We start from the raw sequence: 576,716 nt of genomic DNA, 5'->3' as shown, positions 1-576,716 counted from the left end.
TGTTATCCTGCTCTTCCTTGAGTCATGTGTGTGAGTTCTTGTGTGTGAGCAGTTTTTGTTTGTGAGTGTGTGTGTGTGTGTGTGTGTATGTGAGAGAGAGAGAGAGAGAGAGATAACAAACAGGAGCTTGAGCCTTGGGGAAGAGGAATACTGAGTCGTGAGTCAGAGAGCTTACAGTGGTGTAAGTAATCCCTTGGGAGCCCTCAGTGATTCCTTGGAGACCATTTAGTACACATGTGTATGTGTGTGCACACACACACATGACCAGAGATAGGGAAAGAGGAACAAATCAAAGGTATGGGTAAGAGCCTGATTAAGCCAATTCCTTAACAACCCTATTTTCTTGTATCCTCAATCTCTTATTATCCCCCTACAGATTGCACGAGAGCTGCATCAGTTCACTTTTGACCTGCTAATCAAGTCTCACATGGTGAGCGTGGACTTCCCAGAAATGATGGCAGAGATCATCTCTGTGCAAGTGCCCAAGATCCTTTCTGGAAAAGTCAAGCCCATCTATTTCCACACACAGTGAAGCTTTGGAAGTCCCCATTTCCTCACCCAACCCCACTCCCCTTTTCAGATATTTTCTGCCTGTTATAACGCTGCACTACTTCTCTGCTGTGCCTTGGGGAATTTCCTCTATTGATGTATAGCCTGTTCCTGAGTTCTATTTGCTAGGCTTTTTTTTTTCCTCTTTTCCTTCTTTCTTTTTTCTCCCTCCCTATCTCACCCTCCCATGGCACTTTGAGACTCTGCTCCCTGCCATGGCTCTTATCTGTGTTTTGAATGGTGTTGTGTTTCTTTAAATCTGTGATGATCCTCATGTGGCCCAGTGTCAAGTTGTACTTGTTTATAGCAAGTGCTATACTTGCAAGTGCACACTGTGCTGTGTGCCAGCCACACAAACGTTTACTCATCTAACGCCATGGGAAGTTTAGAGAGCTAAGAGTATCTGGGAAAACAAAAACTAACACACACAAAAATAACAAAACCAAAAATCTTGCTAGGATATTATTCCTCATAAAAATATAAAAACAACCCCCCAAAAAATCTAACAGTGACTAGAGCAAGGTGAACATTACAAGACCATGGAGAGTCACTGCTTTTTTCCCAAACCCTCCCTCCAAGACTTTATTTTCTGCCAATAGCTATTGCCATTAGAGGACAGGATGACCCCAGAGTGGAGCTGGGGGGAGGGGAGAGACAGATTTAAGACAGTCAAAGAAGACAGCTAAGTCACCACTACTTGACTACAGTATTGGTCTCTGACATCTAAATTCAACTGCAGTACAATTCATTGTACTGAAAATGTCCTTCTTGTTTGAAACTTGTCTGCATGTGAATGCCTCCCCATCCCAATCTCTCTCTCCCTCTCCCTCTCCCTCTCTCTCTCTCTCTCTCCCCCTTTGCTTTTGCCCTCAAAGTAACTTTCAACAGCTTTTCTAAGAACTTTGAACAAATATTCTCTTTACCTAAAACTTGGCCACTTCCAGTGAAGAGTTAGATCAGTGAGAAAGAAGAAAGATCTTATCCTTTGGAAGGCCCCATTCAGATCCAGGTGTGCTTTCCCATTTATGGGCCAAGGAGGAACTTGGGGCTGCAGTCAGAGGAAAAGGAAGTAGTGGCTTGGCTCTTCTCCACTTAGGACACTGAAGAATTGATCTCTCTTTTTTACACCTTTGAAAGACCTGAATGCTTTCAACCTGACTCCACGTAGCTGCAAGGTCTCCGCACCACCCTCCCTTGAGTGTTTTGTGGGCCTGAACTTCACCAGCCACAGTGGTGAAGCCTGTGTACTTTTCTAGGCATGTTCACATAGACTCTCTGCTAAGAGCCTTCACCACCAAGAAGGCTAGCAAACAAGCAGACTTAACATTTATCCCTAGATGCAAATAGACTCAAAGACTTCCAATCAAATATCTCTTATCAACTATCAGATCTTCTCTGGAGCCCTTAGACAAACTGGAAAGAAGGTGTCAACAGGATTGGACAAGTTGGGCGACTTGCCCTTGTCCCCTAAAGATGGTACTTCCCCACCAAGTGGATAAATGCCCACCTTCTCCTTCAGAACAGCTAACATGGCTACCCAGATTAGGGTTAAAGAGAAAGTTCAACTACCAGGCTGGGAAGAATGAAGGCACTAGAACCAGAAACCCTGTAAGTGCTCTCCTTGCCACCCAGCATATCCACTTGCAGAAGTCATGGGAAGAAGAGAGAAGAAACCAAGAGGAAACTCACTACTAAATTAAAGTCTTCAGAGGCAAAGTTCAAAGCCAGATGGGTGCCATCTGGTGAGTTTACTCATCCTCCTCCTCTGCTGCTGATTCTGGGCTCTGACTTTGGCCATACTCACTCAGACTCTCCACCTATGTTGCTGCCTGTCAGCCAGAGGAAAGCTGAAACATTGACAGTATGGAACCATGGCCTCCTATGGAAAGTTCTGGTTGATGTGGCTCCAGTGGGCTGCCACCCACGAACTCAGGCTGTGTTCCTGGGACACTGGTTTCATATAGTCCTTTGGCACACCTCTGTTCTGTTGACTTTGTCCGCCAAACCTAAGTGCAGAGGGAATGTTCACCTACTTTTTCATCTTAGCTACTGCCTTCTAACTTAGCTCTTAAATTCAACAGCTAAACTCAAGAAATTAGGAGGCAGTCAACAAACTGCCCATTTCAGTTGGTTCACTTTACTTGTTGAGGAGATACTTTCTGAGTGATATGATACGATCTACATGGGTTTCCTCCCCTGATTTCTGTGTTGATATTAATAGCCAAAAGAACTTGCAAAACAGCTTCTTTAAATAACAAGGGAGAGGGGAACCTAAGATGGGTGATATACCAATCCCTGACTGCTGGATAAAAACTAAAGCTGACAGGTTCTCTTTCTGGCATAAGATAGACAAATTATGGTTTTCTTTGTTATGGCACCATTTGACTTATATAAGCTCACAGGATCACTTTTAGCTATTTTAAACAGAAAAAAAATACCACTTTTTTCAGTTAAACTAGGTTACATTTTAATAATTCCTTTACATCTGTTTTGAAATGATTTTAATCTTTTGTGGTACATGGATTTGATGATATCATTCTAATACTTCTCCTTATAAAGACTAGAGGCCATCCTATCCATTTCTCTCACTATCAAATTTTTCATCTTTAGAAATTTCTCAATTATGACTCTTGTCCTTATAAATACACACATACATATATATGTTTTTACTTGTGAAAGTGAAAAATCAGTGTAATTAAAAACAGCAACAACTGGATTACTCCAAATTTCCAAATGGCAAGACTAGGGAAAAACAGCCTAAGCAAGGCTTTAAGCCTACTGTTTTTGCACTGGGGATTCTATGAGAGGAAATATTTTAGCTTGGCTTTATTCTCCCACAGATGAAAGAAGGGTTTGTTTTTTTGTTTTGTTTTGTTTTGTTTTGTTTTTGGTCATTTATGTTCCAGGCAAGCTAAGTGACAGAAGTCTCATGTTGTATGTACTCTGCTCTACAAACAGAGTTGACATGGTTGGTATACTGTGCTCACCTGTGAAGGATTTGACACCCAGATCCACTCACCTGGTGAGCTGGAAAATGAAGATGACTCACCAGACATATCACAGTGGCTATCTCCAAAGAGATTTTCAGTGCTCACTGGGGATGGAGAGTGAGGAAGAGAGGAAAAAACAAGAACACTAGGGAAAACACCCTATCTGTGTGGACAACAGACAGCTGCCAGAGTCACAAACACTGTGGTCAAAGAAAAGATTTGTGTGGCAGTTTCAGCTCTTGTTCATTGGGCAGCTTGCCCAGGCCTGGCCTCCGAGCTGAAATGGGGATTGGATTCTTTTCCATAGCTTCTCTATGCCACAGACAGTGCTGTTGTTCTTGTAAAGCTTATTATTTTTTTAATGAGAAAGGGATTTTTTGAAGGATTCTGTCATATCTCTGAAAAAGAAAATCAGTAACATATTTTATATATGTTCACTGGCACTAAAAATGAAAAAAAAAACAGTTTAACTCTGTCTCTCTGTCCTTTGGATAGTTTCTGAGGGTTGAGAAATAGTGTGCTGATACTGGAGTCTCTCTCTGTCCACACTTTATTTCTAAATGCATATATATATATATATATATATATATATATATATATATATATAAGAATTCTATTTGTACTTTAAGAGAAAGTAGTTCCACCATCCACATGATACTGACATTACACAAATGACCTAACTTAGAGCTTCAAGTAGCTTCTGTTTGATTCATTAGGCATAGCACAGACCTGGCCTTGCCTTGTTTTCTCCCTTGATATTTGGCCGGGCACAAAAGCCCAAGCTACTCCCTTTACCCCTTCCTAAACTTGTGCCACAGTAGCACTTTATAAGATTCTCTCCAGACAACTCAGTAGCTATTCCTGCATGTTTCCTGCATGGCCCTGGGAAAGCAAGAGGTTGACTACTAATTATCCTGTGCCAGTCGTACAGATGAAAAGGCACTGGGCCAAAGGAGTGGCCTTCATGCTTGACCCCCTTTAGGGAGTCATGGGAATCAGAAATGCTAAAGCACAGGATCGAATCCCAAAGTTAAAGTCGAAATAAGCCATTTTGCATGTGCAATTTCTTGTTAAAGGAACTTTCTACCCCTGCTGCCTTTTATAGGCAGTTCTGTTCTCATCACTAATCTCTTTGAAAATCTTCGAAAGATGTTTAAAAAAAAGACAAAGAGATGAGAGCATCACATTATGTAACCAAAGATTACATTGTATCTGCTAAGATACAAAAATTTTTAAGGGCAGGGAGGGATTAAACATTAGTGCCTCTTTGGTAAGCTATCCAAAGACAGACTAAAGGACTTGGCTGGTGACTGACTTATAAGAGATCTGTGGGACTCCCCCTCCCCACAATATACATGTTTAGAAGAGAGAAAGAGAATTTTTTTTTTAAAAAAATAAGATTATGGGTCCTTCACTAAGTGATTTTATAAGCAGAACTAGCTTTCCTTTTCTCCAGTAGTTGTTGAACAGATTTTTAAAGCTCCATCATTGCATGGTTGGAAATGGAGCTGTCTTGGCCACTGTGTTTGCTAGTGCCCATGTTCGCTTATTTGAACACGTGAATACCTTGCTGAAAAAGGGAGCATTAAAAGACTAGATTTTGCATTCGAAAGACAGCAGGCAGAAATCTTCATTTCTGCCCACTTTGGAAGACACAAAAAGTTGACACAAAAAGTTCTCTGTGGTTTAAGGCAGACAGTTGAAATATATTGTAAATGAGTATTTGTATCCATGTTTCAAAATTGAATTATGTACATAGATATTATGTGTTCTGATAGCTTTACCTTTCTCTGCACCTTTATATTTCATTGCAGGTCACAAATGATACCATGTACTTGTGAGACAGGCTGCAGTTACATTTTGTAAGCTCTCAAAATGTAAAAGACACCTTGGTTGATCAGATAACTAACAGATCTCTGTCCCTATTGGGGCCTGACCCACAGGCCTTGTAAAGGAACAGGAGTGGAAGGAATGGTAGGGTACATGATGTATTGCACTTTACTAGCCTGAGACTAGTGAATGTTTAAAGGGTGGTGAAAACTTATTGGATCTGACTGGGATTTACTATAAGAAAAGCCCAGAGTTGAAGCCAAAGGCCCACCAAAATGATTAGCCAGTGGCCCCCTAATGGGACTTGAGCAGTTGGAAGACAGAAGGACATTCTTTGTTCTTCACCATCTTTGTGAGAAAAGGGCAGTTTACTGCACTTGGGAACCTGGAGCAAGTGCTCCATCTTTCCCATAATTTACTCACCTGCGATTGAGGTGCTCTTGCTACTGGGTGTCTATATGCTTTGATTATGGTTTGGGTATGTTCTGTAAAGATTTTGACAATGAAAATCTGTTTTTCTCTGTTAAAAAGTTGACAGTGGACTAGAAGTAATATTGCTGTAGGTACAGGTCTGTCTCTGCCCACAGGTAGGGGTGTTTTTCTTCAGTTCAGAGATTGACACTGGGGTCCGTTGCTCAGAGGCTCCCAACGCTTAACCATTTCTAGGTGAAAGCAGAAAAAATCCACATTATTCACCCCTCTTCAGACACTTCAGCTGAAGTAACAAAACATTTGAAATGTTCCCACACACCAAAGTGAATGGTAAGTATTTGAATTGAGCAGGTGGAGTCTTAAAAGGAAAAGACCCTTTGACTCAGCTTTAATTTATCCCCATTTGGTTTGGCCAGAAACTAAGTAGTATGTCTTGATTGGTTTCCAGCCCCCATTCTTATAGCAAGGGTGCAGTTCCATTCCTTATCCCACTTGTCTCTTAGCCTTTTATGTAATTAAATGAGAGGCTGTGGACTGAATGGCCCATGTGGCCTAAAATAGTTTCCACATGCACTACTTAAATGGCTGTGATATAGCTGCAGGTTACATTGGTGACCAAAGACCGGAATACACACAGACCCTACAGAAAAGAAAATTCTGGAATGTTGCTGCTTCTCAGGTGGTGCCCTCTCTCCCAGATGCTTCCTACTTTGGGACTGTGTTTCCTGCCCGGCAGAAAGGGCAAACCTGCAGTCTCTCTCAACCTTAGCCCTTGCTGCTAACTATCCAGCAGTGAGGTGCCTGTGGGGTTGTCCTATCTCACAAGCCATTCAGGTGCTGAGAGCAGTCACCATTGGGATGGCCCAAGCTAAAAAAAAAGAGTCCCTTCAGCACTCATTAACACCCTTCTGCTTTCTCCTAGACTGGAACATTGATTAGGGAGTGCCTCAGGCATGACATTCTTCCCCTGTCCTTGAGATTAATATGAGCAGCAGGAAGAAGCAGATTATGTAACCAGATGTAAGAATTAATTTTGATATTGAGAAAAAAATAAAAAGAGAGAAAAGGCATCATATACAGATTTTTCCAAGGAAACATTAATTTTGCTTGAAACTTGTTTCAATGGAGCTTCAGTTCTCACAGCAGCACTTGGCCTCCACTGGGCAGGAGGACCAGCCCCAAGCGTTAGTGTTCTGTTCTCTTTTTGTAATCGTGGAATCTTTTGTTGCTCTGAATATAATTAAAATGGCAGAAACTTGTTTGTTGGAATACATGTGTGACTCTGGTTTTGTCTCTGTCTCTGTTTTCAGAAATGTCATCTATTGTGTAAAATACTGGCTTGCTCGTCTGCCAGCTAAAACTTGGCTACAGCCCCTGTTGTGGCTACAGGCTCAAGTTATTGTTAACAAAAAGACTCTAGAAAAGCTGGTAATGTCCTCTTATCACTATCGTTAATTTGTTAAAACATAAAACAATCTAAAATTTCAGATGAACATCATCAGAGTTCTTTTAATTAGCTGTTTTTATTGGCTGTCTTTATTGAAGTTAAGAATTAGTATCATGCCCAGTTACCTTTTACACTACTTTGATTTTCATATCCACTTTGTAAAAAATTATCTTTGCACATGTTATAAATTTGACCTGTGTTGGCCTTAGCATAGGTTGACCTAGGACAATGAACTATCAAAGGGTCTGAGCTAGAAAGTACTGATGGATACAAATGGTCCATTACAACCTCTCACCAAAAACCCTGAGCTTGCCAACCAGGAAATAAACCACACAAAACCCAGCTGTTCATCCTAATTGTCATCTATCTGGGAGCATAAAATGGGTGCAGGCTTCACTGCCCAGGCATGTTTACATCTTCACTCTTTTTCAGGAGCCATGTCATCCTTGACCACTAGATAAAATTTGAGACAGAATTTTTTGGGGGGGTTTTCAAAAGTTCAAGCAAGGTCCTTTCCTGTCTTATCTCAGTGTGAACACCTATGAGATCCCAAAATGAATTTCTGGACTCAATATATAAGCCATCAATTAGGTGGAACAGATATGTTAAAGAATAATATGAAAGCTCTTTATGCCTCAATGTGCTCACTTGTAATAGAGGTTGTCACAGTGTCTCTCTGCTGGGCTGGGTTAAGAGTGTATGTGACCCAGCTGGTGGGCTTATTTCTCTGGCTCTGCCCTGTGTTTAAATGCTAGAATCCCTAAGAGGGATCCCTTATTGGGCCATGTTCGTCACTGACCACCTCAGAGTCTATGGATTTCTCAAAATTTCCTGAGAACAGTGCTTAATGGACAGAAGAAAATGAGATTGTTGGCATATGTGTTTGTGTGTGTCTAAGTAAAAGACACAGAGAGAGAGAGAGAGAGAGAGAGAGAGAGAGAGTGTGTGTGTGTGTGTGTGTGTGTGTAAGTAGAGCCTCCCTCCTGAGGAACCCCTCTGACTATCATTGTTTAGATTCTCTTCTGTTGGATCTACTGACAGTGACCAAATAGCAACCCCACTTGGTTTCATTTACAACTCAGCCCCTGCCTAAATTGAAAACATAGTTAGCATCCACTGTAGATTTCCAAAAGAGTAGCAAAGCATACAGGTCAGAGAGACAAGGACACCTAGTGGATTAAAAAGAGCCTGGAATCAGGAGTCCTATATGTGAGCTAGTGAATAACTATGATTCTGACCTGCTGATATGTTGCTGGGAAGCTTGCTTTCCTTTTCTGGACCTTAGTTTTTTCTCATTTATGAAATGAGTGTGTCTGAAGGTATGGAATAGGACTAGATGAGATGGAAAACTCCTTTCAATATGGACACCATGGTTATTACAAACAGCAACACCTTTCTTAATCATGACATTAAAAGAAAAGGAAAGGGCCACTTGTTATCCCTAGAACATATAGTTTTGAAACTAAAATCCACATGTTTGTACTCAACAAACATTTACTAAACATCTATGTGGTCAAAACAACAATTGAGTTCTGTATAATAGATCCTATCATCTATTGATGAGAACCTCTTGATGGATGGAGAAAAGGCTCAAAAGTGAAATAATTTGTTTGTTTAAATAATGTCAGAAATAAAGGAGATAAATAAGAGTTAAAGCACAGTCCATGCTTAAAGCACAGTGAGTTTACAGTCTATTAAATATGTTAGGCCAAGCTAGTCCAGGATTTCAACCTATCACAGCCATCCCTCAAACAATACTGGGGTAACCTTTGATTTACTTTTGCTGCCTTTGGAACTAGAAGGGACCTTAGCATCTAGCCAAATTTTTTATTCTTCACATGAGGAAGCAAGGCCAAAAAATTTGTTGAATGTTATAAATTAGGACCCATGGTAAGGGTCTAGCCCTAGAACATTCAGGTCATGGCCCCTTTATGTGCCTGCAGGTAGTATGCTATGGTGGCAGAGCACATGAGAACCTCTACCATCCACTTGCAAACTGGCCCAGACCCCTGGTGAGAGACCACTTCTCATCTGTGGTTTCTACATATACAGCCCAAGGATCTCTACTTCTAACACAGCACCTACTTCACCTACCACACAGTTCCAGAGGTTCTTCGCATGACACTTCAAAGAAAGGCTGGGAGAAGGAAAGAATTACTATAGGAAACAGAGTAGGGATTACAGAAACAGTGAGAAACATTTAAAAAACACACTGAAGCATGAAAACTTTATTTTTTTAGTTAATGGGCAGATGCAAATGATTCAAATCCTCAGATTCTCCTGCCTCCATTGTTTTGTTTTATTTTTTTCAAGCCACAACCTTCCTTCTTCCCTCAACTTCTTTCCCAGGGTGCTTTAGGCAAGGAGAAGGCTATTTGGGGAATTTGGTATGGCTGCCAACCAGCAAGGCTATACCAAATAAGCTGATTTAAGTGAGACTCTATGCAAACATCCCCCCAATACCCATTGGGTCACTTCAAATCTCAGACCAGAAAACAGGCCAGCAGAGCAGGCAGATGCTCTGAGAGGCACATTCCCTGCCAATTGGGCAGTGACACTTGTTGCTAAAGGAAGCAAGCCCTTTTGATGCTTATATAAAATGTCAAGAATGGGTAATGCCAAGAATGAACTAATCTTGTAGGAGGATGCCTCCACTTCAAAAAGTTGCAGGGACTCCTCACATGGGCACAATATCCAATCATCCCCTCATTTATTTGTTCTTTCTTCTATTCAATAACTGTTTCTGTAACCACTATGTATCCTACACATATACAAAACAGACATAGTCACTGTCCTCATGGAACTTCCAGTCTAGTGGAAGAGACAGAGACAGACAATTGTAATATAATGCAATGGGTGCTATGGTAAAGGAAGTTCAACCTTTTGTTGGAGTGCAGAAGAAGGATGCCTAGGGCAGTCTAGTGGAAAGATCAAGGAAAGCTTCTTAGACAACTCTAAGCTGTGATCCAAGTTGAATGAAGATGAAGCTGAGGTGGGGGGAAAGGCATTCATTTTTAGACAAGAGACAGCAACCTTGTAAAGAAAACTATAAATACTTTAGTCTGAAAGAAATGTTTAAAGAAGACTATGGCTGTGAGACAGGAGGGTGGAGAAGGAGGCACAAGCAAAGCCACTGAGGGGGCCTATGTGTCACACAGCAGACTTTGGCCTTTATCTCAAAGTAAATGTGGAGCCATAGAAATCATTGCCAGCATTTCAATTTCTGGAACACATGATCTCATCTAAACTTCATAACATCCTGAAAAGGCTGGCAGGTCAGGGATCAAGCTCATTATGAAGACAGGAAAACTGAGGCTCAGCACGGTAAAGTAATTGTCCCAAAGTCTGTTGCTGAATAGTTAGTAGCCCTAAATCTAAATGGGAAGACCAGAATCTCCTAATTTCCAGTTTCAGGCCTCTCATATTAGACCAATCTATCAAAGACCTTGGTATCTGGTGCAGTTCTTGGAATGTGTTCAAAAGTCTTTGTGGTGACAGCATACTATCCCATCTGTACTTGCCATGGCCTTGAACTGACACTAGCATGGGGTTCCTGGATGGAAAACAGGACATCCCAGAGAGGAGTAGTAGCGTCATCTTAAGAGGTAGTGCAGGCTGTGTGAATCCAGCCAAGTTGGTATTCTGTGGTTTTGGGGCCTCATTCATTCATCAAAACAGGAGGTCAAACAATGCTGGAGAAGAAGAGACAGTATTACATCTTAGAGAAGAGGGCATTGGCATCAGACTTTGGCCTTGAACAATGAGATGAAATTGCATAGGAGGGAAAGGCAGCTGAGCAGGCAACCAAAGCAGAAAGAAGAACATAGATAAATGCCAAAGAGGCAGAAAAGAGTATGATTTCTGCTTTGGTACAAAGAATTGAAGATGAGTCTGGACTAGGGGCCACTGTTAAAAGCTTGATTGTCCTGCAAAGTGGAATTTTTTCTGCAGGCCCATCATTCTCAGTTGTCACGTGTGAAAAATAATGGTCACATGTGTGACATATTTTGAAGGGGGCTTCCAGGGTTATATGCAACTCCTGATACACAGCTATCATTTTGCCTCTTTCTCTCCCACTTAAGTAAGCAAATACGAATACAAGTGAGACTGACAGTATTGAAAGGAAAAATTTGCACCTCCTTTAGTATAATTTTAAGAAAATTATCCACCAACTTCAATGTTTAAGATATTACCAATAAATTACTCTCCATACTTCACAACTGATTACAGAATACCAGCTGAGATAATTATGGGTGTTTTTTTTTTTTTTAACAAAGCTGTAATGCAATTAGTTTTGGGAAATAGAAGCTATGCTAAAACATACTAAAACTATATAAGAATATAGTAAAGTGTAACACAGAGGCTGAATCAAGGGGATAATAATAAGGTGATGATAATAAACATATTGAGCATTTACTATGTGCCAGGATATGCTAAAGATAAGCTCTTTATATTGTGTCTTATATAATCTTCATATCAACCTTATGATTTGAGCACAGTTACTCCCATTATATAGATAAAGAAACTAAGGCTCTCACTCAACATTATTTTTGGCTCCCATTCAAGATTACTTCTAAGTAATGAAGCTTGAATTCAAACTAAAGTATGTTGGTTGTCAAAGCCTACAGTGTTGATCACTGCACTATATATTCTTTTTCTGAAAAGCTGGTTGAGTTTTTACAAAGAGGCCCAAGAAACTCAAAAATAGACAACATTAGAAATAGTAATAAAGAAGGAACTGTGTCATAATGCAATTGTCTTCACAACCACGTACTCCAAGAGTAACAGTAATGTCGGGTTTACATGAGCCAATGGTTTCCACAGAGCAGCCACTTCCTCCCCAAATTTTAGAGAAGTCATGTTGGAAGAAAAGAAAATGGTCTTCTCCAGCAATACAGTCTTACCAGGTCTTGCCAAATCTTGCTTTCTTTTCCTGTCTCTGGTTAGAGGTACCTGGAGTACAGCAGTTCACCAGATGTTCAGAGAACTTATGATCGTATTTGTCCATAAAGGCAGGCAGGGAAAAGAGCATTGGATAAGGAATCAGGATACCAGGTTTCTGCCACTAACTTACAGGTCCCTCCTCCTTTCTGGGCCTCAATCTTCCCACTTATAGAGCAAGAGAGATATTAGCTGGGCTAGTTTCTTCTTATTCTAACATGTCTTTTTAGATTCTGTGAAACTTTTTCCTAAAACAAGAATTTTGTCAATCTGCAAATTTCCAGCTTTATCTCACTCTAATCTATAGTGATCTTATTCCTAAAATTTAGAATCTGTATCATAAAAGAAAGACTAATGATAAAATTTGCTCTACTTCAAAATGTTGAAACACCAGCCTCCTTGACAATACACCCAATATTTCATTGCTTGTTGTTCCACAACAGCCTCCAACCAAAAGTGTGCCATCTCACCTACCATTCATGCACACCTCTTAATCTCTATAGGAGTATATATTTCTACTAATGCTTCTTGGGCCATTCTGTACCTGGACAATTTTGATATGGGCCAAAGATCCCGGTAGATGTATCTCTTATCCAGAATAATTGTGGACAATTATGGCTGCTTGGGGAATATCTAAGATAGGGATAGTATGGACTTTATTAATTCTGTAGCTCAGGAACCAGCATATGCTACTGGATAAATACTAATGGAAAAGAGATCAGGTCAAAGGCCTCCCTTTCAAAACAAGGAAATACATTCTATTACCCCTTGTTTATGTGGTAACCTTCATAGGAAATGCCCTCCATTTCTGCCTAGGCAAATTCTTCCAACCCTTTAGGACACAACTCAAACACAAACTCCAGGATGTTTTTCCCTTATTGCCTCAATTGGAAATAAGCTCTCTCTCTTTTAAATTTTGATTCTCTTTCCCCTAATCCCAAACCACTAATTTGGCTTACAGTTCATTATAATAGTGACTCACTGCCATTTACATAGAGCATTATATCTTACAACACTTTGATATCCACCATCTCATGGGAGACTCAGAGGAACACTATAAGAAAAGGAGAGAAGGGCCCTGGCTGGCGTGGCTCAGTGAATTGAGTGCTAGTCTGCACAGCAAGGGGTCACTGGTTTGAATCCCAGTCAGAGCCCATGCCTGGGTTTTGGGCTGGGTCCCCACTGGAGGGTGTAAAGAGGCAACAACACATTGATGCTTCTCTCCTCTTTCTCCCTCCCTTCCCCTGTCTAAAAATAAATAAATAAAGACTTTTAAAAGGAAAAACAAAGAAGGAATTATTAATATCTGAGTTAAATACGTGACAAGAGGGAAGGATTGTTATTTTAGAAGTTGGATGGAGACTTCTATTTCTAGCAGTATGTCTTGCTAGATACCCTAAATGACCTTCCCAATAAAACAATTAAAATGCAAAACAAAATATAAAAATAATATTTTTCTTTTTTAAATTATTTTATTGTTGTTCAATTACAGTTGTCTGCATTTACCCCACACCACTCCCCACCCCCGCCATCCCTACCACCCTCCCCTGATTCCAACCCCCTTGGTTTTGCCCATGTGTCCTTTATAGTTGTTCCTGAAAACCCTCCCCCCCCTTCATTCCCTCCCACCTCCCCTCTGGTTACTGTCAGATAGTTCTTAATTTCAATGTTTCTGGTTCTGTTTGGTTTGCTTGTTTTCTTTTGTTGATTATGTTCCAGTTAAAGGTGAAATCATGTGGTATTTGTCTCTCACCACCCAGTTTATTTCACTTAGCATATGCCCTCCAGTTCCATCCATGCTGTCCCAAAGGGTAGGAACTCCTTTCTTTCTGGTGCATAGTATTTTTTACTTATTTTATTGTTGTTCAGTTACAGTTGTCTGCATTCCCCCCCACCCCAGCCAAACCCACATCCCTCCCCTGCTTCCACCCCCTCTTGGTTTTGTCCATGTGTCCTTTCTAGTTGTTCCTGATAATATTTTAAAGAATCCATAGCCGAAATGGAAATGACAGCAGGAATTCTTCAGTGACAAAGCCAAATTTTGCCCTGAGGATTTTACCAGACCCTGGGAGACTGAACTTCTACTTTGATTATTCTAAGAGATGAGGGAAGAAGGCGATAATGACTAGGGCTTGCCCAACATGAGAAGTCTTATAGGAGACTTCCACATACTCTCAATGTAAGGGTGAAGAAGAATTATTTTTTTAATATATTTTATTGATTATGCTATTACAGTTGTCCCATTTCCCCCCTTCTCTCCCCTCCACCCTGTACCCCCCTCCCACCCACATTTCCCCCTTTAGTTCATGTCCATGTGTCATACTTATGAGTTCTTTAGTTTCTACATTTCCCGTACTATTCTTGCCTCCCCCTATCTATTTTCAACCTACATTCTATGCTACTTATTCTCTATACCTTTTCCCCCTCTCTCCTCCTCCCACCCGCCTGCTGCTAACCCTCCATGTGCCCTCCATTTCTGTGGTTCTGTTCCTATTCTAATTGTTTACTTAGTTTCTTTTGGTTTTGCTTTAGGTGTGGTTGTTAATATTTGTGAGTTTGCTCTCCTTTTACTATACATGTCTTTTCTTTATCTTCTTTTCTTAGATAAGTCCCTGTAGCATTTCATAAAATAAGGGCTTGGTGATGATGAACTCCTTTAACTTGACCTTATCTGAGAAGCACTTTATCTGCCCTTCCATTCTAAATGAGAGCTTTGCTGGATAGAGCAATCTGGGATGTAGGTCCTTGTCTTTCATAACTTGGAATATTTCTTTCCAGCTCCTTCTTGCCTGTAAGGTCTCTTTGGAGAAATCAGCTGACAGTCTGATGGGAACTCCTTTGTAGGTGACTGTCCCCTTACCTCTTGCTGCTTCTAGGATTCTCTCCTTCATTTTTACCTTGGCTAATATAATTATGATGTGCCTTGGTGTGTTTCTTCTTGGGTCCAACTTCTTTGGGGCTCTCTGAGCTTCTTGGATTTCTTGGAAGACTGTTCCCTTTGCCAGATTGGGGAAGTTCTCCTTTATTATTTGTTCAAATACGTGCTCAATCTGTTGCTTTTCCCCTTCCAATTCTGGTACCCCTATAATTCGGATATTGGAACGTTTAAAGGTGTCTTGGATGCTCTTAATCTTTTCCTCAATTTTTTGAATTCTTATTTCATCATGCTTTCCTGCTTGGTTGATTCTATCTTCCTTCTGGTCCACTGTATTGTTTTGAGACTCATATTCCTTCCTTTCACTATTGGTTCTCCTCCGCGTGTCTTCCTGCATCTGTTTTATGGTAATCTGCATTCTTTCATCTAAATTTCGTCCAAAATCAACCAGTTCCGTGAGCTTTCTGATCACCAGTGTTTTGAACTGCGCATCTGATAGATTGGCTATTTCTTGGTCGCTCAAAAGGATGAGTCCTGGGGGACTGATCTGCTCTGTTGAAAACATATTTTTTTCCCCCTGTCTCTCCTTTTTTTTTTTTTCCCGGTCTGGTTGCTCTTGTTACGGTGGGGGGTGGAGCCTTAGGTGCTCACCGGGGCTGGGCACCCCAGTCGCTAGATTGTGACGTTATCTGTGGGGGCGGGGCAGGAGCGGGAGCAGGGCGGGAGAAAACAATGGCGGTAGTTCCGTTCCCCTGGACTCAGACCTTTGTCTGGGCTTCTGGGCCGCGAGTTCTGCCCTGGTCCACAATCGCTGCCCCTCTGGGTCTGCCAGCCGCAGCTTGCGTACTCAGGGATCACCGCTGCCTTCTTGCACGCCGGATGGCTTTTGTGCCGATTTCGCGCCAAACTTTCCCCCGACCTCCGCGCGCCGCCAGCCCCGCGCCCGCCCGGCTTGTCTTCTCCTACCAGTCCAGATGAACGCGTCTACTTCAACTTCTTGGCTGCCCGACTTCCATTCAGATAAATCCTCTACCGGATCTGGGTGTTATTCTGATAGTAAATTATTGTTGTAAATTATTGGTTTTCTAATCTTGGTTGTACGAGGAGGTACGGTGCATCCACCTATTCCTCCATCTTGCCGGAAGTCCAAAGAATTAAATCTGTCTCACAAAAAGAGATAGTAAGTATACTTGGCACTGGGTGGAGGGGAAAGATAAACTTCTCATCAGAATTTAGGACCATATGTGGTCTTTGTACAGCTTTGTAGTCTTATCAAAAATACTTAACAAAGTCTGAAAAACTAAAAGCTGAGATCCCAGATCAGCAGCTCCCACAAGTTATTGGATAGGGCAAATGTTCTTTGGAAGAATGCAACTTTCATCTGGGCCTCAGAAATTCTAATATATGAAGATCCAAAGAAAATGAGCATCTCATGGTCAAAAGTTACAAAACACAGAAAGAAGCAAGACACCCTGAGTAAAATCCCATAGAAACAACAATCATAATCATACCTACAGACTATAGAATGTAAAACTATCACACATAGAGCCCTGGCTGGTGTAGCTCAGTGGATTGAGTGCCGGCCTGCAAACCAAAGGGTCACTGGTTTGATTCCCAGTCAGGGCACAGGCCTGGGTTGCAGACCAGATCCCCAGTGGGGGGCGCATGATAGGCAACCACACATTTGTGTTTGTCTTGCTCTCTTTCTCCTTCCCTTCCCCTTTCTCTAAAAATAAACAAGATCTTTTTTAAAAAAGAATGTGAAACTATCACACATAGAATATAAAGTTAGCTTTATCAAAAGTTGTTAAAGAGACTTATAAAATGCTTGAAATATAAACAAGGAACAAGAGACTCTGGAGAACAAGCAAACATTTCAAAATATAAAATAGAATAACTAACTAAAAAGTAGAATATTATATTTAAATATATATTGGTAAACAAAAGAACATAAAATACATAACTGAAGAATCAGTAAAACTGAAAATAGATACAAACTATTCATAAGGTAGCACAGAAAGATAATAAAATGAAAAAAATATTAGAGGTTCAGAGACATGAGGGTAGAATATATAGATCTAATATATCTAATTAGACTTCCAGAGCACAGTCAAGGAATAAGAAAGAGGCAACATCAAAAGATAAAATAGCTAAGCATTTCTAAAGAGTGTTGAAAGATATTAATCTTTAAGACCTGGAATCCTGACAAATCCCTTGCTACACAAAATAAATGCACATTAGATACATCATAGTGATTTTACAAAACTCCAAAAAAATAAGAATATTATAAAAGCAGTCACCAAGGAGGGGAAAATAAGAACAAAATAGATTATCTACAAAGAAGTAGCTATTACACTTAAGATTAACTTGTCAATAATAATAATGATAGCACAGGACAGGGGGAAATTAATTTTTATGTACTGAGAAGATTCCCTACCTAGCATAACTATCTTTCAAGTTAGAATAAATATATTTTAATATATATGTATGTATAATCACAACTTCTTCATCTATTCACCTGTCGATGGACATATAAGTTGTTTCCAGGTCTTAGGTATTGTAAATAATGCTGCTATGAATTTGGGGGTGCAGGTATCTCTTCAGAGTACTGATTTTATTTCCTTAGGATTTTTTTCTGCATCTGTGCAAAAAAGCCATTGGAATATTGATAAAGATTGCATTGAATTGATCTGCACATGGTTTTGGGTAGTATGGACACTTTAACAATAATTATTCTTCCAATCCATGAGTACAGAATATCTTTCCATTTATTGGTGCCTTCTTAGATTTCTTTTATCAATGTCTTTGTGATTTTCAGTGTAGAGACGTTTTACCCCCTAAATATTTTATTGTTTTTGGTGGTGCTGTAAATGGTATCATTGCCTTTATTTCTTTTTCAGATCATTTGTTGTTAGCATATAGAAATGCTGGTTTTTCTATGTAAATTTTGTGTCCTGCAAGTTTACTCAATTTATTGATTAGCTCTCAGAGTTTTTTGGTGAAGCCTTTAGGATTTTCTATATAAAGAGTTGTCATCTGAAAATGGAGACGATTTTACTTTTTTGTTTCTTTTCTTTTCTTTTCTTTTATTGTTATTCAAATACAGTTGTCTCCATTTTCCCCCCACCACAACCCTCCACCCCAGCCACCCCCATCGCCCCCCTCAAACTTATGTCCTTTGGCTTTTTCCATGTGTCCTTTATACATGTTTCTTGATGGATTTCTGCTCTTTTCCCTCATTATCCCTCTCCTCCCTCCCCAATGGATACTGTCAGTTTGGTTTTTATTTCAATGTCTCTGATTATATCTTGCTGGCTTGTTTGTTTGTTTTGTTTATTAGGTTCCACTGATAGGTGAAATCATAAATCTGTGGTATATTTACATGATGGAATACTATGCAGCAGAAAGAAAGGAGCTCCTACTCTTTGCAACAGCATGGATGGAACTGGAGAGCATTATGCTAAGTGAAATAAGCCAGGCAGTGAAAGACAAATACCATACTTTCTTTCTAATTCAGTAGCCTTTTATTTTATTTTTTTCTTGCCTGATTGCTCTGGACTTCTAGTATTGTGTTGAATAGGAGTGGGGAGAGTGGGTATACTTATCTTGTTCCTGAACTTAGAGGAAAGGCTTTCAATCTTTCACCAATGAGCATGAGGTTAACTATGGGTTTCTTATATATAAAATTTTTTAAGTATATGGAATTCACTATGTTGAGGCACATTCTTTCTATATCTGTTAGGAATTTTTATCATAGATGGCTGCTGAATTTTGCAACATTACATTTAAATATCTACATAATTTTTTTTGTTTTTTTAAAGGTTTCATTTATTTATTTTTAAACAGAGGAGAAGAAAAAGAAAGAGAGGGAGAGAAACATCAATGTGTGGATGCCTGTCATGTGCCCCCTACTGGGGACCTGGACCACAACCCTGGCATGTGCCCTGACTGGGAATCAAACCAGTGACCCTTTGGTTTGCAGGCCGGCACTCAATCCACTGAGCCACACCAGCCAGAGCTAAATATTTACATAATATTCTTAAAATGACCAGAAAGTCTGGAGGTCAGAAAATGTGAAAATATATACTAGGCAAATACAAAGCAAAGACAAAGAAAACTTGTACATTTATGTTAGTGACATAGAAATAAACTTTAAGCTAAAAGCATTAATATAAATAGATAATAAATTTGTGATGATAATAAGCCTAGTTTACCAGGAAGATAACATCATTTTAGACTTGTATGCCTCTCATAACAAAGTCTCAAAATATAAAAGAGCAACATATGAAAAAATTAACAGATTTGATATTATAGTGGGATGTTTTAACATATTTCACTCAGGAATTGATAGATTAAGGAGACTAAAAAATTTATAATGAAATCAAAGGCCAAATAGCAAACTTAAGCAAGTATTTTTTTGTCATATGTACAGCTTTAGATACAACACTGGAAAATTCATGTTTTTTAAAGCACATATCAAACATTTTTGAAAATAGTCCATGTGCTAGGCCATGGGTTAGAAAATTATGGTATTTGGGCAAAATCCTTCTCAATAACTTTATTGTGATACAATTTACATACCACATATTTCAGTCATTTGAAGAGTATAATTAGGTAGCTGTTAGTATATTCACTGAGTTGTGCATCCATTGACAGTTAATTATAGAACATTTTATTAATTCAATAAGAAACCCATAGCTGTTAGCTATCACCCTCCAATTTCTCCATACATATTTCCTCCAGCCCTAGACAATAACTAATCTACTTTTTATAGTAGATAGATTTGCTTATTATGGACATTCCATGTAAATGGAATTATAAAGTATTTGTTTTTTTGTGACTGACTTCTTTCTGTTAGCACAATGCCTTCAAGGTCCATCCATGTTGTAGCATATATCAGTATATTATTTCTTTTTATTGCTAAATAATGTTCCATTGTATGGACATACTGCATTTTGTTTATCCATTCATCAGTTGTTGGTTTTCTTAAATAACACAAAATTTTGTGTGGACATCTGTTTTCATTATTTTTGTATATATACCTAAAAGTGGATTTGCTGAATCAGATTAATAACTTTGTTTAAAATGTTTATAACTGCCAGCTTGTTTTCCACAATTGCTATAACAGTTTACATTCCCACCAACAGTGTATGAGGGTTCCAATTTCTCCACAACCTTACCAACACATTATCTTTTTGATCACTGCCATTTTGAAGAGTGTAAGCAGTATCTCATTGCAGTTTTGATATACATTTCCTTAATGGCTAATATGTTGAGCACCTTTTCATGTGCTTATGAGCCATTTGTATATATTCTTTGAAGAAATTTACATTTGGATCATTTTCCCATTTCAAGTTGGGGTATTTGTCTTTTTATTATTGTGTCATAATATCCTTTATATATTCTAGATATAAGGTCCTTATCAAATTCCAAAATTCCCCCTGCCCCATTCTGTGGAATATGTTTTCACTTTCTTGTTTTCCTTTTTTAACATTGTAAGTATAGTAGGTATACAATCTTATATTGTTTATATTAGTTTTAGGTGTACAGTATAGTGATTCTACATTTTTATAACTCACAATGTAATCCTCTTTTCACTGATCTTCCTGTTCCTCCCATCTGGTAACTATCCATTGATGGTGTGCTTTGAAGGGCAAAAGTTCTTTAGTTTGATGATCACTTTATTACTTCTTTTGTTGCTTTTGTCTTTGGAGTCATATCTGAAAAATCATTGCCTAATCAAATTTCATAAAGATTTATGCTTATGTTTTCTAAGAATTTTACAGTTTTAGCAGTTACATTTAGATCTTTGATCCATTTTGAGTTAATTTTTATATATGGTATGAAGTGGAAGTCCAACTTTACTACTTTGCATATGAATATCCAGTTGTCCCAGCACTATTTTATGAAAAGACTATTATTTTTTCCATTAAATTTTCTTAGCAGCCTTGTCAAAAAATCAATTATCACTCAATATAAATGTTTATTCCTGGACTCTAAATTGTATTACATTGCTCTGTACATTTGTCCTTATGCAAGTAACACATTCCCTTGCTTACTACCACAATGTTACATCACAGTATGGATGAGAACCCTACATTATACCTTCTACCAAAATCCCATTTATGATGCACTTGCCATCCAACTCTTCTCTAGGCCTAAGGGTAAGATATGGCCAAATGGAAACTTAATTTGGTTGATTTCAAGCTGTTCCTCCCTCCCTCCCTCCCTCCCTCCCTCCTCCTCCTCCTCCTCCTCCTCCTCCTCCTCCTCCTTCTTCTTCTTCTTCTTCTTCTTCTTCTTCTTCTTCTTCTTCTTCTTCTTCTTCTCTCTCTCCCTCTCTCTCTCTCCCCCTCTCTCTCTCTCTCTCTCTCTCTCTCCCCCCTAACCTTCAGCTTTCAGCTCTGACCTCTCCTAGTTCTGTCTCTTAAGCACTGGTCAATCCCTGTTAGGTGCCTGTGGAAAACCATCTAAAGAATTTAGTTAGCTTTGAATTATACTAGAACCAATATTAACCTCAAATAAATACCAGTTTGCCTCAAATATTCAAATTCAACAAATATGTATAGAGCAATCACATGTATTTGACATTTTGCTTGATTTTATTATGCTTACTCTCATTGACAACAACCTTCTAAAAAAGGAAGAAGAAGGAGCTATTATTCCTTCTTTACAAAGAATAAAAACTAAGTATTTAGGTTTAGGAAGGAAAGGGATTATGCATACTAAAACTGCATACTAGGAAGATGTGGAATTAAGGTTTGTGTCTTGTTCCAAAGTCTATGCTATTACTGTACCAGCTTGGGAATGATCAATAGTTACTCCTAGAGCTAAAATCAAGTGTAGAAGTGGGGGGGGGTGTAAGGAGGGGTTGTAAGAGAGGAATGGACAGGTGGTATAAGCTCCAGTTTCCCCCTAGCCCAGTGTTCCAACCCAAATTTGCTACCTTATTGACCTCACTCTCAGACCTTTTCCTGCCCCAGGTCCTGCAAGTTTTGACCAAGACAGAGTGAATCTTAAAATTTTTATCCCCTCCAGTCAATGGAGCCTGGCAAGAAGTTACATTCTTCAGACATGACACCTTATAGTTACTGTATTATTTCTATCATTTTCTTGACACTTGGTGAGTGAGGATGGAGAGAAAGGCATCAATGTAGCACTTAAGTTTCAGTATTTTCTCCCCCACCTCATGCTTGCCCAGTGTGTAAACCCAGCCTCTTGTCTGGTTATCCTGCTTCATGTAGCTCTAGTCCTGGGACTATAGACACATGCTCATAGCCACCTCCTTCCTCAACCTTATTCTTCTGAGGACAGGTTCTACTGCTAACCCTTCCACTTCTCCCATCTGTTACCCATAGCTAGATCTTGCATCACCTACCCTGCAAGAGGTAGGGTAGCCTGCAATTCTTTTCTGCCTTGTTCTGCCCTTACCAAGCTACCTATATCTACTGTGTCCTAACATTGCCATCAAGAATGTCTTCCCCAGGGCTATTTTCTCCACACGAGGCCCATGTTACCAAGTTTTTTGGAAGCCTGGAACTCTTATAACTGAGTTTCGAAGAAACCCAAGTTTAGTCTTAAAGGAAGGCCTAGCCTGGTCTCCTCCACCGCCACATTATCTTGTTTTTATAGCCACAGTGCAGACTGTAATTAATTAGGTAGTACACATTTTTCAGGTACAGCATAACCTTTCCATGAGGAACTCTGACTGACAGATTCTAATTTATAAGCTTTATTCCAGTGCATAGACAAATACTGTTGAGCTCAGACTGTATCTTTTGAAGGTTATAGCATTTAGACCCCAAAGCTCTTAATTTTAGTGGAAATAGGACAAAAATGTCATACAAATATTTCATTTTGAAACATAATGATTCCAACACACACTTCATACTGCAGTAATTGCCACCCACCCACTTTTATCGTGATCTGAGAGTCAGTCACTGGAGGGCCCAGCTCCCTATTATATCTGTTTTTTGGTGTCCCAGAGTACTAGAAGTGTTTTTCTTCTTCCTCCATAAAGTTCTGCAGAATATCACCTTCTTTGTGTATGTGTGCACACACACACCTGGGGGAGCTTTGTTGATTGCAAGTTAGTATTTTAGTCTATACACTGTAAACACATAAGTATCCTTACAAATATGGAGTCGCTGAGCCTTGTTTTTAGCCTACAGTCCCCTGGTGGGCCAGCTGACAGAAGCACCCTGACCATTTCAGCCTAGATGGAGTAAATGTTGCTTAGAATGAAGAGAAACCAACAAGCAGGAGGACACAAAATTTGGTAACAAGAGAGCTGAGGGGAGAAAACTGGGAATCCCAGGGGAGCAAATGAATAGAGAGTACCACTGAGAAAGACTGAAAAGTGAGCCTTTAACAATGCTGGTTAAAGTCAGAGTAAGATAAGAATGGAGAGGGAAATAGTGGCACAGGTGTCTGGAAAAGACATGAGTTGGGAGAAACACTGGGCATTAGGACTGGAAAGGGTAATAAACAAATCAGAGCCGGCAGAGCTATCTGAGGGGCAGTTGTAGCCAGAACTCTAGTGGTGGCATCACAACTTACCAGAAGGAACCATGTTTCTTTAAAGGTGAAAAGGGAAAAGTGAACCACCCTCAACAATGAGCTAGAGATAAGGAAAATGAGAAGGCACACTTGCTTCTGAGGTTTTGTATCCAAAAGTTTGGTCTGAACTTTCTATCAGAGTGAGTGCATACGAGTCACTACAAGGAAAGAATTTGTCCTTTTCAGTAATAGAGTCCATGGCTTTGCCCACCAAAACTTGTGCAAAACAGAAAGTTTTAAGGACAAAGGTAGAAGCTTTTCCCACCATTTAATTTCTTATGGGGACACCCCAGAAGTCTTTAGTATAGTCTAACATACCTGAGTTTCAGTCCCAGTTTCATCACCAGATGACTATGAGTCATTTTATCTCTATGAGTATCATTTTACCCTTATGAAAACTGAAAATAATATCACAATGCTGTCCTTTAGCTTTCTCATTAAGTGTTAAGTGAATTAATGAAGTTCAGACTCTCTCCTGATGGCCACAAGAGGGCAGATACATTAAATCTCAAGAGTATAGGACCACCTGCCTTTTGTTGTTGTGTTGTCTGTGTATTGGGTCAGCTGACTCCTCTATTAGACAAATAGAACAAGAGTCTGACAACCCCGATCAGGTTAAGGATAGGATAGATGTCAGTCAGGGTAATTGAAAAATTACCATAGTTCAAGTTATTCTCAAATTGAGGTGGAGGAGAGATGGCAGTTACAAGAATGTCCAATGCAACTGACAGATCACCTATCATCGGCTCCCCATCTTTACTACTTTTTACATGGAAATAGAAAGTGCCTTGACCTGCATCAGGTGAGAGCTGTCTCTCTCTGAGTCATCTAGGGTTCCTGATACTTGGCTCAAATCCCTCCACTATTCTCATCTGCCTCCATTGCTCTTCTCTGCCTCTGTTCCCACTCATTGGAATAGCTATGGGAACTATCCTCTGTGGAGCTCTGCCAGACCTTCAGATTTCCATTCTCTGTACTAACATTTATAGTCATGTTAGGGAGGATGCATGGCTACATGGCTTCAAACCTCTCTACTTGTTCTCTTAGCTTAGTAAATGTAAGGAGGCAAGCACCAAAATTTGTTGGGTGCTAAATATATGTTGGACACATTACCAAATATATTATACTATATATCTCATTTAATCAGGAAAGGAACCTATTACCATCTTACAGATGAGAAAACTAAGGCTGGAAGGAAGGTGATATACTCATGCAAAGTCATATAGTTAAGAAGCAACAGACTCATGACTTTGGCTTTCTGGCTCCAAATCCAATGCCCTTGCCACTAGGTACAACTCTGGGAAAGCCTACCTCTCTTTTTCCACCTCAATCAGGACTATGTGGCAAAGAGTTCCCTCCTAGTTTCATATATATGTAGACCACCATGTGTGGTAAAGATAAGGAGACACAAGTGACTTTCACTCACACATACACACATACACTAACCATTCTTTTAGTTACCATGCCTCACCTCAGGTAATCAGGGAACAGGTATTGATGACTTCTGTTTTCATTGACACCCTGTGGTCTCTCAGTCTCTCAGCATCTGCCTGAATAAGGTACCTTCCCTGACCTGAATCAGAGAGACGAGGGACCAGACCCCCTTTCTCCTTATTCCCATCCCAATGCTACTCGCCTCTAGTAATACCAGCTCTCATTCTAATTCTTAGCCTAGAGTTCCCTGACAGGAAGACTGGCAGAAGCACCCTGATTGTTCAAGCCTGGATGTAGTAAATGATGCTTACAGGGAAAGAAATCTCAGTTCTGTACCCATGGGTGCCAGAAATGGAACCTAAATGTTCACCTTCCATGCCCCTCATTATTTTCTCTGTATGAAGCTAGTCAGCAGTTCTAATAAGATAGGCCACCAAAGTCGACTAATTTCTGCCATTTGGCTGTGGCCTGGCCCAAACCTGCACCTTGGAAGGATCGTGAGCCAGCCAGGCCTGAGAGTTCAGTCACAGCTGTTCTGGGAAACCACAGCCTGTGCCTGGTGCATTCCCTAACCCTGCAGTTTTATTAGCTTCATTTTTATGTGCTTTTTAACTCCCTGAATGCAGCCAAAACCAACATCAAATAACATCAAGGAACACAAGGTCATGATTCCCCAAAACCCCAGTACTCAGCTCCCAACTCACTTAGAGGCAGGGTGGGCAGAATATGCTACAGTTTTTCCCCTGCTTGTCTTTTCAAAGGGTGTGGAAAACTGCCGTTGCTCTGTGAGCTATTCTCAGACACTGCCGCCTCAGAACTCACTGTGAGAGACGTTTTGGGTCATCATAACCCAAGGAACAGAAGGAGGAAATAAGGGGGGAAGAAAGAAAACCCAGCCTGCAAGCAATCCCCAGATCTCTGCTCCCCCTGCACCCTACCGAGGCCATAAGAGCTGGACCTAGTGGTCCTAGTCAGTGCCTGCTTGGAGGGACAGTTAAAGAAACCAATCCCCTGCCTCTCTGCCTCCTTCCTTTCCTCTCCATTTTCCCCTTCCTCCTTTTTTAATTTTAATCCAGGGCCAGTTAGGAACAAGCTTTCCAACGGGCCTCCTACATGGGCTGCAAATCCCAGCTACACCAAACGGATTCACTAATCCTTTCCCTTGAGCTTTTAGGTTGGAAGCCAAGAGCTGCAGAGAGGTCTGGGAAGTTTACCAGTACTGAAAACTCAACAATGGGCCTGAAACCAGATGGAAGAGCCAAGCTGCCTGAGCTGAAGGAATTTCTCCACCTTGATAAATTCAGAAAACCAGTTCAGATTATAGCTTTCCCGATCCATTGTACTGGGAAGTAGGGGCAAGTACCTAGGATTGACTGGACAGAGTCCTGGCCTTTCAGTTGGGAGACATGGGCTCTAGACCTACAGATATGTTCTTAACTCATTTTCCTCTCTTTGTCACAGAATCTCCTAAAAATACTGCAATGCTCCTTGAACATATTGTCCTAAGTGGAAACTTTCTAACTTTTAAAACAGATATGTTGACACTTTATTTGGTAAGACCTTAGTGAAGAGTAATGTAAATCAGTAATGTAAATCAACACCATTTCACAAAAAATAAAGTAATTCTAGGACTTTTCTGTGCTTCATCCCTTAGTAAACAAGGGCTTAGGCCCTGTTGCTGTACCCTACTCCCTGTTAGAGTCTGTCTAACTCTCTGGTGTCCATATTTGTAATGCACCCAGATGGTCTCTAGATGCCCTACCACCCTAACATTCTATTATTATCTAACCTCTGCAATTTCTTCCCTGTCTTTCATATTGTGGATATTTAAATTTTTAATATTCTCCTATGGGGAATAATTATGAATTTATGTATTTACAGTAACTATCTAGATAGTTATCTTTACTATAACTATCTAGATATCTGCTTTTCTACCTACTTGCTTACCTACCTACTACCTATTTATGTCTGTTAAACATAACATTTAGAGCATAAATTATTTATGCTAGTAGAAAATAAGATCAATAAACTATATGGCAATTCTTCTCTTGATTGCAATCTCTTTTTTGTGGGCCTTTTTTCTCATAAAATGAGCTCAAAATGTAAGCTAATGAGTTCATTTTGTCCATTGGTAATGGGAACATATAAATAAAATCCCTCTCCTGGCAGGAGATATTTAAAGTATTCAAAGAAAGAAATCTACAACCTAGAATACTTTATCCAGTAAGGTTATCATTTAGAATTGAAGGAGAAATAAAGAATTTCTCAGACAAGCAAAAACTAAAGCAGTTCACCAACTTGCAGGAAATGTTATTAGGTCTTCTTTACTCAGAAAAGAAAGGGCCATATCCAGAAATAATAAAATACAACAAAGGAAAAATATCTCACTTGTAAAGCAAATATACAACAATCACAGTGAGTCGACCATCTAAAAAGTTAATAATAAGGTTAAAAGACAATAGCAAAATTAACTATAACTATAATAAATAATCAAGAGATAGACAAAACAAAGATATAAAACATGATGTCAAAAACATAAAGAAGGGTAGAGAGATTCAAAATGGTGGTGGGGTAGGTAGAAGGTACACTCACTTCCTCCCAGGACCAAACTGGAATTACAAGTAAAATATAGAAAAATTATCCTGAATAATCAACTGAAGACTAGTTGAACAGAAGTCTTATAAGCAAGGACTTACAGAAGAAACCACATTGAGACAGGTAGGAAGGGTGGAAACATGAAAAGAACTGGCCCATTCCCATAGATTGTTGAGATTCCAGAGGTATATGTCAGCTAAAAATGTTCCCCCTGAGGGACATGGGGTATCAACCTCATGCTGGGTTCCCCCAGCCCAGGGCACTAAAGGAAGATAGATGCACCCACATAGCATCTGGTTGTGAAAATCAGTGGGGATTCTGTGTGCCAGGGAGAGACAGAAGTCTGCTAAATGTACAGGGATTCTCTTAGAGGACCAACATGAAAAATCTCACTTTCATCCACTTAGCCTGGGCCCTGGCAGAAGGAGTGCAGAGTGGACTAGAGTCCTATGGGGAAAGCCTGGGGTTTGTGGCTCTGGGAAGAGAGCTTAAGTGTCAGCCATCAGAATAACTGTGCTAAGTCCATCTCCCACACTCCAGATGCCATCTTTCTTAGGTGGACCACTCTATTCTTGCACCATTAGCCTGGGGGAATGCAATAACCCCAACCTCTAGTCTCTCTGTTGTCTTACCCTTAGGAGTTATCTGGACCAGGGAGCAGAAATCCAAGCCAACTCAGGGATGTCACTGACTGAGTTGTGTGGTTGTGGTGTGGGAACTAGTGCCCTCACTTTTTCATGAACCTATGATGTACTAGCTACACCCTCCAGGTTCCCAGTGGCCTCACCCCTGTGACACCTGCTGGCCCCTCCTTGGCAGGAAGCCTGAGCAAAATCTGGAAAAGACTGAATTGTGTGGTTCTGGAGAAGAGCCACAACTCCCACTGTCCCCCTGACCTGTGCCTCCCCTTTGCAGGAAATTCACTAGCCCCATCTTCCTGATTCCTGGCAACCTGCAATGATGAAGTTGGGCTCCTGACAGAATCTTGGACAGACTGAATTGAGTGCTTCTAGGGAAGGGTCATTTTTTCACTGCATGCCACATGGGTGCAGAGACTTCCCTTTACACAGCCAAATCTCAGGCTGATTGGGCCTGATAAACCCTGACAACTTCTGAGACCCCACCCCAAATAAGGGTCACCTTGGGATTTTTATTGAGTGGCCTCAGACTCAGCACTGGCACCAACTGTGAACCTGTATCAATCTCATGAATACCACTTGCTCCTGCCTGGTGACTTACTGAGAAATTTCCTCATGCAATTTGAATACTGCCAGAGGCTCTTCCAGTGACTGACCCTAATAGGCAGCCAGCATGAGGATGCAAGCAGAGGCCAATCTTTTGGTATCTTTGGTCTTTTGCTGACCTGCCCTTGGGTTTGGTTGGTGCTGGAGGATGCTGGCCTTGGTGAGCTGTTTGGTCCTTCCCAAACATAGCCAGGAAGAGCAGAGGTAGCCACAGACTGTGGATCGCTTTGTAACTACAAAAAGATTTCTCAGGGCCAGTCACAGGCAGCATCTGGTATTGACCTTCACCAGGGTCCCTCTCAATAAGCCTCAGAACTAGCCACACAGTGGCTAGTTACAGACAACATCAGAGCAAGATTAAATTAGCTTCACAAGTGGCATATCCAAAGAGAAATCTTGGCAGGCACCAGACCCCACTGAGGCAAATTCTGTTCAGACTGGTCAGCACCTGCACAACAGATCATACACTGTAGTCAGGGGTGATTCTCAAAGTCAGCCAGGCTTAGGGTTTATCTCATGTACAAATAAACCAATAACAATCAAGACTCAATTACAAGAAGAAGGCTCAAATAACCCACACAAGGAATATTCATGGAACACTCAGCTCAGGTGATAAAGGAGACTTCCCCACTGGGTTCCACAGGACACCTGCCATATAAGGTATCCTACCAAGACTGAGAGAAATAGTAGATCTACATAACACATAGAAACAAACACAAAGAGGTAGCCAAAGTGCAGAGACAAAGAAGCATGCTGCAAATAAAAGAACCAGAGAAATCTCCAGAAGAAGAGCTGAGTGAAATAGAAAAATGCAATTTACTATATATAGAGTTCAAAATATAGTTATAATGGTGATCACAGAATTTAATGAGAACTTCAACAAAAAGATAGCAAGTATAAAAGGGACATAGAAGTCTATAAAAATAACCAGTAAGAAATGGAGAATACAATATCTGCAATGAAAAATACACTAGAAGAAATAAATAGTAGGTTAGGTTAAGCAGAAGACTGAATCGGTAATTTGGAAGACAAGGTAGCAGAAAACATCCAATCAGAGCAACAAAATTAAAAAATAATCTGAAAAAATTTTAGGATAGTTTAAAGGACTTTTGGGAAAACATCAAGAACAAGAATATTCACATCATAGAAGTGTCAGGAAAAGAAAAAGAGCAGGGGGGCTGGCATAGCTCAGTGGATTGAGCACGGGCTGCGAACCAGTGTCACAGGTTCGATTCCCGGTCAGGCCACATGCCTGGGTTGCAGGCCAAGGCCCCCAGCAACTGCACATTGATGCCTCTCCCTCTCTCTCTCTCTCTCTCTCTCTCTCTCTCTCTCTCTCTCTCTCTCTCTCTCTCTCTCTCTCCCCCTCCCTTCCCTCTCTAAAATAAATAAATAAATAAAATCTTAAAAAAAAAGATATTTTTTTAAAAAAAGAAAAAGAGCAGGGGAATGAGAACCTATTTGAGGAAATAAAAATGAGAACTTCCATAACTGAATAAAGGAAGAAGACACACAAGTCCAGGAAGCACAGAGAGTCCCAGAAAAGATGAACCCAAAAAGGCCAACAAAACACATCGTAAATAAAATGGCAACATTAAAGACAAAGACTCTTAAGAAAGGCAAGAGAAAGACAGTTAGTTACCTATAGGGAGTTTCCAAATGACGGTCAGCTGATTTCTCAACAAAAACACTTTGGGCCAGAAGAGATTAGCATGAAATATTCCAAGTCATGAATAGCAAGTACCTACAACCAAGAGTACTTTGCCAAGCAAGGCTATCACTTAAAACTGGAAGGGAAATAAAGAGTTTCCAAGACAATAAAAGCTAAAGGAGTTCATTACCAACAAACCAGAATTACAAAAAAATATTAAAGGGTCTTCCTTAAAAAGATAAAAAAAAAACATAGAAACATAGATATAAAGAATAAAAGGGCAATAAATTTGTAAATGGCTTAACTGCTCCAATCAAGAAAGAAAAAAAAAGCTCAAAAAACAACAACTTAACTTTACAATTACCAGAACTAGATAAAGAACAAAGAATGCCAAAGTGAGTAGAAGAAAATAAATAATATATATCAGAGCAGAAATAAAAGAAAAAGAGTCCAAGATGGTGGTATAGGTAAACACAGTTTGCCTCCTCACACAATCAAATCAAAATCACAACTAAAATGTAGAAAAACCGTCACCTAGAATCATCAGATATCAAGTTGAGTGGAAGTCTGACAACTATGGAATTAAAGAAACCACATCCATCCAGACTGGTAGGAGGGGCACAGGCGTGGAACAGGCTGGCCCCACATCCATGCATGGCAGATAAAAATTTGGGGAGGATATCTCAGGAGCAGAGTTCCAGCCCCACACCAGGCCCTACAGCCAAGGGTACGAGTGTCAGGAAGATAAATCCCCATAACTCCTGGCTGGAAAAAAAAAAACCAGCAGGGATTGAGTCTGTGGAAGAAGCTTTTGGAGTCCCAAGCAGTTCCCCTTGAAGAGCACACACACGGGCTTACTCAGATTCACTCTCTATGAGCTCCTCCAGCACCAGGGTAGCAGCTTGAAAGGCACTGTCATATGGGGAGGAACTGAAGTAGCTGACATCCAGGTGAGTACTGGGGGACAGCTTTCTCCCAGAAAGAAAGGTGGACAAAGCCACAGAGCCAGTAAGTGGATGCATATCTGAAATTCCAGCAACCTGGTTAACACTGTTTGCTCTGACCTGGAGATCACCTGAGGCTCCAACCCACCCAACTTATAGCTGTTAACAGTAGCTTTTCCATATGAATGGCTAGTCTTGGTTCAAGGTTTACAACTTCCTAAATCCTTTCAAAAAAGCAACAACTGGCCTCAGTAAGCCCCCAGCCCCTGTACTTCTTGCTAAGTGGTCCCAGGCCTGGTACTAGCAGCAGCCAGCCTTGATTCACACCTTGGCTTTGCCTGGGAATTTCGAAGTCCAGCACAAGTAGCAGCCATCTTAGATTGCTTTATATCTCAGGCATGGTGGCCCTGGGCCCAGGGGCTGACCTTGGCCTGCACTACCCAGAAAACCCCAGAACGTGTACACCCAGTGGACAGCTACAGACCACATTGGAACACCACCACCCTGACTCTGAACAGCTGATCCTCCACAAAGGGTGGATGTTGGTGGTCAGTGGTCACAGCCAGTCCTTGCTGCTGACTGGCTTGGTCAAATCTCTTCCATTGATCATCCAACAGAAATCAAGGCTCAAATACAAGAGGAGGGAATACTCAGCTCACACGAAGGGCACACCTCAAGTACCCAGCTAGGGTGATAGGAAAGGCTGTGTCACTGGACCCTAAAGGACACTTATTACATTAGGCCACACTACCAAGACAGAGAGTTATAGCATCTCTACCTAATACATAGAAACAAACACAGGGAGGCTGTCAAAATGAGGAGACAAAGAAACAGCCAAATGAAAGAATGGATCAAAACTCCAAAAAAAAAAAAAAGAACTAAACAAAATGGAAATAAACAACTTAGATGCAGAACTGAAAACACTGATTATAAGGATGCTCAAGGAATTTAGTGAGGACCTTAGTGGCATAAAAACATCAGTCAGAAATGAAGGATTCACTAATTGAAATAAAGAACAATTAACAGGGAAACAACAGTAGAGTGGATGAAGCTGAGGATCAAATCAGTGATTTGGAACATAAAGAAGAAAAAACAACTAATCAGAACAACAAGAAGAAAAAATAATCCAAAAAAAAAAATGAGGATACTATAAGCAGCCTCTGGGACAATGTCAAGAAGTCTAACATTCCGGGATCTAAGATGGCGCCGGAGTAGGAAGGAGCAGATTTGGCTTTCCTCTGCTCAGGGGAGAAAATCCTGACCAATCTATGGAGTAGAAAGGCAAGCAACCAACATATTTCAGCATTTTCGAAAACAGAGGACCAAGGATTGTGGCAGAACCGAAAGAACAAAGAACAGATCCTAAGGGGAATGCTACAACAAGGTAGGGTCCCAGGACAAGCGTGTGGTCCTGGGGCTGGGTTTACTATAGGGTTAGTGGGAGAGAGCCAGATCAACTGCTCCCTCCCCAGCCGAGCAAGGTCTGAGCGGCTCTGGGAGGAATCCAGGTGCTGGCAAACACACCGGGGTGGTGAGCAGCAGAGGCGGTGCCCTGGAGGTGGTGGGCACCAGAGCTGAGTTGCGCAGTGGACCCAGACTCCCGCGGTCACCGTTCTGGCTGGAGCTTTGGCGGTGAGAGAAGCCAGGCCACTGTGGGGAGCGGCGGGCTCGATCGGGAGGAATTTCTCAAGAGGAAGGAGTGAATAGACACAGACACTGTTTGGGGAATTCTCCTAAAGTGATTAGTGGCTCTAGCCTGTCTGCTCCCCAGCTGTGAGAGCGCAGGCGCCCGCTCTCGGGAGCACCGGTCGCACAGGTGGCGGACAGGCCGGGCCTCGCGGGAGCACCGGCGTAGGGGAGGTGCCTGCAAGGAGAGCACCCCTGCACAGCAACCCACAGCAGTAACCCTGGGGAAAGACCTGATTCCCACACCCAGGGCCCAAAGCTGAGGAGCCAGTGCGAACTCCACGGGCCAAGGAAGAAAAGCCAAACAAATCATCCTTCAGTCTGCCTCAACCAGCAAGAGCAGAAAAACCGGTTTGGCCACTTTGAAATCAAGAGACTTTTTAATTTGATTCTATTTTTTAAATAATTTTTAATTTTTTAAGTTTTATTGTTTTTATTCTCTTTTGATTTCTTTTTCTTCTCTTACCTGATTTCTTGCTTTATTCCTTCCTCCTTCCTGTCCTCCAATTTTATCTCTTCTTCCTGCCTTCGTCTGCCTTTTCTATTTTTTACTTTCTTAAATTTTTTCCTAAATACCTACAAGTGTGACAAAATCCTGGATGGGTGAAAAGACCAAAGTTGAACCCAAAGAAGGGGCATCACAACAGCTGGGACAGTGAGATAAATGTCACTCTGCTATTACAGAGAACCTGCAAATTATTGCATATTTGTATTATTATTATTTTTCCAGCGTTCCTACATCTTTTTTTTTTTAACAGTATTTGTATATCCCTCTTATTTTTGTATAGCCTGCTTTGCTAGGCTGGTTTTATTGTATGACCTGACAGCTTTCCCCTGATATCTCTTTCTATACTGTATTACTAATCTACTGTCCATTAACTCACCTGTGGCCCATCAGCACACTACTTGATGTTCCGTACTCCCTATCCATGTTACCTAGATCTCATAGACACTGCCATATGAATGTTGTCATAATATTATTGTAAATAACTGCTGTTCCATGCAATTGTAATTACTTCACAACACCCTCCCCCCAGATCTTAGCCCATTTCAAAGTTTCCTGAATGCTATTACTGTAGTGGTTAACTCTATTCTCTCACACACTACACCTATTTACTATCCTTTACTCTCACCTTACCCCAGAATCTGACCGCCCACAACCTCTCTGCTTTATAGATCCAACTCACAATCCTTCCTCCCCCAACAAGAGTCTTATCTTCTTTCCATCCTTTCTAAAAATCAGCTAGCTGGGTGGAAGACCACGGTTTACACTATACATAGTGAAAGGATCTCCTATATCTTCCCTACTTGCTACTATTGTAAATAGCATAGAATTCTCTGTTGCTGTCTTAAACCATTTTGTCTTCCCCCTCCAACTGATGACAAAAAAGAATAGGTGGAGGAGGTGAACACCAGGATACCCACTGGAAGAGGAAACCCAACAACAAAGGAACCACTAACAGATAACAGCAGAAGAAGGTGAAGGAGGGAGTAGTAACCACACAAACCTCAATCCAGGACTTATCTGGAAATACAACTAAACAGTAGAGACAATACCCAACACAAACAACTGAGCAAGATTTCTTTAAACCTTGTACACACAGAAGAACCAGCTTCAACACAACCTGCCCTCACCAGCACAGCAAAATACAGAAGGTGGTGGACAGAGTGACCCACATTTAACCAGCTGGCGGGAAGGAACCACCAAAGAAAGACTCAACAATAATCAAAACCCAAAGGCAAACACAAAGCCAACTTAAACAACAGCCCAAGACCAGCGAGCGTGGGGGGTCAAGGAAACAGCACCACTGAAACTCACTGCTACTCTACTAAAGAAGTTCACATCATAAACCCAGGGAGCCAGAACACATCAATATAAGAAGCTGAGGCGAACAAGAAGAGTCTCACAAACAATGGGAAAACAAAGAAATAATCCCCAAATGCAAGGAAAGGAGGAAGCCTCAAAAAGAATGCTAAATGAAACAGAGGCAATTCAACTATCAGATATTGAATTCAAAGCAGTGATTGTCAGAAAGCTCAATGAGCTCACAATGAGCTATGAGAGTCTACAGGGAAGCTACAATGAACTCAACGAAAACTACATCAGCATAAAAAAGGAAATAGAAACTCTCAACAAGGGCCAAGAGGAAATGAAGAACACAATTTCTGAACTGAAGAACACAGTAGAAGGAATGAAAAGCAGGATCGATGAAGCAGAAGATCGGATCAGTGAGCTAGAGGACAAAATAGAAGAAAACACCCAGAAAGAGCAAGAAAAGGAAAAGAGGCTCAGAAAAAATGAAGAGGGATTAAGAGAAATGCAAGACAATATGAAACGTAATAATATCCGCATAATAGGGATACCAGAAGGAGAAGAAGAAGAACAAGGGATAGAAAACCTAGTTGAACAAGTGATGATGGAAAACTTCCCTAATTTGATGAGACAAAAAGTCACACAAATACAGGAAACACAGAGAGTCCCAATCAAGAGGAACCCAAGGAGGCCCACCGCAAGACACATCATAATTAAAATGGCAAAATTTCAAGACAAAGAGAGAATCTTAAAGGCAGCAAGGGAGAAAAAGGAAGTAACATACAAGGGGGCCCCAATAAGGCTAACAGCTGACTTCTCAATGGAAACACTCCAAGCCAGAAGAGAATGGCAAGAAATAATCCAAGTAATGAGAACCAGAGGCCTGCAACCACGACTACTTTACCCAGCAAGGCTCTCAATTAAGATAGAAGGCCAAATAAGAAGCTTCTCAGACAAAAGAAGTCTAAAAGAATACACCTCCACTAAACCAGCTCTGCAAGAGATGCTGAAGGGACTGCTTTAAGGAAAGAAAGGAAAAGAGAGAGTCAGAGAGGATCACACATACATAAAAGGCAATGAATAAGTACCTATCAATAATAACCTTAAACGTAAATGGATTAAACGCTCCAATCAAAAGACATAGAATAGCTGATTGGATAAGAAAACATGACCCACACATATGCTGTCTACAAGAGACCCACCTCAGGATAAAAGATCTGCACAGGTTGAAAGTGAAGGGCTGGAAACAAATTTTCCAAGCAAATGGACAGGAAAAAAAAGCCGGGGTAGCAATACTCATATCTGACAAAATAGACTTCCAAAGAAGGTCCATAAAGAGAGACCCAGAAGGTCATTTCATAATACTCAAGGGAAGAATTCACCAAGAAGACATAAATATTGTAAATATATATGCGCCCAACATAGGAGCACCCAAATACACAAAGAAAATCTTAGAGGACTTCAAAAAAGATATGGACAACAACACAATTATTGTGGGGGATTTTAACACCCCTCTATCAAAAATGGACAGATCTTCCAAACAAAATATCAACAAAGATATTGAGGCATTGAACAATACACTAGACGAACTGGGCTTTACCGATATTTACAGAACCCTCCATCCCAAAGAAGCTAAATACACATTTTTTTCAAATGTACATGGAACATTTTCAAAGATTGACCACATGATAGGACACAAAACAAGCCTCAACAATTTCAAAAAAATTGGAATCATACCAAGCAATTTCTCGGATCACAAGGCACTGAAACTAGAAACCAACCCCAAGGAAAAAAAAAAAAAAAACACTCAAATTCATGGAGATTAAACAGCATGCTATTAAACAATGAATGGGTCAAGAATGATATTAGGGAAGAAATCAAACGGTTTTTGGAAACAAATGAAAACGAACTCACAGCAACCCAAAACTTATGGGACACAGCCAAGGCAGTCCTGAGAGGGAAGATCATAGTGATACAGGCCCACCTAAAAAAGTTAGAAACATTTCAAACAAACAACCTAACCCTATGTCTACAAGAACTCGAGGAACAACAACAAAGACAGCCCAGAGCAAGCAGAAGGAAGGAAATAACCAAGATCACAGCAGAAGTAAATGACATAGAGACTAAAAGCACAATTCTAAAGATCAATGAATCCAAGAGTTGGTTCTTTGAAAAGATAAACAAAATCAACAAGCCTTTAAGCAGACTCATCAAGAAAAAAAGAGAGAAAACCCAAATAAACACAATCAGAAATGAAAAAGGAGAGATTACAACAGATACCACAGAAATACAAAGGATTGTAACAAATTACTACAAAGAGCTGTATGCCAAGAAATTTGAAAACCTAGATGAAATGGACAAATTTCTAGAAAAATATAACCTCCCAAAACTCAATAAAATGGAAGCAGAAAGCCTGAACAAACCAATAACAGCAAAAGAAATTGAAGTAGTAATAAAAAAAACTCCCAACACACAAAAGCCCTGGACTAGATGGTTTCACAGGAGAATTCTACAAAGCATTTAAGGAAGAACTAACACCTATCCTTCACAGACTATTTCAAAAAATCCAAAAAGATGGAAGACTCCCAAACTCTTTTTATGAGGCCAACATCATCTTAATTCCAAAACCAGATAAAGACACAACAAAGAAAGAAAACTACAGGCCAATATCGCTGATGAACATTGACGCTAAAATCCTCAACAAGATACTGGCAAACCGCATCCAACAGTACATTAAGAAGATCATACACCATGACCAAGTGGGATTCATTCCAGGTATGCAAGGATGGTACAATATTCGCAAATCAGTAAATGTAATACATCACATAAACAAAAGCAAAGACAAAAACCACATGATCATATCAATAGATGCAGAAAAAGTATTTGATAAGGTACAGCACCCATTCATGATAAAAACACTCAGTAAAGTGGGAATAGAGGGAGCATTCCTCAACATAATAAAGGCCATATATGAGAAACCTACAGCCAACATTATACTCAATGGGAAAAAATTAAAATCTTTTCCACTAAGAACAGGAAAAAGACAAGGATGTCCACTTTCACCACTTCTATTCAATATAGTACTGGAGGTTCTAGCCACAGCAATCAGACAAGAAAAAGAAATAAAAGGAATCCAAATCGGAAAGGAGGAAACAAAACTGTCACTGTTCGCAGATGACATGATAGTGTACATAGAAAATCCTATAGACTCCACCAAAAAACTGCTTCACCTAATAAATGAATTTGGTAAAACAGCGGGATACAAAGTCAATATCCAGAAATCAAAGGCATTTCTGTACACCAACAATGAAACAGCAGAAGCAGAAATCAAGAAAAAAATTCCATTTGAAATAGCAAAAAGAAAAATAAAATACCTAGGAATAAACCTAACCAAAGAGGTAAAAGACCTGTATTCAGAAAACTACATAACACTGAGGAGAGAAATCAAGGAAGACACAAACAAATGGAAACATATACCGTGTTCATGGATTGGAAGAATTAATATCATTAAAATGTCCATACTACCAACAGCAATTTACACATTCAATGCAATACCTATTAAAGTACCAATGGCATATTTCACAGACATAGAACAAACATTTCAACAATTTATATGGAACCATAAATGACTCCGAATAGCTGCTGCAATTTTGAGAAAGAAGAGTAAAGTAGGAGGAATCACAATACCTGACACTAAACTATACTACAAGGCCACTGTAATGAAAACAGCCTGGTACTGGCATAAAAACAGGCACATAGACCAATGGAACAGAACAGAGAGCCCAGAAATAAACCCAAGCCTCTACGGTCAATTAATATTTGACAAAGGAAGCAGCAACATAAAATGGAATAAAAATAGCCTCTTCAACAAATGGTGTTGGGAGAACTGGACAGCTACGTGCAAAAAAATGAAACTCGAGCACCAACTTACACCTTATACAAAAATAGATTCAAGGTGGATAAAAGACTTAAATATAAAACGTGACACCATTAAAGTCCTAGAAGAGAACGTAGGTAGGAAAATCTCAGATATTTCACGCAGAAACTTTTTCACTGACTTGTCTCCTAGAGCAAGGGACATAAAGGAAAGAATAAACAAATGGGACCTCATCAAAATTAAAAGCTTTTGCACAGCTAAGGAAAACAGTATCAAAATAAAAAGAGAACCAACTGTATGGGAAAACATATTTGCCAATGATACCTCAGACAAGGGTTTAATCTCCAAAATATATAAAGAACTTACACGACTCTACTCTAAGAAGACAAGTAACCCAATTAAAAAATGGCCAAAGGACTTGAACAGACACACACTTCTCCAAGGAGGACATACAGAAAATCCAAAGACACATGAAGCGATGCTCAATATCGCTAGCCATCAGAGAGATGCAGATTAAAACCACAATGAGATACCACTTCACACCAGTCAGAATGGCCATCATAAACAAAGCAACAAACAACAAGTGTTGGAGAGGATGTGGAGAAAGGGGGTCCCTAGTGCACTGTTGGTGGGACTGCAGACTGGTATAACCACTATGGAAAGCAGTTTGGAACTTCCTCAGAAAACTAAAAATGGATCTGCCTTTTGACCCAGCAATTCCATTGCTGGGACTCTATCCTAAGAACACTAAAACACCAATACAAAAGAACCTTTGCACCCCGATGTTCATAGCAGCACAATTTACAATAGCTAGGTGCTGGAAGCAACCTAGATGCCCATCAGTAAATGAATGGATCAAAAAACTATGGTACATTTACACAGTGGAATTCTATGCAGCAGAAAGAAAGAAGGAGCTCATACCCTTTGCAACAGCATGGATGGAGCTGGAAAGCATTATGCTAAGTGAAACAAGCCAGGCAGTGAAAGACAAATACCACATGATATCACCTTTAACAGGAATCTAAACAACAAAACAAAACAAAAAAACTAGCAAAATATAACCAAAGACACTGAAATAGGGGATAGTCTGACAGTGGCCAGAGGGGAGAGAAGAGGGAATTTCAGGGGGGAATGGGTAGGGATTACAGGAACAAATTTGGAGGACACATGGACAAAAACTAGGGGTGGGGGTAATCGGGGGGAGGGTTGGGTGGGTGGGCTGGAATGGGAGTAGGGGGGAGAAAACTGTACTTGAACAATGATTAAAATTAAAAAAAAAGGTACAGAGAATAAGTAGCATAAATGGTAGGTAGAAAATAGATGGTGGAGGGGGAGTTAAGAATAGTTTAGGAAATGTAGAAGCCAAAGAACTTACTTGTACAACCCATGGACACGAACTAAAGCAGAGGGTGGGGAATGTGGGTGAGAGGGGGTATGCTGGGTGGAGGGGAATAAATGAGGGAAAATGGGACAACTGTAATAGCATAATCAATAAAATATATTTAATTAAAAAAAAGAAGTCTAACATTCCATTGTAGGGGTGCCAGAAGGAGAAGAGAAAAAGCAAGAAATTGGAAATCTATTTGAAAAATAATGAAAGAAAACTTCTGCAAATTGGTGAAAAAAATAGACATGCAGGTCCAGGAAGCACAGAGAGTCCCAAACAAGATGGATGCAAAGAGGACCACACCAAGACACATCATGATTAAAATGCCAAAGGTTAAAGATAGAGAAAATCTTAAAAGCAGCAAGAGAAAAGCAGGTAGTTATGCACAAGAGAGTTCCTGTAAGACTGTCATCTGATTTCTCAAAGGAAACTTTGCAGGCTAGAAGGGATTGGCAAGAAATATTCAAAGTCATGAAAATCAGGGACCTACAGCCAAGATTGTTCTACCCAGCAAAGCTATCATTTAGAACTGAAGGGCTGATAAACAGTTTCCCAAACAAGAAAAAACTAAAAGGGTTCATCATCACCAAACCATTATTATATGAAATATTATAAGGACTTATTTAGAAGAAAGAAGATCAAAACTATGAAAAATAAAATGGCAAAAATATATATCAATCAACAATTGAATCTAAAAAAAAAAAAAAAAAACAAATTAAGCTAACAAGAACAGAAAGGAAATCAAGAATATGGAGAGCATTTTGATGGTTGCCAGATGGAAGGGTGGTGTGGGGGAATAGGTGAATAGGTGAAGGGATTAAGAAGTATAAATAGGAAGCTACAGAATAGCCATGGGAATGTAAATTACAGTATAGGAAATGGAGTAGCCAAAGAACTTATACACATGACCCGTGAATATGAAAAATGGTGGGAAGATTGCCTGAGGGAGTAAGGGTTGCTGGTTGGAGAGGGGAAAGGAGGTGAAATTGGGACAACAGTAATAACACAATCAACAAAATATAATTCAAAAAAAGAAAAAGCAGGAGTCTAGGAACGCAAAAGATCGATGAAATCAAGAGCTGGTTCTTCAAAAAGATAAACAAAACTTTAACCAGTCTCATCAAGAATAAAAGAGAAAGGACACAAATAAATTAGATCAGAAATGATAAAGTCGTAACAACTGACACTACAGAAATACAGAGGAGTGTAAGAAAATATTACCAACAATGATATGCCAACAAATTGGACAATCTGGATGAAATGGATAAATTTCAAGAAACATGAATTTTCCAAAAATGAATAAGGAAAAAATAAGAAAATCCGAATAGACCAATTACAACTAATGAAATTGAAGCAGAAATAAAAAACAAACACTCTACAAACAAAAGTCCTTGACTGGCCCTGGCTGGCATAGCTCAGTGGATTGAGCTTGGGCTGGGAACCAAAGTGTCCCAGGTTCGATTCCCAGCCAGGGTACATTCCTGGGTTGCAGGCCATAACCCCCAGCAACCGCACATTGATGTCTCTCTCTCTCTCCCCCTCTCTCCTTCCCTTCCCTCCCTAAAAATAAATAAAATCTTAAAAAAAAAAAAAGTCCTTGACTGGATAGAATCACAGGTGAATTTTATCAAATATACAAAGAAGAACTAACACTTATCCTTCTCAAACCATTACAAAATTTCAAGAAAGGGAAAACTTCCAGGCTCATATTATGAGGCCAGCATTATCTCAATTTGAGAACCAGATAAAGACACTACCAAAGAAGAAATTATAGGCCAACATCCTTGAGGAGCATATGCTAAAATCCTCAATCAAGTATTAGCAAACCAGATCCAGCATACATTATAAAGATCATACACCATGATCAAGTGAGATTTATTCCAGGGATACAAAGTTGGTACAATATCCACAAATCAATAAAGGTGGTACATCACATATGCAAAATGAAGGATAAAAATCATATAATTGTGTCAATAGATGCAAAGAAAACATTTGACAAAATCCAGCACCCATTTATGATAAAATCTCCCAACAAAGAGGGAACATATCTCAACATACTAAAGGCCATAGATCACAAAAACACAGCCAACATCATGCTCAATGGGCAAAAACAAAAAGGGTTTTTCTTAAGATCAGGAACAATAGAGGGATGTTGGCTTTCACCACTCTTACTCAATATAGTACTGGAATTCCTAGCCACAGTAATCAAATAAGAAAAAGAAATAAAATTCACCCATATTGGAAAGGAAGAAGTAAAACTGTCATTATTTTCAGATGTCATGATACTGTGTATACACAACCTTAAAGATTCCACCAAATACCTATTTGAAATGATAAATGAATTCAGTAAAGTAGCAAAATACAAAATAAATATCAAAAAAAAGTTATATTTTAGACACCAATAGTGAACTATCAGAAGTGAGAACTAAGAAAACTGTCTCATTCACTATTGCATAAAAAATAAAATACCTGGAAATAAATTTAACCAAGGATGTAAAACACCTGTGCTTGGAAAACTATAAGACACTGAAAAAAGACATTGAAGAAGATAAAATCAAATGGAAGTATACAAGTATACTGTGTTCATGGATAGGAAGAATTAACATCATTAAAATGTCTATACTACCCAATGCAATTCTTTTCGAGATACCAATGGCATATTTCACAGAACTAAAACAAATATATCAAAAATTTATATGGAACTACAAAAGACTCCATATAGCCACAGCAATCTAGAGAAAGAAGAACAAATTGGAGGAATTACTACTCAATATCAAATAATATTTCAAGGCCATAATAACAAAAAAGCATGGTACTGGCATAAAATCAGACATATCAACCACTGAAACAGAATAGAGAGCTCAGAAATAAACCCATACTTTTCTAATCAGTTAATGTTTGATCATTAATTGCCTACAAAGGAGGCAAAAACATACAATGAAGCAAAGACAGTGTACTCAATAAGTGGTGTTGAAAAAATTGGATAGAATCATGCAAAAAAAGAAACTAGACTACCTTCTTACAGCATACACAAGAATAAATTCAAAATGGGTTGAAGACGTAAATGTTAGATTTGAAAGCATAAAAATTCTAGACAAAACCATAGGCAGTAAAATGTTGGACATTTCTCATGGCAACAATTTTTCTGATATATCACCTTTGGCAAGGGAAACAAGACAGAAATAAACATATTGGACTACACCAGGGGTGTCAAACTCATTTTCACTGGGGGCCACATCAGCCTCATGGTTGCCTTCAAAAGGCCTAAGTAATTTTAGTACTGTATAAATGTAACTACTTTTTAACTGTCAAGGAGTTGAAATTACATTCAGCTCTTTGAAGGCAACCATGAAGCTGATGTGGCCCCCGGTGAAAATGAGTTTGATACTCCTGGACTACATCATACTGAAGAGTTTTTGCACAGCAAAGGAAACCATCAACAAAATGAATAGACAACCCACTGAATCAAAGAATATATTCATTAATGATATGTCTGATATGTGGTTAATATCCAAATTTTATGAAAAACTCAACACCAAAACAAACAAACAAACAAACAAACAAGCAATCCAATTAAAAATAGGCAAAGGACGAGAATAGAAACTTCTCCAAAGGACACATAGAGATGCCCAGGATACATGAAAAAATGATAAATGTTGCTAATCATCAGAGAAATAGATATTAAAACCACAAGGATAAAAGGACAGAAACATATGTCATGAATACATTATTTTGAAAAGCAAAAATAACCATATTGACATAAGATAAAGTACACTTCAGAGCAAAAAATTTATTAATGACAAAACAGCATTTTACATAATGATAAAAGGGCCAGTGCACTAGAAAGACATGTATTCTTAAATGTGTGTGGATCAAAACACAAAATGCAAAAATGAGAGGTAGAACTGAAAGTAGAAATAGACAAATCCACAACTGTAGTAGAGAACTTCAACATCCTACTGTCAGAGATTGATGGAACCATTGGACAGACAAAAACCAACAAGAAATTCAATTCCAATTATTATATATATCCATAATCATTATATATATATATATATATATAAATAATCTGACAAGTAGTATCTATAAAGAATTCTAAAGATCAATAGTTAACAAACTATTAGAAAATGGTCAAAAGCCATGAGGTAGCATTTCACTGAAGAGGACATGCAGATGACAAGCACAAAGATGTTCAACATAATTAGACAATGAAGAAATTCAAAATAAAAACCACAATGACACATTACTGTACATCTATCATAATGGCTAAACTAAATAGTGGCAACATGAAATGCTTGTGAGGACATGGAAAACTGGGTAACTCATGCATTTCTGGTGAGAATAAAAATGATACACTGGAAAAGAGTTTGGAAATAAATAAACATGTACTCCTCATACAGCCCAGAAATTGCACTTGTGTGTATTTATCACAAAGAAATTAAAACTGTGTTCATACAAAAACCTGTACAGTAATGTGTATAGCAGCTCTATTCTTTTTAAAAAGTTTTTATTTTTTTAGAGGGAGATAAACAATTGATGTGTGAGAGAAACATCAATTCGTTGCCTCTTGCATGCTCCCAACTGGGGACCTGGTCCGCAACCCAGGAATGTGCCCGACTGGGAATCAAACTAGCAACCTTTCAGTTTGCAGACTGACACTCAATCCACTGAGCCACATCAGCCAAGACAGCAGCTTTATTCTTAATAAGCCCAAACTGGAAACAACCTACATGTACTTCAATGGGTGAACAGTTAAGCAAAATGTATACCTGTATCATGGAATACAATAAAAAGGAACAAACTATTGATACACTCAGCAATCTGGATGAATCTCCAGGGCATTATGCTGAGTGAAAATAGCCATTCCAAAAATATCACATACTGTATGACTCCATCAATGGATGAGTCAGTAAAGATGTGATACACACACACACGCACACACACACAATTCAGCCTTGAGAAAGAAGGAAATCCTGCCATTTGCAACAATGTGAATGGACCATGAGCACATTATGCTAAGTAAAATAAGTCAGACAGAGAAATACAAATACTGTATGATATCACTTATATGTGAAATCTAAAAAAACCAAACGTGTAAAAGCAGAGTAAAATGATGGTTACCAGGAGATGGGGGATAGGGGGATGGGAAAGATGTTTTTAGGAGTACAAACTTGCAACAAGTAGTGAACAAGTCCTAGAGAGCTAATGCACAGTGTAGTGAATATAGATAATAGTATTAAATTATAATTGTCAAATGTGCTAAGAAACTAAAACTTAATTGTTCCAACCATTGAAAAGAAATGATAATTATATGTGATAGAAGTACAATCATATTATGATATATAAATATATCAAATTAAGATGTTGTATATCTTAAATTTACACAATATTATATTTCAAATATAATTCAAAAATTCAAAATAAAATAAGGTATAACAGGAAATGGAATAAGCTGCTTAAGGAGCTGATAAGAAGGTGGTTGTGATATAATATCCCTTGCTGCGTTTAGTCTTTTGTCTAATAGAGTCATAGATAGGGTTGGTGTGAAAGAGAAATAAAACAACCTGAGTACTCAGGGTCTTTATTACATTGAGTTATGTTCCCTCTATTCCCACTTTGCTGAGAGTTTTTACCATGGATTGGTGCTGGGTTTTAGCTAATGCTTTTTTTGCATCTAGTGATATGATCATGTGGTTTTTATCCTTCATTTCATTTACATGGTGTATCACATTTATTGATTTTGTGAATGTTGTACCAACTTTGCTTCCCCAGAATAAATTCCAATTGATCGTGGTGTGTAATCTTTTTAATATATTGCTGGATCTGGATTGCTAATATTTTGTTGAGAATTTTAGCATCTATGTTTATCAGGGATTGGGGCCTATAATTTTCTTCATTCTAGTGTCTTTACCTGGTTTTGGATATAGGATAATACTGGCCTCGTAAAATGAGCCTGGGAGGCATCCCTTCTCTTGAATTTTATGAAATAGTTTGAGAAGGGGAGGTGTTATTTCTTCTCAGAATGTTTGGTAAAATTCATATATAAAGCCATCTGGTCCAGGGCTTTTGTTTGTTGGGAGTTTTTTGATTACTGCTTCAATTTCACTAGGTGCAATCTGACTATTCAGATTCTCTGACTCTTCTTGATTTAGTTTTGGAAGATTGTATGTTTCTAGGAATTTATCCATTTTGTCCAGGTTGTTCAATTTGTTGGCATATAGTTTTTCATAATATTTTCTTACAATTCTTTGTATTTCTTTGGTGTCAGTTGTTATTTCTCCTCTTTCACTTCTGATTTTATTTATTTGAGTTCTCTCTTTTTTTTCTTAGAGTTTGGTTCAACGTTTGTCAATCTTCTTGTTCTTTTCAAAAAACAACCTCTTGGTTTCTTTGATCTTTTGTATTTTTTAGACTCTATTTTGTTTATTTCTGCTCTGATCTTCATTATTTCCTTTCTTCTACTCACTTTGTACTTTTTTGTTGTTGTTGTTTTTCTAGTTTTTTTCTAAGTGTAAGATTATTTATTTTATATTTTCCTGTTTCTTTAGGTGTGTCTGTAATGCTCTGAATTTCCCTCTTAGAACTGCTTTTGCTTTTTCCCATAGATTTTGGTTTGTTGTGTTCTCATTTTCATTTGTTTGAAGATATCTTCTGATTTCCTTTTTGATCATATTGTTCACATATTCATTGTTTAGCAACATGTTATTTAGCCCCCATGTCTTTTGTGTTTTTCAGTATTTTTCCTGTGGTTGATTTTTTCAAGATTTTACTTTATTTATTTTCAGAGAGAAGGGAAGGAAGGGAGAAAGAGAGGCAAAGAAACATCAATGTGTGGTTGCCTCTCATGTGCCCACTACTGGGGGACCTGGCCTGCAACCCAAGCATGTGCCCTGACTCAGAATCGAACCAGAGACCATTTGATTCACAGGCTGGCATTCAATCCACTGAACCACACCAGCCAGGGCTCCCATTGTTGATCTATAGTTTCATACCATTATGGCCAGATAAGATGCTTCATATAATTTCAATATTTTTAAATATATTGAGACTTTTTTGTGTCATAACCTGTGATCTATTCTAGAAAATGTAAACCTTAAAAGATTATATATTCTGCTGCTTTCGGGTGAAATGTTCTGAAGATATCAATTAAATCCATCTGAGCTAGTGTGTCATTTGAGGCTGCTGTTTCCTTGTTGAATTTCTGTATGGAAGAGCTGTCTATTGATGTCAATGGGGTGTATGATCCTCTACTATGACTGTATTACTGTTCCTATCTCCTCTTATGTCCATCAAGATTTGTTTTACATATTTAGGTACTCCTATATTGGTTGCTTAATTGTTTATAAGGGTTATATCCTTTTCTTGGATTGCTCCCTTTATCATTATGTAGTGCCCTTCTTGGTCTTTTACCATTAACTTTGCTTTAAAGTCTATATTCTCAGATTTAAGTATTGCCATCCCAGATTTTTGCCTTTCCATTCGCATGAAATATCTTTTTTGATCTCTTTATTTTAGTCTGTGTATATCTTTTGTTCTGAGGTAGATCTCTTTTAGACAACATATATATAGGTCTTTTTTCTTATACAGTCAGCTACCTAATGTCTTTTGATTGGAATATTTAAGCCATTTACCTTTAAAGTTATTATTGGTGGGTACTTATTTTTTGCCATTTTATTATTTTAATTATGTTCCCTCCTCCTCCTCCTCTTCCTCCTCTTCTCCTCCTCCTCTTCTTCTCCTCCTCCTCCTTCCCTCCTCCTTCTTCTTCTCATTCTTCTTCTTCCCCTTCTTCTTCTTCTTCTTCTTCTCCTTCTCCTTCTCCTTCTCCTTCTCCTTCTCCTTCTCCTTCTTCTTCTTCTTCTTCTTCTTCTTCTTCTTCTTCTTCTTCTAATTGCCTTCTTCGTGGAGGCCCATTAACATTTCCTGTAATACTATACTGATTTGGTGATAACAAACTTCTTGCTCTGTAAAGTAGTGTTGGTTGTAGATCCTTGTTTTCATCACTTTGAATATTTCATGCCAATCCTTTCTGACCTGAAATATTTCCATTTAGAAATCAGCTGACAGTCTTATGGGAGCTCCCCTGTAGGTTATCAACTGTTTTTCTCTTGCTGCATTTAAGATTCATTCTTTGATGTTAACCATTGCCATTTTCATTATAATGTGTTGACCTCTTTGAGTTCGTCATGTTTTTCTGCACTTCCTGGAATGTACTTCCCAGTGTCTGTTTCCTTCACCAGATTAGAGAACTTTTCAGCCATTATTTCTTTAAATAGGTTCTCAATCTCTTGCTCTCACTCTCTCTCCTGCTCCTGGTACCCATATGATGTGGATGTTGTTATACTTCATGTTGTCTGAAACGTCCCTTAATCTATCCTCATTTTTAGAAAATTCTTCTTTCTTTTTGTTTCTCTGGTTGTGTGTGTATGTGTGTTTTTTTTTACCTAGATTGTTTACCTTGTGGCAAAAGAGAGAGTGTCTTGTATTAGGGCACAAGATTAGGAAAAAAAAGTAATGAGGCCTAAGAAGCCAGCAGTTAACAGTTTTGTCTCTGGCCAAGGCTTCAAGCTTCAAAATGAAACTTTGAACACCATCCCAAATGGGACCAAAGAAAGTTAGGAGCTGTTCAGCATGCTAAAGGGAGCTAGTATTCATATATACATTTGGAGTGCAGTTCTAGCTCTTTAATTCTTGTGATGTCAGGTTCATTCATTTTACTGGCTGGGTCACAAAACCCCATTCATATAATCAAGGAGTTAGACTTAAACTTTCTAAGATCTCTTCCACCTCTGACATTCTATGGGTCTCTGAAGTTAGTAAAAGAACTACACCAGTTCATCAGAAAATTCTAGCCCTGGCTGGCGTAGCTCAGTGGATTGAGCACAGGCTGCGAACCAAAGTGTCTCAGGTTCGATTCCCAGCCAGGGTATATGCCTGGGTTGCAGGCTATAACCCTCAGCAACCGCACATTGATGTTTCTCTCTCTCTCTCTCTCTATCTCCCTCCCTTCCCACTCGAAAAATAAATAAATAAAATCTTTAAAAAAAAGAAAATTCTGTAAGATTTTCAGTTATTGTAGTTTCCCCATGGCCTAGAAGGGGTAACACCAACATCCAAAGTGACTGGATGCTTACTTTGGGGGCAGGCAAAATAAAGGAAATATCTGAGAGTATTATGTTCAAATCCACAGATAGACTCCAACTAGGTATATGGGAGTAGAACCCCAGGAAACCTACTTATTGATAATGTCAGGAAAAGTAGGCAGATACAATTCTGAGGCCCCAGGGAAGGAGGAAAGGGATCCCTCAGAGATACATGGATAAGGCACTCCGGTAATTTTCACAGCAGACTGTTTGATTCACTGACCATATTCTCCTCTCCAGCCTATCCTATGTCTTACAAAGATAGTCTGGGCTTCACTTGCTGCCCAACCCAACCTTACCACTGTCTTCTTCAATGTGCCCATGGAATTACAGTTTGAAGAGACAAAGTTTAATATATCATTGTGTAGTACAAAGAGTATCTGCTTTTGTGTTAGAGGCTTGAGTTGTAGTCCCAGTTCTGTTCCTGAGCAACTCTGTGGCTTTGAAAGTTCCCCTGACCCCACCCCACCCCCACAGTCTTATCAGGGAGTCCTCTGTAACTTAAAGGGATTGGATTGCTGCTTAACCTTTGTTGGATCACAAACTTGTGAGAATCTGATGAAATTGTTGAATGCAGATGCCACAATTTTGTGTATCATTTCAGGAGACTTATAGACCCCTAGGCTAAGAGTTCCTGCATGATAACTAAGGGCTCTTTCAGCTCTGAGTCTGCGGTTCTGTAATCTAGGCATAAAGCCAAGGTCTGCCTGCCCCTTCCAGAGGAAGAAGAGGAGAGTCAACCTTCCAAATATATCCCTTGGCTTGTGCTTCCAGCTGCTTTTCACTTTAACCCATGATACTCTGGGGTATGGAGAGTTCTTGCTTCTATCAGAAGTCCTGAAACTAACTAACAAGAGAAAGGAAAGGTGTTCAAGCTTTCTTCCAAACCCAGTGCCTCTGGGCTCCCTTCCTAGTGCCGTTGGCCCCAAATGAAAATTAAAGGCAATAATAGGAGGGCATCTGGTCCAGGCAATAAATTACTACAGGAAGGCTGGTTTGCATTGCTGGCTGACAAGGCTTGTTCCAGACTGTACTGTCCTCTGGTGGCTGTTAACATGTACAGGACCTTAGTTGGAGGCCCTAAGCTTTAATGGCAGTATAGAGACAGGGACCAGCTGGTAGCAAATCCAAGGGAAATCCTACAAGGTGCTTGGATTTTGTCCACAGCTACTGCTATAAAGCAGACTAAGAATGTGGCTTGTGAGGAGTGAGAAATGGGAACAGTACTACCATCACATCCGGAGGTTAGCCGATGCCAGAACCAAATTTCAACCTTGAAGGCATCATCACTAATTCTGCTGAGATCCATTTTTGTAGCTTCTTGCTATTCTTTTTCTGGGGCTCTGTAGAGCCCCCTATTATGACTGTGCCAATATTTCACACTTAAAGAATGAGGGGGTAGTCATAATGGATAGCCAAACCTCCAATTACAATGGAGACCAGGCCTCCTTTTCCAGTATTAAGACCAATCTCATGTCATTTTTTGGGCTCAGATCTATTTAGCCAACTGCCTGTTGGGCATCAGAAACCTAGATGTGTCACAGATTTTTCCAAACTTAACTCATCATTTTCTTTTCCTAGCCAATTTGTATCACTTAGGAATCTTTAAGGTACAAGTTACAGAAATTTAAGTAAAATGGATTGAATTATGATAAAGTATATAAACATTTTATTGTCTTTAACAAATAATCTAGAGATGCTCAGTTATAATGTTGCTCAATTTGGTGGCTCAATAATATCAAGGATCCAGGTCCTTTATATCTGTCTACTCTATTACCTTCAGCATACACGCTATACTTCTTAATGGCTGCAGCAGTGCACAATGTCAAGTTTTCATACAATCATGTCCAAAGACTAAAAGATATGAGAGTCCTGCATTCTGATCCTTTTAAAAGAGGGAAAAACCTTTCCAAGAAGTTCCACAACAGACTTGTCACAAGTCATTGGTAAGAACTACACCATATGCTTTACGCTTTAGGAGTTAGTATTAGATTTAGCACAACACAGTAGAAATACAAGCAAACAAAACAAAACAGATTACCTAAATATGATAAAATTTTATTTTTGTATAGAACAGAGGCAGGCATTCCAGGGCTGATATGGTAGCTTCATGAAGTTATCAAAGATCCAGGATCCTTCTAGCCTCTGTTCTGTTATCTTTAAGGAATTCCCCATACCAATGTGGTCCCAAGTGGTTAATGGAGATCTAGTCATTATATCCATGTTCTTGAAGGAAGATAGAATAAATAAATGAAAAGATACATCCTCTCCCTTTTCAAAAGTGTTTCCAGAAGTCCATACAACACTTCCACTTAAATATCATTGGCCAAAACTTAGTGTCATTGCTACAAGCAGCTGCAAAGAAAAATCTGGCAGCAATGTCCCAGCTAAAACTTGGCACTCTATTGCTAAGGAAGAAGTGGAGAATTGATATTGGAGGTTTACCAGCCCTCTGAAAAACATGCCACTTCCTAATCAATCACTAGCAAAGGAAATAAAATCATTGTGATTAGTTTATACCAGTGGTTCTGAACCAGAGGCAATTTGTCCCGAGACAAAAATTCACAATGCCTGGAGACATTTTTAGTTACAACTTGGAGAAACTGTTGTTACTGGCACTTGGTGGAGAGAGGCTCCGAATGCTGCTGAACATTCTACAAAGCACGGGACAGGCACCACAACAAAGAATTATCTAGCCTAAAATGTGAGTAATGCTGGGGGGTTAGAAATCCTGGCTTACACCATACTTTGCCATGTATAATGCACACTTTTTTCACCCAATTTTTGAGGGAAAAATAAGGATATGCATTATACATGGGTATAATGATTGCATACCATGGGTATGATAATGACATCCATAGTGCGCACAAAAACATGGTTGTGCATTATGCGCAGTAGTGCATTATACAGGGCAAAATATGGTATGAGCCAGAGCTTCTAATCCCCCAGCATTATTCACATTTTAGGCTAGATAATTCTTTGTTGTGGGGCCTTATGAAGATCTACCATATACCTACTTTTGGCTCTTGGGCTGTAAAAGGGTCCAGGCTTTTTTCTAGGTTTACCTATGTCAGTGAATGGTACTATAATCTATCCAGCTGCTTAGAGTAAAATTCTGGAGATTGTCCTTCCTCTGATTTAGACTCTACAGTGGCTTCTCCATGCTCTCAGAGTAAAAATGAAAACCCTTAATATGATCTGCATGCTTCTCCAGACCCTACCCGATTTATATACCCCTACTCTCCCTTCTCACTCTTGTGGTCCAGCCATATTAGCCTTTTGTTTTAGTTTATCAAATGTGCTGTATTATTTCCCATCTCTCCTATTTCACTTTATCCTTCAGATCCAACTGCAGTTGATTGATAACATTAATGGTCTCAGTTATTCATCTTCCCCTCTACACATACCCATTGACATGTAACATTATAGTGTCCTTCATTGTGACTATAAGCCTGGCTATATGATTTGCTTCAACCAATGGAAAGTTAACATAAATAACAGTGTGTTGATCTTCAGGCTAGGCATTATGCATTGTGTGTGTCTTCTCATCCCTGCAGCCAATGTAAGACAAGCCCAGACGAGATGAATAAAAACATCAGATGACCTGCAGACATTTGAATGAGAAATAAATTCTTATTGATATATAACATTGAGATTCTGTGATTGTTAGGTATCATTATTACGGCAGAAGCTGAGTGATAAATACCTCAGTTCAATATTACCTATATTTTGTTCATTCTACTGTCTAAACATCTTTCCTATCTGTTTGATTGATTCAGTTCTGATCTTAAAAATGTTCTATCTGGTCTCCCCATTTCTAGGCCTCTCTTCCTCCAGCCAATCCTCCATACTGCTTCTATAATTGTCATACAAAACAAAACAAAACAAAAAACAATGATCACATTACTCCCTTGCTTAAAATGTATTGATGGCTCTCCACTGCCTCCAGGATAGGATCCAAATCCTTTAGTCTGGTGTTGCAGGCATCCTTTCTATGCCACTTTTACCTTTAAACTTTTATCTACCTTGTCCTCCTTGGCATACTCCAATCACAAAGCTCAAAAATGCTATGTATTTTCAAGCCTCTAGACCTTTACTCCTCCCTTTGTTTCCTTCCCTCCCCTCATTTCAATAAAACTCTTTTTCAGAATTCTAACTGGAATGCAAATCCCAGCTCTTTTGTGCAGCCTTCCCTGACTCCCTTTACTTCTGCCCAGATGGAAGATATCAAGCCCTCCCTTTGTGCTTCCATGAGCAGCTGTTTAGCTCACACTTCTTTTACCCTTACATTGTAATTAGTTCTTTTTCTTGCACTATAACAATAGTTTATTTCTATATGACTTTGTTTCAATGTAATATATTATATTGAGAGTTGATTTATATCAATCCTTTAATTTTATTTTAATAATTATAATAATTACAATTATAATTGATAGCTGCCCTACTCCCTGTGAGCTTCCTTGTGTTATTTTTCCAGCCCCCTTCCTCACTCTCACTCCCTCCCCATACTTAACACGAAACCTGGAACAAAATAAGCACCCAGTAATGTGCTGCAGAGAAAGAATTCTCTAATTTTAAGTTTGTAATGATAGATCTATAAGGTGTTATATTAAAGGCAGCTATACTTCCCAAATTATCTTCCCTTCTGCCTTCACATTTCCAACCATAATCATCCATTGGGCATAATGAGTTCTCCCTTGAAAGTCATGTAATACCAGGGAAGAGGAAGGATTTTATTAATGTGTACTTTTGGTCTTTACTGTCATATAAGTACCTGAGATAAGGTAGATAAGCATTTTGTTGTAGATAAGGGTGGTGCAAGGATGCTTCACAAAGTTGCCACTCAGATAGACTTGGGATAGGGTGGGATGTGGTGGGGGCTAAGGATAATGACTGATACAAAGGTAACAGGGGAGACAGAAACCAGAGCATACTAAGGAGACCAAGAATGGAGAGTAGAAGTAAAGAGAGATAAGAATACAAAAGGTATGAAAACTGAGGGCTGGAGGCTATAACAATTTTACCATGTGCCTAGTCTCTGAGACTGTATTCTGTAGCAATCTTTTTAAAATATATTTTATTGATTATGCTATTACAGTTGTCCCATTTCCCCCCCTTCACTCCCCTCCACCCTATACACCTTCTCCCACCCACATCCCCCCCTTTAGTCATGTCCATGTGTCATAAGTTCTTTAGCTTCTACATTTCCCATACTATTCTTACCCTCCCCCTATCTATTTTCAGCCTACAATCTATGCTACTTATTCTCTGAGACCATGATCCAGGATAGGATTGCCTTAGAGAGAGTAAACATACACTATGTGGGTGGTCTGCCTACTAACCCCATAGTGCCAAATACCCTCCACCTTTGCTTTCATACCCAACTTTATGTTTCAAGAATTTCCCAAATACCTTCTGCTTTGTGTCTCAATTCCCTATATCACCACTGACTCCCTGTGCGACCTTGGGTTCATCCTTTATTCTCTGTGGGCTTCTGGGTCCCCATTTATAGCACAAGGGAGGTTTGATAAGATGTTTTAGAAAGGTTCAGCTTTAGAACACTATGTATCTATGATTCCAAAACTTTAAGGTGTGCTTGTGAGTATATATGCATTTGTGTGAATTTGGACATACCTCTGCCCCTTGGGCTCCAGTTAACTTATAAAATGGGGGTACTTGATCCAGATAATCTCTTAAGGCCCTTCTAGTTTTTAGAGGTCATAATTCCAGAAATCTGCAGCCCAGATGACCCCAAGTCAGAACTTAAGGGTCTTCCTCATATTTTTTTTTGTTTTTTATCATCCTTTTATCCATTTCTTCTGTAACCCAAGGATGCTTCCACTCTTGCAACTATGAGAAGGAAACAAAAATTTCCAGGCCCTGCCCCAGAGCTAGGAAGACAAATTCTTTCCTGGCCACACCACTGTCAGCTCAAAATAATTATAAAAATGCCAGCTGCTTGGAACCATATCTCACATTGCTAAGAGGTACCCCTGCCACACCCTTGTCTTGATAAACTAAATTATTCTCCAAATACACTCCACTTAGGTCTATAATAAATGTGATTTAAGTGAGAAAATTATCACCATCTGAGGCTGAAGAAAATCATTCCAATCTCTACAGGGAAGAAATGCCATCATTGACCAGAGGGCCCTGGAAAAGGAAAAAACCTTACCCTAGAGATAGAACTCAGAAAAATATAATGGCTGAGGGACTGGAGCGGGCTCACAATTTTCCCCAGCACTCTTGGGGAACACAGGCATTTAGGGCCCATTGATCCTTCAGGGGGATCATCCTACATAGCTCCCATCCCTCACACTGAGCAGCATCTCTTACAACTGAGACAAATGAGATCTCTCTTGTTTGTAAAGGTGTTTGAAAATCTTATTCCACTACTTATGCCATAATTTCAACATCTGTATGATTTTCTAAAGAACATCAGATCTAACTATCTTTCTGAAGATATGGGGAGACTGAGGTCTAGAGAAGAAAGAGGACTTACCCAAAGTCACACAGTGAATCAATGGCAAAGCTAGGGTATTCCCAGCCTGTGAAAGAGCAGCAACCACATTGTAGTCTAATTTTGCAAATTCTCCCTACCCCATTCTTTGCCCTTATAACCTAGTGCTCCAGTGTAAGTATTCCTTGTTAGAATTTTTGGTTTTCTGCAAGTACCCAATCTTTGCATACAAGGGGAACTTTGTTCAGTCTGGTTCAAATCACTCACCAGCCACACTTGATTCTGCTCAAAACATTGGTAATCTAGCACCACAAGCTTAATACAAACCCCTGATATTTTTTAATGATTTCTCAATGTTCCAAGCCTCTTTATCAATAATTAGGGACAGCTGCCCTATTATTTCCATAGACAGAAACTACTGTGGTTCCTAAAAGATCCACCTCTGCCCAAGAAACACCTCTAAGAGTATGCTTCATGGAAAAAGAATAAAATGGAATGTGTCCTCTATGGAGATCTTGGTGACTTACCCCTCTTTCACTCTGATTTCTGTCTTCCCTCTCATAGCTAGCCCAGTGCATTCTAGCACCATACATTGTCACAAACAAGGCAGGAGTCCTGGAGATACATTTTAGGACAACATGAAAGACACATAAATTGTCATTGGCAAGTCAAGGGTACAGAGATAACATGATTTCTATTGCTGCATTCCTTATTCACCCATTCATCATTCATTCATTCATTCATTTCTAAACAATCACCAAGTGTCTATGATCTGTCAGGCCCCATGCAAGATGCTGGGAATAAGGAAATAAGGCACAGATTGTTGCCTTCAAACAGTTAACAGATTAGTGAGAGCAGATGTGACAATGTTATAATATACAGTGATTAGTGTGTCAGGTCAGAGTTACAAAGTATTGAGTAAACATATTTAAATCTCTGATTTTGCTTAAGGGACTCAAGCAACACAAAAGAGATAATTTTTGAGTGATTTTGGAAAGATGAATGAGAGTTTGCTGACAAAATGGGAACAGGTGCTCCAGGCAAAGGGACTGCCATATCAAAAGCCCATGGTCAAATTATAATAGCAAACATTTATTGAGTACCTACTATGTGTCAGATGCTTTATGCACTAAGTCATTTAATCCTAACAAACCATATGAAGTAGGTAATATTGGCAGAGAGGTAAAAATGACTTGCCCAATGCTATTTTAACTATATAATAAGAAAGGTTATTGGATTTTAGAGCTGGAACTCTTAACTACTACATTGTATTGCTTCTTTCAGATGCTGGTGGGAAACATCTTGACTGTCATTTAAGGTTGAAGGAGTGAGGACAGAGAAGATGAAAATGGCAAGAAACAGGTTGGAGAGATCATAATCAAAGGGCCATGTGAAGAAATATTGAGAAGCCATTAGAATGGAGGAGGCATTTGCATTAGGTATGACTCTTGGTCACAAAATCAGGTCTATTTGGAATACCCCATTTATTCATCTTTATGTAATACATTATTGTCAACTCCCAGATTGGCTCCCAAACCCAGAACACTTATGCAATATCCAGAAAAGGGAGAAAAAGGCCTATAATCTCCACTTTTTATGCCACTGCTGACACCCTTGTTATCCAAGCCTAGCCAATGGGCTAAGAATGAGGCAAGATGGAAAGTAGCTAAAGAGATTGAGCCCCAGGTAACTGGTGTCTTTGGCCTTGATTTTAGAAAGAGCTTGTGAGATGCAAGAGAGATGGTATTTGAGATTTGGAAGGGAGTTGGGAGAACAGAGATGTTTCCTGAGCGGTGGTGCCAGCAATGCACCAATGAGTTGCCTCAGTGAGGATATTTGCTTTCTGGCGACAAAGCCATGCTTTGGAAATGAAATAGTACTAAGGTTTTCTTTTTTCATCATCCTTTCTGCCTTTTTCCTTTTTTCACTAGCTACTATTTGTGTGTGTGTGTGTGTGTGTGTGTGTGTGTGTGTGTGTGTGTGTTTCTGAGTGTAATAGGAGCCACTTTCACTTGTGCTACAAAGAAGCATAAAAAGTGTGTGGCAGACACTGCTTGTCCTTACTCAATATCAGTTCTCTGTTACCCTAACAGAACTCTGATTTGGGGTAACAGAAGTGAGTCTGGCTTGAAAATAAAACAAAACTACATCTCTCAGCTTCCTTCATCTCTCAGAGAGGTGGAGAGATAACTTAGTTTTGTAGGAGGTAGACTCAGTGGACACATAATGTTTGCTTTTTCCTGTCTTTTCTTCCCTCAATACAGACATGATGCATGATGCTACAGGAACTAACTCTCTTGTAGATAGACTCCTATACCTTGAGGATGATACCACAAGTAAGAATGGTAGAGCACAAAGACACAGTGGCCTGGATATCCAGCTGGTCTTGGACTCTAACTCTTGATTTGTTGTTATTCCAAAAAATAAACCCCTTACTTGTTTAAATCTCTGGAGTTGTTTATGTGTTTGCTTGCTTTTATTATTTGTGGTCAAATGCAATCTCAAATTGTTGTAGTTTACATACCTTCTTGAGCTGGAGTTTGAAGAGTGGTGGGGCACTGAGGAAGAGGTGATTCTGAGGGGTGACTTGTGGGCAGCCACTACTTGGCTCCTGAAGGCCTTTCTCTCCAGGCTCCTCTTTGTCCAAACGTGGAAGTTTTTTGTTCTGATTATATCAGGAAGGCTGTTCCCTTACAAGGGGTAACAGTGTGAACCAGAGCCTTTGAGGGAAAGCAAAACTGAGTAGATAAAATATGGGCATCTGATACAAGCTGTGCCTTTGCTCCTACATCTCTGTCTTTTGGAACTCTTCTCTGGCAAAATCTAGGATGTTCCCTGTTCTGTTTTTTAAAAGTTACAAATGTAATGATTTAAAGACTATAAAAAGATGAAATGATAGAATTGTGCTTCTTTTACACTGGTGACAATGAGATGTTTAACTACAGCTTTCCCATGCAAACTTGAAACAATATTCACGTTGAATAAGAACCCTGACAAATAACTTACAGGTGACGAACACACAAAGTTTGACCAAAACAAAAGTTAAAAAGTGTTGGAGTTATTCATATTTTAAAATCATGCTTGCTCTATTTAAAAATTAATAACTGTAGAAGATCACAAACAAATTTTATTTTCAGACATTACAGAGAAGGTGTATTCCATTTTCTATATATATTTTTTCTTCGGCCATTGTTGTTGTCTCCATTTTCCCACCACAACTTTACCCTGCCTAACCTATAGCCACCTCCCACCCTTGATCCTACCCACATTTGGCTTTGTCCACCAGTCCTTTATACATGTTCTTTGAAACGTTTCCCTTCTTGCCCTCATTATCACTACCCCCCCCCCTCTGGTTACTGTCAGTTTGTTCCTTATTTCAATGTCTCTGGTTATATTTTGCTTGCTTGTTTGTTTTGTTGATTAGGTTCCACTTATAGGTGAGATCATATGGTATTTGTCTTTCATTGCCTGGCTTATTTCACTTAGCATAATGCTCTCCATTTCCATCTATACTCAAAGGGTAGGGATTCCTTCTTTCTTTCTGCTGTGGAGTATTCCATTGTGTAAATGTGTCACAGTTTTTTGATCCACTCATTTACTGATGGGCACTTAAGTTGCTTCCAACACTTGGCTATTGTAAATTGTGCTGCTATGAACATTGGGGTGCATAGGTTCTTTTGGAATGGCATTTCAGGGTCCTTAGGATATAATCCCAGCAGTGGAATTGCTGGGTTAAAAGGCAGTTCCATTTTTAGTTTTCTGAGGAAATTCCATACTGTTTTCCACAGTGGCTGCACCAGTCTGCATTCCCACCTACAGTGTACTATGGTTCCCTTTCTTCACAGCCTCGCCAGCACTTGTTTGTTGATTTGGTTATGATTGGCTATTCTGACCCGTGTAAAGTGGTATCTCATTGTGGTTTTAATTTGTATCTCTCTGATAGCTAGTGATGCTGAGCATCTTTTCATATGTCTCTGAGTCCTCTGTATGTCCTCCGTAGAGAAGTGTCTGTTCAAGTCCTTTGCCCATTTTTAAATTGGATTGCTTGTCTTCCTGGAGTGGAGTTGGTTGAGTTCTTTATATATTTTGGAGATCAAACCCTTGACTGAGGCATCATTGGCAAATATATTTTCCCAAAGAGTTGGTTCCCTTTTCATTTTGCTGAGGTTTTCTTAAGCTTAGCAGAAGCTTTTTAATTTGATATGTTCCCATTTGATTTTTCTTTTCTTTATATCCCTTGCTCTAGGGGGCATATCTGTGAAAATATTGCCACATGGAATATCTGAGATATTCCTGACTATGTTCTCCTCTAGGACTTTTATAGTGTCATCACTTATATTTAACTATTTTATGTATCTTGAGTTTACTTTCATGTATGGTGTAAGTTAGGGATCATCTTTCTTTCTTTCTTTCTTTCTTTCTTTCCTTCTTTCCTTCTTTCCTTTTTTCTTTCCTTCTTGCCTTCCTTTCTTTTCTTTCTTTTCTTCTTTCTTTCTTTCTTTCCTTCTTTCTTTCTTTCTTTCTTTCTTTCTTTCTTTCTTTCTTCTTTCTTTCTTTTCTTTCTTTCTTTCTTTTCTTTCTTTTTCTTCTTTTCTTCTTTCTTTCTTGCATATACCTGTCCAGATCTCCCAACACCATTTTTTGAAGATGCTATTTTTACTTCATTTTATGCTTCTGCCCCCTTTGTCAAATATTAATTGACCATAGAGACTTGGATTTATGTCTGGGCTCTCCATTCTGTTCCATTGATCTGTGTGTCTGTTCTTATGCCAGTACCATACTGCTTTGATTACAGTGGCCTTGTAATATAGTTTGATATCAAATATTGTGATCCCTTCTACTTTGTTCTTCTTTCTCAAGATTGCTGAGGCTATTCAGGGTCATTTATGGTTCCATATAAATTTTTGAAATGTTTGTTCTATATCTGTGAAATATGTCATTGCTATTTTAATAAGGATTGCATTGAATGTATGAATTGCTTTGGGTAGTAGGGCCATTTTGATGATGTTAATTTTTCCAATCCATGGACATGGTATATGCTTCCATTTATTTGTGCTTTCCTTAACTGCTTTCTTAAGTGTTGTGTATTTTTCAGGTACCAGTCTTTGGTTAGGTTTATTCCTAGGTACTTGATTTTTCTTCCTGCTATAGCAAGTGGAATTTTTTTCCAAATTTCTGTTCTGACATTTCACTGTTGATGTACAAAAATGCCTTTGATTTCTGCACATTGACTTTATATCCTGCTGTTTTTACAAATTCACTTCTTAGGTTGAGCAGTATTTTGGTGGAGTCTATAGGGTTTTCTATCTACACTATCATGTCATCTGCACACAGTGACAGTTTTACTTCCTCCTTCCCAATTTGGATGCTTTTTATTTCTTTTTTCTTGTCTGATTGCTGTGGCTACAACTTCCAATACTATGTTGAATAGAAGTGGTGAAAGCAGACATCCTCATCTTATCCCTGATCTTACTGGGAAAGTTTTTAGCTTTTGTCCACAGAGTATGATGTCGGTTGTAGGTATCTCATATATGGCCCTTATTATGTTGAAGTATGTTTCCTCTACTCCCACTTTGCTGAGCATTTTTATCATAAATGGGTGCAGTACCTAATCAAATACTTTCTATGCATCTATTGATATTATTATGTGATTTTGTCTTTTCTTTTGTTCATGTGATGTATTACATATACTGATTTGTGCATATTATACTATCCTTGCATCCCTGCAATGAATCCCACTTCATCATGGTGTATGATCTTTTTGAAGTATTCCTGGATGCGGTTTGCCAGTACTTTGTTGAGGATTTTAGTGTCTACGTTCACCAGAGATATTGCCCTGTAGTTTTCTTCTTTGTTGTGTCTTTGTCTGGTTTGGGAATCAGGATGACGTTGGCTTCATAAAAATAATTCAGGAGTCTTCCCTCTTCTTGGATTTTTTGGAATAGTCTGAGAAGTATAGGGGTTAGCTCTTTCTTAAGTGTTTTATAAAATTCTCCTGTGAAACCATCCAGTCCATGGATTTTGTGTGATGGGAGTTTTTTTATTGCTTGTTGATTTATTGATGACAGCCATAATGACAGGTGTGAGGTGATATCTCATTGTGATTTTAATTTGCATTTCTCTGATATTAGTAACATTGAACACATTTTCATGTGTCTGTTGTCCATCCATATGTTCTCTTTGGAGAATTATCTATTCAAGTCCTCTGACCATTTTTTAATTGGATTGTGGTTTTTTGGTGTTGTCTGAATTCATTAAAATGTTTAAATACTGAATGCTTTTTTGGATGTATTATTAGAGAATATGTTTTTCAATATCTCTTTGTTTTATTGATGGTTTATTTTGCTGTGAAAAAACTTCAGTTTGATGTAATCCCATTTGTTTATATTTTGTTTCCCTTTTCTGAAGAGACATGTCAGAAAAAAATATTGCTATGAGAAATGTCCAAAAATTTCTGCCTATATTTTCTTTTACTATTTTTTATGGTTTTGAGTCTTACATTAAAGTCTTTAATCCATTTTTAGTATATTCTTCTATATTGTGTAACAAGGTGGTCTATTTTATTTTATTTTTTTGCAAATATCTGACCAGTTATCCCAGCACCATTTAGACTGCCTTTAACCCATTGTATGTTTGTTTTCTGTGTTAATTATTAATTGACTATAAAAGCATGTTTTTTTCTGAGAGCTCTATTTTGTTCCATTAAATTATACGTCTCTCTTTATGGCAGTACCATGCTATTTTGGTTACTATTATCTTGTAGTATAGTTTGATATCAGGTAGTGTGATATCTCCAACTTTATTCTTCTTTCTCAAGATTGCTTTGACTATTTGTGGCCTTTGTGGTTCCATATAAATTTTTAGATCACTTGTTCTATAAAAATGCAACTGATTTCTGATTATTTATTTAGTATCCTGCTACATTACTAATTTTATTTATCAGTCCTAGTGGTTTTAGGGGGAGATTCTAGAGTTTCTGTATAGTGTATCATGTCATTTGCAAAAAATGACAGTCATATTTTTTCTTCCCACATTGGATACTTTATTTCTTTTTTAAAGATATTATTTATTTATTTTTAGACAGAGGGGAAGGGAGGGAGAAAGAAAGGGAGAGAAACATTAATGTATCATTGTTTCTCATGCACCCCCTACTGGGGACCTGGCTTGCAACTGAGGCATGTGCCCTGACTGGGAATCGAACTGGTGACTCTTTGGTTCACAGGCCAGGGCTCAATCCACTGAGCCACACCAGCCAGGGCCTATTTCTTTTTCTTGACTGATTTCTGTGGCTACAACTTTCTGTACTATGTTGAGTAAGAATGGTAAAATTGGACCTCTTTGTCTTGTTCCTGATCTTCATAGAATCCCTTTGTTTTTTCCTCATTGAGTATGAAGTTAAGCATAGGTTTGTCCTATGTGGCCTTTATTATGTTGAGATTTGTTCCCTCTATTCCCACTTGGCTGATTTTTTTTTAAATCATAAATGAGTGCTGGATTATGTCAAATGTTTTTAGTTCATATATTAGCATGATCACATGATTTTTATCCTTCATTTTATTTCTGTTGTGTGTTACAGTTTATTCCAATATGGTGGATATTGAACCAACCTTGCATCCCAGAAATAAATGTCAGTTGATCATTGTATACGATTCTTTTAATATATTGCTAACTTGGGTTTGCAAAAATTTTGTTGCTGATTTTTACATCTGTGTTCATCAGGGATACTGGCTTATAATTTTTTTTTTCTTTTTAGTGTCTTTATCTGATTTTGGAATTAGGATAATGATGGTCTTGTAAAATTAGTTTGGGATTCTTTCCTCCTCTTGAATTTTTGGAATTGCCAAACTCTGTTTTATTTCATTTCATTTTTATTGAATATATTGGGGTGACATTGTTTTGTAAAACCATGCAGGGTTCAAGTGTACAACTCAATAAAACACCATCTGCACAATGAATCGTGTTCCCATAGCTCCAGGCAAACTCTCTTTCCATCCTTCTTTCTCCCCTGCTTTGCCCACCTCCACCTACTCCTCACCCCCTTTCCCTCTGGCTATCACCACACTATTATCCATGTCTATGTATTAGGTACACTATGTATGTAATACATAGCCACAGATAATACATATTATATATATATATATATATATATATATATATATATATAAAATACATATTGCTTATACATATTATATATATATATAATACATATTGCTTAATCCCTTCACCTTCTTTCATCCAGTCCCCCAAATCTCTCCCCTCTGACAGCTGTCAGTCTGCTGCATGTATCCATGCCTCTTTGTCTATTTTGTTCATCAGTTTATTTTGTTCATTAGATTCCACATATAAGTGATATTATATGGTATTTGTCTTTCTCTGACTGGCTGATTTAACTTAGTATAACAGTCTCTAGGTCCATCCATGCTGTCACAAAAAAATAAGCCCAATTACAACTAAAGAAATTGAAGCAGTTATCAAAAATCCTCCAGCAAACAAAAGTACTGAACCAAATGGCTTCACAGGCAGATTTCACCAAACATTGGAAGAACTAACACTTTTCTTTCTCAAACTAATCCAAAAAATGCAAGAGGAGGGAAAACTTCCAAGCTCTTTTTACAAGGCCAGAATTATCCTTATTCCAAAACCAGATAAAGACACTACAAAGAAAAAATATAGACCAATATCCTTGATGAACATAGTTGCTAAAATCCTCGACAAAATATTAGCAGACCACATCCAGAATAGTGTATATTTTAAAGAAATATAGAGGTTCACTCCTTTTCCAGATAACAATGTACACAACTTCTATCAGTGTATATTCATTCTTTTAAGATTCTTCTTTATACATAACATCAATCTGGAAAGTATTAGGTATGTATATTTTGTTTTTGAGAAACTTCTTTAGGTTCATTACAGTTATTGCTGCTGGATATTGTTAAGTATCATTCATCATTTGCTTCCTCCTTATATTTCTTTTTGCCTTTGTTAGACTTACTGATCTAACATGTTCTGGTTAAAATTTCAATGGATAAATTTATTGTCTCATCAGTTATAATTCTCTTATCTTCACATGCATTCTCTCCATTTTTATTGGAGATGTTGGCAGCATCAGCTAAAGAATGAGCTCCATAAAAATTCCTTTTTGTTTCATTTGTTAAAATATCTGAAACTAATTTGTATAGAGTACATTGGATAGTTTATCTGACCTTATATTCAGGAGTAGAATGGCTTTGTAAACTTGGACATCACAGATGAAACAATATTTGCTGGTCTATAGGTAGCCCATAGTATATATTTTACAGAAGAAGTGTAAACATTCTCTTACAATTTGACGTGACCAAAGTATGCTACATAAAGCACACACATTAAGTGGGACTTTAGGTCTGTGATTTTGGTTCTGGTCATTTGATGTAATTTTGCACAATAAAATATCCTGGAAAAGCAGCTGGTGAAAGGCCATTAAATATGAAAGAGATAATAAAAGTTAAAAGTCATTTAACACAAAATGAATATGCGCCAAGTGGCCATCTTCAAGTGAGCTGCAGAAGCCACTGTCCATAGGCAACAAGCCTAGCCAGAGAGAAGCTGCTACAGCAATACTCATTTCAGGCTGTCTTCCAAGCCCACCCACTCTTCCTCTCACCCCATGTTCCATGTGCCCATGGGAGGGAGCCTGAAGAAGGGGCACAATCAACTATCAGTATTATTCTGTGGGAATGGAAGGTGTTTTTAATACCAACCAAGACTTTTTAACCAACATCTCCCTTATCTTCCTCTCAGCCAGTTTTCTTTTTTACAAGGGAGGATATGTCCTTTGTATCAAGTCAAGAAAAAGAGAATGGAAGGCCCAATAACCTGGTTAGAAAATGGAGGAAGTATCTAGAAGACAGAAGGAAGGCATAATAATATGAATTATGGTTGCCATGGATTAATGTTCTATTTCACAGCTACTATTCTGTGAATTTTGTTATGTTCATTTATCATTAGCCCTACTAAGAACACTACACCATAGGTACACTTGTTGTTTCTCCTTTATAGAAACTGACATATAGAGAGGCTTAAGAACTTTCCAAAGATCACACAATTAGGAGACTAGAAAGCTGCAGTTTAAAACAGAAGTATTACTCGAGTGTATCCTCAGAAATGTCTCCAGGTGCATATTGTCTATCAGGGAAGTCCACACATTATAATAGATATTGAGGTTCTATTATAATCTAGCCTTAAAATACCTTTCCAACCAAAGGATGCTGGCCAGTCAGGGCTTTAAGTTCCCTTACAGACTATCTAGTCTAATGTATCCATCCCCTTGTATAAATGGGGAGATTGAGGTCTAAAACTCATATATTAAGTTAGCAGTGATACCAGTACTAGGATTCAGATCTTCAGGCTCATAGTCCAGTTCTCTTTCTAGTATGCCTGTCCCAAGGAAGGTACCTGAAAAATAAATAGATAAATGAATTAATGTTACACCTGAATGGAAATAAGTGGCTCTAACAAAGTTGTGAGAATAAAGAGAAATGTTTAGAGCAGGATTATTGATCTCAGACCAAAAGATTCCTAGAAAGTAAGAACAAGGTTTTCTGGTCTCTTCTTATATACCTATCTTATTCGAATATGACCCACATACCATCAGGAACCTAGAAAATGCATAATAAATACAATGAGTGATTCTTGTCTCAAAAGATTCTAAGACACTCTCTCTCTCTCTCTCTCTCTCTCTCTCTCTCTCTCTCTCTCTCTCTCTCTGTCACACACACACACACACACACACACACCAATCCCTCTCTTCCCAGTAAACGGGATATTATGTAAGGAAGCTGGCACAGGATGGAATATAAGAAAGAGCACAGGAACTTGAGTCATACAAATCTAGATTTGGATCCAAGCTCTGCTGTTTATAAGCCATGTGACAGACAAATCTCTTAATATTTCTGAGCCTCTGTTCCCTCTACTGTCCAATAGAATAATAAAACCTTCCCCACAGTATTGTTGAGAAAATTTAATGACATGATTTTATCAGTTAGGGTTGTGTTGAGTTTCTGTGAAAGAAATGCAACTAAAGTGACAAATAAATAGGGACTTTTTATGTCCCAAACCAAAAGCCTGCAAGTATACTACAGAGGAGTGGGACAGGGGTTCCACAGTCATTAATGATCAGATTTAAGTGCTTTTTAGTTAGTACTATCATCCTAAGCATATATCTCTCTTCCTTGTGCTCTCAAGTTGGCATCACTTTCTAAGCAGGAAAGGGAGAAGGGCAAAAGGCAAAGGGTGTATGCCAATGGATTCCATCCATTTTCATATGGGAAAAAAATCTTCTCATTCAAGAATACTTTTCCTTATGCAGAATAGACCAACCAGAAAACTTTTCCTTATGCAGAGTGGACCAAAATTAGGGTTACAGTTGTTCATATGGAAAATAATACAATAATTAATAAATAATAATACAAGAATAAACTCTGTGTTTCAGGTACTCACTACTGTCAACCTACTTTTGCCATACCCTGTATTTCATTGGCCACAACTCACATTGGCTGCAGGGAGTCTGGTAAGAGAGCATTTTAAGTGGGTATATTGTTGATCCCAACAAAATCATGATTCTGCAAGAAAAGTGGAGAATGGGTAGAGGGATAGACAACTTGCAAAGTCTGTCATAATGGTGTATGTGAAAATTTTTACATGTAGGACTAGTCTGGCATGTGAAAGATGTTCAATAAATGCAAGTCGAAGTAGGGAAATTGGGACAACTGTAATATCATGAACAATAAAATATATTTTAAAAATCTAAAAGTACAATGCAAAAAAATTAATTTAATTTACTGGGGTGACATTGGTTTATACAATTATATAGATTTCCACTGTATAATTCTATAATACATCATCTGTGTATTTCACTGTGTTTACCAATCTATTGATATGATCATATGATTTTTACCCTTTGTTTTGCTAATGTGGTATATTACATTGATTGATTGATTTGTATATATTGAACCATCCTAATACCTCTGGAATTAGCCCTACTTGATTGTGATGTATTATCTTTTTAATATATTGTTGTATTCAATTTGCTAGTCTTTAGGATGTTTGCATTTGTATTGATCAATCAGAGATACTCTTCTGTATTTTTCTTTTTGTGTGTTATTCTTTTTTAATTGAATTTATTCTGTTTTTCTTGACAAGTTTTGGTATCATGGCCTCATAAGATGTGTTAGGAAGTATTGTCTCATATTCTATTTTTTGGAAGAGTTTGAGAAGACTAGGTATTAACTATTGTTACTTTTGGGAGGTTGTTGATAGTTGTTTCAATTTCTTCAGTGTGGATCAGTCAATTTAGGTTTTCCATTTATTTATCATTCAGTCTAGGAAGGTCACATATTTCTAAGAATTTGTCCATTTCTTCTCGGTTATTGAATTTTGTGACATATATTTTTCATAGTATTCTTTTAAATTTAATCTCTATTATATTTTCCATACCGTTTAGTCCCCTTATATCCCCCCTAGCAATCACCACACTCTTGTCAATGTCCATGAGTCTTTTTTCCTTTTTACTCAATCCCTTCACCCACTAATCTCCCCCTCCACCTGTCATCCTGCTCTCCATCTATGATTCTGTCTCTGTTTTGCTTGTTAATTCAGTTTATTCATTAGATTCCATATATGAGTGAGATCATATGGTATTTGCCTTTCTCTGATTGGCTTATTTTACTTAGCATAATGTTCTCCAGGTCCACCCATACTGTGGCAAAAGGTAAAATTTCCTTCTTTTTTACAGCCAAGCAGTATTCCATTGTGTAAATGTCCCATAGTTGTTTTATCCACTCATCTACTGATGCAAACTTGGGCTGCTTCTGCACCTTGGCAATTGTAAATAACACTGCAATGAACATAGGGGTGATTATATTTTTTTGAATTAGTGTTTTGGGTTCCTTCACATAAATTCCCAGAAGTAGAACAGCTGAATCAAAAGACCAGGAACTCATCAACAAAATAAAAAGGCAAACCACAGAATAAGAGAATATATTTGCTAATGCATCTGATAGATGGTTAATATCCAAAATTTATAAAGAACTTACAAAACTCAACACCAAAAATCCCCACCCAATTAAAAATGGGCAAAGAACCTAAATAGATATTTCTCCAAAGAAGACATACAGATGGCCAAGAGACATATGAAAAGATGCTCAACATCACTAATCATCAGAGAGATGCAAATTAAAACCACAATGAGATATCATCTCACACCTGTCAGAATGGCCATCAAAAATAAATCAAACAAGTGCTGGCAAGGATGTGGAGAAAGAGGAACCCTTTTCCATTGTTGGCGGAAATGCAGATTGGTGCAGCCACTATGGAAAATTGTATGGAGACACCTAAAAAAATGATAGTATTCTTATATGATTCTTTGTATTTCTGTGGTATTTTTCCTAACTTCTCCTTTTTCATATCTGATTTTGTTTATTTGAGTCTTTTCTATTTTTCCTTAGTGAATGTAGCCAGAGGTTTGTCAATTTCATTTATCTTTTCAAAGAACCAGCTCTCTGTTGCATTAATTTTTGTATTGTCCTTTTCTTCTCTATTTCACTTAATTGTGCTCTGGTTTTTATTATTTCCTTTCCTCTACTGACTTTTGGCTGCATTTTTTCTTTTTGTAGCTCTTTAAGATGTAATGCTAGCTTGTTTATTTGGGATTTTTCTTGTTTCTTAAGCCCATAATGATATAAACTTCCCTCTTCTTATTTCTCTTGCTGCACCCCAGAAGTTTTAATATGTTGTATTGTCATTCTCTCTTGCCTTTATATTTCTTTTGGTCTATCCCTTTGTTTCTTCTTTGATCCAGTTGTTTTTTAGTAACATGTTGTTTAATGTCCATATATTTGTGGTTTTCCTACTTTTTTGCAATTGATTTTGTGTCTCAACTGATCGTCTATTCTTTGGAATGCTCTATGTGCGCAAGAGAAGAATGTATAATATGCTGTTCTGAGATGAGAATCTGTAAATGTAGATTATGTTCATTTGGTCTAATGTGTCATTAAAGACTGATATTTCTTTATTGACTTTCTGTTTGGAAAATCTATTGATGGCTGTCAATGGGATATTTAGGTCCCCTAGAATAATTGTGTTTTTATCAGTTTCTCTTTTTTGTTCTGTTAGTAGTTTCTTTATATATTTCTGTACTCCCTAATTGGGTGAATATATATTAAGAATTGCTATGTCTTCTTTATGTATTGACACCTTTATCATTGAAAAATATCTATTTTTATCTCTTGTTACCTCTTTTACCTTGAAATATATTTTGTCACATGTAAATATGGCTACATTCACTTTTCTTAGGACTCCATTTTCTTGTAGAATCATTTTCCACCCTTTTGCATTGAGTCTATATTTTTCCTTACAACTGAGATATGTCTCATGAGGGCAGTATAGGGTTGGGTTTTGTTTTTTGATCCAATATGCTACTCTCTACATTTTTTTAAATTCTCATCTGAGGACATTTTTTCATTGCTTTTAGAGAGAGAGGAAGGTAGAGAGAGGAGGAAGAGAAAGAGAGAGAGAGAAAAAAACATTGATGTGAGAGAGAAACATTGATTTGTTGCCTTCTCATATATGCCTTGAGAGGGGATCGAACCAGCAACCTGGGTATGTGCCCTGATCAGGAATCAAACCAGTGACCTTTCATTCTATGGAACAATTCTCCAACCAACTGACCCACACTAACCAGGGCTACTCTGCATATTTTTTATTGGTGAGTTTAGTCCATTTACACTTAGGGTGATTATTGATATATAAGGATTTCCTATAACCATTCTATCGTTTGTTTTCTGGTAGCTCTGTGTTTCCATTGTTTATTTTCTCTTATGTTTCTGCCTGTTGTTTTATTTTCTTGATATTCTGTGATTTTTTTTCCTTCTGTTTCTTCTTTTGTGTGTGTGTTATGTGTCTCAGTTCTGGATTTTTTTTAGTTGGTTACCATTAGGTTTATGCAAAAGAAAGTTTTATACATACAATATTCATTTTTCTTCTTAATATGTCTTATCTCCATTCCTCTTTGCAAATTCAGACCTTTATTCCATCCCCTATTATATTTTTATCACAAATTACCCCTATTGATGCTGTGAGTTTATTTCTGAATTGCAGTAGCTGTTGTCTTCTTTTTTCCAAGTTTTTACCTCCTTTAAACTTATGTTATATTTAAGTGTATAATACCCTATTCTGAAAAAGGGCTGTAACATCCTGCTACTTTCCATCTGTTAGTATTTTACTCATAGTTTTGTATCCTTTTGTTTTTCATTTCAGGTAGAATAACGCCCTTCAGTGTTTCCTATAATGGAGGTCTCGGGGTAGTAAATTCCCTCAGCTTCCGTATGCCTGGAAAAGTCTTTATTTCTCCTTCATATCTAAAGGATAACTTTGCTGGGTATATTATTTTTGGCTGGTAATTTCTTTCTTTCAATAGTTTGAATATTGGATTCCACTCTGTCCTAGCTTGTAGGTTTGGGGCTGAAAAATCCAATAATAATATAATGGGATTTCCTTTCGAGATTAACATCTTATTTTCCCTGGCTTCCTTGAATATTCATTCTTTGTCATTAATTTTTGACAGTTTTAATATAATGTGCCCTGGAGAAGACCTTTTAGGATTGAGGTAATTAGGTGTTCTGGTTGCTTCTTGGATTCAGGGGTCTAGCTTTTTCCATAGGTTTGGGAAGTTCTCATCAATTATTTTTTTAATAGGCTCTTTGTTCCCTTCTCCCTCTCTTCTTCTTCTGGTATGCTTATTATTCTTATATTGCTCTTTCTAATAGAGTCAGATAGTGTTTGTAGAGTTATTTTTTTTTTTACTTTCAAGTTTCTCCTTCCATCTATGTAATTTCTAGATTTCTATCTTCAACATTACTAAATCTTTTTTTCTCTTTGGTTACCTTTATTTTCCAAGCTCACTCATTCATTTTCCATCTCTTTCATTGAGTTTTCGTCTCCAGAATTTTTATTTTTACTCCTTTTGTTTGCTAATTTTGTTTCTGAGTTCATTAAACAACCTATCTCTGTTCTTCTGTCTCATTGACTTTTTTCAGAAGTGCAGTCTTGAATTTTGTGTCATTTAAATCACATATGTCAATGTCTTTAAGTATAATTTCTAGAGATTTTTAATTTTCTGTCTGACCTGCCTTGTTAGCTTGCTTATTCATGATACTTGATGGATTTCTTCTCTACCTAGACATCTGTGGGGATGAAATTTGCTCTTTTATAAGAATGGCACTTTTCTGTTTAGGAGGTTGATAAGAAGGTTTTTCTTTTGTTTTCCAGCAGGTGGCATTGAATCACAAGTTTTTCAGTTTCTCTTTCACTGCTCTGGCTTATGAGATCTCTACAGGGTGGTAAAAAGTGTCATATTCTCTGGGGCCATTGGCATCTCCTCTGTAACCAGGTCCCCTTGGTCTTAGGACACCACTGTTGTGGGGAAATATGGTGGGAGAGGCAGTTCTCAGCCTGGGAAATCCCAGCATAGTCCCCTGCAACCAGTTACCACTGGCAGTGCAACCACGATTGGTGGTGGTGAGGTGAGCTGGGAGAGGCTGGCTGGTGAGTTTGTGGCTTTGTTCTCTTTTCAGTAATGGTGACTGCCAGACCTCAGCTGCTTCACCTCTTATCTCCACCCTTGTCAGTAGGATTAGCCACAGCATACACCTGCCACTCAGGGAAAAGTTCTTCTATCTCTCTAGTTTTCAGGACTACAATTAATATGCTGTGTAGCCTCACACTCACTGCTACCACTTCTTCTGGGTCTTGCTGCTACGTCTGGGAGGATGTGGGGAAATGAGCCTTGGGAGGATGAAAGGAGGTGGCCAGGATCCATGGCTTTGTTTTTCTGCCTAACAATGGCAGCCACCTGACAACAGTGGCTGCACCTCTGTGCCTTGTCTTTGCTCAAGTCACTGGGTTAAGATACAGCACATATCAACTACTTCAACAGGAAGATTCACCTCACTATATATATTTGCTCCTCTAGGCTGCAGCAAATACAGATGGCAAGCTGATTTCTCCCCTCTTCTAAGACCCACAGTGAGCTCCCAGCTGCATTTAGGGCACCCATCTTGTGTTTTTCTCCTCCTCCCCCACTTGCTTTGATTCACCCACCTTGACATGTTTCAACATGTGGATCTCTCAGACATGTTTGTGTGTTCAGCAGAGAATGCTATATTGAGTTATAGCTATTCAAATTGTTGTGACTTCAAAGGGAGAAGCTGGGGAACCCTCTCTCATAAAGGCAGCTTTTCAAATCATTAGGGAAAGTATAGGTTGCTGAACAAATGGTACTAAAACAATTTGCTCATTATTTGCATATACAGCCATGCACTGATTAATAAAGATGCTTTCTGAGAAATGTGATGTTACGTGATTTTGTCATTGTGTGAACACAGAGTATATTTACACAAACCTACATATTATAGCCTACTATACATGCAGACTACATGGTATATCACTATTGAATATGCAGACTGTAACTTTGTTATGCAGTTCATGGCTATATATACATAATAAAAGCCATATATGAAAAACTTACATCCAACATTATACTCAATGGGAAAAACTAAAACATTCCCCCTAAGATAAGGAACAAGACAAGGGTTTCCTTCCACTTTTGCCACTTCTATTCAACATAGTATTGGAAGTTCTAGCCACAGCAATCAGACAAGAAAAAGAAATAAAAGGTAATCAAATTGGAAAGGAGGAAGTAAAACTGTCATTGTTTTCAGACAACATGATAGTGTACATAGAAAACTCTGTAGGTTCCACCAAAAAAAACCCCTACTCAATCTAATAAGTTAAGTTGGCAAAATAGTGGGATACAAAGTTAACATTCAGAAATCAAATGCATTTGTATATACCAATAATGAAATATCAGAAACAGAAACTAGGGGGGGGAGGAAATTCCCAGTTACTATAGAAACAAGAAAGTACCTAGGAATAAGCTTAACCAAAGAGGTAAAAGGCTTATACTCAGAAAACAACAGAACACTGAGAAAAGAAATCAAGGAAAAAGCAAATAAATGGAAGAATATACTGTCTTCATGGATTGGAATAATTAACATTATTAAAATGTCCATACCATAATATCCAAAGCAATCTAAAGATGCAATGCAATACCTATTAAAATAACAATGACATACTTCACACATTTAGAACAAATATCTGAAAAATTTACATGCAACCAAAAATGACCCTGAATAGCTTCAGCAATTCTGAGAAAAAAGAACAAGATAGAAAGGATCACAATACCTGATACCAAAATATTTTACAAGGCCACTGTAATCAAAACAGCTTGGCATAAGAACAGTCACATAGATCAATGGAACAGAATAGAAAACTCCAAAATAAATCCACGTCTCTATGGTCAATTAATATTCAACAAAGTGGGTAGGAGCAAAAAAATGGATTAAAAATACCCTCTTTAATAAATGGTATTGGGAAAACTGGAATGGTACATGCAAAAAAAATGAAACTCAATCACCAACTTACACCATACACCAGAATAAATTCAAAATGAATAAAAGACTTAAACAGCAGCCATGACACAATAAAACTCCTAGAGGAAAACAGGCAGTAAAATTTCTAGCATCCCATTCAGCAATATGTTCACCAATATATCCTCTGAGGAAAGGAAAATAAAAGAAAGACCAAGCAAATGGGACTGCATCCAATTAAAAACCTTCTTCATGGCTAAAGAAAACATCAGCAAAATGAAAAGAGAACCAACCATATGGGAAAACATATCTGCCAATGATATCTCAGACAAGGGTTTGATCTCCAAATATATAAAGAACTCAACCAACTCCACTCCAGGAAGACAAACAATCCAATTGAAAAATGGGCAAAGGCCCTGAACAGAAACTTCTCTGAGGAGGACATACAGAGGACTCAGAGACATATGAAAGGATGTTCAGCATCACTAGCCATCATAGAAATGCAAAACCACAATGAGCTACCACTTCACACCAGTCAGAATGGCCATCATTAACAAATCAATAAGCAAGTGCTGGTGAGAATGTGGAGAAAAGGGAACCCCAGTACACTGTTAGTGGGAATGCAGACTGGGGCGGCCACTGTGGAAAAAAGTATGGAATTTCCTCAAAAAAAATAAAAATTAAACTGCCTTTTGACCCAGAAGTTCCACTGCTGGGACTATACCCTAAGAATCCTGAAATATCAATTCAAAAGAACCTATGCACCTCAATGTTCATAGCAGCACAATTTACAATAGTTGAGTGCCAGAATCAACATAAGTGCCCATCAGTAAATGAGTGGATCAAGAAACTATGGGACATTTACACAATGAAATACTAGGCAGCAGAAAGAAGGAACTCCTACCCTTCATGACAGCATGGATGGATCTGGAGAGCATTATACTAAGTGAAATAAGCCAGGCAGTGAAAGACAAATGCCATATGATCTCACCTATAAGTAGAACCTAATCAACAAAACAAATAAGCAAGCAAAATATAACCAGGGACATTGAAATAAAAAACAAACTGACAGTAACCAGAGGGGAGGAGGAAGGGGATAACAGAGGAAAAGGGGGAAGATCATCAATGAACACATATAAAGGACACATGGACAAAGCCAAAGGGAAGTAGGATCAAGGTCTGGAGGTGGGGGATTGTAGGAGGTGGGGGTAGGTGGCATGGGGGAATTGTGTGAGAAAAATGGAGACAACTGTACTTGAAAACTACATATATATATATATACAATATGAATTTACCTAAGTGCAAAACAACAAAAATCAAAATTTATTGAAAAAATTAAAAAATAAATAAATGGCTTTTTAAACACTGAAAAAAAAACTATTGATGAAGTTTTTTGTTATTCACAGATAAATACAATGCTTAATGTATACAACTATGGGCAAGGCTCTTGGAGCATGGCCACCATTCCTAAAATAAGGAGAAATCCACATCATTTTGTGGGCACTTGGTAAAAGTAAATTTTCCTGAGAATTGTCAAGCCTAGTTGTAAAAAAAGTAAAATATACTCTTTATTTCTTAGGAGTCTTTACCCTCCGGAATGCCTCATAAGAAAAAAAAAAAAAAAAAAGCCCCTGGCTGGCGTAGCTCAGTGGATTGAGCGCGGGCTGCAAACCAAAGCATCGCAGGTTCAATTCCCTGTCAGGGCACATGCCTGGGTTGCAGGCCACAGCCCCCAGAAACCTCACATTGATGTCTCTCTCTCTCTCTTTCTCCCTCCCTTCCCTCTCTAAAAATAAATAAAAAATAGGAAGCATTTTTTTAAAAAAAAGAAAGAAAGAAAAACATATTGTTGGAATGATGAGTTTTGATAATAGCCCAATAGGCATTTGAACCTGGACATGTAGACTGAAATTTCATATAAGATGGCAAATTTGCATTCTTTTTATCCTATCAGCCCTGCCCTGGCACTAGACTAGGAACACACAAACCATATGATACATAATGGCTGTAGCTTTTCTATCCTCTGTACCTTGCACTTTATCTCTGTTTTTCCAACATCTGCCTCCTAGGCAGAAGCCCAAAGTTCTGGTTCTGGCTGGGTCATGGAGTCCTAACAGTTTATTTAGTATTCAAGTACATTTTTGTACAGGCTGTCCTAAAGTGAGTGGGACAAGTAAAGATGAGGGTAAGGGTTGAGATTTATTCAAAAGTCAATAATTCAAATAAGCCCAAATCAAAGCCTAGGACACTCTCAAACCATTTATCCAAAACATTCATCCCAGTCAAGAAATATACAGACCACAAACTGCTACTCACAGTCCCCGATCAACTCATACTCTTATTATATACAGTACTACTCAGTCGTGGAATTCTCTCCCATGAAGGCCAGATAAAGCCACATAATCCTTTCCAACATGGTGCATCAAGCAGCCACAACTGATTAATTTGTCAGTACATGAAACATTACCTATATGTCACTCTTGCATTGGGTAGAAAGGGAGAATCTGGATATGAGGCAGTCAAGTGATAAGTGGGGATCAAGACAAATGCAAAAGGAGTAAAATGGAATGCAGAAGTATAGCCTCCAGAAATTATCTGAGCCAAAGAGGGTAGGTACAGAAGCTTTATGGAAAGTAACTAAAGCTTGGCAGGGGTAAGGAGGGATCTGTTAAAGTTGCTGGCCCAACCTAGATAGCAGCACCTCAACAGTGTTATCTCACCAGACCCTCTGGAGACAAGACTGCTGAGAAATGCAGGGATGAAGGTCAAGTCAGAGAACTGTGATACTGGGATTATGGAGAGGAGAAAGGAGAGGACTATAGGTTTCTAGTTTATGTTTGCTCTAATTTCAAAGAGTTTAAACATCCAAATCCTGCCTCTAGTCTGCCATCACTGGACTGTGGCCTATGACATAATTTTATTCTTATTTCCTCAAATCCTCTCTGAACTGGTTCCTGCACTCTTGGGCCCTGCTTATAAGGCTGTTTTATGTTTTGTTCCTTTAGTTTCTTTGGAGCCTATCAATATTGATTTATCATTCTGTTTCAAGCTCTGAGGCTGATTCTACAAAACTGCATCTGCTCAACTCTCCTCAGAAAGATATCTTTCTAAAGGAACTTCAGTTCTGAAGGCTAGAACTTGGAAAAGTCCTTCTTTATGAAATCACAATTATTTGGAGGCCCCCCAAAAGCATCCAAGGTTTTTTTTCCAGAAACTTGTCAAAACAAGCTTCTTAGAGACAGAGCACCATCCTTTTGTTATGCCCCAAAACATCTTTCACAAAATGTGTAATTTAAGGTTTTATGATTGAGTACATGATTGTTTCTTTTTCCTACTTCTTCTATATGAGCATGCTACCCTACTGGAGGAAATGTTGACCCCTTGCCTAATTCACTCATTTGTTGTCCTCTGTGTCTCACAATCTAATGTTTATTGATGATTACAAAGTTGCTTTCACTGTATTTCCCAGAAGGGTTTAAATCCTGATTTAAATAATTCTCTTGGTTTTGGGCTTTGCTACCTCAAAATTCCAGAGGCAGGTATGTATATTAAACCCCCTGCAATAATAATAATAATAATAATCACAGATGTAAACAGAGTACTACAGGTTTTAAGGCATAATGCTTCTCTGTGAAATAAGTGAATTTAGAGCTTATTATCCTCATTTTCAGAATGAAGTAGCTGTTCCAGGAGGGTTATGACTTGTGCCAGGCCACATTGTATGACTATGTAATTCACACTCTACTATATTCTTTGTTCTGACATGGGCCTCTGGATCAGGGTATCTTATACCCATAGTGGGATCAGCTTTCTCCTGAGAAGCCCCTTTTTCCAGGGCCAAGAAGCTGATGGCCTTAGAGCTCATCTGGTATCCAGTAAACAAAGCTTTCAGTGATTGGTGATGGCCCCAGTCTCCAGTCCATTCCATTAGGAGTGTCTGCTTGAACTGCTGGAGGCATGCAGATCTTTGCAGTATGTGAGTATGCAGTGGAAATCTGCTTTGCATTTGCAATTTGCAGACTGAAAACCCCAAAGTACTGGTTTGGGTCTCAAGAGGCATGAGAATATTTGAGTGTGCCTACACTCCAAGAAAATAGCAACATTTCCAGTGCCAGGTACTTGGAAGAGGAGAAGGAAGACACATTTAAAACAGAAACTAAAGAGATGGAAGCAAGTGGATACGTGGTTTACAGAAACCCACTTTATACCATTCTCTAGAAGACAGTATATTGACTCTCAGAAAGATGAAAGGACATGATTGAAGTTCTACCATCAATGTTTCACAAGTGGTGAGATTTGAACTCAATCTGTGTCCCCCAAACTGGCTCTCTCAACATTGTACTCCACTGCCTCACTAGATACTCTCAAAGGAAATTTCCTATTGTAATTCACATCTTTGTTTCTTTTGAATTTTTAAAAATGTGTTTATTGGATTGTTTCAGAGAGAGAGGAAGGGAGAAGATTTGAGGAAGAAACACTGATTTGAGGAAGAAACATCAGTTGGTGAGACAACTGGTGTTTCTCCCATAAGTGCCCCAAACAGGAATCGAACCTGCAACCTAGATATGTGGCCTGAATGGGAAATGAACCACCAACCATTTGGTGTACAGGATGATGCTTCACCAACTGAACCACACCTTCAAGGGCCCTTGCTTTCTTTAAATCAAGGCCTGGAGTGCTCAACTTTCAAGTCCTCAAGAGAAATTTGATAAGGAGTAATGTGGAGCAATGGTGGATGACTTTGTATTCTCCTGTATATGTAATGAGAGATGAGGGTTTCTGCTTCTAGCATGCTCAGAAGGGAAGCAGTTTCAGCTGGTTTTCAGGCTGGATTATTTTATCATTTTTAAATCATTTAATAATTCATAACAAGTGATTTATAATGTGTGTGACACAGACAACCAAAAGAAGAGATTTCCAATAACTTAACTTTGTAAGTGAACTAAATAATAACATAGTACTGGCAAGTTCATACTTGAGGCTTAAACTAGAAGACCTCATAAGTGCTTGTAGCTACGTGTCTGAAGGAGGGTGTTCTGGCTGCATTAAGAACATGAAGGGGTTTCTCACTTCCTTTGTCATTTTTGGATAGTCATTGAAGTCTCTTTGGCCTTTGAGGAGGAGGAGATATTGCTCATTCCTTCAGTGCAGGGTTATGAAGTATCAGAATTAGGTCACATTTGATTTTGCAGTACAACATAAATGTCCAGCCTGTTCCTTGGAGTCAGTGAATATAGTTTCCCAGGCAGTTGCTGCCCCTTCCCAGCTAAGTTTACACTCAGTTGTTTGATCAAATGTGGTAGAAAGAAATATTAGTGAGCTAGAAGTCAGGAAATCAAAATTCTAACCTTCACCAAGTCTCTTCTTTTCTTTGGGCCATGATTTCCACATCAGAACACAGATAGGTGGGTTAACTAATATCTAAGGGCCTTCCTATTTCTGACAGACCCCCTTGGGCCTTCACTGTACTCTCATAGATTTAAGAATTTTTTTATCATGGACATGGACAACAGTGTGGTGATTGCAAGGGTGGGGGGAGTAGTATAAGAGGGATAAATGGTAGTGGAAAAATACACTAAAAATAAATTTTAAAAAGAATTTTTGAAACACTTTAATTTAAAGAAATTATATAGGAATTACAAGTTCACTGTATGACAATAAAAATGTAAAAAACAAAATAAAAAGGATAATTTATTAGAATTGTACTGTTAAAGATACCTACTGTTAAAATTGAGCACTATCTACCCTTCTGAACTTTTTATATGCATACTTATCTATACTTACATATTGTGTTTTAATTTTATTTTTAAAGTGCAATCGAATCATGGCATAAGGACTATTTTGTAATCTGCTTTTGTTACTTCACAATGCATCATGAATGTTGTGCAGAGGTGGAAAATTTATGCCACTCTATTCATTGCTGTTTGAAACACAGGAGATTTCTGTTCTCTCTCCCCATACAAGTTCATACCAGACAGATTTTGCCCATTCTTTACTATTTCACTAACTCCTTCTTTGTTCCTTACAATTAATGTAGTTGTTAACTAAGAAAAATTTGGGAAGCCATATATATATTGATGAGCAAGATTGCAATACTTGAAGAAAAGAAGTATTCCTCATTCCTTTAATTTCTTGTGCTTATGCATTTGTGGATTTCCTCCACATCCTATTTCTATAAGGTAAGGACACTAGATAAGAAGATAGGATCTGCCTTTTATCTATCTTTTTCATTCTTTTTCTTTAGCCTACAATTGATGTTTGTGGAAAACTTTTATCCTCTTCCACAGAACTGGTTCTGTAAAGTTACCAAAGCCCATTTTCCAGAGTTAATAGACAGGGAAATACAGCAATTCATCCTTCAAACCTGAATTCTTTCTGTAAACCATAGCTCTACATTGGGGATTATATCTATCTTGACTAATTGAATACAATTAGCACTTGTTTCCCATTTGGCTAGTGATCTCTTTGTGTGTTTTCCACTTCTCAGAAATCCGAGGAAACAAAAAAGATTAATAATATTCTAATATTTAACGATATATATGTCAATAACTATCTTTCTGCATTGTCATTTGAAGTGGCTACATGGTATCTCATTATAAAGATGTTTCACATTTACTTAAATAATTCTCTGTTGTTGGACACTTAAACTGCTTTCCCTCACACCGTTGGATTTATATGCTGAAAATTACAAAATACTGCTAATGGAAATCAAAGAAGACCTAAAGAAATGGAAATGAATACCATGTTCATGGGTTGGAAGAATCACTGCAGTAAAGATGTCAATTTTCCGAAAATTGATATGTAAGTTAAATTAGAATTCTTATAAAACTTACAAAAAATTGTATATAGATAAACTATTATTTTAAAATGTGACTTAAAAGACAAAAACTAGAATACCTAAAATAATTTTGAAAAAAGGTATAATATATAGGTGGAAAAATTTTGTCAGATATGAAGTCTTTTTATATAGCTACAGTAATCAAGATTGTGGGTATTGGCTGAAAGATAAACATATAGATAAGTGAAAAAGAAGAGAGAAACCAGAAATAGACCTACACCAATATGTTCAATTTATTTTTGACAAACATGCAAAACAATTCAATAGAAGATGGATAGCCTTTTCAACAAATTGTGCTGCAGCAATTGGATATTCATGGTCCAAAAGTGAACTTTTACACAAACTCATACCTTATACAAAAATTACCCAAAATGTATCACAAACTTAAATGTGAAACATAAAAGTCTAAAACTCTTAGGAAAATATACAGGGGAAACTCTTCACAATCTAATCCTAAATAATTTTTAGAATTGACAACAAAGCCTAATCCATCAAAAGAACATTTGATAAACTAGACCTCATCAAAATGATACAATTTTTTTCTGTGAAAGCACATGTGAGAAGGATGAAAAACTGCAGACTAGGAGAAAATATTTGCAAACCACATATCCAACACATGTGTGCATGTGTGTACATACATATATATACACATGTGTATATACACACATATATTTATATTCCCTTAATATCATTAATAGGTTCTGTAACATTAAGTGAAACAACATATAATGAAACCAATTTTATCATAGGCTACTTGATATAAGTAAGAGTTAAATTCCTGTGGTACCTCATTAACATTATAACAAAAAACATTAAATGAAACAACATGATTAAAGGAGTTGCTCTCTATATAATTTCAAAACTCATCAGTAGAAAATTTGCTTTTGGCATGACAGTGTGAAGAGCTCCACTGACCTACTCCCCAGTGAAACTCATGAACATTATTTTAAAACAATCATTTAAAGATTCTACAAATGGTCCCAAGGGCAAAGAGCAAATGAAGCAACATCTATTCAACAAAAAATATGAAAATTAAGAGTCTGTGATAATTGAACCAAGAACACTCCCTCTCATTCTGGTCTCAGATTAACAAGGTGAATACTCCACCAATCAGCTGCAGCCGAGAACACAGGGCTTGCTTTTCTCCCAGCTACTACTCAGAAGGCATTCTTTCCTGGAGGAACAGGACTTCAACATTTGTCACATTCCCCTCTACCCAGATGCTTGTTCCTGAGTTTACATACAAATGGAGTTCTGCCTACAGGTGGGGACTCTCTCCTTTTGTCTAACCTCCACTTGTACCATGGAGATTCCTTCTTGGGTCTGACATGGTGAGAACACTGAGGCACCAATAGCTTTTCCCCAATGTGTGAGATGGTGGTTCACCACCCGGAAGAGAAAGATGAAAAGACCTCAGGCTTACTGTCCTGCCTTCCCACCACTACTGAGCACTCAGCTCCTAAAATGGGAGTGTCATTCAGAAAGGTGATTGCCATTGTCCCCAGGTCCAGAGCCCCTAGTTCAGAATTTTTGTTTGGTTGGAGAAACATGGTCTGAAACTGTGAGCTTGTGGTGAAAGGAATCAAGATTAGATTTATATTTCAAATGAAGATACAGCCTAAACTGTAGACTGGCAAGTTTGCAGGAGAGATCTAGGGAATAAGACAGCTGTGAGGAGCTCTGCTGAGGTCAAAACAAATATGAAACATGGAACACTGAAACCACTCCATAAAATAAATTATAATATGATTATATTAGTTTGTAGATGAAGTTTCTGCCCCATTGCACTGTAGTAAACAACAGAACAATAGGAAAGCAATTGGCGGAGCTTAACAAATTGGTGTGATCATAGAAAAAGTAGAAAATTACCTCTGCCATCCCCTTGTGACTACAGAAACACCCAAAATTTCACTTCCTTGAGGGTTGAAAGGAAGTAGATATCACTAAAATAACCCAACCATTCACTAAACAAGTAAATAAGTCAATGATAATAGCAAGCCCAAAAGGTTGGATTATCAGTAAACAGAAATGCTACAATATGTTATCTAAAATACCCCCTTTCCAACAAAAATATTGCAAGAAATGCAAAGAAATAGGAAAGTATGACCCATACACAACAAAAAAGTAAGCAAAAGAAGCTACCTGTAAGGTAGATTGCTCTTAAATCTCTCAGATTAAGGAAGTTGTGGGACTCAGTGGTGCAGTTTCCTTGATCACCTGAGCTGATGCTCCAGGAATGTCCCTTGTGTCGGTTATGTGGGCTTTCCTATTGTAATTGAAGTCTCAATTGGCTTATTTGTGTGTGTGATCAAACCTCAGACTGGCTGACTCTGAGGCTCAACCCCAACCATGGTATTCAAGTTGCTGTGCAGGTGCTGACCACAGGGAACAGAATTCACTTCAGCTGTGTTTTGTGCCTTCTGAGATCTCCCTTTGTATATAATGCTTTTGAAGCTTATTGGATCCTGCTGTGATGTCTGAAGGTGGCCACTCAGTGCATTGGTTCTGGGCCTCTTAGAAGGGACTGTGGTACAGGTCAATATAAGACATTGCCTGTGACTAGCCCTGGGCTACCTGTTTGTACCTAGAAGCAATCCACAGTTTGTGGCTGCTTCTGCTGTGATTAGGCATGTGCATGAAGGAAGAAACTGCACACAAAGCCAGTTCTTACTAGCACTGGGCCTGGGGGCAGGTCAATAGTAGTCCCAAGGCACCCCAAGATGTACCTTTACCTACCTCCGATTGCCAGCTGCTTGTTAGACTAAGTCACTGAAAGAGCCTCTGGTGGAGTTGGAAGGATGGGTCTAGTGGATCTCTTGTGGGGGAGGGGAGGTGCAGTTCAGGCTTCAGGGAAGGTTATTGGTGTGGTCCTTTACCCAAGAGCGCCACAACTCAATCTGTCCCAATTTTGCTCCAACCTCAGCAGGGCAAAGGCACTAGGAGTTTGGCATGTGGGGCCTCCAGAGCCCAAAAGTTGGGTCTGCCAGAAGCTGAGAAGGTGGTTCTATCAGATCTCCTGTGAGAGAGAAGCACCAGTAAGGTTCACAGGGAAGTGAAGGGAATGACCCCTACCCTAAAGCCAGACAACTCAGTAGCTGACAATCCCTGAGTCTGCCCAGACCTCTACACCCTGGCCTAGGAGGCTCACTCCTAAGCAGGGTGTAAGTTTAGCAGGATGGGGCAACAGGGAATCTGGGGTGTGGAGCAATAACTTTCCCCAGGTTGATGTCACATGTAGGGGAGTGCTTCCCCCTAGAAAGATGGCATTTGCTTTATGAAAGAGGGACTCAGCAAAGGGATTCTGGCAGATGTCTCACAGCTCCCTTCCCAGAGCCACAAACCCCAGACTCCCTCAGAAGACTCTACTCTACCCTCCTTTTGCCAGAGCCCAGGGGGAGTGGCTGTGAATGCAGTTCTTTGTATTGACCCTTTAACAAGGTGCCTATGTCTCTAGTAGACTCCTGTTTCTCCCTGATGGACAAAAACCTTGATGCTTTTGACAACCAGATGTTATGTGGGTACCTCTTCTTGTCTCTGATGCCCTGGGCTTGGGAGTCCAGATTGGGATTTAGATTCCATGCTTGTCAGGAGGAATCCCCCAAAGCTCAGATCCCTTCCAAATCTCAGCTGTGGCCCATGGGAGCAGGGCCAGCCTGGTTCACATCTTTGTCCTTCTTACCAGTCTGGACGTGTCTTCTTCTGTAAATCCTTGATTATAAGACTCTTCTTCAGCTAGTCTTCAGTTGGTTATTCAGGATACTTGTTCTTTAATTTGTTGTAATTTCAGTTTGGTCCTGGCAGGTTAGTGTATCTTCCACTCACTCCACTGCCATCTTTAAAATCTCCCCAAACTACTTTTTAATTTTTTATGATTTATTTTTAATTTGGGATCAAGTTCATTAATTTTTAAGTAGTTGTTCTAAGGATTGTGATGTGCACACCTAACTTTTCATCATGTACTTAGAGTTAATATTTTTCAAATTCACATAAGACATAGATTAATAAATATCATTGCATTAACTCTTCTGGGGATGAGTTGGACTCTAAGCAGTTAATTTATATTCACCAATACATGAGAGAAGAACTGGTAAACTAGAGTCTATTTATTAATTTTAAATGAGCACTATCACAACTAGAAAAATTTTTAAATTTATGTCAGCTTATTCTCCTCTTAGGAGTGAAACACATGTGAGAAAGCAAATCAAGATCAAAAGTCCCTGAGTGGATACAGTCAGGACATACTAAGTGAATGCTTTGAAGGAAACCATCACATTCTGATAGCTGTGAGTTTCTGCCCTCCCTAGCCACTTTCAGCTGAAATCATGAATTCCTTCTGCCTGTCTTACCCAGTTTTGGAACTGCAGAACAAAATTCAATAAAACAGGTTGGAGTGTGGGCTTAGTGTTCTTTCCTGCTTGAGTTTTGACAAGATTTATCCAGACACTTGTTGAATCTGAGGTTCTGCTCTGATTGGCCTCCATTCTACCTAGTCAGGCCCTCTTCCAGGGCTGCTCCCTACTGTTCTTTCCCCACTCCAGTCTGATAGGGCCTTGATGATATGACTTGTCTACAATCTGGGCTTTCACTGCTGCCATTTACCCCCTCACCAATGGAACCTACAAAAATTATGCTAAAGATCTGTTGAGTCATCTTTTTCTAATGTCATCATCATCATCGTAATCATTTTATTCTAGTAATTTCAGTACAGTGTCTTTTACTTATGTGATCTAATGCTATCTTCCTAGTAGCTCTATGAAGTAGGAAAGGCAGATGTAATTGACTCCACTTTATATGTGAAACATCAAAAGCTCAGAAAAGTTATTTACTCAGACAAGTGCAGCTAGCTAGCAATGAAACCAGAACTGAGATCTATGTCTCTTACTTTTTAATGTCACTTTTCCCTGCAATAGTGTTTCACCGAAGATGCCTATTATGATTCCTAAGCCTCATGATCTTTTATCAGAAAATCAGAAAGGAATTCTTCAAAGGATCTTTAAAAGGCCCCTAAGGTCTTTCTTATGAATAGGCAAAATGACAAACATTGTGTAATACCCTGTCTACGTATCAGGGTTAGAAATTTGTGCCTCCTCTCACACATACACTGCTGGAAATATTCTGTAAATGTATTCCTGTTGTCCCAGGTCTTTGAATTACATCATTTCTATTTATTTAAATGTTTATTTATTTATTTATTTATTTTTATAGAGAGGGGATGGGAGGGAGAAAAAAGGGAGAGAAACATCAGTTGGTGGCCCCTCACACACACCCCAACCAGGGAGCAAGCCCACAACTCAGGCATGTGTCCTGACCAGAAATCAAACCAGTGACCTTCCACTTTGTAGGATTATGCCAGGCAGGACTGAATTATATCATTTTTAAAAGCTCATTTTCTTTGATATGGGCCACTCCAGCTAGGGAATCATGACAGGACAAATGATAATCTCACAGATGTTCAACTAAAGTCCTTATACACTTTTACTTCTGGGATTTCAGTTATAGAAACCTCCAACATTTCTGATTATTTTCAACTCTATTTTTGCATGAGTCTCAGGTAACTCATATTGTTGTCCTTTTTCTACCCAATGTAAAGTTGATCTCTCTAAATGTTATAGGTTTTGTAGCCAACTTATGTTCTATCATCCAAGGCCTTAGTTTTTCTCCTAATATAAGGAAATTTCCATTCTCTCCCACGGATCTAAAAAGTGCTGGAGAGTTAGAACACCTGCCATAATTTTAAGGAGAATTTGTAGATAAGCTCTTGAGAAATATTGTTTGAAGTGCTCTTCAAGCTGGCTCTTCCAACTTTATAGCTTCCTCTTTCAGGAAACATATACTCATCTACTTGAGAGACCCATTGTTCTGTCTATCCTTTTAGAAAGCCAAGTGGGAAATAAAAGGAGGACTATGATCAAGAAAGCCACTTAGACCAGCATAGTCTAGGGAAAACAAAGTCCTCCTCATTCTGTAAAGTTTAGTCTCACTAGCACTAAAGTTCAACAGTAAGATTTGGTCATCAAGTCTTCCTTTATCTCACACTGTTTCTTCTGCATATATTTCCTTCTGGGACCTCACAGGCTGACTAAGGACAAGATTTTAGGATCTTATGACCATATTCTCTCTACTCTTTTCCCTCCTTCTCCCCTCCTCTCCTTTTCCCTCCTTTCCTCTCCTCTTCTTTCCAACCTTCCCCTCCTCCCCCTACTCTCTCTCTCATTCTCTCTCTCTCTAATTTATTCTAATTACAGCAGACATGTTCATACAATTCTGTCTTGAATAGATATTCCCATCTTTCTAGAACCATCCCCAAAGATTATAATACATGATAAGATCCAATCTCTTTCTTCCTACTCAGTGCCCTGGCCTCAATATCTTTCCCAATCCCTAAATATAAATCTCCCAGTGTCAGATATTTGCACTCTAGGGCTCAAAGAGGCAGCTGGCTAAACTTAGGGCCAAACTGAGCTTTAGATTAATGAGGAATGTTTAGCTGGTAGAGGAGCAAATTAGAAGAATTGACTGTATTACTTTCTGGATCAATGACCTTAGATAAGTCACTTGAGGGCAAGTTCATGTCATTAAAAAATTATTCTAGTGCATGACCAGCTCTTACCTTATGGCATTCATCCAGTAGATACTGAGCTCACCATAACTTATGTTAACAAAAAAAATAATCTCAATAAATTTGAAGATTGAAATGATTTTATTGAGCAATTCATTAATTGGGCAACATCCCATTTTAATGTAGCATGTAGAAAGGAGCCTGAGAAGTTTTACAATAAGGCTTTACAAGGAAGGCTTTATAGATAGAAACTAAGGAATGACAGTTATTAGCAAAAGAAAATAAAGGATTGTTTTAGGAAAGCTTACTTTCCCTTTGAGGAAGGCAGGGTCTCATCATGCAGATTGCCTGAGATTCCTTTTGGAGAAAAGAAGGCCCAATGACAGATTACTTCATTGGTACCTACCAGAAAATACCAGACTGGCTCATTAAGAACAAAATAAATGAACAAACAAAGTTAAAACAGACTCATAGATATAGAAAACAAACTGATTATTACCAGACGATGGTTGGAGGTCTGGGTGAAAAAGGTGATGGGGTCAAGAACTACAAATTGGGCTTTGACCAGGTAGCACAGTTGGTTAGAGTGTCACTCCAATACATCAAGGTTACAGGTTCCAACCCCAGACAGGGTACATACAAGAATCAACTAATGAATGCATAAATATGTGGGAAAATAAATCAATGATTTATTTATTTCTCCCCCTTGCACTCCCCTCTCTTCTGCTTTCTGTAAAAATCAATAAATATTTTTTTTGCCCTAGCTGGTGTGACTCAGTGGATTGAGCACTGGCCTGTGAACCAAAGGGTCGCCGGTTTGATTCCTAGTCAGGGCACATGCCTGGGTTGTGGGCCAGGTCCCCAGTAGGGGATGTGCAAGAGGCAACCACACATTGATGTTTCTCTCCCTTTCTCTCTCCCTCCCTTCCCCCTCTCTAAAAATAAATAAATAAAATCTTTAATATTTTGTTAAAAAGAACTACAAATTTGTACCTACAAAATAGTAATGGGGATATAAAGTAGAGCATAGGGAATATAGTCAGTAATATTGTAATAACTCTGTATGGTGCCAGGTGGGTACTGTAAAAATCAGGGGTAACACTTGTTAAAGTATATGATTGTCTAAACACTATGCTGTACACCTGAAACTAATACAATAATATTAAATGTACACTGTAATTTTAAAATAAACTTATTTGTTCATTTGTTGCTTTAGTTTTATATACCCCCATAAAAGCAATTATAAAAATAAATAAAAATTAAAGTAAACTTTAAAAATTAATGTTGTTATGAAAAGAAAAGAGATTACAATCCTGAAAGTTGAAATTGAAATTGGTCAGGTACTAAGTCTAGTTTTGCTATTACGATTTTTAGCACAAATGACTCCATTTGGGGCCTCTGGTATTCTTAACAATTTCTGCCTTTTGATCACAGCTCTCAGCTTGAGTGAGAGCTGTGATCGAAATTTGAGGCATTAGTGTCATTGTGAACTATTCCTCTGTAGTTCTCACAGATTTTGTTGATCCTCTGTCTGATATTTACTGGTCACGATGTTTCTGCTTAATCCCTGTGATTTTCATAGGCTAGGGTTTGTATTTCACAATCTTTAAGTTGGTCTTTCTCTTCATTCCCTTTTTGGGGTTCCAATCTGAGCGAGATCACTTGCTTGGTGGTTGGTAGCTACAAACACACATTTAAAGCTTTTGAAAAAATACAATGCACTAAGGACATTATTATGACACCGATAAACAAGACAATTCTCAATGTTTGGAGTGCCCCATGCAGTCATGGTCCCCAAGACCCAAACCAATGAAAATCAAATAAGTCAGAGAAAGAACCCAATGAAAGAGTCACCCTTTTAAGCCAAGTGGCTTTCTTAGTGATCATATGTAACTGAATCTCAACTTCCCCAGAAGTAGTAATCAAGGCACAGCAGATAGTGTTTTCCACAGCACAGACACGTTCTTGTTTAGGTAAAAGATAATTGAAGCTTATCCTATTGTCCAGTGGAACTTTGGCCAGAGAATCTAATGATTTTAGGGGGTAGTTATTGCTTTAACAATGGATTCTGCAATATTTCAAGAGCTAAGGAGAAGTTCCTGATTATAGCCTCATTTGTATTTACTCTTAACCAAGTTCACAGACTACTAGGTACCTGCCAAAGGTAGTGAATACTGAATCATAAATAACCTTCTTGTAGGTCCTTTCTAACTAAACAATGTAAATTTAAAGGAGCTGATCAATGAGGTATCTCAGTTTGTTTGTGAACAGTTAGGGACACAGATAACCTAAAAAGCATTACCTGATTTCCTGCCAACCATCTAGGCATTCATAGCCCAAGGAGAATGAGAACCACCACAGAAAAAGATAAATCCTGTTGGGCATAAGTCACTTCCACTAAGGCTCCACTGTTAATGAATAAACCTGAGTTTTCAATGAGAAGACCCATGCCTGAAAGGTTAGCCCACCTTAACAATGACCTGGGGTATATAGATAATGATGTTACCTTTCCAGGCCCATGGCAAAGTAAAGAAAACAACAAAAGGTTTCATGTTTACTTAAAGTATAAAGTCTTGTTCTGGTGTTTTGGGTGGGAACAGTCTACACTGATATCAGCTACTTTTCTTCCTCATCAATTTGATTCATAGGTCTCCAGCATCATCTGTATAGGACCAGATTTCGAGTGGAGCTTTTTCAGTTGTGAGATGTGTTTCCAACACTCAATGCCTTTTTTGTTTTGCAGCAATGTCAGTGCTTAGGAGTACTTGGTAAGGTCCTTTGTAATGGGTCTTGAGAACTATCTTCCTCTGATGATGCTTCCAGAATACCTAGACACTAAGCTTTAGGCTCAGATCAACAGGATCCCTTGCATTGGGATCTGGAAAAGTTTCTTTAACTAGTTGATGATAGGCATGAATATAAGACATTAAAGACTTGCAATAGAGATTTCCAGCCAAGATGGAGGCATAGGTAGACACACTGTGTCTCCTTGCACAACCAAAATAAGGACAATAACAATTTAGAAACAAAATAACAACCAGAACTGACAGAAAATTAAACTATATAGAAGTCGGACAACCAAGGAGTTAAAATAGACATTCATCCAGACCGGTAGGAGGGGCAGAGTCAGGAAGCCAGGCAGAGAGGGGTTGCAGCACAAAAAGCAGTGGCACCAGGCATGCAAGACCACAGCAGGTGGACCCTGGGTGCACAGGAAGAGGCTGGCAGACCCCAGGCATGGGGTGGCAATGGGCAGACCCAGCAAGGCGGTGATTGTGAAGCAAGGCACTGTGCACAAGGCAGCTGGCTGACCGAGTGGTCCCACATTTGTGCGCAGATAAACCAGGTGAAATTGGGGAATGAGACAGACCACACAACCCTGGGTCCCAACACTGGGATATAGAGCTTCAGGACACTGATTAAAAACACCTGTGGGGGTTGTGGTGCAGGAAGACACTCCCAGCCTTACAGGAGAGTTCATTGGAGAGACCCATGGGGTCCTAGGGTGTGCACAACCCCACCCACACGGGAATTAGCACCAGAAAGACCCAGTTTGCTTGGGGGAAGCGGCAGAAGGGACTGAAATTCAACAGAGAGCGGAGCAAGCACCATTGTTCCCTCTCAGACCCTGCCCCCACATACAGCATCACAACCCAGTGACTGGGTTGCTCCACCCTGGTGAACAACTAAGGTTCTGCCCCTCATACATAACAGGCATGACAAGACAAAAAAAAAATGGCTCAAAAGGAAGAACAGATCAAAGCCCCAGAGCAAATATAACTAAATGACTAAGAGATAGCCAACCTGTCAGATGCACAGTTCAAAGCAGTGGTGATCAGGTTGCTTACAAAATTGGTTGAATTTGGTCGCAAATTAGATGAAAAAATGAAGGCTACACTAAATGACATAAAGGAAGATGCAGAGGGAACCAATAGTGATGGGAAGGAAACTGAGACTCAAATAAATGGAGAGGACCAGAAGGAGAAAGAAACAACCACACAGAAGAGAATAAAGAAAAACCAGAATTCAAAAAAATGAGGAGAGGCTTAGGAACCTCCAGGACATCTTTAAACATTCCAACATCTGAATTATAGGGGTACCAGAAGGAGAAGAGGAAGAGCAAGAAGTGGAAAACTTATTTGAACAAATAATAAAGGAGAATTTCCCCAATCTGGCAAAAGAAATAGACTTCCAGGAAGTCCAGGAAGCTCAGAGAGTTCCAAAGAAGTTGGACCCAAGGAGGAACACACCAGGGCACATCATAATTACATTACTCAAGATTAAAATTAAGGAAAGAATCCTAGAAGCAGCAAGAAATAAGGAAACAGTTACCTACAAAGGAGTTCCCATCAGACTGTCAGCTGATTTCTCAAAAGAGATCTTGAAGGCAAGAAGGGGCTGGAAAGAAATATTCCAACTCATGAAAAGCAAGAACCTACATCCAAGATTGCTCTATCCAGCAAAGCTTTCATTTAGAATGGAAGGGCAGATCAAGCGCTAAGGTCAAGTTAAAGGAGTTCATCATCACCAAACCCTTATTTTATGAAATGTTAAAGGGACTTATCTAAGAAAAAGAAGATAAAAAAAACATGTACAGTAAAATGACAGCAAACTCACAATTATTAACAACCATGCCTAAAACAAAAGCAAACTAAGCAAACAACTAGGACAGGAACAGAACCACAGAAATGAAGACCACATGGAGGGTTAGCAACAGGGGAGTGGGAGGAGGAGAGAGGGGGAAAAGGTACAGAGAATAAGTAGCATAGAATGTAGGTAGAAAATAGACAGGGGGAGAGCAAGAATAGTATGGGAAATGTAGAAGCTAAAGAGCTTATAAGTATGACACATGGACATGAACTAAAGGGGGGAATGTGGGTAGGAGAGGGTGGGCAGGGTGGAGAGGAATGGAGGAATGAAGGGGGGGATGGGACTACTGTAATAGCACTATCAATAAGATATATATATTTTTAAAAATGTACAAATTGGTAGTTACAGTATAATCACAAAGATGTGAATTATAGCATAGGGAATATAGTCAATAATAGTGTAATAACTATGTGTGGTGCCAGATGGGTTCTTGAAATATCTAGGGGACTGCTCTTTCAAGTACATGATTGTGTAACAGCCATGCTATATACATCTGAAACTAACACAGAACAATATTTAATATAAGCTGTAATTAAAAATTAAAAAATAGTTTTTTTAAAAAAGTGGCAATTTTGGGTTTGTCAGAGCCTTGACTCTTCATTTATTTTGAAACCATTGTTTACCCATGTGAATTTCTTTGATTTAGGATCTAATCATTGCCATATTACAAGTACATCAAGATAGCAAAATTCTAGCGATAGGGTCCCTTTTTGTAGAAGCAGAATGGATTTCATCCACATGTGCCATAACCTTTATAGATTCTGTGGCTGCTGCCATTACATGAAAGTCAGCTAGGGTATTTCCCTGATACTCAGATTCAGCCTTTTTAGTTTGTGCCTCAATTTTAATGGCAGTAATTCCAGAAGGTAAGGGAATAGCAGTAAGAACATCATTTACTCATTGACCATTTTTATTGCAGTCCCAGATAATATAAGAAAACCCCTTTGTTTCCATAACATTCCAAAATCATGGGTGACCCGAGAGGCATACCAGCTATCAGTACAAATATCTACAGTTTGTCCTTCTGATAACTGGAATGTTTTGGTAAGGGCATGAAACTCTGCTTGTTAGGCTGATTTCACTTGTGGGATGTTTCCCCTTTTGAGTAAGTCATTTTAGGTAGAAGTAGAATAAACAGCTTGAAATTTTTCTCCTCCAGTTCTATAGTGTGACTCATCAAAAACACAATGAGATCAGGATTAGTTAGAGGGATATCTCATAAATTAGGACCCAGTGTTATGGTGCTTGCCTTCATCAGGTAGAGGTAATAACATAGTAGGATTAAGGGTACTGCAGCATTTAAGAGGTAGATTAGGTGGTAAAAGAAGATGGACCTCATAAGAAGTTAGCTTACTTGAAGAGAAATGTTGAGTCAACTCAGAGTTAAGAAGACTTTGGACAGCATGCAGAGTGTACAAATAAACATCATTTTCCAGGTTTAAATCTGCTGAGACTTACACTAACTGCAGCTACAACTATAGCCTGAAAACAGCTTAGATAGGCAAGAACGACTAAATGAAGTTGTATGCTATAATAGGTAACAGGCCTATGTTTATTACCATGTTCTTGTATGAGCATTCCCAGAGCTTGATTATCTCTTTCATGCACAATTAAAGTAAAAGGTTTTGAATACTTAGGTAGCCCTAAGGCAGGAAGTTCTTGCAGTGTTTGTTTTAGTCATAAAATCTTGCTCATGTTTATCTTTCCAGGGAAGGAGTCCAAGGATTCAATGTTTAATAAATTTATAGAGTGGAGAAGCTAATAGAGAAAAATCAGGAATCTATAATCTGTAATAACCTGTCAAACCTAGAAATCCATGAAGCTGTCACTTCATTGTGACAAGTCTAGGAAATTCCTGGATTAGTTCAATTCTTTTTCAACACAACTGAATTCCTTCAGTGCTTAGATCATGACCTAAGTAATGACAGTGTCTAAACATAAATGTAATTTTCCTGTAGAGACTTTGTGTCCTTTTTCAGCTATTTATTGCAGCAAATAAATGACATATTTTTAAAGATTTTATTTATTTTTTAGAGAGAGGTGAAAGGAGGGAGAAAGAGAGAGAGAGAAACATGTATGTGAGAGAAACATCAATTGGTTGCCTCTCACACGCCCCCAACTGGGGACTGGGCCTCCAACCCAGGCATGTGCCCTGACCAGGAATTGAACAGGAGACCTTTTGCTTTGTGGGATGATGCCCATTCAACTGAGCCACACTTGTCAGGACAATAATTGGAATCTTTTATGGATATGTTTTGGGTAACTGAACACATCAAGAGGTCATCTACATATTGTAAAAGGGTTGACTTTCCTGGGAACTAGCAGGTGCTCAAATCTTGGTGAAATACTTCAGAGAAATAAGAAGAAGCCTCAGTGAACCCATGATGCATAACTGTCTATATACATTGCCAATTGTTTCAACTAAATGCAAATATATATTGGCAGATGGAGCTTACAGCATTGCTGAAAAAGGTGAACAAAGGTCTCCAACAGTGAATCATTTTGAGTCTCATGGAATTTGTGACAAAAGGGTGTTCAGGTTTGGAAGCACTGGGACATGAAGAATAACTATCTTATTAATAGCTCTCAAATCTTGGACAGATGACCGTTCTCATACATTAGGTTTCTGGACCTATAAGATTGGCATCTTGCAGAAGCTAGTACAGGAAATGATTATCCTCTGGACAGCTAGGTCTTCTGCTATAGGTCTGTGGCCTTGTATGGCCTCCGGCTTTAATGGATATTGTGGTAATTTGGAGAGAGGTTTAGTTATATTTATGTGAATCTTCCAATGTCAATGTTAAAGGCAGCCTACAGATACTTGGGTACCTTTATTAAATTTGGAGACCTTTGTTGGAATTCTTCCTCTTCTATGTCAAGGATAAACTGTACGATTAAGTTCAGTTTGGTCAGGGAATTCTAAGGTGAAGTCTCCTTTTAATTTAGAAAGGAGATCTCTACCTAATAGATGGACTGGGGCTGTATCACATAGCAAAAGAAAATGTTTTTCAGAAAAAGATGCCAGTATCATTTGTACTGTTGAGATAAAAATTGTCTCTGAACTGTGTTAGATACTATCACTATGGAAACCTTTTTACTCCAAAGGATTTGTTGTTGTATGAGGATGGATTTTAAAGTAGAAAATGCAGCTCCAGTATCAACTAGAATTTGACAACGTTTCCCATTAATTTTAGTTTCCCCTTGGCTCATTAAAGAAATCACAGGTAAAAGTTTACTGGAGAGCACGTCAGATCCCTGTAAATTGTGAGGGGGTCCATGTGAGGGCCCTCCTTCAGAGGTAGATATGGAAGTATTTAAGCTGATGTTGAAGAATTTGCATGGGGCCTTTGAGGAAAATCTATTTTCCAGTGTCCCTGTTGATTACAAAGAAGACATTGATTTCTGGGTAAGTGATTTAATAAAATCCCTAGGGGTTGCAAGGTGAGAGGGTAAGGTGTTGTTTTGTGTCCTAGGCCTTAGAGATTTTATAGCTGTAAAGTTAAAAGCATGGTAGATTTTTGTTAACAATATTTCTTCAGGATCCATCCAAAATGCTGGCCTATTGTCATGAATTCAGTCAGGTCTGTGACTTTCCACCCTATTTTATGCCTTTTTAAAATCTACTAATCTCAGCAAATAATTCATTTACAAAGAGGGCAGCTAGGACAATTTGGGGGACCCTATTTATTGTTTGGAACCAGAATGTCATCAGAAAAGGACTTCCAAGCGGGCTTTAAAGTCTGCCACAGTTTCATCTTTTTTGCATGTTTAAATAATAGACCAGTTGGTACAGGCAAGGAAGACTCTAGGGAATGCCTTGTAAGAGTTTAGTTTCTATTTTGCAAGCTCTTTCTAAGGATCTCAAATATCATCTTCAGGGTTTTGACACTTTGCTTCCTGCGCCTATTTTTGGGTTTCACGAGGTCCTACCAGCATGTGAGTAAGCTTATAAAGATCTGGAAGCCTGGGGTTATTAGCCCTGATAACAACACTATATCCGTCAATTTTTTTTTGCTTTCCTCCCTGAGTTTAAGAAATTCCTTAACTATCATTGACTTTAGTTCAGTCTTTCACCAAGGGTTAATGGATACCTGAGGAAGCTTTTTTCTTTTAAAGGTAACTATCTAATAGCCTCTTCAAAGTGGAAAGGTTGTTCAGAGAATCAGTAAAACATAAGTACTCAGGTGCAAAAGGAAAGTGGGGAGCAGTACGGGTCATGTTAGTATAATTATCTTTTTTCATTTAATTTTTATTATATTTTTTCTATTACCTTTTAGTCCCCTTATACCTTATACTACCCTCCCCCCAGCAATCACCACACTGTTTGTTGTCCATGTCCACTAGTCCTTTTTCTTTTTAGCTCAATGCCTCTACTCCCTAACCCCCCCACTAGCTGTCATCTGTTCTCCACCTATGTGTCTGTCTCTGTTTTGCTTGTTAGTTCAGTTTGTTCATTAGATTCTACACTTGAGTGAAATCTTATTTGTCTTTCTCTTACTGGCTTATTTCACTTAGCATAATATTCTCCAGGTCCATCCATACTGTTGCAAAGGGTAAACTTTTCTTTTCTTTTTTGTGTGGCTGAGTAGAATTCCATTGTGTAAATGTCCAATAGTTGTTTTATCCACTCATCAATTGATGGTCCCTTGGGCTGTATACAGTACCATTGTCTTTTACCTTAGGTATCTTTTGTGCCTTTAACTTTTTATTAGGCTTTTCATAGTGAATCTTTTAATGCAACTATTTTGTAATCTCAAAGGCTTTTAAAAGCTTCTGCATAGCAATTATAGTAAGCATCCCATTCTGCATGTTCAACCTGGGGTACTTTGGTCTCAAGTACACTTCTTTTATTTTTTTAACATATTTTATTTTTAAGATTTTATTAATTTACTTTTAAAGATGGCGGGGGGAGGGAGAAAAAGTGGGAGAAAAATATCAATGTGTGGTTGCCTCTCATGCACCCTATACTGGGGACCTGGCCTGCAACTCAGGCACGTGCCCTGACTGGGAATCAAACTGGTAACATTTCAGTTCACGGGCCAGTGCTCAATCCACTGAGCCACACCAGCCAAGGCCATTTGCCATTTTTTAATTTGTAAATTACAGTTGACATATTTATATTACTACATTAGTTTCAGGAGTACATCCTGATGATTAGGCATTATATAACTTACTAAGACATTATCCTGACAAATCTCACACCCATCTGACACCATACATAGTTATACAAATACTATTGGCAATATTGTCCATGTTGCACTCTACATCCTCAAGACTATTCTGTAACAACCAATTTGTACTTCTTAATCTCTTTACCCCTTTCACCCATCCCCCAATGCCCCTCCTGTCTGGCAACTATCAAAATGTTCTCTGTATCCATGAGACTGTTTCTGTTCTTTTTTATATTATATTTTGTTTTTTATATTCAACTGTTGATCCATATGTATTCATTGCCAATTTATTGTTCATATTTTTAATTTTTAATTGAATTTATTGGGATGACTTTGGTTAATAAAATTATATAGGTTGCAGGTGTATGAATCTATAACACATCATCTGTATATTGTATTGTGTGGTTACTACCTAAGTCAAGTTTCCTTCCAGCATCATTTATCCCTGCTTTACCATCTCCTACCTCCTTTCACCTCCCTTTCCCTCTGGTATCACCATACTGTTGTCTGTCAATGAGGTTTTTCCTTAATCCTTTCTCCTTTTTCACCCATAACCCCAACCCTCCTCCCTTATGACAACTGTCACTGTTTTCTGTATCTATGAGTCTGTTTTGTTTTGTTTTGTTTTGTTTTGTTTTGTTTTGTTTTGTTTTTTAGGAACTCTTACCTTTTCTAATAGCATGGATAGACCTGGAGAGTATTATGCTAGGTGAAATAAGCCAGTCTGAGAAAGACAAATACTAAAATATTTTACTTATGTGTGAAATCTAATGAACAAAATAAACTGACAGACAAGGTTCCCCCTGGCCCCATTCTTTTCCTTAAAGAAAATCCTTTAACATTTCATATAATACTGGCTTGGTGGCGATGAAGTCCTTCAGCTTTTTTTTTCTGGACAGTTAATTATCTCTCCTTCAATTCTAAATGATAGCTTTGCTAGGTACAGTAATCTTGGTTATAGGCTCTCACTTTTCATCAATTTGAATATTTCTTGCCAATCTCTGCTAGCTTGCAAAGTCTTTGTTGAAAAATCAGGTGACGGTCTTATGGGAACTCCCTTGTAGGTAATGAACTGCCTTTCTCTTGCTGCTTTTAGGATTCTCTCTTTGTCTTAACCTTTTGCATTTTAATTATGATGTGTCTTGGTGTGAGTCTCTTTGGATTCATCTTGTTCGCTACTCTCTGCACTTTTTGGACTTGCATGTCTGTTTTCTTCACCAAGTTAGGGAAGTTTTCTGTCGTTATTTTTCCAAATAGGTTTTCAATTTCTTGCTCTCTGTCTTCTCCTTCTGGCACCCTTATGATGCAAATGATGGTACACTTGATGTTGTTCCTGAGGCTCCTTACTATCATCATTTTTTTCTTTTTTTATTGTTTATGCTATTACAGTTGTTCCCACTTTGTGTCGCTTCTTCCACCTCCACCCAGACCCACCCTCTCTCCTCCCTCAGTCAATCCCCATATTGTTGTCCCTGTTCATGGGTCATGCATAAATGTTCTTTGGTTAACCTCTTCACCATCTTTCATCCAGGCCCCAACCCCTCCCCTCTGGCAACTGTCAGTCTGTTCCATGTATCTATTCTGTTTCTATTTTGTTCATCAATTTATTATGATCAATAGACTCCACATATAAATAAGGCTTCAATTTCAAGATAAAAGACAAGCTTCCACTTGATTCACTCATTAACAACCAGTTTATTCAGGACCATAACTTCTTTAAAGTTTTCTTTATAAAATTGTATTTAAATAAAATAATTATAATGGATGTTGTTTTAAGCATTTATTTTAAATGCTACAATTTATAAAGACCTAATGTGTTGACTACTTTCTATTTTTTAAGATTTTATTTATTTATTTTTAGAGGGGAAGGGAAGGAGATAGGGAGAGAAACATCAATATGTGGTTGCCTCTTCTGCACCCCCTACTGGGGACCAGGCCCACAACTGAGGCATGTGCCCTAACTGGGAATCGAACCAGTGACCCCTTGCTTTGCAGGCTGGCACTCAATTCACTGAGCCACACCAGCTAGGGCTGTGTTAACTGAATTTTAATTCATAGATTAGTTAACTTTAATTAGACCTAAGTTAATTAATATGTAATCTTTAAATGTCTACATAGTTTCTAAAAAGAAAAAACAACATATGCAAAACTTTTGGGTAATAATCAATATGTCTGTTTTGGCCCTCTTAATTTTAAATAATATAAGATAAATATAGCTGGGAAAAGTAACTGGATGATTTTTAACTTTCTGTCATCTTTGTGTGTGTTCCTCAAAGAAAAAAGGAACAGATTGTTTAATTAAAGATAGTAATTAATGTGGATGATTGTAATAGGTATGGTAATTACAGATTATTACAGATATGTGAGCAGGATAATAGATGTGATTTTGTTTATTTATTTTAAAAGTTATAGTTCATTCAAAAGATAAATATAATATATATTCTTTAAATATGCCAACTAATTAGTTATATTTTAAAGCTATACTTAAAGCTTTACATTATTACCTATTAGTATGTTTTCATATCTGTGCATGCCTAAATGTATATAAACAAAGGTATATTCATAGAGCCTTTACTACAATTTGTTAAATAATATATCAAGGAAAAAAAATTTGGGTTTTTCCTATAAAATTCCCAAATTAGCAAGATGTTCCTTTTTGTTACCAAATTATTCTGATAACTCTCAGTGCTCTTATCATAATTTTTTAAGATTTTATTTATTTATTTTTAGAGGGGGAAGGGAGGGATAAAGAGAGAGAGAGAGAGAGAGAGAGAGAAACATCAATGTGCGGTTGCTGGGGGCCGTGGCCTGCAACCCAGGCATGTGCCCTGACTGGGAATCGAACCTGCGATGCTTTGGTTTGCAGCCTGCACTCAATCCACTGAACTACACCAGCCAGGGCCTCTTATCATAATTTTAAGTCGTTTGTTAGAAATTCCCTTGGATAGCCCTGGCCCAGATTTATTTGCCCATTTTTTTTTCTTTTTATAATTCTATAAAGGTGGCACTGATTAACAAAATTCTATTAGGGTGACACTGATTAACAAAATTATACAGGTTTCAGTTGCACAGTTCTACAACACATCATCTCTATTGTTTGGTCACCGCCCCAAGTCTCCTTCCATCACCATTTATCCCCCTTATACCCTCCTCCACCTCCCCCACTGCCCTCCCAGCAATCAGCACACTGTTGTCCATGTCTATGAGTTTTTTTCTCTTTTTTTCTTTTTTGTTCAATCCCTCCACCTCCCACCCAGTCCTCCTATTTGCTCATTTTTAAAAGTGCTATCATAGACCTAAATTAGCTCTTAAAAATATAAGCCACACCCCAGAAATTCAACCATCTCAAATAACTAAAATAATTTCCCTTACTTGGGCCTGCCAGCTGGAAGAATGCAAAAGCAAATATTGACATTGATAGTAGATGTTCTTTTGGGTTACTCCACCAATTTGGAATGCTTTGGAAACAAAGAAGTTTTTACCCTTAATAAAAAACCAAAGGAAAAAAAGGATGACTAATCGAAGAATTGTTAATGCTTTGCTGTTACCTAAGGACAATTGAAGTACAAAGACCCAGAATCTCGTGGTTATGCTTCTGAGGACCACCACACTAAATAAACTGCATTAACCAAGATAATTGCTCCTGTAATCTTACAGGAAAAAGGCTATTTACTAATAGTCCAAACCAAGTCCCTGATTCAGAGAAAATAAAATGGAAAAAGTTAAGATGTTTGTTGCATGAAGATAATATTTGGCACTCTTAGTGTAGCTGACTTGATAGCATCAAATTATTTAAAAGCGAATTTAGTAAAAATGCTTCATGTCATTACCTGTAATAGAAGATATAAACTGGTAACTATATTAAGTAATCTTTGATTGGGCAATGTTACAGGTATTGCCAAGGATGACCCAAAATATATCCTCCTGCCAACAATTCAGTTCTGAAAAAAAAATTGGTGAGGTAGAACATGAACAGAAACCAAAGCCTCACAGGCTCTTTAAATACTTTTGAATAGATTTCATGCAAATGCATTCTGCAATATACTATAAATATGTTCCAGTTATCATTTGTTTATTCTCAGGGTAGGTTAAAGCTTTTCCTTACTGCTTTGCAGAAATGTTTTGATTTCATTCAAAAGAATATATGCACCTCAAGGGACATACAATTTACTCATTCTTATTATAGTAAATGACACTGATGCTCTCAATACACTCCACTAGGATACTACTTCATACATGGATATCGGGCTTATACGTGTCAACTGTACACTAACTTATTCTGTGTATTAGGAGTGATTGTTAGAGATTTGCAGACATTTAAAACTACCATCCCTCTAGTAAATCAAGTTTCTTTTAAAATATTGGCCAGAAGTCTCCATAATAAAACAAGCACAGATTATTCTAGAAATCTTCCAGGAGGTATACTTAATTTCTTTCTCATGTGGCTGATAATTTCCACACTGGGAATAATATGACTAGAAAAGGTACCTAAAATGTGTCTCTGACTTTAAGCAGTAGTCATTAAATGATAGTATTTCTGCTCTTGAAGTCCAACAAATTCTGATTCTAAATCCATTAATGAGTGTTTTCATGGACAGTGGTATAGCAAACACCTGTTGCATCTGTATAAATACTAAGGACAAATAGAGCAGTCCGTGACTAGGTTGAAAAAAAGAACCTGGCTCTATAAAACAGAACTTGCTGAATTCTGGAACATTTTATTGCCTGGGTTACATATTCTAGGCTTTTGGTTTCAAAATCTGTTACAAGTACTAATAATCATTTTGTTTCTTCCAACTGAGTATATTATATATAGTTGGCTGATATATCCTGTTCAGAATCTCAACTGCTACTCAACAGCCACAGTCATGTCCAGTGGTTCAAAAACTCATCCTATAACAGAAAGAGTAGAAAGATTAACCTTGGGCCAACTACAGATGACATTCAGTGGACACTCTTTTGATACTAATTAAGAAAATATTAGTAGTGGTAAAAATCTGGATATCATGTGTATTTGGCCATAAGGACAAGGCAGAAAACAATAGTCAGCCTCTGACATCAAGAACTGATTTGGCACTTGCAGTTGGACTTCAGTATTACTACAGTCTGCTCTGATATCATAATCAGGCCATTTCATCCACCTGTTGCACATAAACAATCTTAAATGACACAACCTTAGACAAGGTTACTCTGAGACTACAACATAACAAAACAAGGTCACTTCATAATTTTTTTTAAGCACAGACTAAAACCATTCATAAAATTTGCCCCATTTTCTGACAGCATCTAATCTAGAGCAAATCCCCCCTTCCTGCAACCCTTCACCAAATCACCCAACAAAGCCTAAATCCTGTAACAGTTTCTATCTAGCACCGTCTTTCTAAGAGGAAACCCCACAGTGTGTATCTTCCCTAACTCCAAGGAATAATAAAGTCTAATTCATTTAACTACAGATGTGTTCCTGGTTACTTTTGGCTAAAGATCATTAATATTTACCTAGCAGGTATTCAATGAATATTTGTTAAATAACTTGTAAAATCTGCTTCCTTTTTCCAACTTGTTCTATACAAGATGACTTGGAATTGCCAAGTCCAGTGCTTATTTATCAGATTAAACTCTCCAACCAAATGCAGCCCTTCACACACTTGACCACTCTATCACCCTCCATACCACCAATATAAGGGTACCATCTTCTGGTTCTCCTCATACCTTTCTGATTTCTTCACTGCCTTCTCCCCTAAATCCATTCTTCAATATTGGAGATTTATTAGATTCTACACATTCTTCTTGGGAGATTTCATTTACTCCTAGGGCTTCAACTACCAACAATGTGTGAATAATTAAACATTTTTTTATTTCCTACCAAGATTTTTCTCCTGCCTGCCCATTAACTCCACCTGGATGTATCAACTTCACAACTGTCAAGTCATTACCTTATATACTATCCTTTATAATCTTTGCTCTCAAATTGCTGCTTTGTAATCCATGCCTCCATGCTGACACATCTCCATCTCTTAGAACCCAGGACAGTAAGATAACATTTTTTATCATCTAAAACATGGTGTGCTAGAGTCTGAAATTTATTTTCACTCAAGATTTTCTTTCTACATTCTGAGAAATTAGAATACTGAAAGAAAGCACTACCTGTAGTAGTAACAGTCTGCCTTCTAAACTGCTATATAATATAAGGAAAGCAGACCTTGATATTAAAGAGAAAAAATCCACCAAACATTTAAGAACTTCCAAATTATAAATACTGATAGAGAATACAATATAAAATAAAAATAATAAATATTTATTGATTACTTGTTATGTGTCTTGTGCATCTATATAAAGTCCAACTACTTTACATTCATCTTATTTAATCTTAATAATAACCCTATGAAGCAATATTCTAATGAAAAATTAAAGTTTAGAGGGATTAAGTGACTTTCCCAAAGTCATATAGGTAGAAAGTGGTGGAGCCATTATTCAAACCTTGGCTGTCTTGAAGCAACCAGCAGTATTTTAAGCAGTAAACAAAAACTGTTAAAGACATTTAAAAATAGATAAATTAAATTGTATTAAGACTGATGACTGTTAATCTAAAGATATCAACAAGATAGAAGAAAAACCACTCTAGCCAGATTGGGGGAAGACATTTGCGATGCAAACATTTAACAAAAGATACATATTCAGATATGTATAGATCAATGACCAAAATGTAGACTAATAAAAAAATGAGCAAAAGTATCAAACACACCTTACAAAACATTTCCAAATGTCCAATAAACATATAGAAAAGGTGCTCAATTTCATTAGTCATCATAAAAATGCAAAAGAAGACCATAATATGTTGCCACTCCAGAAAAACCATGACACATAAAATAAAATAAAAATCTCAAATGTTGGTAAAGATATAAAGGAACTAGAACTCTCACATACCATGGATAGAAATTCAAAAGTGTATAATTGCTTTGAAAAGCATTTTGTAGTATCTACTAAAGCTGAATATATGCACATTCAATGACTCAGCCATTCTATTCCTAGGTATATACCCAACAAAAATGCACATTTGTTCACTGCAAGGCATGTAAAGAAATGTTCATAGCAGCACTATTCATAATTACCAATAATCAGAAACAACTTTATGGTCATTGGTAGCCTAATGAACTGGATAAGTATATTGCAGTACATTCACACAATGAAATATTACAAAGCAATGAGAGTGAAACAATAGCTATTAGAACAACGTGGATAACTATTACAAACATAACATTGAGCTAAAGAAGCTGGAAAAAACAGTAAAGATGGTATGATTCCATTTGTATAAATTAAAAAAACAGGTAAAATTAATCTATGGTGTTAGAAGCAAGGGTATTTTCCACTGGGAGGGTGTGGAGTTACTATGAGGGGACATGAGGACACCCTGCCAGGGTGCTGATAATATTCTGTCTATTGGTGTAAGTGCTGTTACATGTGTGTTCATTCTGTGAAATTCAGTAATCCATACATGTATGATTTATGCACTTTGGGATATGTATGTTATACTTCAACTTAAAAAACAGGGAGTCTGCCTCCAAGTACCTCACATGTAACCATGACACCCACACAGCCAAAGAGGAGAAAACTGCAGAGCCAAGCTGAGATACAGATGTTGGACCTATGCAATAGTAAGTAACTCATGCCACCAGACCACATTTCATTTAATTATTTTCTTGGAAATTGACAAATGACTGCATGTCATGGTTTCTTGGAGTCACATGCAAGTATCTAAAGCCCTGATTTGTTGAATTTTCAAAACCTAAGAGTTCTGCCCCAGTCATCTGGTAACTGAGAAAGGAGAGCTGGAGCTCTCCTCACAATCCTTGGGTGAGACAGCTCTTACATAATCACAACAATAAATGCAGAATTGTACATTCAATGGAGTAATAGATCACAACAAGGAAACTGCCTGGTTTAGATCGGAGCCTAAAAGCAAGATTTTCTGAGAAATTAACATCTAATCAGTGAGCTACAGCTGATCGATAAAAAGTTACTCATGTAAAGACATGGTTACCAAGTGTCTAAGTCAAAAGAAAAGTGTATGTGCTAAAACCCTGAGACAGAGAGAGTGATGTGTTTGAGAAAAAGGAATTAAGCCTATGTAATTGCAGGAGGGTAAGATGGGGAAAGAATGCTGTGAGAGGAGGCTGGAGAAATAATCTTGGAGGTTAATGAAGAGCTTTGTAGGGCATATGAGGATTTTGGATTTCAAGGGCAAAAGGAAACTATTCCAAGCAGGGGTATGGCATGATCTGATTTACATTTTTACATGATCACTCTGACTGCCATGTGGTGCACTTATTATAGGATGAGATGAAAGTAAATGAGATGACCAGTTAAGACGCTATTAAAGTATTCCAGGCAAGAGATGGTGGTGGCTTAGACTTAAGTGATCACTACAGAGAGGGACAGAGTACAGACTTTTCAGATACATTTTGCATGTAGATTTGTCAGGGCTGGTGAAGCACTGGAGTGGTAAATGAGAGTGAAGGAGATACAGTATCTACAAGATGCCCAGGTCTTTTGGCATAAGCAATTGGGTAGATGAAGCTACTATCTACTAATATAAGGAAGATGGCAGAAGAGTAGATTTAGACAAAGAAAGAATAAATCAAAAACTCATTTTTGAACATGTGAAGTTTGAAATGCCAAAGAGACATTAATATGGAGATGCTAACTAGGGAGTCAGATTAGAATATCTAGAGCCCAAAAGATGTATGTGAGCTGAAGAGAGCCTTGAGAGTTGTTGGCAAAAACATACTATTTAAAGTCATTAGCATCTATGAGGCCCTGGGGAGAATGTTCATAAAAGAGATGGAAAGGGCTCAGGACTGAGCTCTGAGGAAAGTCCAATGAGAACCAAAAGAGGAGACTAAGAAAAAGTAGCCAAGTGGCAGAAGGAAAACCAAGATGTTGTCCTGGGAAGACTTTCAAGGAGGAAGGAATGGACACTGGTATCAAATGTAGCACAGAGACAAATAAAATCAGCCCTGAAAAAATGTTGTTGGATTTAATATCACTGAGGTGCATGGTGACCTTGACAAGAACAATTTTTGTCAAGTGGAAAAGAAAGCAAGATTGTAGTGGATTGAGGTATAAGAGGAATGTGAGGAATTTGAGACTATGAGAATAACTAGCTCTCTCAAAAGTCATGAGTATGTACAGAAGAATAACAGGGCAGGAACTAGAGGAGAACAGAGATAGAGGAGAATGAGAAGGATGCAACAGTTGAGGAAGAATTTTTATTTAAGATGGAAGAGATTTGAGTGTATTTACAGGGATGCAAGAAGTAGTCAATTTAGAGGGAGTTACTAAAACAAAACAGAAAGACGAAGGCCTCATTGGTTGAATATTTTAATTTTTTTCATCAGTACCTGCCACAACATTCACATTGGGGTTTTCTTACTTCAAGTCTTCATTTCTCACTTGTATTATCGGGGACCATCTTTTAACTCGTTCTCTTGTCTCCAGTCATCTCTCCCTTCAAAATATCTCTATACCAGAAGTTCTCAAAGAATAGTGTATGGTCTCCTGGAGGTCCCTGAGATACTTTCAGGGTGTCCGTGAAGTCAAAACTATTTTCATAGCAATCCTAAGATTTCAGTATTTTAGTATTAGTCATTGACTTTGTTACTGTATGGACATTTGCATGGATGGCGACTCAGCATGAATCAAGGTGGTAAAACCAAATGGTACTAGTAGTCACTGGATTCTTTATCTCCACTAAATCTCATAGAAATAAATACCAGTTTCACTTTAAAAACTCCTTGATTAAGCAGTAAAAATTAGTAATTTTTTCAAATCTTTATAATAGTCTATGTGACAAAATTAAAAGTACTCATAAAATACCTCTGCTGCACAACAAAGTATGATGGTTGTCTCAGGGAAAAGCACTTGTGAATTGTGGGCTGAACTAACTGGATTTTTCATGGAATACCATTTTAATTGACAGAGCAACTAACAGATAAATTGTGGTTATTCAGACATTGGTATTTGGCAGACATTTTCTTGAAAATTGAACGATGAGAGCTTTCTACTTCAAGGAAAACAACTGACTATATTTGTTGTCAATGATAAATTTAAACTTTCAAGTGAAAATTAGAATTTTAGAAAATTTGCATCTGCTGAGCTTGATGGTTTCTCGTAACTTTTTAAATAAGATCAGTGGTAATATTAGAAGGTGATTTTAAAACTATTATATAATAATATGTACATGCAAATTTGCATGACTAAGTGCACTCATATTTTTCAGAACACCAATACATGATGCTACAAAATCACGCCTCAGTAAGTGAAGCATTTGTAGTGCAAGATAGACCAATGGATTTTAATATAATAAAATATGCAAAGCTCATTGATGTGGTTTCTGGTTCCACATTGCAGCTAACTTTTTAAGAACTACACATGGTGAGTTTCAGTGTAGTCTCAAAGAAGACTACCCATGTAGTTGAGTGAGGTCAGATTTTCTTCATTTCCTTCAAACAAAACAACACACCATAATAGAGTGACTAGAAACAGCCATAAGAATCTGGCTAACTTCTGTTGAACCAGACAATAATGAGTTTTGCAAAAATCTAAAATGATACCATTCTTCTCATCATGTTTTGTTTTGCATATATATATGATATATATATATATATATATATATCATTACAATGTTATTTGTGTTAATAAGAAATTAGTTTATTATTGTTATTTTAAATTAATCAAATTTTTTAAAAACTCCCTAGTTTTAATTTGTAATATAGTAAACATCAATAAATATCGACCACAAAAACAAAGGCTCTCTGAGGTCCTCAATAATTTCTAGGGGTATAAATTGGTCCTGAAACCAAAACATTTCAGAACAGTTCCTCTACTAAATGTGGCATCTCACTGGTTCTTATGCCTCAATGCTTTAGAAGCATTGAAGCCTCTTCACAGATGTGCCTAAAGCTTCCATTCAAGCCTCATCTCCTGTCACCCCCATCCATGCACCCTGTACATCAGGTTCATCTGCATCAGGGAACTTGCTAGTCCTTCAACCTTCCATGCCCTTCCTCACCTCCATGCCTAACACATCTAGCCCAATTCAAACATCACATTGTCTCTGGAGCCTTCCCTCCTGCTTGTCAAATTTATCAATCTCTTCTTACTTTCTCCAGTGCACTTTATAAGGTTGGTTTCAGAACTGCCATTTTCCACATTTTTGAAAATAAAGGATCAGGTCAAGAGAAAGACTTCAGTGAGCGAGTGATAGAGCTAGAGCCTAAATTCCCAGCATCTTTTCAAACTTTTCTTCCTGGAAGCTATTGCAGAGGCTCAGAATGTGTTGGAAGCACTGGAGGGAAGGGGAATTAAGTTAAATTAAGTTAAGTAAATGTCCTGGGTTGGAATATTCTTAAAAGAAGTAACTCGGACATTGGCCTCATCTAAGAACTAAACCATGTTGACAGCAGATTAAAAGCAGCTCATGGGAAATATCCTTTCCTTTTTTTTCTTCTTCAATTTGTTTCCACACCAGACAGTCATTAGTCTTAAGTGCAATGGCTGAGGAGCCTTCGGGCATTCTGGAGTCCACCTGAAGAGCATTGTTCCCATCTGAAGAAGTCTACTTAAGGTGATGTTGTTCTGTCAACACTGCCTGGTACAATGTTTGCCCTTATTTGGCTCTTGAGGCTGGGATAAGAAGTCTAGGTGAAGCCTAAAGCAACATTCAGGGATTGATAGAAAATGTAACTGCCTATTTCAGAGCACTTTGCTTTTCCTATAAATTGTCAAGTGGTAGGTATTAGAAATTTTGTCTTTAGAGAAAATTGGTTTTAAAACTTTGGTAAATGTCAAGAGATAGTTTCTGTGAGGCGTCCAAATGAAGCTAAGCCTAAGGAATTTTGCTTGTTCCACAGCATCTAGCTAGCTAGGAAAGACTGCTGCCAGAGACGGGGGAATACAGAATGTTAATGAAAATTAACTTAGTGTCTAAAGGTATTAAGAACACTGTGCCATGGTAAAGCTGTTAGAGATGATCAGTTCAGTTTGACCCACACTATTGCAGCTCACCTGAGCCAGATCCTGTGCTAAGAGCTTGGAATGCACAGTTGAATAAAATTAGGCCCCTGCCCATGAGAAGTTCATTGTCACTTCAGGGATCCAGACAAAAATACAAATAGTTACTGCATAGGATTATCGGTGCTTGAATAAATATAACTGGGGAATGAGTGGCTATAATAAAACAGAGAAGGCTTTCTTAGGGAGGTAATATTTGAGCAAGGCCTTGAGATGAATAGGTTCACAGAAAGCCATTAGTTTTAGGGAAACAAATGTTAAGGGCATAGAGGTAGGAAACTTGGTCTTGTTAGTTATTCTCTGGTTATCATCTGCACCCCCCAGAATAATTCTCTGCCCTTCTCTTCCCTCTTCTGTGTCCCAAGAGGCTGCCCCTGTAGACTGTATCAACTCCTCTGTTGGATTCTGGCAGGGTATGGCTAATGGGAAACACTGACAGAACAAGGGTGAGAGGAGAAGATGGTCTTAGCATTTCTTTTCTACTCCTTCCCTGCTTTGGGTCTCATTTCAGGCACTGACTGGAATCTTCCCTGATGATAATTCCTACTAGGAACTTCACAGCTCCAGCTCTCACTAGGCTCAGGTAATACTGTCCTGTTGCTTTAGCCCTCTACACCAAGGGTGTAATGGCTTCCCATTATTCCTAGACCCTGAGTTCTATATTACTCTCGTTGGTAACCCTGAACATGCCTGTACTACTGAAATTTGTTTACTTGATTCCTTGCAGGATTTTTACCAATATAAGAACACCCATGGTACAGCTTTCACAGGATATAAAGTGCATGGCTGTGGGTAAGGTGAGAGGAGACAGGAAGATGAGATCAGATCTACACCACGGAGTCTCCTATGCCCCTTTTTATAAAAGACCTTGTGTGAGGAGGTCATGAAGAGCCTTTAAAAATGTTGGCGATTTGGGGCCTCTTTTTAAATTTTTATTTATTTATTCTTTCAATTACAGGTTGCATTCAATATTATTCTGTATTAGTGTCAGAGGAACTCTTGAGATTTGTTGTTGTGTTGCTCCCATGATGCCAGAATTAATAGCTTCAATTTACTGAACATTTTTTTGTGTTAAACACTTTACTTTCATCATCTCATTGAATCCTAACAATAACTTTTGTAGATGAGCATTTAGTGATCTCTATTTTACAAGAGAAAAAACTAAGGCTTAAAGAAGAGAACTAACTTGCCCTCTTGATTGGTAATGAGTTGAAAAGGAAGAATTTGAACACATGCTGTCCAAGTCTAGAGCTTGGGTGCTCCACTATACCCAATTGGGTGGTGAATCGGTCTACAATGTCTTTAGGGTGTCTTCAGCTGTAGGACTTCGTATATCTATGGGGTAAACAGGCATTTCCAGCTAAGGCCGTGGGCTCATCCATTAACAAAGGGTGCTGGTAGCAGATTTGTCAGGTGTATGCAAGATATGAATGAGACCTCTTGGTTATTTCCTGCAAATGTCCCTCCTGCTGGCCATGTCATCCCAATGTCTAGGCAGAGACAGAACCATATGGCTAATTAATCCTGGAAGAATTCCAGCTTTAGAATTGCCAGCCACATCAGCTCCTCTGGTGGAAATCTGGCACTCTAGTAGGAGTGAATGCCATCCGTAGTGCCAGTCAGTGCTTGCTTAGCACTGCCACAGGCTAAGTTGACTTGGCTAGAGTGTGGATACCACATCATAATTTGGTACCAAGTCTTAGAAAAATGGAAAGAGGAACCACCTTGGAACACCTACTCCAGGCTAGGCACTTTCCCTTGGAATCCTCACCATGAAATTGAGAGGCATGTGTCATCACCTTCATATTATAGGTGAGAAAACTAAGGCTTAGAGAAGGTAAGTTACTTGCCAGGATTTAAGATAGCTGTCAAGTATCAAAATAGGCATTGAAATCCATACTCTTCTGACTCCCAAAGCCCATATTCTTTGCTATTGTATCATGTGGGCAACGTAACAACTAAAAACTTCAGAATTGGGAACTTGGTTTTGAAATCTGGCTCTACCATTTCATAGTTATGTGACTGTGGGGAAGTCACTTAACTTCACTGTGTCTCAGTTTCTTCATCTCTAAAGTGGAAATGACAATATCTACCTATAGGGTTGTTATGGGGATTAAAAGCATTCATATTTGTAAAGCACTGAGTACAGTGCCTGATATGGAGTCAATGGCATATATTTCTTAAATAAATGGAGACTCCTTTCTATCCCTTCAAAATCTCTCAATTCTTCCATTCTCAGACCTGGAGAAGAAAAGGAAGGCAGTAGCTCAGGAGGAAGACTCTCATAGAACGAAATCAGTTTTTTTCCCCCTTGAAGCTGGAGAAAGGCTAAGGCTATTGAGTGACCTGGACACACCCGAAGTGCAAAGCTTGGGAGGGCTGACAGAAAATGTACATGGTGTCCGTAGGTTGTTGTAAATTCCTGTGTTCACCCACAGTTGGTCCCTCATTGCAGCTAGATGTTGCTTGGTAAGCTCCCTCTGACCTCCCCTTCTGCCTTCATATCTGGAGATGGCTGCTAAGATGATGGATAGGAAGAGCACAGGTAGTCATCTGGAGAACTGGGGTCATTTTTTCTGAAATGATAGAATGTAACTTACAAACGTACATCCCAGAATATAGACTTTTCTTTCTCCTATCAGAAACTACATCTACTCACTTGTCTTAGACATATTTTCACATTAATTTGTTATATTTCTCCATCCTTGGCTTATCTGCTTAGTCTTTGGAACACTGGTTCTCAGCTCTACCTGCAAATTAGAATTGCCTGAGTGCTTTTGTGTTTTTAAATAAAGGACTGGGACCTTGACCATAGGTTACAGAATTGGGTTGGAGGATCATAGCACTGTCTGGCTCAGCTACATAAGTATTTGAGATCCTTTCACAATGGTACCAAGTTAGCAAGAGTAAAGTGGTAGCCCCACAGCCACACCTCCCTAACCCACAACCAAAGATATATGGATGTGTGTGTGTGTGTGTGTGTGTGTGTGTGTATCCATAGAGGCCCTAGAGTTTTCTGGAAGTCTGGGGTGGAAAGGGCAGGAAATATGGTCTGCATGTCCCACTGCAGACAATTGTGTCAGCTGATGATCACCAGGGAGATCCTGGATGCACCTGTATCCCCTCCATCACCATGGCTGGGGTATTACTATTACCCTTTGCCAGGGATCATGGTCCCTTGAACATGATTTGGACAGCTTCCTTATTCTCCAAGACCTATTGATTGGAAACACACTCAAATGCCCAACAGTTATGTTATGAAGGGACAAAACCACGATATTTGGTGTTAGACATACCTGGGGTCAAATCCCAGTACTGCCAGTTAATATCTGTGTAATCTGAAATAAGTCATTTAATCTTGTAGAGCTTCAGTTTCCTTACATCTGAAATGAGGATAACAGGATCTCTCCCAAGGCTGTTGTAAGGAATGCGAGATTCAGTGTAAAAGTGACTAGTAAAGGGAGTTTCCTTCCACCATTGCCTAATTCTCTCAGCTATCAGCCAGTATCCTAAAGCTTTCAAGCCTTTGAAAATATAAGGTGATACTGGGAATTCAAAGCCCCTCCTTCGCACTAACTAAGCCCCCATAATTCCTTCCCCCTTAGAATCATGCAGACCTTGGTCTGTAAATGACCTTCTAGGTCTTATATGGATCTGAGGTAATCAGTCCCATGATTATTTTACCTCCTTTACATTTCTAGGCACCTTCCAGGGTTTTTTTTTTTTTTTCCTATTGGCATGTTTATTTAGAACACACCCAGGGTGTTTGAATGTGGCCGAGATGGACCCATTAGGGGTGCCTCTGACATTTCAATCACAGATTTGTATATTTATTACAATTTTCTGGCAGATGGCCATAAAGTATCTTGAACAAGGGGTGCTTTTTCTAATTCACACAAAAGGCTCCATATAAGCTAGAGGTGGTTATGCACCTTCCCTATCCTCAACTTGCTTCAGGCACTAGCCACACCCTTATTTATTCCCCCTTTTCCCATCCCTAGCAGCACAGCACAAACAATGAAAAGTTGTGTTTTTTTTTCCCCAAACACCAGTTCAACAATGGGTCTTGGGTGAAAGTATGCCATCTTTGCGCAGGCTCAGGACTCCCACAGGTCTCCATTTCTATCTTAGCTTTCCCCATTGACTTTTTAAGTATATTTTATTGATTAGGCTGTTAAAGTCCCATTTCCCCCATTTATTCCCCTCTGCCCTGCACACCCCCTCCCACCTGCATTCTCCCACCTTAGTTCATGACCATAGGTCATGCATATAGGCTTCTTTGGCTTCTCCATTTCCTATACTGTTCTTAACCTCACCCTATCTTGTACCTACCAATTATGGTTCTTATTCCCTGTACTTTTGTCCCCCATTCTCCCTCTCCTATTCCCCACTGATAACCCTCCATGTGACCTCCATTTCTGTAATTCTGTTCCTGTTGTACTTTTCTGCTTAGTTTTAGTTTTTGTTTTTTAGGTTCAGTTGTTGCTAGTTGTGATCACCATTGACTTTCTATGGGACTTGGGCAGGAACAATCTTCTGGATCTCAATCTCTTTATTTGTAAAATGGGACTAAAATGAGATGGCAGAGCCCTGGCTGGTGTGACTCAGTGGATTGAGTGCATGCTGGGAACCAAAGGGTCTCCTGTTCCATTCCAGTCAGGGCACATGCCTGGGTTGCAGGCCAGGCCCCCAGTAGGGGGCGTGGGAGAAGCAACCACACATTTATATTTCTCTCCCTCTCGTTCTCCTTCCCTTCCCCTCTCCCTAAAAAAATAAATAAAATCTTTTAAAAAATAAAAAGACAAAATGAGGTGGTGGAGAGACTCAAATGAAACAATGTACATTGTCAGACAAGAGTAGTTTTACAGGTGTTTGAGTAGGTGAAACATAGTTCATTCTTGTATATTATTTATTAGTTGTCATATTATTTATTCGTATTACAACTGTAAACCTACTTTTGCCAAACCCTGTATATAAACTGTAGGTAATGTGTCTGCCAGGTGGCCATACCTTATACTTGGGCCAAATCTCCTGGGAAGGCTCTCCCATTTCATGCTGGGTACATGACGGATACTTAACAATGTTTGTTTCCTTCTCTTAGTCCCAGAGGATCCCTAACTCCATTGTGGAGCTTGTTTCAATTCTCAAGGCCCTGGATTCTAGAAACATAAATCATGCAAATGCTCTGGATCAAATCTTCATAACCTGTCCACTTCAGAGTGGAGTCCCTCTTCCCCTGTGTCAGAGTTGGAACAACCTTGCTAATTGGCTGCGATGCTTCTTTCTCAGAGCTTTTCAAATCTATTTAAAGGATCTTTAGAACCATTTCCTAAGGCATTTTGTGATGTCTTACTCACTTCAGGGAAAATAATGTGATTTCCTGCTGGATATAAATACAACCTGGACAGTCAAGAGCCCAGGGTTAATTTCCAATTAAGTATAAAATCACTCACATCAGGATAGTGCTTCTTTCCTATCTCCCTACAAAGACCACCTACCCCCTCACTGAGTACCTTTGAAGAAACACAATAAGCACAATTGTAATGACAGTAGGAGTGCAAAATGTAAGAGGGAGAGATAGCAAATGTGGGAAAGGTAGGTGCTCCTCAGAATAGCATAAGGGGTGCTCAGGAGGGTGACTGTACCACAGCCACATCACCCAGAATTGAACTGTCGTAGGAAAGAGCCCGTGTCAGACCTTAAGACAGAGCGGGCAAACACAAGGCCCATGGGCCAAATCCGGCCCTCCACCTTCTTTTATCTGGCCTGGCACCTTGTTTCTACCTGGCAGCAGCACTGAGCTCCTTGCCCCTAGTTAAGGAGTAGTTACATTTATACAGTCCTAACATTACATTCAGCCTATTTGAAGGCAACCTCGAGGCTGCTGTGGCCCCTGGTGAAAATGAGTTTGACACCCAAGCCTTAAGACATAGGAATCCTCCAGACCTGACTGTTGGCAGCTGCACAGTACAGAGTAGCTGGGCCTGGGATTAAATTTGTGCATGAGAGAAGAAAAAATTGGGGTAAGGGAAAACTGAGCCAGGTTTGGGGCCAGATGCGACACGGTGGTGGGGAATCAGGGTGGCTAATTACGGGGCCAAGGGACATGACAATTTCTAGCTAATCGGATTACACTGCATTGAGGAATACAAAAAAATCAGGTGGTGGATGACATTTGGAAAGATCTTGAATCATCCACCAGCCCTGAATGGATATATAGAAGATTCCATTCCTGAACAGCAAATGAGGCAGCCGCTACCATCACTACTACCACTATCACTGCTGAACAATAACTGAGCACTTATTAAGGGTCAATCATGGGTATTTGGGTTAAATAACATGCCCATGGTGATTGAGACATAAATATAGACGATGGTGTTCAGGTCCCTTCCAGGGTGGTTGAGACCAGGTGTCTTATCAGAAAAGGCTAGCAAAAAAGACACAGAAAGCAGCAAGGTGTCTCTAACTGAGCCTCTAATTGAGTCTCAGCTAGACTCTAATTGAGTCCCTCTAGACCACAAACCCAGAAGGGAGATAAAATTGAGTCCCACAGGATGGTAGTGGGGCTGGAGAAGAGGTAAGGGACCGATTGGATACCCCACCTTCCTTACATTGATGGCTCTGGGAACTACTGGGTTGGCCAAAAAGCCCACTTACTTTTTTTCTGTAAAACATAAGACATATTTTTCATTTTCACCAATAACTTTAATTGATTTGGATAGTTTGAGTATGTTGGCTATCTCCCACCTGAGAGAACATCGATTGTTCTCAATTAATGTCTCGATTTGATCGCTATAAACTTCAACTGGTCTACCCAACTGTGGAGCATCATCCAGTGAGAGATCTCCAGCATGAAACTTCACTAACCACTTTTGATACATTCGATTAATAATCACAGCACCTCTTCCACACTCTGCATGAATCTTTTTTTGTGTGTGTGTTTCAGCTGTGTTTACCTTTCTTGAAATAATAAAGCATAATATGCCGAAAATGTTACATATTTTCTTCCATCTTCAATATTAAAATGGTTACACAAAAATTCACCAATTTTGATAAGTTTTTTAAAAGGCATGCCGATATGACAGCTGTCACAATAAAATCTAACAAAACTGTTTCAAATGAAGTTAAAGACAACTAAGTGCTACAAGAGCCATTTTACAGAGGAAAAACTGAATTAACTTTTTGGCCAACCCAACAGAATAGGATGGCATCTGTCAGCATCATGGAACCAAGATGCAAGTAGCTGAGGAAGCAAAAGCTAGAGGGATAAATCCAGGGCTGACAATATTAGTGAAAAACTCAGTCCCCACAGGCTTGCCAAGGGCTGGGAAGTGTGGGCACACAGAAGGCAACTGCCTATTTTTGTTCCCCAGGACTGGGAAAGCCATCTTTGCAGTCTTAATTTCAGGCACCATGTTGGCATTCTGAGGCCGTGTGTTTTCAGGAAATGGGCTTATAGAGGAAATTACACAACTTGAATGCACACCGAAATAGGGAGATCCCCCATCTCATGGGGAGGCTCCCAGGAAGAAATACTGCTCTGGAAAAAGCATTTCTGGGGTTTGACCCATCATGACCCCAACCACCTGGACTGGCAGACTCCTTGTCTTCTGACAAGCCTCTGAGAAAAAGTTAGGCACCTTCACTTTGCACTCCATTAGCCCCATAAAACCCGCCAAGTCTCTAAATTTAACAGACTTTAAATTTCATTAAAACTTAGCTGGGGGCCCTGGCTGGCGTAGCTCAGTGGATTGAGCGCGGGCTGGGAACCAAAGTGTCCCAGGTTCGATTCCCAGCCAGGGTACATTCCTGGGTTGCAGGCCAGAACCCCCAGCAACCGCACATTGATGTTTCTCTCTCTCTCTCTCTCTCTCTCTCTCTCTCTCTCTCTCTCTCTCTCTCTCTCTCTCTCTCTCTCCCCCTTCTCTCTCTAAAAATAAATAAATAAATAAAACACTGTTAAAAAAAAAAAAAAAAAAAAAACTCAGCTGGGCCGATCTTAATTACCAGAATACCAGGATCCTGTGAACAAGCTTAGAGGATTAAAGGTACAAGGGACTTTGAAATCCACTGGGCCTCAGTCTTTCTTCTAAGAGAATTTCCCCAGTGTGATGGAAACCACAAGGGATTAGTAAGAGAATGGTATGGGTTTACATCCTGAGTTCACCATGTCCTCAGCTGTGGGACCTTGAGTGAACTATGATAACTATTCTCTGCCTTAGTTTTCTCATTTGTAAAATGGGGTCAATACCAGTACTTACATCACAAGATTATCAGAACAAACTTAGTAAACCTATGTTAAGCGCTTACAGATATATTCAGCATGTAGCAATGTCAAGCATTAAATGATCAAATGATATGGGGAACACACATCACATCTTGGGCCTTTAGGGAAACTGCTTCTGCCTAGACAGAATGAGACGAGTTAACGGATTGATAACCAGCATCAAGGTGCCATCTAAGAACACATATATTCAGCTTCCAAAGAGCTCATCACCCCTTGTATTCCAGTTACCAGTTTCTTTGGTGTGTTGCCTGTGTGTAGACTATTTCATATGGGAGAAGTTGAGCAACAGCAGGGCTTCTAACTGGCCATATAGACTGTACCTCAGCATTAGGATGTTGACAACCATGTGTCTTTATACTGAGAGGCGGGGCTTCGGTAGGCAGCTGCTTCATGCCTGTTGTAAGCAGCAGTATGGCCTCCAAGAAAATCCAATGTCCTATCTCCAGGACTGTGAGTACACGGTCAAGGAGATGTTGAAGAGGCCATTTAGATTATTACTGACTTTAAAATAAGAAGATTGTCCTGGATTATCTGTGTGAGCCCAATAAAATCACCCCAATGAAAAGTGAGCCCCTAACAGCAGAGGCAAGAGAGGAAATGAGAGGAAGGGGAAACAAATAGATTTCATGTGCCATTCACTGTTTCCTTGAAGATGGAGGGGGCTACATATCAAAAATAGGACCTCAGTCCTACAACAAGAAGGGCATGAATTCTGCTAACAACAACAGGTGAACTTGGAAAAGGGGTCAGCCCCAACTGACAACCACATCCTGGCTGATACCTTGATTTTAGTTCAGTGAGACCCTAAAAGGAGAATCCAGCCACACCATGCAGAACTTCTGACCCATAAAAACCCTGAGAAACTAAATGGATGTTGTTTTAAGCTGCTAAATTTGTAGTCATCATTTGTTACAGCAGCAGTAGAAAAGCAAAACAATGGTCTTGGGCCTTAGTTTGTACATCTGTCAAATGGGGACAAACTCCCTGGTTTTAGCTACTTGATGGGACTGTCATGAGGACAAAATGATGGACAAAAGAGCACTCTGAAATTTCAAGTCGTAAATTGGTGGGGATATACACAAATGGGGGGCAGTCAATGTGTTTTGATGCAATTGGGTTGAAGCAATTAAAAGCTTAGAGCTCCTGACATTTCCCAGAAGTGCTGAGTTGTTTTTTTTTTAGTATATTTTATTGATTATGCTATTATGGTTTCCCCCAATTTTTCCTTCTTAGCCCCTCTCTGCCAGGTATCTCCCTTCCCTCAGCAGTACCCCCCTTAGTTCATGTCCATGGTTTGTGCATCTAAGTTCTTTGGCTTCTCCATTTCCTGTACTGTTCTTAAGGGGATGTTATACGCTGAGGATCTGGAGGGCTGCGCCTCCTCTCCCAAGGAAGCAGCACAACATAGGAAAAAAATAGAAAGCCTAGGTCCCAATGTATTTCCTACCTGTGTGACCTTGAGCAAGTTATGTCACCTCTATGAGCTTCAATGAGGTGAGATAAAACTTCTGTTCACTTCCCCTCTTCCACTGATCTTGCTTGGTAATTCTCACATCCATTAGCTAAAGCCAACTGGAAATCATCTAACCCTTTAAAATGGAGAAACAGACTCAGCGGGAAGGAGAAGGGAAGTGTCTAAGGCCATGCAGTGGAGCTCTGCCTGGATGATAGGGCTGTGTGAGGCCCACCTTACGCAATGAGTGTGCACATGTGGAAACAAAGTAGTGCCCAGATGAAAGGCCTATTCATCCTCCCCAGTGTGTGCCTTGCTACTGGAAGCAGATATCCTGATTCTGGTAAACCAGTCACCCAAAGAAGTAGAGTGCAAAGACCCTTGGGTGGTACTCTGAGCACCTGTCTTGTGCCAGTGGCATCAGCAAAGTAACACAAGCAACGACACTTGCTCTAGCAGCTTCCCCTTGAACAAACAGGAATCAGAAAGGTCTACTCCTCAGATTTCTCACTCATTAGCCCTTTTGTGTTTCCCCATTGATTTAGATGGCAAATGAGGAAGACTAGGAGCTTTTGTCTGGGAGTATTTCACTTGGTGGAAAATATGTGGGAATCAAGAAAGAGGGTAAAAGCCAAACTCTCAAACAATAACCAAAATAATAAGCCAAAATAGTGACCACTAAAGCTGCCCATCATAATACCCCTACTAGGTAAGTGTGGTATAAGTGTGGTATAACTGAAACAACCTTGGGTAGGAGTCTTCTTTAGACATGGCTCCTTAACTTGCTCTGCCTGTTTCCCCAACAGTAAACTAGATAGTTAGAGTAAATGCTTTTGCAAGGCCCTTCCAATCAAATACTTTATGGGTTGTAAAAAAAGAGTCTTTTATCTCAAGGCTGTGGTTCTTAACCTTTATTGGGTCACAGGCCCATTTCAGTAGAATGTTATGGACATCTCTCCAGAACCAGCACATTGTCCTGGAATTCTATATACCATTTCAGAGACTCCATGATGTTCCTGCATGCATGGACACTGGGTTAAAAACTGCTTCTTTCAGGAGATAAAAGAGCTTAACTGCAGAAGGCAAACACAATGTAACGTGACAGCTGCCCGGCCTCAATCCACCTTGACAATTTTTCCCAGCATTTGACCCCAAAATGGAACTCCTGAAGGACAAGCACAGTCTCCCTTTTTTAAAGAACTGTTTTCAGCTTTTCTTTCCTGATTTCTTGGAAAGGAGGCTGCTAGGAGAAAACAGGCAGATGATTAATTCAAAGAGTCGGAGGCTTTGACATGCAAAACGTGCTTTGCAGATTTGTCCTAAGTGGCTGTTGGCAAGAGCAGGAAGGCCACCTTCCTGAGTCCACATGGAAGGTTGTGGGGGGCATCATCCAAGCTGTCTAGCCCCATGGGAGTAGACAGGTTCTTGGCAACACATTGCAGGGCCAGAGCTCCAAGCTGGCACCAGGCTCCACCTCATCAATAAGAGGCATGTTAGGATTCTCCAATGTTTAGCAAACATTCCTACTTCCCTGCTTCCAGGGTAATCAATGGCCCCAACCAAAGTAGCTTTTTGTTCAGGGTAAGACCTTTGATATCAGTGGTTAGCCCCAAATCTTTGCATTTGATGACCTTTTGAGGAGGCAGGAAGTTCAGAGAAGAGTTGAAAACTGAGCTCCACTCTCCAGCTCAGGTGAATGGATAACTTGGTTTATGCAGAGTTTGGCTTGAGGGAGGTCTGACATTCACAGTCTACAGGAGCTCAACGTAGACTTTCTGAGGGGATAAAGACAGAATACAAAGGAGAAATAAACCTGTTCTAGGACATGTGCACTCTATTTATAGTATCCAAGAGCCTGATGGGGCAGGGCCAGGAAGGAGATGCTCTTCAGCACAAAATGAGTCAGCACACAAGTGTTTGAAGAAGACCCTTTTAGAACTGGGACAGGGTCTTATGAGGCCAAGGCTTTTACAACCTGAAAGGGAAAGAAGAGAATAGGAATTAGCTAGCTTGGGTCAAGCACTTAATAGCCACTTAGCAGTGAGGCCTCTCTTGGTAGGCAGCTAACCATAAAATTGGTAGCTAACCTTCTGAATAATAGGGGCTGGCTTGGAAAAGGCCCCTGTGATTCTGATCCCATGAAACAGGCTTAAGATGGTGCTATACTCAGGAATAGAAATGTGTGCCTTTGGCCTCAATTCTAATTCCCAAAAAGTCTACAGGGGATTCAGAAGCCTGATGCCTCTGAGATTACCCACCCCACCCCACCATGACATGGCTACTGCCTTTAGAGCATTTAGAGCACTACAATAATTCCAAGCTTCCTTTCACTGAGACTTCACTTCCATGAAGGTGGATAGAGAAAAAGTTTATGTACCTATGCACCTCTGAAGGCTGGCAGTGATAAAGAAAAGGAAGCCTGGGGAGCATATGGTAAGCTCTGCTCCAGACACCGCGATCTCATTTACGTGTATATTGGTTCATATTATGCCAGCAATCTGATAGTCAAACAATGAGAACTCCTTGATAAAGAAATTTCCATCATCTCCATGGCTCCTGTTGACCTTAGCAGTTACTTATCCCCTCTGAACTTCAGCTCCTTTATTTGTTGAGTTAAAAATACACAGTATCCTCCCTATATCTGGCATTTGATGTGGATCAGGTGAGCTGATGAATGTGACAGTGCCTTACATTAGATAAATATAAAGGCCTAAGAAGGCAGTTTCAGGGGGTAACATTGAAATAATGATTTACAAAAATTAAGGTTGGACTCTTGGTACCTGCTATAATTCTGAAAGAGAGGTTACTGATCTTCTTATAGACCCAAAGATTACCAGAGTTAGAAGGTTCCAACCTTTTCATTTTATAGGTTGGGTAATTGAGACTCTGAGAAGGAAGTGTACTTTCCTAAAATGTCACACAGCCCAGGATTCCTAATGAATTCGATTCAAAGGCAATTTATAAAACTATACTGTAGTCTTGCTAGGGGAGGAAGGAAGGGAGGGAGGGAGGGGGGAAGGAAAGAAGGAAGGAGGAAGGAAGGAAGTAAGGGGGAAGAGAGAGAGAGAAACAAGGAAAGAAAGAAACAAGGAAAGAAGGGAAGGAAAGAAAAGAAAAAGAAGAAAAGAAAAGAAAAGAAAAGAAAGACAAGAAAAGGAAAAGAAAAGAAAGAAAAGAAAGAAAAGAAAAGAAAAGAAAAGAAAAGAAAAGAAAAGAAAAGAAAAGAAAAGAAAAGAAAACAATTAACCAAGAATCTCAGAATTGGAAGGCAGTAAGGTTAAGGGTCATATCATTATAGGGTAATGAACTGAAGCATGGAGATAAGTTCCCTCCCTCTGAACTGACATGGTATTCCAGTCTTCAAAAACTCAGATCCCACAGAGAAGGCTCATGTGTAACAAAGTTCTGTAACCAGGGGTGGGAGACTACATACCTGAGGCCTCAACTCTCATCTCCAGGAAGTTTGCCTTGAGAACTGTGGGTAAAGCAGGAAAAAGACATTTCACTAAGACTCTAGAAATCAAAACTGGAAAGGCAAAGCAAGGGTAAGGGTAGTCTTTCCATGCCAGTGCCAATGTGGTAATTTTAACAAATGGCTAAGTGATTCCACCCAGATATTTCAAAGAGTCTGGCTCCATACTTACAGCTTGGGCTACCTCTCTGGCAGATTTAGAGAACCCAGACTCCCAGACACAAGGACATCTTTCATGTGCTGGACTTTGAGGGCCAGACTATGGAAGCCTAGGGGAGCCCAGAGAAATCCTCCCAAGACCAGACACTACATTATGTAATTATCTCTAAAAGGGAGAAGGGGCAAGGAGGGAGGACAAATGCCATGCAAATCATGAATCCTCCTGTGATTTGAAGACCAAAGCAGCCCTGCCTGGCCTCTTGATGTGCTTAGATCAATCCTACGTTAGCCTCATCTAGGGATAGCTAGAAGGAAAATGCAGTCCTGAAGAGTCAAACCCCATATGGTGTGGCCAGAATATGCAGACAACAGTTGGTCCCAGGGCTATATATTCAGCATTGTTTTTTTCTTAAGTCTATTTACACCTACTCACTGAGTGATCATATTCCCATCCATGCTCTCAATCACCAGCACATACTGAGGACCACGCCCAAAAGAGCATCTATTCACATTTTGGTATATGTGAATGCCTCCATCTCAGAAGTTCTACCCTTAAATCTCTGTAGGTACAGCCCCAACTACTAGTATGAGTTGAGCGACCTAGTGGACATCTCTATCTGGATGTCCCATAGGGTCTTCAAAAACAGTGTCTAAAATTGAACAGAGCAACATTTCCACTAATGCTATTCCTCCATGATTTATTATTGGTACCATCCACTTAATTACCCGAGTTCGGTTTTTCTCTCTTAATCCTTCTCCAATGTTTCATGTTTGAAAAGTCAGCAAGATATTATTGAATCTACCTCAAATCTCTCCTTCCAGCCCTGGCTGGGTGGCTCAGTCAGTTGGAGTGTCATCCTGCACACCAAAAGGTTGTGGGTTTGATTCCTGATCAGGGCATGTGCCTAAGTTGTTAGGTTATGGGTTTGATCCCCAGTCAGGACACATGAGAGGCAGCTGGTTGACATTTCTCTCGCACATTGAATTCTGTCTCTCTGTGTGTGTGTCTCTCTCTCCACCCCTTCCCCTCCCCTCTCTCTAGAATCAATAACCATATCCTCAGGTGAGGATTAAAAGAAAAAAATCTCTCCTTCCATTTCATGCCTACTGGCAATACCATAGATCAGGACCTCATCAACTCTTGCCAGGATAATTCGCCTCCTAATTGGTCTCCATGCCTCCAGTTTTGACTTTCCCATCTATCTTTCCAATTACTAACAGAACGATTATTTTTATAATTCAGCCAGCTCTGAACATGCATTAAAAGTCTTTCATAACTTCCAATGGACTACTGTATAAAGACCAAACTCCTTAGTATGTCATACAAGGCCTTTACAATCTGGCTGGCCCCAACCCATCTTCCTGGCCTCAACTCCAGTTAAACTTTCCTCTTCTCACCCCCATATTCTAGCCAAAGTAGAAAGCTAATCAATTCCTTAACCTGTGTTGCATAAGCTGTTCTGCCTTACTGAGCCATCTTCCCCTCCCTTCTTAATGAACTACGTCCCATTTTCTTTTGAGTTTTATTTTTTTTTTAATTGTCATGGAGGGGAGATGAATGAGGGAGTGAGGTCATTCAAATGTCAGGTGTACAAATAGGAAGCAAAAAGGGATGGAGCACACATTAAACAGATCATCATTTTCATCCCCACAGATGGATATAGTACGTTCTAAATAAGTAAACTAACAAAAAAATAAGACCTACATTGAGTGCAAAGTTTTTATAATACCACTTGGCATGTCAGTGCTGAGAGAGAGAGAGACAGAGAGAGACAGAGAGAGAGAGGGAATGGAAAAGAAACCAGGGAGGCAAAGATACAATATACAGAGACAGATAAAGAAAGAGAGACACAGGGAGAGATAGAAAGATTGAAACAGAGAGACAAAGACAGAAGCATAAACATAAGTAGAAAAACACAAAGAGAGACAGAAAGAGGCAGAAAGATAGAGACACAAAAAGAAACAGAGTGTAAGACAGACAAATAGACTGACAAAAGACAGACCAACAGGTACAGAAAAAAAAAGAAGCACAGGGGGAGAGAGACAGAGCTGTGGGAAAGAAAGGGACAAACATAGACAGGAACAGAGAGACACAGAGATAGAGATCCAGAGAAATAGAGAAAGAGAATGTAAAAGAGCAAATCAAATGCTAATGATGCATTTATTATTAAAAAGTGATTTCGTTTCTTAATCTGTCACCTATATCGCTTACCTTCCTGTTTTCCGGGAAGCTGTTTCAAAGAACCTGGTCCTGGAAGCCACCCTGTAAACAGAAGCCAACCAAGCCCCTTGAGTTTCTCTAGAATATGTGTGAGAGCCAACAGCCAATGGAAAAACAAGAGAATATGAACCAGATAGGCCACCAATGCCAGGCCATGGCTTAGCTTGCAAAGGACCTGGGTCTGGGGAAAAACCCAAGTATTAGAACATGAAATGGCTCAGAGACTATAGGCACCTTCAAGGCTCTGGTTAATACTGTGTGTTCCCCACTGGCTCAGAATGGACTAAGTATGTTGCCCACTTAGGCTATTCCTGTGAGAAATAACTGAAAGAAGTCCTAGGTTTCAAAGTATAATTTTTGGCATTGTGTGAATACGAGGGGGGTGAATACGAAAAACCTGGAAGTAATTTCTGGAGGACGGGCCCCCTGTAGTACAGGCTCCTCCTGCTAAGTGAGTGTTGTAGGGACCCATCTGTATCAGTGCACCAGCTGGCCTTGGTGTGAGAGGCTGCATTCTGCTTGAGTGAAGTTTTTTGAAGACCCTTTCAATGTGTTTGCCCATTTCATGATGGGGGATTTACGAGCGCCCCTGCCGACACCATGCTGAGTGCTCAGCAGTTTCAGACCAAAAATGGCATGACCCCCATGCCCTATGCTCCCCATTCACCTGATCTCACCCTGAGCAACTTTTTTGTTTCCCTGGATGAAAAAAGTCCTCAAAGGGAAAAGTTTTGCTAATGTGGGAGAGGTGATGCAAAAACAGCCAGGAGCATGAAAAGGCATCCAAATCAATAAGTTCAAAAAACTGTTTTGAGCAGTGGAAAAATCCTCTTGATACATGTATTACATCAAATGGAGAGCACTTTGGAGGTGACTGACGTTTAAACACATCAAGATAAAGACACAATTTTTATAACTAAATTCTGGGGTTTGGGGGGGTTGCCCTTTGTACAGTTAGCATTATAATGAGTCAAAATGGTGAAAGTTTTTTTAAAAATTTGCCGCATTTCACAATTATGGAAAACAAGAAACACAAGAAAAAGAAACCCCAGAAGGAAGTATACTGAGATGGATCCCGGGCACTGACTGAGGAGAGGTCAGCCAGGCCAGCTGCGGCCAAGCCAGGCCGGTCCCTGGGAACTGCTGCGACCCCACTGTAGCAGCTTTAGCTCTGGCTCCTTGGTTTGCAGCCCAGCCTCAGAAAGGCTCACACCCTGCAAGAGGCTCTCTGGAGGATCTGAATCCTTTTGGAAGATTAAAAAAAAACTTCATTAAATTACTTTTAAGGACCAGTAGCAATAACAAGAAAAAAAAGAAAAATTTCCAGAGCCAAGGGAGCATGAAAAGTGAAGGTAATCGTATCGCCCCTCAGAGTTCAGGACAGCTAGAAACAATGGGTCTCCTATTAGGTACTAAGGTTCAAACTCTTCAGCTTTGGGGAAATCTCTCCATCTTCAGTGCTGGGTGGAACACTCTAAACAGGGCTGGTCCGTACATTCCCCTAGAGTCCCAGGGGTATCCAGCCTTTTGGCATCTCTGGGCCACACTGGAAGGAGAGTTGTCTTGGGCCACGCATTAAATACACAAACAGTAACGAAAACAAAAAAAAATAATAATCTCATAATGTTTTAAGTGAATTTTCTATTTTGTGTTGGGCCACATTCATAGCTATGCTTGGCCACTTGCAGCCCGTGAGCTGGACACCCCTGAGAGGCTACACTATGAACTGATGGTGCCCCAGGGCTGTGCACTGTCTGCCCTTCACAACCACAGTGGTAATGCTGACAGCATTCCTGGTGGCCTAAAATGGGCCTTAAGTCAAGAATGAGGAATAACTCTACTTACACGGATGATGGGATTTCCCCTGCATTGCCAGCTACAATATCTGGCTTTGGTTCTGTTTTCTGGGGAGTAGGCGCCCTGCAGAAAGGGTCAGGAGGCCTCACCGGGGGACGGATGATGGTTGGCTTTTCTCCTGGAGGCCGCACTTTGCTGAAACTGTCAGAGTCTGCTGGAAGAGAAAACAACAGCAAGAACTTGGATGGTTAGCCAATGGAAAACTACGCAATATCAGAGTTATCTAGGCCGCCTCCTTTGGCACCCATGTCTTTTTGGTCACTAACAACTCTGGATTTTTAAAAAATCATTCTTCCAGCAGCTATTCCTTCAGAAAGTCTGTCTGAGCACCAACTCTGAAGTTCATATTTGTGTGACCTAAGGCATGTCGCGTCAATTTGCTGAGTCTCACTTTTGTTATCTATATAATCGAGACCAATAATATATTATTTCATGAAGATATTGAGAGAATTTAATTAGGTGCTAATATGTTCCATATAGTGCCTGGCACTTACTAGGTGCTTAGTCAATGCTGGATGATGAATGTGAAATTATTAAAGTCACCATCACCAAACCCCAGGCTTTTTTGCTTAGGCCTTGACTACTGTGGTAGTCTCCTAACTCACCTGCCTGCCTCTGTGTCTCCAGTTTCCAGGTCCGTCCATACAAAATAAATATACATCATTTTTTAATCATTTTTAATAAAATATAACCTTTCCTTTACAGGACAAGGGGACAAGGAAAAATACGCATTTTTAAATTGTTGTTCAAATACACTTGTCTCCATTTTCCCCCTGCCCCACCCCCCTCCCACCCCCCACCCTCAATCCTACCCCCATTGTCCTCATCCGTGGGTCCTTTATACATGTTTCTTGATGACCCTTCCACTTCTTCCTCCCGTTATCTCCCAACCCCTGGTTACTATCAGTTTGTTCTTTATTTCAATGTCTCTGATAAAATATATACCAGTTTTATAAGACATTTCTGGCAGCAGTGTGGTGAAATGGATGCACTCACACATTGCTGGTGTGAGTGCAATAGTACATAAACCCGTACCCTGCGCTTATTCTGTTTAGACAGCCATCAACAATTCTGGAACAATGTGGATGACATGCAAAATCATACGTATGAGACAGTTCATACTCATTGATCCAATTGATCCACTTCAGGGATCAGGTCCAAATAAATTTAACCCCAAAGAAAAGAAATTAAAAAAATAAACAATTGGCATAAAACCATGCTTCTTAACAGGAAAAAGTCAGGCCCAACCACAAAGGCTAATAAGCATATGAGCCAATTCTTACAAGCATTTAACCGATATGTATCATGAATGAACTGATAAAGACTTAGGCCCGGTCAAAAAATATATGCATATAAAATAATATAAATGAACAAAAGTCCACAGGAAGGGTTCATGGCCTGATGAACACCATGTGGAAATAGACATAACTACGCACAACTATGTAAGGGTGTTAGTAGATCTTAATATTCATTCCATTTTTGTTAGTAAATCTTGATATTCATTAAGCTTTCTCCTATTAAAAAAGCTTAAGGTAAATATAAAAAATATTAACTTTAATCCACATAATACTGTTGCCAGATTTACCCTAAGTATTTTTACATTGTTTTTCTCCCCCTTAGAAAAGTTCTCAGTTGCCATTAAATGTACAGAATAAAGTTCAAATCCTTTAACATAAATTCAAGGCCCTCTGTGAGCTGGTCCCCAGTTATCATCCCAAGCACTAATTCTGGACCAGCTCCACTCCCATCAAACTGGTCTCTTCACTACCCTGTCAAAGCAAGCTCTTGACTGTTACTTCTAGGTGAGACAGTCTGCAATAGTGGGAAGTACACAGAGTCTTGGGTTAGGCAGACCTGGCATTGAGGCCATCCATTGTGACTTCCAAGCTGTGGGACCCTGGGTGGTTATTTCACCTCCTTGAATCTCAATTTCTTTATCTTGGAAATGGGTAATAATTCCTCCTAAATTAAATGGCCTATAGAGAATGCCTCGCATACAGCAGGGTAAGTAAGTGTTAGACTCTGTCCTACTTGTTCCATATATGCCCCTATTCTCATGTCTTAACTGTATGGCAGGGGTGTCAAACTCATTTTCACTGTGGGCCACATCGGCTTCACGGTTGCCTTCACAGGGCCAATTGTAATTTTAGGACTATATAAATGCAACTACTCCCTAACTAGGGGCAAGGAGCCCTACATTCGGCCCTTTGAAGGCAATCGTGAGGTTGATGTGGACCCTGATGAAAATGACTTTGACACCCCTGCTGCATGGTAACCATTCATCAACACTTGACTCAAATCTTACCTCTCTGAACACTCTGGCTAACACAGCTAACTCCCACCCACATAAACATTCACAAAGGGCTTATACAGGGTCCGGCAGAAGTAACACCTGCTTGAGTGTGGTTGGTAGGGTAATAATATGGGTGTAATAATTTATACTTTTAATTTGAACATTTCACCTAAAATGCCCTATGGTGTGCTTGAGCATGATATCGTTATGTTACAGAATTCCATGCTTATGATTTTGTAAGAAAAGATTTTTTAATAAAAAGGGGCATTATTTGTGCCAGACCCCAGCTAACCATTCTAATGAGGGAGACAGATATGAAAAGAAACAATTCTAATAATATAGTGAGATTGGTGTTCTAATGGAGGAATGAAACAGGTCCTATTCATGTACACACATATAAATTCTGTCTCCTCACCTAGACTGTGTCTTGCATTTCTGGCCATGCCAGTCCCCTTAGCACCAGGCTAGGTACACTGGAAAAAAAATGACCCAAATTATAATAACAATCTGACTTTTCTAACATACTTTATACCAGATCAAAGCACTCTCCCAGGGAACTATTTGATGTTCACAATAAGCTTGGAAGGGAAGATCAGATGGATTTTACTTGTCATCTCCATTTTACAAAGAAGGAGAATGAGGTTCAGAAAGGTAAACTGACTCACCCATAATCACAGAGGTAAATGGTAGAGTGATGATTGCATCTACTGTTCTTTGTAGTGTCTGCTGTTTTGCTATTACAAATCATTAAAAATTACAAATAATAATAGCAGTAGTCATAATAAAGTAACAGTAAAATTTTCGCCATCTTTTTACTGAACACCTGGCTCTGTCCCAGGCACTGTGATACCATACTCAGTACTTTATACATAGATTCTCATTTATTACTGGCTACAACCCTGTAAGCTACAAAGTATTATCTCTGTTCTATAGTCAAGGAAAGATGGATGCAGAGATTAGAGGTAACCTCACAGTTAACTGGTAACAGATCCAGGCCCATCTAATATCTGAAGCCCATGTATTCCCAAGGATGAGTGGCTTTCAACAGTGGATTCACACTGGGTACATTAAAACCATACAGTACCTGGGCCCAATCCTCACAGATCCTAGTTTAACTGACTGGGGTAGGACCTGAGTATAGGTATTTTTAAGAGCTCCCCAGGTGATGTAGTGTGTGGTCAGGATTGAGAGCCACGAGGCTACATGATGCAGCTTGCTCACTGCAGATCACAGATTACCAGAGCTGACAACGTTCTTCCATTTCTACTAGTTACTGGAGGGGATGTTAGATGGGAAGCCTAGGCTGCAGTCAGAGCCAAAAACATTTATCCTAAAGCTATGTTCACCCTGGGACTTCCCTAGATGAGAGAACCAGATATCCATCCCCCCAAATATGAACCCCATTCCTTCCCAAGTTACAGCCATATCTAGATGGACATCAACCCAAGGCCTTGGAAAACAAATGTCATTAGCCATGTGTCCTTGTAGGTCCTTTACTGGGAGCTCCAACTTGATGATGAATTACAAGTCAAACTTTGAAGTAGCAACAAAGGGTTTTCTTGGTTGAAAGAGCCCCATGTTTTTCTCTCCTGACTCTAACTTGCCACAATAAAGCCATAATGTCAAACTAAGGAGGCAGGGAGAGAAGAGTAATTTAACTGTGAGTCAAGAGAGCTAGATTCGACTTCTGGCCAAGATGGAGGCATAGGTGGACGCACCGTACCTCCACGCACAACCAAATTGGAAGAACAACAATTTAGAGGCAGAATAACACCCAGAACTGACAAAAAATTTGTCTGAATGGAAGTCAGACAGCCAAGAAGTTGAAATAGACCCGTACACCCAGACCGGTAGGAGAGGCGGAGACAAGCGGCTGGGCGTGGGTTGCGGTGCGGAGAACAGGGAGAGTTGGGCGCATAGGGCAACCGGGAGTGCGTGAGGCATCTGGGGCATGCAAGATCGCAGCGGGTGGACCCTGAGTACGCAAGCGGCAGCTGGCAGACCCAGTGAGGCGATGATTGTGGACCAGGGCAGACCGCGCAACTCAGGATCCCAGAGAAGGGACTGAGGTCCCATGGAGAACGGAGCTACGGCCATTGTTCCCTCTCAACCCCACCCTCACATACAATGTCACAATCTAGCGACTGGGGTGTCCAGCCCTGGTGAACACCTAAGGCTCCGCCCCTCACCGTAACAGGAGTGACCAGACCAAAAGAGAGAGAGAGAGAGAGAGAGAGAGAGAGAGAGAGATGGCTCAAACAGAAGAACAAATCAGTGCCCCAGAACTCATCCTTCTGAGTGACTAAGAGATAGCTAACCTATCAGATGCACAGTTCAAAACACTGGTGATCAGGAAGCTCATAGAATTGTTTGATTTTGGTTGCAAATTAGATGAAAAAATGCAGGTTACCGTAAAAGAAATGAAGGAAAATGCACAGGGAACCAACAGTGATGGGAAGGAGACTGGGACTCAAAACAATAGAGTGGACCAGAAGAAAGAAAGAAACAACCAAAGAAAAAAGAATGGAGAAACAAGAATTCAAAAAAAACAAGGAGAAGCTTAGGAACCTCCAGGGCATCTTTAAACATTCCAACATCCAAATTATAGGGGTACCAAAAGGGAAAGAGGTAGAGCAACAGATTGAAAATGTATTTGAACAAATAATAAAGGAGAAATTCCCCATTCTGGCAAAGGAAATAGACTTCCAGGAAGTCAAGGAAGCTCAGAGAGTCCCAAAGAAGTTGGACCCAAGAAGAAACACACCAAGGCACATCATAATTACATTAGCCAAGGTAAAAATGAAGGAGAGAATTCTAGAAGCAGCAAGAGATAAGGGGACAGTCACCTACAAAGGAGTTCCCATGAGACTGTCAGCTGATTTCTCAAAAGAGATCTTACAGGCAAGAAGGGGCTGGAAAGAAGTATTCCAAGTCATGAAAGACAAGGACCTATATCCCAGATTACTCTATCCAGCAAAGCTTTCATTTAGAATGGAAGGGCAGATAAAGTGCTTCTCAGATAAGGTCAAGTTAAAGGAGTTCATCATCACCAGGCCCTTATTTTATGAAATGTTAAAGGGACTTATCTAAGAAAAGAAGATTAAAAAAAAAAACATGTATAGTAAAAGGACAGCAAACTCACAATTATTAACAATCACACCTAAAGCAAAACCAAAGGAAACTAAGCAAACAACTAGAACAGGAACAGAACCACAGAAATGGAGATCACACAGAGGGTTAGCAATAGGGGAGTGGGAGGAGGAGAGAGGGGGAAAAGGTACAGAGAATAAGTAGCATAGATTGTAGGTAGAAAATAGACAGGGGGAGGGTAAGAATAGTATGAGAAATGTAGAAGCTAAAGAACTTATAAGTATGACACATGGACATGAAGTAAAGAGGGGGAAGTGGGTGGGAGAGGGTAGGGTGTACAGGGTAGAGGGGAGTGAAGGGAGGAAATGGGACAACTGTAATAGCATAATCAATAAAATGTATTTTAAAAAAAGAGAGCTAGATTCTAGTCTTAATACTAAAACTAACTTGCTGTGTGACCTTGAGCTGACCACTTCCCTACTTGTACAAAATGTGGACTTGGATTGTTTTCCAGATCAATGCATCCATTATATGTCTGTAGACACATGTTTCTCCTTGCTGATTTTATGTGCTGCTTTTGAGTATCCTGGAACCCAGTTCTGATCATGTACTTAAGCAGCTTGAAAAAAAATTAGATAGATAGATAGATAATTAGACTTAGACTTAGACTTAGATCTGGTTTCATAGCTCCCTGTTGCCTGCAGAATAAACTCAAATATTTTTGACTTGGAATTCACTATCCTCTTCCGTTTGGTTTCAACTGATGTTTCTGACCTACATTTCCATCACAGTTCTTCGCATAGACTACAGTCCACACAAAAAATATTATTTGTTGTTCCACGTACATTTCTTACAGTTAATCATCTCATTCGCAGATGCCCTTTACCTTATTCCCACATGCCCAAATTTGCATCATCCATCAACATTCAGCTTAAGTGAAGTATCTTCAGAAGCCTAAGATGTTCCAAGTTCTTTTGTCTGATTCTTAAGGCACTTGTTATCTTGTGCTGTGACTCAGACCTCTTTGTTTTGGTGGCTGTATCTCCACTATTAGGATGTGGATAACTTGAGAGCAAGGTCCAGGTAGTATTCATCTCTGTATTCACTAGAGGCCTAAGCAAATTGCTTTTCATGCAACTGGTATTTAAAAAAATATTAATTGAGTCATGAAAAATGTAGTTCTGCACATTGAAAGGACAATGAAAAAAGCTTTCCTTTTTTAAGTCCCCCCTTGTGGCATCTGTGATACACACAGACATGATATACCGAAATTCTGGGGCTATTCTAAAACCTAAATGGAAAGGTGTTCAATACACTGGTATTTCTTGAGGGCTTTTGTGCCCAGCCTTATGTTCTCATTAGAAACCCACACAAATGATCTAACATAGACTTCATCCTCCACAGGCTTACAACTGAGTTGGAAAATGAAGTTATTCTTATACCCATATTAGAGGACTAAACTGGGGTGCAAAAAGAAGTAAGGTAAGGGAGAATTTCTGGGGCAGGATTGTCAGAAAGCTTTGTGGAAGGAATCAGACTTGAGCTGGACCTGGAGGGAGGGCTAAGAATCTTTCCTTGCCTCTTCTCCTCAACAATGGCCTTCCTCTTTCTGCTTGTCTGTGACTTGGTCAGAGACAGGCTGAGGGTGGAAAGAGTAGCTCTGAGCTTCAATGGCATCCATATTTGAGGCCTGAGGTTTCTTTTCATAAGTTCCAGAATACAGAAAATTATACCTCTGCCATCTTCCATGTCTGCCATTTCCTGGGAGGATGTTACACGCCCAGTAGCACCATCATTTGTTTAACTCCTATTATATGACCAAATACTTTGTACACCTAATTTATAATTAAACCTCACAAAAACCCTGCCTGCAACATAGGCACTGTCCTCACTTACAGCTGAGAAAACTGGCTCAAGGAAGTGAGGTTTGCCTAACAAAGATCATGTAGTTAGTAATTAGACTCCTATAAAAGCAAAACAACTGCTGCCATTTCACTGAGTACACATCATGTGCCAAGCAAGAGCTCAGATATTTCATTGTTATGACAGCCCTATGGGCACAATTATTATCTTCACGTTACAAATGAGAAAATGAAGGGTCAGAGAGACTGTGGCCTGTCTGAGGTCCCACAGCAAGGATGACGCAGAACTCAAACTAAAATGTCAGAGCCCCTAGAGTCCAAGGCCCATCTGAGACTCCACTAAGCCTTTGCAGCCTATGGTCTTTCAACCAAACTGTCCCTTTAACTTTGGTCCACAACCTGACTTTTACTACACATTTGACCTCCCTCTCCAGCCCAACCTGCTCCCTCCTTCCCCATTCTCTGTTAAATGACAACCAAAGAATCTTAGCATTCATAGACCTGATAGCTATCAGTCTTCAACCTTACACAACTGTCTTCCACCTTTCTTTATAGCCATCTACACCCAACCTGAGGGCATAGAATAGGCGAGACTGTTTCCTCATGTAGATTCCCCAGTTTCCTAGAATTATATCTTTCTTTCTATGACACTGCCCCGACCTCACCTAAAAGCCTCTTACCTCCTTTAGCCACTAATTGCCCTTTTGGATCGATCTGGAGGTAGGCTCCAGGAAAGGCAGAGAATGAAAACCAAACACAGTAGATTTCTAAAGCATAATGAGTCCGAACAAGAAAATCCAGATAATAGCCGGCACAGCCCAACACTGCAAGAGCAAGTCTGTTCTTAATACTTTTAGAGCAGATGTAAATGCTACTTAGAACACGAGACACCCCAGTGGAGAACCAGTGGCCCTGGGGCGGGGTAAGGCCTAACAAGCAGTATTTCTTCAAGCCCAAGAGCACGTCATGAGAACACAGTCTTTTCTCTCCCATTAGACAGAGGAAAAGAGCTAAGATGCCCCCACCCCACCAAACCCTTATGGCATAGGGTCCCAGTGTGGATGTATTCCCCACATTCATCTTAGAATCTCAGACACAGACAAGGGCTCCTTGCCCTCTGCTCTTGCTGGAATTTGCTCTCACCCCTCTGGAACATGGGTCTCACTGGAGTGGGACTGACTGCGTACATGCCAATCTCACCACGAGCCTCTGGAAAACAGGAACCAAGGACTCTCATCTCTGTCTCTCCCACTGCACAGCACTGTCTGAATAAGTTAACAAATATGTGCAAGTGTATGTCTTCCCCTCCCATTCCCCAAAGGAAAGCCTGAAGCCCCTTTGCAGAAGCTACACAAATGCCCTTTTTCCAAAGCCAGGCCTGGTAACAGACAGTAACCTCAAAGGAAGGGGAGAAATTGGGTTTGCATAACTTTGTTTCCCCCAAATGAAAGGTTCTTTCTTATTATTATTACTTTTATTTTTAAATTTTTTATTGTTATTCTATTGCAGTTGTCCCAATTTTTTCTTCTTTGCCCTCTGCCCAGCCCACCCCACCCCCCCACTCTCACAGTCCATTCCCACACCACTGTCCATGTCTGTGGGTCACTCATACATGTTCTGTGACTAGTCCCTTCTTAGAAATCAGGAAAGGGAAGGTAGCTAAAACCACTTAAAAATAGAACTCTGGGATCTAAGATGGCGTCGGAGTAGGAAGGAGCAGATTTGGCTTTCCTCTGCTCAGGGGAGAAAATCCTGACAAATCTATGGAGTAGAAAGGCAAGCAACCAACATATTTCAGCATTTTTGAAAACAGAGGACCAAGGATTGTGGCAGAACCGAAAGAACAAAGAACGGATCCTAAGGGGAGTGCTGCAACAAGAAGAACCAGCTTCAACACAACCTGCCCTCACCAGCACAGCAAAATACAGAAGGTGGTGGACAGAGTGACCCACATTTAACCAACTGGCGGGAAGGAACCACCAAAGAAAGACTCAACAACAATCAAAACCCAAAGGCAAACACAAAGCCAACTTAAACAACAGCCCAAGACCAGCGAGCTTGGGGGGTCAAGGAAACAGCACCACTGAAACTCACTGCTACCCTACTAAAGAAGTTCACATCATAAACCCAGGGAGCCAGAACACATCAATATAAGAAGCTGAGGCGAACAAGAAGAGTCTCACAAACAATGGGAAGACAAAGAAATAATCCCCAAATGCAAGGAAAGGAGGAAGCCTCAAAAGGAATGCTAAATGAAACAGAGGCAATGCAACTATCAGATATTGAATTCAAAGCAGTGATTGTCAGGAAGCTCAATGAGCTCACAATGAGCTATGAGAGTCTACAGGGAAGCTACAATGAACTCAATGAAAACTACATCAGCATAAAAAAGGAAATAGAAACTCTCAACAAGGGCCAAGAGGAAATGAAGAACACAATTTCTGAACTGAAGAACACAGTAGAAGGAATGAAAAGCAGGATCGATGAAGCAGAAGATCGGATCAGTGAGCTAGAGGACAAAATAGAAGAAAACACCCAGAAAGAGCAAGAAAAGGAAAAGAGGCTCAGAAAAAATGAAGAGGGATTAAGAGAAATGCAAGACAATATGAAACGTAATAATATCCGCATAATAGGGATACCAGAAGGAGAAGAAGAAGAACAAGGGATAGAAAACCTAGTTGAACAAGTGATGATGGAAAACTTCCCTAATTTGATGAGACAAAAAGTCACACAAATACAGGAAACACAGAGAGTCCCAATCAAGAGGAACCCAAAGAGGCCCACCGCAAGACACATCATAATTAAAATGGCAAAATTTCAAGACAAAGAGAGAATCTTAAAGGCAGCAAGGGAGAAAAAGGAAGTAACATACAAGGGGGCCCCAATAAGGCTAACAGCTGACTTCTCAATGGAAACACTCCAAGCCAGAAGAGAATGGCAAGAAATAATCCAAGTAATGAGAACCAGAGGCCTGCAACCACGACTACTTTACCCAGCAAGGCTCTCAATTAAGATAGAAGGCCAAATAAGAAGCTTCTCAGACAAAAGAAGTCTAAAAGAATACACCTCCACTAAACCAGCTCTGCAAGAGATGCTGAAGGGACTGCTTTAAGGAAAGAAAGGAAAAGAGAGAGTCAGAGAGGATCACACATACATAAAAGGCAATGAATGAGTACCTATCAGTAATAACCTTAAACGTAAATGGATTAAACGCTCCAATCAAAAGACATAGAATAGCTGATTGGATAAGAAAACATGACCCACACATATGCTGTCTACAAGAGACCCACCTCAGGATAAAAGATCTGCACAGGTTGAAAGTGAAGGGCTGGAAACAAATTTTCCAAGCAAATGGACAGGAAAAAAAAGCCGGGGTAGCAATACTCATATCTGACAAAATAGACTTCCAAAGAAGGTCCATAAAGAGAGACCCAGAAGGTCATTTCATAATACTCAAGGGAAGAATTCACCAAGAAGACATAAATATTGTAAATATATATGCGCCCAACATAGGAGCACCCAAATACACAAAGAAAATCTTAGAGGACTTCAAAAAAGATATGGACAACAACACAATTATTGTGGGGGATTTTAACACCCCTCTATCAAAAATGGACAGATCTTCCAAACAAAATATCAACAAAGATATTGAGGCATTGAACAATACACTAGACGAACTGGGCTTTACCGATATTTACAGAACCCTCCATCCCAAAGAAGCTAAATACACATTTTTTTCAAATGTACATGGAACATTTTCAAAGATTGACCACATGATAGGACACAAAACAAGCCTCAACAATTTCAAAAAAATTGAAATCATACCAAGCAATTTCTCAGATCACAAGGCACTGAAACTAGAAACCAACCCCAAGGAAAAAAACCCAAAACACTCAAATTCATGGAGATTAAACAGCATGCTATTAAACAATGAATGGGTCAAGAATGATATTAGGGAAGAAATCAAACGGTTTTTGGAAACAAATGAAAACGAACTCACAACAACCCAAAACTTATGGGACACAGCCAAGGCAGTCCTGAGAGGGAAGATCATAGTGATACAGGCCCACCTAAAAAAGTTAGAAACATTCCAAACAAACAACCTAACCCTACGTCTACAAGAACTCGAGGAACAACAACAAAGACAGCTCAGAGCAAGCAGAAGGAAGGAAATAACCAAGATCAGAGCAGAAGTAAATGACATAGAGACTAAAAGCACAATTCTAAAGATCAATGAATCCAAGAGTTGGTTCTTTGAAAAGATAAACAAAATCGACAAGCCTTTAAGCAGACTCATCAAGAAAAAAAGAGAGAAAACCCAAATAAACACAATCAGAAATGAAAGAGGAGAGATTACAACAGATACCACAGAAATACAAAGGATTGTAACAAATTACTACAAAGAGCTGTATGCCAAGAAATTTGAAAACCTAGAAGAAATGGACAAATTTCTAGAAAAATATAACCTCCCAAAACTCAATAAAATGGAAGCAGAAAGCCTGAACAAACCAATAACAGCAAAAGAAATTGAAGCAGTAATCAAAAAACTCCCAACACACAAAAGCCCTGGACCAGGTGGTTTCACAGGAGAATTCTACAAAGCATTTAAGGAAGAACTAACACCTATCCTTCACAGACTATTTCAAAAAATCCAAAAAGATGGAAGACTCCCAAACTCTTTTTATGAGGCCAACATCATCTTAATTCCAAAACCAGATAAAGACACAACAAAGAAAGAAAACTACAGGCCAATATAGCTGATGAACATTGACGCTAAAATCCTCAACAAGATACTGGCAAACCGCATCCAACAGTACATTAAGAAGACCATACACCATGACCAAGTGGGATTCATTCCAGGTATGCAAGGATGGTACAATATTCGCAAATCAGTAAATGTAATACATCACATAAACAAAAGCAAAGACAAAAACCACATGATCATATCAATAGATGCAGAAAAAGTATTTGATAAGGTACAGCACCCATTCATGATAAAAACACTCAGTAAAGTGGGAATAGAGGAAGCATTCCTCAACATAATAAAGGCCATATATGAGAAACCTACAGCCAACATTATACTCAATGGGAAAAAATTAAAATCTTTTCCACTAAGAACAGGAACAAGACAAGGATGTCCACTTTCACCACTTCTATTCAATATAGTACTGGATGTTCTAGCCACAGCAATCAGACAAGAAAAAGAAATAAAAGGAATCCAAATCGGAAAGGAGGAAACAAAACTGTCACTGTTCGCAGATGACATGATAGTGTACATAGAAAATCCTATAGACTCCACCAAAAAACTGCTTGACCTAATAAATGAATTTGGTAAAACAGCGGGATACAAAGTCAATATCCAGAAATCAAAGGCATTTCTGTACACCAACAATGAAACAGCAGAAGCAGAAATCAAGAAAAAAATTCCATTTGAAATAGCAAAAAGAAAAATAAAATACCTAGGAATAAACCTAACCAAAGAGGTAAAAGACCTGTATTCAGAAAACTACATAACACTGAGGAGAGAAATCAAGGAAGACACAAACAAATGGAAACATATACCGTGTTCATGGATTGGAAGAATTAATATCATTAAAATGTCCATACTACCAAAAGCAATTTACACATTCAATGCAATACCTATTAAAGTACCAATGGCATATTTCACAGACATAGAACAAACACTTCAACAATTTATATGGAACCATAAACGACTCCGAATAGCTGCTGCAATTTTGAGAAAGAAGAGTAAAGTAGGAGGAATCACAATACCTGACACTAAACTATACTACAAGGCCACTGTAATCAAAACAGCCTGGTACTGGCATAAAAACAGGCACATAGACCAATGGAACAGAACAGAGAGCCCAGAATAAACCCAAGCCTCTACGGTCAATTAATATTTGACAAAGGAAGCAGCAACATAAAATGGAATAAAAATAGCCTCTTCAACAAATGGTGTTGGGAGAACTGGACAGCTACGTGCAAAAAAAATGAAACTCGAGCACCAACTTACACCTTATACAAAAATAGATTCAAGGTGGATAAAAGACTTAAATATAAAACGTGACACCATTAAAGTCCTAGAAGAGAACGTAGGTAGGAAAATCTCAGATATTTCACACAGAAACTTTTTCACTGACTTGTCTCCTAGAGCAAGGGACATGAAGGAAAGAATAAACAAATGGGACCTCATCAAAATTAAAAGCTTTTGCACAGCTAAGGAAAACAATATCAAAATAAAAAGAGAACCAACTGTATGGGAAAACATATTTGCCAATGATACCTCAGACAAGGGTTTAATCTCCAAAATATATAAAGAACTTACATGACTCTACTCTAAGAAGACAAGTAACCCAATTAAAAAATGGCCAAAGGACTTGAACAGACACTTACTTCTCCAAGGAGGACATACAGAAAACCCAAAGACACATGAAGCGATGCTCAATATCGCTAGCCATCAGAGAGATGCAGATTAAAACCACAATGAGATACCACTTCACACCAGTCAGAATGGCCATCATAAACAAAGCAACAAACAACAAGTGTTGGAGAGGATGTGGAGAAAGGGGGTCCCTAGTGCACTGTTGGTGGGACTGCAGACTGGTATAACCACTATGGAAAGCAGTTTGGAACTTCCTCAGAAAACTAAAAATGGATCTGCCTTTTGACCCAGCAATTCCATTGCTGGGACTCTATCCTAAGAACACTAAAACACCAATACAAAAGAACCTTTGCACCCCGATGTTCATAGCAGCACAATTTACAATTGCTAGGTGCTGGAAGCAACCTAGATGCCCATCAGTAAATGAATGGATCAAAAAACTATGGTACATTTACACAATGGAATTCTATGCAGCAGAAAGAAAGAAGGAGCTCCTACCCTTTGCAACAGCATGGATGGAGCTGGAAGGCATTATGCTAAGTGAAACAAGCCAGGCAGTGAAAGACAAATACCACATGATATCACCTTTAACAGGAATCTAAACAACAAAACAAAACAAACAAAAAAAAAAACTAGCAAAATATAACCAAAGACACTGAAATAGGGGATAGTCTGACAGTGGCCAGAGGGGAGAGAAGAGGGAATTTCAGGGGGGAATGGGTAGGGATTACAGGAACAAATTTGGAGGACACATGGACAAAAACTAGGGGTGGGGGGGTAATGGGGGGAAGGGGGGAGGGTTGGCTGGAGGGGCTGGAACGGGAGTAGGGGGGAGAAAACTGTACTTGAACAATGATTAAAATAAAAATAAATAAATAAAAATAAATAAAAATAGAACTGTGGTACCCAAGGAGTCTAGGTTCCAGCCCCATGAGCACATCTTACTACTTGGTTGGCTAGGCAATTTATTTCACTTTGCCAAGCCTCAGTTTCTCCATGTATGAGATAGGGAGAATAAAACCTATCTCATAGGCCTATCATAATGATTAGATAGATACAACAGAAGAAGAGAAAGTCTGTGGTCCCATGTCTGGAATAAAAAAGAGCCCTTGACAAAGTTACATCAGCAAACAATACTTATCTTATTATAAAGTTGACTTCCACGGAACAAAGCAAACTAACGTGCACCTTGCTGTTGCTATTTTTAATTGCTATGAACAAATATGGAGACTATCAAGTCCACTCGAATGTTGAATCAATACAAGGGGCAAAGGTAGAGGACTGGCATAGTTGGATTACTAAAGCAATGGGGTCTATGCAGTGACCCTCAGGATGACAAGTAAAGCTCTGAACACAGGTGAAAAGGAGTGACAACTGCAAGGTGTAGAGTAGGTCAGCTGGGGTGACAGCTCCCTTCCTCTGACACTGCCATTCAAGCTGCTGACTAGCACCTGGGACTGACAACTACCACTTACAGCTTGGAGTCAGCTTTTTACAGCTTCGGCCTGATTGATATCTGCTCTCATGCCTATAATCTATCATCGGAGGTGCAGCCAAAATGGGAGAATGGGGAGAATAGGAGGTGGGAGCGGGCAAGGTTCAAAAAGGCAACAGCGGAGGTTTGATTAATTTCCCATCAAGGCCAGACTTACCATCTCAGTCATGCTTTCTGTGACCAAGGCTGGAGGTATGGCACTTCAAAAAAAGCTGCGTCACAGCAGCCTGTTGCTAACTTATTTGAGGCAAAAAGCAAAGCCAGGCGATGCTGTGGCAGAAATTTCTATACTCTGGCTGACGCTGAAGTTACTGTAAGATCAGTACTTATAGTAACTGAAACCATTAGATCAGAGCAGAAGCTACCAGCCATGTGGAGGAAGGGGATGAAGGGAACGCCGCAGGGATTTAGCTTTGCCACAGAAGTTGGTTTCAGTGGAACTGATAGGGAGGGCTAAGTTACTGCGTGTGCTGAGTTCACAGGATCTGGCTGACTGACCTTAAGGCTTGGCGACAGGCAAGACAAACTTTACTGTGATGAACATAAGCTAAGTTACACAAACTCTCTACCAGATTGATGTGAAGGTCAATATAGGACATAAATTGAAGCAGATGTCTACATAGAAGTCTGGCCTTACTTGGCTACTTCCCAGAAGAGGCAAATCTTATAGAGCGAAAGGGCAGGGGCAGGGAATTAATAGCACATTTTGAATATTGATTTATGTCAGATATTTTTTTTGTTATTCATTTTTAACCGTAGCAATAATTCTGAGCAGTGAGCTGTTTCTCCCATTTATAGGCATGGAAACCAAGGTGCAAAGAGGTTAAATAGCTTAACTATAACCATACAGATGCATCAGCGGATTGAGCCAGAGAAGAAATGCAGAGTAAGTTAAACATCGGGAAAATCTTAAGGGACCCCCAGTGAAGAGCTTTCAGTGAATTGTGCCCTGTTATACGTAACAGCCTATGGAAGAAAACGCTTCTCAGAAACATTCTCTGGCCTCAAAAGCAGAAGAGTCATGCTTTACTTGAACAACTGGCTTGTTGTTGTTACCTTTAAAACTTGGACTTAGATAACCATTGTGTTTTTTCCCTCTTTTTGTTTTCTCTAGAATGTTTGGAGCCAAATGTTCCAGCAAGCGGGTAAGGCTTCACGGGAAACATTTTGAGTATGAACTCCATTCTTTCCATCTTCCTGCTATTATACCATCTCTCCCTCTTGGCCTCAACTTGTCTTACCTATACTCTAGAATCTAAAGCAGAGGTCAGTAAACTTTTTCTGTCAAGTATCAGATAGTTAACACTTTAGGCTTTGAAGGCTCCAAAGTCTGCATTGCCAGTGCTCAGTTCTGCTATTGTAGTGTGAAAGCAGCTGCAGGCAATATGTAAATGAAGGGGCCTGTGTCCTTGCACATGGAAATGGGAATTTCATATACTTCTCTTGTTATGACGTTATTTTTCTCTTGAGTTTTTTCAACCATTTAAGGCCACGGTTTAGCTAAATCCTGATAAAAGTCTCAAGCAGGCAGGGACCTTGTCTGTCTTACTCTGACATCCTCAACACAGAGATCGGGGCCAGGCACACAGGAAGTACTCAATACATATGTGTTTATTGAGTAAATTGCTCTTACTGTTTTAAGTTCTTATATTTTTCTACATTATGAAATACCTTAAACCCTTTTTGGAACAAGACAGGATATAAAACATAAGGCATGTTTTTACAAGTTTATCTAGCTAGCAAGTAAAAGAATCAGGGCTTGGATCTAAGCCTCTGAGATATCAAAGTCCACATTTCTTTCCATTATACCATACTATCTTCAGACACGTATACTCCCCCCCCAAATTCCCTACCTCCCTACATGAGTCTCTGCGTGTAATAGCTGATTACATTTGCAGAACCAGCCACATCTTGAATTTGTAATTTTAAAAGTTCAGAGTTTTGCAGAGTTTGTGTCCCTGTGTCCCTATTTCTATGAAACTGGAGAGTGAGACGAAGAAAACAACAGTTCACAGATTCAAAGCTTCTCATATATAAAGCTCAAGTGGTAGTTGTACCTGATCGGGAAAAAACAAAACAAAACCATAGGCTTCGGTGCCTACCAGGCTTGGTGAGATTTGGTACACAGCTCTGCCAGTTAGTAGCATCTGGCAAGTCACTTACCATTAGCAGCCTCAGATTTCTAGTAGAAATAAAAAACAACAAGCCCTGGCTGGTGTAGCTCAGTGGATTGAACGCGGGCTGGGAACCAAAGTGTCCCAGGTTCGATTCCCAGCCAGGGTACATGCCTGGGTTGCAGGCCATAACCCCCAGCAACCTCACATTGATGTTTCTCTCCCTCTCCCTCTCCCTCTCTCTCTCTCTCTCTCTCTCTCTCTCTCTCTCTCTCTCTCTCTCTCTCTCTCTCTCTCTCTCTCTCTCTCTCTCTCTCTCCCTCCCTTCCCTCTCTAAAAATAAATAAATAAATAAATAAACAACAATAATACATTCTTCACGGTAAGGTTCTGAGGATCAAACATAGCGTTCCAGTACCTAGTACAATGCCAGGCACATAGAAGATGTTTAATACATGACAAGAGCAGCAATAATAATCTTAATAAATAACAACTATTATTAATTTACTCCAAAACTAATGACTGCCCACTATGTGACAGTTAGGCATTGTTCTGAGCACTTAGAATACAGAGGTAAGTAAAACAGGCTAAATATCCCTGTCCTCCTGGAGCTTACATTCTGGTAATCATTGTGAATGGTTTTTATGTTCCTTTACTACCATTCCAATATTAGTGCTAGTAAAATGGAACAGATTTCTACTTAAATATCTCCCATTTTAGAAAGATCTCAAAGTGCAAAGTGGTTATGTTCAGTTCTGGTTCCCGTGGGATTTGTAGGCACTTACCCTCCTTGGGATAAGGCTGTGGCCGAGGAGCTGGTCTCTTTATGTGGAAAGAGGGGGCTTTTGTGGGCCCAGAGCCCGGCACAGGTCCATTGGTGGCCTTCGGCATGGCCTTGGTCCCTCCATCCTGCAGCCTAAACACCAACTTCCCGACGTCCACCTCAGGGCAGGAATCCAATTTGCCGTCTGAAACAAGCCTGCTTGGCGACTTCCTCCCAGGATCAGCTTCCCCACTCTTCTGAATAGGCAGGTTGGGATACTGTGGCAGTTTGGGGGGTTCTATACTGTTGGCGATAGTACCATTGGGTGTTTGATGTGGGATTTCACCTAGGAAAAGTTGATGCAAAGAGGGAAGATTAATGATAACCTTTATCATGTTTTTGTTTTATACATGCATATGTGGTATTGAAAAATTGTACATATTGGGTGGATAAAATCAACAATATTCCACAAAATCAGTCTGTTCATACCCCAGTTCACATGGGGGTCACAAGTCACATCAAATAGGGAATTCAATTCAAGATCCAAGTATGATTTTCACCACAATACACCAAGATGCCTTTTTAAAAAGGTACATGTAATTGAAAAGGAAGTTAAGAGTCCCTAATCAACTATATATTCTATTAACTTTTTAAAAAAGACATCGATTACTCCTTAACTATTTATATTGCCTTGAAAAGTAATTTGTAAAGATCTCTCAAATTTCAGGTTAATAAACTTGACAGAATTTAACTTCCTTCCTCATCCTCATTAAAAAAAAAATACCCAACTAGCCATTTTATGTTCTTGTAGCTTTTGTTGTCTACAATTCCCTGTGACAATAGCACACGCTTCTGTTGTTCTGAGTTTTACTTACTTAAACATTTCAGACTGTAATGAGAGCCAGAGATACTCTCCCTAAAAAAATTAGCCTACAGAAGTACCTTCAAAATTTTTAAAACTAATTTTCAAAACAATATAGTACCCAGAAACTCTTCTTGATTCCCTGGTTGAGAACTCATTCTATAAGGAGACTGTCGCCTTCCTTAGTAACAGAAAACCTGGGTCAGAATATAGTGGTTAAGAACACAAGTTCTAGTCCCTTAAATGAGACCCAGGAGACACGTCAACCAATTGTAATACCTGGATCTTATTTAGATCCTGGTTTTTAAAAACAGGAAATATGAGAAAATGAGAATTTGAATCCTAATTAGATAGGCAGTGATCTTAAGGGATTACTGTTGTTATTGTTGTTTTTTCCTTTTCTTTTAGGTACAGTGATGGCATTGTGATTTTGGTTAACAAGGGTGTCAATCATTTAGAGCTACACACTGAAACATTTGTGGATGGAGTGGCACGAGGAATGGGTTGGAGCAGCAGGTAGGGTGTAGATGGAACGCGACCAGACGGAGGGTGCTAAATGTCAATGCTGGGTAATAGGTACATGGGGAGAATGCTATCGTTTCTGTTTTTCAACTTATGTTTATGCTTGAAACTCTGCATCACAAAATGTTCAAAGAAATGCAGGCTCTGAAGCTAGGTGCCCAGGTCTGATTCTTAGTGCTGCGTCTTACCGACTCTGGTATCTTGGCAAAGTTCATAATCTCTCTGTACATCAGATTTTCTCCACAGTGACATGGGAATAACAGTACCTACCTCTCAAGGTTGTGGCGAGGATTACAAGAGATGGTACACTTATTTCAGAAGCTGATACGTAATAAACACTCAGTAATTGTTAGGTACTATTTATACTCTCATGCTCCAAGTGGGCAGTGAGGCAAAAGTTTCCATGTGGGAATGAAGGGCTAAGTCTTGCTACAAAGATTCCCCCCACCCGCCCCAAAGAGACTTCTTCTCCTCGGGAACCTCTCCCCAATCACTGCTGCCATCAGCACAGGGGTCAGGGCCAAGAGGAGTTCCACCACACTTCCCCTGCTCTGGCCCCAGGGTAGATATACCACCCTGACTGTCTTAATCCTAACACAAATGCTACAACACTAGAGCAACCAAACAAGAAAATTACCAAAGGCTCACAAATATTAGCAGGGACATAAACACAGGAGTGCTGTGTAACTAGGTCACGTGCTTCCAGGACATGCCTTGTGGTGAGCGCCACCTTTAAACCTCCAGCACCCAGGAATGCCTACAAGCACATTCACCCTCAAACCAAGGAAGTGATCGGTGACAGGAATTCCTTCTCCCATATGCTCTGGGCCCAACACCTCAGTTACATGTTTCCATCTGCATACTTCCGGATCCAGGTGGAGAATCCCTAGAAAGTTCCATCCCTGCTCTCTTTGAGGGGCTACAACAAGGACTGGCCATGCCCTACAGGTCCTGACAGAATCATCATCATCTTAATACAGTGTAGGAGTACAGTCCCACCCAGCTGTTCACCTACAGTGTCAGAGATGTCACTACTTCCACATGGGAAAGGATCTTTTCCTAGCTCACAGAAAAAGGGAATGGAAAGACAGCAGCAACGGGGACTCTGGAATTAGGCCCTTAGGCTCAGGGTAACCATTTCCAGTTTTTGAGTTATGTTGATTATTAACGATAAAGTGGTGATGATAATTATACTGACAGTGATAATTATGGTAATGATAACAAATACCATTATTTGAGCACTTTCTCTGTGCCAGGCCGTGGTCTAAATACTATACATGGATTATCTCATGTAATCTTCAAAACTAGTCTATAAAGTAGTAAGTAAACTCTTATTAGTGTCCCTTTACAGATAAGGAATCTAGGGCACTAAGAGGCTCAATGTTACAAAACCAGTGTGTCAGACCTCGTTTTCAAAGCTTGAAGTCTGTTTCCAGAGTCCACACTCTTTCTGAAGAGAGAGCTCATCGCTCCTTCAAATAATGAGAGCTCAGTATCATCGCTTTTTCCTAAACAGACATCTGTTTCCAAAGGAAAACACACAGAGCAGCTTCAGAAACTGCCGAGAACAGGGAATAAATCCTTATCAAGCAGGGAGGCCTCACTAGGCAAGTCGCCAAGTGGGGGCCTCTCTTCTATGTGTGGGTAAGTGGTGGGGAGGAACTTTTAGAGGCTGCACACTAGTCCAGCAAGAGAGATAAATCAACTATTATCACACAAGTAGAATCATGAAAATAAGTGCTATGAGGAGGACAGTACTAATTCTGCCTGATGGGCTGTAGAAGATCTTGTAAAATAGGTCACATCTGAGCTGGCAGTTCCAGGATTACAATAGGTGGACAAAAGGGAGAAGGAGATTTCAGACACGGAACAACTTGGAGGGGTGAAAGATCATGGTCTAAGTAAATGTAAAATAAAAACAAAAAGCTTAGTGTGGCATGATCATAGAAACCACTTTTTTTTAAGATTTTATTTTTATTTATTTTTTAGAGAGGGAAGGGAGGGAGAAAGAGAGAGAGAAAGAAACATCAATGTGCGGTTCCTGGGGGCCATGGTCTGCAACCCAGGCATGTGCCCTGATTGGGAATCGAACCTGCGACACTTTGGTTCGCAGCCTGCACTAGAAACCACTTTTATATGAAAAGTGTTGGTAGCTGGAGATGAGGTTTATCAGGGGAGTTGCGGGCTATATTTTGAAGGGCATAAATGTTATGTTCAGGAATATGAACTTTATCATTGGAGTGCAGAGGACCCTAAGTTTTTTGCATGGAAATGGCATTATTACATGTGTTTTTAGAGTATCTTTTTAAATTCATTATGAAAAGTAGAGTGGATTAGAGAAATCAGAGGTAGGAAGACCAGATAGGGGACTGCTGATGAGAAGGATCTAAAATGGGGCAGCAGCAACAGCAAAAAGAGACAGATTCAAGACATGTTAAGTGGGTGGGCAGACAGAGCTTGTATGTGCAGATATGAAGAACTCCATGATGCTGGTGGAAGCACTGACTAAAATGCTATTGTATATACAATTGGGACAAAAAATTTAGGGGAAAAATAATGAACGGCTACTGGTAAAGAGCCATGGTGAGTGCAGGTGAGTAGACGAATTGGTTCCTTCTAAGAATAGTGTTCAGGTAGGTTACAGGGAGTACAATATTATAGTACACAAAGGAGCTCTAGAATCAGATGAATACAAACTGTTACTCCATCATTTAGTAGCTATGGGAATTGGGCAAACTACTCAACTTCTCTAAGCCTCTGATGCCTTCACTATAAAATGGATCTCAATATACCTACCTCACATGGGAAGTGATGAAGACTGAGTGAGTACAGATTCATACCCACTTAGGATTTCTATAATTCAAAGGATAATAAGTCATGGAAACAACATAAGAGTCTACTGACAGATGAATGGGTCAAGAAAATTGGCTATTTAAGCCTCAAAAAGAATGATGTCCTATAATTTGGAACAATATGGAAGAAATTATGCTAAGTGAAATAAGCCAGACATAAAAAGAAAAAATGACAACAACATGAGCTCATTTATATGTAGAGTCTAAAATGTTGAATGCATAGAAGAAGGGAGAGGAATGGTAATTACCAGGGGATAGGAGGGGTTTGGGGAACAGGGAGATGTTGCTCAAAGGACACAAAGTGGCAGTTATGGAGAATGAGTAAGTCTGGATATGTAATATACAGCATGATGACTATTGTTAATAACATGCTTTGAACAGTAGAAATTTGCCAATCAAACAGATTTGGGCTGTTTTGGGGTATTAAAAAGTAGTATCTATGCCCTAGCTGGTATGGTTCAGTGGATTGAGTGCCAGCCTGCAAAGCAAAGGGTCACTGGTTCAATTCCCAGTCAGGACGCATGCCTGGGTTGCCAGCCAGGTCCCAAGTAGGGGGCCATGTGAAAGGCAACCACACACTGATGTTCCTTCTCTCTCCCTTCCCCTCTATTAAAATTAAATAAAATAGACTTCATCATGGTCTGGGGTATAAAGACAGCTTTTGCTAACAGGAATTGCTGATGGATTAGATGTAAGGTAAAAGGGAAAGAAAGTAATCAAGGAAGATTCCAAAGTTCTTGACCTTAGCAACTGGGTGACTTAACAATTGGATGGGGGAGACTAGAGTAAGAGTAAGTTGAGGAAAACTATGGAATCAACAATTGTGTTTTTGTATTTTTTATTTTAATATTTTTATTTTATTGAATTTATTGGGGTGACATTGGCTAATGAAACCATACAGGTTTCAAGTGTACACTCAATTATAATTATATATCATCTGCACACCCCATTGTGCTTTCACCAAAGTCAAGTCTCCCTCATGTCCATTTACCCCCCCTGCTAGCTTCCACCTCCCCACCCCCTTTCCCTCTGGCTATCACCACACTTCTCTGTGTCTATGTATCATATATATATATATGGCTTAATCCCTTCACCATTTTCACCCAGCCCCCCACCTTCCTCCCCTCTGAGAGCTGTCAGTCTGTTCTATGTATCTATGCTTCTGTTTCTATTTTGTTTGTTCATTTATTTTGTTGACTAGATTCCACATATAAATGAGATCATACAGCATTTATCATTTTATTTTATATTTTAGTCTCTGAAAAATTTTATTGATTGATTTGAGAGAAAGATATTGATTTTTTGTTCAACTTATTTATGCATTCATTGGTTGTTTCTTGTATGTGCCCTGACCGGGGATCGAACTCACAACCTTGGCGTATCATGATGACATTCTAACCAACTGAGCTACCCAGCACAGGCTGGCATTTGTCCTTTTAAATGTCCTAACTCATGGAGATTCCCATGAGTTATCCAAGGATAACTACTGGACAGGGATTTGAGATAGAAATAGAGGGGCAATAACAGTCCAAGATACATAAATTTGAAAATAATCCTCAAATTTAAGATACTTTAAAGTTGTGAAATTGAATGAGGTCATACAGGAAACAAACAGAGAAGTGGACTTGCAAAAAAATCTGGGACCTTCCAACATGTAGGAGTTGGAAAAAGAACGAAAGCTAGAAGAGCAGACTAAGACAGATATGTCCAGTGAGGTCAAAGGAGTGTTTGGTGTCCTGAAAGCCAAGTAAATAAAATGTTTCAAGAAGAAAGAGTTAATCAACTGTGGCAAATGCTGTGCACAAACTGAGTATGGTGAGAACAGGGGAATGGCTGGCCATTTGGTTTGGCCACATGGAGATTGCTGGTAACCCTGACAAAAATGGTCTCAGTAGAGTGGTAGGGAGGGATGCAGAATGAGTGCAGTCTGCATACTAAGCAATTATTCCATTGAATGGCATTTATTATTTTCACATATATCTCTCTTCATTTAGTCTATAAACTCCTTGAGCACAGAGACTGTGTCTTACTTCTACATAGCACTGTACCTGACAGAGAGTAGTTATTGAATCCATGCGAGCTGATTTTCTTCCCAAATTTACTGATATAATTGACAAATAAAAGTTGTATATATTGGGTTGGCCAAAAAGCTTGTGTAAAAGACAGGACACATTTTTCATTTTCACCAATAACTTTATTGGTTATTTTCAGTATGTCTGCTATCTCCTGCATGGTAGAATGTTGCTTGTTCTCAATGAATGTCTCTATTTGATCGCTGTCAACTTCAATGGGTCTACCCAACTGTGGAGCATCATCCAGTGAGAGATCTCCAGCACAAAACTTTGCAAACCACTTTTGTTTTTGCAAACCACTTTTGACACATTCCATCAGTCATAGAACCTTCTCCATACACTGCACAAATCTTTTTTTGCATTTCAGTTGCATTTTTACCTTTCTTGAAATAATAAAGCAAAATATGCTGAAACATTGCTTATTTTCCTCCATCTTCAATATTAAAATGGCTGCACAAAAATTCACCGATTTTGATAAGTTTTCTTAAATATGACAGCTGTCACAATATAATCTAACAAAATTGTTTCAAACAAAGTTAAGGACAACTAAGCACTACTAGAGCCATCGTACAGAAAAAAACAAACTCTTTGACCAACCCAATATTTAAGGTATATAATGTGATGTTTTGATATATGGATATGTTGTGAAATGATTACCACAATCAAACTAATTAACATCCATCACCTCACATAGCTACTGAGTTTTTTATGTGATGAAAATATTTATCTAACCTCTTCACAAACTTCAAGCACACAAACAGTATTATTAACCATAGTCACTACGGTATGCCTTAGCTCTCCAGAACTTATTCAGTCTGCGTACTTAAATTTTTTAGCATTTCATCCGTACCTTCTCATTCCCCATCTCCCAATTCCCTGGCAACCACTACTTTATTCTATGCTTCTATGATGTGGACTTTTCTCGATTCCACATGTAAGTGAGATCATGCAATATTATTGGTCTTTCTGTCCTTGGCTTATCTCATTTAGCATAAATTTTTCCAGGTTCACCCTTGTCACAAGTAACAGGATTTCCATCTTTTTAATGAGTAAATAGTATTCAATTGTGTCTGTGTATCTCCCATATCTTCTTTATCCACTCATCCATCAATGGACACTAGGTTATTTCCATGTTTTCATTATTGTGAACAATGCTGCAATTAACATCAAAGTGCAGTTATCTATTTGAGATACTGATTTCATTTCCTTTGGACATATACCCAAGTGGAATTGCTAGGACATATGGTACTCTTATTTTTAATTTTTTGAAGAAACCTCCATACTATTTCCATAATGGCTATATGAATTTACATTCCTACCAACAGTAGATAAGGGTTTCCTTTTCTTTATGTCCTCACCAACACTTACATTTTGTCTTTTTGGTAACAGCCATCCTAACAAGTGTGAGGTGAGATCTCATTGTGCATTTGACTTGAACTTCCTCGATGATTAGTGAGGTTGAGCTTTTCTATATACCTGTTGGCTATTTACATGTCTTCTTTTGAGAAATGACCTATTCAGATCCTTTGATCTTTTAAAATTTGAGTTATTTCTTCTTTGTTATTGAGTTGCATGAGCTCCTTATATATTTTGGATATCCTACCCTTATCCAATAATATTGTATACAAATATCTTCTATCTGTAGATTGTCTCTTTATTCTGTTAACTGTTTCCTTTGCTATGCAGAAGCTTTTTAGTTTGAAGCAATCACATTTCTCTATTTTCCTTTTGTTGTCTATGCTTTTGGTATCATACACAAAAATATAACTGCCCAGACCAATTTCAAGGAGCTTTCCCCCTATTTTTATCTTCTAGTAATTTTACAGTTATAGGCCTTACATTTAAGTTTTTAATGCATTTTTAAGTTGATTTTTGTATATGGTATGAGATAATGGTCCAATTTCTTTCTATTACATGTGGATATTCAGTCTTCCCAACACCATGTACTGAAGGGACTATACTTTTCCCATTCTGTATTTAAACTTTGTTGAAGACCAATTGACCATAAATGTGTGGGTTTATTTTTGGGTTCATTATTCTCGTTCACTGGTCTAAATGTCTATTTTTTTTTTCTTAGCCATTTGAGTTTTTTTCATCACCATTTATCCCCCACTACACACTCTTCCATGCCAGTATGATACTGTTTGGATTACTATATCTTTGTACTATATTTTGATCTCAGAATGTGTGATGCCTCCAACTTTGTTCCTCTTTCTCAAGATTGCTTTGGCTATTTGGGGTCTTTCTACTCAGTCATTTGAATGCAATGGTGTCTACTGCCCCCACTGACTAGTACAGTGAAGTCATCATTGTTCACGCATGCGTATTCCAGTCCACTCTCCTTGGCTGCCAGGCTACATCGATGTCACACAAACCGTTCGTGTTATATTAACAATGGCTGGACATTTTCTGGACAGACCTCGTATATGTGTGTCAGGTTAAATTGGTTTTATATTGTTAAAGTGAGCTGTTTCCTTATGGATTTTCTGTGTGGATGACCTATGCATCGCTGAAACTGGGGTTGGTACTGAAGTCTACCACTATTATTTTATTACTGCCTATTTGTCCATTCATTTCTGTTACTACAATGTTTTCTTTACATGCTTAGGTGAGCTCAGAAGTTGGGGGAGGAGTGACATGAGTAGTGTAAAAATGTCTTGCTGGTCAGGGCACATGCCTGGGTTGAGGGTTCAATCCCAGGTTAGGGCATGTACAGAAGGCAATCAGTTGATGTTTCTCTATCACAATGATGTTTCTCTTCCTTTGTCCCCCTCCCTTCCCCCTCTCTAAAATAAAAAAATAACTTTAAAGAATTAAAAAGTATGTTCTTCCTACCATATACAATGAACCTTTTCTTATTTTTGTGCTCCACCTCGATGCTATAATCTCTCAGCCGGCTACTATAGCTTTCATGAAGATATTTTGATGCATGGGTGGTTGTTCAAATTGTTGTTACTGGGAAAGGATGTGCTCTGGAAACTACTATTCAGCCATGTTTGCTGACATCACTCCTCCATGTTATCTGCATTTGAAATTAAAATCTAGAACATTCAGAAAGTACATTGCTCACCCATTTCAATGTACTGAGGCACAGATCTAAGAACATCTTGGACCCTCCACTGGCCCCCTAAGGGACCATGGTAACTGGCTGTGCAGGTTTATCCTCGTCATATCCACTGCCAATGGACTAATTTGCTCCCTTGGCACAAATTTTTAAAACCTTGCTTTGTGTGGCCCAGGAGACATGAAAAGTCTACCCTTGCATGGAGAAAAATGGCCATATCTCTACTTCTGCCCTCTTTGTGTCTAATTACTGTTTTCTTAAGGTGAATTGTAGTACTGACCTTCACTTCCATCCAGGGGAGGAGTATAGAAAATTGTCCTTTCCCGCAGCAAGCGCTTTGAAATCGTGATTGGTTTGTGCCTTCTTGCTGTCACTCGAGGTGGAGGCACTGGGGGTGCAGCACTCTCCTCAGGCGGACCTGAATAGATCTGTAAAGGGGGAATATTTCCAGGAAACAATTAGAAAGGTCAAGTTTTTGCCTCCCTAATGCTAAAGACACTCACCAGGATTACATCTATAGTCTGCCACCGTAATTCTAAAATGAGTCAAGGAATTGGGGGGATTGTCTTAATCACTCTAGCTACTAGGCTAGTATATAAGAGTATCCCTCCACGTTAGAAGTACTGTACCTGGCATTTCTCAGTGGAGGAAATAATACAGACAAAAACTCCAACATCAGTACTGGATCTTCTACTTACTGCCTCAGAAACCTCAGCAAAGTCACCTTCCATCTCTGGCAACTGAATTTATGGTTATCTTTGCCATAGGTTAGTCTGCACCTTAATTAATCCACTTCTCTTTAACTTTCAGGACTCAACTCATGATCCTCTGTATGAAGCATGTTCTGACTCTCAAGACAGAGATATGTTTCCCCTTCCACATGCCCCCACAGCATCTGATGTACATCCTCATCATAGTAGTTATCACAGTGTATCCTGAGTATTAGTTGGTCCAACTTCCCTGGCAGTGTCATGAGTTTCCCAACAGGAGAGAGTTCTGTTGCATACATCTCTGGAAGGTAGGGCCCTAACAGGGCACCAGGCAAAAGGTAGCAGCTCAATGATAATTTTTAAACTGAATGGATGAACTTTGGCTGCCAGGCCCCTCAAGGCCTGTGAAATAATAGAGTCTTTTCTCACTTATTCCTTTTCCAATTGCAATTAGGAAAAGAGAGTATGACATAGACATTAAAGAGTCAGCTATGAAACTGGACCACTCTCTTATACCATATAAAAAATAAACACAAAATGGGTTAAACACTTAAATGTAAGGCCTAAAACCATAAAACTCCAAGAAGAAAACATAGGAAGTAAACTGCTTGACATCAGTTTGAGTAATATCTTTTGGGATATGTCCTCTCAAGCAAAGGAAACAAATGCACAAATAAAAGAAATATGACTTCATTAAACTAAAAAGCTTGTGCACAGTGAAGGAAACTTTAAACAAAACAAAAACACAACCTACTGAATGGGAGAATGTATGCAAATAAGGTATCTGATAAGAGGTTGATATAAAAAAATATGTAAGAAACCCATACAACTCCATAACAAAAAAGTAAACCATCCAGTTGAAAACTGGGCAGAGGACATAAAAAGACACTTCTCCAATGAAGGCATATCGATGGCCAACAAAGAAACATATGCAAAGATGCTCAATATCACTAATAATAGAAAAATACAAATCAAAACCACAGTGAGATACCACCACCTATCAGACAGAATGGCTATTATCAAAAAGTCAACAAACAAAGCCCTGGCTGGCATAGCTCAGTGGATTGAGTGCGGGCTGCGAACCAAAGTGTCGCAGGTTCAATTCCCAGTACATGCCTGGGTTTCAGGCCACGGCCCCCAGCAACTGCACATTGATGTTTCTCTCTTTCTCTCTCTTTCTCCCTCCCTTCCCTCTCTAAGGATAAATAAATAAAATCTTTAAAAAAAACAACTCTAAAAAAAAGTCAACAAACAATACGTACAGGTGAGGATATGGAGGAAAGAGAACACTTGTGCACTGTACGTGGGACTACAAACTGTTGTGACCCCTACAAAAAGCAGTATGGAGATTCCTCACAAAACTAAAAACAGAACTATTATACAACCTAGTGATTCTACTTGTGGGTACTTATCCAAAGAAAACAAAAACACTAACTTGAAAACACATATGCTATGTTCATTGCATCATTATTTACAATAGCCTAGGTATAGAAGAAACCTAGGTGTCCATCAATAGATGATTGGATAAAAAAGAAGTGGTATGTATACAACAGAATATTACATAGCAATGAAAAAGAATGAAATTGTGCCATCTGTGACAACATGGATGGATCTAGAGGGTATTATGCTAAATGAAATAAGTCACATAGAGAAAGATGATCACTGTATAGTTTTACTTACATGTAGAATCCAAAAAAAATTAAAACAAACAAACAAAGCAAAACAAAAACACTTATACAAACAGACCAAAGGAATGGTTACCAGAAGGGAGAGTGGGGGATGATGGGTGAAGAGGGGGAAAGGGTTATAGATGTGGTGATAAGTTTACATGCTGACAAATGATTACTAGAATCAGTTGAGTGATCACATTGTAAGGTATATAAATGTCAAATCACTATATTGTACACCTGAAACTAATTTAACCAATATAAGATTGTATACCAACTATTAAAAAAAGAGTCAGTTCTGAGTCAGATTCAGTTGTATTGAGGCTTTGCTACTTACTAGCTACATGATTTGGGGAGAGGTACTTATTAAACTTTATGAGCCTCAAACTTGAGGCTCACTTTGCACTTCCTAACCTTAGTTGCAAAATGAGTATAATGATACCATCTATCTCATAGGGTTGTTATGATTGAGAAAATATACATAAACAGTTTATTCTAGAATATATGAAGTGTTCAATAAATGGAAAGTATTCTATTAGCAATCCTAACAAGGATTTAAACCCATGATTCCTTAGAGGAAGAGGGAGGGAACAAGGAGATGAAGAAAGAGGGTAGAGTCCTAGCTGATGTGGCTCAGTTCATTGGGTGTCATTCTGTAACCAAAAGGTTGTGGGTTCAATTCCTGGTCAGGGCATATGTCTAGGTCGTGAGTTTGATCCCTGGTCTGGGTGCATATGAGAAGCAATCTCACAATGTTTCTCTTTCACGTGGATGTTTCTTTTTCTCCCTCCTTTCCTTCCTCTCTCTCTCTCTAAAAGCAATGGAAAAATATCTTCAGGTGAGGATAAAAATGACAAAAAAAAAAAGAACGAGGGTGGAGGAGGCTGGGAGGTTGATATTGGAGCAATAAGGGTTGAAGTGGTTTTGTGGTATGCAAATCAGGAATTGTGGACTTGATACCTGATGGCTCTTCAAGGTCTCGTCCAGGTTAAATTATTTCATTTCCCTCCTCCAGTAATACAAATTATTTATTTCTCATTAACATATATCTTTCCTCATAGTGAGGTCTTTTTCATGGAGCTGCCCAACCCCCAAGATGGGCTCACTAACTTCTAGGGTTAGTAGTGAGAGCTGCTAATGCCATCTGGAAAGGGTGCCGTCTACAGGCCCTGCCTCCTCCAAGTAGACTGAGACATGGTTTGGGAGTCTTTTAAGATCAGTTCTGCCAATGTGGCAGTAGGCGGGTCTCAGAGAAGATGCTCAAAAAGTCTAGAAACAAAGAGGAGGCACTTCATAACGTGTATCCCCTCTAAAATTAAAACATGGCCTGGATAACCCTACCGTCAACATGGATTGCAACATCTTCCCCAAAGCTGGCCTACAGATGTAAACCTTGGAGCCAAGCTTTAATGGAGAAATGTTGGCAATTACTGTGGTAGGAAGATTCCATTTATCTGTCTCTCTGTTCTGCGGGCCCTCTAAAGGCCACACTTCATATCTCTTTTAAGTGATAAGCTTTAACCTATCTGTTACTGCTATTCCCTTTGAGAAGAATAATGGAGTAAATGATCGTTCCCAGGAAAGTGTAGGTTCCATGAAATAAAGACCTCTGCTTTGTGTTCAGGTGTATCCCCTGTGCCTACAACATTGCTGGTACATAAAAAAAAATCAGTAAGAATTTATTAAATTAATGAATATCATTAGTTCTTTGGAAACAGGACTGCCAAGTACAGATATAACTCAGGAGTGGGCTTGGGAAGGAAAACCTAGGAAAATCTCCATAGTTTTTCTTAGGCAATGAGAAAAGAGAGAAGATGGGCCCATAATCTCTGAAGTTACTTTTGATAGCCCAATTTTAATGAGGAGAACACTTTTAGAGATGAAGAAGCAGTTAAGAGGAACCCAAGAAAAGAAACTCAGCCTGTTCTATTCAGTTCCCTATTGACTTCTTTCTTTAAAAGATTTTATTTACTTTATTTTTTAGAGAGGGGAAAGGAGACAGAATGAGAGGGAGAGAAACATCAATGTGTGGCTGCCTCTTGCACACCCCCTACTAAGGACCTGGCTTGCAACCCAGGCATGTGCCCTAGACTGGGAATAAAACCAACGACCTTTTGATTAGCAGGCCGGCACTCAGTCCACTAAGCCACAGCAGCCAGGGCTCAGCACTGTTTATAATAGTGAACTCCTTCGTATACAATCTCTACTATGTGTCAGTTACAGTTCTAGGTGCTTTGCATATATTAACTCGTTTAGTGATTGTTTACAAAGTCCTTTTCTCTGAACTTCCAAAGAGAATTTGGGGCTAGCACATTCCCTAAATTCCACCACAGAATAAATCCCTCTATCTACCTTTTTCATAGGATTAAAGGAGGAGAGAAATAACTGCAAACATAAATGAAACACTGAAAAAAATCATTAAAACTTGACAGAGTATAAGCCCTCACTTTCCTTCCTCTGGACACTCGAGTGGCTCTTCCACAGCTGAAGAACCAAGGAGGAATTCTTAGCTTGTGTATATACTAAGTCAATTTACTAGCAAGAAGACTAGAGAGGGGATTTGATGCCAAAGGGTGAGCTAAGAATAAAGACCATGCACTGCCCAAGGTCACTTGATAGCAAGTGGCAGGGCTGTGATACGAACTCAGATGTGCCTGACTTCAAGGTTAACACTCTTTCCACGGGATAACATAGAAAGAAACATTTTACGTTCAAACAAATAATCCCTTGGGTGAAAACAGTATCAGGCAAAACTTATTTTCCCATTGTCCCAAACTCCAGCAAAGAGGGCAGAATGATTCGGCTCTCTGCAGACTGGCTAAGAACTCGCAGGGGTTTGTCGTCTTTGATAGTGACTTCGAGAAATAGCCCAGAGGATACAGAGAACAGAATAAGGCAAGGCAGTGCTGTTTATTTTCAAAAAACATAGTTAGCACTGAGTGAATGTTAGCTGAATTGAATTTTAAAGTCCTGGTCTGAGAGAACAAAATGCCCAAGGAAAACGACTTCAACTCTGCTGAGCCTTGGCTAGCTTGCCTGGGGTTGTAGTCAGGAGTCCAACTCCTGGGAATCCTTTTTCTAAAGTTCCATGAGGACTAAAGTTGGATGACAACATCTGCTGGGCTTTGAGACACAACCAAGAGAAGTATGTCCTTCACCGGGGAAGGAGGATCATGAACTGCTTGCCTGAATTTGGTCATCTATTAACCCCCTTCCAGTTTCTTCTCTGTCGGGCCTTCAGGTATGAAAGAGAACAAATTTAACACAAGGCATTTTTCAACTGCCCAAAGCCCAGACTCATTCAAACTCTTGGAAATGTTGAACTGAGCCACTGTCCAGATTCTCCCCAGATGCAGCTTCAAGCTGCAAATATCACATTGTTCAAAAAGTACCTTGCCTTTCCATAAATCAGAGCTACAAGACTTGGCCCTGATGAATCCCAGATTTCTACCAAGTCTCCATTTGCACTCTGGCTGAGGCTGTGTTGCACTTTCTGGGGGCTGGTTGTATTAGCAAACACTGTACTCTGAACTTCATTAAAAACAAAGGTGGCAATGGGGTCAAAACAACGAGCTCTTAGCATTTGGCAGAGACCACTTTCAACATCAAGTGTGTCACCAAGTTTCCGTGCAGTATGCAAGGAACTTTGAAAATGTCATGTCTGTTGTTATCAAGAGCCAACTTTTTTTTGTGAGAAAAGTTGTCGCCTGGTCTGTCCTTGGTCTCTGCAAGTGTTTAAGGCCCTTCTAGATGTAACATTCTGGAAACCTATCTACTCTACTCGTATGTTATACTTATAGTGACATCAATGTCCAAAGAGAAGTGATTTACCCAAGGCTCCAAAGCCAGTAGTAGGTGGTAGAACTGAGACCAGAACCCAATAAATCAAATCCCCAATCTGGTGTCCTATTTCCTTAAAACACGGTACCTCCTACTCAGAACAGTTTTTTACTCCCACTGATCATACCGCATAGACCTATAACCCATACTCTGTCTGCTGAGCCACTCACTCCCCTGGGCAGCTGTGTTGGAAAGGGAATACAGTACTGACAGAGAGAAAGCATGAAGTCAGATCCCAATAAGGACACCTCCATCCATTTGGCATGGGTTATGTGGTTTCTGCCAAGAACAGCATGGCAGATTTCAAGTGAAATTTTACTTTTAGACCTGTTTGGGATGCTTTTAGGATTGGGAAGTGAAGAGTTCCTGTATTGTTAACAACCATGAATTAAAAATGACCTAAGGACTTTTAAGAAAAGCCCCTTCGACTATACAAAGACTTAATAAATACCAAGGTAAAAGGATTGGAAGAATACCATAATGAAGATAAAGTTAATCCTGTCTATACAGTCCATGGGTGGTAGCAGAGAGCACAGGAGATATTAGAATTTGGTGGGAAATGCTATGTACAAAGTACTTGGCATACTTATCTCACTGAATCCTCCCAACCAAGTGAGGAAGGTCTAATTATTAGCTCCCTTTTTAAAATGAGGCGGGAAAGGCTCAGGGAGGTAGAGTGGCTTGCTGAAGACCACCCAGCTAGCAAAGGATGGGGGTGGAATCCAACTTCAGGGTCGTTGTCTGGTTCCAAAGTTATTTTTTTCATTCTTTCCATAATAGTCTCACCTCCAAGGATATTTGGAAAGCCTACAGAGGTAGCCTTGGTATTTCAAGGTTATTTCAAGAAGTCTTAATGCCAGATAATAGCAGTGATCCAGTCATAATCCCCCAAATCTCAGAGCTTCCCCCGCTAATGCTCTTCCACTGATTTCTGGATTCTGAAATTCCCATAGGCAGTTATCACCAGACTGAGGAACCTGAGTCTGCTTCAAGTCCTGCTGCCGAAGTACACCTATCTGGCCCTCAAGCTCACTGGCCACAGTCTTTCTGAATTATCCAGACTCTGATGTTCAAATCTGAGACTCAGACCACTCAAAGGAGAATAGCAAAGGTGAAGATATATGATATGAGAAAAAGCACTGGCCATTGAAAGAAATGGACTATAGATCTTGGACATCTTTTTCAAATTCTCAAAAATCTGATCCTATATTTATTCTCTCTGTCTCTCTTTCTCTGCCTCTCTCTCTCTTTTCTCCTTCCTTGCTCAAAATATAATAAAAACAGATACTTAACTTTGATAGTCCATGACAAATTGAATCCGTCTTGGCCTCAGTTTACCTTTAAGTAAAATTAGGGATTATCTCATAAAAGTTGTGAGGATTCAATAAGATGTTAAATGTCAAAACTGTAACACAGTGCATGGCACATAGCAAGCTCTCAATAAATGCTACCTGTTACAGTTATTTCACTGTTCTTATTATTATTTCACTGCCATATGAAGAGAAGAAAAGGAAGCAGAAGGTATTTCTACCTTTTGCTGAATCTTGAGGATAATTCTAAGGGTGACGAGAGTCAAATGGGTAACTCACAGGACATGTTTCAGCTCTTTGAATGTTGGGGTGGGGTAAACCCTAGCTGCATCCTATACTTACTGCACTATCTCATCAGGCTTGGAGAGGCTTATTCATTTCAAACAGGTCTTGACCTCAATTCAAAGTTAAGAAAACTAGGTCTTTGCAAAATGTGTGAAAGATCTTCTTGATGTAGACAAAATTAAAAACTTGAAGGTGTTTTCAAAGATTCACTATGACTAATAAACACATCTGTAATTTCTCAATATTAATAATTTTCTGCTCAAAGATATTTTCTTGAAGTTACACGTTGCTCTTAACATTCACTACTTAAAGATATTTTTTTTCTGAAAATTCATTTGAAAATGTCTGCCAAATCCCCACCTAGCTACATATTAGAATCTGAAAAAGTCATCCGATTCTTTTAAATAACATACAGGCTAGTAAATGTTATTTTAAATAACCTTCAGTTTAACTTTATCATTTCATAAATGAAAGGCAATGGAGAAGATATCTGGCTTAATTAGATTTCCTGTCTCTCTCCGTGTGTGTGTGTGTGTGTGTGTGTGTGTGTGTGTGTACAGAGATATATTTTAAAATACATAAAATATAAATCTATAAAGCATAAACCTAAATTTATATGTACTCCCATTTTTAAATATCTACCTACCTATCTCTTCAAAAAGCAGTAGAGGGAAATATATATGTATTCTCTTGTTGCCCTCTAGTGGCACACCAAAATCCACATAAAACCACATTTTAGAGAGAAAGGAAGATCGGGCCACGACTAGAAAACACTGTTTCTTCTGGGTTGCTAGACTGTGTATCTGAAAAATACATAAATCACAGTTGTTCTTTAAAAGGACTCTTGTTTGCCTCTCCAAATCCATTACATGGCTATGATGTTGGGTTTTTCCTGGCCAAGGTCCCATTTGGCCATTTGGGAACATAGGCAGCATTTGAGTTCCCACAAATCCAGCTGCCTCTGGCCAATTCACAGGAAGAATTGCCCTTAACCATCTCCATGTATACCATTCAGTTCCCTCAACCCTGGCTTCTAACCATACGTCTTTAGAGATAAGGCCAAAATGCACTTTCACATACATTGGTAATAGATTTTCTAATTGCCTTAAAAACGATGAGTTATTCTCCCAGAAAACCATATTTAAGGCAGTAAAGTAAGACCCTACAGGATTATAAAGTAGCCTCCAACCCAGTGAAAGAGAAAGATTGGCAATAAGGAGAGAACTCAAGGGAGATTAGAAGAGCTAAGTCAACATTAGTGATGCAAAGACAAGTACAACTCGCTGTTGTCTGTAACATCTCACACAAAACAGCCTGTTCCCTGAGCTGCAGGCTAAACCCAACAGAGCGAGACTGAAGTCTTGGCTTTGCCACTTACCACAATTCATCCCTCTGTGTCCAAAGCCAAAAAATAGAAATAATAATATTTATCATTCCCAGAGTTAGAATAAGGACTAAATGAGATAAAAGTACACTGCCCCACTCTGGGCACATAGCCTGATTCCATGTTCCTTGAACAACAACAAAAAATCCAAATCTAAAGAGGCAGAACTGCTGGTTCCTAGCTCCAATTCAATGATCTCGGCAGTAGCAAAGGAGGAAAATGGCCAATGCTAAGTTGTGTAACTGAGAAGATGAGTTTGCAAAGGACGAGAGACAACTGGTAGACTTTAGGGCTGCTACCCGAGTTTTTTTATAAACTAGTTGGGGAGAACTACGGGGGTAGGTGGAGTTGTGGTAAAGTTCTAAAAACTAGATGAAGAGGAACAGAGTTGGAGAAATGCAAATTTGTCATCACTACTGCAGTGTAGAACAAGGGACCTCATCTGAAAGGAAGAGCCTGGACCAGAAGGTTGTCATTCTCTCTTTCCCATTCTAATATTGAAATGCATCCATAGTATTTTTTCCCTTTAAGTGAAATAATTTGCTGCTCTCAAAACTAAATTGCTAAAAACTCCTTGCAGAACTGACTTTTCCCTTTCTCTATAATTACTGATGGACCCCCCAGCTCTGCAAACTTCTGAAAACACAAGTCAATGCAAATCGCCTCTGGGTCTCACAGTAGTAGCAGGAAGCCCATGGCCCTCAGTAAGATGGGAAAGGAGAGAACCTAAGAATGATATTGTACTAGATCCTCACATCACTTACTGACCCACCAGAAAACATATCATTTAGAGAAGTTGATTTAAGTTGCTTTCCAAAAGCCTTTTGTAAAGGACTTAGAAATGGAACCCTTTAAGTGCCAATTATTGTGAAGCATTTAAATTTCATTGACAGACTCTGGATATTCTTAAAAGGGAAGCTGAAGGGAGGGGATAACAGAAACTTAAAACCAGTATGTTTAAGCCCTTTTCTATTAAAGAGCAAGTATAAATGGGAAAAACACATTACCAAAATTATAATATGCCGACTGAAAATCATATCCCATTAACTGAACGACTTGGCGGGAACATATAATCCCCGATACTTGCAGAGCAGCATCGGCTCTCATGTATACTATCTGTTTTAATCCCCACAACCATCCTATGAGGTTACACCTACAAGGTCCAGAATTTCTGGCACCTATTATTTTGCTCTTTTTTCTAAATAAACAAGTTGATGAATGTATAATAACCTGGGATTTGTTTCCTATCTCCATATATTTCATATGAATAAATTCACAAATGAGGAAAGATCCTTGGTTACCATGTCTTTGTTTGGCAAACACGGTCAGAGTACATCTCTGATATCACACAAAGGTCAAGACTTTGATTATTTAACACTTATGACGGTTGTTTATGCAAGGGCCTAACAACTTCACTCAAAAGCTGACCACCAGGTAGTAAAATTAATCTCCTGTTGGATCATGGGGATAACGGGCAACTAGTACTTTAATTGCTCTTCAAATTACCCCACAGATTATGCTTTTCATATCCTGGCCAAAGGCACAGCAGAATCATGCTTTTATGAACTCAGTAGGGAATGCGGTCATTCATTGAGAAATGGATTTTCTGGTAAAATTGAAGTTGGCATTTCCCCTAAAAATTATAACAACAAAAAACTCTATTTTGTTAGCCTCATGGTAGGAGACAAAGCATGCTGGGGTTAGTCTTGGGTCTACTTGTAAATTTATTAGAACATTTAAAATGCCATGAATCATGCAATGAGCTTCCATGGCTCTGTACCACCTGCAGGACAAAGACCAAAACTGCTCATCAAGGATGCAGGATGTATGGTCTGAGCCCCAAATGCTACGCTTGAAAGAATATCCTCTAATACAAAATCATGGCCTATATGAATGACCCTCAGCAAATCTTGCCTCAGAGTTCTTTGACCTTCTCATCACCAATGATCTGTACCTCTGTCTCAGGTACCCGTTTTCATGAATGGAACAAATATCTGGAGGTAGGATAGTACAGATCTAAGCTGTTTAGTTCCAAATTTGAGCTTCAATACTTACTCTGTGACCCTGGATAAGTCACAGCTTCTCTGTGCCTTGGATTTTCTTATGTGAAATCAGGTATACATGTCCTAAAATGTGTAAAGAGCTTCAAACAGTGTTTGACACATAGTAGGGCTTTATAATTTTTAGCTAATACTTTTTTGTCATCACGTGGAAATTTGCTTCATCTCTGATGGTCAAAATACTAGTCTCCACCTCTGATGATAACTTCCTATCCTTCTAGAAGTCCCATGCTTTTACTCTCCCTATTCCTGGTCTTCAACACTGAGACCTCTATTCCCTTGATTCTTCCACTTTTTCTCTGTCTACCAATTCCCACACTTCCTCCCCCTCTTTCTCAGTTTGGTCTAACGGGTGGATAATAAATAGCTACCAACACCCTCACCATTTTTGGCCCCTGTTCATTTCCCACAAGTCCCTAAAAACACCAACGCTGAAAGCAGCACATAATTCATCTTTTCTAGTTCCACATACTGGCTTTTGAGCAGTGTTGTGGGGTGTGAAGCCTCACCAGGGATGGTGCCACTCTAGATTTATGGTTTACATTCTCCTTTAATAACAACTGTTTAAAATGTCCTTCGTCAGCTCTCTCTCCATTCCTTTCCTACATTGTTTTAAAGCTTCTCTTACTCTCCTCATGCCTTCGGCCCTAGATCCATTTCCCTTACCCTCAGCAGATAAAAATAAGCTTAATTCTACTTGAGAAAACAAAGTGCAGGAATCCTAATCTTCCTCAATTTTCACAAACACTGCTTCCTCGTGCCCCCAGCTGGCAAACTCATATGCATCTATTCCTATTTCCCCCTCCCTCTTCCATAAAACACCATCCAAAGCCAATCTTTCAAGTAATGTGGAGGCCATCTGCTCAAAGCTCCTCAGAAACTTCCGTCCATCAATTACCCTCTCTCTCACTTGGGTCTTGTTTTTTCAATTACAGTTGACATATAATATTATATCAGTTTTAGGTGTACTGCATAGTGATTAGTCATTTATATGACTTAGGAAGTGACTGATCCCCTCAAGAAGTCTAGTACTCATCTGACACCATACATAGTTATTACAATACTACTGACTATATTCCCTATGCTGTACTTTACATCCCCATGACTGTTTTCTAACTACCAAGCTGTTATTTCTCACTTCCTTCACCTTTTCACCCAACCCTCCACCCCCCTCCCATCTGGCAACCATCAGTTTGGTTTCTGTATCTATGAGTCTGTTTCTGTTTTACTTGTTCATTTATTTTGTTCATTAGATTCCACATATAAATGAAACCATACAAGTCTTTCTTGGAATTATTTCACTTAGGATAATACCCTCTACATACATCCATCCTGTCACAAATGTAAGATTTCATCCCTTTTTATGGCTGAGTAATACCCCATTGTATATATGTACCACATCTTTATCCATTTATCTATCAATGTTTCCATATCTTGTCTACTGTAAATAATGTTGTGATAAACTTAAGGATGTATATATCTTTTCAAATTAGTGTTTTGGATTTCCTCCAATATATAGCCAAAAGTGGGACTGTTGAGTTATATGGTAGTTAGTTCTCTTTTTAAATTTTTGAGGAACCTCCATAGTGATTGTACCAATTTGTGATACCACCAATAGTATACAAGGCTTCCATTTTCTCCCCATCCTCACCAATACTTGCTGTTTGTTGATTTACTGACAATAGCCATATCGGCAGGTGAGAGGACAGATGGCCAACAGACATATGAAAGATGCTCAATGCCACTAACCATCAGAGAAATGCAAACTAAAACCACAAATAGATATCATCTCTCACCTCAATCTCTTCCTCCACACCAGTTCTACTCCCCCTGGTTTATAAACATGCATGAGTTTCCCAGCCTTAAAAAGATGCTCTCTTGAATCAATGTCTCTCTAGCCACTGCCTCCAATTTTCCTTTCCTTTACAACCAAGCTACCTGATGCTCATTTCCTCATCTCCCATTAGATATTTTAAAATAATTTATTATGAAATATTTCAGATAAATAAAAGAGATTAAAATATTATAACAGAAAGTCCTGTGGAACCACTACTTGCTTTAAGATCATTAACCTTCACCAGTTGCACACTCTTTCTCCGTACACAGGTAAGTACCATCCTCCAGTGGGTTTTCAGTAACTGAAGATTAAATGGTTGCACAAGAATGATGGGTACATATTCAAATGTCAGCTCAATACAATCTGCCACCCCCATCTCTCAACTGTAATGGACAGCTGTTACGAACTGAAATGTGTCCCCCTGAAGTTCATGTTTTGAAGACTTTACCCGCCACCTGACTGAACTTGGAGATAGGGTCTTTGAAAGGCACTAAGGGTTAAGTGAGGTCATAAACGTGGAGTCTAACCCAGTATGACTTGTGTCCTTATGAGATAAGGAAGAGACACACGGGAAGCACAGGCACAGAGGAAAGACTACATGAGGACACAGCAAGAAGGCAACCACCTTTGAGCCAAGGAGAGAGGCCTCGGGACAAACCAGAGCTGACTTGTTTAGCACCTTGGTTTGGGGCTTCCAGCCTTCAGGACTGTGAGAAAATAAATGTCTAAGGTTCAAGTGACCAAGTACATGGCATTCCCTAGCAAACTAATATACCAACTAAAAGGGTGTGGAAAGATACCCAGTTTCATTAATAATTTTAGTTGATAAATTGAAAATGTATTTGAAAACAGTGAAATGCTCACTTCCCAGCTGGATCACATCAAAATATTTGGTAATACTCAGTTTACTGAAGATGTGAGAAAATAGGCCAGATACTGACGGTGCCAGTAGACATCAGTAAAACTTTTTTTAACTTTATTATTTTGAAATAATTTCAGGCTTACAGAAAAGTTGAAACATAGTACAGTGTTGCTGCATACTCTTCATCCAGATTCCCCTCATGTTAACATCTTATAAGCACAGTGCAATTATTAAGCCAAGAAATTAACATGGGCATGATAATATTAGCTAATCAACAGGTTTGGTTCAAATTTTATCAGTTTTTCAAATTAATGCCTTTTTTATAGTCTAGGGTGCAATCCAGGATCCCATATGACATTAAGCTGTCATGTCACCATAGTCTTCTCCACACTGTGATACTTCCTCCATGTTTCTTTGCTTTTTACGACCATAGCACTTTTGAAGAGTACTGATACTCTTGAAAATAATGATACCCTTCAGAATGATACCCATGATGTCCATAACCCACAGAACCTGTTATTATGTTACCTACATGACAGAAGAGACTTTACAGATATGACTAAAGTAAAAGTTCTGACATGGGAAAATTATCTTAAATTATCTATGTGGGCCCAATATAACACAAGGGTCCTTATAAGAGGGAGGTAGGAGGTCCAGAGAGATAGGGGATGTGCTGATAGACGCAAAAGTGGGGGAGAGAGAGGAGAGAGGAAGGGAGATAGAGATAGAGATATAGAGAGAGATTGAAATTGATATGAAGGTGCTATGCTTTGGGGGAAGGGCCCACCAACCAAGGAATTCAGGGGACTTCTAGAAGATGGACAGGGCCTAGAAAAGGGAGATGCAGCCTGCCAACTGACTTTGTACGTCTGATCTCCAGAACTATTAAGATAATTACCATATTTTTTGGACTGCAAGACACACTCCCCACCCCCACCCCCTCAAAATTTGGGAGGAATTCTAGTTGTTAATGCTGCTGTTGAGTTGTTTATTTTACATTGATGAAATATGATGTTATTTACGTTATTAAATACTTTACCATATTTTTTGCTTCAAAAATTTTTTTCCTATTTTCCTCCTCTAAAACCTAGGTGCGTCTTATGGTCCAAAAATGTTATATTTGTTATGCTTTAAGCCACAAAGTTTGTGGTAATTTGTTACAGCAATGATAGAAAATTAACATAAATTGTGGTACCTGAAAATAATATGCTGTTGTAAGAGATACTTAAAAATTTTGGAAGTAAAGATTTTTCTAAATATTGTAGAAGTGGCTTTGTAATCAGGCAATGAGCAGATGCTGGCAGAATTTGCAGGAGCATGATCGAAACAGCCTAGAATTCCTTGAATAAACTGTTAGCAGAGATGACCCTGCTAGCGAGGGCTCAGAAAAAAGTGAGGATCACAATAGAAAAAACACATAAACAGAAGGAAGTATATAGTGCGTAACCTTTGAAATAGGCTTTTTTACTCAGTAGGATGCCCTTGAAATCTGTCCAAGTTGTCCTGTATATCAATATTTCATTCTTTTATATTCCTGAGTAGTAATCCATGGTATGAATTACTGCAATTTGTTTAACCATTCACCCATTGAAGGACATCTGGTTTGTATCCAGTTTTTGTCTATTACAAATAAAGCTGCTATGAACACACTTGTAGTGGTTTTGTGTGGACATGTTTTCATTCTCTGGATAAATGCCCAGGAGTGTAAATAACAGGTTGTAGAGTAAATGCATGTTATATTTTTTGAGAAACTAAATGTTTTTTTTTTCCCAGAGTAGCTGCAACATTTTACATCCCCAACAAAGAGTATGACAGATTCAATTTCTGTGTACTGTGGTCATCATTTGGTATGATCACTATTTTTAAGTTTAATTATTCTAGCAGATATATAGTGATATCTCATTGTGGTCTTAATTACCATTTCCCCAAGGCTAGAGATCTTGAATGTCTATTCATACAGTTATTTGTCATCCATACAACCTTTTTATGTCTTTTGCTCATTTTCAAATGGGATTGTTTGATTTTTATTGTTGAGTTTTGAGAGTTCTTTATACATATTCTAGATATAAGTCCCTTATCAGATACGTGATTTGCAAATATGTTCTCCAAATTGGCAGCTTGTGTTTTTTTTTCCTTATTTTTGATAGGGTCATTCACAGAGCACAGGTTTTTAATTTTGATGAAGTCTAATTTCTTAACTGATTTCTGTAATGGTTTGTGCTTTCAGTGTCCTATCTAAAAACTATTTTTTAAAGATTTTATTTATTTATTTCTAGAGAGGGAAGGGAGGGGGGGGGAGAGAGAGAGAGAGAGAGAGACAGAAAATCATCAATGTGCGGTTGCTGGGGGTTATGGCCTGCAACCCAGGAATGTACCCTCGCTGGGAATCGAACCTGGGACACTTTGGTTCCCATCCCACACTCAATCCACTGAGCTACGCCAGCCAGAGCTAAAAACTCTTTAAAAAGACTTCAAAAAGTCCTATAGATTTTGTCCCATGTTATCTTCCAAAAGTTTTATAGCTTTATGTTTAAATGTATAATTATTTTGAGTTAATTTTTGGATGTGATGTGAGGTTTAGGTTGAAGTTCACTTTTGTTGCCCGTAGATATGCAATTGCTCAGGCACCATTTGTTGAAAAGCCTATCTGAAATGCTTTTCTACCTTTGTCAAAAACAATTTGGCCACACTTTGTGAGATTATTTGTGTATTCTCTTCCATGGACTTATATACTTGTCTATCTGGGAATCTCAAAAGGTCTTGATTACTGAAGCATTAATATTAATACAGTAAATATTAATATATTCAATGCCTCCCAGTTTATCCTGTATTTTTGAAATTGTGCTAGTTCTTCTAGCTCCTTTATGTTTCCATATATATTGCAGAATAATCTTGTCTCTACAAAAAATCTTGCTGAGATTTTGCTATTAATTGCCTTAAGCTTAGATATCAAGTTGGAAAGAACTGACATTTTCACTGACACCTTCCATTGCAATGAGCACAGAATGTCTCTCAATTCACCTGTGTTTTCTCTGATTACTTTCATTAGCATTCTGTAATTTACAGCATATAAACCCTATAAATGATTTATTACAATTATACCTAAGCATGTCACTTGTTTTGAGAGCCTGTAAATGTAAATGGTACTTGCATTTTAAATTTCATTTTCCACACATTCACTGCTAGTATATAAAAATACAATTGATTTTTGCATGTTAGCCTTGTCTCCTGTAACACTGATAAACTCCCTTATTAGTTCAAGGAATATTTTTTATAGACTCCTGGGGATTTTGATCCTTTCTGACCTGTATGTGTCGTATTTCCTTTTCTTACTAAATTGCACTGGGTAGAAATCCCATTACTGTGCTGAATAGCAGTGGTGAGAGCATTATTGCATTATTCTCAACTGTAAAGGGAAAGCATTCAATTTATCACCATTAAGTATGATGTTAGCTATAGGGGTTCATTTGTGTATGTTCATTACCAAGTTGAGGTCATTATCCCCTATTGCTAGTTTGCTGAATTCTTTTGTTTCTTTTTAAAAATTTATGTTGATTGTTTCAAACATTTAGCCTCTACAAATTGATGTTTGTGTGAGTTTGCTTATTTTGCCTGTTAATATGGTAGATTACATTGTTTGATTTTCTTTGTTTTAATTTCTTCTTCAAGTATAGTTGACATAAAATATATGTTAGTTTCAGGTGTACAACATAGTGATTAGACATTAATATACCTTATAAAGTGATCACTCTGGTAAGTCTCGTATCCATCTGGCATCATACATAGTTATTACAAGATTCTCTAGGCTGTACTGTGTATCCCAATGACTATTTTTTATAACTGCTAACTTGTAATTTTTCATTTCTTTCACCTCTTTACTCATGCCCCCACCCCCTGGCCATCTGGCAACCATCCGTTTGTTTATCCAGCTATAAAAAAAGAATAAATGTATTCCTTATGTTGATTTTGTATCCTGCAGCTTTACTAAATTTGTTCATTAGTTCTAGCAGTTTTGGGGTGGAGTCTTTAGAATTTTCTAAATGTAAGATCATATCATCTGCAAACTAAGACAATTGCACTTTTTCCTTTCCTATTTGAGTAGCTTTAATTTCTTTTCCTTGCCTGATTGTTCTGGCTAGGACTTCCAGTACTATGTTGAATAACAGTGGTGTGAGTGGCCACCCTTGTCTTAGTCCTGATCTTCCAGAGAAGGCTTTCAACCTTTCACTATTGACTATGGTGCTGGCTGTAGGTGTGTCATGTATATCCTCTATTATGTTGAGGTATGTTCCTTCTATACTCAACTTGTTGAGTGGTTTTTATCATGAGAGTATGTTGAATTTTGTCAAAAGCTCTTTCTACCTCCTTTGAGATGATCATATAATTTTTCTTTTTCTGTTTTTAAAGATTTATTTATTTTTAGACAGAGGAGAAAGGAGAAAGAGAAAGAGAAAAACATCAATGTGTGGATGCCTCCCACGCACCCACACTGGGGACCTGGCCCACTACCCAGGCATGCACCCCAACTGGGAATTGAACCAGCAACCCTTTGGTTCACAGGCTGGTGCTCAATCCACTGAGCCACACCAGCCAAGGCATAATTTTTCCTTTTAATGTGGTGTATCACATTTATTATTTCCCACATATTGAATCATCCGTGGATCACAGGGATAAATCCCACTTGATCATGTAAAATGATCCTATCAATGTGCTTTTGTGCTTCCATTTTCTTTTTTTCAATACGTTATTGCAATCGTCTATTGATTTCTTCCTTGACCTATTGGTTATTCAATAGTGTGTTGTTTACTCTCCATATTTGTAAATTGACCAGCTTTGTTCTTGTTATTGCTTTCAAGTTTCATACCATTGTGGTTGAAAAAATACTTAGTGTGACTATAATCTTCCAAAACTTGCTAAGACTTCTTTTGTGACCTTTCATATGATCTATACTAAGGAATATTCCCCGTGTGCTTGAGAAGAAATGTGAATTCCGCTGCTATTGGAAGTGTCCTGGATATGTCTATTAGTTTTATTTAGTTCAAAGCATGGTTCAAGTCTATCAGTTCCATGTTGATTTTGTCTGGATGACATATCTATTATTGCTGAATGTGCTGAAGTACTTTCAGGGCTGAAAGTACTAAAGTCCCCTGCTATTGTGTTTTTGTCATTCTCTCTTCAGATCTGCTAGTGTTTGCTTACTATATTTAAGTGTGCTGATGTTTGGTATATATATATTTATGAATGTTATATATTCTTGATGAATCAATCCCATTATCATGTAAGGACCACCTTTGTATTTTACCATTTGGGGCTTAAAGTCTGTATTGTATGGTAAGTATAGCTACCCCTGCCCCCTTCATTTCCACTCCTATGAAATATCTTTTCTACTCCTGTGTCAGCACTGGTAGCTAGATGTTAATATAGGAAAGGAGCAAAAGGAATCAGACATTAAAAAGCCTAATCAACTAGGGAGCTAATTTGGACAATAAGCCTGATTAAATCTGGCAGTCACAGCTTCAGACACCCCAGGGGATTTCATGATTGCCTTGCTAAGGGGATTAACATCTCTCCCTCTCCCTTGTAAGGAGGAAGTACCAGCTTTCTTATCTCCCCAGGGTAAAAACAGTCCACTTGTAAGAAAGTAAGTCTATTGAATTTACCTATAATTCTGCTCTTTCTTTTATTCCTTCTTGCTTCATGATATTCCATGATTCCTTCTCTTATTGTATCCTTTCTGTTTATAAAACTTCCTTTAACTATTCTACAATAGGTGGCTGGTAACAAATTCTCTTAGTCTTCTGTTGTTTGGATTGCGTAATTTCTGTTATTCTTTTTTTTTTAATTTTTCTTTCTTTTTAAATTTATTTATTTTTAGAGAGAGGGGAAGGGAGGGAGAAAGAGAGGGAGAGAAACACCAGTGTGTGGTTGCCTGTTGCATGCCCCAACTGGGGTCCCAGCCTGCAATCCAGGTATGTGTCCTGACTGGGAATCAAACCTTTGGTTAGCAGGCTGGTACTCAATCCACTGAGCCATACCAGCCAGGGCTAATTTCTGTTATTCTTAAAGTTCACTTTCCTGTCCTCTCCATTCTACTGTTAAGCACATCCACTGCATTTCAAATTTTCACTTATTGCATTTTACAGTTCTAGAATTTTTTAAAAGATTTTATTTATTCATTTTTAGAGAGAGGGGAAGGGAGGAAGAAGGAGAGGGAGAGAAACACCAATGTGTGGTTGCCTCTCACGCACCCCCTCCTGGGGACCTGGCCCACAACCCAAGCATGTGCCCTGACTGGGAATTGAACCAGCAACCCTTTAGTTTGCAGTCTGGGTCCACTGAGCCACACCAGCAGGGCTACAGTTCTAGAATTTTAACTTGGTTCTTCTTTTTACCTTTTATTTATTTGCTAAGTCTTTGTATTTCTCTGGAGAAACTTTCTATTACTATGCTGAGATTTTATATTTTTTCATTTGTTTCAAATGTAGTCCTAATTGCTCATTAAAACGTTTTTATGATGGCTACTTTAAAAATTCTTGTCATATAATTAACATCTGTGTCATCTTGATGTTGCTGTCTGTTGATGGTCTTTTCTCATTCATGTTGATATCTTCCTGGTTCTTGGTAGGGTAAATGGTTTTCAAAGCCTGTTAATTTGCATATTATGAGAGGGAGGTGGGTGTGGGTGCAGTGGGGAGGGGAATGATAGCGGGAAAATGGAGACAACTGTACTTGAACAATAAAAACAAGAGTCTTATGCTTACTTATATCTCCTGTTATAACAGACCTCCTCAGACCCTACCACTGCAGAAGAAGAGAACAGCCAGGATGGCGTCTAAGTCCAGGTTTCCTACTTGGCCTCCCTTGACATACTAAAGGGAGCGAAAGACTCCTTTTCCTACTAGGCAGGAGTAGGAGTTTAGGCTTCTTTATAGCCCTCTAATGGGACCACTCTGGCTGGAGGAAAGGGGTGTCTCATTATTGTTCCATGTAGAGTCTCCTCTCTATTCACACCCCAGAGTGGCAGTTGTATTACCACTGAGTGGTGGTAAAAGTCACGTATTGCTAACAGGCCTCCTCTGACATCACTTCAGTGCTTTTATGGGGATGGGAGTCCAAATGCTTCACGTGGTCACCAATGACAACATAGGGAATGAGAGAGATTGTCTCATTACCACCAGGTGTGGAAGAAAGCTCAGTGTCCCACTTGGCCTTCTTGACAGCACCACGTGGGTTTGGGGGAGGGGCGGTCAGCTGCCTTGTTACAGACCAGGAAAGGTGGAAGTCTTGGCTCCCCACTCATCTTTTGCAGGCAGGGGCAGGGTGGAGCCACATTTTTGTCTGTGGTGTTTTACTGGAGTAGAGTGTATTATCTAACATTTTTCTGTTTTAGGCTGTTCTTTCCAGGTTCTTTGGCTAAAGAGAGTAGGCTTTTGTTGGGAACATTTTAGACTGCATCTGTTGGTTTTCTTAGGTTGTCAGCTTCCAGACTACACAATGTGGGAGATATGAGGCAAAAACAAATAACAACTGACTCATGGCCATGTCACTGCTCGGGTTACAAGGTCCCTAGCCAGTCTGGTCTGCCTTCTTCCCTCCATATTTCAGTTTTCTTGTGCTGCTTTTATAAATAATGTCCTACAGGTGCCAGGCTAGCTCAGCTGGTACTCTTATAATTAATGTCCAGGGTTTTCAGCTGTAGGCAGTAGAGGGCTAATATGTACATATTAAAATCAATCAAATGTATCAATGCATGAATATGTGTATATATGCAATTTATTTTCTTTGTTCAAATGAGAAGCAAGAAATTATTGACTAAGAATTATAACTAGGGGTTGAACATAGGTAAAGGGTGGAATTGTTTTTCATTCCATATTTTCTCTATGGCTTGAAATTTTTACAATAAGTGGTATGTGTACCACTTATATTTCACAACTTTAAAGACATTGAAAGCAGGAGATACTTTTCAGTGTTTATACTACATGACTTAACCTGGGCAACTGAAATTACCATCCACTCTTTCCCTCTAAAACTCTCTCTTTCCAGGAGTCTGGGGCTCCCCTATCTTTTAGTTCTGCCATTACTGACCGTTCTTTCCCAATATGGTTTGTAGTCTCTCCTATCGGCCCTTCAAATGTCAGTGCTCCCTAGATGTCAATGCTTCATCTAATGTTCTCTTGCTACAAGTAATCCATAAGAAAGATTATTCATTCACATGGTTTTCACCCATCCCTTCTCTGCTATTGAAGACCAACTCTATTTTTCTAATCCTGCTCTCTTCTCTGACCTCAGATGTCTCACAGGCAAATCTATCTTAATTTGTCCCCAACTTAACTCCTACTCTTTACTTTCAAATCTGTTCCCCCGCAGTCTTACCCATCTCAGTAAATGGCAACTTCATCCTTCCAGTTGTTCAGATAACAAAAAGAACTTGAAGCTACCCATGACCCTTTTCTTTTCCCCACATTCCACATATGATTTGTCAGCAAATCTGTTGGCTCTACCTCCAAAATACATTGAGAATGTGACTTCTCACCATCTTCACTGTTACCACCCTCATCCAAGGTACAATCATTTCTTGACTGAATTCTTGAAAGAGACTCATAATTAGTTTCCTTGCTTCAACCCTTGTTCCCCTGCAGCTATCTCCACACAGGAAGCAGAACTGTCCTGCTAAACCTAAGACAAATAATGCCATTTCCCTGGTCAAAAACTTCTATCTTATGCAGACAGCAAAGTCAAAGTCCTTCCAATGGATTCTAAATCACTATAGTATCTACTCTGCTTGCCCTTTCTATTTCCTTTCTTAACCCACCTTCTATTTCTTCTTTTGCTGAATCTTTTCTAGCTAATATGGCCACTTTGAACACGATAGCACAATTCTGCCTCTGGGACTTTGTATTTAACATTTGCTCAGCCTAGAATGCCTTCCAACCAGTTCTCTGAATGAACCACTCCTTTATTTCCTATGGTCCTCTGCTCAAAGGTAGTCTTCTCAATGAGGCCTTCCTGGCTATTGTATTTAAAACTGCAAAACCACTGACTTCTGTCAAGATGGTGGTAAATGTTAGGCTTGCCTCCTCCCACAACCATGTCAAAAGTAGAACTAAAATACAGAACCGCACTTGCAAATCACCTGAAGACTAGCCAAACAGAACTCTTATATCTAAGGACATTTAAAAAATGTATCAAGACTGGTAGAAGGGGCATAGATGCAGAACAGGCTGGTTACACAACTAGGTATGGCAATTAAGATGCTGGAAGATTATCTCAGCTGTGGAGGATCACCCTGAGCAGGGAGGGGTCCCAGCCCCACATCTGGCTCACCAGCCTGGGGCACCAGTGCCAGGAAGAAGACTCCCCCAAAACATCTTGCTATGAAAATCGGTGAGGATTCCCTCTGGGAGAGATGGAGTGCTTCTGGAGTCCCATATGGTCCTCTTAAAGGGTCCATACATGGAATTACCTGCTGACACATACACTCGCCCTAAGCTTTAGCACTGGGAAAGCAGGTCGAAAGGTGCCAGAGACACAGGGGGAGGAACTAAACTGTCTGGCTTCAGGTCAGGACTGGAGGGGCAGCTCTCTCTGACACTGTGTTTTTTGTTGAGCCCTCCCACAATAGAGCTGGCAGGCAAATGCCATTTTCACTTTGCTGAACCCTTCCCCTAACCCAACCTTCACATGGTTACCAAATCTGAGTCTCCATCAAACTCACCTCGCCCTGGTGACACCCTGAAAACCCACTCCATCTAACAGATACACAAGCCTGAACCTCCTTCAGTGGCTGTTATTTATAAAAGGCTGGCCTCAGCCCACACTATGGAATTCCTTGGCCCACACCATGGAAGCAGTGACAGCTGGCCTCAATTCACAGCATAACCACTCCCTGGTGTCTCCAAGCCCAGCACAGACAGCTGCCACCATAGATCACTTTGTAGCTCCTACTATGTGGACATGGGACCAGCACAGGTAGAAGCTGACCTAGGTCTGCACTAGTACCCCTCCCAAGAGGCCCAAGAGCCAACATACCCACTGCCTGGATTCGGAACACACCAGGGTACCACCCAATTAGCTCTACAAATGGCTCACCCACAGGGCCAACTCAGCAGGCACCAGAGGACCACTAAAGCAAATCCCACTCCGTGAGGTCTGCCCCTACATGATAATTCATCCTCTGTAGTCACAGCCAGTCAGCTAGAGGGTTAATTCCACCCACTCATGTGCCAATAGCAATCAAGGCCCAACTACAACAGGAGGGCACAAACAACCCACAAAAAGGATACCCCTAAAGTACCCAGCTGAGGTGGCCAGGGATACTGCACAACTTGGCCCCACAGGACACCTACTATATAATGTCACCCTGCCAAGACTGGGAGAAATAGCAGCTCTACCTAATACATAAAAATAAGCACATGGAGACAACTAACATGAGGAGACAAAGAAACACATCCTGAATAAAAGAACAGAACAAAACTCAAGAAGAAGAACTAAACAAAATGGAGGCAAGCAATCTACCAGATACATAGTTCAAAACACTGATTATAAGGTTGCCCAATGAACTTAGAGTAAAAGTAAATGAACTCAGTGAGAACATCAACAAAGAGATGGTAAACATAAAAAAAGCACAGAAACCATAAGAAAGAATCAGAAATGAAAAACACAATAAGTGAAATAAAGAATATATAAGATGGAATCAACAGCAGATTAGATGAAGCAGAGGACTGAATCAGTATTTTAGAGACAATGTAGGCAAAAACACTCAATCAGTGCAGCAAAAAGAAAAAGAATAAAAAATATTAGGGTAGTTCAAAGCAGGGGTCCCCAGTCCCCGGGCCATGGACCAATACAGGTCCAAAGCCTGTTAGGAACCGGGCCAAGGGAAGCTCCTCTGAGCTCTGTCTCCTATCTCTATCCCCTACTCCTCCATAGCAGGAAGTGAATGGTGGTGAGCAAGTGAAGCTTGCCTGAACTCTGCCTCCTGTACCTCCCTCCCCCAACTCTCCACCTTCTGTCCCAGCCCCATCCCAGCCACCAGTCAGTGGAAAAACCAGTTCCTGGTGCCAAAAGATTGGGGACCTCTGGGACAACATCGAGTGTAACAATAATTGCATCACAGGGTACCAGAAGAAGAGAAAGAGCAAGGGACTGAAAACCTATTTGAAGGAATAATGACTGAAAACTTCCCTATTCTGGCACAAGAAATAGACATACGAGTCTAGGAAGCACAGAGAATCCCAAACAAAATGAATACAAACAGGCCCATACCAAGACACACTGAAATTAAAATGCCAAAGGTTAAAGACAAAGAGATCATCTTTTTTTTTAATCCTCATCCAAAAATGTTTATTTATTTTAGACAGAGAGGAAGGGAGAAAGAAACACTGATGTGAAATAGAAACATCAATTGGTTGCCTCCTGTATGTACCCCAACTGGAGATTGAACTCACAACCTAGGTATGTGCCCTGACTGACACTGGAACCAGCAAACTTTGATGTATGGGATGATGCTCCAACCAACTGAGCCACCAAGTCAGATCCAAATAGAGAATCTTTAAGAGCAGCAAGAGAACAACACATAGTTATGTACAAAGGGAGCTCTTATGATACACTCAGCTGATTTGTTAACAGAAACTTTGCAGGCCAGAAGGGATTGACACTCAATATTCAAAGTGATGAAAAGCAGGGACCTACAACCAAGATTACTGTTACCAACAAGGCTATCACTTAGAATGGAAAGGTAGAAAAAGAGCTTCCCAGACAAGAAAAAGCTTATGAAATTCATCACCCCCAAACCAGTAGTGCAAGAAATGTTAAAAAGACAAGAATAATAAAGAAGGAAGACAAGGAAGACAAGGAGGGATAAAGGGGAGGGGAGGGGGAAAAAGGAAGAGAAGAAAAAGAAGGAGAAGAAAGATTTAAAAATATGAATAGCCCTGGCTGGTGTGGCTCAGTGGATTGAGTGCCGGCCTGAAAAATCAAAAGGTCACCAGTTTGATTCCCTGGGTTGCAGGCCAGGTCCCCAGTTGGGGATGTGTGTGAGAGGCAACCAATCAATGTATCTCTCCCACACTGATGTTTCTCTCCCTCTCTTTCTCCCTCCCTTTCCCCTCTCTAAAAATAAACAAAATCTTTAAAAAAATTAAAATATGAATACTAACATGTTAATAACCACATACCTATCAATAATTACATTAAATGTAAATGTAGATAGTGATATTTTTCTTCTCTATACTATCTATCATGGTGTCTGGTAATAAAATAGTTACATAATCAAGCACTATTTGCTGAATAATGAATTTCACAGGGGCAGAAATGCTATTAAATGTCATTGTGCCAATAATGGAATGTCCTCCCATTATCAACTTGAGCCAAGAAGGGAGACACAACTCTAAAAGGTAGCTAAGGAAAAGTGTTACATGTCTGGAGGAGTGATGGCGTGGACAGGAAGTACATACCTTGACAAAGTGCTCAATTAATATTTCTACCACAATGTTCTGGAATTTGATGTTCATCATGGCAGCCACAGTGTCCTCCTGAGCTCTCATCAGCGTGGGACCAAAGATCACCCCCATGTTGGAGGGGGTCATAAGATTCTCTTTGCTGTGCTCACATACACTGCCAAAAGAGAAAGAAAATGATTAACAAGATTTTCTCCAGGACTCCCACGTAACCGAGACTGTTAGTTGACATAGGGGGTAAGTGAAACTAAAACGTAGAAGAGGCCCAAGATGGGAAGAAAACATTAAAATACAAACAGCTGGCAAAGGATACAGGGCACTATATAGCTAGGGGCCAAAGTGAGACATAGCTCACTTAGTAGCACTGTAGAATAGAGGCAGGTTGTAGGGCTATAGTTACAGAATATTTGGAAAGAAAGGAAGGAAGCAATATGGCATTCCGGGCAAGAGGTATAGTATGTATATAAAGAAGAAAAAAGTACATAGAGAAAGTACATATCGTTAGGAATCCAGTTAGGAATTCAGGCCCTTTCCTAAGCAAAAAACTCAAATAGCTGACAGGGATTCTTAAGTTTAGCCCTTTATCATCGTCCTCATTTTACAGATGAAAAAACAGAAGTCCAAAGAAGGAAAAATATTTGCCTGAAGTTACAAACAGCCGAACTCCAATAGGGCCTTTAACCCCAAATTTTCTGATCCCTAGTTACCTCCTTGGTTAATTTTCCTTTACTGGTGTCCTGTTTTTTTTTTTATAGGACAGGACAAACTCTTATGAAAGTAGCAATTAAGACCTTCTATGACTGGGGCTCTGAAGCTGATGTGGGTGACTCATTAGCTGTGCAACAGTGACTATTAGTGACCTAAACTCTCTGGACTTCAGTTTTTCTATTTGCAAAAATAGTATCTACCTCAGAGGGTTGTTGAATAGACCTAAATGGCTTTAGCATGGTATCCCGGAAATAACCCATTAAAAGTATCTGCTCTTATTATAACCTCTCCAGGCATCTCCATCTAGGCACTGCTGACCGTGGACATTTCATATGCTATACTGCTAAGGTCAGATTTTCTGGCTAAGCCATGTTGTTTCAAGCTCCATGTCTTTGAATTCCTTGTGCTTCAAATGTCCCCCTCCTCCTAGATCTAAAGAATGTGTCTGTGTCCATTGAGATTCACTTTACCTGGCATCCCCTTCAGAGCCATCCCAGCCCACTGTCCTCATCTTGACTGAAGGACACCATTGGAAAGCAGAGTATATTGCAATTTTTTGTTTATTACCTGTCTCTCCCACTAGGTGGTAAACAACTTCCAAGTGTGTGTGCCTTGCACACAGCAGGTACCAATTAATTATTATTTTTTAAAGATTTTATTTATTTATCTTTAGAGAGAGGGGGAGGGAGGGAGAGAAACATCAATGTGTGGTTGCCTCTCCCATGCCTTCCAATTGGGGACCTGGCACGCAACCCAGGCATGTGCCTTAATTGGGAATCAAACTGGCAACCCTTTGGTTCACAGGCCAGCACTCAATCCATAAGCCACACCAGCCAGAGCCAATTAGTTATTTTTAATGGACCCGAATGTCTCTACTGCTCTTTCAAATAGCACTGGAGGCATCAAAGTAAAGGATGTGCTGTCCTTTGGTCAAAATAGCTATGAGGGAAGAGAGGTGAGGAGATAAGAGTATCCATGACAAACACTAATTTTGAAAACCCATCCAGATAAAGAGAGATCCAAGTTGGCAGAGTAGGTAGAAGTTGCACTAACCTCCCATGACCACATCCAAATGACAACTAAATTACAGAATAATCAACCTGTATAACCCTCTGAAGACTAGCTGAACAGAAGTTGTACAATTAAGTATGTACAGAAGACCAGAAAGAAACTAGTAGGAGGGGTGGAAACGCAAAATGGACTGGCCCTTCATCCATGTGTGGTAGTTGAGGATCCAAAGGGATATCTCAGCTGCAGAAGTCCCCTCTGAGGAACGAAGGGTCCCACCTCTACTCCAGGCTCCCCAGTCTGGAGCACCAGCAAAGAGAAGAGGGGCCCACATGACATCTGCCTGTGAAAATCAGCAGGGACTAAATTGGCTTGGGTGACACAGGATGCTGGTAACCAGGCATCCACTAAAAGGGACAGCACAGAAAACTTCACTAACTGGCAATCACCATAAACTCTGGTGAAGTTGCCAACATCATATAGGCTGAGACTCAGTTGTGTGGCTTCAAGGAGAGGGCTGGAGGGATAGCCACCAAAGTCCATGTGTTGAGTCCCTCTCCCACATTGCCCATGGATACCATCATTTCTGACCACTGGCCTATGGGGCATTAGTCTGAGGAGCTACTCTAGCCCCATCCTGATGACTCCCTGAGGCCTTGCCCTATGCCCAGGTCACACATAGCTGTGGGCTCTGCCAGCGACAGCCTGCCTCAGCCTGTGATGCAGTCCTTTAAAAACCTTGAGGAATTACAGGTGAGCTCAGGGAGCAGGGGCTGTGCCCGAGATACAGAGGGAGAGGCTGAGTTGTGTGGTTTTAGGGCAAGGACCATCTTCCTGTGCAGAGCCCTCCCTCCACAGGCTTGTGTTAATCTGTGGTTGCCCACTCTGAACTCTACTGGCTCGACCCTAATGACTCCCTTAGACCTCATTCCACCACAGAGGTCGACAGGACCCAAGTAGGTGCTGGCTGACCTCAGTATGAGAATTTGTGAATGGCCTCAGACCCAGAACTGATGCATTCTGAGTCTGTACTAAACTGATGAACACCACTTGCTCTTATGTGGTGACTCACTGATAACCTACCCCATACATATTATGTACCACATGAGGCTACTTCAGGGCTGAGGTTAATGGACAGCTGGCAGGTGGATGAAGGATTTGAGGTGCTATGTGACTTTTGCTGACATGTCCCAGGCCTGGTACTGTGCGCAGATGGCCCTCAGTATACAACTGTGCACTCACACATACACCCAGCACCGGCACAGACAGCTAGTTAAGAGTGGCTCCTAACAAGAAGGATCTGACATTGACCTGCACCAGATTCCCCCTCAAGAGTGTCCAGAATCAATATACCCAGTGGCTGGTTTCAGACCACAATACAGTAAGACCTGATAAGCTGTACAAGTAGCACATCCAAAGGGAGGACTAACCAGTCACTAGACCAGGGTTCCCCAACCCCTGCACCACAGACCAGTACTGGTCTGTGTCCTGTTAGGCACCAGGCCATACAGCAGGAAGTGAGCAATGGACAAGTGAGTAGATCTTTGCTCGCATTACCACCTGAGCTCTGCCTTTTGCCTCCTCCCCACTCGCTCCCCCCATCCATGTAAAAACTGTGTTCCACAAAACCTGTCCCTGGTGCAAAATAGGTTGAAAACGGTTGCACTAGACCATGCTGGGAAAAAATCTGCTTTCTGGAGTCAGGATCTGCCCAGCAACTGGCACAATGGCCTCAACGGTCAATCCTCACAGTCAGCCAGACTGAGGGTCAACCTCAAGACAGGCAAAGAGCAATCAGGGCTCAACTACAACAGGAGGGCTCATATAACCCACACAAGAAACCAGCTCAGGTGAACAGATAGATTAGCAATTGGGCCCACAGGACACCTCCTAAATAAGGCCACAATACTAATCCTGGAAGACACAGCAGATCTACTGAATACAGAGAGGCAGCCAAAATGCGGAATCAAAGAAACATGCCACAACCAAAAGAACAGGAGAAATCTCCAGAGAAAGAAGTGAATGAAATGGAGGCAAGAAAACTACCAGACACAGAGTTGCAAACAATGGTTATAAGGATGCTCAACAGCATGAAAAAGAACATCAAAAGAAAAAAGAATGTGAAAAACTAAGGACAGTTTAAAGAACCCCTGGCACAATATCAAGCACAAAAACATCTACATCATGGGGTTGCTAGAAGAAGAAAAGAGAGGAAGGGACTGAGGAGCTATTTGAAGAAATAATGACTGAAGATTGCCCTAACCTGGTAAAAAAAAAAAAAAAAAAAAAAGGCTCACAAATCCAGGAAGCACAGACATTCCCAAAGTGAACCCAAGGAGGCTGGCAAAAAGACACATCATAATGAGAACAGCAAAGAATAAAAACAAAGAGAATCCCAAAAGCAGCAACAGTAAGATAGTAACCTTCAAGGGAGCTCCCATGAGACTGTCAGATGGTTTCTCAACAGAAACATTTCATTCCAGAAGGGATTGACATGAAATATTTGAAGTGATGAAAAGCAAGGACTACTCTACCAAGACTAGTCTACCAAAAGCAAGACTATCATTTAAAGTCGAAGGTAAATAAAAGAGCTTCCCAGACAAGAAAAAGGATAAAGGAGTCAATGACCCCCAAACCAGTATTACAAGAGATGTTAAAGGGCCTTCTTTAAGAAGAAAAAGAAAAACACAGAGAAAACAGTTATAAAGAATAAGATGGCAATGAAAACCAAAATGAATGGGGGTACCAATAGTTATATATCAGATGAAAAAGACTTTAAAAGAAAGGCTATGACAAACTAAGCAAACAACTAGAACAGGAACAGAACTACAGAAATGGAGATCACATGGAAGGTTATCAACAGGGGAGTGGGAGGAAGAGAGAGGGAGAAAAGGTACAGAGAATAAGTAGCACGGATGGTAGGTAGAAAATAGACAGGGGGAGGGCAAGAATAGTATGGGAAAAGTAGAAGCTAAAGAACTTATGACACATGGGACTTCCGGCCAAGATGGAGGCATAGGTAGACACACTGTGCATCCTCACACAACCAAGACAGAGACAACAATAACAATTTAGAAACAGAATAACAACCAGAGCTGACAGAAAATTTATCTGAATGGAAGTCGGACAACCAAGAACACATTTTAAAATAGACACATTCATCCAGAATGGTAGGAGGGGCAGAGTCAGGCAGCTGGGCGCGGGTCGCAGCACAGAGAGCAGAGAGCGTTGGGACCGGGCAGGTAAGGCATCCGGGGTGTGCAAGACCGCAGCGGGTAGACCCTGAGCGTTCAAGTGGCAGCTGGCAGACCCAGCGAGGCGGCGATTGTGAAGCAAGGCACTTTGCGCAACCCAGGATCACAGCGCCGGGAAATAGAGCCTCGGGACACTGACTGAAAACACCTGTGGCAGTTGAGGCACCAGGAGAGACTTCCAGCCTCACAGGAGAGGTCCTTGGAAAGTCCCACTGAGTGCACAAGCCCACCCACATGGGAACTGGCACCAGAGAGGCCCAGTTTGCTAGGGGGAAGCAGCAGAAGGGACTGAGGTCCCACAGAGAGCAGAGCAGGTGCCATTGTTCTCTCTCCGACCCTGCCCCCACATACAACGCCACAACCCAACGACTGGGGTGCCCCGCCCTAGTGAACACCTAAGGCTCCGCCCCTCATACGTAACAGGCATGACCAGACCAAAGGGGGAGGGGGGAGATGGCTCAAACAGAATTGAAAGTTCCGCAACCAGTTTTTTTAAGCAACCAAGAGATGCACAGTTCAAAGCACTGGTCATCAGGATGCTCACAGAATTGGTTGATTTTGGTCACAAATTAGATGAAAAAATGAAGGCTACAATAAGTGAAATGAAGAAAAATGCACAAGAAACCAATAGTGATGGAATGAAAGCTGGGTCTCACATCAATGGAGTGGACCAGAAGGAAGAAAAAAACATACAACCAGAAAAGAATGGAGAAACAAGAATTCAAAAAAATGAGAGGCTTAGGAATCTCCAGGACATCTTTAAATGTTCCAACATTCGAATTATAAGGGTACCAGAAGGGGAAGAGGAAGAGCGACAAGTGGAAAACTTCCTTGAACAAATAATAAAGGAGAACTTCCCCATTCTGGCAAAGGAAATAGACTTCCAGGAAATCCAGGAAGCTCAGAGATTCCCAAAGAAGTTGGACCCAAGAAGGAACACACCAAGGCACATCATAATTACATTAGCCAAGGTAAAAATGAAGGAGAGAATCCTAGAAGCAGCAAGAGATAAGGGGACAGTCACCTACAAAGGAGTTCCCATCAGACTGTCAGTGGATTTCTCAAAAGAGACCTTCCAGGCAAGAAGGGGCTGAAAAGAAGTATTCCAAGTCATGAAAGGCAAGAACCTACATCCAAGATGACTCCATCCAGCAAAGCTTTCATTTAGAATCGAAGGTCAGATAAAGTGCTTATCAGATAAGGTCAAGTTAAAGGAGTTCATCATCACCAAGCCCTTATTTTATGAAACGTTAAAGGGACTTAGCTAAGAAAAAGAAGATAAAAAATGTATAGTAGAATGACAGCAAACTCACAATTATTAACAACCACACCTAAAACAAAAACAAAAAGAAACTAAGCAAACAACTAGAACAGGAACAGAACCACAGAAATGGAGATCACATGGAGGGTTAGCAACAGGGGAGTGGGAGGAGGAGAGGGGGTAAAAAGTACGGAGAATAAGTAGCATAGATCGTAAATAGAAAATAAACAGGGGGAGGGCAAGAATAGTATGGGAAATGTAGAAGCTAAAGAACTTATGACACATGGACATAAACTAAAGGGGGGAATGTGGGTGGGAGAGGGTGTGCAGGGTGGAGGGGAATGAAGGGGGGAAATGGGACAACTGTAATAGCATAATCAATAAAATATATAAAAATAAAATAAAATGCAAAATAAAAAAACCTAAGAGACAAACAAGAACATTACATAATAATAAAGGGATCCGTCCTATGAGAGGATATAACCCTTGTAAACATTTATCCACACAACATAGGAGCACTTAAGTATGTAAAGCAAATCTTGATGGACAAAAAAGAAGAGAGCGACAGTAGTACAGTCATAGTACAGGATTTTAATACCCCACTGACATCAACGGACAGATCTTCCACATAGAAAATAAACAAAAAAACAGCAGACTTAAATGACACTTTAGACCAGGTAGATTTAATTGCTATTTTCAGAGCATTACACCACAAATAACAGAATATACATTGTTTTCAACTGCACTATGAACGTTTTCCAGAATAGACCATTCTTTGGCTGCAAAACAAGTCTCAACAATTTAAGAGGCTGAAATCATATCAGTCACCTTCTCTGACCATAAGAGTATGAAACTAGAAATCAAACTAATCCAAAAGTATATATGCACCCCTATGTTCATAGCAGCATTATTTACAATAGCCAAGATTTGGAAGCAACCCAAGTACCCAGCAATAGATGAGTGGATGAAGTACAAGTGGTGGTACATATATACAATGAAATACTACTCAACCATAAGAAAGAATAAAATCTTAAATGTGTGAGAGCATGGTTGGAGCAAAAGGGTGATATGCTAAGTAAAATAGTGAGAGAAAAACAAATACTGTGGTCTTACTTATATATGAAATCTAAATAGCAAAATAAATGAACCAAGCAAATTGAAACAGACTCATAATTGCAGAGAACAAATCGATGGTTGCCATAGGGTTTGGGGGTAGGGGACCGAGTGAAAGAGGTGAAGGGATTAAGAATCAGAGATTGGCAGTCTCACAACAGTCACAGGGATGTACAGTACAGTAATAGGGAAGGTAGTCAATAATACTGTTAACAACTATGTATGGTGCCACGTGAGGACTGGAAATATTGTGGGGATCGGTCTGTAAAGTATATGACTGTCTAACCACTATGTTGTACATCTGAAACTAATGCAAAATATCACTGAACGTCAACTGTAGTTGAAAAATAAGATTTTTTGAGAAACCCACCCATTTCAAAGTCCCTGCAAGAATGACCCAATTAATGAGCAGGCTCTTGTCACTAAGTAGATAATTGACAGGGACAGAATATTTAGACAAATCCTAATGAAGTCCATTAAACTTGTGTCCAAGTCTGTACACTATTCAGATGATAATGAACAGCAACCATTCACCAGCCTTTGGTGTTTCCGAGTTGTTGATATGTCCCTTTCAAAAGTTTAAATACTTCTGAAATTAACCCTTGTTGTTTACTGACAGAATTGTTTCAGATGTCACATTTTAAAAGGAACTCCATGCTGTCACCGAGGGATCCAGAATGGTTAAACTAACAACAGCCTCCAGCAGATGTGAACCCTCTTCTCCTTTTGGGAGCTTTGAAAGTAACTGACTTTAGATGAATGTGTCAGAGCTCATTTAATTCTCACAGCTGCAAGTGGTGGAGTAGTTTATCTCGGAAGCCTATGTCTATGGTGGAGGATAAAGCACTTCATCCAAGTCAGAGGGTTTAAGAATACATGGCAACGCAGGGATACAAACCCACATGTGTGGAGCTCCAAGTCTTACATTCTTCCATCACATCCCAGTGCCTGCTTGTCTAGTTCCTCTCAAGGACCTGAAGCCCCTATAGGGACCCCTGTAAATTCTACTCACCTTCTATTTCTCTGAGGGAGGTTCCTTGCATATGTCTTAAGACAGTTACTTTTCCCTTCTTATGAGATTTGGAAGGTATCCTCTTCTTTGAGGAGATTTCTTTGCATTTGATATCTTTCTATTACTCATTCTTTTTTACCTTAATTTTTCTTTCTGAAATTAAGTATTGGTTTTGGATATACAGCTTAGTGCTTGGACAATTATGCACCATTTGTCCAGAAAAAGCCCAGCCATTGTTAATACAATGAAAATGGTTTGTGTGACACAGATGTAACCTGGCAGCCAAGGAGAATGGGCCGGAATATGCATGCATGAACAATGACAACTTCACTGTACTAGTCAGTGGGGCATGGTAGACGCCATTGACTGAGCACATGTATTGTGTGGTCATTGCATTTAAATTGTCCGAGTAGAGCAATGACTCTGCATCAAATTTTGCATTAAGCTTGAACATTTCTCCGTGGAAACTATTTGGATGATTCAGAATGCTGCAGCTATGGGCAACTGGTGACTGGCAGCTTCATCATGACAATATGCCCACTCATGCATCACATCTTAAGCAGAGGTTTTTGTGAAATGTCCAATCACCCAGGTGACTCAGTCCCACTACAGCCAAATTTGGTGCCCTGCAACTTCTGGCTTTTCCCAAACCCAGAATCACCTTTGAAAGGGGAAAGATTTCAGACCATTGATGAGATTCAGGAAAATACGACAGAGCAGCTGATGGCAATTGGGAGAACTGCATGAGGTACCTAGGTGCCTACTCTGAAGCGCACTGAGGCATCATTGTCCATGTACAGTATTTCTTGCGTATTCTTCGATAAATGTCTCTATTTTTCATAGTACATGACTGGATACCTCTGGACAGACCTGATATACTCTATATAGTGTTCCCCTTGATAATTCCAATACTCCACCTGGCACCACACATAGTTATCACAATATTATAGACTATCTTTCCAATGCTTTATTTACTTCCCTGTCACAATTTTGTAACTACAAAATTGCACTTCTTAATTCCTTCATCTCTTTCACCCAGTGCCCCAACCTCCTCCCCTCTGACAACCACCAGTTCCCTCTGTATGTATGAGTCTGTTTCTATTTTGTTTGTTTATTTTGTTCTTTAGATTCCACTTATAAGTGAAATCATATGGTATTTGTCTTTCTCTGACTGAATTATTTCACTGACCATAACACCCTCCACATCTATACATGCTGCCACAAATGGTAAGATTTCATTCTTGGCTAAGTAATAGTCCATTGTGTAAATGTACCACTGATTTTTTATATACTCATCTAGTGATGGGCACTTGGTTTGCTTCCAAATCTTGGCTATTGTGAGGAGTGCTGCAATAATCATAGAGGTGCATATTTCTTTTGGATTAGTGTTTTGCATTTCTTTAGGTATATTCCCTGGAATGGGATCGCTGGGTCATAAGGCAATTCCACTTCTAATTTTTTGAGGACAGCCCATATTGTTTTCCGTATTAGCTGCACCCATCTGCATTCCCACCAACAGTACAAAAGGGTTCCCTTTTCTCAAATCCTCACCAGCATTTGTTGTTTGTTGACTCATTAATGGTAGCCACTCTGACAGGAGTGAGGTGATACCTCATTGTGGTTTTAATTTGCATTTCTCTGATGAGTAGTGACGTTGAACATCTTTTCATATGTCTACTGTCCATCTGTATGTAGTCTCTGGAGAAGTGTCTATTCATATAACATTCTGAATACTATTAAGAGGCTTAAAGTCACTCCAAAACCACACCAAAGTGTGGTTTAATAAGATGAATGAAACCAAACAAAGCAATTGAGTAGTGAATTACAGAGGACCTTGCAATATGATTTGAGAGCAAAGAAATCTTAAATTCTTTTGTCCATATGAACTACAGAAAATGAATATAATGTCTTAAATGTATACATTTAAAACAAAGGAATGGGTATCAGGTGGAGGTTGTAAAAACCTCCAGTTTAGGAAAAAATGATTTTGATTAAATGGTTTGGGTCAAGGGTCATAAATTATAATGCCTATAGCTAGCACTGCCTTATGATCCAGCAATTCCACTTATGGGTATATATCCAAAGCAAATGAAATCAGCATCTCAAAAAGATATCTGTACACCTATACTTATTGCAGCATTATTCCCAATAGCCAAGATATGGAAACAAGCTAAATATCTACAGATGAATAAATGGGTAAATATATAAACACAGTGAAACATCGACCAGCCTTAAAATAGAAGAAAACCCTGCCATTTACAACAAAGTGAATGACTCGGGAGGAAATTATGTTAAGTGAAATAAGAAAGACAAATACTGCATGATTTCACTAACATGTGGAATCTAAAATAGTCTAATTCTCAGAAGTACAGGGTACAGTGGTGGTTGCCAGGGGCTGAGGAGGAGGGAAAAATACAGAGATGTCAAGAAGTACAAAGTTTCAGCTATGTAAGTTGACTGTGTTCTGGAGATCTAATGTACAGTGATGTGAGTACAGTTAACAATACTGCATTGTATACTCAAAATTTACTCAGAGGGTAGATGTGAAGTGTTCACAAAATTAGAGAGAGAGAGAAAGCAGTACCCACGTGAGGTGATAGAGATATCACCTAGCTTTATTGTAGTGATTCTTTCACATTGTATATATAAACAATATTTGTCAATTATACCTTAATAAACAATAACAACTAAATAGATTCATCAAGACTGGTGCCATCATGAATGTGTTGTGTGACTTTGGGCCTCTTTTTCCATCCATTCATATATGTTCCCTCATCTGTAAAATGAGGTTTTTAGGTAACATAAAGGGACTGCCCACTTTGCCTTTCATTGAATCTAAGTCTTTCTCTTGAAAATAATGGGGAGAAAAGACAGTCACACATTATGAACGTACTGTTGGGAGAGCACAAAACCATCTCTTAAGTATGCTTGCCTTCCCCACTCTACACAGCAAAAAAAAACAAATTAAAAAACTCCCCCCAAAACACAAATAGGAAAAAAAAAACAGAACCAGAATGAGAGCATGCCTTTTGATCCAACTATGGTAAACTTTAAAACACTAATAACCTATTTTCTTTTTTTAAAGATTTTATTTATTTATTTTTAGAGAGAGAATGGAGAGAGATAGAGAGAGAGAGAAACATCAATGTGTGGTTGCTGGGGGTCATGGCCTGAAACCCAGGTATGTATCCTGACTGGGAATCAAACATGCAACACTTTGGTTTGCAGCCCGCGCTCAATCCACTGAGCTATGCCAGCCAGGGCTTATTTTCTTTAACTCAAAAATTACAAGAAAAAAAGAAAGGCATGGGTGGAAAACCTAGAGATTGGAAACACAGTAAAAACATAGAGGCTATCCTATATTGTCTGAAGCTTTGGCATCTGCATTGTTTATTAGCCCTCCAAGTGACTCTGATACCCACAAAAGAACTACTTTTATAGATAAGGAAGTCACCAAACTACAACTCTTAGGCCAAATCCAACCTTCCAACTGCTTGTGTAAATACAGTCTTACTGGAGCACAACTATGTCCATTCATTCACATATTAACAATGGCTGCTTTTCTACTGCAAAAGGAGAACTGAGTACTTGTGACAGAGTCCATAGAGCTCACAAAGCCAACAGGGTTATCCAACCTTTTGGCATCTCTGGGCCACACTGGAAGAAGAGTTGTCTTGGGTCACACATTAAATATATTACAAAACGTAATCACACAAAAAAATCTCAATATTTGTCCTGGCTGGTGTGGCTCAGTGGGTTGAGTACCAGCCTGCGAATGAAAGAGTCGTAGGTTTGATTCCCAGTCAGGGCACGTGCCTGAGTTGCAGGCCAGGTCCCCAATAGGGGGCACACAAAAGGCAACCACACATGGATGTTTCTCTCTCTCCCTTCCCCTCTTTAAAAATAAATAAATAAAACCTTTTAAAAAGGAAGCTGACTCAAGTCAGTTTGCTTCTTTCTTGGAAACCTCATCAAAATTGCCCAGAAGATCCGGAACTTCATCCCCATCCTCTTCTCTGGTGGCAAGCGGTGCTTTTCCATGCACGGATTGTTTGGGCAGAGCTTCGGCCAGTCCCCTTCAACTAGTCCGACTGTCTGCATCAAGCTGGTTTAAGACGCTGGGCAGCATTTCCATCAGCCGCTATGTGTCAGCACGGCAGTAATGCTGACAGTGTTCACTGCCAGACAGGCCTGAACTGTAGGGTTGTTAAAGCGGGTAACTCTTCCTTGGTCTGTAACATACATACGTCTTCAATACCAGAGATAATTGTTTACCCCTAATTTCTTTAAGGAGAACTGGAGTTTTTTTTTTTTTTATCATCTGCTGTAGCCATTCTGTGAACCACCTTCTTTCTTCTACAAATACGAGCAGCCCCTTTCCCACCAATGCGCTTGTGCCTGCAGTTTGGTGAGTTTCTGCCAGTTCAGGACAGTTTCTTTCATCTTGTTGGAGAGGAAGCTGGGCCTCGCAGGGGACTACGGTTGGTGCTCAGGGGGTCTGGGGCAGACCAGATGACAATGAGCGCGCACACGCTTGGGGACTCAAGATGGCAGCTCAGCAATGCTAACTTTGATCAGTTAATTAAAATGGTGATTTTCAGATAGCTTCACTGTAAAGATGCACTTTTCCATTTGTAGTTAGTAAGTAGTCTGTGGGTGATACCTTAAAACTATGTGAGTATCTTGTTCCTCAACAATCTTCTACCCAGTGGTTTCGATCCATTCCTAAAAGAGCTAGGACACTGAAGTTGCAAAGCAATAGTTTTTCTAATTCTATCATTCCTTCCATATTTATTAGCTTTCATTCTTCTTTAATAAAGAGCTTTTTGTTTTAAAGATTTCAGTTACTTATTTTTAGAGATAGAGAAAGGAGGGAGAAAGAAACATAATGTCCAATCAGTTGCCTCTCGTGTGCCCCCTACTGGGGACCTGGCCTGCAACCCAGGCATGTGCCCTGACTGGGAATCGAACCAATGGCCTTTTGGTCTGCAGGCCAGCACTCAGTCCACTAAGGCACATCTGCCAGGGCTAATAAAAAGCTTTCTTTATTCCACCTACTCCCCATAAATTTTTATTTGTTGAAAGTTTATAATCACATATAATATTTACTATTTTTGATGTTCAGAATGCCCCCAGATATAATCAATGCCAGCCTTTTCAAATAGATTCCTGTGTTCTCGTGATACGATGCGCTTATTAGTTCTTCAGCTGTCCTTTGCTTACAAAGGCGCATCCAAGGCTCTCCCTGTATTTTCACTGCCCCAGAGCTGACCTCAGCCATTTCTCTAAAAAGTCTTGGTCCTTTTGAAACGGGAATGTTATTTATAAACAAAGATGAGGGCATTATGTGTACCCATTATCTTGCTTTTTTGGGTAGAATCACTTCAGGACTGATTCAGTTTTTGTTGCTTTGTTTTAAAATTGGGAGTTTGTATGGGCATTCTCAATTCAACTTTACCATTATAGAATTTTTTCCTTTATATCTTACAGTTTGTATTTTTACCTCTTTTTCTTATAGCATATATCTTGGCATCTGATAATATTAATTTAGTTACTTCTTTGGTTTATTCTCATGATATATATATATATATATATATATACACACACACACACACACACACATTAAATAGTTTCAAATTATAACAATAATATTATAGTACTAATAAATGTACTGGTAGATGCTTACAATTTCTTACAGTTCTGTTTTAGAATACATCTCATTAAAAATGAGTCAGAGAATTGTGTTAATAAGTAAGTTGAAATATCTTTTCTCTGTGTCTATATTATCAATTTGATAAATACTTAGATTTGTTTGCCTTGTGTGTTCAACTTTAGGGTTTGTAATATTTTAATTTTGATTACATTTTACTTTTTGGTTCTGTGAAACATCAATATGGCTGAAAAGTCAAATGCACAGAAGGAGGTGGACTTAGAGGAATCGAGCTCTCATTCCATACCCACTTCACTCTACCACCTGCCCCCCTTAGTAACCAGTTTTATTGATTTGTTTTCATAACAGCTTTATTGAAATCTATTTCACATACCATACAATTCACCATTTTAACGGGGAAAAGGTATAATTCAATTTTTTGTATATTCACAGATTTGTGTAAACATCACCACTAATTCTAACATATTTTCACCACTCAAAAAAAAAAAAAAAAACAACAACTCATAAGCATTGGTACCGGTCCCCATTTCTTCCCATGTCCCCACATCCCAGCCTGAGGCAACCACTGATCTATTTTCTGTCTCCATAGGTTTGTCTACTGTGGACACTTTGTATGAATGGAATCACATAATATGTGGTCTTCTATGTCTGGCTTCTTTCACTTAGCATAATGTTTTCAGGGTTTAGCCATATATCAGTGCTTTATTTCTTTTCATGGCTGAATAATGTTCCACTGTATGTTTATACCAAATTTTTTATGTCTCCATTCATCACTTGATGGTCATCTGGGTTGTTTTTTACCTTTAAACAACTAAGAATAATGCTACTATGAATATTTGTGCACCAGTTTTTGTGGGGGCATATGTTTTCATTTACCCTCAGTAGGAGCAGAATTGCTGGGTCATCTGTTAAATATGTTAGGAGTTTGAGTCATCAGTTTATTTATCTTACTGTGCTTCATTTGACACAGAAAGAAAATATGTGTTTACATATATTTTAAATTTTTTATTTAATTATTTATTTAGAGGAGAAGGGAAGGAGAAAGAGGGAGAGAAGGCATGTGCCCTGACTAGGGCATCGAACCGTCAATCCTTCAGTTCGCAGGTCCACGCTCAATCCACTGAGCTACACCAGCCTATGTTTATATTCTTATATATTCTTATTTCTGTCTTTTTTCTTACAAGAAAGATAGCATATTACATGCCCTGCTTTACACCTTAGGCTTTTGTTGTTGTTTTTTGTCTGTTTTACATGCTGGAAATTTGTAATGCATCCTGGAAATCACTACAAAAACAAAGTCAATAGATTTTTTTTCCATTCTTTGCTATGACTGTGTAATACCACACCATTTGAATATGCCATTACTTACTCAACTACTCCCTTATTATCAAACATCTATGTTACTTGCAATCTTTTGCTATTAAAAATCGTGCCACCATGATGGACCTTGTGCATATGTTGTTTTTTCACTTGTGGATGTGTCTGCAAAGTAGAGGCCTAGAAGTGGAATTGCTGAGTCAAAGGGTAACAATATTCAGATTTGTTACATATTGCCAAATTCCCCTCCTCTAGAGGGGAATTAATCAATTAATTAATGCATTGATACCGACAATGTATTAGAGCGCCTGGTGTCCCAAAGTCTCAGCAACAGAGAATGCGATCAAGCCTCAGCATTTACCGATAGATGGTTGAGGTTTAATTTCATTTTTGTCTTATTATAAGTGAATTTGAGCAGTTTTCCATCTATTTCAGGTTATCTGTCTTTCTATTTCTGTGTCTTGTATGTTTGTGTTGTCTCTCATTCATTTTGCTCTAGGGATTTTGGGGACCAAGATCCTTAAAGCCGGGCAGGTAGCCAAGCCCTTGGGTAGATGGAGGAAGGCGATGCTCACCTACTGCTAATAGAAGGGTCCCCGAGCAAATCCTTGCCTCCTGTCACATATTCATACTCTTTGAAAGTCAGAGCTGGAAGAACCCTTCAAGATTTAGCTAGTCCAGTTCCCTCATGTTATAGATGAACAAAGTGAGGCCCAGGGAGGAGGTGGAACTTTCTTAAGGTCACACACCCAATTAGTGCTATGGCTGGAACTTGAACACAAAGTCTGTTTCCCCCAGGGCAACTTCAAATTAACACGCAAATGGCTCATATGCTGAATTTTGTGCTTTTTCTGAGATTATCACCAACAACTTTTTCAAAAGAAAATGTCTCTTAATAGTCTCTATTTGCCCAAATTGCAAACGTTGGCAATAAATATAAAAACCGGATGGTTTTATATTTATTGTCAGGTCTGCCTATTTATCTACATTAGTGTCTATCATACTCATCAAAAATGAAGAATGTCAGAGCCCGATCAGATCTCAGAGACATCTCATTATATCACAGGGAGCCCGAGGCCCAGTGAGGCAAAGTGAGCAGCATTTATCATGGAGGGAGGCCCAGAGGGCCACCTGGCCTGCATCCTCGCCTTCACCAATGGCCTGAATTCTCGGTATTGGAGATCCTTTCCAAATGAGGTTAAAGCATATCATCACAGCATTTTTTGTAAGTGTGTGGATAGCTTTATTTTCTTACATACACTTAAATGCATACATTTTTTTCTAAGCTTATTGACTCATTTCTTTACTTTTTATGATACCAAGAATGGCCTTGAAACTGGGATCCAGGTTTGTTGATTCTTGGATCAAGTGCTCTCTGTGGCACCATACTGCTTCCAGAGAGGCAGCAGCTGGCTGCCTTTATGAGTCGAGTAAATTCATCTTCATTCACGTTATTGAGCCCTCTGGCCAGGAAGCACCACAGTTAGGCACATGCGCCCCTTACACCCACCCAACTTAGACCCCATCAGCAGGCCTACTCTGCAGAATGCTGCTGTCTGCCCAGGCCTGCCACACTCAAGCAAGGAGTCAACCATAAGCTGAACAATGACTCCCATTTCTTGAAGACCACCTATGTGCCATGCAGTTTACCTGTGTCCTTCACATCCACACTACAGTCCTGTTGCACGGTGATCAATATTCTCCACATTTTAGAGATGACCAAACAGAGTCTGAGACAGGTTTGCCTAACATTTTCCAGCTAAATAAATGGTTGAGTTGGAATTTGAAACCACATTTATCTGAGAACAAGGCCTCTGTTCAGCTCAGTCTACTTGGAGTTGCCCCCCAACTGAGATAACCCCTCAAATGAGATGCTCAACGACTCTGGGAGGATATAGACACGGGTACAGGCAAAATCACCTTCCTTACAGAGCATGCAGCATGCCCAGGATGAAGCAATTGATGGCTAGGACTTAAGAGATGACAAGCAGTTTGTTTGCATAGCTACCCTGTGGGCCACTCCTCTAATGGGAACTCTGTCTGAAGCCCCAGAAGTTACTTACTTGACCAAGTGTCTTATAAGAAGTTCCAGCATCTCCCGGTTCTTTTCTGGTAGCTTATATACCAAGGAGTGGATCGCTCCCAGTCGATAATCCAGGTTGTCAGACTCTGAGAGAGAAGAGAGACACAGTTTTGCCTTCTGGCCAATTGGATCAAGCAAACTCACACACACACACACACACACACACACACACACACACAGATAAACAACAAGAGATGAGAGAGTGTTATAGAGATGAAAAGAGAGAGAGAGATAAATAGGCGCAGAAACACAATGACAAAAATATACTAAGACACAAGACACTGAAACACAGAGGGGGGGGGGAGAGAGAAGGAAACAGACCTAGAAAAACAAAGGAATTAGAAGAGAGGAGAAAGATGAGAAGAGAGGACAAGACTGTCTCAGAGGCATTCAGAATTTGGGGTACAGCAGGTTGCTCCTAATGTTCCGCATGTAAATTTCCAGATGGAAACCCTTGCCCACCCACCATCCTTGTGGTACTGGCAGGTATGGCTCCTACCTCTGGGTTCCTAAGAAAATCACTAACAAGGCTCAAAGGTCATAGGTATCTTGTCTCAACAAAGAGTTATTATGAGGACAAGTCCCCTGACTCTCTTCCCTGTACAGCACACAGGCACAAGGTGGGAGAAGGGTCACATCAAAGTAAGTAGAAATGCTTATACAGGCGCCTCGGCCAAAAAAATTTAATGCTTCTTCCACTGCCAACTTTTCAGATGATTCTTTATGCCTTATTTCCCATGCACCTCTCCACCCTCACCTGCAGTGTTAACATCCAGAAAACGTAACCCTAGCAACAAACAGATTAGGACTATTGATTCACAACTCAATTGAAAAGCATTGGAAACGGCAAAGTGTTGGAAACAACCCGAAACAGCAACCGTTGCGCTGGCCCCTGGCCTTGTGAGCCAATGTTCTTCCGCAAATGGAAGAGGTGCAATCAATCACTCAAGTCCTCACACCTGTCACATCCCTCAAGGTAGCTAGTTCCCTCCAAACCACTCAACTAACGATGACTTATGAAAAACTGTACAATGCCTGAGTGAGACAGCAAGCACGAATACTTTCATTTGGCAGTGAATAAAATCTGTGTGTGTGTGTTTTTCCCCTCAATTACTTTCCCTCAAGCAGTTCTGTAGGCTTACTGCTGTAGATATTAAGAAGCCAGGACAACATGAGTAACTGGTAACATCAATACTTACTGGCAGCAGACACCAGCTCTTTATGTAGTCTATAGGTCATGACGGGTTCAGAAAGATTCCTGAAATTAATGAAGATGGTAAGTTCCTTTGGGAAGGGAGTAGCCGACCTCAAATTCTCAGTTCTGTGGTATCAAAGCTGAGGTTACTGAGCCCCAGTTTAGTGTGACTACATACCATCCTCTCTCTGCACCTAAAACTTTGAGGAATCCTATTTGCTAGTAATTCAACAGAAGCCCTGCAAAAGTATGGGCTGAGGCCTTCAGCAAGCTCTCCAATTCCTTCCCCCAAATGAAAACAGGCACAGCAATCCTGCAAATTCCAAGTGGGCCCCCTCCGAGTGCTACTGTGAAGTCTTTCCAGTTTGATAGTGGCTTAGTTGCTTTCACATCTATCCTCCCATTTGATCCTTCCAGTGATCCCGTGTGGCCTAGCAGTTACACAAATCCCCATCAAATAGAGGAGGAAACTGAGGCTCAAATGGGTTTATTTAGTAAAAATAATAATAATAATGATAATGATAATAATAGCTTAGCACCTATGGCATTTGTGTATGGCATTGTGGCAATATTGGGAATCCAGAGGTAAATTTGATGTAGTCCAAACCTCCAAGGAGGTCATAGTCTAACTGAGGACAATGCCATATACAAAATCTGCAATGCAGTGGAACAAGTGTGATGATAATATAAAGAGAGGTGGTGGGTGGCTCAAAAAAAGAAAGGGATCCACTAAAAACAATAACAAACTCTTCACTGTTCTAAGTGATTTACATACATTTAACTCATATAATCCTCATGACAACCTTATAAAGTAGATATTCTTAATATCTCCACTTTATAGATGAGGAAACTGGGGTTCATACAAGTTAAGTAATTCATCCAAGACCACACATCCAGTAAGTGCAAAACCAGGCAGTCTGCCTCGAGTCCACACTCTTAATCACTATGTTATAATGTTTGCAACGGTTTATTACTATAGTAATCCAGGTGAGAGATATTAAAGGCCTAAATAAAAATTGTGGCATTAGGGACAGAAAGAAAAGATTAGGGGAGTTACTGAAAGACAGTAAGGATAGAAAGAGTAATATGGCTCAGGTGGCTGAGTAGAACAGAAATTGATTCTGAGGTAAGAGGAGATGCTAAGTCAGAGAGGCCATCGGAACAGCCAAAGGGAGCTGTCTTTTAGGAAGATGGATGGACTGACCTTCCGGATCTGAGAAGCAGACATAAAAATCATGAACCTAGGAGAGTGCTTAAAACCATGAGAACAGATCTCTGCTCAAGGAGAGATAGCTATCTGGCTGCCAAAAGCTACATGAGACTTTCCAACATTTATTTGTGCAGAACAGTGTATAAAAAAAGAAATGGAATTGAATCCATCACCAGAATATGAAAAATTGAGATATTTCACCAAAAAATCCAGATTTTATGCCTCTATTGAAAAAAATGGAAAGATATGGCTGCACTGGGCCCATATGGTTATTTGTGGAAGTAAATATCGCTGTTTACATATAAACAAAGGGATAGCTATACAAATAAAGGTTCCATATGCAATATGTTTAATATGAAAGTAGTCTATTTCACACTCATTTTAAACATGTCTTGGCTCCTGTGGATATTTAAATTTTCTATCCTTCCAGTGCAGTAAAAAGAGAGGAGAGCCCTGGGAAACAGCAGATAGAAAGGTTAAAAATAAGTAGGACTGCCAAAAATGGCCAAAGAGGTGGGAGAAAATCCAAAAGCAAGTGATAGAGCAGACTCCAAAACAAGAGAAAGTTTCAAAACAGGCTGCTATCAGCTTGAAATTATACAAAGAGGTCAAATAAGGTAGAGACCGACAATTGTCCTTTGTGTTTGGCATTGAGGGAGTCAGTGGCAACCCTGACAAGAGCAGCTTCAATGGAGCAGAGGCTAGGAGTCAGGATGCAAAGGGTTAAACAGCAAACTGGGAGATTAAGTAGACACAGGGCAAGTATATTACTTCATATCCTGAAGTTTGGTTTGGAAGAGGGTGAAGTATCTTTTTCATTAGGCAATCGCATCTAAGCTCCTGCCTCCAAATATCTTCTGCATTGTCAATGATTCTCAATTTTTTTTTATCTCAAGCCCAGAACTCTTCACTGAGCTTCATTCCTCTATATTTCCCAGTTCCAACTGCTTGTTTAAGATCCTGTCCTGATTTCTTCAAAGACATCCTAATTCGACACATCCAAATCCTAACTTGTCATCTCATATCTAGTATTTTTCTTGTGTTTCCCAAATCAGTAAATGCATGACTATCATTTGGTTGTATGGGCCAGAAACATGGAAGTCATTCTTTTATCTCCCCGATCTTAATATCCAATTTTACTCTCCAGATCTCTTTTTTTAATTAAACATTTTTTCAACTACAGCTTATACTCAGTATTATTTTGTATTAGTTTCAGGTGTACAGAATAGTGGTTAAGACAATCATAGAGCTAAGTTTCTTGACTACACTTATTTCTCCTAACGCCCACTGCTACCCCTCATCCAAGGAGAGGCACAATGTCCTTCCTGGATTTCCTAAGAGCAATACCCTGCTGATAGGTTTCCACCTGCACCCATTTTGCTTCCCTCTAATATGATCTCTATTTGTTTTGCTTTTTTTTTCAAAATACAAATCTCATCATGTAATCTCCTGCTTAAAGTCTCAATACAGAGTGGGCAAAAGTAGGTTTACAGTTGTTGGTATGGAAAATAATACAACAATTAATAAGTAACAATGCAAGAATAAACTGTTTCATACACTCACAACCATAAACCTACTTTTGCCTACCCCTGTATATTCCCATTCCTTTTAAGATAAATCCAGGCCTCAATACTTTAAGATTTTATTTATTTCCTTTTAGAGAGAGGGGAAGGGAGAGAAAAATACAGGGAGAGAAACATCAATATGAGGTAGAAACACTGACTGATTGCCTCTCCCCCACCCCAACCAGGGCATGTGCCCTAACCAGGAATGGAATCGATGACTTTTTGCTCTGTGGAGCAATGGCCAACTGACTGAGCTACACTCGGCAGGGCCAGGCCCCAATTCTTATAATGTCCTATAACACCTGGCATGAAATGGCCTATACATATCTCTCCCTCCCTCTCTACACTCAATACTCCACCTATAAAAAGGTACATAGAGTTACTTCAAGCAGTCTTCCTCCCTCTTACTTCAGAATTTTACATGCTCGGTTTTGTCTGGAGCAGCCTCCCACAGTTGCCTCCCATTATAATTCAAATCTCCATTCAAATAAACAAGCAGAATAAATCAGGTCTTCTTGTTCCTTGCCTCCACAATACCTTATGCCTTTCTTTCAGAGCCCTTATTATAGCTTGTTATATTTGTATAATTATTTGTCCTTTGTCTGCCTCCTTCACTGTTCTATAACCTTTTTAAGGTCAGTGACCATATCTACTCACAGCTGTGAGTAGCCTAACTACAGCCTAACACTATGCTAGACTTAGAGTAGGCACTCAGGACATGCTTACTGAATGATTTAGCAAATGGTGGATTGAATGAAGGAGATGCGCACTACTGGAGTATGTTTATATACTTGGAGGAAAGAGCCAGATGAATGAGAGAGGTCAAAGACACAGGAGAGAGGAGGGATAGTTTTTAGAGTATTTTTCTGGAAATGGTGCAGATAGTGGGTGAGTTACATACCCAAAACACGAAGAAGGCCCACTCTAAAAGTACTGAGATCTTTGAGAAATCTTAAGAGTGGTGACTGGCTAGTGCCTACTAAAGGCCCATAAATAAAAGTCTTCAAGACTAAAATCTCCTATTGGGGGTGCTACCCACTCACACTTTCAGCCTCGATCTTCCCACCTTTCACAAGGGCCTCACTTTTATTGAGGGATGGATGGAGAAGATGTAATGTGTGAAGTGATTTAAGCTACACAAAACTTTAAAAAAATGACTCCTTTAAAGAAGGTTACAGACAGAGTCACTTACACTCACTATTCTTATCATCACAAGTCTCTTGAAAGTATGCATCGTAGATTTTTCCCTATCTTTAATAAATTATCCAAGCAATTCCAAGAAGACCACAGTCCCTGGTGGTAAGGAATAAGGGAAGAAGAGGCTCCAATACACATGGCCTTACAAGACAGAGATATTTAGATTTAAATAATGTGACCTATGACCATGGATACTGCTTAATAGGGGAGGAGATGCACTTCAATTTCCTTGTCTGTAAAATGAGTACTAGTGCCACCTACCTTTTAGAGGGACACCGTGAGAAAAAAAAAAATGATGTCGTCAGTGTATGCAAGGAGAACACTGCCTAGCAGAGCATATACACTCCAACAACAGCATATTTTTTATTTGGCAGATGCAAGAGAAATACTTCTAGACAAAGTATTCATGCTTATATAACGTTCTAGAATTACGCCACAGCAGAAGGTCATTTAACAGCGATACCTGGAACTCAATCTATTTTGGATTAATGATACTTCCCAGAGCTTAAGTATCTATCTTAATGACTAAAAAGTACAATAATTGAAAAGAAGATTTTAGCACATAAAGTATGGTACATACTATGGAATACAAAGAATGGCTGAAGGGTTTTCAGGAACAACTACAAATGACACCTGGACAAAATCAACCGGGATAGAATGGGGGTGGGGGGAAGGTAGGGATAGATGGGGTGGGGGAAAGGTGGGGGGAAGAGGCAGAAAACTGTACTTGAACAACAATAAAATTTTTAAAAAATAAAGAATGGTAAGAAATGAATGTGTTTAAAAACACGTATGTGACACCTGGATGGTATGGGTCAGTGGATTGAGTGCCAGTCTGTGACCCAAAGGGTCACAGGTTCGATCCCCAGTTAGGGCACATGCCTGGGTTGCAAGCCAGGTCCCCAGTGGGGGGGTGCATAAGAGGTAACCACACATTGGTGTTTCTCTCCCTCTCTTTCTCCTGTCTCTAAAAATAAATATGTAAAATATTTTTAAAACTGAAAATATATATGTAACAAATACTTTTATATAATATAAATTTATGCTAATAAACTGAACAATATCTTCATCATTGTGAATTCCCAAAATGTGCTGGAAAGTAAACTTTTTTCCCCTACCACTGTCACTTAATTTAATTCCAGTATTTTTAAGGTTGCATTTTTATTGTTTTTTTCCATTATATCAATTAAAGCATGAGATATGAAATCCACACACAAACACATACAGACAAAAGTAGGGTGATTACCAGACAGAAAGTGGGGTGGGGGCAGGTAGAAGAAGGTAAAAGAGGGATGAATGGTGATGGAAGGAGACTTGACTTGGGGCGGTGAACACACAGTACAACATACAGATGATGTGTTATAGAATTGTACACCTAAAACCTATATAATTTTATTAACCAATGTCACCCCAATAAACTCAATAAAAATAAAATCAGTAAAATAATTTTCTCCTAAAAAAGCCATTTTTCAATAACAGTTCTATTATTTTGAGACTTCCCTTGCTTAAATTCCCAGATGTAAAAAAATGTTTTCTAATGCACATTCTTTAACAAAAATCCTTCTCGCTCACTTTTTCTTTAGCAATCTGATCCAATATCCTGAAATTGGGACCACAGTAACTCCAATCTCCACACAGACACATTTTATCAACTTTGAAAAGCAAGGCCCCCAGTCCTATCAGGCATACCTGAGGTAGAATTTCAAGGAGCTGGTGATTGTCTTAATGTCCCAGTCACTATTATGAAAATCAACATCTCCTGGACATTTAGGATCTATTTGACAAAAAAATAAAGGTGGGGGGGGGAGAAAAAAAGTTAATGTTCCAAAGATCTTACCTTTTACCCCTTTAAAAGAAGAATAAAGTGCATCAATTAAAAGATAGTTACTCTAAACAGTTTTCAAGAAATGAAAACTTTACAAAAAATGTATTTGATGTCTTCAAAATTCCCTTGGATTTATGTCAGTCAGGCATGGAAGGAGCTTGGAAATCATCTCTCCATTCACACAACAAGAAAAAAAAGTATAACAAGCAAAAAATAAACTCGGTTTAGATCAATCAGAGGACTGAGGTCATATGTAGGGTGAACTACTATCCCCAAAACTGAAGAGGTAGACAGGCATATACAGAGAATCAAAACTCACTAGAGTAGAGGCCCAAGAGCAGAAAACTCCTTGGGAACAAATACAGGGTTAGGAAAGCCTGATCTGTAACTGATGAATCGCTAGAGGCTTAGTATGGACAAGTTTGAGATTGAAAAGTTCTACAGGTGCCTAGTCCTAGGGGAAAGGGACCCCGTACTTTTGTGAGTTTTACGTCCAGGGGCCCTATCAAGTTCTCACAACAAAGATCTGAGAAAAATCTCTCATGTTCTCATGCTTCTGAGAGGAGGAGAGAAAAAGCAGCCTTTTAAATAATATGCACAGAGTATTTCATTCTTCTAAACAAGCCCTGCCCTCCAGAGAAGCTATTTCACCAGACCCGAATATACTGGGGTTTTACCAGAGCTTAACTGATCTAGGAAAAAGGAAACTCTCAACTACAGAACAGCTTCCTTTCCTGTCTCTTCTAAGTAGGAAAACCAAAACAAAACTGAGAAGCACTTGCGAAGGTCACAGGCCAGGGGCACAGGCTCACTAAAAGACTAAGCTGTAATTAGAGGACTGTAGAATGCTACCCCTCTCCTGATACCTTACCACCAACCACATCAACAGGCTTCCTGGATGATAACGTGGAAATATGACTAAAATAACTACGCTTCTCAGATAGTATTTAAGTCTCTAGAGAAAGCCAAAGAAAACAGGGGAAATAAAAACAAGGGCACCAGAGGTAAGTTTGGCCCCTGACCTATAAATACAGCAAACAGTTAACCCAGACTAGACCCTAGCCAGATAAACAACACATCACACTTAAGGTCTGTTTACCTCAATTCCTTTTACCCATTATATCATGTCTGGCTTGTAACATAAAATTACAAGAGACACTAAAAACAAACAAAAAAAAACACGTAATTTGAAAACACAGCAAACATCAGAACCAGACAGAATATGAAAGAGATGTTGGAGTTATCACACTGGGAATTTCAAACAACTATGATTACTATGCTGAGGTCTATAATGTAGGCAACATAAAAGAGGAGATGGATAATATAATCAGACAGATGGAAACTATAAGAAAAAAACAAAAGAGAATTCTAGAATCAAAAACACGATAATAGCCCTGGCTGGCATAGCTCAATGTATTGAGCACCAGCCCGCGTACCAAAGGGTCACTGGTTCGATTCCCAGTGAGGGCACATGCCTGGGTTGTGAGCCAGGTCCCCAGTAGGGGGCATGCAAGAGGCAACCACACACTGATGTTTCTCTCCCTCTCTTTCTCCTTCTAAAAATAAATAAATAAAATCTTTTTTAAAAAATGCAGTAATAAAAATGAAGAATTCCTTCACTATGCTCATCAATGGACTAGACACAGCCGAGAAAACAATCAGTGAGCTTGAAGAAATGTTAACAGAAACTTCCAAAATTAAAATGGAAAGAGAAAAAAAGAATGAATAAGGACAGAATATCCAAGAACTCTGGAACAATACCAAAAGGTATAGCATACATGTAATGGGAATACCAGAAAGAGAAGAAATAGAAAGGAAACAGCAGAAATATTAGAAGGAATAAAGATGGAGAAATTTCCCAAAACTGATGATAAACAACAAACCACAGATGCAGGAAGCTCAGAAAACACCAAGCAGAATACATACTGAAATATCTACACCTAGGCATGTCATATTTACACTAAGTATCAAAAACAAAGAAAAAATCTTGATAGAAGCCAGAAGAAGAAAAAAAAAAAAAACACCTTACCAAAGGAGGGGCAAGGGTAAGAATAACATCACACTTCTCTTCAGAAACCACACGAGAAGAGAGTGGAGGGAAATATATAAAGTGTTAAAAGAAAAGAATACCAGACTGAATTCTGTACCCAGTAAAATTATCTTTCAGAAGTGAAGGAGAAATATTTTCTCATTTAAACAAACATTGAGGAAATTTGTTACCAGTACGCCTGCCTTGCAAAAGACATTAAAAGAAGTTCTTTATAGAGGAAGCTATAGGTCAGTAATTCAGATCCACATAAAGAAAGGAATAGTATAACAGGAGGAATAAATAATGGTAAATAAAACCTTGAATTTCGCTTATTCTTAATTGACCTAACAGGTAAAAGTTGAAAATAATAGGAACAAGGCATTCAGTGGTTATAGCTTATAGATAAGGGAAATGAATAAAAACAATGTTATAAGGGATTAAAGAGAAGAACTAGGCGTACTCTGCTATAAGGTACTAATACTACTTGTGTAGTGATCTAGTGTTATTTAAAAGAGGACTCAGGCCCTGACTGGTGTAGCTCAGTTGGTTGGGCATTGTCCCACAAAGGAAAAGGTTGCTGATTTGATTCCCGGTCAGCACATGCCTGGGTTGCAGGTTGAATCTCCAGTCAAGGTGCATACAAGAGGCAACCGATCCATGTTTCTCTCTTGAATCAATGTTTTACTCCCTCCCTTTCTCCCTCCTGCCTCCTGTCTCTAAAAGTAAATATATAAAAATCTTTTAAAAAATAAAAGAGGACTTGGATAAGTTGTAAATGTATGTTATAAATGCATGGGAAAACGCTAAACAAGCTTTCACAAAAAAAGTGTAATTGATATGCTAACAAAAGAAACAACTGGAATGGTACAAAATACTCAAACCCAGAGAAGGCAGAAAAAGAGTGGAAGACAAAAAGAGAAACAAAGAATAAGGATAATGAATAGAAAGCAATAAAAGATATGACAGATTTTAATCCAACTGTAACAATAACCATTTGAAATGTCAATGATATAAATATACTGATTAAAAGACAAAAAGTGTCAGAGTGTATTAAAAAAATCAAGACTCAATTGTACATTGCCAACCAGAAATCCACTTTAAATGTAAAGACACTTATAGATTAAATATTAAAAAACAGAAAGATATACCATGCTAACACTAATCAAAACAAAGCAGGAGTAGCTCTATTTATTCTAAACAAAGCAGACTTCAGATCGAGAAAAATTATCAGGGATAAAGAAAGCCATTACATAAAAAGATTAATTCTTTAAGAAGACAACAATCTTTACCAGGTATACAAGCAACAACAAAGCATCCAAATACATGAGAAAAAAAAACTGATATAACTGCAATGATGTGAATCAGCTATTATTTCTGGGCACTTCATCACCAGATCCAACAGGCAGAAAATTAGAAAGGATATAATTGAATTGAATTGGACCACCAATAAGCTGGATGTAATTGACATGAATAGACCACTTCATCCAGCACAGCAGTATACACATTCATCTCAAGTCCAGATGGAACATTCACCAAGATAGACCACATTCTGGGCCATAAAATACACCTTAACAAATGTAAAGAATAGCAGTCATGCAAAATCTGTTCTCTGATTACAATGTATTAAACTAGAAAGCAGTAACAGTAAGATATCTGAAAACTCCCAAAATACTTGGAAATTACACAATACGCTTCTAAATAACATGTCAGTCAAAGAAATCACAAGAGAAATTTTAAAACATTTCAAACTAAAGCAAAATAAAAATACAACTTATAAAAATTTGTGGGGTGCAGCAAAAGCAATGCTCAAGGAGAAATATATAGCATTGTATACATATATTAGACAAGCAGGAAGAGCCAAAATCAGTACTCTAAACTTCCACCTTATGAAACTACAAAAAGAAGAACAAATAAAACCCAAAGGATGCAAAAGAAAAGAAATAATAAAAATTAGAGCAGATATCCATGGAATTAAAATAGGAAATCAATAAAGAAAATCAACAAAACCAAAGGACAGTTCTTTGAAAACATCAAGAAAATTGATAGCCCTTTACCTGGGTTAATTGAGAAACAAAAAGAGAAGAAACAAATGATTACTGTCAGAAATAAAAGAGTGACATTCACTACTGATCCCATGGACACTGAAAGGCAAATCAAGGGGTATTATACAGAGCTCTATGGCTATAAATTGGACAACCTTGATGAAATGAACCAATTTCTCCAAAGACACATTCTACCAAAATTCACACACACACACACACACACACACACAATAGAAAATCTGAATAGATTGACATCTATTAAAGAAATTGAACCAATGATTAATAACCTGTCCAAACAGAAAGCATCAGACCCAGATTTGTTGACTCATAAATCCTACCAAATATTTAACATAGAAATTATGCCATTCTTTGCAATGTCTTCCAGAAAATAGAAGCAAAGGGAGTATTGTCTAACTTATTCTATGAGGCCAGCATTACTCTAATACCAAAACCACACAAAGACATAACAATCAAGGAAAAACTGCATGGAATATCTCTCATGAATATAAATGCAAACATCCAGAACAAAATATTAGCGAATACAATACAACACTGCATAAATTCCACAACCAATTGGGATTTATTATAGGTATACAAGGCTGATTAAGCTTTCAAAAATCAATTCATGTTATACATCACATCAATAGACTAAAGAAAAATATATATGATCATGTGAATAGAAATAGAAAAAGCAAGTGACAAATCTAATACCTAATTATTATAAAAACTCTTAGGAAACTGGGGGTGGGAGAGAGAGAGAGATGGAGAGAGAACACAACTTGATAAAGAACATCTATTAAAAACATACAGCTAGCATTATACTCAATAGTAAAAGAGAAAATACTTCCCCCTCTAAGATCAGGAACAAAGTGAAAATGTCCTCTTTCATCACTCCTATTTAACACTGCAGTGAATACTAGTTAATGAAATAAGAGAAGAAAAGAAAAATGAAAAGAAAAGGCATACAGACTGGGAAGGAAGAATCAGAACTGCCTTTGTCCACAGATGAAATGACCGCCATCACAAACCATCAGCAATGACAACAAAATTCCTGGACCTAAGTAACTGCAAGGTTGCAGGGTACAAGGTTAATTAACAAGTCAACTAATTTTGGGTATAGCAGCAACACTTGAAATGTGAAATGAGAAACATAACATCATTTACATCAGCACCCCAAAAATGAAATTCTTAGATATAAACTTAACAAAATATGTACAAGAGCTATATGAAGAAGAGTATAAAACCCTGATAAAATAAATCATAGATCTCTATAAATGGAGAGATATTCCATATACATGGGTAGGAAGTCTCAGTATGTCAGTTCTTCCTAACTTCATCCATACATTCAATGCAATCCCACTCAAATCCCAGCCAGTTACCCTGTGGATATCAAAAACTAACCTGAAAGTTTATATGGAAAGGCAACAGATAGGCAATGCAATGTTGGGGAAGAAGAACAGTTTCAGCACTAATACTATCCAACTTTAAGACTTACTATAAACCTACAGTAATCAAGACAGTAAGTGAGTGCCTTGGTTCAGGCTATGCTGACAAAATACCAGAGATGGAGTGACTTATAAAGAGAAATTTATTTTTCATAGTTCTAGAAGTGGGAAGGGCCCACTGGGGTGGGGATGTGGAAGTCCAAGACCAAGGTGCCAGCATGGTCAGGGTCTGGTGAAGACATTCTTCTGTGCTATAGCCTGCAGGCTTCTGACTCTGGAATCCCTTATAACAGCATTTATCTCATGAACCCACATGACCCCCCATCACCTCCAGAAGACTCCACTGACTAACACCATTAATTCTGGGTGGGGGGGGGCCAAGATTCAATATGAAGTTTAGGGGAACACCTTCAGACCACAGCACTCTACCTCTGCTGCCTCCTCAATTCCATGTTGTTTTCACATGTAAAATACATTCATTTCATCCCTACATTTCCAAAAGCTCCTTCTTCCCCACATCAACTCGAAAGTTCAAGGTCAAATGTCACATCTAAATATCATCTAAATCAGATATGGGTGAGATCATTCATCTTGAGGAAACTGCTCTCCACCTGTGAACCTGTTAAACAAGTTAGGTGCTTCCAAAATACAATGGTGGAACAGGCACAGAACAAACACTCCCATTACAAAAGAGAAAGAAGAAATAAGAAAGGAATAACAGGTCCTTGAGCATGTCTAAAAGCTTAAGGGCCCACTGGGGTGGGAATCCCTCCTTCTGCACCCACTGGGGTGCTGCTTCTGCTCCTAAGGTTTTGGACGGCCCCACTCCCATGTATTTGTCAGGCACAGCCCACGCTGCAGCTCTCCTGGGTTAGAGGTCAATGCCTGGGGTTCTCCCAGGCGGGAACTGCAGACAGGTGGTTCGGCTAGTCTGGAAACATGGTGGCAGCCCTGCTCCCACAGCTTCCCTGAGCATCACGTTAGTGGGGGGCTCTCTGTGATGGCCCTGGCCATCACAATGACCCTTTGCTTCCATACATGAAAATATACATGGAGATAGCCACACCCACATAGCTCTTACACTCTGCATGATGGCAGAGAAGCCACTATGGCAATGCCCTCAAAGGTTTAATGCCTGCACCCTCCAGAGGGGCAACCACTCAGTCTGTGCCTGTGTGTCGCCAGTACACCTACAGAACCCTTTTCTCCCAGAACAGTGTCTGGCATATAGGAGGTAGGCTTCATCTTTTGCAACAGGAAAAGGCAAAGGAATCCTGGCTACAGGAATCAACATTTCAATTGCTGGAATGAGAAGGATATATCCTCCAATATAAAATGGAGATTGGTGTGCTCTGAAGCACACTGCAGCCTTATTTGTGTAAAATCTTGGCCCCGTCCAAGGTCTGGTTCACTTTCAGTGAAAGTACAGTGGCCATCAATTTAGCCAAGGTGTCTGTCCTATTGAGGCTTCTTAATTGGCAATTAAGTGAGGCCATCCACCCCAATTTTACCTCACTTGATTGTAAAGCACATGTAACTGACAAGATTATGATTCTGCATTCCAATTACTTCTCAGAGAACGCAAATTCCAGCTTTAGATAGCCTAATTCTTTTTTAAAAAAATATTTATTTATTTTTTTATTGTTGTTCAGGTACAGTTGTCTCCATTCTCCCCCCACCACTCCCTCCAGCCCTACCTCCCACTCTCAATCCTACTCCTCTTTGGCTTTGTCCTTGTGTCCTTTATACATGTTCCTGACAACCCTTCCCCTATTTTCCCCCATTATCCCCCTCCCCCCTGACTACTGTCAGTTTGTTCTTTATTTCAATGTCTCTGGTTATATTTTGCCTGCTTGTTTGTTTTGTTGATTAGGTTCCGCTCACATCAGACACTTCTCCAAGCATGACATACAAAGGGCCCAGAGACATATGAAAGGATGCTCAGCATCACTAGCCATCAGAGAGGTGCAAATTTAAACCACAATGAGATAGCCTGATGCTTATATACATCTCCATGACATGACAGCATTTACAGAGGGTTATCTGAACAACATGCAGTCCATCTACCCTCTAGGTTGGTAACTGGACTGCTCTTTTCCACCCAAATACAATGCCTGACTCTGACTCTGTGACTTACCACAGTAGCGTCTTTTGGAGAAATTATTTTTCCCCTTTTTTACCCATTTAAACCTGAAGGTTTGGGGCAAGAACTCACATTGATATCTTACAAACCCAAATATGACTCCTGCTTGTCTATAATGCAATAGACCAAACAAACTGAAATGTTATCAGGTCTAGGCAAAGTCGATGTTCAAAAAAAGAAAAATACCCTGATGAATCAAAATACAAGCATCCCCCCTGGAAAAAACATTTATTGTGAGAAAGATTTTAAAACTTTGCTGATAGAAGTTGTCAGTATGATTGAAGGCGACTGCAGTGAAATTCAAATAGTAATAAAGATAAAAATCATTCTTAGCCTAGTAATAGAAGGATATTTCTTCAATCCAATAAATATCTACATTGGTGCACTGGCAAATGACTAATGGCTATGTTGGCTCGGGGAGGAAAAAAGCCTTGGTTTGTAGCATTTGCCAATCTCCATGGTATGGGGCCGATTAAGCTATCAACATGATGTTAATGAACTTGAAGCGGCGAAAAGAGGTGCACGGTAAGGTCTTATAAGCCAGTATGAGCTGCCGCCAGCACCACTGAATGTGTCTCAAATGATCAGTACATGCCACAATTAACGGTGAAACACTGAAACTCGGGACCAGAAGCCAGAAAGGAATCCTGCTTTCACCAGTATGATTTACCATTGAGCCAGCGTGTTTGGACCAATGATTCTCATGGAAACATCTGAGAAGCTTTTAAAAAGGACAATGCCCAGGCTCTGCCTTACATGAATTAAATCAGAATTTAAGGAGCTGAGTCTTGATTTTTTAAACTCTACTGGTGACTTCAATGAATAGCAAGAGTGGTGAACCACTGGGCTATCTAGTGGAATTAAACAAGAAATAGAAACAGAAAAGGTAATAGAACTAAACAACAAAGAGCCAACTACATGTTCTTGTTAGAAAAAAAGAGTAATCATTATTTAACTATGACATAATTGTCTACCTGAAAAACCAACACAAACAACTGAAAATTTGTTACAATTCACAAGAAAGTTTATTAAAAAATTTCTGGTCAGGCCCTGACTGGCGTAGCTCAGTGGATTGAACGTGGGCTGGGAAGCAAAGTGTCCCAGGTTCGATTCCCAGCCAGGGTACATTCCTGGGTTGCAGGCCATAACCCCCAGCAACCGCACATTGATGTCTCTCTCTCTCTCTCTCTCTCTCTCTCTCTCTCCCCCTTCTCTCCCTAAAAATAAAAAAATAATAAAATCTTTAAAATAAAAAAAAAGAAAAAGAAAATTAAAAAAATTTCTGGTCAGAAAATAAAGATACAAAAAATCATAAACATCCTATATACTAGCCACAATCAGTTCAAAAACTTGATCAGAAAGAAACAATGGGACTTTGTGTGTTACTTATATAATCAAACCTAGGAATAAAGTGTCTATAATTATTCAGGACTTATCGAAAGAAAAGTATAAAACATAAAAATAAAATTTGCATAAATAAAAAATACTGTGATTCTAAGTAAAAAGACTACATATTGAAAATGTATCAACTTGGTTCCACTTAAGCTTTAGATTTAATACAATTCATATCAAAATGCCAACAAACATGTTTTCTAGAACAGGATACAATATTTCTAAAGTTTACATAGAAAATGAACTAGCAAAAGTAACAATTTTTAAAAGAAGAGTAATTGTTGAGAATTTGTGCCACTTAATAGTGATACTGTCAGTATTTAACTATAGATACTGATAAAAGGAAAAGGAGCAAAGCAGTAAGACATTGAATTTAATAAACTGGGAAGCATAAGCCTGTTTGCTTCACCAAGAAGCTGCAGCTTTTCACGCTCCAGGGAAACACAGCATAGTGCTTTGCCAAAGGAAGTAACACTCCTCCCCCCCCCACCCAGATTATCGGAGGGGCACAGGCAAAGGTGCTAGACTATAGAGGCCTGTCAGTTCAACTAGGGGGTTGTGAACTATCCAAAGCTTATGAAAGCTTGGGAAGTTGAATGGTCATTTTGAGAAAGCACCTGATTCATCCCAAAAGCAAACTCCTGCTTATAACCCTAGAACAAAGAATATATCTCCCTCCCTCCCTCCCTCCCTCCCTCTCTCTCCCTCTCTCTCTCTCTCTCTCTCTCTCTCTCTCTCTCTCTCTCTCTCTCTCTCTCTCTCTTCCACCTCCCCTCTCTCCCCTCAACCTGGAAACACACTTATCCCATGAGCTCACGTGTTCTCTATCGTTAGCTATGTGGCCTTAGCGGCACCAAAGCCAGTGACCACATGGACTCTGCCATTGCACCGGAGCAGCATGGAACAGGCCAGGCTAGCTGGACAGAGACTGAGAGCACTTAGCAGCTGCCTGTGGACTCCAAGGACTAAGCTTTAATATGAAGCAAAAACCCTGGACCCTGGCTTTTCAGTTGGCGCCACTGAGGACAAGACTGGACTTTTTCCATGGCGGATGGACAAAGGTGGAACACTGGGAACTCAGGAGGGGAACCCCCTTAATTTCACATCATCAATAAGCCACACCGCAGAGCCACATCCTTCTATGCGGGTCTTGGGATTTTTTTTTTCCTCTAGATATTGCAAAACTCATTTTCCACTTATAACAATAGAAAACTGATTAATATGCTAGTCATACTAGTACAGGAATAGTCAGACCCATGGAAAAAAAATGAAAAGCTCATGAAAAAGATGATCATGGTAAATATAAGAACTTAATATGCAATAAAAGCAGCATTATAAGTTAGTGAAAAAAGAAGACATGTTCAATAAATGGAGCTTAGAAAATTAACTACTTGTGAAAGAGTAAGATAGACTCTTATTTCACAACCAAACAATATATTCAGTGTCAAATAAATGGAAGAGTTAAAGGTAAAAAATAACCTTCAAACAATTCACTGAAAACACAAGTGAATTTTTCTAAGCTCTTGGTTAGGAAATGACTTTCTGAGCATAAAGAAAATGAAGCTTTCAGTGCACTCTGGAGCACACCACGGATATGTCAAGGCCAAAAAGTTCCAGAAACTGGCAAAGAGATGACCACCCAAGAGCTATACTAGGATCATGATTTGAGGGGGGAGCATGCAGTGAAACTGTACATGTCCCAAACTGGCATATAGTCAGGGGCCAAACAGCATCAGAGTCATGGGGGAGCTATGTAAAATGTGGATCCTTGGATCCCAAGACAAGAGATTGGCTCACTGGGTCCAAAATAAGGTCTATGAGTTAATTTGTTTGTTTGTTTAAGCATGTTTTTTAAAGATTTTATTTATTTATTTTCAGAGAGAGGGGAAGGGACAGAGAAAGAAAGGGAGAGAAAGATTGATGTCAGAGAGAAACATGGATCAGTTGCCTCTCACATACCCCCAACAGAGGACCTGGCCCACAACCCAGGCATGCGCCCTGACTGGGAATCAAACCTCGGACCTTTTGGTCAGCAGGGCAATGCCCAATCCACTGAGCCACACCAGTCAGGGCCTGTTCGTTTTTTAATAAGAGCTTCTCAAAGGTGATTCCAGAGTTAGATTGGTTTCCTGTCCTGTAATGTGATAGATAATAAGATTAAGAGTAAAAATAATCACATAAATATCCTGTCAAAGTTATAACCACTCCAAGTGAGGGCACAATGGTCTTTGCCTTACTTTTAGAGGCAAGAAATAAATGTTTTTAAAAAACAAAATAGTAAGAAAGGTACAGCAGGTCCTCTAATACACATGAGTCATGTCAGAGTGTCCAAAGTAATCAAGAAAAGTGATATTACTGTGAAAGTTCTGGATGAATAAATAGTAAGATCAGCTTTGATTACTTGCAGTTGATAAAACTGATCAAGTGAGAGAAAGAGAGAGAAGTGACTAACAGAAATTATAGGCAGAAATGAACCCGTCAGGCTCTGACACAAGTCATGAAGGCAGTAATGACTAACGTGAGGACTGATCAATTTCAACAAGGAACAGGCTCTTGCTCATCTCCCTTCTTTGGTTATAAAATCCAGGCATGTCATCAGACTAAAGGAAAGCTGAAAGAAAGGTCACTTGTTTTGTTATTGCAGTTTATAAGGCATGTTTGTCACAGTGAAAATGGTGAAGGGATTAAGCAGCACAAATTGCTAGTTACAGAATGGTCATGGGGATGTAAAGGACGGCACAGGGAATATAGTCAATAATACTGTAATAACTATGTATGGGGCCAGTACTTGAAATATCGGGGGGACCACTCTGTAAAGTACATGACTGTCTAACCACTATGCTATACATCTGAAACTAATGCCAAATAGCATTGACATAAACTGTAATTGAAAATGAAAAAAAAAGACAAATAGGAAAGAGTATTTGGTTGCAGCAACAAAGAGATATGTCATACATTTAGTTTTAAATGGTAAGACAGAAGAGACCCTACAAACAGAGGTTGAAAGTCAATTCCATAGTGAGGAAATACAGCTGTTAAAAGCCCTTGCTCCAAGGGTTTTGAGATTGTACTCTAGAGAGGCTGAACAGCCTCCTGTTGACCTCAATGAGCAACTAGAAACATGCAGTGACAACAGATTGCACAATATTTTGGGTCATGGACATAAAGTGCCTTATAAGTCCATGAAAAAAATAGCAATCCATCCATAGAAAAATAAGCATTATAAACTATGGCTGTGGGGGACCTTTGAATATTTACTAATGAGTCATGGTCCCCAGTTCCATCAATCAGCACACAGTGCTCATAAATGCCAGAAATGGCCACTCAGGGGCCTCCCAGCTATTTCAGACTTGGTCCACACTATATATGTAGGAGAGAGAGGGGCTGCCCGAAAAAAAGGTGAAGGCTACGTCACTCAGCAGCTTAAAATAAACGCCGTGGTTTGGGGGACTATAAGACGCACCCCCCCTCAATTTGGGAGGAATAACGGTTGTTAATGCTGCTGTTGAGTTCTGTTTATATTTACATTGGTGAAATATTATGTTATTTACATTATTAAATACTTTACCACATTTTTTGCTTCAAAAATTTTTTTCCTATTTTCATCCTCTAAAACCTAGGTGCGTCTTATGGTCCAAAAATACGGGACATCTGTGGCCTACTGGTTTTCCCTGGATTCAAATTATATCAGGAATATTTATAGCCCTGAGACAACAGTCCTGCTTTGGCAAACCTACCCAAAGAATACGTTGGAATTAACTCATCCATAAATGTATCTTCACAGAAAGGGAAACCAGTGAAATGTTCAACAGAAGAAAATGATCTGATACATTTTGGTTCTTTTAGCTATCGTAGTAACACATAGGCACTAAAATCTTTGAAAAGCATTTGAATCGTATGGGATGTGCTTATGTCAAGGTACTGATGGCCATGCAAACCTAAATCTTCCTCAATCTCCCTAAAACAAAATAGAAACACTGGAAAAACTTAAAAGGACACAAAGCCATGTCCTCCGCATAAAAAAGAAAACCAAATTACTAATTACTAATTACTTGTAAGTAGGAAAATAAACACCAAATCCCAGTGAGGTATCACTCATATTCCCTGTCCACTAACGTTTGCAGAGAGCAAAAGTAATGCTGGGAAAAGTTCATTCATGAGAAATGAAGGGCTTAGGGGACTACGATTAATCTACATGCAGCACCAGAATGAGAGAATCCACACAAAGTGTAAAATTACTGCAAAAATGGCCAGGGTAGATCCCAGCACTTAGAGAAGGGTGTTCTAAGCAGTCTTCCAAAGGCAGTCTCTTAAAGGTATTGCTTCTAGAAAAGATGAAGGCAAAACATAAGTAAGAGACACCCTTTGGAGATTGAGTTGACAAGGAGACATGAAGTAAGAGGAAAATTAAGGAAGGAGCAAAGATCTACGAGGCAAATGGAATCAATATCTGACAAAGTAGATTCCAATATGAAAAAGCATTAAATGAGACAAGCGGTACTTTTTAATGCCGAAAGCCATACTCGAAATGAAAACAGAATAGTTGTAAGTATCTGTGCCTCAAATAGCATAGCAACCAACTCAAAGACACAGGATACAAGAAGACAGCAATAGAAACACAAATAATAAGAGACTAACATACCATCTTCATTACACAACAGATAAGGTAAACAAAGAACAAGTTAGGATATACGAGGTCTACATAACAAAATCAATAAGGTCATTCTTACAGATACACAGAAATACCTCATTCTCTTGCGCTTTGTTTTATTGCGCTTCACAGATACTGTGTTTTTCACAAACTGAAGTGAAAGCTCTCCACCAGCAAAAAAGATTATGCCTCACTGAATGCTCCCACGATGGTGAGCATTTCTAAGCAACAAAAGTATTTTAATTGAGGTATGTACATTGGTTGTTATACATTATGCGATTATACACTTAAGAGACTATAGTATATACAGTGTAAACATCAGTTTTATATGCACTAAGAAATCAAAATGTTCATGTGACTGACTCAGTTGAGATGCTTGCTTTATTGTGCTGGTCTAGAACCAAACCTGCAATTTCACTGAGGTATCCCTGTACATCAAATAATAAACCCACGCCTTTATGGTCAATTAATATTTGACAAAGGAGGCAAAAACATACAATGCATAAAGACAGTCTATTCAATAAATGCTGTTGGGAAAATTGGACAGATACATGCAAAAAAAAAATGAACCTACACCACCTTCCTACACTATACGCAAAGTAGATTAAAGACTTAAAAGTTAGACTCAAAACCATAAAAATCCTAGAAGAGAACATAGGCAATAAAATCTGGGACATTTCTCGTAACAATATTTTTTTCTAATATATCTCCTTGGGCAAGGGAAACAAAAGAAAAAAATAAACAAGTCGGGCTACATCAAACTAAAAAGTGTTTGCACAGCAAAGGAGACCATCAACAAAATAAAAAGGCAACTAACTCACTGACTGGAAGAACATATTCACTGATACATCTGATAAGGTTAATGTCCAAAACTTTATAAAGAACTTATAAAACTCTACATCAAAAAATGCAATTAAAAAATGGGCAGAGGACCTGAATAGACACTTCTCCTTTCTTTTAATTTCATTTATTCATTTTTAGCGAGAAGGGAAGGGGGGGAGAAAGAGAGGGAGAGAAACATCAATGTGTGGTTGCCTCTCGCATGCCTCCACTGGGGACCTGTTCCACAACCCAGGCATGTGCCCTGACTGGGAATCGAACCGAATACCCTTTGGTTCACAGGTCCATTCTCAATCCACTGAGCTACACCAGCCAGGGCTGAATAGACACTTCTGCAGAGGACATACAGATGGTCCATAGACATGTGAAAAAATGCTCAACATCACTAATCATCAGAGAGATGCTCATTCAAACCACAATGACTTATCACCTCACACCTCTCAGGATGGATATCATTGATAAATCAACAAACAACAAGTACTGGCAAGGATGTGGAGAAAAGGCAATCCTCATGCTACTATGTGGAAGCTGACCCCACAAAACAGAAATTGCTACAGCAGTGTTAATTAAGTGCCTTCCAAGATCTCCCTTGGGGTATGCCACTTGCAGAGCTAATTGGGTGTGCTCTGTCATGGTCTGAAGGCAACTCCCAGGTGTGTTGGTTCTGGGGCCTCTTGAGAGGGAACCTGGTGCAGATCAATATCAGGCCCTGCCTATGACCGGCCCTGGGCTACCTGTTAGGAACTACAAAATGATCCATGTTTGGGAGCTGCCTATGCTAGGCTTCGGTGTGTGTGGGAGGAGACAAATGTGTACCAAGGCTAGCTGCCAACACTACTAGGTCTGGAACAGGTCAGCAAAAGGCCCAAGGCACTCCAAGACCCACCACCGCGTGCCAGCTACCTGTTAGGTTCAGGCACTGAAAGAGCCTCAGGTGGTACTCAAGTTGCATGTGGCAGGTTCTGAGAGTCATCAGATAAGGGTGTGGTGGCCATCACATTAGTACAGAATGAAACTCTGCGCCAGTCCTGGGCACCACCACTCATCAAGTCTTAGGGTTCACCAAAGCCAGCCATCACCTGACTGAGGTCTCGGGACCTTTGTGGTGGGGTGGGGTCTCAGGAAGTTGTCAGGTAGAACTAGTAGAATTCATAAGGCCAAAGGAGATAAAGATTTGGCCCTGTGGATCGGGGGCTTACCACAGGAAAGCTGGTGCCTGCTGGACATAGGGAAGGCGGCCCTCATCCTAGAGCTACACAACTCGGTTTTTCCTCTGTCTCTGACACTTGAGCTTGCCTGGAATTCCTCATGAGTTTTTTAAGAAAGACTGCAGTATGACTGTTGGCTGGTTACTGCTGGCAGAATCTATAGCCATGCATGAGTTGGTGAGTTGGGAACTTGGAGGTCACTGGTGTGGAGCTAGTATAGCTCCCCAAGCCCATGGCATTTGGAGGGAGTGCTTAACCCAGGAAAGATGGCATTCTTGGATAGTGAGGGAGAGGGACTCAACACAGGGAATTTGGTGGCTGTCCCTCCAGCCTTCTGCCCAAATCCACACAATTCAGTGTCTTCCTGTGTGATTCTGGAACCTCCCAAGTCACCCTCTTTCTGCCAGAGCCCAGGGTGAGTACCTGTGAGCGAGAGTTCATGTGCAGGCCCTTTAAACAGGATGCCTGGGTTTCCACAGCCTTCTGTCTCATCCGAGTGGATGGGATCCCAGCTGATTTTCACAGCCTGATGTTATATGGGCTCCTCTTCCTGGCACTGGTGTTCTGGGCTGGGAAGCCCAGTATGGGGCTGAGATCCCTCGCTCCTCAGGGGGGACCTCTGCAGCTGCCGTATCTTTCCTGATCCTCAACTGCCACACGTGTGCATGGGTCCAGCCCACTTCATGTCTCTGCCCCTTCTACCAGTCTTGACCTGCCTTCTTCTGTACAGCCTTACTTGTAAGACTGCTGTTCAGCTAATCTTAAGATGGTCATCCAGGTTGATTGTTCAAAAATTGAGTGGTCATTCTGATGTAGTCATGGGGAGAGGGGGACACAGCCTCCACCTACTCCACCATCTTGGACTGAACCTTGTTTTTCTAAATAAAGTTTTATGAGAATACAGCCACTCATACTAGTTTTTTTTTTAAGCTTTTCCATATTGTTTTATTCTTCAACGAAAATATCTGTCTTAAAAATAGAAGAAAAGTAAATTGACACCACTTACATTCATCGTTGGCCTAGGCTCCTCTGGCAACATTGGCGGACACGTGTCTATGGCCACTCTCTCGCTACAGCAGCACAGCAGCAGGGGAGTTGAGACAGAGACCATATGGCCCTCAATGCCTACACCATGTGCTCTCTGACCCTTTGCAGAGTTTGCCAACTCTTGTAGTAGCTCACTCACTGGAATTGCTGTGTAGTATTTCACTGTGCCAATTTAGAGCATGCTGATAGACATTTTTATTTCTTCTATTTTGCACTATTTAAAACCTCACTTGTGTTATTTCTGCCTCACCAGCCTCTGTTGTCATGTTTCCTCCCTGCTGCCAGCGGAGATCAAATGGACACCGGACTGAATCTTCTGAAATATCTTTAGCCAAAGGTTGCTGTGCCAAGCCAAAGGCCTGATGTGAGAAGAGCGTTCCAACAGCTGACAGCTCAAATGGTCACAAGCAAGGTATGAAGTGAAAAGTGAAATTTACAATGACCAAACAAGCTGAAACTTTACAATAGTTTTGAGTCCATGATGAAATGGAGGGAAAGAAAGGACAAGTTTAATATGATCTGTTATATAAGATAAGTAGTACTAAATAGTTGTGGAGAGCACATAATCATTAGGGAGGAAATCACTTTATCTGTTAGAATCCATGCGTCAATGACAATAAAAAAATCACAAAAGGTTGTAGAGGATCATGAGGGATGTGCCCAAATATCCAGGCCTGGCGTCTACAGCAAAGAGTAAATAAGCACCATGTCTAAGGCCCATGAGATCTTTAAATTCTTTTAAATATTTTATTTATTTATTTTTAGAGAGGGGAAGGGAAGGAGAAAGAGAGGGAGAGAAACATCAGTGTGTGGTTGACTCTTACATGCCCCCCACCCCCGGGGACCTGGCCCGCAACCCAGGTGTGTGCCCTGACTGGGAATCAAACTGGTGACCCTTTGGTTCCCTGAGCTATACCAGCCAGGACTTTAAATTTCTTTTAAAATCACAATAAAATGTTATATAACCCAGTCTGACTATTCATCCTTATAACAGCCACGAAATAGACCTTTTAATATTTTTATAGATGAATTGACCTAGGAAAGCAAAAGTACCTAGGCCCATGGAAATGATAATGTGGCCTTCCAGACCTTGTGCGACTTCTCAAATTTGCGAGCATCATTATGAAGAAAAACAAAACCACAGTTGAAATTTGGATGATTAAGACTGCCAGACTCCACTAAATAATTCCATGATTCTGTACCTGAATCCATAAAACTCATACAATTGAAATAATTGATTCAGCCAAATTAAAAATTACCACATCCACTGACCTTTACAAATTGCTTTAAAATTATCAAAATAACTATCATTACCTCCGTGAGTGGCAGGCTCTAATGAATGTGGGAAGAAACACATTTAAATGAAATTATAACAAAGTTTTAGCCAACATGCATTACATTAATCTCCAGGCACATCGTTCACGGCAGGTATAAAGGCTGTGGCCCAAAGACTCCAAATTTTCCACCCGCTAGAATTTTCTTATAATCCCTGTTTTTATATGCATCCTGTTCCTTTCTGTTGCAATGGAAAAGTAGAAATGTGTACAAGGATGTATCGGCAAAGAGATACACAAAAGGGTAACAAGCACATGAAAAGATGCACATATCATTAATCAGAAAAATGCACATTAAAACCACAATGAGATGCCATTTCACAAGTACAATGATGGCTATAATTAAAATTAGAAAATTACAAGCATTAGCAAGGATGTGGAAAAATTGGAAACCTTGCACAATGCTGGTAGGAATATAAAATGGTTCGGCTGCTGTGAAAAACACTTTAGCAGTTCCTCATAGAATTATAGAATTACTACGTCAAACAGAAATTTGATTCCCTGTTACATAACCAAAGAATTGTGAAGTGACTCAGATAAGTACATGTACTGTACATATATGTTCATAACAGCACTGCTCCAAACAGCTAAAAGGCAAAAACAGCTCCAAATATCCATCAGTAGATGAGTAAACAAAATGTATATCCATTCATACAACTGAATATTATTTAGCCATAGAAAAGCATGAGCAATTCATACATGTTACAATGTGGATGAAAATCAAAATATCATGCTAAGTGAAAGAAGCAAGACAAAAGATTGCATATTACACAATCCCACCTACATGGAATCATCTAAACACGGAATATCCAAAATAGGCAAATCCATGTAGATGGAAATCAGATTCGTGTTATCAGGCAAAGTGGGAAGGGGAGAATGGGAAGCAGCTACTTAATGGGAATGGGGTTTTCTTCTGGGGTGATGAAACAATTTTGGAACTAGACAAAGGTAGTGGTTGTATGACATTGAAAAGTCACTAAATGTCACTGAACTCTTTAGTTTAAAATGGTCAGTTTTATGTTTATGTGAATTTTGCTTCAATAAAAAAGCACTAAGTCACTTTGAAAATGTACATCATTCTCCACAGTTAACTTGAAGAGAGAGTGCACAATTTAGGGTAGAGTGGGTTACAATGGAACAAAAGAACATGTTTTTCAGACTACAAGACGCACATCCCCGCCCCCAAATTGGAAGGAACAATGGTTGTTAATGCTGCTGTTGAGTTCTGTTTACATGCCATTTACATTGGTGAAATATTATGTTATTTATGTTATTAAATATTTTACCACGTTTTTGCTTCAATTTTTCCCTATTTTCCCCTAAAACTTGTGTGTGTCTTATGGCCTGAAAACTACAGTAATCGTAAATAATAAAATAAATCTAACCTATCACTATATTAGTAAGTAGTAAGGTACAACTGCAAAGGTTTGATCAGCAGTGATAAAAAAGTTACTAACAAAAGACTCTAGAGCAAGGAGATTTATAGGAAAGGAAAAAGAACTTCCAAAACACTGTCTGGATTTGAAATGGCATTTGTTTACTTAGTACTAAATTAAGATAAAAAGTCAATAGACGAATGATTGCCCTTGAACCTACCAGGGATTGATTGATGAAATGGATTAGTGAAGATAATTAATTAAGTCATTAGAGTCAGCTAAGTAAAAAAGATGGTAGGACTTTGAAGGAATGGCTATAAAATAGAAGCTTTTAAGGCAATTTCCTCTAAATCACTCCCCAAAGGTGAAACAAGTTGACTCTATGAAGCAAATGAAGTAACTCAGAAAACTCTGTATAGAAGAGTAGCTATAAATACATCTCTGAATAAAATTTTGGGATGAGGAGTGACTTCAAAATTGAAATTCCATTATTACCCTAATACTTCCTATTTATACTTTCACATTGGTGGAACTTACACTGAAATGGTTTGTACTCAGAGAGAGAGAAATAAAACTTCATATACAGATACGAAATTTATATTCATAAAAATTCATATACATATATGAAATTTATACATATAATTTGACAGAGAAATTAAAAGTATATGAATTACACATCGAGTGGGGTTGAAGAGGGGAAAGGGGGTCAAATATATGGTGAAGGAAGGAGACTGAACTTTGAGTGATGAGCACACAGCACAATATACGAACAATGTATTATGGAGGGGGACATTTGAAACTTATGTAATCTTACTGACCAATGTCACCCCAAGAAATTTAACTTGAAAAAGGAAAAAAAAATTAAGTACATGAATTACATCTAACTAAGGAAAAGATTTACAATCCAGAAATGCAGGACCATTATACCATGTCAGTAAAATAATGGCAGTATGTATGTATAGTACAGCTGTGGCTTCAGTATTCAGACCCCCTCTTTAAATCCAGGGGTTGGCAAACATTTTCTATGAAGCGGCATATAGCAGATAATTTCTATTTGCCAGCTGCAAAGTTTCTGTTGAAACTATTCAACTCTGCCATTGTCGAATGAAAGGAGCTGTAGACAATAAGTCTTAAAAAACGGGTGTAGCTTTATTTCAGTGGAATTTTATTTATAAAATGGGCAGTAGATCACAGTTTGCCAAACCCACCTAAGAGGACGCCTCACTGGAAAATATTATCTTTACAGCCTCTTAGAAAGCATGAGTTAACTGGGGCTGAAAAGCTCATGATGAAACACATTCTCTATCATAAAACTATGATAAAACTATTCTGCATCATAAAACTATCATAAAAATGATCCTAAACAAAGGGAGACCCTAAACTCCTTTTATATTCATACTTGTTATTCTCTGCAGTTTTTGAGGAGAAAAACAAATAGTAACAGGGTTCCTTGGGTGAGGTGAGCCCAGCGTTACCCACTCCTGCACAGAAACAGCTGTGTTGCTTCACCTGTAGCGATGCGGAAACCAACACAACTGGGATGCCAGAGAGCAGCTAAGAACAAAGAAAAGGGCTGGGTTGCTTACTGCAGCTGGCCTGCCTTTGTGAAACTGTAGAAGTGACACAGCTCAGAGACTTTCCCCCCACATGCTTGAGGAGGGGTGGAACATGCACATCCACAGAAAGGCTTTGGGAGGCTCCGAAAATCACTGTCAGGCTGATTGGTGACTTTCTACTTCAAAGGGCCAAATGTAATTTCAACTCCTTAACAGTTAAGGAGTAGTTACATTTATACAGTCCTAAAATTATTCCAGACCTTTGAAGGCAACTGCGAGGCTGATGTGGCCCCTGGTGAAAATCAGTTTGACACCCCTGGTCTATGCAATTAATGGTGTTGGGAAAAAGGGACAGATACGTGCAAAAAAAAAAAAAATTAAACTAGACCACCTTCTTATACCACATTAAAGAATAAACTCAAAATGGATTAATGACTTAAATGTAAGACTCAAAAACCATAAAAATCCTAGAAGAAAACATAGGCAGTAAAATCTCGGACATTTCTCATAGCAATATTTCTTCTGATATATCTCCTCGGCAAAGAAAACAAAAGAAAAAAAAATATAAGCAAATGGGACTATGTCAAACTAAAAACACTTTGCACAGCAAAGGAAACCATCAACAAAATGAAAAGACATCCTACTGAATGGAAGGACATATTTGCCAGTGATCCAACTGATAAGGGCTGAATACCCAAAATTTATAAAGAACTTAATAAAACTCAACACCAAGAAAACAAAAAATCCAATTAAAATTGGGTGAACGACCTGAGTAGACATTCAATTTTTACAAGACTGGTATATGCAGAGGTTGTTATATGTGAAATCTCATGGTAACCACAAACCAGAAATCTTAATAGATACATAAAAATATAGAGAAATGAATCTAAATATAACAATAAAGGCATCAAATCACAAGGAAACACAGTAAAAGGAAAAGGAAAGAACTATGAACTACAAAAATAATCAGAAACTATCAAAAATGGCAGTAAGTGTATAGCTATCATTAATGACTTTATGTAAATGGACTAAATGATCAACTCAAATGATAGCGGGTGTGAATAGATAAAGAAAACAAGATCCATATAAATGTTACCTGCAGCCCTGGCTGGTGTGGCTCAGTGGACTGAGTACCGGCCTAAGAACCAAAGGGTCACAGGTTTGATTCCCAATCAGGCCCATGCCTGGGTTGTGAGCCAGGTCCCCAGTAGGGGGCACACAAGAGGCAACCACACATGGATGTGCCTCTCTCTTTCTCCCTCCCTTACCCTCTCTAAAACTAAATAAATAAAAATCTTTTAAAAATAAAATAAATTTTAAAAATTTTAAAATCATTATCAGGCATCTTTTCAGACCACAAAGTTATGAAACTAAAAATAAATTACAAGAAGAAAACTGGAAATAACAAAAAACATGTGGAGGCCAAACAACATAGTATTAATCAACAAGTGGGCCAAGAAAGAAATCAAGTAGGAAACTTTTAAAAACCCGTGAGAAGTATGAAAATGGAAACATAAAGTTCCAAAATATATGGTACACAACGAAAGCAGTTCTAAGAGCTAATTCTATAGCATCACAAGCCTACTTCGACAAACAAGAAAAACCTCAAATCAACAGATGAAATTTATAACTAAAGGAACTAGAAAATGAAGGGCTAATTATAGCCCAATGTTTGTAAAAAGGATATAATAAAGATAACAGCAGGAGTTAATGAAATAGAGACTAAAATAGAAACAGTAGAAAAAATCCATAAAACTAAAAGCTAGTTCTTTGAAAAGATAAATATAATTGATAAGCCTTTAGCCAAACTTATAAAGAATAAAAGAGAGAGGTCTCAACTAAAAACAGAATTGAAAGAGAAGTTATAATGATACTGCACAAATCGAAAGACTGTAAGAAAATGCTTATGAACAATTATACACCTAAAATTGGACAACATAGAATAAATGGATAAATTCCTAGAAACATGTAATCTTCCAAAACTGAATCAGGAAGAAACAGACAATCTGAACAGATTTCTTAGTAACAAAATTCTGACAGTGATTTACAAACTCCCAACAACATAAAGTCCAGTTCCAGATGGCTTTATAGGTGAATTCAACTAAATATATCATGAAGAATTAATGGCTATCCTCCTTAAACTATTCCCAAAAAAACTGAAGAGACGGAATGCTTCCAAACCCATTTTACAAGGCCAGCATTACCTTGATAATGAAACCAGACAAAAATACTACCGAGAAAGAGAATATCCCTAATGACATAGGTACAAAAATTCTCAACAAAAGTAGCCAGTGGAATTCCACAATATCTTAAAAGAATCAGACCTCACAATCAAGTGGGATTATTGACAGGGATGCAAGAAAGTTTCAAGATCTGGAATTCAAGCAACATGATACACTACATTAGCAAAACAAAGAATAAAAATGATATGGTTATATAAATAGATACAGAAAAAGCATTTGAAAAAATATAACAAACATTTATGAACAAAACTCTCAACAAACTACATATAGAGGGGTAATACCTCAACATACTCAAGGCCACATATGACAAACTCACAAATAACATACTCAGCCATGAAAAGCTGAAACACTACCACTAAGATCAGGATGCCCACTCTCACCACTTTAATTCAACATAGTATTAGAAGTCTAGCCACATCAATCAGACAAGAAGAAGAAATAAAAGGCATCCAAACTGGGAAGGAAGAAGTAAAACTATCACTATTTGCAGGTGGCATGATATTATATATAGAAAACCCTAGAGACTACACCAAAAGTCTATTAGAATTAATAAACTCAGCTCTGGCTGGTGTGGCTCAGGGGATTGAGTGCCAGCCTGTGAAGCAAAAGGTCACCAGTTCAATTCCCAGCCAGGTCACATGCCTGGGTTGTGGGCTGGAACCCAGTTGGGGGCCTGAGATTGATATTTCTCTCACACATCAATGTTTCCCTCTCTTTCCCCCTCCCTTCTCTCTCTAAAGATAAATAAATAAAATCTTTTAAAAACTAAAAGAACAAAAAGTAAATTCAGTGACATTGCAGGATACAAAACTAATATTCAGAAATATATTGTGGCCCTGAATGGCGTAGCTCAATGGATTGAGCTCGGGCTGCGAACCAAACTGTCGCAGGTTCGATTCCCAGTCAGGGTACATGCCTGGGTTGCAGGCCATGACCCCCAGCAACCACACATTGATGTTTCCCTCTCTTTCTCCTTCCCTCTCTAAAAAAATAAATAAATAAAATCTCTTAAAAAAGAAATATATTGTGTTTCTCTATACTCACAACAAACTACTAGGGAAATTCACAAAACAAGGTATTCACAGTTGCATCAAAAAGAATAAAATACTTCAAAATAAATTTAAATAAGAAGGTAAAGATGTACACTCTGAAAACTGTAAGACATTGATACAAGAAATTTAAAATGATACAAATAAATGTAAAAATATGCTGTGCTCATGACTTGAAAAAAATTACTATTATTAAATATCCATACTACCCAAAGAAATCTACAGATTCAATGCAATCCTATCAAAATATCCATGGTATTTTTCATAGACGTAGAACAAAAAATCCTAAAATATGGGGCCTTTTGAAGCTACAAAAGATGCCAAATAGCCAAAGCAGACTTGAGAGAGAACAAAGCTGGAGGAGTCGTGCTCCCTAATAAAATTATAATAATCAGAACAGTTGGCACTAGAAAAAAAGCAAATAGGTCAATGAAAAAGAATACATGTCTCAGAAATAAACCCACACATATACGGTCAATTAATCTACGACAAAGGAGACAAGAATACACAACGGGGATGAGACAGGTTTCAATACACGGTGTCAGGAAGACTGAAGTGATGCATGCTGCAAAAAAATGAAATTAGACCATGTTTAAATACCATATTCAAAAGTAAACTCAAAAGAAACTAAAGACTTAAATGTATGACCTTAAACCATACAACATCTAGAAGAAATCATAGGCAGTAAAGTCTTTAATATCAGTCTTATAAATGACTTGCTGGCTATTTCTTGGGCATGGGCAGCAAAAGCTACAATAAACGCAGGGGGATATATTAAACTACAAAGATTTTTCACAAGGAGAGAAACCACCAACACAATGAAAAGGCAACCTACCAGAAGGGAGAAGATACTCATGAATGATATTTCCCATAAGGGGTTAAATATCCAAAATATATAAAGAACTCATATAACTCAATACCAAAAAAAAAATCAATTAAAAAAGAACAGAAAACATGAATCAGTATTTCTCCAAAAAAGAAATACAAATGGCCAGCAGACATACGAAAAAAGATGTTCAATATCACTAATTATCATGGAAATGCAGAACAAAACTCCACTGAGATATCACCTCACACCTGTCAGAATGGCTGTCATCCAAAAGACAAATAGTATCATAACTATGCATTGTGACAGTGGTTTACTAGACTTATGGTGATTCATTTGTCAGGTATATAAATGTCTAATCACTGTGTTGTATACCACAAACTAATATAATATTGTATGTTAACTATAATTTTTAAAAATAATTAAAGAAAAACTCAAATAAGTACTGGCAAGGATGTGGAGGACAGAGGACTCTTGCATACTGTTGGACGGATTACAAATTAGTGCAGTCACTACACAAAACAGTACAGAGATTCCTTAAAAAATTAAAAATAGAACTACCATAGGACCTAGCAATTATACTTCTGGATATTTACCTGAAGAACTTGAAAACATATACACACCCATAGGTTCACTGCAGCATTATTTACATTAAGCCAAAATATGCAAGCAACCAAGGTATCCATCAGCAGACGAATGAACAAGATGTGGTGTGTGTGTGTGTGTGTCTGTGTGTGTGCGCATGCACATGTGTGCACACAGTGCAATACAACTCAGCTAAAAAAAAAAGAATGAAATCTTGCCATTTATGACAACATGGATGGACCTAGAGGGTAGCATGCTAAGTGAAATAAGTTGGGCGGTGAAGACAAATAGCATTTGATTGCGGCTTTTATGTGAAATCTGAAGGAGAAAACAAATGTCAAGCGGAACAAAACAGAAACAGACTCAGATACAGAAAACAAACCGATGGCTGCCAGAGGGGAGGAGAGTGGGGAGCCAAAGGGAAAAATACAAACTTCTAGTTATAAAATAAATAAGTCCAGGGGATGTAATATACAGTATAGAGATATAATCGATAATATCATAATGCCAACAGCTTTTTAAGGTGACAGGTTATTAAAATTCTTATGGTGATATTTTCATAACATATATAGATGTCAGGCCACTATACTGTAATCCTGAAAGTAATATAATATTTTATGTCAGATATATATTAATTTTTAAAAAAACAGGTAGAAACTTAGCAGCCACAATAATGCACACACACAGAACAGTATTTTTCCACAGAACAAGATGAATTCCGTACTGCCCATGTTAATCAGCGTGGAAATCTGGGTTGTGCCTGGATGGAAATTATCAGAAGCATACCTAGAGAGTGCAGAGTACAGTTTTATTAAAACGGCAAGATCAAGTCAATCTAAAAGAAAAACAATAATTTCAAGTGAGGCAGCTAAATTCCACCGTTCAAAGGAAAAGCAAATACACTGCACAATATAAGAATGAGATGAAATTTGAAAACTCTTCTTAGGCTGTGTATTAGAAAATTCAAATAAAGATCACTACCTAAGTCAATGGTTCTTAAATATCAGCATGCATTATAGTCACCCAGATTCTCAAGCTCCACCTTCTGAGACTTTGAATCGTAAGTTGCAGCACATTTAACAAACTGTGCAGACCACTTAGACACCAGCTGCCCACCACTTACGGACACACACTGCCCTCTGTAGGCAGTGCTTCTGATATTCTACCAGAAAACTCAAGCCACCTTCTGAGATGCATGCCACAAAATTGGAAGACTAGGAAAATGTAGAAAAATATTTTACCAGTTCTTTGAAACCTATTGCAGAAGGTATACTGTGGCAAATCATTTTATTTTGATAGAAAAATAGAAATAACTAGAAGAGATTTTAACTGAGAAGATAAAGCCTTCTGAGTAACATACAGCAATTGTTATTATCTGCCCAAAGTTGAGTGATGGCCTATCATATACAGGGAATATGTGCCAGCATCACCTGTATCTGAAAAGTTTAGTTCCAAATACAACCATGAGATACCAGAGGCCAGGATATAGGTATATACTATGGTTAAGATATGCATTTTCCTATTTTATCACAAATTTCTTTCCTTCTTTCTTTTATTTTTTTAAAGTTGTATTATTTTTAGAGAGGGGAGAAGGGAGGGAGAGAGAAAAACATCAATATGGGGTTGCCTCTCATGCACCCCCCTGTGGAGACCTGGCTGCAACCCAGGCATGTGCCCTGACTAGGAATCGAACCAGCCACCCTTTGGTTCACAGGCTGGGGCTCAATCCATTGAGCTATACCAGCCAGGGCACAAATTTCTTTTACTTATAGCAAAATTCTTAAAGGAAGTAAAATAAGAAATATGACATTGCCCAAGGCAGTGTTTCTCAAACAATAACCTTTTTGCTCCCTGCATCAGATTCACCTTGGTTGCTTGTTTAAAATGAAGATTTCCACCTTAGTTCTACTAAATATTGGAATTCCTAAGGAAAGAGGTCAACAAGCGATAGACACACAAACACAGGTATGCACACATCCACAAATATTTAACTGTACAATTCAGCAGCTTTTCATACATTCAGAAAGTTGGGCAACCATCATCACTATGAATTACAGAACATTTTCTTAATTCCAAAATGAAAATCCACATCCTTTAGAGGTCACTCTGTTTTTTTCTTCTCCAGTGACCGCCACACTAGGCAACCACTCATCTACTTTCCCTCTCTCTACATTGGTCTATTAGAGAAATTTTGCATAAATGCAATTCTACAACATATGGTCTTTTATTACTTTCTTCTATTAGTATGAGGTTTCCAAGGTTTATCCATGTTATATGTATTAGTACTTCATCCCATTTAATTGCAGAAAGTATTGTGCCGAATGAATATACAAAAATGTCTACTTCACACAAGTATCGCATATGAAAGAGGCAATGAAGAGAAAATTGAATGCTTGTTTCCAAAATCAAGTAGAATTCAGGACTTAATCTCATTTCTAGACAACTCTGCAGAACTCCTGCCCTTGTTTATTGACAGCAATTATAACCAAAGGCTATCTGTAAGGACTCCAGAAGCTCAGAGAACACACAGTATGTAGGATAAATGATAACAATGCCAGGAATGCCGAACACAAATAGAAAGTAAAAAAAAAGTAAGCTATAAAAAGATAGCGACCTCATGGCAAGGCATATGACTCTCTGGAAGTGTGCTATCAAGTAGCCATAGCCACATTTGGCTACTTTAATCTAAATTTAAATTAACTTAAATTTAAAACAGAGCTCTACAGTTGCACTAGCCACATTTCAAATCCACAATGGCCAGATGTATATCTAGTGGACCACACTGGACAAATCAGACAGAGAACATTTGTAAAATGTTCAAAAATTCTGTTGGACAGTGCTCCTGTAGAAAGAGATAAAACTATCACAGCATGACCCACTCATCAACTCAAAACACGTTAAGTGTACTATGTGGCCCTGGCTGCTGTGTCTCAGTTCATTGGCGCATCATCCTGTAAACCGAAAGGTCACAAGTTTGAATCCCAGTCAGAACACATGCCTGGGTTGCAGTTTTGATCCCCATTTCGGGGCATGGGAGAGGAAACCATTGGATGTTTCTCTCTCAAATCGATGTTTGTCTCCCTCCCTTCTCTTCTCTCTAAAAAGTCAATAAGCATGTCCTCAGGGGAGGAAAAAAGTCTGCTGTGTGCAAGGCACTGTTCTACATACTAGGGATACCGTTAACACACAACACTGATAAAATTCCTACCACTGTGGCACTTAAGTGTCAATGATGTGAAAGAGGGTAAACAAATAAAACATATCACACACAATATATAAAAGGGTCAAAATATAAAAAATGTGAAGGGACATGAAAAAAGAGACACTCTGTTAGTTACAACAGTCTAGGAAAGTCTCAGAAATAAAGTGAGATTTATGTAAAGAAGGGTATGAAGACAATGACTCCTCAAATAGAAAATGTTAAAAATAAAAGCAATAGAAATTACTTTCTTATCGAATTTATTGGGGGTGACATTGGTTCACAAATCCATATAGATTTCAAGTGTACAACTCAACAAAACACCATCTGCACATGGCATCCTGTGTGCATCGCCCCAAGAGAAGTCTCTTTCTGTCCCCATTTACTCCCCTTTGCCCACCTCCCCCTCCCTAGACCCCACTTCCCTCTGGCTATCACCACACTGTCATCTGTGTCTATGTGTTTTATATATAATGTCGTTTTTTTTGCTTAATCCTTTCATCTTCTTTCATCCAGAACCCAATACCCCCAAAAGCTGTCAGTGTACCCATGTGTCTATGGTTGTTTTTATTCTGTTTGTCCATTTTTTTAATTCATTAGATTCCACATGTAAGTGAAATCACACAGTACTTGTCTCTCTGACTGGCTTCTTTCACTTAGCATTACTTTTCAATTACAGTTTACAGTAAATATTATTTTGTATTAGTTGTAGGTACACAGCACAGTGGTTAGACAGCCATATGCTTTACAAAGTGATCCTCCAGTTTCAAGTCCCCACCTGGCACCAAACATGCTTATTACAATATCAATGACTATATTTCCTATGCTGTACTTTATACCCCCCTGACTATTTTGTAACAACCCCAATTTGTACTTCTTTTTTTTAGCCTCACCTGAGGACATGCTTATTGATTTTAGAGAGGGGAAGGGACGATGAAAGAGAGGGAGAGAAACATTGATGTGGAAGAGGAACATCAATCAGCCGCCTCTTGCATGCACCCCAACCAGGGACCCAACTCACAGCCCAGGCATGTGCCCTGATGGGAATCAAACCAGCGACCTTTTAGTGTACAGGATGATACTCCAGCTAACTGATCACACTGGCCAGGGCCAATTTGAATTTATTAATCTTTAACTTTTTCACCTAGTACCACAACCTCCCTCTCCTCTGGCAACCACCAGTCCTCTCACTATTTCTATGTATGAGTCTCCTTGTGTTTTTTTGTTCATTTATTTTGTCCTTTAGATTCCAGGTACAAGTAAAATCATATGGTATTTGTCTTACCCTGTCTGACTTATTTCATGTTACATAATGCCCTCTAGGTCCATCCATGCTGTTGCAAATGGTAACATTCCATTCTTTTTCTTGGCCAAGTAATATGCCATTGTATATATGCACTATGGTTTTTTCATTTATTCATCTATTGATAGGCATTTGGGTTGCTTCCATATCTTGGCTGTTGTAAATAATGCTACAGTGACCATAAGGGTGCATATATTTTTCCAAATTAGCATTTTGGGTTTCTTCAGATATCTTATTCCCAGGAGTGGAATCACTGGGTTATAAAGGCAGTTCCATTTTTAATTTTTTGAAGAAACTCCATACTGCTTTCCACAGTGGCTGCACCAGTCTGTATTTCCCACCAACAGTGCACAAGGGTTCCCCCTTCTTCACATCCTGGCCAGCACTTGTTCTGTGTTGATTTATTGATGATGGCCATTTTGACTAGGTAGTAAAATGTTTGTTTTATTTAATCCTCACCAGAGGACATTTTTCCACTGCTTTCAGAGAGAAAGAAAGGAAGACAGACACAGAGACAGAGACAGATAGGGACAAAGAGAGAGAGAAACATCAAAGTAAGAGAGAAACAGAGATTGGTTGCCTTCTTGTATGCACACTGACCAGGGATCAAACCCACAACCTGGATATGTGCCCTGACTGGAAATTGAACTCGCAACCCTTCGGTCTATGTGACAATGCTCCAACCAACAAATGAGCCACACCAGCCAGGGCTCTGACAGTTTTCTCAGTAATATTTTTTTCTGACATATCTCCTCAGACAAGCAAAACAAAAGAAAAAAATAAGCGAATGGGTCTACATCAAACTAAAAAGATTTTTCACAGTAAATGAAACCATCAACAAAATGAAAAGACAACCTACTGATTGGGAGTAGATATTCACTAATGATATATCTGATAAGGGGTTAATATCCAAAATTCATAAAGAACTCAGACAAGTCGACACCAACATAACAAATAATCCAATTAAAAAGTGGGCAGAAGACCTGAATAGAAACTTCTCCAAAGAGGACACACAGATGGCCAATAGACATACAAAAAGATGCTCAACATCACTAATCATCAGAGAGATGCAAATTAAAACCACAATGAGATATCACTTCACACCTGTTAGAAAGTATGTTTTTTAATAGGAAAACGAGTCAGCTACTTTTGAGAGCAAGAAAGTAGTTTCAATAATTCAAGAATAGGAAAAAATAGAACTTTAATAATTTGGATTATAAAAATGTAAGGTCAGTATTGCTAGGAATGGTTCATGTAAAACCTCAGGAAACTGTTAAAAGCCCTGGCTGGTGTGGCTCAGTGGATTGAGCGCCAGCCTGTGAACCAAAGGGTCACCAGTTTGATTCCTGGTTGGGGCACATGCCTGGGTTGTGGGCCAGGTCCCCCGTAGGGGGTATGCAAGAGTCAACCACACATTGATGTTTCTCTCCCTCTCTTTCTCCCTCTCTTCCCCTCTCTCTAAAAGTAAATAAATCAAATCTTTTTTAAAAAGAAACTGTTAAAATATTCAGAATTGTGTCGAAAAAAATTAGAAATCTTATCTTGCAAACATTACTATTTGTGAGACTGTTTCACCTATAAAAATGGAGAAAGAGATTTAGGAATAAACTTTGCACTGTAAACCTAATAATTATGTTCCCTGAGTATATAAAAAATGTCTTCTGAGTCACATACCAAGTATTTGGAAGGCAGAGAGTAATCTGAGTTCACATTTGGTTATAGGTTTAACTTATTTGGCTGGAAAAAATAAAATGTAGCATGATTACAAAAGAACTGTAAGTATTTAAGCCAAAGCAGGTTTTTCTTCTTTAAATATCTGAGTAGAAAAACAACCTAATTATTTTCTGTTCAAAATCCAAGATAATATTTTACCCAAAATTTTGGCAAGAAAAGGAGTTTACTTAACTATATGACAATCATGAACTTTACCTGAACCCTGTGCTCTAAGGAAACAGGGATGGTCTAGAATTTTCCCCATCTTTTTGCTCCCAAGAAAAAACTAACTTCAGTGGACCCCCTGCCCTCACTTAATAAGGCACATCTCCATCCTTTCATATGACTCATGTAAAATTCATGAGAACTGCCTTTTTATCTGCTTCCATAAAACCACAAATTTCATTCCTCTCCTATGAGATGCATCTTATTTATAAAGGTTCTCCCTGTTCCAACAGTCTGAAAAAAATCATCCCCTTAATTGGTTTGTCTTTGACAAAGCTACTGTAATCAAAATAGTGTGGTACTAAGAGAGTAGATCTTAAAAGTTCTCATCACAAGAGATTTAAAAAGTTGTAACTGTGGGGGAAAAAGTACAGTACTGGCATAAAGAGACAGACTAATAGACAAAATAGAGATGCCAGAAATCAATCCCCCCATATAAGTTGAAATGATTTTTGACAAGGGTAGCAAGACCATTCAATGGATAAAGGACAGTCTTTTGAATAAATGCAGCTGGGAAAATGGGATATCCACATAATTTGAAATTCTTTATGGAATGTTCCAGCAAAGTATACATAAAGATGCCTGTGTAGCCAATTACCATTCTTGCCGCATTTCTTTAAATAATCAGGTCAAATCTGAAACCAGGCTTTATAAAAGAAGAGCCAAAGGAGGGATGACCCTTCATGAGAGATCTTTAGGTTTCAATGAAAAACTATGTATCACACCTTTAAGGATCATTACATTTCTAGTTCCTTTCATTGCCTTTGAGCTCCTTTTTCACTCTTGGTAAAATCCATTTTGTGAGTATTTACCAAATTCTCTATTATTCTAGTTTCCTTCAGGATCTGGCTCCAACTCTCCAAATTAACATTTCCAATTTTTCCTAGCCTTCTGTCTTGGCATCACTAAGGACTAAAGCTGCCAATTTCCCAAAGCCCTGCAAGCTCAAACTAGACAACTTGATTAAAACTTCCAAAAAAAAAAATCAACACAACAGATCATGTATGGGCAACATTCATGCATGCAGGTGCTGCTTGTGTGCCACTCAGGGCCCTATGAGTTCAACACCTAAAAAACCTCACAACTGGTTGCCCAAATACCAAGTGTCAACAGATGCTTCATCTGCTCCTTAATGCACAAATGGTGACCAAATGACATTGTTCAAAGAATAAAGAATGTCTATTCCTTCCTTGATCAAGGAAAAGGACAGACAGGAAATCAGGGTCAAGATGGAGAATCGGAACATCCTGAGTTCACCTCCCTCCACAACACAGCAAAACTACAATCACATATAGAACTATCACTGAGAAATACTTGAAGATAAGCAAAACACATATTCTGCAACTAAGAATGTAAAGAACAGGCCACCTCCAGACGGAGAAGGGGGCAAAGTCACAGTCTAATGAGGACCCACACTGACGGTGCAATGACCCAGAAGTGGTAGGGCTATCACGACAGCAGAGATTTGCCCTGAGGCGTGAGGGATCTGAGCCCTACATAGGCTCCCCAGCCCAACAACCCATAATATCTGGCTATAAAAAACAGTGGACCTTACGTTCAGGAGAGGTGAAGGGCTGTAGGAAAGTGAGACTCCACCTCCTAAAGAGCTCGTGCACAAAATAAATCATAGTGAGGCCGAGCACAGAGGCACCAGTCTGAAAATTGCCTGGGTTATACGCAAAGGACATAACATTGACCAATCATAGGGCAAGTGCTGGAGAAGCACGTACTTTCTCTGGGGACGGAAGTGCTGATGGGCACCATTCTTTCAAAGCCTCCTTCAACCAGAGACATTGACATTAAGAACAAACGGACAGTACCCAGAGGGGAGAGAGGAGGGGATAATGGGGAGAAAGGGGGGAAGGGTTTTCAGGAACACGTATAAAGGACACATGGACAAAACCAAAGGGAGGCAGGATCAAGAGGGGAAAGTGGGGATGGCTGGGGTTGGGGGAGGGGGGTAAATGGAGACAACTGTACCTGAATAATAATAAAAAATGTGGAAAAAAGAAAATGAGCAAAAATACTATTTATAAATAAATAAACAAACAAATAAATAAATCCTCCTTCAACCTAGCCAGCCTGGTGCTGGCAGGTGCCATTTCTGACACTCCATCTTGCTAACCCTCTTCACCCCACACTGGCACATTGGAGGTCTGGGACACCCAACCTGCCTGCTCCAACTGGCACCCCTCCAAAGTGGTTCCCACTCCACCACAAAAACCAAGCAGCCTCAGCCTACACCAGGACCCACACAAAGCATTTCTAGCCCTACACCCAGCGTGCGGATTCAGTAGGCACCGGTCTCCTCAAAAACGCCTCTCACCCATTCACAGTGGAGGAACAGGCTCCTATCTGAGCCTGCACTAGGCAGGTGGCCTCAGCTGGTATCAGCACCCCTCAAAAGTGGCTGCTAACTCGGGAGTAAGCCCCCAGATACCACTGCACCCTCAGCAGTCAAGGCCAAGCCTTCCAGGCAGCAGCAACAAAAGCCGGCTGTTCACATAAGTGTGCCAGAAGCAGTCATGGTGAAACCTAGCAGCAAGCAAGCAACACCAGGGTTCTGAGCTGCACACAAGTGTTCCCACAGCAACCACAGCCAAGCCACACAGGCAGCCAGGGTGCAGGATAGCCCCATCAATCAGAACATGGGCAGCAGTTGTAGCTGGGCCTTGCAGACAACCAGGCCAGAGGCCAACCTTCCCCAACAGTGCACCTACAACAGCCACAGCAGGCCTCACAGGCAGGCAGACCAGGGACCAGCCCTGCCCACCAGCATGTGGGTAAGTGTCAACACTGAATTTCACAGCTTATAGGCCTGGGGCCAAATCCTTCCCGCCAGCATGCCCCCAAAATTACACCAATCCAAAACAGCTGAGTGTACACAACATACACAGCGGAAACCGCTGGAGCACCTGGAGCTCATGAGCAGGACAGGCTCCTCCACCGGGCCCCACAGGACACCTTCCATGTCAGGCCACTCTTTCGAGACTGGCAGACATAACTGATCTACATCATACATAGAAACACAGGGAGCTAGGCAAAATGAGGAGATAGAGGAATATGATCCAAATGAAAGTTCATGACAAATCCTCAGGAAAATAACTAAACACAACAGAGATAAACTGCCTACCAGATAAAGAGTTCAAAGTAATGATTATCATGATGTTCCCCAAATTCACCAAAGAAAAATAAATGAACTCAGTGAGAACTTCAACACAAACATAGAAAATATAAAGAAGGACCAAATGAGACTTAAGAATAGAAAAACTACAATGAAAATTATACTAAAGAGAATTAAGAACAGATTGGATGATGCAAAAAGAATATTTCATGAACTGGGAGAAAGAGTAAGTGGAAATCACTCACTGAAACAGCAAACAGAACATTTTAAAGTGGGATGAGTTTATGGGACCTCTGGGACATCAAGTGCTCTAAATGTGCATTATAGGGATCCCAGAAGGAGGAGAGAAAGGAACAGAAAGCTTATTGAAGAAATAAAAGCTGAAAACTTCCGTAACGTGGTGAAGGAGATATGCCAGTTCAGGAAACACATAAATTCCCAAACAAAATAAACCCAAAAAGACTCACACCAAAACACATCATCATTATAGTGTCAAAAGTTAAAGATATACCAAGTGTCCATCAGTCAATGAGTGGATAAAAAAGCTGTGCACATTTACACAATGGAATATTACTCAGCCATAAAAAAGAAGGAAATCTTACCCTTTGAGACAGCATGGGTGGACCTGGAGATTACTATGCTAAGTGAAATAAACCAGTCAGAGAAAGACAAATACCATCTGATCTCACTTATATGTGGAATCTAATGAACAAACTAAACAAGGAAAATAGAAACAGTCATAGATACAGAGAACAGACTGATAGCAGTCAGAGGGGAGATGGGTTGTGGGGTGAGTGAAAAAGGTGAAAGGATTAAGCAAAAACTCATTGACGCAGATAGCAATATGGTGATGACCAGGGGGGAAAGGGGTAGGGGTAGCAGAAGAGGGTAAAGGGGGAATAAAATGGTGATGGATGGAAACTTGACTTGGGGTGGTGAACACACAGTGCTGTGTACAGATGATGTGTTATAGAATTGTACACCTGAAACCTGTATAATTTTATTAACCAATGTCACCCCAATAAATTCAATTAAATGAAAGAAAAAGTTAAAGTTATAAAAACAAGCTTAACAGCAGCAAGAATAAAACAACCAGTTACAGACAAAGGAACTCCCATAAGACTGATAACTGATTCCTCAGCAGAAATTTTGCAGGCCAGAGAGGATAGATAGCACATAGATAGCACAATATATTCAAACTGATAAGGGGGGGACCTACCTCCAAGACCACTATATCTTGGAAGGTTGTCATTCAGAATTGACTGAAAGATAGAGTTTCCGAGACAAGTAAAACCTGAAAGAGTTCAGCACCACTACACTGGCAATTATAACAAATGTTAAAGGGATTTACTTAAGCAGAAAAGACAAGGCCACCTTGGCTGGTGTGGCTCAGTGGGTTGAGTGACAGCCTGAAAACTGAAAGGTCACCAGTTCGATTCCCAGTCAGGGCACATGCCTGGGCTGTGGCCAGGTCCCCAGCTGGGGGTGTGTGGGAGGCAACCAGTGGATGTTTGTCTCTCACATCAATGTTTCCCTCCCTCTCTTCCTCTCTCTCTAAAAATAAATAAATAAAATCTTTTTAAAAGAAAGAAAAGGCCACAATGATAAATGAAAAATTCATATCAGAGAATGTCTCACTGGTAAACATCAACGTACATGAAAGGTAGTGGATCAATCACTTATAAATCTCATGTGAAAAGTAAAAGACAAAAGTAGTAAAAACTCACCTATATTTACAATAAGTACTGAAAAGATACACACACAAAAAGATGCAAAATATGACATCAAAACCATAAAACATGTGGCAGCGGTAACAATGGAGTGCTTTCAGAATGTGGTTGGACCTAAGAGAAAATCAACTTAAAATAAACTGCTGTCTACATAGGTTACTATATATGAATCTCATAATACCCAGAAACCAAACACCCGTAATAGATATACAAAAATGAAGAGAACAGAATCCAAGCATAATACTAAAAAGTCAACAAATCCCACAGTTAAGAAAGAAAAAAAGAAAGTAAACTAGAACTATAAAAACAACCAAAAATTATTAACAAAATGGTAATAAATACGTACTTATCAATAATTACTTTGAAGGTAAATGGACTACATAATTAAATCCCAAGACACAGGATGTCTGAATGGATTTTTAAAAAGCAAGAGCTATATATGTGCTGCCTACAAGAGACTCACTTCAGATCTAAAGACACAGATTGAATGTGAAGGCATAGAAACATATATTCCATGCAAATGGAAATGAAAGAAAAGCTGGGGTAGCAACATTTATATCTTACAAAACAGACTTTAAAACTACCACTGTACAAGAAATAATCAAAGGTACTCCATGATGATAAAGGAATCAATTCAACAAGGGAATATAATAACACTTGTAAGCATCTATGCACCTAACATAGGAGCACATAAATACATGAAGCAAATACTAGCATGTATAAAAAAGGGATGGACAGTGTAACAGTAGGGGAGTTTGACACCCCATTTACATCAGTGGATATACATCATCCAGGCAGAAAATTATCAAGGAAACATTGGTCTTAAAAGGCACATTAAATCAGGTGGAATTAATAGATGTATGAGGGGGACCCAAAAATCACCAGAATCATCTTCCAAGGGCAGGCCCCTTGTAGTTCAGGCTTCCCCCGCAAGTGTTCTAGAAACCCATCTGTATCAGTACACCAGCTGGCATTGTTGTGAGAGGCTGCATTTGGCTACAATGATTTTTGTTTGAAGAATCTGTCAGTGCATTTGCCCATTTCATGATGGGTGATTTACGAGTGCACCTGCCCACACCTCGCTGAGTGTTCAACAGTTTTTGACCAAAAACCGCATGATCACCATGCCCCACCCTCCTTATTCACCCAATCTCACCCTCAGTGACTTCTTTTTGTTTCCTCAGATGAAAAAAGTCCTCAAAGAGGAACATTTTGCAGATGGGGAACAAATAAAACAAAAAACAGCAGAAGCACTAAAAGGCATCCAAATCAATGAATTCGGAAACTGTTTAGTGCAGTGGAAAAAATGTCTTGATAGGTGTATTGCATCAAAAGGAGAGTACTTTGAAGGTAACTGAAGTTTAAACATGTAGAATAAATATACAATTTTTCATAAATAAATTTGAGGATTTTTTGGGTCCCCCCTCATATACAGAACATTCCTTCCCAAAACAGCAGGATACACATTCTTTTCAAGCCCACGTGGGACAGTCTTCAGGACAGAGTACAGCTAGGCCAGAAAACAAGTCTGAATAAATTTTAAGAGATTGAAATCATATCAAACATCTTTTCTGAGCACAACGACACAAAATTAGAGATCAAATACAAGAGGAAAGCTGGAATAAAACACAAATATGTAGGGACTAAACAACATACTACTACCGTTTTAGAAATCAAAGGGCAGTGAGAAGCTGATGTCCCAACAGTACGCAGAGCTGTAAGCACCCAGTTGGAACTGGGCAATAGATAACAGACTGAGTTGAGGGCTCGTTGGAGGCACTGAAGTTGCCTCCTAATACATAACCAACCCCAAATAAGAATTACGAAAATAAAATCATTACCAAAAAAGGCGTTCAGCAGCTTCTGAACCTGAATATTGCTGCCCACGGTACGGTACAATCCCTCTGTCTTGATCCCTAGAAAAAGAAAATCAAGTTGAGTTTGCTTATATAGCTATAGAGCTTTCAGGTACCTCAGGGAATTTCAGAAAGTAGGTGCTCACACACTGGACTGAGTTCAAACAGGAAAGGTTCTTACTACACTCTCCAAGCTCTCCGGCCCTCCCCTGACATAAGGGAGCAGTCCTGAAGAATCTCTGCAGCTTGTTCTCTTCATATTTCATTTGGATTGTACCAAGCCCTCATTAATCTAACAGAAGTGAACACACTCTATAATAAATAGCAGGATAGGCTCAGGTGGGTAGCAGATGGAGAATGGTGCTGCCATCTTGGAGAGGAGCTTGGATCTAATTGAAAATGCAGCAATATCAACCTTCGAGATGTCCCTGAGCAGTGATATAAAGGAAGGAAAAGGCTGGAGTATGGCAGATGTCAAACAAAGGGCCATTTTTTGTGCATGGAGAGGACTGAGGCAACATTTCAAAGGAAAAAAGGACACTGCTCATACAGTACACTGGCCCCTATTCTACATACTGTCGGAGAGAAACTAGAGAGTATCATCAACCTGGAAAAATGCTTACTCCACATTTGTTTGAGTTTAGCTTTCCCCCTGCAATTTTTGAACCCATGTGCATTGTGGCAGAAACTAAATTCTTACTTATTTAGGGACTACCATCATAATATTAGTTGAGGTGTGGCAGGTAGTATTTAGGAATATTTTATAAGCCATTTGAAGCTCTTTCTCTTTCAAAGCAGGAAGCCAGAAATGATCCAAATATGCTTGGGCACCACTGGTTCGGAATTCACTCAAATTATACAAATTGTGCCTGATGGACAAGGTTTATAAACAGTGTCTACTCCTGAAATGGATTCTGACCAAGAGATGACATGATTGGTACTTTCGAGAAACTGCCCCAGGGTAACTTCAGAGTGGTGGATTCAAACACCGCCAAGGCGAGATGGTTCACTATCTTACCTGTGGTCTCAATGACATTGATGCACTTTCTAACGAACTTGAAGCCCACTTCATTCAGCTCCACTGTTTCAAGCAAAGGAAAGCAGAGTTAGATCCTGCTGCAATGAGCTTCACCAACCAAGCATTCAACCACCATGCTAAGAGACTGCAGTCCGAGAACAGGGGGTTTGTTTGGTCATGTCCAACCACCGCTAAACGAAAAGGTCCTTTTCTTGGGTCAGGGGAAAGGTATTTTTACTCTGTGTAACACAGAGTGCTCTTAGTTAGCCCTATGCATTGTTTCTGCTTTAGGCACGAGCAACATCAAATGTGAAATGTGAGGCTGGATATGCACAGAACTTCTATCATGTGTGAAGAACAAGAAGGATATAATGTGTTTCTCTTTATTAGTCTAGCTTCTCCCACCATAAGCTAAGAGAGACTTCCTTAGTTCAATCAATAGATTCATTTTAAAAAAATACCGTATTTTTCAGACTATAAGACTCACCCCCCCAATTTGGGAGAAATAATGTTTGTTAATGCTGCTGTTGAGTTCTGTTTACATTTACATTGGTGAAATATTATGTTATTTATGTTATTAAATATTTTACCACATTGTTTGGCTTCAAAAAATTTTCCCGTTTTCCTCCTCTAAAACCTAGGTGCATTTTATGGTTCGAAAAATACGGAGGTGTGAGTTTCATTCCACACCGCGGTGTCCGTAAACACACTTGCATCAATATCACATATCATCGATGACAGCATTCACTATGATTAAGACAGCTGGCAGTTTCTAATGTCAGTAGATCAGAAATTTGACTCACTTTCTTCCTGTTTCGTTATGGGGCTGTGGTAGATCTGCAAAAGAAGAGAAACAGATAATGTTAAATCAAAACCATTAATGACTCAAAGGCTTTAACAAGAAGGAAAAGTGGGCTCAATAGAATCATCTCTGCCTAGGTCCCTAAGAAACAGTTGAAATAACAATCTCTGAAGATTACAATGGATTTCAAACTGCTTGCTACCACCGAAGTTATAGCCCTCTTAGATATTTACTTAGGGAAAGCTCAGAGACTTTTTCCAATGGAGCAAGAGAGTACGAGAGAAAGAAAGTGGATTTTTTCATGCATACCTGGGTAATGGGCATTGATGGTGAAATTTATGTGTTCCAAACCAACCTCCCATACCCCAAAGGCTAATTAATAACTGTTTCTCTGAGGAATGGCAATTATCCTTCTGGAAGAGATCCATGCACTGACCAAGATTTGAATCATTTTGAAGTCCACATTGTGATAGCTATGGAGAGACCAAAGACCAGATCCTTGGCTCTTCAAGTCTAGTCCCAGTTCCGCCTCTACCTCATTATAAAATCTAGGGCTTGTTATTTTCATTTTCTAGACTTCAAAATTCCTATTTCTAAGATGATCTGGATCGGGATACATGTTCCATCAAGTCCCGATCTTCGTCAACACTTGAAAAGCGAAGGCACGCATAATGTGTGTAAGATGAATAGGTTGGGGTGTTAAGTACAGGAGCAACGACATTAGCACTCTGAGGCTGCAAGAAATAAGCCCTCGACACGCCATGTTACAGCCTGCTTTAACAAGCTCTCCTTCTAAAAGAAACGTGTGTGCACATAGGTGTAAACATGTGAGTATTTCAGTGAGAGAGGTTTCCATGCTGGTCAGCCCTCACTGCCACTTCAATAAATAAGATATTTGTGATAAGTCTGCCATAATCAAGTTGGTAAGCATCCACATTCAGTGGGCGCATGTTCTGACATCCTTCTGCACACAAAGCCTTCAACATCGTTCAATCTTTAAATCCTGAAGGGAGAGCAAGTTCAGGAGAGGGGATTCAAGAGTCAAATGCCTCGCTGAGCCTCCCAGCACCCGCCCGGAGCAACATCAAAGACATGTAATAGTTAAGCTTCAGATCTCCGGGAGGAGAGGGAGGGGGAACAGGTCCAGGATCACCTTTTGTTGTGGATGGCAGTCCTCACAACATCATTTGTCATTTAAAACTACCTTCTTGGTGGTTATAAATGCAATCTGGGATTTTTGCATTTCCTCTTTGGATTCCAGGTCACCAGAGACACACACAAAGAAAAGCCTGGGATCTATTTCCCCTCCTAGCAAGTTTCGGCCTTGAATAAAGCAAGGAGGGTAGAGTGCATCCAAATACTGCTGAATCTCAGCAGCTTTGCACTCACGCCTCGTTAGAAGCACCTAAAACTAATACATCACATTATGGTTGACAGACCGGCTTTCATTTGATTTGTAAAGCAACCCTGTGAGGTAGGTAGAACAGAGATTATTAAAGCCATTTGACTGCAGGGAAGGAAACCGAGCCTCAGAGAGATGAAATAACTCACTCAAGGTCACACAGCCACTGTGTGGCAGGACCAGGATCCAAATCTAGGTCTCAGGGATTCTAACACTACGAAGCTGATATTATTTTATACGCCACTAGGAGAAAGCTACTGAGAAGACTCTGAAGAAAGGAAGTGGTTTTCAATGGTTTCTGACTGTTCATATTGGTCTTTATAGGATAATCACAGACACTTTTAAAGTATCGCCTGTCCTCCTATGCAACAGCCTCCTAAATAGAGCGGTACATCTTCGGGTCCAGGATAGCAAAGTCATCCCCTTCACTACTGCTAAGATAATAAGCTGGCTTGCGGGTGGAAGAAGGGGCAGCAAAACGATTTTGCATAAAATCTTTAAAAAATGTTTGTTCAGGCCCTGGCTGGCGTAGCTCAGTGGATTGAGCGCGGGCTGCGAACCAAAGTGTCGCAGGTTCGATTCCCAGCCAGGGCACATGCCTGGGTTGCAGGCCACGGCCCCCAGCAACCACACATTGATGTTTCTCTCTCTCCCTCTCTCCCTCTCTCCCTCTCTCCCTCCCTCCCTCCCTCCCTCCCTCCCTCTCTCCCTCTCTCCCTCTCTCTCTCTCCCTCTCTCTCTCTCTCTCTCTCTCTCTCTCTCTCTCTCTCTCTCTCTCTCCCCCTCCCTTCCCTCTCTAAAAATAAATAAATAAAATCTTTTAAAAAAATGCTTGTTCACAGTCATGCCAATTATTTTCAGTCCTTCTGTATGAACACATGTTAATTGTATAAACTGAGAAGAGGCTTAGTTTTCTTTAAGGAGGTCTTGTCGGCACAGCTGCATAATCTGAAACTGGAGAAAGATGCTCCGAGCTCTGGATTCTAGGCCCAGCTTCCATGTCTTCTGTGAGGCTGCAGCTAGAGAAGGCCTCACCCTGTCTGGAACTCAAGTTGCCTTACTTGTTAAACACAAGATGGTGAATCAATAAAACTGTTTCTAGCTCTAACAATTGTGAACCAGATGTTGCTGTTGTTACCCTTTAACCACTACACCCTTTAACTGTGCTAAACCTACTTATACCACTAGAGGGCACTCATACACCAGGCTATGCTGCAGAGCATCCCCAGTGTGAGGTAACTTACAGGCTCTTTCCCATCCATGGCCTCCATCCACAGCCTTCTGTTAGCTTCTGAAAGGGCTTGCAGCGTGATGGTTCCTGGCCTAGGGGGAAAAAACAAGAAGCTTAAAGCAGAAAACTCACCTGAGAGAATGGAGTCTTGTGATCTCAAGTCCCTCACTGAGGAGGCACAGGCACACAGAAACTCCAATTTTTCAAAATCTCTTTTACTCAGAAAAACAGCAGAACCTGTACAGAATAGTAACTTTGGGAACCCGGAGGGAGGTGGTATCTTGGCAGCCTCATGCTAGGGTTGGGCATGGAAATAGGAAGGCAGATGCCAAGATGCCTTACTATACTGTACACTGAAACTGGCCCTATACTGCTGGAACCCAACTGAGGCTCCCCCTGCCTCTCTCAGAAGCCAGCCATTGGGGCTAGGCTCTAAGGCTGAGCGTGCTGGCCACAGACACATTCATCTTCAGGAGAATGGCTTTGCTACTCCCACCACCTAGGATATTGCGGAGCATGTCCAGATGGTAAGAACTCAACACCATGCTCGGCCCCCAGGGACAAGGACAAGGCCTTTTGGCTTAGTTACACAATCCTGTAACTAGTAACAACTAAGAGTTATTAAATACCCACTAGGTACCAGGTTCTGTTCTACGTACTTTATAGGTATTAATTTATTTAATCTCCCCAGGAAGCCTATAAAGCAGATACCATGGATTTTAAGAATCCTATTTGACAGAATGGGTGAGTGAGGAATAAGAGGTTACTCGCCCGACTTCCCATAGCAGGTAAGTAGAGTGGACAAGGATTTGAACTTAGTAGCTCTGGCCTGACAGCCATGTTCTTTCTTAACCACTATACTCTAAGGCCTCTCCTGCATGGCAGAGGGCCTCAACCCAAATTTTATTCTATTTTACTATATTTTGCCACATATAATGCGCACCCATGTTTTTGGCCCAAACTTTCAGAGGGGAAAATCTTTCATTTTAACTTTTTAATTTGATTATTTATTTATTTATATTTAGAGACGAAACCAATTATCATATTCCAGGGTATTATTTTGCAAACGGATGTTATTACTGCTTTCTAGAGTTACACTTGTAACACATAAGTATAAGTAAAAGAATTAAAAACATTTCTATAGATATGGAATTAGTACTACCCATAAATAATGCACATCCTTATTTTTCCTTCAAAAATTTGGGCAAAAGTGTGCACATTATACATGGTGAAATATGGTACTTGCAGGCTACCTATATCCAGAGATATCCCAAGTTAGTATACTATGTATTATCTTTTTAGACCTTCCAAAACCAAACTGAAAATGTGGGACTACCCATATTATTGCAAGCATGAAGCCTCCTTGCACTCTCTGCCTCACTGGGCCTTTATGAGAAGCCTGCTCTTACTACTTCTATAAGATGAGGTCTCTCAGAGTCGTGAAATGATAAGAACAATAATAATATGAGAACTTGCAAAAGTCATTGGGCCTCTCTGGGCCTGTTTCATTACCCATAAGGCTGCTGGAAGATAAGCTGGAAGTCCTTTTCAGTTCTGATATCATGGGATTCCTGTTCCACCTGCCCTTCCAGCTCTTACTTCATTAAACTACTCCTTAAAAAAGCTCCCCAAATTATCTTTAATCGACAATCCACTGAAAACCATGACTTGGCTTTGTACACTACATTTTTTCACTACATTCTTGGTATCTGTCTTCCTATTTCCTTGCCCAACCCTAGGACACCTTTCAAGTTTACCTTTCTCTTAGAAACACGCAACCTTTGAGATATATCTTCCGGGGCTAGAAAGTCTAAAAATCTTTGTAAAGGCACCTATGCAGCTGAAGACCAAAGCCAAAAGGAAGGTGAGCCAGCAAATGGACAACAGACAGAAAAGCAGAAACTGAGGACCAGACATGACATTAAAACCATTCTGGAACTCAGCTTCCCTATGTGGGAAATCAAAAGGCCGATGTGTGTCTTTGTCAGGCTTACAGAGAAGCTGAAAGGATAAATAAGTGACTCTTCGCTATATATTTGGAGATTCCTAAGTGCTACAGAAAGTCAAATTCAAAGAACACTATTGTTAACAACAGGATGACAAAGTAGAAAGAGCACTGACTTCTAGTCCTGAGTCTGCTATTAGGACCTTAGACAAATCCTTGGCCCTCCCTGAGTTCTCAGCCACCCACCTGGAACAAAAAGGCACAGACAGTGTATTTGCAGGAGAATGTACTAATTCTGAGTGCGAGCTTCAGAGAAGAATGCCTGGATTTACATACTGGCTCTACCACTTTCTAGCAGTGTAATCTGAGATGCTTAACTTCTCTCTAGTCTCCGGGTCTTTCTTTGTAAAATTGGGATAAAAGTACCCCCTACCTTAGGAGACTGCAGTGAGACTAAAGGAAATGATCGCTTAAAGGGCTGAGAACAGTGCTTGGCACACAGGAAGCATTCAGCAAACATCAGCAGTTGTGCTGCTGCTACTAACTGCTGCTACTATTATTATTATTATTGCCATTCAAACTCGGATGGGCTACGAGCCTGTGGCCTCAAACACTGGTAGAAACACTAATATAAAAGTTATTCTGTATTTTTGAAATACAAAAAAAAAAAGACTCGAACGAGTACAGGTACCTGATGCCCGCGGGGAAGCGCGGCTCTGTTCCTTCTATCAGAATGAATGACTCACCAGGAAAACAAAGGTCATAGCCCTCAGAAAATGCCACGTGTGCGGAGGTGCCTCAGCACCTGCTCAAGGTTATGTTGATCCTGTTTCACAGTATATGTATTTAGTTTATAATAGGCAACGGAATACAACTGAAAAGAACATGGGCTTTGGAGACCTAGAGACCAAGGTCTGACCTCAGCCTTGCTGCTATATGACCTTGATGTGGCAAGTCAGCTAAACGTATTCGAGTCTCCGTGACAGTGCCTGGAAAACAAGGGCAAGGATTAAGTGAGGGCGTGTGTTTTAAAGTGCCCAATGGGTGATGACTAAAATCACAGACACATCAAAACTTGAACTCCTCGGTTCTAGACTCAGAAATCCTCAGCACTCCGGGGTAGAAAAAAAATAGATTCAAAAAGGAACACCAAATGTATTCTCTACCATGAGCCATGCACACCACTAGGTACATGATACATAAACACAAATTGGTCTCAGCTTCTAGCCAAATGACCTGCAAATGTTTTGATTCTATAGGAATACTGTTTGCAAATGGCTCGCAAATTTAGGTCGAAAAGGTAGTAAGAATGAAAGTAAAGGCAGAAAATTTTAATTTCTTGTAAGCACCTTCATGCTGCAAAGCCAGTGACAGGTGGCAAACACGAGGCCCGTGGGCCAAACCTAGCCCTCCACCTTGTTCTATCCGGCCCAGCACCTGGTTTCTGCCAGGCAGCAGTGCCAAGCTCTCGCTTAACAGTTAAGGAGCAGTTACATGCATACAGTCCTAAAGTTACACTCAGCCCTTTGAAGGCAACCGCGAGGCCGATGTGGCCCCCGGTGACAATGAGTTTTGACACCTGTGCTGAGTAAAGGTCCATGAAAGGAAAATCATCTTGAATTAGAAACATCCATTTTTAACAGCAAAAGAAAATCATATAGATTCATGAACAGAAATTTAAAATGGGGGAACTGGCCAGTAGTTATTTATTCCCAGACCGATAATTTTAAAAGCCCTCACCTCTTAGATTAATATTTATGATTGTAGTCACTCACTGATAGTTTTGTTCATATAACATTGTAATTCAACATTCAAGTTTTTTTCTAGGACTTGGATCATTTTGTTAAATTCTATTCTATTACTCAGTACCTAATACATAGAAACAACAGACCGAAATAAAATATAGGAACACATTCACTGAATTTTGGATCAACCTCCCACCTACATAACATGTCTTTAGCCAAAGTACTGCAAATGCTCTCATTTTAAAATTTAAAAGCTCAATTCTCCTCTGATAGCATTTCCTCAAGTCAGAAAACAAACAAAAAAAGGCACTGGAGAGAAAAAGAAAAAGCAACCAACTTCAAAGTGTGTAAGCCTTGGCTGAAATCAGGAAGTTCATAATCAAACTACTTCCACTTACATAACATCTGCAAACTAGGGAAAGTCTGTATGATGTTTGCTTGTACCAAGTCGTGGGGCAGGAGGGAGACTCCCCAGTACCACTACAACCCTCTGTCTCATCTATCTCCTTTTAAAAATGTGTTCCAGGTCACTTGTTCCTATCTGTTACATTTGTAACATCATCAAATGCTGACCTTTTGCATGTTTGATAGCAAGTTAAATCCTAGGGACGACTTTTCTTGTCTAGAACAGATGACACAAAGCTGACTGAAGCTTATACAGAGACAACCAGCTGTGGGCCAGGTCACAGGGATCCCCATGAAGGGTCACCAGAAGAGCCCAGATGACGATGTCATGAATAGATGTGCTCAATTTCCCGAACAGGAGGTGACGGGGGAAAAGACCTACCCAGGCTCAGCACCTGGCACACGGGGACACAGCCAATCCACACCAGCACAGCTTACCTTTCATTAGTTTCTATATCAAAACAGAACCTCTTGTCAATTGACTCCGTCTTCCTTCTCACGCAGTACTTCAGGGTTAAGTCCAAAGGCCCCTGATGGAAGAGAAGGATTAATAGTCCATTTGAAAATGTGCACAAAAGCTTCTTCTGCCTCTGGCAGTGTCCTTAGTGTCACTTGGAAGGCACCTGTGCACCTGTCCACCTGTCGTGGCAGCAGGGACAATGTGTAGCCTCACTGAGAACCTTTGTCACTTCAAACGATAGTGGCAGCAAGATGGCAGATGGTTTCTCCCTACTCCAAAAATCAATGAATGGCTGAGACGAAGAGAAAATTATATGCAGGGTAGGCCATCACTCATTTCCAAATGGGGCAGATTAAACAGGAACCTCACTGCACATCATGTAGGGAGGGTGCAGGAGAAATAGGCTGCTCAAGTCACATTAAGGGTGCAGAATAAGTATTTTACTGGATGTCTAGGTAGGGAGATTGCAATGGGTAAGCGGCTTTCTGTAACCCTCCTTCCATTTAAGTGGCTGATGGAGGAGGGGAGACAAACATTTCTCCTCCCTACCTCCAGACTCTTGAGAGTGGCAGGGATTGCAAAAGCATCCTCTCCAAAGACAGGGCAGGAGTAGGGAAAACAAGACAATGTGGAATTAGCCAAGGCGTCATCTGGTATTTGATATGTGCACGACAGTTTGTTCCACCTTAGTCTTGTAGGTACTTCATAAGGCCATTGAAATTCCCTTTGTCCAGATGAAAATTCTCCAGTCCCACATTGTTCAGTTTCCCTCTAGTGTCTCAACACAGACAACGTAGTACAGGTAAGAGAAGTAACATTTATTGATTGATTACCTAGTAGGTAACACATATTACACAAGGTATTTAGTCTAGAAAGTTTAGCAACTTTCTTTGTAATGACCCTTGGAGGAAGCTCAGAGAGGTAAGATGGCTTACCCACAGTCACCCAAGTTGGTATCGTGGAAATGGCAATCAACTAGGCAGCTTAAACCCAGGGTCTTGTCTCAGTTATGCCATTCGCAAGCTATTTACCCAGGGTTAAGTCATTTTCACTTAACTTCACAGACTATTAAATGGGAATAATACTACCCACCTTGCTGTCTCCAATTCAGAAACACCACCCAAGCACCAGGTCTATGGCTAAGCAGTGCACCACCTACACTGGCCTATACTCTCAATACTTTCCTTCCACTGGCTATTCCACCCACAAAAGCCTATCCCCGTGCTGCTGCTGCACCAGAAAACCTCAGCTCTAAATGCATCTTTCAATCTGCCTTCTCTGCCCCAACATTTAGAACATCAAGCAGGGGCAGTCACTCAAGATGAGGGTGATGAACGACAGCATCATGGACTCACCTTCCCTCTTTAAATGCACAACTTCCTCCCGTGCGGTGGCATCACAGCTCAGGGGCCTAGGCCTTGCCATCCACTCCAGGTTCACCTCCAGCCACCCCGATCAGTATAAAACTACTCTTACTTCACACATCCATCATGTGCCTTCATGACTCCATAACTCTGCATATGCTATTTCCTCCACCTGAAATGGCTATCTCTGCTCTTTGTCTGGCTCAACTCTTACTCGTTCCACAAACTGCAGCTTCACTTCAATTTCCTCCAAAGCCCTTCCCCAATCCCATACATTGCCCACTATGTGTTTTCCACATTATCTGAAAGCCTTGTTTCCACGGCTGATCTCCCTACTTGACTGAGAACTCCCCAAGAACACGGGCAGTGTGTTACTCACCTTTATATCTCTAGTACCCACTACAAAATTAGTGCTCGATAAATGTTTGTGGACTACATTATCATCCTTGCCAGTTCTCTAAGAAGGAAGATGACATTGGGCAGCAAGTCATTTCTTCCAGATCAAAAAGCTAGCAGGCCACAGAGCTAGGATCTAAAAGCAGTTCTTGAGACTCAGGAGGTGGCCCTGTTTCCTCTTACATAGCCACCTGACAGGAAAGGGATGAGAATCTTCTAGATCGGTGTTGGGAAAGGCAATCTGTAAAGTGAGCAGCAGCACACAAATGGAAGTCGACCATGCCGAACTAGTAAGGAACACAGGTGGCTACCATAGTCAGAAAGAGTGTAAATTCCTCCATCTTCAAATCCAGCTAAGCATCTGTCACAGTGCCGCTGAGGGAGCAAATGAGACACATGACAGAAAGTATTTACCTCGGTCCCTGGCATATCACAGACATTCACTCCACGGTGGCTTTCTACAATACTATCACCATCCTCATTGACTTATAGCATTTGCCTTTCTAGAACACAAACTGGTAATAGGAAGTGAGTCAGAGAACTAACAAGAAGTCATTTCCAAGTCCAATTGAGAGAAATTCAAGTGATTACTGCCACCTCCGCTTCCTTCTAAATGGAGAAGCGCGTTCCTCTTCTCATTTTGTAAGGAATCCCAGGGCCAAACTGCTGAGGCTGCAGCACGATGGCAGTTTTGCAAGCAGCCACTCAATGAAAAGGGAAGAGAGGAAGAAAAACTCAAAGGAGGACTGGCTCTTTTCTGCCAGGAGGATGTGAAAGTGGCATCTGCGGCCTCTGTGTTGAGCTTTACAGCAGGCACCTCTGAGCAGGGGAGACAGGGCCCAAATGAACTTACTGTCTAAGAGAGGAACTTTCAGGTCCAGCATCTGGGAAGTGATGCGTGTATAAAAAGAAAAGGAAGGGCCTGCAGGTCAGTGTTGCTTATAAACCCTTGCCGGCCAGACACAACGGCTCAGTTTGCACAGAAAGGGAACGAGTTCTGTGCTGCAGCACAAGCGGAATTTTACAGAATCACATCGAAAGGTGCTTTGGCAATCAACAGACTGGAAACCAAGGAGAGTTTCAGGGTCATGGATGACTAACTGGGCCACTGAGAGTCATGAACGAAGGTCGTGGAAACCCTATCTGCTACACTTCGTTGGACCGGCATCCCATCTCCAGTCCACATCCAAGGCAGCGAAACAAACAGGTGGTTAAAGACCCCCCAAAAGCAGTTTTCAGCAGCCTGCCACTAAATCCCACTCCCCTCTCATTTTCTGTGAACAAGCCCCACAAGAGAGATCTGCCACGGAATTAAAATCCTTAAATATCACAACTAAGACCCTGTCTGACAGCCAGTTTCAAAGGACTCGCTGAACTACTTTAGAACCATAATAGTCTATCAGCTTTGATCTTAAGAAAGACTTGAGTGTGAGTGTGTGTGAGTGTGTGTTTATTCCCAAAACTCGTACAAAGACAAGCACAAGTGAGATGACAGAATACATGTTTTGGCTGCATGGTGTAACATAACAACATAACGTAACATAGCAGGTTCTTCCAGGTGAATAAACTACATTCTCAGTGTATTAAACCCATCTTGTCACTTTGGGGTGGGGGCGGGGTTTGGAGGGCACAAGAAGATGCATCAACTGCTTACAGATATTTGAATATTACACAGACTGCATAGTATAGGTTATTTGAACCTTAGGCAACAGACTAACTCTTTTTAAAAAGATTTTAGCTAAATATTTTAAAGATTTTATTTATTTATTTTTAGAGTGGGAAGTGGGAGAGAGGGAGAGAGATAGAGGGAAACATCAATGTGTGGTTGCTGGGGGTTATGGCCTGCAACCCAGGCATGTGCCCTGAGTGGGAACTGAACCTTCGATGCCTGGTTCACAGCCTGCGCTCAATCCACTGAGCTACGCCAGCCAGGGCAAAGGTTTATATTTTAAACACTTGCTATTTAAAGAAATCCCACAGTACAGCCTTCTTAAAAGCAAGTCATACTCTCCATGCACAATTCACCCATAGTTTTGCAAATTTTCTTTGTACAATGTGACAGGCAGTTGTGATAATTTAATAAATGGTATGAAAGGGTCCAGGCACTTTCAGAAGGCCTGACATAATTAACAGAGATCTTTCACTCAACTGAGAAGTATCAGTCCCAGTGCAAACTTAGGCCAAGGAGAACAAATGAAGTCATGGCTTTACGAGACAGTGATGGATTTATTCTTCGGCACTATTTCAACATACACTCTTTTCTGAGATGCGGTCACAGACAGATGCATTGCAAAAAAAATGTGGCACATGAAAGAACTGACCTGCTTAGCACCTGGCTTCTGTTCCATTGGTGTCATGGTGAGTGTTTTGGTCTCTTTCTCATACTGGCAGTAGTATTTCACCCAGGATATTCCCAAAGCCCCTATAAAGACAGGCAAAAGTGAGCTGACAAATTAATTTCAGCATTGCATGGTCGGTCTGCCCCTAAGAGGGAAGCTGCATACAGCTTGCTCTTCAGGGTTATGCTCCAGACCCAGCCTTCCCCTTCCCCTGAGCTCCAGGCCTGCACTGCTACCTGCCCATTGCACATAAGGAGGTCCGAACCCTCATCCACTGCTTCCCACATCTGCTCTGCCTTGCTCTGAACCACTCACCTTGCCACGTTCCCTATGAGTGCTGAGTGCTACCACTGCACATCTTATCGTATGAGCTTGGCACCTATAATTTTCTGCTCCTACTTCCCTGTTATGTGCCCCGTTTGACTGCTGCTTGGGTTCTGCCCATTCTCTCCCCTAAATGTCTCTCCCTCAGCTGTCTCCTCCGCTCCATCTCTTTTAGAACTCGCGTAGTTCAGCACCCTATTGCTGACCTATATTTTTCATACTTTATAGGACATTTAAAGCAAAACAAAAATTGACTATTTCTCCAATGAATTATTTCCATTACCTGCTCTCTCGTTGCCCCCATCTCCCATCACTCCTTTTTAATCCACTCTCCACTCTTTTGCTAGAGGAATATTTTTAACTATATTTCTATGCCATCCCTCTCATCAGAACCCACCCATGGCTTTTCCAGTCTCTCCAAACACCTCAGATTGGCTCACAAGACCCTTCATAATAAGATCGTATTTACCTTTCAACTTTGTCTTCTGCAAACCTTACCTCTATGTTCTTGTCTCACTGAATTGCTTTCAATTCCCAAATTAATAGGTGATCATATAATTTCTCATCCATATTTAAGACATATTTAAGAGTGAATAGGGCACTACTGATAATTATATCAGGGCAGTGGATATAAACCAGGACTATTGTTGGCAAACCAAGACCCTACAAATAAAGTATATCCTCACATGCCTCTGTGTGCAGTGGTGTACACCTGTAATTTTCTTTCCCTTTTTCTTTACCCGTCAGGATCCCACTCATAATACAAGTTCCAGTTTGAACACCACTTTCTCAATGAAGGCCTTATATATATGCCCTTATATATAAGCCCAACATATTTCATTATAATTATTGATATACTTTTCTGTCTTCCTCATCACACTGTGTATGTACTTCCTGAGGGCAAAAACGAAGGTTGATTCACTTTTTTGTATGCCTAAAGCACTCAATACTGTCCGGGGGAAAAAAAAAGGATGCTCAGTAAGCATACATTCAACAGAGTAGCAACTCCGTATCCATTTGACAAATTAGAAAAATGAGGCATAGAAGGATCACATAGCTAACTGCTATTAGAGCCAAGATTTTAAATGTATCAGTCTGTACCTCTTTCATAACACAACAGTGGTTCTCACAGCTGGGGAGAGATGCTGCTAAACATCCTATAATGCACAGGATGCCCCCCCCCGCCCCCGCAGAACCAAGAACTGCTCAGCCCAAAATGTCAATAGTGCTGAGATTGAGAAATCCTGCAATGAGGAGTTGAAGTGATGAACCTGACAAACAGAACACATCTCTGAAAACCATCAAAATCCATTGCTCTAAGGGAGGAAAAGCAAAATAATATCACTGCCACAGTATCATGTTTTGCAGATTGCTATGTTTTTTTGCCACTGGTAACCTCTGGGTAGCCTTTTTGGCCGACTCTCCAGATAGAATCATTCTTGGCAGGGAATGCAATTACAGGCTTTCGGGGCCTTGGGTCATAGTTCATTACACAAATCAAATAGCACACACAGGTCAGCCTAATGTAATTTAGGAAGCAGGAAAGCCTGAGTCATCTGCAGTATTTGGTGACTGCAGAAGTTAACGCATTTTCCTTACTTATGAATGGACAGCTATCTTGCCCACTGAAATCACAGTGGCTATTTCATGCATTAAGAGCCACCACGTAGTCCTAAGGCTGTGAAACGTACAGAGTACAGTGGGAGAAGCATAGGTTTTGACATTTTTCAGACCTAAGTTTACTCTTAGGCCTGTTCCTTGATAGTTGGGTGACTTCCCAGTGGCCTCGTGGGTACAATGGGTATGATAAAGTGGTTTCAAAGATTAAAGGACCTGGTGTATTTCAAGTAGTCAGCACCATGCCTAGCACATAGTGTATATATATAATAAATACTGTTTTTCTGCCTCCTATCTCCTACCTCCCTTCTTCCCCAGTCAAAGGATTAAATGATTAACAGTCCCCATTTGGAATCTCAGAGAAAACCTGACGTCATCACCCCACAGCCTTCATTAGACAAATCCTCAACTTCTTCCTCCAGTTGCACCATCCTTTTTATGTTTTTCACTATTCCCAGGCTGCTCTCCAAAAGAGGTGCAGCTGTCAGGGGTCTGTGATCATTATCGCTGCCTGGGGCTTGGGAAGGCCAAGAGGCGGTAGGTGCCAGCCCACTGAAACCCAGCGGGTATCCCCATATTCCCACTCACATTTCTCTTGAGTATAGAGATAGCCTTCAATGGTTGGCTGTCCTGGAAGTTTGCATGTCTGGGGAGCCTCTTTCATCCTTTTCTTAAGTTCTTCCATCTCTTCTCGGGTACTAGAGAAATGGTTTCTTGTCTGCCAAGACACGATCATCAAAATCATTACCGTCATCACCAGCATCATGAATAAATGATTTCTGGCCAGACGCCCAGAGTTTTCTTGGCTTTCGTCAGGTGTTACAACACAGCAAAAGCAAGTGCTGAATGCCACACAGAGTACAAAACCATTATATGGAGTGTAACAGTACTAAAGACTAAAAGCAAAACAAACATAGATGGCGATCTACCCATAAAACCACATTTGGGAGACTTTTTTCTAACAGGCATCACATAAGACTCCAATAAATAAGGACTCTTACAATTCTGAGCCTGAGACTGACCGCTGCTTCACCCAAAGAAAGGCGATTCCCGAGGAAAATATTATCATGGCAACAACATCTAAGTTCTGCCTCAAGTAAAGTTACTGCCTACTTGACTCCGAATTAAATTCTGGCCATTAGGATAAAATATGGAGGGTACTGTCTTTGAAGACAAGGGAACAGAAATCTTCTGTTTTCATAATCATGAATAACAAAAGCTAATGGTAAGAAGTAATATTTTAAAAATACACAACTAAAGCACAAGGGCAAAACGCAGCTTAAAATATGGGTATGCAAATCATTTAGAGCCCTGGCTGGTGCGGCTCAGTGGACTGAGTACCGGCCTATGAACCAAAGGGTCACTGGTTCGATTCCCAGTCAGGGCACATGCCTGGGTTGCGGGCCAGGTCCCCAGTTGTAACCACACACTGGTGTGTCTTTCCCTCTCTTTCTCCCTCCCTTCTCTTCTCTCTAAAAATAAATAAATAAAATAAAATCTTAAAAAATACAGTGCCTGGCACAGAGTACATGTTCACTATATCTATACACATTCATTACATGTGAGTTAAATAAATAACAAAATATATATGTGACAAGAATGGGAAAGTTGTGCTTATGCCCATCTGTAAGGACTGCTACCATGGGAGAGAAGGTGGAATAAACCTTTAAAGTTAACTTAGTTAACTCTAACAATAAGTAATGAAAAAAAGGAAGAGAGGGGAAAATGCGTGTTCAGGGTAATAAAATCCACAATGAAAGCATCATGACTGACAAGCAGGGAATTAGCAAAAAAACCTGTGCTTCAACAAGTCCATAGCTGGGTTCTGATATGGGAGCGATGCAGCAACTCAGCAACACCTCATAGACATTGGACAGAGGCATCAGTGGATGGAAGCCTGGGCTGGAACAACAATCAGCCCCAAAGACAGAGAAGAGCTAAGGACAGTACACTGCAATATTTGTGATCCACACTATTGTGTCCTGAAAAATCGGCTGGGCTGCAGAAACCTAGAATTCCAAGGTCAAGGTCATCAGGGCTTAAATCCAATTGGAATGCAGAGACAGATGGAACAAAAACCCTTAGGCAACTTACATTCTGCAAACTGAGCTGGAGTTTTTGTTTGTAGGGGAGGAAATCCTGTGTGAGCTCCACAGTCAGGTTGTTGGAAATGAAGAGGCTGTGGAGAAAGGCCAAGACCTAGGGAAAACATGTGAAAATAACTTGATCACTGGCACCTTCTCCTTGATCAGATAAGGAAAACGGAAGCACAGAAAAGAAACTCCACACAGCGTTTAGCTAGTGTGGTGTTAAAAGCAGTCATGCAAACAGAAACATGTCTACACACAGCTATTCTCTTACTGGGTTAAACATGGACACTGAACTCAGTTCCAGAAAATAAGAACCACTGACAAATGAATTCTTCATTCAGATCCTTTTCAGATAGCACATAAAACCATTCATACTGTGGGCAGTAGGGTGATAAACTGTCTTTTCTCTCTAAATCCTCAGGATAGGCTAGATATTCAATAAATATTTGTTGAATAGATAACTGAATAGATAAATGAATAAGGTAGGAATGTGCATGTTTATGAAGACTGCCATAATGCTAAAGAACCCAAGGAGCTTGAACCCAATTTCAAATTAGAAATGTTTTGTCCTGGCTGGCATAGCTCAGTGGATTGAGTGTGGGCTGCGAACCAAAGCATCGCAGGTTTGATTCACAGTCAGGGCACATGCCTGGGTTGTAGGCCACGGCCCCCAGCAACCGCACATTGATGTTTCTCTCTCTCTCTATCTCTCTCCCTTCCCTCTCTAAAAATAAATAAACAAAATCTTAAAAAAAATGTTTTTAGGGGGTTGCAGAAGACACACAAATGATTAAGAAAACACTGTAAATGTCCAGAATGTTCAACCTCACTAAAAATCAGATGTCCATAAATAAAGACAAAAGCAAATATGACTTTCATCTCTCAAATACAAACATTTTAACAATAATGCTCAATGCTGCCAATAGATAAATATAACAAGTAGTAGTAAAAAATGCTCTATTCTTTTTAGAAAGTAAACAGGCAAGCACACATGAACATGCACACACACCATACACATATAAACACACATGTACATATAAATACAGACTATCATATTTTGCCATGTATAATGCACACTGTTTTGCCCAAATTTTTGATGGGAAAAATAAGGATGCACATTATACATGGGTAGTACTAATTCTCTATCTATAGAAATGTTTTTAATTCTTTTATTTATGCTTATGCATTAAAAGTGTAACTGTAGAAAGCAACAACAATATCTGTATGCATATAGCCTGGGATACGATAATCACTTTTGTTCCTAAATATAAATAAATAAGTAACTGAATTAAAAAATTAAAACAAAAAGATTTTTTTCCTGAGTATGGGCCAAAACTGTGCATGTGCATTATACACGGTGAAATACAGTGCATGTGTATATATACATAAACGTATATACACACACATATGTATGTACGTATAGTATATACTAAACGTATAGTACTATATATAGTACTATACACATGTGTATATATGTGTTATGTATATATGTGTGTGTGTTTATATCTTCCTGTTACTTTCCAAGCTTTCCCATCTCAGGAAATGATAACACCCCCCAATCAATCAATCAAACCAGAATGTAAAGAATCACACCTGATTTCTCTTTCACTCACATCTAAATCCAATGCCTCAGTAATTCCTGTCAGCTTTGCTTCCAAACATACCTCTAGTCCAGCCATTCTTTTCTATTTCCACTGCCACTACCTTAACCTAAACCAATCTCTTCTCTTGCTGAGACCACAGCAATAGCCTCCTATCTGGTTTCCTCACTACCAATGTTGGCCTCTTCCAAGCTATTCTCTAAACAACAAAATCAGCTCAGGTCATATCCTCTTTGACACCCCTCAGAAGTTGTCCACTGCCCTTCAACGACCATCGAAACCCCTTACCATAGCTACAGGCCTGATGCCTTCCTTTCTGACACTATTTGCTGCCACCCCCTTATCTCTCACCATTACCTAAAGGCTCATTCTTTCATTCCTTGATTAGACCATTATTTCCTAAGTTAAGTGCTTCTTTCTGTGCCTGGAATGTTCTTTCCCCATTATTCACATTGCCCCATCTTCGCTTTCTTGAGATCTGAGCTGACACTTTCAAAGGACCTCCCTGACTACTTGATCTAAAGTAGCTGTACTGTTTTGTTCTTTGTTTTAGTGCTTATTGAAACTTACCATTATTGTATTTATGTATATATTGTCCTTCCCTTCTGTCCATCTCATGAGAGAGGAGTATGCATAAAGAGAGAAACTGAGTCTGTCTTGTTCACTATAGGATAACCAGTGTTTAGCATAGTGCCTGGCACATAATAGAAGCACAATAAATGTTTATGGGATGAATGACTAAATGCTTGTTAGGACATATACATATACAGATAAATACAAATGACAGATACATATGAACACAGATGCACATATACTTGTGTGCAATATATACATGTCTATGCACACAGGTGTACATACACCCAAATCTACAAGTTCCTGGATATAATTAGACACAGAAATAAATATAATAGATACACAGAGAATATGGGAATAAAATACCACAATATAAACAGTGAATATCTCTATATAAGGAATTTGCTGTTTGTTTTGTTTTTCCTATAATTTTCTCTAGCTTTTCTGCAACAAGAATACATTCTTTATAATACAAAAAAAGTTGTTAAAATTCAACATAGTGGTCAAATCAAAGCACATCGTATTTTATAAGAAAGTAAGGAGATTTAAGTAAAAAGATTAGAGATAGAAGTAAAAATGGTAAAATGGGTAGTTACTGAGTACAAGAGACATGAGTTCCTAGCACAGCATCTGGTATATGAAGGGTATTTTCAAAAGCTTTATGAAAGCACAAGAGGAAGAAAGGAAGGAGAACAAGGTAAGAAGAAGGGTGACAGGGAAAGCTAGGGAAAGAAAGAAGAAGAGAGGAAAACAGAAAGAGAGAGAGAAATAGAGAGAGGGAGGGAGGGAGGGAGATAGATCATAGCTAGACAGAGAGAACAGGGGAGGAAAGACAGATTCATTATTAAACACTGACTATCACATTCTTTGAGAATCCAATTTTATAATCTAAGTTCTCCACATTTGCCAAATATTCAATAAATATTTTTAGAGCATTAATCAACAGATAGAACTTACTGGCTCCACAATATTGAACTTCTTAGATTCCTGAACTTCCTGGATCTGATAGACATAATCGAGGGAGGACTCGAAAAAAATGTGCCTCTCCTTGTCCACCTGCAGGTCTGCCTGTAGAGGAAGGGTAGGCAGCACATGTCACAAACTGGTGTAGTCATTCATGCAAGTCGGTACTTGTGGAATCAACAGAACGCTACAGCTAGGGAAGAATTTAGGCACCCAGTGGTGATCTTATCCCCTTATTCTACAGATAGGGAACATGAAGCCAAGAGATAAAATGGGACTGATGCAAGACTTCTGGTTTCTGGTCCTACGAGTAAGAAGCTTAGAAGTTATCATGCCCATCCTCACACAAGAAAAAAGCTGAACAAGATGAAAATTAACAACTCTTCTTTGATCCAAAGTCGCAGGGAAAACCAATGCCTCAAAATTGTACAGACCTTTGAGTATGGAGAATCAGGGTACATCAACCAGAGCAGAAGCCTGGTGCTGCAGCCAGTATCAGACTGTAAGAGCTCTCTAGTGAGTCCGAGGTGCTGGCATACATGGATGCTGAGCTTGCACCCTTCCAAAAACACATCCAATGTATCCCTATATTTACAGCAATTCCCCCTGAAAGACAACTGAGAACTAATTGAATAGCTTCCCCACAAGAAACAAGAGAGGAAGGGGTTGGTGCATAGAGAAGGCTGAGGAACCACGGGAGAACTCCGGAAGCTGAGGGAACCCAGTACCAGAGGAACCGGTAATGCCATTGTTTACATCTTCTGGGCATGTGGATGGCAGACAGGAGCTCCATCCAGGTTCTATGGCCAATAGCCTGCAGGGCGCTGCAGCATATCCCTAGCCACCACTTTTGGAGTTAGATCCAACAGAGACAGGAGGCCTGTAGCTTGCATAAAAGGAGCTCCTCCACCCACAGACAGATCCAGCAGGTATGACGTGGTTGTGCTTTGCCCAATGGGATACATATGGGTAAGGGGCTCCCCACCTGGAAAGAGAGCAGAGGTAACAAAACACTGTGGTATCTGGCTGCAGGGCTATCACATCCAGAGAAAGTGCAGAGACAGCGGGGTGCTACTGTGTGCTCATGTGGCACTACCCCTCCTGGAAAGAGTTTGGAGCTGGTCAATGGGCTGTAGTGCCTGGCCACAGGACTGCCCCATCAGAGAAAGTGCAGAGACACGGGAGCACTGCCGCATGCAAACGTCAAATGACTATACTGTCCACCTGCAATTAACGCAACTAACATAATCTTATATGCCAACTGTACTTAAATCTTTCAAAACTAAATAAAATTTAAAAAATCAAAAGCATGGTCCATGAAAGGAAAATTTTATAGGTTGTATTTCATTAAAATTAAAAACTTCTGCTCTGTGAAAAACTTCATTAAAAGACTAAAAAAACAACCATAAATGGGAAGAAAAATCTTTTTAAAACATGTATTGGATACCGGACTGATATCTAAAATATACAGATGCTTCCTAAATATAACAGTAAGAAAATTAACCAATTAAAAGTTGGCAGAAATTTTAAACAGACACCTCAACAAAGATGACCTAGAAATGACAATCATATGGCAGATGTTCCACATCCTATGTCATCAGGTAAATGCAAATTGCAACAGTAATGAGATAATACTACCTACCCATTAGAATGCCTCAAGTAAAATTAAAAATAAGTAAAATAAATGCTGTGATAAGAAAAAAACAGACACCAAATGCTGGCAAGCATATGGTGCAATAGGAGCTCTCATTCCTTGCTGGTAGGAATAACAAAAATTGTACCACTTTCAAAGATATTTTGGCAGTTTGTAACAAAACTAAATATTCTCTTATCATGAAATTCAGCAAATTTACTCTTTGCTATTTTTTCAAATGACTTGAAAAGATATGTACATGAAAACCTGCACACATATGTTTATACAGCAGCTTTATTACTATTTGACACAATTTGGAGGAAGCTAAGACATCCTTCCGTAGAATAGACTCAACTGCTCAGACTCACTCCCTCTGAGCTCCAGGACCAAAGTAGTAGCTTGAAAGGCACCAGTGGCATACTGGGAGAAACTGAAGTGCCTGGCATCAAGGTGAGCAGAGGCCATTGTCCCCTTGCTTAACCCTACCCCCACAGAGCCAGCAGACTGGTGCCATATCTGAGACTCCATCAACCTGGCTAACACTGTTTGGCCCACCTCAGAGATCCCCAGAGACTTCACCCCACCCAACTTACAGGCCCACCCAAGCTGCTTTTCCATATGAATGGCTGGTTTTGGCTCCTGCTGCACAACTTCCTACATTCTCTCAAAAAAAGCAACAGCTGTCCTGAGTGAGCCCCAGGTCTGGCACTAGCAGCAGTCACATTAGCTATCACAGTCATCACAGCTTGGCTTCCCATGGGAATCTCCAAGCCCAGCACAAGTAGCAGCCACCTCAGATTGCTTTATAGCTCAGGCAGGGTGGCCCCGGGCAAAACACAGGTGGGGGCTGGCCTTGACCTGCACCATCCTGGAATCCCCGGAGCCTATGCACCCAGGGGACAACTACAGACCATGTTGGAGCACCACCATTCTGTCCCTGCACAGCTGATCCTCTCAGAGGGTGGAAGTTGGTGGCCACAGCCAGTCCTTGCAGCTGACTGCCTGGGTAGATCCTTCCCGTTAATCTGCCAATGGCAATCAAGGCTCAACGACAAGAGAAGGATGAACTCAGCACACCTCAAGTACCTGCTTGGGTAATAGGGGAGGCTGTGCCACTGGACCCCACAGGACACCTACTACATTAGGCTACACTATGAAAACATGGAGCCAAAGCAGCTCTACCTAATACACAGAAACAAACACAGGGAGGCTGCCAAAACAAGGAGACAAGAAACATGGCCCAAATGAAGGAACAGAGCAAAACTCCAGTAGAAGAGCTAAACAAAACAGAGATAAGCAACCTGTCAGATGCAGAGTTCAAAATACTGGTTATAAGCATGCTCAAGGAACTTAGTGAGGACCTCAGCAACATAAAGAAGTTCTAGTCAGAAATTAATGATTCACTAATTTAAATAAAGAACAATTTACAGGGAAACAACAGTAGACTGCATGAAGCTGAGAATCAAATCAATAATTTAGAACATAAAGAAACAAAAAACGCCCTGGCTGGCATAGCTCAGTGGATTGAGCGCGGGCTGGGAACCAAAGTGTCCCAGGTTCGATTCCCAGCCAGGGTACATTCCTGGGTTGCAGGCCATAACCCCCAGCAACCGCACATTGATGTTTCTCTCTCTCTTTCTCTCTTTCTCTCTCTCTCTCTTTCTCTCTCTCTTTCTCTCTCCCTCCCTCTCTCTCTCTCTCTCTCCCCCTCCCTCCCTTCCCTCTCTAAAAATAAATAAATAAAATCTTTTTAAAAATTTATAAAAAAAAGAGAAACAAAAAAACAACCATGCAGAACAACAAGAAGAAAAAAGAATCAAAAAAAAAAAATTAGGAGTATAAGCAGCCTGTGGAACAACTTCAAGAAGTCCAACATTCACATCATAAGGGTACCAGAGGAGAAGAGAAAGGGCAAGAAATGGGAAATCTATCTGAGAAATGGTGAAAAAAAAGTTCCCTAATTTGATGAAGGAAATAGATGTGCACGTGCAGGAAGCACAGAGAGTCCCAAACAAGATGGATGCAAAGAGGCCCAGACCAAGACACAGAATCAAAATGCCAAAGGTAAAGGTAAAGAGAGAATCTTAAAAGCAGATAGAGAAAAGAAGTTAGTTATAAGATGATTGCCAGATGAGAGGGTGATGCAGGAGAATGGATGAAGAGGTAAGGGAATTAAGAAGTAGAAAAAGGCAGTTACAGAACAGCCACAAGGATGTACAGTATAGGAAAGGGAGTAGCCAAAGAACTTATACATATGACCCATGGGCATCAACAATGGTGGGGGGATTACCTGAGGGAGGGCAGGTGCTGGGTGGAGGGGGGCAAAAGGGAAAAATCAGGACAACTGTAATAGCATAACCAATAAAACATAATCATTTTTAAAATCTAAAAAAGAGAAAAGATGCTCAACGTCACTAGCTATGGGGGAAATGCAAATCAAAACTGCAATGAGCTACCACCTCACACCTGTTAGAATGGCTGTCATCAACAAGACAGGTGATAACACGTGTTGGAGAAGTTGTAGAGAAAAGGGAACCCCCATTCACTGCTGGTGGGAATGTAAACTGGTACAGCCACTATGGAAAACAGATGGAGCTACCTCAAAAAATTAAGAACAGAGTTACCATATGACCCAGTAACCCCTCTTCTGGGTATCTACCTGAAAAACTTGACAATGTTTATTTGTAAACATATATGCACCCCTATGTATGTTCCAGCATTATTCACAGTGGCCAAGACATGGAAACGTGACTGGATAAAGAAGATGTAGTACAAATACACAATGGAATACTACTCAGCCATAAAGAAGACAAAATACTGCCATTTACAACAACATGGATGGATCTTGAGAATATCAAGCTAAATGTAGTCAGAAGGAAAAACTGAAGAGCCATATGATCTCACTCATATTTATAAAGCTGAAAGCAACAAATAAGCAAGACAAACAAAAACTCAAAGACATGGACAACGAACAATAAGGTGGCTAACAGCGGGATGGGATGGGGGTGGTAAGGGGGTCAAATATATGGTGATGGAAGGAGATTTGACTCTGGGTGGTGAACACATAATACAATGTGACTTGGAACTTATATATTTTTATTAATCAATGTCACCCCAATAGATGTAATTCAAATGAACCAATAACAGGGGAAACTGTACGTAGGGTAGTAAGAATGCAGAGGAACTCTCTGTACTTACCATTGAAATTTTAAAACTAAAACCACTCTGAAGATAAAGTCTCTTAATATTTTTTTAAATGTGGCTGACCCAAGGATCCCCAGCATTTTTTCGACTGAACAAGTACAAAGGCCACGTCCTTACTCATGAGGAAAGTTACCAGGGACATGTACAGACAGCATCAAACTGCTGGAACACTCCAGAAGCTTTCATTGCATCTGCCTCAAAAAGACTAAAGTGTGGACAAGTGTCCAGAGTTCCAAACGCCCAGGTTTGGTAATTCCCTAGGATAACTCACAGGACTCAGGATACAGTCCTACTCAGGGCCAAGATTTATTTTAGTGAAAGGACACAGACAAAAGAAAGCATCAAAGCAAAGAGATACATGGGGTGAAGTCCAAAGGAAACCAGGTGCATGCTTCCAGGAGGTGGCATCACACAGGTCAAACTCAATGCCTCCAGCAAGAGGTTAGGACAACTCGCAAAACGCTGTCTATGAAGGAAGCCCATTAGAGACTGAAGGTCCTGGGTTTTTCCTGGGGGATGTACACAGGCACCCTCTGCTGGATGTGTACCAAATTCCAGACTCCGGGAAGAAAAGGTGTTTAGCATAAAGCACAATGTTTGTACAGGCAGGCTAGGCACTCTGAGTCACTTCCGTTTAGGGAAACATATCCGTGTAGGAAATGCTTACCAGCCAAGTTCCCAGACACCAGCCACGAGCAATTCCTGTAAGCAGACGTTTTGATGCACAGTGGTCTCCAGGCTGTTATGTTAACTCTTTTGTGCATGGGAACTTTGGCACAGAGTAGATGAAAAAGGAAGAAAACCAAATTGTGTGAAAGTAAATGGCAGAAGACCCCAGACTAGTACTTAGCTCCAGTTTATGAGAAACAAATAGTCCTTTGCCTTCTCAATACTAAGTCCATCCATCACTGAGGCTCTTGACTCATCACCTGAAAGCACATCACAGGATGTGACAGATACTCACTACATCGGGTGTTCGGGGATGAGCTTCAACTTTGCCACAACATGTGTGACCTTGGACAACATGATTTCCAAGAATATTCACAGCTCATGTGTATTACCTTACTCAATTGGGTTCACCTTTCATATCTGAATCTATAATATCTCCATGTTATAGAATTTTCTATCCAACACATAGATCCAGTTTTCCATTTAAACAAGTCTTAATCAGTTAATTCCTTCATTCCCTTCCCCAGTGCTTCTCTTCTGACTCAGTCCCTTTCCCCTAGACCACTGTAATAGTTTCCTAAATTGGCTTTCCGGCTTCCAGTCTCTCCCTGATCTGATTCATTGTATAGCCCCAGCCAGTTTAAGATTCCTGAAGTAGCCCTGGCTGGTGTGGCTCAGTGGACTGAGCGCCAGCCTGTGAACCAAACAGTTGCTGGTTCAATTCTCAGTCAGGGCATGCGCCAGATCCAGGTCCCTACTTGGACACATGTGAGAGGCAACCACACATTGATGTTTCTCTCCCTCTCTTCCTAAAAATAAATAAGTAAAAATTTTAAAAAAGTAAGATTCCTGAAGTAAAATTCCACTCATATTGCTTATACAACCAAAGGCCTTCACTGATCCTCCCAGAGTCAACAGAATTCAATACAAATTTCTGACCCTATTACTCCACAATACGGCCTTAACTTACCTGATCTTAACCTGTATTTCATTACCCTCCAGTAGTAATGCAAATTCTGGTCGAACTATTTCCCAAACATCCTCTATGTTTTGCATCCTTGGGACCATTACCCTCCACTTGAAGGGTCCATTTCTCCACTTCTATCCATCAAACAGTTTCCCTGTTATTCAACGACCACCTCAAATTGGAAAGCAGCATTCTTCCACAAAGGCAATTCTCCACTTTCAATGTTGTTTACCCTGCAAATATTTTCCCAGCCCTACAAAGGCACCACATACACATTCATGTTATAGTATGTAAAAAATTCTATTTGTGTAAGAGTCATGTGTATTATCATGGTCACGGTAAACTGCCCTTATTGTCTCTGTAGTCCTTGTGCATCCAGCATAAGCCTGGCCTGTAGTAGGCACTCAACGAGTAGTGACTTCTTTGAACTAAAATCAATGCAAGTCCCATATAAACCGACTGGACAGGATTCTGGAGATCACTGAGTACCACTCCTCCTTGGACAGATAGGGGAACTCAGACCAAGACAGGAATATCTTATTCAGCCATACCATGAGACCATGGAGGAGCTGGCTTGAAAACTCAGGGTGTCTGAGTCCCAGGCCATGGTTTTAACTGCAAACATGACTATTATAAATGACTCTCAGCTGAGGCGCGGTATGAGGAAAGCTTTGCAATAAGAAGCTGCCATTATTACCGAGGTATAGTTGGCAAGGAAAGGTGGGGACACGCTTCTGAACATACCTCTTGTAACTGAGATTCTTTCTTTTTGGAAGACAGATGTAAGTGCCGATCCAGCAAAGAATAAAACCTCTCACCATCCTTTTCAAATTTCTTTTTCCGCTCCTAGACATGGGAGAGAAGGCACAGATTAAGATGTCTTTAGTTTTAATTCAGTTTGCTCAGAACTGAGAATGAAGAACACAGTGCCGGGTTTCATGTGCCCAATCTCTCTGTTTCCCAGGTAGAAAAAGAAAGATAAGATTATTTGCTTTTGTATTCGTCTTGGCAGTTTTGACTTCCTCAAACATAGTCCTGAATCACTCCGCCTACACAAAGGGCAGTTCATAGCTAAATTAAATAAGATACAGAGTTCCCATATACGCCCTGCCCCCACACAGGAGCCTCCCCCAGTATCAATATCCCCCACCAGAGTAGTACATTTGCTACAATTGATTAATCTACATTGACACATCAAAATCATCCAAAGCCCATACTTGACAATGAAATTCACTCCTGGTGTTTTACATTCTAGTGGTTTGAACAAATGTATAATGCCTATATCCATCATTATGGTATCATACACTGTATTTTCACTGCCAAAAGCTCTGCACTCTATCTATCCATGCCTTCCCTTACCAACCTCTGCTCTTTTTACTATCTCCATAGGTTTGCTTTTTTCAAAATGTCATGTAATTGAAATCACACAGTATGTAGTCTTATTGGATTGAATTCTTTCACTTAGCAATATACATTTAAGTTTCCTCTGTGGATGTTCATGGCTTTATAGCTCATTTCTTTTCAGTTCTGAATAGTACGGCACTGTCTGGGTGTGCCACACTTTACATTTCACTCATCCCTACAGAACATCCTGGTTGCTTCCGAGTTTCAGCAATTATGAAGAAAGTTGCTAAAAACATCCATATTGAGCATTTTGCATGGACATAAGATTTCAGCTCCTCTGGGTAAATACCAAGGACTGCAAGTGCTGGATCACATGGTAAGAGTATATATAGTTTTCTAAGAAATTGCCAAACTGTCTTCCAAAGTGGCAGTACCACTTTGCATTCCCATCACCACTGAATGAGAGCTCCTGATGTTCCTCATGCTCACCAGCATTTGGTGTTGTTGGTGTTCTGGATTATACCCTTCCAATAAGCGTGCAGTGGTATCTCATTGTTATTTTACTTTGTCCTTCCCTAATAACATATGATGTGAAACACCTTTTCATATTATTATTTGCAATTTGTATATTTTCTTTGGTGAGGTGTCTGTTATGTTCTTTGACCCACTTTTTAATCCAGTTGTTTGCTTTCTCATTGTTGAGTATTAAGAGGTCTTTGTAAAGTTGTGGTACATATATGCCATGGAATATTACTTGGCCATAAAAAAAGAATGAAATCTTACCATTTGCAACAGTATGGATGGACCTAAAGGGTATTATGCTAAGTGAAGTAATTCAGGCAGAGAAAGACAAGTACCATATGATGTCACTTATATGTGGAATCTATTGAACAAAATAAATGAACAAACAAAACTGAAACAGACTCATAGATACACAGAACAAATAGATGTTGCCAGAGAGGAGGCGTTGTTCAGGTACTGAGTGAAAAAGATAAGTGATTAAGAAGTACAAATCGATAGTTATAAAATAGTCACAGGGATGTAAAGGACAGCATAGGAAATAGAGTCAATAATATTGTAATAACTATATATGGTGCCAGGTAAGTACTGAGAATATCAGGAGTGATCACATCATAAAGTAAATGGCTGTGTAACCACTATGCTGTACACCTGAAATTAATACAAAACAATACTGAGTCTAAATTGTAATTGAAAAATAAAATGTTTAAAAACATTCTTTGTATATTTTGGATCACAGTCCTTTATCAGACATGCATGTTGCAAATGTTTTCTCCTAATCTATGGCTTGTCTTCTCATTCACCTGACATCATTTTTCAAGGGGCAGAACTTTTTTTAAAAAACTTGAATGAAGTCTACCTGATATATGAATAATTTATGGCTGCATGTTAACAAAAAGCCCAACTGACTGATTCAGTCACTTTGTCCCTCCTCAACATCTTACTAGGCCTTAAGTTTTAATATACTGAAGCTTCAACAAACCCATTTGTTCATGCAAATTAACAGTTCAGAGTCTGGAATTACCTATTAGAAGGCATTTAATTTTATACTTTTCTGGTTTATAGTGGGAGTCAAGCAGCAGGAAGAAAATTATACCCATACCATAGAGAACAAAGGGATTAGCTTTTGAAACTGGGGAGACCAGACAGACCTGAATTTAAATCATGGCCCTGCTATTTTTGTAGCCTGTGCGACTGTGGACAAATTCTTACCCTCTCTGATCCTTGGTTTCATCTATAAAACATGGATAATATCTTCCTCACAGGGTACCTGTGAGAACTGAATTCAGTATAGGCCCCAATGCATAGTAAGTACTAATGAACTAATGTTAGTCCCCTTACCTTCCTCTATAAACAAAATTTTTTCAGTTTTTTCTTTTTCGCTCGATCCTTCCACCATCCCCCTATTCTTCCCCCCCAGAACTGTCAGCCTGTTCTCTATCTATGAATTTGTCTCTATTTTCCTTGTTAGTTCAGTTTGCTCATTATATTCCACATACGAGTGAAATCATATGCCATTTGCCTTTCTCTGACTGGCTTATTTCACTTAGCATAATGTTCTCCAGGTCCATCCATGCTGTCACAAAGAATAAAATTTTCTTAACGTTTATGGCCGAGTAGTACACCATTGTATAAATGGACCATAGCTATTATATCTACTCCATCTACAAAATATTTTTAAGTCAATTAGATCTAAACAGTAGCTACTAACCACAGGTAGCTATTAAATGTAATTAGAATTAAATAATCTTTAAAATTAAATTCCTTAGTCACACTAGGCACATATCAATTGTGCACTAGCATCGTGTGGCTAGAAGCTACTTAGTGGACAACTCAGATATAAAACAGTTGACATTTTTTTTAAAAAAAAGCAGAATCCACAAATTATAATCCAATTCAAGGGGTTATGTGCAGTTGAAGTCCATCGTCAACTACCGACTCCGGAGGTGACTTTGCTATCAGAATGGGGTTACAAGCTTACTTCAGTCTGGCTCATTTGAGCAAGGTCACCCTCGTAAGTACAAATATACCCTAAAACAGTTCACAAAGAAAGGACAATGAGGTGGAGGAGAGGAGTGGATAATAGCCTCATTTTCTTTGCAGAAGGGAGAAAAGAACCTTATGGTAGCTTTCTGTTCAATGATACAATTCCCTTCTGCTGTAGTGAGGGATGTCAAGGGAGCTAGAAAACAGACGTGACCTCCTCCCGGGGCAGGGTCCATTCTATACCATTAACAGTGGGGATGACACTCCCTTTTAACTCGCTACTCTCCAAGCTAAATGCAGCTGCTTTTCTATTTTTAGGGACAGACTACCCTGTAAAAGGATGTGATCAATAACATGATCACATTAGCCTGTGTTTGCAAGAGAGTAGATTTGTCTTCTGTATACAGAGTAGAGACATATGTGCTGAACCAAATCCCCTTGCGTCCTCCTGAATAGGCTTATTTTGCCTTGGATGTGGAGTAAAGACAGCATTTTCATGCCACCAGTGATGACATCAATTGGCACAACCACTTAGAGATCACGTTGGCAATATATCTCATAAAGATGTGTATGCCCCACAACGCAGGCATTCTATTTCTTGGTTATAAAGTGTCAAACATACACAAGAAGACACGGACACCACTTTTATAGGAGAATTGCTTGTACTAGCATAAAATGGAAGCAACTGACTCATCAATCAACAAGAGAATGCTTAAAGAAACCATGATATATTCTCACAATGGAATACTGTGTAGCAGTGAAAATGAAAGAACTCCAGTTAAATATATGAACACAGGCTGGGCATCACAGATAAGGGTGGGCAAAAGTAGGTTTACAGTTGCAAGTGGGCAAATACAGCTTATTCTTGTACTATTATTTATTAATTATTGTATTATTTTCCAGATGATCAACTATAAACCTACTCTTGCCCACCCGTCTATAATTTTGAGTGAAAAAAAAGTACAAAAAGAATACATACAGAACTTTTTCCTTTTTTATAGATGTGAAAAGCAATAATAGCACAGTATGTTTACTATGTGTCAGACGTTGTTCTAAATATTCTATAGTAACACTTTTCACTGCTCACAACAACTCTATAAGGTAGGTATTATCATTCAATACAGATAAGGAAGCTAAGATTCACAGAAGTGAAGTGACTTGCCGAAGCTCAACACCTAGGAAGTTGAGGAGCTGGGATGCAGACCCAGGTCATCATCTGGATCCAGAGTTGGCAGAGTAACGACTGTCCTATGTAGAACAACACTAAATACTGCTTAGGGAAATTACCTCTGTGGGGAAAGCAGCGAAAGCCTAACAGGAGAGGAAGGTTCTGTGAAGGTTATGTGAAAATTATGAGCAGGATGAACCATAGCGCTTCCCTCAACCACTGGCCCCTTACATGGACACACACACCAGATTTTCAATGGAAGACATGTGGCGAAGAAATGTTAATGTTCTTTTGTGAATGTTTAAAAAATTATGAGATATTATGAAAAATGCTCTGCACAAATCTGAATATTCACAGCTGAACACACTCGTGTAATCAGCACTCAAATCAAAAAATGAAACATTAACAACACCCTTAAAGGCTCCCTCATGCCCGTTTTTGTCACGAACACCCCCACGTTGGCGTAACCACTATCCTGGCTTCTAACACCATCACTTAGCTTTACCTATTTTTGAACTTTATGGAAATGGCTCATACAGTAGGTACTACTGCTTTTAGGACTGTTTTTCTCCTCAACCTTGTACAGGGCAGGGCAAAAGTGGGTTTACAGTTGTGAGGACGCAAAATAGTTTATTCATGTATAATTATTCATTTATTGACTACTGTATTACTTATTATTAACCCACTTTGGCCCAGCCCTGGATTTGTTAGTTTCATTCATCTCACAGTAAACTGCAGCCCTAGTTCACTCATCTCATGGCTGTAAAGTAATGCAAACGCATCGTAATGCATTTACCCACTCAGTCCTTGATAAGCATTATTCATCTTTTCTTTACGAGCCTGCCATAGCATCCCCACAAAGCTAGGTTCAGAGTGCGGCGCAGTGGGAAGTGCACAGTTTCTGGAGTAACAAAAATCTGGATGAAACTCGCTTCTGTTAACAACCTGATATTATATATCACGTATGTGTTACTGAAAAGTTATTTGGGCATTGTGCATCTTGACTTTCTCATCAGTAGGATATGGATAATAATGCTTAGCCGTGATAACACAGAGCAAGTACCTGGTAGGCAGTAATCACTATTAACAATCAGGCTTGTAAAATATTTGCTGTTGGCTTGGAAATCACTTACGGAATACTGTCACCTAGTTTAGCTCCTGTAACATTTTCCCCTCTCCCAGGGCATGCACTGGCCTTTGGATTGCAGAGCACACTGATACCTTGGGCTGCGTCTACCCTATCAGGACTATGGCTTGTTCCATCTTCTGTATTGTTTCCAGCCCTGTCTACCTCCAGAGCAAGTGCTTTTCCTAAACTTCTTTCTATAATCTCTGTTCCCGGAGGAGAAACGGCAACATGCCTGACAATCCCACATCTTGCTGCCAAGGCCTTCTTGGGTGAGAACACGCTATCATAGCTTCCACAACAGCTCCAACTCTCCAAAAAGTGGGCTAAATACATCCTCAGATGTGTTAGACAGTTTGGCCCTGGTCCCACCAGAGACCATACAAAGGCTCAATTCAGTGGCGGTTCCTCTCTGGCAAGGGCATCCTTGAAAGGGAACTGAAAACATCATACTGTGGGCAATTCTGACAAGACCTCAAAAATATGAATCAAAGAGTACAAATGCTCTCCCTGTCATGTGTCTAAGGGGGATGACTGAGTCTTTATTCTGCAGCCTCCAATGGACGGCCCAGCATTCTGCGCTGCAGGATGAAAGACCCATTATGAACCGAGATGCACTGAGCCTTATTTGTCCTCCCGTGACCTTATGCGGAGATTGCATGGTGGTGAGAAGGGAAGTAGTGGTGGAAAGGGCTCTACTAATTAAGTGAGAGCTAAAATATACACATGGGGGAGGACCCACAAACTGTGCATGTGCTGGAACTTTTGAGAGATGACAGGGAGAGAAAGAATTAACCAAACAGAAGTTAGTGTAAGTGCGCAAAGAACTCTAAAGCCAGTAGACAAGAAATAGGGAGAAGAGGGTAAAGAAGGGGATCATCCTTGACCTATCCTAGTCACCAGAAATAAATACTTACATTAACCCAATATAAGAAATGCCAAAATACATAAGCTCAAAGCCAAGAAACCTGAGTTCAAACCTGAGTCACTTGCTTTTGCCACTGTAAAATGTGCCTAATAACTGCCAACAATATCTAACTAAGGTTCCAGGCTAGAAAAGGGACATCATCATGCAAACAGTGACAAGTGAAGATGTGGCTGAGTCGAGGGTTAAAAAGCAGTAAAGAAAGGCAGAGGTGCTAATATCTTCATCTTGCAAAGCTATACTCCAAAGTTGACGGAGTAAGAAATAGGGGTTTAAGTATATTGTTTAAAGTAACAAGGGAAGCAACAGAACAACGAAAAGGATGGTATAATCATCAAAAATTGGAAGAAGAGGGAAAGAAGGTGTGAGCAATGATGTCCTGTATTCACAGCATGAAGAAATAATTTCTGAGGTTGATAAAGCCAGAAATAGCCATAAGCATATTTTTTCAAATATATGAAAGCATATATATAAAAGCATCAAAATAATAAAAATAAAAATGGTTAAAAATGAATGCCTGTGAGGAGTATAGAAAGATGAAGACTGGTGAGCTTTTCCATGCATCCTATTATACGATTTTCATTTAATTATATGTGGATGTGGATCATATATAATTTAAAATTTCAGAATGCAAAATCTAAGCATAATGGTGGTAAAATGCAAGCAGTCTGATGAAATTGCAGATTACACATTAAATTAAAACCAATGTCACCTAATTGCATAAATATGCAAACTGCCATACACAGGTTGAAAGACATATCCTATTACATTGGAAAAGGAGAGCTATCAGGTTTTTGCATAAAATGGTGGTTTGCAAAATTTTTAACCAATAGACTCCTCTTTTAAAAGAAATATTGCCCCAAAAATCTACCACATAAAACAGATCCAAGGGAAACTGCTCTAGGTAAAGTAGGAAGTTAGTTAGGAGCTGCACCTAAACAGTTTCTCCTGGGTCGGGGGAAACCCTCTAATGGAGATGACACCTGTGACATCATGAATTCTGGTGCATGATTCCGCGCTTGGGAAGTCAATCATCTCATAGCAATTCAGAAGCTATTGCTTAACATTGTAGGAAAGAAAAATCACCAGCTGGTGTGGCTCAGTGGACTGAGTGCTGGCTTGCAAACTGAAAGGTCACTGGTTCAATCCTCATGCCTGTATTGCTGGCCAGGTCCCCAGTAGGAGGCACACGAGAGGCAACCACACATTGATGTTTTTCTCCCTCTCTTTCTCCCTCCCTTCCCCTCTGTCTAAAAATAAATAAATCTTTAAAAGAATAAATAAATAAATCCTGGCTCCTGTCACTTAACTAACTATATAGCTGTGGTCATGTCCTTTACCCTGTCCAAACCTCAGGGCTCATTTGTAAATAGGTCCTAAAATCTAGTCCTTCAGATGTATCTGCTGTTAACGCCAGAACCTTACAGGGTTGTTGTGATTAGAGAATGAATGTAGAGCAACTGGCCTGGTGCTCAGTATGTAGTAAGTAGGCCTTAAATAATAGTTACTATTATCAAGCTCCTCATTTGCCAGATGGAGAACCTGAAGTCCCAAAAGAGAAGTGTTTTGTCCACAGATACACAGCTAGTTGAAAGCACAGCCAGAAGCCAATTAATTTTCTCTCTCTTTTTTTATTATGAGGTTTCTTACAAAGACAAACTCTTCTCACTGCAAAAGACTTAAAAGTGATTGCCAAACAACTATTAAATTGCTGTAAAAAGCATATATCTTACGCGTGAGGAGAAAGTGTACCTTGGTGAAGCCTATTTGCTCCTTCCGAAAAGTTTCCAGGGGTTTGATCAGCAGATCACTAGCATTGTGTACCTAGAGAAGAGAAAAGACACACAAAACAACTATTAAATTAGCCAAAATCAGATTCCTTGGTACTAGGGCATTTCCTTGTGACACACCATCCTGCAAAATGTGAACTACTAGCTGGCTTGTTTGGTTTTGTTACTGTTTTCTTCCTATCTTGGTCTCTTAAAATCAAATGCTTTGAGAGGACATTGGAGAAGGAATATTAGGGGTATTTCTCTGTAATTCTACCAGTAGTATGGTCAGAGATTTTCAGTGATACATATCCAGAGTCACATCCAGAAGCGGACACAGGAGGCCTGAAGTGTGTGTAGTAAGAAGTCAAAGGGAATGAAAAATAAATGAAAAGGGCAAGCAAAAACCATTTCATGGGAGGCAAATGAGTTGGCAGTCATAGCATCAGGGTAAATCCCGGGATAAATTGTTTCCAGTCCTGTCCCAGTGTGCCATCAAAGCAGAACATTTCCTTTGGAATGTGCCATGTATGAAAACATCACAGAGAACGCTAGATGAGGCCTTCCAATTTCCTCACTGTAGATGCTCAGATGCTGATAGAAGCACCCTGTCCAGGTACTAAAATACTGATATTGATATGCTTCTGGAAATATAAAAACATCATCTCCAAAATGGACCCCTTGCTCAGCGGGCACGGAGAGATACAAAGCTTTGTTTTCATGTAAACCTCTTGGGAGAAGGCATCTGTCCAAGGCAACAAGTGGGGTTTGTTTCTTCAGCGGTGTGAATTATTGGCACATCATCAGAGGACCTCAGCAAACACATCTGAAGGGCTAGATTTTAGGGCCCACTGCATTAATTTTGATTTATTACAAGATGAGCAAATGAGCAACTGGCTTCCTAGTCAGATGAGACATAAAGTTATCAGTCAGACAAGATAGATCTTCATAGAAATAGAAGACAGAGTAGAAAGCCAATTTTGACTAGTCCCATATTCTCCAAACTAGGAAGCCATTTTTAAATTACCACCAAAACGCACGGCGAATTGGGGTATTAATACAGGTATTTTATCCGGGTCCTGAAGGCACTTTGGACCTCCTGTTTTGTGTCCAGGTATGAGTCAGGGTTCAATTCAGTGGGCAAACTCTTACCCAACCAAAGCCCCACTAGGAGAAAAGTTCCTAACTGTTACCTCAGGGTAGGATCCACAGGATAATAAATGACATTCTCAACACATTAGTGAGTTTACCTAATCAGGTTTCTATTGAATGAAGCCCAAATTAACACTAGATAAGGCATTTAGTGGGATATAGATGGTATTCAATCCCATAGTGCAAGATTGCTTAGGAATCGATGATTAACCAATTACTAAAAGAAGGCAACAAGGGTACAACTGTTTTAAATACCATGGGCCTCTTTAGGCTATTCTTGGCAGTCCTCAAACACAGACCCTTGCACGCTGCCTACAAAGTCCTCTTCAGTGTCATAAAGCACGCATCCCATCTTTAATCACAGAGGAAGTCTGTCGTCCAGACTTTTAAAGGCCACTTTCTGAAGTTCTACAACCTCCCCTAGGATACCGGGGAAGAAGTCACAGCTGGGATGTTCCCCTTCATTTCTTTGACACACAGTTCCTTCCACAATTTAAATTTCTGAGAATGACTAGAACATTTGCAATTATCACATGCAAGGGCCTTGAACTTCCTTCCTGTTCCTCCAAAGCTTCTTTTGGACTCTTCTTATAGAAAACATAAAAAGCTAATTAACACCTCCCACATGATCCATATTGGGGTCTAGGAGTCCTTTTACCACAGTTCCAGGAAATGGGAGAGGTGCAGTCAAGCAATGAATTCCTGGCATGTTGTGAAAGGCCTCATTGAGCCTAACCTCCACAGCATTCCTGAACTTAAATGGGAAATGGGGAGCCAACCCTCAATACATGATTGAAGAGTTGTGGGGACAAAAGGGCACAACATAATTAAAGACAGAAGAAAATGACTCAGCCCTTGGGCAACGAGCCAGCAAGAAGGGTGAGAAAAACAACATCTCAAAAGATGAGTCCTACTTCAATATTTGAGAGCCTTGGAATTGGGTAAATAAAAGCCATCAAGAAACAACTACGGCTGAAGTACAGCTGAGCTCTCCAATGGTATCTGAATGGAATGGGGGTGAATGCCTTTGAGATCAACATTGGCAGCAGTTCACAAACTCTTCAGGCAGAGGAAAAAAAACACTCAGTAGAGTGTGGCTCAGCTAGGGGGTCATCCACCAGGCTCCAAGGAAACTACCCATATTGGTCACTCAGGACCCATAGAAGCAAATCTCTCAAGCTAAGAAAATTCCCAAGTGAAGTTTCCACAAGCAGAATACTGGGAGCCACGAAAGATAACTAGGAAGAACACATAAATCAAAACACATAGTATTTTTTGCTATTAATAAAACACTTCCATACTCCTTATAGCAGTGAAATAAGTGATTAGTCGAAAGTCAACAAGTGCCATATTTTGCCATGTATAATGTACACCTTTTGCCCAAACTTTTGAGGGAAAAATAAGGATGTGCATTATATATGGGTAGTACCTGAGATACCTTGTATCTGTTCTTATGTTTAGTAATTATCTGTTACATAAAATTCTTGTACCATAATATGTTCAATAATAAATGCTAAAATTACCTTATAATACAAAAATAGGTATCTAAATATAAATAAATAAATAATTGAATTAAAAAGTTAAAACAAAAGTTTTTTTTCCCTGAAAGTTTGGGCCAAAAACGTGGCTGCGTATTATACACAGCAAAATGTGGTAAATGAGTGGCATGGCCATTATTAGAGCCTAATAGTCTCTAAAGGCTCTACCTCCAAGTGCCGCCTTCAATGCTACTTTTCTAGAGGTCTAGGTGAAATGAAAGCAGTATCCTGAGAAGTCAGTATCACGGGGCAGAAAAGGAAGAGTGGTTACAGGTGAAAGAACTCTTGATATTAGAATAAATAGGCTTAACAAAACTGGCCTTCCAACAGGAAGTCATCTTCTCAGAGAAAGAGAAGGCACAATTATTTGCTGTCCTCTACAAAGTTCCAACAACTCACCAAAAATGATTTGCAGGTAGCAACTAAACACACAAAAAGATGCTCCACACTGCACATCATCAGCAAAATGGAAATTACAACAGCAATGAGATATCTCCAATATAACTATTAAAATGGGAAAATCCGAAACACTGACAGCATCAAGATGCCGGCAAGGATGTGAAGTAACAAGAAGCCTCGTTCACTGCTGGTGGAAATGCAAATGCTAGTCATTTTGGAAGACAGTTTGGCAGTTTTTTATAAAACTAGACTAAGTCTGCAGCAATGCAACAACTGCACTCTTTGGAATTTACCCAAAGGAGTTGAAAATTTATATCCACACAAAAATCTGCACACATGTGTATAGCAGCTTTATTCATAATTTCCAAAACTGAAAGCAACCAAGATTCCCTTCAATTGGTGAATGAATAAACAAACTGTGGCACATCCATATAATGGAATATAAATATCAACGATAAAAGGAAATGAGCTATCAAACCATGAAAAGAGAAAAGACATGAAGGATCTTTAGTACATACTGCTAAGTGAAAGAAGCAGATCTGGAAAGGCTACATACTCTATAACTCCAACAAAATGACATTCTAGAAAAGGAAAAACGCAATAAAAGGAAAGATCAGTGTTTGCCTGGGGTTCATACATAAGGGAAGGAGGAAGAGATAAACAGGTTGACAGCAGGGGACTTTTTAGGTTCGTGGAAACATTCTGTATGATGATACTTTATTTGTGAATCCACATCATTACAGATTTGTCAAAACCCATACAATGTTCAACATAAAGAGTAAAGGCAAATGTAAACTATGAACTATAGTTAATAACACTGTGTCAATATTGGCTCAAGAACTGGGACAAGCCTTGGCTGGCATAGCTCAGTGGACTGAGCACAGGCTGCGAACCAAAGCATCGCAGGTTCGATTCCCAGTCAGGGCACATGCCTGGGTCGCGGGCCAGATCCCCAGTGGGGACCACATGAGAAGCAACCACACGTTGATGTTTCTCTCTCTTTCTTTCTCCTTCCCTTCCCCTCTCTAAAAATAAATAAATAAAATCTTTAAAAAAAAGAACTGGGACAAATGTACCACACTTGCCAGATGTTAAAAATAGGGGAAACTGGATGTGGAAAGCGGTAGGGTAGGGGGAGAAAGGAAGTATATGAAATGTCTCTGTACTTTCCACTCAATTTTCCCGTAAAACTAAAATTGCTGTAACTATTAAAATGTATTATGCTTTAAAAATTCGACTTTAAATGTAAGAAAAAAGTTTTCATGTAGATTTAAATAAAATAATCATATATCAATATAAATAATGCCCAAATTATTTCTGGAAGCAAAAACATACATAAATGAATAATTTGCTTAAGATCACTAAAGACTACAATTTTAGTGGGCACATTCAACAGTCTGGTTTAATGTTCTCCAAAACCCTTCCTCACTGAAATGAATAGGAATAGGACTTCCACACTAATTTCTCTGTACCCAGTGTTAAACTCTCACAGCTTGAGACAGAGCTTGAGATAGAATAGCCAGATCTATTTCCTGTCTTTTTTAAAAAATATTTTTTTAGACAGAGGGGAAGGGAGGGAGAAAGAGAGGGAGAGAAACATCAATGTGTGGTTGCATCTTGCACACTCCCCCCTGGGGACCTGGCCCGCAACCCGGGTATGTGCCCTGACTGAGAATCGAACTGGCGACCCTTTGTTTTTCAGGCCAGCGCTCAATCTACTGAGCCACAACAGCCAGGGCAAATTTCCTGTCTTTACAGTACCAGGCAGCCATGAGACAGAAACCAAACCAGCAAAGCATCCATCTAACCACAATAACAGGAAAAATCCCCAATATCGGCAATGATCTAGGCGTTGGGCCCAGTGTTAGTGACCTACCATCATCATCCTTTCATTTTCAACTTCACTGAGTAATTCAGCAAATTCCTTGAAGGATTCAGCTGGAAGGATAAAAGAAAAATACATCAAATTAATCATGGTACTTGATGAAAAAGTGGGCAGAGATCTGTACAACAGGAGGTAGGAACCAGTGTGGTGTCCCAAGCCCACGTGGCCACTAAAGGAAGGCATCAAATCTAAGGCCAAAAGGAAATTGTGTTTAGTGCCTGCAGAATGTTTCTTTACTTTTTTTCTTTTTCTTTTTTTTCCTGCCAATCCTCTTACCAAAGAGATTTCTTTCTCCACTTTTATTGACATAATTGACATACAACACTGCATAAGTTTAGGGTGCACAGCATAACGACTAGACATACATATATTGAAATGATTGCCATAATAAGTTTAGTTAGCATCCATCACCTCATATACTTACAAAAATATGTTTTTCATTGTTAGGGGAAGTCTTAGGAACTATTCTCTTTATAACTTTCAAATATACTAGACAACAGTGTTAACTACTCTTATCATGTTGTACATAACATCACCAGTACTTAGTTATAACTGCAAGTTTACACCTTTGACCACCTTCACCCAATTGCCTCACCTAACCCCCCAGCTCTAGCAATCACAAATTTGACTTCTTTTTCCATGCGTTTGGTTGTTTAGATTTCACACGTGAGATCATACAGTCTTTGTTTTTCTATCTGATTTATTTCATTTAGCTTAATGCACTCAAGATCTATCCTTGAGGGGCATATATGACGAGGTCTGTCCAGAGGGTATCCAGCCATGTACTGTGAAAAAGACACATTTATTGAAGAAGATACAAGAAACATTGTACACAGGACAATGATGCCTCAGTCCCCTTCAAAGTAGGCACCTTGGGACTTCACACAGTTCTCCCAGTCACTATCAGCTACCCCATCATATTTTCCTGAATCTCATCAACAGTCTAAAATTTCTTCCCTTTTAAAGGTGATTTTAGTTTTGGGAAAAGCCAGAAGTTGTGAGGCACCAAATCTGGGCTATAGGGGGCTGAGTCACCTGGGTAATTTGAAGTTTTGCAAGAAAACTCTGCACGAGAAGTGATGTATGAGTGGGTGTGTTGGGATGTGATGAAGCTGCCCATCACCAGTTGCCCATAGCTGTGGCTTTCTGAATCATCCTAATACTTTCCATGGAGGAATGTTCAAACTTCACACAAAATCTGATGTAGACTTGTTGCTCTACTGACTCAGTCATTTCGAATGTGATGGCTACACAATACACATGCTCACTCAATGGCATCTACTGCCCCTACTGACTAGTACAGTGAAATTGTTATTGTTCACACACGTGCATTCCAGTTCACTCTCCTTGGTTACCAGGTTACATCGATATCCAGCAAACCATTCTCATTATATTAACAATGGCTGGACTTTTCCAGACAGACCTCGTACATTCTTTTCAAGTGCACATGGAACATTCTATAGGATAGACCACATGTCAGGACACAAAACAAGTCTCAATAAATTCAAGAAAACTGAAATCATATCAAGCATCTTCTGTAACCACAATGGTATAAAAGTAGAAATCAATTACAGGGATAAAACTGAAGACACACAAACACATGGAGGCTAAATAAACTGTTACTAAACAATAAATGGGTCAACACTGAGATCAAGAAAGAAATCAATAGATACCTTGAGACAAACGAAAATGAACACACAACAGCCCAAAATCTCTGGGACACAGTGAGTGTAGTTCTAAGAGAAAAATTCATAGCAATACAGGCCTACCTCAAGAAGCAAAGAAGAAAAAAAACCTCAAATAAACAATCTAACCCTACAACTAAAGGAAGTAGCAGAAGAACAACAAATAAAGCCCAAAGTAAGTCAAAGAAAGGAAATAATAAAGATCTGCACAGAAGTAATTAACATAAAGACTAAAGAAAATACAATGATCAATGCACCCAAGGGATGGTTCTTTGAAAAGATAAACAAGATTGAGAAATCTTTAAGCAGGCTCACCAAGAAAAAAAAGAGAGAGAACCCAAATAAATAAAATCAGAAACAAAAGGGTGTAGTAATAAGTGGCATGAAATAAATACAAAGGATTGTAAGAAAATATTACGAACAGCTATCTGCCAACAAATTGGACAATATGAATGAGATGAATAAATTTCTAGAAACATGCAATCATCCAAAAGTGAATGAAGAAGAATCAGAAAATCTGAATGGACAGATTACAACTAATTAAATCAAAGCAGTAATCAAAAAACAAGCAAAAGTCCTGGAATAGCTTCACAGGTGAGTTTTAGCAAACATTCAAAGAACCATCACCTACCCTTTTCAAACTATTCCAAAACATTAAAGATATGGGAAGATTCCGAAGCCCATTGTAGGAGGCCAGCATAACCCTAATTCCAAAACCAGATAAAGACACTACAAAGAAAGAAAACTATAGGCCAATATGCCTGATGAACAAAGATGCTAAAATCCTCAACAAAATGTGAGCAACAACAATCCCTGTTAAAAAGATGATACATGATCCAGTGGGATTTATTCTGAGGAGATAAGGTTGGTATAATATCAGCAAACCAATAAATGTAATAAACCACATAAACATAATGAAGAACAAAATTACATGATCATATCAATAGATGAGAAAAAGCATTTGATAAAATCCAGCACAAATTTATAATAAAAACTCTCAGCAAAGTTAGAATAGAGAAAACATACCTCAATGTAATAAATGCCATGTATGACAGACCCACAGCCAGTATCATACTCACTGGGCAAAAACTCTTAAGTGTTTCCCTTAAGATCATGAACAAGAAGGATGTCCACTTTTACCTCTCTTACTCAATACTGGAGGACCTAACCACAGCAATCAGACAAGAAGAAATAAAAGGTAACCAAATTGAAAAAGAGGACGTAAAACTGTCATTATTTGCAGATGACATGATACTGTATGTAGAGAACCCTAAAGATTCCATTGAAAACTACTAGAACTGATCAATGAATTAATTAAGGTAGCAGAATACAAAATAAATATCCAGAAATTAATTGGATTTTAATACATGCATAATGAACTATCAGAAAGGAGTAGCAGAATACAAAATAAATGGCCAGAAATTAATTACATTTTCATACACCCATAATGAACTAACAGGAAGGAAAATTAGGAAAACAATCTCATTTACAATTGCATAAAAAATACCTAGGAATAACTATAACAAGGATGTAAAATATGTGTACTCAGAAAATTATAAGACACTGAAGAAAGAAACTGAAGAAGAAACAAATAAGTGGAAACACATACTGTGTTCACGAATTAGAAGAATTAACATCATTAAAATGTCCGTATGACCCCAGGTAATTTATAGAGTCAACCCAATTCCTATCAAAATACCAATGGCATATTTCACTGAAGTAAAATAAATATCCCAAAAATTTATATGGAACTACAAGAGGCCCCAAACAGCCACAGATATCTCAAGGGAGAAGAACAGAGTTGGAGAAATCACAGCACCTGTTATCAAACAATAATACAAGGCTGTAGTAATCAAAACAGCTTGTTACTGGTATAAAAACAAACATAGATCAATGGAACAGAACAGAAAGTCCATAAATAAACTCATGCCTTTGTGGTCAGTTAATATATGACAAAGGAGACAAGAACATACAATGGTGTATAGATAGTCCATTCAATTAATGGCAATAGGAAAATTGTACAGATGTGAACCAAAAAATGAAACTAGCCGTGGCTGAGTAACTCAAGTAACTCAGTTGTTTATAGAGTCTTGTCATGATACACCAAGGTTGCAGGTTTAATCTCCAGTGAGGGTACATAAAAGAATCAGCCAATGAATGCATAAATAAGTGGAACAACAAATCTGTCTGTCTGCCTGTCTGTTGGTCTCTCCCTCTCTCAAAAAATCAATAAAATTTTTAAATGAAACTAGATCAACTTCTTATAGCACACACAAGAATACTCACAAAATGGATTGAAGACTTAAATGTTAGCCTCGAAACCATAAAAATCCTTTTTTTAAAAGATTTTATTTGTTTATTTTTAGAGGGGAAGGGAGGGAGACAGACAGACAGAGAAACATCAATATGCGGTTGCTGGGGGTTATGGCCTGCAACCCAGGCATGTACCCTGGCTGGGAATCGAACCTGGGACACTTTGGTTCCCAGTCTGCGCTCTATCCACTGAGCTATGCCAGCCAGGGCACCATAAAAATCCTTGAAGAAAATATAGGTAGTGAAGTCTCAAGATTTCTCGCAGCAATATTTTTTCTGATCTATCACCTCAGGCAACAAAAACAAAAGAAAAATACACAAATAGGACTACATCAAACTAAAAGAAATTTGCTCATTAAAGAAAACCATCAACAAAATAAAAAGACATCCCACTGAATGGGAGAACATATTTGGCAATGACAAAGCTGATGGGGGGGCGGGGTTAATACCCAAAATTTATAAAAAGCTTATACAACTCAACATGAAAAAAAACAAACAATCCCATTAAAAATAGGCAAAAGGCAAAAGATGTATACGACCTGAAGAGAACCAGAGCTTTTGACCTAGCAATATCACTGCTGGGACTATACTCTAAGAACTCTGAAACACCAATTAAAAAGAACCTATGCACCCCGATGTTCACAGCAGCAAAAGATTTACAATAGCCAAGTGTTAGAAGCAACCTAAGTGCCCATCAGTAAATGAGTGGATCAAAAAACTGTGGCACATTTACACAATGGAATTCTATGCAGCAGAAAGAAAGACCCTTCGCAACAGCATGGATGGAGCTGGAAAGCATTATGCTAAGTGAAATAAGCCAGGCAGTGAAAGACAAATACCATATGAGCTCACCTATAAGCAGAATCTAATCAACAAAACAAACAAGCAAGCAAAATATAACCAGAGACATTGAAATAAAGAACAAACTGACAATGACCAGAGAGAAGAAGGGACAGGGATAATGGGGGAAATTAGGGGCAGGTCCATTAAGGAATATGTATAAAGGACACATTGTAACAGGGTGCAGCCAAGAGGGGGCCCCAAATAGTGACTTGGAACAGGGTCCAGAACTCAAGGTGTCCAGGAAATATTGTAAAGATATATATGGATGTCCTCACCGCCTCCACCCGCTCCCCCCACAGGTGTGAGTTGAGGGTGGGATACGTGGAGCAGGGCCAATGAGTTGTTTTGCATAGCAAGGGCTTTGCAGATAACCTCTAGAATGGTCATTTAACATATCTATAACCTTTAACAGGTTTCATAGATATGCTAAATAGCTGTGGTCTGGCTTTGAGCTAGAGAGAAGGGAGTGACTTCCACCCAAGATGTAACTGGGAGGCAACTCCCCCTGGTTACAGCGTGAGAGCTTGGAGATGACTGGCTCCATGCCATGGGGCCACACCTGCCCAGAGTCATGATGGCAGCCCATTAAAGCTGGAAAAATACAGGAATGCTGGCACGTGTAACTGACTGTAGGAGGAGTCAGAAAAGGGGCTGCAAAGGAAGACTGTCAAAGAGATTTAAACCCAGACGCGGCAGCTATTGAGGAGAGGACCACGTGGCTGTAGCATTGAAGAGAGAACCACGTGGCTTTGGCCAGAGTGGGGACCCCCACAGCTTTGCCAAGGAAAGGACCATGTGGTTTTGGGGTGCTCTCTTTGGCCACATGGCTTAAGAAGTAGGAGAGACTTTGCCTGGAAGAAAAGGGGTGCAAGGACTTTTGTTGGTGGGCCATGAGAAGGTGCCACATGGCTTTGGATTAATTGGAGATCCTGATAGTGATACACCTGATGGTGCTGGGAAGCTGAATCATGGACTGCAACTTTTCCTGCGATATGGTACCCCAGATTAGGGCAGGGGGAGAAGGAAGGACTGTGTGCATCTGTGGGTATCTTAAAAGACTTTAGTATTTTAATGAAGATATTAGGTCACTACTTTAAGTCTGTATAGCTTTCAATAAACATTTCCTTTCCTTTTCAGAAATCTCTGGCATTGAGAGACATCTTTCCTCTGGCGCCGGACAATGCAAACCTAGTAGGGGTACTTTCAGAAATAGTATATGGTACCCCCTCTTTGGCCTTGTTCTGTAACACATGGGCAAAGCCTAAGGGGGTAGGTTTGAGGGTGGGAGGTGGGGATGGGTAGGGCAGGGGGTCTCAGTGGGGTAAAAATGGAGACAACCGTATTTGAACAACAATAAAAAAGATGGACAAAGGGCCTGAATAGACATTTCTCCAAAGAGGACATATGAAAAGATGTTCAATGTCACTAATCATCAGAGAAATGCAAATTAAACTCACAATGAGATATCACCTCAGACCTGTCAAAATGGCTACGATCAATAAATCAACAAACAAGGGCTGGTGAGAACAAGGAGAAAAGGGAACCCTCGTGCATTGCTGGTGCGAATGCAGACCAGTCAGTGCAGTTACTGTGGGAAGCAGTATTACCTCAAAAAAATAAAAAATGTAATGGCCTTATGACCCAGTGATTCCATATCTGGGAATATATCCAAAGAAACACAAAACTCTAATTCAAAAGACTATATGTATCCTTATGTTCATTGCAGCACTATTTACAATAGCCAAGATTTGGAAGCAGCCCAAGCGCCCATCAGTAGATAAGTGGATAAAAAAGGTGCAGTATATTTACACAATAAAATACTATGTAGCAGAAAGAAAGAAGGAACTCCTACCTTTTTCAACAGCATGGATGGAACTGGAGACTGTTATGCTAAGAAATAAGCCAGTTGATGAAAGACAAGTGCCATATAATTTCACTTATATGTAGACTCTAATGAACAAAGCAAAGTGACAAACAGAAACAGACTCATAAATACAGAAGACAGCTATCAGAGGGGAGGAGGATTAGAAGCCTTGGTGAAAAAGGTGAGGGGATTAAGCAAAGAAAAAACTTCATAGACACAGACAACAGTATGGTGATGACCAGAGGGAAAGAGGGGTGAAGGGAGGTAGAAAAGGGTAAAGGGGGGATAAATGGTGACAGATGGAGTCTTAGCTTGAAGTGGTGAACACACCATACAACATACTAATAATGTACTATGGAATTGTACACCTGAAACCATATAATTTTATTAACCAATATCACCCCTATGAATTCAATAAAAATTTAAAAATTAAATAAAAATTAAATGAACAAACAAAACAAAAACAAACTAATAGATACAGAGAATAAACTGATGGTCATGAGATGTGAGGGGGATTATGGGGATGGATGAAAAAGTTGAAGGTATGAAGAAGTACAAGTGCCCATTATAAAAAGTCACAGGGATTGAAATCACAGCAGAGGGAACATGGTCAGTAATATTGTAACTATGCTTGGTGGCAGATGGGTACGTGATTTATAGGTGGGTCCCTTTGTAAGGTATATAAATGTCTATTCACTACATTGTACAACTTAAACTAATATAATATGGTATGTCAACTGTCACTGGAAATTAATTTTTAAAGTACTAGTAATAGCCCTGGTTGGTGTAGCTCAGTGGATTGAGCACAAGCCTGTGAACCAAAGGGTCACCGGTTCAATTCCCAGTCAGGGCCCATGCCCTGGGTTGCAGGCCAGGTCCCCAGTTGGGGGCATACAAGGAGTAACCACACAATGATGTTTCTCTCCCTCTCTCCCTCCCTTCTTCTATAAATAAATAAATAAATAAATAAATAAATAAATAAATAAATCTGTTAAAAAAGACAATGGAGCCCTGGCTGGCATAGCTCAGTGGATTGAGCACAGGCTGCGAACCAAAGTGTTGCAGGTTTGATTCCCAGTCACGGCACATGCCTGGGTCGCAGGCCAGATCCCCAGTGGGGGCCATAAGAGAAGCAACCACACGTTGATGTTTCTCTCTCTCTCTTTCTCCCTCCCTTCCCCTCTTTAAAAATAAATAAATGAAATCTTTAAAAGGAAAAAAGACAATGGAGGGTAGGATTGAGGGTGGGAGGTGGGTGGGGTGGGGTGAGGGAGATTAATGGGGGAATGAATGATGGAGACAACTGTAATTGAAGAACAATTAAAAAAAGAGAAAGTCTCCTACATCCTGATTTAATCAGGATGACTAGTCAGGCCTGATAGGCCTCAGTGGAGGTTTAAGGACTATCTTTTGATTGCTCTTGGTGAGGAAGACACGAGACTGGGGGGAAATGATTGTTTATCCTTCTTGAGCAGCCTCCCGGGAGCTTGGCACTTGATCACAGGAGATAAAGCTGCCCATGTTCTGTGCATCCACAAACCAAGCAGGATGCATGGCCTCAGACCTGCCTTGATAGGCACATGGCCTCCTGTAGCTGAAGACTTACCAATGTTGATCTCGTCATCGGTCAGAGTGTCTCCAATGAAATCAAACTGAAAGGACTGTAGCGTCTGGGAAAACTTCTGAACAGCTGAGGAATAATCTGCAAATGAAAGGAAACAGGGTCAATTGTCACCATTGCTCTCCTTTGGCTGACAGCCTCATCTCTGTGAGGGCACATTGGAGAAAAGCTGAGGAAAATGCTTCCACCAGGTAGCAACTCGCACCGAATGATGATAAACAAAAGGTCACTCTGTCATAGAGGATTCGAGCAACCAAAACCACACATCGAAGAGGAAAGCAGGCAGCTTAGTGAAGTCCTTTTAAATTATGGGACATGTTTTTTTCTCCAATCCTTGTCGTCTCTGACCCGTTCTGTCCAAAGCCTGTAGGACCTAAATCTACTTAGTTGTACTCCCAAGAGAGTCTCCTCAGTATTTATTGAATTCTCATTATGGACATTGGAGTAGATGCTTCCGCATCTCTCACCAAATAAGTACTGACAGTCATTTGAGAAAGAAAAAAGCAGCTCCAGGTCCCAGAGCTAGCCTGAGGAGCTGGAACTAGAAGTCAGGTGGTCTGCCCGCCTCTCAAGGGCCCTTTCCTTGACAACATAGGCAATATCTGGACTTTTTACACAGTAACCAGGTGACAGCCGGGGTCAGCATACCATCTGACAGGGGAGCAAATCTCACTTGCTCACAACTTACACTGGTAATGGCCACACATATGTTCTTCGTTTCAGCAAATGACTTGGAATTTTATCATACAAAAGTTTCATGATGGCATGAAAGAAAATCACAAATAGCTACCCTTTTGACAAATGATCTTTATTCAAAGTTTTATTTATTTTATTTTTTTATTAAATACTTCTGAATTTTATTGTTGTTCAAGTACAGTTTTCTGGCTTTTCCCCCCACCCCGGCCATCCCCGCCTCCCTCCCCTGGTTCCAGCCTCCTTGTTGTTGTCCATGTGTCCTTTATAGTTGTTCCTGTAAACCCTTCACCCTTTCCCCCCCATAACAGAACCTGTACCAAAAGGTCTGGCTGAACTCTCCCCAGTTGCTCAGGACAGCAGCCTCAGCAGCATCTGGGAACTTGATGGAAATACACATTCCCCGCCCTTGCCCAGACCCACTGAACCAGAATCTCCATTTTCAGACCATCCCTAGGGGATTATTATGCTCTTTAAAGTTTGAGGAGCATTGCTCTCAGCAACCAAAGTAACTCATTAGAGCATCTTCTAGAAAAACTCAAGCTTGCTGGTTGGTTCTTTTGGTTCCCTGTTCCTATTTCTTCTTTCACTCCCTAGTTCCATCATCTGCCACCTTCACACCTAGCACATACACAGACTTACTGACATGTTTGCTCTCAGGCTAACAGAAAGTGAGACAATACCAACAGCATCTATCCCTTTCAATAAAAATCTCTCGAGGTTAAGCTATCATGATTGGACCCAATAAAATGTGTCCAGAACAGATTAACCTGCCAAGTATTTTATTACCGCCCTGGCTGGTGTAGCTCAGTGGATTGAGCGTTGCCTGTGAGCCAAAGGGTTGCTGGTTTGATTCCCAGTCAGGGCACATGCCTGGGTTGTAGGCCAGGTCCCCAGTAGGGGGCACACGAGAGGCAACCACACATTGATGTTTTTCTCCCTCTCTTTCTCCTTCCCTTCCCCTCTGTCTAAAAATAAATAAAATCTGTAAAAAAAACCTGTTAATAAAAAAAAGAATTTTATTACCATCTTGTCTATGTCCCTTTTCGAGAGTACTTATTTTCAGTACTTAAGAGTCCTGACCCTTTGAACACATCACTGATGATGAGGATGATGGGGGTGATAATGATAAAAAAAAGATTTTACAGGGATTAGCGACTGCAGACCAGGTTACCATGCCTTCTCAAATTTCCACAGTTGAGAATCATATTTCCCACTTCGAATCTGGGCCACGGAAAGGAGAAAGGAGCGTGCATACCCTGTCCTCCACATTGCATCAGCAGAGAGAACACAAAGCTGGCTCCAGGTCTGCAAAATAATTGCTTTTCTCTGGCCTACTTGGCCAGCAGTGGAAAAGGGCAAGCCCAGAATTCCCCACATGCTCTGTTTCACTTAGGGAAATCAAATACAAATATTCATTATATTGCCCTTTCACACCTACCAGGAATTCTTAAGTGTTACCTGAACAAAACAAGGTATCGTTATTCATTTCTCTTTGAGAATTATCTGAATATTTCATAAACCACAAGTAATACGATTTTCAACATTTGTAATATTTTTGTACATTAAGGCATGGAGTTACATTCATTTCCTTTTTTGTTTTTTGCACTTCTTTTTAAAAAATATTTTTAATTTTTCAATCACAGTTGACATATATCATTATATTAGTTTTGGGTATAGAATCACTTTCTTCACTCCTCCAGACTTCTGGCCTTCAAAACACTACCTTAGAGTAGTTTCTGAAAACCCTTCTCCCCAGGGTCCCCTCCCTCCTGGCTGTTGTTAGATTGCTCTTAATTTCAATGACTCTGATTATATTTTGCTTGCTTTTGTCTTTTGTTGATTATGTTCCAGTTAAAGGTGAGATCATACAGTAATATTTTAAGCAAAAAAAAAAAAACCTCTATCTTACATATTCATAGAACTTGAAGAAGTTTATGAAGGTCTTTCTACAGTCTCAATCATTCCTCCAAATGATCCAAAGGCTGATATTACTATTCTTACCTCATACACAAACATATGAGACAAATCACATTCAGAAATATGAACAACCATAAGTTAACTGCTCTTCGTGGAAGGGGATTATTCATTTGGCCTCTGCACTGAGGGAAGTACCAGGAAAGACTCGTATATTTTAGATAAATGATTTGGGGAACTTCTGGACTCCAAAAAATCAACAGATAACCCAGAAGAGCTTCCCATGTATTGGACATTTATTTTCTTATCATCTTTAAAATCACTGCATCAACCCAAACCATGTAAACTAATCATTTTACCCTCCCCAATACTTCCTTATCTCTGTCTAACAATCCACTGTCTCACAATTTCTCATACTATCTTTGAGGGTTCTCTCCCCATCGCCTTTTCCTTACTCATTTTTTTAAAGATTTTATTTACTTATTTTTAGAGAGGGAAGGGAGGGAGATAGAGAGAGAGAGAGAGAAACATCAATGTGCGGTTGCTGGGGGTTATGGCCTGCAAGCCAAACATGTACCTGGCTGGGAATCGAACCTGGGACACTTTGGTTCCCAGCCCGCGCTCAATCCACTGAGCTATGCCAGCCAGGGCCCTTACTCATTTTTTAAAAAGATTTAATTTATTTATTTATTAAATAGAGCGGGAGAGAAACATTAATGTGTGGTTGCCTCTTGTGCACCCCCTACTGGGGACCCTGCCCAAAACCCAGGCATGTGCTCTGACTGGGAATCGAACCGGTGACCTTTGGTTCACAGGCTGGCAGTCAGTCCACTGAGTTACATCAGCCAGGGCCCTTACTTATTTTATAATATAGTTAGATAATGCATTTCAGGCAATTGAAACTCTCTGGGAATGAAGTAGAATATAAAGAGGATTAATTCATTCATTAATTAACTAATACTATATAAACACCAACTTTCTTTTTATCACTGTACTTCTCTATGGTATCATACAGAATATACTTTTATGTCTAATTAGGTCTGCAGCATGTCTTGGAAATATACCTACATAAAAAAAAAAACAAAAAACAAGTTATTGGAACCAACATTGCAGAAGCTCTGAAAAACAGTAAAAGGTTTGCTGCAACCAACCAAAGGCCAGGTCAAGAAAAACATATCTTCAAAATGGCAGGAAAGATTTTAGGTATTTTCATGAACCCCTGCTGTCCCCATGGGGTAGCATCTTGGTTTTAAGCAAGCGGCAGCCTGTTTCCCGATTCCCCACCTCAAACCATAGGAGGCAGAGCCGACCTCATTTGCAAATTATTGTGTACATCTGTCCTAACCTGTCTGGTCCCTAAAGGACCAGATCCAAGGTGGCCATCTAAGTTTCACACAGGATGGCAGGCAGGGAATGCTCACAGAAGATATGAGGTAGCTGCAAACCTACTAGATTAGCTCACTAAGGATTACCATAACAATGCAGCATAAACTGGTGGTTTAAGCATAAACCCTTAAACAACAAAGAATTTATTTTATCACAATTCTGGACACTAGAAGTCTGATATTCAGGTGTCAGCAGGATTGGTTTCTTCTAAGGCCTCTCTCTTGGGCTTTTAGGTGGTCATCTTCCTCCTGTGTTTTCACACGGTCTTCCTTCTGTGTGTGTCTGTGTCCTCATCTATGGTTCTTAGAGAAAGCCAATCATGTTGGATTTGGGCACAACCACATGACCTCATTTACCATAATTACCACTTCTAAAGCCCCAACTCCAAATAGAGTCACGACATGAAGTTCTAGGGGTTAAGACTTCAACATGATCATTTTCAAGGACACAATTCAGCCCATAAAAGCCACAGATTACTGGGGCAAGAGATAATCAGTGGAGACATACAATAAATGTACCATCTAAGGCCCATATTTGAAGCTAGGGTGAGACTCTTTGGAAAATTATGACATTCAAGAGCAGCCATTTACATGGAAGAAATTTAGAGAGCACAGGCCAAGGCAAGACACATGCTCAGAAAAGAGCTGAGAAGAAGCCTAACTAAATGGTGGAGTAGCCCAGCACAAGGCCAATCTGCAAAGACTAGGAAAGGAGCCTGGTCTGTCTTTTTTTTCTTACATGCTTTTTGTTTGTTCATTTGTTTGCTTCTTTGATCTCCTGAAATTCAAGGAAATCTCTGTCAAAATATGAGCTGAAAACAGCTAAACAAACACTCTTCAGTGATCACACAACAAGGGATAGTCACTGCAAAAATAGTTTGTAAATGTGTCAAGACAAATAGACTACAACAGCCTTCAAAAATCAAAAATTTGCCCTGGCTGGTATGGCTCAGTGGATTGAGTGCCAGCCTGCAAACCAAAGGGTCACAGGTTTGATTCCCAGTCAGGGCACATACTTGGGTCACTAGCCAGGTCCCCAGTTGGGGAAGTGCAAGAGGCAACCACACATTGATGTTTCTCTCCCTCTCTTTCTCCCTCCCTCCCCTCCCTGTAAAAATAAATAAATAAAATCTAAAAAAATTGTTAAAAATTAAAATAGCAAACTCGATGGAAATTGGAGAATCTACTTTGATTTCCTTCATTACCACATTAAAATTAAAAAATACTCAATTTTCAACAAAAAAATAAAATCACAAGGCATATAAAGAAACAAGAAAACAAAGAAACAAGATAACAAGGCTTATTCTAAGGAACAAAATAATTGACAGAAACCAACAGACATTAAACATAGTAGACAAAGACTTTATAACAATTGTCTTAAATATACTCAAAAAGCTCAGGGAAAACATGGAAAAAAGAAGTAAATTGAATCAGGAAAACAACATCTGAATAAAATTAAAATGTTAACAAAGAACCCTGGCTGGTGTGGCTCAGTGGCTTGAGCACGGGCTTGCAAACCAAAGGAGCACTAGGCTGATTCTCAGTCAGGGCACATGCCTGGGTTGTAGGCCAGGTCCCCAGTAGGGGGCGCATGAGAGGCAACCACACAACGATGTTTCTCTTTCCTTCCCTTCCCCTCTCTATAAAATTAAATAAAATCTTTTAAAAAATAAAAAAAAATGTTAACAAAGAGAAAATAATTATAAAATAAAAACAAAGGACATTGCTTGTTAGTAAAAGGGCTAATTTACCATGATGATATAAAATTATGAGCAGATACCAGAGCCCAAAAATATATGAAAACAACTGACAGGATTAAAGAGAGAAATAGATAGCTCTGCAATGATATTTCCAATGATAAATCAAAACATAAGATCAGTAAAAAAAAACAGAGTACTTAAAAGTAGTATAAACCAATTAAGTGATATATAAGGAAGACTCCACACAACATAACATTTTTTGAAGTACACACTGAACATTCTCCAGGATAAACAATGTGTTAAGCCACAAAACAAATGTGTTAATAAGTTTTAAAAGGTTAAAACCATACAAAATATTTTTACAGATCAAAACGGAATAAATAATAGAAAGAACATTGGAAAATCCACAATAGTTGGAAATTTAAAAACACACTCTTAAACAACCAATGAGACAAATAAGAAATCTCAAAGTAAATTTGAAAATACCTTTGGACAAATAAAAACAAAAACAAAAGTACATGGCATGCAGTGAGAACAGTGTTAAGAGGGAAATTTGTAACTAAAAACACATACATGAAAAAAGAAGAAATACCTCAAATCAATAATCTACCTTTACACATTAAGGAACCAAAACCTGAAAAGAAACCTAACCCCTAAGACAGCTGAACAAAGAAAATAAACACCAGAAGAACAATATAGATAATTAGTAACACCAAAAGTTGATTCTTCAAAGATTACCAAAAATGAACAAATCTTTAGCTAGATTGAATGAGGAAAAAAATAGAAGCCTTAAACTACTCAAGTTAGAAACTGGGATCCTGTCCCTTGGTGCTCCAGCCTCCATCCCACCACCATGCTGGCGAACTGGGACACTCATCCTTGCAAGTCAGTAACAAGCCACCTACTCCCCACGGAGTCACTGATGTTTCACTCTCAGCCAGCAGTAAAGCGCTCATCCCCTTCCTGCTAGCAGAGTGTGTGAACAGGCCTAATGGAGAGCCAAGACTGGACTTCCAAACTCACCTGCCCATCAAGGCCATCCCGTCCCCATGATGGAGGCCCACAGGAAGCAATACTGAAGCAATCTAGCCCCTCCCAGAAAAGATGGTACTAGGAAAAGCCTAGCGGGACCTGAATACCTATGCCCCCCTCAGTGCAAAGGATGATACCTCTAGGCTACAAAAGAGAAATAATGGGAATCTTGGATTTCTGCCCCCACTTGGGAGTAATGAAGTTGTATGTGTTCACCCAGAGAAGTAGTGTAAGAGACGGCTTGCTAAAAACCCAAGATTTAAATAAGATCCAAATTCTCATATCATAATTCCCAAAATGTTCAGACTTCAATTGACAATCATTTTTTAAAAGACCAGAAGTGGGGTTTTTTAGATTTTATTTATTTATTTTTAGAGAGGGAAGGGATGGAGAAAGAGAGAGAGAGAGAAACATCAATGTACGGTTGCTGGGGGCGATGGCCTGCAACCCACATATGTGGCCTGACTGGGAATTGAACCTGCGACACTTTGGTTCGCAACCCATGCTCAAGCCACTGAGCTATGGCAGCCAGGGCTCAACAATCATTTGTAATGTCAAATACTGGGAAGTTCTCAGGCTGTATGAGAAAAGACAGTCAACAGACACAGAGATGGTACAGCTGCTGGAATTATCTGACAATGATTGCAGAGCAGCAATCATAAAAATAAACAATTATCAACATGCTTGAAACTAATGAATAATGTTGTAGAAAGTCTCACCAAAGAAAGAGCAAGTACCATCAAAGAGACAGAAAATACTAAGAAAAGAAAAATACAATAAATGAAGTAAAATAACAATCAACAGACTAAACCGAAAAATAGAGAGGAAAAAGAAAAGAATCGGAGAACTTGAAAACAGAACAATAAACATTACCCAATCTGAAAAACCAAAATATAGAGTGGGAAAAAATCGAAAAGCATCAGAAACCTGTGGGGCTATAACAAAAGATCTCAGTTCCATGACATCAACTGCTCAAAAGAGAGGGGAAAGAGGACAGCAATGGAACAGTACTCAAAGAAATAATAGCTGAGCGTTTCACAATTTGGCAACAGATGAAAACCTGCAGATTCAAGAAGTGAAACCAAAACCAGACACTCCTCCACAAAATATATGCTGAGAGATATCATTATGAAACTATTAAAACAAAAGACTAAGAAAAAATCTTGAAAGCAGGGAGAGAGAAATGACACCTTACCTATATGGAAAAATTCTAATGATAGAGGCTTTTGCATCAAAAAATGAAGACCAGGAGAATGTGGCACAACATTTTGCAGGTACTGAAAGAAAAGAACTATAAACCTGGGATTCTATATCCACTGAAAATATCCTCAGGAATGAAGACAAAATGAAGACAAAATTAAGACATTTGCAGATAAAATAAAACTAAGAGATTTCTGTCACCAGAACTACACTAAAGAATGGGTAAAGAGCCATGGCTGGTGTGACTCAGTAGACTGAGCACTGGCCTGTGAACAAACGGTGGCCACTTTGATTCCCAGTCAGGGCACATGCCTGGGTTACGGGCCAGACCCCCAGTGGAGGGCAAGAGAGAGGCAACCACACATTGACATTTCTCTCCTCTTTGTCTCTCCCTTTACCTCTGTAAAAAATAAATTAAATCTTTTTTAAAAAAGAATGGGTAAAGAGCCCTGACTAGTGTGGCTCAGTGGGTTGGGCATTGTCCCAAAAACTGTAAGGTCACTGGTTCGATTCCCAGTCAGGGATGTGCAACAAGCAGCCAATCAATGATGCCTCTCTCCCTCACTTCCCCTCTCTAAAAATAAATAAAATATTTTTAAAGGGTAAAGGAAGTTCTGTAAGCAGAAAGGAAATGCTAAAAGAAGAAATCTTTCAATATGAAGAAAGAATAGCAGTAATAGCAAAACTATGATTAAATACAATAGATTTACTTCTCTAAGCTTTCTAAATTATTTTTGACAGTTGCAGCAAAACTCACACCATCTGGTGTACTTCTCAATGTGTGTAGAGAAAATACTTAGTACATGTTGTGTTATAAATGAAGAATGAGAAAGGAACATAAAAGAGGTAAAGAAAATATACTTCACTAGAAATAGTAAAATGTCAGCACCAATAGACAGTAAGAACATATGAGTAGATATACGAACATACTATATACATACTATATTTACACAAACATATATGTATATATGCAAATATATAAATACAGAGTCCAGCACAAATAATGTCCCTTTCTTACTACAAAATCTTTTATTACAAAATCCTACATATGTAATTCTGTAACACAACAATATCACACTCAAGCACACCCTATGACATTTTAGGGGAAATGTTCAAATTAAAACTGTAAGTTGTTACACCCATATTATTACCCTACCTACCACACTCCAGCTGTCCTTACTTCTGCCAGATCCTGTACATTTAGAAATATAATATCTTGGCCCCAGCTGGCGTAGCTCAGTGGATTGAGCGCAGGCTGCAAACCAAAGTGTTGCAGGTTCGATTCCCAGTCAGGGCACATGACTGGGTTGCAGGACATGACCCCCAGCAACCGCACATTGATGTTTCTTTCTCTCTCTCTCTCTCTCTCTCTCTCTCTCTCTCTCTCCCTCCCTCCCCCTCTCCCCTCTCTTTCTAAAAATAAATAAATAAAATCTTTAAAAAAAAGAAATATAATATCTAGAACAAAATCATTAAAGAGCTATACAGAGATACATTTAGGATTGAGGACTAACGAGAGGGGTAAAAAAGCAGGCTTCAGTCTCTCTAATGTTTTCTTTAGAGAAAGTGAGCAATGAAGGAAACAACAAAATACGCATGGGGGGGCAGGTACAACGATGTTTATTGCATGTGTCTCTACAGTTTTAAACTTGCATTAATAATAAGAAGTAATTGGCTTTTCCCTGTGTCTCCTGTGCTCCTTCCACCAAAGAATTTTTTTCAGCAAGTTGCCTATATAATGTTTGTGGCAGCAATTGGCAGCTGGGGTTAGGGCCACAGAGTAAAAGCCAAAGAAAAAGTGCAAAGCTGGCACCCAAATAGGCGCCTGGTGTTACTAGTGCCCTTTTTTTTTTTTGGCTTGCTGTGACTTTTGGAAGTAGTATTGAATTCCAAGTTCACAGTGATGTCCTCGGGGGAATTCTACCTTTGCGATCCTTTCTTAAAGTTATCACTCATAATAAGAACCTGGTGCCAGACCAAGGAAAGGTTATACTGCTCAGGTCTCTAATCTGCCCCACAGACCACGGAGAGGAGCGTCCAGGGTTCTGCTTAGACTTATTAACATCTGAAAAGCTTGTCTTTTGCAGATTTACTGAGTACTGGGCCCTTCTCTGATTCCCAAGGGAAAAATTTGAGTTCTCCTTGGCAGAGACTCTGCAAAGGCTCAGCCTTTGAAAGAACAAAGCAAGAGACTTCTGGGCCAAAAAAGACAGAGGGAAATCTTTATAACCCCCCACCACCATTTCTCTTAGCCTAATGGGTTATTTGTGTAAATAAAAAAAATCAGCCTAAAGCCTTCAAATCATTAGAACATAGGCTTGCTGCTATGCCCCCACAAAGACCTACAGGAGGTGAAGCAAACAGATTCTGCTGCCTGGGTGCAGGAACATTTTTGTAACAGTCTTAAGCAACTGAATTTTCCATTACTGGGTAGCTTCTAGGTCCACTAAAATGTTACCGAGAAAGGAACCAAAATGCTGCAACTTGAAGTTCACATTCTAACCCTGCTTAAATCACAATTACGTCACGTATAAAGGTGGCCAAGAAATGCATGTGATATAAAGTAATATGCCACCAATATGATCAGTACTTCAAAGAATACACACATGTGTAAACACACACATACACATGTACATACCCCACATGTGACAAAGACTGTGACAAAGACTGTGACAAAGTACATAGAATATTCACATTCACAGTGAGTACCTTTCTCTCCAAAAACAAATTAAGTGTCATTAATTTGAGAGTAGTTCCCTCTCCTGACTTTTGAGAGCCTCTAATCACACTCCTAAGGACCAATATTGACAAGGAAACCTCTAATTCAAATGGCATTTTCTATTCTGGTCGGGTACAACCCAATCAGTCTTGATCTTGTATGTACTGATGCTGATAATTAATCCAATTGAGAAAGGCAGCTGCTTCTGTTCTTTTCAAAGTTCACTAGGAAAACAGTCTTTATACCTTTTAATAATCATTAAGTTTCACACCTAAACAACACATCTTAAGCAAATAGACTAAAGTAGAAAGGCTAATTGAAAGATATTTTTTGGTAGAACTGACTATTTTAAAATGAAAAGACTGATGTCCAGGACAAAGCATGATTTCCCCTACGTGACAGAATTGGCTAGTGTAGTGTCAGAGCTAAGTGGGCCAAAACTTCTGGCATCTCTGGGCCACACTGCAAGAAGAGTCATCTTGGGACACCCATTAAATACACTGTGACACGTAATCACAAACAAATCTCATAATGTTTTAAGTAAATTTACAATTTTGTGTTGGGCTGCATTCATAGCCACCCTGGGCTGCGTGAGGCCCTCGGGTCACAGGTTGGACACCCCTGGCAATGGTAGAGCAGTCTTTTCTAGGTGAGGTGGGAGAGTGCGACAAAATGCTCTTAGTATTTTAATAAATACCATTTCCGCTCTAGCTCGCTTGTTGGATTAGGATAGAATTGGATATTTTATGTAGTTAGCTTTTGATATAGATGAATTGATGTAAGTGAATTTCAATGTTGTATTTCTATTTTTGGATTCCAGTACAGTTGGGAAATAAATGGGATTGCTAAATAATTCTTTCATTACTTATAAAATGGTTAAAGGATAAGTGAGATAACATATGCAAAGTTCCTGGCCCATAACAGGTGCTCAATAAATTATAGTTTCCCAGGTTCATAATGATGCCTTACCTGTGCACACAGGCTTAAGAGTTTACAAAGAAGCTTTGACCCTCTGATTAGTCTCACAACTGTATGAGTTAGAGCAATTCTTCTTCTTCACCTTTAAAACCAGGTAAACGGGGCACAGAAGAGATGCATAAGTTGCCCAGCATCACCCCAGAGCTGGCCAGTGAGAGTTCCCAAACTCACAAGAAGTTCTCAGATGCCAAAGCCCACAGTGCTCTTTTCCTATGCCAGTAGTTCTCAACTCTGATGTACTTCAGGATAAACTGAAGAGATGAAGTTTGTTCAAATGCAGTCTACTGTGTCTCACTCCCACAGTCTCTGATCAAGCAGACGTGGGATGGTGCCTGAGGTTCTGTTTTTCTAACATTTTGCCAGGTGATGCTGATGCTGCTGGTTAGGGGCCACACTTTGCAAACTGCAGGTCTATGCCATACTGACAAGTTAGGGAGATGTTGTGTATTAAGTGTTAAGGATCTCAGGCGTAACAGCTCTCATGCCCAGAGCATCACAGACTGTCAAGAGTTGCAAGGGACCCTGGAACATCTATGCCAGTAGTTATAGCCCCGGGTTTATTATTAGAATAACACAAGGTTTTTAATTCACCTTTGCTTGGCTCTACCCTCAGAGATGCTGAATTCAATTGCATAGGACGGAAACCAGGTTGTACTGAAAGAATCCTTTGTTAGCAGACTTACTTACCTTATAAAGAAAACTAAAGGACTTCTTCAGGCTAAAAAACAACTGACCGTAGACAATAATTCAAATTCACATGAAAAACTGAGATCTCTTACAAAATTAACTATGTAATTACAAAAGAGTATAAATGTATATTTCCTCTCCTTTTTTCTCTTAACTGACATAAAACAATTGTATAAAACAATATGTATGTAATTTTGTTTTGGGGGCCTATAAGAAAAATGGTATATTTCACATAAATTTACAAAGGAGGAGGGTAAAAGCAGAGCTATAAGGGACTAAGGAAGTGACGCAAAATGGTAACCTAAATCACAAAACAAATGAAGAGAACCAGAACTTGAGCTCAAGAAGCTTAATATAACAAATTGTGTAAACGCATGCCTATACGTCCTGACTGGTGTGGCTCAGCGGATTGAGTGCCAGACTGCAAAGGGAAAGGTTGCCGGTTCAATGCTTAGTCAGGGTACATGCCTGGGTTGTGGTCCAGGTCCCCAGATGGGGATGTGTGAGAGGCAACTGATCGATGGATGTACCTCTCGCACAGTGATGTTCCTCTCCCTCTTTGTCCTGCCATTCCATTCTCTCTAAAAATAAATAAATAAAACCTAAAACAGTGGTTGTTACAGGCGCTGAGCATGATGGTTACTTTCTTATTTGCACTCTTTGGTATGTTCTAAATTGTTTCAGTGAGCTGATATTAACATTACTACATTAGTGGGGAAAAGAATAAATCTTAGGCAAAATGTTTACTCAAGATTTTTTGGTGGGTATCAGGAACTGTGATAGGAACTAGGGCTACGAAGACAAACAGGAGAGCAACTGCATTGGCACAAGAAAGACTTCACAGAAGAGTGATAAGCATTGGGTTGGCCCAAAAAGTCCATATGTTTTCTCTGTAAAATAAAAGGCACATTTTTCATTTTCACCAGTAAGTTTATTGATTTGGATATTTGGAGTATGTCAGCTCTCTCCCACGTGGTAGAACGTTGCTTGTTCTCAATGAATGTCTCAACTGGATCACTGTCACCTCAGCAGGTCTACCCTACTGTGGAGCATCGCCCATCGAGAAATCTCTAGCACAAAACTTCACAAACCAGTTTGGACACATTCCATCAATTACAGCACCCTCTCCATACACTGCAAAAGTCTGTTTTGCATTTCAGTTGTGTTTTTACCTTTCTGACAATAATAAAGTATAGCATGCTGAAAACGTACCTATTTTCTTCCATCTTAAATATTAAAATGGCTACATAAAAATTCACCCATTTTGATAAGTTTTTTTAATGCACACTGATATGACAGCTGTCACAATACAATCCAACAAAATTGTTTCAAGTGAAGTTAAAGACAAGTAAGTGCTACCAGAGATATCTTACTACCAAAAAAAAAAAAAAAACCTTTGTGGTTAACCCAATATTTGGCTATGATTTCAAGCATAAAGAGACATTCACCCAGGTGAAAAGAGGGGATGGAATATTCCAGGGCAGAGAAAACAGCAGATAAACAAACAAGAAATCTGAAAAAAAAAATAGAAATATTCTGAGAACTTCAAGCATTTGGAAAGTAGTGGGTGGAGCAAGGAGTAGTAGAAAATAACACTGGAGAAGTAACTTAAGTAGAAGACAAACTGTAAAGAATTTTGAATATCACACAAACAAGTTTACATTTCAACTTACTGAAGCTTTTATGAACCAAAGAATGACTAAATCACATTTTCATGGTAGAAAGGGCCTTTTAACATGCCAAGTGTTAACGAGATGTAAGACTGATTCTGCCACATTTTCACATCCCTTAGCCCACTTTTAGTGACTTCTTTATCAGAGATTCTCGAAGTGGCCCTCTGATCCGATTTCAACCACGACGAGAGGGAGGAGAGACAGAAGGAAGTCAGTAGTGAATTTAGGGGTGCTCTCAAAACAGAATCACAAAATTCCAACTTATCTGTATATAGCACTGTATGTCCCAGAAAATACAGAAGAGCTCCAATTTAAAATATCCCATCCTATTTTTACCATAAACACACAAGTACATTCCTATGAACAAAAAGTATATATGGTGAATTTTGGATCACTAAGCGCAGTCACCATAGCATGGCTAGGTGTAAATATGACATAGGCCACGTGCTACCCACAGACTGGCACTCTGTCCCCTTAACACTCTACACCCGGCACCCAGCACAGGCCCTCAAGGCAGACTCATGGTACCAGTGGGTAAACCCACTCAACAGACTTAAACTTCGTAAAATTTCCCAAAGAATATTCATTTCATCCTTAACAGTTTTCCCTGTCAAGAAGATATAGTAGTTTGTTCCTGGAAAGATACCTTTAGAAGTTTTTATTTCATATTAACCAACAAAGGAAATGGTGTGGGGGGGATTCCTCTCCAAACCACTTCACCATTGATAGAAACCAGATTATCAGCGGAGCCCACCAATTTGCTGTGCATGCATTTCTCATAAGCTTTTGCCTCTATGTAAAGAAGTCACATCACCAAGCCGACAGTTACAATGTACTTACTGGCAGAAAGAGGAGGATGAGGCGCAGACACTTGCCCCAACTATGGGGAAACAGTCAACTTATTAAAATAAACACTAGGCCTAGAATGGAAAGCAACTTAGGTTCCATTGGGGGACTTGGATGAAATAGAAGCACAAAATCCTTCATAAAGCCCTTTCAATGTCAGAATTAGACAGGGTTTTATAATACAGATTAGAGAAAGAACGTTTTAAAACTGGTTGTAGGACAGAGCAGCATCCAAGGGCAAGAGGAGTTTGCTATTCAATGCTTTACAATGAGGAGAGAGAACATTGTTGACAGAGGGAAGACAAAAGTTTCTGAATTAGAATGGTAATACAAAAAAAGACAAATAAAAAAATTTTAAGGAAAAATCAGAATACTTAGGAAATTAAGTGAAGGCTTTTTAAAACAGCTTTATTGAGATCCTCTTCACATACCATAACATTTACCCATTTAAAGTGTAAAAATTAAATTAAGGTTGTTTCTGTTTCCTACTTTAAAACAAGTTACATTTTTTAGAAGAGTAATGCTGGGCATCATCAAATAATGTCAAAATAATAATTCTTCATAATTCTCCCTCAAACTACAGTATTTGGAAGATTCCACTCTAATAATTTTCACTGTACAACTTTTGCATTGCAATACCCATAACTATCTTAATACACACTCAATGAGCTGTACCACAAAGCATGCAGCTAGTCTTTTTTTCTTCCTAAGGTAGAACAGTGTAAAAATGTAGAAATAAAGCAAAACAGGCAGCCAAATGTTTTACTGCTATCAATACAACATCCCAGATCACAGTGAAAACTCAGCAAACTGGAGGTTCAAATCCAGAAAGTCCATTATTCCAAAGAATGAGGCTTCAGATTCACAGATTTACATTTAGAATCCATAAGTATTTAAAATAACTCAGTATATCTGTTTTGACAAAACAGCATTGCAATGATCTTAGCCATTAATAATGTCTCTGGACAAGACACTGTTAAGCGGCATTTGAAAAGCTATGAGGACATAAAGCGAACATTGACTTTGTAGTTCAAATTCTGGCCATACCTCTTACTGTCTGCATGACCTGAAGGGTGTCCTCATGCCTAATATTTCCTACTCTGGGCCAAGAATTCCCTGAAATGTCAGGGGACACATATCCTAGGCACATTTCTGGCAGCTGGCATAGGTAACCCTTTCTTCATACAAACAACTGTTGGGCCCCAAAGTGTGCCCATTTCAGGAGCATCTGACTGGAAAATTTAAGGGAGTAGACTAGTTTCCCCATGTATGATTCAGCCTATATTTATTCAAGTTCTGCTGAACTCCTTCCTTACTGCAGACTTTGATGAGTTTTACACTTTACATGCCTCTGACCACAAAAGCTCTTGAGATGCAGAGCCAAAGGAAAACTTTCTATCTGCATCAGAAATTCTGCTAACTGCATCTAGAATCAGCAACAAAACGGATTCATTTTAAGAAACCAAGGAAGGAAACTGCGTAAGACCGAGGCAGGGATAAAATACAGAAGTACATAAAACATTGCACGTGTCCAATGGGGAAGACGAATGTCTGCTGTGGAATGTAGACCAATAAAACCTGAACATGGTCCTGACATTTGGTAATTTTACTTTCTGGCTGATAAATGGGGCTTAATATCTCTCTCCAGTTTTTTTTAATCCTCACCTGAGGATATGCTTATTGCTGAGAGAGACAGAGACAGAGATAGAGACACAGAGAAACATAGATCAGTTGCTTCCTGTATGCATCCCAACCAGGGATCGAACCTGTAACCTTTGGGTATACTGGATGACCTTCCAACCAGCTCAGCCACCTGGCCAGGGCTCCCTCTCCAGTTTTATTTGGATATAACCAATCTATGGCAGAGACAAAAGCCCAGTTACTTTCAATATGAGCTATTTTCCCATTCTAAAAAGATAGGGAAAAAGTCCTTTCTTAGCTGAGCTGTAATTCTGCTGTGCAAGATCAATATTCTCTTTTCTAGGCCATTTCAAAAGTCATATTTTATTTCAGAGAACTTGGTTACCAAAAGGGATTCAAAATACAGCCATTTCTCATATTAATTTTATTTTTTAAATTTTAAACTATATATGCTTCAAATGAAGATAACTCTCAATGTTACATTTGTGGACCTTATTTATGAGGTAAAAAACAGAGTAAGTAGTGTAATGGTTAATTCCATGGCAACTTGGCTGGGCCACAGTGCCCAGGTATTTGGTCCATGATTCTTCTAGATGTTTTTGTGAGGGTGTTTTTTGGATGAGATTTACACTTAAATTGCTAAGCTCCGAGTAAAGCAGACTGCCCTACCTAATGTGCTTGGGCTTCATCCAAAAAGCTGAAGACCCAGATAGAAAAAAAGGCTGACTGCCTTGAGCAAGAGTTAATTCTCTAGTGGACTTCACATTTTACTTTTAACATCATCTCTTCCTAGTTGCTATAGATTGAATACATGTATCCCTACAAATACTAATGTCCCATGTAATAGGGGACATGGTGGAGGTGGACCCTTGCCTGATACTTAGGTGATGAGGGCAAGGCATTCCTGGACAGGATTAGTACCCTTAAAAAGAAGCCCCAGCTCTGGCTGGTGTGGCTCAGTGGATTGAGCATCAGCCTGTGAACCAAAGGGGTCGCTGGTTCGATTCCCAGTCAGGGCACATGCCTGGGTTGTAGGCCAGGTCCCCAGCTAGGGGCATGCAAGAGGCAACCAGGCAATGTATCTCTCACACATCAATGTTTCTGTCCCTCTCTTTCCTTCTCTCTAAAAATAAAAATAAACAATACCTTTAAAAAAAGAGGTGCCAGGGAGCTCCCTTGCTCCCTGCTGCCATGTGAGTTTAGGGCATAGACACCATCTACGATCCATAAACTGGGGCCTCACCAGGCAATGTATCTGCCTGCACTATGATCTGAGTTTTCCCAGCCTGAAAAACTGGGAAAAAGAATTTTCTGGTTTTTTTATAAACTACTCAGTCAGTTTGTGGTGTTTTGTTAAGGCAGCACGAACTGCTGCATACTGCCTTTGCCCTCGAACTGCAACTCTTTCCTGAGTTTCTAGCCTGCTGGCCTCTGCCATCAAACTGTGGACTCACCAAACCTCCACAATTGTGTGAGACAATTCCTTAAAATAAATATCTTTCTATAGATATTCATATCCTATTGGTTCAGTTTTGCTGGACAAACCTGATTAATATACTAACGCCTCACACCCAAATGCAGAGCTTTTACAAATAGGTTCTACAACATGGATGAAAGCTGAAAATATGTTAAGTGAATGGAAGGAAGGGAGGGAAGGAGGGAGATTAAGCACCATTTATCAATCATTGAAACTCAAATATTCATATGTCAAGACCATGTTCAGGTTTTATCGGTGTACATTCCACTTTTCAGCCCCATCCTCTTTCTCCTTTTTAAATTCCACCTAGTCAGTCTATGGACACCAATACTAGATATTTTGTTATAATCACAAATGCTCAGTTCATCTTTTTTTCAGTCTATTTTGTCTCTGTCAGATTGGCTCGTTTCTATGGTTCTATCTTCAAATCCTAGGCCAGAGGTAAAAGCAAAAAAGAGTCCAAAACCCATGCTGGAGGTAGCCCGAAGTCAAAGGAGGTTATAACTGAGGTACATCAGTGTAAAAATAAATCACCTGTCTACAAAGAAATCAGAAACAACCACGTCTTCTCAACTTTAAATACATACTTACTGAATTCCAAATACACGTTTATGCAGGTTCTATCCATGGTAATAATATGATAATTAGCATCAAGACTAGAGCCATCCTTTTCTTTTAAAGATTTTATTTATTTATTTTTAGAGGGAGGGAAAGGGAGGGAGAGAGGGAGAGAAATATCAATGTGTGGTTGCCTCTTGTGTGCCCCCCCCTGGGGACCTGGCCCACACCCCAGGCATGTGCCATGACTAGGAATCAAACCTGCAACCCTTTGTTTCGCAGGCCAGTGCTCAATCCACTGAGCCACCCCAACCAGGGGCTAGAGCCATCCTTTTCCTGAGAAAGTATGTATTAAGCTCTAAGCCAAGTGGCTTACAGGGATTCTCTAAGTTACTTCTCATACCACCTTGAGACAGGAGCCATTAGTTCCGTTTGATGAAACTGAAGGCTCAGAGAGGTTAAGTCACTTTTAGCCCATCTTATCTGCTGTCTTATCTACTTTATGAATTACTTTGTAGGCTGATAATTACATTGTTCAGATAAGGAAGCCAAGACTCAGAGAGACTGAGTAACTTGTTCCAAGTCATACAACTGATAAGTAATGGAAACGTGAATCAGACTGAGAAAACCGATGCCCCAAACCCCAAGGTTACTGTTTTGATCACCACTTCTCATCTGTCTTCTTTTTTTATTTCCCCAAAATGGCAGCCCTGGTATAGTCTGGAAGATGTTTTCTCACCTGAAAGATCCAATGGGGCTAGGGTTTCCGTTTTTAACCCAAGGTTTTGCTTTCTCCTTATCTCTGCTTTATTATTTCAATCATCCTCACTCTTCAACAATGGTGATCTCCCTTTAAGTATGAAAAACCATTTTGGTCCCTGGATGGTGTGTCTCAATGGACTGAGTGCCACCCTGTTGAAGTGATGGGTCACTGGTTCAATTCCCAGTCAGGGGACATGCCTGGGTTGCAGGCCAGGTCCCCAGTGTGGGGTGTACAAGAGGCAACTAATCAGTGTAGCTCTCTCTCATCAATGTTTCCCTCCCTCTCTTTCTCACCCCCTTCCCCTCTCTCTAAAAATAAGCAAATAAAACCTTTTTTTTTTTAAAAGAAAAACCACTTTTGACACACCCACCCAATTCTGGACCCTGTCATGCAATTGTACTTATAATATATACTATCTACCAAGTAAGCAAATTCAAGTAACATTGTTACTTACTATTTACATAAACTTTAAAAATAGTGGTCACACTAGTGCTCTGCAGATAAGGTCTGGGGTACACATGGACTTGTAGACGCTTGACAATATATGTGAGCTTCCAGGGGTCTCAAACCCATAGGTCCCATGGCTTTCATGAAATACAGTGGCTGGAAGGGAAATGAGTAGCTTTCTATTTTTGTAAGGAAGCATGAGAGATCACAGAAGGAAAATATACGACTAAGAGATGACTGGATAGGAAATTCCCCTGAGGCACAAACCTTCTAGAACAGTTTACAGACAGGCCCAAGAAATGGCATGTCCACCCCCATGCCACATTCAGAAGTAGTCTCTCACCACTGGCTAGGAATCATCTAGAAAAGAAGAGCCAGACTGCCTAAATTCAAATCTCTGCTCTGAAAGTTAATCATTGTGTGCCCTTAGGGAAGTTACTCAACTTCTCTGCTCCTCAGGTGTAACTTCCATAAAATAAGCCTCATGTTAACACTAGTATTACAGGTTTTCTTGAAATTATTAGAGTTAACATGTGTAAAGTACTTATAACAGTGCCTGCTATATAAGAACTACTTGCAATTAACAAACTCCGTAAGTGACACATCTCAACTGTCTTAAAATGAGTGGCTGAAGCTATAAACATTTTTGAGAGGTCTTCCTGGTTTCCAGTCAGTCATGTAAGAAGCTTGGAAGTAGGCTCTGCAATTCTCACAATAAGAAACAAATGAACAAACGGAAAAAAACAACAGTTCTTAGAGTCATCAGATAATTGAGTAAGACGGCAAATGGTTGCCCTAAATTTGGAGACAGACAGAGAAGCGAATACAGAGATGCTCATCTTAGTGGGGCAGAAGAGGCTGAAGAGCACAAACCCTCACGGAAAGGACAAAGCTGGCGCCCTTGCTACCGTGGCACCGTTTGCAGAGCAGGCCTGTGACCTTGTGAAACACGACTGCCATTTTCCTCTTCAGAGCTTGTGCTCCGGGCTGGAAAATACTGGAAGCGAGAACACAATGGGGACTAAGCGCTCCCCACAGCTGCAGGTAAAAGATAACATTGGAACAAACTGCAGCTCATGCAGAACAAACCCAAGCCTCCTGTGTGACAGCCCCCAACAGCCCAGGGGCCGCGCAATGGCGACCTCCGCACCCCGTACCCTTTTATAATCTAGTTATAATCCAATAAGAGCTCAACGTCCTCATCCCTCACTGCTGCTGTACCTCTCCACGCCATACCCCTTTCCCTCCTCAGAAAGGGAATAAAAAACTGCTCTCTGCATTTCCTTCTCTTTGTGACTTCTTTCACAGCCCGTGGTCATTGACCATCCTAACACTCGCTGGAGGCAATACTGGTGTCAAAATTCTTAAAATTATCATTGGTGAATGTCGGGAGAGCCATTGTGGAAAAGTTTCAGATTTGAAAGCTATGGGTGGCAGTCTCAGGGCATGCCCTAACACTTCTGTGAGTCTGACCACCAGCACCCCTACCAAGTTTGTACAGTGAAGATCAGAGAACCGCCCCTCCCTCCATGTTTCCAGTAATGGGAGGGCGGGAAATAACCATTTGGAAATACACCCAGAGCATTCTGTTCTTATCCTCCGAGGAAACTATTTCATTAGAGTCTAACTACCAAGGGTTTTACCAAAGCCTACCAATTCGGAAAAAGGAAACTTCACAATTCCAGCCCCGTTTAGCCTTCTCCACAAGGAAATGGAAATACTCAACTGCAGCCACATCTACCTTTCCTCATGGGCAGAGATAACCAACTCCAGCCATCACTAGCTTTCCTGCCTAACTTAAGGTGTGGAAACTGAGAAGCACTTGCCCAAAAGATCGAGAAAGCTAATAAACTTCTAGCCAAATTAACAAAGGAAGAAAGGCAGGACACAGAAATTACTAATGTCAGACATGAAAGAGCAACCATCACTAGTGATCCCATGAATTTAAAAAGATACTAAAGGGATATTATGAACAACTCGATGCCCACAAATTTCATAACCGAGATGAAATGAACCAACTGCTTGAAAGACACAATCTGCCAAAATTCACAGAGATATAGAAAACTCAAAGAGGCCTGTAATTATTAAAAGAAATGGAATTATAAACTTCCAAAAGTGGGAGACCAGGCAGAGAAATATACTTTGGTGAATTTTACCCGTTATTTAAGGAAGAAATCATCCAAATTCTTTTTAGTAAATTTATTGGGGTGACATTGGTTAATAACATTATATAGGTTTTAGGTGCACAATTCTTTACTACATCATCTGCATATTGTATTGTGTGTTCACTACTCTAAGTCAAGTCTCCTTCCACCACCATTTGCCCCCCCTTGCCTTCTTCCCCTTCCCCCAACCCCAAATGCCCATCAGTAGATGAGTGGATAAAAAAGCGGTTGTACCTTATATACTATGGAATATTAGTTGACCATAAAAAAACAATGAAATCTCCTCATTCCTGACAACATGAATGGACCTAGCAGGTGTGATGCCAAGTGAAATAAGTTAGTCACAGGAAGACAAGTGCTGTATGATTTCACTGACATGTGGAATCTGAAGAACAAAATAAATGAACAAACAAAAATGAAACAGACTCATAGACAGAGAGAGTGAACTGATGGTTGCCAGAGGGTGGGGGCTTTGCTGGGTGAAAGAGGTGAAGGGATTGAGAAGTAAGACTGGCACTTATAGAATAGTCCCGGGATGCAAAGCACAGCATGGGGAATACAGTCACTAATGTTGTAGGAACTATGCAGGGTACCAGGTGGGTACTGGAAATACCAGGGGCAGTCACTGCGTAAGTATATGATTGTCCAACCGCTATGCTGTCCACCTGAAACCAATACAAAGTAATATTGGAAGTAAATTATAATTGAAAAGTAAAAAAGTATAGCATATACACTTCTGTATAGTACATAATACTGGATAGTGGTCATAAATGACTATGTTAGTGGTTTATGTATTACTATGCTATACTTTTTATTGTTCTTAGTGTATTGTCTACATAAAAAGTTTGCTGTAACACAGTACGCAGTGTTACACCAGCAGCAGCCTCTTACACCCCGTGCTTATTGCATCTCCTGATTGCATCACTCTCCCTTGTGCTTGATTTAATCCTGTGTTGTTCTGTTTATTTGGCCCCTAAACATAGAAAACCCACTACTAATGTTGTCAGTAACCCAGTAAGAGGTCACAGCTAGTGACTCACTTGGAAACCAACTCAAAAGTGATTAAGGACTACTAAGGTGGCAAATCACTGATGGTTATTGCTCACCAGCCAGGCATGTCCCGTTGCGCCACAGCTATGATCTTGATGCACAAGAACACGCTGACCTGGATTGAAGATCAGACACTGAAGCGGATCCCTCTCAGCACCATGACAATCACACCAAAGCAAAAAAAAAAAAAAAATTGTGATGTTGAATGAAAAGGCTGGATTGAACAATGAAATTGAATTTACTGTTAGCTCTGAGTGGTTTCAGTGATTCAAGAATCATTTTTCATGACAGAACACGAGAGTGAGGGGTGAGTCTGCAAGTGCTGATGCGAAGGCAGCTGAAGAATTTTTGGAAACTCTAGATAAGCTGATCTGGAGAAAAAAAATACTTGCCAGAGCAAATATTTAACATGGATGAGACCTCCCTGTTCTGGAAACAGATGCTTAAAAAGACTTTCATTCATAAGGAGGTCAAGTCGGTGCCAGGTCTCAAGGCTTTTAAGGACAGGATGAGAGTCTTGTTTGGGGGCGATGCTATAGGCTGCAAATTGAAACCCTTTAGGATCTGGCACGGTGAGAACCCCAGGGCCTTCAAGCATATCAATACGTACACACTGCCAATGAACTACAGGAGCAACAAAAAGGCATGAACAGAACAGTTCCTTTTCTAATATGCCCTCCTAAACTGCTGTGCCAATGAAATTGATGAATATTGTTTACAGAATAACATACCTTTCAAGATTTTGCTTATTTTTTAAAAGATTTTACTTATTTAGTTTTAGAGAGAGGGGAAGGGAGGGAAAAAGAGAGGGAGAGAAACATCCATATGTGGTTGCCTATCACACACCCCCTACTGGGGACCTGGCCCACAACCCAGGCATGTGCCCTGACTGGGAGTTGAACCAGAGACCCTTTGGTTCGCAGGTCGGCGGTCAATCCACTGAGACACACCAGCCAGGGTGAGATTTTGCTTATTTTTGATCATGTCCCCGGACATCCCTCTTTTGTTGGTGATCTTCATTCCTATATCAAAGTGGCCTTTCCCACTCCAAACGCTACCTACCCCCTTCGGTTGCTGCCACATCTTAGCTGTTGTAAATAATGCTGCAATGAATGTGCTATAGTTTTATAATGCTGGAAGTGCAGTAGGACTGTTTACACCAGCAACACCAAAAACAGATGGCTAACGTATTTCACTACATTACTATGGCTACAACATTCCTAGGAGGTAGGAATTTTTCAGTTCCTTAATGTTATAGGACTACCACTGTGTATGGGGTCAATCACTGACCAAACTGTCATTATGCAGCGCATGGATGTACTTGGGATTTGCATTGAAATACTCCAGAATATTACTGCGTGTGAGCATGCATGCGTATGCTTGTTGGTGGGGTTGGGTAGGGTGAGATACATAAAATAAAATGGGGAAAAATGTTGACTGATGGGTACATAAGATTCATTATACCAGACTATGAAGTTGTATATTTTGAAATTTTCCATAATAAAATATTTATTGAAATATGTGTAGACTGAAATAGCAGAAGAGCTCAAAGTTTCCTTCCAGCCCTCAGGTCCTTTCATTCTATATAGCCTGAAATATGCACAGACTTACTCAATGCATGTGCTGTGTGGGAGCTGGGTTTTTTCAGTAATTAAGAAAAATGCATTCTTCCTCAATCCTTAACATCCACTCACAAGAACAGCCTGCTGTGAATTCTTCTCTGGGACTTCTATATATATCAGCAGTGACTTTGGTCACTGGGTGTTCATAATATCTTGTTCCTGCAGCCCAAAAGCAAGATGGGATGCTTCCTGGCTACAGCATCTCTGTGATTTTAAACTTGTTTTGGAATAATTATTTCTATATGTTTGTGTTTTAGCCAGAGCAATAACATTTGCCTTGTGGTATCTATTGCAATCTGTTTCATTTCTGTGCTTTACAGTTCATAGAGTAGAAAATTGGATTTTAGAAAGATTTTATTTGTTTGTTTGTTTGTTTGTTTATAGAGGGAAGGGAGGGAGAAAGAGAGAGAGAGAGAGAGAAACATCAATGTGCAGTTGCTGGGGGCCATGGCCTGCAACCCAGGCATGTGCCCTGACTGGGAATCGAACCTGCAACACTTTGGTTCACAGCCCACGCTCAATCCACTGAGCTATGCCAGCCAGGGCTGAAAACTGGATTTTAAAGTCATGGCAAAGAACATTTATTACCAATAGTAATTTTCCCATTTTTAATAGCTTTAATACCAAGTCTAAACAATAATTACAGGCTGCTAAAAATAAATATAACCATCTTAAGGAAAGGTGAGTTTTGTTAGTATTAGGGTAGAATTCATATTCTCTGATAGAATGATTGGTCAAATAAGAACAGTTGGGAAAAAACCACTCAGTTAGACAGACCCAAGAGAAAATCCTAGGCAGCCATTAAGGGATCAGAGTTCAGTTTCCTGCATGTGTCCATTTAAATTTAAATTCATTAACATGAAATTAAATTCACAATTCAGTTCCTCCGTCACTCTAGCCACATTTCAAGAACCCAATAGCCACAGTGTGGCTAGGAGGAGCTACTGTACAGAAAATCCCAGGGTGCCACTTCTGGTTTAAGATGGCAGAGTAATTAATGCTATGCTCACCTCCTCCCGTGACCACATCAAAATGACAACTAAATTATAGAACCACCACCCTTGAGAACCCACTGAAGACTACCTGAATAGAACTCCTATAAATAAGGATAAAAAGAGGAAGCCACAACAAGACTGCTGGGAAGGTTGGACACATGAAACAGGAAGGCCCCACACCCAGGTATGGCAGTTTATAATCCAGAGAGATATCTTAGCGGTGGAGGTCCTACCTGAAGAGCAAGGGGTGGGGACAGCCCCATACCAGGGTCTCAAGCCCAGAGCATGACTGGCAGCAGGAGTTCTCACAAAATCTGGGTGTGAAAAATCAGCCGGGACTATATCCCAGTGAGATAAAGGGCAACTCTAGACCCAGGTGTCTTCTTAAAGGGCCTGAGCTCAAACACACTCATTCACACTCACTCACTCTAACCTCTAGTGAGGAGGGGACAGAAGCTCAAAAAACATCAGGGACATACCCAGAGGAACTGAATTCTCTGGCTTCAGGGTGAGGACTGGAAAAGCAGCTCTTTGGGGATTAAAATGCTGGCAGGTGCCATTGTTCCTTTGTTGAGACCGCCCCCCAACCCAACAGTAGGTGTTGACAGGCACCCAGTCAGAGTCTCCATTAACTTGGCTACCACAGCTCGCACCACCCTGCTGATGCTCTGAAACACAGCCCCACCCAACCACACACTTGGCCAGAACCCCTTTCAACAGCTATTCCCCACAAGTGCAAAACTCAGTCCATGCTTCAGACTTTCCTAAAATCTCTCAAAGATCCCAAAACCCCCAAAAAGCAGTGGCTAGCCTTGGCGTGCACTATACAACTCACAAAGTGGCCCCAAGCATAGCACTAGAAGCAGCTGGCCTCTCTGTTCACAGCGTAGCCTCTCCCAGGCACCTCAAAGCCCAGCACAGGCACCTACCAAAAGGACACCACTTTGCAACTCCTACCAGGTGTCCGCAGGCACAGCATAGGTGGCAGCTGGCCTGGGCCTGCACTAGTGTCCCTCCTAAAAGGCCCCAGAAGCAACACACACAATGGCAGGCTTCAGACCACATGAGAGTACCACCCAATTGACCCCTCCAACAACACACCAAAGGGTGAACTTGGCAGGACCCAGAGCCCCGCTAAAGCAAATTGTGCTCCATGAGGTCAGCACCCACACTTGCTACAATTTGTCAGCTGTAGTCATTGCCAATCCTCCCAGGCAGACAGCCTGAGAGTCAATGCCACCAACCGATATGCCAACAGCAGTCAAGGCTGAACTACGAGAAGAGAACACACAGAACCCACACACGGGGCACACCTAGAGCACCCAGCTCAGGTGACCGGGAAGACTGTGCTGCTGGGCCCCACAGGACACCTGGTACAGAAGGCCACTCAGCCAAGACTGGGAGACGTAACAGATCTACAGGTGTAACAGGCCCGCCTGTCATACATCACAGAGAAAATGCCAAAGATCAAGAACAAACAGAGAATCTTACAAGCAGCGAGAGAAAAGCAGTTAGTTACCTACAAGGGACCTCCCATAAGCTGTCAGCTGATTTCTCAACAGAAACTTGCAGGCAAGAAGGGACTGGCATGAAATATTCAAAGTGATGAAAAGCAGAGACCTACAACCAAGATTAAAGTGCTAAGCAAGGGTATCATTTAAAATTGATGTCCAGATAAAGAGTTTGCCAACAACAACAACAAAAAGCCAAAAGAGATCATCACCACCAAGCCAGTATAGTATTAAAAGAAACGTAACAGGAATTGTTTTAAGAAGAATTTTCAAAAAGATCAAAAATAAGAATAAGAAACTATCCAAGAAAACTATCACTGACAAAGGCAAATACATAGTAAAAGCAGTGGCTCAACTAACTATAAAGCTGCACAACGGTTAAAAGACAAAACTAGGAAGATCATGTGTCATTACAATAGAAAATTATGGAACACACAAAACACACACACAAAAGAAGTGAAAAAAATAAGGATATAAACATAAATGTGGAGGAGAGGAGTGAAAATGGTAGTATTTCAGAATGTGTTTGAACTTACAGAACCATCACCTTACAAAAGACTGCTACAAACATAGTTTAGTGTACAGGAAGTAAATGGTCACCACGAAAATGAAAATCTACAAGAGATATACAAGAAATAAAGAGAAAGGAATCCAAACACAACATTGAGGATATCACCAATGTACAAGAAAAGAGAGCAACAGAATAAGTAAGGAACAGAGAAAAAGTTTTAAAAAATCCAAAAGCAATTAATAAAATGGCAATAACTACACACCTATCAACAATTACTTCAAATGCTCCCATCAAAAGACATAGGGTGGCTGAATGGATAAGAAAACAAGATCTGCACATGTGTTGACTACAAGAGACCCACTTCAGATCGAAAGACACATACAGAATGAAAAGAAAATGATGGAAACATATTTCATACAAATGGAAACAAAAAGACCTAAGGTAGCAGTACTTATATCAGACTAAACAGACTTTAAAATGAAGACTATAACAATAAACAAAGAACATTTCACAATGATAAAGGGATCAATCCAACTAGGATACCACTGTTATAAATAGGAGCACTGAAATATGTAAAGCAAATACAGACAAAAATGGAAAGACCAACATTAATACAGTGATAGCCAGTGACTTGTTAACACCCCATAGACTTCAATGGGCGGACCATCCAGACAGAAAATCAACAGGACAGCAGTGGCCCAAAATGAAACACTAGACTAGATGGAATTGATTGATATTTTTAAAACATTTTGCCCCAAAGCAGCAGTACATACATTCTTTTCAAGTGCACATGAGAAACTTTTCAGTAAAGACCACAAGTTAGGACACAAAACTAGTATTAATAAATTTAAGAGGACTGAACTCATAGAAAGCCTCTTCCCCAATTGAAATGGTATGAAACTAGAAAACCATTACAAGAGAAACACTGAAAAGCACACAAACACACACAGGCTAATAACACTCTGTTGTTCTATAACAATAGACAGGTCAACCATGAGATCAAAGAATAAGTGAAAAGATACCTTGAGATGAATGAAAATGAGAACACAACCCAGAATCAGTGGGACACCATCAAAGCAGTTCTAAGAGGGAAATTAAAGCAACAAAAGGATATGTTAAGACACGAGAAGAATCTCAAATAAACAATTTAACCTTACACCTAAAGGAACCAGAAAAAGAAGAACAATGGCCTAAGAGAGTAGAAATAATAACAATCAGAGCAAAAATAAATGAAATAGTCAAAAAAAACCCTCAATACAATATAGATCAATGAAACCAAGGGCTGATTCTTCTAAGAGATAAACAAAATTAATAAATCTTTAACCAGACTCATCAAGAAATAAAGAAAGAACCAAAATAAATAAAATCAGAAACAAAAAGAGGACACCACAGAAACGCAAAGGATTACATGACAATATAATGTAACGGTATATAGCTAACAAATGGAACATCCTGAAAGAAATGGATAAATTCCTAGAAACATACAATCTTCAAAGGCTGTATCAAGAAGAAACAGAATATCTGAACGGACTAATAAATACTACAGACATCAAATCAGTAATCAAAAAACTCCCACAAACAAAAGGCCTGGACCATATGGTTTCACAGGGGAATTTTACCAAATATTAAACACTGTTTTTTTTTTTTTGGAGACAGAAAGGAAGGGGGTGGGGGTGGGAGAGAAAGGAAAGAATTTGTTGCTCCACTTACTTATGCATTCATTGGTTGTTTCTTGTATGTGTCCTGACTAGGGAATCAAACCTGCAATCTTGGTGTATTAAGATCATGCTCTAACCAACTGAGCTACCCAGCCAGGGGAATTTTACTGAATATTAAAAAAGAATTAAGACCTATCCTACTCAAACTATCCCAAGAAAACTGAAGAGGAGGGAAAGCTCCCAAGCTCATTTCATGAGGACTGATGTCAAAACTAGAGTCACCACAAAAATAGAAAATTACAGCCCGATGTCCCCTGTGAACACAGGAAGCAAAGATACTCAAAATATTAGCAAACTGGGGACAGAGGGGGAAGTTAAGGGCAAAGGGATACAACAAAAAGGAAAAAGGACTCATGAACATGGACAACAGTGTGGTGATTGTTGGTGGGAGGGTGGTATAAGGGGACTAAATAGCAATGGCTAAAGATACAACAAAGATTAAATCAAAAAATAAAATAAAAATGTTTAAAAAGAAAATTTTTAAAAATATTAGCAAGCTGAATTCAGCAAAACATTACAAACATCCCACACAACAAAGAAGTGGGGTTTATTCCTAGGATGCAAAGTTGGTTCAATATCCACAAATCAATGAATGTCATATACCACATAAACCAAATAAAGGATAAAAATCACATCATCATATTGATAGATGCAGAAAAGATTTTGGGTAACTTCTCTAATCTTCATTCACTCTTCCTCATCTGTGAAATGGGAATTACAATGGTATGTACTTCACAGGGTGAATGTGAAGATTAGAGTGGGTGTTTGTGTGTTTGCGTGTGTGTATAAGTAAATAAAACAGTAAATTTAGCTATTACTAGTATTGCCTCATGTGCTAGGCTCCTATAATACAAAGATGAAATATCCACTGTCAATGCCTTCAAATGAACATACTCTCCAATAGCGGAGAAAAGCATTTAAACAAATAAATTATGACATGCTATTCCATGTACAGGAATAATGCTATTTCCCTGAAAGCATTATCTAACAAGAGGAGAGGCTTAAAGAATATGCAGGTGTTTTCCAGGTACAGAGAGCAGAAAGCATTCCAGGCAGAGAAATGTGAGCATGTTTAATGTGAGGCAGCTTCTGAAGCAAACATCAACAGGAAGCAAAAATCTCATAATGTACCAGGTGAAATCATGAACTTATCATTTTGTTCATTTTCCATAAACGGCTGTGCTCTCTCATCACTCAGCATTTGGAATGTCTCTCTGGACAATCACAGCTTACAGCTGCTACCTCTTCTTCAGCTACAAGCAAATTTGCCAAGAAAAATAATGGTAATCTAATTCTATGCAATCATAATCATAAACAACATTTGGGCTGGGAAGGGCGAAAGTCGGTGAACCAACTGCTCCCAAGAAGTAGAAAAGAGAACTATCATTTAGTGGTTATCTACCATGTACCAATCATTATTTTTTTAAATAATGGGTTTTTTATTTTATTTATTTATTTTTTGAGAGGGAAGGGGGGGGGGAGAGAGAGAGAGAGAGAGAGAGAGAGAGAGAGAAACATCCATGTGCGGTTGCTGGGGGTTATGGCCTGCAACCCAGGCATGTGCCCTGGCTGGGAATCGAACCTGGGACACTTTGGTTCCCAGCCCGAGCTCAATCCACTGAGCTATGCCAGCCAGGCCAATCGTTATATTTATAAGTGATACAGCTTCACCCTCGAAACAGGTCTGTAGGATAGCAAGTGTTCCCATTTTTGAGATTTCGGCTCACACTATTCAGCTCACAGACTTTAAATGGCTACCCAAGATCTCGTGGATAAAAAGTGACTGCCGAGTCCCACAACCTATGCTTTTAGAAAAGACTCAACTCATTCTGCTAGATTTTAGAAAATTTTCCTTTAAAAAAATACCCACAATATTCTACTTCCTCCTTTTCTTTCTTCTTTGAGGACAGCACTGATAAAACACCTTAACATACCCACAAACACTGAGAAATTACCACGATATTCTTCCTAAGGCAAACTGCCAGCTTCAGGAGACAACTGGGCCTTTGACACCACAGAACAGAAATCAGGCGACCTGGATTCCAGATTTGGTTAAGAGAGAATTTCCTACATATGTGTGAGCAAGTCACTTACACAAAATAAACAAGTGAGACTACATCAAACTAAAAAGCTTCTGTAAGGCAAAGAAAATCATCAACAAAATGAAAAGGCAACCTACTGAATGGGGAAAAATACTTTCAAATCACATATCTGATAAGGGGTTAATATCCAAAAAATATAAAGATCTTATATAACTCAACAACAACAAAAAAAGATGATTAAAGAAATGGGTAAATGATCTGAATAGACATTTTTCCAAAGAAGACACAAGTAGCCTAGAGATACATGAAAAGATGCTCAATATCACTGGCCAGCAGAGAAATACAAATCAAACCACAATGAGCTACCACATCACACCTGTTCTAATGACCATTATCAAAAACACAAATGAGTGTTGACAAGGATGTGGAGAAAAGAAACTCTTTGCACACTGTTTGTGGGAATGCAAATTGCTGCAGCCACTATAGAAAACAGTACCTGGTTCGTGTGGCTCAGTGAATTAAGCACTGGCCTGTGGACTGAAAGGTTACTAGTTCAATTCCAGGTCAGGGCACATGCCTACATTGCCGGCCAGGTCCCCAGTTAGGGGCGTGTGTGAGGCTACCAATCAATGTTTCTCTCACACATTGATATCTCTCTCCCTCTTTTTCTCCCTGCTTTCCTCTCTCTCTAAAAATAAAGACAATATGTCTTTTCAAAAGAAAAACAGGATGGAGATTCCACAAAAAAGTAAAAAATTAAACAATCATATTACCCAGCTATTTCATTTCTGGGCACTTACCCAAAGAAAACAAAAATACTAATGTGAAAAGGTATCTACAATCCATGTTCTCTGAATCCTTATTTGTAATAGCCAAGATATGAAAAAAACCTAAGTGTCCACGGATGGAAGAATAGGTAAAGAAAATATATATATACATAATAGGATGCTGTTCAACCCTCAAAAAGAATGAAATCTTGCCATTTGTGAAAACATAGATGTAACTTGAAAGCATCATGCAAGGTGAAATAAGACAGAGAAAGATGAATACCAGGCAAAGAGCCAGAAGCAGTGCTGCGGCACAGCAAGAGCAAGGGGCCGCCACCCACACCACCTGGCTGGCTGCAAGCAGATTAAGAGACTTCTGCCAAGACAGAGGCATAGGTAAACATGCTTCACCTCTGCACACAACTACAGCAAAAATTACAACTAAACTACAGGACAAACATCACCCACATTCATCAGAAAATTGAGCTGTATGGAAGGCCGACAACCAAAGATTTAAAGAAGCTACACTCACCCAGGTAGGTGTCTTTTCTGCAATAGGCCACGCTACTAAGACAGAAAGTCAAAGCAGCTCTACCTAACACAGAGAAACAGACACAGGGTGGCCGCCAAACCAAGAAGACAAAGAAATATGGCCCAAATGAAAGAACAGAACAAAACTCCACAAAAAGAATGAAACAAAATGGAGAGAGCCAATCTATCAGATGCAGAGTTTAAAACACTGGTGATCAGGATGCTCAAAGAACTCACTGGGTACTGCAACAGCATAAAAAAGACCCAGGCAGAAATGAAAGTTTCATTTAGTGAAATTTTAAATAATCTACAGGAAACCCACAGTGGAAGGGATGAAGCTACATTCAAATCAACAATTTGGAACATAAAAAAGGACAAAAGCATTCAGAACATGAAGAAGAAAAAAGAATTTTAAAAAAAGCAGAATAGAAGAAGGAGGCTCTGGGACATCTCCTAATGTGCCAACATCTAAATCATAAGGGTGCCAGAAGAGCAGAAAGAGCAAGAAATTGAAAACTTAGTTGAAAACATAATGAAGGAGAACTTCCCCAATCTGGAAAAGAAAATAGACTTCCAGGAAGTCCAGAGAGTCCCAAAGAAGTTCGACCCAAGGAAGCACACACCAAGGCACATCATAATTACATTACCCAAGATGAAAGACAAGGAGAAAATCTTAAAAGCAGCTAGAGAAAAGGAGACAGTTACCTACAAAGGAGTGCCCATAAGACTACCAGCTGATTTCTCAAAAGAATTCTTACAGGAAAGAAAAGGCTAGAAAGGAGCATTTGAAGTCATGAAAGGCAAGGATCTACATCCAAGATTACTCTATCCGGCAAAGCTTTTATTTAGAATGGAAGGGAAGATGAAGTGTTCCCAGATAAGGTCTAGTTAAAGGAGTTCATCATCACCACCAAGCCCTTATTATATGAAATGTTAAAGGGAACCATGTAAGAAAAAGATCAAAACTATGAACATTAATGGCAACAAATGCACAATTATCAACAACTGAATGTAAAAAACAAACTAAGCAAACAAGCAGAACAGGAACAGAATCACAAATATGGAGATCATTTGGAGGGTTATCAGCTGGGAGGGGGAAGAGAGAATAGGGGAAAAGGTGCAGGGATTAAGATGTACAAATTTGTAGGTACAGAATAGACAGGTAGGTGTTAAGAACAGTATAGGAAATGGAGAAGCCAAAGAACTTACATGCACAACCCATGCACATGAACTAGGGAGGGGAATGGTGGAGGGAATGGGGGTAGTGGGCGAGAGAGGCAAAGGGAGAAAAATTGGGACAACTGTAATAGCAAAATCAATAAAATACATTTAAAAAATATGAGTACTATATGATCTCAGATATAAGTGAAATTCAAAAAAAACCCTCATAGACAATAAGACGGGTGGTTGTCAGAAGTGAGGGAGTAGGAGTAGAAAAAAATGGGTGAAGGAAGGCAATAGGTACAAACTTCCAGTTATAAAATAAACAACTCATGGGAATGTAACATATGAGGAGGGGCCCAAGAAGAAGATAATTTATTTATTAAAAATTGTGTATTTAGCCCTGGCTGGCGTAGCTCAGTGGATTGAGCACGGGCTGCGAACCAAAGCGTCGCAGGTTCGATTCCCAGTCAGGGCATATGCCTGGGTTGCAGGCCACCACGGCCCCCAGCAACCGCACATTGATGTCTCTCTCTCTCTCTCTTTCTCCTTCCCTCCCCTCTCTAAAAATGGACGAATAAAATCTTTTAAAAAATTGTGTATTTATTCTCACACGTTTCAATTTTAGTCACCTTCAAAGTATTCTTCATTTGACACAATACACCTACAAGATATTTTTTCCATTGCTCAAAACAGTTTTTGAACTAGTTAGTTTTGATGTCTTATAGTGCTTCTGTTGTTTTTTGTTTTACCTCTTCCACATTGGCAAAATTGCTCCCCTTTGACGACTTTTTTCATCAGAGGAAATAAAAAAACATCGCTCAGGGCAAGATTAGGTAAATAGAGAGGGTAGGGCATGGAAGTCATGCCATTTTTCATCAAAAGCTGTGGAACACTCAGCTCAGTGTGGGCAGTGCACTCGTAAATCATCCATCATGAAGTGGGCAAATGTATTGAAAGAGTCTTTTAAAAAAATCACTGAAGCTGAATGCAGCCTCTCACAATAACACCAGTTGGTACACTGATACAGATGGGTTCCTAGAACACTCACCTAGTAAGGGAAGACTGTACTACAAGGGGCCTGCTCTCCAGAAGATAATTCTGATTTTTGGGGGTCCCCCATTATATGTACATATTATACATAGTTTATATATACTTCTGTATATGTAAAATATTTGTATTATTTGGGAATAAGAAATGGTATGTATACTCATATCCATTATCACATGGATGAACCGTGAAAATACTATGCTAAGCGAAATAAATCAGATAAAAAGGCAATTACATCATTTCACTTAAAATATCTAGAACAGCCAAATTTATATAGACAATAGATTAGAGGTTCCTATGGGCTGAGGGGAGGGGGATAAGTGGGGAGTTATTTAGTGGTTAGTTTCTGTTTGGGGTAATGAAAAAATTTTGGAAACATACAATGCTGATGATGGTTATATAACATTATGAATGTAATTAATGTCACTGAATTATGAATGTACAAATGTTCAAAATCACAAATTGATGTCATATTTTACCAAGGTACAAACATGCAAAAAAGGAAGCAATCTGCCTCAGAGCCTATGCCATTGACCACTATGAATATTTTGACCCCCTCTAGCTCCAACTACCTGACAATTTCCATAGCTGTAAAACATGAATAATCCCTACCCTACTTTTCTCATGTGTATTGTAAGACTCAAATTAAAGAAGAAACAGCACAGGGATTCCTAAACTGCAAAGAACTGAAGTCAGGTGTCATTATTATTTTGGAGACTTATACAAGAACCACGATATTATGTTGGTCTTCTGTACTGTGCAATAAAACACATTTGTTTGGCTGTATCCTGCAGCTCTGAGGCCACTTCAACTGCACTATCAGTTGCCAGTGATACTACTCCAAGCAGGTCAAACTTCACATTCGACCAGACTGATAGGGATCTCTGGTCAGACTGGTTGCAACTCTGACTTTTCCTGTTAATGGGCATTTCCTCTCAGGGTATTTTGCACATGCTTGTCACAAAATACTAATTTACCTAGGCTCTCAGAACACTAATCAAAGAGGAAGTAAATACAAACAAAACAAAAAAAAACAAAATAATTGAAGCTGCCAGCTCTTTGTGTAGGAGACTAAGTAGAGTTCCTGGGGAGCCTACATGGCATTGAGTAGCAGAGAACATAGTGACAATGGCCAAAGTGACAGTGGTATTCAACTTTTTTCTTAAAGATTTTATTTATTTTTAGAGAAAGGGGAAGGGAGGGAGAAAGCAAGGGAGAGAAACATCAATATGTGAGAGAAATATCCATCAGTTGCCTCTCACACGCCCCCAACTGGGGACCTGGCCCACAACCCAGGCATGTGCCCTGACTGGGAATCAAACCAGCAACCTTTCGGTTTGTGGGACAAAGCCCAAGCCACTGGGCCACACCAGTCAGTGCAGTGGTATTTGACTTTTGAAATGGCAAAGACCTACCACAAGTACAATCAGCCTCCTGAGGAAGGTTCTTCAGCCTTTTGAGCTCAGCTGAGCAATCTGCTTCAGAAAGACCCCTCAAAGGGCATCTGGCACATCACCAGACTAGTGGCACCAAAGCAGCAGTGCTCACAGCAAGACACAGTCTTGGACTCAATTCCTTTGGAAACCAGAAGGCAAAAGGCTCCCCACATAGTGCAGGACATTCTGAAGTGAAAAACCAAGGCCAGCATCTTTCAGCAAGGCTGTGAGGGAGGCCAGCACTAAGTAAGAGGGTATGTCTATACCCTGTTTTATTCACACTCAGGGTCCAGACCCCCTTTGCCCTTACCCATTTAATAAGGAAGAATTTTTTTAATTCTTCCCGACATCCATAACATCTGACTTCATTTTTTAATTTATTTTACTTGTTCAAGTACAGTTTTCTGACTTCAGTTTTTATTTCCTCTTTTTAGTTCCACACTCTTGCTTTGTACTGAACTGGCCTTCGCCTCAGCTCCCTTCTCCACTGGAAATTGCATTGGCCCAATGCCTCACCACCCTTTGAACAGACTAAAAGGGACAATGTATTAGATGTTATCAAATTTAGTAAATTATAAATTAAAATCTCAAAATTGGAAACTCCATAAAATAAATAATATTAATGGCTACTACTGTCTACTGCGGCTAGGTATTTACACATATAGTCTGGAATCCTTGCCTCAACCTTAGGAAGTAGGTCCTATTATTAACCCATTTTTCATTAGACTTCTTTATTTTTAGAAATAGGAGAAGGGAAAGAGAAAGAGAGGGAGAGAAACATCAATGTGTGGTTGCCTCTCACACACGTGCTACTGGGGACCTGGCTTAGAACCCAGGCATGTGCCCTGACTGGGAATCGAACCAGCGACCCTTTGTTTCATAGGCTGGTGCTCAATCCACTGAGCCACACCAGCCAGGGTCATTATCCCATTTTTTTTAAAAAAAGTTAAGTGATTTTTCAAGTTTTTACAGTTAAGAAGTGGCAAACATTTTTCAACAAATGGTATGGAGCAACTGGATATCTAAAGAACAAAAAAAGAAAAAGATTAAAATCTTAGTGACCTAGAGTTATGTGACATGTTCTTAGGCATTACTCCCTAAGCATAATCCATACGAAAAAGTAAATAAGTTAGATTTCACCAAAAGAAAAAACTTTTACTCTTTGAAAGACCCTAAAAAGAGGATTTCAAAAAGACAAGCGATAGATTGTAAGAAAATATTTGCAAATTACATATCTGACAAAGGACTCATATCCAGAATACATAAATGGCTCACGAAACCCAAAAGTAAGATCAATATGCAAGACAAACGACCCAATTAGATAATGGGCAAAATCCTGGAATAGGTACTTAGCCAAAGAAAACATATAGATGGTAGGTAAGCAAATCAAAAGATGTTCAACATCATTAGCCATTAAGGAAAACGACATACCACTACACACCTATTACCATGGCTACCACAAAATACAACGAGAATACCAAGGATACAGAGAATTGGCATTATCAGTGTCCCTAGTGGGGATGTAAATTGCTAAAGCCACTCTGGAAAATAGCTAGGCAGCGTCTTACAAAATTAAACACACACACATATATATATATAAATCCACAATCTCATTCCAGGGCATTTGTTCTTTAGAAATGAATATTTATATTCACACACACACACACACACACACACACAAAACCCTGTATGACAATGTTAAAAGCAGCTTTATTTGTAACTACCAAAAACTAGAAACAATCAAAATGTCCCTCAACTGGAGAACTAATAAACAAATTGGTGCATCCATACAATGGAACACCAGTCAGCAATTAAAAAGGAATACATTATTGATATATTTGGATGAATTACAGATATTATGTGGAATGAATACAAAAGCCGATCTTAAAAGGTCATTTACTTACTATATGATTCCATTCATACAACATTCTTGAATGACATTATATAGAGGACAGATTGGAGATGCCTGCTGAAGTCTTTGAAAAATGTGCTAGTAGCTATACATACAAAAATAACAGGAATTCTTTATTGAGTAATCACATAGTCAACTATAGAAATCTTAAAATGGCAAGGACTTTTACCAAGGAAAATCTTTTCAAACAAAAAGGGAAGGCCCCTGAAGGCAGCAGACATCATGTTTGATCCACCTCAGTCTCAGTAGCTACACCTCAGAGCAGGCACTCAGGAAATGTTTGTTTGCAGTGATGCTGAAGTTAAAGAGGTCACAAGACTTCTCCCAAAGGCCGCTTTATCCATGAATATGCCTGGTTACTCTTCTTGATCTTCATAAAAAGAGCTAGTCTTTATAAAGCATTTACTATGTGCCCAGAAGTATACATGCACTCATGTTACAGGGTGCAGCCAAGAGGGGGGACCCCAGGTAGGCATTTGGAATGGGGTCCAGAACTCAAGGTGTCCAGGAGATTTTAAGGTGTCTTCACCCCTTCCCCCACAGGTGTGAGTTGGGGGAAGGGGCACACAGAGCAAGAACATGCAGGGCAGCTTTGCAGCTAATCCATGGCGTGGTCATTTGGCATGCCTATAGCCTTGGGCTGGTCGCTTAGATATGCTAAATAGCTGTGGCCATGCTCAAGGCCAGGGGGGATGGAAAGGGATCTCCCCCCAAGATGGGACTGGGGGTCAGGTCCCCTGAGTTACAGCACCTGCGTGGGAGCTGGGAGAAGATTGGCTCCATGACATGGGGTGACACCTGCCCAGACCCACGATGGCAACCAGAAATGCTGGAGAAGACAGCAGATTGAGGGCAAGTGTGCCCAAGTGTAGGAGGAGTCGGAAATGGGGCTGCAGAGGAAGATTGGTGCGGGGATTTAAACCCAGACACGGCAGCCATTGAGAGAGAGCCACGAGGCCTGGACAGAGTGGGGACTCCCGTGGCCCTGGGAGAGAGGACCACGTGCCTTTGCCAGAGTGGGGACCCCCACAGCTTTAGAAGGGGGAACCACCACCTGGTTTTAGCAGAGATCCTGGAGACTCAGCGGAGGGTGCTGGGAACCCAGGGAGGTCTCCCAGTCGAGATGGAGTACTAACTGGGAAGAACCAGAGGACTGCCTGAGCCATGGACTTCTATTTCCTTTCCTGAGATACGGTACTCTGGACTGGGCAAAGGGGGAAGGAAGGAAGGACTGTGCCTGTTTGTGGGTGTTTTTAGGGACTTTAGGATTTTTGATAAAGACATTAGGTCACTCCTTGAAGTTTGTATAGCATTAAATAAACATTTCCTTTCCTTTTCACAAATCTCTGGCATTGAGAGACGTCCTTCCTCGGGCGGCAGACATAACAGACCCAGGGCCTTCTTTCAATAATAGTATATTGTCCCAGGCCCCCCCTTGTTTGTTCTGTAACACTCACACACAGAGTTAGGTATTTCTATCCCTGCTCTACAGAAGAGGAAACAAAGCTTAGAGAAGTGAAGTGATGAACTGGCCAAGTCCAAACCATTAGGCTCCACATCCAGTGTTTCTTTTCAGCACACCACAGCTGCTAGACTGGGAGAAGACAGGGCAGCTTCCACTTGCCCTTGACCTTTCTACCTGCCACTAGGCCTCTCCACACCTCACTTCTCAGTCTAAAGCGTTCCTCCCCTTAGGCAACCCCAAAGATAAACACTATGAAAAGTTTGCCAATGGCCCTCTGTCATCTAAAGGAAGAAATTCAAACTCTGTAAATGGGCAGTTGCCACGCCCTGCACCAACACTCTCTGTTGCCCTTCTCCGCCACTGATCACACCATCTGACTTCAGAACTGACTTGCTTTGCATCGACTTCCCCAAAGACAATTCAGGTTCTTTGTGTTTGTCGCTCACTGCTCTTAGCCCAAGTGTTTGCATGAGTGCTTGGCACATAGTTAGTGCTCAATAAATATCTGTTCAATTAATGAATGTTGTAACTTTACAAAATCTTTACATGACCTTTTCTCTGTTCTTTTCTCTTGATTCAAGCTGACCTCACCCAGCACCCTAACTCGCCTGCCTCCTTCTCCCTTGCAAGTCAAGTCCCTTAATGTTAAGCCCTCAGAACAATCCCAGAAACAAAGCCTCAGGACTGAGGACCACAGAGAGAGAATTTCAATTAAACTAGAGATAACATGTAGGCTACACTTGTTGCAGCTCCAGGCCCAGAAAAGTGGGGAAACCATCCCAGAAGAAGTGAAGCCATGGCCAACATCAGGGCCTGCTGCACTGATCAACCACCGGCGCTGACTGATTAGTAGAGACCACCACCCTGACCATGACCTTGACTCCCTCAGTCACCACGATCAAGGATTTCCCCCGCCCCATATAACTCATCCTCTGGAAGCCATCAAAGAACCAGATCTCAGAGCACTAGCTCACCTGTGACTCCAAGCCATTTCCTGAAGTAATAAACTCTTACTTTATTTGCTGAAAGCTCCTGTTTGTGTCTTATTGGGCTTTGATGCACACAGGCAAACCCCTTTCCTTCAGTAACACTGTTTTTTACCTGACATTCAGTGCCCTTCATATTGTGGCTTACACAATGGAATCCCCACAACCATCTCCAACATGCTTCCTGGTATTCCCACCCCTATATGCCTTTGATCTTATCCCCATCTAAGTTGAGCTAGAAGCCACTTCTTCAATCACCCAGCCCACATTAGTCTCTCCTTCTGTAAGGGGGTATAGGCTGAGAGGCCCAAGGGACCCCCTAGAAGCCTAGTTTAGGGGCTGGGAAAAGCAGCAGCACAGAGATTAAGAGTAATTTTGCATGTCAATAACAGCAGGCTAGCTTCATACCTACATGTAAAAACAGTTCTTTTGCATATCAATAACAGCAGACTAGTCTCCTGGCCTGAGTGGAACCAGAAAGATATGCAGAAAGTGCAGGAGTGCTGGTAGGTGAATCCGACTGACTGCGGGAGGAATCAGAAATGGGGTTATGGAGGAGGTTCCAGGCTGGGATTTAAACTAAAGGTGGACCTCCACGAGGGACAGGGGACAATGTAGGACAATGAGGGAGATAGCAGAGGACAATGTGAGACCATGCAGGAAGAAAAGGTTTGAAAGGAATCTCGCTGGTGGGCCATGAGGAGGTGCCACGGGATTTTCGATTAAGAACTGGAGATCATGGAGACAACACAGCTGATGGTGCTGGGGACCGCGGGAGACCTGCCCTGCCAAGCATGGATTACTGGGAGGAACCAGGGGAAGTGAGCTGTGGACTTTTGTTCTTTTTCTTCTAAAGGTCAGTACTTCTGAATGGCATGTTCTGAGACTGGCCTGACTGGGCAAAAGGGGAAAGGCAGGACTGTGTGTGTGTGTGTGTGTGTGTGTGTGTATTTTAAAGGGACTCTGAAATATATTAGCGACATTCCACCATTACTCTACACCTGTATAACCTTTGAATAAATACTTCCTTTCCTTTTCACCAAACGCTGGCATTGATAGCCACCAATTCCTGACACCTGACAGCGAGCAAGAACCATAGTACAGAAAGACCCAGGGAGAGGGGGCTTGTTTCGGTAACAGTGTGTGGGCTTTCCCAAACGGGTTAATTCTATAACACTTCTACTAGGATGAACAGTATCAACCATCTGTGGCGTGTGTATGGCATCTCTCAAGTGTGGTCCTACATTATGAACCACTCAGCAAGTAGACCGAAAGCTTCTTGAGAATAGATCTCTGCCTTGGGCCTTTCTGCATGGCACACTGATTCTGTCCCAGTAACTGAAATGTCGCAAGTGATCAATACATACTGATTCACTCACCTGTTAAGGATACAACATCTCAAATCATATTTCACATTGATGAAGGAAAAATTGTGCTTGGTCCTGCCACATGAACAATGTGATAGTGGGAAGACCTTTTCAAAGCTATGGAGTCAGAAGGTCTGGGTTTTGAATCCAGGCTTCACCACTTAAAACCTGTCCACTTCTGAAAAAGTTTTAAATGTCTATGTCTCAGCATAACAGGGTGCAGCCAAGAGGGGGCCCCAAACAGGGATTTGTAATGGGGTCCAGAACTCAAGGTGTCCAGGAAATATTAGAAAATACATATAGGATGTCCTCACCCCCCACAAGTCTGAGCTGGGAGAACAGGACACATGGAGCAGGGCCATTGAGAGTTGCTCTGCATAGCAACAGCTTTGCAGCTAACCTCCAGAACAGTCATTTAACATATATAAAACCTTTAACTGGTTTCATGGATGTGTTAAACAGCTGTGGCCACCTTTGAGCCAGGGAGATGAGAGTAACTTCAACCCATGATGGAACTGGAAGGCAACTCCCCCTGGTTACAGCGCCTGCGTGAGAGCTTGGAGAAGACTGGCTCCATGACATGGGGCCACGCCTGCCCAGACTCGCTATGGCAGCCCAGAAAAGCTGGAAGAAAACAGGAATGCTGCCAGGTGTAACTGATTTTAGGAGGAATAGGAAATGCGGCTGCAGAGAAAGATTGGTGTGGGGATTTAAACCCAGGCACCACAGCCATACCAGGGAGAACCATGCAACTTTGGCAGAGTGGAGACCCCACGGCTTTGGGGTGCTCTCTTTGGCCACATGGCTTAGGAAGCAGGAGGGACTTTGCCTGGAAGAAAAGAGGTGAAAGGACTCTTGCTGCTGGGCCATGAGAAGGTACCACATGGCTCTGGATTAACTGGAGATCATGGCAGCAACACAGTCGATGGTGCCAGGAGCCTGAATCACAGCCTTCTACTTCTTTGCCTGAGATACGATACCCCAGACTGGGCAGAGGGAGAAGGAAGGACTGTGTGCGTCTGTGGGTATTCTAAAGGACTTTAGTATTTTAATGAAGACATTAAGTCACTACTCTAAGTCTGTATAGTTTTTAAATAAATACTTCCTTTCCTTTTCACAAATCTCTGGCATTGAGAGATGTCTTTTGTCTGGCGGCAGGCATAGCAAACCTAGTAGGGGGGACCCCTGGAGAAAAAAAGGGGGGCTTTTCGGTAATAGTATATCATACACCCCCCCGAGTCTGTTCTGTAACATCAGTGTCCTCATCTGTAAAATGAGGATAATATCAGTCCCCACTTCACAGAGTCATGACATGTATTAAATAAGATAACACATGCAAGTACCCAGCCCAGTGCACAAAATAAGATCTCACCAAACAGAAGCAATTATTATTGACATTCAACCTAGAGTTAAGACGAGGCCTTTGTAATGGATACAGGGGTTTTTTTTTGAAATGATGAACATATTCTAAAATTGACTCTGGTGATGGCTACACAACTCTATGAATATAATGAAAGCCATCGAATGGTACACTGTACATGAGTGAGCTGTATGTATATGAATTATATATCACTAAAGCTATTTTTAAATTAGTCCCCAAAAGAGAAGAGGTCTTGGATCTACTGATGGGCTGGAACAGAAGGTAGAACATAAAAGAGTCTCTCTCCAAAACTAAGTTATAACACTATTTGCCCAAAGCTTATAGAATCCATGGGGCTCACTTTCCTTTCTGGTGAAAGGCAAGATCTTTGTAGTATTTGGCCCACCAGGAGAAGTGAGGGTCACCCTGGTAAGCATGAAGCTTAATTAAAAATACTACTGAATGGGCCCTAGCTGGTGTAGCTCAGTGGACTGAGCACGGGCCTGGAAACCAAAGAGTAGCCGGTTCGATTCCCAGTCAGGGCACATGCCTGGGTTGCAGGCCAGGTCCCCAGTAGGGAGTGAACAAGAGGCAACCACACATAGATGTTTCCCTCTCTCCTTCCCTTACCCTTTCTATAAAAATAACAAAATAAAATCTAAAAAAAATACCAGTGCATGGGATCAGAGATGAAAGCGGTGAAAAACACATCACCTCTCATCGCAGGCCAAATGCAGACTAGGTGCACTGGGAAAACTTTCTGGCATGGTCAAAAAGGAATTAAACAGGCAGCACAGAAGAAAATCCTCCAAAGGAACGCTCACGTGGAAAACAAGGAAAAAAAAAAAACAAAACAAATGGATAACAACAGGTTGCCCAGAAGAGGACAAGCTCCCAGGGATCCTCAGAAAACTCCAATGTGTTCTTTCAATTTTTTCTGCCATCTATAAACTATCCAGTCACATGTTCAGTGCTCAGAAGACTGTTCAGTGCTTATGTCAGTGTTACTGGCGACAAAGCCAGAACTCAGCAGCCACCACTTGATGCTGGAGTGAGTTCAGCATCACTTCCCTAAGCAGGAAATTTCAACTGGCACCTGAGCAGTCTACACTGTAACCTGGGCTAAATAACTAGTAAATGAGGAGACATTTATATGTCTTCTACACCTAATGGCGGAGGAGTCAGTGACTGAAGAAGAAATATAGAAGCTGGTGATTACACTTGATCCCTGGTGAATACTGGGAAGAGGCTCTGGAGAGGAAAGGAAAGAATGGACATGCATTTCATTGCATTTCAAGCTTAAAAAATTACTCACTAGATCCTTAAGTAACTTCCTCATATCACTAGCCCTTCCCATTTATTTTCTTTCAAAAATAGAGAATTATGAGAAGTACCATTTTTCCAAACTGCTATGCAAGTTACACAGCAGACATGCACTAAATTTCTTAGAGGAATAAAAATTGGAGTATACATACTATTCTTTAATTAAATTCCAGATTCTACTACCTTTTGACCATATGTATGCCTAGGAACACGTTCCCACCAGTCAAAAACCTCTAAAAGCACAAGATATCAGCATAAAAATATTTAAATGGGCCCTCCAAAATATAGTGCAGGAAACAACACTACGCAAGGTTTCGGGAGAGCTGGGTTTTAGTCGAGTTTTGTCGACAGTTGTGTAACCCTCAACCAGTGTCTCTGGTGCTCAATCTCCCCTCTGAAATATAAGAGGTTTAAACTAGATCCCTCGTTCTCAATCTCAAGGTAGTAGTACTTATGGGGGGCATTTGAAAAAGTGTAGGAACTGAGGGTAAAATAAAAAGGATTCATGGACACAGACAGCAGTGTGGTGATTGTTGGGGGGAGAGGGTGGGGGGAGGTGAAGGAGAGTATAAGGGGGATAAATGGTGATGGAAAAATACAATACAAATAAATACATCAGTGAATGATAGTATGAATACTAAATAAATGTGGAGGTGGTTTTGGTTGGCACAATGACTCAGGGGAACACCACTGGCATTTATGTGGGGTTGGGAGGGACAGCTAGAATATTAGGCATCTAGCAGCACCCCAAACAGACAAACAGAATGAACTATCCTGTTGAAAATGCCGAGAGTATACTACTTGATCCCTCCCACAAATAACTGGATGGAATAATTAAGATCTCATCAACTTTTAAAACCCTCTGCCAACAGGCCAACAGGACAGAGAACACTGATACACTGAGATTGTCCTATTACGTCTGAAAGTGGGGAAATGTGGGTCATCATCTTCTTGGGAAATGAGGAGAAAAAAAAATTACTCTGCATTCCATGATCTGACATATGTAATTAACAAAGCCTCTTAGAACCCAACGCAATAAGAAGATTTGAATCTGGAAATGAGCCTTACAACTGAAGACATGTTACACACACGCACACACACACAGGAGGAACTTTATTAAGTGCAACCAGATGTTCCTTAACAACCATTTGTTTAAAAGAAAAAAAACACAAACCGTAAATTCCATTACACTCTGTTGTTCACATTTAAATCCATGTGAGTCTGCATTAGGGATAAGAAAGAAAACATTTGAAAAGTATTCACAGAACAGCAAAATATTCACTCTGCTGGATCCATGTGTTTCGGGCCAATGACAAAACATGGGTGGGTGGCTGTCAGTTACGGCCCAGGAGTCAAGAGGGTGGCCTCGAAAGAGGCTTTGCTTATTAATATCATTTACTATTTTTAATGCCAGCTCTGAAATTCTTCCCACAAATCTGCATGGTGTATTCTGCCTTACAGATCAGAAAGAATGACCACTTTGTAATCCACTACTTATCAATTGAAAGGTAAATCAGTGGAAATCAAAATGATAATTCCCGGTCTTAATCACAAACTGTCATAAGATGACAATGAACCCACTGATACCATACCAGCAGCCAAAGAGACAACAGGAAAGCCTCAAGCACCACAACAGAAGACAACGGGTCAAGTGTTAAATAGAATCTTTCAAGAAGATGGCTTTGAGAAAAACTAGTTTTTCTCTTTTTTTCAGGGTATTATAGATTTCATGTTTGTTTTTTTCTTTATTGAATTTATTGGGGTGACATTGGTTAATAAAATTATATAGGTTTCAGGTGTACAATTCTACAACACATCATCTGTATGTTGTATTGTGTGTTCACGACCCTGAGTCAAGTCTCCTTCAATCCCCCTTTCCCCCTCTTCCCCCTTCTCCCACCCCCTTTCCCCTGTGGTCATCACCATCCTGGGATTAAGCCAAAAAAAGGCTTTTCTAATTTCTCTGGACACAAATTTTAATAACTACATCCAAACCCATTGCTTATGAAAGCCAAATTTAACCCATTCCTGAAACAAGCCAAGAAATTGTAGTGAATAAACCCGTTTCCTTTTAAGGATGTCTTTCAAAAAGCAGTTATTTTCTGTGGCCAGCCCCACCTTGGCAGCAGTCTCCTAGAACATGGCCTGGAGTTCCAGAAAATTTAAAATCCTGAATCTGCACAAGTAGTTTTTGCCAGTGGCCTCACTGGGCTGGTGTCCAAACTCTAGGTCTAATGTTTCAAAATAGGGCCAAACCCAATACTGAACAATCATTCTTACTGCTTAGCAGTGTCTTACTTCTAAGAATATTTTGCTACCAGCAAATTCTTGTCTATACTGGGGAAACTGATATCCACATTTGGCTCTGGCAAATCAGTTATTTTCCTTGCCACCCACCAATTGACTTCTGGCCAATCTATCCTCAACTGTTATTAACATTCACAGGCCCAGTCAACGCTTATTAAGGGCCAGTTGTGTGGGTCCATTTATTTTGTAAACTGAATACAGAAGGGGAAGCATCAACAACATCTTGTCTCCATCTAACATTTGCCGAGGATGGATTTTAAGAAAAAAACTAAGTAAACTCTTAGCAAATTTAATGCATCAGCGAACTGATTTTTAACTTGCAAAACGCCGGCTTCTTTCACCTCTGCTCTTAAGAATCAGTACAATAAGCAAAGGGGAATGAAGATTTGCTCATGCTGAGCAGTTGATAAACGTGTTACACTAACAAAAGCTACCCTTGTTTTATTCATTTCAAATAGGCATCTCAAATTTTATGATGTCCAAACAAAACTCTCAGTGTCTTCTCTCTCCCAGCCACTCCTGCATACCCACATGCCCCAGATGCTTCAGCCAAAAAAACTTATGACTTGTCCTCTCATCCTTGATCTCTCTCCCTCTCTCTATCCACCCTCCCTTCTCCCTCCCTCTCTCTTTCTCCCTCTCTCCCCGTCTCTCTCTCTCATCCAATCCCTTACCAAGTAATAAATAGTGATGGACCCACTTTCTTGATATATACTGAATCCCTACACCATTCTTACTACCCCCACTGCTTTGGTCCAGGCCACCATCATCTTTTACCTTGGTGAAGACAACAGCCTTGTAACGCATTTCCCTGTTTCCACCCTTACTCCTATAATCCTGTCAATTCACAGAAGCCAGAAATAACTGTTAAAACTATAAAATGTATGATACTCTCTATCCCATAATCCTGTTTTATTTTCTTCATCAAACTAATAACTATAAGAAAGTATCTTATTTAATTGTTTATTAGTTAGTGTATTGTATGCCTCTACCCTTCATGACAGCATGGATGGACCTGGAGAGCATTACGCTAAGTAAAATTATAAGCCAGGCGGTGAAAGACAAATACCATATGATCTCACCTATAAGTGGAACCTAATCAACAAACAAACAAGCAAGCAAAATATAACCAGAAACAATGAAATAAAGAACAATCTGACAGCAATCAGAGAGGAGGGGAGAGGGATAATAGTGGAAGGGCCATCAAGGAACCTGTACAAAGGACACATGGACAAAGCCAAAGGGGGTAGGTTCAAGGGTGGGAAGCGGGTATGGGTGGGGCAGGGGGCCACGGTGGTGTGAAAATGGAGACAACTGTACTTGAACAACAATGAAAAATAGAAAAACAAAAATAATAGGTAGAAACAAAAAATTGTTTATTAGTGTATTGTATGCCTTTCCCCATTAAAACCCAAGCTCTGTAAAAGAAAGCACCTTGGTTTGTCTCTCTCACTACTGCATCTGCAACACCTACCACAGTGCATGCTGTATAGGAGATAGTCTATAAGTATTTGCAGAATGAATGAATGAGTGAATGAATGATTCTTTGACAAACTTTTCATGAGCACTGATTTGACAAAGCTGTGCTAGGTGCTATGGGTGATGACGACAAAGGAGACATGGTCACTGTCCGGGAGCCACAACCACTAAATAATTACAACAGCATGTTGCGAATGCAATAATAAAAATATAAATCAAAGGTACTGGAAGAATAGAAGGGTCATCTGATGATATTTGGGTGAGATGCAAAAAGCTTCACAGAAGAGAATAAATTTGAGCTGCAATCTGAACAATGAGTACATTTTCCAGGCAGAAAATGTGCAATGGGCGTGGCAGGTGAAGGGAACAACACCGGCAAAGAATGGAGTCTTAAGCAATGAGTACAACAATGCCAAGTGTGTTCAGGAAATAATGATTAGTTTGGTGGGTAGAGTGGAGAACAGATATGGGAGGAAATAATAGAAAAAGAAACTTGAAGAAATGTGTTACAGAGAGATTACAAATAGTCTTACATGCCTAGTTAAGAAGTTCAGTATTAATTCTTGGAGGCAGTGGGGACTCAACTACAAACAAAGAGTAAAGGGGATTTATCCATTCAACAAATATTTATTCAGTATATGATCAGATTTTTTTTAGGGAGATAACCCAGACAATAGAGGCAGAAGTGCACTGTAGTAAGGAATAAACCCGAGGTATGCAGAACAATGAGAATGCAGCTGCCAATTCAGCCAGGAGATTTATGAAATACCATAGGTTCCTAGCGCCAACCCAGAACTATTAATCTAAATCTCTCTGGATGGAGATCGAGACTCAATCTTTTCTTTATTTATTTTCATTTGAAAACAACACATGTTCATGGAAACAAATAGTCTGTACAGAAGAGTATGAGTTGCCAACATGTCTCCCCTCCCACCTCCTGTAACAACTACAAACGTTCCCATTACCACTGTCCCCTGTCCCCTGCCCCCTGCCCCCAGCTGGGTATGCCCCATGGCTGCAGAGTGCCCAAGGCTGAGAACTACTGCACCACGAGCTCCATTAGCTGGGCAGTTTTCCAAAATGTCACTGATAAGAAGAATCGCCTGGGATACTTTGCTTTTTAAAGACAGCTAACCAGGCTTCCCTCATGCCCCAGACACGGGTTCAGTGGATCTTAGCTGGGCCTGGGAAACAATTACTGCAGATGAGCTTCATCAGGTAACCAGGACACTCGGAATGCTAATATACTCCATGGTGTCCCCAACTTTAATATGCACAGGAGTTACCTGGGTATCTGGCACAACGGGCTGACTGAAGGTCAGTAAGTGTGGGGCATGACCCAAGAGTCTACATTTCCAACAAGTTCCTGTGTGATGCTAATGCAGCTGGCACAGGGAGCACGCCCTGCTGAGCACCGGTTCTCCACTCTAGCTGCCCATCAGAATCACCTGGGGAGCTTTTAAAACTCTCAGTAACCAATGCTTTGCAAACTGCTCCTCCCCCCCAAAAGTTAACACTCCCTAACTGGTTCTGTGAGGCCAACATTACCCCGATACCAAAGCCAGATGAAAACACTACAAGGAAAGAAAACTATAAGCTAATATGTTTTATAAATACTGAGACAAAAAAATCCTCAGCAAAGTAGTAGAAAACCAAATTCAACAGCACATTAAAAGGATCATATGCCATGACCAAATAGGTTTTATTCATGGAATGCAAAGATATTTCAACACACAGAAAATAATTAGTCAATGCAAAGTACCACATAAATAAAATGAAATAAACACATGATCATTTCAATGGATGCAGAAACAGCATCTGAAATGATATGGAGAGATGTCCATGATGTGTGATTTAGTAAAAAAAAAGTTATCAAAACCAGCATATACAGTATGAGCCAATTTTTTAGCATACTGTACAGTATCGCAGTTAAGAGTGGTAGATCTGGAGTCTGACAAATCTGGGTTTCTGCCCCTTATGAACTGTGTGACATTCAGCAAGGGACATAATAATAGCATCTGGCCCTCATCAGGTTTTTGTAAGGCTAAATTGAGATAATGTATATAAAGCACTTGAAAAGCTATTATTATTATTATCAGCTACACATGGCAAGAGCTACTTTGGCAAAGCAAAACATTGGGAAAATCTTAATCTCTAAAATTATACTAAAATAAATTATGGTATATTTATTGATTTATTAAATAGCTGTTAAGGGCCCACTATGGAAATATGTGATCAAACATAAATAAAAGGCAGCTAGGCTCACCACTACATAAAACCCAGTTGCATTTCTATACACTAACAACAAACTATCTGAAAGAGAAATAAAGAAAACAATCCCACCGACAATAGCATCAAAAATAATAAAAATATCTTAGCAATAAATTCAACCAGCAAGAAAATTTCTGCATGCTAAAAATTATAGACCCTGAGCCATGGCCAGTGTGGCTCAGTTGGTTGGAACACACTGTAGGCCCAAAGGTCACAGGTTAGATTCCTGGTCAGGGCACATGCCCATGTAGGTTGTGTGTTCCATCCCTGGTGGGAGGGTGGGAGTGGAGGAGGTGGGGTGGATACACATTAAGGCAACCAAACAATGTTTCTTATATCAATGTTCCCTTCTTCCTCTCTCTCTCTCCCTTCCTCTTTCTAAAAAAAAGCAATGAAAAAAATGTCAAGTGGGGATTAAAAAATAATTAAAAATTATACACACTGATGAAAAAATTGACCAATACAGAAATAAGTGGAAAGATGCCCCATGTTCATGGATTTGCAGAATCAAAATTGTTAAAATATCCACATTATACACAAAGCCATTTAGTGCATATGAAACCAAAACTACAAACAACAAAAGCAAAACAGACAAATGTGATTGCATCAAACTAAAAAGATTCTGTACAGCAAAGGAAACAATCATCTGAGTGGAGACAACCTACAGAATATGAGAAAACATTTCAAAACCATCCATCTGATAAATTAGTATCCAAAGTAGATAAAGAATCTGCCCTGACTGGTGTGACTCCGTGGGTGGGACATCTGCTTATAAACCAAAAGGTCACCAGTTTGATTCCGGGTCAGGGCACACGCCTGGGTTGTGGGCCAGGTTCCTTGTAGGGGACATATGAGAAGCAACTGATTGATGTTTCTCTCGCACATCCAGGTTTCTCTCCCTCTCTTGGTTGCTCCCTTCCCCTCACTCTAAAAATAAATAAATATTTTTAACTTGATACATAATTATGTCTAATCTTTATAGAGCATTTACTAAGTAGGGCTTCCTTTGATACATTAACTTTTTTGCTTTAATTTTTTTATTGTTCAATTACAATTGTCCCAATTTTCCCACATTACTGTCCCCTGCCCTATCCACCCTCCCCATATTCAGTCCTCCCCCTCCCTTGTCTTTGTCCACATGTCCTTTATACATGTTCCTTGAGTTGTCCCTTCCCCTCGTTTCCCCTGTGATGTCCCTCCTCCATCCCCTCTGGTTACTGTCAGTTTGTTCTTTATTTCCATGTCCCTGGTTCTATTAAAATCTTTTTAAAAAAATAATTTAAACAATTTGATAGCAAGGAAGAAAAAAAAGTTTCCTCATTTAAAAATAGGTAAAGGACTTGTGTAGACATTTTCCCCAAAAAGACAGATAAATGCCTAGCATGTTTATGAAAAAATGCTCAATATCACTAATCATCAGGGAAATGTAAATTAAAACCACAGTGAGGTATCACCTCACACCTGTGAGGATGGCCATCATCAATAAATCAACACACAAGTGCTAGAGAGGATGTAGAGAGAAGGGAACCTTGGTTACACGGTTCGTGGGAATGCAGACTGGTGCAGTCACTGTGGAAAACAGTATGGAGTTTCCTCAAAACACTAAAAATGGAACTGCCTTGTGACCCAGCTGATTCCACTGCTGGGAATTTATCCGAAGGAAAGGAAATCACTGTTTCAAAGTGATACCTGCTCCCCTTCGTTCACTGCATGGACAATAGCCAACACATGGAAACAACCAGGTTGTGCAGATACAGAAAGTGTGTGGTGGTCACCAGAGTTTAGGGTTTAGGGGAACTGAGATGTTGGTCAAAGACTACAAAATTCCAGCTATGAGATGAATTAAGTTCTGGTGATCTAACTTACAGTATGGTGACTGTAATTAACAGTACTGTATTATCCACATGAAAGTTAAGAGAGTAGATCTCAAATGTTCTCACCACACCAGAAAATGGCAATTATGTGCAGAGACAGAGATGCTAATCACCCTTACTGTGGTAATCATTTCACAGTATATAAGGATGGATAAAAGAAGGCTTGCAGTTGTCCATATGGACAATAATACAATTAATAAATAGTAGCACAAGAATAAGCTGTGTTTCATGTACTCACAACCATAAGCCTACTTTTGCCCCACCCTATATATTGTGTGTGTGTGTGTGTGTGTGTGTGTGTGTGTGTGTGTATATAAAATCATCACATTGTGCACCTTAAACAAACATACATGTCAGTAATATCTCAATAAAGCTAGCAAGAAAAACACAAAAATGGGCCCAGCCCTTCTGTAACTTACAGTCTATACAATAAGGCAAATAGCCCTGGCTGGTGTTGCTGAGTGGATTGAGCATGAGCTGCGAATCAAAGGGTTACTGGTTTGATTCCCAGTCAGGGCACATGCCTGGGTTGCAGGCCAGGTCCCCAGTAGGGAACACTCGAGAGGCAACCACACATTGATGTTTCTCTACCTCTCTTTCTCCTTCCTCCCCTCCTCTAAAAATAAATAAAAATTTTAAAAAATAAGGCAAATAAATAAGTAATAACATTAAAACAAGGAGGTGTCACAGTATTTACATGAAAAAAATGTTAAAGCATGTAGGAAAATGCTTATCATTCAAACACACTGCATTCCTTTCTTAATGTTACTGTTAACAAATTACCACAAATTCAATATTGTTAAATGACAGGCTTATTTTCTTAGGTTCTAGAGATCAAAGTCCAAGATTTCGGTCCTTTCCCTGTGCAGCTACTAAAGGCTGTGCACATTCATTGCCTCCTGGATGTATGTACCACTCCATGTCTGCTTCCATTATCACGTCATTTTGTCTCACCTGGCCCTTCTGCCTCCCCCCTCCCGTGTGAGGATCCTTGCAATGACGTGGAGCCCACCCAAATAGGCCAGAACCAGCTCCCTATCTCATGATCCTTCCTCACATCTACACAGTCCCTTTTGCCATATGTGATAGCATATTCACAACTTCTGGGAATGAGCGTTTGAACATCTTTGGGAAGCTGTTATTCTGCCCGCCACAGACATGATTCTGTACAGAAAAAAAAAAAATAGAAGGAAATAGATAAAAAATAGTAACAGTGGTTGAGTTTGGATGGATTATGAATGTGTTTATGTTTTTCTCTTTTTGGCAATATCTAAAATCTCTACAGTAAGCATATGCATTGTTTTTTTTAAATAGCGAATACAGACAAATACAAAAAGTAAAAGACACATATAGGAAATTATCTTCGTGTCACCCTTGTCCCTCAGCCCCTAGAGGTGGTCATCATTAGCAGTTTGTTTTTCTTCCAGAGAGGGTAGGCAAGAGCATGTCTACAGTAGGCTGAATAAAAGACCTCAAAGGTGTTCATGTCCCAATTCCCCGAACCTGTTCATATGTTACCAATCACAGCAAAAGGGATCTGCAGCTGTGATTCAGGGTCTTCGGATGGGGTGATGATGAATGATTACCTACATCAACCCAATATAATCACAAGGGTCCTTATAAGAGAAGGGAGGTAGGAGGGGGTAACAGGACAAGGCAGAGATGGGACAACAGAAATAAAAACTGGAGTGATGTGCTTTAAAGATGGAGGAAGGGCCCACACACCAAGCAATGCAGGTGGCCTCTAGAAGATGGAAGAGACAAGGAAATGGATTGTCCCCACAAAACCTCCAGAAAGAACCTACCCTGCTCATGGCCTTGACTTTTTAGCCCAGTGAAACTATTGGGGTGGCCAAAAAGTCTGTATGGTTTTTTTTTCTGTAAAATAAAAAACACATTTGTCATTTTCACCAATAACTTCATTGATTTGGATATTTTAACCATGCCAGCTAGCTCCCATGTGGTAGAACACTGATTGTTCTCAATGAATGTCTCGATTTGATCACTATCAACTTCAACTGGGCTACTCAACCATGGAGTATCATCGTCCAGCAAGAAGTCTCCAGAACAAAACTTCACAAGCCACTTCAGACACATTTGATTAGTCACAGCACCTTTTCCATACACTGCATGAATCTTTTTTCTTTTTGCATTTCGGTTGCATTTTTATCTTTCTTGAAATAATAAAGTATAATGTGCTAAAAACATTGCCTATTTCCTTCCATCTTCAATATTAAAATGGCTACACAAAAATTCACCAGTTTTGAAAGTTTTCCTTAATGCATGCTGATATGACACCTGTCACAATAAAATCTAACAAAATTGTTTTGAATGGGGTTAAACACAACTAAGTGCTACTAAAGCCATCTTACGGGGGTGGGGGGAACTTTTTGGCCAACCCAGTAATTTTGGACTTAAGACCTCCAAAACTGTAAGAAAATAAATAAATGTGTGTTGTTTTAAGCCACTAAATTTGTGGCAATTTGTTACAGTGACAACATAAACCACCTTTGTACATATATCTTTTTACACATATATGGATATATTGGGTATAAATCTATAGAATAAGATCAAACAAGTAGAATTCCTGGGTAAAAGTACATGGATTTTTCATTTTTATTTAAATTGCCAAACTTCCTCCACAGAGGTTGTGCCGATTTCCACTGTGGCGATGTATGACTGTCATTCCTTTGGGTTTTGACTTGATTCATGATGTTCTTTTTCCATAAAGAAGTTTGCCTTTTGTGCTCTCACAGATACCACTTTTTCCTTTTACTTGTTCTTAATTTCACACATAATTTAAAAATCCTGCCCTGGCTGGTGTGGCTCAGTAGATTGAGTGCTGGCCTACAAACCAAAAGGTCATGGGTTCGATTCCCAGTCAGGGCACATGCCTAGGTGGCAGGCTGGGTCCCCCCAGATGGGGGTGTGCGAGAGGCAACCAATTGATGTTTGTTTTCCTCTTTCTCCCTCCCTTCCCCTCTTTCTAAAAATAATATCTTTTTAAAAAAAATCCTTCCTCACTCTAAAATTAGTTTTTAAACACTCCCTTTTTTTCTTAGAAGATTTATGGCCCTATTTTTTACATTTAAAACTTTGATTTGTCTGTAATTTACCTGGGTGTTAAGTATGACATATTTTTCCCCAATGGCTTCCAAGGTGACCCAAAAACCTTTGATAAAATAATCCATCTATTGCTCACTAATCTGAAATGCCATCTTTACCAGGTGTGAAATTTCTACGTGACTTCAATATATTGCTAGACTTTCTACTCTCTTCCAGTGATTTGTCCTTATAAATCATGTGTGAGTACCATACTGTTTTAACTATTGTAGCTTAATAAGATGTTTAGTTTCTAATGAAACTAAAAACCACTAACTATGCCCCTTTTTCTAATGTCTGTGGGTTTTCATGCTCACTTGTTTTTACAAAGGTTATTTTATAACCAGCTTCACCAAAATTGAGTTTTTATTTGAATTGAGTTGAATTTATCCTCCTATTTACTTAAGTGAATTGATATTTTTACATTACCATCCACTTAAGAACATAGTATGTCTATTAGTCTGTATTGTTTTGTGTTCCTCAGCAATAGTTCTTTTTTCCTTCATATTAAACTTATATATTGCATATTAAGTTTATTCTTAGGTATTTTCTCTTTTCTGTTGTAATTCAAAAGGGGTCTTTCCTACCGTTATATATTCCAATTATTACTACTTTATATAAAGGCAATTTCAGGATGATTTCAGAAAACCTGAGGAGTGTAAGATTTGTCTTTCTCCGAAGAAAGATTCAGGCCAAGCAAGAGATTGAAGGTAGAGGCAGACCGGTAGAACCCTCAACCATTCCTCCCTGAGACAGAACACGGTGGGGCTTCCCTGTACAGCCATAAGCATCAAGACTCTGGAGCTTAGGGGACTCTACATGCCTTCTCCCCATGTCTAGGGCTGGAGGGACTTATGTGAGGTGCCACCAGGCAATCCCTGAGTCTGAATACTAATGAGTAGCCTGATTTGAAGGTTGAACCCCTGTTCAGCAGTAACTGGCTAGAAGGTTACCCATCATTCCCCACTTTCCCAGGGAAATTTGCCCTCCAAGCCGTGCACTGAGAGGCTATTGGAAACTGCAAATAACTGGATCCCGTGCCTAATTTTCTCTGGGCACCAAATGAAAACTACCTCGCCATTGTGAGCAGACCTTCCGTTGGGAACAATACCAGGATTGCTTAGCAAGTTGGAACAGCCTCCAGCACAGTTCACCCCGATTTCTTTCATCTGCTCTCAGACTGTAATGTAAGTTCTATTTAGATAAAATCATAGCAAGGTCAAAAACCTTTTCCTTGTTTTGTTTTTTTGCTTTTAACTTCTAATTTCCTGTAAACTGGGACCACAAGCCGTTTGCTAAAGGATTCCCAGCAAGTCTACAAAACAGGCCTCTTATTAGGGAAGCCAATTACATTTCCTTGCAGTTTCCCAGGTACCTAAGTCCATGTGCACAGGGTGGCCTCAGCAGAGCCTAAAAGTCTGTTTCTTTTGGCTTTTTTTCCTGTTAATTTGATAGCCTTTTCTTTCTTTCTTTTAAAGATTTGTTTATTTTTAGAGAGAGGGAAAGGGAGGGAGAAGTAGAGGGAGAGAAACATCCATGTGTGGTTGCCTCTTGTGCGTCCCCCACCGGGGACCTGGCCTGCAACCCAGGCATGTGCCCTGACTGTGAATCAAACCAATGACCTTTTGGTTCGCAAGCCCACGCTCAATCCACTGAGCCACACCAGCCAGGGCTACATTAGCCTTTTCTTAATTCCCTGGGCTTTTTTTCTTTATTACCACCATCTTCCTTTTAGCACTGCCATGTCTAACACATTGTTCTTCCTTGTTACTTTTTCTTCTCAGATCAGGATCCTTCCATCCTCTGAAATGAACAAAGATAACTTAATGATCTTGCTTGGGGTTGGCGTGGGGGGCAGTTGGTTGCTTCAAAGAAAGACTGATCAGCCAGCTGTGCCCGGACCACAGCATCTGCAGGAAAACTACCAGACTGGGGCACCACATATGGCAAAGAAACCGGAGCTGACTTTGATCTTCTGTTACCTCCTACCCCCATTTCCTAGCTTTTATTTGTTAGTCTTTCTAAGAGACATCTTTATAGTAGCTCATGACTACATGTGTGTGCATTTTCCACAATGGGAGGTCCACCTAAAGATCAGCCTCTTCCACAGGGCCCCAATGCTTAAGTGATCTTTGGATATTTCGCATTTTCATCTGCTGTTCCACTAATTGATTTTAGCTACAGCTACGATAAACCTATGGAATGATTTCCAAAGGTTTCAAGCCAACACATTTTTCACTTGAGAGTTTCAAACCCACAAAAATGTTCTCCAACCCCTTCTATGTGTTCCATTTCTGCAGTGATACTGCATTTAAGTGTAGTAAAGAAACCATCTAGGACATAGGGCTGTCTGGCTTAGAAAGAAGTCATTTGCTCTGGTCCCCCTACCTGGAACAAGGATCGTATTTGCACAATATCAGAGGGCTAAGGCCCTAACCTGGAGACAGTGTGCTGCCTCAGACCATGAGTCAGGAAGGTTGCTCAACATATATAAAACCTAACATCCAATCCTCCCTACAAAACTGGTCCTCTCAAGCATTCTCTATCTCAGAGAATAGCCTACCATCCATCTAGAAACCAGGTAGCACCCTGATTGGTGTGGCTCAGTGGATTGAGCCTGGGCTGCAAACCAAAGGGTCGCTGGTTCAATTTCCAGTCAGGGCACATGCCTGGATTGTGGGCCAGGTCCCCAGTGAGGGCCACATGAGAGGCAACCACACACTGATGTTTCTCTCCCTCTCCTTCTCCCTCTCCTCCCTTCTTTCTTAAATGAATAAAATCTTCAAAAAAGACTTATTTTTTAAAAAATAGAAACCAGGTAGCCATATGGAACATCTCCCTCTTTCTCACCTCCCATAAATCCAACCCATCACCAAATCCCAGTGATTTAAACTCATAAATATCGAATACGCTTTTGTCCATCTCCACCCTAAACTAAGCCATCATCATGTCTTGCATGTTCTACTGCAACTACCACCTAACCAATGTGCCCTCATCCATTCTTGCCCATCTTGAATCCATTCTCCAAAGTACAGCCACGGTAAGCTCAAAATCCTATCAACTCAATCGCCCTGCTTTAAACCCTCTGATGGGTTCTCAATGTATCTCCCTACCTGACCTACAGGCTATGAATGATCAGGGAACTACTCAATAACTTCCAACCACCTCATTCTTCTTTTAATATCTTAAAGAAGGGGAAATCTAGCTCTTTGCAACCTCAGAGTCTTTGCATACATTCTTCTCTCTGTCGGGAATGTCCTCCCCAACCCAGACCTTTGTGTGATTTGTACCTTCTTATCATTCCATTCTCAAATTAAATGCCACCTCTTCTAGGAAGGCTTCCCTGACCACAATACCAAAAGCAAGTCCCCTCTGTTATCCTCTCAGCCTTTGTTTGGTTCCCCTCGCAATTGTTATCATGGCTTACCATTATTGTATGTATCTGATTACTGTTTTTTTTTTTGCCAGCCTCTGGAATAGAAGTTAGTTCCCTGAAGAAAGAGACCATGTTAGCCCTGTTCACCATACCATCCCAGGGCCCAGTATATAAGAGGTGCTTAATAAGTATCTTTTAAAGACTTAAGTTCCAAGATGAACACTCCTTTATTCCTCTGCCCTGCCCATCCTAAGCACCTGGGTTGGGTTTTTGCCATATTCTTTTCATAAAGTCTTTACCATCTGTGATAGACACTAGTGTTGTAAACCAAATAATCTGATTCTTCCATCAAGGCAACCGGTAGGGTTGCGCTTCCCCTCCTCCTCTGAAGGCAGCTGTGGCCATGTGACTGACCTTGCCAGCGTAACATGAGCAGGTGTGATGTGTGTTGTTTCTAAGCAGAATCTTTAAAGGTCAGAGAGCAAACCTCATATTCTTTTCCCCCTGCCCGTGATCATAAAAATGGAGCTCCATCAGCCTCAGACACTGAGTATCTAGGACAAGCAGAGCACCCAACCAAGGTGCCATGCATCATGTTAAGGAAATAAACCTTTGCTATAAGCCACTGCTATCATGGAGGTTGTTCAATACTTCAGCATAAATGTAGACCATCCTCACTGATGTATATTATCACTGATTGTTAGTATTAGATTAGTTGTACTAACTACTACAACTAGTACAACTAGTACTAACTAGTACTGAAGGGAAGGAAGGAAAGAAGGAAGGAAGAAGAGACATGGACACATGGAACAGACTGACAGCTGTCAGAGGGGAGGGGACTGGATGAAACAAGGGGAAGGGATCAGCCAAAGAACATACATGCATGACCCACAGACACAGACAACAGTGTGCGGATGGCCAGAGGGAAGTGGGGGTGGGGGCTGGGTCAGGGTAGGCAAGAGGGCAGGAAATGGCAACTTCTGTAATTGTGTCAACAATAAAAATAAAGTTAAAAAAGAGAGGAAAGGAAGGGGAAAAAAGAAAGTAAAAAAAAAAGAGCTGTCTTTGAGGTTTCAAGTCTGGCCAACTGGCAGGATGGGGATACCATGAGCCAAAATAAGGAAGTCAGCAGGATGTGGGGAAAATGCTTACTTGCATTTTGACTCAAAACAAAGTAAATGATGACTAAATGTCAGTATAAATCAAATCACCAAACCCCAGGTGTAAATAAATCGTGTTGCATACCTCATGTTGACAGACCTCATGATCTGCTCTCTTCAAAACAGCCCGGTAAGAGTTTTATATATAGTGCTACGCCCAGAACAAGAAACCAAAGAAATCAGCCCTCATAAGATATTCAGAGGAGTGCTTACAAGAGCAGGTTTGCAAATTATTCCCCACAGTTTCATAACAAAAAGGGCCAAGGCAACTTCTACATATGCCCAGTAGTTTTGAAAACTTGGGAATTGATTAAACACTAGGGACTTGCTCCCTGAGAAAAACATACATTAGCACGTACACATTAATATACAAAATCAGAGTGGGGGTGTTTCCATAAACTGCATTACTAATAAAGAATTGTAATTATACAGGAGTATTAGTAGTAAAGATTCAACACTTGGCTAGCCTGCTTAGAAAGAATGACTGTATCGCAGAAGACTGGAACTTGAACAAGCCAGCACTAAAGCACAGGAGGGTGAGGTGAGATGATGGAGAAAACGATGCCTAAAACAGCGAATCGAGAGACAGTCCCAGCTGCCAATTGTCAGTGTGTGCTGAAGAGGAAAAGGAGCACAGATGCCAAAGTTTCAAGGCTGTCGACTCCAGTAGGACACTGTTTATTCATAAATCTATGGCTTCAGGAGCTTGTCTTAGAAGCTATCACACCAGCAGCCTCAGAGCCCAGAGGCAGAACCAGCGTCAAATGCCTTTAACTTCAGCAGAGGGGAATACCGAGATGACCCTTACGAAGGCAAAAGGTGCACAAAATGAATTCAAAACCAAATCTAAACCACTCATATCGGGGAGACAGAAGTCCTAGAAGGAAGCACTCCTACTGAGAAGGGTAGTGTTCATCACAACTGAAATATAAAAATCATATGCCGTTTTTGGAACGGTTACTCTTTCCTACAGATCAGCGATCTCTGTGCATGGGTACAGGCGTCTGTTCGCTTTGGAAGTGCTGAGGTTGAAATGATATCTGCTTTAAATCTGTAGAAATCTAAGGGGATAGGCTCAGTGCTCAGCAACTAAATCAAAGCCCAATTGTGTCTTCAACTCTAAAAAGGAAAATTCTCTACCACTGACCTACTGCCATAGAGACTCACAGAGCTGTGCCAGTTGGCCGCTTCCTTACGTGCACCCTGTGTGCGATCGCAGGCTCAAGAGAACAAGGCAAAGGAGCAGTAATGAGTCTCAACTGAGGCGGCATTCTGAAGGCTACGAAGTCAGGCACTGTACCAGACATACTGCTTGATGGATGGGGTATTTCTTGAGCAATGGGGCAGCTGCAGCACACAGGCAAGTTCAGTGCAAATTCTAAAAAAGAAGTGCATTATTTATGATAGCCAATTCATGGAAAAAACTAAGTGTCTCTTGATAAAGGTTTTTATTTATTTATTTATTTTTAGAGAGGGGAAGGAAGAAAGAATGAGAGGGAGAGAAACATCAATGCATGGTTGCCTCTCATGCATCCCCTACCAGGAACCTAGCCCACAACCTAGGCATGTGCCCTGACTGGGAATCGAACCGGTTACCCTTTGGTTTGCAGGCCAGCACTCAGATAGATGACTAGAAAATGAAGATGTGGTACACACACACACACACACACACACACACACGGTGGACTACTACTCAGCCATAGAAAAAGATGAAATACATATTGCCATTTGCAACAATACTGATGGATCTTGAGAGTATCATGCTAAAAAGACAAGAACCAGATAACTTCAATCATATGTGGAATATAACACAAAAATTGTAAACAAATTAACAACATAAAAAAAAAACAAACTCAGAGCTACAGGCAATGGAATGGTGGTTACCAGAGAACAAAGGAGATAGGGGAGGGTAAAGAGGGTGAAATATGTGGTAGCAGAAGGCAACCAGACTTCAGATGGTTACCACGCAATAGCGTGCACAGATTCTGAATTATAATCATATACACCTGAAAATTATGTTATTAACCAGTGGCACTCTGATAAATTTAATTAAATATAAGTGAGGTGCCACAATCACATCTGAGGATCTCACAGGGATAACACAAATAGAGTAATAAAGAAGGAAATTAGATACTGAATACAAAATCAAAAGACCTGGCTTGAAATCCCAGCGTTACAACTGGGTAACTGTACATTGAAGTCATTTCCCTTCTTTCTCTGTACAACAGGGTTAACAACAACCCTCCCTGTTTCACAGAATCGGTATGAAATGCAAACATCATCAGAAAACCGATGCATATTATTTTCCTTGAAATAATTAAGTCCTCCACAAAGGTACGACATTTACTTCTCCATCAGCTATTCCCCTATTCCATTCATTAGTCTCTGAGATTATTTTCTTTCCTCTCTTACTTGGCACAGCCACCCTCCTGTATTACATCTGAGATCAAACCTGTGTGAGCCTGAAATTCCCTAGACATCAGCAGAAGAGCTGGGAGGGGCCCACATCCCCACCTGTGGGAGGGAAACAGAAGCTGCTACAGAGTAAATGATCTCTATATAGACTTCATCAGGTCTGTGTGGTACAGAAAGCTTCACAGAAGGTGTAAGCAACCTGAGGTGAGCACAAAAGAAAGTGTCCATGTTCCCATTTTTGTCATTTAATTCATTTTATGTACGCCATTTATACAAGAATCAACTGATGAATGTGTGAATGGGTAGAACAATAAATCTCTCAATCAATCAACCAATCTCTCTCAAATCAATAAATTAAAATAAAAAGACAGGAAAAAATAGGCATCATTTTATAAAAACGTAATAGACAAATAAACAATCCAAGCTCATAGATACAGAGAACAGATTGGTGGTTGCCAGAGGGGAGGTGGAATAGGGGTGGGCAACAGGGGTGAAAGGGGTCAAAAGGTACAAAATGCCATTCTGAGCAGCATGACTCAGTGGGCTGGGCATCGTCCCACAAAGCTAAAGGTCACCAGTTGATTCCGGGTCAGGGCACATGCCTGGGTTGCGGGTTTGGTCCCGGTTAATGCATGTAAAAGAGGCAACAAATCATGTTTGTCTCTCACATCTGTTTCCCTTCTTTCCCCTTTCCTTCCCCTGTCTCCAAAATCAAGTAAATAAAGTATTTTTAAAAAGTATAAACTTCCAGGTATAAATAATGGGAATGTAATACACAGTATCGTGACTATCGTTAATAATACTGTACTGCATATTTGAAAATTGCTAAGAAAGTAAATCTTAAAAAGTCCTCATCACAAGAAAAAAATAGAAAATAAATTTTTGCACCTATGTGTGGTGACAGGTGGTATCTAGACTTAGTATGGTGATCATTTCACAGTATATACAAATATCAAATCATTATGTTGTGCACCTGAAAGTGATGTAATGTTGCATGTCAATTACACCTCAATGATGAATTATTTTGTTTTAAAAATGTGGAAGCAATACAAGTGTCAACAGATTGATAAATGGGTTAAAAAATATGTGGTATATGCACACAATTCAGCCCCCAAAAGAAAGGAAATTCTGACACATGCTACAACATGGATGAACCTTGAGGACATTATGCTAACTATAATAAGCCGGTCACGGAAAAACAAATACTGCACAATTCCATCATATGAGCTACTAGAATAGTCAAATTCATAGAGACAGAAAGTAGAACAGTCCTTGCCCAGGGCTGAGGGGAGAAGGAAACGGGGAGTTAAAGTTTAATAGGTGCACAGGTTCGGTTTTGCTAGATGAAAACAGTTCTGGAGACGGATGGATGGTTGCACAACAATATGAATACATTCAATAAAACTGAGCTCTACACTTAAAAGTGGTTACAATGGTAAATGGTATGTTATGTATATATTTTTTAAAGATTTTATTTATTTATTTTTAGAGAGGGAAGGGAGGGAGATAGAGAGAGAAAGAGAAACATCAATGTGTGGTTGCTGGGGGCCATGGCCTGCAACCCAGGCATGTGCCCTGACTGGGAATCGAACCTGGGACACTTTGGTTCCCAGCCCGCGTTCAATCCACTGAGCTACGACAGCCAGGACAAATGTTATGTATATATTTGACCACAGTTAAAAATAATTTTAAAATTATATCTCAGACTCTATTAAACATACTTCTTTTCTGACATCATAAGGAGGGTTGCGAAGGAGACAGCAATTTTATAAAGTGGGAGAAGAACTTGTCTAAAACAGTAGAAAGAAAGATACTAGGCCCATCTCAGCTGCGTGCTTGGGACTTAAAAGGGGAAGAAAAGCAACTGAGGAACTGAGGCTGGCTTTTCATGTGGAAGCATTTACTTTATTATTCCAGTATTAATGTTTTAAAGCATTTCCTTTTTTTATGCAAGTGCCAGAGGCATCTGAAGGTAGCCCAGATGTCAGGTCAAGAACCAGAATTCCTGGGTCCCATCTGCACCGTGGCCAAGGTGCCCTACAATCAGAATGAGCCGCTGCAGTGACTGAAAGCCTGACAGGAAGCACAGGCAGAGGAAAGACAAGCCAAACAGCCTGCCATCTCTGTGAAATGATCCTGCTCCAACCTGTTTAGGCACTGTATGTAATAGACCCTGTTTATGTATTTCTTCTGAGGTTTCTAAATGACTTCTGAAACAACTGGGGCATAGTGTGAAATTCAAAAAGAAGCCAGCTTCCTACAGACAGTGGATATCTGTATATTCGGACAGAATTTCTACATACAGCTCCACTAACGTGTTGTATGCCTGCCCTGTGGCTCCATCTATCAGAATAACCACTTTGAAGTTAATTAATGCCAAGTCCCTGGGGAATGTAGGCAGACTCAAGGATGAGGGCTATAGAAGAAGACATACTCTCTACACCCACACATTACCACACATTACTGCTACTGTGTTTTCCTCTGAGCCAATACTATCTGCCTATAAATTCCAAGCCATGGCCCTGTCTGGTGTGACTCAGTGGACTGATGGCCAGCCTGTGATTTGAAAGGTTACCAGTAGGATTCCCAGTCAGGGCATATGCCTGAGTTGCAGGCCAGGTCCCCAGTTGGGAGCGTGTGACAGGTAACCGATCGATGTATCTCATGTATATCAATGTTTGTCTCCCCCTCTTTCTCCCTCTCTCTAAAAATAAATAAAATCTTAAAATCCATGCCATGACCGCCCATCCTTCCCCACAACCCCACCCTGGCCCCTTTGTTCAACTTCAGCTCTGATGAAACATACAAAAAAGGTATGGACAGTCATGGCCCACGTTTGTTACAATTTCGACAACTAAGAAATCACAGATAAAACACTGTACTTCGAACTGCCATCTGGCACTCTCATTGCATTTTAGCCTCCTCTCCTAATTTAGGTAGAAGCAAATCACCAGCTGGTAAGAGGGGAAGGAAGTCTCTCTACATAATCCTGCAGAATATGCATGAGGCAAGTAGAAAACCGGCTGGAAAGGAAAGGATCTGTTAAGAAACCAAGGCAGGAGACCAGCTCGCATTACAGATAAGCCTACAGTCTCTGTGTTAATCCTTGGTTAAGCCATTTAACTGTTCTTTGTCTCAATTTATCTGCTGTAAAAGAGGATTTCATTATTCATTCAAAGAAAATACTTGGAGAATACTGAGGGCCAAGGACTCTGTCAGGCACTCTGACCAAAGAGTGTTCCTGTTCTAGCAGCAGAACCACAGGGGACATATAACGTCACCTCAAGGACACCAAGGCCAGGCACACTGGTACCTTCTTTGTTAATGAACTTTCTTTTACATGCTATCCCAGAAGGCTTCCTGACCGGTCCCTACTTTACTCTCAATGAAGTGTCTGCAAGGCTGTATGACAGAAAGCAATATGAGTTACATTACTTTGCTCTTCTCTTTGTAAAATGTATTCTTGAATTCTCGTGGAATGATCCAAATCCAAACTCTGATCAAGTTGCCAATGACTACATTTTTAAGTTTTGTTGTTTGTTTGGTTTTTTTGGTTTGGGTTTTTTTTAATTTTTTTTTTCTTTTACTGATTGTAGAGATAGGGGAAGGGAGGGAGAAAGAGAGGGGGAGAAACATCAATCAGTTGCATCTGCCCCAACTGGGAACCGAACCTGCAACGCAGACATGTGCTGTGACCAGGAATCAAACCAGTGACCTTTTGCTTTGCAGGACAATGCTCAGCCAACTAAGCCACACCAGCCAGGGTTTAAGTTTATTTATGGCACAAACATTGCCATAAATGCTTTTTCAAAATAGACAGCAGTGACTAACATTTAATAAGAGGGTGTAATTTGTAAATATGGTATTTCATTAATACACTAAATGACCAAGGTTAGTATCACTGCCTCCATTTATAGCTGAGGAAACTGAGACTTTAAGAGGCTGGTTGCTTGCAAAATGCCACCCAACTAGTCAGTGGCAGATATGGAATTCGAACCCAGGACTGTGTGCTTCCAATGTCAATGCTCACTCTCGCAATATCATGCCACTATACTAAGCCTCACCATGTCATTGGTTGGTAATGAACTTCAATTCCTAGACAGAGAATATGCTGAAACCTAAGCTCAGTAACAGAACTCCAGCCAATGCTATATTTGTAACTACTTTAGTCCTTAGTGCCCTTTAGGCAAGATTTAAAAAAAAAAATAGAAGACTTCTTAGTTAAAGCTCTGGGGTCCAAAAGTTATATTTCCCTAACAAACTAGTTTCAAGTGCTCCCAAAAGGACAGAGGTTAATGATGGAAAACATTCCCCAGGGCAACAATCTAATTTCATTCCTTTTCTTACTCTTATGTATCTTGACTGATTTAAGTGGCTGGAAAACCAAGGAGTTGACTCCATGAGCTCCCAGACTCCTTCTAACACTATAAATTCTGATTTTTCTTTGCCCTACTTATGCAGGGGAACCTGTGGTCATTCTCTAAAACTGAGGTTTAGAGGCCAGATTGTTCCATTTTAGTAAAGATACCACAAGTAACATGAAATAGCACCTAGCAACTGCCACACTTTTAAAATTCCTGTGAAATCATACCAAAATAATCCTATCAAAATACCAGCATCACACCAATCAATCTGAAGGAATAAATAAGAACCAGGGAAGTTGAGAAATACTCTTATTCATAACATCTCATTTCTTTAGACCTCGGTGAAATATTATCTGACAAACTGGAGAAAGCCCGGCTGGGCAACATGCCGTGTTGTGACTTTTGTGGTTCCTGCCCCATCGCCTTCCGTGCCTGGGATATTACATCACTGTTAACTATAAAGGGAACTGCTGCCTGGCCCCTTTCATTTCCCAACTCTGTCAAGGAAAGGGAAAGGCTCCTGTTATCTTAGTACAAATAACAGGTCAGAATGCATGGGTTTCCCTTCCAGCAGAGCCATAGGTTACTCATGTATTACTTAATTGTACACCATACACCTTAGGGCTTAATACACCAATTCAAAATTCAAAACCAAGAAATGCATACAAAGTACGCAGGGGCTCTGTAAACTATCTCAATGACTGTCTATAATGGGAAGGAGGAAGCGGGTGGGTGACCACATGCCGTAAGACAACCAAGAAGAGTGAAATATTTGCACTACAGAAATAACGTGTTTCTGACTGGTCATTGGGGAAAGTAGAACCCCTGGACAACAGATTCCTGAGACCAGAGCCAGGTTTATGTCAGGCCCTGGACTGGGCACACTGGGGTTACATCACTGATAGTGAAGACTTTGCCCACTCAAACAGGAAGACTCTGAGCAGCACCATATGGATTCGAAGTCTTCATTAGGTATGAGGAAGTAGGCTATTTCCCAAACCACTTCCTTGCATATCTCTCTATGAAAACCCAGCTAAAACAGGATGAAAATGAGAAGGTCCACGGAACATGCACAGAACACAATGTCGTGCCCTACCCAACAACAGCCAATTAACGCTGCACAGCCTACTGTAGTCTCTGCGGGCTGTTCTGTCATAATTACTCAACTCTGCCATTTTAGCACAAAGAGCAGCCATAGACAATATGTAAACAGGTGGGCATGGCTATAGGCTGATAAAATGTTATTTACAACAACAGATATTAGTTACAAATCAGGTGGTGGGCAGGATTTTCTCCACGGGCCATAGGATGGGGACCCTTGCTTTACTGGAAATAGAGACACCATGTTTCTATACCTTCTCCCCTCTCTCTCCTGCCCAGGACTGCTGAGGAATGAAGAACAAAGGTCCAAGCCTAAAAAAGTTTCCCTCAATCAGTTATTGTCCAAGTTAGGAGCTACAAAAACACCTCAAAGTAAACAATGCCTGTGAGTACCTATTCTACTTACTTGTACTTATCACCATTAGAAAATAAATCTCTTAGCCGGTCCAATGGAGAGCTACCTTCTCTGAAGTGCTAGTGGATGACACATGCTTTTTATGAAACATGATGCTATTAACTGCTGTCTGATGCAGAAACTCAGAGAGTATCCTATAAGAAACACCAAAGCCATAATTGGCCAGTAGCCTTCAGAACACCCAGAGCTCTTATAGGGCCACACTTTGGAAAAGCCAGTCCTACAAGGGGCTACTAACTCCATGAGGGTGAGACTGCTACCACAAAAAATTCTCAAAAAAAAAAAGGAGAGAAGACTTGCCAAGCAAGTGCCTCCTCTGCCCAATGGCCAGCTCAATGCATCAGTGGGCCAGATCCTGCTGGACCTGTTCAACCGGACAAAAGAACAGCAATAGCTGTGGCAATAATGCCAGACGTGGGCCAGGGCAACACGGCCTGCTGCAAGGCAAACCTACGTAATCGGCTCTGTGCAGGAAACATAACAAATTATCCCCATATTGCCAGGGGAACAGAGGCCAATTAAAGGCAGGAGAGTTAAGAGAGAGGCCGAAGGATGGGTCTGGAATATCACCGTGGCACAGATGTACTTATGAGCTCTTTTGAATGGGGGCTATGTAACATGGGGCATGAGAGGGTCCAAAAGACTTTCGATCACCATTTGGAGGGTGATGAGTGACTCATGGGAGAAAGAACAGGGGGCTAGGCACAAAAACAAACCACAGTGAGGTCAGATCCCTGAGAGAGCTTCCTAGGGTCCTGGAGGGAAAAGGAGATGGCAGCAGTCAACAGGCAGCACTGAGGGAAATGAATGATAGGGTTTTGCAGAGAGTGAGCTACACAGGGAGATGGTGTGGGGAGGGATGGTCCAAGGAGCAGGAGAGAGCTGAGTACAAAGCCAGGCCACAGCTGGCCAGGCATCAGGAATAATCAGGTAACTAACATGGCCAGGGACCATACAGAAAAGCCCAGAGACGCAGACTTCCTAAAGCCACCCTTCAGGGCATAATCACTGAGCCCCTGCTACAGAGAATACATCAATCAGAATACGGTAGCAAATTTAGAGGCATTAGGAGCCAGAAGATCTGGGTTTGCACCCTAATTTTCCCCACACCAGCTGAGGAACTCAGAGCAAATCACTTCACTTCTCTGAATTTCTATGTTCTCATCTGTAACACTGAGGGACCATTACCTGCCCATGGCAACTTCCCCTTGTACAGGAGGAACACTAACAATCTCCTTCCTGATTAGCTCCTAAGGTTGTTGTAAAGATCAAACAGAGATCATAGATCAACCTGTTTGGTGAACTGGAAAACACTAAGAAAGATATTATACTTCACTATTTTTATGAAGCATTATTATTGCATATGGTATCAATATAAACACAGGACTCCATCTGAGGGTGAAACTGGTTTCAAAAAAGATGTGTATTAGCCCCAAAACTCACTATTCACAGATAACTTGGGCTAAATAATGTCTGCACCACCTAGGGAACTTCTAGAATAGAAAACAAGTGGCCCCTTTTTTCCGCCTTACTAACAACTTTACAGTATTTCTGTTTATTTTCCATCCTAAAGATGTAATGAGCCCTGGCTGGCATAGCTCAGTGGATTGAGTGTGGGCTGAGAACCAAAGTGTCGCAGGTTCAATTCCCAGTCAGGGTACATGCCTGGGTTGCAGGCCATGGCCCCCAGCAACTGCACATTGATGTTTCTCTCTCACTCTCTATCTCCCTCCCTTCCCTCTCTAAAAATAAATAAATAAAATCTTTTTAAAAAGATGTAATGAAAAAGGCCCAGGGTCACCCCCTCCCCTATCACCAATATGAGGCATCCCCAACTTTTTTAACCACTCCTCTGGCTTCAGATTAATTCTCCTTTAAAGACCTCTACCTCCGTGTGGACTGTCTTCTCCGCAGCAGTCCTCACAGAACAGCACGCAGTCTGGCTGATGACACAAGCTCCAGTCTATCAGCCCTGTCAGCTTCCCACACCTCTACTGCTCAATGTCAGCTTCCAGGGGTGTCTATCCCATGGCCCGCAGGCCGCATATGGCCCAGGATGGCTATGAATGCAGCCCAACACAAAACTGTAAATGTACTTAAAACCTTTTCCTTGCTCATCAGTTTTCATTAGTGTTTGTGTATTTAATGTGAGGCCGAAGACAACTCTTGTAGTATGGCCCAGAGATGCCAAGAAGTTGGACACACGTGCATGACCACTTCCTGTGTACACATGTGCTGGCAGCTGCTCCCACTTCTGCACAGAATTCCCCATGTCTCTTCGTCATACCTCTACTTTCTGAACCACCTGTTCCTCTGAACAGCACTTGTGTTCTCTTTCCTCATTACAGGGAATAAAAGCAATGTGCAACAGTGGAAAGAATACTCGCCAAAATCTAAGTCTTAGCTCCACTACTGATCGGCAGCTCGAAAGTACTTTGGCTCCCTAAGCCTTAGTTTCCTCAACTATAAAAATGGAAATAATGACACTTTCCTTCCCAGATTAATTATATATGTGAAAGTGCCTTGCATACCAGAAAGTATTTTGCAAATGTGACATCATACTCATATGTATGTTTACATCCACATCCAGGTAATCAGTCTGAGCAAGACCACTTTCACAGACACCATCCTGGGTGTTGCACTGCACAAACATTGCCGTACCTACACCCAACCCAATTTCTATTAGATTTGCTTCTTCCTCATTCATAACTGCATTCTCTAAATTGCACATATCTGGGGAGGGAGCTATTATAGCAGGGCTCTGTCTTAATATTCTATTTCATGAAGCTCCTACTGGGCAAGCGCCAACCAGAAAAAGTAAAGCGGTACATTCAGACTCCCTGCACTTTCCCCCACTCCATTCCCGCAGGTCTGTGAAATGCTCGGCTCATTCAGGCCAACATTGGAGGTACATTCTTGGCAAGCAGCAGTAAAGAGAAAACAATTCTTTTCTTTCACAAGCGGAAAGTGATTCTGAGAAAAAAAATCACAGGGTCAGCAAAAAGATGTTGGTGAAGGGTAGAGAGTTTTCATGAGGCACGGCGACACTTCAGAGCCCTGGAGTGGGACTGAGTGTTTGGTTCCAGTACAGACTGTAATTAACCAGCTCCGCCACTTTGGACAAGGACAATGCCCTGTTAGGTTTGCTGTTTCTCTGAAATATGAAAGAGTGAAATGAAATGTTCTCTGAAGGATTCCCTTAGAATTCTCTGAGTCCATTAGCTGCAAGATGCTGCCCATTAGTCAAAAAGAAAAGAAAATGGTTAAACAGCATCTGCTTTTCACAAAGGAAAAAGCAAACCAAATGCCAAGAATCCTCAGCTTTCCCTCCCCTTCCATTCTGCTGGTGTGGCCATACAATGCCTGGCTGGGCTGTTACCCAAACAGCACATTGGTACCTCTCGCTTTCCCACTGGGTACCACAAGCAGAATAAGCAGTCCCGTAAACCCTGGAATACTAGGCACGGATTCTAAAAGACAGACCTGTCCACATAAACCAAATATGGAGAGGTATCAATATTTCTCATGCTGAGAGTGAGAGAAATTCAGCATGGTGACAAAGGTGGCAAGGACATTCTCTTTACAACCCTATTTTCAGTTTTAGTTTTGCCATTCGAAATGCAAGTTGTAAGGAACAGCTATAAAATACCTCAGTGGCTTGTTACTCCCCCTCCTCTCCCCACCTAGTAAATTCAGGATGGATGAATTCAGGATTGGTCTCCAGCTGTCAGCCGCCACATACATAATACATATTTTTCCAATCACAGGGAGAGGCTTTTCCACGACAGCCTGGCTCTGCAAAGAGAGTTGGAAGCTGAAATGTGGCCCTCCTGCATCTGGGAAGTCCTTAATGAAAACCTTTCGCAAAGAGCTGCCTTGAAGTCCCTAATATGGTGCTACAGTGCCGGGCAGACTGCTTGCCACTTGTGAGAGATTCCATGCTGTCTTAGAATAAAAATAATAAATATGTCACCCTTTAGTAATGCCACACACTTCCCAATATACACTATCCGCTACATGGAAAGCAGCTGCATTTGCCATAAGAAGTCGATAGATGAGCAGACAAGAGGGAGGCATCTGGAAATGCCCAACCAACTGGTGGAGGCTCTTGGGGCAGAAAACAAAGAGGGCAGGTGTCACGCCACCAAGAGGTACTGCTGAAGGAAAGAAAATACAACCCGACCCTCATTAACCTGGGGCTAGATTTCTCAACAGGAAAACCATCTGATCCCAGCAGTGCTAGTTCAGGAAAAAGAATATAAGGGAACTTTCCACTGGCACAGTTCTTGGCAGCCAACTGGGTCATTTCAAACAAAAGCACTCTTGACCCTAATAAGGAACATCCAGGCAGTTTTTTTAAAGATTTGATTTATTCATCTTTAGAAAGAGGGGGAGAGAAGGAGAAAGAGAGGAAGAGAAACATCAATGTGTGGGGTGCTTCTCAAGTGCCTCATACTGGGGACCTGGCCCAAAACCCAGGCATGTGCCCTGACTGGGAATCAAACTGGCAACCCTTTGGTTTGCAGCCTGTGCTCAATCCACTAAGCCACACCAGCCAGGGCCCAGGCAGTTTTAATGCAGGGTACCTGCTCTAGATTACAGTGCAGAAACAGCCTTGAGATGGAAAACCAAGAAATCTGATTCTTGTCCCAATCCAGACTCTAACTCTAGGTCCCTGAAAGAGTCCATTCTCTCCCTTAACTTCCTTTTCCCTGGATATAATCCCGACAGAGTGCATGTGAAACTTTCTCAACAACTCTCCAGGTATGTTGCTCTATAAGGAAGAGACCAAGGCAGGTACAGGTATATTGTGGGTATAACACATATCGGGCCCCTCCCCGCCAGCCGTACACAAGCACAAACATAGCATACCGAATGTGTTTAGTGTTTTCATAAGGGAGTGGACTTTTAAAAAACTATCTGAATCTATTTTGCTAACACTATGGGTTTTCTCTTTTTCCAATTATCTGTTTTATTATATTAATTGCATTCATTGATTTTCAGGTGTTAAATTAACTTTGCATTCCTGGAATAAATTCCACTGACTTATAGTGTATATTTTTTTAATATGTTGCTGGATTTGGTTTGCTAGCATTTTGTTGTGGATTTTTTGAATCTATACTCTTCAGGGAATTTAGTCTATGGTCTTCTTGTGATGATGTCTTTGGTTTTGGTATCAGAATACTATTGGCCTCAAAGAATGTGTTAAGAAGTGTTCTCTCCTTTTCTAATTTTTGGAAGAGTTGACTAAGTATTTGTACTAGTTTTCCTTTAGAAGTTTGGAAGAATTCACCAGCAAAGCCATCTAGGCCTGGGCTTTTCTTTGTAGACAGTATTTTGATTACTAATTCAATGCCTTTACAAGTCTTATAAGTCTATACAGATTTTCCACTGAGTGTGAATTAAATTTGTATAGTTTGTGTCTTCCTAGAAATTTGTACAATTCATCTAAATTTATCAGTATAAAGTTAGTCATAGCATTCCCTTTTATTCTTCTTTTATTTTAGTGTTGGTAGCAGTGATCCTTTCTTCATTCCTGTTTCTAATAAATGTCTCCTCTCTTTTGTCTTTAACAATCAAGCTAATGGTTTCTCACTGTTATCTTTTTAAAAACAAACTTTTGATTTTTTAAAAATTTTCTCTGTGGCCCTGGCTGGTGTAGCTCTGTGGATTGAGCGCTGGCTGTGAGCCAAGGGGCTGCTGGTTCGATTCCCACTCAGGGCACATGCATGGGTTGCAGGCCAGGTCCCCAGTGGGGGTCAAATTAGAGGCAATCACACATTGATGTTTCTCTCCTTCTTTTTCTCCCTCCCTTCCCCTCTCTCTAAAAATAAATAAATAAAATTTTAAAAATAAATAAATTTTCTCTGTGGAGCAAAAAGGAAAAAGAACTCATGTATATGGACAATAGTGTGGCAATTACTAGGGGGAGGGGAGTATAAAGAGACTTAATGGTAATGGAAAAAATACAATAAAGATTAAATAAAATAAAATTTCTCTGTGGTTTCCCTATCCTTATTTCATTTAATTCCACTCTAAGTTTTATCATTTCTTTCCTTCTACTTACTTTGGGATTAATTTAGTCTTTTTATAGTTCTATAATATAGAAGATTAGGTTATTGAATTGTGATGTTTCTTTTCTAATGCAGGCATTTAAAGCTATAAATGTGCCCCAACCATAGCCAGTGTGGCTTGGTTGGCTGAAGCATCATCCCATGAACTGAAAAGTTGTGGGTTCAATTCCAGCTCAGGGCACATGCCTGCATTGTGGGTTCAGTCCCAGGTTGGGCAGGCAATAGATGGATATTTCTCTCACACCTCTCTCTCTCTTTCTCTCTCTCTCTAGCCCTTCCTCTCTAAAAGCAATAAGTGTATCCTTGGGCAAGGATTAAAAAACATAAAATAAAAATTTTTAAGAACATTTTTTTTTTAATTTTCAAATGTGGTTTTTAAGAAAAAGCTATAAATGTTCCCCTAAGCACTGCTTTTACTGCATCCCATAATTTTTGGCATGCTGTTTTCATTTTCATTCATTACAAAGGGTTTTCCAATTCCCCTTGTCATGTCTTCTTTGACCCACTGTTTACTTAGGAGTATGATAGTTAATTTCCACATACAGGGTGGGGCAAAGGCAGGTTTACAGTTGTGAGTACACGGTTTATTCTTGCATTATTATTTATTAATAACTGTATTATTTTCCATACAAACAACTGTAAACCTACTTTTGCCCTACCCTGTATTTGTGAATTGCCTTCTGTTGTGAACTATCCTTCTGTTATTGATTTGTAATTTCATTTCACTATGGCTGTCATACTTGGTATGAATAAATATATTCAGGCATGTTTTTTGCCCTAGCAGAGGAATAATGTTGCATGTGCATTTGAAAAGAATGTGTATTCTACTGTTGTATCAAGTGTTCTTGTAAAAGATCTCGTTGGTTCATAGAGTTGTTCAAGTCTTCTAGTTTCTTATTGATACATATTGAGCTATTCCATCCATTACTTAAAGTAGAATATTAAAATCCCCAAATATGTGTTGTTAGGTATCTATTCATCCCTTCAATTCTATGTATTTTGGGGCTCCGTTTATAATTTTACACCTTCCTGATGTACTGACTGTTTTATCACTATAAAATGTTTTTCTTTGTATATCATAGACATTTGTCTCAATATCTATTTTGTCTGATATTAGTATACCCATCCTAACTCTCTTTGGTTACTACTCTTTGCTTGGCATATTTCTCTATCCTTTTACAGTGGAATCTCAGTTCTCAAACTTAAAGATTTAGGTTTAAAAGATTTTAAATATCTTTTTAAAAATTAAAGTCTTTTAAAGATTTTATTTATTTATTTTTAGAGGGGGGGAGGAAAAAGAGAGGGAGAGAAACACCAATGTGTGGTTGCTTCTTGTATGCCCCCTATTGGGGTCCTGGTCCACAACCAGACATGTGCCCTGACAGGGAATCGAATGGGCAACCCTTTCATTTACAGGCCAGCACTCAATCCACTGAGCCACACCAGCCAGGGCTCATCTTGCTTCTTTCAAGATCCTCTCTTTGTCTTTGGATTTTGTCAGTTTGACTATAATGTATCTAAGTATGGATCTTCTTAAGTGGTTCCAATTCCACTGCACTTCTTGGATCTGGAGATTAGTGCTACTCATCAAATTTGGGGATTTTTTTGGCCATTATGTCTTCAAATAGTCTTTCTGCTCCTTTCTATGTCCGCCTCTTGAGACTCCCATTATGCATACATTAATACACTTTATGGTGTCCCAGTTTCTGGGGCTCTGTTCATTTTTACTGATGAGAGAGAGAGAGAGAAAGAAAGAGAGAGAAACACTGATTTGTTGTCCCACATCTTGGTGCATTCATTGGTTGTTTCTTGTATATGCCCTGACTTGGGATCAAACTTTCAACCCTGACATAGTATGATGCTATAACCAACTGAGCTACCCAGCCAGGGCCTGTTCATTTTTATTTATTTTTTATTTCTTTTGCTCTGACTGCATAATCTCAATTGACTTCTCTTCAAGACTTGTGGTTCTTTTTTCTTCCAGCTCAAATCTATTGTAGAGACTCTCTAATGACTTTTTCATATCAAGTATTTTCCTTTCAACTACAGCATTTCTAGCTCATGCTTTTTCATCATTTTTATGTCCTTATGTCTTTGGTGAGACACTGTTCTCTTGCTTTACTTTAAATCCTCAGACAGGGCTTCTTTTAGGACTTTGAATATATTTACATTACCTGATTTAAATCTTTGTCTAAATTCCAACATTTAAGCCCTATCAGGACAGTTTACACTGACTGCATTTTTCCTGTGTAAAGACCACACATTTCTTTCCTTTGCAGGTCTGAACATTTTTTTGTTGAAAATTGGACATTTTAGACAATATAACATGGTACTTCTAGAAATCAGATTCTGACCTCCCAGGTTTTATTGCTATTGTTGTCTTTGTCATTGGCATTGGCATTATTTGTTTGTTTGTTTGTTTAGTATCTTTTTGGACTAACTCTGCAATGTCTATATTCCCTATAGCATGGGTGTCAAACTCATTTTCACCAGGGGCCACATCAGCCTTGCAGTTGCCTTCAAAGGCCTGAGTGTAATTTTAGGACTGTATGAATGTAACCACTCCTAAATAGTTAAGCGAGAGCTCGGCACTGCCACTGGGTAGAAACAGGGTGACGGACCAGATAAAACAAGGTAGAGGCCCGGATTTGGCCTGTGGGCCTTGTATTTGCCACCTGTGCTATACTGTGTGGCCACCGAAGTATCCACTTGGTTAGCTTAGTGGCCAACTAGCGAGTATTCAGAGGCCTCCTTAAGTGTCTTGAACCATTAAGCCTCCCTCCTTTTGCTGAGGGGCACAGTGTGCATGTTGGAACATTCCTTCAACACTCATTCAGGCAGTTTACAACTCTACCTCACGTTCAACCAAGGGAGAGAAACTGGGGCCCTTTTGGGTCTTTCTAGGCATATGCACAGCCCTGAGCATGCACACTGTCTTCTAGATCCCCAGGAATATGTCAGAGCTTTTCAAAGCCCCCTATGGATACCTCACTCCCCATTTCTTCCTTTTATGTTTTTGGCCAGGTTCTTGCTCCTCCTGACTCATATTATAGCTGCAGGAAACCATAATGTTAAACACCCAGATGACAGAACTTTTCTCACTGAGCTAGCTCCAAGCCAGGTGATGCAGTGAGAACCCCTATGAACAGGGCTTTTCTAGGTAGCTGTGAAAATTAAGTAGTGACAAGACTGTGGGTATGTGAGTTTTTCAGGAGGTACAAACTGAGTCTTTCCCCTCAGTTGCTGAAAGACTGCTGGTTTCCACAGCTATTGTAGTTATGAAGCTGTTGGTTTTCCAAGCTGCCCCAAAGGTCTGGAGAAGGAAATGGGAGGCAGGGTAAGATAAAATGCCACTATGCAAACTACTTCAGAGGTTCAACATGCTTTCATCAGTAAGTACTCTTCAGACTGTCGTAAGCATTTTGGCTGATTTCCAGAGTTCTGAAAAAGTTGATTGTGAGAATTTTTTTCCAGTTTGTTTGTCTGTCTGTTTGTTTGTTTGTTTGTTTGTTTTTGCCTTTCTGGAGGAGATGGTTTTCTGAGATCTTTAGCTAGCCATTCCCTCCAAGTACAATCTGAAAGGAATCTGGCCACAGTGTGGTGGGGAATTTGCCTACCATGGAGCACAATCCTGAGAAAGCAGAGGTGGACAGAAGTATTGGGATAAAGTCTTTTTAAGGATAAACAAACAGTTGTCCGTTGTTGCCTCTAAGGCAGAGAAGTGGGGAACTGGACAAGGGAGGAGTGGAAAGATTTTCCCTTTTGTGCCTTTTAAATTTGGTATCCTGTTCAAGTGTTACCAATCCAAAAAACCATTTTACTAGACTTATAAAAGAAGTAAGCACTGTGTACATTAGGTTTTCCCTAAAGATCCCGTGATAGATACCACACCCTGTCTAGTTCTGAGAAGTTCTTCATTCACTTAAAGTCTTGCTCATTGCCAGGGCCTTTACCAACCAAGTCATTAAAACAGTGGGCTTTGACTTAGGAACTCTTCCTCCCCACTTTGTAACATGTGACAAAATATATTTCATACACTTACCTTCTTCATAACTCTTCTCACAAGTGTAATTAAATTACTGGAGTGGGTAATCAGATGTTTAACGTCTGCTACAAGAAGGCAAGTCCATAGCATTCTTATTCACCATTATATCCCCAATTTCCAGGATAGTGCCTGACACATAAGTAGGTGCTTAGTAAATCCTTATTGAATTGCCTGTACAGGATGCAAGCCTTTAGCACTTGATGCAAGCCAGATAAAGCATCATGAGGCCATCCATTCCACTAGAAAAGAAAATCAAAGCCCTGGCTGGCATAGCTCAGTGGACTGAGCACAGGCTGCGAACCAAAGTGTCACAGGTTTGATTCCCAGTCAGGGCACATGCCTGGGTTGCAGGCCATGGCCCCAAGAAACCAACAAGTAATGGTTCTCGACAATCGACATCATAGCGATGAGTCGATCGCTCGTCGCTTCTCTCTCTCTCTCTCTCTCTCCCTCTCTCTCCCTCTCGCTCCCTCTCTCTCTCTCTCTCTCTCTCTCTCTCTCTCTCTCCCTCTCTCTCCCTCTCTCTCTCTCTCTCTCTCTCTCTCCCCCCCTAAAAATAAATAAATAAAATCTTAAAAAAAAAAAAAAAAGAAAATCAGCTCAAGATTTCCAGAGTACTCCCCTGGAAAAACATGCATCTTTCCATCCTCATGGGCTTTTAGGAAATTTCTGTAGTAACTGATTACAGAAACAGATGTCATATTAAACAAAAGGGCTGGCTATGCTGTAAAAAGGAGGCTATAAAAATTTTAGCTGAAAAGTAATTTTCCTTCATCACTCTTAACCCTGACTGAAAATCTTTTCTTAACGAGCAGGTCAAGCCATAATATTCCCTACCCCACTCTCAACACCATCCCCCGTCACTTTAAAGGCTGGCTTGTTTCGCTTTTCCACGCTAGTTTCCACTCATGCCAATATGTCAATATCATGTCAATATCATTTCCACCCACTTCTGTTTGACACTGCTTCATATCTACTAACAGCAGCACCACAAGACATACTCATCACACTGATCTGAGTTACTCTGGAGAGTATCTAAAATAACTCCATGTACCCCAAAGCCCTGGGTAAATAGCACTGGGATAATGATAGAATGTCTGCTGACTGATAATGTGTATTACATAACCAACTCCTCTCCGTATACCATGGCACTACAACCACCCCAAAGGGATTAAAGGTTTTGGTATCCCTCACTGTAGAGCTAATCAGGAGAGAACTGAAGGGCATCAGGTTAACAATGGTCAAGATTCATCAAGAGGATAATCAAATAGGCTAGCACAATTCAAGTCATCTACTGGCACAGGACCTATCAGTTAGATTTTCCCTTTGCCTACACTCCCAGGTTAAAGAGAAATTGGCTCTAAAGTTTATGATAGAATCCATTTAGGTTGCTCTATTTCAGCAAGATAGTTGGCAGCCCAGATAATGCCAGGAGGAACCCTGAAGTTCATTGACCAAACCTCTAATTTTACAAATAGGACAGCAGGCTAACGAAGCTAAAGGCTTTTTCAATGTTATATGGTTAGCTAGTTGAAGTGGTTGGAACTGATATCCAGGTTCTCTATGTGCCAAGCTAAAGATGGTTCCACTAAGTATATGCAGTATCAAATCTGCCTCATGGAATCAACACATCCTTCTAGGAAAGCAATCCGCTGCCAGATAGGTGCCCCAGGTATGAAAGCAAGAGCTGAACAGGCAACCCAAAAGATTACCTTAATATAAACATCTAAACCTCTTGTCTTTAAAAGTATAACATGTAAGAAAGTGACATTTTTGTAAAAATGTAAGACTAGATTGTAAATGTTACATCAATTATATTATTTCAACTTTATTAAATTATGTACATGTTTAGTACATAATACATATTTATATTCTTTTAAGACATATGTGTTCATTTGTACAAGACAGACTAAGTATGCATGGTTGTGCATGTATATGTGTGGGCTTAGTGATACAATTCTTTTTCTGATGTCTCTCTTATGTATAAAAGCATACATACACATAAAGTATATAATCCTTGGTTTGTTGATATCTACTTAATTCTGAAATTTCTTCTTTTTAATTAAATACTATCATGAACACTAAATATCAATATTTATGTCAGCATAAAGTTAGAAGCTATAATTGGGTTATTCATTTCCCAAATGTTTCAAATACAATAGGAAATGAAATTTTAAAAGGCATGGAATGTTAGAGCTATTGAAAGTGAGCTTATAGATCCCCTAACTATCCCCACTTTTCCAAAGCTGCAGACCTGTGGCCCCAGTGAAAGACCTTACCGTTGTCACAGATTCCATCAGGAGCAGAACTAACACCATACCCTGGTATCTAGATGTCATTTCTAGGGTATTTTCCCATTATACCATCCTTCTGCCTCTGCCACTTGCAGTGTCCAGTGATACTTTCCCAGAGAAATCTGTATCTGCAGACTGTCACCTTCCATATTCCTAGCCCATCAGAGTCCAAGACTCAGACACTAATAGAGCTAAATCATCTAGCTCAGGAGTTGCAACCTAATTGAATTTAGGCTGTGAATATATTTTACTTAGCTAGCACATTTTTAAAAAGATTTTATTTATTATTCTTTTAGAGAGAGGGGAAGGGAAAGAGAGAGGAAGAGAAACATCAATGTGCGGTTGCCTCTTGTGCACCCCCCTACTGGGAACCTGGTCCAAAACCCAGGCATGTGCCCTGACTGGGAATCGAACCAGTGACCCTTTGGTTCACAGGCCAACAGGCCCATGCTCAATCCACTGAGCCACACCAGCCAGGGTGGGTAGACAGTAAAGACCTTTTGAATGGGGTGAGGCCACCGTATTTCATCTAAATCACTCCAATCCTATTAACCCACTTCCAACAGCTTCATAGTTTTCTGTTTCCTCCTTGGCCTCTCACAGCATTTGAGTCTGTGATCCCTGAATCCAGAGCAGACACAATTAACAGCACAGCAAAGTAAAACTAGTTGATGGGAAATGTGAAATATTCCCCCAATAGGTATATTCACTGCCTTACCAATAAAAATCCATTTAGGTTTTTTAGGTTAACCCGTTATACCAAAGGTATGCAAACTACCAGTGAGACAAACCCAGCACACCACCTATTTTTGTATGTTCTCTAGCTGAGCTGACAATGGTTTTTATATTTTTAACCAGTAGAAAAATTCAAAAGAGGAATAATATTCCATGACATGTAAAAGTTAAGTGAAATTCACATTTCAATGCCAAAGAAGTTTTGCTGGAATATAGCCACTCTCATCTCATATGTGTGTTATCTATAGCTGCTTTCTCATAACAATGGCAATTAATCAACTGTCACGGTGACTGCATGGCAATCAAAGCCTAAAATATGGCCTTTTACAGAAGACATCTGCAGACCCCTGAGCTATATCAAAGAAAATTTAAAGCTGCCAATCAACTGCTAAAAAGTCGCAAGTATTTGTGTGAAATTGCTAACCCTACTCATCACTCAGATGAATCTTCATACAACACAGTTCAAGCCATGGCTGTCTCTCACCAAAATGTTTTCAGTACTCCCTGACTACAAAGAAAAGTGAATTGCAACATTATCCACAGTGCCCAAGACATGTTAAGTAACTGAAGTGCCCTTCAATAGAGGATTAGATTAAAAAGATTTGGTAATATACAATGGAATAGTACTCAGCCATAAGATGAAATTCTAGATGGACCTCAAGAATATCATGCTAAGCAAAATAAGTCACAAAGAATAAGTTAAGAACCATATGATTCACTCATATGTGAGATATAAAACTGAAAACATCAAATGAACAAACAAGAAAGACAAAAACTCATACCAGAGGAAAGAAGGGTGGGAGGTAGTGAAGCGGAAAGGGGCTCAAATATATGGTAACAAAGGAAGATCTGACTTTGGGTGGTGAACCCAATACAATATACAGATCATGTATCACAGAAATATATACTCGAGCCCTGAGTGATGTGGCTTAGTGGATTGGGCAAAGTTCCACAAAGTGGAAGATCACCAGTTCAATTCCCAGTCAGGGCACACGCCTGGGTTGTGGGCTCACTGGGGCTGCATGAGAGAGGCAGCCAGTTAATGTTTCTCTCACACATGGATGTTTCTCTCCCTCTCTTTCTCCCTCCTTTCCCTTCTCTCTAAAAAAAATAGTCTTTAAGAAGAAATGTACACCTGAAACCTGTATAGTCTTACTAACCAATGTCACCCCAATAAATTTAATTTTTAAAAAGTCTGAAGTATTTAGTAGTTCCTGGTTAAGGAACATGCTACTAAGTAGCAGGGTTAAGACCTCAACCTTCCATTCCACCCTCATCCCCCAAACCTCCCTTCCTGCATCTCATATTCCAGATGAGCTGAATTATCTGCTGTCCCTTTACACTGTCTGTGTCGCTAGTACTACAATAAATGCCCACTCCCGAATACAGTGCAGTGCAGTAACATTAGCAGGACCTGTAGAGTCAGGTCTGGATTCTAATTCAGACTCTTGCCCTTAGTAGTTGAAAAAGTTACTTAAGACCTCTAAACTTCAGTTTTCTCATCTGTAAAATGAGGATAATAACCCTTGCATCTTAAAGGCTGGTGTAAGATGTTAAGATCTGGCACATGGGGACAGCTAAACAAGTGGTGAAGGTATTAATTCTGCCCAATCACAATGCTCCTTCATCCTCTGTTTTCCCTTGTCCTCCCATTGGGAAATTACCTCTTCTGATGTACACACCATGGTATCCACCTGTCCCACTCTTATGGCTCAGATCTGTATTTACTACCTTCTGTGACACCAATCTTTATCTATATCTTGTCTGGGAACTCCTTGAGGGCAGGATCCATTTGTGACTCACTCTAACACACCCTTGACAGCCTTGAGAACAAAGACTTGAATACAGTATGGACACAAGTATTTACTGAATGCATGGTATGTATCCATTGAACTATATATAACACTTAGGAGGTGTATCATGTTCCACTGGGATGTAAGCAGGAGCCACACCACTGGCTCTGAGTACTATCCAGCCTGTGTGCTTAGAAAATGTTCAAACCACATCAGGAACCAAATTTCCCAACATAAAAACAAAGGACAAACAGAAAAATAGGCAATATTATTCAGTGTTTTTATTTTCATTACTTCAAGTTATAATCTTCATCTTCCAACAACTATAAATAGATCACATTTACGGCGGGGGGGGGGGGAATCAACCATTTCCCTAAGGGAGACATGTTGAATATTATTAATAACCAATTACTTCTCAGTGTAGATCTAAATCAATCTAAATATTCAAGCAGGACCTACATTTAATAAAGTAAGCATCACACTCAGTTGTGACTAAAACCTCACCCAGAGCTGTGTACTAAATCAGACACAAGTAGGATACATGTAAGAATCAAGACGCACCTGGACTAACAACTGTCACAGAAACTGAGGCGGGGGTTCGCAGCAGGATGCACCACGTGCCATTAGTTCCTAGAAATACTAACCATCTGATTTGATGGGCAGCTTCATAAATTAAAAAAGATGTCAATGATTTTCCTGATTTTTAAAAAAATCCTCACCCAAGAATATATGTTTTTTTTTTTTTATTGATTTGAGAGAAAGCAGAGGAGTGTAGAGAGAGAAATGTCAATGTGAGAAAGAAGCATCTATCTGTCACCTCCTGAATGAGGCCATGACTGGAGATCACCCCTACAACCTAGGTAGGTGCCCTGACCGGGAATTGAACCTGAAACTTTTTGGTGCACAGGACGACACTCCAACCAAGTATCATGACCAGGGCTCATTTTTCCTGACTTTTAATACCAAATTCCAAACGCCAAAATGAATCCACACCCAGGAATACAAAATGAACTGCTGAGACATGCCAATGTGGGGAGGGGCATTTTCCAACAAGATAACAAAAAAGTTTCCAACTACATTTGTTGATGCATTTCCCTTCAGAAACCTCCTGACAAGTACACACTTCACCAGCAGATATATTATTAAACTGAAGATGTATTACAAACAACTTACAATGTTTAGCTGTCAGGAAGCACTTCACAAAGCACTTGTATAATCCATTAATTCCTTGGAAACTCACAACGACCCTGTGAGGTGGGTATAATTACCCTCACTTTACAGATGAAATAATTTGTGCCATCTTATCCCAAGATGGTAAAGCCAAGATGGTAACCCAAGTCTTAGAAATCCAATTCCCAATCTCCTAAGAAATTGAAAACATTAATTTGAAAGAATACATGCACACCTAGATTCATTGCACCATTATTTATAATAACCAAGTGTGCACCAGTAGATGAGTGAATAAAAAAAACTGTGGTACATTTATACAATGGAATACTACACAGCCATAAAAAAGAAGTCTTACGTTTTGTGACAGCATGGATGGACTTGGAGATTACTACACTAGGTGAAATAAACCAGTCAGAGAAAGACAAATACCAGGTAATCTCACTTGTATGTGGAATCTAATGAAGAAAATAAACTGATGAACACAATTGAAACAGAGGCATGGATACCTGGAACAGACTGACAGTTGTCAGTGGGGAGAGGGGTTGGAGGACTGGATGAAAGATGGAGAGATCAAACAAAATATATATATATATATATATATATATCACATAAATACAAATGTGGGTATAACCAGACAGAAAGGGGGTGGCAGCTGGGTGGAGGTGAGCAATGCTGGGGGGTGGGGGTAGATGGGTAGGGGGGTGGGGAATGAGAACATCTGTAATAGTGTCAACTATAAAAATAAAGTTAAAAAAAAAAGACATCCAATCCCCAGTGTTCTCTTCTCCTTTTTTCTCCACACAAAGCAAGAGGCTACATTTGTTTTCCTCCCACCACACTTACTCAAACCATCGGCCAGCCAGCACTGCATGAGGAAGCAGAGTGGGAGTATAAACATTACTGTGGTCAACACAGCCAAAGACATCCTGGCTCTGCCTCTTGCTGATCACGTTTTTAGAATCATGCAACTTAAAGGAAAGAAATGGAGTGTGGGTTAACTACTGGGCTTTATTTCCTACCTGTCCTATTTTGGGCTGTTTATGTATACTCAGAAACAGACAACCACCATAAATATGAAGAAGCCCCCAGGGCCAAATTATCTCTTGGATCTTTGGTGCATAGTCTAAGGTCTAGGCCCACATAATTGTTGAGTCTTACCATGTTCAGTCTGGGAAAGAATAAAAAACCTGCAACTTGCCCTGGGCTTACAAAAATTTTGCCTTTCCTCAAATGTTTCCATGGAACACTTTATTTTTTTTCTCATGAATCTTAATCTGTCTGACGTGCCTTAGCTGCTCATTTTTTAGCACACTTTGTTTGAACTTACAATAGACTTCACAAAACCACTCCCTCCCTGGGCCTTGGGAGGTGCTTCCCTTGACTATGGATACTGCACCAAGCAGTGTACTGTAACAAGTAAATAAAAAGAAAATCTGAACACTCCCCCACCTTTCCCTCTTGGTGAACCCTCACCTTTCTAATCACTTTTGTGGCACAACCTGCATATCTTTAGCCTCTCAGTGAATTCTTCAGTGCAGACACACCCCATAGCCTGGCCTGTGCGTCTCTAAGGATCAACATCAAATACCCCATCTTTAAGGTGCTGCCAAGACTTTACTCTTGTTTGGGCTGCAACAGGACAAACCTTTAAATGAGCAAAGTCCATCAAATGACCGGCAGGCACTTAGACAATTTTATACATTCTGACTAAGGCAGGCAGACAGCATGTGCCGGGACAGCACAGACTCCAAGGGACAAATCAGAAGAGCTACACAACAAATCCCAGCTGGTAGCAGTTACCCTTGCGCTAACAGTCCAAGCCTTTCTCCCTGTTCTTGGTTGGCTGCATCCGCCTTCAGAAGGTCCGCACACAGGACCTAGATGCAGTATGTGTGGGATGAATCCACTCAGAACAAACTTATAAACATAGAGGGCACTTTTGCCAGTGAGTCTGACTTTATTTTTCACAACCATCTTTCAGCCAAGAAAAGAAAAGAATAATTATCACTCCACCCAATCACTACCAGCCATTCCTCTGGGTATATATTTTTGGCACAAAGGGCTGGTTTGCCTGCACTCTTGGTGGGGATGTTTATTATTCTTTCTCTCACTCCAAACCTTCTGCCAACGAGCAGGAATAAAAACTCCACACACATGGTGGGGAGGGAGGGGGGAGTCCCACAGCTGTCAGCTGTGACCACTGGGAAAGCCAAGCTAGGTGAGGTCCCTTGAGTCCCATGGGTCCCAACCTTGGCTCTGTAATTTGCTCCCTGGGGGCTGGGCTCCTTCTGCCAGGGACCAGACAGGTCTTTGTTTGTTCCACCCTCAAGCAGAATTCAGTGGCATGTGAGGCCATCCAATAATTCTGAGCTTAGAGTGACCCTAACCAAAACCATAGCTCAGTAACTCCAAGAAAAAAAAAATCACTTGGGGCAAAGGTGCTTTCTTTAGAAGACTAACTTGCCCAGGGAATGTTTTACTCGCTCCCACACACCTACAGACCAGGACAAAACCACTGCTCAAGCTGTTGACTTGAATTCCCTGTTCTTTAGGGGGTGCTGAGGCAGTTACTTTATCAGCTTGGATGACCCCTTCGAAATAGAGGTGGGTGCTTAACAGGTCTGACAGTACAGGCACACTGTCCCTTTCCAAAAACAAGCAGAGCAAGAGCGTCCCTGGCCCAGCTATAGATTCTGTCTTACAAGGTCAAGGCCCCAGAAGGGAAAGGCCCAGTGTTCTGAAATCTCCTTTCCTCCTGTGGTGTGGAGGAGCTTAAAGGCAAGAGGCACCGGATCAAGGAAACACCTCATCGAAGGCTTCTACTTACTTCTCATTGCGCTAATAAGAGCGTTGCCGTCTTTGATCACGTCCTTGATAAATTTATTGGTCCTCTCCAGCTCCTGCTCATAACACTTGAGCCTCTCGCGGAAATTGGGGCTGTCCAGGTAGCAGTCGCTGAACTCCAGAGGAGGATGCCCCATGGTTCTGATGGCAGGGTCTGGAAAGAGAAAGGAAAAATACAAAGACCAAGAGCATCAGTGGTATAGTAGAGGGAGTAGATGGGACGGGTAGCTCGCAGCCTCCCTTCCTTGGGAGACAGGTACCTGTTATAAGGAGATTCCTGGGGGAGCTGGCTGGTCCGTACCCGCCCGGTGGCGATTGCCTCAGGTGACTGGAAGAGCTAATTAATGCAGTCGAATCCCCACGGGGCGCAGTCTAGTAATCAACATAACCCCTAGCAATCGCCTTCCCAAAAAGGCAGCAGAAACCGCAGCCCGGCTCGCCGCGGAAGACCGGCTGGATCCTTCTAAGCAATTGCAAACTTGACACTTCGGCCCGCCCAGGGTGTAGGCGGGGGTCAGGGCTGGGGATGGGAGCCGCCTCTCTTCTCTCCTCGCTGCTCCTCGCTTCCGAACTAGCAGATTTCCTTCGCCGAACTCTGCAGGCAATCCCGATTGCACCGTCCCCTCCCCCTCCTTAAAGCCCGAGCCTCTGCCCCACCCCAGCGAAGCCCTGGTACCGAAAACGAGCACTCGAGCTGCTTCTCCAGCTGTCTTCCACGCACCCTACGGTCCTCAGGAGTTTTCCCTGGTCTCAGGGAGCCGGCCTATTGTCCTCTTAGGCGCCGGAGGGGTTAAGCCGAGGCGGCAACGAAACGTAGCCTTCCCCCACAGACATCCAAGCGGGAAGAGGAGGGCGAGAGCACAACGTACAATAGCTGCGGTGGCCGGGCGCTTCCCTACGGAAACTGGGGAGCAGTCAGCGCCCTAGGACTCCAGCTGGAAAGCGTGGCGGCCTGGGAGATGTAGTCTTTCCGCTTCACGCCCCTTGACTCCTCCCTGCGATCTCCCGACCACCCCGCAGGGACCGCCGCCCTCCCAGAAAAGCTTCCCAGCCTGCCCCAGGCTCGCGGTCCCGGCCCAGCCTCCAGGGGCAGGTGCGCAGCACTGGTGTCTTAAGTGGAAAGTTTCCGAAACTGCCGCAGAACCCGGGAGGAGATTGCGAGAGGCTATCTCTAAGTTACCATTATTTGGCTGGATTGTTTATTTGTTTTTCTTCCAGCCTCCCTCTGACCTACCAACTTCTTTTTTTCTCTACCCTTTCCCCTTTCTGCTGCTCCTAGCGCTCTAATTCCCATGGGCCTTCGACTTGCAGGGGTGACTCCTTCTCCAGGACCTCTGTGTCAAGCTCAGAACCTCCTGCAAATAAATAAATAGATAGATAGATAGATAGATAGATAGATAAATAGATAAATAAATAAATCATAAGTAGGATTTCACTTTTTCCTGAACAGGACCTCAGAGCATGGTGTTTGTGACCCAACTCACTACACAGGCTGTTCATTAAAGCACATGATTTTCCATGTTTAAGCGGAAAACCTAGGAAGAGGATGTTATAAATTGTCTTGCAATTAACCTAAGAGGCGTCTCGTCCATGGTCCATTGCAGGAGAAGAGGGGCTACTATTAGCAGGTGTCTGCAGTGAGATTAAGCATAGGTAGGGGCTGGAAAATAGTGTGTGCATGTGCAAAAGGATCCGTTGTGATTTTGGAGAAGTGTTTAAGAATACATTGCCCTGTGAAGAAAGTTTTAAAAAGCCAGAAGTGAATGGGGTTGTAAATGGAGTAATAATAGCAAATTAACCTGTATTAGTGCCCAACTGCTACTAAAACAAATAACCACAAATTTGGTGACTTAAAACAATGCAAATTTATTTTTCTGCAGTCTGGAGGTCAGAAATCAGAAATGGATCTCACTGACCCAAAATCAAGATGTCAGAAGGGCTGAGTTCCTTTCTGGAGGCTATAGAGGGAAAATCCATATCCTCGCCTTTTCCAGCTTCTAGATGTCCACACCCTAGAGGTAATAGCCTGCTTTCCCCATCTTCAAAGCCAGTGGTGGCTTATCAAGTCTTTGTCCCTCTACATCATTGTGACACCGACTGTCCTGACTCCCTCTTTCACTTGTAAGGACCCACCAAATAATCTAGGATAATCTCCCCATCTCAAAATCCTTAACTTAATTGCATCTGCAAAATCTCTTTCATCAAACAAGGTAATACTTACAGGTTCTAGGGATTAGCACATGACATCTTTCCTGGGAACATTCTTCTACCTTCCACACAAGTTATGATCGATGACCCACCTCCCTAATCCTTGAAACAATCCTATGAGGTTAACATGGTTACTGTGCCCATTTATTTATTTTTTGTATTTTTTAAAATTATTTTATTATTGTTCAAGTACAGTTGTCTGCATTCACCCTCCACCCCAGCTATCCCCACCTCCCTCCCCTGCTAACACCCCTCCTTGGTTTTGTCCATGTGTTCTTTATAGTTGTTCCTTGCTGTGCCCACTTAAAGATGAGATAGCTGAGTCCAAGAGAGGTTAAGTGACTTGCCCAAGGATGCACAGCTTGAACCTGAGCCTAGCCTGGCTAGTTCTAGAGACACTGCTCTTAACCGCTACACTGTATCACAGCATGCTGAAGAGTTTAATGAGGAAACGCCTTCTGAAAATTAATAAATAGCCACATCCCAGGGTAGGATTTTATTTCAGACCTTTTTTATGTTTATGAGAAAATGCTCAAAATGGGTTTTAAAAAGCACCAATGCAGGTACCAAGGGAAGGTGCCCAATGAATAGGTACATGGTCTTTGAAATTCCAGCGAGTTTCTCTATAGCATTCATTCAGTAATTAGACAAGCATTTATTCAACATCTGCTATATGCCTTACAGAGCCTATAGTTACATTTTCGTCACTATGAATTGTACCATTGATGTTACTGATGGTAGGTATAATCATGCTCATCTAACTTCCAATACTCAAAGTATTTTATGGTCATCTGTGTTATTCTTTGTCTACACAATGAAAGTAAAGTGCAGAGGAGAACAAATGCCATGGACCAAATCCCAAGGAAGAAAGAGGGTTAAAATGAGCACTCAGTCCTTCAGATAATAGCTGCCTTAATTGAGCATTATCCCAGATACTTTGTATGCATTATACCTTACCCTTGAAACAACTGGATAGGATTGGGGTCCTCAACTTTTTATTTACATAAGCCCTAAAAGAATTTTGAGAAGCTCTGCAGTGCCTCACACATTTGTAAGTTGCCATCTATATTTTAATGATGTTTAAAATGGTTGCAAAAGGTACGATTTCTACCATACTATACATATTGACAATTTAAAATAAGACTGTCATGCTTTTAAAGATTTTTGTTGGATTTACCATCACACATTAAACACAAAGCACAACAAAAGTGTAAACTTCTCTTTAGCCTTCAGAAAATTTGCATTGTTCCTGTTTCTCCTTGAAGTCAAACGTCCATGGCATTCTCCCCACAGAGTTGAATTCTGTCATAAACTATATTTGTACTTGAATGTCCTCTATTGATCACCATATTGAATTTCTCTGCAGCAAAACATGTCCATTAGTAGAACATGAATTATTTTTATTTCCTTTTGACCATAAGGCTCCAAGTATAAAGCCTCCTGGGTGGAGTTATAATTTTAAATTACTATGTATGCACAATAGGTAAAAATAACATGAAGATATACATTATGATTATTGTTATTAAACATAAAACAGAATTTTAAAGCATTATGCTAAGCGAAATAAGCCAGGTGGTGAAAGACAAATACCATATGATCTCACCTTTAACAGGAACCTAAAGAACAGAACAAACAAGCAAGCAAAATATAACCAAAGACACTGAAATTGAGAACAGGCTGACAGTGACCAGAGGGGAGAGGGGAGGGAATTTCAGGGGTAAGGGGAGGCTTTACAGGAACAAGTATAAAGGACACGTGGACAAAAACTAGGGGTGGGTGGAAATGGGAGGGAGGTGGGTAGGGCTGGGGTGGGTGGGCTGGGATGGGGGTAAAAGGCAGAAAACTGTACTTGAACAACAATTAAAAAATGTGAAAAATAAATAAATATATATATTCTCATATTTTTAAAAATTTTATTGGAAATGAATCTCCTAGTGAGATGGATGGGGAAGGGGCAGGTTATAGGACCTTGAGTTAAAGAAGATTCTTGGATATAAAAAAAAAAGAAAATGAAGTTTACTGGATATCAAAATGTTTGAAATTCTTGCTTTGTTTAGCCCCAAGGATTTCTACACCCTGGGTCAAATTACCATAGAAAGATGTGTGGCCTTTGAAAGGTATGTTTTCCTTCTGAGAGTCTAGGAAAGAGTAGTGAGAAAGGGAAACATGAGGGTAGTTCTCAGGCAAATAGTTTTTTAGAAAGTAGTACTAAAGGAAGTGGAAGATTTGGAAATTTGATTCCCTTTCAGCTTTATTCATAATTACCAAAACTTGGAAGGAACTAAGATTTCCTTCATTAAGTAAATGAAGAAATAAACTGTGGTCCATCCACACAATGCAAGGAATGAGCTATCAAGACATGAAAAGACATGAAGAATCTTAAACGGCCATATTAATAAATGGAAGGAGCCCATCTGAAAAGGCTGCGTCCTGTGTGGTGCCAACCATATGACAGTGTGGAAACGCCGAAACTATGCAGACAGTAAAAAAAAAAAAAAAAAGCAGTGTTTGCCAGGGGGTGGGGACCAGAGAGAGAGAGAGATGGGTAGGTGGAGTACAAGGAGGATGTTTAGAGCAGTGAAAATACTCTGTACGACACTATAATGATGGATACATGTCATACATGCGTCCAAACCTGTAGAATGTAGAACACCAAGAGTGAACCCTAATGTAAAGTAGGGACTTTGGGTGATGACGATGTCTCAATGAAGGTTCATCAAGTGTAACAAACGTGCCCCTCTGAGGGGAGTTGGTGATAATGGGGGAAGTTACACATGGGTGAGGGGCAGGGATATACGCGAAATTTCTGTACTTCCCTCTCAATTGCTGTGACCCTAAAGCTGCTCTAAAAATACATTTTTTTAAATGTCCAGGAAGACAAATTCCATGTCCCATTTCTTGTATGTCAAGGTAACAGCACCTCCACAGTCTTAATACAGGGCAGCATGTCTTTCCTAAGCAGTCACTCTGTTTCAGCTGTGATACTGTAGAGAGACCACTGAGCCTGGAGCAATACCGATAGTACAGACCTGAAGCTCACTGTTCTCGGTCTGAAAGATGGCACCAGAGGCAGAGAGGAGTCAAATTGCTCACAATGATATTCCTAGAAAAGCATTACTATTTATAAACCCACACAACTTGATCTCTGCTCATCATCATCATAGGAAATGAAAAAGCTATGCTCAGGAATGTACATTTCAACTCACTAGAAACTGCTGCCTTGTTTGTGGTCTGGTTAATATCCCGTCACCACTTAGGGCAGTGAAAATACTCCCAAGGTCTGCAGCACAGCGACATGGCCAAGGCTCCCCTTTGGAGTTTAAGAAAAAGAACCTGAAATCCTGGAGCTTATCATTTCAGCAGATGACTCCAAGGTGGAGCTGCAGCACAGCTGTAAGTCTCGGCACTGTTCAGCTCAGGATAGGAGATTCTCCGCTTCGTGTGTCTGTCTGTCTGTCCTTCATACTGGAATGAGAATGAACCATAATCCTTTAACCTAATGAAACAGATCAGCCTCCTATACATTTCAAATTGCTTTCACAACTTGAAATATATAAGGAGAGGGGAAGTAAAGAAAACAGATGTTACAGGTTCCTAGGAAAGGCAATGTACATGCCCAAGAAAACCAAATAAATATCCAGTATTGACTTAATATGGCAGCTTTTGCTTTATCTCTTCCATCTGGGACCATAGCTAGCCTCATTAAAACATTTCTTTACAGTACTTATTAATCATTTGCTCCTCTCCACATATGAAAAATACATAAGGAGTTCTTTTAAAAAGTGGTCTGGGAGCCTGAAAGGAAAGGCCATTTTCCAAATGACATTTGTTCGGTTTCATTAATTTATGAGATTTATTTTAAAAGAGTTTTATCTTAAGGATGCAAATTAATATTTTATAACCCCTGTGCTTCTTATAAAGAATCCTGAAGCTCTTTGTCTTAAAATGCTACAGTCCTTCTTTCACAAAAAGGTAGAGAAGATCCAGACGTTAACTGGCCTATATCAGTAACAAGAGGAGAAACCTGAGTGGAAGAGTGAGAAGCTGGGGGAGAGGGGCCAGCATAGGATGAGGACTTAGGCCAGGCATTTTACATAAATGGTCTCGTTTGCTGTATACACCAAATCAGCGAGGAAGGTTCTGTTGTCACCTTCATGTAACAGATGAAGCAACAGAAACTGAGAACAGTTAAGCTACTTGGCCAAGGTCATGCAGAAAATAAATAATGCACCAGAGATTTAAATCTGGGTCTGACTCTGAAGCCTTTTTTTTTTTTTTTTTGCCACTGCATCACACTGCACTTCGAGTCCAGTGCATCGATATCTAATCCCTATTCTCTTCTGCTTATGTGGCTGGGTGTACTTAGTGCTGTATGATGGAAAAATAGTTCAGGGTCATTTGTTGGTAATTGCAGCAAACGATTTGAAATGATCCCAGGTTTAGCATTAATGAAGGCTATTTATTGAACTTCTCTGAAGAGCTAGCTGACAGATCTGGTTCCCGTGCCACATCTGCCCAACCCTTTAGAATTTCCATATTTACACTGCAAGGAATATAAGACAAAGTACATGTCAGCTCTCCGGCCTCAACACATGGCTAGCCTTGCCCCTAGTTGTAGCCTAGCCTAAATCCTGTACTACCGTTGGCACCAGTCCCAGACCCAGTCTTGGCTCAGGCCCATTCTCTGCTTTGACTGTGCTTGGCCTGGTTCCTTTCCTTAGCCTCAGCCAAGATTTGAGGAGCCCTAAGTGACAAACGGTAGAAAAAAGGGGAAATCCTTTTCCCTAGTTCTCCATACATCCAAATCTCCACTTACAACCCCTCCCCTTCGTGTCTCCCCTTTTGATGTTTTCTGGTGAAAAACAGCCATCAATGTAGAGCTTTACAAATGTGATCTATTTCAATCTCTGTGATAAACTATCAAACTTTTTTTTTATTTATAAGATTCACTGTTTCCTTCACCCTGTCATGCTGGCAGGACCATATCAAAGCTCTCTATTGTCAAGGACCTGGCAATTTTCTCCCTGTGGCCATTTTCTGTGCTCATTTTGATTTCCAACTATCCACAGTTCAGAAAAGAAATCCAAACAGATTCTATTTCAATTCTGATAGGCTTTATAAGGGTGACGAAAACATGGCTGTTTACTTGTAAACTCCCAGAAAGATACCAATACCCACCAATCCAGAACAGTCCTCACACAATGGTTTTCACTAATAACATGAGTGCAGGTTTCCACTCCTCACTGTGGCAACAGTTAAGCTTTCTGATTTCCATACTAGTTCACCTTACATCTGATTCTAAGTAATAATTAAATAAATATGATTAAATAACTGTGCATTGCATATCGTTTTGCATGTGGTCATTTTCACTCACATCACACAGCATATTACACACTTTTTAAAAACAATGACCACAATGACAACTTGAATAAAATAAAACAACTGAAATATTTTTGATAGGTTTCTGGCCCTGGGGGTGATAAAATATGAAGAAGCCTTCAGATAATTGCCCTTAGAAAGTTATTTTAGTTTCTCCTAAAATAAAGCAACACAAGATAAAACATGCAATTCTTTTCATTTTTAAAATCTCTTTTTTCATGATTAAAACAAGCAGTAGATAAGTTCTCAGAATAACGTCGTTGACTGCAAGTGGATATGCATTTATACTTAAGGTAAAATATTAAGATATAAAATAAAGAATTCTAATAAGGCCCTGGCTGGTGTAGCTCAGTGATTGAGTGCCAGGCTATGAACCAAAGGGTCACTGGTTCAATTCACAGGCAGGCCACACACCTGGGTTGTCAGCCAGGTCCCCAGCATGGGGCGTGCAAGAGGCAACCACACATTAATGTTTTTCTCCCTTTCTTTTTCCTTCCCTTCCCCTCTCTATAAAAATAAAAAAAAATATTTAAAAAACAATTTTAATAAAGTATTCTAAATACTATACATTGGTCCATTTTCCATGAATTTGCAATGTCAGGCTAGTGATTTTATAAATGGGCCCATCACACAATGGACACCAAGATGGTTGTCTCAGAAGGCAACATTTACAGTGGCAATGCCCTGGCAAGGAGCTAGTGCATGACAATCGTGATTTCTCTCCTTCATTGTTAACCCAGTATTACCACATGAAGGGAACTGGTTTCACATCCTGACTAAGAAAGATGGTGGCATAGGTAAATGCGGTTCTCGCATCCTCCCACAACCACTTCAAAAATACAACTAAACTAGAGAACAACCATCACTCAGAACCACCTGAAATCTAGCTGGAGGAAGAAGTCCTACAACTAAAGATATAAAGAAGAAGCTACATTGAGACACTTAGGAGGGGCAGAGATGGAGAACAGGCAGGACCCACTTCCACATGTGGCAGATAAAAATCAGGTGGGACATCTGGGCTGCAGAGGTCCCCCCCCAGGAGTGGAGGGTCCCAGCCCCACACCAGGCACCCCTTCCCTGGATTCCTCTGCCAGGATGAGAAATCTCCATAACTTCTGGTTGTGAAAACCAGTGGGGATTGAGGCAGAGTGAGAGGGAGGGGGCATCAACTATGAATCAAAAAGAGGGCTCACACAACCATGCTGGCACCTAGATCTTGGGCAATCAGCTTCTCTCAGAACTGTAAGAAATAACTTTCGTTTGTTTATAAATTACCCAGTCTGTTGTATTTATTTATTTATTTATTTATTTACTTTTAGACTGAAGGGAAGGGAGGGAGAAAGAGAGGGAGAGAAACCTGGATGTGTGAGAGATACTTTGATCAGTTGCCTTTCATTCACCCCCCACCGGGGGCCTGACCCACAACCCAGGCATGTGCCCCGACTGGGAATCCAACCGGGGACCTTTTGGTTGGCAGGCCAGTGCTCAATCCACTGAGCCACATGTGACACGGCAAAATGTGGAAGTTTTAAGAGGAAAAAAAGGTATGAGTGGGCGAGTGAATGAAGGGAAGAAATACATGTTATCACCAGGAAGCATTAAGGGTCCATAAAGCTTTCTGGTTATTTAAAGTGAGACAAGTCAGCACAGTTGTGTGCTTTATCCCAACTGCATGTAGCTGACTATGCAGGCACCAAGTAGATAGGGTGCTGGGTTTAACTAGGGTTGGACTTTTGTCACTTCCACTTGATAAAGCAGAAGAAGGTCAAGTATGTTGAATGTTGCAAAGGAGGGATTGTGGTTATCAATGGAGGTTAAGCTGAATAATGAGCAAAGAGAGGATAGCAGTGGGATGAGGGACAGTAAAATAGTTGATCAATGAATTTTAGATCTCAATATGATCAAAGGATATGAGTGAGGTGCTCTTATTGTTCCCTGAGCTTTAATTTCTTCTTCATCACATATACTTTAAAACAGTGGGCTTTTCTAAGAAGTCACACATAAACCTAAATAGGACCAAATTTGTAGGGGTGGGCTAACAATTAAGTATATTTTATTTTATTTTTTAAAGATTCTATTCATTCATTTTCAGAGGTGGGAGAGGGAGGGAGACAAACATTGATGTGAGAGATGTGAGAGAGAAACATAGATCATCTGTCCCCCACATGCCCCCAAACAGGGACCCAGTCTGCAACCCAGGCATGTACCCCAGCTGGGAATTGAACTGGCGACCCCTCGGTTTGGAGGATGATGCCCAACCCACTGAGCCACACTAGTGAGTACAGATTTAAGTATACTTTGAATGTGCATACAGGTAGTTCAGATATTAGTGAATCATGTACTCATCCTAAGGGAGTACAAGGTCTAAGAAAATCAGTGGCCTCTGTCCTACTTTTTCATGCCCACTCACACAACTCTCCTTCCTCAACCCTATTATAGAGGAAACCTACTCTAAAATGATTCCTATACAGTGTTTTTCACATTGCAGATTACCTGAAACAAAGTACAGGAAAAGTTGCTGTTCCTGGCTCCTCAGGGTGTCCTTTCCTTGTCTATCTTTCCTCCTTTTTAAAAATTTTTTGCCGTTGTTCAATTACAGTTGTCCCCATTTTGTCCCACTTCCTCCTTCTTTTTTTTTTTTTTTTGTTGACAGTCTTCCTTTTTGAAAAAAGAGATGTTGGGGAAGGGTGGGAAGAAGAAATGTGCAGTCCAACAGACACATTCCCTTTGCTGTGTTTGTAATTTTAGTGGCAATTGAATAGTATAGGTTTTGTTTGCCTTCCAGAAGTGTACTTTTCAAATGAACTTATTCAGAACAAACATGACTAGACCTTCTGGGTTTTTTGTTTTGTTTTGTTTTGTTTTAGTTCTTTTGCCAAGTGAGCCAAGAAGTTCCTCCACAGTAGCCCGATGACCTCCTTTTTCTTAGTTACAAGAGGGGAACATATTGGTGCTAAGAAGCAAGATAGTGAAAGACCAGAAAAGCAGGCAGAAGTAACAACCAAAGGAGGGAAGGGAAGGAACACCTCCCCTTAGCTAGCTACAGTCTGACATTAACTGCTCAGTTTATCTGAGTTCCATTCCACTCCTCAGCTTCCCTCAGCCCTTCAACCTGACTTTGCTGACAAAATAGGTTGATATTACCTTCCAACTGCTTGAGCCCAGTGCTTGCCATCTCAAGATCCTATTCATGAGCCTTGCTCTCTCTGGCCCTTCACTGGCAGTGTGGGTTGCTTTTCTCTTTCTTGAAAATGAAAGCATTCTAACAGATACAGGACACTTAACATCGTATTGTATACAGTTACGTATCCTGAATCTTTTTTTAAGATTTTATTTATTTATTTTTAGACAGGGGAAGGTAGGGAGAAAGAGAGGGAGAGAAACATCAATGCGTGGTTGCCTCTCAAGTGCCCTCTACTGGGGACCTGGCCCACAACCCAGGCATGTGCCCTGACTGGGAATGGAATCAGCAACCCTTTGATTTGCAGGCCGGCACTCAATCCACTGAGTCCCACCAGTCAGGGCTGTATCCTGATTATTTATGACAAACATGTATTTCTATTAAAGTATTAATAGCTTACACTTAGCTCATTTAGTGCTCACAAGTCTATAGGGTAACTATTGTTATTTATCCCCATTTTACAGGTGATGAAACTGAGGCACAGAGACGTTTAGTAACTTGACAAAAGAGAAGTAGAAGCTAAATGGTGGGGTTGAGTTTCATACCCAGCTTTTCTGGTTCCAGAGCTCATGTACTTAATCACTTCATTAAGTTGGCCCTGTTTTTATAAACACAAATATAAAAAAAAAGAACAAGATGAAAGCAAAATTGCTTCATTGGCACTCCTGCTACCACTGTTTTCAAAATGCCAATCGTCTTGTGTTCAGACCAGGCATCAAACAGCTCTCATGCCTTGCCTCACATCCTCTCAGCCTACCATTCTGCAAGCAGGTGGAACATGGCAGCACTTCTCTATGCTGTGCTGTATCTCACTTTCTGCCGCAGGGCTGTGGGAATCTGTTCTGCCATTCTGACGCATGCATGAGTGTGGATGTGCAGGAGAATTAACGCACGATGTAGTGAGCCTTCACTCATGGATATGGGAGCTGCAGAGAAATGTTCCCTTCTTCTCTCCCACCAGTAGACAATTCTGAAGTGCCTTCTACATGGCTCCTCACTGGGATCTATGCCCAGTTTTGCCACTTGAAAACATACCCTTCTAATGACTTTCTTTTCATTTCTGCTTCACTCTTCCTAGTTTCCTACCCCTGTTGCCTAAGTTCACTTCCCAACATTAACACGTATATGAAAGTCCTTGTCTCAGGCTCTATTTTCTAGAGGAAATCTAAGATAAGGCAGAACACTAATCCATAAGATATATTTAACTTGACTTTTCACACTTTGCTACTTTCTCCTATCCTTTCACATTTAAGACTCCAAATTTTACTTTGAATGAACTTGGTGTTGATATTACTTCATTTTAAAAAAGATTTTATTTATTGATTTTTAGAGAGAGGGGAAGAGAGGGAAAAAGAGAGGTAGAGAAATATCAATATCTGGTTGCCTCTCGCATGCCCCTTACTGGGCACCTGGCCCGCCACCCAGGCATGTTCCCTGACTGGGAATTGAACTGGCAACCCTTTGGTTTGCAGGCTGGCACTTAGTCTCCTGAGCCACACCAGCCAGGTCTATATTGTCTCATGTTTAATAAATATATTTATATATTATAATCATATATGTGATGATTGCTTAAAATTATGCACAGAACATGAAAAGACCATCTTTGGCATATGGGTTTTTGTTTTCATCTTTTGTCTTTTGATTGCAAGTTGCCTGTTGTACCTAAAGACATCATGTCTGTGTTCAAGGCCAAAAGATTGTGAGATGGGGCAAGCCATGCAAGCTGAATCTATCTTTTCTATCTACAAAGAAGTCATTTGTTCACATTCCCAGAAGATGTCCATTTTGTTCTCATTAGCCAGACCAAGATCATACGACCCTCCCTGTTGGCAAAAGAAGCTGGGAAATTTCAGAAGATTGCCATGATTGTCTTGACTCGATTATGATTCAATACTCAGGTCTGGACCCATTTCTGCACTGAACAAAAGTTGGCTGCTAGTGTCCCAGGTTCGATTCCCAGCCAGGGTACATTCCTGGGTTGCAGGCCAGAACCCCCAGCAACCGTACATTGATGTTTCTCTCTCTCTCTCTCTCTATTTCCCTCCCTTCCCTCTCTAAAAATAAATAAATAAAATCTTAAAAAAAAAGTTGGCTGCTGTTGAGGAAGTGTAAGGGGCAAATGAAGATTGTTTAGGGAATTAAGTCTGTATGTCTACATTAATCCTTATATTTAACATAAATGGTATTTTTATAAGATACCCCTTTCATTTAATATATCATGGATATCTTTATATGTCAATACATAAAGATCTTATTCTTTCAAAACAACTCACGCTGAAATGTTTAGGTAATGTGGACCCCAGCTCATGGGGTCCACCACATTGTGGATAAGATACGAGACAAATTCACATGGACTACCGAGTCCTGTGGAGGAAAAGGGACGGCATGGCTTTTCTCTCAAGGGGAGAAAAAGCCTGGGCCCTTGCTGCGACCGGCCTTTATTTCTTTTCTGGGCACATTACATGATGGTCCTCATTTCCCATGCACAGGTTCGCTTTAGGTGGTTACCTTTTACAGAAAACGAAGGAGATGATGCCACTAATCACATCGCAGAAGGAGGATATTTGCAAATGCAAAGGGAAAAGTGGTTGAACCGGTTACATTCCATACTAGGGAGTTTTAGCATGGACTTTAGGAAGTTACAGTAAGCACTTGCTGTCTCAATTCAGGGTGAAGGAGTTTTAGCAAAAGCAAGTCTCATAGCCGTCTAGGTGCAATGCAGACCTGATTCCCCACAGGAGAACCTATCTGTGGTTGTGGGCCCTGTGCATCGGACCTTGCTTTCCACTGGGAGCTGGGCCCACGCCATGCAGAATGGTCTCCTACATTTAGGTATGAAGTATTCTAATGTCCATAACTTACTTTGAAATGTGTAAAAAACAAGATAAATGATGCAGGTATAGATAGATGGATGGCAGAAAGATATAATGGTAATACAGAAACAGGGAAATGTTAATTGTAGAAGCTAAGTGGTATATATGGGTGCTCATTGTGCTATTCTTTCACATTTTACTACTCTTTCAATTTCTCTATATATTTAAATATATTCATAATAAAATATTGGTGAAAGCACTAACCAAATTGAATATGTACCAATGTGCATAAAAATTGGAAAATGATCTCTTTTGCCATAAAATTATAATTAGGACACATGCCAAGTGTGTGAATGTAATTTTATGGATTAAAAAAGCACATGCCAAGCCCTGGCTGGCATAGCTCAGTGGATTGAGCGTGGGCTGTAAACCAGGCATCGCAGGTTCAATTCCCAGTCAGAGCACATGCCTGGGTTACAGGCCATGGCCCCCAGCAACCACACATTGATGTTTCTCTCTCTCTCTCTCTCTCTCTTTCTCACATTGATGTTTCTCTCTCTCTGTTTCTCCCTCCCTTCCCTCTCTAAAATAAATAAATAAATAAATTCTTTTTTTTAAAAAAAAAAGCACGTCGACTGCTTTATAGAAATGCCCATAGTTTGAAAGAGAATAATTAATGCAGGTGTAGGAGATTAAAAATTGTAACAAAAAAAAATACCATGGCAAATCCTAATCTGTGAGTTTGTTCATGTCTTTCACATTTGTTTTTACCTTTAGAGAGACTTTCGAGTTTTTGTGGATTGCTTATCCAAAAATACAGATACTTCATCCACTCTACTTCACCTGACACCAACCTCCTATCCTGTTTGTTAAACAGAGACCAGGCATATGTAGACGGAAAAGGCATGTGGGTAACCTGAATACTGACTGAATCTACAATTGCTTTATAACGTGACCTCCTCCGAGCCCAGTGGCAAGGCAATCTTGAGTCAGAAGTGCTGAGAAAGCCTAGCAATGAATTAAGTGAGGATCCTCACTTAACACTGTCAACAGGTTCTGTGACTTTAAGAGAAATGACACATAACAAAACCAATTTGACAATAGTCTAATTAATACAAATAAGAGTTAGGGTCCTATAGAATCTCATTAATGTTTTAATGCAACAATGATAGTTGAGGACCTGTTGTACATGGTAGAGGAGTTAGATAATTTAGTGTCAAGATTGGTGTGGAAATAAAAGTTATAAAAAGTCTCAGGCAGGTAGGAACGAGGGAAGGGTTGGGCCACAGCAGGAAGGGGAAAGAGGGGGAGGCAAATAGACTGGTTAGGGAGGAGTTTATCACTAGCTCTTTACAACAGGACAGAAGATAAACTATGTTTATACCAGGAAGAGTGGCATGCTTGTACAGAGGAGTGTTATACTTTGGAGAGGCAAGTGCCAAAAAAGGAAATACTGAATCTAGAAATATGGCTGGAGTTCGTAGGGCTGAAAGGTTGCTTGTACACTGTATTGCAGAGAGAGGGCTAAGCTGGGGCTCATGGGTGAGAATATCCAGGGGACCAATGACCTTAGAGAGAATATGCAAGGCCAGCCCTAGCCAGAAGAGGAAGAGTCAAATTGCATTGTCTAGCACTTTCAGAGCAACATGTCACATAATAGTGGTGGTAATAAGCATTCTTCTTTTGTTCTTGGCTTTGATGGGAATGCCAGATATAGCATGATGTGGCTTTTGGTTGATGCAGATTTCTCTATCATATGAAGTAACTACCTGTTCTGTTCACAAAGGGAAAATTCCTCTGCCCCCTCACTGCCTTCTTTAGTTCTTTATTAGCAATAAAATACTAAAATCAACACAAGACTAGATAAACAGGAGAAAAACTAATTAAATACCTTCTCACCAAAGAACCACAATGTTCAAATAATAATATGAAGCTCAGAAAAATGACAGAACCAGGTACTCTTTTATGCTCTTTAGACAAACAATAAATGTGTGAGAAATTGACAGGACAAAGAAAGTTAGTGTTCATGGAAAGCAATCTAAGCAAGGTTTGAGCATTTATTAATGAAACATTTAAACAAAGTAGTACACTTAAAAAGAGGAAGTAAGAGTTGATTATAGAGACTTTTTGGCTCTGAGTCCGTTAACTATAGCAATAAGGGAGTCTTCCAGATTGGGGTAGGACACCTTTCCCAGGGGACATTTATTTCCTGCATTCAAGGAGAGAAAGGGGGGCCAACACGCTCTTCTGGTACTGGCTGCTGGTCAGGTAACTTTAATTCAAAGTGATCATATGCCACTTTGGGATATTTTGAGGTGACCAGTCTTGGACCTGACATTTCCCTCCTTTAAAAGTTCCCTGGATATTTCACATATTAAAAGCAGGACTGGCAGCTATAGACACACACACATACACACACAGAATAAACACTGAGTGGTAAGAGATCTGATTAGAATGAGGATGAACGAAGAAAACAACCCTATTAAAGTAGTCTCCATTCCTGGGAACGTGTCAGTACAAAACAATGTCTTTCCTTCATTTATCTGACAGAAAAGTTTAATCTTTTCTATTAAGCTAGATACTATTTGTCCAGTTTCGTTTATATAGAAGCAACATTTTTCACTGATGATTGCATAAGGTCCTCCTTGCTGGGCCCGTCAGGGTATCTAAGGCATGACAATTTTGCTTTGCTTTTAGCTTTTATTGGCTTTATTGGGATGACATTGGTTAATAAAATTATATAGGTTTCAGGTGTACAATTCTATAATACATCATCTGTACATTGTGTTGTGTGTTCACCATCCCAAATCAGGTCTCCTTCCATCAGCATTTATCCCTCTCTTCACCCTCTCCTACCTCCCCCCAACTCCCCTTTCCCTCTCAACTTTGAAGCACAAGTGGGGCTAAGCTCTTACCTTCTGAGCAATCCCGGAGTTTACACAATGGTGTTGAACTCTTGTTCCATGATCATGGAGAGCTTTAAGATTGCCTTCTGTAATTCAGAAACTGAAGCTGAGGAATAAGACCCTTAACACTGAAAAGAACTTGGAGCTGTGACACACAAACGGATTTTCTCTGACTTCTCTACCGACATGTTTATGGTGTACAGCTTTATGAACAAGGGAGCTGAAATAGGTGATCTGACTGACATTCGGGGAGAAGTGTTTGGTGAGAAAAGGAGCCAGGTATCTGAGTCCATGTCATATTCTGACCTTTGAGATGGGAAAGCTTTATTACAGGTTGCTATCACATAAAATAAAAAGACCAGTATGGTTTATAGACAAGGTTCAGGTGGAATCATGGAATCTGTAATTCCTAGGATCTGAAGTATTTCATGGTTTATGTTAGTATGTATACATCCTGTCAATCTGTGACTGCAGAACAGATTGCAAAAAAAAGATGTATAGAAGGCCTGTGGTCTGGTTTTGGCAGCCATAAACATTGGTTCTGTCACCCAGCCGAGTAGGTCCAGATTTTTGGCCCATCTACAGACAGTCCGTGGTATTGGGCAGTTTAATCAGGGGAGCAGCTTCAATACTCCCAGTTGCAGAAGGGTGGCTTGCAAACCATCCAAAACTTTTGATGATTTGGCAGACATTTGTGTCAAAAAGGGTAATGTTGGTGTCACTTACAATTTCCTTGGCAAGTGTGACAAGGCCACCTGTAGAAGCAAACCACAGAGTTTGTCACCCAGGAAAAGTCTAGTATCGTGTCTGTTTTTAATGTAAAGGGAAATAATCTCATTTATTGTCTTTCTTAAAAAGATTTTATTTATTTATTTATTTATTTGTTTGTTTGTTTTTAGAGAGAGGGAAAGGGAAGAAGAAAGACAGGGAGAGAAACACTACTGTGTGGTTGTCTCTCATGCACCCCTTACTGGGGACCTGGCCTGCAACCCAGGCGTGTGCCCTGACTGGGAATCAAACCGGCAACTCTGGGCAACTCTGATTCACAGGTTGGTGCTCAATCAACTGAACCACACCAGCCAGGGCTCATTTATTGTCTTTATTTGGATAAGAGACAGTCCTTCGGCCTCTAAAGAGTTTTTCCTCTGCCCAAATGGCTCAGCAGAAGAAGAAACACAATAATGTCCCTCTGGTCATAGGTGCCACACTCTGTCATTCACCCACCTTCTGTACTTAGTCCACTGGGTGTTGACAGTGGCCAGAACAAACAGTAGTTCAGGATTTTTTACACTAGTGAGATGTTGACATAACCAACAATTAGATCAATTAGCTAATATGGCCAGCCTTTAGTAATCTAGCTTAAGAGTATTGATTTGTGCCTGGCCTGTTGAAAAAGACAGCAAGACACAAGTTGAAAAGAGTCCATGGTGGAAACCTAAAGAGGGAAGACAGGATAGATGGAGACAAGCATTCTCCAGTTAGCCTCCTAATAAATGATTAATAAATGTAGAAAAAAGTGCTCATTAATTGCATATATTTTTTTAAGGGAATGGTAATACATGAAAAATAAGTTTTTTGATCTGTGATCTTGGGAAAAGCTGTCCACATCATGGTGTCATCTGTTTGGGGGCCCTGAAGTCCTAGTTTAAGGTCCCCTGTAGAGATTCTTTCCCAGCTGGCTTGAGAGAGAAGGCTTGGGTTTATTTTGGCATGCCTTCCATGGATCCAGGAGAAATTTTCTTTTATTTTGATGGCCATGTAGGTTGTTAGTGGTACCTCATAAGATCCTCCTCAGTGACATGACAGCATGCGTCTTCTCCTAAAGACCTTCACATAGCCCTGGCAGGCGTGGCTCAATGGATTGCGTGCTGGCCTGTGAACCAAAGGGTGGCAGGTTCGATCCCCAATCAGGGCACATGCCTGGGTTTCATGCTAGGTCCCCAGTAAGGGGTGCACGAGAGGCAACCACACATTGATGTTTCTTTTCCTCTCTTTCTCCTTCCCTTCCCCTCTCTAAAAATAAATAAATAAAATATTTTTTTTAAAAAGACCTTACCTGGCTGGCATAGCTGAGTGGATTGAGCACAGGCTGTGAACCAAAGTGTCGCAGGTTCGATTCCCAGCTAGGGCACATTCCTGGGTTGCAGGCCAAGGCCCCCAGCAACCACACATTGATGTTTCTCTCTCTCTGTCTCCCTCCCTTCTTTCTCTAAAAATAAATAAATAAATCTTTAAAAAAAAAGACCTTGATGTACATCCAGTCTCATGATTGAAAAGGGTGGTAAGTCAGTTGGGAGAGACCATGCTTCTTTTACCTGTTGGCAATATACTTCAAGTATACTAGTTAGTTCTTGTATATAGCTAGTCATAGCATCAAATTCCCATAAAGTTCACTTAATCCAGGAATGGGAGATTTAGGGATGCCAGTAAGCATTAGGTGTCCAAATATTACTTTGAAAGGGGTTACTCCATGTCTCTGATTTGGAACTTTTTGGATCTTTTATAAGGGGCAAAGGCAAAGTTTCTAGCCATTTAAGTTCAGTTCCTTTTTTTTTTTAAGATTTTATTTACTTATTTTTAGAGATCTTTAGAGAGAGGGGAAGGGAGGGAGAAAGAATGGGATAGAAACATCGATGTGTGGTTGCCTCTCATGCACACCCAACTTGGGAACTGGCCTGAAACCCAGGCACATGCCCTGACTGGGAAACGAACCTGCCACCCTTTGGTTCACAGGCGGGTACTCAGTCCACTGAGCCACACCAGCCAGGGCTAAATTTGTTTTCTTAATGGATGTTTCGTAAAGTACTTTTTATGTCTAGATTTTAAATTTTTGTTTGCCCTGGTGATTAAGGGTGATATGGGGTATGAAACTTTAATGTCTATCCCAGTTTTTGCAAGTAGATGGTTAATTTCTGCTGTGAAATGAATTCCTCGGTCTGAGTCAATCCATAAATGAATGCCAAAATATGTAATAATCCCAGTTATTAGTTTCATTACCACTGTTGTGCCGTTAGCATGTCTAGTCAGGTACCATTCAGACCACCCACTAAACATGCAGACAATGACCAAACAGTGAGAATAGCTGGGGTTAAGTCTATAAAAGCCATTTGAGGCATGGCAGAGTGCAGTGTGGTCCTAGGAGGACGTCCTGGAGTATATTGATTCCAGTATAAACTTCCAGAAGTTTGTGAGATTTATAAGTAGTGCACTGGGAAATGATTGGATCAGGAATTTTGTGGTTGCCAAAGCATAACTAATTGTCTTTTGGTTCCTTAACTATCCCCCGTCTGCACATGTGTCCCATTTGGTGGGTGTAAGTATAAACTGGAAAGTCAAAAGAAAAGGAGCTCTCGGATGTCCATTTGGCCCAATATATAAGCCATCTAATAAGAGCTTGCCACCCTTTTGTATCCATTTTTTTCTTTTTTAGACTATGGGGCATATGCCTGTTTGTTAATAAATATCAGCGAGGGATAAAGGCAAGTTTAAAAATTGGGTAGAGAAGGAAAAGGGAGGTCCATTTTGAGCTGCATATTTAGCAGCTTTGTCAGCTCTGTCATTTCCTAAAGATAGAGTACCAGTTTCCTTAGTGTGGGCTGAGAAAGAATGGTAATTTCAGAAGGGAGGTAAACAGCCTATAATAGAACAGCAATTATATGTCCATTAGCAATAGGAGCTCCTGCAGAAGGTAAGAATCCATGGGATTTCCAAATTGTGCCAAAAGCATGACAGACTCCTAAAGCATATTGAGACAGTAGCAGTTTTACGAACCTAGTTTTTCCCTAGAGTTCTATAAAGTATGACCAGTTTAGTTTTATGATCTTAAAGTTGTCAGGAATCTGTGTTCAGAGTTCTTTTTATGAGTCTCATTGAAGATGAAGCACTTCTGTACAAAAGCATTGGAGTGAAACAATAACTTCCTATAAATGACAACAGACTTAAAATGGTATGGTTAAAGATTTGATGAGGATGCAATTGACAAGGAAATTTAGTTATTTCTGTAATACACATGTTAAGACAGTGGCTAAAATTATGACTGATAACATTATACCAAGGCATATCAGAATTTTAGGAATTATATATAATTTTAGAACATTTATCTACTTATATATACATAACATAAAGAAGGCTTAGTATTATTCCTCATTTGACAATGCTCCCATGTAGTTTAATATATCAGAGAAGCTGAATTAGCTTAACATGTCTCTTTTAAGGAGAGGAAATAAATCTTTGAGGTGCTCTAGGGGCCCTCTGGTAAACCCCAAAGTTATTTTTAGGTCAATGTGACTTAATTTAGAAACTGATTTTGGGAAGTTTCTCAAAAATACTAAAAGGTTTTAGAATATTTGGTCACATAGGGTCATAGCTTACTAAGAAACAATACATAGATAACCATTCAGTCATGGCTACAAAGTCTTCACAGGCAATTACAGTAAACATGGTTATAGGTAAAAGGTACTGCTCTTGATGTTAGGAAGACTCAATTTTAAGCAATGAAAGACTGGATGAAGACAGTGTGAAGCACAGTTGGTAAGACACAAAAACTTTGCTTTGTAGGCAGAAAACTTCTCATAATATTTTATCTGGATCAGACTAATAGGGCAAGAAAATTTTGTTCCTTTAGCAAATGAAAGAAAATTAAGTTTTGGTTTTTTTATAAGTACATTATTAATATTAAAGTTTTCTTAAAAACTCTATAACAGCCCTGGCTGGGGTGAGTCAATTCAGTGGATTGACTGTGGGTCTGAGAAGCAAAGGATCACGAGTTCAATTCCCAGTCAGGGCACATGCCTGGGTTGTGGGCCAGGTCCCCAGGCTGGAGGTGCGTGAGAGGCAACCGCACATTGATGTTTCTCTCCCTCTCTTTCTCCTTCCCTTCCCCTCTCTCTAAAAATAAATAACATTTTTTTAAAGCTGAAAATATCAGTCAGGGACATTTATTTTTAAAAAAACCTAAAAACTTTTCCAGCTTAAACACACGTAAAATTTCTTTTCCAAGATTCCTTTTTCATAAACATTTTATAAATTTCTGGGTCCATTTTAGTTTGTCCCTTGTTCTTCACCCATTCAGAAACAACTGACTTCATTTAGGACAAAATCATTTTCACTTTCATCAATAAAATGCATCTTCATAATTCCAATCTTTTCTTAGCCTAAAAACACATCTTATCATTTTAGTAGCTTTAGTGACCTATATTAGAATGTTTAACCCTTAGAAACCTTTAATTTCCAGTGAAAACTAAGATATAAACAATCAGGAACTGTTCTTTACTGATAAATTTATTAACATGTGCCACGATTTTTAGAAACACGGTTCACCCTTAAACAACATGATGGTTGGGGGTGCCAACCCCCTCCCCCATGCTATCAGAAATACACATAACTTTTGACTCCTCCCAAACTTAACTACAATCACCCGTTGGTATCTGCAGGGGACTGCTTCCAGGATCCTTCACAGATGCCAAAATCCATGGATGCTCAAGTCCCTTCTATAAAATGCTGTAGAACAATGCCCCCAGTCAGCTCTCTAGATCTGAAGATTCCCAAACACAAATCAAAAACACCCATGGTTGCTTGAATACACAGACGCAAAACCCAAGGGTACAAAAAGGGCTGACTGTATATTTACTGAAAAAAATCCACTTATAAGTGGACCCACACACTTCAAAACCATGTTGCTCAAGGGTCAACTGTGTATACTTCTTCATACTTATATTTTATGGGATATTAGACAAAGTCCATTATTATCCCAAGCTATTTTATTTTTTATATAAATATCATCTTAAAAATTATTTATTAATCTGACAGAGAGGGGGGAAGAGAGAGACATTGATTTGTTGGTCCACTTATTCATGCACTCATTGGTTGCTTTTTGTATGTGTCCTGACGGGGGGTCAAGCCTGTACTGTAACCTTGGTGTATTGGATGAAGCCCTAACCAACTGATCTACCGAGGCACGGCCCAAGCTATTTCCTCTGCTGACAAGTGAAACTGACTTTTAGTACACCTAAGCAGAATAAAAATATGACATTAAATGTGGATAACTCTAAATATATGCATTAAAAAATAAACCAAGTTAAATTAGCTTTACCAAATATTTTTCTAGATCATGTGAATTTGAAAAACATCAGGGTTAGTTTTTATTCTTTCTTAATGTATATAAACACTTAATTCCTTTAAGCCAATTAAATAGAGCTCTTTACAAACCACTTTTAGAAATATCCTCCGGAGTCAGAAAATATCATAGTTTTATAGTCCCACATACAAATATATACACATATATAGACATACATATAAATAGACATGCATACAAATATTTATATAGATGCAACCAGAAACCTGATAGTTCATTTTAAAATTTTAGCCAGGAAGCAGGTGCAATAATGCAAAACTCATTAATTTATAGATAACAATTGGAAGAAGTTTATCTGCTCAAATGGTTAATTAAGGCTTTTTATTATTCATGGAGGAGACCTTTAAGATTTGTATTTATTTGTCCCTGACAAACAAGGGAACTGGGAAGATACTAAGGAAAATGGGCTAGACTATGGGAATAAAGCCTTTCTAGCAATCTGTACGTTTTTTAAAGACCATTTTTTTCCCTTTATTTCCTGTGGGCTCAGGTTTCCTGGTTGAGTACGCTGGGCTCAGTCTCAAGCAGTTGTGGGATGTTATCTCCTGAGGTGTTTACATTTTAAAGACATGGTAAAATTTATGAGTTCAAGGGAGAGAAGAAATGTGAGGGCTTTTTTTCCCTTCTAGGAGTTTTAAGGTAATTGCTATTTCAAATTTCCTTCCTTTACATACAAAACAATTGTACTTCTTTCTTTTTTTTTTTATAAAGAAAGCACTGGAGGAAGATCTGAAAGTCATCTCTTTTGTTAAGATTTTATTTATTTATTTTTAGAGAGGGAAGGGAGGGGGAGAGAGAGAGAGAGAGAGAGAGAGAGAGAGAGAGAGAGAGAGAGGGAGGGAGAGAGGGAGAGGGACACATCAATGTGCGGTTGCTGGGGGCCATGGCCTGCAACCCAGGCATGTGCCCTGACTGGGAATCGAACTTGCAATGCTTTGGTTAACAATTGTAATTCTAATGTCCTGAATTTTATAATATCTGCAAATGTCTGACGCTAAATAGGAAGGTGTCTAAGTGAACTTTGATTTTTGTTTTCATTTCTGTCCTTCCATTTTATTAGGGAGTCTTAATGGCTAGCCCTTTTATCAATATGAGAGCTCTCTAAATTTCTTTTCACAATTTAGAAGTTTCTCTAATTAATCTCAATAGTGACTTAAGCCAATAAGCCTTTTATGGCTTAACCAAAGCACAAGATCTAGAAAATGTACTCCTACAGTTAGCCAAGAAAGATCACGTTTTACCTCCTTTGAACAGAACTGAGTTTTAGATTCTCTAAGCTTACATCCACAGCTTATTCGGCTGTCTGCCAGGTGTGTGCATCTTCTAGCTGGAGGAAAAAGTAGACAGAAGAAATCAATGACCATCTCTGCAAAGAAAAGAATCAACAGAAACAAGAGTACTCAAACCAAGTTTTTTATCAAAGCTGCTATATCCAAGGAACTAGTTCCACAAATAGTTTCTCCTGCTGATCTAAATTTATTTTTTAAGATTTTATTTATTTATTTTTAGAGAGAGGGGAAAGGAGGGAGAATGAGAGGGAGACAAACATCAGTGTGTGGTTGCATCTCTAGTGCCCCCTACTGGGGACCTGGCCCACAACCCAGGCAAGTGCCCTGACTGGGAATCAAACCAGTGACCCTTTGGTTCACAGGCCAATGCTCAGTCCACTAAGCCACATGATCCAGGGCTTTGTAAATTTAGAAAGAGAAAAAATATCATTTTCTTTTTCACAGCACCCACAGCTAGAGGTTTTAGGAGGCTGACAAGGTAAGAAAAGCTTACCTGTTTGCTCGTTCTGTTGTCAGACACCTAGGACCTCTTAGCTGCAATCGTCTCAGAACAAACATCCAAAAGGAATGTTCTCTTAGCCGGCATGCCAAAACCACCAGGGAGGCAGAGAATTCCTCCCCACCCCAACCCTTCTTCAGTTCTTATGGGTGGACTAGCACTAAAATACTAAAATCAACACAAGACTAGATAAACAGGGGAAAAAAACAACTGAATACCTGCGCAGCAAAGAATCACAATACAATGCTCAGATTATAAAATGAGGTCCAGAGACATGATAGAACCAGACACATCTTGATACTTTTTAGACAAAAGAACAATACATTTGTGATAAATTGACAGGACAAAGAAAGTTAGTGCTTATTGGAAAGCAATCTAAGCAAGGCTTGGGTATTTATTAATGAGACATTTAAACAAAGTAGTACACTTAAAAAGAGGAAGTAAGAGTTGATTATAGAGACTTTTTGGCTCTGAGTCCTTTAACTCTAGCAATAGGGGAGTCTTCCAGGTTGGGGTAGGACACCTTTCCCAGGGGACATTTATTTCCTGCATTCAAGGAGAGAAGGGAGGGCCAACGTGCCCTTCTGGTACTGGCTGCTGGTCAGGTAACTTTAACTCAAAATGATCAATATGCTACTGGAAAATACTGAGTCGGTCAGTATTGGGCCCAATGTATCCCTCAATTCCTATTTTATTAATGTGTTTATTTTCAGGAATGGAGTTGAATTTTTTCAGCATGTTTTTTTTTCGTGGACCTATTAAAATGATCAGTTATCATCACTACATTTCCTACTTCTGAACGAACTTTATATTTCTGAGGAAAACTCTACCTGATTACTGGGTGTCATTATTTTGCCAGATTTGACTTGCTAACAGTTTAAGATGTTTGTACCTATATTAATATGCGAGACTGATATATAGTTTTATTTTTTAACATCAATGTGTGGTTGCCTCTCTTGTAGCCTCCACTGGGGACGTGGCCCCCAACCCAGGCATGTGCCCTGACTGGGAATCGAACCAGCAGCCCTTTGTTTGGCAGGCCCACACTCAATCCACTGAACCACACCAGTCAGGGTTATAGTTTTATTTTTTAGTACTGTGTATGCCAGGTTTGATGCCATGTTTACACTGGTCTCTAGAATTAATAACTTTTCCTTTTTCCTCTCTTTGTAAAAATGTGTCTAGTGTAGAAATTATGTGGTCCTTGAGGACTTGATGAAAAGCCTGTGAAACGATCCAGCCCATTGGGAGTGGGAAGGGAAGATATATCTTTGGCAGCTTTTTTTTAAAGTAACACATGTATACGGTAACAATTGCAAACTGCATGAAGGGTCATACATTGAATAGTTCTCCCTTAAATGTCAATAAATAGTCCCTCAGCTTCTTCCCCCAGAGGGAAGCACTGTTATCATTTATTGCGTTGCCATTAGGAAACCGTCTGAAATATTCAAGCATATAAATATAACAGGGTGAGCAAAAGCAGACTCACAGTTGTTCATATGAAAAAATAAATAAGAATAAACTCTTGTGTTTCACATACTCACTGTAAACCTCATTTTTTCCCACCCTTGTCTATTCCCTTCCCCTAGATGGTAGCATACCATACAAACTGTTCTGTACCTTGCTTTTTGTATATTTAAATCCTTTCTTTTCAAAAATTGTGTCATAATTAAATTCCCTACTTCATTTTTTAGTTACTTTTGATCATTTTTTTCCTAGGAAACTGCCTGTTTTCTCAGTATTTTAGTTTTCACAGGGTTATGTTATATTGTCCTGTAATTTAGAAGTACTAAAGTGCTTTATACATATTGGCCTAAATGTTAATTCCACTTCCACCACTTACAAAGTTCCTAAGTAGTTCTGGGTAAATCATGAGAGTGATGCTGTACCATGAACACCCATAGTCTGACAGAGGGTAATGATTGTAAGTGTATTGAAGAATACTGAATTAGTCTGGCAATTCTGTGACATCTATTTGCAATGAAAAATATAAAACCATTCGTATTTTAGGAGCTGGTCCCTATGCTTCCCCCTTCCTTCACAGCTTTCCATGCAGTTTCTTTCCTCATGGCATATTACCTCACACTCAATCTATACCCTATTAGCTAACAAACCGGCATTTTTAGTCTGAAACAATGCCTAGGTAACCTGAGCATTGTCTGCCTCCACTATTGTTTTATGGCCTGTCCTGTTCTTCAACCAGCATCAAAGCCATCTAGAACAGTGGCAAAGAGGCCAAGAGATGAGGTTATGTGACAGAAGTTGGGGTTTGAGGTTAGGGAGAGAACTAATTTTAGAGGTTATCAATGGCCTTAGGGAAGTGGGAAGGGATTTGGTAATCCGATAATAAGTGCTGGAAATGGAGGGCAGTGTCCTTCAGGGCTGGGGGGGGGTGTTTTGGTAGGGGTAGAGTGGCTATGGGAGGCTGAGGCTGGGACATTACACATAATACTCGATTGTAATTTTAAAAGGCTTCATACCTACTGGTCTAAATTTTAATATCACTCTCATCAGTATTTGCACAAGTATTGAACATATTCTTGGTTTGAAGAATTTTAAGAATATTGAAACAAAACCACACACACACAATTCCATTAGTTAATTAACTGTCCCATCACATTCCAGAATCTATCTCCTTAAGGTTATCCTTGGATGTTTTCCTGGACTGCTAATTCAAAAATGTAAAGTACTTTATTTCACACCCTTCCTCTATCCTGGGGCTGGTTTTTTTTTTTTTTTTTTTTAGTTTTTGTTTTTGTTCCGTGTTTTTTTTTTAAGCTGAAAACTGGTATTTACGTCCCCAAAAGGGTTGAGGTGAACTGGAGTCAGAAACACCTAGAGAACCCCGTGATCAGGCCGGGACATGCAGGATTTGAAAAAGTTACTCTTACAATAATCACCCTCTTTTAGACCTTGACATTTCTAGTACTCGCCCCAAATCGCTTAGCAAGTTTGGAAGTTGTAGTGGGATTAAAATTTTGCCTGGTGTCTAGAGAGAAGCTCCCATCTTCTCCTCAGAGAGGGTGAGGGAGAAAAATAATCCTGGAGGTCGGTGTGCAGACAATACACAAGTTTACGAAATTCGAGAACGTGGGAAGAGGGCAAGGAGCGAGGTGAGGAGCGCAGGGAATCCGCCGGGCAGGGGCTACAGCGGCGGCGGGAGCGGCAGGTCAGGGAGAGCTTGCGCCCGGAAAGGTGAGGTTTTCCAGCGGCCCGGGGGCGGGGCAGCCGGGTGCCGCGAGCTGCCGTGCTGGGGACCCGGCACCCCGAGTCTACCCGTGAGAGCCGGGGCCGGCGCGTGGGGGCGGGGGAGAGCTGGCAGCCCGGGTCCGGACACCTCAGAGCCCTCTGAGGATCGGAGGTACGTGTGAAAGGGGGAGTGTGTCTGGCGGAACCCGCGGCCCAGAAGAAGCGAAGCGAGGAGACACGAACCTCTCCTCAGGACCCGGCGGACAAAGGACAACGAAGAGCCCGGAGCACCAGCCGGGGATAGGCGCCTTTCGGTGACGTAGTCCTCCCGCGTGACGCTGCGACGAGCTGGGACCTCCACGTCGTCGATTCCGCAAAGGCCTGTGGGAGCGACCCTGGAGCAAGCGGGCCAAGATGGCGGAGGCGGTGGAGTCTCCTGGAGACCCGGGCACAGCGTCGCCCAGGCCCCTGGTGAGCGGGGGGTCTGCGACAAGAGGGACCGAGGGTGAGGCAGAGTGTCCCTTAAGGAAGTCGGGTGCTGGGCCCGTGGCCTGAGAGAGCCGGAACCCCTTCCTCCCTCAGGCCCTTCCTGTAGCCGATTCCAGATCCAGTCCCAGCACTGCACCTGTTCTTGGGGCTAACCGCTTCGCCCCTCGCCTTCCTCGTGCCTTCCGCGCCGCCTTGTGAAACTCCCATTCACTTTTCCGTACTCTCAAAGCTTGTCCTCTTCCCTTACATTGTGTTAAATGCCGAGCTTTAAGCAATTTGTTAAGTATGTTTGTTTCTGCCGTCCCCTAGTTTTATCAAGACCCGTCACTAGCCCGTGTTGGAGTAGCAGCATTCTAGGGTTAATGAGAGATTGGCAACGTGGTAACTTGGTTATTGATTTCGGTGAGCCAAGTAGTCTTGGTTTGATCCCCGCCCTCCTGTCGCAGCTCCCTGCAGTCCTGTTCATGATGTGCTCTCACTCCTGTTTGCACACCGGATAGATAGTATTTCTATTGAAAGTACAAGCCTAAAGCCTGGACAAGTATTTCACAACACAGGTTTTGGAGTTAAGTTTACCTGGACCCAAATCGCCCACTCTGCTGCCTGTGTGAATTTGGGCAAGTCATTTCATGGAGAGTATTTCTTCACCTGTCAAGTGGAAATTGAAAAATACCTGCCTCAAAGAGTTTTTTAGGAGGATGAGATGGCATAATTTATGTAAAGTGTTTAATACAGTCAGTGCCATGAACTGAGGAGTGTAATTAACATTCTGCCCCCGAGTCCCTTATCCTAACTATTTAGTTATGTAGCAGTTGTTCAATGAATGGTACATCCCATTCCTGTGTTTTAAATTGGCACCATAGTAGAGGACTGAACTGGGAGTTAGGTGACATTGATTCTAATCCTCGATCTGTTTACTAGCTCTGTTTGTTCATCTCTTCATTCAACAAGTATTTATTGAGCATCTAATATGTTCCAAGCAATCTTAAGCACTGGGGATACAGCAATGGAAAAGCGTGAGTAGGTCCACGTTGTGATGGAGTATCTGTGACCCTAAGGAAATCACATGGAACCCATTTCCTCATTTGGAAAATGGGGATAGTAACCCATCACAGAATTAGTGAGAGTACTAAATGAGCTAATTATACACATGATGCCTGGAGTGACATAGTTACAGGTGCCAAGCTACTTTTAGTTCTTGTCTTTCATTTAAACTACTCTGCTGCTCTTTTAATGAAGTTTTCCTCAATTAGTTTTAGTGGTCTGGTCACTCATTACTCAGTATCCATTCTGCTTCTATTCAACGATGTTTATTGAATTTCTAAAATGTGTAATGTGCTGTGCTAGTTACTTTAGGGACTTCAAATAGCCTGCTCTAAATGGTGTTTACAGTCTAATTTGTAAGGATAAGGCAAATATACATATTAATATAAGGCAGGAAATATTAATAAAATGTAAAAGAATGCTATAATGTCTAGTTGGGGTGATGAAGCAAGCTACAGAAGTTGTATTAAAGAGGTTCTCAAAGGATGGGTAAGGTTTGAAATTCCAGGTGAGCATAATAATTATCAATGATTGAGTGCCTGCTACATGCCAGGATTGTGCTAAACATCCTCTGCATATTTTCTAAACTTCACAACAACCATTTCAGTAAGATGGTTTTTAAACTGTGTTTTACTTGCAGATTAGGAGATGACTTTGAAATGTTTGACAATTTCCCACTGGTCTCACCAGCAGTTAGTGATCAGGCCTGAAATTTGAACCTAGATCTGCTTCTGAAGCCCAGATGATTTCTAGTAACATTACACAGACTCTTATCAGCGAAGGTACAGAGGTAGGGAGGTACTGATGCATTTCTACAAAGGACGGAAAGATCACTTTGGCAGAAGCACAAAGAAGTATTAGGAGGTTAGCCCTAAAAGACAGGCTACTGAATTAGAGAGGCAGTATGGAACAGTGGTTAGGTAGGAATATGAGATGTGGGGCCAAATTGCCTGGGTTTGATTCTAAGCTCTATTCTTCAGCTAGCTGTGGAATATTGGGGAAATTACCAAACCCCTCCATGTCTCAGTTTTCCCATCTGTAAAATGGAGATATAGTAACACTTAGGTAATAGGGGCTTTTGGTGAATTAAATGAGTTAATGCATATAAAACTTGGTGGCGTTCCTGGCACATAATAATCATTCAATAAATGTGCTGTCTTACTGACTACTAAGCTGGGAGGTTTAATAGGCACTGAGGCACCAATGGAAGTTTTTGAGGAGGAAAGTTTAAAATCATGAATTTGACAATATAATGGAGGAAGGTTACATGGGGAGTGTCTGGAACCTAAGAGACCAGCAGAACCGTTGCAGTAGTTCTAGGAAGAAGCAATGACTGCTTGGACTAGCGTACTGGCGGGAGACACGAGGATTCAAGAAAGGCAGAATCCTTGAGGATTTTCAGTGCTTGGGAGAAAGAGTCTTAGATCAGTTTTGCAAACTTCAGTGTGCATACCAGTCATCTGGGGGGATGATGTTAAATTGCAGATTCTGATTCAGTAGGTCCAGAATGAGGCCCGAGATTCTGCATTTCTAACAAGCTCCCAGGTGATGCTGCTGCTCTTGATAACATTTTGAAAAGCAAGTCAGCATTTATATGGGAAGATATTGGTGCCCTGGACAGAAATACTAAGCAGAGGACGAGGGGCCTAAAAATTGATTCCCTTTTGTATGTGTTTACTTTGAGTTATTGGCAGGCCGTCCAGTAGAAAGCCAGTAGTCAGTTGGACTCTAAACCTGGACTTTGGGACTTGGAAGAGGTCTGAGCTGGAGATATTAATTTATGAGTCATCTGCATAGAGTGGGAAAGACAGAATCTTGGGTAATGCCTATCTTTTGCCTATATATTTAGGGAGCAGGAAACAGTTGTAATAATGGCTTTAGCCTAGAGTCTGTAAGAAGGCTGGTCCCAGGTGAAGGGGCTGACTAGAGACCATGCCACGGGCCACCCCCTCCCCACTTCTTGGAACCAGGCCTCTTGGACTGAGCTGGTTTCTGCTTGATGCTTCCCTTACTCCACCCTTGTTGATTCGTTTCTTTCTCCAGGATTTTAGTCATTAGTATAACCCATCTGCTCCCAGCCACTTAAAGCTGCAGTCCCTGCTTTTACTATGTATTTTTGACCCTGCCTCTACCTGCTCCCCTTGTTGGCCCAAGCCAGGCCACAAAGTGAGCATGTGTGTTTCTGTGCACACATGTACATATATGTGCACATGCCTGCCTGCACAGGGGCAAGGGCAGGGACATGGGGTCCAAGTGAGCTTTCATCCCCACTGAGGGATGGTTGAAGAGTAGAGTGTGCTAGCTGAGGGCCTGCATGCCCTGTCTGCCTTACCTGGGGCTGAGGGCCACAGATCCTGGCTCAGCTCAATGAACAATGTCACTAATGCTCTTGAGAAGAGATACTGAGGAAGGATTGGGTTGAGGAATAAGATGGGAATCACATGACACTTGAGTGACTGCCATGACTTCTGAAACCAGTTAGCTGGAGTTAGGTCAAACTTCACAGCTTGAGTCTCCACAAGACTGTCCTCACTTGAGACACCAGCCACAGATTCAGAGGTTCCCAGAACCATCCTCACTTCTGACGTATTGGCTACAAATTTAGGGAGTCCCATGATCCTCTCAGGCTCCATAATTCACTAGAATGACTCACAGAGCTGAGGACAGTACTATATTTAAAATTACAGTTTTTATTTTATTTTATTATTTTTATTATACCAAAAGGATACAGTTCAAACCAGCAAAAGAGGGAGATGCATACGGTGAGGTATGGGAGGGTCCTTAATACAAAGCTTCCTTGTCTTCTCCCTAGGGAATCAGGGCCCTGTTATCCTCCTGATACATCAAAGTATGACAAGATGCAGAATATTGGCAACTCTTAGGTCCCACTGTGAATAACAAAAACACTATCATTTGGGAAAGTAAAAGGGTTTAGAGGCTAACTCGCAGAAACAAGACAAAACCTAGGCAAATTTTTTATTATACAGCAGTGACAGAACTGGAATTGACTCCCTGAGAATCTTGACCTTGAGTTAACATTTATGTAGCCCCTGCTGCGAGCCCGCTAAGTGCTTTACATGTATTAATGCATTTCTTCCTCAGAACAACCCCGTGATAATGGTACCCTTATTTCAGTTTTATAGATGAGGAAACTGAGGCCCAGAGAATCTGTTCAATGTCTGTCACACAAGTCGTAAATGATAGAACTGAAATTTTCACCCAGGCTTTCTGGCTCCCAGTGCCTGCACTCTTAAGCGATACTCTCCAAGTACAGTACATTGAGCACTATGTGCTAGGTGTTATGCACGTGTTATCTAATCCTTACAGTCCTGTTTGTCTTTAAAGCCCATTCCTTCTGTGCTGCCCTGCCTCCCCTAGCAGTAGCCGGCAGCAAAGCAACTCAAAACCAAGCAATCTGGGAGCTTGAAAAGGCAGTGTCATAGGAGTGAAGAGAGAGTACGGGTTCAGAACAGGGGGGTTACCATTAAGTGCTACAGAATATTCGAAGAGTGTGAAACTGAGAAAGGATCCTTTATTTCTTGATGATGAGGTCACTATTAGGAGAGCAATGTCAGTAAAGTTGTGGGAAAGCCAGTGGCAGCTTACAAAGGACTAAGTGAGGGGAAGAATGAAGAACAGTTTGGGAAGAGGGGCGGAAGGAGGGTACTTGGAAGGAAAGGCAGAAATAAGGAAGTGATATATTTTTAAATTTTATTACTGAAGCTTTAAAATACATAAAATGAAGTATAATGAAGCCATTGTACCCATCAACATTCAGCTATTTTTATTTCATCTGTCTTCCCACCACATTTTTTTTCTGGAGTACTGTTTTAACCTTCCTATTTTGAACTAATTTTAGACATGCAGAAAAGCTGCAAAAGTGGTAGAGAGTTGATGTATGCCCCTTTCCCCACTTCCTCTAATGTTAACATTGTGCATAACCACAGTGCAATGATCAAAACCAGGAACTTAACATTGGGGCAACACTATTGTCTGCAGATCCTTTTTTGTTCCAGGATCTTATCCAGGATCTCGCATTGTGTTCAGTTGCTATTTTTCTGTAGTTCCCATCAACCTGTAATGGTTCTTTAGTCTTGTCTTTTCTTTCATGATCTATTCTGAGTGTTTTAAAACAAATCCCAGGCATATCACTTTACCCATAAATATTTCAGTGCCTTTCTCTAGCAGGGAGGGACTCTTTCTTTGTTTGCTTTCTTATCACACATAACAAAAGTAATAATCGCTTAATATCATCTAATCTATGTTCATCTCCCCATTTTCTAAAAAGTAAATGTGCTTTTACAGTGTGTCCGAATTAGGGTCCAAACAAGGTCAACAAGTTGCATTTGGTTGCTGTCTGTTAAGTCTCTTCTAGTATATTTGTTCTCTTTCTAATACTTTTTTTGTTGAAATTCACTCATTTGTCTTGCAGAATTCTACTTTCTGAATCTTGTCGATTGTATCCTTGTGGTATTTTTAGTATATTTGTCTCTCCACATATTTCCTGCAAACTCTAAGATCTAGAGGCTTTGTTATATTTAGGTTCATTCTGGCTTGGAGGAATGAGGGAAGAATAAAAAACTTGGATGACCCCTAAAATAGGAATGTTTAGGTTTTTTTAGAACAAATTTCAAACATACATAAAAGTAGAATGGTAAAATGGGCCCTCACATACCTGCCTTCAATAATGGTCAATTTATGGCAATCTTCTTTCTTCTATACCTTACCCACTTCCCTTCTATACTCTTCTGATGCAAATCCTAGGCATCATTACATTAGTAAACATTTCACATGTATCACTCAAAGATAAGGATTCTGTTTTTAAAGAACATAGGCACAATATCATTAGTACATCTAAAAGTTAACAATTCCCCAATATCAAATATATCGACACATTGCCATTTTGAACATTGCCAGTGTTCAGATTTCCAGTTATCTCCTAAATGTTATATTTTTATCATTTGAAATATGGCCCACTGCCTATCTTTATAAATAAGGGCTATTGGAACACAACCATGTTTGCTTATGTATTGTCTTTGTCTGCTTTCACGCTGCAGCAGTAGAGTTGAGTAATTGCGACAGAAACTATATGGCTTTCTAGGCCTAAAATATTTACTATTTGATATTTGGGCCCATTACAGAAAAAGTCTGGTGACTCATACTTTAGGAAGCCATTTTTAGAATAATTAATAAGAAGAAAAATGTTTTGATATTTAGCTTCATTCATTATCACCATTTCTGATGAATCTTCATTTCCTGAAGAACTTCCTTTAACATTTTTTGTAATGAATGTCTCAGCTCTGGCTTGTCTGAAAAATAGTCTTTATTTTGCCTTCATTATTCATAGCTATTTTTGCTGGGTTTGGAATTCTGGGTTGACAATTTTATTCTTTAAGCACTCTACAAGTGTCTCTATTGTCTTCTGGCTGGTGTAGTTTTGGGTGAGATGTGTGTTACTAATCGTTGTTCCTCTGAATGCAATGTGGTTTCTTTTCCCTCTGGCTGCTTTGAAGATTTTCCTCTTTATCTTTGGTTTTCTGTGGTTTTTTTTTGGGGGGGGGTTGTTTTGCCTTTAGGTATTTATCTTTTTTTAAAATATTTTATTTCTTTATTTTTAGAGAGGGAAGGGAGGGAGGTAGAGAGAGAGAGAGAGAGAGAAACATCAATGTGCAGTTGCTGGGGGTTATGGCCTGCAACCCAAGCATGTACCCTGGCTTGGGAATCGAACCTGCGACACTTTGGTTTGCAGCCTGCGCTCAATCCACTGAGCTACGCCAGCCAGGGCTTAGGTATTTATCTTGATTGGGGTTCTCTGGGCCCGGATCTGTTATTTGCTGTCTTCCATTATTTTTATGTTGTATTTTCAAATATTTCTTCAGACCCATTCTCTCTCTCTCTTCTGGGATTCCAATTATATACATATTAGATACCAGACCAGTTAATGTTGACCCACAGCTCTTGGATGCTCTATCCCCCACCCCCAGTTTTATTAAGCTAGAATTGACATATAGCATTGTTTAGATTTAAGGTGTACAACATAATGATTTTATATATTTAAATATAATAAAACCAATAAAAGAATATATACCATATATTTATGTATTTATGCAGTATCTATTTTTATATGTTTATTTCTATTTAAATTCTTGTTTTTGTTGTCATTTGCATAATTTCACCTAACCTGTCACTGATTTCTTTCTTTGCCTGTGTTGTGTCTACTGATAAAGGCCATTGAACGCATTCTTCATCTGTAATTCTGTTCATTCATTTCTATCATTACCATTTGACCCTCCCAGTTTCCATCTCTGCAGAAATCCATCATAATTTGTGCATACACCTTTTTACTAGTGCTTTTAACATATTAATTATAGTTACCTTAAAGTATTTTTTTTGTGAATTACAACATTTGGGTCATCTCAGAGTCTGGTTTTATTGATTGGTGTCTTGTCACAGTGGGTTGTTACTTTTTTCGTGTGTGTGTGTGTGTACATGGGACTGTGTGTTTTGCTGGGGGGTAATTTTTTATTGAATGCTGGCCATCATGTCTAGATCAGTAGAGACATCCTGGAAATGGTAAAAGTTTTCTGCTATATTGTTTGTTACTAGTCAGTCTAGTCACCAGTTGAACTTGTTTGGGTTTTGTCCTTGCTATGGGAACCTTCAGAGCATCACCAGCTTCAAATTCCTCCCCTCTTACCTTGTGCTTAGGGTGGGTGCTAGGTTGTCCCAGGGCTTAATGGTCCCTGTTCCATGCTCAGCTTTCTGTCTTCCCTTTGTTCTTGCATAAAATAATGAGTCTCTCCTTAAGTTCTAGCCCCTCCCCTAGCACTAGACTGCTGTTGCTTATCACTCCATACTTGCTAGCCTGGTTGTGGGGACCCAGGACAGGGGATTCTTTGTTGTCTTGGTCCAGCCTCCGCCTTTGGTAGATTGTGTGTCCTTGGGTCTCCTGGTTGGGACTTTGAAAGCGATGCTGGCTGAAGGAGAGACTCTGATGGTCTGGCCTCAGGATGGTTTTCTACTCTTCCCCCTGCCCCCAGCTGTAAGGGGTCTTGACCTGTGCCCTGAAGACAGCAGGACTTGCTGATCTCCCCTCAGCAGCTTTAAGGCTCTCTTTTTCTGTAGCAGAGAAGGATCAGAGTGGGGCTCTGTGCTTTTTCTCAGATCACTGGAAACCTGTTGGAGAAGAGCCTGCAAATGGGTGTGAACTCCTCTTTTGTCTGATGCTTCCCGGAGCTCTGTACTCTCATACTGGTCTACACTTGGCTTTTAGCAATGCAGTTTAAGTTTTAGATGAAGTCTTAACTGTGTCTGTGATGCCCAGTGTTGCTCTCTTCTCGTGCTTTGCTGCAGACGAGTTAGTGTTCATGTCCCAACTCTTCTTGGAAGCACCTGTCTTTCCTTAGATTTCATTCAGGCTACTTGGTAGCCCTACAACCTCAGCTGTCTAATGGGTTCAAGGAAAGTTATTGTTTTGTTGTTTATCTTGTTTTTTTCCCCCTCAGTGTTCTGGTAGGATGGATGCCCTTTCCAGCTTTCTACATCCTAATGAGAACTCACATTACAGTGTTATCACGTTGCTTGAAATAGTTGCTTTCTGTGTGGTTGTGTATTTAATTCAACATACAGTGGATTCATTTGTCTTTCCATTTTTAGGAAGTGCTTTTAAATTTTAATTTCATTTCATAACTGTGGGAACTATTTGTATATATTCAGAGAAGCCTTGATACTCCCTGTCTCATCCATTGTATTTTCTCCTTTCTTCAGGAGGCAGCCTCTTTTTTAAAAAATTGTAACTCAAGTTACATTACATACAACTGTATACATTTATTACATTTAAAAGATAATACTCATATGTATAAATATTTTGTTAGAGAAATGATAGCACATCTACAAACTTTTCTCTACATTATTTTATTTTATTATTTTTTTATTCCTTACCTGAGGATATGTTTATTGATGTTTAGAGAGATGGGAGGGGAGGATAGAGGAAGAAAGATGGATGTGAGAGAGAAATATCAGTTGGTTGCCTCCTGTACGTGCCCTGACTGGGGATTGAACTTGAAACCCAGGCATGTGCCCTGACCAGGATCGAACCCACCACCTTTTGGTGTAGGGGATGAGCCACAACTAACTGAGCCATGTAGTCAGGGCTCCATTTTTTAAAATATAACAGTTCACAATAGTTCTTTAAAGATATTCTCCTTTATGTGGACATACTGTACTTTATTCCACTTTTCCTCCATTGATGAGCTTTTGGGTTATTCTCAGGTTTTTGCTTTTACAGATAGTGTTATAATGGAGAGTCTCATATATGTCTTTTTGTATTTTAGACTCCTAACAGTGGCATTGTTGAGTTAACCAGTGATTCATGTACATTTGCTAGATACTGCCAGATTCATCTTCAGTAGAACGCAGTACCGTTTTGTATCCCCATAGAAGTGTGTGAGCATTCTTTCCCTTAGTTTCAACTGCAGAATGTGTTGTGAGACTTGAGGATTTTTACCAGTCTAACAGGTAAAGATTTTTATTTCAAGAAGTTTAATTTGCATTTCTCTTAAGAGTGTGATTAAGAAGTTGATTTTTATAAGTTCTTTGAGCAACCTTACTTTTCTTAAATTTTCAGTATACTGTCTTGTATTTCACTTACCTACAGCTGTTGCCCATGAAATATTGGGCCCATTGAGCCAAAAAAAAAAAAAAAACCATGAGAAGGGATTGTTTCTGTTTTCTTGGGGATTTGAAGATTATAGAGCTTCAGTCACCATCATCAAATTTGGCAGGTTAACATAAGAGTTGAAAGGTTTGCAATCTTGCAGTTCACTTGGGAAATGTTATTTGATCTGTGACTGCCAGGTAACCTGGTTAAAGAGTGTAGATCAAGATGTATTTTGCTGTTTCCTTGTTCTTCCCAGCTTTGCTTTAGGCTTCACATGATGCTCCATTTCAGCCAGCAGAGGCTGCTAAGGAGCAGAAGTGCAGCAGCATTGTGGCCATGCTAAGTAGGATATGATTGCTAAAAGGGCACAAATAGCCCTGCAGTCTTGCTAGCTTGTGTCGCATGAAGATTTCATGCGGGAATAAACCAAATATTTGAGGGCAAGATGTGTCTTCATCATTTGGGCGATGATTTTTTCCATCATGTGCCATGTCCTTTAAATGAAAAGAAATAAGCATTTGAGTGTTTTTAGTTAACTGCATTGTTTATCTAGTGAGCTTTTACTTTACAAACTGTAAAACTCCCTACAAAGAAGCATAGTTTCCACTCTCTAGGAAATGATGATTTCTTTGAGGAATGCCACAGTTAATTACAGGCCTTAAATGTTTTTTTTTTTCAACTCTTCTCAGTTTGCAGGCCTTTCAGATATATCCATCTCACAAGACATCCCCGTGGAAGGAGAAATCACCATTCCTATGAGGTCTCGCATGCGGGAATTCGACAGCTCCACATTAAATGAATCTGTTCAGAATACCATCGTAAGTTACACTAGTTGAGAGACTTTCTGTTCAACATCAGGGAACTAAACAATAGCACTGTGTAATATTTTTGTTTGGTTAATGGATTTTCAGGTTCTTTCCTGAGAATAATTTGGTACAGCCTTTTTGGAAATCAGTTTGACTATAAAATGGGTATTAAGAATTTTAAAATTTCCAAATCTTTTTAAGCTGATAGTTCTGCTTCTCCAGATGTAGTTATAAGGAAAAAAAATAAAGACAATATTTTTACACTACTGAAAAATATTTATATGCAGAGATGTTCGTTACACCATTCTTTATAATAGGGGAAGTTGAAAACCAGGTTAAGTAAATTATGTTACATCTGTATGGTAGAATACTAAACAACCGTTAAAAATCATGTTGATGCCCTGACTGGTGTAGCCCTGACTGGTGAGGCTCAGTGGGTTGGGCATTGTCCCACAAACTGAAAGGTTGCTGGTTCAATTCCCATTCAGGGCACATACCTGGGTTGCAGGCCAGGACCTCGGTTGGGGTTGTGTTAGAGGCAACCAATTGATGTTCCTCTCCCTCTCTTTTTCCCTCTTTCTAAAAACAAATAAATAAAATCTTTTTAAAAATCATGTTTACAAAGTATTGATCACATGAAGAAATTTCTAGGTGAAAAATTAGGCTAGAGTTATCTCAACTATATTTTGAGAGGTTATATTACCATACCCTTCTTCAAATATCTTGATTATTAGTTAATCTGGCTTCTAGTATTTATTGGCCAGTTAAATTGGGAATGTTGAAAGTTAATGTTATATATTGTGAAGAATATGGCGGCTAGGGAGCAGGTTAATTGGTCCTTGGGATGTCATCATGTATAAACTGAAAGTCCGATGCTATGTTTCACAGAAAAGATTTTAGTTTTTATAAGTTACATATTAGAAGGGTTATGTTTTCTCTTTTACGGAGTTTTAGAAATCACAGCAGGATTGGTGGGTGTGGTAATAATGATGGCTTAAGGAGTTAATAGAAAAAAAAACCTGCCTTTCTAGTTTGTATAGTGAAGGGGTTGAACTCGAATTTACCTCTAAAATTCAACAAAGGACTCCAAGGAGAGTGAAATAAAAGAAATCTTAGCAAATTAAGTTAGGGGGCTGCCTGGCAACCTTGGTTCTCACGATACAATAGTTGTTTATGTCTTTCAGATGCGTGATCTAAAAGCTGTTGGGAAAAAATTCATGCATGTTTTGTACCCAAGGAAAAGCAATACTCTTTTGAGAGATTGTAAGTATATGAGGTGTTCGAGGGTTTGCTGCTTCTCATTGTATGTTATCGTAAGTACTTCATGAAGCACAGGCTCTGTGGTAATAAAACTGGCATCATTTTACAGGATGAAAAAATACACAAATGAGCCCTGGCTGGCGTAGCTCAGTGGATTGAGCACGGGCTGGGAACCAAAGTGTCCCAGGTTCGATTCCCAGCCAGGGTACATTCCTGGGTTGCAGGCCATAACCCCCAGCAACCGCACATTGATGTTTCTCTCTCTCTCTCTCTCTATCTCCCTCCCTTCCCTCTCTAAAAAATAAATAAATAAATAAATAAATTTAAAAAATACACAAATGAATATATAAGTAAAAACTTTGGAAGAACTTAAAAATTTTGAATGGAATTTCAGAGGTTACAAGATTTTGCTTAACATATTGTCCTCATTGATAAATGATAAATATAGAATGTATCCTCACCTGCTATAATAGACACTGTAAATAATATTTCTGGAAGCTGTGAACACACAGAAATTTTGTTCAGCCAAAGAGCTAAAAATTCCTAAGAGAAAGGCAAAATGTTCAATTGTTAAATTATAATAATGGCTAATTAAGGATTAACAAATAGTACCTTTATTGACGTTACTATTTCTAGGGCTATCTCTTATTTTGGTGACTGCTTTCTTTGTTCAAGATTTCTATCGATAGTGTTTGCAATAAATTATGCTCTTATTTAGAATTCTTAAAATTGTTAAGTCCTTTTTCTTTTCAATTATTCTTGGTTTTCTTGGTACTCTCTATCAGAAAACTTGAACTAGTTGCCTGAGAATAGCAACAGTTATGTACATGGGTGTAACCTTCTATTTTGCCAGCATTTCAGTTATAATATAGGGATGTCAAATGTGTGGCAAAGGTGCCATCACTCTGGGTTAAGACTGGATGTGGCGTCAGAATTATTTTCAACATAGTACACTGTGGGCCGGAGCTGACAGATGATTTGCTACCACTGGTACATAGTGGAAAGAACATGGACATATCTGGGCTTAAATTATGGTTGCACCACCAGCTGTGTGATGTTGGATAAGACAGCTAACTTTTCCGAGGCTCAAGTTTCTTCCTCTGTTAAAGTGGAGATAATAACATGTACCTAATGGTAAGGGTTAGAGATCATAATGCATATCAACCACCCTGTACAGTATCTGGCACTTAGTAGGTACTTCATACGTGACAGCTGTCAACCTAGTGCCTTTCGGTTCCTTCAACACAATAATTTTTTTAATCCTTACGACAACCTTTTGAAGGAGGACTTATTAGGAAAATGAGTCTCAGAGAAGCTGAGCACCTTATCAAGATCACACAGGCAGGATTAGAGCCTAGTTTTCAAGTTCAGTGCCCTTTCCAGTATACCACTGCTACCCCAGATGTGAAGATTCTTTTAACAGCTGCTGTGGTTCAGTTCAAAGTAAGGTTGCTTCTCCCAGTACAGAACCAGTGTGTTAGTTTGCTGATTAATGATGAATATTAGCTTATGTCATATGTTAATGTCCATTCTCAAACCTTGAGGGAATGGGTAGATGGGCTGGCACAAAGGCTGAGCCAGTCATGGACAGAATTTGCACTTCGGCCCTGCCCTGTTATCATAGCCTTTGGCAAAATGGCAAGGAAAAAATTCACGACTTAAAAAAAATAATCTGAAAAAAACCCCCAACAACATGATGAGATACCACTTCACACCCATTAGGATGGCTGTTACCAATCAAAGAAATAGAAAACAAGTGTTTTTGATGATGTGGAGAAATTGGAACCCCTATTTGTTGCTGGTGGGAGTATAAAATAGCGCAGCCACTATGGAAAACAGTATGATGGTTATCCAAAAATTAAGCATAGAATAACACCAGCAATTGAACTTCTGAGTGTATGCCCAAAAGAATTGAAAGCAGGGACTCAAACAGATATTTGTACACTCATATTCACAGCAGCGCTGTTCACAGTAGCCAAAAGGTGGAAACATCTTAGACATCCATAGATGGATGGATGAATAGACAAAATGGGGTATACACACCATGATACATACCATTTATGCATAGACTATTACTGGGCCTTAAAAAGGAGTGCAATTCTGACACATGCTACAACGTGGATTAGCCTTGAAGGCATCATGCTATGTGAAATATGCCAGACAGAAAAGTACATATATTCAATGATTTCACCCATATGAGGTACCTGGAGCAGTCAAGCTGACAGAGAAGGAAGGTAAAGTGATAGTTGCCAGGGGCCGAGGGAGAGTGGGCAGTTACTGTTGACTGGATTAGAGTTTCATTTTGGGGAGATGAAAAAGTTCTGGAGACGGATGGTGGGGATTGTTGTGCAACAATAAGTGTGCTCAATACCCGTACCCTTAAAAGTGACTAAAATGGTGACTTTTAGTTTTAAAATACTGTTACAGATTTTTTATTTCTTAGAAACTTCTCAGTGCATTAAAAACATGAGTGCATTAGTGTCAGTTGTACTTGAATTCAGTTTTTCATTTGATAAGTTAGAAAATTTTAACAAAAAACAGTTTTATTAGAGTTTTAGGATTATAATTTCTTTTACATCTTTTCCAAATTTCACAGCGATGTCAAATCGCTTATATAATTAAACAGTATAAGTATGTACATATGCATGCTTCTCTTAGGTAAAGTTAATGTATATGTGAGGTTCAAGTTAGGGGTGGTATATATACCCTTTTTTCATATTAGTTGAGGAAGGTAATTGTGCTCTGAGCTGTATATTCCTGTCAACTGTTGGCATATTAATCATCTAATCACTATGGACTGAGGACCCTTATGGTTAGACCTGACGTTGGCAGAGCCTTTTATAATTTTCAAAAAGCTTTCTTGTTACTTGTTAAAGTTTAACTTTATGAAATTACCAGTACTGGGATGATTTTTCATCTGTAAGAACAGCATTCCATTCTAGTTCAACGTAAGAATGAGACAGAGGAAGCAGTGTGGCAGGGTTGGGGGACGTTTGCAGTAGGAATTCAAAGACCTTGGTTCTGGTCCCGCGTCTATACCTAACTGTTGAAATAAACTTGGGAAAGTGACTTCCTTCTCAGCCTTATTTTTTATCTTCATGAGATGGGCCTGAATATACTTGCCTAGTCTAATGTAGTCTCAGATTGGTGAAGGGACTTGACGGCAGTCCTCTCTCTGAGGGTGCAGGATGGGGCACTCCTCGTCCATTGGTCTTGAACTAGAGCCTGCTGGAATGTGGCTTAGTGGGTGGGGAGAGGGGTGATTTGTGGAATATGAAGTGAACAAAACTTAAAGGATGTACAAAGAAGGACGGGCAGACTTGGGGAGCAGAGAGGGCAAGTAAAGGTGGGTAGCAGAGGAGGGAAGGCTTGGGCCAGCAGACAGAGGCTTCATGTCTGAATTCCAAGAGTGGGTGAGGTAGATACTGGAATAAAGATAGAAAATACTGCATGGTCGTTTCTTAACACTCTTCTGCCTTTTCTTGCCTTGTAGGGGATTTATGGGGCCCTTTGATCCTTTGTGTGGCACTCGCATTGTAAGTACACATACAGGGTCCACCAGAAGTAACGCCATTGAGTGTGGTGGGTAGGGTACATCAGTGTCTCGCACGAGATGGACAGCAATTTGAACATTTCACCTAAAATGTCATATGGTGTGCTTGAGTGTGATAGTGTTATGTTACAGAATTACGTGCTTATGATTTTGTTTTAAAAGATTTGGTATAAACGACCAGCTCATAAAAATGGGGTGTTATTTGTGCCGGATCCTGTATTTCCCTTGTCATTTGACATAGCCGCAGGAGTGTCCAACCTGTGGCCCACAGGCCACATGTGGCTTAGGATGGCTATGAATGCGGCCCAACACAAAATCATAAATCTACTTAAAACATGATGAGATTTGTTTGTGGTTATGTGTTGCAAAGTATTTAATGTGTGGCCAAGACAACTCTTCTTCCATTATGGCCCAAAGATGCCAAAAGGTTGGATACCCCTGGACTAGAGTTTTTTGTGGAGTTTTAAAATTGAGGGGAATTTTGACTGAATATTTTATTTAGGACTTCTGTGACATATTGTACTCTTTATGAATTTAAATCTAAAAAGTCAGATAGCTTTCCAGGTCAGTTCAAAGACTGATGGCTTAAAGATGTAAAAATCATGCCTACCTCCATCTACCAGTGACTTCTTAGCCTGTTTTTGTCATTTCTATTCAACAAACTTTTATGTACTATATACACTTCCCCATCACTAAATGAATTAAATATCTGTGGTTTAAGCACTGTTTATTTGCAAACATAATTCTTTTTAAATCTTACCAAAATATGAATGAGAATGAGAACATACGAAAGAGAAGTGGTGGAGTTCAAAGCAAGATCACGTTTTCCAAGTGCTTTGCTTTCCATATGCGTTGAATGTAAAGGGAGAGGGCAGAAGAATAAGAACCAAGTTCCACTGGTGAGGGGAATATCACGATTGGTGGAGTGGAAAAAATACTGCATTAGGATTCAGCTCTTGATTCTCATCCCGATTGCTGTCAGCAAAGTGACTTTGGGCTATTAATAACCAAAATTTGTCTAATGACTTTTCCCAGTTATAGAAAACTTTTAAATACCTTCCCTTATTTTATCCTTATAACATGAAGTGAATGTCATTTTCACTTTTCCACAAAAAACCTTAGGTTCCTAGAGATTGAAGATGAACCAAGAGCACATAATCAGTGGTAAACCTGGAAGGCAACCTCAGGTTTCCTCGCCTGCCCTTTCTCCACCTCTGCGAATATTACCCATCTCCTGCGGCCTCACCTCTCTGGGTTTTCTCTTCTGTATCTATGAAAAGAGATGGCTGATGGTCTTTTCCAGTACTAACCTTTTGTGATTCTAAATTCAACAAGTTTCTTACTGGCTTCTCTACCCATTTTTTAATGTGTCAAGCATATGCTAATTTAGGTAATAACATTGAGTGCTATTTTTATGCCTTTAATAACCATAAGAAAGAAAGAATTCAGTGCCTTGATGGAAGGGTTTCTCTCAGAAGCTGTAAGCATATACCTTTTTTTAAGTTTGGAAAGATTAACCTTAGAGGTTATGTCATTAAACTCCACTTACTTGCAGAGAAGAAAACTGGAGTCCCAAGAAGACATCAAGTGATGTGCTCCAGTTTACATATCTAGTGACAGAACTAGGATTGGTATCTGGCTCTTCTGTCTTTCAAGCTAGTTATTCTTTCTTTCATTATACTATGCTGAAGTAATAGGGCTTCCAGCAACACGTGAGGGTAAGTGCTGGCATTCTTTGCATCAGATTGTCGGTACTCCGAATGGAGCCATAGAATACAAAAGGCTGTACTGGCAAACAGCACGGCAGGGCAAGGCTTACTCTGTGATCTCTCTATACTATGTAATAGGAGGTTGTGAGCTTGATGTTATGTATTATTTTTCTGAAAAAAAAAATAACACTGGTTCCAAGTGTTCTATGAGACATTTTACATCTGAAAAATTATTACACAAAGAAAAGCTATTTAAGTGACTTCAACTTAATTTCAAAGCAAAAGCTTTTAGTAATAATCTGTATATTTCTATTTTAAAAATCATCAACTAAATAGGTTTATGGACTATTTCCATTTTTAAATGTCAGAACTAGAACCTTTACCCAAGGGGTTACACATTGAAATGTGTCCAAGGGCTAGAGAAGGGACTTGAACGCACGCATGGCGGATTGCTGACTGGAAGCCCCTTGCGAAGGAACCTGCTACTCTGTCCACTGCGCGTGATTGTCGCAGTGTAGTGATGCCAGCACAGTGTTGGAAACACCGCTCATTTTGAAAGAATATCCATCATTTTTTATGTGAGACCTCTCCATTTTAAAATGTCATCTTGAATTTAAAACCATTTTGAGTATTGTGTGGAACAACAACCTCATATCTATGAGCCACATTTGACCTTTCCATTTGTAAGCTCTGCTTAACCAAAAAAGGTCTTTAGTTAATCCACTTAAGCATTCCAACAAAGCCAAGTGGAGCACCCCTTGTACTCCTGAGGTATTTGGAATTTGACAGAAGGGAGCCTTGCCAAATCCTTCTGGAATTTTCCTTTTACATAGCCTACATGTTACAAGATCTTCAGGTGAGGTATAGGGCAGCTCCCTGATTCAGACTTTGGGAATCCATGCCTTCACTTTATTGCTCTAAGTAAGAGAGTAGGCAATTCTCATGCCATTTCTTGTCACAGAATGCTTCAGGGAGGCTCTGCAGACAGCGAAAATGATGGCGGGCCCCAGTTTGCAGAAGTATTCGTCATTATCTGGTTTGGTGCAGTTACCATCACCCTCAACTCAAAACTTCTTGGGGGAAACATGTGAGTATTATTAGACGCCATTTGTTTTCATTTGCTAGGTAGCGTAGCTTAGATTTTTAAGGGAGCCTGGCTAGTTAACTAATTTTTTAAAAGAAAAATCAAAATAAATGAAGGATAAAGAGGATATTCTCTTAAACCCACTGAGTCCTGACTGGTATGGCTCAGTGGGTTCAGTGTCATCCTGAAAAGCAAAAGGTTGCTGGTTCCATTCCTGGTCAGGGCACATGCCTGGGCTGTGGGCCAGTCCCTGGTCTTTTAGACATCAATGTATGTCTCCCTGTCTTTCTCCCTGCCTTCCCCCCTCTCTAAGAATAAATAAATACACTCTTTAAAAAATAAAACTACTGAACAGAGATAAGCTGGTTGAGTTAAGTTATCTTAAATTATCTGGGGTCCTTTGATAAGCTTCAGATGCTCTCTCCAGCCCTGGAATCATAGGCACAATGTTTTGTGTTAGAGGGTTATGTCCATTTTGGGGAACAGATGGTCCATAGCTTTCAACAAATTCTCATATAGGTATATAAACTAGAAAAGATAAAGAAGCCCTGTCTTAGCCCTGATTGGTCCGGCTCAGTGGGTTGGGCATTGTCCCATAAACTGAAAAGTTGCTTGTTCAATTCTTGGTCCAGGCACATGTGTGAGTGGCAAGCCAGATCCCCGGATGGAGTCATGTGAGAGGCGATGTTTCTCTCCCTCTCTTTCTCCCTCGCTTCCCCTCTCTCTAAAAATAAATACCTTCTTAAAAAAAAAGAACCACTGTCTTAGAGGTTCAGTGGGAGAAAGAGGTCTTTAGTAATTAGAGTAGATCACCTGGTATCTTAGTTGGCTGACTTTTTTTTAGAGATTTTATTGATTTATTTTTAGAGAAAGGGAGGGGAAAAAAAGGGAGACAAACATCAATGTGTGGTTGCCTGTTACAACCTTCCCCTCACTGGGGACGTGGCCCACAAGACAGGCATGTGCTGTGACTGGGAATCGAACTGGCGACCCTTTGGTTCACAGGCCGGCACTCAAATCTACTGCACCACGCCACCCAGGGTCAGATGGCTGACTCTTAAGGAATATAAAAGGAGAGAAACAAGAGCAAGGATAGAAGAATTAAAGCATGTGCTAATGCAGAGGCCCAGCCTCATAAAATCAGTGTTGGGGTATACGTCTTATGTATCTGGAGGGAAGTAACAATCCATGATACATAGAAATCTGTATAATAACTACTGTGACATGGGTCAGCTGTGTTTATGATTTTTACAGATGTGTGTTGTTTCTTAGTTCTTTTTTTCAGAGCCTGTGTGTGCTGGGTTACTGTATACTTCCCTTGACAGTGGCAATGATGGTTTGCCGGCTGGTACTGTTGGCCAAGCTAGGACCGATAAATTTCATGGTCCGGCTTTTTGTGGTGATCGTGATGTTTGCCTGGTCTATAGTAGGTAAGAACATACTGATCTTTACAATTACAGAGCACACAAAAGCGTGTGTTAGAGACAAAGACCACATGAGAAGCAGTGTAACTCCTAACTCACATGTTAGTAACATGATTCTTGCCAGTGTTGCCCATGGAACCCTCTGTTCTAAGTGGAATTGATAGATGTGTCCATCTAATCTGAGTTGGGTATCTGGACTTCTAACATGTGGGGTCATATCTTTTTTAAAAAAATCCTTAAATAATGCTAACAGTTGGAAAAGGAGATTATACTGGGTCTAGCTCAGCCCTGGCTTATATAGGAGGCATAGGTGACTTGAGAGATAATGGGTCTTTTCCTGACAAAGTAATCAGAATGAAAACAATAGTTGCATTTATAGATTGCATATCATAGGTCAAGCACGATATACGTATTATCTCATTTAAACCTCAACACTAATAAATAAAAACTATTATTAATAGTCCCATTTTTGTAGATGAGGAACAGACACAGAGAGGTGAAGCAACTTGCCTTAGGATGTATTACTACTCAATAGGGGAATCAAGTTTCCAACCCAAGCAAATCACATACCCATTTGGAACTTGACTGTACTACCCCCAGTATAATTGGTTAAGTATCATTATATAGTGCTTTCCTGCTTCAGTGGAAAATTGTGCTAAAGATTAGGAAGAGCCAGTAGAAGTAGCTTTGAATGCTGTGTGCTCATTGTTCTTATATCCCTAAAATTCTCTTACAATTCTAACTTAAACTAGAAGTGTTCACTAGCATCTTATTAAATGGGAGAAACAGACGGCCTCATATTTTTAGTGCAGTAACGTCTCTTTGCTTGAAACGTGGTTAAAAGCCAGGGAGTAATCCAGAAAGAGGTCTGACAGTGCCAGAATTGATATTCCAAAGACTGTGTGCATACTAAGCTTGGTTTCTTTACCCAAGGGAGAGCCCCACATTTCCTCCCTTAGAGTCTGATCATTTATCATCCATGTAGTTCTGAATAGCGTAGTTATCCAGTATCCAGGCCCAAAGCAGTTCAGAAAGTAGCATCTTAGAAGCATTCATTCTTTAATTTGGCAAATATTATTAAGCACAAACTATGCATCAAGCAGTGTGCTGGGCATAGTCTTTGTCCTCAGATCCTCAGAGTTCACAATCCAGTGGGTCGGCCAGACATGTAAACACGTCAGGACAATAAAGCGTTCCCGGTGGGAGACAGAAGTCTGTGCAGGTCACATAGGGACACAGAGGAGGGAGTGCTGTCTGCAGTGACAGGATCCTAGCCAGTTGTTCGGGAAAGGTTTGTTTGCAGGGTGATCATTGATAGTTAGGTGTTTCCTGGGTGGACAAGAGGGATGGCATCAAAAAGAGTTGAAGAATGATTACTCAGGTAGCACGGCCAGATAAGGCCATTTGGCATAGTAGCAAAAACCTGGCACATTTTTGCAAACCTGTTCATTGTAGTTCACTCACTTCTCAGAAAACAGTAAGAAGCCCCTTTTAGAAGGGTTTCCATCTGAAATGTGCAAGGCTTTGAAAGCTTTAGTGCGTGAAACAGGCAGCCTCAGCTGTCGGAAAACCTGTGCTGCCCAGAACCTTTTTCTCTAAGGGCTGCAAATATCAGTGAACTTTTAGTATAATTCTGTTCTAGACTGTGCTGAGCACAATGAAGTTAGTAAATGTTAGTAGTTATGAGTCTCATTGTATTCAGTATTCTCTTTTGATTGGTTTTCTTTTCTTTTCTTTTCTTCAGCCTCTACAGCTTTTCTTGCTGACAGCCAGCCTCCAAACCGCAAAGCACTTGCTGTTTATCCTGTTTTCTTATTCTATTTTGTCATCAGTTGGATGATTCTCACCTTTACTCCTTAGTAAACCGGAAAATGGAAATGAAAAACCAATGAATTGAAAGCTCATCTGAACAATGCAATTCACCATGGAGTTTTGCCTCTGGCCCTGTTCTAATTTTGGAGGCATTTGGTAACTGGCTGTGTGAGGAGATTACAAGGGAGCCATAAGGAACTATTGCCACTCATGTAAGGAACTGATGTTTGAAAGGATGTTCTTTTCCTCTTAATGTTATTTCTTTAAAATACATGTGCATAGTACACGCGGTGTAATGCCTTCTTAAGGTGTGATAGTGATCACTGTGGTCCATTAGGGTGACAGCCAATGACACGGAAAGCACATGGGTACATCCTGTAAGTTGAATAGATTTGGTAACTGTATTTCCAATTTAAAATACCAGTTCAGGTATAGCTCTTAAACACATTGCCTTATGACTATTAGAATATGCCTCTCTCATTAGAATAAATAAGAATGGATAGTGTGTATCCATTTTCTTTTATTTCTCTCCGAACTTTAAAAAGGCAATGACAGAGGTTGCCAGGGGGTTCATAGATGTGGGAGGAGAGAACATGCACTAACCAGTATTCAGATTTGGGTCATAGAAAATTCTGCACTTACTGCTTTTAAAAAAGCAAAAGACATTTGAAGAATCAGCTTCTTTAATCTTTCTGTATGGTCACCTAACTGCCGTGCTTAACAGCACTTCAGTGACACTCTAGTTTTGGTGTTACTCCCTGACTCGGGTGTGCAAGCGGCCACGTGTACTTTTCCTTTGACCAACACTCTCAGCGGTCCAGTGTTTGAACTTCTCCAAGTAGACCACCTCAGAAATATCGATTGGTGGGTCCCTAAGGCATATTTGTCACGTGGGCACATTCCCTTAAAGGTAGAATGAGGTCGTTTGAATATAGGGTAACTATAAGGAATTCTTCATTATTCTGTATACTATGGCCAGTAACTAGGAAGTCAAGCTAAATCACAACCCTGCATCTAACCATGCGAACAGGGAGTGATTTAGTGTTCTCATGGCTGATTCCCAGCAGCTGGATGCTTAGAGCACGATGTAGGATGAGGTGGCTTTCGGGCTGCCGCCTGTTCATAGTGGGCGCAGCAGTTTCTTCATTAGATGTTCTTGGGTCGGGGAATAGCAATTTATTGTCTTGGTTCTACACTTGATTTGCAAAGCTAATTAGCTGTCCTTTAGACAAGTACTTTTTTGCACATGTGCACCTACTTGTATTCTCAGCTATTTATGCACATAAGTGTGTAGGCTTTTCAGGGAGAGAAGTGTCTGGGGCAGGCTGACTCTGAGCTCAGCAGGGCTCCTGTAATGTGGTATGAGCTGCTGCCTTCTATAAGTTGCACATTGAAGAACTCTTAATAGGCAAAGACTAGCAGTCAGGCAGGAAACATTTATTGTAAATATACGTGTACTTAGAAAGATAGGAATTTCTTATTCCACAATTTTGCTTTGTCATAGAATTTAAATATTTATTCAGTTTGTATTTAAAGACTACCTACACATAGATCTATAATTTTAAAAACACACTGTCTGCATCCCCGGATTAACCGAGTGAACAGTACTTGGACAGTTGTGTTTTTAGAATGGTATTCAACTACAAAAGCATTACAAAGTTGGCCCCCTCTGTCCCAGCCTTGGCCAAAGTTTTCAGTTATATATTTTTATTTCCAATTCCCTTTTAGATTTTAAAATAAACTGTGTGAAGACTAAGCCACTGCTTTAGTCTCGAATTGGTAAAGAAAATATTTTGAAACTGGTCCTAATTTTGAAACTAGTCCTAGAGTATCATCCATATCCATTGTCTGAAATTTTCCAATAGTGAGTAAAAAGATCTTCCAAAGTTGGTGTATAATCTGTCCCAGTGATTATAATGTACAATTAAAGAAATAACCATGCTTCTCAAAAGGGAAGTGTTTACTGAATTTTATGCAGGCGATATACTTGGTCAGAAATTCCTAAGGTCACAACTCCAAGGGGAGTTTGAGTGTGCATGTCTGGGAGCGCATTATACATAGTGGGTATGAAGGCAGCTTGTTCTGTGTATTGATCTGTTGCTCTTGTATGACTTAGGGAATGGTTTTACTTGATTTAAATGAAGGCGGTAAATGGAAATTGAATGATCTTTTCGAGAACTTGTAGTCAGTTTGAGGGTGTACATGTTTTCTCATTATATGCAACAAGTGCATTGCCTTCTGTGACAGAAGACCTGAGTACATGGAAGCCGTAACCCTCAACACAGCTATCCCTGATTTGCTGCAAAGGCACATGGCTTATTATAGAACGGAGGACTAGAAGGGACGGGGACTCCAACAAAGGCAGCCCTGTTCCAGGAACTGGGAAGTTTCATACTTCAGATGAAATTCAAGCATGCGGGCATCATTGCTGAATGCGGTGCATCACTGCCATCGTGGCTTATCACTTGCTGCTCCTACTTCTGAGATTGAGACTCCTTTGTTATATTCTTTAGCAATAGGAAAGGTGAAGAGTGGATTTAATCTCTGTTCAGATTATAAAAACTCAATGGCGAACATATTTGAATATGCAGTGTAGTTTTATGAGTCAGTCATTCATTGTGAAGTTTTTTACCTCGTAAGAGGCTTATAATATGGGTTGAATTGGGTTTTTTCATTGTGTTGGGGTTTTCTGTTGTTGGACAAGGTGGGGGTCACAGGGCACAGGACCAGACGCATTTTACTGTTGACTACATTTGTCTTTTTATAAAGTGCCCCTAAAATGTGATTAGAAGGCTAGCAAGCCAGTATTTGTGAAGACTTAACTATGTACTTTATATATTCTCTTTACCTGGACTTCCTGTTTACTCCTAGAGAGCAAAATGAAAACTTTCTGTCATTTCAGAATTTTGAGTAACATCAAGTCATTGGGATTTATCTAAAACCTACGATGATATGCTCAGATGTCCACTGCATGCAGCTGTAGTATTCCAGAGCAAAATACTGAAATTGTGATTCTCAGACTGTTACTTTCTGAGGCAGTTTAGATGTGTGAATGTTAATCCATGTATGTAAACTAGAAATACTTTTTTAGATTCTGTGGACTTTTATTAAAAATAAAGAATTTTTAGGGATTTACTTAGGCCATAGATGGCCGACTAATAATGACAACAATATTACTACTAATAATAGCTGACATTTATTGGGCACTTACTGTGTGCCAGGCACTATTCTATTTTTTTAAGAATTTTTTATAGCTTTATTGAGATACCTTAACCATAAAATTCACCCTTTTAAAGCGATGTACAAGTCAGTGATTTTTTTTTCCAGTATAGTCACATAATTGTGCAGCCATCACCACAATCTCACTTAAGAACACTTTTATCACTCCACAAAGAAACCCCCTACCCATTAGCAGTCATTCCCTGTTCCCCTTCTCCCAAGCCCCTGGCAACCAGCAGTCTGCTTTCTGGCTCTGTTGATTTGGCCGGGCACTATTCTGAAGTGCTTTTCATGCATCTCTAATCCTCAACATAAAGCGCTACAATTCTCATCTTACAAGTAGAAAATTGAGGCACAGAAAAGTTAATAAGTAAATTCCCCAAGGTCCTGTAGTCAATTGGTTTAAAATAGGAAAAACACATTAGGATGAGAGCATAGTAGGGCACAATTTTGAGTTGCATTATTACGTGCATGAAACGAATACACCACCTCCCCAGGGCAAGTTCCCTGTTAATAGCCATTACAACTGAACATAGACAACACTCAGTCTTTCTCCCTGAGTGTAATAGAACACTATATTAGCAGCATCAGAGGAACAAGAGCAGTGTACATTGGGAGCGTTGGCTTTGACGCCCTCATCCCTCCTTCCAACCCCTTTTCTCTCCCCTCCACTTCCACCTCCACACACATATACCCCTCCCCTTTTTCTTTTAAAGTCTCAAGGATAAAATAACTTCTGTCTCTTCTTAATTCTCCCAGAAGGATCATTAATGTATCAAAATTTAACTTGCCTTTTCAGGTGTTTATAGTCCAGGGATGCATCTGGTTGCTTACGGTAGCGGTTATATTCCTAAGGCCTCAGCAGTTGTGTGAGAATAGAATGCCTTTTTATTTGGGTTAAACTAGGTGGGGGGAAGAAATAACAGAGTAAAGGCTTTGCCTTAAGGAAGTCAGGGTTCCTGCCTGGTAGGAATTGGCCACACACTGCTCTTGTCCGCTCTGTTCATTTTTTTTTTTTTTGCCTTTATACTGTGCGCCATCCCTGCTGGTAATTTTTTGGAACCCTCCAATGCTCCATTTTAATCCTGATCTTCCCTGTAAATAATGAATCTGTGAAAAGAGTAAATCTGTAAAATTATTTGTGAATGTTAAATGTGCAAATAAAAAACAGTAGAAAGGGAGAATTGGTGTTTGCCTGTTCTTGTGCCGAGAGGCACAAAGATGTTTGCACCATCCTGTGTTCACACTTAATGGATTGTCATCAGACAATATTGACGGTCGTGTAGGACTGCACAGGCAGCCAGTTAGAAAGGGAGGGTCACACTGAGTGAGCAAATACTATATGCCAGCCTCTTCACTGGCTGCTTTATAAACAGAAGCCTCTCATCACAGCAGCCTTTTGAGGAGGGTGGTATTTCCTTGAAGTTGAGGGAGGTAGAAACTCAGGGAGGTTAAATAAAGTGTCCAAAGTCACATAGTAAATGGTACATTCCAGATTCATACTCAGGTTTTGTGACTATAGTCTTTTTCCTGTATCAGTTGTTTGCCAAACTAAAATCACATCTACCTTCCTGAAGGAAATTAAGTGAAGTCAGTGAGGCAGCCTAAGAGTGTGGTGAGAAACTGTTTCCAGCCTTCTGCTGGGGACTATACCTATTTCTGATCTCAGTTTCCAATCTACTTGAATAAACCCAATTCCCTACCCCTCTGCAACACATAATAGTTGAAACATACTGTGTTCCTTTTTGGTACCACGTGAGGTAGCGGAGTGATCAGTAAGAACGAGTTGTACACATACTTGTACAAGTAGGTAGACACAGAGTCAAGGATGTTCAGTGCCTGGTGATGTCACCTTGAACAAATGCACCAGATTTTTTCCGCTGGGCAGGTATTGCAATGACTGCCAAAACAATAGCCAACAAGGAAAATATTTAAATTACCTTATATGAGTTATATTAGACAGTAAAACTGCTCTCAGCCATACTTGAACTAAGCAAGGTGTTTTAGAGATTTTTATTTATTCATTTTATTACTTTATTGTTCAATTACAGGTGTCTGCATTTTCTCCCCACCCCCGGTTTTTATTTATTTTTAGAGAGACAGGAAGGGAGGGAGAGAAACACTGACGTGTAAGAGAAATATCAATCAGTTGCCTCTCACATCCCCCCAACGGGGCCAGGCCTACAAATCACACATGTGCCCTGGCTGGGAATTGAACCAGCAACATTTCAGTTCCACGTTCAGTCCACTGAGCCACACCAGCCAGGTCTGCTCTATGGTTAATACTTGTTATACTTGGGTAAAATACCTCCTAGTTGGAGCACTATTTAAACTTCTACCTGAATCAGTATGTTCCAAATATTTATTATATACACATATGAATAGGTTTGGGCTTTCTTTGTTCTTAATCATGTCCCTGGAAGAAATCTGTATAAAGGTATTTTAGGACATACCCAAGAGCTTAAACTCTGTAACAAAATTTATACATATGAATACTAAATTTGGTGAAGATGACAGATTCCACAGTGAATGAATCAGTTTAAACTTTCACTACTAGAGAGTTCATGTTGTTATTATATCACAAACATTTGACATGATGTGCCTTTTGTAAAAATTAAAATTGTTTTATTTCCCCCATCCCCCACCCACATTCCTTCAGCAACCATCAATTTATTCTCTGTAGCTATGGGCCTGTTTCCATTTTGTTTGTTCACTTTTTTGCTTTTTAGATTCCATGAGAAGTGAAATTATAGAATATTTGTCCTTCTGTGTGACTTATTTAACTTAACAGCATACTCTCTAGGCTCATCCATGTTGTTGAGAATGGTAAGACTTCATTCATTTTCATTGCTGAGTAATACTCCATTCTGTAGGGTCCAGCACAAATAATGTCCCCTTTTTATTACATCTTTTATCACAAAATCATAAGCATGTAATTCTGTAACAGAACAGTATCATGCTCAAGCACACCATACAACATTTTAGGTGAAATGTTCAAATTGTCCATCTCGTGCGAGACTTTCACATACCCTATCAACCACATTGAAGCAAAGCCTTACTTCTGCCAGACCCCATATAATACATATGATATACCCCATAAAGGATTAATATAAAAAATATGTAAGAAACTCATAGAACATCAAAAAAATTGTAACTGCCAATTTGTGCTTCTTAATCCTGTCTCCTTTCTCTCCCATCCTCCAAACCCCAACCATCTGGCAAACATCAGTTTGTTCTATCTATGAGTTTTTCTTGTTTGTGTGCTTTTTGTTTGTTTCTTAGATTCGAAATATTGTGAAATCATGTAGTATTTGTCTTTCTCTACCTTATTTCACAGAGCATAATACCCTTTAAATTCACCCATGTTGCTGCAAATGATAGGATTTCATTATTTTTATGGCCAAGTATTATTGCATTGTATATATGTACCACATTTTCTTCATGCAATCATCTATTGATGGGTGGTTAAGTTGCTTCCTTATTTTGACTATTATAAATAATGCTGCAATGAACATAGGCTTATATCTTTTCAAATAATTGTTTTGGATTTTTTTTGGACAAATACCCATAAAGGGGTCGCTGGGTCATATAGCAGTTTTATTTTTAATTTTTTGAGGAAGCTCCATACTATTTTCCATATTAGTTGCACCAAGTTACAGTCCAACAACAGCGCACAAGGGTTTCTTGTCACTAACCATCAGGGACATGTAAATTAAAATCAACAGATACCACCTCACATGTCAGAAGAGTTATCATCAATAAATGAACAAACAACAAGAATTGGCAAGGATGTGTATAAACAGAAACCTTTGTCATTTGTCGATTTATTACTGGTAGCCATTCTGGCAGGTGTGAGGTGATGTCTCATTGTGGTTTTAATTTGTATTTCTCTGACACTTAATGATTTTGAGCATCTTTTCTTATGAGTATTGGCCATCTGTAGATCCTCTTTAAAGAAGTATTTTTTAACATCCCCTGCTCATTTTTTAATTAGATTGTTTCATTTTTGGTGTTGAGTAGTATGAGTTCTTTATAAATTTTGGATATTAGCCCCTTATCCGATGTAGCATTGCTGAATATAATCTCCCATTTAGTAGGCTGTCTTTTCATTTTATTGATGGTTTTCTTTGCTGTGCAAAAACATTTTAGTTTGATGTAGTCCCATTTGTTTACCTTTTCTTTTGTTTTCCTTGCCTGAGGAGACATATCCCAAAAAAACACTGAAGAGAAATGAGAAAAATTTACTCCCTGGGTTTTTTCCTAGCAGTTTTATGGATTTGGTTCCTACATTTAAGTCTGTCATCCATTTTGAATTTAGTCTTGTATATGGTATAAAAAAGTGGTCCTCTTTCATTTTTTGGCTGGTACTTGTCCAGTTTTCCCAATACTGTTATTGGAGAAGCTGTCTTTATCCCATTGCATATTCTTACCTTCTTTGTCATAGATTAATTGACCATGTAAGCATGGATTTATTTCTGGGTTCTCTGTTATATTGTATTGATCTATGTGTTTGTTTTTATACCAGTGCAATACTATTTTAATTACTACCACCTTGTATTACAGTTTACTATTGAGTAGGGTGAGTCCTCCAACTTAGATTTTCTGTCTCTCAGCATTTCCCTATCCACCATCTTCTCTCCTCCCATTCTGAATGATAACCTTGATGGGTGAATCATTCTAGGTTGCAGGGTTTTTCCTTTCAGCACTTTAAGTATGTCTTGCCACTCCTTCTGGTCTATGCAGTGCTCCTGAGAAATCAGCTGACAGCCTTATGGGACTATTTTGTTTAACTAGTTGTTTTGGTCTACCTGCCTTTGAAATTTTATCTTTATCTTTAACCTTTTCCATTGTAATGACAGTATGTCTTGGTGTTAATCTCTTTAGGTTCATCATTGGAACTATTTATATTTCTTGGACCTGTATGTCCGTTTCCTTTCCCAAGTTAGAAAAGTTTTCAGCCATTATTTCTTCAAATAAAGTTTCTTTTTTATTCTCTCTTCTTCTGGGAGCACTATAATGAACATGTTTTTGTGCTTGATGTTGTTCCAGAGGTCCATTCAACTCTCCTATTTTATCTCTTTTTAAGTTAAATTTGTTGTGTGACACTGGTTAATAAGATCATATAGGTTTCAAGTGTACGTTTCTATAATACATGATCTTCATATTGCCCTGTGTGACCACCACCTCAGGTCAAATCATCTTCTATCACCATATATTTGACCCCTTTTACTACCCCCAACCCCCTTCCCTCTGGTAACTGCCATATTGTTGTCTGTGTCTATGAGGTTTTGTTTGTTTTTCTTGTTTGCTCATTTGTTGCTTTCAGTTTTATATCCCACATATGAATGAAATCATATGGTTGTTAACTTTTTCTGTCTGACTTACTTCACTGAGCATAATATTCTCAAGGTCCATCCATGTCACAAATGGCAGTATTTCATCTTTTTATGGCCAAGTAGTATTCCATTGTATAGATGTATCACATCTTCTTTATCCAATTGCCTATTGAAGAACACTCTGATTGTTTCCATGTCTTGGCCACTGTGAATGAATAATGCTGCAATGAACATAGAGGTGCATATGTCTTTGTAAATGAATGTTTTCAAATTTGGTGGGGGTAGATACCCAGAAGAGGGTTTGCTGGGTCATATATACCCCTATTGTTAATTTTGTGAGGAACCTCCACACTGTTTTCTGTAGTGGCTGTACCAGTTTACACTCCCACCATCAGTAAATGAGGGTTCCTTTTTTTCTAAAACTTCTATCATTTTTCTTTTTTACCTTTTTGCTGTTCTGACTGGTTTATTTGCACTAGTTTGTCTTTCAGTTTACTGCTCTGTTTTTCTGTATTAGTTAATCTGTTGTTAATTCATTCTAGTTTTTTTTAAGTCATTACCCAGTGATATTTATTTTTCATTACTTTTAGAGAGAGAGGAAGGGAGAGAGGAAAGCAGAGAGAGAAACATCAATGTGAAAGAGACCCACTGATTGGTTGGCTCCCATATGCACTTGGAACAGGCATTATATGTGCCCAGACCAGGGATTGAACCCACAACCTACATATGTACCCTGACTGGGAATTGAACCAGCAACCTTTCAGTTACAGGACAGTGCTCCAGCCAAGTGAGCCACACTGGCAAGGGCCATTGTAGTTTATTTTTCATTTTAGTTATTGTATTCTTCAGCTCTGCTCAGTTTGTTATTATACTAACTCCTTGCTAATTTTTTCTCCAAGGTCCCTATTCCAATCTCAAGTTTTGTGAGCATCCTTATGACCATTTCTTTATATTCTTTGGGTAATTACTTACCTCCATTTTATCCTGTTTTATTTTGGGAATTTTTAATGTATATGAGAGAGATTCTTCTCACTTTTCATTTTATTTGACTTTCTATGTTTGTTTCTATGAATTAGACAAAATAGGTATCTCTCCCAGTCTTGAAAAAGTGGCCTTCTGAAGAAATGACATCTGTGTATGCTGTGTGTGCTGGGTGGTTTTGGTAGGCCAGTTGGAGCCAAGTAGGTGCCTATGACATCAGGGGCAGTGACCTAGCAACTTGGAGTGGCTCCCGGTGGGGAGGCCAGGTGCTTTGGTCATGCCCTGTGGATCCTACTTGTTCCCTAGATTCAGAGCTGAAATGAGATCAACTAACATGTCTGAGAACACACTGTGGTGACCTTGCAGGTAGGCCAGAGCACCTGGATAGAGCTCCTGCCCATGCAAGTCAGGTGGGGAGGAACATATACAATAGTGCTCACCAGCCCTTCCAACCTGGAGAAGTCCCACAGTTTCCAAAGAGCCCCACCACTCCCCAGCCTTTTCTGTAGGTCTCTCTCTCATTTATTGTACAGAAGGTGGTCTTGCATAGTAGCAGCATCTCTGTAGGCTGTGAGTGCTTGGTTTTGTCAGGCCAGTTGGAGCCAGGTGGGCACTTACAGCACCGAGGGCACTGGCTTGCTCGGCTGCTGTGGCTCCAAGTAGGGAGGCCAGCTGCTTGTTGTGAAGCTCTATTGATCCTGCCCTATTACTCTGGTTGTTTTAAAGCCAAAATGGGCTCTTTGCAGTATGGCTGGGGACAACTGTGGTGATCTTGTCGGTAGGCCAGAGCACTGGGATGAAGCCTTTGCTACAACCCTGTGGTGGTGGAGGGAGACGTAAACAACGGCACTCACCAGCAGCCGGGATCCCGGAGAGATCCCAGTTACCCAGCCTGCTCTTTTTGGTGTTCTTCTCGTTTGTTCAGAAGCTGTTTAATCAGCCCTCAGTTGTCTCTCGGCAGCAACGGTTCTACACATAGGTGTATATTTCTATGTGCTCCTATAACAGGGCAAGACCAGCATCTTCCTACACAGGCTCCATCTTAGACCTGTCTGCTAGTTGAAACATTTGATTTGGCTGCTTCATTTCACTCCAACAGCCAGGGCCTAGGAACCCCAGGCTCTCCTCCCAGCACCTGCCTCTTGCTCTTGGTCCCTGTTAGCCTTACATAAAGCTACATCCACTGTGCACAGTACCCAGTCCACCGGCAATTTTCTGACAGCTGGTGCCCTTCAGCCGGGGGAGCTGGGGTGGTTCCTAGCGACCCACACAGACACCAGAGGTCATGGGAGCCTTCCCTCCCCATGCTATACTTGGTCATGATATGGACATGCTGCTCTTTAAAGACCTGGGCATCTCCTGCAGTCAGGAGGTCCAAGTATCTGTCATTGAGGGAACCACGGTAGGCCAGATGAAGACCCCACCCTGGCAAAGTTAAAAATTTAACTTTATGTAGCTCAGCCTTTAGGGGGAATGTGCACCCTTAACTATGTTAGGACTCTTAATGAAGTATCTGCATTGTATAGAAAAGCCAGGCATGGGCCCCTTCCACCTCTATAGTTGCCTTTTGTTCTTGGTCCAGGTTACTCTGTCCCAGGGAAATAGGTGCCTGTGCAGCATCAACAAAACTCTGACAGATGCCACCCCCCAGGCAGGTCAGCTAGGGGCAGTCCACAACCTGTGCTGCAACTTCCAGAGGTCCTGGGAACTTTCCTCCCACCAGTGATAGCCAGTTTTTATTTGAAACACTGCTCTGTAAGATCTCAAAGTTTTCTTGCAGTCAAGAGGTCCAGTTGCCTAGAGAACCACGGCAGGCCAGTGCACAGACCCTGCCCTGGAAAAGCTAAAATATTGATTATTTCAGGTCAGCCCTTCAGGGGGAATGTGTGCATGTGAGTAAGTCAGAGCTTTTAACTTGGCTTCTTATTATACTGCAAATGCCAGGGCTTAGAAACCTCAGCCTCTTGCAACACTTGCCTCTAGTTCTTGGTCCCCGTTAGCCTGACTGAAGGCTCTACTCACACGCACAGTACACCATTAGGGAAATTCTGGCAGCTCATGCTTTCCAGGCAGAGAAACTAGGGGCAGTCCCCAACCACCTACACAGCCTGCTGAAATGCAAGAAGTCTTCCGCAATCCCATGTATAGCCAGGCCTCATTTGGAAGTACTCCAAGGAACGTCCTGTTCGTCTTTAGCAGTCCAGATGCCCAAGTGTCCCTTACTGAGGAAGCCATAACAGGTCATCCAAAAGGCCCCACACTGGCAATAAAGATATGTTCAGCTTAGCTCATACCTTAGGGAGAGTACGCCCATTTAAAAAGGTGATGCTTTATACTTAGGCATATGCATTGGACTCCAAAAGCCAGGGCCTGGAACTCCTAGTCTCTCCCAAAACCTGCCTCTTTTTCCTGACCTCAGATACCGCCATCCCAGGTGGTATGTGTATGGGCAGCATGTACTCAGGGATTCTCTGGAAGCTGATGGTGTCCATGCAGGAAAATTAGGTGCGGTCCCCAACCACATGCATGGCCTAGAGAGGCGGCAGGTGCTTTCCCCAACCCAGGGTTAGTCAGCCCCCATTTAAAAGTATTCTTTGTTAAATCCTGGGCTTTTCTAGCAGTCAAACCATCCAGGTTTCTCTTATTAACAGAATCATGCTCGGCCAGTATAAAGGCTCTGTCCTGGCAAAGCAAGGAAGTTACTTCTTTTCAGCTCCAATTTCAAAAGGAATGTGTGGATTTGAATAGATTAAGACTTTTTAATTTAATTTGACTTTGTTTATTGAATTTACTAGGATGACATTGGTTAATAAAATTATGTAGGTTTCAATTTACAATTTACAATAGATTAAGACTTTAAATTGGCAAATGCATGATACTGGAAAATCCAGAGCTTAAAACCCTCAGCTTCCCAGAGAACCTGACTCTATTAGTCTGACTCAAGGCGGCACCCACATGAGAAGTACTCACTCAGCCTACCTCTGGCACCTGATGCCCTCCAAACAGGTGACATAGGGGTGGTCCCCAACTACTCATACAGCATCCTGGGGTTCTTGGAACCTTCCCCTGCCTGAGGACAGTCAGCCTCTACTTGGATGGCTTTTCTCCAGGTTTCTGGGGTTCACCAGCATTTATGAAGTCCCGATGTCCCTTCCTGAGAGAACAATGGCAGTATAGCTGAAGGACCTCATTGTGGCACAGAAAAAAAAAGTTTAACTTTAGTTAGGTCAGCCTTCAGGAGGAATATGCATGCACACTTGAATAGGTTAAGGCTTAATAGGTTAATGCAGCCCCTGCCTGGTACTCAGAAAGGCAGCATTATGAATCCCAGGCCTCTCAACTGACCTGCCGCTTTTTCCTGGTCTCAATTAGCCTTACATAACAAGGCTGCTTACGTGTGTGCAGTAGGCACTCTGTCAGCGAGCTGCTGGTAGCTGCTGCCCCACGGTCAGGGAGCTGGAAATGTTCCCAACCACCAGCACAACCTCCAAAGTTGGAGGGATCCTCCCCTGACTTACAGGTAGTCCGTGCCACTTGTAAATTCTGTTTGGTAAGGTCCCACACTTCTTCAGCATTCAAGACGTCCATGCATCTCTTATGAGAGAACCTCTGTTCGACCAGGAAAAAAAGCCCTGCTCTTGCAGAACAAGTATATTATGTTTAGCTTTAGTTCACATTTCAAACGGAATGGGCATATTTGAAAAATCAAGGATTTTAGGCATCTGCATTATACTAAAAAAAGCCATGGCCTGGGAACCCCTGTCTCTTGACAGGTGCCTCTTGCTCTTGGTCTTAGGTTGCCAGACCCTGAACAGCATATGCTAGCTTAGTAAATATTTTGTCGGTGCTCCTCAGGCAGGGGACTTGGAGGAAGTGCTCAGAATCTCACCGTGCTTCAAGAAATTGCACGAGCTTTCTCCCACCCAGGGACAGTCAGTCCCCATCAGGCACTGCTGTGTGGTAAGTTCCCCAGACTTTTCCAGCAGTCAACACATCCAGGTGTCTCTTATTCAGGGAGCCATGGAAGGCCAGCCAAAAGGACCCCTACTCTGGCAAATCAGATACTGTATTCAATATGTGTGCCTTCTTTTAGATCAGACTCCAGGCTGAATATTCACATTTGAATAGGTTAGGGTTTATAAGTAGGCATCTGCATTGGACTCCAAAAGCTACAGCCTAGGACTCCCAACCTCTCCCAGCACCTACTGGTTGTTCCTGGTCACCATGATACCAGGTGGCATGGACATCTGTGATACTCATTCTGACAGTGATCTCCTGGCAGCTTTGCCTCCCAGTGGGAAGCTAGGGGTGGTCCCTAACCACTTGCACAGACTGGAAAGTTGGAGGGAGTGTTCCCCAACCCAGGGATGGTTGGTTCACAATTTCAAATGCTCTGGGTTAGGTTCAGGCTTCTCCAGCGCTCAAAACTGTCCAGGTGTCTCTTTTGAAGAGAACCATGCCCCCACTGGCAGAAAGGCTCTGCCCTGGCGAGGCAAGGATGTTAACTCTGTGTAGCTCAGACTTCAGAGGGATTACACACATCTGAATAGATTAAGACTCTTAATTAGGACTCTGCGTTGTACCAGAAAAGCCAGAGCCTGAAACCCCCTGCCTCTCCTGACGTCTGCTGTTTATGTTCCCAGCTAGCCTTACCCAAGGCAGCCCCACACTTGCAGCGGTCAGTCCGTCAGTCCGGTCAGCTTGCCTCTGGCAGCTGGTGTCCTCCAAGTAGGTAACTTAGGGGTGGGCCCCAAGCACTCACACCTCATTCACAGGTCCATGGAGCCTTCTGTCCCCCGGGGATAGTCAGTCTACCTCACGGCATTCCTGCAAGTTCTCAGGCTTCACCGGCATTCAAGAGGCATAGGCACCTTTTACTGAGAGAACCATGGGAGGCCAGTTGAAAGGCCATGTTTTTGAGCAGGAGAACATTTAACTTCATTTAGCTTATCCTTCAGGGGGAATATGCACATTTGAATAGGTTAAGGCTTTTTAGGCGGCCCCTGTATTGTACTAAAAGAGCCATTGCCTTGAACCCCAGGCAGCTCTCAACACACCTGCTTCTTGTTACTGGTGACAATTAGCCTTACCCTAAGCCACAGGTGGCAAATACAAGGCCCGGGGCTGAATCCGGCCCTCCACTGTGTTTTATCTGGCCACCTTGTTTCTACCCTGGGGCAGCACTGAGCTCTTGCTTTTAACTGTTAAGGAGTAGTTACATTTGATACAGTACTAAAATTATATTTGGCCCTTTGAAGGCAACTGAGAGGCTGATGTGGCCCCTGGTGAAAATGAGTTTGACACCCCTGTCTTAGGTGATACACACATGTCCAGTAAGCACCCTGTCACTAAATCTCTGATAGCTGGTGAGCTCTAGGCAGGGAGCTTGGAGTGGTTCTTTTTAAAAAAATATGTATTGAATTTATTGGGGTTACATTGCTTAATAAAATTACAGAGGTTTCAGGTGTACACTTCTAAAATCCATCATGTGTATATTGTCTTGTGTGTTCATCACCCCAAGTCTCCTTCTATCACCATTTATCACCCTATGCCATCTTCTACCTTTCCCCAGTAATCATACCTCCTCTCCCTCTGGTAGTCATCACATTGGTCTCTGTGTCTATGAGGATTTTTTTTTTTTGCTTAATCCTTTCACCTTTTTCACCCAGCCCCCAACCTCCCTTTGCTCTGACACTGTCAGTCTGTTCTCTAAGAGTCCGTTTCTGTTTTGTTCATTAGTTTAATTTGTCCATTAGATTCCACATATGAGTGAGATCACATGGTATTTGTCTTTCTCTGAGTGGCTTATCTCACTTACCACGATGCTCTCCAACATGGATGCACTTGGAATGGTTCTTAACTACTGGCACTGTCTTCCATGTGGGAGAGATCCTCCCCCAACTTAGACAGAGTTTCTATTTGAAAGTTTGGCCAAGTCAGGTCTTAAGCGTCTCTAGCGTTTAAGATGTCCAGGTGTCTTCTATTAAGATGAATATGCCAGGCCAGCAAAAATACCCTGCCCTTATAAGGCAAGGATGTTACCTTTATTTTTAGCTCATATTTCAATGGGAATATGCTCGTTTGAATCAATTCATCATTTCATTTCGGCATCTACACTGTACTTGAAAAGCCATAACCTGGGAACCCCAGCTTCTGCTGACATCTACATCTTGTTCTCCATCCTGGGTTGCCTGACTCAAGGTAGCACAGGCATGCACAGTTCACATTTCATCCACGATTCTCTGGCAGCTGGTGTTTCCCAGGCAGGGAAGACAGGGGTAGTTTTAAAAAACTGGCACAACTCCCAGGAATCATGGGAGATTTTCCACAGTTCCTATTTCCACAGAAATAGGCCCCATTTGGAAATGTTATGTGGTCAAGTCCGAGGCTTCTCCAGCAGCCTAGATATTCAGGTGTCTCTTACTGAGGGCACCAAGGAGGCCAGCTGAAAGGCCTTGCCCTGGCAAGTCAAAAATGTTTACCTTTTTCAAAGGTCACACTTCAGAGGGAACATGTGCATTTGAGTAGCTTGGGCATATCATTGGGCATCTGCACTGAACTGCAAAAACCAGGGCCCGGGACTCCTGGCCTTTCCCGACCCCTGCCTCTTATTCTTGATCCTGGTTAACATGATCCCAGGCAATACACACATGTGTAGACACACATTTTGTTGGTGATTCCCTGGCAGCTGGTGCCCTGCAGACAGCCATTGCCCAACCCCCTGCACAGCCTATAAAGGTAGAGGGAGCCCACCCCAACACAGGGGTGGCCAGTCCCCATTTAAATGTGCTCCATGTTTAGGTAGCAGGCTTCTCCAGCAGTCAAAACTTTCAGGTGTCTCTTATTAAGAGAAACATGTCTTGCCAGGCAAAAGATCCTGCCATGGCAAGGCAAGGCAAGGATATTGCCTTATTTTAGCTCACTTCAAAGGGAACATCTACATTTTAATAGATTAAGCTTAAATCGTGACTCTGAACTCTGCTGGAAAGCCGAGAACTTAAAACATGCAGCATCTTCTAACAACACCTGACTCTTGCTTATGTTCCCCAGTAGCTTGACTTAAAGAGGCACCCACGTGCACAGTAATTAGTCAGTTTGCCGCTGTCAGCCAGTGTGTTACAAGCAGGGAAGTTAGGGGCAGCCCCCAACTACTTACACTGCGTCCAGAGGTCCTTGGAGCCTTCCCCAACCCTATGATGGTCAGTCCTTATTTGGATGGATGTTCAGCAAGTTTCCAGGTTTGTTGGGATAGCTGAGTACAAAGGAAAAGAGGTGGGTGATGTGTTGTGTCTAACATAACTCTATTCGATGTGGAAATGCTCCGAACTTAAGGTCCCTCCACGGAGAAGGAGGAAGATGAATAGAGTGTTTCTCTAATATTCTGGCTCCTGGTGTTGCACTAGACAACAGAGTGAGCAAAATATTATGGGCTCCTGAAAAAAGAAAGAAAGGAACCACTACATTTCTCTAATTAGAAACATACTCACACAGGTCCAGAACAGAAACATTTATAGAAAAGTCAGAGGGGCTCCCCAAATGTCAAGCTGTGCTGGTGAATGGAGTGCTTTACATGGCAAAGCAAGTCCATAAAGACTGTGACAAAAACCTGTTTCTTCAAATGTGCAGACATCAGCGTTAAGCTGCAACAAATACAAAAACCGGGGAACATGGCACAGTTAAAAGAAAAAGAAAAACCTTCAGTAACAAACCTTAAAGAAAATAAAAATTAAAGAAAGTAGATCTATAAACTATCTGATAAAATTTTAAAAATTATTTGTTTTAATAAAGCTCAATATGTTACAAAATAACACAGATACTCATTAAATAAAATTACACAATACATGAACAAAATGAGAGTATCAGCTAAGAGATACACATTATGAAAAAGAACAATACAAATTCTTGATTTGAAAAGGACAAAAATGAACTGAAAATTCATGAGAAACTTCAAAAACAGGCTTAATGTTCAGAAGAAAAGATATCAAACTTAATGATTTCATTGGAAAGTATCCAACCAGAGTCAAAAAAGAATAATGAATGAAACAGAACAAAATATATGGGACATACAGCATACTGTCAAAAATATATACACATTATAGAGGCACCAGAAAAAGAAAATTGGCAGAAAGATTCTATAAGAAAATAATGACTGAAAAAATCCCAGATCAGTAGGGAAAAATGGACATTCAGACTCATGGAGCCCAAAAGAATTTAAATAGAATGGACTTAAAGAAGGCTATGCGGGGATTTATTACAAGTTAATTGTGAGGTCATACAAAGAGAATTTTTAAAGCATCAAGAAAAAGTGATTCATCATTTGCTAAGGAGCCCCTATAAGCTGCAGAGTAGGTGGAAGCTACACTCACCTGCTCCCAGCCCCAAATCAAATTTACAACTAAATTATAGAGCAATCAACCTGAATAACTAATTGAAGCCTAGCTGAACTGAAATATTATAACCAAGGATTTACAGAAGAAGCCATGTAGAGGCTAGTAAAAAGGGTGGAGATGCAGAAAGAGCTGCCCCCTGTACCCAGGTGCAGCAGCTGAGAAGCTGGAGGGATAGGTCAGCTGCAAAACCTCCTCCTGCTACGAGCATGTGGTCTCAATCCCACACAGGGATCCCCAGCCCAGAGCAACAGAGATTGGAAGAAGAGCAGGCATAGCATCTGGTGGTGAAAATCAGTGGGGATTTAGTCCACCTGGGAGAGAAGGGCGTCTGCTGGAGACCCAGACACCACCTCATCTCCCCAGTTACTGGCATAGGTAGTTAGCTAGTCATTAATAAAGAGGGGACGCAAAGGGAATCAGGCCCTGAGCTTACTAAACTAAGGAGCTAAATAGAATATATAATAACCTGGAAAGCTGCATCAGTTGTCAGGACAGTGTTCCATTAAGCTTGATTTAGTAGGAAGCTATAGCATTTACAGACTCATTCACACGCTCCAGGGGACCACAGCTGAAGAGTCTTGATCCTACAAGCAGGCAGGAAAGCCTCCCAGGGGTGCTTCCAGCTGGGTATTGTATTATTGGAGGGAGGAGGAGGAGAAATTCCTCCACTGAGCACATGCACAGTAGAAGCCAGATGACGTGACGGAAAGTTTGGACATGTACAATAGAAGTCCAGATGGGCAAGAGGAGGAGCTTCTACATTCAGGCATGTGCAGTAGAAGCAAAAATGGTGACATGAAAGGGTGGACTCTAGCCTTGGAAAACCTAGGGAAAGAATCAGATTGGATAGGGGGCACAGAACCCTGGTGGGTCCAGGAAAGGGATTGGTTAAGGGGAGGGCCCAACTCAAGCCCAGAAAAAGACAGGAAGTGGGTTGGATTATTTGAAAGGCACCTTGCTCAGGACCAAGAACCAAGAAAATATGTGCAGGGTTATTAGGAGTCTCCGAGCAGCTGCTGCTAGAGTCTGCCCATCCATTACATCCCCAAGGGTGTATTATTTCGCTTCACTCCAATAAGATCTTACCGCTATGTTCCAAGTTCTTCATGCATGTGCCCTTTAAAATTCCTTTCTCGAGACACAGCAAAAGAGCCCACTTTCACTGGCAGTACAGTGACAAGCACCGCTATTGTTACAGTACCAGCCTGGGAGTGCACTGCTCAGTCCGCTGACTGCTGGCAAGGCCACTCTGCTGTGCTCGGGTGCTGCAGAGGGGTCTGCTGGCTGCACCCTGTAGTGACGTTTAGAGTGCTCTTTTTCTTTGGAGGCTCTTGGCAGAGACTCAGACAGTGACTAAACTGTGTGGTGTTGGAAAGGGGACTGGCCTTCCTCACCTTGAGTGCAGAGCCAGTGCCCTTCCCTGCCATCCAGTTGAATCACTTGGCCAGTGCAGGCCTGCTGAGTTCAGCCGTGTAGGCAGAACAGACCTAACACACATCCATGGGACATTCCATCTGACAAGAGCAGAATACACATTCTACTCAAGTGCACATGGAACATTATCCAGAATAGAACATATGATAGGACCCATAACGGGTCTCAGGGAATTTTTTATTTATTTATGTATTTAACTTATTTATTTTTATTGAATTTTTCCATTACCACTTATTCCCCTTATACCCCACCCCACAATCACCACACTGTTGACCATATCCCTGAGTCTATTTTCCTCTTTGTTTGATCTCTCCACCCCTAACCCCCAACAGCTGTCATCCTGCTCTCTATGAGTCTGCCTCTATTTTCCTTGTTAGTTCAGTTTATTCATTAGATTCCTAATGGAATTTATTGGGGTGACATTGGTTAATAAAACTATATAGGTTTCAGGTGTACAAGTCTACAATATATCATCTTATACTGTAATGTGTGTTCACCACCCCAACTCATCTCCTTCCATTACCGTTTATCCTCCCATAACCTCTTCTACCTCCCCTCACACCCATTCCCCTCTAGTAATCACCATGCTGAGTGTTTTACTTTATTGTTATTGTTTACACCATTACAGATGTCCTCATTCCCTACCCACTTTGCCCACTTCCTGTACACCTCCACCCCTCTTCCATCTGGCCATTACCACACTGTTGTTCGTGTCTATTGGTCATGCATATATGTTCTTTGGCTAATCTTTTCACCTTCTTTTATCCAGCCCCCCTCCCCCACTCCCCTCTGAGATCTGTAATCTGTTCCATGTATCCATGTCTCTGTTTCTATTTTGTTCGTTAATTTATTTTGTTCATTAGATTCCATGTGTAAGTGAGAGCATATGGTATTTGCCTTTCACTGACTGGATTATTTCACTTATTGAAATCATAACAAGCATCTTTCCACCAGTGTTAGGAAACTAGATATCAACATGAGGAAAGCTGAATAAACTGTAAATATGTGGAAACAACAACACACACCTAAACAACCACTTTATCAAAGAAGAAATAGAAAGGGAAATCACAGATTATCTCAAACAATTTAAAATGAAAACACAATATATTAAAACCTATGGGATGCTGTAAAAGCAGTACTGAGAGGAAAGTTTATAGTCCTAAATGCATGTATGAGAAAGCTCACAAGCAATCAACCTAACTTAATGCCTCAAGGAACTAGAACACCAAGAATGCATTAAAGCCAAAGTCAGCAGAAGCAAGAAAATAATAAAAATCAGAGTGGACGTAAATGAAATAGAGACCAGAAAAACAATAGAAAGTCAATGAAACTAAGAGCTGGGTAGCCAAAAAGATAAACAGAAGTGACAGGCCTTTAGCAAGACAAACTAAAAAAAAGGGGGCAAGACAAATAAAATCAGAAATGAAAGAGGAGAAATTACAACTGACACTACAGAAATGCATGGTATCATAAGAGACTACTATGAACATTTATACACCAACAAATTAGATTACGTGGAAGAAATAGATAAGTTCCTAGAGTCATCCACCCTACTGACACTGACCCATGAAGAAATAGAAAGTCTAAGCAGATCAATAATGAATAGGAGATCTGTAACCAGAAAAGACACTGGCATTTGGGCTGCCTGTCACTACCAAATCCAATAAGCAATAACAGCAATTGAATCTTTTATGGGCGCTTTATTCAGATGGCCGGTGATCCTGAGAAGATGGCGGGTTCATACCCTAATAAACCATCTTCCCTTCTCTTTCCTGGCCAGATCTTTATAAGGGGGTGGGGGAGGACAAACGAGGTATGGTGAGGGCTTTGAGATTCAGAAGCTGCAACATTCCTGTCCTGGGCAGTTAGCTGTTTCCAAGGGGGAGGGGTGGTCATCTGCTCTTCCTGGAATGAAGGTTTGGATGTCCCTAGGTGGTAATCTCTAGCTGTGCCCCAGGAGGTTGGCTGTTTTTCCCAGGAGCCAGGATGGGCCTTATCTGTAGCTTCTGAAACAAAAACTTTAACATACATACTATTTGCTAGGCTCATAACTTTTTACCTTAAGCTAAAATTTTCCAAGTCTTGAGTCCCCTATCAGACTGAATCACTGATCAAAACCACCCAACAGAGAAACCTTCAATAGACGACTTCACTTGTGAATTTTAACAAACATTAAAAGAAAAATTAATGCCACTCTTTCTCAACTCTTCCAAAAGCTTGAAGAGGAGGAAACACTTTCAGACTCTCTTTACAGGGGAGCATTACCCTGATACCAAAACCAGATAAGGACACTACAAGCAAAGAAAACTATAGACCAAAATTCCTGATAAACATAGACACAAAGACTCTCAACAAAATACTAGAAAACTGAACTAATGGACTCGTTAAAACATTTATCCACCATGACTAAGTGGAATTTATCCCTGGGAAGAATGGTTCAACTGATGAGGGTTCAACTCCTCAACATTGGTTCTGGCAATGATCTTTGGATATGAAAACAAAAGCATAAACAGCCAAAGAAAAAAAAATCAACCTGTAGGACTACATCAGCCTTGAAAGCTTCTGTACTGAAAATAAAACGATTAACCTACAAAATGAGATATTTGCCAACCATGTATGAAAATGGATTAACATCCAAAATTTATAAAGAACTCATGCAACCCAGTAACAACAATGAAAAGAAGTGGTCGGGTTTAACAATGGGCAGAGAAACTAAATGGACACATTTCCAAAAAAGTATGCAAATGGTTAACAGGCACATGAAAAGGTCCCCAACATGACTAACCATTAGGAAAATGCAAATCAAAACTCACAGTGAGCTATCACCTAACACTTGTAAAAGTGGTTATTATCAACAAGATCAGTGATAGCAAGTGTGGGTGAGGATGTGGAGCAAAGCAAACCCTTGTGCCCTGTTGGTGAGAGTGTAAACGGCTTCAGCCATCATGGTAAACAGTGTGGAGTTTCCTCAAAAACTTAAAAAGACACTCTTCACTTGAAGAATGATCAACAAACAAAAGGAAGATCATAAGTGGAGGCTGGAGGAGTTCGCAGAGAGACCACAGAAAGCAACTACCACACTCAGTGGCAGGAAATGGGAAGGAGGAGCAATTCAAAAGGACCCAGTGGGTGGTGGTCATGGGTGGGGCAGGGCAGCTCTACACACAACAAATCAAAGAGAAGTCAAAGTATTCCTTTAACATTTATTTAATCAAACTAAAGGCAAAGAATTAAACTAAGAATAGTAGAGTAGGTAGGCTCAGAGTTTCTCTGTAAAGTCAATTGGTCTTTTTTTCTCAGAAATGATGCAGGGTCAGGAAGGGAGGTCGATGTATCTTAAACCAGGAGGAGGAGTTGCCACATGAGCAGCATGAATGAGTTCTGCAGGTATTTGGGGGCTTCAAAATGCATCTTCTTCCTAGGTGCCGGTAAACAGTCTCAAACATTACAAACCACAGGCCAACAAAGCCTCTGACAGTTGGTCACCAGAGATGGGCAAGGCCAGTTGATCCCAAAGAGGGAACTGGCACGTCGAGCAAGCTAGGGCCGCCTTGCCCAGGGTGAGCAGCTCAGCTCTCTGAGCTTTTGCAGAGATTCTCACTCTGAGCTGCGCCCCTCTCTGGGGATGTACAGGAAGTTACAAGCCACATATATGGGGAAGACCACATCTTGGTCCTCCAGGTTCATTACCTCTAGCTCTTCATCTTTTCCCAGGGAAAGTACTTGGTATTCTGTGCTCTTCCTGAAGGTGGCTCTTCCAGTGGTGTCCAAGGAAACCACACACAGGCGGAAGGCGACCTTTCTCTGCCACAGTAAGCTGACCCCGAGGCCATGGGACTTGTTCTTGGCGCTGCGCTTGAAGATGATTCGCCGGTTGGCGTAGCACACCACTAGGTCCCAGCCAAAGTTGAAGCCGACCCACCGCCAGCTGCACCGTACTTCCTTAGGGAGATGGTGCCCGCACCGCATGCTGTTCCCGGGTAAGTTGGGCACATGGATATCGGTGGGCCCAACCCCCTTGCTTTGCTCGGCCTGGACCAGGGCAAGCCACTGGTCTTTGTATACTGGGGTCAGCCACGCGGCCGGAATCAGCGAATCCTGGTCAATGATGCGTGCTGACTGCAGGTCACAGATGATGTAGGCCAGTCGCAGATTCTGGAACACTGGCACGAATGCTCTGCCCTCCTGGGTTTCCAGGAAAGGGGTGCCTCCCGACTCCCTCTTGGACCTGGCAAGCCACAGGTTGGCGTCGGGCAATAAGGATCTGCGGGAGCCGCTCCATCCCGGCTGCAGCTGCAAATACATCCACTTTTTCAGCATGGCGTACACATCCATCTCCACTTCCATCACTAAGAGCTCTGAAGAGGCAATGAGCTCTTTCATGACATCCGGGCTAAGTTGTCGCAGTAATACCTCGTCACTGCGGTGAGTCATCAGATTGTCCAGCAGCCACTGGAAGCACAGGGTCCTGATGTTTGGGAGGCCGTAGCTCTCAGCAGAGTAGTAGTAGCTGCATACGGTGTAGACAGTGACAGTCTCCTTCATGACCTCCCCACACTGCCGAATCAGGTCATCCAGCTGCAGCATGCAGGCTGTGGCCAGGATGGGCACTACGTGCCTGGGTGGAATGTACACGGGGCTTTGGTACAGGGAGCCTAAAGCCTCGTGCAGGGCCTTACGGTCAATGTTCTCGTCAGGCATCTGCAAGTCTATGGTATTCATGGTTGCTTCCCTCCATGCACCACTGAACATGCTCGCAAAGTATCCAGACTGGCACAAGTAGGCCTTGTGCAAGTTCCACACCTCCCCTAGCGCGCGGATCTGCACATCGCTACCTTCCCCCATGAGGAAGAGTTTCTCATAAACGGAACCTGAAATGCCTCTGGCACGCTTCCGGAGGCGCCCTACCGTGGGAGGCCCTCCTGAGTCCGTCTTCCGTTTGAAGCCGCCCTGACTGGTGGAGGGTCCGGCCTCTTCACTGTCTTCTTCCACCTCATCACCCGCTGCTGCAGCTGCCCCAGCCACCTCCTCCCCGCCGCCGGCTCCTGGCTGGTCTGGGGCATGTCTTCCCCGGCGCCACCACGGCATCCGACTGCTTATTATTCCCATGGCCTGTAGGTACCACCAAAACACGCACCACAGGGCGTGTCTGTGGGGACGCCCCCTGTCACTGCGAAGCTTCCCCCGGCACAGGCTCAGCCCAGAGTGCTTCTGGGTACAGCGGACGGACGTCAGTCTGCTGTCCCGCCTCCCAGGAACCCACGCGAGAGCTCACGGGACCAGGAAGACCACGCTGTGTGCATGTCCTCCTGGGGCTGTGACTCTGGCGCCCCCTTCATGTCCTGGCGGTTTTATATCTGCCCAGGAAGACCACACTGCGTCCACGTCCTCCTGGGGCTGTGACTCTAGCGCCCCCTTCATGTCCTGGCGGTTTTATATTTGCCTTGTGGGTGCATTTCCATGTCCTTTCAAGAACACAACTCCCATCGGCTCACCTAAATATTGCGTGAGCATTGGGGAGGGATTGTATATTTTTCCTTCATGGAAACACAAGCTTCATTTATTCAGGGAATACTGATAGAGCATCCAGTGTGAGCTCGGGTTTGTGCCAGGCACTGGGAGTGTGAAGACAAGCACAACTTAGTCAGGTTCACGGTGAACCGAGTTCACGTAACAAATGACTAGAATACCCTCGGAAATTTGGGTAACTCTGGGAGCATGGAGGAAGGATGTCAGGGCCATGTCCTGGAGAGGCACTGGCTGAGTTAAGTGGGGGGGAGGGGGCGGGGGTTGGTCAGGCAGCTGAAGCGGAACACCGACCTTCACTCTGTGACTTTAAAACAGACCTAAATCTCTTTCAGGCTCAGTTTCCCCAAGGACAAGGAACTAAGACGCTTCAAAGCCAGTCAATCTGCAAAGTTCCTCCCCAGAATGACACCTGGATGCCAGCTTTGTCCTCGGGGCACCAGGCACCAACTTCCCTCATTAACTTCTAAGGCATTCGCATCCCCCCCCGAGGCTGTGACCATGGTCTGCGATAAAGGAGGTAACATCTGCCCCAGGCTTTGCTTGGCTCTTGCACTTCTCTTTGTAAATAGTGTTTCTGGTTATAAAACCATTTTAAACTCTGTGTGCCGGTGGTGGGGGGGGGTGTCTCCAATTCTGCTGCTTTGGGGCTTTGTTTTAAATAGATTCAGTTTAGGGAAGAGCACAAGTTCCCAGAATACCTTTCAACCTCATTTATGTTCCTCCCTCTCCACCTATTTGGACATCTTGAGTCCTCTGCCCATTGTATTTTTGTTTCTTACAAACAACTACCCATTTCTCAATGTCTGAGATATGATTCAAAGACCACTTTTTCTCAGACTTCCAAGGAATGGAGACATACATTTTTCCTCAACTGTAATCCTGTTATGCCTTGATCAAACATTTATCCCCACATGGCTACAGGATTCTAGATTACCAGCACCAGGTGCCAGGCCAAGCACATAACAAATTCACAAGGAGGGAAAATGAAGAATGAATGAAATGGTTTTTCATTTGTCAAGAATGAGGAATATTAAATACTGCACGGATACTAAATGCTCTGAATAAATTTGTGTTGCAGAGGGAGTCTGGCCCTTTTAATGGCAAGGCAAGTGCATTATGAAGGAAAATACAAACATCTTCTGAAGTAGTACTATGGTTTATTGACCATACTACTCCCCCCGCCAAAAAAAAGCCAAAACCAAAAACCCCAAAACACCACAACTGTGACACGAGGGAGCCTTTTAGGTCATTTGACACTGCCTGAATAAAATGTTTCCCACATTTGTACATTGCAGTATAACATTATGTTTCATTCTACATATTCTGCATGGGACTCTACAGAGGGGGTGATTAGGAAGGTCTAAGTAAAGTCTGCTATAGGAAAATATGTTGAGAGTGTACAAAAGAGAGAGAAATACATAGCTTAAGGCCTCAAGCCTCCAAAAGTGATCGGCACCTATAAGAGAAAAGGTCATTCCCCAGAGGCTCTGGGATGGAAACAAGGTGGGATTCCTTGACTGTGCTGGGTGTGGGTGAGTGATGAAGGAAGCTCTGCTTTCTCAAAAGCAGATGGCTCTGAGCCACACACCCCAGGAGAACACAGATGAAACATGGGTTGACATGGTTGACAAACAATAACCACATTAATTTAAAAACAATTGCAGTTGCTATAACATTAAATATGAAAAATTAGCTTTCCTTTTTGCAAAAGGGAAAGGTGTTTCTAATCAGTCTCAGTTGTCTCACTCAGTTCCTAATGAAACCAGAAGAGACACTGGAGCTTGTGGTGCCTGTCACTTCCCAAACCCAATAAGCATAGACAGAGATTGAATCTTTATGGGCACTTTATTCAGAAGGCTGGTGATCTGAGAAGATGGTGGGTTCACACCATGAAACAAACTGTCTTAGATTTTCTTTCCAGGCGAATGTTTTTATAACAGGGAATAAACAAGGTGTGGTAAGGGGGTTTGAAATTCAGTGAGAATTACTTGAAAGAAACGGCAGCATTCTTGTCCTGGGCAGTTAGCTGCTCCCAGCAGTGGGTGGTCCTCTGTCTCTCCCTGGAACACAATGGCCCGGATGCCTCCACTTGTCCTCAGGCAGTGTCTTTAGCAGTGATCTGGTAGGACAGCTATTTCTCCCAGGAGCCAGGGTGGGCCTTACCTGTAGTTTCTGAAACAAAAGCTTTAACACATACATTACTTATTAGGCTTATAACTATTACCTTAAACTAAAATTTTCCAACTCTTGAGTCCCCTATCACTAAGAGACATTTTTTTCAAGTATGGGAAAGCCAAAGAAATTAAAAAGAGTGATATGTGAGGATTCAGTCAGAGACATGTGATTAAAGTCACAAAAAGCTGTTCTAGGATGACTTTCACAGGAATTCAATAAGCGTGCAAGGTACCAGAATTCCACACTCCTACCATCCAGCTGAGTTGTCACTAAGTTCGCAGAGCCGTGCAGCTACTACTGCTGCTCTGCAGAGACCTATAGCCTCAACAGCATCAGGACCATGTGCCTGCACGTGCTTCTGGACAATGGGATGACCCCGTGTAGTGAGGAGCTGCTGCAAGAAGTGTGCCAGTAGACACAGGAATGAAATAGAGCTTATGGTATGGGCAACCACTTTTTCAACTGAAACTACTGGGGTCACATGGTTCACAAAGCCATACAAGGTTTCAAGTGTACCACTCAATAAAACGTCATCTGCACACTGCATTGTGTGCACATCTCCACAAAGTCTCTTCCTGTCCCCATTCCCCTGCTTCTTGCCCACCTCCACCCCCTTTTCCTCTGCTTATCACCAGCCTGTTGTCTGTCTTTCTGTTATACATACAGGGTCCGGCACAAATAAGGCCCCTTTTTATCACAAAATCTCTTTATAACAAAATTATAAGCATGTTAGTTCTGTAATACAATAATATCACAAGCACACCATATGACATTTTAGGTAAAATCATCAAATTAAAAGTATAAATTATTACACACATATTAGTACCCTACTAACCACACCCAAGCTGGCATTATTTCTGTTGGACTCTGTATATATACTCGTGTGTGTGTGTGTGTGTGTGTGTGTGTGTTTTGCTTAATCCCTTCACCTTCTTTTATCCAGTTCCCCAGTGCCCCTTCTGTCTGACAGCTGTCAGTCTCTTCCATGTTTCCATACCTGTATTTCTGTTTTGTTTATCATTTTTTGTTCATTAGATTCCACATATAAGTGAGATCATATCATATTTGTTTTTCTCTGACTGACTTATTTCACTTAGCATAATAATCTCTAGGTCCATCCATGCTGTCGCAAAAGGTAAGATTTCCTTTTTTATGACCAAGTACTATTCCACTGTGTAAATATGCCATAGACAACCAGGAATATGCTGTAAGGCAAGGTTCTTATTTAAAACTGAAGGAGTGTTAAAGAAACTTTTCTAAGGAGTAGAAAGAAAAATAAAAAGAGGAACAGAAGTATGTATAAGAAAATGGCAATAAATATGTACCTAGCAATAATCACTTTAAATGTGAATGGATTAAATATACCCTTAAAGACACAGTGCAGCTGAATGGATAAGAAAACACTACCCATATATAATCTGTCTATAAGAGAACTACTTCAGATTGACAGACGCACACAGACTGAAAGGAAAGGGGTGGGAAAAGAATATGGGGGGAAAGCTGGGGTAACAATACTTACATCTGACAACATAGACTACCAAACAAAGCCAGTAATAGTGGACACAGAAGGACATGACATAGCAGTGAAGGGATGAGTGAAACTAGATAATATAACCCTTGTAAACACCAATACACCCAACATAGGAACCCCAAAATATATAAAGTGAATCTCGATAAACATAAAGGTAGAGATTGACAGTAATAACAGTCATAGGAGGGGCCTTTCCCACTCCATTGACATCAATGGATGGATCTTCAAGAGTCAAAATCCACCTCCCCACAAAGAAAAATCTAGGCATCCTTAAATGATGCACTAGCCTAGATGAATTTAATGGATATTTGAAAAACATTTCACACCAAAGAAGCAGACTATACCTTTTTTTCAAGGAATGGAACAAAGTCCAGGATAGAACATATGTTATACCACAAAAAAATGTGTCTTGATACATTTGAGAAAACTAAACTTATATCAAGCACCTTCCCTGACCACAGTGGCATGAAACTAGAAATCAATTACAAGAAAAAACTGAAAAACACACAAACAGACGGAGACAAAATAGCATTTTACTAAATGTTGAATGGGTTAATGATGAGATAAAAGGAAAAACACATTTTAGAGTGTGATAATTTGAAAAACTAAAAATTTACAATTAGCTGTGGCTGGTGTGGCTCAGTGGATTGCATGCCACCTGTGAACCAAAGGGACACCAGTTCAATTCCTGGTCAGGTCACATGCCTGGGTTGTGGGCCAGGTTTCCAGTATATAGGAGACCATTCTGCATGGTGTGGGCCCAGCTCCCAGTGGAAAGCAAGGTCTGATGCATAGGACCCATGCCAACAGATAGGTTCTCCTGTGGGGAATCAGGTCTGCATTGCACCTAGACTTCTATGAGACTTGCTTTTGCTAAAACTCCCTCACCCTGAATTGAGACAGCAAGTACTTACTGTAACTTCCTAAAATCCATGCTAAAACTCCCTAGTATGGAGTGTAACCTGCTCAACCACTTTTCCCCTTTGTACTTGCAAATATCCTTCTTCTGCGATGTGATTAGTGGCATCATCTCCTTTGTTTTCTGTAAAAGGTAACCACCTAAAGCCAACCTGTGCATGGGAAATGAGGACCATCATGTAATGTGTCCAGAAAAGAAACAAAGGCCGGTGGTGGCAAGGGCCCAGGCTTTTTCTCCTCTTGAGAGAAAAACCATGCTGTCCCTTTTCCTCCACAGGACTGGGTAGTCTGTGTGAATTTGTTTCGTATCTTATCTACAATGTGGCAGATCCCATAAGCTGGGATCCGCATCACCAGTGGGGGGCACGTGAGAGGCAACCACACAATTTGATGTTTCTCTCCCTCTTACTCCTTCCTTCATCTCTCAAAATATTTAAGTAAATAAAACCTTTAAAAATTAGAATGAAAAATCTGTACCACACACCCACAGACACACTATACCCTTATGTGCCTGTCAGAATGGCTAAAGTTAAAATGTCACTTTTAGGAAGTGCTGGCAAAGATGCGGAGGAACTAGAACTTGAATATACTGCAGGAGCAGGGGGATGCAGAATGGTACAGCTACATTGGAAAAATGTGGGCTGATTTGTCTTAGTCCATGCAGGCTGCTCTAAAGAAAATAATGCAGGCTGGATGGCTGATAACAGAAATGTGTTTCTTTCAGCTCTGAAGGCTGGAAGGTCCACTATAAAGGAGCCAGCATAGTCCTGGTTGGGGGAGGGACCTCTTCTTGACTGGTCCCAGGCATCTCCTCACTGTGTTCTCAGGTGGTAGAGGGGAGAGCAAGCTCTCTGGAGCCTCTTTTACAAGGGCATTAATGCCATTCACGAAGCCTTCCCTATCATGACCTAGTTACCTCCCAAAGGCCCCACCTCCCAATGCCATCACGTTGGGCATTAGGATTTTTTAAAAGATTTTATTTATTTATTTTTAGAGAGGGGAGGGAGGGAGATAGAGAGAAACATCAATGTGCGGTTGCTGGGGGTTATGGCCTGCAACCCAGGCATGTACCCTGGCTGGGAATCGAACCTGGGACACTTTGGTTTGCAGCCCGAGCTCAATCCACTGAGCTACACCAGCCAGGGCTTGGCATTAGGATTTTAACATATGGATTCATGGGGGAGACAAGCATTTGGATCATAGGAGACAGTTTTTTTTTAAGATTTTATTTATATATTTTTACAGAGGGGGAAAGGAGGGAGAAAGAGAGGGAGAGAAGCATCAGTGTGTGGTTGCCTCTCACGTGGCCCCCACTGGAGACCTGGAGATTAGACTGAGCTCCTCACTCTTTGCTTCTCCCTGTAAGTGATCTCTTAGGGCAGTGGGTATTGTGCCATGCTTTTCATTCTCTGAGTAACTGTGAGTGACGCACTCTTCGTTCAAAGGCAGTGGCTTCCTTTCCATCATCTTACCACACGTGAGTGAAACAAATCCTGGGTACATTTTAAAACAGGAGACCAGCAAGCCCAAACCCTGTAGGCTATGCTGGCAAGCTGGAGACCAGAAAAGAGCTGATGTACAGAATCCTTCTTGATCAGGGGAAGGCTTCTTCAAGACTTAAGTTAATCATGCATTAAGGGGATGCAACCTGCTTCACTCAAAGTCCACCAATTTAAATGTAAAAACTCACCTGAAATACTCTCACAGAAAACATCCAGGATAAACTTTGATCACACAGGTGGGAACGGTGACCCAGCCAGGTTGACACGTAGGATTAACCATCAGAAGTTCACCCCTTATCACCTTGGTACTCATGTGCATCTCCTTACACTGTACTGAATCCCCAAATAAAGACAATGACAAAGTCATACTTCCACCTATGAGGCTACAACTATCCTGTGCACAAATGAACACATCCTACCCTTTTCACAACGAGAGGAGGCAAAGTCCTTGGGTCATGTTTACTCTCTTCTTGATATCTTCTAACTCAGATTTTTTCAACCGGTGTGCCACAAGAATTTTTAAGACACGCAATACCTGGTTACTTAGTCAAGGGCACTGAACTCTTTTCCTGTAAACCGATAAATCAAAAAATGACAACAGCCAAAAGAACAATAGCTGTCCAGTGTGAATGAATCAAAATTATATCTATTTTTCATCAGGCCAGCAAAAAATATAATGTTTTTTGGTGTGCCACAGAATTTTAGTAATGAGTTTATATGTGCCATGAGATGAAAAAGGTTGAAAATTGCTGCCCTAACTTACTTACTGTGGTGCAAATTTGACACTGCTTAAATAATATGATACCGGGTCAATATATCTTATGTTACAAGATAGGGGGATAGCAAAGGAGGAAAACTATATTGGGTAGACAGACAGGAGCTTACTTAGGAACATATTCATAACAAAACAAGAAATACTCATAACAATTAGTCTCCCTTTTTGAAGCTGGTCACATGTCCATGGCAGGTATTTATAACTACCTTCATCTACTGCCCATTCCATATTCCCTTTGCCCTCAGCAACCACCCCAGCTAGTCATGGTTCTTTATGTGGCCTGGTGCCCGGTCCTCATTCCTGAAGGGAGGGCCGGGGCCATTAGTAACCCTGCCTAATCTGATTGTTAGAGTTTCCATTGAGTTTAGTCTCAGGGCACGTTATTACGGAGGGATGCCTTCAGGGATCCCCTGCATTCCGGGCATATTCTACCATACCTCTCTTGTGGACAGGCCGTCTCACTTGCCCTTGACAGTCAGTATCAATAACCTCAGGCAGCCCAATAACTTCCTTCTTCGCCTGTCGATTCAGGGGCATCAGAAGTCCAAAGTGGCCAGGTGGCAGTCTGCACTTTCAATTCCATGGAATCGTTGTTGTGCATCTGGGTGCAAGCATCCCTCCCTTTGGAACTGAGACCTCTTCTAGCCCAGCAGACCATCAGGTAGTGTGGATAGGAAGCCAACTTTGTGCTACTATGTTACTAGGTTGTGACAGTGAGTGGTCCCACACCCATTTCCACACCTTGAATCCTGGGCCCATGAACCCAAGCAATGGCAGAAACAGCACCATACAGTTCTGTCAAGAAAGTATGCAGCCAGCCATGTAATATGACAAATAGACACATTTACTGAAGAAGATTCAGGATACAAGAAACACTATACAAAGGACAATGATGCCTCTGTCCCCTTCAAAGTAGGCACCTTGGGACCTCACACAGTTCTCCCAGTCATCATCAGCTGCCCCATCATATTTTCCTGAATCTCATCGACAATCTGAAATCTCTTCCCTCTCAAAAGTGATATTAGTTTTGGGAAAAGCCAGAAGTTTTCACTGGAGGGGGATGAGTCACCTGGATGATTTGATGTTTCACCAAAAAACTCTGTATGAGATGTGATCCCTGAGTGGGTGCATTGTCCTGATGAAGCTGCCAATCACCAGTTGCCCCTAGCTGTGGTCATTTTCGTCATGTTGTGTCTCTCAACTGACGAAGAACATTGGAGCAGTACCCCTTATTAATTGTTTGGCCTGGAGGGGCATACTTGGGATAGACAACACCTTCCCAATCAAAAAACACAGTTAACATGGTCTGGATCTTGCTGCGACTTTGCCGCTCCTTCTTCAGGTGTGGAGAACCAGGCGACTTCCATTGGGACATCTGGGCCTTCATTTCCAGATGATAGCTATAGACCCACCATTCATCTCCGGTTATGATCTTGAGGAAATCTGGTTCATTGGTAGTGGTTGAATCAAGTCATTAGCAACTGCAGCATGATGTTCCTTCTGCTGTGGTAGCAGAACCCGTGGAATGAATTTTACCATGACAGGTTTCATGCCAAGATCCTGTGTCAAAATCTCGGACACAGTAGTATTTGGAATCCCGAGATCAGCTTCTCATTCTTGTGCTATCAATCACTGATCTTTGTTGATTGCAGCTTGTACATGTTCAATATTCTCAGGTGTTTTTGCTTGTTGCAAGACTTCCAGAATGTGGATCACTTTCAACAGATCCTTGACCATCTTTGAAGCATTTGTGCCACACTTTTATTTGTGCTGCACTATTACATCATCCCTGAAAGCCTTCTGAGTCATCCGAATATTTTCCACAGAGGAATGTTCAAGCTTAACATGAAATTTGATGTAGATTCATTGCCCTACTTGCTCTGTCATTTTGAATGCGATGGCCACACAGTACACATGCTCACTCAATAGTGTCTATTGCCCCTGCTGACTAGTACAGTGAAGTCATCATTGTGCATGCATGCACTTCCAGCCCACTCCCCTTGGCTGCCGGGTTACATCCATGTCACATGAACAGTTCTTGTTATATTAACAATGGCTGGACTTTTTCTGGACAGACAGCATATGTTGGATGATGAATCAGAGTATACACAACTGCCTGGGGGACCTTGCCCCAGCCCTGCAAGGAATTGCCACCTAGCTGGTGCTGTATCTGAGCCTTCAGATGGCCTTTCATAAAGGGACCTGACCTCCCCTACATTCCAGAGGTTTTAGGTCTATAAACTGCCTCAAGTCTGGGAATTGATTCAGGAGCTGTGACTACCTGTTATTTTTTTCTAAGTTAGACTTGTGTTCCCTGATCTAGAAATATTTCTGGTAATACAGATCAAGTAAGAATTTAGTAGGCTTCCTATACACTTCTTTCAAGTAACAAAACCCACGATGAAGTAGGCAACTCCAGTGGTCTCTTGGAGTCAGACTATTCTGACTCTGCTGTCACCCTGCTGGCCACTGTGGGAACAATGCCTGCCTTACCTCTGGAGGCTGAATGATGCCATTTGGCCCCTGCCACCTGGAGATACAATTTGCTGCCATTGCCTTTAGATTCCCCAATTCTGTGGCAGCGATTCCCACTGTAAGTTCTTGTCTACAGAGAAGAGTGATCACAGAGCTCTTCAAGGATGCTGGGGCTCCCCTCAAATTTATTTCTCACAGCTGTGGTGAAGGATGTGTCCTGCAGACCCTCCCAGGATGGGTGAACAGGTCTTAAGTACCAAATGTATTCTAACACTCCAATCTCCCCACCCTTTGAATCCCTTTTTTTCTACGGTAAAGCAGGGGCAGGCCCGGCATTTCCAGTTCACATGCCTTTGGCCACATTTAGGTCCATGTGTTAGCAGACCAACCAACCAAACTCATAGAACCCTTTCTAATGCTCTAAGCTGCAACAATAAATGCAGAACCTCTGCTTAGTGGGCCCAAGTCAGTAAATTCTCTCTGATTCAAATTTATGTTCCTTCCACTGCTATCCTGCACCCTTAACACTCAAGCCCATCCATGTTTCCATGTCTCTGTCTGTATAAATTAGAAAACTCTAGTAGCTCTTTTGGAGTACAGTACACCCCCTCACAGGTTATACTTTTTTACCTCTCTTTAAGGACCCTTCTGTGACTGTAGTCCTGTTACAGGTCTAGAAGCAGAGACAGGTGGTGGGTCCTGAGAAGCAGCAGCAGTGTCTTTCAAGGACATTTCCTCAGGGGAGGACATTACACTTCCCTCGGGCAATTCAGGGCTAATCTCCTTAGACTGGGGCAGAAAGGCTATGTCTACAAGGTTTGAAGAAGCTACTTCCACTGGTGAAGATGACTCATGAGTGTTCAGGAGCTCAGTGTTCCCTGCTTCATCAAGGTCTTCTGGTGTGTTCCCATTCCAACAAGCAGGATCCCATTCCTCCCCAATCAGTGCCTTCACTTTCATGGTTGATACACAGGGAGTTCGGGAATTCAATTGGCATTATACTTCAGCCACTCACTGAATGAGATTCTGGGTTTTGTTTCCAGCAAGCTCGGCCTCGAGGCTGCAGAAAAGAAGACTCTTTAAGGGCAGACAAAGAAGCTTTCAGATCACTTAAGCAGTGTTAGAGCAGGGTATTGACATCTCTGAGCTCATCCTTTTCTTTTCCCACCTGGTTCAGTGCCATTAGGAGCAACCAGACATTCTCATTACACTCTGTAGTTTGACAGAAATGTTTTAGGGTATCATATGCATGGTCACTCAGTTCCTTGCCTCTTACAAGTGCTTGATTAAGAGTATCCAATGGTGGAATTTTGTGTGTCTCTACTGCCACATCACACCATGGGCTATCAGGGGGCTTTTGACTGCTGGAGATGGAGTAGTTAGTGCCTTTAAGTATAATCAGATTCAACAGCCAAATCTAGAACCCCACAACCAATTTAAAAAAACTTTATTAAGGGTCTGTTCTGTAGAAACAGTACCAAAGTTTGAATGAGACAGGGTTCTCCAGAGAAACAGAAGCAATTAGATGCACGAGTGTGTGTGTGTGTGTGTGCATGAGAATGTGAGTGCACATGCACAGAAGGAGAGAGACAGAGATAGACAAAGAAACAGATTTATTTCAAGGAATTGGCTTGTACAATTATGGAGACTGGCAAGTCCAAAATCTATAGGATACGCTCACAGACTAGCTACTGAAGGGAGAGCCGAGACTGCAATTTATATCCAGAGGCTGTCAAGCTGGAGACAGAGAGAGGAGCCCACATTGCAGATCAAGTCCAAGGGCCATCTGCTGCAGAATTCCCTTGTGCTCAGAGGAGGTCAGTTTTTGGTTTTGTTCTCACCTTCACCTGATTGGATAAGGCCCACCCTCATTCTAGATGGCAATTCATGTAAAGTCTATGGATTGAAAATTTATTCTCATCCAAAAGCACCCACACAGAATCATCCATAATAATGTTTGACTACATACCTGGGCACCATGGCCCAGCCAAATTGACACATAAAATTAACCATCACTATTTCTCTTTCAGTCTTTTCTTTTTTATTCCCTCTTCATCTGTTTCTTTTTAACACAGATAGTGTTGTATGGCAAGATGTTCATGGCCTATGGTTTACATAACTTACTTTGTTCACATGGAGTATTCTACATAATTGCCACCACACCTTTGTGAACTAGATAGGTAAAGCATCTATATTTTCTTTTTACATGTGACGAGTCTACATCTCAGAAAGGCGATGTGATTTGCTCAAGGCTAAACAGACAACATTAGGCCATTCCAGGAGTCAAACCCAAACCTTCTGAGTTAAGATTCTTAGCTCTTCCAAATGATTTTTAGCTCTGAAAACCTTAGCAGAGGGTGCACTGACGATAGCAACACTGCCCATATTTTAAATCACTTATTAACGAGCTACCCTGACTTTTACTGTGTGTCATTTGCATGATGTGGGGCATTGCAAGGGTAGGCATGCTCGGTTCCATTTTCTAGATGTCCTTCTATTTTTTTGTCTGTATTGTTAGCTTTCTGTTGCATTGGACAGTAAGCAGCAGTCAAGAGAGGCTGGCGTTAATGGGGTGGTTGTAGAAGGAACAAGATGGATGAGGTTCTGCTTTGTGTTTAGTCCACTGACCTTTCAAACAGGAACCGCCAGTGAACTGGTAAGAAAAGAGGCCCTGAAGCATTTTTGTCCTCTCGTGAGACTGCCAACTTCTTTACTCCTCAGCTTAATGTTATTACCTTTCGTCGTGGGCCTGGATGGACTCTGCTGTCTGGCGTTCAGTTCTATTTTGTGGCTGCGGCAGCTGAGATTTTATTTTTAAGCAATAAGCCCATGGATCAGACAGTATACTTTAAACCTGAATTAACCTCCAACTCTTGAATAATAGGAATAAAATACTGTGCTTCACAGGATGTATGAAGTGCAAAATAGAGAAAAAGAGATAAGCAGAACCTGATGGTTTCAATAAAAATAATACGAAAGGCTCAGCAAATTAAACCTTAAACTTGAACTAGTAATTCATATCATATTTTTTTCCACAAAGCCTTTCTTCTTGCATAAAATGCACCCAAACCAGGAAAGTTTCATGGATCTCCATGATGGCTCCAAAGCACTTTCCTGTGCATCATGAAAACAACAACAGGCAACTCAAAAGGACATGTGCAGTCCAGCTCAGTGAATCTCCTTAGCATCTCCTTCACGCCTGGCACAGTGCCTGCAACTGTATGGAATTCAAGGATGCGGCCACTTTGAGGGGGAAAAGGAGACATAGATTTAACCCACAAGTGTGCATGTGTGGTGGCCCTTCATACAGCCAGCACTGTCCCAGGCAGAATGATACGCGGAGAGGAAACTGAGAGAAGGAATAACCATTCACTCATCAGTGGCCTTAGAATCCAGCTGGGAATAATCGTGAGACAGAAAACCTTACACATAGGGAAGAAGTAGGGTCGTCATTGATCATCAGGCTGTAAGTGTAACTAAGTTTCTGAGAAGGAAGACATCGAGGTGGACTTGTGCATTTGGAATGGGGGGTGGGAGGGAATTGCCAAACTGGGACTAGAAAGGTAAAATTTACATAGCCAGGAGGGAGGAGAAATTGTTCCTAGGAGAATGAGGGAAAAGTGAACACAGACACAGAGATGGGAATGGGCATGGTAAATGTGGGAAGCAGCAAGGAGAGCTGTCAGGACATGAAAGAAAGATCTGTTGACTGCATCAGGAAGTGGCCTCATGGGGCCACGGAGAGCACGGTGGACTAGGGATCAGAGGGCTGGCTGGAAGGTCCAGCGGTATTATCTCGGCTCTGCACTCAGTTCATGGGTGGCCTCGGGTAGGTCAGTTGGCTGCTCCCTGCCCAGCTCCCCTGCCTTACTCTCTGTGATGTGAGGATATGGACAGTAGTGTGCCACACTCTCACGCTTGTTGGAAAAACAGTGAGAAATGATGCCTACAGAAGTGTTTTTTTTAAAGAGTAAAATAAAAACCAAGAACCTTTTTCCCACTTTGTATTATACCAGCATGGTGAAGAAATGGTTCCTGAGTGTACAGTAAGAAGGGTTTGCTTTCTTTTGGCCTTCAGGCAAAAGGTTATTGTGTGCGGCGAAGGGCTGGGGGGAAACAAGGGGTGCTCATTAATTGATAGGAAGGCAATTTTTGCCCCTGGAGAGTGCCATGCCTGGGAGTCAGGACACAGGGGAGAGAGATGAGCCACACGAACGGTGTTTCTTGGGTTCTCTGCTGGGTTGTATGAGACCATGACCTCTCTGAAGGCGGTTGCTAGTCTCTGACGGCAGATGACACAGGTTACGGAACTGTATGTGCAGACCAGTGAAGCATGGTGGCAAGAAACCTGGAGCGGGAGTGAACTTTATCTGAGGTAAGTTTAAGGGTTCACCTCACACTAAATATTTGAACATAAGCAAGCAACCTCCTTTCTCTGGGCCCTGGTTTCCTCATCTGTCAAAGTGAAGTAAAAACAGTAGCTGTCCCACTTCCTTATAAAGTGGGTTGTTGCAGGGATCAAATGCACCAGATGTGAGGGGGTTCTGTAAACTCAAAACTGCCAGGACAACGTGGCTCATTTTTCTCATTAATAAGTGGAAACTGAGTTTTCTGATGACTTATAATGTACTCTTTGAGCGTGCTCTGCCATCCCTGCGGAAAGGCTGATTTCAGAAAGCTAGCTGCACCTTAGCAGGTATGCTGTGCTGGCACTGAGTCAGAGTAAGAATCAAAGGTAGCACACTCCCACCCGGGCTTAGGGAAGCCTGCTTGCTGCAATGAGATGACACGTAGACAAGAACTCTGGCAGGGTCAGGGCTCCGTCACAGCATCACCAAGTTCCCATATAGAACACACTGAAGTGAAGCCGAATTCTTCACGTGTCTATATAATTAAATCTGAAGCTCCATTTAGGGTGAAGATCAAAGAGCTATTTGGAAAATAAAAAAGGTTTGCATCTACAGTGAAACACAAGGAAGAATTGCCCGAGCTCTGGCCGAGCTCTACTTGCTTTAGGTAGGTGACTAGAACACAGTTACTTCCACAGGGTTTCCACAATACTGGAGCCACAAAAGGGTTCCCACTCAGGCTCTCTCTGGTTTACAAACCTCACACTAGTCTAGATGAACCTGTACCAGTGTAACGTCCTCTCGCTACTAACCTTCTAGCCCTGGCGGGCTTCCTGTGTCCCTGTGCAGGAAGACAAAACACACAAGAAAAACCGAAGACCCCAAAGGCAGCAGGCTCCTTTGATTGGGTCTTCATTTCATATGGTTGCCATGTTGCCCGAATCACACAAAATGCCTCCCCCCCAGAGAGGGCCTGCAAGGCATTGGAGGAGGACCATGGTTTCCCCAGAGAGCAATGAGAGGGTGTCCTTAGAAGGCTGTGGATCTCCCCAAGCAACAGAAGGGGATGGAAAATGTGTCCCCTCTTCGCACGCACTCAAACAAGCAGGCGCGTCTTCAGGAAGACCGTTCCTAGAGCTTCCTGCATGCCCCTTGGCCAAGAGGGACCCAGAGGCTCGGGAAGTGGCCCCAGGCACACATGGCAGAGCTCTTAGGCCCCGCCCCCTCGCTGGAGCTGCACCTAGGGCACCCCCCACTGTGACGTCACCATGAAGCCACGCCCTGTTTTCCAGGACACGCCCAGGCCACTCGCAAGAGTCTCAGAGCACAGCGCCAGAGTCCTCGGTCCCTCTGCCCGGAGACTGTCCTAGAGTGAGTCCTCTGCCTCTAGCAGTGCCCCCAGCCCTGCAGGCAGATTGCCCTCACTCCTTCTGAGAATGGAGAGAAAGCATGGCCTCCTGAGTGAGGCTGCAGAGGCCGGACGCTGGGGGGTGGCCGTCTCAGTCTCCCGCCAAGCCTGGCTGGAAGACCTGCTGCACCTGGAAGGTGGAGACTGTCCCCGGGCCCCAGTCACCAGCGACGCAGGTAGACACCGGACCCTGGAAGCCATGGCGGCAGCAGGAACCCAGGGAAAGGCGCCCGAGAAAGTCATCGCCCAGAGGGTGAGCGGATCCGTCAAGTGGTACCACGTGAAGTGCGGGTACGGTTTCATCATAAGGCACGACACGCAGGAAGAAGTGTTCGTTCACTGCTCGGACATCGTCCGGAGCGGTCCTCGCAAGCACTGGCGCTCCTTGGGCACCAGGGAGGCTGTGGAGTTCGACGTGCTGCAGGGTGAGCGGGGCACCAAGGCCGTCAACGTGACCCGGCCAGCTGGCGCCCCAGCGAAGGGCTGCTGCTTCTTCAACATGTACCTTGGAGCGCCACAGCCTCTCTGTGGTACCAGGGGCGCCAAAGAGGACGTCGTCGACGGCAAGGCCGGCAGAGGAGACGTCCCCGCAGCCAAGGGCCAGACGTACTGCCTGACCAGCAACCCCTACACCCAGCGACAGTGGCGCTTCCCGCCCTTCCAGGAGGCCCCGGGCGCCACCTGCAGCCCTGCCACCTTAGCTCCCGTCAATGACCGGTGGGCCGTGCACCTGCCTGCGCCTGCACCAGCCGCAGGGCCCGAGGGCGCACCGGGCCCACCGCCGCAGGGATGTGGGCTCAGCTACCGTCTGAGCCGCCCTAGGGGCCGAAGCACTGCCCCTTATCGGAAGCCCTCACCCGAAGTCACCCAGGAGCTGGAAGCAGAAAAGATCGACAGCTGGAGCGCTGCCCACCGCCTGCAGCAGGGGTCCCCACCACGCTATGGATGCCACTGGCCAAACTACCCCTGGGGTTGCTATCGCCTGCAGCAGCCGCCTGACGAACAAGGCCAGACACCCGAAGGAGGAGAGGGTGAGATCTGGAAGGGCCCTGCTGGGAAACCCGCTTGTGTCGCCCAGAAGACCAGCGCCTCCGAGGGGGAAGCCGCAGTTGCAAGAGCCTCCTCTGCTGCTCAGGCCCATTATCAGCTCGGCTGCCTCCCAGGGACTCCCAGGTCTGGACAGCCGGTGATGTCCCCTTCAGGAGATGGTGCTCTTCGGCGTCATACTGCCCAAACATGCATATTGTCTGGTAGGTTTGTGCCCTGAGAAAAATACATGCTCCTTTCTCAAGGGTTGAGGGTAAATGACAAGATCTGTATATTTCTAAACTCCTCTTTCTTACCATCTGCCTTAGTGGTGTCCACACACACACACAGGCACACACGCACTCACACACTCTCACACGCACACACCCCTGATTCCATTCTTTTAAATTATCTGACCAGGATCACAGCTATGATTCTACACCCCCAGGTGAATGAGGTGCAGCATTTTAAAGATTTGTGTGTTATGCAAAAACAAAGATGATCTGATATTGAAGATCATCTCATATTGTGTGGTATTTCTCACCTGAGTGGTCATTTTCTCAATAAATCATTTCACTTTGCTGTTATCTGTTATCACTGTTGTCTGATTTTTTTAAAGCCTGCCAGTACAAAATGGTGCTGAGTCCTTTTATCAGAACCAGTTCCAGCAAACATCATACTGAAGACTAAACCTGGGCTTAGGGATTGAACTTCTCCAGATATTGTAAAGGATGAGAATACACAGAGAGGGAAGAAGTGTCCCCATCACTTCCTTTTTCATCCTCCCCCCTCCCCCCACCCCCATAGAATTGGCCTCCTCTGGAAATAGTTTCTTTCAGTGGATTTGATCTAATATCACTTAGGTATCTGTAAGAAAGTGGACATGAGGGGTAGAGGGTGGGGGAAATGGGTAGATCTTGGTCCAAAGGTACACACTTTCAGTTAGGAGATGAATAAGTTCTGGGGACCTAATCTACAGCATGCTGACTTAGGTAAAGATCCTCTTTGGTATACTTGAAAGTTACTATAAGAGCACAAATAGAGGACTCATGGGCACAGACACTGGGGGGATTGACAGTGGGAGTGGGGGGGACGGGGCAGAGGAAAGCAATGGGGAAAAAGGTGGGACAACTATAACTGAACACCAATAAAAAAATAAATGAACATTTGAAGAGCAAGAAAAAAAGAGTACAGCTTCAGTGCTCTCAACACGACAACAGCACCAAAATGGTAATTATGTCAAGGGTAGGATGTGTTAATTATCTTAGTAAACATGACATGATAAATGCATATATCAAATCACCATATCATGCATCTTAAATTTACAAAATGTTATACATCAATTATATCTCAATAAAGCTAGGGAAAAAGCTGAAGAAAAAAATGGGCATGGAAGCAGGTACAATTATTGTTGGGCATGCCTCTGGAGCTGAAGAGAAACATCTAGTCCATAGTTTCCATCTGGGCTTCCTGGTTGAGTCCATTCAGGGGGCCCTGTGGAGGATTCCCAGAAGGCTGCACAAGCGAGGTTTAGCCCAGCTCTGGCCCTTTCTGATCAGACAGAGAGGCTCCGACTTCCCTATCCTGGTTTTCCTTTGAACATATGGTGGGGTTGGTGGGAGGGAGGCAGGGGCTGGGTTTGGGGGGAGTGAGTGGTTAATAAATTTGAAGCCAACAGGAGTCTTTAAAACCTCATTTTACAAATTAAAAAATTGGACTATTAATAGCAAAATCAAAGTACTTTTCTTGTGTTAAAGTTGATGCATTGTATAGCTCATTATAGACTAGCATAAGAGATTAGGAGAGTGGGTACTGTCATTCGGTATGGCCAAATATCTTCAAGCAGTCTGAGTAGAAGCAGTAAAATTACTCATTCAGCATATATTTGAGTGCCGACTTGTGCCAGACACTCTGCCAGGCATAGGAGTTGCATCATGGTGAAGAAGATGGTCCCTGCTCTCAAGGAGCCCAATGTCTGGTGGAGAGTGACACAAAACTGACAATGACTACATGCTGGAGGGAGTGCTCTGCTGAGAGAGGAAAAATAGGCGACCCAGGCAATGGTGGGCTTGGCTCCAGGTTAAAGGAGTCACTGCTTGATACTTGAATTAAAATTTTTATCTTAGAGTCAGCTCCTAGATGGCAGACTAGGACGCAGGGACTATACACCTACTTGTAGAGCAATTCCTTCTAAACAGCAAATGAGAAAGGGACCACACAGAGTTGTTGCAGGAGAAACTGACGTGGGGTGACCACGGGAACCTCACCCCAAAGGGGAGACTTGGGGTGGAGAGAGATATCACTTGAGTGGCTGGCAAGAGCAGAGGAGCCTGCTATAACGCACATTGATAATACAGAGATTCGAAGGGCAACTAGACTATACACGAAGGAAATCCACTTAGTAACCCCAAGACACCTGCCTGCCAAAGAAATGTGTGGGGAACTTGCCAGAACTCCCTTGGATGTGAGGAGCTGGCAAACACCGTTGTTGACATTCCTCCTCCCGCTAGATGGCACTCCAGCCACCCTGCAAGGCCTCCGCACTGCACCCTGACCACGTTGCCCTGCATTAGCAGCAGCCTCAGGGAGACTGCCTCTCTTGGCGCCCCCAGAGACCCTCATCCTAGGCCACCTCACCCTGCGACTGCTACAGCCTAGGCCCGCTGGCCCGCCAGGGCACCCCACGCTCCCTGCAATCCAGCCAACTCAGCCAGCACCCACTGCAGCCACAGTCAGCATTAGCCACAGCCCCAGCCTGCCAGGCCCCCATGGGCCCCCAGAGCCTTGCACCCCAGGTGAACTCAGGGAGCGCCTGCTGCAGCCCCTCTCCCCTGGCCCCCAGTAAGCACCCTGGAGCCGCATAGCCGACCACCTCGCCCTGGGACCCCTGCGACCCCAGCAGCTGGGCCCCTAAGCAGACTCCAGTGCCTCTGCGTCACAACGCCCCATGTTCCCTGTAGCCCCAGAAAAGCTGCCCACCAGCAAGACCCCAGGTACCCCATGTCCCTGGCAACCTAGACCAGGTCTTATAGAAGGCGCCCCCCAGCTACATGCCCAGGGCTATCTCAGGGGGAGACCGCTGCAGCCCTGCCTCCCGATCACCAGGGCAGAGAGCATATGCATTGTGAAGAGGGGAATTCAGGTAAGCTATGGGGAGCATATCTGCAACTTCTCACCCGCTCCATGAATTTAGATTTAAGCTTAATGTATACGGGCCTCACATGAGCTTCCTAGTGTAAAAAGTAATACAAACAGAGACACTTTAAAGAGGAGCTGGAGCCGCCCTCCCAGAGGAATTGCCTTACATGTCTTATGCCGCAAACCTCTGAAATGTTAAGACAGGGTCAAATAACCATTGGACTGGGCCTAAAGCAACAGTATGCCCCAAAGAGCTGTTTGCAGTGATAACAAGAAGGCTGATAGGGACTACTGGACTGATGGCTGCTGGACTGAAAATTTTTTTAAAAATTGTTCAGAACCCGCACCACTCATGTTAGCTTACCTGCACTAATAAAAAAACAATGCTTTTCTTGTATTGATGCAATTGTTCCCCTTCAATTTCTCATAATTACCCATTGCCTTTGTGTCCTAATTGGAACACTATTTGGGCTTCTGCCTGAATCACTGCTTCCTGTAGAACTATTTTTTTCTTCTGTATTTTTAAAAAATCTCATGTAAATGGTTGTTGCCTCCGACTTTGAAGGCCTTTTATTTTTAGGTTAACTTATCTGGCATCTCCAGCAGGATCTAAAGTGGCCTCATTTCCATGGACTGGAGTTCCCTGGAACCGGGTATGGGAACCAGGTCCTCTTAATAAAAAAGGATAAAGGGAAAGCACGAATTTTATGCATTCTTAAGAAAATTCCTCGTGTCCTTTCTCCTCAGTCTATAATGCTTCAGGTAACCGAGTCTTCTCATTGTTAAAAAAGCTAAATTTTACTCACAACCATTTAACTTTCTGTGTTTTCCTGAAAAGTCTTTAGTCCTCACCACAATTAAGTGAATAATGTAAATATTGTTCCACAACGACTTATGATTCTATTTGACCAAATGTTAACATAATTAGACTTAGTGGTATGTTAGATTACATGGGAGGCATTGCCAAATAAATGGTGCTAAACTTTTTATTACATAAAATTCCTAAAATTCTGACATACCCTGGTATAATGCTAAAAAACTTGCAGTATTTCTCTGTCTCTTAAAGTTGTAAATGTCTTTGAAACGTAAACACCCAGGAGCTAACCAAGACAATGCCCACAGAGACTGGAGGGGAAAAAGGAGGACTTTTTCAAATGCAAAGTGTTCCTTTGGCGAGGAACCCATACCTTGCCAAAATTGACTTACAAAAGAAGTAATGTTTTTAACAAAACTCATAGATAATAATTAGGATGAAACAAAATGACTTTATGTGAAAAAAATCAGATGTTCTATTTTCAACAAAAGAAGTTATAAAGCATGGAGATGCACTTTTGTTGAGAGGAAGGAAAATCGAGTGTGATTTTGGATAAGGAAGGACGTAAAAAAACCCACGAGTTTGGGGGGAATAAGGAAGTAAAAATTAATTTTGTCCTAAAATAAAATGACTTTTTAAAAAAGAAAGGAGCCCTGGCTGGTGTGGTTCAGTGGATTGAGTGCCGCCCTGCAAACCAAGTGTCGACCATTTGATTCCCGGTCAGTGCGCATGCCTGGGTTGCAGGCCAGGTCCCCAGTAGGGGGTGTGTGAGATGAAACCAGTCAATGTGTCTCTCACACATTGATGTTTCTCTCCCTCTTTTTCTCCCTCCCTTCCCCTCTCTCTAAAAATAAATAAATTAAATCTTTAAGAAAAATAAAAATAAGAGAAGAAAGAAGAGGAAAAAAACCTGAAAGTTACATAAAATTTGCAGAAGGTTTGTGGGAGTTGCAAAAGGTTTATGGAAAAGGGATCTTAAGAATTTTATATATGGCCAAGGAAACTAAGAATGGGAGATATAATTAAGGCAATTACATTATTTTTATGTATGTGCATGTAAACTCTCACCAGATCTTTAACCATGGCTAGTTTTAAGTCTTCCACATTTACAGACAATTATATGGTTTTACTTGGATGCTTTGGGCAAAAAATGTTCCTACAGATGCGTTTCACACTGGAGAGATTAATGTTAAAAAATCCCTGACAAGTAGTCTACAATGTAGTTTTGTGATAACTTTAAAAACATAACACTCAATTGAGTAAAGATTTATGGAAGTCCAATGCAAAACCTGGACTCATAAAACTGCTAACAAAAAGATTAAGTCAATAATATTGTAATAAGTATTGATATGTGTGGTGTCAGCTGGGTACTTGAAATACCGGGAGGGGGAATCACTTTGTAAAGTTATAAGGATTGTTTAACCATGATGCTGTACACCTGAAACTAATGCAGAATGATACTGAATGTGTGCTGTAATTGAAAACAAAATTTAAAAGGACTAAGATCAACAAGGACTAATAACATGGGACTAAGTAAACAGATAAGGATGATCATAATTTTATGACTTTTTATGTAAAATATCACTGTTTTTGCAGAAGGAAAGAAAGGAGTTCCTACCCTTTGCAACAGCATGGATCGAACTGGAGAACATTATTCTTAAGTGAAATAAGCCAGGTGGTGAGGGACAAATACCATATGGTATTTGGTATCTCACCTATGTGGAACCTAATCAATGAAACAAACAAGCAAGCAAAATATAACTGGAGACACAAAAATTAAGAACAAACTGACAGCAACAGAGGGGAGGTGGGAAGGGATAAAGGGGGGAGGGGGAAAGAGTTTTCAGGAACATCTATAAAGGACACATGGACAAAACCAAGAAGGGGTGGAAGCAGGGGAGGGAGGTGGGGATGACTGGGGTGGGTGGGGATGGTGGAGGATAAATGCAGACAACTATTTGAACAACAATAAAATAATTTAAAAAATAAAAATCACTGTTTTTAAAATCTTTGTGAAATATGAGAAAGTGTTTTTTTTTTCCTCCTATGCTACCTATGGCCTATGGCAATTTGTCAAATTATACCTATGTAAGCAAAATTAAAATGTTCTTTTCCTCCCTACCTGATCCTTACAGGATTTCAGGTATCTTAACTAAGCTATGTATGACAAAATCTTAAAATGTTAACTCCCGGATTCACGATCCTATCTAAAGAAAGCTCTTGAACCTAACTGGGCTGTACAACCAACAGAGGACTTGAAATTTAAAATCACTAGGAAGTGAAGCAGGCACCATCTGTTGTGGACAAACTAACCCAAAATCCCAGACCGGTCCTGTGTAATCTCCACCTTCAGCTTTCCTTTTTTCCCCTTCACTTCTGTTGCTTCCTATCTCACAGGTAACATGAGAGGCCAAGCACTCACTAAAATAAATATCACTTACTTTCCCCCTGTAATTTCTCACCACAAAAACAACTCAACATTGGGCATCATTGTTAAACCTACCTCTCAGGTTAACATGTGCAACTGGTTCCACACCCAGTCAAGGATGTTTAATTCCTAGTGGTGTCAACCCCAGTAAAGGTACCAGATTTGAAGCAACACTTTTTTTCCCTTGGGCAGATATTACAGTGAATAAAACCTAATTAGAAAGTTACCAAAAATCTTAGAGGTATTGCAATGACTGGCACAACAATAGCCAGCCAGGAAGAAATATTTAAATTTTCTTGCGTGAGTTATACTGGACAATAAAGTGACTCTTGACCATAGCTTAGCTAAGTCAGGTGGAGCCTGCTTTGTTATCCATACTTCCTGTTGTGCTCAGATAAAACACCTCTGGTGAAAATAAAGATGGCATTAAATAAAGTCTGGCACAAACAAAATCAGTAAATACAGTGTCCACTGAAATCTCGTGGTTCTTTAACATCTTTGGCAGCTGCTCCCAGGTCATGCCTATGGGTTCCAATCTATTCTGTAAATTGGACTCAGCATTTTGTTTGTTAATATAGAATTTTTTGCTATCATAAAACTTTGTTTTGCAGAGGTCAATGTTATAAAAATGCCAATCTAATAATGGTGGCTCAGCGTTTTGAGATGATCACTAAGGCCTATGAAACTTCACATGAGTAACCTCATGAAACTAAAGAAGATGTTTGCCCTTAAAGAAACATGACATCAAACTTTCCTCTGTTCTGGCACTCGTGTGACTCAAATGTGGCCTAAGGCTCCTAAAACAAAACAAACAAACAAAAAAACCCACTTTCCCTCCTGTGTGGCACATGACATACCCAAAATGTGCCTTCCTGGCATGAGGGACCAATAATGACATAATGTACCCCCAATTAGCAATCCCAACAATGAAAGATAAATGATGCTTTTAATCACTGATCAACACTGCTCTCCAATGATTGATCAGCAATACCTTCAAGGATCTTGATCAAAATGGAGAAGATGGACAAAATGAACACAGAGCCGGAGCAGCCCTCTCAGAGGACCAGCCCTGCACACTTCAGGCCTCACACCTTTGGAATCTCACAACAGGGCAAAATAACCTCAGGGCTGGGTCTAAAGCAACAGTCTGTCCCAAAGAGCTGTTTGCAAAGATAGCAAGAATGCAGATATTATGACTTCTGGATAGATGGCTAGTGAACTCAAAATTTAAAAAAATAGTTATTTAGAATTAGCATCACTTATGTCGCTTATCTGCATCAGAAGTGCCTTCCTTCCACTGATGTGATTGTTACTCTTCTTTCTCATAGATACCCCTTGCCTTCGTCTCCTGATCAGAACACTGTTTGGATTGCAGCCTGAATCACTGCTGCCTGAATCACTATTTTTTTTTAATCTCAAATAAATGCTTGTTGCATTTCACTATGAAAGGCCTTTTATTTTGTTTTATGTTTTTGCTCATCACTGGTTTCCTGGGTCTGAAACAAACAAAAGTAATCCCTAACTTCTACCCACCACTGCTGGCAACCACCAATGTGTTCTCTGCAATACATATTATTTTATATCCGCTTTCACTGGCCATTATAGCATGACCATTTTAAAATGTCACAAAATCTTTCTCTAAAACAGGGTGTCAAGTGGCTACATCATCTCCTTTAATTTTTGCTATACTTGACTGGGTCACTCACATCTCTGACTGCTCCATGCCTTCCTCTCCCTCTGCCCCTTAAATGTTGACGTTCCTCAGAGTTCCACTCCATCGGTCCTTATCACTTCTCAAACTCTCCTAGAGCAGTCCTGTCCACTCCCACAGCTTCAGTTACTGAGAGTTTCAATGAAGTGTATATACAGGGTTTAGCACAAATAACACTCCTTTTTATTGCAAATTCTTTTATTACAAACTCATAAGCATGGAATTCTGTAACGTAACAATAGCACCCTCAAGCACAGCATATGACATTTTAGGTGAAATGTTCAAATTAAAATTAAAAATTATTACACCCACATTATTACCCTACCAACCACACTCAAGCAGGCCTTACTTCTGCTGGACCCTGTATATTTGCCGTCATGATGCTCCTTTACTCTTAAATACTTCGGTGTCAATTTCCTATGAGCAAAGACATTCTCTTATAGGAGCATGGTATAATTATTAAAATCATGCAATTAACATTGACATAACACTATCATCTAATTGATAAACCTTATTCAGATTTTACCAATTGATTTCACTAATATATTTAGAGCAAAAAAGAAATAAATCCTTTCTCTAGTCCAGTATCCAATTCAGTCGCCTTTCATTTGGATCAGTGCCCCGTCTGTCTTTCTTTCTTTTTTTTATTTTTTTTAAGATTTTATTTATTTATTTTTAGGGAGGGAAGGGAGAGGAGAGAGAGAGAGAGAGAGAGAGACAGAAACATCAATGTGTGGTTGCTGGGGGTTATGGCCTGCAACCCAGGAATGTACCCTGGCTGGGAATCGAACCTGGGACACTTTGGTTCCTAGTCCGTGCTCAATCCACTGAGCTATGCCAGCCAGGGCTGTCTTTCTCTTTCTTGACATGACCTTGCCAGTTTCAGAAAGCACAGGCCATCTCTTTTGTGGAATGAATGGTCCTCACTTTGATTCTGCCTCATATTTCCTCAGGTTTATGCTTGGGTTACGTGTTTTCATGAAGCATACTCCAGAGGTGATGTTTTGTCTTTCTCAGTGCATCATATCATCAGGTATGAGATGTCTAGTTGTCCCATTGCAGGTAACGTTCACTTTAACCACCTGGTCAAGGTGGCGTTTGCCAAGTCTGTCCACTTTCAAGATAATGCATTTTCCTTTGTAATTCATAATTAGCTTGTGGGGAGATACTTGGGAATTATGTAAATATCCTGTTTCTCATCATACTTTTACCCACTAGTTTCAGCATCCATTGATGATTCTGGCCTGACACAATCATTACTGTGATGGATGCCAAATGACAATCTTTAATTCCAGCATTACTTCCACCTTGATTGGTTGGCTTTCTACTATAAGGGAGAGCTTTTTCTGTCTCCATTTGTACATTTATTCATTTATTTACATCAGCATGGATTCTTATTTATTCTATGTATCATATTCTGTACTTTCATTATTTATTTTGATACTCAAATTGTGCCACATTTGACCAGTAGAAGTCTGTTCGAACTAGCTTCTGTGTCCTTTTGACATGCCCCCAACATTCTTTGAGCATGTCCTTACTTTTTGGCACACAAAGATGTTCCAGGCTCATTTGTATTTTTTTTTTTTTGCTGTAGTCCTGAAACTAGCCATTTCTTTGTTTTTAATGGACAATGGTATGAAACCAATACAGATGGAGTTCTCAGAGGATGGAGCTAGAATAAACACAGGTATAGACATATACTTAAAACTCTACTGATATCTCCAATTCCAATCCAATACCACATGTTTCATTCTAACCATCTTCCTTTCCATATTTGTAACTCTTTTCTTTAACAGTGAATATCATGACTCCCATTTTCCACAATATATTTACTTATGAGTTCAATCTTCAAGCACACATAAAATACTTTTGGAAAAAATAAATCATACCACTGTATAAAAAAACGAACCAACTAACTAGAGTTTGATATTTTCTTACATTTCTGATTTTATCTTTTGCCTGAGAATTTACAGTCAAACTTCTGTGTCTAAAAGTTATGTGGGTTCTTTTTTTTTTTTCCTTCTTCAGTGAGGTTATGTTATTTGAATTATAGTTAGGCTTATTTTCTTTCTGTTTGTATTTCATTTTTGGTTTTCCTTCACTCTTCTTGATTTTATTTGTTTCTAACCAGGTTTTTAATGCCTTACAATAAAATATGAATGGAAAAATCAAGAATGTTCAGACAGATGATGAATGTGTCCAACACTGTAGACAATAGATAAATAGGTAAAGGGATATAAGAGAATCAATCCCAGCAAAGCCTTGAAGTTCCAGGATGATCAGAACAGTGCGTCTGGCCTACTGACCAATCAATTCAGCTAGAAGCAGTAGGGTGGTGTCTGATTCTGCGGCGGGGGTTGGGGGTGGGGCGTGGGGTTGGGGGGTGGAAGAGACCTCAGAATAAAAAGGAACTGGCTAGAATACCTAATATACTAGAGAGTTTGCAGGAAATTGTTGATGATATGATCAAAATAACTTTTCAAAATGATGGGAAGATTAAGGCATAAACAAAAAGTTCCACAAGAAAGAAAATGTATGAGAGTTCACTGGTTGGCTCTTCAGTGATTAATATTTACAAAGAAATAATGGTGTACTAAGTTTATTGCTTTTCAACTTTTCAAATTAGCATCATTTTGTTACCTCTCTTCTAATAAACATTGTGTTGTGCAGGAGAGTTAACTTAGGGAATTCCCACTTACATAGCAGCCCTCAACAAAGTGCAGATTCAGCAACATGTGGGTCTTGTTTTCCAAAGTAACTTTGTAATGGTTCAGATTTATTCAGAATTGTTTGAGCTCACTGCAGTTTAGGTTCACATTTCCAATTCCTACAGTTTATTCTTGAGTTCATATTATATATTTGAAATAAGCTTTGATATTACTGATTATTAATAAAGTGTCAGTGAAATGTTCACTCTGTATTTCCTTAGTGGCCATAATTATCATAATTATTAATAAAAATAAATTTCTATATAGAGAGGGAGGGGTGTTAGAAAATTATTCCCCCTTCGTCTTTCCTTCAGACTTTCTCCTAACTATTGCCATCTGTACTTTCACTTTTACATTGACGTGTTGATGATATTTATATCATTTCTACTTTGTTGTATATCAACATTTGTCTCCTGTGCTATTTCCTCCTTGCCTAATGGGGTGGAGGGGGAGGGAGAGTGGTGGGAGGAATTCTTAGAACAAGAAGCCGGCAGGGAGACCTGTAAAAGCTCAAGCAAGTCACTTGCCCTTTCAACCTAGTGAAGAGTAAGTCCCTATTTCCCCAGTATGTATTTGTTTCAGAATGGGTCCTGGGGTTCATGAACACTCTCCCTCCCTTCTATACCCCTCTAAATATAAATGCACCCCACTCTGGAGGACTGCTTCATAGGACTAGGAGTGGGCCCCTGCGGGCAGCAGCAGGGCCCAGTAAGGTGAGCCTTCAGGGTGCAGCTCCTTGTGTGTGTCAGCTCGGAGCAGAGCTGAGAGATTCACTGAGCCTTGCCCCCAGTTCCATTCCACTGTTGCCAATAGACACGTATATACACCAGGAGACGTGGTACATCCCACAGAAGTGTGGCTCCTTTATACCACGTTCTTGCCACATATGCTATCGCCATGTCTTCGCACAGCAACCCCATGTGTCTTTTTGCTCTTATTTTATACAGGAGGAAACTAAAGCTCAGAGACGGGAATGTGAGCGGCAGAAGTCTGGGATATTACTTCCAAGGCCACATGAACTTGATTCCAGGCTCCAGAGCCAGAGGGAGATTCATACTCTACAGTTTTATGGAGTTGCCTGTGAGCCTCTGCCACTCCCTCCACAGGAGAATTCTTAGGCTATGATGTAGAGTAGGGGGCTTGGGTCTGCAGAGATGCTCCAGGCTGGGGTTTTGGATCTGTCTCCCTCCCCCTTCCCTCTCTTTTCCTTGTGGTCAGCCCTGGGTCTGGTTCTTATACTCGGAGGATGAAAGCAGCATAGGAAAGGTGGAATGGGAAACAAATCATGGAAGAAAGCTGCAAACTGTCCAAAAGCAGCATTCTTCCACGGGTAAGCAAAATGGAATGGGCTGATTGTTACACAAGGTGACATTAAGTGTCAAATAATTGACTGCAATGTGAAATGCCCTTTTGAAAAATTCCAGATGAGGAATAAAAATGAGTCAGGCTCAAATGGATTCAAAATTCCAAAAGGTTAGAAAGTGAAAGGCTCTGTGAAGTATGTTTCTCTCTCTCTTTTTTTTTTCTTCCTCCTACGAAGAGCTTTCCAGAAATCTTATCTTCCAATGAATGCTGAGCAAGGAGAAAATACTTTTAAAGGTGCTTCTTACAGTATCGTTGGAGTTGCCTGTTTTGTTATATGAAAGGAATGTCTAAGAGACCAGAATGCAATTACAGAATGAGCCATGTCTCAAATCCATAAGGAGACATGGATTTGAGCCCTAGCCCTGCCATGAATCCTCTTTGTCGTTCCGGTCAGTTCTGTCTGATCCATCATTTTCTTATTTCTTAAATGGAAAACAAATGGTAGTGACAAGAGAAGATGTTCAACTATACGATTCTTAAAGTCCTATCTGGTCCTGGACACCCTGCCCAGCCTGTCTTTCACCTCTCAGGAGTATAGTCTCCTTCTTACAAAATAGGAACATTGCGCTATATTCCCTTGAAGGTCTTGTCCCGTTTTTTCCATTTGGTATCTGAGATGAGGAGACACTCCTGGCCCAGCTGTTCCCTTCTCCAGACCCCCACGTTAGGCACCACCCTCTCTTTGAAGCTGAGGGAGCACCCCAGACTCATGGGGTGTATGTGTGTCCAGGCAAGGAGGGGAGGAGGAATTATGGTGTGGTGGAGAAAATGCAGAATTGAAATACAGAAAGACGGATTCAAATTCCAGCCTCACCACTTGCTGGGTGATTTAAGGCAAGTCACATAACCTTTCTGAGCCTTAGTTTACTTATTGTCAAAACATGGATATCTTCTACCTTGTGGAATGTTGTAAAGATCGGCTGAAAGAAGATATGTGAAAGGGCTTAGGACAGTGTTCATTGCTCTACACATATCACTTATGGTCAAGTGTGAGGATAATCAATGGGTTCACACTAAGATGAGGTCACATATGATTGGTCAGAGCTAGTGCCACAGCAGTTGTGAAATATTTGGAGTATCACTCCCTGGTGGTTATTATTATCATTACCCAGGGTCTCTAGAAGGACAGTACTCTCAGGAAAAAAAACAACAACAACAACTGGAAGGCTCTTCTCTCCAGGCCTCAGCCAGTCCTTGTTTCTTTCCAAGGCAGTTTGTTCAGATATAGGTAAAAAACAATCACCAGGCATGTGCGCTCCTTTGGGCTATGCTGTTACCAGGTGGTTCCTAACGGAGTTAGGTTGGAGCTTGGCAAACCACGGCCATAGATGAGCTATGACAAACATCTTGAACAGATGAGTTGAAAAGACATGTGAAGTTGCTGAAGACAAGTTATAGAATGGTCTTCCATAGAGATTTTGGTGAATAGAAGTCTCATTTGCTTGGGCTTGAGCAAATGCCATGTTTTTCCAAGGAGAGATGGACCGACTACTATGTTTTTCAAACTGAAGTGTGCACAGGAATCACCTGAGGATTTTGTGAAAATGGAGGTTCTGATGCAAAGGTCTGGAGTAGGGCCTGAGACTTTACATTTCTAACAAGCTCTTAGGCACTTCAAGGAACAAGTTGCTACATGACCTGATTGGGATCATGTGCCCTGAGGTGATTAATTCTCTTGGGAACAAAAGACTGACTGCTATATTTCTCATCAAAGTCAGATACTGGTAGTCAGGAAAAAGGGGACAGGTGCTTACTCTGGCCAGAACAGTGGTAACCCGATTTGCAACATAAATGGATTGAGGACCTCTACTATCCATAGAACCATACTCTTTTGTGAGTTTTGAAGGTCCAAACTAGCAAGGGCTGAAGCAGAACATTCAGAGAAATGGACTATTTACTATCTCCTACCCCAGCTATCTTGGTTAGTTCATTCATTCACTAACCATCTAACCATCCATCCACTCAATAAGCATTTGCTAAGTCTCTGAATGGTTTCAAGACTAGTGATGAGCACATTCATTCAAAAATGAATCATACATAGCCTCATCCCTCAAGGTGAATCACAGTCTAGTGGGAGAGAGACACATAGATAAATTGCAATTATAATAAAATATAAGCAAGATAAAATGGATTCATGAAGGAGAGATGTTTGCCATTTCTGGGCATAGGCTGATGGTTAGAAAGGCTTCGTAGGAAAGAGGGTGACACTTAAGATGGGACTGGGTGCATGAGTATCTGTCACATGGATGTGGTGGGGAATGCATTCCAGGTAGATAGAGGAAGCGGCAGGCACAAAGAAATGTACTAGTAGTGTGTTCATGCAATTACAAATTGTTGGATATGGTGTCTCTCAGTTAGGATACTTTCAACTGCAAGTAAGTGGATATCCAAGTAAAAGGGTCATGAACACATGAACATAAATTGATGCATTATCTCACATGTTAAGAAGCCCATAGGAAGGTGGGTCCCAGGTAGGTTGAGCGATTCAATGTGGTCACAAAGGACCTATAGGCTTTCTTATCCTTCTGCTCTATCAGCCTTGGTTTGTCAACAGTGTCTTTCTTTTGGGCTGCAAGATGGTTACTGCATCAAGTGCAGGAACAAGCACATCCAGTGAAGGACAAGAGGACCACTTTATTCCACATGTGTCCTTTTAGTAGGCAGCAAATCCTTTCCCTGACGTTCCCCATCAGACACCCCACCAAGTCCCTCACCTGTGCCCTAAATGCAAGGGAGGCTGGGAAGGTGAGTACATGGCATTTTCAGCTTCTTACCTTTCTAAGCAGAAGGCTCGACCACAAGGAAGGGATGGCAGGAAAAGAGCCTAAAGAAGGTCTTACATGCCTGGCTAAGAATTTCGCATTTTCTCCTGCAGATGATTTGGGGAAAACTGGATCAGAGGAGTGATATAATCAAATGCGCACTTTGGAAAGATCACATTACTGTGTACATACATATGGATGTAACTACACAGAGAAGGTCTGGAATGATAGTTGTCAACTGATACTAATGATCATCTCTGAGGAGGGGAGTGGGATTGGTGGAGGTGAAGGAGGCATGCACATTTTACTCTATGGCAGGGGTTCTCAACAGGGGGAAGTCTTGCCCTCCAGTGGATATTTCCCAATGTCTCCAGATGGTTTTTTTTTTTTTTTTTGTAGTTTTCACAGCTGCCAGGGTGCTACTGACAATCAGTGGACAGAGGCCAGGGATGTTGCTAAGCACTCTACAATGCATGGGATAGCTCCCACAGCAAAGAAAAATTTAATCCAAAATGTCAGTAGTGCAGAAGCTGGAAGACCACACTCATAGACTTCTTCATTGCTTGGACTGTTTATTGCAAAACCATATTCATGTAGCATTTATGTTTAAAAATGCTTAGAAAATATCATTGCATAAACCATAATTCATATGCAATATAGTAAAGCAGATTGGAAGGATGGAGACTTGAGGCAGGGAGGCCAATTAGGAAGGTGTTACAATATTTAATTCAATGGTTTTCAGTTTTCTTTGTTCTCCCTTCCTCCACCCTTCCCTTTCTTCTTTTTCCTTCTCTTTTTCTTCGGGCAGTAGGAGCCTTTATTCAATGACATTTGCCAGGATCTCAGTATACAAATCAAGAACAAATCACACTGGTCTGGTGGAAGCAGGAGTGGGGGTTAAGCACCCCAGCTTTTGGCATTGGGCCTCTCCTCTCATGGTGGCCTGACATACTTCCACAGAGGACTTTGAATGGTGTCCCCAGGTCAGGCCTGAGGCCTGACCCAGGCCAAAGATGCAAAGGATGGAGAGGCTGAGAAGATTCAAGAATTAGGTGTGTGTATTTAGTGTATTTGCTAGACCAGTCATGATAGTAACTTACATAGCCAATTACAAAGTGTTAATTACAATTTTGTGAGCAAGAAAATTTCTGGACCATTTCTAATTTGCAGCAAATAACTCCCTTAACATTAATACCAAGTAAAGGGAAAAATGGGCAAACCAAGAGAGGGCAGCAGGTGAAACTGACGGAACACAGTGGTTGGATATAAAAATGAGAGAGAGAAAACTTGGAGGATTCCCAGGTTTATAGCTTAGGTTACTGTGTGTATGTGGAGGGGGGGTGTGCTGCTAGTCATTAAGGTGATGAATATAGGAAAAAGGAAAATAATGAGTTCAATGTCAGATATGTTTGCATTTGATGTGTATGAAACATATTCAGGCAGAGCTGTTGAGTTGGCAACTGGACACGGGGGTCTGAAGCTCAGGAGAGGTCTGGCATGCAAACAAAGGTTGGGAGTCATCAGCACACACATGGTGGCTGAAACCTTGGAAATGAGTGGACCCAATTCAGTTAAAAGTACCTTAGACAGCCCTGGCTGGTGTAGCTCAGTGTATTGAGTGCGGGCTGTGAACCAAAGCATCGCAGGTTTGATTCCCAGTCAGGGCACATGCCTGGGTTGCAGGCCACGGCCCCCAGCAACCACATATTGATGTTTCTCTCTCTCTCTCTTTCTCCCTCCCTTCCCTCTCTAAAAATAAATAAATAAACTCTAAAAAAAATTATCTTAAAAAAAAAAGTACCGGCCGCTGGCTGGCATGGCTCAGTGGACTGAGCGCAGCCTGTGAACCAAAGTGTCGCAGGTTCGGTTCCCAGTCAGGGCACATGCCTGGGTTGTAGGCCATGGCTCCCAGCAACCGCACATTGATGTCTCTCTCTGTCTCTTTCTCCCTCCCTTCCGTCTCTAAAAATAAATAAATAAAACCTTTTTTTTAAAAAAAGTACCTTAGGCAAAAAAAGTGTAATGTAGGGTTGAAGAATTAAACCTCAGGAAAGGCAGGGATACAGCGGGGTCTCAGGAACAACTGGAAGCAAGGCCTTGAACAGTGCCAGGACTTGAATCCAGCTGGATCTCACGCATCAGCTTCTCTCTGTGTGTCACCTTCATTATCTCCTGCTGCAAACTGTCCCTCCTTACATGATAGCATGACCTCTGTGCCCTGTATAACCAGACAGTAACTAAATCCCTTTAGAAAAGTCAGTTAAGTGGTTCAGGCTTAGGTCAGCCAATCACCCCTAGGCCCGTGTCTGTGTCAAGCTTTGGTCAGGAAATATGTTTTGGGAAGCAGTGGTAGTACTGAGTATCTAGGAATATGACAGATTTTATTTAAAAATGGAGGATAGAGCATTTATCAGAAGAAGGGGAAGGAGAAACCTGACTGGCGTGTGGCTCAGTGGGCTGGGCATCATACTCACAAAGCAAAAGTTCACTGGATTGATTCCCAGTCAGGGCACGTGCCTGGGTTGCAGGTTCAGTCCCCATTCAGTGTGCATACGAGAGGCAACCAATCAATGTTTCTTTTACACATGGATGCTTGTCTTTCTCTCTTTTTCCCTGTCTTCCCCTCTCTAAAAATAAATTAATTAAATCTTTAAAAAAAAGAAGGTGGGGGGAGAGAGTTGCTGAGCAGACAAAACAATTGAATGTGAGAGATTGGGGAGCAGTTCCTGAAGTCTTTGCTCTCCTGAGACTTCACATGTGTCCTCCCACTTCTCCCCCATCCTCTCCCCAGTGGAGACACATTTGCACACAGACGTGGACACAGAAGGTCATGTGGAGTCTCTAAGGCCTGCTAGCCCTGCCCTCATTCTTGTATACAAATGTCAAAGAGAGGGATTAGATAAGTTCTATTCTTTAAGCTGCCAGATCAAGCCCCTCTCCTCCTGAATTGCTCTCTGAGGGGAAGCTGACCATCCCCTCCTTACTAGGACCCAAACTACTGCATCTTGGTCTCCTTCTCTGTGATACCGCAGCTGGGTCCAACGAAGCCATCCCATCCTAACACTGTTGCAAGGCACTCACATTGGATGTTAACATGGCCTGACCTGCCAGGTAATTAGAAGCTATTGGAATGCCTAATTCCAAATTAGAGGATTCTAGAAGGAAATGGAATGGAATCTACTACAATTGATAGTAAAAACACGTGTCCACAGTGTTTTTCCAATTTGCAAAGAACATTTCACATGCATTAACTTGTTTAATCCTCATAGTTAGGAACAGCTGATGTCCAGTGAGAAAAGCGTGGAATTGTATCTAATCATTTGCATATTTAAAAAGCACCAGTGAGTTTTGCATTTACTTTAAACGTATAACTCAATGGAGGTTGGTGTTAAAGTCAAGCTGCTTTCATAAAGAATTCCATTTTTTATAAAAAAAATGTGTACATGAATTAAAAAGCACAACACTCTCCTTGTCTTAGTTAACCTCTGCCATAGCCAGCTGAGCTGTTCAGACCAGGATAAACACCTCCTTTCATTTGTGTGGCACTTTATAGGTCTCCAATACTTTCATATCCATTCTATCATTTAAACCGAAAAATAACCCTAGCAGGTGGGTGGGACAGAGATTGCTATCCAGATTTTTCAGAAGGGGAAACCGCAGCATGAAGTGATGCCAAGGTTTGCCCAAGATCACTCAGCTGTAAGGGACTGAGGTAGGACTAGCAGGAACAACTGCTGCCTCTCAGCCTCTGGCTCCTTCCTTTCCAATACAGATATCTGTTTTGTTTTGTTTCTGAGACTAGGTTGCAAGCTCTTTGACAGCAGGATTGTGTCTTATTCACCTTGAGTAAGCCCACAGTGGCTGATGCTCCAAAAATTGCCTACTGCCTGACTTTCTGAATGGGGCCTGGATATATCTCCATCTGAAAACTGAGGGGCTCACTGCTAGTGAGCTCTGCAAACTTAGGACAAAACTGGCCTCTCCATCCATTGGTTGGCCTTGCCACCAGGGGTCAGCACTGGTGCTCGGGAGCCTAGGCAGTGGGGACCTCACAGAGAAAAGCCAAAAGCCAACAAGCTGCTATCCCTAATGGCTAGTGAAGGAATTTCCACTGCTCCTGAGAGAACCAGCCCACCACATGCACTGAGCCCTAGCCTTGGTAGGATACACCAAAACCCAGGGCTTAGTGATATGTGGACTAGAGGGTGAGGAGACAGAATAGGACAGTGGTAGGAAGCCTGGGCTCGCATAGAGAGACCCAAGCTCCTGTTCCAACACTGATGCTCTGATCCGGTTTGTGACTTAAGGCAGGCTTTTTTCTCTCCTCAGTTTTCCTATCATTACATAGGAGGTTAAGCCAGACTGTTGGTTCATATGCACACTTGACTATCAGCATAGTCTGAGGAACTTATTTCAAAACGCACAAGCCTGCAAGACTCCCACTCCAAATGTACTGAAGCATTGATGCAGAATCTCCAGGAGGTGGCTCTGCCATTGCGTCTCTGAAGACAGCTTCCAAGCTGATACCACTGCACAGCCCTGGCTTGAGAACTGCTGGTCTGGGTTGTAGCTAAGTGCCCTGCCGGCCATGTATCCCCTGCCTCTTCACAGGCAGTCTTTGGCAAAGGGACACCTTCTGAGCCTACCTTCAAGCTCTTCTCCTACTCTATTCCCAGGTGACACACTGGCTATCTAGGGAGGGTCCTTCTGCCACTGCCTTCCCTCATCACACTCTAGCTCTATGACCTTACTGGATGGAAGCCACAGGGCTTCAGAAGTGCCACTTCCCCCTGCTCATGGGCAACACACCCCAGGCCATCTGCTCTGCCTTCTTCTCTGGAAGTGTCCTTTGTATAAAGGAGAACTCCAGAAGCCTCTCTCTGGGAAGGAACTGTCACAGGACTGGCAGAGTGAAAGGAAACATGTATGAGACAGGAGCTGGGAGAAAGGGGTCTCTAATGACAGAAAGTAAAAAGCAAAGAGCAGACCTTCTGGGCACTAAGGATAAGAGTAGGAACCACTGCTTCTGTCTGGACGGTCTTACACTTTCCACAGTGCTTCCACAGTCACTAACTACTTTATATTTTGAACCTTAAGAGCAGCCCTTGGAGGTAGGGACCATTACCCACAGGCCTGCAGGCCCCACTTTCCTGGGCTAGAAGAACCCCCACCCCATACTCCATCATTTTTCATCTTCTTCCTCATATCTTTATACCCTTATCACTAGGGCAGGGTCTCGGTGACACTCCCTGCACAAGCTGAGTTGTGTGAAGCACAGGAAGGCACACACTTCTGGGCTGGACTTCGCACTGTGAGGGGTCCATTATCTAAAGTTGCCCGGGACCCAGCCACTGCTGGCCTCCTTTCCCCATAACTGAAACCTTCTGAGCCACCTGCAGGCCCAACCCTATGCCTGACACCATCTCCACACTGGGAGGCCCCGGGCCCACCTGCTGGCCTCACCATCATACCCATGCTGTGTCTTAGCCCTGTGCCCTGGTTCAAGTCACTGGGCTTTGACTGGTAACAGTGACCAAGTCTCCACTTTGCCCATCCCAGTTCTGATCCCTGGTACCATTGTTGGTGACCTGAGGGCCAAGCCCTTCCTTGCCTTTGTTGGTCTCCCCACAGGCTAGAGTTAGGCCTTTTCCCCATGTTGGAGCCCTGCTGCCACAGGCCCAGCTGCCCCTCACACAGAGTGCTTGACATCACCTGTCCCCAGACTCTTTGTCAATTGCCATGCCCTCTCCTAGGAAACAGGCTGAAGACCTGCTCTCCTGGGTGTCCCCACTTCTGGCTGTCACCTCAGCTCTCCAGAAAGACTGTTCTTCCTGCCTTACAGCAGGTATAGCACAGTCTGTCCCATGGTGCCTGCCCAGGTCCTGGTCCATCTCTCAGGGCATCCAGCTTTGTTTCAGCAAACTGTGGGCATAATCTCCGGAAAAGGAATTTGACCTCACCCATCAAAGCCTGGTGAGGAAGTTCCTAAGCTTTAGCTGCCACTAAATGCAGTGTCTCCCTGAGCTCCTCCCAAGGGCCATCTGGGGGCCCTAGAAGGAAGTCTGCACTGGGTCATTGGCTCAGACCTTGTTTTGAGCCAATTTGTTTCTTTTACCGTGTTTCTCTGTCTCCCTACCTCTATCTCTGACGTGTCATTTCTTTCCCTCTCCTCCCTTGCTGGCCAGCGTTCCCAGCCTGCGCTTAGCCCTGCCAAGCTCTATCTGACCCGTGAGAGCCAAGACACCAGCCCTTCTTCAGAGGCATTTGGAGCTACCACTTGATGCAGAAAATTGCTCATGTGCTCGCCCGATAATGGCTGATAATCCTGCTGATAATCAGATGCTCATGGGATTCAGCCTTGGTTACCACCACTTCCTGTGAGGCTCCATCAAGTCAGCTGTGGCCCTGATGGGCCCCCACACTTAACAATGGAGCTCAAGACTTCTCAGGAGAATTGGAGTGGGTTGGCCCAAGCTGGAGGCTGCTAGGCCTGGCTAGTAAACATAGCTGAGCTTGGTTCTTGGGGATCTCATGCTCCTTTACCTCCCAGGCTGGCTGGGGTAGAGGCCACAGGATTTAGGAGGTACTGAGCTGACCTACTTGTAGGCAGAGGCAATGTGGCCCCACACTGGGAAATCTGTGTTTCCCATCTAGACCCTGGTGACTGGGAGAGCAGACTTTCCAACAGCAGGAATTTCATTTCTCTAAGGGACATCTAATGTCTTTTCTGGAGATCTCATTCAGACCTGCCTCAGTGTCTGGCTGCTTGCTTTGATGGTCCTGTGCCACACAGAAACCCTGGCTCCATTTCATCTCCCAGCCATCTATGGGCCCCTCCTTTGGGCAGGAAGAAATTCCTGCCAAGGTAAGGGGTATTTTACAGAACTCCCCATAGTGTGGCATTTCACATGGTAGTCTTCTCTGTCTCTGGGAGAGGAATGAAAGGGGAATTCCAAAGTCTTTTGTGTTGGGCCTCTCTGGTGAGAAAAACCAGTGAACAGAAGGGGCTTAGAGAAATCAAGGGAATATAAAGGTATATCTTGCCTTTCCAGCATTATCAATTTTTGGATTGGCCATAAGGAACATGGGAGCAAAAAGGACTTTTACAGCCATCCGGCCCATTGGTTTCCAAACCCAGCTATTCACCAACTATTCTCTGGTGATCAGAATCACCAGAGAATCAGAACCTACCCTTTAAGGTTCTGATTCAGGAGCAGCCTGGCAATCTACATATTTTAAATACAGATGTACAGCCAGTGGTCTAGTTCAGTGCCCCACATTACAGATGGGAGACACTAACGCTCAGAGAGGTATGTTTTCAAGGTCACTTGGCAACTATGTAACCTGCCATGATCTGGTTCTAGTCTACCTTTTCTCATTCTAGCATCTCATTTATGCACCCATAGGGTTGCTGTATAAAATACAGGATGCCAGCTAAATTTGAATTTCAGACATATTCATACTAAAAAATTACTCATTGTGTATCCGAATTTCAAATTGAACTGAGTGCCCTGTACTTATCTTTGCTCAGTCTAACAACTCTGTGCACCTTATACTGCAGAACACCTGAATGAACTTTGTCACATGTAATTTCTGAATTCTTGCTTTTACGCCTTTACTTAGGCTGTCTTATCTGTTTGAAATAATCATCCCATTATTTCCCCCAAATCCTGCCCATTCTTCAACCAGAATGCCTCCTTTCAAACTTTCTTACCCTTTGAGCTGACTTTAGTTTAGCCTCTGATAACACTTTTCTTTGTTTCTCAACTTCCACTTCTTGTGCTGTCTTGGATCAGAGTTCTTTATCTACTTGGCTTAACTCTCTTGTGGAGCATGAGCCAGCCCCCTACCAACGCAGGGGCCATATCTGAACAGATGGTAATGAGTAAAAGTTTGGGCTCTGGAGTCAGGTGAGTTTTGCTTGATTTCAGCCCTTCTACTTACTAGCTGTGTCACTTTGGGCAAGATTTTCAACCCATTTGGGACTCGGTTTCTTCATCTATAAAATGGAAATTAGAAGAGTAATTTCTGCATATTACAGGGTTATGGTAAAAACTAAATGAGATAAATCTTTGAGAGTGTTTAGAACAGAGCAAGTATACATAAAGTGCTCAGCTATCAATCATCATCTCTGCATCCTTAGGGTCAAGCCCAGAGTTGTGGTCAGTCAAGTCTATTCAGTGAATGAATGAATGGATGAATGAATGAACATGAACAAGTAAAAGGCCTGGACATAAGCTCTTGTGCCCGATTGACCGAAAGTGCTAGATGTTTATGTGAGTGGCTTCGCATTGAAAATACATGTGCGCTGGAAACACATGTTCCCTTGAGAGAAAATTTCTTCCCCGAAGGAGCTGTGTATAATACATTATTCCTCTCTAGGAGAGTAATTTGCTGTTAGGAGATTGTTACACAAATGTTTGTCTCATTGGAGTACTTCTATGTTTCTATTCTCTGCAGGAATCATTGGAAATGAAAATGTACACTTGTGCCTTTCAGCCTGACCCTGCCCTCCCATGGACTGCTAAGAAACTCTCTCCCTCTGGTATAGTGGAATTAGTTGATTGAAAGATTGGCAGATACTTGGAGACCAAGAAAATCTATTTTAAAAAGGTGACAGACAACAGATTGGTGGTTACAAGAGGGGAAGGAGTGAGGGAGAGCAAAGTGGGTAAATGGGGTCAAATGTATAGTGAGGGGTGGAAATAGACTTTTGACAGTGATGATGCTATAGTTTATATAGATACTGAATAATAATGTACACTTGAAACTTATATGATATTATTAACCAATGTTACCCAAAGAAAAGGAAAAAAAAAAAGAAATACAAGTGCCAAGTTCTGTTTAGATTTACTTTTCTGATTCTCCACTATTACCTCCCACCCCTCCCTGCCCAATAAATGCAATGGTGGAGGATTTGCTGGGTCCATGGCATTCACCAAAATGGGCATAAAATGAACAGGTAGAGAAGAGGAAATGAGACAGGTGGTTTTCTGATGCAGTGAGATGTATTATTCTCATCTGAAATCATTGATAGCTTTTTTGAAACCAGGTACCCAGCATATTGCCTGCTGTATAGTAGTTGTCAAATAAATATTTGTTGAATGAATGACTGGAAATTGTTGAGTGAAAGGTAGAGGATAATCAATACATACATAAATTGATTTGATTTTTTAATAAAATAAATGTAGAATCATTCTTCTACCCCTTTCTTCTTATCATGTTCCTTGTTCAACCTAGAAAAGTGACTGCTCAGGCCTTGCCATAGGAACCCTATAGTTTGTTACAAGGACCATTTATAATCACCTCTGTTGGGCTTCTGAGACTCACAGAAACATGGCAGGTTAGCTAGGCCTGCATCCTCAGGGTCAAGCCCAGAGTTGTGATCAGTCAAGTCTATTCAGTGAATGAATGAATGAATGAATGAATGAACATGAACAAGTAAAAGGCCAACGTTTCCCCTGTATACACCTAGTGACAGGGAGCTCACTACTTTACAGTCTTTGCTATGCTCTTGATCTATGTTGTCATCTTTAAATACTCTGAAAAGCTCTTATTGCTGCATCAATAACAGATCTGGTACCAGAACCCAAACCTCTCTATAACCCAGACAAGAGCACTCTCCACTGTACTACCCTTGGAATTTCAAAGCTGTATTTATTCAAAAGGTGGTGGGAAAAGAACTTTCCCAGGAAGCAGGAGACCTGGGTCCAAGTCTGAGCTCTGCCTTTGACTTGCTCTCTCAAAGTGGGCAATCCCTGTCCTTACATTTCCTTTTTGTACAATGAGGGGTTTCAAACTGGATGTTCTGCAAGGCTCTTCAAGCTCATCTGTTCCAGGCTTCACTAGTGAGGGTTCATTAAGATCCCGTAATAATACAGTGGTTCTCAAAGTTCGGCCCATAGTCCTTAGGATTCTCTTACACCCCTTTCAACCTGCATACTTGTAGGAGGCAGGACTTTCTTCATATAGTACTTCAATCCAAATAGCATATCACAACAGACTGAGTGCAGAAGCAGCTATTGGAATTCAGCTTTTATTAAGCCAGACATTAAAGAGAATTGCAAAAAAAAAAAAAAGGTAAAACGATGCTACTCTCCTCAGTAAATTTATTTTTGTTATAGAAAATATTGTTATTCTGTATAAAATATATTAAAATATGCTGTAAAATATGTCATTTATGTTAACATGTTTTTAAATAAATGAAGAAATGAATGAATACCCTTTAAATGTCTCCATCTTAGTATATAATATGATAAATATCCATAGATATAACCCACATTCATAACAACTCTTTGGTCTTTAACAAATTTTAATAGTGTAAAAGGGTCCTGAGAGCAAAATATTTGAGAACTGCTGTTCTATAGGTCTCTGACTTGCTGTCTCGCTCTGTATAGCCTTGTCCCTCCAATGGTCCCAAATGGAATCTGTTCCATGTGTGACAGAGGGATGGACACAATGCCCTTGGGAAGGGGGCCATTCTTCCTAGCTTACAGGTCATAGCCATGCTAGGCTTCTCCCCTCCTTCACCTAGGTTCCTTGGCCTAGGCTGTGACTCGGACCTTAGAGAAGACATGCCATGTCAGGCAGTGCCAGCTCCTGTCTGAGGAAATAAAGCAGTTGGTCCATTGAAGGTTCATGTGATAGTCTCCCTGCCTGTCTGCGCACAGGTCCCCAGGCCCTTCTGGTTCCACCTGCCCTAATTGGTACACTCTCCATGTCCCCGACCCCCAACTCCCCAGACCCTCCCCCAGCCCTGCCAGCAGAGAAAGTGGTTATGAGGCAAGGGAGGCCCTCCTCGCATTCCGAGCCCCCACAGAGTGTGGGGGATAGAAGGAAGAAAGTGAGGAGGGAGAATTTGTGTTCACTCAAAAGAAGCCACTATGTGTCAGGTTCTTCATGTCCCTTCTTCCTTAATGACAAGCCTGGCAGGTGAGTAGGGATCTTTATCTTCATCCTCACATTGTAGCCAGGGAAACTGAGGGTGGTGCCAGAGACAAAAGAGTCTTGCCTAAGGCGGTCACACAGCCCAGAAGTATCTGGGCTTGGATTTGAACTCAGGTGTAGATGATGCCAAATCAATGCTCTTCCTGCAGGGAAGGTGGGGAGCACCCAGGACGGGAAGAGGGAGCAGAGGGAACTAAGCACCTAAACACTAGCTATGTGCCAAGCATGGCAAGTGTGAACGTGTCATCTCATTGACTCAGCAGTAGTTCCCTTACGTAGCCACTGAGCTCACAGTTCACAGTGAAGAAACAGGCTTCAAGAAGTGAAGTGGCTTTCCCAAGGGCACATGACTACAAGGTCAACAGAAGCAACATTCAAATCTAAGTCTGTCAGGTCCCAAAGCCTCAACGTCTTCAACAATAACAAATAACAGTTATTGAGACTACTTTATGCTGGGCACCATACTAAATGCTTTAATTCATTCAATTTGAACCTCCAAACGAGGTAGGTGCTATGGTTAATCTACCTGTGTGGGCAGAGGGCACGTGTTCAAAGTAAGGGACACTGTTCTGCTCTGGGTCTTTGTATCACTCCCCTGCCACATGCGGTGGCTTTCTCTTATAAATTGGTGTGCAGTTGGAGGTGGGTGGGAAGGAGCCAATCTTGCCTCTGGCTATCATCCTGACAGGGTGCAACAGAGTGGGCTAGAGAAAACGGGAGAAATCAGCTATCACAACCTCCCCAGGATACAAATGGGAAAACTGAGGGCCAGAGAGTAGCAGAGGGATCCTTAAAGAACTCTCGGGATAAATCTCTGGACCATGCCATTAAGGAGCAAAGTCCTCAAAGATGAGCATAGGCTTGGTCAAACCAGGCTTAGGACTGTCTAGGGTCCCAGCATTTGGCCCTTTGCCTGACCATCTCAGGTCTCTGTAAAGGAAGTGAGGCCCCGGGGAATAAGTTATTCTGGGCCTTGTGATGACATGTGCCCCCAGAGATCCAAGCCTGGCTTTTTGCCATGGAGTCCCTGGGAGCCTTCTGGCTGCCAGCCATGGCACCCTGCCTGTTGAGGCTTGGGAGAGGAGGAGTCACTGCTTCTCAGTGGCTTCCGGCCCAAAAAGTCTCTAGAACTGCTTAATGCTAACTCTTTCCACTGAAAGAATGGACTTCAGTGCATCCACAGCGATCAGGTTCAGATACAACGCTAAGTTTCTGTATCTGGAGGAGTCTGAGCATGGGAATGATTAAAGGAGGGACATCATGTCCTCAGAAGATGTTCAGGGAAGGACACACACCCAGGCCATCTGAGCTGGGAGAGAACCACAATGCTCTGAGTCAGGGGGATGGAGGAAATGCCTTTGGGGACTTAAATTCTCACTGGGGCATTACCTGACTTCCTGTGGGCTCCCAGGGCAACACAGGAGTTCTGAGCAGGGCTGTGGTTGTTGGCCAGAATGGAGATTTTTCCAGACTTATCCTGTCCTTAACCTCAAACAGGAATCACATAATAGACTTGAGACCTACAGACTTGTGACCTTGCCTCCCATTATACAGCCAGGAAAACTGAGGCCGGGAAAGGAAGAGGACTCCTAAAGGTGCCAGAGTGAGTCACGATTCCTGACTTTAAAGCACGGTTGGAGAATGACCCTGTAACCCAGGGTCCAGAGCTTTCAGTCTGAGGTTTCCTAAGGCTGCAGCTTTTCCTCATGCACCAGACTGCTTTCATACCTGCCTGGGGCCTGCCTGGGTGGAGGGCTCTCTTCTCTGGGTTCTTTTCCTTGACACTTTATCCACAGCCCCTGTGTGGTCCTGGTTGTACCCAGAGGCCCCCAGGGTGAGCTGGTATGTCATTGGGCAGGAGGCAATCAGGCAGGCGGGCTGGACACTCCAGGTTTGGAAACTGTAATGTTCAGGGAATTTCAATTGGTATTGCTGTCCGGTCCCAGCCAACTGATTAACGGTGCCGAGTTTGAATCAGTGACCCGCCTCCTGGTCCCTCCTCCTTAGCTAGCCTCCTCTCTCCCTCCCTCCTTCCCTTCTTCCCTCCCTCGGCCAGCCCTCCGGGAGGCGCCTGGAGTGGAGGCGAGCTGAGCTCAGGACAGCCGTTGCTCTCTGCTTCTCCCCTCTCCATGCAGTGCTGGCTGATGGAGCGCAGGGCTAACACTAGCTCTAGCTGAGCCCCTGGTCCCCTGTAGCGGAGTCCCCAGAGAGGGAGAGGCCTGTGCTCAGCAGAGTTCTGCCTGGCTCTGCCAGCTCCCCGCACCCCACCATGCCTCCTCTGCTGGACGTTTTCTGGGCTTGCTTCAGGAAAGTGAAGGTAAGTGGCTGCTCAGACCCAGCCCACCCCACTGCTCAGGGGGGAAGGAGGCAGCTGGGGACCACTGCATGCTGGCTGAAGGGCAGATGGGCTTCTGAGACTACCCTGGCACAAGAAAGGCTTGGAGTTCAAGTCTCACCTTTGTCATTTAACCTGCTCTGCGATCTTTTCTGCTGCTTTCCCATGAAAATGAGTAGGGTCTTTTTCACAAAACTTGCCCCGGTTGTTTCTCTGGCCTTGCCACTAAGGCAAGATTCTTGACCCCTTTGAGCCTCCCAGTTTCCTCAGCTTTTAAAATGAAGACAATAGTGACACCAACTTTATAGTATGAAGAGGTTGGTGTTATTATTTGTATCTTCAATGCTTACAAATGTAAGAGATAATCTGTGTAAAGTATGTAACATGATGACTGGCATATAGTATGTAAACCAGTAGCGGTAACTATTATGATGATGATTATTACTAATGTCCATCAACATATAGCAAGCACCTACTCTGTACTAGGCTCCATAGGAGTTACACAAGGGTGTAAAGGAACATAGCTTCTGTCCTCAAAGAGGAGGTAGGAAAAGTGACAGATATTTATTAAGCACCCACTCTATGCAGACACTATGCTAGATAGTCCATCAGTTAAGAAATATTTAGTGACTGCTGCTGTCTCCTCAGACACAGGGGATACAGCTGCACAGCGGGACCCACAAGGCTGCATAGGGCACGATTTCTGCTCTCAAGAACCAAGGAACTGATGTTGATTTAGCATACTCTAGGTACCAGACATAGGCACTTTTTTTAAATTTGGGGGCACTATTTCTTTAAAAGGATCTTTTCATTAAAACACTTGTATCTATGCACTAAGACAACTTGGAGAATAAAGAAATAGAGAAGAAAAAAAACTACTATCCATTATTTTCAGTACTCAGGAAAATAATTTTTAACATTTTAATGTATTTCTTTCTGTCCTTTGTTTTTCATCTGCAGTTCTTCCTTTATCTTTCAAAGCTGTGATTCTTCATTATGCCTATATTATTTTTATTCTGATGTGAAATTCATTTAGCTCAAATTTCCCTTAAGCCATATTTTTAATGGATGTGTAATATGTTACTGAGTTAATTTACTACAATTTAGTTAATCATTGCCCTATTGTTTGAACACAGATTTTTTTCCTTTTCTTTATCATGGTTTTAAATAACACTACAATAAACACCTTTTGAGTCCTTTTTTTGTTTGTACTGATCCCCAGAGGCCAGAGATGAAATTTCTAAGCTAAAGGTGTATGACCAATTTTTTTATGGGCCTGGATATGATTACTAAGTGATTTTATCAAAAGGTTCAAGGGATTACACTCCCACTGTCATTGGATGAGCTCACAGGTGCCCCAAGGCTACAGTGACCTGTCCTTCAGAGGCCAGATGACAGCTCTCAGGCAGTAAGCTCTGTGGGCTGCTGCTAACGATACCTCCAGTCAGAGTGGAAATCAAGCCCTCAAATGTTTGCTGGCTGGGCAGTAGCTGAGCGAATTGGGTCAGTGCCACTCCTCTTCTCTCTTCCAGGCTCATTCAGGGATTTGGGAGATGCCCATTTAGAAAACAAAAGCCTTTGATGGCAATAGGGGTAGAAGGAATGATGCTCCCAGTGAGGACTAACCAGTCATCTCACCAATGCATTCACTGTAGTAGTAATTTGCACCACAATCCATTGTTTGCCTGCTTTTATAGATGGGGAAGGGGCATTGGGAGTGATTGAGAAATGTTTACAAGGTCCCTCAGGTATGACTGGTAGAGTAGGGGTCTGAACTCCTAATTTCATACTCTTCTTGACACCGTGTGGCTTCGCACATTTCAACCCAGTCAGAAGACTTTCAAACAGCTAGCCTGACTAGGAGAGGATGAAAGTAAGGCTGGGACCCTTGGAAGGAAAGATCACTTCCAGCTGGAGGGACTTGGAAAAGTTTCATAGGAGGTCACATTTGGGCTGAGACTGAGGCTTAAAGGAAGAGTCTGTCAGTCCAAAAGGGGGGAAGGGCATTCCAGACATGCCTGGCAGAGGGAGATTCATGAGCAAGAGTGTGGAAGCAGTCAAGTAGCGGTGAGTTGGGGAGCCCTGTACCTCAAGTGCAGGGTTCGAAGGGGGGGGGACTAGAAAGGGGGAACCAGGGGCTGCCTCTCATAGGGCTTGCAATTGATGTATGAGTTTGTGGTCCCAAATGAGATTTTCACTCATCTGTGGGGAAATGAGAGAAAAGTAAAGATAATGTAGTGCAGTTTTCAGAAAGCTGAATTAATTCAACTCAAAAGGCTATTCTCTATTTGGAGATTGTTGTCGCCTTATGGTGGTGGGGTTCAAATGATCTCTTTCCTCTATGAAATAGGAGCGAGACATTTTTTAATTGTCTGTCCTCAGAAAAATAAAAATGTTTGCAACCCTCTGACTTTTCTCCTATTTATTTATTTAAACATTGTCTTCCTCATCCATGAAATTCCAAAGTCTGGAGACTGTTGTGTTAGGGGACAGGGGAATTTTAGTAGAGATATAATTAAATGGATGCCTCTAAGAGAAGCACTCCAGCAGTCTCAGGTGGGGACATTGTAGAGGACCACATGGTGATGCAGAGTCTAGTAAGGTGGCTGTGATGGTGGGGAGGAGATGAGAGATGGGTGTAATGATAAGGACAAGGCAAGGGGAAGCGACAGTGCATGAGGGGTCTGATGCCTGATTAGCACCACTGTCCACTACCCTGGCCAACCATTCTGAGTGCTTGGCATGGATTTAAATCCCTTCATGCTAATTACCCCAATCTTTTCAGACTCCCAGCAAGCACTATCAGCCCATGCCAACCTCTTAGAAATTGTTGGGGTAGGAAAACCCTAAGAAAGGCCAAGGTTCTCTATCCCAGGTCCTAGACACTACTACTCACATGCATATTCACTTCTGTGCATGTCCACGAACACAGAATGTAGATGTGTTTGTGCACACTCTCAGTACACATATATATGCATAGACATGCCATTCAAGCTTATACACACACAAACACATGCAAATGCCCATACAGTGCACAGCCACAAGCATGTAGACTCACAGACATATGCCTGCATGTGCATATAAAAGTAGTTACACTTAGACACAAATACATGCCTTCTCATCCACAAGTATACAGACACAAATGGACCCAGGGAGATACACAAATTTGTGTAGACATACGGAAGCATGCACCCAATGCAAAGGCACACATGCAGGCACATATACACACAGGGCTGTGGCAGACACCAAACAACACACAGTTAGATCTCAGGGTGAGAAGGCAGCCTGCCAGACCCACAAACACACTTCAGTTTCATGTTTCCATTTCCAGTGCTATTGCTTTGAGGCCCCAATCAGACAGGCAGCCCTTCTGGGCTTGTAAACCCAGTTGAGGGCATGGGCTGCTCTGAGCCCCCTGCCCTCTCTGAGCATGTGGGACAGCTGATGGCAAGGATGGGCATGGCTCTGGCAGAGCCTGCCAGAGCTGAAAGGGCCCTTTCAGATCATCTCATTCAACCTTCTTGGAGTCCTGGTAGGGAAACTGAGCCCCACACCATATGGAGCTGTCCCTCAGCTGGAGAGACACGAGGAGCTGGGAAACAGAGAAACTTTGGTTTGAATTCCACCTGGCCCTGCCCAACGCGCACATACACATACTAGCTGTGTGTCTTTGAGCAACTCCTCTCTCAGCCTCAGCTTCCTTGTCTGCAAAATCAGTTCCTGCCTCACAGAAATGCCATGAGGGTTCAGGCAGGTTGTCTTTAAAGTGATTGGCATGGAGTAGGTCGTCAACACACATGACTTATTAGAAGCAGATTTTCTGTACACTGGAGGCACCAAAGCAAAGAACAATGATTATTCCATATTTGGAAACTCTGGGATTAAGGTCTCAGGTCATGTCTGCTTTTCTGCCACAGCCTCCACACCAGAAGCGACCTATTTGGGAGCTGAAGGGTGACACCTTAGAAGCCAGGGATACTGGGAAGGTGGCAAAAAGCCAGGCCAGGGCCTCAGTCTGCTTTGAGCTGCCCTGGGGCTTAGGGGCAGCCAAGGGACAAGATACTTGGATGTGAGATGAACCAAGTATAAATAGTTCCATACGTGTCTGGTGTGTCTTCCCTGGAGGCCAGTGGGCCGGGAGGGTATCTGTGGTCTCTGTGAACAACCACACACACATATGAGTACATCACCCAGCCTCACACTTTCACACATGCACAAACAGGACTGTTTTTTCAGTGTCCTTTTGCCTCCTCCCAGCACCTAACATGGTATTATGCACATAGCAATTGCCCAGAATGTGGATCCTTTCTTATGTTAATCTCTTGTGTTAGGTGGGCATACCAGTCCTTTGGGAACACTGGCCTGGGAGGTGGAGAATCTGGCTGGAATGCCACCTCAGCCATGACCTCGAGATGACTTTGAGAGGGTCAACACTCCCCACTGTCCCTCAGTCTTTTTCCTCTTATAACATAGGTAGTCACACAATATCAGATATGGAAAGGTCCATAGAAACCACCTGTTCCTCCATTTTTTTCTCTCTCCAAACTACTGATGAGGAAACAAGAGAGGAGGAGATGTGCCCAAGTTCACACAGGGGGCCAGGACATAACTGGATGCGTACATGGTCTATGTAATAGCTCATAATTTCCTCACTTATTTTGGGGCAAAATCTCAACACAATCTTTCTCTGGTAGTATCTAACAGCAATCCCAGGCAGGTCATCTAGACACATGCCACACACACATGCACACATCCATGTATGTGCTAATAACCCTGTCTGATTTACTCACATGGCTTCTATGGGAAGCAAAGCAAATCATGGACAGTAATGTCCCTATTAAACTAGGAAGCCTTGTAGAGGTTAGCCACCCAGTCATGGTCCAACAAGGGACTCCAAGCTTTTCCCAAGTCATTGTCCTCACATACTTTTTTTTTTTAAACTTTTACCAAAGTGACTTTTATTTGTATTTCCTACAGAAACAGTAAGTGGTAATTCAGGGCACTTAGTAATTTCTCCAGGTACCAAAGAAGATGTATGAAATCAGTAAGTGCCATTTTGAAGAGTTTTCTGTTATAGATTCAAGTTGGCCTGTTCAGCAAAAGCCAGCACTACTCCTTCAGTACTTTATAAACTGAATCTTCTTCTACTTGTATCCATTTCCTGAGGCTTATGGACCCATTCAAATTCTTCACCTTTAGAATCAAAGGTTCTCTTTCCTGAAGAGATCTTAATTTTAAGGTAAAATGTCATCTAAGTTCCTGAATTCCTACTTTCCTTTCACTATTGAATGTGTACCTGTGAAATCCAAAGAAGATATAATCCTGTTGATTGTGGAATGTGGCAACCTGTCTTCCAATAAACTGAGGATTATGGGGGAAAGAGAGATGCAAATATTCATCCAACAGAATGACCATGCTGTGTTGTAAAATTATTCAGATTATTTCAGGTTTGTGTTCAGTGGGGTCCTTTGCCTCTTAATTTCTTTACACAGACGAACACTGCTCATTTTAAAATAAGCAGTTGGTCCATTTGGAAAGTGACTCAGAATTAATCTATCTGGTGTTTTATGATCTTCATCTGTAATGATCAGATCTGTGAAATCTCTTGAGATGCACTGTGGAATAACTTTTTTTAGAGCCAGCTCTCTTTTTGTAATAAACTTGTGAGTTTGGTATAACTGTGGAGAGCTGTACACAGTCGTACTATTCTCCCATGAGGTCTATCTGATGTTGTAATGAGAATCTTGGGAGAAGTTTGTTGAAATATGAAGCAAATTCGTCTGTAGCTTCATCATCAACAACCTCTTCATCATTAGGTTCCCCTGTAGCTGCATCGCACACACGCTGGTTGCCAATGTTCTTGGGCAGAGGCTTTGGTGGAACCTTATTACCAAGAACCTCTCCCTATTTTTTCATCTTTTTCTTAGTTGCCAACTTTTCCTTCCACTGGTGCTGTTTCCACTGCATGAACATTAAGTGTTGCCACTGTTGGATCTTAATCTCTGAAATGCTGAAGCCTGGAGGAAAGGCAGACATGTTTGGGGGTTGGACCTTGCTTTCTGTCGCCCCATCCTCAATAACTGCACCCTCCTGAAGGTTCTTCAGTAGCACCTTTGCATTTCAGGCCTTTCTTTGTGTAGCCACTAGTCTTCTGCATCGTGTTTGCTCCTTGAAGTCTGTATGGAAAACTGTCCTCACATACTTAGTTGCGCATAGGAGTGCATATGTGCATGAGGGCTCATCTGTATTCACCCAAGGACACATTCTGAAGCATCTTGTCCTGTTCAAGAGCTATTACAGTGTGCATGGGACTTTCAGGTGGCTGCCTGGGCACCTGTTCACATGGAGGTGTGCTTTTACATCCCCTATGCAGGCTCATCTTCATGCACATACATGTGCTCATGCATGCACATGTGTTCACTTGTGCTTGTTCACACCCTGGGTCCTCTCTGTCCCCAGGCCAGCTTACAGCTTCCCAGTCTTTGCTCAGAATCAGCATGGCAGGTTACAGGGTGAGAATGTGGCAATGGCTGGTGATTCAGCAATTCCACTCCTAGTCCCCAGGATGTCTCTACTTTTCCAGACCTTTGTCATCCCAGGCAAGACTCATTTGCCATATGCAGTGTGTATTTGCTGTGAGAGGGGCAGGAGGGATTATAGAATTCAGAAGAGCACATGAATGAGTAGAAACCCTCACGTACTTCTGGATGCCATTCCCACATTCCATGTCAATGTCCTCTTTACCAAGTAGGTGGCCAGGCACTGTTGCACACCTCCAACAATACGGGGCTCACCACCTCTTTAGATAGCTTGTTTCATTTTAAGGTACTACCACAGGTCTGTTAATCAGCCTGAGTTTAGGTGTGTATATCTGAAACTTGTACATATGGCCATCTCTCAATTACTGGGTCCAAAGAAAGGAGTTATGACATAGACTTTCAGGTTGTGGAAAAACCACTTAGCAAAGGGCAAGAAAAAGCCCTATACCCCAGAGAAGGAGGTTTCACCCCCAGGACCCCTCTCTGCATTTTCACAGACTAGTCAGATTTTGTGTCAGTTGAGTGGTGGGTACTGGCTCCAACACAGGTGAAAAATTCACACTGTGGATTGTCTGTGTGTAACTACTTGTAGATCATCCAGATGCTGACATATGCTCTGTATATGTGAGGCATAGGTCATTGGCATAGATGGTGTAAAAGAGATGTGAGTTCATTTTTGGGTGATCTAGGAAGCTTTCTTAGAAGAGTCTTCTCGTTCCAAAGAGAAGGCATTTTGGTGTGGCAGAAAGAGCACTGGACATGGCGTCAGACTGACCTGCACACAATGCCCAACTCTGCCACATCTAGGCTAAGTGGACCTGAGCAAGCTGCCTCTCCTCAGTGGGTAAGACTTGGTGGAGTTACAAGCGCAATGCTGTATATACAAGCCTGGCGTATGGTGGACGTGCACTTGGATTGGAATCTGAAAGGATGATTCATAAAGGAAAAGATAAGGGAGACTTCTTCAAGGACGAGTAAAGTTGGAGACAGGAGAGGGAGGAGGCAAGGAGCCAGGAGAGTTGCTCTGGGTGTAGACATTGGGAGTGAAAGGTGATAGATGAAGGGGCCAAAATGACAGACTTGGAAATTGGTGTGTGGGAAGTCAACTTTGGTATTCTTGGTGCAGGAAAGGACCAAAACCTCTAGCGTAAGGGGGCATGTCATCCAGCCCTTTATTATTTGAGCCACAATTCGCTAGCTGTGTGACTTTGAGAAAATCACGTCACCTTCTGAGCTTTAGTTTCCTCTCTGTAAAATGCAGCTAATAATAGTACTCACCTTGTAAAACTGTTAGTGGGCTTAAATGAGTTATTACACTATATATAAATGGCTTAGAAAAGTATGTGGCACCCAATCAGCAAACATTAACCATTGTTATTATTTGTATACTGGGGAAAATTAGAATTCATACCTTGTAAGGCTGTAGTGAGAGTTGCATGAAATAATGATGGCAAAGCCTGTTGATATGTCTACTTGTTTTTTTATCTTGAATGAAAGGGGGGGTTTCCTTAGGCTGAGAATAGGCTTCAGGAATTCATACCTTCATTCAATTGAGCAATATGAATTCAAGCTCTACTAAATGACAATCCTTGTGTTAGGCCTTGGGCAGATGGATAATGTTTAGCAAAATAGTTATAGGTCCCTACCCATGGAGCTTTCTGTCTAGCAGATATAGCATGAGAGTTTTTCACACTCACAACCTCCCCACCCAAGTACCCTGTGGATGGGTATGACTGATTTAGTTCAGAAGATGTCAGAATAGAAATTGTCTGATCAGTCAACAACTGTAGTCTATCTAGCACCAGTGTGTGGCAATCCCACCTGGTCTGCAAGGTCATGGGATGGCTAAACTTGGGTCCAGGGTACTTCCTGTAGCAACACAGCCAGAACAGCCTTGAAAGTAGGCCCAGTCTGGGGATGAGGATGGGGACCTCTATAACTTGCCTGATCTCAGTTCACTCCTAATGCTTGCCCCACTTCCCCTGTTGCCCATCTCAGAAAAATGAATGTGATTTGCTCAAGAGTCACCTGAAATTGGACAATGTTTGTTCTGGGGAGTGGGAAAGATGGGGATGGGCACTGGAGAGGTGAGATGAGAAGTAGGAAGCAAGGCATGGACTCTGACTGATGTCTTAGACACAAATTCTTACTTTGCCTTTAGCTTTTTTGGTGCCAAAGCAATATGAGTGGGAGCTGCTCAGGTTGGGGGGGCGGGTTATGTTGGAAGACATACCTGACAATATGGCTGGTAGGCCATATTTGCAAAAACTGCAAATGGCATTGTCAGATTTTTTTTTCCTGTAGAGTACTAGAAAAAGTAAGAGCTAAAATGAGCTAACATTCATAGAGCAGCTACTATGTAGTAGATACTGTTTCAAGCCCTTCACATATATTGACTCACCTCGCCATCACAATAACTCTGCAAGGCAAATGCTATTATTCTCGTCATCCTCATTTTACTGAAACACAGAAGGGATTGGAAACTTATCCAAGCTCTTAAGTGATAAACTTGGGATATTAAACCCAGGTAATCTAGGTCTAAAGTCCATATTCTATCCACTGTATTTATGTTATTTGTGCCTCAGTTTCTCCACCTATAAAACAAAGGACTCTCTGAGAGTCCTTCCTGCTGTGGCACTCTCACTGTATTTTTTCTGACTTTTTAATTAAATTTACTGGGGTGACACACTGGTTAATAAAATGTACAGGTTTCAGAGGTACACTTGTATAATACATCATCTGTACATTGTATTGTGTGCTCACCACCCCAAGTCAATTCTCTTTCCACTACCATGTATCCCGCCTTTTTACCCTCTTCTACCTCCCCCTGCTCACTTTCCTTCTGGTAATTGCCATAATGTTGTTTGAGTCTGTGAGTGTTTTTTTTGCTTAATCTTGTCACCTTTTTCATCCAGCTGCCCCAAGCCACTCCACTCTGATAGCTGTTAGTCTGTTCTCTATTTATGAGCCTGTTTCTATTTTGTTAGTTTATATTGTTCACTAGATTCTACATATGAGTGAAGTCATATGGTACTTGCCTTTCTCTGCCTGGGTTATTTCACTTATCACAGTGTTCTCCAAGTCCATCCATGCTGTCACAAAAGGTAAAATTTCCTTCTTTGTTACAGCCAAGTAGTTTTCCATTGTGTAAATGTCGCATAGTTGTTTTATCCACTCATCTACTGATGCACACTTGGACTGCTTGCAAATCTTGGCTATTGTAAATAATGCTGCAATGAACATAGGGGTGCACATATTCTTTTGAATTAGTGTTTTGGGTTTCTTCAGATAAATTCCCAACAGTGGAATCACTTGGTCAAAAAGCAGTTCCATTTTTGAGGAAACTCCATACTGCTTTCTGCACTGGCTGCACCAGTCTGCATTCCCACCGACAGTGCACAAGTGTTTCTCATTCTCCACATCCTCACCAGCACTTTGTCATTTTTTGATTTATTGATGACAGCCATTCTGGTGAATGTGTTGTGATATCTCATTGTGGTTTTAATTAGCATCTCTCTGATTAGTGACATCGAGCATTTTTTCATATGTCTCTGGGCCCTCTGTATGTTCTCTTTGGAGAAATGTCCATTCAGGTCCTTAGCCCAATTTTTTATTGTTGACTTTATTACAGATGTTCCCCATTCCCTCCCATTTTCCCACCTCCAACCACACCCTGCCCACCCCCTCTCCTGGCCTTCATACTACTATTATTGTCTGTGTCCATGGGCTATATGTATATGTTCTTTGGCTAATGTCTTCACCTTCTTTTATCCAGCCCCCCCATGGCCCTCCCTTCTGAGATCTGTCAGTCTGTTCCAGGTATCCATGCTTCTGTTCCTATTTTGCTTATTAGTTTATTTTGTTCATTAGATTCCACATATAAGTGAGATCATATGGTATTTGTCTTTCTCTGCCTGGCTTATTTCACTTAGCATAATACTCTCCAGGTCCATCCATGCTGTTGCAAAAGGTAAGATTCCCTTCTTTTTCACAGCCACATAGTATTATTCCATTGTATAAATATGCCACACATTTTTTTATCCACTCATCTACTGTTAGATACTTGGGCTGTTTCCAGATCTTGGCTATTGTCCTTTTCTGATTGATGTTTCAGGATTCTTAGCCTTTGCCCATTTTTTAAATTGGATTGTTTCTCTTCCTGCTGTTGAGTTGTATAAGTTCTTAATAAATTTTGGGTATTAACCCTACATCAGATGTATCACTGGAGAATACATTCTCCCATTCAGTGATGTTCTTTCATTTTGTTGATGGTTTCCTTTGCTGTCTGGCACTCCCATTATATTTCATATATAATTCTCTGATCTTCCAGGCCAAGTGAAAAAAAAAAAAACTGCTCCCAAAATGTCAGTGATTTCCACTCAAGGTCCCTGGGGAGGACAGGAAAGCCTGGGTCAGGGAAACGAGCCTGCACTGAAGGCCAGTCCTCCCAGCGGCCCCTGGGTCCTGAGAACAGCTGGAGGTTTGGGAAGTCCTGGGAGCCAGAGCCTGGGCTGCATTTCCAAGTCACTAGTAACAATACCAGGGAGCAGCAACTCACATGACCTGGACTGGGATGTAGGGTCAGAGGTTTCACAATGGGGTAGGGGAGTTGAGCTCTTTGACCCCACCCATCAGGCCCACCTCTGAGCTGCTGCAGCTGCTGGTTATCACCAGGGATCTCAGCAACCAGGTAGTTCAAAGGTTGGGGCTGTTAAGGGGAAGTCTTGTACTTAGGGAATGAGGCTTGAAGCCCTGGAAATGGGTGTGAGTTGATTTTCTCTGGCCCTTCCTCTAACCTGGGCTGGGTCACCCTGGGGCCTTGAGAGAAGAATGTGGTATGATGATAGAATGCAGTAGCTGCTGGAAATGGGACAGTAATCTGGTAGCTCAGCTTTAGCCTCTCCTTTCTCTCTCTCAGCCTCAGTTTCCTGATCCACAAAATGGCAGCAGATTTCCTACTTCATAATTGATTGCAACAATGGCATGTGCAAAAGGACCCACTGTGTGTGGTTGCTCAGCAAATGTAGGTTCAATTTGAGGAAAGTTGATAGGTTGCTCTCTGTGACCCTGGGCCCATGGCTTGTGCCCTCAGTTTTCCTATCTATAACATAAGAAATTATACCTGCTTGGGGAGAACCTAGAATTGGGAATATCCAGTGGAAGTAAAAAGAAAGTAGGAAACACTGGTGTTAGGACCCTGAAGCTCAGAAAGTGGGTTGTTTAGGTAATTCCCTCCACTTCTCCTAGCCCCACACCTGGTCAGACTAGTTCAGAGTCTGGAAAATAGGCTTCATTCCACTCTGGAACCACTGTGTGTCTCCCCTCCGGGCGTTTTCCTGCATTCACCCTGTATAAGGCCCCTCTCCTGGCAGTACTCCCAAGCTCTGGTCAGGAAGGAGGGTCCCTGTTGGCCAGTGGGAAAGTCAAGTCTTCGGGATATGACATTCCTGAGATTATCCAGAGAACCCCTGGGGGTTGCAGCTGCTAGCTCACTCTCCTTCCTGGCCCAGCTCTTGCCTGCTGTGGAGGCGGGGAGTCAGTAGGCTAGAGAAGGCTGGGGGAAAAGGGGCGCAAAGGCCAGAATCTGGACCTGGAGAGGCCCTGTGGGCCAGGAGAGGAGTGGGGAGTGGGGGAGGTGGAAAGGAGGCCCTGCCAGGACTGGCAGGAGGAAATTAAGGTGAATAGAGTTCAAGGCAGCAGGGATTTCTGTCATAGGGTGAGTTATAAAATGACATGCAGATCAGCATTCCTGAGGCTATAGGTCGGGCACTCTTTTGGGGGTGGATGAGTGTGTAGTAGACCATGGTAGTCCTGGGGCATAGGCAAGAGGAGTCCAGCCTTCTGAAAGAACCCACACTCCATGCTAGTGGGGACAGCTCATACCCTCTGAGAGAAAGCAAAGGGAAGATAGACCCTCTGGGGAGTCCTCAGAAAGGCGGTCCCAGACTCAGTTGTACCAAGACCTTCTAGAATTCATTGCTTCCATTGACCTTTCCTGGCTGGGATTGTTCCTTACTCTCTCTCTTATGAGGAAAGGATAAGCATCATTAGGGACCCACTGTCACTATAGGCAACAAGTCTGAAGCCCAGCAAAGAATTGGTCAAAGTCACATGTGTTGATCAGTCCTACTCTGAACTGGGTCTCCTCTACCCTTTCCAGGGAAGAGATGGGTGTCCCTCAGGGCTGCAGCACCCTATTCCCAGCAGACATCACACCCTGAACATGAGTTCATAATCCCAGATCCCTGGGATGGGGTTTAAAAGTGGCCCCATGACACCAGTACTCTAATTTAGGACTCAGTGGCACACTCAATCCAGCTCCAGCCTGCATCCCACCCTCCATGCACCCAGCTGTCTCCACCTAGGACTGTGAGCACCTCAGAGGACCCAGCCTGTGTCTTATCTGCCCCTGTATCCAGCCCAACACAGCCCCTGTTCTAGGCCTAGCCTCGGGGAGTTGGCTGAGTGCACAGAATACACTCACACACTCACGCACACCCAAGTGGCCAAGCTCTCTGCACCCCCTCACAGTGGAGAGACCTCAAGAGACATCAGCTCCTGAGGGGTCCACACAGCCTACTTCCCACAGTAGCCATAGTCTCTGCTGGCAGAACATGGGGCTCAGCCTGGGGGCGGTGAGAGCTCAGTCTGGAGGAAGGGAGGGTCAGGCTGTGAATAGGGCTCTGTGTGGCTCAGCTGAGAGGGCCGGGGGAGGCTGGAATGTGAAGAACGTGCTCTCCTGACTGGCCCCCAGGCTTGGGCCTGTGGCACAGAGCTGGCCAGGAGCTCAGGGGAAGCAGAGAAACCAGGCAAGGAAAGGATGAATAATTTCCCTAAGCTTGCCATTAGATGGTAGGATAAGGGCTAGTCACAGAGCTTTCAGGTTTAGCATTCAGAGACCATGCACGGATAGTGAGCTCTGTCCCAGCCACTTCTGGCTGAGAACTCCTTGGTCTGCACAGAACCTGTCAGTGGCCTTTGCACCCTGTCTCCGAGTTACCCCTCTCAGGCTTCCCAGCTTCTTGAACAGCAAGTAGCTTTCTGCCTCCACCCCCCTTTTGGCTCTCTGTCCTTTTCACTTTTTCAACATGGCTCCCTTTAAGTCTCAGAAACTCCTGATCTGTCTTTTTTCTGTCTAGTCACTCTATCTGCCACTAGATTGCAAGCTGCTCAGGGGCAGGGACCATGCCTGCTTCTGTGCAAATTTGCACCTGCAAATCTACCACAGTGCCTACTGGACAGTTCTGAGTGGATGCTGCACAGACCCTCAAACCCAACAGGCCCAAAAGAGCTTCATTACAAAAGGAAGAACCACTCTCCCCTGGCCCCAAACCACATCTTTTCTTCTGTTCCTGACCTCAGATCCCGTATTTTGCTGTGTATAATGTGTATTTTTTTGCCCCCAACATTTTTTAAAGGTTTTATTTATTTATTTTTAGACAGAGCAGAAGGGAGAGAAGGACAGAAACATCAATGTGCGGTTGTCTCTCGCACGCCCCCTGTCAGAGACCTGGCTCATAACCCAGGCATGTGCCCTGACTGGGAATCAATTGGCAACCATTTGGTTCACAGGGCAGCACTCAATCCACTGAGCCACATCAGGCAAAGGCATTGCCCAAATTTCTGAGTGAAAAATAAGGGTGCATATTATACATGGGTAGTACTAATTCCGTATCTATACAAATGTTTTTAATTCTTTTATTTATGCTTATGCGTTAAAAGTATAACTCTAGAAAGCAACAACGATATCCATATGCAAAATAATATACTGGAATATGATGATTGGTTTTGTTTCTAAATGTAAATGAATAAACAACTGAATTAAAAATTAAAACAAAGGATTTTTTTTCCTGAAAGTTTGGGTCAAAAACATGGATGTGCATTATACATGGCAAAATATGGCAATAGCCCCTGTCAGCCACTCTGTTTCCCAGGCCAGAAACGATGAATTCATCCTTGACACCTCTTTCATCCTACCATTGACTTTGGTTCTAATGAAGAAATAGTTTATATATTGCTCCTGTCCTTTCTATTCCAAAAACCACTGCCCTGATCTGCTCCGTCCTTATCACTAGTTTTGCCCAACTTCTCCTACCCCCATTTCCAATCTATTCTTTACAGATAGAGTAACATTCTGAACTATGAATCTGACTATGTTACTCCCATGTTTAGACCTCTTCAATGGCTCTCCATGGGGCTCTGCATAAAGTTCAAGTTTCTTCATGTGACCTAGAAGGTCCTTCATGATTTGACTCCCACCCACGGCTCCAGACTCATTTCTCACTCTCTGTCTGGCACTCTGCTCTCTAGCCAGACTACACACAGTTCTTCAAACCATATGCTTGCACATGTCCTTGCCCTTTGCTATGCTATTCCTTCTGCTTGCCATGTTCTGCCTCTTTGTCTGCCTCATGAACTACTATTCATCCTTCGAGACCTGTTCCAAATGCTGCTTCCTTCCCAAATGTCCTCATGACAACGCACCTGCACTGTCAGCAACTAATTATTCCCTCTGCTCAGTTCCACAAGGCTTTTATACTTTCCAACAGCACTCACATGCAATTGTGATGATTTGTGCACGTGGCCTACCCAACCCCCCAACTTGGCTGTGAATTCCTCAAGGGCAGGGAACATGCCAGTTTTAGTTGAATCTCTGATTACCCAGCACAGAGCCTGGCCCTGAGGAGGTTCATAGTGAGTGAATAAATGACCCACTGGGTGGGGAGATGGTCAGCACTAATCATGGTCTTCTTCTAGAATAGCTGTCTACAACCAGAACACAAAAGAAGCCTTCACTTGGTAGCAGAACTCTGATGCAAAAGCTCATATCTCATCTTACCCTGTAAGCCCCTCAGCTAACAAAATAGTGGCAGGATCAGGGTCCAGAACAGAGTGGGACTTGTAGTCCTGGCCCAGTCTGGGTTATCCTGGGCCGCAGAAAAAATTGGATGCCATAAAATTGGCAGCCGCATAGGCTTAAAGTGTAAACTTGGTGCTGACATTTACTAACTGTGTGACCTTGGGTAAGTCATTTCACTTCTCTGGGCCTCATTTTTCTCATGTATCATATGAGGATAATAAAACCTACCATGCAGACTGGTTGTGACAGTCAAACAAGGCCACTTATTTGTAACTTGTAAATTCTTGTGTAAATTTAAAGCCTTATTAGCTCCTGAACTAGCTTTAATTCTGTTATACCTATGACAGTTTGAGGGGTAGGGTGGGAGAGGAGGTATTTGATATGAATAGAACAGGACTGCAGAACAGTCCGCCCCACCTGTCAGTTCTCCTAATTTCCCAGAATTGTCACATTTAGGACTACATAGGGGCTTATTCCTCCTTCTCTCCCACTCCTTCGTCTTTTCTTTTTGCTACCCTTTGCCCATTAGTGAGAAGTATATTGACTTGCTTAATCCTAAATAGTCCGATTCGTAGCTTTGTAGGGGAATTTCATGTTTGTCTCTCTTGACTGGTCTTTCTTCTCTTTTAAAGCCTATGTCATTCCAGAATTTTCTATTTCCTTCACTAGTATCCCTCAAGGGCTTTGTCAATGAACACCTGGGGATCACCTCCTGCCCCGTATTCTCCTGTGGTCAATTGTGGGTTGAAGATTCACCAGGTTGTCTTGTGGTCTACAAGAGTATGCCCGACCTTTACTCATTTTAGGGTGCTCTAGGGCTGAGCCTAATCTCCAAGGATTAGAGATCATTGTTGTCTGTACCTGCTGTGGCAATCATTGTTCAGAGGATAAGAGAGATGAAAAATACTGTGGCAAACTCTTTTCCTGATAACTGTTGTTTGGTTTAGAGCTGACTGCACAAAAGCAAGAGAATAGGTAAGAAGCCCCATCTATCTCTAAGAGGAACCCTCTTTTCTTTCCTTCTTAACTATTGAATTAACATTTCTACCATTACTATTTTAGGCCAAGCCACCGATGTTGCTTATCTAAACTATTGCAAAAGTCTCCTAAGAGATCTTCCTGTTTTCATTCTAGCCCCACAATGCATTCCCCACACAGCTGCCAGAGGGATCTTCTGAAGATGGGATCATATCTTGTCATTCTCCTGCTCTACATCTCCCAGTGGCTACCTGCTGTCATTTGAATCAAAGATGAAACCCTCACTCTGGCCTTCAAAGCCCTGAGTAATTTGGCCTCTGCTGTTCTCTTCAACCTCTGCCTAGACTCTTCTGCACCTAGATCATCATATTGCTGGCTCCTTCTTGTCATTCAGGACTCTGCTCAAAGTTCAACTTCTTTGAGAGACCTTCTCTGACCACCATTTCTAAAGAAAAGCAATACCCTTATTCCTCCTGCTCTATCACTCTCTACCTTATCCTGGTTTTTTTTTTTTTTTTCAATTTTCCTTTCCTGGTTCTTAGGACATGTGAAATGTCCTTATTTATTGATTGATTGACCTGTGTATTATTTTCCCCTACTCCACAAGGACAGGGACATTACTTGTCTAGATTACTGCTATATTCTTAGCATCCAGAATAGGGCTTTGAGGGGCATTGATGCTTTAGAAATATTTCCTGAATGAATGAATTTATAAAGTACTTTATCATTTTTAAAAGTGCTTAAAGGTACATTAATTTCTCACTAAGCCTATGAGGCTGGGATTATTACTATCCTAGTATTGTGAATGCAGAAACTACAGCTCAGTAGGTTATGTCCAATGACACATAATCAGTAAGTAGAAGGTGGCCCTGAATTTGAGATTGCCAATTCTACATACTACTGTTTCCACCAACACACCTTTCTTCTAACCTGGTTGATGCTATACCAAGGATGGTATGTGCCAAGCCAATGCTGACCAATTCTTTCATAATCCTTATTGTCAGACCTTGCAACAGTACATGAATTGTGTAGATTGTCCCCAACCCCCTAACTTGGTGCTGCTCCCTATGTGGTGAACTGAAGGAGTCAGCAAGTGAAGTGAGAGAAAGTATTATGGTGGGCAGTTAAGAGTCTGGGCTTCTAGGTTCCATTATCCTCCACTTGTACTTCATTTTCCTTTTCTGTGGCCCTCAGTGTGTTTTTCTGTAAAATGGGCATCTTGAACTTGCTGACTGCAAAGACCTCTTCCCATTCTGACATTGCATGGGTGTCTGCAATGTTTTGATTTCTTCTCTGTTTCCTTTGCAGTGCTTCCCGATACGGCCTGGGAGGAAGAATGCTGGTAAGTGTGCGAGGTGGGGCTCACAAGTAGCATGCAATGGGTCAGAGCTTCGTGCCCCTATTGGGCTGGCTGATTAGGTTCCTGGGCAGTATAGCCAATGACTTAGGTGCAGAATTTGGAGAGGATCTGTCTCCCTCCAGTGGGCATTTCCTGGGCTACATGGGCCTGGCCTTTTGAAGGTGAGTAAGCATGCACAGCTTCTTCATTTCTAGGATGGAGGGTTTTCTCTGGTTAGAGAGCCAGAGGAGGATTTCCTTGAAGAGCTATCAGCAAGTGGCAGCTACCCATATGCTTCCCTTGTTCTCAGAGGCCTTTATCCACTGGGGAGGAAGTATGTTAGGGTTGGCAGGTATGCTGAGAAACGCAACAGGTAAGTGGAGGGTGAAGGAAAGAGACTTGACATTTGAGCGTCATCGGTTTTGCTATTTCCACAATTTGCTTTATCTGGAAGCCTACCAAGATGAGTAGTTAGTACTTGGGGGATATAGGTAACCTTGAGAGAGAAAAAAAAAATCCTTCCTTTTTCTCTTTAACAAGTTTCTTTGAGTCTGATTCCCTGACTGCCAATCTGCCTTCTCCCTCTGGTGTCCTACTTGGGTGTGGACAAGTGGGTGTCATTCTGGGAGCAACTCCCTTTGTTAAGGAGGACACAATCATCCAGAGGACAATGGCTGTTTTGGGGAGGAAGAGGAAGGAGAATACTGGCCAGGAATGCGTTGACTGCCAGCGTCTAAACTCCTGCCATCATCTGGACTTTGCTGAGGTCGTCTAGGCCATCCTCCTGATTCCAGCCCCATCTCAGCCATGTCTATTGGCTCCAGTTTTTCATCAGGATGAGCTCATGACTTGAATGAGTACAGCTCCTAGGTGACAGTAAGGGTGGAGGATCACATGGAACAGAAAATCAGTAATTAATGAGTGACATGCTAAGGACCTGTGTGAGTCCTGAGTACCTCCCCAGGTAGTTGGAGCTAATTTGGACACAGTGTTACCAAGAGGCAGACAAAGGATCTGATGACCTCCCAAGGACTTTTCCACCTTAAGACCACAAGTTCTTGGGTGGTGGTTGCTAAAAGGGAAGAAGAGCCAACAGAATGAGGTGTTTATTTGCATTGCCATGACAGTAGATGAGAGGGGACCTATTTTGAAGCAGGAACACTGCTTTGATCAGCACACAACATACATCTGCTTCTCCACAACCCCCTACCTCCCCCCATCACTATTCCAGGCCTTTTTGCTGAGCACAGTTCCTGCTTTGCAGCAGAGACTTCTGGGGGCACAAGATCTGTGGGCTGCCCATACTTGGGGAAGGACCAACTTCTCCATTTCAGAGACACCAGCTGCGAAGGCTAAAAAGAAACCCCTTAGGCCCTGAAATAGTGACCCTCCCCCCAGATGAATGCCTTTGCAGCTGCCAAGTTGCCTCATTAGAATGTTTGTGCCAGGCTAAGTAGCCAGTGCTGAATCCTGGGAGGGTGGGCACCAGGTGGCTGAGTGGTCTGTGGCTTCCAGAGGACAGACACATGTGTTTTAGGGGCTGGTGCCAGGCAGAAGAAGTGGATACCTACAGAGCTGAGCTGGGACTGGTTGTGCTAATTCTTTAGGTTAAAGTTTTGAAAATGTCTATTTAAGGGCAAATGTGAACACATTGGTTCAGACTGATCCGAGGATAACCTGGCACAAATCATGAGCTTTGGATGTGGCTATGGAAGAAGCATCAAGGCACTGGGGATCAGGGGCCTGGATTTTAGCCCAAATTTCATTATTGATTCACTGTGTGAGCCCAGGCAGGGAACTTCCTGTCTCTGGATCACTGTCCACATCTATAAAATGGGGCAATTTATTGCATGGGGTTCTTCTACAGATCAGGAGATAGTGCAATTAAAAACTTCATAGTGCTAAATCAATGTGATTAGTTTTGAGATTTAGCTCAGGGAAGAAACAGAACTCTTTGTTTTGCTTTTTATTTTTGGACTAGGTAATACCTTCACATGTTTCAAAATTCAACAAGGCTCAAAACAGCCTTCTCATTTCTGTCCCTTAACCACTCAGAATCCTCCTGGAGGTGACCCATGTTACCAGATTCTTGGGTCTTTGATGAGTTCAGGTCTAAAGAAAGTGAGCTGTACCAGACAAGACTTCAGTGGAGACTGCAGCTGCCTGAATTGGGGTGGGGACGTGGTTGAGGGGAGTGTGAGGAAAGGGCAATGGAGAAGGACATGTGGGGCAGTGGTGGAATAAGCATTAACTTGGGAGTCAAGAGACCTGGGGTCCAGTCTTGACTGTGCCTCTCATGGTTGAATGATCTGAAGAACATTCCTCTCTCCGACCCTTAATGTTCCATTTGCACCTTGAGCCTGTTGTGTTCTTATATGCCATTCTTATAAGTTCTACCACAGTGGAACAGAATCAGTAGAGGAGACGACCAACCAGGGACTTTTTAGAGAAGAAAAAGCTGAGACTCTGACTCACAGGTGACAATTGCATGTAATTTGCATATCTAATCTTCTTGCTATTAAGATCAGTCAATCAGAGGTTTCTCTGAAATGCTACTGCTTTTGTCCTACATGGGGTCATTGACAGAGAAAACATTTGGCACTATCTTCACAAGAGAACATTAAGAATGTCCAACCACTCCAGCAGGGCAAGCACAGCGTCCACGAAAAAAAAAAGATAAACAAACAAACAAACAAACAAACAAACAAACAAACAAAAAGAATGTCCAACTGGCCCTGACCTGTTTGGCTCAGTTGCTTGGGCATTGTCCTGCAAAGCAAAAGGTCACTGGTTGCATTCCCGATCATGCCTGGGTTGTGGGTTCTAGGGGCATGTATGAGAGGCAACCAATCAATGTTTCTCTCTCACATTGATGTTTCTGCCTCTCCATTCTCTCTAAAATAAATAAATAAATAAAATCTTAAGGGAAAACAAAAAGAATGTCCAAATGGCTTCAACATATGTAGGGCTGCCCAAGCCCTGGAGTATGGCCTGAATGATCTTTGATGGTCCTGCCATCATAACCCAAGAATCCACTAGTACAATGTTTTCCAACGTTCGCTTATATGTGAACCAACTTCACAATATTTGCCATCACTTTATCCTATGCCATTATATGCATATTGTTTTTCTGAAAAGCAGCCCAATTTTAAACAACCTCACTTTAAGCTCTAATATCTATAAAATTAGGGTTTGAGGTACTAGTTATATTTCTTCTAATACATACCGAGTTCAATGTGTATCTGTCACAATTTAAGATGTCAATGTCTTGTGTGAAATCATCCCATAAATACACGGCCCAGCAGAGGTAAGGCCTGCTTGAGTGTGGTTGGTAGGGTAACAATATGGGTGTGATAATTTATAGTTTTAATTTGAACATTTCACCTAAAATATCATATGGTGTGCTTGAATGTGATATTGTTATGTTACAGAATTACATGCTTATGATTTTATAATAAAAGATTTTGTAATGAAAAGGGGCATTATTTGTGCCAGACCCTGTATAACAATACCAAACATTGGAAAACACAGAGCTAGTTATGGTAGCACAAACCAGTGGGTTAGGAGATGGTTCCAGCATTTGGGACTCACTCCAAGACTCACTAGGTGCTCTTGGGTTCCCCACATCACTTCATAATTTTTCCAAGTCCTCGCATCATGTTGTTAAGCATGAGTTGCTCCTCAGATGAAGACAGGTTCTGGAGGCTTCTCCCTCTAAATGAAATCCACAATTCTGAACTGCCTCGTAAGTACTGAAGTGAGAATCCGAAGCTCTAGGTTTCAGTTTTGAGTTTGCCCTTTGCCAGCTGTATGACCTTGGGCCTGTTTCTTCTCCTCTCTGGGTCTTAGTGTCCCCAACTATAAAATGAATTGGTTAGTCTAAATGATCTATAAAGTATCTTGCTGCTCTTTAAGTCAATGACTTCTTGACTTCCAAACCCCACACTTCTGCTTAATCCATTAGCTCTCCTTCCCAGCAGAGAGCAGAGGTGAGGAGGCTGCTGACCTTCCCTCCCTTGCACCTCCCTTGCACCTCCCTTGCACCTCCCTTGCACCAAATCTTCCCTGAGGCCCCTTGCTCCCAGTGCACAAAAGTTCTTTTGTTGCCCACAGCCATTCAGGCTTCTTTCTGGGCTCCTGCTGAAGTGGCTGAGGCAACCTGGGGGATAATAGTTGGCCTGTAATAAGAGCCCCGGCTCCCCAACCCAAGTGGCTCCAGCTTGGCTACAGGCTTGGCCTCAGCACCAGATTCTATCCATCAGCTACTCCAGGCCTTTCCCTCCAGCTCTGAGGACACTGGGAGACCAGTTTAAAAGGGCGAAAACGTAGAAACAAATACACTTATTTGAATTGCGACTGGGCATCACTTGTAAAGCTCAGGAGGGCAGTAGTAGACTGAAATGCTGAGCCTATAAAAATCATCAGAATAATAATTCCATTAACTTCCTTTCTTTTGAAAATGATTAAATAATTCTTGTAACTAATTCTTGAGAGACCTGGTCAATTAGGATTTGTGATTATGTGAAGAACATTTACAGGTCATAGCTTATCTATCATTTGACAGATATTTTACCTAACAAGTTGGAATAGTAGAAAGATCTACTTAGTTAGGGGGTATCTGGAATTGATTATCATTTGAGACAGGAAATCTTTCAACTGTGATCTACAATGAATTCCTTCCAGGCAAAAACACTGGACTGTGAGTTGAGAATTCTAAGATCTAGTCCCAGATCTGACATTAACTTCTTCTGTGACCTTGAGTTAGTTGTCTCCCCTCCCTGGGCCTCTGTTTCCTTGTCTGAAAAATGAGAAGATTGAACTAGAAGGGCCCAAGGTCTTCTGCACTCTGACTCTGTGTCATCCTCCCCTACCCCCCGACTGCCACCCGTGCCAGAGTCAGACTGAAAAGAGGGAGGGGCGGGGATAAGGTCAGTGCAAAGGGCAATTTCAAGATGTTCCTTGTGATGGGGAAAGATTTCCAGACCTGTGGAGGAGTGTAACAGTTTTCTTTGTGGACAGAAGGAGCTGGGAAACCCAGGTTCCTGATGCAGGAATGCAACACAGAAAGTCAGGCCCAGGCTTACAGATGTAGATCAGGCGAATGTTCTGAGACACAGCCTCATCAGCCATTTTCACAGCCTGGGCCAATCCAGAACGTCAGAGCGCAAGGGCTGGTGAGCACGGGATAGCTGCATAGGGGCTCAGGAAGGAGTGGGGATTGTAGATAAAAAGACAGGTCTGGAAAGGATGTGGGAAGTACTATTAGACACTTTCACCAAAAGGTCCTACAAGTACTTCACACTCAGCACTAAAGATCAAAATTCCTCATCATTCTTTTGGAAACCTCATTTTCCAGGGCTCCCTTTCTTGGTTAAGTTACCATCATCCATCCAGTCACCCAGGTAAGAACCATAGGAATCACCTGGACTCCTCCATCTTTCTCGTTTGCTGCCATCCAGTCACCACATCATACCCACAAAACTTCTCTGTAATGTTTCCTGAACCTGCCCTTCTTTTCTATCAATGCTACTATAGCCCTCCATCTCGGCCCTCGGTAGCTCTGGCATGGATGGATATTTGCTACGGCTTCTGAACTGGTTTCCCTGCCACCATGCCTTTGCTTCCAGTCCACCTTACATACTGCTGCTGGAGTTCTCTCTTTCAAAGAAAAGTTTAACCTTGCTCAAATACCTTTGTTTGCTCCCTACCTTTGGTCAAAACCCACCTTCTTTGCATTGACATTCCAGGTCCTTCACAACTTAAACAACTTATCTTTATTTCTTCATCTCTTACAACATCTCCACATTTCTGAGTTCCATGGGGGTGACACATTATTTTCTATAAGTATAATGAATTCTCATATTACACTCTCTACTGGGTGTGTCTTGGCAGCACCTCTACTTGCCTGTGAAGCTGGCTTCTGGCATCCCTTCACATCTTGTCCATATTTTTATTATAACACATCACACTCTTTCAAATTTGCCTCTTTTCTGTATCTTTCAAAGAACATGAGGTCATGATGTTAAAGGACTGTATCTGACTGACCTCCATCTTCGCAGAACTAAGCACAGGGCCTCACATAAACAATGAATCTGCCAAAGAGTGTCTTTTATTTTTTTTAATAAATGATTTTTTAAAGATTTTATTTATTTATTTTTAGAGAGGGAAGGGAGGAGAAAGAGAGAGAGAGAAAAACATCAATGTGCGGTTGCTGGGGGCTGTGGCCTGCAATGCAGGCATGTGCCCTGACTGAGAATCGAACCTGCGATGCTTTGGTTCGCAGCCCGCGCTCAATCCACTGAGCTACACCAGCCAGGGTGAGTGTCTTTTATTTTTGATGGCATAGCAAAAGAGCTCCTGGTTATCAGATTACTGCCTTCTTCTCAGAAGCCTTTCTTCCCTATTATTTCAGCTCTGAACTGGCTATAACAAATTGACTCAGGGCCCCGACTTTTTCCAGATGACAAATTGTTTTGAGACAGAACCTTGAGGGTCCAGTAGTTTCAGCCACTCATGTAGAGCAATGTAAAAAACATTTCCACCAAACCTTTGAAACTTGGAGGTTGCCCTATACCTCAAGCCAAGAAGTTGCACTTAAGGATGATATGAACTAGTGGTTTCCAAAGCTGGTACTGAGGGACTCTAGAGTTCCTAGAGATTCTTTGTGGTAAGTGAGGGCAGAACAGAGTTGAGGGGTGTTTTATTCAACCAAATAAATATTCAATCTATTTTATCTTCTTGAGATTCCATGAAGTTTTCATTTGGAGACTGTAGTTGGCCATACAAAAGTAGATGTTGGAGACCGCTGCTCTAGTCCAGTGCTCAAAAGGCTAACAAGCTGCTTTTTATACCATTCCTACTATGTGTCCACTGGGGCTTGCACCACACTTTCCAGGTATGGTCAGTGGAAGTTCTTCTTTATATTGACCCAAAATCTGCCTCACAGCTTCCATTTGATAGTCCTTTTTTTACCCTTTGGTGTCTCATGAAAGTCACATGTTCCTTCTTCCCTATGACTAAAGTGCTGGCATTTAGAATTTTCCAAAGTCTGAGATGGAAGGTACCTGGTAGCTCATATAGTCTGATGTTCTCATTGTAGCTGGGGAATGTGAGGCCCAGAAAAGGTAGCTGATCTACTTGCACAACAGCAGACAGCTTGTTTGTGGTAAAACTGAGACTTGAACTCAAGTCCCCACACATTTATAATGTCCTTCCCAGAATTGTCCTTCCCTAGAGTGAAGAGGTCCAGCTCCTCAAATGATTTCTCACAGTCCTGATGACTTTTCTCTAAGCTTACTCCAAATTGGTAGTCACCAATGGCTGAAGATTGGCATTTCAGCTGCTGGAGGCTCTCTGGTACCCAGGCTTTGGTGGGGGTAGAGGAAGAAAAGGTAAGGGCAAGGGCAAAGGAGAGCAACCTGGTGCCAGAAGCAGAGCTGCTCCCTCTGCACAGCCTTCCTACTTGTCTCCTCCTCTTTCCATAGGACTAAATTCCTTTCAAACAGCCCTCCTCCCATGCAGGACAGCCAAGGGGCAGCTTTCAAAGGCCCCTTCTGACCTGTTTTGCTGGAGAGTCCCTGCTGTGTGATCTTCCACATCCCAAACCCAGAAACAGGAAGAGCTGGTTTGGTTTGAGTTTTTTGAGAAGAAAAACGAAAACATAGGAAGTCGAGCTCCTGAGAACAGAGGCTTCCAATTCTGTGTCCACGTGCCCCTGGAGCATGATATTTCAGGGAGTACATTCCACAGGGGAAGGGAACGGCCTTGTTATTAAAAGCAAAACACAAAGCCCTCCAAGGTTTGGAAAGAGGAAAAGGCCAAAAGGAGACTGTCAAGGAGGTTCAGAATCTCCCCCACCATGCGCCACTTGTGGCTGTCATCCTTTGATCTCACTGCTGTTATCACCACATCTGGTCCCCAGAGATGCCCTGCTCCCTTTAACCTATGGCCCAAGAGAGAGGCCAAGCCCCTTTGCTTGTTTCCTTGAGGATCATCAAAGTAGGCTGGGACTCAGAACCTGCCTTTAAAATCAGGAAGAAAACAGACATAAATTAAGTACAGAACAAGCAAATGGTAGAACAACATTCAGGCTTTACAAAGCGTGTGCTTTTGCCTTAAGAAAGCCAGCAAAAGCAGGGAAGCACTTTCCCAGTCCCCAAATATCTCTTAGGGAAACTATTTTGCCATGTATAATGCACAGTTTTTTGCCCATATTTTTGGGAAAAATTTGGGAAAAATAAGGATGCTCATTATACATGGGTATAATGAGCACATATCACAGATATAATAATAGGCATAATAATCCCATGTATAATGTGCACAAAAATGTGGGTGTGCATTATGCATGGCAAAAAACCGATACTTCATCATCCCACATGACCTGCTGTAAGTTTGTCTGGCTTTTTCTTCTCAGGTCTCTGTCACTGGGCAGTGGCTGTCATCTTGTTTTCCAATCACAGTTACTAAAAGGGCCAATGCAAAAGGTATTTTAGAAAAAAAACCCTCCAGAACCCCATTAGTCCTCCCCAGCTCTGATTTCTGGGCTTCAGAGCATGGCTAGTTCACAGCTAATTGGTGGAGTAGAAGTATGGATCATCTGGTTGCGAAAGCAACGTGGTCCTGAAGGAATAGTTTGGGCCACCTCTAGAGCTTGTACAGGCACATATATACAAGCATCACATATGCCCAGAGCCTCTTTACCAAACTCTTAGTTTTTCAGAGTAACAGCACCTTCATCACACAAAATCTTACCTTTGTCTGTTGCTTCTCAGAGGAGGCTATTTTTCATCCCCAGGCCAGACATAAGCATCCTGGAAGATGTTTTCAAAAGCATCTGTTAGGGATGGTCCATTTTCCCTAAAAGATCCGGGGGCAAAATATCCTTTGTATATTATAACGAGCATAGATATATGGTATGAAATGGCATGCTATATTCACATGAATTAATTGTAAGCTAAAAGCAGAGGCTTCAAAGGAATTGCTCACTTGTGACTGGCTGTGTGGCTTCTCTAGCTCCTTCAGGCTGTGTGGAGATGTTTAGCCATTTGGGGTACTTTGGTGCAAAAGTCTGAGAGGCACTCACTGATATATTGGGCTCCCAGAGGTACAGACTGCGTCTCATTCCTCTCTGCATCTTCGTGCCTAATACAGAGCCGGCCACAAAGACAGTGTTCAGGAACTATTTGGTCCATCCTTTCACTCATCCATCTTTGCTAAGAAACAAGCAAAAAAGGTAGCATTAAACTGTTGGAAAGAGCTTAGTTTCTGGAAAATTCAGACAGTTCTCAGTCTGAATTCTGTCACTTGTGAGCTATGTGATCACCTACCTCTCTGAGCCTCAGATTTCTCAATTTTAAAATGAGGATCCAAATACACAACTCTTAGGTTGTCATGTGAACTAAGTGTGATAGTGGGAGGGAGAGTGCTCTATAAGCTCCCAGGTAATACACAAATTATAGTTATTAAATGATCAGAAAATGACCACCATAACTAGCTCAGGTAGTAGGGTGAGGGAAGGGGCAGATGTTTTCTTCAGTTCAGAAGTCTGATCTGAGATTAAGAACACAGGAGCTGAGGCCTCAGGAATGAGCCCCTGGGCCTGTAACAAGGGAAGGGCCCAGGTTGAATCATGACTCTGAAGCCCCACCCCCACTGCAGGGAGGCAGCGTGCAGGCCAGAGGGCAACTTCGGGTGGAGTGATGGAAGGGTCAGACGTGTTTCATACACCTGAAGTTTCCAAAGACCAGATGTGCTTGCTTTCTCATGTCTGCCAATGAGCCCCTTGGAAGCCCAGCTCACAGCAAAGGTCATTTGTCAGCGAGGGCTAAAGTATAACCAGACACGATGACTTGGCTGCTAACAAACTCTGCGACCTTGGGCAAGTGTCTTCTCCTTCTGGGCCCCAATTTCCCCATAATTAAAATGAAGGGATTGGATAGGGTTTTTAAGGTCCTTCAAGGTCCTGCACACGATGGTTATGTGACCCTTAATTGGAGACGGGTTTGACCTTGATTTTCCAAAAGTGTGATTTTTCAAAAATGTCATCTGCCATCCGATTGTTTGATACTTAATCCTGAACCCTAGAGAAAAACAGTGAAAAGCAGTGTGGGGAGGCTTGGCTGGGGCCCCTTTCTGTTTGTAAGTGTGCTGGTTCCTCTGGATCCTTCTGCCCATGTCTGGCTGGACTGCCCCAGGCTGGACATCTCCAGAGCAATCCACGATCACAGTCCAGGTGAGGGACAGGTGGATGACGCAGGTGTTTCCCAAGCCCCAGGTTCTGGCCCAGGTAGCTCACAATATAAAATAAGGAAAGGAAGAAAACAGGAAATTCTGCCCACTATATGCACATAATTGTTCAGGAAGAATTCCTTTTAGGCAGGTCCGTGGCCTCAGAAGCCAGCAACAGCTGCTGAGTTGGGAAGTGGACGGCTGGAGTCTCTGAGATTCTGTGACTCCCCTGTAGTGATCTCAGTCTGTTTAGATCTTTCCCATTCTATGAAATTCAGTTCAAATACTGCCCCCTCCCCCTTCGTGTCCCCAGAACACTGAATATGTGTCTCACAGCATGGATCATGTTATGCCTTGTGTTCCAGCTTTTCCTTTTCATATATAGGCTAGAAATAAAATACATCCTCTGAAGAAAAATGTCTACCTGTATATCTGGATGTGAAATGAATAGCCGAAGTTCCATAACCCCTTACTCCCACTTTCCTCAGGAAGGTGTTTTTGTTTTTTTTTTTTTGTAATGTCCTAGGAAACTTCTATTGTCCAAGCTAGTGAGAATGACAGAGCATGATGCTTTGGACAGAGTGCTGGCTCTGGAGAGCAAACACTTGGGTTTGTGTCTCAGCTCTCCACTTGCTGCTCAGATAAGCCTCGGTGAATTCTTTCTCTACTTTGACTCTCAGTCCTCTGCTCTGTAAAATGGGAAAACAGTTCCTCTCCTATCACACAGGCTTGTTGTGAAGACCAAAGAAAAACCAATGAAAGTGCTTTGGAAACTGCAAGATGTGCTCTGTTTATCTCCATGCTTGTCTCTGTGACTTGACTGTAAGCACCTTGAGAACAGAAATCTAACCCATCTGGAGCCAGGTCCCCACTGCCCTGAGTCCAGATGACCTGTGTGAACCAAGGTGTGGTGAATGCCAGGGACATGAGCTGAATCCCAGGCAGTGTGCCATACCTATAGGGGTCAATGCTTTGCTCCTGCCCTGGTTCTGGGCACACCATTCCTTGACCTTCATTTGGAGGCAAACCCAGCTGAGAGGGCCACCTTCCTAAACGTTCTTGGCTTTCAAAATTCTGCTTCACTTTGAAAAATCTGCAATTACTGTTGACACCCTCTACCTCCCTCAGCTCCCATTTCTTCAGATGCTGGCCCCAACTAATGCTTTCAGAGTGGCCCCATGCACATGTGTGAGCACATAAGTGTGTGTGTATGTGTAGGGAGGGAGGTAGAGAGAGAGAGACGGAGAGAGAGAGAGAGGGAGGGGGGTGGAATGGGAAAATGGGCAGGAAGATTCCATTTTTTTTTCAATGGACCAGATGTAAAACTGTGGGAAATTAGAGCTGGAAAGTTCCTCAGATGTTATTTAGTCCAATCATTCCCTTTCTACCTTTAACAGGCAGAGAAACTGAGACCCAGAAAAGGGAAGGACCTTGCCCTAGGAGTTGGTGGCTCTGATGGCCAAGTAAATGCAGGAAGGGGCAAGCCTCTGGTCTGAAAGGCTGAGGTTGAGGGAAGTAGCCTGGGAAGGTGGGTGGGACCCAAGAAGAGATGAATATGGCCAGAGAGGGAGGGTCCATCCAGTAAAGCAGTCGGGACCAACTGCAAAATTCGCCTGGAAAGTGGAAATATAAGAAATATGAGGGTTGTGGTTTAGCAAGTTATTATGGGTCTTGCTGAGCAAGGAGAGGGAGGAGAGATGAAAGGAAAAAAATAGAGGAGACCAGAAAAGGAGGAAAAAGGGAAGAAGGCAGGCTGAGCCAGGTAAGTGGAGGACATTCACAGTGGTGGGGTCAGTAAAGGATGAGCTGGCTGTCTTGTCTCATGCAGGACATCTAGCCACTTAATCAGTTCCCAGTGGCTCTGCCGCTTGGTTTCTTCTAGGCTTTGAGCTTATGAGCCAGTCTTTCTTTTCTTAGCAAACTCAGCATTTTCCCCCTGCCCACTGTTTGGAGAAGTAGCCCCAGAATGTAGGCTTTACCTCAGCAGATTTGGCACATGAGGGCATCAGGCAGCCAGGCCAGGCTGCCAAAGCAAGAACACACCCACTCTCCAGCTATGATCTGATTTTTAGATACACAGCCACAATGCAAAGTGAACTCAGCCCATTTTACAGATGAGGGTAACATAATTTGCCAGTGAAAATAACAATTACCACAGGAGTAATAAAATAACTAAATATGCATTGAGAACCAATAATTGTACTGATTAAGAATGAGAGTCCTAGGGCCATTCCACATGTATTCAAATCCTACTTGCATCTTTCAGTAGCTGTGTGATCTTGGACCAGTTGCTTAATTTCTCTGTGCCTCAGTGCCATCTATAAAATCAGGATAATAATAGTGTTTTCTTCTTGAGAAGGCTTTGGAAGGATCAAATGAATTCACCCAGGTACAACTTTTGAACAATGCTTGGCACATAGTTGCTGTTCAATAGATGGTGGCTATTATTGTCATCATCATTATGTGCTGGGCACTGTCCTAAACATTTTACTTATATTATAGCATGTTATGATCACTCAGAAGGTAACTGGGGCCCAGGTACAAGGGGAACGTATATCTAGTCCATTGGTTTTAACATTTTTTCTTTTTCCTCCCCAACTGAATCCGATATGGAACCCCAATATATAAAAACAGATACAAAGCAGCATGGCTCTGATTTTAGGAAGATGGGAGAAGAGTGGGGGCCTAGAGACCCCAGACTCAGCCTCCCCTTATTCTGTCCTCCCCAACATCCCCGAGGTAGGCCTTGAGGTTGCTCCCCTGACACTGTGAGGCACAATTCACAAGCCCAGATCTTAGGCATCGGACTGCTTTATGCTCAGGTGAAGATATCATTGACCCTAAATGGGTAAGTAACATGCCCAAGGTTACACAGTAAGTCAAAGCCAGAGAGGAGTGCAGTAGCTCCCCCAGGTGTGGAGGACAACACAACGTCCAGGCTTGGGAAGAGAAGAACTGGGGGACGAGGGTAAGCAGGAGGGAAGGGGACTCTGATCCAGAGGCCCTATCCCTGGGCCTTGAGTTTGAGCAGCCAGTTTGGACCCTCCTACCCTGCTGGAACTGCTCCAGATGTCAAGACAACAATACAGCACCTGTCCTCATGGAGACTCTTCCTGCACAGGGTTTGGGGTTCTTTTTTGACACGAAATGTAGTTTCCTGACCCTGAGGTCTCCAGTCTGGAGGATGCAGCTGACCTGGGGCTAAATCCTGCTTTCTGATTGCCCCAAGTGGCCATTTTCACACAGCTTTCTCCTCCAGGGTCCCTGGATGGCAGATCCTAGCTTCCAACCCATTATTGTGGGGAAAGTACAGGGGACTGGCCTGGTGCTGCACCCTTCCACAGCTATGTGTGGATGCCCCTATCCGGTCAAGGCATACGGTTTTTATCTAAGAACCTGTGCATTGCCAACTTCTGTTTCCAGCCTTCAGCATGGCTTACCTGAGGACACCCCAAGGAGAAGAAATTATAGGAAAAGTTTTTCCTAAAGAGCTTTAGGACTTCTCTGGAACCCCTTCTTGTGACCTGATTGCTTGAACTGCTCAGGGCCCATGAGAGAGAGAGAGAGAAAGAGAGAGAGAGAGAGTTAGTTCTGGGAGACTGAATCTCTAAGGCAGAACAAGGTAGGCACAAATACTGGAGGGCAGAGCCCAGGTGCAGGGCCCTGAGTTGCTTGCCCCCTCCCTGGGTGGAACTCAAAATCTCCAACTGGACCATGAAAGGGTGGAGCTGATGCTCACTGAGAACTAACCAGGGCCAGGCTGGGCTGCCATGGAGGTTTGGGCCACTCAGGGGGCTCTCTTGTGACTGGCCTGGAATCCCAGGGGAACGTACCAAATGATGGATGCAAACAAAGCCTGCCTACTGCCACAGCTGGCCAGCCCTCCTGGCTAGTCACAAGGCGGTGGGGATACGGGAGGCTGATTACTGACCCCCCAAGTGGCAAATTGTTTCTCTGACACAAAAGCAGCTTTTGTTCATGACCAGGCCAGCCACTCAGACGGACAGAGCCTTGACCCCTGAGCCAGATATCAGTGCATGTGTTACCTTGGGTAGGTGTTACAATTTGCCAGGTGATGGGAAGAGGAGGGGGGCTCCTGCCAGTTCTGACTGGGTGAAGGTGTGTGTACTGAGGCTAGTGAGTTGAGGGCGAGGGACAACTGTGGGTAGGTGCTGTAACTACTTTCCAAAGGCAAAATTAATAAGCATGAGAACTGAGCAGCCTGTGTGATACAAGGACAGGAAGAAAGCAATAAGGCAGGGCAAAGGACTAAGTAGAGTGAGTTCACCACTGACAAGCAGGTCTTATCAAAGCTTTTGTATTCGATCTACATAATAGTCTAGGGAGGTAGGTTTTATTGTCTCCATTTAATAAGTGAGGAAACTGAGGCCCAGATAAGTGTTACATGTCATGTAGTAAGTGCTGAAGCTGGTGTTCAAAGCCAAGGCTGCTTTGAGAGTTGCAGTTCTTGGGGGAGGCCCTGCCTTCTCTGGAGCTGGTAAAATCCACATGTGTTATTATGGATTTGTTTGCAAGAGCCGGTAATGATCCTTTCCTCCTTCCCATTTTACTAAGGCTCGGAAAAGGCTGATGATTGGGCCATAGGCCTACACAGCCAGGTGGAGACTGGGGAAGGCTGAGATCTAGGCCCTTGACCTTTTCTGCCTTCAATTAGAAAGCTGAGAACACTGCTAGAAGTAGCACTCCCCCTGCTTTACAATCTGTGGCTGGTCATTTCCATTTACAAAGTACTCTCAGATCAGATCCATTATCTCGAGGCTTGCAGGGCAGAAAAAGTTACTTGTTTGTTAGGTGGAGAAACTCAGGGTCAGTAACTTGCACAGCTTTTTTTAAAATGAATGATCCAGAGTTGTACTCCAAATCCCCTCTACTCTTTCACAAAGTGTACTCGGCCAGCAAGGAGAGGACTGACCAATGTCGCTGAAGCATAATGTTTGAGGCCAAAAGAAGCAAACCCCAACTCCCCAGGGTGACATTTAAGCCCTTCTCTCTTCTCCATATAACTCTCTGAATTGCACAGGTAGTCTTGGGACGTTTGATGGGGCGACACAGAAGCCAGTGAGCTCAGTTCTCCAGAGTGGACCCCATAGCCACTGGGTTTCGTGGCTTACTAGGTATCCCATCATCCCAAATGGTGTTGTGGTCAGAGTGCCAAGTCTGGTCCAGTTACCTGAAGGGTAGGATGGGGTGGGAGGCCTTCTCTCTCTTCCCCTTACTACCTGTGGTTGTATTTCATGCTCGGCTGTTGAGCCGTATTTACATTCTTCCACCCCACTGACACTGGGGAAAGAAAACCCCAAATCTCTCAGCCACCATTTGGTTTGGTCAAGACTACCTCTGGGTCACTCCCTCACTCACACACTCTTCATTCAGTCCTTTAAGAGATATTCCCCTAAGTGTCAACTCTGTGCCAAACTCCTTCCTGAGCAATGAATATGCCATAAACAAGAAAACACAATCCCTTCCCTCAGAGAGTTCAAACTCCTATTAGACAGGAAGACATATAAATAACTAAATTCAATATAGAATGATTGCTGATGTAACTGAGCTGTGGGAATCCTCAGAAAGGGAATGGCTTGTGCTCTTCATAGGAGGGCCTGACAGGCCAGGTGCAGGGGATGGAGCAAATAACTTCACTTCTTCATGCCCCAGCTTCCTCATCTGTAAAATGGGATAATAGCACTTACAGGGATTCCATAAGAAGTCTGTAAGTTAAAATGTGCCAAGAGCTTAGAACAGTGTCAGATGCATTGAAAGCACCAAATAACCGGCTGTGAAATAAGTTCAAGGTAATAAGGATGAGCATTTTTGTGAAAGAGAAAAGCATACAAAAACACATCTGGAGGGTAATGGAGTTAAGTTAATGAAGCTCTAGGAATGCCAGATGATTTGGCTGGATGACCTTGGGCAGTGCTCTGAATATCCATCTTGAAGTGTGGACTTGTCCCTATCGATGGGTGGGCAGTCATTTCTGAAGCTGGATCTTTGCTATGAAGTGTGGCAGGGGACTCCTGCCTCAAATTCTGGGCCTCTATCCACCAGCCCTATAGATGCTAGGTCCAAGAGACTGCTATAAACCAGGAAGCAGTCAGTTGCTGTATATAAATGAGCAGCCCTGTGCACAACCCAGCCCCTTACATAGCATCAATGTGGGGAAGGGTGAGCTGGGTGGAGAAGTTCCACATCTGTGCCCTTGAGGAGCTGCTGATCTAGTTGGAATAAGGCCTATGTCTTCCAAGAGCCAACCCAATCTTCCTGGTGGAAAGTGGTGGAGACAGGTGGGTAAGAGAGGTTATGCTGTGGTCTGAGAGGTGGTATATGTCGTGGTTACTACCCAAAGCTGACAGGCTGGGCTTAAAGCCCAGTGGTCACTTCCAAACTGTGTCACCATGAGCAAATTACTTAACTTCTCTGTGCTGCAGTTTTGCCATTAAGAATGAGAGCGATGATAATAATTTGACCCCCTCAAAGAGTTATCATGATGATTAAATCATATGTGAAAAGTGCTTAGAATGCTGGCTCACATTAAAAGTGGTTTACAAACATTGGCTCTTCTCAGTGACTGAGGGCCTACTATGTGCCAGGTGTCTGGCACCCTTGCAGTAAAAGGAAGTGGCCTGGAGCATAGAAATGCAAGGACTAATGTGGTCCATCTTCTTGGAGTGCCAGCTTTCCTCAAAGACAACAGGAAATTCAAGTAGATGTTTAAGATAAAAGCGGGGACTTCAAAGACATTCCCTGCATGGAGCCGAAGTTTCAGGGTCCATTTTCAGCACTTGCCTCCAGAGTTTCTTCACATTATTTCCCCATTGGCCCTTAGGGCTTCTTGAATACAATAGTTCCAGGCACACAGGCATATGTGAACTCATTAAAATTTTACGATGGGCCATTCCCTGGGGCAAGGATGATGGCTGCCATCACAAAGGTGACAAATGAGCTTCAGGGCTCAGATTCTGCCATCACCACTCTTAGCTGTGTGAATTTAGCAAGATACATTAAGTTTGTTGCCCCTCGGTTTTGCCACCTATAAAATGGGGGTGGTAGGAGGTTGTGGTAAGAATGTTGCTGGGCATAGAGTTAGCACTCGGTACACATTAGCTTTTATTAAATCCTTTCTCACATTTCCTCCCACAACAACATTGTCAGGTGCGTGTCATCCTGTCATTTTATAAAAAAGGAAATTGAAGCTGTAAGAGCTTAGGTCAGATTTACTAACAGAGGGGGAGGATTCCTGCAGTTGGGAGGGGGTGGGAATAAATGACCTTTGGGGTCCTCTCCAGTTACCTGGTTCTGTGATTCCAGTTAAACTTTGGAGCCCTTTCACATCACTGTTCTGCCTAAGGCTGAAGCAGCAGAACTCAGGAAGTAGGGGAGGGACCGGCCAGGGAGGGAGATGCCTTAGCAGGGTAGGAAATGGCCGCAGCCGCCCTTCCTTCTAGGCTGCTGCCTGCGGAGGGGTTGTGTCCCTGTGTCCCGTGTTCCCGCCTCACCAGTGAGCAAAAGGGAAACTCCTGTGCGTGGAGGAAGCTGACTGAGGCCTCCTTTTCCCCAGAGGGGAACTTGTCCCAGTAGTAGGTGTAGTGCAGGGACTGCTGGAAACTCAGAAGTCAAAGGGTTGGCAACAGCCAGCTAGGCACAAACAGGAGTCTTCCAATGGCTGTTCATCCTGGTTGAGCTGGTCCAGAATGGGGACTGCTGACAGACCAGAGAGTGCTGGGAGAGAGGAATGGGCTTCCCATGGTTTATGATCCTATAGAGGAAAGCCAAAAAGAATTCCATGAAGCAGCCTGACTTAGTAGAACGTGGAGTAGACTGGAGATCTGTCTTGATTCTGAAACAGACTCACTTGGGCAAGTCCTCTGCCACACGTGAAGAACACGTTCATTCAATAAATGTTTTGGGACACACATGTAGTGTGTGCCAGTGCTGCCTTGGAGAAACGGATGACTGACAGGAAGATCGAGATGTTAATCTCGTATTCCCTTCCAGCTCTGACATTGAGTCTAGGGGACAGTGGGTGAAAAATCTCTTGCAAATAAGCACATCTCAGTTCACAAACTCATCTTCCTTTTCCTAGCCTGTCCCTCCATCTTGTGGTTACTTACCTCTACTCTCGTGGCAGAAGGTATGGAGATGATAGAGGGATGGGCTGTGACGTTCACCTGTGTATCCCCTTATCATAATTCCCTTGGTGTCATAGGATTATTATCTTGTTACAGATGGGGAAACCGAGGCTGAGACAGGAAAAATGAGCCAGGTTATACCACAGTTAGTGCACAGACTATTAGAATGTTGCCCCCTTACTGTCCACCACCAGATGTGGAGTGGAAATGCCAGGTCTGAGAGCTGGCAGCTTTCTGTCTTCCCTCCATTGTGCACAAAGGCAGATCAGGTAATGCAAGTTTGCTTGCTGCATGTGGAGGCCAGGGCTAAGGGAACTTAAGTTATATAACTTAGGGTCCTGGGTCCAGGCCTTTTTCATGGTAGACCTCCAGGGTGGATCTCTTGGAGAATAAAAGTAAATCTTCCTTTACAGACACTGTACTTGGACACCATGCTCAGCCCCTTTGTATCCCCACAACAGTCCTGCAATGTAGAGATAATTGCCCTCCTTAGATAATTGCCAAGTCATTTGCATTCTTGGGCCTCAGTTTTGCATCTGTAACATAAGTGAGTCTATAAGGCATGCTTCCCCTCATAAAGTCCAGGGTAATCTTGGTAACAGACGGGTTTCACGGCGACTGTGTGTGGACCCTAGGTCCTCTTGCTGTGGTCAGAGATCCAGGGTAAGTGGTGAGAAGCGACTGAGTGCCTAGGTGGTACAAGCCACCTTCCTTCTCTATCTGCTGCACAAGGTCACATGTTGGTGACATTTGGGGTAAATAGGTGGCAGACAGGCTGACCTGGGGACAGAGAAGACCCTCACTCTGTCACACTGAGGTAACAGAGTAGGAAGGAGTGGGATTTTTGAGGAGACACCTCTAAAATAGGGGACCAGGGTAGAAAGGGTCAGATACGAGGCTCAGTGGCAGTAAGGAGCCAGAGTATAGGAGCTAAATGACTTGAGACCAGTGTGGGATAAAGAAAGTGGGGGGTGGGTTCCTGCTCAAGGTGGGGGCGTGGAACTTTCTAGCTGCTATGGGGGGCGGGGCAATAACCAGGCCTTGACTCCCTCAGCCCCGCCCTCCCTCGGTCCTTCCCGGGCTGTGGGCTCAGTCTGGGTGCAACCACCCGAGGCGCCAGCGATCCAGCTCGCTGCCTGCAGCCTTCGGAGCCGCTGCCGACGCATGGCTGAGGCGCAGGGCTGGGGGCCGGCTGTGCGGCTTCCAAAGCCAAGGACCTGGACGCCAAGGACGCTGTGGGGTGTGAAGGGCACCCGGGGCGACGCGCCGCGCTGGAAACCAGGTGAACACAGCGGGGCGAACCCTGGCGGGAGGTCAGGGCTCGGCTGCATTTGGCTGAGAGTTTCGGCGCTGCCGTCCCCGTGGCTCAGCCCAGTTACCAGCCCTTTCGTCTTCAGTTCCAGTCCCGGTTCCATCTGGTAGTCCTAGGTCCGTTTGTTGAAACCCCACCCCTGGCTGTTAGTAGCCCTTTTTCAGACCTTCCACCTCAGCATGCCTGCTTTCTTCTAATTCTTAGCTAGCTCTTGCTCTGTCCCAAGGTGTCTTGTCCTTTTATCCCAACTGCCTGGCTTCATTCCTACCCACCTCTCTCCCTCTGCCTTCATCCTCCACTCAAGAAAAAGAGACATTATTTTGGTTATTAACACACAGTAGGTGTTTCATAAACCTCTTACTCCTGCAGCAGTTTCTTTGTCTCTGCCTGTGATGTCGCACTTCCACCCTCCTGTCTTCCTGTCCCACTACATGTCTGACCCTCAGTGGGCATTTTCACCTCTTCATTCCCTTGTTTGTCCGTCTGTCCTTCTATGTCTCTTTTTATCATTATATTCTTGGGTATCACTACCTATTTAGTAGCTTCCGACATTTCCCATCCTTCCAAGGGTCCTTTACTGCCTAACTCTGTCCCTTAATTTCACGACACAGCCCAATTCCCCTGGCAGCACATTTTTGGTCAGCTCGAATTGACCAAAAGCTCCATTCCAAGGCCTGTTTGCACTCTAACAGGTCTCCCAGAGTGCCTGGCACTTTGTCTTTTTAAAAAATATTTCTTTGAGCACTTAAAAAAATTTCCAGGCTCTGCCTGTTCCTTTTCCCCAGTAAATTGTCCCTTGCTCCTGCCAAAATGGCAGGGAGGAAATGGCAAATTGGGTTGGGTTTCTCAGCATAGATTTGTCATGGAACATGAATGCAATGAAGGACAGGGCCCACGGAGATGCTCACATCAGACCCTCTGATTGCACAAATGTGGACATAGGGACCCAGAGAGGGTGAGACTCTCAGCAAGGTCACACAGCATATCTGTGGTAGAAGCAGAGTAGAAGCCAGAGTTGCAGTGTCCTGCCCCTGCTCCAGAAGCCTTGGTGGAGGTGGGGTGCAAGAGCCACTTTCTTGGTGTTTCCTGGTGAGGGTGTAGTCCTCTTCATCCAGAGACATAAGGTTTCCAACCTGGAAGCATCACTGCCCTACCTCTCACCCTATCCTCCGGGACCTAACCTGTCTGCCCACCTGTCTGGGTGGGCCATTCTCCATCTGGGGCTGCTGTTGCTTCCCGTAATGGCATGGCAGTTCCAGGAAGACAGGGACACCCCAGCTGTTGGGCCTATCTGCCCTGTTTTGTGCCCTAGCCCCCTGTTGGCAGCTGGTGCCCATGTTGACCGACACGTTGATACATATGCATAGGGAAGCCCTGGTCCTGGATGACAGTCAGATAAGAACTTTTATTGAGTGAGTGGGGGGGGGAGGGGGGAGGGGGGAGGGCCGGAGGGACAGAACGGGTATTGGGGGAGTGGGGGTGGAAAGCTGTACTTAGAGGAGGGCCCACTGTGAGGGGACAAGGACTCCAAGACCAAGAGGAGTCCATATTCTGTGTCGAGTGGCCCTCAAGCCTCACCACACTCCCCGGGTTCTTTCTCCCTGATGTTGTCCTGGTGCATCTGAGGGCTGTCTTCAGGGAAAGGAGATGTCTGGGTGTCCAGGGGATGGGCTGTGTCTGATTGAATTGAGATTGCTAAGTCCTAGAGACGCAGAGTCACAGGGGTGGAGTAGGCCAGGCTCTGGGCATAGCCTGTAAAAGTGCCTCCCCCCTCCACGCCCCCTGCAGCCCTCCAACTTCATGGGCGCTGGATTTGGTTGCACCAGAGGTCAGGCTGATTGATGGGGGAGCCTTGGGTGGTAAGGAAGAGCCCCATCTCCCCTCCTCTTCCAGCTCCTCCTCACCCTCCCAGGTTGTGTCCTGGGAGCTCCTTCCCCAGAGGGACATGTGGAAGGGTGGCAGGCATGGGGGCAGGATCCTGAACTCTGTTTAAGGGCTCAGGGTGTCCATTGCCGAAGGGTGAGCTGGGGTCAGTGTTGGAGGCGGAGGCCTTGTCCCCAACCTTCTAGGCCAGATTGGTTTCCCGTCCTCTGCCTTTTCACCTGAGCACCCCCTTCCTTTTTTCTCACTTTGCTTTTTTTGGCCTGGCCCTCAGCTATTACCCATCCTCAGAGGACCTTCATGCCCCCACCCCCCCATTCCTCTGCAGAAGCCCCATGAATGTTGCCTTTCTGGGAGCACCGCTCCTACGGGAACACACAGAGAAGCTCACAGAAGCAGAGAATGTGCTGGAAAGAAGGGACCCTAGAAACCATGGTCCAGCCCTGTTTCTTTTCAGATGAGGAAACTGAGCCTAGTCAGGAAGGAGCAAGCTTGAGGGCTGAACTAAATCAGGCAGAGGAGATTATTGGAGAGGGGGGTTGAAAGAGGGTTACCCTAACCTCCACTGCTTGTATGTGAGCGTGGAGTGGGTGCAAGGACGCTTGTGTTAGAAATGGATTTGCCTTTCTTCATCTTCCCTTACCACCCTGTGACCTTCTTCTGAAGGACAGAAATGGGGTGGGGTGTGGAGTGGGTGGACATACTGCTCTGGGTGTCAATGCTACAATCCTTAAGTGTTCTGCTCAGGGCGACCTCACCTATTTATTTGGGCCAAGGCAGGCAGGCCTCCCTGAGGGAACTGGGGAGGGGAAATGCTCCATCTGCCTACAGTAGACAACCTCTTGCCCCTTTGAGATGGACCAGTGAAGCCAGGCCAGGGACCCATCCTGGGTGTGAAATGGGGCCCCTCAGACTATCATGGCTTGGTGGGTCTGTTACATGGAGACTGGGGGCCAGCCCTTCATCAAGCTGACACTTTGGTGTTTGTTGTGGGGAAAAGGGACAAGATTCGGGGTGTCTGGGGGAGAGTCAGGGACAGTGACTGAGTGGACCTGGATCCAGGTACCTGGAGGTCTCATGAGCTGCCCTAACACTTACTTCTCAATGGCTCTAGGAGGCGGGTTGGAGGGAATGAGTGCCTCTGGGTCCTTGCTTAAGGAGGGGGAGCCCAGAGAGGGTGAGGGACCTCTGAAACTCCCTTGGCCTGTGCTTGGCTTGGCCAGTGCTCTAGCTCCCCACACAACCAGCCCAGGGTTCCCAGCCTAGCACAGAAGTCCCCCTTCCAAGGTGTGTGGTGTGTAGAGTGGGCACCCCCCTATAGTGGTCCCTGGGCTGAGAAGCAGTGTTTGTACTCCTCTCAGGACCTAGCTCTCCAGCCTCCCCCCCCACACTTAGTAATGCTCATTCAGTGAGGTGCCTGTGTGCCCCTCACCGTTGCAAGCCCCTCCCACTACCACCTCTCTGCCTCCCCATGTCTAGCCCTACTCTGGCTGCTCCTCTTAGTTCACACCCCCCTGCCATAGCCATGGCTCCTGAGGATTTTTTTTTGATGAGGTGTACTAAACTATCCCATGTTGTAGGATCCTGATCAATAGCCCCCTTTCATGAGGCTGGGTGGGGGCCCCGAGCCACCAGGGAGCTGGCCTTTATCTTCCCGGGCCTGACGGGTGGGCTTTCGATGAGGCATGCAGGAATGTGTGTGCAAGTGTGAGGGCACCCGTGGTCATGTGCTGGATGGGCCTGTCCGAGTGTAATTCATTTTCCCCTCAGGCTTCTTCTCCCCTTTTGTCGTTCCTGGCTGAGTTTCCTGGAATTATTTGCTGCTGCTTCTTGAGCTCCATGGAAAAGAGTAGTGGAAAGGTCTGTTTGGTTTTTTCCTGAAGTTACTCTCAGCCATTCCAGAATAGGGCCAGGGGTCTGCCTGCAACAGCCTCAGGAACCCCCATTCCTAGGCAGGGAGGTGTGTAGGGACTGCTGCAAACCCTCAGATAGGCACTTATTGGGAACCAGGTGTCTTGGAGTGAGGCTCAGGGTAATAGCATATGGAGTTTCTCCCTGCCACTGCCTAGGGGGAAAAAAAAAAGGCCGATTAGCCCTGGAGAAAAGCTTAGCTCTGTAACACATGCACTGCCATCCTGCCACCTGTTGCCACCCTTTACAGTGTACCCTCATATTCATTGTCTCAACTCAGCCTGCTAGGGGTTGTGCTCTACCTTCATTGGACAGGTGAAGGGACTGAATGTTGGAGCACATGATGACTTGCCTTGGGTGACACAGCCAGAGAGTGGGAGAGCTGAGACTAACACCCAGCTCTCCCACTTCCTGATCCAGGGCTTCCACTGTGTCTAACACTTAGAAGCACTTTTTTATGTGCCGGCCAATATTGTAAGTGTGATTTAGCCCAGAGGATCTGTTCAACAGCTGTATAAGGTCAGGGCTGTGATTATCATCCACACTTGAGAGATGAGGAAACTGAATCACAAAATGTTGAAAAGTAATTTGCCCAAGTTCACACAACTAGTTACTAGCAGAATTGGGCTTTGTACCCAGGCTGTCTTGCTACAGAGTCCATTGTCCTGCCTTTTGCCTGATGCAGTTGTGGTAGAAGGAGGGAAGCCCCATGCCTTGGGCATACAAATGCATGTATGCATGCATGCACCCCAAAGCTTTTTTTACTGGCCCTCAGCCAGCCCTCATGCACTCTGTTTTCCTGTCTGGTGGCTGAGCAGGCACCCAGGACAGTAGCAGCGGTACTATGGGACACACAAGCAAGAATGGGGCTTGTGGGAAAAGTGACGCCAAGGATCTAAAAGCTCCAGTTCTAAAGGCTTCAGTTATCTTCAAGGCCACTCAAAATGCAAAAAGGAGCTTGTGAGAAGGTACCATTTCCTCATCTGTTCCAGGCACCATATGCAACACTCTGGCATAGTTTGGAGGGTTGGGGGTGGCTTGGGGAGCAAGAGATGGTGGTGGTATTGAAAGAGATGAGTTCTCTTTGTCTTTCTAGTGGTTGAGCTATTTTTGCCTTTCTGAAGCTCATGGGATAACAGAAGGAGATCAAACAAGACCTAAAGAAATAGACCAGACATCCCTTGGGCCATTTCAAAATGTCACAGTATGAATGGCAGATATTAAGATGGTAATTTTTCCTGACAATTGTGTTCACTCAAACAATTCAACGTGTATTTTTATTGAGTACCTACTCTATGCCAGACACTGGGAAGCTCTTGTTCTAGTTATTTATAGCAATTGCTCTTTTTGTACCTTTTGTACTTTTTGTACTCTCTGTAGTTTTCTGGTTTGATTGCCCTTTAAAAAAAAAAAGAACTGGGTGTCTCAGAGCCCATCATATCTGAGTTAGTTAAATGTATCTACTGAAAGATAAATTGAGCTTGCTCATTATTCATACGATTGTAATGTATTCATGGTTGCTCCTTGCATATCTTTCACAATTCACTCATCCATTAGTAAGTAAACATTACTGAGTAGCTGCTATAGGCACAGTGCTTGGCGCCATGGGGTGGAAAGAATGGGCTGTGACCTGGTTTCCTGCCCTTAGGGGAGCTGTAGGATAATTGCAGGGCCCACACTGTTAATATCCTTGCAACGTTTTCCTGAAGCAAGATAAGTTTGGCGCCAACTCAGAGCCTTGGGGCTGCTTAGAAATGTAACAGCCTAGCCTCAGAAAAGAGGTTGTCTTTCTTCCCACCCATCATAAGTGTACCTGACTCTGGGTAGGATTTTGTATCCTGGAGTGAGTCCTGGTGAGCCTCATCCCCATACAAGACCCACAGGGATGTGGCTCATCTTGAACAAAGTGCCACCTGTAGTCTTGCCATTGCAAGGAAAGGAAGGGTACACACTTGAGGTAGCCTTGTTTCATTATTTCTCCTTTGATTCTCACCAGGGACACTAGGGAAGGAAAGCAGGAGAATTCCAGTTTGGCTTTATGGACCGAAGGTCAGGCAGGAAGGGGTGCCTGGCATTAGGTCTGGCTCTGCCACTGCCTCCAGTGACCCTAAGAAAGTTGCTGTGCTAAGAATCACTAAGTTTTGCTCTCATCTGTGTTGGGTACTCTAACCAACAAGTTAGATAAATTCAGTACCTCCTTTCTAGGAACCTCAGCTTCATTTCTCTCATCTGTTAGGTATGGAGAAAATAGCAGTGTGCAGGTATTTTCCTTGTCATGGATTTGCTGGATAAACTTAAGTGATCATCTATTCTCAGTTTCTGTACTTGTAAGTGTGGAGGATGGTGGTTGGATGTATGGACTCTTGGATACTCCCATCCCTGACTAATAGGAGTCTGAAATTCAACAATGAAATCAAGGTTGTGAACTTGTGTTTCACTCTTGTGAGGAGAAGCAAGAAAGAAATGAAATCTTAACACTTTCTTAATGAATTTAAACTGGCTTTCTTGTGGTACTTGCCGTTACAACTCTTGGGAGCTCTCTCCTGTGGTGATTAATGCAGATGCCCCCAAGTTTTCCATGCATTTCTCTGCGGAGGTAGAATTTGCACTTGGGATAGAAAGATGGGGGGAGTGGGGAAGTTGCAGAATGCTGGAGCCTGGCAAGGGGGTAATGGCAACTTCCTGCTCAAACATCTAATGTCTCTGTTCTCTCTTGGTTGCCCCTGTTAATTAGATCTCACAGGGAAGCTGTGTCTTCTGAACTCCCGGTACATTATCCTCAGCCAGCCACTGAACCCTCCCGTGCACATGGCACGTGTACTTAAATCTCCCACACGGTGCCAGACACATACAGATCTCAATAAATATTAGTGTGTGTCCCTTGGCCCACTTGCTCCTTCACCCAGTCGCTGGCTCTGGGCTAGCGCCTTTACCACCACCGGCCCCCCCCCCACCTAGCGGTGTGACCTGAGGAAGAGGCAGCCGCGAGAGGATTGGAGGAGGTAGGAGGAAGAGCCCCGCCCACTACAATTTGGACGACTTTCTGAGTAGTCTGGTGGGCCGGGCTACATCCTCATTGGTCGAGGGCCCTATAGGTGGGCGGGGCGTCCCGACTGCCCTACTCCCGGCTGCTCCCTCCCCACCTGCGCTGAGTGGCCTCCGTTTGACAACAGCTAAGGAGCTGCAGCAGCTGCTTCACTGGCTGGCACCGTTACCCCCGCCCGACCCCGGGCTCCGCGCGTTCCCGGGACGCGGTAGTCCTGCCTGAGCTCGCTTCCTGCCCGCTGGCAGCTCTGTCTGGGTCTCTGACCGAAGGCGGTGGACGCGGCCTCCAGGTAGGAGTTGGGGTGACAGCATGGGAACATCCAGACCTACGCAGGGGAAGCGAGCCAAGCTACCTTTGTCCCGGAATTTGGGGTTGGAGTCGCCGAAATTGGGGGACTCCCTGAGCCTGTCGGCCGTGTTTCTCCCAGCGAAGCCTCACGAGTGGGGTGGTGGAAAGCAGCTGCCCGCCCGTTATTCCCGGGCCTGGCTGGAGTCTGGAGCCATCGCTCTGGGGTTTCAGAGGGGGACTAGAGCTGGATGTGGGTGGCAGGGCTTCTGGCTCTGGGCTCAGGTCATGTCGCTTCTCCTACTGTCTCCTCCTTCCTCTGTGTTTGAGAGCATTTCCAGGAAGCCCCTCGTCGGGCGGTATGGGCTTTCCCTTTGCCAGTGCCTTCCCTTCTGAGAAATGCCCGGACTTTCCTGGTATTAGAGTAGCTGCTGGGGTCAAGTGAAAACCTTTGGATATGTCGCATATTTCAGGGCTCAGTTTCCTCATTAAGTCCAAAGTGGTTTTGGGTTAGAGAATCCCTGAGCCTTTTAGTAGAAGTTCTTTGGAATTTCCAAATTAGATGGTCTGGGATTCTCTCAATTTCTCTTCTCCCTAGACTCTTTAAAGTTGAGTGCTGAATTATGACTCCAGAAACTGGGGTTCAACCACTAATTCACCTGACCTTAGCAGAATCATGCGCCTTCTGTGTGTCAGTGTTTTCAACTGCAGTTCAGGTGGTGGGGTAGCTAGATTTTGGGGTCTAAAGGGCTGGTCTCTTCCGCCCTGACATCTGGTGACTCCATGTGTGGCTCCGGGCTCCTAACTGGCAGGTGAAAGTTTGTTTCTGAGATGCTCAGGGTGAGAGGAGCTATGCAGGTGGAGAGCTTTGTGGTAATTATGCAGCTAACCAAACTAGTGGTGGTGGGGCGGGTAAATGGCCAGATTGAAGGTGGGGAGGGGCGGAGTCAAGACAGAACTTGCTGCCCCAGAGATTGGGCTGGAGGCCCCTGACTTGTTTCCTTCCCACTTGGAGCACCGAGGTCTGCCGACCAGAGAAGAGGGTGATGAATCACACCCAAGGCTATTTTCAAACCCTGACTCCTACTGTGGGACCTGTTCCCATCCCCACTCTAGTGGTTGTTGTTCCCACCCACCATCTGTCTTATTGCTTTCTGAATTTTCCCTTCACTTTCATCTTCCTGGAATGGAGGAAGACAAATTTTGTGTGGGAATGAGAAGGCAGCCAGCCCAAGGGTGCAATGAAGGTGGGGGTTGCAGGTGGCTTCTGAGTGGTTGATGGAGCAAGTGGGAAGAGTGTGATGGGAATGATGATGTTGGGGGCAGGGGACTGTTTCACCCTAAAACCACTGCTACTATATCACTGAACATTCTGGACTGGTCCTCATTTCCAGCATTTGGCCTTTCTCCAACTATGTTCTGGATTTGGGATTTGGGATTTTTGCTCCCAGGACCCCTGTAGTTAGGGCTACAAAATACGATATGGATAGAGTTCATTTGGTCTCTCCTATTTGCTTGCTTTCTTTCTACCCCTTAAGAAACTCTTGGAGAATCATGCTAACCCTATCTGTGTGTCTGTAGCTCCCCTACCTGATATGGGGACAAAAGGTTGTTGGGAGGTGAGACATCTGCAGGTGTTTAGAGCTAGAAGAGGGGTTGACGTTGTGCAAAGGGGCTGTGTACCCTGTGTGCGTGTTGGGGGTGAGGCTTCCATATTAAAGCACAATACCTTCTCAGTTTTAGCAGAGGAGTAAAGAAGGTGGCACATGGAAGCCCAAACTTTGACCCTTTCTCTCTTCTTGAAGTTTTACAATTTCATTTTTAGGGCTACTGATTAGAGAAGGAGCAGAGGACCCCTGGAGCCAGGTATAGGGATAGCAGCAGTGACAGGAAAGTCAGAAGGTCTCAAGAGGAAAGAACAGAGTCTCTCTGATCAGGATGCTGTTGCAGCTGCTGGTGCATTTTGGCTAGGAGACTCCTGGAGCTCCCTTTTGCACCCCTGGAAAGATGAGATTCAACAAAGACAGGGCCAGGAGTTTCTGGCTGAAAGGAGTTGCCACTGGCTTGAATACAATGGGGAGAACTTTTTTCCTTGTGCTGTTTTCGGTAGGATGAGTATCATAGCCCAGGGTCTTTGGGAGACTGTTATCAGGTAAAATAAAGAAAGATAAAAGGGTTTTAGGAGGGGAAGTGTGAGTTTCACCCTGCAACCATAAACAGAGTAGTTGAACAATGGGCTGCCCACACAGTTGTTGTGTCAAGTGTTTATTAAAGCTCTATTCATCTACGATTTAGGGTCTTGGGGAGTGTGTGTGTGTGTGTGTGTGTGTGTGTGTGTGTGTAGGAGGGGTGTTGGTCCTGGTAAACTTGAATCAGTGGGTTGAAAACTACAGTGTGGATTGTTGTCACAATCTGAAGTGCTGTGTTTGTATGTTAAGTCTCTTCTTGCCCAGCATTCTGCCTTGGGAACTGGCATGCTGACTATTGCTATACCTGTTACTTCAACCGGCAGGGACTGTAGAACTGATGGAAGTGCTCAGGGTGGGGGGTCCAGGGTGGTATGCAGCAGAGAACAGGGGATCCAGGCTGTGCTGCTGTGCTTGACCTCTAAGACTCTCGGATTTTTCCCCCACTTATTCAACTTTGGTGGATTAAATGAGGTGATCCATTGCCAAGTGCTTTGTAAACTACCAGGTTCTATACAGATGATTAAGTCCAGGCTTGGTGCTCGGTTTTGTGGAGGACACAGGTATAACTGCACCTTTAGGGAGTCTACCATCTAGTTTGGAAGTTAGTGGCATAGATAATACGTGACACACCAAGTCTTCACTTTGGTGAGGGCTTTAGAAAAAATTATTATGAAGAATTTCAGGCCCTGGCTGGTGTAGCTCAATGGATTGAGGATGGGCTTCAAAATAAAGGGTCACTGGTTTGATTCCCAGTCAGGGCACATGCCTGGGTTCTAGGCCAGATCCCCACCCCAATAAGGGGTGTGTGAGAGGCAACCACACATTGATGTTTCTCTCCCTCTCTTTCTCCTTCCCTTCCCCTCTGTCTAAAAATAAATAAATAAAATCTTAAAAAAAATAATTTCAGCCCTGACCAGCATGGCTCAGCTGGTTGAGTATCATCCCGCAAAGCAAAAGGTCACTGATTCGGCTCCTGGTCAAGGCTGGGTTGTAGGCATGGTCTCTGGTTGGGGTGCATGCGAGAGACAGCTGATTCACATTTCTCTCACACACTGATGTTTCCCTCTCTTTCTTCCTATCTTCTTCCTCTCTCTAAAAATAAATGAAAAGGTTTAAAAATAATTTCAAGTATATATAAAAGTAGAAATGTTGTTGGCTAATAAGGCTCCATGTACTCATCACCAACCTTGAACAGCCATTAGTCCATGGCCCATCCTGCCTTAATTGTACCTCCATCTTTCTTGTTATTTTGAAATAAATCCCAAACACCTTATCAGTTTATCCACAAATTGTTCCATGTGTAGCTCTACAAGATAGGGCCTCAAAAAATATAGCCATGGTACCACTAGTGCAATTAAAAGCCCCTAAATATCGCCATGTATCCTGGCAGTGTTCATATTTCCAGTTGTTTAGGAGGGCATTCTGCCCTGGGAGGCCTGACCAGGGAGTGAGTGCTTTTGATTAAGGGGAAGGTGATTGATTGATAGAGGCAGTGACATTTGAGCTGAACCTTGGAATAGAGGCTCAGGAAAGGTTCGAGCTGGAGGGACTATGGAGCTTTAGCCTTCGTTTTACAGCACAGCCACCCTGTCTGTGGGGCTTCAGCTTCAAGGCTCCCTCATGGAGGCTTCTTGTGCAACCTCTGTGCCCTGGTTCTGTAAGTGGTAAGTGGGAGTTCTAACTCTCCCACTTGCCTCCCCAGATTCAGGACCATCCAGGAGCTTGAGGTCCGCAGACCTGGGAGAATTCCTGGGAGGCTACTCTCCTCCCAGCCCCTCCCCTGTTCCTGGCCCCTGAGGCCAGTTTGGAGCAAAACAGGATGCATTCAGGATGAGCGTCTTTCCCAACTTGTCATCTAATCGCCATGGCCCAGCTTTGAGCTTCCTCTCTCATTCATGATAAAAACCCTCACTGTCTCGCTTTTCCCTCCCGCCCCAGTAAGGGTGTGCTGACTTCCTCTGTATCCGGGCCAGCCCTCCTCCACCCTCGCGTGGGGCAAAGGGAGAACTTCCCTCGTCTGGGCCTCTCTTCCCACCTCCCCAGAGCAGGCTGTGAGAGGGGCGGACAGACCCCACAAGTACTCTCCCTGTCTGCGGCCTCCTGCTCTTGGGCTGTCCTTGGGAAAGGAGTGGCTTTTTTTCCTACAAGCCTGGGGTCCTGCCACTGCTTGGTTAATGATTGAGCTACATAATAACCACCTTGGAAAGTCACCTCTTGGGCATGGCCATTAACCAATTCCTTGTCCACCTCAGGCCTTAAAGGGACCCCATCCTGAACCGTCACCTTACCCCAAGGGGACATTAACAAACATTCATTCAGTCATGGGAACTTCTGGGGCCAATTAAACTTCTGCCCCTCTGTCTTCGCTTGGGCAAACAGAAGTAGTTATTCACATTGCTTCAAGGACACACATTCAGCTTAGGTAGTGAAGGAATTGAGTTGACAGGGATTCCTATGGGCAGTGGGGTGAGGGGTTTTTTTAGTCGTCAGAGTTGGGGGGCAGGGTAAGGGTGTTTCCAGGAGCAGTTGATCACCCTGGCTCATTTTAAAAGTCTGAAAGAGTGGGGAATGCCCACGCAGAGGATCTGCCATTACTTGGGGTAGGATGGGGCCACATGTATGTCTGTTCCAGCACAGCTATGGGGCCCTCCACACCAGGCTGGGATGTGAGCTGCCAGCCACACTATTGCTGCCAGGCTGCAAGAGGAGACCTGCCTCAGAGAGCCTGCATGTTGACAGGCAATGGGAGTTGGGAAGGGTCAGGCTAGGACCCAGGTCCAATTTAGAAAGCTCTAGACCACAAGCCATTTTCCGCAGTGTCAGCGAGAAGAAAAGGAATCAACATTTCATGAACCCTATGGGCCTCACTGTCGAGTCAGGAAACCTGGCTTCTAGGTGTGCCTCTCCACAGCTACCTCTTCATGAATGATGTTAGAGAAGACTTTTGCTTTCCCTGGGCCTCAGTTCCAACATCTTTAAAATGGGAAGGGCAGCTGACACGAACTCAGCAGTCTCCCAAGCTCCCTTCCAGCTATGAAAGTATATGTTCCCAGTCAAGACTCTTTTCCTACCCACAAGGCAAAGGTAAGCTGGCTTCGAATTCTGACTGACCCAGTCACTAAATATCCTCGCCTGGCTGATCAGTTTGGGCTTGTGGGGTACTGCACTGCCACAGCTTGGGTTTTCCTTGAGCATGGGCTTTCGTGCAGTTTGATTTCTAGTCCCTCCCCATGTTTGTGTCTGTCCCAGCTGGCTACCCTCTGACCCATGGAACTGCAAGTTAATGAATGACCTGTTCCCCCTGGGTAGTACCAGCCCAAGGCGCTGCTGGGATCCCAGGTCTCTGTGGGAACCAGCTGAGGGCCTAGTCAGCTCAAGTCACCTTTATGCTTTCTCCCATAATGCTCCAGAGGTAGGAAGCAGACAGAGCTCACTGAAGAAGGGCCTTTAGAGGGCATTCGGTCCAACTGTCCTTCTGCAGTTGGGGTCTTCCCGCTAAACACTTGTACGATTCCTGTTCATGCATCTTCAATACCTAGGAGTGCAGTGTTTCAAGGCAGTTGCTTTCATCCATAGAATATCCAAAAGTTTTATTTTATGTTGAGCTGAACTCTTTCTCTCTGTGATTTCTACCCCTGGGCCCTTGCTCTTCTCCCTATGACCACCTAGACCCTGTCTGCTCTCTCTGACTTTCAGAGTTCTGAGAATAGAACCCAAGTTCCCCTGCATCTTCTCCAGGCCACACAGCCTCAGCTTTTCCAGGTGACCCTCCAGGGACCTGACACCAGTCTCCTTCACAGTCTCACTACCGTCCTCTGCATATACTACTGTTTGTGGCCTTTGGGGTGGGAAATGGGGATCTAGAAACTCCTCACTGTACTGTTTATGTCTAGTCTGAATTTTTCCAGAAAAGTTCTCCATGATCTTTTTCTGGACTACAGAATCCTGGGTCCAAGCACCTCCTACAGCTCTCTCTCTGATTTGTCCATCATTCAGATCCAGCCGGCTCCCATGACTGGGGGACCCTTGGAGAGGAAGGCCACCTTCCTGTGCCCCCATAGCACTGGTGAGAGGAGGCACTCCCCTTGATGAGTTGACTACAGTGTACTGTGTGGCAGCTGCCAGTGTATACTGTTGTCCTGCCACTTGCTTTCTTCTCTTGAGCTGGTGGGGGTTGGGGGAAGGGGATATTTTAAGGAGCATTGAAGCCGGAAATGAGTATTAGCCATGCCCACAGTGGAGCCTAGAAGGGTGAATCAGACCGGGAGAAACACCAACCCAGTCATTCCTCTTGTAGCAGTCAGTGACCATGACAACGAGGAATCCTCCTGTGTCTTTCAAGTATCCCAAGCACTTTCACTTCCATGATCCCATTCTGTTGTCAGAGCAGTGCAGAAAGATAGATGGTGTGATCCCCCAGCGTGAGCCTCATGATCTCCACCTGAGGCCCAAGCAGGGGGAAGGGCACGGTCTCCGGGGAGGGAGCAGTTGGAACCAAGGTCTCCTGACAATCAGTCCTTTCTGTTTCCCCCAAACCACCCCCGCCAGCCAAGGCAGCAGAGGAACCTGTGTCCAGGCTGCACTCTGTTCCCATGGTTGAGGGAGCGACCTCCTGGGGAGGTGGCTGAGGATTTCCTGTTCTTTATCTGGGCTTGCCAAAGGCTGGGCTGTCTGAGGTGTGAGAGAGGCACTTGCAGCCAGTGTTTCTGCTCCAGACTGAGGTCAATGCAGCTGGGGCAGGGACAGGGACAGGGACAGGGAGCTTGTGAAGCCCTTGCCTCAGACATCTGAACTGATTGGCCCCCACCTGAGTAGGGCCTTCTAAATGGGAAAAACAAAGAGGGGTATGTGGACCTGAGTTGTACCCATGGTCCCTGGGGCAGGACAGTGTCATGAAGAGCAGGTGCTCTGGTGTATGCAACACTGTGTGACACTGAGCAAATGTCTTAACACCTGTGAGCCTCCATTTGATCAGCTCTAAAATGGAGATATGTGCCTACCTCATGGGATTGTTCAGTATTAGAGCCAACAATATGAACAGAATTCTTCTTGTTGTTGTTCTTTAGTAATACTTTTTTTTTTTTTTTTCACTGAACTGGGGATGTGCTGTGCTCCAACCTGCCACCTCCTTGGCCTTAGGTCTGGATTTTTCTGTCACTTCAGAGTCTACCTCCCTTATCCAGAAAAGCTGTCCCTGGCCATGGTCACCCACAGGGCCTTCCTCTGGCCTCCTTTACTGGCAGTTGTGACACTGCAACAGGCTGTAGTACCAGTGAAACACCCATAACAATAGTGAATGCTTCTAGATTCTTGACACATTTGAAGTTACTTATCTCCCATGATAGTGCTATAAGGTAGGCTCTCATCATCCCCATTTTACACATGAAGAAACTGAGGCAAGGAAAGGTTAAATGAGGAACGTATCCAAACTCATGCAGATGGGGAGTGATGCAGTTGGGATCACCACCCAGGCAGACTGACCCCACTGCCCATACGCTTAGCCACTGTGCCATGCCTCTCCTTGCCCTTTTCCAGATGCCTGCACAGGAGGTAAGAGCTGAGGCTTGGGTCTCCCTTCTGCCCCTGACTGCTCATCACACCCACCAGTGATCAGTCTCTCCTGGGCAGATAGTACCCAGATCTATTGTCTGATCCCCTCCCTAGGTGGACAGATGGACAGGAGAGAAAACTTGAAGGGCTGGGTATTGATGCTCTGAAGCAGAACTGCATTGAGGTTGGGGGAGGGTGTGCAGGAGGGATATGGGGGTAGTTCTGACAGCAGCAGCAGGCTCACTTGATTAGCACCTTCCAGCACTGGCAGGTGGACACCAGGGTACTGGGTGGCATCAGGGAAGAGAGGCATTTTAATGAGCTGTCTTGACAACTGGGTTGCATCATTTAGAAGGTATGGGTGATTAGGGATAGGCAGGGGGCTAATTGGATTAACTTTCTGATCCTTCCAGCTGGTGTGGCCCATACTAGAGTTGGGTATATGTGGGGGGGAGTTAGTTTTGTCCAGAAGCTATAGCTCTCCCCACAGTGTTCCTACCTCAGGGCCCTTGGGTGCTGCAAACTTCCTTCCATCAGGCTGTCCCACCTGCCAGCTCCATTGCTTTTGAGCTCATTCTCTGTTACCTTGCATCCAAACCAGGTGCAGGGGCTGCTACAAAGGACAGTTCATCTTAGTAGCCTCTGCCTCCTTGGGAAGGATGGGCCTGGTAGCATCTATGGCCAAGTACTCCAGGGGAGTTTGACTTTTTTACAGTTTTCAGACCTTGGTGCCAACATACATAGGGCCTAGCACCAAGTAAGTGCTCAGGTAAAATTAGTAAGTGCATAGCCAAGAGGGAGTAGATTTGATGGGAGAGCCTAGGGAGACTGACATGGTTACAGATTAACAGGAGGGCTGTGAACATTTAGGTGGGCTCTTAGCCCCATCTGCAGTCCAATAAAAGCCACTTGACCTTTCATAGCCTGAGTTTATCCACTTGTGCAGTAAGTAGGCCTGCTTTGGATAGGGCTGATGTGGGGACCAAACGAGATGTGGGGTGACCCAAGTGCTTTCTCCATTGATAAAAATTTACTTCAGGCTAAGGATTCGTTACTGTAAATATCCTGGTATTTCTGTGTGTGTGTGTGTGTGTGTGTGTGTGTGTGTGTATGTGTGTGTGTGTGTGTCAGGTGATTTCTCCTATTTAATGAGGAGGCTTGTAACTTGGTGGCTCTGACTCTGGAGCCAGATTGCCTGGATTTGCATCTTGGTTCACCACTTCTCAGCTGCTGACCTTGGGCAAGTTGCTTGCTATCTCTGGGCCTCAGTTTTCTCATCTGTCAAATAGATGATCAGAGCACTTACCTCACAGGGTGGTCGTGAAGATTCAGTGACTTAAACCACATAAAAAGGAGCTAAAGAAATGCCTGGGACATAACAATGACCTTTTGGCTGTTATTATTATCTCATTTTATATTTATAGAAACCCCATGTTGATGGTGCTATGATCATATCACAATTCTGCAGATAATGACACTGAGACATGAGAAGTTAAGTTTTGCCCCATACAATCTGGCACATAATACGTGCTCAGTAAATATTAGTGTCTACATTAATTACTTATAATTACATTCAGTGTTATAAATATTGTCATCAACAATCAGCACAGCCAGGACTAAAAGCTGTGTCTTCAGACTGTCAGCCTGTTATTCTTCCCACTGTACCACCAAACTTCTATCATCTTAGGTCTTACACAGCCTTTTGGCCACCAATTTGAGCTCTGTTTCCCTCTGCTCCACCGAGGTCTGAGCTTGAATGTTGTCACCTCCTGCCCCCAAGGCCCTAGGGACTCATTGTCTCTTTGTACTCAGCATCACAGCCCTCCCTTTGCCTGGCTTGGCTGGCTGACCACGGCACTCAGGAGAGGGGTTGTGTCCCTTGCTTCCAGAGGGAGAACAGGCCTGGGCTGAGGAGGTTACCTCTCTCAAGCCCATTTCCTTTGTGTCAGGGACAGTTTTCTCTGGATCTCAGGGTGGGGACAAGCTCCTTCAAGGCATTTCCTGTCCGGGAATTTATATTTGGCCTCAGAAAAAGGAAAGGGAAGTAGGCAAGGGGGTGGGATGTAGAAGTGGTGGCACAGGGTCAAAACGGGTGACCGCCAAGACTTTTCAGGCCAAGAGAGGGAAGCAGGAGATGGCGCATGTCCCTTCTGTCAAGTGCTCTTGGGTGTCCTTGAAGGAGCTGGGGATGGGAGAGCTAAGCGCTCCTTGAAGCCAGACCGCCTCTACCCTCAAGGACGGATGGTTTGTTTTCCCTTCTCATATCTCTGGGCCCGGGTTCCTGGCCCTGTGGTTTCTGCCCCGGGGCAACATTCTGCCAGTGAGCCAGTACCCTGAGGTTCAGGTGTGTGCTCAGTTCTGTGTCCTTGCTGTAGGGATAACCAGAGAAGGGGTGGAGTCAGAGGCCCACACACACTGTTTAGTTAGGAAGCAGGACTTCCTGTCTGGGTGTTGCCAGAACATTCAGTAGCTATTACCACACTGCAGTGAGGATTCAGAGACCAGTAGGACCCGATGGAGTTGAGCTTTGGTTGAGTTGGGGAGATAGACTCTTGTGCTTTTGAGAAGGTAAAGGAAATATGTAGGGGGCCACTTCATTTAACTGAGCCATTGGGTGGTAGGAGGTTGGTGAGAGATCAGGGAAGGAAGGCTTCATGGGAGGGGACATTTGGGTTCCATCTTGATGAATAATAGGAGTTTGCAGATTCAAGTCAGGCTGGATCTAGAGTGTGGATAACCTCAAGTGCCAGGTAGAAGGCAGTCTGATATAACTGCTCTGGGCTGTGGGCCATGGGGAGCCTGTTAGGTTGCACAGTAGGAGAGTGGCCAGGTCAGAGCTGGGCTCTCTTGGAAGCAGAAGCTGGCAGGATGACCTGTTGAAAGGAGAAGCTGGAGGCTGGGAACTTGGAGGACTGAAATAATCCAGGCATGAGAACCTCGAGCACGGTTGGGTGTGGGAAACCGTGACCATTTGACGGAAAAGTTGATAGAACTTGGTGACTAAATACACGAATGAAGACTGAAAACAGACCAGGATGACTGGGGATTTAAGCGTAGCTCTTTGGTGCCTTTGGAGGCAGGAAATCAGGAGAGCTGGATTGAGAGGGGAAGATGGGTTTGGTCTCGGTTCCCCCCTCCCACACCGAGGACTCTTACTTCAGTCTCCCAGAAGAGAATGTGCAGGGGGAGGACAGCACCTTCTACTTAATCACCCATTGCCAATCACACCTACCTCTGCCTCGGGTCTAGATTTCAGTCAATGGCCATTATTAGGTGGGGAAACTGAGCTCAGACAGAGGTAGTAGCTTGCTCAAGGTTACCCAAGAAGTTCCCAGTGGAACTAAGGCCAGAATGTAGTTCTCCTGACCTACAGTCCAATAGTCTTCCATACCACAGTGGAGAACAGTTACCACTGGTCTAACATCTGTCCCAGACTAGTTAGGCTGGCATCTCTTGCCTCCAGGTTGGAGACTGGAGGTGATGGAGTAGCATGTGGCTTATTAAAACACCTGTGTTTTCTTGTTACCATGACCTTGTCAGAGCACCTGGGACTGTATTGGTGGTGGGACCCCCTGGGGGCAAAAAAGCTAATGAGGAGAAACTGCTGCAGAACAGGTGGCAGCTTTGACCTTAGCTGTCACAGGGAAGCCCTGGGCCAGGCAGGAATGTCAGCTGCCTGTTTTGGCCCTGCTGTGTCTAGTGCTAGCCTAGCTGACCACAGGCTTGGCTGACTCTGGATCCAGATTTTCAAGCAGCCTCAGCAGGCCAGAGGTCTACTTGAGCCACAAGCCCTTATAACCTTCCCTTCTGACCCTCACTTACTGCTTCGTGCTGAAGCTCAGCCTACATGGTCGTGGGAGGAAAGGCACAGCTGGTGGTTTCTTGTATAAATTCCATATTTATAACAACTCCAAACTAGAACTGCCACCTCTCCCTGGCTGACCCTGCAAGGTGTCCACAGTGTTCCAAACACAAGGGCCTTCCATTGAATATTGCATCCATTCTTTGCCTCACCCTTCAGGACACGCCCAAGGTGGGGTGGGGCTGCTTGGAGGTGTCTGAGGCCCCCCCAGGTAAGGTATCCTACTTCATGTCTGGACTCAGACTAGTTTTTGTGTGCAGGGGCTGTCCTGTGTATTCTAGAATGATAAGCAGCATCCCTGGACTATACTCAGTAAATGCTAGTTGCACCACTTCCCAGTTTTGATGATCAAAAATGTCTCCAGGTATTGCTAAAGGCTCCCTGGAGTTAATTGTCCCTGGTTGAAGAATCCCTGTGGCCCTGTGGCCTTGGGTATGGAGTGTTGAAGAGAGATTGGTGTTAGAGTGGAGAGCCACTCGTGTGAACCTGCCACTGGACAGCAAGAAAATTCAGTGGCTTCATTCTGTTGCCACCCAGTCCCACAGTACTGTACCCTCCTGGGCCTTTTGCCTTGTTGGTGCTTCAGTTGTGAAAGGGAGACTCTGAAGTGTTGCTCACGTGGGCCCAGGAGCTGGCATCTAGCTGGAGCTCTGGCTGAGACTGAGGCTGGCATCCAAACAGGTGTAGTGGGGCCCCAAGTTCTGCCCATCGACCTAATGAGCCGGAGGCCAGCCAGTGTCTGCCACTGCCAAGCTAGGCTGCTTGAAATCCGGCAGCCCTTGGTGTGGTGCCCCTCCTGTGAGGTTTGGAATGTGGGATGAGAGCTATTTTGGTCTTGTCCCCTTTCCTCCCTCCACCTCCCTCCCCTGTAAGAATCTAGTTAGAGTTGTAATTCCAGCTAAGAGCAGTGGGTGCAGGGAAGGACAAGAGTGTGCCCAACTCCCCATAGATAGGGTATTGCAGACCCCTCTGAATTTCTACTTCAGGATACGGAGGGGAAATTTTGGTGGTTTTGGAATCCGTGACAGCTTTTAGCAGCGTACCTTGTGAGGGCTCTTCTCCCTTGGTTCCCCAGAGAGAGAGGTGGCCTAGCCAGGCAGTCACCTGTTGCAATCTCTCTGCCAGGGTCACTGCCATCCTAGAAAGCCCCTCTGTGCAAAATCAAATGAAACACCACTTCTCAGGGTCCAAGGCTTGAGGATGGGTGGGCTCGCTTCTTGTGGTATAGGTCCTTTAGTGTATCCTTATGGGAGGGTGAAAGGGGCTAGTCTAGTCATAGGCACTTGGGGCCGAGTGAGATGTAAGTCCTCTGACAAAAGGCCAACATCTCCTTAAGCAGGTCCTTCTCTAGGAGTTGGGGTGGGCAAAGGCAACAAGCCTTGCATCAACCACGAGAAGTGATCTGAGAAGCTACTTGTCAGGACCCAGCAATTGCCAGGTACAACAGCAGGGCCTGGAGTGGCAGTCAGCCCCTCTGCCTACCTTGGTACCAGCTTGGCCTCACAGAGCCCACTTTGGGAACTTGGGTTTCCACAGAGATGGTGGCAGTGCAGGCCTTTCTCCAATGCTGTAGAATGCTGGCTTTCCTCTTGTGTTCTCTGAAGGTGGGAGAGGCCATGCTGATAACAGATCTTGTTTTGGAGACAGTCATCCTGCCTTGAGGGCGAGGGCCGTGGAGGAGATGCCTTTCCAGATAAGCTAAGCACAGTAAAGGAAGCCAACACATTGGTTGGAAGCTAGCTGCCTTATGGAGTGGGTCACAAACACCCACAGACCTGCCTGCCCCCATTCTATCATGTGCATTCACATCACTGCTCATTGCTCTCTCCTGCTCCTGTACTCAGCCCTAGAGAGAACATGGACCAGCCTCTTTTTTCTTTTAATCCTCATTTGAGGACCTTCCCCCCCTATTGCTTTTAAAGAGAGAGCTAGAGTCTCCAGCCATACCACCCTGGACATGCTCCATCTCGTCTGATCTAGGAAGCTAAGCAGGGTTGGAGAGAGATAGGGAGAGAGAGAGAAACACTGATACAAGAGTAGCATTGATTGGTTCCTTCTGTATGCACCTGGACAGGGGATTGTGCACACCTGGACCTGGGACTGACCCTCAACCTGGGAATGCGCCCTGACCAGAAATAAAACCTGCAACATTTGGTTATAGGATGACACTCCAACCAACTGAACCACACTGACCAGGGCTGGTTTTCTATCTTGGCTACACTTCAGAATCACCTGGAGAGGTCTCAAAAAGAAACAAAAAACTAATCCTGTCCCTAAAGATTCTTTTTTTCCTTTAAATTTATCTATTGATTTTGAGAGAGAGAGGGAGGAAGGGGAGAGAGAGGCAGAGACAGACAGAGCTTTGTTGTTCCACTTCCTTGTATGTAGCCTGACTGAGGATTGAACCTGCCATCCTGGCTTATGGAGACGATGCTGTAACCAACTGAGCCAGCCGGCCAGGGGTTCACTTCTTAACTGTGGGCTCAGCAGTGACTTCCTTTTACAGAGTGCAGTATGGGAAGGGGAGGGGACTAAGTTTATAGCGGAGAAGCCTGACAAACATTGTCAGCCAGCTGACTGAGAGGTGACTGAGGGTAACATCAACTGTAACAAAGTTGTAACTTTAACATCAACTGTAACATCAGCTGTAACAAAGACACTTTGATCTGGGCATCTGTGACATCTACCCATTGCTGGTCCTGGGCCCTGTGTCTTGCCTGGTCCCTTAATCACCAAGACATATGTCCCTGACTGCTCCTCTGGGAGGGGACCTCAGGGCCTCCCAGCTCTCCATGGAGTAGTAAGTCACATTGATAGTATATACTCTTTTCTCTTTTTAAAGATTATTTAAAGATTTTATTTATTTATTTTTAGAGAAGGAAGGGAGGGAGAAAGAGAGAGAGCAACATCAATGTGCAGTTGCTGGGGGCTGTGGCCTGCAACCCAGGCATGTGCCCTGACTGGGAATCAAATCTGCGATGCTTTGGTTCACAGCCCACACTCAATCCACTGAGCTATGCCAGCCAGGGCTTTATACTCTTTTTTTTAAAGATTTTGTTTATTTTTTAGAGAGAGGGGCAGCCTGGGCAGGCTTGGAGGAAGAAAGAAAGGGAGAGAAACATCAATGTGTGAGAGATAAATTAATCTGTTGCCTTTCATGCACATACAACTGGGGACCTGGACCACAACCCAGGCATGTGCCATGACTAGGAATTGAACCAGTGACCTTTTGGTTCTTAGGCCAGCACTCAATCCACTGAGCCATGCCAGGGTGGAAAGATTCTCATTTAATTAATCATAACTGGAGTTCTGATACTGGTATTTTTAAAAGCTCCCCAGATTATAATGTTCAGCCTGAGTCGAGAGGTTACTACTTCAGATGTAACAAAGACACTTTGGTCTGGGTGTCTGTGACATCCATCGATTGCTTGTCTTGGGCCTCGTGTCTTGCCTGGTCCCCAGGCCTGGGCTGGACTTTGGGTTGGAAGGGAGTAGACTGAACTAGGGCCTGGGCATCTCTCTCACAACCTGCTGAGTGACCACAAGGCATAAGGACTTGAGTTTCCCAATAGCGGCATGAAGAGGGTAGAGTTGGTGACACTAGCTTGGTGAGTCCTGGCTTCCCAAAGCTTAGTTACCCACTACTTTCTCTTTTCCTCCTAGCTTTCTCTCTCATTTATTTACAAGTAGGTCCCAATCAGAACTGAGCCTTAAAAACTATGTGAATATAAAGTTCAAGTAGTCCTAACAAAGGAAGTCCCCTCTAATGATAGCCTTCCTATAGATAAATTCAAAACCAGATAGAACCTGGCCACATCCAGACTTGCCAGGAAGGTAGGCAGGAAAGTTACTAGTCCTCACTATGTAGATTTGAAAGCCAAAACCTAGAGAATGAAGAAAGTTGTCTAACGTGACTTAGGCAGCAAGTGCAAGAGTGGCTTAGTTGGAAAACCTTTTTTTTCCAACTGAGTTATCATATTTGGGCATTATTGCATTTCTCCTGTGGGAAATATTGCTGCTTTTCTCCTGGGTGCATAAACTCTATCCTCACTCATAGATCATGGCCTAAGGATAGAAGCGCTGCTTTTCTCCTCATTGTATCCTTCTCTGCACGGAGAGACACTCTGGTCTCTGGTATGTGCCCTGTGTAAGCATCGCTGCAGATACCATCACTGACCTCTTGGCTTCTGCTCAGCCAGTCCTCCTTTGATACTCCCTTCAGGAGACTTGTGAGTGTGATCCTGGGGCCTGATTAGACTTCAGAGCTCTGTAGTTTACCTCTCCCCCAATCTTTCAGCTCAATTCAGCTGGGCCTCTCCCCAGGGATAGAGTCTGGCCTTAACTCTCAGTGGAATCCAGATTGTGCCAGCTGAGTGCTGTCCCTGACCTGTCCTGATACATCACCCCAGCCTTGGCCAGAACACAGCTTGCATAATACAGAGGCTGAAACTACTGGAATCCGCACATCTGGACACAGGCCGGACTAGGGGCTACAGGCAAACATTCCTACATCACTCGCCTCAGCCTGCCTGGTGTCACTCTCCCCGCCGGGCATATAAGGCAATCTTCATTCTGGGCCTCCTGGGCCCCAGCTCCAGGTGAATTAACTCTTCTAGGGCTGGGTGGTCACTCCTGGCTCCCAGCCTGGGCAGGCTTGGACGGGTGTGAGGGACAAAGGCAAAACACCTTAGGGTTAGCCCTTAATCACCAAGACATATGTCCCTGACTGCTCCTCTGGGAGGGGGCCTCAGAGCCTCCCAGCTCTCCATGGAGTGGTATGTTGTCGGGAGCCAATGTCCCTGACATCCTGTTGGGCAATAACCTATTACATTCTCCAGATTCCTGCCAGGGACGGCTGCTGGGGATTCAGACTGGAGCCCTGCTTCGGACTCCTTGGCTCCTTTGTGTTTTTTGAGCTGTTGTGGCCTCTGAAACTTCTGCCTCATAACCTCACTTTCTTGAGCCATTTGGCTTCCAATTCTGACAGTGATATGGATGTCACTACTTTCCAGACCCAAAAGGGGATGCTTGCTGGGCCTCTTTCTCCCATTTCTTCGTTTTCCTTGGGAGACTTCAGTCATGGTGGGAAGGGAACTGAACTGGTGAGTGCCTAGTACTATACGTCAGGGTATTTTTTCCCTGTCCAGTATTTGATTGAATGCTCTTATTTTACAGAGGAGGAAACTGAGTCTTGGAGAGGTTAAACAACTTGTCCAATGCCAGAGAGCTAGTGACTGACAGCCCCAGGATTTAAACTCAAGCTTGTCACTCCACTAGACCAGAAGGGGCAGAACACAAGTTTGAGGGCCCCGGGTTGGTTCGTTTGAGTCCAAGGCCCTTAACGTAGCATCTGATGGCAGGTATGCATAATGCTAGGGCAAAGAGTGCTGGGCATGGAATTTTAAGATCAGGGTCATTGTCTCAGTTATAACACTTAACTGTGTGTCTTGGGGAAGTCCCTTGGGCTTCAATATACCCCAGACTGTAGCTTTTTAAAAATACCAATTTGGAGAGTTTCACCACAGTCCAATAAAATCTGCCTCTGGGGATGGGGCCTTGGGGAATTGGTATTTGAAAAACCTCCTTAGCTGATTCTCACGTGCATCCAAAGATGAGCATCCATGAGCTAAGTGATTTAGGGCAATGCTTCACAAACTTTAATGGGCTGCACATCACCCAAGGATCCAATTCAGTAGGTCTTGAACTCTTCATGTCAAACCCACTTCCAAGTGATGCTGATGCTGCTGGGCCATACTTTGAGTGGCAGGGGCTAGAGGGCCCTAAGTATGAGTGAAACAACATGGCGCTCACCCGACTGAGCTGGTCCCCTTCCCGCTAACCCTGGCTAGTGCCACTGCTTAGCATTAGGGGAGCAGGAAGCCCTGCCACTCTTCTGTGGGCCTCATGGCTCAGGGATGAGGTCCACAGGTGCAAGGTACAGGCTTTCAGCACTGTGCTCTCCCACCCCACCTCGGCTTAGGGAGAGGCATGGGAGTAATGAAGAGGCAGGTGCTTCTCTCTGCCCTTCTCTTCCTCTCCTGCCTCAAACCGTGAGTGACTGGGGGCTGCCGTGGGGTTAAAGGGTGTGATCCTGACATGAAGGCCAATCCGTTAGGTTTGGCTCTGCTGATCCCGGTGGCCATGCCAGACTCATGGCCCTTTAGGTGTCACCATTTCCTTCTGTAGCCACCTTTCTGGAAACTCTGATCTGGTCTCCTTTGCCCCTCCTCTTTGTCTTAATGACAGGAAAGCAGAGCTGGCTTCTGGGAGGGACTCTGAGGTGGGGAAGGCCCTTCTCCAGAGTGTCCGGTAGGTGTAAGAGATGAGGGGGTGGTTGTAGCAGCTGGCTCAGCTGTCCTCTCAGTGAAACTGTGTCCCCCAAATGCTCTCTGGGTGGGTATGAAGTCCCTCCAGGCTGCTATTACCACCTCCCATCCCCCAGACCACCACCTGCCTAGTGACCTGGACACTTTCCCAGCCTGCTTTGCCCCTGCCAGAGGGGCTGAGGTAGTGCTAGCTGGGCCCCGTGGAAACAAATGCTTCCCATGTTCCAGCCCCACTGCTCCTTGGCACCACCTGGGTAGGGAACAAATAGCTGCCCAGGCAGTCCCAGGACTTTGCTGCTGGTACTCAGCCTACACTGGGCCAGGAAGGCCTGCTCTGTGGCTTCAGTCCAGCTGCACGTCTGCACTGAGGCTGGCAGGGGTGTCCCGTTCAGGGCCGGGAACTCCCAGAGCAGAGGCAGGAGGCCGATTCAGCCATTGCTCTGAGAGAGACCCACAGGCCAGCACTGTGTCAGCGTGACAGTCAGCACTTGGTTATGCTGCAAATAGGCCAGCCTCAGGGGAGAGCTGGGGCAGTCCTGGGAGGCTCCCAGGGGAGAGAGGGCTGGAACTTGATGAGTGGTAGGGGAGGAAGAACACCGGGGCAGCCACCATGTCAGAAAATGGAATCCTGAACTGGAGTCAGACTGAACTTGGACTCTGGCCCTAGCACTGCTACCCTGTCCACTGGGAGACTATGAATGAGCCGTTCCTTTCTGAGCTGGTTTCGAGATCTGGGAAATGGGGAGAGTAAAACCTTCATAGCTTGTTTTATGTGTTCAGAGAGACGTGGTTCTTCTCAAAGTGCTGGAGAACTTTACGTGTGATGAGGAGAAAGAAAATAATGCTTGGTGAATATTTTGTCTCCCTAGCCAGACTAGGACAGTCTACGCAGGCTGTGGAAGGGAATGGGTCCCCAAGGAAGAGGGTTGAAGACACAGCTGTGTCCCGCTGCCCCAGCAGCACTCCTTGACCCCAGATGGTCCTGGGAGGCACTGCTGTTGACAGGTTCTGTTCTTGGGCAGGGGTAGAAGAGTGGGAGGGGATTGGGACAGGTAAGGAATGAGGCTCAAGAAAGGGGTTCCAGGACATACAAGGTGCAGGGCCTGGGAAGTAGAGGGTAAATCCTCTCTGGCTGTGACATGAGGCAAATGTGCCAGCCTCTCCCTCTTAACTTCTTTTGCCATTTCCAGATCACCAGAACTCGAGGTGCCTGCCGGCTGGAGGTGAGTCAGCAGACACCCATCACCCCGCTAACCCCGCTTCTCTGCCTCATTCTCTCCCTGTTCTGTTTTAGAAGCTGAGGCCAAGAAAGCATGCGAGTGGCTCCGAGCAACAGGATTCCCTCAGTATGCTCAGCTGTTTGAAGGTAAGGCGCCCCCTCCCCCACCCCCAAACTTCCCTATCCTTCTACCCTTCATCTGTCAAGTGGGGCAAATCAGATTCTTTCTCTGATTGCACAAGAAGCCGTGTACCCTGGCCCTGCTTCTATAGCTACAACTTCTCTCTCCTACATCATCATCTCTACTACATGGCTCTCGTCAGCTCTCACAAGCTCTGCTGTTGCCACTTGTAAAATACCTTGTCTTGACTAGGGTCATTGCTTTGTACCACTCCAAGGATGCCAGTTGCATAGATGCAGCAGGGGTGTGTGCCCTGGTGGCCTGCCCCTTACCTCGTCTTCCCCATGGTTTTATCCCTTTGTTTCCCTTCACTTTCCCAGTCTTCCTTAGCATTGTTTATACTAGCTGTTTCCACTTCCCCTCTTCTTCCCACACTGCCACTGCACCCTGGCTTCCCCCCACCTTGCCAACAACACTCCTTGTCAAGCTCCTCCATGGGGTCAAGTTCAGTGGTCACTTCCTAGTCCTTACTTAATCTCTCCAAAGCATTTCAGTGCAGTTGGCCACTCTCTTCAGCTTCTAGAAATGCTGCTCTCTTGACTGTTTCTCTGGCTGCTGCTCTCTGTCCTTAGCTGACTCTGCTCCCTCTAGAAGGTAGCTAAATGTTGGGGTGTCTCAGGGCTAAGGCCCAGCCCCTCTTCTCTCTCAACATTTCTTTCCCAGGAGATTCTTGTCCAAGTACCATCTATATTCTGGTGACTTCCAAATGTCTCTCTGTCCAGACCTCATTCCCAGGCTCCAGATTTATCTAATCAACTGCCAATCACTGTCTGTACTCAGATGTCTGCCAGGTGCCTCGGATTTAACAGGTCTGAATCTGAGCTCCCCACGGCATTACTGACCACTCAAGCGCCACATCCAGGAATCATCCTCAATTCTTCTTTTCTTTCATCCACCACAGCTAACCCTTCAGCTAGCCCCTTCTCCCTCCAGAATATTTCTTGAATCGATCTACTTCCTACCATGTTCACTGCCATATCAGTGTGACCTGCTGTCACTGCTCCCCTGGCTTAGTGTGTCAGTCTCCTTCCTGTACTCCTTGCTGTACTCTGAATTTACAGTGGCTAGAGGCCCCGTGAGTGTAGGCCTGGTCTGTCACTGCTGTGCTCTGACTGCGTTACACCACCCCCAGTGCACTTAGAATGAAGTCAGCCCTGGTGCTTCACCCTCATGGACAAGACTGTGTCAGCCAACTGCCTGCCCTTTCTTTACTCCTCTGTCCCCTTCGCCAACCACACTCAGGCTCCTTTTTATCACCTGCTCCCTCTGGGCCCTTTTCCTCTTCAGAGCCTTCGTGTTAGTCCTGCCAGGAACTCTCTACCCAGGCCTTTTGCACGGCTGGCCCCTTCTGTTTCTTCAGGACTCAGCTCAGATGTGTGACCTCTGCCAGCCACCTCTCTAGGAATAGCCCCCACCCAATCTGTCGTGATGTCTTTTGTCGCATTTATTATTGCATTCTCTTGTTTGTTTCATGTATTGTTTATTGTTTCCCCCTGCAGGAGAGTGGAAAGCCCATGAACGCAGGGATCATTTCTCTCATTTGCTGTTGTATCCCCAGTGTCTGGCACAAAGTAGATGCTCAATGAGTCTTAGGAAATGCGTAAATAGGCTGGTTTTACCAATAAGGCAGAGAAGTGTGGGATTTCCTGACTGCTCTCACCTCCTTCCTTGCTCCTTCCTCTTTCCCCTCTCCTCTTTAAACCCCAGGGAGTGGGTCCCCTGTTCTGGGTAGCAGTGGTAAGTGTTTCTTCTGTCCTCACTCTCTCCCTGCTCCCCCACTTCACCTTGGGCGAGGGAGGAAGTTCCTCATTTGAGCAGCCCAGGATTCAAAGGGGATTGAGACCTACTGTCCCTGCGGGACCTGCCTCACTGACTGGTGATGGGTCTTCTCATCCAGCTACCCCTCCTGGCCTCTCCCCAACCTTTCTGCTGATGGCCAACTCGAGCTTCCTAGGCTCCTCCCTTCCCGCAGACGTGCTCCTCCTCCTCTGCTCTTGTTGGGTTTCCCCTCTGCCTCCCCAGCCTCCCCAATCTCCCCTTTCCAGCTCTAAGGGCCGCTGGCAGAATTCCTGTCCAACCACCCTCAACTCATCTTGGCTTCTCTCTGCCATGCAGAAGGTTCATTTCCCCTGGATATTGGCTCTGTGAAGAAGGACCACGGTTTTCTGGACGAGGACTCTTTGGGGGCCCTGTGCAGGTAGGGGGGCTGAGGGCCAGACCTGGGAGGCTGGGGCCCAGCTTGGGGCTTCCTCATGGAAAAAAACATCCCTGTGCCCCTAACAGAGGAGGAGCCCCACATATCAACAAAACTCATATACTGCAGTTACCCTGCTTACTCTGTCTTCTGGGTCTGTGACACCCTCACCGACCCAGCACTCTAGCTGGAAAGCCAAGGTCTGGCTTTGATTCTCTTCTCCCTTCAGTGAGATTCCATAGACAGTCCTCTCATTTGTCCCCTCTCTACTTATACTAGCTTGGCCCTTGTCTGAGGTCAAACCATGACTTCTTGGATCCATTACAGCCTTCTACCTGGCCTTCCTGCCTTCCATCTCTGCATTCCCCTCCTCGGCACGGCACAGCCGCCCACTAGCCACTAGAGTCAGTTTCCAGACAGGCACTCCTCTGCCTAAAATGTGTTGCTGCCTAAAGGGGAAAAATCCAAAGCTTTTTAGCATGACACCGGAGGTCCTTCGCAATCTGGTTTTGACTCACCTTATCAGCCTGGGTCTCGTTTCATAACTACACTGGTCTGTTTAATGTTGTTCTCTCTACCTTGTCCCAGGCTCCTGTTGAAACCTGAGATAGGAGTTCCTCTGTCTCTGTTCCTCTGAATCCCATTTCTGTCTTCCAAGAAGCCTTATCTGACTACAACTAGTCTGTTCATGGAACTTCCTTGTCCCACCCTCTGTGTGCCTGCTCTGCCTTCTGTCTACTCTGGTTCTTGAACCTTTCCCATCTTTGTAGTGGTTTGTTTCCACATCTATTAGCTCTCAGAGGACAGAGGCCATAATCTCCTTAGCATTGTGTCTGGCACTGAGACCCTTGAGAACATTGAGCTTGGGAGACATTTCCTTGTCCGGGCACATGCACTAGTGGATGGCATCTTGGGAATATCTTGGTAGGTTATGTGCTACAGGCTTTGGGGGTTGGGATCCTTGGGTGACCACTGCTTCGTTTCCTTGCAGGAGGCTGATGACCTTGAACAATTGTGCCTCGATGAAACTGGAGGTTCATTTTCAATGCAAGCAGGTGAGTCATGGTAAGAGTGGAGTCTATGACCTTGCAACGTGATGGGAAACTTAAGACGTGCACAAACCACTTTCGAAACTAGTTCCAGTGCCCTAGGAGTCCAGGACATCTGCAGCAGTGCTTTGTTCCAGCCTGGGGGCAGGGTGTCAGGGTTAGGTAAGCCTGGTCTAGAGGCTGAAGTATGAGAACAAGTACCCTGGCCCTTGGCCTGACCCCCTGCCCAAGCCCACCTATACCTCCTGGGTGTACTAATAACCTGACCCAGAGACGGCCCTTCCTTAGGGAAATCCATCTGCCTCCACTCCCTACTCTGTGATGGCAGAAATTCCTTGACTAGAGGGTAGAGACAGAATAATGTGATGGAAAAATCATGGCCTGAGCCCTGGTTGGTGTAGCTCAGTGGATTGAGCGCGGGCTGGGAACCAAAGTGTCCCAGGTTCGATTCCCAGCCAGGGTACATTCCTGGGTTGCAGGCCATAACCCCCAGCAACCGCACATTGATGTTTCTCTCTCTCTCTCTCTCTCTCTCTCTCTATCTCTATCTCTATCTCTATCTCTATCTCCCTCCCATCCCTCTCTAAAATGAATAAATAAAATCTAAAAAAAAAAAAAAAAAAAGAAAAAAAAAAAAAGAAAAATCATGGCCTGTATGGTGTTAGATATCAAGGTTGTTAATTCCACCCACCCCAAGTCTTTTCCCTCTGGGCCTCATTTTCCTCATCTCGCCCATGAATGGTGGGGAGGGGCGTCCATAGCTTCCAGAAACTTTTGTTCCTCTGCCAATCTGGGATTGCTGAAACTGTGAGGACTGTCAGTCTGCACGTAGCCCTGAAATGTGGACCGGATGATCCCATCCTGCCCTGGGGTCAGGTTCTATGAGTTTCTTCTGAGGCTTTCTGCCCTAGAGGCAGGTTCATCAGCCCAGTTGCCAGAGCCCTGGCCTGGCTCTGGCAGGAAGAAGGAAACTCCTGGGACCTAGTCCCCACTGACTGCTCAGTGACCTTGGGCGAGCCTCTTCCTCACTATGGGCCTTTAGTTTCCCCACCGTGCACATTAGAAAAGGAGAAAATCTCAAAACTCCTCTCAGCTCTGACATTCTGTGATTCTGCAACCCAGGCATGTGGCCTGACTGGGAATGGAACCAGTGACCCTTTGGTTCGCACGCAGGCCAGCATTCAATCCACTGAGCCACACCAGCCAGGAACATTCTGTGATTCTGATCTAAGACTCTAGCCCACACTTGAGAGGTTGCTGAGACCAAGAGGTTAAGACACCTGAATTCTAGGCTGGCTCTGTCCCTGACTTCCTGCATGACGTATAACCTTGGACAAGAGGCTTCTCATTTGTGGGTCTGTGTTTCACTATGTGTAAATGGGGAGGGATTGGATCAATCACATGACCTTTACCATCCATCTGGTCTCTAGCTATGCCTCCTGGCCTCCTCTTTCTAGCACTCCCAGAGTCAGCTCCTTCTCTAGTACATGTCCCCAATCAGAAAGCAGGGAGGGCCCTTTGCCCCAAAGTCCTCCAAGTGTTTGGAGGCAGAGTAGAGCACAAGCAAGGGCTGGTAGGTGGACTTCTCTGACTGACCCTGTGGTGCCCTTCTCAGAATGAAGACTCAGAAGAGGAAGAGCAATGTACCATCAGCAACCCCTGGTCCTCACAGCAAGAGAGTCAGCGCTGGTCTCGCATGGGGTCTTCTGACCTGTTGGCTCCACCGAGCCCTGAACTACCAGTGACATCCAGCTGTGAGAGTGTCCTTACTGAGCTTAGTGCCACCTCCCTGCCGGCCATCACCGTGAGCCTACCGCCTGAGCCAGCAGACCCACCACCCTTGCTAAGCCGTGCCCCGAGCCCAAGTGACCGGACCCTCCTCAGCCCCAACCAAGGACCAGAGGGTCCCCAGGACAAAGCCAAGAAGCGCCGTTCCCGTAGCTTCCTCAAGCACCTCGAGTCTCTGAGACGGAAGGAAAAGGGTGGCAGCCGCCAAGCTGAGTCTGAGCGTAGCCCAGCCACTTCAGAGAAGGCCACCAAAGCCTTCTCTTTCCGTAACCGCCGTGGCTTCCTCTCAGCTGGATTCTACAGGGCCAAGAACCAGTCACACACCTCAGCTAGGGGCGGTGGCACTGAGACTCAGAGGGCCTGGGAGGCCTGGTCTGTGGCCACATTCCGGCATCCTCAGCGGGTACACAGGGATAACTACCTGGTGCATGTGCCTGGGGACCACAAACCAGGCACATTCCCTCGTTCCCTATCCATCGAGAGCCTATGTCCTGAGGATGGACACCGTCTGGCCGATTGGCAGCCAGGTAGGCGCTGGGGCTACGAAGGACGCCGGGGCTCCTGTGGCTCAACGGGCAGCCATGCCAGCACCTATGACAACATGCCCGAGCTGTACCCAGCTGAGCCTATACTGTCCAGGGCTGAGGCTGAAGATGAGGAGGAGAGAGGGGGCAGCTATGCCCACCTAGATGACATCCTCCAGCATGTGTGGGGACTGCAGCAACGGGTAGAGCTTTGGTCTCAGGCCATGTACCCAGACGTGGAGCCTGGAGATAAGGAAGAAGAAGATGATGAGGAAGAGGAAGATGCCACTTCATCAGTAGAAATAGCCACAGTTGAAGCTGAACGTCAGCCTGAGGCTCTGGCCCAGATGGAGGCTCCGGCCCACAGGGAGTCCTCAGCCATGGGTCAGGATGAAGTTCAGACCATTCCCTCAGCTCATGCTTCAGCTGAACTCCAGACACAGGCCGAGCTGCAGGCTCGGGCTGAGGCCAAATCCCCGGGCCCAGCCCAGGAGAATGAGCAGGAGGTGAATTCAGGCGGGGAACCCACCTCTGCCTCTAGCCTGTCTATGGAAGAAGGACACTCCATTTCTGACACTGTGGCCTCCTCCAGCGAACTGGACAGTAGCGGGAACTCCATGAACGAGGCTGAGGCTGCAGCGTTGCCAGCTGCACTCCAGGCATCAGCACCCCGTGACCGACGAGATTCAGGCGTTGGGGCCTCACTCACCAGACCCTGCAGGTGGGACTTCAGGGTAGGGATAGGGGCAGGGGGCTTGGTTGTCTGTGTCTCTTCCCTTCCCAGTTCCTTCCTTTGCCTCTCTCCCCTCCCCCCATCTTCACTAGCCCCCAAACCAGTTTCTTAGTTATGTGGCCCAGGGACAGATTCTTGGGAGCTGGCTGATTGCTTTTAGGCACCAAGGCGCAGGAGGAAAAGAGCAAGAGTACAAGACTTGGCAGTCCGGAATGTTAGGTTTCAGACCTGCCTCTGCTGTGGTCTTGAGCAAATACTAGCTTCTACTTGGGCCTCGGCTTTCCTGTATGCAAATCCACAGCATTAGAAGAGATGATCTCTGACCCCCAGTTTTGCAATGCTGGACTTGTCACTGCAGCCCTGGAAAAGGGTAGGGGCTGTTACTACGTGATGGCCCTAGATGGACCTGAGCCCTGGGCTATCTCCCTGATTGCATCTGGGCCACCTCCCTGATTGCACCTGGGCCACTGGGCAGCCCAGGAAACTAAGACTAAACTTTTCCTACCCTGGGGCCTAGCGGCAATGCTGACAGTGGTCACGTCTCTCTGCATTTTTTTTGGTGGAGGGGAGGGGCCAGAAGAACACAGCCCTTTCTAAGGTTGACCCAACCCTGCTCCTCGGGCTTTCTTCACCTCCTCATCCCTGACTAGGAAGCTCCGTTGGCATAGCTTTCAGAACTCGCACCGGCCCAGTCTCAACTCGGAGTCGCTGGAGATCAACCGGCAGTTTGCCAGCCAGATCCACCTGTTGCACAAAGGCTCCCTGCTGCGGCTCACAGCCTTCATGGAGAAGTACACTGTGCCCCACAAACAGGGCTGGAGCTGGTGAGTGCTCTGGGGCCACGGTGGGTGGGGGGGCTGCTCACCCTAGTCCTGGCTCCCTCCCTGCCCCTATGCCAAGGCCCTGGGAGGGTCATCCTCAGAAATCAGGTGTAGATAGGCAGAGCTCACCGGGCAATGTGGTGGTGGGATGTGCCAAGAAGCTGGAGGGACCGTGGCCTGAGAGGTAGCTTGTGTGGGTGAGGGGTGCACATCGGATGCATGGGAGTATGTGTGCCATGTGTGAGGGAGGAATGGGGGTGCAGAACATGAGGTCCTTGAGCTGTACCTCCATGCTACCACCAGTGATATTATCTGAAAATGCAGCTTTGGTTGTCGCTCTCCTGATAAGTACCCTTGTGTCGCTCCGCATTGTCCAAGTTTTCCTTCCCACCATAATCCTTTCACGTTCTGGCCCTGCCCCATCTGTTGGGCTCTGTAGCTTGCTACCTGTAAGAAATGCCACTGTATGGGCCAATTGCCCTTCCCCGAGTGTGCTGTGTTCTTTTCCTGGCCTCTTTACCTTTGTCCATGCTGTTCTCTTGGCCTAGGATGTCTTTTCCCCATTTCTCCTCTGGGACAAAGCCTACTAAAATTCTCAAGAGCCTGCTGAATTTCTACCCATATCTGAAGCCTTCCCTGACCCACTAGGTACAGTTCCCCTCCCTCATGGGTCTTCCGCGAAGCTCTTGGCTCACTACTGACAGCAAGTATTGTCACTGCCTGTTGACACAGTTATCTCCTTCACCAGACTGAGAGCTCCTGTGTTCCTATGTGACTCTGTAGGGCTGGCCCCAGAGAGGTGCTTAGCAATTATTGACTCGGGGGATATGGTGTGTTTCTTACCCTGCTCATTGCTGCCTACATCCCTCAAGACTGCCGATAGTCTCCAAGCTGTGTCCCAGTGTAGCCCGCGCCCCTTCCTGATCTTTTGTTACTCCTCCAAACAGGGCAGTACCCAAGTTCATGAAAAGGAACAAAACCCCAGACTATCGAGGCCAGCATGTGTTTGGGGTGCCACCCCTCATCCATGTACAGCGCACAGGCCAGCCACTGCCACAGAGCATTCAGCAAGCCATGCGCTATCTGCGCAGCCAGTGCCTGGACCAGGTGAGTCCCACTGGGGAGCCTGCGGAGAGGTGGTGCTGGGGGGCACGTCTGAGGCTAAGAAATTGGGGAGGGAAGCCACTCTGCTCTGCTTCTTCCCCCTGGCTTGGCCCACCAGAGACCTTTCCTAGCCTTAAAAAGGCCCAACGGGAATGGAGCCAAAGCGCCCCTCTTCCCAGCTCTGTCCTAGCCTCCTTCTTGGCCTAGGTGCTATACTTCCCAACTTCCAAGAGTCTGCCTTAGCCTAGGTCCCCCTTTGCCTATTCGTTTCCACCAAAGCCATGTTTCTGCTTGGCCCAAAGCTATAAAAACACATTTTCTTCAGTTTTGCCCTTTCTCTCCAACTCTGTGCAGAGGAGGCCTGTGGGTTTGGAAGTCTCTGGGGTAGCCTATGCTTGTGACTCCTGGTTCAGCCCTGGCCTCACAGTCTCCCTTCCATGTCTCCCTTCTTCCCTCCCTCCCTCCCTGATCTTCGCGGGCCAGGTGGGCATCTTCCGCAAGTCTGGGGTGAAGTCTAGGATCCAGAACCTGCGCCAGATGAATGAGTCATCCCCTGACAATGTCTGCTACGAGGGCCAGTCAGCCTACGATGTGGCTGACCTGCTGAAGCAGTATTTCCGAGACTTGCCAGAGCCTATCTTCACCAGCAAACTCACCACTACTTTCCTGCAGATCTATCAGCGTGAGTTGCCAGTACTCATCCCCAACAATCTTCCTCCTTCTCAACCATCCTGAAGAGAAACCACATTTTATTCCCCAAACCCACTATATGGCAGGGACTTACTTGCCTAAGGTTACAGCACACATTTGAGTGGAGCTCGATCTTGCACCTGGAGACCCCCCAGAGCCCACCTTTGCCGTTCTCTCTCACTGGAGTCCCTTGGGACTACTGTTTCTTCTGTGTTCTCGGACACAGTAGGCTGTAGGGAATAAGGAAGCCCTTCCGTCTTTCCTTCCCAACAGTCCTCCCCAAGGATCAGTGGCTGGCAGCAGCACAAGCTGCTACTTTGCTGCTCCCTGATGAGAACCGAGAGGTGCTGCAGACCCTGCTGTATTTCCTAAGTGACATTGCCTCTGCTGAGGAAAACCAGATGACAGCTGGAAACCTTGCTGTGTGCCTGGCACCCTCCATCTTCCACCTCAACATCTCCAAGAAGGATAGCCATTCACCCAGGTGAAACAGGGTAGCATGTGGGGTGGGGCCAGGCAGGGAGAGTTTGCCCACCCCTGCCCCACTTGGACTTAGGGCCCTCGATGCCTGGTGCTGCAATCCCAAAACATCACCACAAGGGGTTAGCATCGCTCTTCAGGGGCCTGGGACTGGTCAGATGCTGTGAAGCAGGGTCTTCTAAAACACAGCAGGTTGTTTTGTGTTCAGGACTGGCAAGCTGGCTTCCTGAGAACTGGAAACCAGCCTGTCAGCCACATTACCTCCTGCCATTTGTGCCACCCTCTCCTCTCTGCCCTTTCCTGTAGGATCAAGAGCAGGCGCAGCCGCACTGGCCGGCCAGGCCCTAGGGACCTAAGTGAGAACATGGCGGCCACCCAGGGCCTGTCACATATGATCAGTGACTGTAAGAAACTTTTCCAGGTGAGTAATTCCAGGCCATGAGGCCTACCTCCCAGACCCTGGGGGAATCATCACGTCTGACCTTTATACTCCAAGTCAGGGATAGGGCCCAATTTTATACATGTCCCTCAACCTCCTACTTCCAGCTCTTCCTGCAAGGTTTCTCACCTACCTCACTGCAGTAGCCAGGCCACCCCACCCCATGAACATGAACCTGACAGACTCTGTGGGCTCTGGGACTGAGGGTCCCTGACCCTCTCTGCTGCTTGCTCCTCATGGCCCCAGCCCAGTGTGTGTGTGCCCCGCCAGGTGCCTCAGGACATGGTGCTGCAACTGTGTGGCTCCTATAGCGCAGCTGAGCTCAGCCCTCCTGGCCCAGCCCTGACTGAGCTGAGGCAGGCACAAGCTGCTGGTGTGAACCTCAGCCTGTACATGGAAGACAGCGTCCAGGAGCTGCTGCGCGATGCTGCTGAACGCTTCAAAGGCTGGATGAGTGTACCAGGGCCCCAGCACACAGAGCTGGCTTGCAAGAAGGTGAGTACCACACTTGCCGTGGTTGCCGTGGGGCTGGGAGAGGACTCAGTGCAGGCAAGGGGCCTGGGATCACAAAGGAAGGGGCTTCCCTAACAGTCTCACTGTACCTCAGCCTGATACTTGGACAATGTCAACCAGCAAAGCCAGAACCAAATGAGACCAAGGGATCTCCCTTGGGGACCATTTGACAGAATTACCTTCCTAAGGCCCCACTGTAGACATGTCACTGCTTTTACAGCCTCACCTCCCATTTCTCTCTACACCACAGTCATGCGGTGCTTCTGCCCCTGATGTCGTGCTACTTGCACTGACCAGCCCCACACATTACATTTCCCCAGCTACTGTAAGCCCCAACTTGATATGCCCCCCTCCTCCATTCAGAGCCTCCTGCCATGCCCTGGGCTGGAAGTGACTTCTCTCTGTCCCTCTCTTGGCACTAGCCATATTCTTTCTTGGATTCTGATTATGAATAAGACTGCACATCCGAGGACTGCCGTGTATAAAGTGGTCATAATGAAATTTCCCTTATGGGGTTGGGGTGAGCAGCCAACCCGGCACCTGGCATGTACAAAGGGCTCAGCGAGCAGCAGCTTTTGTTGCTTTGCACATTTTCTACTCTGCGCATTAGGTGGTGAGTTCCTCAAGGACTATCCCCATATCTTCTTCCATTCATATCCAGAAATTCCCAGCACTGTGCCTATTTTATGGTAGAGCCTAGTAGGCCTCCGAGAATGTGTGTCTGTCATCTCTTTGTGATCCTGAGTGGGTAGAGAAGCAGACATCTGGAAAGGAGAGACAGGACAGGGGACACAGGGGTGGTCTGTTGGGGGGTGACACGGGTTGGCACAGGAGCCCTGCAGCCTTCCCTCCTCTGGGCCTGGCGTGAGGGCAGGCCAGAATGGGAGGGTGAGTGGGAGCTCTTGAGCCCTGACAGCCTCCTCCTGTCCCCGCTCCCCTGACCTACAGGCACCAGATGAGCACCCGCTGCGTGTGTGGAAGGTGTCCACCGAGGTGGCAGCCCCTCCAGCTGTGGTGCTACACCGTATTCTGCGGGAGCGGGCCCTCTGGGATGAGGACCTGCTGCGGGCCCAGGTGTTGGAGGCCTTGATGCCAGGTGTGGAGCTGTACCACTATGTCACCGACAGCATGGCACCCCACCCTTGCCGTGACTTCGTGGTGCTTCGGTGAGAGGCTCCAGCTGCTATTCTGCTGTGCTTAGGGGATGGGTGAGGTGGGGTGGGAACCAGCATCAGGAACCTGAATGTGTCCCTTCTGCACAGGATGTGGCGTTCCGACCTGCCTCGTGGGGGTTGCCTGCTTGTTTCCCAGTCCCTGGATCCTGAGCAACCTGTCCCAGAATCTGGGGTGCGGGCCCTGATGCTCACTTCCCAGTACCTCATAGAGCCTTGTGGCCTGGGCCGCTCCCGGCTCACCCACATCTGCCGTGCTGACCTAAGGTACTAGGCCCCCTTTGCCCTGGTGACCTCCTTGCCTCTGCCCCATGCTGTTGATCCCTGGGGGCTGGGGGCCAATCTCTTCTCCCTTCCGCCTGGAAAGGGCTCCTGGTAAGACCGCATGACTCATTCCTGCCTGCTTCTCTCTCCCCCCAGGGGCCGTTCTCCTGACTGGTACAACAAGGTCTTTGGGCACCTGTGTGCCATGGAAGTGGCAAAGATCCGGGATTCCTTCCCAACCCTGCAGGCAGCTGGCCCGGAGACAAAGCTGTGAACCTCAGCCTGGTTCCAGGGTGACACCGCCCCGCCCCCTTGGTACCACATGATTAGGGAGGATCATAGCACAGCAAACCCCATATGCTGCTTCCAGGGGCAGAGCCATTCCCCGCACCCCAGCTACCTGGCCCTGTACCCTGAAGTTCCTCTGCACATACAGGAGAATTTCAGTGTCCCATCTCCACTCCACCCCCACCCAAACCCTGTGTTCTGCCTTCCTGACAGAGTAGAGCCATTTTAGGAGCAAGAACACCGCCATTGCCCTCAGGCCCACAGAGCCACCAATCAGCTTGGAGCCTTATCAGCTCTCTGCCTGCAGGGGACAGAGGGAGAGGGCAGTGTGTACTCCCAGCTCTCTGCCGTTTTGAGAGGCCAAGCCATCCTGTTTGGTACTAGGGTCCCTTTGAGATTGGACAGGAGGTTCTGGCCCTGCCTTTGGGCACAACAATGGCTCTAAACTAGCTTTTCCAGAGAAATTGGATGGAACTGGATAGGCACGTGGGCAGAGCACAGGGCAGCCCCAACCACTGTGGAGCATTTTACTTGTGTAAATACGATGCTGATTTTTATGAGGCTGATTGAAAGAATAGGCATAGTTGGGCCCCTAGTAGGCGACATGACGATTTGGGATAGCTTGGGACATGAGAGTGGAGGAGGGACCCTCCTTTCTCTGATCTCAAGAGACCAATGAACCAGTTTCCCCTGGCTTGGGTCCCATACTTGATCTGCCACTTCGTGGGGTCCCGTGCAGCCTTTGGCCACAAACTGCTACATCTGGAGAGTAGACAAGCTCACTCTTACCACACTGGCTGAGCAAAAGCAGATGGTGGCAAGGAGACACCTAGCTGTGTCCACATCCCTTCTCCTGTTCTTTGTGCCTGCAGTACCAGGCTGATATAATAGCCCCTTCAAGCAAAGACCTGGCCTGTGGTTCAGGTGTCCAGCCAGCCAGATGGCAGGGCCCAGTGTCATCTCAGCCCACTGGGGAGTGATTCAAACCTGACCTATCCCCACCCATTGGCTATCTGGGTTCATGTGGAAATTCAAGTGCCATTCTAGCATCAACTCATGATTCATTTTTCTTTAAGCTCAATAAACTGAAATGAGATGGTTCCTAGCCAACATTGTACTTTTTTAAGCCTATTTTACTTGTACCTATAAATACTGTACAGTCAGGATATATATATGTATTTGTGTACATATAGGTACATATATACATACACACATCTATATACACACAGCTTTGGTCTATCATGAGTATACTATAATCTATGGGTGGGAGTGTTGGGGCAGGGCACCTAAGGTGAGATGGGAGAAGTGGAGAGCAGGAACCACGTGGCTCCCTCAGCAGAACAATAAAGCATTATTGGAGATGCATGCCGACTGTGTGGCTCTTTGCTCAGATGCTGGGTAGGGCCTGGGCTCAGTGTTAGTGTGAGAGCTCTTGAGCATTACTGGCCTGGGACTCAGGGAGGTCACAAGAGGAATAGGGGCAAGGCCTCGGCTTTTCTATTTAGGAGGGGATTTGAAGGTGGGGAGGCGGGATTCCAAGAAGCCAT

The 576,716-nt window shown here is 41.6% G+C and overlaps 5 protein-coding genes, 1 long non-coding RNA gene and 3 pseudogenes across 14 annotated transcripts in view; 4 read left to right on the top strand and 5 right to left on the bottom strand.

The window, feature by feature from the left end:
* The window catches only part of AR (androgen receptor), a 204,294-nt gene extending 197,222 nt beyond the window's left edge, over window positions 1-7,072 (top strand). Inside the window, exon 8 of the mRNA XM_028523173.2 lies at window positions 377-7,072. Coding sequence (XP_028378974.1) covers window positions 377-532 — 156 coding nt within the window. The 3' untranslated portion in view covers window positions 533-7,072. The remainder of the gene's footprint in view (window positions 1-376) is intronic.
* Window positions 7,073-64,439: 57,367 nt separating this feature from the next.
* Window positions 64,440-65,502, bottom strand: LOC114504925 (annotated as a pseudogene).
* Window positions 65,503-120,241: 54,739 nt separating this feature from the next.
* Window positions 120,242-381,780, bottom strand: OPHN1 (oligophrenin 1). Of its 6 annotated transcripts, none has more exons than XM_036016669.1 (25): window positions 381,438-381,780; window positions 380,552-380,722; window positions 293,047-293,142; window positions 284,727-284,788; window positions 279,745-279,816; window positions 271,669-271,770; window positions 264,446-264,556; window positions 261,319-261,423; window positions 259,813-259,942; window positions 257,266-257,366; window positions 253,163-253,254; window positions 248,643-248,721; window positions 245,998-246,031; window positions 245,195-245,257; window positions 244,162-244,236; window positions 205,125-205,209; window positions 199,468-199,526; window positions 198,249-198,354; window positions 180,839-180,998; window positions 154,709-154,856; window positions 145,079-145,402; window positions 127,043-127,208; window positions 125,189-125,239; window positions 122,779-122,820; window positions 120,242-121,320 (listed from the first exon to the last, which is right to left on the bottom strand). In XM_036016669.1, exons 2-24 carry the CDS (start codon window positions 380,703-380,705, stop codon window positions 122,787-122,789), a joined length of 2,409 nt encoding a protein of 802 aa, XP_035872562.1. In that variant the 5' UTR covers window positions 380,706-380,722; window positions 381,438-381,780; the 3' UTR covers window positions 120,242-121,320; window positions 122,779-122,786. The 6 variants fall into 6 exon arrangements, with proteins under 6 accessions (XP_035872562.1, XP_035872561.1, XP_028378328.1 ...); XM_036016668.1 differs by having other exon boundaries at window positions 381,245-381,779; XM_028522527.2 differs by lacking the exon at window positions 381,438-381,780 and adding an exon at window positions 380,829-381,006.
* LOC114504701 lies at window positions 193,114-194,035 on the bottom strand (annotated as a pseudogene).
* A 26,517-nt stretch (window positions 381,781-408,297) lies between the features above and the next one.
* Window positions 408,298-434,405, top strand: YIPF6 (Yip1 domain family member 6). Its single transcript, XM_036016867.1, has 7 exons — window positions 408,298-408,636; window positions 419,047-419,175; window positions 420,348-420,426; window positions 423,917-423,959; window positions 426,647-426,772; window positions 428,042-428,199; window positions 429,938-434,405. Exons 1-7 carry the CDS (start codon window positions 408,580-408,582, stop codon window positions 430,051-430,053), a joined length of 708 nt encoding a protein of 235 aa, XP_035872760.1. The 5' UTR covers window positions 408,298-408,579; the 3' UTR covers window positions 430,054-434,405.
* LOC118498561 lies at window positions 420,446-420,979 on the bottom strand. Its single transcript, XR_004901048.1, has 2 exons — window positions 420,760-420,979; window positions 420,446-420,556 (listed from the first exon to the last, which is right to left on the bottom strand). It is a non-coding gene; the product is annotated as an uncharacterized LOC118498561 (long non-coding RNA).
* Window positions 434,406-470,055: 35,650 nt separating the features above from the next.
* Window positions 470,056-474,071, top strand: LOC114504927 (Y-box-binding protein 1-like). Its single transcript, XM_028522761.1, has 2 exons — window positions 470,056-471,200; window positions 474,014-474,071. The coding sequence occupies exons 1-2, from the start codon at window positions 470,056-470,058 to the stop codon at window positions 474,069-474,071; spliced, it is 1,203 nt and encodes a 400-aa protein (XP_028378562.1).
* A 24,953-nt stretch (window positions 474,072-499,024) lies between these two features.
* On the top strand, window positions 499,025-576,275 carry STARD8 (StAR related lipid transfer domain containing 8). 4 transcript variants are annotated; one of them, XM_036016968.1, is made up of 15 exons: window positions 499,025-499,243; window positions 516,947-516,980; window positions 563,005-563,076; window positions 565,226-565,307; window positions 566,296-566,359; window positions 567,969-569,386; window positions 570,049-570,222; window positions 571,167-571,326; window positions 571,807-572,005; window positions 572,287-572,497; window positions 572,800-572,914; window positions 573,203-573,427; window positions 574,394-574,611; window positions 574,708-574,884; window positions 575,038-576,275. In XM_036016968.1, exons 1-15 carry the CDS (start codon window positions 499,196-499,198, stop codon window positions 575,153-575,155), a joined length of 3,315 nt encoding a protein of 1,104 aa, XP_035872861.1. In that variant the 5' UTR covers window positions 499,025-499,195; the 3' UTR covers window positions 575,156-576,275. The 4 variants fall into 4 exon arrangements, with proteins under 4 accessions (XP_035872861.1, XP_028378339.1, XP_028378341.1 ...); XM_028522538.2 differs by lacking the exons at window positions 499,025-499,243; window positions 516,947-516,980 and adding an exon at window positions 536,434-536,630; XM_036016969.1 differs by lacking the exons at window positions 499,025-499,243; window positions 516,947-516,980 and adding an exon at window positions 543,464-543,787.
* LOC114505417 lies at window positions 504,376-505,836 on the bottom strand (annotated as a pseudogene).
* Window positions 576,276-576,716: the final 441 nt, after the last annotated feature.

This window comes from Phyllostomus discolor, chromosome X, assembly GCF_004126475.2.
Source record: "Phyllostomus discolor isolate MPI-MPIP mPhyDis1 chromosome X, mPhyDis1.pri.v3, whole genome shotgun sequence".
NCBI lineage: Eukaryota > Metazoa > Chordata > Mammalia > Chiroptera > Phyllostomidae > Phyllostomus > Phyllostomus discolor.
Note: the sequence above shows the minus strand (reverse complement) of the source record. Positions and strands in the feature narration are given on the sequence as shown.

Bases quoted from the DNA above. Each gene is read 5' to 3' on its own strand.
- OPHN1 (XM_036016669.1), bottom strand. From the start codon at position 380,705: ATGGGGCATCCTCCTCTGGAGTTCAGCGACTGCTACCTGGACAGCCCC. The intron at 293,143-380,551 runs GTAAGTAGAAGC...TTTCATTTGCAG, and splicing joins TCTTATTAGCGCAATGAGAA to ATTATTCCTCAGCTGTTCAG. The intron at 145,403-154,708 runs GTCAGTACTACA...AACTTTTCCTAG, and splicing joins TCCCCTGGATGGAAGTGAAG to GTGAAATCCCACATCAAACA.
- LOC114504927 (XM_028522761.1), top strand. From the start codon at position 470,056: ATGGAGAGAAAGCATGGCCTCCTGAGTGAGGCTGCAGAGGCCGGACGC. The intron at 471,201-474,013 runs GTCTGGACAGCC...TGTTCCCTGTAG, and splicing joins TGCCTCCCAGGGACTCCCAG to CCCCAGAAAAGCTGCCCACC.
- YIPF6 (XM_036016867.1), top strand. From the start codon at position 408,580: ATGGCGGAGGCGGTGGAGTCTCCTGGAGACCCGGGCACAGCGTCGCCC. The intron at 408,637-419,046 runs GTGAGCGGGGGG...AACTCTTCTCAG, and splicing joins CAGCGTCGCCCAGGCCCCTG to TTTGCAGGCCTTTCAGATAT. The intron at 428,200-429,937 runs GTAAGAACATAC...TCTTTTCTTCAG, and splicing joins GTTTGCCTGGTCTATAGTAG to CCTCTACAGCTTTTCTTGCT.
- STARD8 (XM_028522538.2), top strand. From the start codon at position 536,513: ATGGCTGAGGCGCAGGGCTGGGGGCCGGCTGTGCGGCTTCCAAAGCCA. The intron at 566,360-567,968 runs GTGAGTCATGGT...TGCCCTTCTCAG, and splicing joins TTCATTTTCAATGCAAGCAG to AATGAAGACTCAGAAGAGGA. The intron at 573,428-574,393 runs GTGAGTACCACA...CCTGACCTACAG, and splicing joins CAGAGCTGGCTTGCAAGAAG to GCACCAGATGAGCACCCGCT.